Below are 505,416 nucleotides of genomic sequence, written 5' to 3'. Positions count from 1 at the left end.
AGATAACTGTATAGATGTGTGTTGTGTCCGCAGCTACAATGGTACACTATTAAACCAGACCTTCGGTACTAACGAAGAGATGTCGTACCTTCTGTTTTATCGACGGATGTTGATATAGTTATCATCTGCAACAACATTTTGTAGAATCTTGTTAGATGTCTACACTATAACTTTACGCCAATTTCAAATGATTGCATCAGTAAAACAATATTTTATTATTTAAAAAATTTTCATCGTCGTTTAAGTAAATACCTTCTTTCAAGTTTCATTAGGTAATTAATTAAATCATTTATTTATGAACAATTCTTCAACACAAGTAATTTTTAAATATTTTATTTAATATTTTATTTTTTAAATAAATATATCATTTTTTTCAAGTTTAATTAGATAACTAATTAAACCATTTATTTGTGAACAATTCTTTAAAAACAATTTCTTAAAATTGTTCTCGAAACGTGAAATCATCTCTATAAATAATAAAACATAAACGATAATTTTACATGTTCTAATAACGGTAGTCAAGAATGTTCGGAAGCGATTGCGTCTTTGTTTATGCATGCAACTTTACGAGGTCAGATCTCCCAAGTGTGTGTGCAGCGGAAAGTTAGTTTATCAATATCATAAATCCAATCCTCACGAATAGAATTAAAAGCTCTCCTGCTCGTCAAAATCTACTCATGAATAATAAGACACTATTTTCCCATTTAATTAAGAGTCACAAACGAGTCATCAAATTTTTTTCTTGGAAGCGCTTTAGATGCGTTTCAGAAAAAAGACTGTTTTTGCAATACTCTACTTAAACGATAAACGCTGTCGTCGAGCAGGACGTCTCTCTTCAGAAAGAATTGATGTCGCGCTAAATATATAGAACAGAAAGTCTTTTCTCAACAGCCGGATGAACGAGCTCGCGCCTCTCTTAGGCGCTGTTATGTTTCCCGCTTTAATTATTCAGCGTCTCGGCATTTCCGCTGGTATTTTTGTTGCCGTATAGCAGCCACATCGTACGCGCACATTAAGCGAGACGCCGGGTATTATAGCGCGATAAGATTTACTAGTAACCCGGCTATATACACGAGCACAATGGAATGTTCATAGCGAGCACCTGAGAAGATATTGTCAGCAAGTGCAGTCAAAATAAAATCACGTTCTTCTTTATTACTTAAATTATTATCCTCTCTATTTACGCATAAATTTAAAAAAAATTAAAAAATATTTTGGAAAAAATCGTCGTTTCTAGCGTAAAACATATGATAAACGTAAATATTTAATAAACCCGAGGAAAAAATGTTTCGCGAAAATTGAGATTTTCTCCGTTATTGATTTTATACATCTAACAAGTTTGAGAGAAAGGCTAGAACTAACGAGCTCGTTCATCTTCACTGCGTATGCTGTTCGGTCGCGTTGTTAGCGCGCACCTGCACCTGCTTCGCTTCTCCTTCACGGTTGCATCACCGCCGCCGTCGCTTCCGGAAATGTAGGCCGCTTTGACGCGTTGCTCGAGGCAGATTTAGAATTCCGTCTGGCCCTACGACGCGTTTCGCGCGCGTGCCGCGAGCGGACGACTCTTTTGAATTTTTCCAGGGCGGCGAACGAGATCAGGCTCGCGCGCCTTCGTGATACTCGCAGCTGCAGCAGCACGCGCGCGAGAAAAAGGTCGAGCCGCAAATTGTTCTCTATTGCGGCAAATTAACAGACGATCGCTATCGAAAACCTGAAATTATTCCTTACTCGGTTGCGTGCTTCTGGCGACCGATAATGTGCGAGCAGTTCTAAGTTTTCTAGATTGAGGAAAGTGCCTAACGTTATATTCGTCTGCCATTTGAACCTTTCATTACCCTAAATTGTAGGAATATAAGGACATAAAGAATATAAAAAATAATATTAGTTCTGCTATTACTTGCGCCGCTATATTTTACAACTAATGACCGTGTCTCATTCTTCAGTCTTATCACACTACGTGCTTCAAATATTTATGTATAACTATGTTTGAAAAAAATTTTCTCTCTCTCTCTCTCTTTCTCTCTCTCTCTCTCTCTCTTTCTCTCTAACGAAAAAAAAACTAAAGTTCTCAAAACACGCTATTTGTCTGTTTAAGCAAAACTTTAACTTATAACAGCTAAAGAGTAACAGCTCTACGTAAAATACACTTGTGTACATTGCGATATTTATAGCTTCATTTTTTCCGGCCGCAAACGGAAATGATGCAGGCCAAGAAGTGGCGAGCAAACTCGTCCCGATGGTGAACACGAGTGCATAAGGTGCTAAATTCGCCGTAGGGCGGCAGATGGCGGACACCTGAGTACCCACCGACGAAAGTTTCGGCAGGGAGCCGATAAGATCGGGAGAATCTTCATGGCATATCGCGGCTGCGAAGCCCAACCGCGCACGATCATTACTTTACTTGTGGCCCAGTCAAAGGATGCGCCGCGCGCAAAGAGGCGAATTAGACGCGCATCAATGTGCGGTGGCCTTGAACCGACAACGAAGACGGCGACACAGATAGTCATGAAGGCGAATTAGGTCCAATCGAACGATTAAGGACGACCGACAACTACTCGAGGACTCGGTTACCTCGAAGATAGCGTAACTCGAGTCGGCAATACTCGACAAAATTGTAATCGGAGATGAGATCAGAACTCGATTATCGTTTCGAGCACGATGGAGAAATTAAGGGAGATCGCTGATCCCTGTCACGCCTGCGAGAAGATCAGAAACGCATTCTGATGCAAATGAAACGGGTCTAAGAGCGTAAATGAATGCGTTTTGAATTGCATTGTGATTTCCATCTAGGAAATATTCCATTTCTATTTCATATTCGAGTATACAAAGCTACGAGAGAGAGAGAGAGACAGAGAGAGAGGTATTTGAAGAGCCAGAAAAATATCTTATATATTCCGAATAAGTATTTTAGGTTTGTTTAGTGCACATAAAAAATTTGCAAGTATAAGTAAACGCTGACGCGTGTAAAATAAAAGAAGAACATTTACGTATGCGCGTACATATGCCATTATCTAATTCTCTTCAAATAACTCGCGGGTTCAAATAAATTTATGGCGTGGCGTAGAGATCGGTAGATATAATAAATTCCAATTTTCCTCTCTCCTCTGCTTGCAGTTCCCACACAAAAACCTGTAGATTCCTCATACATATAGTTTCAAATCTCACTACAATGTAGAATAAATAATCGTTCTTCCAATATACGTAACATATTATCACGAACAAGGAAACGATAGGCGTCACTTACTCATGATCACAGATCTGGCGCCGAGGAATGGCGCGCCACGAGAAGCCATACGGATAATTTTCCCTCCACGGTAAAGGCCCAATTTGTGGATCACCGTTATGCCGTCGTCGGTGCGTATGGAGCCGCGGTTTCGGCGTGGCATTGCCGTGGATAATGCGACTTGTGGACTCGTGAGAGGTGGGAGTCGACCCGATAATTACGCTGGTCGTTGCTCTAGGCGCGCGGCATACCGGCCTGTTAAAAGCGACGTGTGCACGCTCTTAGAAATAAACGTGTCGTGCATTTTACCGTCTCTCACACTCTCGTAACGCGATTCGTACACCAAGCACACGTCTCTAATGACGCAATCATTTCCCAGATTTGAGAAAATACACTTGAACGTTTGCGCGAGCTGCTGAAAATTGTCGGATTTTCGCGCGACCCCTCGCGTAATCTTGGTGAAAAGGTGGAAATAGAATTCATTACTAAAGCGAATTTTCTCATTTGGGGAAAACGAAATTAAAACGATAAAAATAAATTGACTTTTTCTTTAATATCTTTTTGTCCTTCTTTTTCCTCTTTGATAAACAAAGTTATATTCGTTAGACTGTATATACTATCTAGGCAGAGAATAGATTAACCAATAAAGCTAAAATAGAAATAACTAAAGTTGCTGCTGCCAAAGATCAATTTATTAAAATGTAGCAGCTACAGAGCAAAAAACGTTCGCTTAGAACCAATTAGAATCAAATGTACGAGGCAGCATTCCACAAACAATTGAGATTTAAATGGTTGATTTTATGTGCGTACGATATGAAGAAATAACTGCCACTTTCTTAGCTGTTCATTTTGAAGCTTTTAGTTTTAGCTGATAAAGTTGGCAAATATTTTCTTTTTAATAGCCAATTTTTAGCAATGACTTTAGATAAAGTTAAACTAGCTACTGACATTTAGCTGATATTTCCGTGTAATACGCGTTTCGGAATATGGCTAACGAATAAGGCACGGCTAAAGAGTAAGATTCGAGAGATGGTTCGGATTGAGGCGCGTCGTGCGTTTTACGTGCCGCATTTACGTGCTCAGAGCCGGCACACCCGCTACACTAATACGCAGATGTTTCGTGCGCTCACATAAGGTGTACATACGAGTGTACGCATAGTAGGATACCGTCCAGCTTTCTCTTTTTATAGCCCTCTAAGCATCGACTCCGCCTCCATGCGAGCTTCACACAAAAGCGAAGTCGTGAACTGTTGTTGCACGAACACACGATCGTCCGCGTGCGTGGGTGCACACGCACTAATATGACGCACACATAAATGCTTAGAAGGTACAACCTCTGCTAGGATATTCGGAGATATGAGTTCCTAAGAGATTTGCCTGAATGTACTACAACGACTGGATCTTAAAATACCATCGAGTAAAAAATTATTCTTGAAAGATGATGTATCGCACATACGGTCCTTGAAAGTAAATAAAATTTCAAAATGTGTTAATATTAACACTTCAAATAAATTACGTGCATATGAGAGTTGTGTGAATAAGGTTATATTTTTATTTAATGTCATATTTTTAAAGTTTATTTATTCTTTTTGTTATTAAAATTTAAAATATTTTTTACAGCATTAAGAAAGATTTCAATTTTTTGTGCAAATGCTTTATATATTCCAGATGATTTATACAAAGTTTTATCGTGACTGTCTGTTTAGTTATTTTGTAAAAAAGTAATAAATCAATTTTATTTATTTATTATACAAAATTGATCTTTGCATTGCATCAAAACTTTTTATAAATCATCTTAAATATTTAAATTATTTAAATTAAAAAATTAAAATTTTTTCATTATTTCTTATTTGGTTAGTAATTATAATTTTATTAGAGCAACTTCTTATTGAAATAAATAACTTTTTATTCAAATAAAAAACTGCCGCCAAATTTTTTCAAAATTTTTTTAATGCTTTGAGAAATATTTTATACATCCTTAAGATTACTTATTATTTTCTTCAGCGCAAGTATCAAAAATAATAGAATTATGACTACATTGCGTTCGTATGGTTCCAAGTACAAATCACATTTAACACGTAAAAATTACCAATTAAAAGACGCCCAAGTCATTTAAAAATTCATAATTATAATTTGGCGGTATTCCAAAAATTGATTTTGTATCGCTTGACAAAAGAATTTCTTTCACGTCTCATTAACTCATGTGTTTAGACTATAATCGCTCTGTCGAAGTTCTCTATATGGAATATAAACCCGCGCTCAAGTTATAATACTTCGTCCAAATGGAACCGGCTGATAAGCAGCAACTACTTCAAACTGATCCTGACGGCGTGATGAAGCAACATTCCGGCGGAGTAAATGCTTACTTAATCAAATTTCTTTATTATCAAGCGTAATTCTCTAGCTTGAGACTCGAGACAAAAAAATGATAATTTTAAATATGGCATGTCGAAGAGAACCGCATTGATGCGTTGATCACGTTTAATATTTATCCCTATACATTATGCATCAGATCGAAAATATCGTCATATAGAGTATTGAAGCATTAAAGATCGAAATGGTTGGTAATGGCAACGTTCACGCCGTTTCCTTTCAATTTCTTGGCATCCGCAAAGTGACGCGCCAATGTGCCGGATAATAACGTTATTATCGACACGGCGAAGCTAAAAGCGACACGGGCAAGAAATCGCTTCTCAGAGAATCTTGGGTACTTGAAATCCGTTCGATATCCATTACTATAAGTGGCGCGAGTACTCGGACACGCGCAGTACAAATTACTTCAGCAATCGCTCCGGGTGTTTATAGTCATTGGCACGTAAGTGCCATACACGTGCCCGATCTGTCACGCATGCGTGTAAGCAGCGTGTACGTACACGACAAATGCGTATAATACACGTATGTGCGGCAGTTGCCGTTAGTACTCGCAAGTTGCGCAAGCGAAAACTTCGACTGTAATGCCTTCTAGTTTTCCTCTCTACCTCCTCTAGACGTTTCACCTCGTGATATTCTTTATCAGAATTAGAAATTGCCTTCGCCGTTAGAAAGTCCGACAAAACGTTACGTATTTGTTGTTCCAGATTGCACCATTCATAAGCTTTCCATTTATGTTACGTAAAAACGTTCATCGATAAGAAAAATTATATTGATCGAGAGAGTATTGAAATTATTAGAGTGGATGCATTGAGTGTGCCACTCCGCGAATGTCAATAGGTTGAAAAAAAAAAAATGAGACAAGTAGCTAGATTAAATATTAGTACTGATAACTTGCTCGCACGATCGCAACCAGTATTATGATAACGACTCCTATATTATCTATTCCTTCCTATTGACGTATGTACTTTGTGCGAGTAAAGATTGTTTCACATTTTCTCGGAATGTATGCAAGTCCAAAAACGCAAAGTTCAAGTGTATGATAAGAAATATTTACCGAAAGATAAGTATTCGCGTTCACATTCTTTTCACATGTGAATGTAACTACTTCAGTGTCACACTTCATTTTTACTACATTTTTTAAGATGTAATAGTTATATATAGTCAAATATTTCATTTGTCTTGCATGTTAATCACAAACTATTAAACAACAATGTTCGAAAATCTTTTTAGCTTGTATTGAAAGCTTTTCCTCTAAATCTATTTTTAAGAATTTCGATGGCTCTCCCACATTAATTGCGCGGCAACGTCATTTCCTCCGTTCGTCTCATCGAACAAGCATAAATTTCATGTAAATGCCTTCAGCATGCGCAAATATACAAATCAACCTTTAATAATAATTTAATCGTCTGTCGCGTCCGCCTTTTGCGCACAAACGAACCTTGTTTGTCTGGTCGCCGTCATTATGCGCAACCTAATTACCGGCCAATGATTTCATGGAACGCCATTCGAAATCCAATTGACGAGATGCCCGCGCGATTGGCGATTCACCGACGAATTAAACGCCCGCGTTGCCGATCGTCGGACATTTACATATTTAATGCCAAGGACTTGCTGTGAATTATACTCGAAACATAGGCAACGCCTACGGGTACGCAGTTTTACATATTTTCTTGTAAAAATTTAATTCGCCAAGTGTACAAGTTACTAGACACGTAGACCTAATAGTATCTTTCTCTCAGGAAGCTCCGTTAAAAGTTCACACGGTTTAAGACCGAATGCCTAAACATATTCAATATAATATATGTATATATATATATATATAATAAAAATAAATAAAAATAAAAATAAATCAAAGACTAAAAATAATTTTATGATTTTAATACTGAAATAACCTCTTCTTACAGGAGCTTACACTTTCGCTGCATTAAAGGTTGCTGCGAATCGTAGACTACCGTAATGAAATCACTATAACTGAATGGGAAACGTGTCTCAATGACCTGAGACTTCTCCTGCGAGTGTATCATCGCAGAAACATGTACGTGCGATGGCACGAGTAATGACACTAGCAAAGTCATCCTATCGTCAGGAATGACGGAGCGTTTTATCAGTTCTATTTACAGATTGACGAGCGCGTCAATCGATCCGTCTGACAATGCGGCTCGCGATCTATCGTTTGTCAACAGAGTTGTCTCACTACCACGAAACTCGACAGCTTCATTGGGCAGCGTGCGAAATCCGGTTACATTTATTTTCGGCGGCCACTCATTGCCGCTCATTGCGCGAGACGTCTGCTCGAATAATCAGAAGCAGACGTTGTAACAGCAGCTTTGCTTCTACACGCTTCTGCTTCGAATTTCAAAGAACAAGATTTCTTTATGATTCATCTTTTTCTTCGAAATTTTTGATGAGGAATTTTATTCAATTATTAATAATTATAATACTACACAGAATAACTATTTTGTTAAAATATCTAAATATTTAATACAGATCTAAAAATAATTTTGTTAAATAATTATGAAGAATATTCAAGCATGGGTATCAAATATTTCATTTTTCTTGCTTCTTAATCGCAAACTATTAAACAATATTGTTTGAAAATGTTTTTGGCTTGTATTGAAACCTTTTCCTATAAATATGTTTTTAAGATTTTTAATGGCTCTCCCATATTAATTATGTAACAAAAAGTTTTGACATTCTAGCAATCAGCTTAAAGAGTCTATATACATAATTATTTCAATTTAACAAAATTATTTTCAAATAATTCAACTAAATGTATATTCAACTAAATTCTTAGACGCTTTAGCAAAATCGTTCTTTACTTGTATAAAAGCAAATTAAATTCATAATAGAATCTGCTGTAATGTTATATCATAATAGTCAGATGCTTTGCATCTTTGTAAATGTAAAATACATCGAGAACGCTTTCATAAAATAAACTATGAAAATGTAAGTAGGCACACACATTATCATAATATATGAAAATTGAAGTCATATTATGCTTTTCCATTTCTTGTCGCTGTAAACTAGTCTCTGTTTTTATATAACGCAATTAAAATACTTGTGGATATCATATATTTCATTGCGTTTGCATTTCTTCAAAAGAAAAATTTTGATATTTTCGTAAAAATTACTGAAACCATTTAAAAAAACGCGATTTACTACGTGTAATGTTGTAATGATGCTGTAATAATTTTTGAGACCAAATTTATATTCGAAATATGTAAATTTTTTAAATAATAAAGTGTGTCATAAGTCATAACATATACATGTAAAAATAATAAAACAATGTGTCATAATCTTACATACAAAATTGAGGATATTTAATTTTTCTGAAAAAGAAAAATATCCAGATTAAGATATGTTACTTTTGGCACGCCTTAAAAATGTTGTATATTATACGTTATATATTATATGTTAATAACACAAAATTATATATAATATTCTGCTAATTACTTATGTTAAGTAGGCTCAATGAATCACTTGGAAATATAAAGCTGTATTAGGCTGCATCACATGAAGGTAATGTCGTAGACGCGACGATAGTTCGCCCACGCGCGATATAACATCGAGGTAGATAATAAATCCCTTGAATAGTGCACGGATGATGCAGAGCATGTGTAAGTGCGTCGAGGATTAGGTACGCAGCAGCCAGTACAGGTATTTAATGATCGCTTTGGAGAAAGCTTTAACGAGAACCAGACTCAGCGTTGTTGCTCTCGGTAGCACGACGCTTCGTCTCATCGAAATTATCATAAATTACCCGTTACGTGCATTTAGATTTGTAAGCGAGCGTTACTCTCTCATGAGAAAGTGCCGTGAGGAGAAACTACGTGTCATTCGTTCGTTTGTCAGAAATTAGCAAACGAAGCAAGAAGAATAAGTAGATGCATTAAAAAAGAACTCTTTTGTAGAAGAATCCTTGATAAAGATATAATACAATTTTTTTTTAAATGTTAATCCTTAATCGGGATATTTTAATTAGTATCTAATTTCAATTAGCAACTTTTAATCATTTTTCCTGACGAATCGTCACTATAAAATATATTCAGTTATTCTCTCACGATTAGATTAATATTTGCGCGATAATTAAAATTTTTGCAATTGTAAAAATTTTAATAATGCACTCCGGTACAGATTATGATTTTTACGTTATTATCTTGTTCGCAAGATTGCGTGCTAAAGCTCACGTTATGCGCGTCGTTTCTCGCACGAGTGTTTCCGTGTAAAATACTTTTACAGCAAGGTATGTGTGCGTTGTGTGTTGTGTGTATGAGTCGAAGTGAGAAACGTAGCGGATAACGAAGAAAAGGTACGTCGCTTAAAGAGTCCAGTCATCTCCCGAGAGCTGACCTTGATCTTGAGAGAGTGAGTGGTGAGGTGCACCGTGAGGGTCAGAAGTAAAGACGGTAGTTAAGGCGCGTTTCGCCACCTCGAGATTTTCAACGCCCATGAATTAAAATTTATGATAAATTCCGATTGCAAATTAATAATGCTTATACTTTTGTTCACGTTCTGATGTTATTTGTTATTAAGCCAAAGTTGCGCTTAATTAAAAACAATGAAACATTTCTATTTATCATGATACAAAATTTTTTGTGTTTCTGAAATTAATCGCTATTTTTACCGATGAAGAATTTTTCCTCCTTACGTTGCGGATGAATCATAGTTTTTAATCTTGTTATCGTTTTGTACAAATAGTTACCACCCGAATAGCAGCGCATGTCTGAAAGACATCCAAAAGATACCTTAAAGACATTTTTCGAACTCGCGTGTCGAAATCTAGGTAACTAGGTCACTATTCAGCCAAACAGAAAACACGTCTGGATTTACAAGATATGCGTGTTTTTGTTTGGATAGTTATCTAATTATTGATATTTTTTTTTCTCGTAAATTTTGTTTCAGCATCGACGATTGGATTTATGGTTCTTCATTAATTAATTTTTCGAATAATATTCGAAAATAATCGATATTCAAAAAATTCCTCAATGAAATACCAACTAATTACTAATATGACAATATTAGTATGATATAATTAAAGCATTATTATTATTATTAAATTATTGCATATTTCAAACACGATATAACAATACATAAAACAAATAGTACTCGTAATAAAATGACTTAATGGCAAACTTAATTGTATTTTATGTAATCTTCTAATACATCAGTGTCACACTTTTTAAATTTATCGTGTAAGAATTGAAGAACGAATAAGGATAACACTGGCCTCGGTATCGGAATTGACTTTTTTCTCGTCAATGTATTATCAAAATAATCCTTTGAAGTCGCGAGCGCGACTTAATTCAGGCGTAGTCGTAGAGAGACAGGGGAGATGTCCGTAGGCCTTTTTGGCGGTGTTGCGGGGGCCCGAATGGTGGGCCGTTGGGCCTGCAGTGTCGGTGCACACCAGCCTTAGCGCAGACATAGCGTTTTCGCTCTTCTCTCTCGCGGTACGCCGCGGTATAATGGCAACGTGTTTTCGTCTAATGTACTTTTTGTGATGTCCTTGATGGAGGAGTCTGCGAATGCAGAACTACAGGGCAGGCCCGGTGGGGCCCGTCGGTGCGCGCGGAGTGCCGCGGGGCACGGGAGAGTGGAACCTCGGGAGGACGAGAGGTAGAGAGGGAGACGCGACAAGAGGGCCCGGCAGCACCTCAACCCACCTCAACTTCGGGCCTAGTCAAGGTCAGTGTGGCAGGACCATCCGTCCCTCTCTTCCTCCTTCTTCTCCGTCACCTCGTCTGGTTTCTTTTCTTCTTGTTCGCGCGTCCAATTCGCTCTGTCTCTCTTTTTCTCGCCCCGTTCGGCTTCCCTCCACTAACTCTGCCCCCCTTCGACAGGGTCCGTACCGCATTATCGCGTCATACCGTGCTAGGACCCACGCCCTCTCCTGTGCCGTCGCAAATCCCTTTTTTCTCTTTTTTCCTTTCTTGCACGGACCAACTTACGATCCTGCGAAATCCCAATTAGTGGAGATACCCGTGTGATAGAACAACGGCGAATAGCGTAGCGGGTTATCATCGGACACGTGATAATTCGCACGGCAGATTTGAATCGCGATTGACGTGCAATGGTCGCGAAAGTTTCGAACGGTCGTGCGAAAATCCGCATAATTTGTCGCGGTATCGCTACGCGACATCGAGCTCGAAGAATTGTAGCGCGTGCAAAGAATTATCGTTACACACGACATTGTGTACACACGCTTTGCAGCTAAAAAAGCGTTTGCGTTTCTCTCGAATACTTTTCATCTGAACATACCGTTTCATTACGAACATGTAGACAATCTCACCGATTAAATAGCGCCAATTAAATTAAATTATATTACAAGCTTTAAACAAATTAAATTTAACGTATTATCGTAGAAAACTCATTAATTAATTAACAAAAAGAAATCCTTTCTCAGCGAAAAAATTATCTAAGCCTGAAAAGATGTTTAGGTGAAGTCGGGACAGGATATCATGTGCAGACTAAAACCCTTTGGAGGATCTTGCAGTTAACCCGGGCGTTCGATCCGGTGTATACCGAGGACCGAATAGCCACCTCGAGTATATCAGGCGAAATAAAAAGGAGGACCTATTTATCTTGACGCCCGCGATCGTAAAGAAAGGCCTTTCGAGGATACTCACGGGGGGATATCTGATTCATCAGCTTCATTCATCAACGTCGGCCGCTTCTGTTTCTTTCATTTCTTTGAAACTGTACACGGCTTCTCTAGTGCATGAGCATGGCGCGGAAGCATCGGCGTTGTTAGGCGGGCGGATAGAGCACTTTGCGTCGGCGATGATGAGGGCCAGCCGAGAGTTCATTTTCAGTCGATTTCGTTAGCGCGGGCCCGAGCGCGGCGCGAAGAATCGTCACGCTCGAGATGAGCAATCGACAATGAGAATTCACTGAACATTATCTCATACGCTTCAGACATATACATATTTATGAGTACATGAATGTTTAATATATATAATATCAAGCATATGCAGAAAAATGTTATTTAAAAAAGAAAAAAGTAAGATAAAGCTTAATTACTGTAAGGCAAAAATTATTGCCACAATTTTATGTAAAAATGTTGTTCTCTTTTCTATAATAAATCGATGTATTTGAATGATTGTTATATATAAATAAGAAAAATGCGCATCGACTCTCTCGAGAAAGTTGCAACTCTTGAACTGTAACTATCTACTCGAGACTACTTATTTGTATTGTTCTCTCCTCTTCCAATTTACAAACAGCGAGACTATTGCATCTGGTAATGCTGCATTTGTGGACGCATCTCGGAATGTCTGACGATAATGATCAACGTTGAAGTGGGGTGGGTGCTGACGGAGAGACGCCTCTACGAGGCAAGGATGCGGCGGCAAAGATAGATAGAGAGACAAAAAGAGGGAAAGACGGAGAACGAATAAAAGCAGTAATTCGAGGCCCGGAGGTGAGTGAGCAAGGTATGCCAGTACCAAATGAGATTGGTTCGCTCTGACCATGCAGGACAACTTTTGGGTCCTACTCGACCCGCCTAAGTCCTTTCCTCATCCTCGATGAGGCCCACTCTACAGCATCTCCCCCTCCCCCCTCTACCATCGTAACCGGCCTCGGCGGTGTCGAAGTTCCATTACCAGCGACGCCCGATCCGGGCGTCCCGCCATTTTAAGAAATTCGGCGATTTACATTTATTCTGCCCGGGTGAAGATTTTTATGTCCCCTACGCGCCGCGAAGAATCATTACCGTTACGAGAGATGATCGTAAAGATTCGTCGGTGATGCGCGTGTTTTCGGGCGAGTGTAATGCGCGCTACGACGCGACGAGCGCACGAAAGTACTTAGGACAATACAGCGAGTTTAGTTGAATTTAATGCGCGAAAGTGAAGATTTACTAAATGATCGTTTGTCCGATTTATTATTATTTTAAGATTCTTTTCCTTCCCAATTATAAGTTTCGAAAAACTCGTTTGCTATTATAAAAATTCAATTGACCATGTCGGGCCTCCTAAGCATGTATTTTCCACTTGGATCGTTGTAGCTGTCTGGCCCATCCTGCAAAGTGTATGACACACAGACATGATCGTCCCCACTAGGCTCCAAATGTTGGTGCCCAACTTGCACCGTTGCCAATAGCATCGGGTTACCGAGTTCTCCTTCCTTTCCTTTAAGAAGTCGTGCTTCTAAATGCGCCAAATGCATTCTTTGTTCGGTTGGAATGTAGAAGTCGGGTAACTAACCAGTCATATTTTTGCCTCTCTTGGCCTCTGAATAAAAATACTGAAACTTCGTCTAGAACTTGGTCTCTTCATAAAAATATTTAATATTTTACGTGCTTTTTTATTAACAAGAAACAATTCTTACAATACAAAAAAATCTTTAAAAAATAATACTCCAAAAAGTCTCTGTCTCTTATCGTAATTAGCTCTTTAACGGAAAATTATTAAAAACAAAAATTTATTACGCTGCTAATACTTAAACAATAACAGATTATCGTTTTATTAATGTATCGTTGTAAAAATGGCAAAAAGAAAGTATCTTGACATTATTCATCATTATTCAGAAATTATGACAGTGGTTTGGTGCCCCGATTACAAGATCAGCGACGTGATGCCCGCTCCTTCAGGACGTATCTAATTGCCCGCAATTCCCGTCTTCCGGGTACGATGTACGTGAGCCCGCATTAATTGCCCCGAGGCGACGCGCATCTGCGTTCGTTGTAGCGACGTGCGTGATACGCCGCGCCGACACCGGAGTTGTCACGGCTGTATGTACCGAGAAGAACGGTGCAACGGTTTCAATTGTCCGCAATATGGCCGCTGGCTTAGCTTCTTGGCTAGGTCTCATAGTCGTTATCCTTGAGAGCGCGCCGTGCATCTCCTTCGTTTTGTTTCAGCGTACGTCGCGGACGGAGAGCGGGCGGGAAGGCGGCGAGTGAGAGAGCGCGGAAGGAGAGACGGGCAGTGGGAGGAAAAGAGGGACGGAGGTAGTCGAGGAACCACGCCACAATGAGGACCCGAATGTTGCAAAACCGCTTGTGTGTGTCTGTGATGGCCCCGGCTTCTACAAGAAATGATAATTGCTGGTATCCCCATCCCACGTGCCGCCGCACAGTTCGTCCTGGTCTATCTACTTCCCCTTTCGTCCTATCAGCTCCCACCGACCGTACGATTGGTATTGCGAGTGCTACCCTTTTTCGCGGGAGCCACCGGTTATTAGAGCAAGGGGAGTTCCGACCAAGTATCCTTGAGGACTCCCTCTGTGCCGTTCAACGAGCGTCGAATTCCCTCGGAAATATAGACCGGTATGCCGTTCCGAGACGTATCCAAGCGTGATTATTGGTTTTGTTTCTCTCATCGTTTTAACCCGAGTTAGTATTCAAACGAGAGTCGCGTGAGGATGGATAAGCATTAAGAGAAGGTGGTTAAGGTGAAAGAGAGGTGGATACGAGTGATTTATTATCACCTGAATCGCCATTGGTAACGCGAAAATAATGGACGATGAGTTTCTTTTTTCTTAACATAATTCAAAGAACTCAATTTTTGCCTCTGCTTCCTTCATCATAAACACAGAATAATTTTCAATTAATTTTATTTCTCTGACGAAACGTTAATATATCTGCAGAATTATTATTGACTGGAGAGTTTTCGGTGTTTTCTAAAACATCGAACATCTAAGACCGAAAGTCCGGATCGTTGCAGTCATTGGTTGCAGCGATTCGACTTCAAATTAGTGTTCACTTTAAATTGAGCGGCGTTTTTATAAAGCAGGGACCTAATTGCGGAACGGCGGTAAATTTTTTGACGGACCGCTCCCATGAAAAATCACTCGTCAGATATACAATACTGGCCTCTGTAGGGCCAGTCATCGTGAATCAACGGCTAAGAAACCATATGTTCCTGACCGACTGCGCTATGGAGTCATTGAGAAAACGGATGTAATGAGAGACCACCCAATGAGTACTTCGTGCTGATCGGCAAATTAACGGAAATTCGAGTCAAAAACCCATCATTATGCGCTTCATTATTTTGCAGGTGCAATCTACTCGCGCATAATCAATCCCGTCGTATATTTTTCTTCCTTCGGTATTCTGACATGCGCTGTTTGCATATCGTGTGCATCCTCTCTAAAATTACTCTGACGTGTGAAGTATGAATGTATAATGTTCATAATTAATAAACGAAAATACTTATTAAGTTATTTGCATGTTAATAAGTAAATTGAATATTTCCCTACTTCTGACATTTTGCATAAATCTAAATAAAAATGTCGTTCCTTCGATCATTCTCTGATTCTGAAATTTACTGCTACCTGCCCTAAAATTTATTAAATAAATTCGCGAAAATATACTGTAAAAGTGAAACCATAATAAAATGACGTCCCATAAATGTCTCACGAGCATGAAGTAATATAATTTTTGGCAAGCGCGCGCTTATGATCGCGACAGCCTATTGTAGGTCGCAAGATAGAATTGTGCTTGGTATTTGAGACCCGAAATTTCTCTACCTGACTTGGACTAAGAAGGGAGGTATTATGGCCGCAGTAAAGCACTAAAACAGCCGAATAGTTCTAGAGGCCCCACAGCCTCTGCGCGGTAAGTGGACATTAGCGCCCGCATTGTGAAACGGACCGCATCGTCTTTAACTGATGGGAGCTCCGAACAAAGGAAGTATAGTTCGCGTTGCGCGATCTTGAATAACATGCACGGTAAACGAAAATAATTTGTTTAATTATAACAGAGATATATTTATATACATTGCCTACTTATACCGTTAAAACTTAACGCTCATCTTTGTTTTCCGGTTTCTTATCTACCATCGTGCCTGTTATTAAGCTTCATCATTTTTTTACAAGTATATAAAAATTATGAAGTGACTCTTGCATATTTTAATATCTAAAAAATATTTTAATATCTATATTTTAATATCTAAAAAATGTAATTATTGTTAATTTAAAAAAAGACTTGTTTATAACTAATTGTAATCGATAAGGTATTTTAAAGAAAAGAAATGCACAGAAGACGAGAACATCCTGTAGGATGTTCTCAGCATATACTTCAAATCGCTGTAGGGCGTCGATAGAACTTGCCCAGTATATGCATAGCACATCATATATCGAATGTTCTAAGAATATCAGTAATCTACTGTTATGATATTCTTGAAATATTCCCAGAATATTCTTGTTCCGTTAGGATATACTATTAAATTAAATGAATAAAATCGGATACTTGGTAAGTATAAAAATTATCGCGATCATTATTATAACTAGATATCTTGCTCGCGTCAATTATCATCTAGTATACTCTGTACACTCCGGCGCCTATGCCTCCGCGTATACGTATATAGAAGCCGCGTTTTACGCTTCGTGGATATTTTCGGGCCTTCTTAGCTCCTTGCCCCACTCGGTCCATAGTGGGGGGATTACCCGTCGACCGCCAACGCTATTGGTTACTGAGATTGCGTTACCGCGTCTTCTGATGGTTAAAGGCACGAGAGGAATTCATCGTGGGTTCATCGAAGAAACGGTGATCCTCGAGGAACCTTGCAAGATTGGCTTGCGCTAAAGTGCAATATTCCACCGGTACAACGAAACGGTTTCGCGGTAGCAACTTACTCGTATATATCTCGACGTTATTCGCGCTATTCTCGACAAGTACAATTCAATAAGGTGGCAACAAGTATTGAACAATTTGCTTTTGAATAAATTCGTTTGCTTTAAACATTTTCAATGAGTGACTTTCCAATCAGACTTCGAACTGATACTTTTTAATTTTACTCATATTAATAAAATAAAAAAGTCAAATTTTGTTTGAAGTATTTATTTGTTCTGAAAATCTATAAATTAATAAAATTGATGTCAAGAAAAAAAAAGAGATCGTATTTAGATTCGTTAATAAGCCTAAAAGATATACCTTTTCCAAGTATATGAAATATTTACTTTTCTAAAAATTAACTAGATGGACCTTCTATTTCAAACGCTTTGCAAAAAAAGCAATTCACTTCCGTTTTCTTTCTCTCTCTTTCTCTCTCTCTCTCTCTCAGAAGATAATTCTCCTAACTGAATAATTTCTGGGCGTCTTCAGGCTTTCTCACGCTAGTCCTGCGCGAGGGAGGCATGTTGTCGAGCGCGAGACTTGCACGCTCACAGATCAAACAAGTGTAAAGAGGCAGCGGGAGAAAGATTCGCTGCACATTCACGCCGCCGCGCGTCCTGTCGCCCCTCATCAAACACCCTCGGGTTCGACGCGCGCGGATGGAAGATCCTTATCTCGAATCAAAGATGCAAAATCTCAAGAGGAAGGCCTTCTCTCAGGTAAGACGCGTTATTTTAAAAGAATTTTGAGATTTATGACAATGCAATCTCTCATTTGTATTCTTAAATTGTCGGAACTTAACTTTACCAAAGATCGTTGATCGATTTCTCGACGGGCAATAATCGACTCGTGCATTTACATCACAAAAAAATTACTTTTCTTTTCTAGACATGCCTGAATAGAAAGAAGAAAAAGAGAAGGTGATTCTAACAAAGGATTTAAAGTCATTTGCGTCTCGTTAAAACTTAGTCGCAACTCTAGTTAAGAGTTAGATTTGTCTTGACTTGTCCCTCATTTGAAGTAGATGCGCTCTTCAAGCGCAATCTACCGGATAAAATGGCATCTTCTAAAACTATTTAAACAAAGGTACTTTACTTGATTCTCCTCAATCATGCACTGATCTTGTTGAAATAAATTTAAGACTTATATAATACAAAGTTTTCATCTTTTATGTCGATCATTTTGAAGAATCAAAATTGCAAGAAAGCGTGAAAACAAAATAATAAAATAATATAAAGATTGAAAAAAAGACTTAGTCCAAAAAAATGATAAATTCTATAATTGTCCATTTAATGTGTAAAAATTGTAATATTAAAAAAAAGTAATATTAAAAAGTGATAAATGTGAGAGGAAATATGATATTATAACTTTGTGCGTTTTATTAGAAGTGAAAACAACTCTTTGCTTTTTTGTCTAGAAACAAGACGGATGGCAAATAAAAATCTATTACCGTCAATTACAGCACACTGCAATCCAATATTTCACGTATCGTTTGTCATGTGCCAGAGACACGGAGTCGATTATTTTGAAGAAATCAAAGAGAGCGTAAAAACAAAATAAATAATAAAGATTGAAAAAAAGACAAAAAATGATAAATTTAATCAACGGTATAATATATGAAAATTGTAATATTGAAAAAAATTAGTAGTATTTAAAAAAAATGATAAATGAGGGAAAAAATATGATAACAATTTTATGCGCTTTGCTAAAAGCGGAGACAAATCTTTATTTTTATCTAGAAACAAGACGGATGGCAAATAAAAATCCACTATCGTCAATAACAACATATTCAAATATAATCCAATATTTCACGTTTGTCATGTGGCTGGAGAGGATTTTACAAGAAAAAAATATTGATTAATAATAATTCTGCAACAAATAGATTTTATGCGTATAGATACACCGAGCAGTCACAAAAGTCGTACATGCGTTACCTACGGTCCCACTAAAAAAACAGGTTCCGAAAGAACCTGACCGAAAGTAAGTGACTATTAACGGTAGAATAGCTTTATAAAAATTTATCATCCCCAGGCTTAATAGTCCGTTCGAAGGACGGAGTATCTCGGTCGACGATGCCGATAATAAAATACCAATGAACGGAGTGAAAGAGGTTCGCCCCTTCCCCCGCTAGTCCGGGATCCCTTTGCGCTCGCGGGTCCGTGAAGAAGCGGCACACACGTTTCGATTTTACACGCTAATCCCTCCTACGTACGCATTGGTACCTGTCAAAAAATGGCGTTGGGGTGCAGGAATATCTCCTGAGATGGAGGAGATGGGCGATCTCTAACAGAAGTTAACCACACGCAGCAGGGCTGCGAGTGGCCAGTTTCAATGGACAATGGTGTAGGACCCCTGTCGGTCTTTCAAAACAATGCGTACTAATAGTCAATCGCTATTTTGAAAATATTCTAAATAATTGCATAATAAAATTTGCTACGTTAATCACAAACGAATGAATGTCATATCTCAAATATATCAATATTTATAAAATTGACGTTTTATTTCCGAAATATTCTTGTAAATTTTCACGTAGCTCAAGTTCAGTTTGAATATTTCTTAAAATATTTCAGTAGAAATAATTATTTGCAAATAATTATTGACACAAATTTCCAATTGTTATAAATATAAATTGAACTGTTATCATTTTCAAGATTTCCATGTCGTATTCTTTACATGTTTATTCACTACCATCTTAATTATTATTTTTGCTTTTATGTAACAAGAATTTTCAAGCAGAAAATCCAATAAATAATATAATTATCGCTAAGAGAAAAATATTTGAAGGAATTTATGTACGTGGCAGCATTTGAGGTACTCGATTCAAGATATGATAGTCTACGCCAGTGAGAAGCAGGTCAGTATTGCTGTAAGGATTTCGATGAGGACAAAGAGATCCTTTCCCTTCCCCATCCTTTTTCTTACTTCAAGAACCTCCCTCTTCTGCCAGGGCTTGGCAGGCCCGTCATTGCATTAATGTAAGCGCGGCCGCGTCGCGCCACCAAACAACGCAATGGCGAGCTGCAGCTGTCGGATGCTCGCCCTTCACGTAGCTAATGCTTCTCCAAATACTGCGCACAGTACCTCGAGGTATCACCGAAAATATAGAATACACAGATACACTATAGGTAATATACATTTTTAAGTTCGGTTAGAATATTTCTCATTTTAGTAAATATAATTATTTACAAATAATTATTGACATTAATTTTCAGTGTTATAAAAATAAATTGAATAATTATCAGTTAAACTTGAATTAATACAAATTTCTTCTTTCAATGTTAAGCTATTTATTTCTTTTAGATATATAAATTATTTAATAAATAATAAAAAAAAATTCTGTGTATTACTATATCAATATTTTTTTAAAAAAGTTTAATTTTATATTGCAACACTCGAGCAAGTTTGTATAAATTTGATACTTAAATATAATAGGTAATTTTATACGTCATAAAAATCTTTAAACGTATTAGAAGAATTTAAAATATGCATCTTATGTTATATACTTAAAATGTTAATTAAAATTGTGTAAAAACTCATTATTATATTGATTATGCTTAATTATATAAATTATATAAATATTCGTAAAATATTTGTAAAATATAATTCTACACAAATATATATTTCATAAATTTATCTATCCATTTTTTATTAAAACAACAGTAAATAATCTTTGGATGCGTTTAAATTCAATCTAAATATTATCTACATTATTAATGTAGTCTACATTTTAATTGATGCAAAATATTCAGAGTGCTGCAATAAAGTTACAATATCTACATTAACGCTTTCTTTCGCAGGTGTTTTAGAGGTTCGTTAACGCCATTGTCGCGACTCACGTTTGCGGCGTTTCTTTCCTACCCGGCGAATTAAAGCGATGCCATCGCGACGGACCGATCATTTATTTGTTTCGTGTGCTTTTTGTTTGTAGTGTGCAGCTCGTTCTCAGCTTTGAGATGCATTCCTTCGACAAAGAGTTTCTCCATTAAGTGCACTAGAAGCGAATTAAATCAGTCAATTGTTGACTGCGTATGATACGATTTTTTTTTAATTTAACGATGTAAGATCGAAACAGTAAATAGTGAAAAAATAATCTATGGCTGCAAATATCGTGCTAAATAATCTAGTTTTTTTTTGTTCTTTTTTTATTAGAAACGTGAGTGGTTTAGAAGTGCGAATAAAATAAAAGCGAATTCTGATATCGACCAACGCAGTGCTGTGCTATTGCACGTGATTGATACGTGAAGTTCTGTTATTTTAAAGCTTCAGGTTGTGTCGAACAGCATCACGATTAATCTACTTACAACGATCGCCGATCTTGTAGGTACGCACAGATTCACTAATTGCAGATCATTGCGACTCTCATGCAGCGTGACTCTTCCGTTCAATTTTCCCTGAAAGGCCATTAAACTTTTAATATGGAAAAAAAGTAATTAAAAGCTAGCCGGTGTATTAAATAGTTTCAGTTAATTTTTATACCTAAAAAAGTTATATATTTTTTTTAAGTAAATTAATTATTTCTTTTAATTTAGTAATTATTATTTCCTCAAACATGAATGCGAATTAATTAATAACACATTAGTTCAGCTATACGTTTTCTCCCCAATTAATGTGAACGCTCTTTTAGTTATTTCACCGTTATTTCACGGGTAGATTTTGCCATTTTTATACTTCATTTAGGTCCACTTATTTCTTACGCGTCGTGGAGTCTGAAGAAACCGGAGGCGGACAGGTTTCTTTGATATAAGTGTATCATCCACCGATCTGCTTAACCTTAGACAAATTTTCGTTGGGCGACGGGAAGACAGCTATGTCGGCAACTAGATAGTTAATTAGAGATTCGACTATTACTTGCCATACGCCGGCAGAGCACGCCGTGGAGCGTATGCTTTTAATGACATCAAAAAAGTCATGAATAAAGATAACAAAAAGTGTATCCGTTATATATTCTCTTGTACACATTAATATTTCATCGAGATAAATTTCTCGTAGCGTCATATAATTGTTATCAATCTTGAAAAAATAAATTTAATTTCTTCTTAGTTGTTTTCAATGTTATCTTTGATTAAAGTGTATCAAAATGAATTTTATAAAATATAAAATAAATTATTTACGTATGAACGATAGATATTTTTAATTGCAAGTAAGTAAATATTTACTTTTACAATAAATGTTTTTTTTTGTAAGACATTGTGCATATATTAAATATTTTATTTCAAGAGCTACAATGGTTGAACATAGCTTAAACAGTGCAATTTTTGGAATTAGCTAAATATTTTAAATCTTAATTTGGATTGCAACTTATTATTGCTTTAATTATTATTAACAAGCAAATTCTATTTGTAAAAATACAAATTCCTCCAATTTGTACAAACAACATTCTTTTAAGACCAAAATTCAAACGGTCAAACGAGATTTGAGGCGGGTACCATCATCATAGAAAAGAAGAAAATAACAAAAAAGAAACTGAAGATAAAAGCAACAAGTTTAGGCAGGGGCAGGTACTTGCAGACTGTCGAATAGTCGGTACTAATGATCTAACCACGTGGGGTGCATCAACGCCGGTCGGATCGTGTAGCCTGGCTAAGTGAAAATGCGCGTAGATTCTTCGAAGATACAAACCCGCCGCTGATCCCTTCTTCGTACAGTCTAGAGCCCTTTCTCTCTCTAATTCTTTCTCTCTCTCTCTTTCTCTCTCTCTCTCTCTCGCGAAAAAACAATAAAAGCACCAACTCATAGGATATAATCCCGCAAGATCTGCCATCTATACACGCCGTCTTCCACGTACACACCAGTATTATTTATCCGACATACAGGATGTCTCAAAATATACAGATTTAAATTATCATTATATAAAAAAATTAAAAAATCTTTGCCATTTCTTCACTTTGAATTCTATACAAAAAATTGTTTCTTCGAAAAAAAAAAAGGTTTTAAGAGATTTGCAATTCTATGTTAAAAGTTAAAATAATTAGTACTTTAAAAAAATAAATATAGCACAAAATTCTTTCAAAAACTATAATTATTAAACAAAGTGAAGGTGACATATTTTCATCATTCACTCTAAATTATCTGAACGTTATTGAAACAGTTATATAATATTATTATTTTAGATTAAGTAAGAACTAATTGTATATACGCGTATTAAACGTTATTTCTGTATTTGCATAACATGTTCGAAATACTCTCCAATTTATTATATTTTTCGTGTTTTGCACAAATTATTAAAGCTTATATATAACTTTTATGATAATTATTTTTTACCACAGGGCAAAATTAATATTTAATTAAACATATTATTCTAAAATAACTCTTATTTAAATAGGCGCGCAAACGTTTTGACATCATATTTTATATACTATCGTCTGATTGGCTGAGGCGACTTCTAGTTACATTCGGGACCACTCAAAGACCCCCATTAATGCACCTTGTCTGCTCTCATATAAAAAATGACGTCATGACCAATAAAACGCGTCGCTGTTAGGAATTTTATTTTTTCCTCTATTTAATTAAATGTATTTCATGTTTAAATAAAATCAAAATCAAAATCAAAATCTACTAATTTTTAGGAAAAACAATGGATTTATGTATCTAATAAACAAAAAAAATAAATATTAAAAAAAATGTAACAACCAAATTACGTGCTGATTGGTACGTAGTCTATTAATAAGGTTAGTCATCAAGACGATCGATAGGGGGAAGTTTTAAGTTTCCCTTCCCTCTTATCCGATCCCACTCCCTTTTCTTTGCTTCATATAACCCATGGTGTTTGTTCTAAGCTTAATATTTTCTAGTACTGCTTTTGCGTAGAGTCAGGAAGGAGAAAGAAAAATTTGTATACTATAGCTAGTATTCGTAGTCGAATCTTGTATTTAAGATCATCTTAAGTACCATCTTAAGATGTCATCAACTAGTTAGAGAGCCGTAGCATCTTAAGACGTTACTTACGACGATCTTGAAATAAGAATCGATGAATAAAAGCCGGCCTACATGATGAGAAAAATAGAACCGTGTAACTTCCAGATTAGAACGCTTGTGTGTGAAATTCGATTTTGATTTCATTTGGCCGATGATAAATGTTTTGTGAATAAAAGTGAAATCAAATGTTTACAACATTGCCATCAGTGTTTAAATAGTGAAATAAATTATTTATTCATATTTATTTGTGTTCAGTTTCTCGAACACGAGTGTGTTTTATTTTATTGTGACACATTTAACATTGAAATGTTGTAGAGTGTTGCTCAGGAAAACGTAGGTAAGCAAAAATATATTGTATTATATTTATTTATTTGAACTGCGTAGGGCGAAATAACTAAAACTATTATTTATTTATTTACGATCGTTGTCAGTCCCTTTCTTACTTAACGTCTATTGAAGTGCATAAGGATATTGCTTGAAACCATTTTAGAGTGTAATTTGGGAGACGGTTTTACGGCCGGATATATTTCAGGTTTCCTTTCTTTTCATTTTTTTCCATATTTGAAGATTACGTAACAAACTCGATTCTTCTAATAACAGATGTGATAAGTTTCATACTACAAGTAAAATTTACATAGTATATTGATTAAATATATATTATTTTAGTCGTAAATAAAGAAATTATTTATATATATTATACACTTGAAAAACATTGAATTTTATTGATAAAAAATATATAAAAAATGATAGCAATTATAAATTGATAAAAAATTTATAGCGTAAAACAAAGTAAAATTATAACATTATCAAATTACAATTTTGCTTTCTAAAACAAAATGCTTATAAAAAATTATATAAACTATTAAAAATAATTATCTTTCTCAGGAAGTTAGTGTTAACTAATTGTGAAAGTCAAAATAATTGTGAAATATTAACACACAGTGAGTGCTACAAAAAGTTTTAACGTTTTATCAACCAGCTGAAACGCCCTACATTATTATTTTAATAATTTCTAACAAATTTTATTTCAATTTGTATGCAGCTAAACTTTTAGACATTGTAGCAAAACCATTATTTCCGTGTAAATGTATACCAAAATAATATATATAAATATACCAAATAAAATAAACGTATTAATACCCTCTCTGCAAATTCAATTGCGAATTCCAAGAGATTCTTTTCTTTTTTTTCCATGACTTGGACAATTTTTCTCTTCTTTTTATATATGCTTATGAATGAAATGTTCTACATTTCTTCAACAAGTATCCTCTGCAACTATTCAATTGTTGAGAACGTGAAACTCGAAACATTCCAGAAATTTATCTCTTTTCTGTTTCGATTCGTCCTTTGCCGTGTCACTGACCTTTTGCATTCTACTTTAAGAATAAATGTCAATAAGGATAAAAGATCGAGCCGACGAAAGAAAAGAGAGTACATCGAAAGATATACCTGAAGCACACTAAAGAAACTTAACGCTATGGTCAATGATCTATACCCGTCTTTAATGTTTCCCTTAATGTTCCTGCCACCCAAGCATGTATTCTTTCGTTACCTGTTGATGCAGAAACAATTTCTATTGCACTTGATGCTAAAAAAATATCGTATAATTTAAATGTTTCTGTAGGTTAAAGATATTTAAAAATAAATGTCAAATTTTAAAACTATATAACAAAAAATAAGTAAATAAATATTATGAACCAAAATGTTTCCTGATTTAATTTCAATTAAATATCGAAGCAAAAAAAAAAATATATATAGTTATAACCGAATTATAAACATTCTTTTAAAGAGTTTTAGTTATTAAAAATACGTTGCAGAAAAATCTGAACAAGAAAGCTTTCATGTACTATAAAATCCCACATAACTTTCTATACTTTTTATAAAAGAGAAAGTAGTTTTTGAAAAGTGTATATATCTTTTTTAGTAAATTATAAATTATTGGATATAAATTATATTTATACGTTTGAAATCTATATATTAAAGCATCACATACTTTTGTTATGTAGCATTGTCACATTTATATTACATAAAAAAAAATAACGGAAGTAAATATGATATAAATATTACAAAATATTTGTTATGTAAAGTATTATTTCCTAATTATATGGCAGTTACAAATTGTATCGTCTGGGAATATATCGTAATCGTAGCGCAGTCATGTAATATAGATTGCACTACCCGCAGACTCTTCAAATTACAGCGAGGTGTCGAGATGGAACACGTTTCGGCGATTGCATTCGCGCCTGCGGGGGCCGATGAATAATATTCACAGTTTAAAGTCGCATAGAATCATGCAATTAACCGTTTATTATCTAATTTTGCTAAATTGGAAGATTTCCTCATAAATACTTTTTGGTTCTTATCATAAATATCTTAGAGCAGTAATAAAAATTTAGATTTTTTTAAAATATGCAAAAAACTAATTTAAAAATTTTTAAAAATTTTTAAAACTGATTTTTAAAAATGCTAAATCAAGTTAAAATTATGTTAAAATTTTATTTAATTTTATAGTAAAGTTATCGTTTCAATTTGATCCACATTTGAACTACTATAAAGAAGTTACCTATTTCTATTATTTCTTAACAGTATCTTCTTTTTACTTAAACAATTAAATCTAAACGTATATGTTTAATTTCATCAGATTTTTAAAGCAAAAACACAAATGATTTTTTTAGTATTGCACTATATAGTTTGATATATATGTAGCATCTTAAGATACTTGAGCCTTTAAGAATTTTTGGGACGTTTATAGAACACTAAATTGCTATTATGCTATGATTTATTACCAACTAACTTATCCTTTCAAAAATGTATCCTTCGGAGGACTATAGCTGGGTCATTCTGGATTCGTATTCTATTGAATAATCAAATAGTTTCTAGATGTATAAAAACAACAATAAAAAAGCAGCAAAATCCTTGAACTTTGAATTGTTCACATCCTTGCGATGTAAAAAGAATTATATTCGAAAACTAATATCCCATCGGGTTTCGAATAACCCAGTCACTGTTAGCCTAAAATTAATGCAAATCTTCCAATTAGATGTCAGTTTAGTAAAATCAGGTAATAAAATACTATGCAAAGTAATACATAGATTCTCTAAAATCACCACTAAATTGCTTTATATATAATAACAGATATTATAATTTTGAAGTTAGAATTAGTAAAAACAGTTATCACTCTTTTCTTGAATCTCACTTTTATTTTTCAGAGCGTGTAAGCCTGTACATACACGCACATATACATTATCATATTGCCATTGCCAGCGACAGTTATCGAAATCACCAGCTGCGCTACGGACGGAAGTAGCTCGTGCCATTCGCAGCACATTGCACTAAACGATGTTTCTCCTGGCGTTGTATTAAAGTGCATGAAACTTGTCGCCGCTCAATTACATCTCGGTAAATTAACGGCACGCACGTCCACCTCATTACGTTGATTGCCGATATAATCAGAACCGCGCGATTTCTAGGTGGACGAAGCGAGTTGCGAGTATGTATCGTGCAGCTTTTAATTCGAAGTGTAATCGTTAATAACGTTAAAGTAAGTAATAGACAGTGAAAAGGGAGCAAGTGGATGTGGTACAGAAGTAGGACGCGGAAAAAGCAGGGCGCAGAAGAAGAGCTCGGCACGAATATCGCGTCAAAGCCGCGAGCAGCAATAATGGATCACTCTCTTCCTCGGTTTTCCCTTAACTTCCCTTTCTGGAAAGTTGCAACATGTGGTTACCGGTGAGGCACCCTTCCGCAACCACCGGATTGCTGTCCTAAGGGCGCTTTCTCAAGCTCATTTAATTTACGTATCGATCCTGCGACGCGACGTAATACGGAAATATTGCTTGGAAATAATTTATTATTATTATAATTAATCAATGCTTAATGTCTCCTTTTGCTTCTCTACTCGTTAACCGGCACGTTAATGGCACGACGAGCGACGGGTGCGTGATGTAACGTACGCGTGTGCGTTTATACTTCCTTCTTCCAGTGTCTCCGCCAGATGCGCACGTGCACATGCACATTATATTTAACGTCGTGCAAGTAAACACGATACAATGATGAATCTAAGGGATGATTGGCAGAAAAAGAGAGAAAAAAAGAGAACAGGGGGAGAGGAGTCACGCAACAAGCACGAATGTGTCTACGTGATGCACAACCCCCGTCCATGGATTATCGTGATCACATCGCACACTCTTTCGTGGAAAACAGGATCATGCAAGCCGCAAAGTAAAATTTGAGTTGTGACAGTTGTTATACAAAAGCAAAACGTGACCATGAAAAGGGAGTGGTGTATCGAAACGAGGCACCGATGTATGACGTGATGCATCATTCGTATGAAATTTTTTTCTTTAGAATCTTGCACGTTCATTTCCCTCATAAAGTGTGCATTTATGTAATACTAGAATACAGAGTTTCATAAAAATGTATGACATTACATGAAATATCACTTGAAGTCAAAATGATCTTTGAAAACTTGACATAAGCTTTGAGAGAGAAAAAATATTGTAGTGCATTCTAAAGAGATGATTTTCTCTAAAAAGGCTTTTTAATTATATTAAAATTATTATATAATTAATTATTTATATAAGTTAATTATATAAATTATTATTCTAAATTAATTATTATATATAATTAATTTAAAATAATAATTTATAAAATTATTATTTTAAATTAAAAAATATTTAATATATAGGATATTTTACTGAAAGTATAAAACCCCGAACTAACTTTGACAAAAATGCAAATATCGGAAAATGTTTTAAACAAAAGTTGTACATTCTAAAAGGAGACAAATAATGTTAAAATTAATTTTAGAAAAAAATTGATTTTTTTAAGGTCACACGGAGCTGGTTGTTAAGCTTTAAAATGGAGTTTTATGATTTTCTTTACACAATAAAATTCTTTTAATTATTCTGCTTATAAAAAAATTAAGGTAAAGTAAAAGAAAAAAATCAATAGTTTATGAGATATTTTATATTTTATTCTGACATATTTTGAAACATAAATATCTCATTAACTGATTTTTTTTTATAATTTTACCTTTTATACACAGTGTAATATAAATATAATAAATCAATTAATGTAAAGAAAGCACATAGTTGCTTTTCTAAAAAATATATGTACATAATTGCATATTACAAATTGCATATGTAAATATATTTAATTTATTAATATATAGTAAAATTTTGGTTAGTTATCCAGTCACTACTACAGAAACATTAAAATATCAAATCACACTTTTAATAATGTGTTTAATATAAGGTGAAACACGGAACTAAAATATTCTGTTCATGCAAAGGAGATGGGAGGGAGAGTTATTTGCGTCTATTAATATAATTCGCTAAGCTGGTTAATTATGAGGTCTACATTTTACAGTGCTTAGTAAGAAAGTGAAACAAGTTCTACCTGATAAATACCAATGGTAACATTTGCAGGCGGTAACGTGCAGATACCAACGTTGGAGATAACGCAAAATTACGCTCCGTGCCGATATGTCAGCAACGACGAAAGTCGTTTCTCCACGCTCGGACACGTGTACTTAATTTAATTGACCCATAATTACACCTACCGATAAGACTCGCCCCAGATGCCTCGGGCGTTTTTCTGCGTATTCGTGCAACTCGTTTGAACAAAGCTACGTACTACAACCGATAAGTTATATACTTAACGGAGATTATAGAACTTTGGAAATTCCTTAAAAGAACGTTAATTCCGTTATAAGAATTTTTTATTCAAAAAATTATATTTTTTTTTTTACTTTTCTCTCTCCTTGAATTTACAGAATAGCGCACGTCTTTCAGATTATTTTGTTCAACGTGTTGTCATTACAACAGCTAGCTCATAAAGATGCAAAATTAAGATACGCGAAACAATCTGTTTAATGCGATGTATACGACAATTTTACGACAGTCAGCATTGTGGTTGCGACGGACGTGGTCGAGAAAAATTCGCGGACAACGGTGATTTGTAGCAAAATGTGAAAAAGTAGAAATAATTAAACGAGCGACGCGATGAGACGGTGTGAGAGAGAGAGGCATTTAGTCGCATTAGCGCCGCCATGAAATCGCCATGGACCGCGTCACAATCAGTTGCAATCGGCGCAACGGTCCAATGCATTCGCGCCCGCGCCGTCCTTAATTACAATCGCAAATGAGACGGAGAACGGATAATTGCCGTGCATGTCGCAAGTCGCTACAATGTTGTCCAGCGGGTGTCCCCTGCATCCCCTCGCTAACGCGATCCTACACGTACAGAGTATTATGTATGTGCAACTGGAAAGTGCATTCCAACGGAGACTTCGGCTACTTATTTGGACCACGCGATGACGATGACGATTTAATTGAGTCGGACGGCATAATTAATTAAGGCATAATACCAATATACGCGTACCAATGTGTTTTATTAAATATAAATATTATAATTTTACTAATTTTACTTATCGCGATCTGAAAGAATTAAATTCAAATTATTGCGTTAATATTTTTACACAAGTAACATAATTTTTAAACTATAAATTTGTACGGGCGAGTCTTTTAATTCATCAATTGATTAATCAAATTATCCCCAAATGCAACCTTGTTATGTAAAAGCTGCATTTGCGCATAATGCGATTGATGAATCGATAAATAAAAAACTTGCCCTAATTTTACGCCTATAATTAATTGTATATATATATATATATATATATATATAATTAAATACATTTAATAATATTATAAATTGTGTACATTTATTTAGCAATAATATAGTAATATACATGATAACAGCAGTCGTACTCTGCAGATAAAGTTATAATAAATTATAAATAGTAGCATATACCCTATTGCAATTTATATTGTATTTTAAGTTATTTGAAAATTAGCTCTGCATCTGGCATGACATCATTTTTTTTAATGGTTACACCTAGCGACATTTTTGTGATACGAATAATGCTGAGAATATTTTCTCGCGATTTGTTATTTTTATGTGAAACAAGATCCGTTGACATTTATCGTGATATTCTGGTAAACTTCCATCTTAAGAAAACATCTGTACGTTTTATATTAAGAAACTCAGGCTCCTCTTTCAGCAATACGTTATTAATAACTTGTCTCTGCGCGCGCACGTTATATATGTGTTTCTCGATAATAACGGTAGGAATCATATTTTATACAAATAATATAATAATACATCTTCCTCGTGACATTATTGAAAAATAAAAATAATACTGACGGCCTATATATGGTGAAAATATCCAAGGTCGATTAAATACATGACCGGATATTTCCGCCTTTAATGGCCGTAAAATGCGTCATATGAAAAGTATATAACATCGACAAACGTAGATTTTTTTTATTATCCATTTTATTATCATTTATTAACGTTTATGCTACGATCGCTTACACGAAAAGTACATTCTCACGGCTAGAGCCTATCGATCAATGCGTCTACAACGGACACTTCGCGCTGCTAACTTCCGCGTTTAAATAGCACCTATATTTAGATATTTACCACGATGGAGAAATTTCACTTGTAGACCGCCATAAAATAATACACCGTAATTAGACACGCGGCATACGCGCGAGAAGTTTCACTCTGCAATATTGCGTCTCAATATTTGTGCACTATTACCCTCGATACTCGTTCCGTTCTCACTTCACTAAACCTTCCTATTATATACCGTTGTTATTATTATCATTATTACTTATATTCGGATACGACGAGATTAGATAAAATTTCCAATATTTTCACATCGTCGCGCGTACAATTTCTAATTAATCTCGGCTGCTTTGTGCTTTAGAACACCGTCGCTCGATCGATCGCGTTGTAATGGATTTCTGTTAGCCTTTTCTTCGCCATACAACTGCACTCGTATTTAGCATCCGTCGACATTTCTATAGAAACTGTGTGTAATATATATTTGCAAAATTTTTAAAATATATATTTGCTCAAATATACAATTAATACAAAATTAAATAAAAGATATAACAATTGTAACAAAATAATTTAAAACATAATATAAATTGCGAAATATGTTACTATTTATAATTTACTTATTATAATTTTATTTGCAGACACAGCACAGACCTACGAGCGACACGCATAGAACGTTCAAAGGACGTCCTTGGAACGTCATTTGGATAAAGTATGCTATGTAGAGAGAATGGAGTTTCTATTATTATGTATATTACTATTGCCTAAATAAATGTACATCATTTTATCTTCATTTTTCTCCATCAGAGAAAAGATGATAATTTAGTGGTAGACGTTATTTATCGTTGTTTTGATATCAAAATGTTATTTCAAAGAAATGATAAACTGATAGCATATTTCCTGCATTCCTATAGACAGAATTTGTTAGTTGGTTAATGAACATATACTATAATTATGCATTATTATATTTTTGTTATTTTCTTTAACAACTGTCTGAAAGAGAAACACTTAAATTTTATATAATAATATAAACAAAGCTCAAATCAACTTGAAAATTATTCTGTAATTACAAATATTATTATAATAAATAAGAAATCTATTTGTGCTTCAAATAAGTTTCTATGTACAATGCGTCAAGAGTTACAATCAAAGCATGAACGACTGATTGTTCGTCAATGTGTTCCTGTTGACACCTTTCTTCAGGATGGAATCGCTTCCACGTAGTATATTTGTACTTTCGCCAATTGGCAGAAGTTTCACTTGTTAGACTGGTATAAATAATTTCTGCCTATTTTTTTTCATGCGCAATGATTTTGTGTAAAAAATTGTTTTCTTTTTATGCAAAAAACAACTTTATATTGATTTATTTTCACACGTCAGTATATAAGAATACACAGAACATAACACTCTCTAACAAATCTTTGTAATTAGTCGATAAAATCAAATAATGTATTCAGTATGAAAGAGAAAAAGAGAGAATGTAATGAAATGTCGGGATTCATCATAAAATTTATATGTCAATGTATCATAGAATTTTTGCATAATGCTGTGACAACCGTACGACATTTTTAAGACATAATTTACGCACATTCCAATAATACATACACATATACACACTTCATGTATAAAATAGAGTATTCAAACGAATTATGTTTTACAACAAAATTTATTCAATTTTTTTATTCTTCTGATAAATACTTATCATTCATGCAATTGCAAAATATTAAAAAAATATTTTAATTCTGAATTAAAATCCAAGTGTGAATTAAAAAAAAATTATTGAAATTTATTTAACTTTTTACTGTTCTAAATTTAAAGTTGAAATCTAAACGCGTAAAAAATATAAAAATAATACGCGTATAAATGCATAAAAAGTGACTACATAATTTTACATATATAAGCATACATGTGCATTTGTAGCATACACGTGGCATTTAAACTTCAATAGTAATTAGTGTAACGAGACTTTTTATATGTTCATTTTTTGTTCAATGTTTGTGAGTTCGCACTATCCGTATTTAATTACGTAATGCTGTATCATAAGTCAACACTTTCCAGCAAGCTAGGATTAGAAAAAATCGTGTTGTCGGCATGAAGATGTGCAAAAATAACCCAATGAATATCACAGGCAGCATGCTCGGCATCTACCATCGTAAATCGTAAAGAGTTAACGCGCACATGTATGGCCTATCAAAGACGATCCGAGAGTCACGATTTCCGGGAATAACAGGAGACTAAGGTCTGCTATCCTCGACCACTTTGAAGCAAGGTTTTTGGAGAGAGGAGCCGAAACTAGAATGAGAGAAGATAGGGAAGAAGAGAGAGAGAAAGAGAAGACGAGGGTGGGCAGGGCTTGGGTAATGAGTATAATCAAAATGGTTTAGTAGTAAGAGAGAAAGAAGAAGAGAGAAGCCAGCCGCGAGCTATACCTTACCAGTGTACACGACCGTGCATTTGAATTTGAATTTCAAGCCAACTTTGCCATAATGTTCATTGGTCACGAAGGAGCCATCTGGTGGACGAACAAATTACGGGTTACTATCCGTTCTTTTCCTACTCGTCTCTAGCTGCATTATTGTTCGAATAGAATCACGCTTTGATCTAGTCCACTTTATGTGTATCGCGCCGGTCCGAAGGGATAGGTATCGCTACCGGCGCGAGTCCGTGAACGTCCTCTTCGCAGATGTTTTGCCAACGTCTATTTTGATGGCCTTTTTGTTCCAACTATCGGCAGACTTCCTCCTCGACGTGTGCAGACTGATGTTGGCGGCGAGGCGTCCTGCTTGACCTTCCGTCAACCCTTCAGGACCACCCGAGGCCACCAATTCAAGGATACGAATCTTACTTTAGAATAAAATAGATAGAAGATATATTTTTTATATCAATTTTTATCTTTGATTTATCAGATTTGGTATTGCACACGTCGATGGATGCTGTTATTATACATGCTTTTATTCTTATCACTTTTATGAGTACCTATTCTATCGCATGACTCATTTATTTCTATATTTTTAGTATATTAAATCCTAAACTGCTACTGTTGGTGAATTTTTATTTAGGTGCTTCAAGTTTAATACAGTTTTTGTTATTAAAATTTTGATAGTTTAAAATACCTTTTAACATCTTGTAGCCTGTAAAGTATAATAGAAAAAAATCTAAAAAATTTTTAAGTGAGAAAATTTTTACCGAGAGACATACTAACGTCAAAAAAATATGTAATTGCTCTCTAGATTTTATCTCCATAATCAAGAGAAAGAGAAAATTGTCTTTATTATGCCTGTATTGACAATAAAAAAAATCGATTCATAATTATTATCAATATTATTACCTGAGATAAAACTAAAAAAAGTGATAATGTTTAAATATTTAAAAACTTAAAATCATAGAAACATTTAGACAATACCTTGGAGAAATTCTTGGAAATACCTCAACTACTTTGTGAATGCTGAAAAGCGATGGAATAAATAGAAGTGTGACGGTTGGATTACCTGAGATCACGATTACCTAGGATTAACAATACATTTTCATGACGTTTTTTGGTACATTCCTAAACCGTTGCGGTCCCTCCAAATATTTTACTGATTCTATAGAATACTGTAGATAATCGGAATTCTTTTATTTATAACAATTCATATAACGAAAATTTTACATTGAGAGAAATTGATTGAATTTGTGAACTGCTGTTATTATTAAATAAAGGTAATTATTAAATTTATGGCAATGTAGAGAGACTATTTATACACAATTACAGTTATAAATATTAAATTTGTGATATTAATTACTTTACTTTAATTAAAGTTGAAAAGTTCATTTATTGACGAGAATACCAAACACATAGTGACACACTGCATTGAATGGTTTAATTGCGTCTCGTACTATTTCACATAATATAACATGTATTATCAAAATATATCCATCAATTAACAACGGATATTAAAATTTTATTGTTGCGTTTGTTTATTATTTATTATAATATAATATACCAGTCAGTAAATAATGTAACAATAGTAACGTTAAATTTTGGTCACACATGTGATATTTATAATATCATGTTAAATAAAACACTTAAAAGCCTAAATTAAATAAGACTCATTGCAGTATGACTTTTAACATAATATAGCTACAGTTCACTATATGTGTCTGCTGTATTTTAAAATTAAGATTCATATCGTCTAAACGGCGTTTGAAAAAATCGTCGAAACGCCGAGACAGGTGAAGAGGTATCGCCAAGAGCGATGCAGAATCTCCCTTTATTAATAAGTACCTATCTATAGCACGACGCCGGAAGAATATAGACCTCTAAGGGGGTCGAAGAACAATGCTCTTTAAAATCTCCTTTTCCAAATCACTGGCGCATGTCTCATACTGATCACCGTCCCTGTGCTTTATTGTACAGCACGCAACCCTTTAAATCGCATTGCAGCTTTCAGCTGTTGCTGCAACAACTTTACCATCCTTCAAACATTGCAGATTCAATGCTTCAGAAAATCACCCCTAATTCAGTATCGTTTTTTTATTTCTGATTACACCACTACATTCGTGACGATCACTTATTGTCTTCTTCAATGTATATGTGCATAATACGAAACTTCTTTTGCAGTAGTGGCATCTGGCCGCGTCGAGACTTAACGGCAGAATGATGTAATATTTCCGCCTAATTAATTTTGCTAAGGCGATAGTCTTTCGCGGGTACTACAATATTTTCCCTTCGCAAGAAGGGAAATGAGGCAATGTAATTCGAGCGATTCTGCAGAGCCCTTATTCTCTCTAAATAAGATCTGGCAAACCCTCATAACATCGCGTTCCCTCTTATGAATCGAGACGCTGGGCATGTCAAAAGAAAAGAGAAAGTACATTCGTTCCGTCAAATATCTTCACGTTTCGCAGTATGTTCAATGGCTACGCAGTGGCTAGTGCAACAGTAAATGATTGAGTGTGTGATACTGATTAAATATTTGGCATGTAATTCGACATTCATTTAAAAAGTTAAACAAAAGCATTCGATGTGTAATGAGATCTAAACATAAATGCAATTTTTTTTTAGATTGATTGTAATAAACTTTGATTGGAGTTTTCATATTTCGCTTTTACGCGAACGTCGCAAAATATCTTTTTAGCCTTGCCGACTAATCTTCACTATCAAATCGAATCATACGATGACTAAATACATACGCGAAGAGCAAAAAGTCCGAGTAAAAAATATGTGAGCGACATTTATATGATAATTACGTTTTTTTTATTTTTCTCAGGTTTTTATACATCGTATTAAGTTTCTATAATCTACAGGTAACGAGCAAGGAGCACACTGTCGGGGAACGACAGTCGTTTACGGCGAATATTTTAATCGCATTTGCCTCGTGGTCCGATACTTCTAGAACTATCATGTATCCCATCCGGACTGACCGCATTCTCATCCGCGTGACGTCAGCATCGAAAAGAATCTTTTTACCGCGCGTAGAGGAAGCTCATGAATTTGCGCCTGGCTACATGTCGGCGCGACGTGCTTAAAAATTCCCGGTGTTCGTTTATGGCCGGCTAATTAGATTTTTATCTTCATTAATGGCCCATCCGGCAAATCCAGTCCCGTGAATCGCCGCGATTCACGCGTCGCTCACTCGCGCCTATGTGTACTGGATGTCTCCGGCGATCGACCCGCGTCAGCGCGTTCTATGTGACGAGTATATACGTCCGTCCGACGAAACCATTCGGCCTTGAAACGCGAACACGAAATGCGATATCACACGCTGGGTTTCCAATTTAGAGAAAAGGCTACGATTACGTTCGAGCTCTCTGTCTCGTTTCTTTTACTGTCCGTCGTGCTCGGCCGCGCTCGCTGTAACAGCATTTGTCAACGCATAAAAGAGGGATGCGCATGAAACGCCACATTCCACGTATTTCAGCGCAGAATATTTCGTATATTTCGCGATTAATATCCTCCCGGACTATAAACACAAAACGGGCGGTAAATGAGAACCAGTTATTCCCCTTTCGTTTCTCCGCAGTCACTCCGTTTCAAATCTTGGATAATGTGATCGAAGCGAGTGAGAAGAGAGCGAAAAATAAGTAGATACGCGAAATATATTTTATGACTGCTTAAAAGAAATCCAATTTTTCGATCGACTCGTTTATACCGATCGTAAGATTTATTTCGCGCGGCGACGTGTTAAAATTCTGCACGTGCCTCGCAATTAATTCGCATCAAGAACGTAGACGATCATATTTTATCACGTATTCAGAGTTACAAGCAAATTATATTTTATAAGGAGACATGATATATTAACAAACATATCCATTTATGTTAATTTACTTCGATACTTTATGCCAGTTCACGTACCAGTTGTGTTTTTGACACAGGACAAAGAGATTATCCATTTGGGCCACAAATCTTTTCGAATAAAAGAGGTGAAAGTATCTATAATACAAATACCTTTTTATTAAGAGGTGAAAGTGCGACATAAATCCTTTGGAAAATTTTTCGAACTTGCTTTTACATTTGAGTAAAATGCAGATGGCATCGAGTGTTCAGAAAAGGGAATTTAAAAATTATTCCTAATAATAAAAAAGAATTAGTTTGTTCAATCAAAATAAAATTATTTCGATTGAATAAAGAAGGCTATTTCCATCTGTTAAAATTTTATATAAACCATTTAATATTTTATATTGAGTTTATTTGCAAATAATCTCACAACATTGTAAACATTAATCGATGAAAACTTTTATGCTTTTCAAATTTTTGCTGACAAATTCTAACAAGCGTGATTACAACATCGCGAGAGACAACATAATTGATCGTATACCGATAGTTCGGCAACAATTTTGGAGACTAATTTCTAGTTCGACAATAATAATTTGAAAATGCATATAACTAAAGTTAGTTTTACACCAACGTTCAAACATTGTTCAATATCGCAGAACAATTAAAAAAAAACCAGGCGTAAATTTTCTTGTCATATAATCGTACGATATCCCGCGGGCATCTACGCGGATCCAGCCGATATCGCGTAAATCACCCGCGAAAACGTCCATAAAACGTTAAATCTCTCTTCCGTACGTCACGTTGCATACGAGCGTCTAAACGGGATGAAATCTGCGAGACGATTTTGCGGCCGTACGAAGGTGCGGCTGCCTGGTTTTACGACTTTCGTTTAATTTCTGCACGCGTTTTACTAGCAAGGGATCCAATACGACGTCGTTGCCGTCACCGAAGGGAGCCTAAAGACAAGTCACGGGGCTTTTCAAAATTTTGGAATCCGATTAAGTTTCACGTCTAGTATACCTTGTAACTTTTATTATGACTCATGGAAAGCTGAGGACGAGAGAATTTTATTATCTGCTAAAAATAGATACTTAATATGTGAGATACAATGTGTAACTGAGAGAGACACGCAATGTATGGACTCCCAATTCAGATAATCAATTCCCATAAAATATACATAAAATATAAAACTAAAATATAATTCATTAAAATGAGTTAAAACGTATACTAATTAAAAAATGAAAGATGTATATAAATGTATGTTATAATTATTTTACTTAAAAAAATTTCATTACTAACTTTATGGTAATAATTTTATTTAAAAGAACATTTTTTCTATTTATTTTCTTTCGGTTCTGTAATTAATATAGTTTCGTTGCCTTTAACTTTATCTCTAAATTTAAAAATGACACGTATTTTAATTTAGAAATGAGGATTTAGTTTCGTTTTATCCTGTTGTCCGTTCAAATATTACTTTAGTGTAAGCTTTTTTTTCACAAAACTGAGACACCCGAGGCACCCTCATCACACGCTTCCATCATTCCATCTGACTTTCAACATCAGCGTTGTCAGCTCTGTCCAAACGAGTACATTACGAGATCGGTGCGAACGACTCCAAAACTGTCACGTAGCCTGAGTAAAGGGATTAAGAAAAGAAGGAGAGGGGCGGGGGACAGGTGCGTCGTGAAATGATCTTAAGTTATTCATGAATTCGTTTAATCGGTTTCTGCGCGTACCGGGCTATCTCGTTTTCTAAGTTTTTATCGCACGGTCTGGCCGGTAATCAATGTTAATTCGTAGAAAACCGTACCGGTAACAAGGACCATAAATTCTTTATTAGCCGGGAGCACTGAGACCCTCTTTTTTTCAGTATTGTCTCTTCCTTACTCTCACCACGTCTCCTTCGTTCTCATGAGCGTTCGCGATGCTGCTACTTAGCGACGGTCACTGTGTCTCCAACAAAGCTTGAGATTTATACAATGGATTCTGCAATGTATCGTACAGGTTTATCCGCGTTACGGATTTTCGAAACGTGAACAAGCTATTTGTCTTTCGAGATAAAATTAATTCTTCCGTGAAATTATAGCCGCCTAAATTTTACATAAAACAATGTAGCGACGTTGATGTTTGCTTCCCATCCCGGATCAGACATAAAGTATAATTTTTTTATAATCTTTCTCATCGTTCCTCTCTCTCTCTCTTTCTCTCTCTCTCTCTAGCAATCTTAAGTAAATGGCTGTGGATATCATTAATTTGCAACAATTAATAGAATTATCTGATTATAATAATAATTCTTTTATGTAATATAATAACTTTTTTAAACTTCGATTTGCTCTTATTAGCTGGAAGCTACGTACACTGCTTCGCGATTCAACAACTTTCTGCTTCGAGATCTGAAATAGCCTGCGGTTTCAATACAGATGTACATGCCACTCCTTGAGATTGCGAAAATCGTGACAGTAGAAGAAAGCTAGGTCACTAGCGGAAAGATCAGTTTATGCCAGTATTAATATAATTGTAAATTAATCTCTGTAAAAAGCAAGGTAAATAATTCCTATAAATTCATACATTTATGGCAGCACGGAAAGAAGTTTTAATCATTCATAATAATAACTTCGTGATTAAGTGAGAAACGTTTTACATCATTTCTACTTAAAAAAAATAGAAACCTTATAGAATATCCGACACGAATGCGATTAATACAATGCTATTTGTTAGATAGATGGCAAAGAGAAGACAATGAGGCGATCCACGCACCAGACTATAGTGATCAGGAAAGCAACTGCACTGGGAGGAACCCGGGCGATAATCGAGACCGAAGGAACCAAATTCGATTCGTCGGCATTTGGCCGAATTCCATTAATTCCGACGAGAACTTGGTTACCGGTTTTCGAAGCAGGCTCTGTGTGGGTCGAACGCGACGGGAAGAGCTTGCGAGTGCAATCTGCCATCTGAACTGCTCGAAGGGGCGAGTCCGCCCGCTCTTGTCCTGACCTACGCCAATATCCCGCTAAGATGCGGTACGGGGGTTATACATGGGAATATTCGATCCGCAATCGATGGGAGGGCGTCATCGGGTCAGCGTTTTATTCCATCAATACGTGTGTTTCACATACGCACACATTGTCTGTGTCTTCTTCTTTTCACCACTATGCAAACGTATTTTTTTCTTTTTTTTATACATACGCACTTGCATACGTTAAAATACATTTATTCGTTTAAATACAAACTTCGCGTCATATTTTTCTCTCGAGAAAAGTCCACGAATCTTGACAAGAAGCCATTCGGCCTCAATTGCGATCGAGATCGGGATGCATCGCTGATGGTTTTCAATCTGGCACCAATATCTAAAACGCGCGCGACAGAGTGTCTATTGTTATCGATAACGATCACTGATTGGAAAATATTCAAGAGAGATTTCGATATGATTTATAAGATAAATTACATACGTATATTTATTACGCACACACTAGAATGCGATGACGAACAAAAAACCATAAACTAATTTATTTATTTTTTAATTATTACGTTAAAACAAATACAACGACATAAAAGCATCTTTATCATATTTCTACATTATCGATAAAAATTCAATTGTGCCTTTATCAACATACATTTCCGGGCCGTATTAAAAAGAAATAAAAATTTTTGCAATCAACATCGAGATCCAAATACAATAAATGTTGCAGAATTATATACGAACAAAGGAGCGTGAAACAATCCTTCCCGTTACCCAGAAAGCAAGTTGGCAAGTTAGTAAAAAAGAAACAAAAATGAAAGGTCGTCAACAATTAATCACAGAGCCTTCATGCCCTAATTTACCAGCGCAGCTTGTTTCCTGGAAAGGGATATCTATCCACTTGACAGCCTTCTGCGTGCAAAGTGCAGCTGCGACGCAGGGCTAGTATGCTCCACCCATAATTGTTAATTATTCGCCGGGTTCCTGTATGCACGAGGAAGGTAGGATCGCGATAGTGCAAGGAAGATAGGTGCCCAAAATTGGTTGGTGACTAGCCGACGATGCGGATAGCTCGCGAGCAATTTGGCGGCCTATAACGAAGGGCCTGCGAAAACAAAGGCTCGTCGTCGTCGTCGTCGTTCCAATTGTTGCATTATTCATGCGTTTCTAGCAAGAAGCGGTCGTAAGCCAGCCCTCGAGACTTTTACTCTCTTCCATTGCCTTTCAGAAAGCCACCGCCTCGCGCGCGTTCCTCCCCGGTTCCACACCGCCCTTCGAAATCCATTTTGTTCCCCTTGAGCGTCTTAGACGCAACATTAGTGTGCCGCCAAGAGTGTAATGTGGCCCGAGCGACCTCGATTACTGAGAAATCAGGAGATTCTCGTTAATATAACTCTGGTGTTTAGGTATCTAATAGGCAGAATCTCGGAATATTAATGATGATACATAGTTCTTCACAAATTAATTTCACTAAATTCGTTGTAAAATAATTATACAAAAATAACATAATGTATTGTATTATAACGTTGTTGCCGCAAAGTCAAGTAGTCAGCTGTGTCATCGCGTTAGCTACGTGGGAAAATCTATGCGAGAAAATCAATACTAAAGAAGTTGTCAATTGGACAACGAGTCTGAACGAGGTCAGTGTATCTGATGGACGTATTGCGAATAGCTAGTTTATTCGTATTGATGGCACAGTCGCGACTTTTGACCTCATTTTCTAACTAGAAAGTAATTAAAGTATACCGTTGTTTTTAAAATACTTTTTCTCATTTCGCGCATTGTATGAGCGCCAAGAAACTCGATGTACGGTGGATGCAGATGTAATAATAATGGTAATGGAAAAGTTATTTGCGCGCAGAACAAACACATTTGAAGCATCTCGGATTCCAAACAGAAGTTGGAATCTTACATAAGCAAAGTTCCCGACATTGACCTCCTTACCTTTCCTATTTTGTTTTCTTCAACGGAATAAATAGTTGGAAACATTTTTTCAAATGTAGAAATCTATATCTTGGAATTATCTTAACGACGTGTCGTAATGTTCGATATCACTAGGGTTGCCCTACTACCATTCCTAAATGACTTCCAAGGTTTGTCATTCTTAATATTAGGTAGTCGTATCCTTGTTCCACTGGTAAATCAGACGGAGGGCGATCCGTCGAGATGTATCCTATGATAAAGCGCCCATTTAGGAGATAATAGGAAGGGTTCGTCTCAACATCACGATTGACGCAATTTCTGGACGACTGGTCGTCCGTATACCGGATACTTGTAACGTGTAATGAACATGAAGACTGCGAAAACGCGCGGCGAAGTGCGGGCATCACGAAGAGGGTCGCCGTCGCTACTTAGCGTTCATACGTAAATACCTATAAATTGCTGAGGAAACGGCTGCAGCACAGCGCAATGACCTACCAACGCGGCCACATATGTTCGCCATTGCGTCGTGCATTGGCCGCCGGTAAGATCGCAGTAAACTTGTCAACGTTGACACAATCGGTTTCCTTAACGAATCATAAACGCCAGCAACCTTGCATGCCAAACGCTAATCTATTTTCGCGCGGAAACGAACGTCATTATACATCATTTGAGTTTATTTTTGTCCCAATACTTTCTTTCCTCTCATTATTAATAAAAAGAAAAATTTATTTCTGTATATCATTAAATTACGCATTATAATTGACTCACGTAACATTTTTCTATCGGTCATAGTGCACACAAGTTGGATTTTAATTGTCACACAATTATCTGTCAACCGTATAAAATTAAAAGTTTTCTGATCAATCAACTAATTAAATAATTTTTATTCAGTTATCATTCTTGTCTCTATGTTCTATAAATTTCAAATACATATAAAACACTAATTAACAAAAATGTGTTTTGTAAAGAATGACAAAAAATATCCTACGATTTTGTAAAAGGTAAGTTCAAAGTATAATGTATAGTAATAAGTATTTGTACATTTTTTTAGGATATTTATTCTAAAAACAGTGAACAGGCGCTTAAAATTTATGTGATAAATAAATAAAAATCAAAAATAAATAAAATCGCGAAATACGCGCCTCCTTATTCATCCCAAAATGCCTCATCATCCCACATTTTCATGTTCGTTATATTTGAAATACCAAAGACACTATTCCTGCCAATACCGTTAAGTATCTATTTTAGTAGTGTAAAATTTGTAAAGGGCCCACGTACAGCAAATATGTATATTCAAATGAAAGAGAAAGTGGAAGAAAGGTTTTTCTCTAAAGAAGAGGTCAGTTTTCATAAATCCCTTGTCATTTGCTTAACGTTAAAATCCTGAATACCTGAAAGAACGAATCTCATACGTACTGCACAGGCAGGGTACAAACTGGTACCACAACTTAGTATGTCTTTCGTCTCTCTCTCTCTCTCTCTCTCTCTCTCTCTCTCTCTCTCTCTCTCTCTCCTCTCATCCCTTCTTAATCTACTATTCTCCTCGCACTACCCTACTTACTTTTATACCTGCGGAGCATCGGGCAGAGAGTCGGAGAGATACACATTATAAATCCCGGTCGAGCGTTCTCATCAGGATCTCTACGACGCGAAATAATATTCAACCGTCTGACAGGATATACTGCGTTATTTTACATAAGAATTCCGGACTAACTTTATCTTTGTGGTCTTTAGTTGCGACTGCCGCGCTAGCCGCAAGATTTAAAACCATACTAGTTTATGATTCGTTAGAGATTCTTGAATTTGTTTCTTTTAATTTTAGCGCTTTGCGTGACAAATTTAAAAAAAATTTTGAAAAAGTTCTATGACTTCACTAAGACATCAAATGTGAGGATTTCTTGAATTCTCGCGCTTAGAATTTCGTTTGCAAAAAAGTATATAAATGATTACATTTACAAATTGAGTAATATACTATACAAATTGTTTTGCATATACACTTTACAATTGTCTAACTGTCATACACTTTGCATATACACTTACAAGTTGTCTAACTAATTTCATCTCGATATCGTTTCGAGACTATACAAAATAGAAATCTCGAAATATCGAATATCGCGTGCATCGCTATTAATATAAGTTATATAAGTTTGTTATATAACTCTGTTATATAGGTCTACATAATTATGTAAAAATTATATTTACCAAAATGTGTTAAAGTTTTATTCACAATTGAATATAATTATACAATATAATAATGTATTTAATTACTGTTATTTAATTATACTTGCGGTATAACAAAAAAAAAATTATTTAAATAATATGACAAGAAATCAATAATTAATGATTTATAATCTGGTAACAAGTAACAAGTAAACGGAAATCTCTTTCCAATGAAACGTGACGATGTTATTTACAACTGTACCTTATCTTCGTACGGCGTATGGGTCACGCATGTAGACAGGAAATTATTATGAGCACTCAAAGGACGTAGAGATGCAGTAAAAAGTTTCTTCGTTAAAATTAGTATGCATATATGTATAACCGGCTTGTAATACGCACATGCGTTCATTGAATTGCAAAGTGGTATCCGAATTATAACCCAAAAATCATTGCTTATATTTTTAATTGCCATTGCACACGATAAAGTCATAAATTTATTTCATTATTCATTCAATTAAAAACTGAACAAAACGTTTAATAAATATGTATATTTTGTTTAATTCGACAAAGATTTTACAAAATAAATATTAATAGATACTATTATTATATTTTTGTACACTCTTATTGTACTTGCCAATGTAATAAAATTAATTTTTTATAAATTTATATTTTTTAATACATTTAATAATTAAATGTCAAATAAAATAACAAATGAGAGAGAAAAAAAAGCAGTGACAGAGATAGAAAAGAAGGAAAGAAAGGAGAGAGAGAGAGAAAGAGAGAGAGAGAGAGAGAGAGAGAGAGAGAGAGAGATGGAGAAAGAAACTTTGCATATCAAGTTTTTTAAAAAATATTTTACATTGCAAAGAGAATTATCCTGGGTTAAATCTTTTATATATAATTATAAGATAAATACATCATCAATAATTCGTCCATTTCGTGTATACTGCAATTTCTATATTTACATATAGCATAAAAAGCAATATTACGAGTCGTTATATCAGCGACAGTTAATCGACGTGCAATGCCACGTGCCTCTGAAATAACAACAACAGCAGTACAGCCGGCGTGCGCGAGGTGCGTTTAATCCTCTTAAAGGGTGGGTAAAGATGCAAAGAGCCTCTGATCGCCTGCGGAAGTGGAGAAAGAAGAACGTTACGAACTTCCATGGTATTAACTCATTACGTAACACGCTTTGCCCGCGAACAAGACAACTCCGGCAGTTAACAACCGAGCTAACGACCCCGACGCACCTTGCGCCCCCCGTCTTATCGCGCCACGAAACCTCCTCATCTCGCTGTCGAGCGGAGCGCTTCCATCAAGCTAAGCCGCGATCGTGCCACCTCTTCGCGTGCTTCACGCGACTCTTGTCCGCGAATACAATACTCGATCCTCCTCGTGAATCTTTCCAATTAAGCGGAGCCCGATCAGGTGCATGAAGCATAAGAGGGTGCACGCCTCGCTCGTTTACTCGTGCTCGTGCTCGTGCTCGTGCTCGTGCCCATGTTCCGTTTACTTGGCCAAAGGATATGACGCGATTATATGACAGGACCTAAGGCTCTAAGAAATACCCTCGTGCTTTTCTTCTCTTCCGCCCTTTGCTCCACTTTATTCTTTTCTGGTTCGTATAGTCCAATGTGTTTTCTCTTTCATCGTTCACCTTGCACGTCCTCTCTAATGCAATCCAGCGACACTCGCGTCATGGTGTTCCAAGAAGAATAATAATTCTGCAATTTCGGAGGCACGCGGCCGACCAAAAGCTTTTTCTCGCAGCTAATTCCGCAGGTGTACCGGACGAGATGTTAGAAGCGGCATCAGCCGCCGCCATCGTCGTTATCCTCGACGGCACAGCGACGACGTTTTACGCAAGGCTTAAAACGGTCTCTCGTCAGTTTTTTGTGATAGGTAGGGTTGGCTTGAAGTTGCCCAACACGATAAAAATAGTACAATGTCGTGGACAGAGCGTTTTAGACAAATATCTTGCGCTGCGTTTGAAAAGGGGTTAAACTTGATGAAATAAGAATGATAATAATAGAATAATACATACTCTCAATCACATCACATTATTTGCTGAAACTTCTCATCAAAATAGTGTATTTATTTCGCGTAACAAAGCAATAATAAAACGTAATAAAATAATAATCTAAAGATAAACTTAAAAACACTGTGATATGATATATCAATTAATTATAAACTACAATTTTGATGTCATTAAATTTTCTTAATCCCATCACTAGCCGGTTATACTGCAGCGCATAATACGTGTGTGCGCGATGCATGTGTCTGCTGCTGTCCCGGGTAGAAAAAAGGATGGTTTAAGCGTGTGTAAGGAAAGAATGGAGAAGAATGTAACAAAGTCTAGATGCAGTCTCTTCTTTCGCTCTCCAGTGGATTCAAAACAACAAAAGCGTAGAGTTAAATCCTAAATAAGACTCTACGGTCTTACTTGAAAAATAACGATTCTTTGAAGTCATTCAATTTTGCATGTCTTTTTATTGCGCTTGTATTTTTTGCAACCCATTCTTCTTTGTCATCCACCGATGCATTTAACGTGCGATATGGGGTGTCACGGTAAGGGCAATATACAAAATGCATAGCGTAGCATAAACACCACATAAGACCAATGAGCTTTTTATGCAACATTGGGACTTTATGCCGGATGCTATTCTGTGCTATGCATTTTGTGTACCATGGCCTTAAGTCTGAGACATCCTGTGGGGTAACTCCGATATTTATACCGTGCGAGGATTTATGCCGCAGAAGTCAGAAAAAAATAGAGGGAATGAAGCGAGTAGTTTATTCTCAACTACGTTGTTATATGCTTTTTTGTCATATAAGTATTATGAATTCAGTTCTTTACTGTTAATATTAACGAAACCTTAACAATTTAAATCAATTTATCAATGTTGTGAGTAGAGCAGCGACATATTACAACATCTACATAAAATGTTTATTCTTTTTGTGGGTAATGTAAAAGACTTAATAGTTATGTTGTGATACACAAGTGTAGAGGGATAATAAAAGATGGAATATACCAAAATATAAATGCTTAACTCTTGTTTTCCATGTTCAGCTTGATTATCCTATTAATGAGTGTCCGTCCTTTTGATACATGGCAAAAATGTAAAGATTTCTAAAAGTTACTTTTACAAATATTAGAGAAAATAAATAAAAAGAAAATATATCTATTTTAATTTATTTTTTATAGTAGTAGATAAAATAAAGTTTTTATTAGTGTACTTTATTCGTCTTAAACATAGTAAATAAATGGTTAATAAATTAAGTTTACGATAGGTGCGGTATATATACCGGAGATGCCCTATATAGCTGTGTAATGTACTGTTTCATTTATACATGGCTATACGCGTAAACTATCTTTTTTTCTTTTACCTAGGATAGTAGACACACGTAAATTTCTATCATAATGTTCAATACAAAAATTGCTACATTTCTAGATACACGTTATGTTTAATTGACTATATTTAATATTATAATAACTATATTTTGTACAACGGCAATAGAAAAGAAAAAGTTAACTTACTAGGTTGAATGAATAAAATTCGAGAAATTGGATGATTGATGCCTATTGGCCCAAGATTTAATAATAAGAAATGTAAAATGTATCTACTGTAATCTACTCGACAAGAATTGTTAATTTGTAAGTGATAAGTTATATAAATTTGTTTGTAAGTCGGTTTTGCGTTGATTAGATCGATTCTATTTATTGAAAGTGTGTTATCGTCCAAAACGCTCTGCCGTATCGAAAGCACGAACGATTAAATTAGAAATATTTCTCAGTGGAATTTATACAAGTCGACTTGTAAGCGATACGCACTTTCTCATCATTTACACACTGGTAATCCCGGAATCTATAAGCGCAAACAAGCCGTCAATTAAATCATGCGTAAAAGTGGATACGACAGTAAAAAGACGAGTTACTTGGAGAGAATTCAAGATCTGAAATAAAAATGATCTTATATCTCGTTTTAATTGATCCCGTTAAATTTCTATTTAACTAGCATATATTCTTAAGTCTAATGGTTCATCACGTATTTCCGTGCAAGTATTTCGAGAAAGACCAGAATTACATCTGCGTTTCAGCCATTGAATGTATGAGATAAATAATAAATAATCGTAATATTTTTCTCTCTCCACAATTTACGTCTACTATTCATTACTTATTTTCTTTTTTAGTAAACCATTTATAACGAAAGACGTTCCGTTTTAGTAGGTGCATCACGCACTCAAAGTATCGGATCAGAATGCAACTACGAATCCCAAATCAGAACTCATGGTCACAGACTGTAGGGAGACGTGTATGACATGATCGAAGATCGATACATTCATGCATGTGTCCTGCTGGCTGGTCCTTATTGGCTATGCGCCAACGAGTACTCGGATGCCACGTCGCACCTTAATGGTACAGATTGCCTCATGCCGTTTAATGAAATACGCGCTTTGGATATGCTATATTATGTATTGAAACTGAACTTCTTGTAGAGGATAAAAACCAGTTTTTCATGTGTATGCGATCTCTTATATGTTTATATTTAGATATGGAAGATTGCTGTTGACTACAGATATTTCATTACAAAAATTTAAAATTAATATTGCAGAAATGTAAAATAACAAATATAAAAAAAGCAACTTGAAAAAAAATGGCAAGGACACCGTGATAAAAACTTGTATTAAATTTGTAATTTAATCTTCCTAATCTCCGTCGGTCGCCGCGACTCTTCACTCGCAAGTCCGTTTAACCATTTAAAATAAAATACGACACGAACACGGTCTAGAACAATAAGTATTTAATTACTAAAGGCATTAAGGTACCACTATATATTAGACAGCATCGTCAGAGCTCGCAGGAGATAGCCAGAGGCCCGATTCTGTTGATATCCTTGCAACACACTAACAGCGGTCTATTAACAATAATTTCGACTCGGCCTAAGAGACACGGTTGGTGGAATCTTTTCTCGGTAGAAGAAAACGACGGGAAAAGAGAGACGGAAAGAAGGAAGGAAGGAAGGAAGAGAACGTTCGTGCAAACCCGTTTGGCCGTTTAGCAGTCCTCGACTGCTAAGGTAGACTCGGTCCAGGAGGCCCGAGACGCGCTCACAGGCAAAAATTCAGCTCTTTTGCTCCTGCCGGTTTGTACACTGACCTATATTCGTTGGAACCGGGTCCGCAGACCTGAAACAGCTACATAGAGACCTACTACCCTGAAGAACTCTTCGCGAGACGATGAAAGACCACCTCTATCCACAGTCCTTCATTCGCCTTTTCATCGTTTCGCATTCGTCGACAGTATTTTTTCAAATAGAAATAAATGTATGTTTCTCACAAGTTTCGATACCTGCACTATTTCAAAGTTTTTAAGTATAGTCTTCTTATAAGAATTTTTACTTTTAATATCTGTTACATCTGAATATATTAACATTTGAATACATTAAATAATACTTTCTTTAGGTACACTAGATCAAATTTTAAATTAATAAAAAAACAAACGTAATCTGTAAAAAATTATATATTTTTATATTACGCAAGTTTAATGCAAATATTAACTACAAGTTACTTTTATTACTCATTTTCATTTTGACGTACTCAAAGTATTATTTAATGTATTCAAACGTTATGTTACTTCTTACTTATTTTTCCATTTCGTGATTACATATTTGCGTAAGTTTAATACTGATAATGGCTCGAGTTATTATCTGCATTAAACTTGCGTAAATATATAATGACAAAATTACCGCTGGCGCAATAATAAATCATATGTAATTATCTTCTCGTGGAATGATTCATTTTGTAACAGATTCTTAATATTTTTCTTTTGTAAACAGTATTTGTTTTTCATTTCTGTTTTGATCGTAATGTATCAAAATACAATATATTATCTAATTTAATAGTATCATATTATCTAATTTAATGTATTCAGACGTTACTTTCGGTCTTTATTTTTTCATCACTACAAGCATGAGAAATGAGAGTTGTTACGTTGTACACACGTCATATACTATTATCTTATAAATTTGAACAGAAGTGAATGATCGATTGGATTACTTCCGCCAGAGAAACGAAAGTGTGGGTGGTCCGATTCTTTAAAATCTCCGGCGCGCAATATGTACATGTTTTGAAGCAGTGAAGCTATTACGGGAGTAACAACTTGCCTTTTCGCATGCAGATCGAGAGATATTAATTGCGTGTGGTAGCAGTAACAACGCTCTACTTTCAAGTTACACGTGCGCGCATTGCGGCAATTAGATGTTAATGCTAACGCAACCTTACGTCAATCGAAATTTTCCACTGCAGATTTCCTCGTCATCCGCCATCTAACCCTATTTATACGTCTTACGTCCAAATTATATAATCTAGCATCGAATAAATATGTATCTCCAATTAATGCAGATAAAATATATTTTTCGTTTCAAATAATGCAAATTGTGCAGTTATACGTCTAAAGTGCAGAAACCAAAATATACTCTGTATTATAAAAGCTTGTAATCATCTTATCTCTACTTTTCATATTTATTTGAATTTGTGCATAATAACGAGATTAATTTTACATAATACGAGACCTTTTAAGTGTGCGATACCTCGCAGCGTAAACATAAATACATAAATACGTTTTAAATAAACTCTTTATCTTCTTTGTCTTTTATTTAATATATTATATATATATATATATATATATATATATATATATATATAATAATATTATATATATAATATTTTAAACGATCTCTTTTAAATATCTTATTTAATATTTAATATCATTTGGGTTCGTTTCTGTATAGACTCAGAAATGTTCGATATAAACTAGCTTTGTAACGTTTTTGGAAGGGGACAGTGTCAGGTAGAAGGGTCATCGATTCGATTTCCATTCGCTGCAGTGCAGCACATGTGACGCATAGAGAGTCACACACGGCATCATCACACATGCATATCGGCGACGCTTGTAGATACATCGAGAATTTTGAAAACGTACACATATTCCTGACGACATGATTTTCCGGCTAAGTTACGAGTCCTTGATCTCTTTCCAGGCAATACTGCAATGCAATTTTCATTTTCAAATGATACGCTTATCAGTTCTGACGTATTGAATATGTGATATAATTACGGTAATTTAAAAAAAGAAAGACCGATTGTGCGCGATTACAAGCAATGACGTCGTTTATTACGCGCTCGCAATCCCATTTGAATCTGTATTTACGTATTATGTACGATTATTGTATCATACTCAGTAACTACATAGTTACGAATGTAATGTGCACGTGGCCGGTATTTGCATAATTATAGACGATTACGAAGCGTGTAAGATTCTTGAATGCGTAATCAGTGTGAGTGAACGGTGTAATGATAAATGCGCAAAATGAATGCCAACACGCCCGTGTCCGTTACCTAACAATATCGATTAAAAAAAAGACTCCTCGAATCCGCGGATGGTCGGCGAGCGAGAGATCTTGCTGCAGTTCGACATGCAGATGCAGCGTAGCGTCTCGATAAAACGATCAAGGCGAGTGGACTCCGGCCATCTCCGCAGCGATCAGATTTTCTGTACGTCCGCGAGACATTATTTATAGATACGTGAAGGATATCTTATGAACATGTTGACTCCGCACAGTAGTATTTCTGGATAAAAACGTCAAACATTGGACGTCACAATGCAGTTAACGTTGCATGCAAAAAAAAAGGTTAAAATAGAACGATGAAAGAATGCAATTTGTTCAATCATTGAAATATATAGGAATTAAATCTGCAGCTTAAATCGATCGCTCTTGGGAAACATGTGAATTTCATAACTCCACTTTCCCTATTTTGATCCTTGCAGATAACGCACATTTCGAATAGATTTGAGATCTGTCAGCGAAACCGCGCCAATATTAGTGAGCCTGAGAGAAATCAAATCGTCCTACATTCTCGATCTGACTCCGACAAATCGGACAACGCGAAATAAATTCTTGGCGATAGTCGAATTATCCGCGTGAATGGGCGTGCAATAGTACGATTATGCGAAGATATATATCAGTGTAATTGCGAACATTAGATTTAGCGTGACGACTCGTCTCGCGAGCCACGAAGAAATTAGTCAATCTTGCAACGAAGCAAGCTTCGTTGCTCAAGCAGGAACAGTTTTGACATTCGTATAAGGGCTCGCGGCGAATATAGCGGTATCTTTTAATATCAAAAAGTAAAATTGCAATTGTGTAATTATGTTACGGCGCAATCACCTATATAAGATATTTGATCTATTGGTAATTAAGTAGTCATTTATCATATTTCTACATCAATAAAAACCAATCTAACAAATGGAACTTAAGACTTATATTGCATTACACTTGAGCAAACTAATACATCGGAATCGTTGTCGTAAGGGACAGAATGGCCCAGTTTTGCGAGTCGTGCGTCACACTCGCTCGGTGAAAAAGCGTCCTCCGAGAGGGCAGATTCCATTTTCCACCTTGTCATCTCCGCTATCTCATCCTCTAGCTATGCAAGGTTTCCCATCCCTCTCATTAACTCTGACCCTCGAGAAACGAACAGCAGGGAGAAACGCCGCGTTGAATACACCTACAAATGAGAGGACTTGGTGGATGCGACGCCACGCCGAAGGTCCCTACCATGAAAGATGTAAGAAAGTTAAATGAAGAGTACCGGCACCGATTACCGAGGACCTTACCCAGAATGTTAAAGAGAACCTAAAGCAAGCACTGTCATCAGAGATCTCCCACCCTCGGTATCGGAGTCTCGCACCCTCACCTCGTGCTGTACAGTTTCGTCCTCTAACACGCCTGACCTCCTTTCGAGTTTAAAGGAAACTTCGTACAGAAGCTAGCTCTGCGCAAACAAGATTGTTTACTACTAAGTGGTCCACCAACTATCGAATAAAGGTATGGCAGCTAGAACGGAATAGTATATCCTCTTCGGTATCCTACGTTATCTAAGTCGTAGTTGGACTTAATCTATTCTTTTATAAACTAATATAAATTAGTACAAGTTGTTTCAACTAATACTTTATGCAAATAATGCTTTTATCTTGCGCCATGAAAATAATGTTTTTCCATATAGGAAAAATCTCATGTAATGTAATTAACAATAAACTTCGTTAATGCAATTATGTTGTCTATCATTTCTTAATCACGTTGACAATTTCTGTTCGTTAGGGGATATTAATTTATAATCCCTTTTCATGTATCTTTATAGTAATTTAATGAATATTATCGAAAGTGACTTCAGCCTAATTGTAGTAGTTGAAATAAACGTAAGCACCAATGTATATATTCTGCTTTAAGAAATAAAAGCAACGTCAGCTTACAGAGCACTACCCGGGAATAGAGCGATTCCGATTTTATTGTCCGATCACATAAAACAATCTAGATCGAGACACGGGCATAAAAGTTTGCGATAGTAATATCAACGAGCACGTGTTTCTTTGTGATGAAGCAAGTCATGGCACGATTATATGGAATTCCAGAATTAATATGCTTGCGCACGTGGTAGCGGTATCGCGTAGTTTGCCATAAATAGTTACTGCAGATCGTAACGATGATATTAATCAATGGTTACGTTAATTTGAATTTATTGCTCGATAAGAAAACACGGAGCATATAGTTGCAGGGAGATCTCCGTATAGCAAGATACAGATTTATATTCCCATATAAAATATATATATATATATATATATATATATATATATATATATGCGAGTGTTGAGAGTACATCTGAACGAAGCGTAATGTTGTGCAATAAGATATATGCACGCATTATAAGATGACTACAGAGGTCAGGGTTGAAAACGTTCCCGAGTCAAAATTTTACTTCTACTTTCAATCACAGTTACTTCTACCTTAGACCTTTCACGTTTATTTGATACTTTAAACACTTACACAGACCCCCTTTGAATCTATTGATTACAATGGGATCTCTGTGAGAAAATTTCAAGAAGTTTTAAAAGGTTTTAAGAAAACTTCTTTTTAATCTCAAAGTAAGAAATTTCCCGATAACTATTTTAAAGCACAAGGTAGAAACGCAAAAGATCTAATTGAGTTCAAAAGTAGACGTAAAATTTCGATTGGAGTTACCTTAAAAAAGTAATGCCTTATTATTATTCGCTAATTTGAAAAAGTAACGTGTTATCGCGAGGCTCATTACCTTTTCGTTACTTTGTGTAACAATATAGCAAATCATCAGATATTAAAATTATATTAATTGATAATCAATGTTAAGTGTAATAAATATTAAAACTTGAAAATCTCTAAGCTAATCTACATATAGAAAAAGCTTTTTTACATATTAAAAACTTATCTTTTGTATATTAAAAACAACTACTGTCACAGACAGAAAAAAGTAACAATCGTTATCAAAAGAAAGCAACAAAAATGTGATAATAGCGTTACAAATAACGCATTATTTTCCAATTCTGACAGAGGTTTTTCATTTAACAAAAAATACCGGAGAATCAAATCCGGTTAAACGAGCAACTGCTAAATTAATTTACTGATCTGTAATGTAATATAAACTCTATCGAATCTCCTCCCACAGCTAAATACATCGTTCAAACATGAAACAAACCTATGTAGATATATGCGCAATATTATACGTATATGCGCACTAATATTGACATAAAATGCAATTGATTTTAATTTCTAGTTCCTAGGAAGTCCAAGGATATTTTGAATCATGCAAGTAACAGCATGTGAATAACTCTATTTGCACTTGCAAACTCAGTTCTACTCAGTTTTGTATAAACTATGATGTTTTGCTTGTTATATGCCTCGAGAGATATTCTAGAAGCAAATATTTTGCAAAAGACAATCTCCTATAAATATCCTGATTATGCCAAATTCTTCACATTGCGCCGCTAAATAGATGTTATGAAACAAGAAAGAAAGAAACAGTGTAAGTCTATTATCGCATAAAGAAACCAATATACAGGGCGGAAACTGCCTATGATATAAATTTCGATAGGATTTGAAACTCTTGCTGATGGTCCAAGTTCGCAACTATTCCTCGTTCGTAGCAACGCGAACGAAAGGGGAGGGTAACGCTATACAAATAGCTGTTCAAGTTTTAAACGGGCTTGCGGGAGCAAGTTTTTAATAGAAACGACCGCGCTTTCCTTACACAACGATGCAGTTGCAAGATATATAATGCCGCCGAGAAAAAGTGGAGACAGCCGTTATCACGCTGCGCAACGCTCTATTTTGCGGATGACAAGGCGCGTTTTAAAGTTATAATTATCTTGAACTTGCGTTGCTTGCTTTGTGCAACTGATTCTTTCTCATATTTAATATGATTGTAAATAACATTAAATACAATATTACTTATATCTCAATTTCATAAGTAATATCATATAAAAATTTTCGTAGCTGAACGGTAGCTTAACGCATTAAGGGAGCATATTATATATCTTTTATTCAAAAGTTACAATTATTTGAAAAGAAATATATAAAAAGTTTTTCAATAATTATTATAATATAAAAATTTAATATGCAATGATATTCTTTCCGTTTAACAAGAAGTTTTAACGTAATTTGATTATAGAAACTTTTTTTCAAAACTTTAAAATATATGTTAGGTAGTTTTCTCATACATATTCATACAAGCGCCCCGTTATAGGCAAAATCACGCGATTTAAAATTCTATTTTTATTTGATCTACTATATACTATAATTCTATTTTTATTCCGTCTATCTTTGTTCAACATACTGAACAGTATAGACAGTAGATATATTTTAGAGGAGTAACCGACCCATTGCCCCTTGTAGAAAAAGAGTTACGACTCACCGGGTTGTTTGTTCGCTCGAGATTCGCTGAGGTGGATGCAGCGGTAGGACGATGGTCGTATTCTTCCGGATAGTCGTCTCGATATGTTCTGCCAGTGGTGGGTCCCTCTCTAAGTCCCTGACCGTCCCTTTCGTCGAGGGACGTATCTCGATGGAAGTCCCTGAAATCCCTGAGGTCGCGCAAGTCCCGAAAATCACTAAGGTAGCCCTCTTGGTAGTCGCGGCTCACGTGGTCTCGTTCGCCTCGAAGCTGCCTCGACATCGCCGTCGGCTCCTCCTCCTCTGAGTCGGGCAGCAGCTGCTCGACTCCACCGCCACCTCCGCCACCTCCAGCACCACCTCCGCGTCGGGCGGGATGACGCCGGAGGTCACACCATCCTACCTCCTCCTCCGCCCTACCGGCGATTTCGCCACGGGACAGCCGAGCCGTGCTGGTTGCCCTCACGACCGATCTGCCTCTGACCTCCTGCCCCCGCGGCCCTCCGGGGGGCTCCACCACATCACAATCAAAGGCTATCCCTCCTGGAGCTTTTACGACCCGACTCTTCCGTACCCACCACTCGTTCCTGGCTTTTCCTTGTTCTTGCTCCGCTTGTGATTCGCGTGTTTTAAATGTGTATCCTCACTTTTATTGTAAATATCACGCGAAATGCCTTTGATGTTCCCAGTGTTGCAAGTTGACTCGGGGGAAAGTGGGATGTGCCGGTAGAGTTAACGAAATCACTATCTGTAAGCTAACAAGAATAACAAGATTTTGATTGGGTTGAATGAGGCACTTTAATCAGTTACATTCAATTTCTATGCGATTTATTATTTCAGCAACCCACGAATATAAATAATATAATCTAATAATATAATAAAACTATTTACGTACATGTTATATAGCAATTATATCGATAAATATTGGGAACAATGCGGCGCACAGGTCTTTGCTAATTTGAGATTTTTTAATTTATCGTGTGACTATGTATACTACTGTGAATCTATTGTAATGCTATTTTTTTTCTTCTATTAAAGACATGGAAGAATGTTAGCGGCAACACATAAGAAAATTTTCGAAACCGACTTCATAGAGGTTTGAGTTACTATACAATCTTCGTAAATTTTTGTGAAAGAACATTGAATAAGTGTGAAAAAATTCATTCACAATTTTAATAGATGTTGTTATTGACATTGCACAATGACCACTAGGCAATATCTACAATATTATATATCGTTTAAAAATGATACTCTCAGTTCTCATTTAAACATAGAAGTAATCTGTTTTGATTGAGTTAGAAAAGAGTGGAAAAAAAGAATAAAAACGTCGAGTAACAAAAAGATTGATTTTCGACTAAGTTTAAAAAAGATATAATATAACAATTGGACTTTGCAAAAAAGAATATTAAAGAAGTTTATTAAGACTATGCGTCAGTCATAAAAATTGTAATAAAATGAGATTGGATAAAATATTATAAACGTGGCCAATCGATGCTGGAAGCTGGCTTACATCATCAAAAGATATGATGCTGTCAATTTCGTTTGAGATTGTAGTGGCTTGAGAAAGTAAAAGCTTTTCAAAACTGCTCCCCATTGGCAATTCGGATAAATACTGTCAATAATGAAATAATTTGAAGAAAGTAATCTAGAAGAAGCGTCTGGTTTTAGCCAATCGAAAAGACGTCTTTCATCATGATAACGTCAGACCTCATGCACTTTGAGGAACATGCTCAAAAAGCAAGCTAAATCATCTATTGCACTCTCCATATTTTTCTGATCGCTCTATCAGATTATCACTTTTTTCAATCATTGTAGAACACTTTGAATTTTTTATTTCCGAGGCCTAAAAAACCACGTTTAACAAAGTTGATATTCGTATTCCCCAAGCCTGCAAGCCGGTTTGCACTTTTCGACTGATTTTGCTTACTGTCATAGCATTTAGACTGTACGCGGAGACAAAAAAAAAAATTCCAGCTTATCCTCGTTGTTGCGAGTAAATTCATCAAAAATTAATGTTGAAATTTTATCCCTTAAAACGACAAATTTCAAATAGACTTTTGCAATTTTAATAAAATAGGTCTACAGGGAAAACCACTAAAAAAACGTATCGACAATAGTAAAGGATAGTAATCCCTATTAAAGGTAATATAAAAATCTATTGATATTAAATTTAAAATATTTAAATGTACACATGTATACATGTATAATACACACAATTAACACACGTATTTTACTTTAAATTGTTACTTTTAAATTTATAATGTAATAGTAAAAATAATAATAAATAATAGAGAGAGATATTTTCTATTAATTTTCGTCTATCGTTGTGACAGCGGATTAAAGAAAAAAATAAAAAAGAGATAAAAAAAAGGCAGAAAAAATATGATCTAATGTAATATTATCTCTAGAAAAAGAAACTATTAAAGATTTCACCTTTAAACATTTCAATATTTTAAATCTAAACACCGTTAAAAATTAAAACATTTTTAAGTTTTTAAAAAACGGAGACAAAAATAAAACCTTTTTAATATTTTAAAATTAAACACTTCTTTTTTGAGCCGCTTGATATCTTGAACCGCTTGAATGCAAATATTGATTATAAATACGATATTGATTAATTTTGTTCTATTTTCTTTCTACCAACAGATTTTTCTAGCGGATTATAAAACATCCGACAAAGGTACACATTTGAGATTACTACTCAAAGCAAGAATTTAATATCCATGTTCAGTGGTAATTTGAATTAAAATGTAATTTTGATGTAATAAAAAAAAAACAATAAAAATTTATAAAAAGCTTTTACTAACATTTGCTCGTCAAAATAATTTTGAAGCAAAAAGTTAAAATTGGATTTTTTAATAGGACAACGACCCAAAGCATCGAAGCCGTCTTTACATTTAGTGAAAAGAAGAAAATAGTATCAGATTAGAATCAGAAATATCAAATTGGCTATCATAACTGGCTGATGTATATCCGATCAAGAGCAAATAAATATGTATTGAGTTAAAGTGAAACAAATAATTCAACAGATTCATTTCATGTAGAGATCTTTATCTCAAAAATACACTGTCAATTTAGTAAAAAATATGCCCAAGAGATAATAATTATTGATAAGATAGCGGGCGGCGATTGAATGACTTATTAATAAAAGCTTCGTAGTATCAATTATGTATGAATTAATTGACTGTTCTCTTTTTAATCAGTTTCGTATAAATCAAGATGTTTAACGATTAGAATCAAAAATTTACCAACTGTGGATTAATAGCTTACGCATTGAATGACTTCCTACCGATTAAGTAATTTATACGTAACTTTTTATTTTGTTTAAACAAATTGTGTTCGAAGTTATACAAATCACGCTTTTGTTGGACAAAATATAGAGATAGTACATATATACATACTACAAATCATTCATTGTAAATCGGATCTCGATCAAGCAAGCAAATGCGAGCAAACACGAATAAACTGATAAACTCACTTAACGAACTTGGAAATAATACAATTTCGACATTTTGAAAGTTAGATATATGAACGTATGGGTATAACTAGTTAATTCCGGATTATTAATTTCTTTTATAAATAGCAGTACAAGTTTCACGTATGCATTGTTGATAACAATGCAAGCTGCAATAATATTGATCATTACTTCCTAGTATCTGTCAATGCATAATTAGTTACGAATTTGCATAATACAACAGGATACAATATATTTATCATTTTGTCTCTTCACCAATCGATATAAGAATGTTTAACTAATGGAATAACAGATTTTTTCGAGCAGTCGTGTATGAAGTTACAAGAAAATTTAGCAATTAGTTTTAATAGTTTTTTAATGGCATTTCGATGAATAAGTCATAAGAATAACGCGGTTTTCCCTTTCATTTAAGAACTTTTATCATTTAGAGTGCGTTAAATATATATACGTCGAATAAAATAAAATTTAAGAATTTTTAGTAATATATTCGCATACATTGCAAATCATTTATTAATTCAGCCAATCTCTCTTTTATTTTTTCTATACTTAGTACAAAAACCATTAATTTAAATATCATTTTTTTCATATAAAATAAATAATTTATGTATCATAAGTAAATACTTTATTAGTACTATTCAATAAATATTTATTAAAATTTAGGATTTTTTTCTCTTGTTGCCAGTATATAAATATATAATTTAGCTTGATATTTTATAATTGCCGCAATCATCACATATTTAAATAATGTCGTATTCCTAATTAGTTTTGCCGAGATATAGAAATTATTCATTATTGGTGGTTTTCATTAATAGAAATTATTCAGTTTCATTTTGTCATTGTTGTTTAAACAAGCAGAAAATTGATGGTATTCCATTAATTTAGCTACAAATTATTCAATTATTTAAATAGGACCGCAACACATAAATAATATTGCAACGTACATGATGGGGTGTCCCCTTGATTGTTCTCGATTAGTGGCACGTGCATCGAATGTATTATCGTTAACAATCGGTAATATACTGGATTCTATATACTGTAATGATCTGTTATTCTTCAATGTTGTATTTGTATAGGCACGAAGAAAGTCGCACAATACCGTGACTCTCTTCGTAATTTTCGCTTGTAGTAAATTTAATTTTACAGTACAGCGCACGATGCAGATAATTCGATTTTGTCAAACGATATTTCGTAACCCCGACACGTGTTCTCTCTGAATCGCTAGGCAACATTTTTTCAATGTTTTTTAAATATTGATTTTTTTATTAATTACACATTGTACAATTTATCTGTAAAAATAATATTTATTAAATGTTTATTAAATATTTATTTTATATCAATTATTTATTTGAAATAATGTTTTAGAGAAAATATTTATTTGATGTTTACTTAATGTTTATTCAATATTTATGTTGAATAATTGATTTGCAATGATTAAAAAAATCTTTATTTAACATTTATTTAACAATAATTTAATATTCATTTTATATCAATGATTTATTTGTAATAATGATATAAAAAACACTTAATATTTATTTAACATTGTTTTTAATATTTATATGTTACATTAATCAATTTTAAAATAATATTCTCAAAAAAATATTTAACATTTATTCTACAATAACTTATAACATTAATTTTACATTAATCACTCATTAAAATAAAATAAACGTTTTCCAAACGTTAAAAACATGTTTTTACAAATCTTAAGATAAATATTTTTTTAATAAAAAAAAACATATAAACCATATCCGTTTTTAACATTAAAAAAAATATTTTTCAAATGTTTTAAAAAAACATCTTTAAATACATTGTTTGCTGGCAACTGGGCTACGACGTATAGAGCTGTCGTGATACTATTTGCCCAATGGTCTTCGATAGTTTATCTTCCTTTTCTTTCGCCCGGTTTGTTTACCTCGAAATTCGATTCCCATAGTATTAACAGTATAACGAACGGAAATATCACTAACGGCGCTTTGAATTTATTCAAGCGAAACGATCGTTTATAACAGGAATATGTTTATTATCTCGTTAATTATCTCGTGCGTTTAAACGAAATTTAATTCATTCCTTTACGGAATTGTGTATTTCATCTGAAATAGCGATGTATCCGATATCGTTATTATTCAAGGAAACATAAAACGATGTAATTGTGTAAATGTAATTTTGGGAGAAGCTCGAGGGATCGAGGAAAATTGGAGTTGCTGATCGAAGAAATGACGCTTTAATATTAATGCGGAAGGTGCCTCTTCAACCATGGTTTCTCAAGCGAATATTAAAGTAGACGTTCTCATAAAGTTCTCGTACTCAGTGACGCGGCATTATCATCATGACGATCGTTACGACGATAACGAGGTCGACCTAGCGCCGTCAAATCATTTGTTCGTTAATTAATGGCACCATCATCGGAAGGCGTTGTCCCTAGACTATCGTTACGAATGAATGATTGATTTCTCTTTGCCAAGGTCAGGTACGTAATTCGCCGAATATATTATACTATGCTAATAATCTTCCCGATCGTTACACCGCCAACAGTTTAATTGATCACATTCCTTCCTCATAAATATTTACGGCTGTAAATAAAAGAAAGAAAAAGAGAGAGGGGGAGGGGGAGCAAACATAGATACGTCTTCATTATTTTTCAATTAAAAGTAAATTGTTTTTGTGGAAAATTCAAAAACGTTTAAATAAAAATTGACGAGCAACAACAAACAATTGGACAAACGTTTTGAAAATCGTACTATTGCAAAAGTTCACTCGATGATAAGAACGTTTATAAAATACTTGAAAGCGGAGAACAATAAGAGAAAATAGGCCATTGATGTGCCATTAATCAATTTGCGTGAGAGTGAAGCTTAAGAGGAGAATCCGATGCGTAAGATCCTGTCACGGTTCACGGAATAGAGAGGGTGGTGACGAAGCTCGCCTAAGGTGGGGTGAGTTGAAGTTGGGTCACGCCGCAGACCGCGAATGTAGGGCTGTGGGTCGCGCCCGGTCGAGCTCAGCTGCGCCGCGCGCGACCCGAAGAAGGGGTTGCAGCTCGCCTGTGATCAGACGAGCGCGGCGCGCTACTTCCGTCCACTCTCCACTGCGTGCACCGGAGGAAATCAACGCTGCGTGTCAGTGGAAAGCGCCGGCAAATGGTCAGACGAGCGGCACACGACGACGGGCCCACGGGTCGCACGCTAACGTCAACGTCGTGGTCGCTTTTTTCACAGGAGGGGGAGGGGGAAGGTCTGGACCAATTCCGATCGCGATGATCGCTCAATTTCGAGGGCGACCTTGCGCGCCTCTCTTCCCCATTGACATTCCCGAAACTGGGATTGCCCACGTCAATCCCTTGGCTCTCCCACACATTTTCGAAACTTACGGGACTCTCGGAGTCGGCGAGCGTAACGTTCCCTCGACGTTCTCTCAGGGGAGACTGGAGCACACCACTCGTGGAGCTGTCACTTTCGCGCGCGCGGATGTCGCCTCGACGTTCGCGACGTTCGGAACTCGAACGCGAGAGACTGTGTCACGGGAAGGGCTTTTCACCGGTCTCACTCACGGACGCGACTCGCGGAGCAGCCGGGAGAATTTTCGCGCGGAACGTTCGAGGTCGACGTAGTGGTCACTACGTCGAAACGACGGCTAGCTCTTAAACGCGGCTCGCACCACCTCGATCACCCTCGGTAGACTACGGCCCCTATCGTCTTGGCTCGGCTCGCAACACCATGACGTCACGCGGACAGACGAAAACCCCGGCGGACTGGGGTATCGATCGCGTGCGCTGGCGCAGCCGAGGCTTCGCGCCGCGACGCTCGTATAATCGGAGCCAGACACGGGACACGTGGCTGCGACTGTGAGAGAGATGACAGTTCGGGACTTGAAGCTCGCACAGGTGATGTCCGGCTGTAAAAACCGTTCGAATCCCACTCGGTAGCAATGGTGTCCCGGTATCTTTCGTTTGGCAGATGTTTGTGCACGTAGTTTATACATGAAGAGCTTCGAAACGAAGCATTTTACATTAGCGACGCGCGTACGCTAAATCTCTTATCTCGTAACGATGAGTCACTCGATGATACTTTATGTAAGCATAACTCGTTGAATAACTCACTGATATTAGGACACAAGAGCTTTCGTTCGTTGATACTTTACACTGACACAATTGTCTCTTAAAGAACAGCTGCTACAATAAAGTAATAAAAATGTGCTGGAGTTAATTCATAATTTGTATATTTAAAGATGCGAAATAATAATGCCATTGTTCGTTACACAATTGGCGGTAGATAGAGCTTTTTATTCTTAAAATATCCACGTTTTGCCATGTATGCCTGTCGATATTCCGACACTTGATTATTCAAATATGAAAATTCGATTTATCGTAATGTCGACTGACGCTATTACGCTAGCACAATGATTTTTCATTAATCTGTTAATTCTTTATTCTCGCTGAATTTAAATGGCTTCAGAAAAATGGCAATAATTATGCGAGATATGTCCAACCCCCGTGAAGTCCTTTAAAAAAAAAAATTCAAATAATATTCGATGTAATTTAAAAATTAATTTTTATTAATATTAGGCACATATTAGTTGTGAATCTTTTTTGTTTAATAGAAAAATGTTTTTTTTTGTTTAGAAAAATGTACGGATTACCCACTGATTACAATAATTCAAAAATTGTAAATTTGTGGATTGGACGTTTCTTGTATAACTATGCTCAAATAATGAACACATATTTGAACGACAAATAACAGTTAGCGACGTCAAGCTGAAACAATATTAAAAATAGTTTGGTGAAGGACATTTCACCAAACAGCGCGATAATTAAGAAAACTCAAACCAAAAATAGAATTAATTAATTTTCAATTAGATTAATGTATATTCTCGTTACTGCAAGTTCGCGCAATTCTCTATTCAGAAAGCAGGTATTGGATATGTGTCTTCGTTTTCCCTGAAGCTATCGCGCTACCTGTCAATTTGACATTTCTTCGTTCTGAAGCTCTCATTCTGAAACTCACGTTATCATGTTTCTCCCGCGGTGCTTTATAAACTGTACGCCATTCAGATTATTTCAAAAATAAAATGAAGGAGAGACATATCATACTCAATATAAATTTAACATTTCCTTTAAATTATTTTTTCGAGAAAATATTAAAGCACATATCCAATTTTAGTTTTACGTTAAAATTTAACTAGAAATATGTAAATATGTAATATGTATAGTATAACGTTTAGATAAATCGCGATTCTTTTAAAGCATAATTTTCAAATTAAATTAATACCAGTGTCAGTCACTTTTATCGCTGAAATTTTATTGCAAAATGACACAAAATACCAATAAAGTACCAGTAGACAGTTTCAAAACGATATCATTAATTAGATTATGTTAATAACGTTGGTTACTAGAAAATAAATGTTATAAATATCTTCTCGCAATACGAAACCTGTTTGTCAAAATGTAAAAAATTTCTTGAATGACTCTGTTAATTTGCAACAGATAAATATTGTTCGCGTAATTAAATAGTGCTCTTATTATGGATATTGTGTTATTATTATAACGTAATTGAAAAGTGAGATTCTATTAAACAGATACTGTACAGAAATCGAATTTTGCAACGCAGTCTGTATGATAGAAATCGAAAATGAGAAAATCAAATTTAAATATAATAAATTATAAAAATATAATGCATTTAATTTGAGAAAGAATGTAAGAAAGCAGTTAAATATAAAACAATATAAATTAAAAATAATTGAACGTTTGAATTATTTTTATTGTATGAATGATGAAATTACTTATTATACTAAGAAGATTCTATGCTAATTGAAGTGTATAATAAAAGAAAGTCAATTTTGCTAAAAAAATAATCGCAACATCTGCGTGTAGAGTAACTTAAATTTTTGCAATTCTGCGATTGTGCGAAATACCGACATCTAACGGAGGGAAAAGGAAGTAAAATGAAAGGAGTGGAAAATGAAATAAGTGCGACACTTTTCCGTACATCGGCGCAACTTTCCCCAGCAATCTCTCTTACCGTTACCTTCAGCGATAACGCTGATATCTGAGAATGTCTCCGGTTAGTCACCACCTCTTGGTAAGCTTGCAGTCGCGAATTGTGTTCCGGGTGTGTCTTCAGCGCGGGATATCGATCGCATGATATCGTTAAGGGGGGCAGTGAGAAGCTTACAATTAGTATGCTGTTAACGTTACATGCTAGCAACTGCATTTAGAATGAACATCAGAGATAAAATGTTCAAAAGACACACAAAAAAAATTATTGCCACGATTCATTGTAATCTGCAAATATTTTTTTACAAATCAAAAACTTTGCGTATAATTCATGAAAATCTTTTTATGATATTATATTTATGAAAACGTTTTTAAACATACAATTAAATAATTGAGAGTGAAAAATATTAGATATAAATTAGCTTCAATTAAAAATATATAATAATGGAAAATATAAATATATGTAACGCCCTGTGTGCCGTTGAATACACGTCATAGGCGTATTTGTGTACGCGCGCGTACATGCAACGTGTATGAACACATACATGTCCATAACGAAGACAAATGCACTACATTTTAATTATGCACGTGAAATTTATCTGTTGCAAATTAAGAGAGTCACTTATAATTAAAAATATATGTATATAGATTAAGTGGAAATATAAAAATTGTTAATTGTTTAATAGTTTAATTAATAAATAATTTAATATTAAAAATCAATTATTATAAATTATAAATAAACAAATAAATATATATATATACACACACACACACACACACAAAGATAACTTTTTTAAGTGATCACTGCGCTCACAATAGAAATTAGTTCAAACAATTTAATTGTTTTTAGGACTATCTCTATTAGTTCGTGAGATAAAAAGGAATGGTCACTTAGTGACATCCGGTATATATTTTATGTACCTGTTACTGCAGCTATTGACAATACCTTGATTACTAACAATAAGAGGATCACCGATGACCAGTGCCCAACTTTTTAGTAACGTAATAGGAGGGAACGGGACATCTCCAAACTTATTTGAAACATTTGCTACAAATAAATTCCATTTCTTGTAAGCTTCTAAATAACATAAGTAATCTGTGTGTAAAATAAAAAGTATTCTATTAAATAATTAACAATTTTTATATTTCTATATACACACAATTTATATATTTTTTACATTATATAATAAATGATATATTATACAAGAAAATTTTATCATTTCTGGAATAAAATAGCAAGACACAAAATTTGCTGAACATTCAACGAGTTGAGAAATGTTTAATCTTCATATTTGTTAAATATTAAACGACAAAGATTTGTTAGATACTGTTATATAAAAACACAATAGAAAAATTTATACAAAATCAATATGAAACTAAAACACAAATGTACGTGACATAATAAAATTATCTTTTTTTTATGCGTTACCAACAATGAATGTCACTTTTTATGCACACAAAAAATTTCTCAGTATTTCATATCGGTTTCAACTTTTATTAAAGTTTTTTTCAGTCAACGATCATAAATCAACTTATTCTTTTTCTTCATGTTTTTCTTTTTAAAATTAACTAACTTAGAAAGTTGATATTATTACTCCTTTTTATATTCTTTTACTTTAACTCTGTACTGCTAGTCAGTTGTACAGAACATTTGGAATACGTTATATTAAGCAAAATGTTATCTACAATTGTAAGTACTGTAAAACTTTTTCTTCAGAAATTTCGATACCTGGATATATATATCTAAACGCTCATTGTTTATTTTAGACCAAATATTTTCAATTAACAAACCGTTTGAAATGTACAGAAAAATATATAAAACAAGGAGAAGTAATCCAATCAACTAAACGTTTACGTAAGCATAAAACTATGCTTTTAAATTTTTCAGATATGATTTTCTTAATGCTCGAGTCTTGCAATTAACTGAATCTTAATGCTCGAGTTACATTTTCCTATTTGCGTTTAGAATATTTCATATATTCGAAAAAAAAGTTGATGATGGAAAGATGAGACTGTATAAAAATTTTCTACAAATTTCTACAATGTTTTATTTTCTAAATATATTCATATTTCTGTAATTTTAATTTGACGTAGCAATTTTTCTTTTAATTTCATTCAATCTTTATTCATATGTTGATGCTATTTGCATATAAAATAGTTTATACTTAAAATTATATTACAATAGCAAGGGCAGTAGCAAGAATAGCTATTTATTTTTTAAAACTTTTAATGTCGAAAGAAGCGTTATATATTTGGCGTGGAAAAATAAATTATAAGTTTTTAGAATTGTTATAATTAATATTTTATGATTATAGAACAAATAGTTACAAATAATCAATTAACTTTGTTCAATGCCTAAAATGTAATTGCATGTATAATATCACTATTCAAATTACTCTTTAATAACATTTTTTTATAAATTTCAATAAAATTTCAATAAAATTTTATTTCAAAAAAATTCTTTCAAGAGAAGAAGTTTTATTACGGACTGAAATGAAAGAAACCGCCGCAAAGAAATTGTAGCGAATGATGCGTTTGATTGTAGAATACGAATTTTTTTTAGAAACACGAGTGCTAATTCTGAGAAAATATTCTTGTTGCCGATATCGATTACTTTCTATTCCAAAACTGTAACATTAAAGGTCTCTTTCAAAATATATATTTTCGTCATCTCGAATCTAGCACAAAAATATCTTAAATAAGCACTATAATACTCCACATCTTCCTGATTCAAGCTTTAGTCGCTCCGAGAATAAAAACGGATTCGTGCTACTATTAAAAATTTACAGAAGTAACAACGTTATATCTGGTAACTGGGATCAATTTAGTTAATCGCGCGCACGGAGAGAAACTGGAATAATATTTCAGAAATAATATAATATTTCCATTACTTAATTCTTGTTTCATCAAATCGTAATTCTATTTCTTCTGCGTGATTGAATAAAATCATCTCGTTAGTCACAGTAAAGTTCTGTAAGTGAAAGATTCTATTTCCTCCAAATATTTTTTTATCAATTTGTATAATAGAAATTGTGAATCAACTACTATGTATTATCAATAAACATCAGCCTTCTAATTCTAATAAACGACCAGAACCGTGCAATTTCTTTTAGCGGAGACCAGAGATTTATTGGAAGAGACTTCTCATGACAAAATAGAAACATCCTGCCTCATCAAAGTGGTGACTTCCGCGGCGCACACAAACGTTTGCTCCAAAAATCATTCTTGCGCTAAAATCTCGCAACCGGAAGACGTAAAGTATGCTCGCGCGTCGCCTGAGCGATCAACATCCCCAAGTTACGTCGCAAGGTGCCAACGTTCTGAATCTCCACCTCCTCTCTCATCCTCGCGAATAGTGGGGGGGATATCAGCTACGGACTGTGGTAGGAATTTAGCTGGTGGGGATGATTCGTCTACGAGTGGGGATCATATGGGAGAGCACGAGAAGTGAGTACACGGGGGTGACGAGGAGGTGGGCATGAGCAGTAGAGGGAACGGAGCAGCCGCCGAAAGCGTAAAGAGAGCCATAATTCGCCGGGCCGCCCCGCAATCAGGTTCGTGCTTTTACAATCCGCCTTACTCGTGACATTCATCGGACGTAAAAAAAGGACGGTAGTGTGCACGTTTTTACTTTATGTTACTCGCCTCCGGCTGGACCGTTCGGTAAATTCTCGCGCTACGTGCGAATCTACGCGAGATAAAGAGAAGGAAAGAGAGAGAGAGAGAGAGCGACGTACGCGCGTTTTAAGACCGATTCATTGATCCTTTACACGCGTAGCATCGCGCGCGCGGCTTCGCGATTCGTATGTCGCGCTTCCGAGGGGACGAGTCGAGTGTCGCCGCGCAAAAGAGAGAGAGAAGCTGCGGAAGTAGTGGTGCCGCGCGAGGCGCGCGAAGAAGAAGAAAATGAAAAGGAACGCAGTGCCTCATTGACAGCATCGCACCGAAGTCATTCTGCCTGTCACAGTTCGTTTCTGCCTATCAGTTGGTCAGTTCTTCGTTACACACAACTCGCTGGATTCCCATCTTTTCGCTCCAATCGCCTCCACATGTAGCCTCCTCGTATCAAGGACGAAAGGACTCATCTCTACTTATTTTCAACTTCTAATGCGACTAAGACACCAGGGAAAAATACGGCCTGCAGATACCAGATACCAAAGATACCAGAACGGAGGTAACCATCCCTACACTAATTTTACAAACTCGTGCGCGAACAGATCGAAGGGGAAAATGTGCAAAATTGTAGCGCGTTAAGTGTCACTGTTATCCTTACTTTTTGTCCAATCTCCGATTTATTCCGGTTGGTGTTAAATTAGCTTAGCGCTTCCCCTTGAACTTTTCGTGTGAGAACCGTTGCCGCCTTCTAGAATCGCTACTCCGTTTTTCCAGCGTCAAAAATGTGTAAGCGCGATCGCCCTCCTCCTCCATCACCCATCGTAAATATGAGATCCACCTACACAGGCACACACTTCTAAACGCACGACAAAGATGCACGAGCACACACCACTCACACGTACGTGCACACGTGTTCTACAAAAGACACTTGCGTGCTCGGAGAGAACGACGCGACGCGCGCTCGTGCACGTGCACGTCGGTGCGCACACAGAGCCACGATTCTGTACACGGTTCTGATTATTAACGAGTTATTACTGCGATACTAATTAAGTTTAATCGCAAGGCCGCCCGTTCGTTAAAGTTAATTGCACGATCGACCACGGCCCACGCCATTAATTGCTCCGTCCTGCTCGTTGTTCGACGTGCGCGCTTTTATAGTTGAGCTTACGTGTTTTGCGATCGTGAACGGTATACCCGTGCAAAGTGATACGCGATTCCTTACGAAAAATATTCCGCGATTCTCATGCATTTAACAAAGTTCTCTTGGACGCGAGACATATCGCGCAGAGAAAGAGAGAGAATAATGATTCCATTGAAATTTGCGGTGTCGGTTTGGATGATTCACGCTCGGCCATGTTCAAGTAAACATTTATCGTTTTGGCAATCTGTCAACGCGCGGTCAAAAGTTTCTGTAAATTTATTTTTATCAAATGTCACACAACTTAACGATTTCTGCCTATGTCAAGTTGTATTACACGATATAACAAACCGGCTCGTCAGATGATCACGTCAATTATTATTTTTACGCACTTGCATACGGAATTGTATGAACTCATTATTTTTTGTAATCTTTTAATCTAAATCGTTCCAAGTTGTTACAGTATTATTGGAAATCATTAGACGTACCTTTTTATTAAATTTAAATTAAATTCCCATGTAGGACAAAATTTGCGAGAATATAATCTGTGACATACTTCTCTTTTCTTTTCCATTACATGTGTTTATGTGACGGATTTATCAACTATAACTGGATGAGATCGTAAAACATAGCGGTTTGCTTATCTTGTTTTTTTAATATTCAGAATAATTGATCATTAAAGACATTTACAACATTATTTAATGCCGGAAAGTAATTGCCAGTGGCTTTTGTTACGAAATTCTCGCCTTTCGCAAAGTTGTTGCCAAATGCAATAATGTCTGAACGGATTTTCCAATTTCATAAGATTTCGGTTGACATTTTATTTTAATATATGTGGCCTTAAATTATATTTATATATAATTTACATATAATATAAATCTTTATTAAGGGAATTGTTATAAAAATTTATTATTATTTATGATTACTTGCATTTTATCATTATTAAATGTGTTGAAGATATACACACGTACACACACATGCACGTCAAATAACTTTACAAGCGGCCTTAAGAAAATTTTGTGATTCTATCACATGATACTCAAATATCATTGATTAATCGAGTAATCGATTAATGAAAATGACTCATATGCAATTTTGCGTTTTTACAGAAACACACGTTATTGCGATTTGATAATTTATATCTATGTATTGATGACTAGTGACAATAAAACGTGTATTGAACGATGATGATAAAGTTACACGTGTTACAAACTTTTTCTCGTTCTCGACTTGTCATCATAATTTTATGCTACTGTCATTCGTTTGATCGATTCGACAAGTCGAATAATTATCCTGTTTACTAAATGTTGCAATTTCCTGATTTCATGATTTTCATCCGTGATCCGATTATCTTTGACACTTAAGAATTTGTCTTTTTCCTTATCAATAATTAACTACTTCTACATGCTAATATTCATACATATTTTTGTATATATTTCTATATGTTTTCAAAAATTGAATCTTCCTTTTACTAAAGTTTCTTTAAGATGCAGATATATATTTATTAAATAATTTTAAAATATTCTGAATAACTATCAAGAATATTTAATGAGGCACTGATATCGAATAATCGTTCAATAAGATAATCAAAAATAATTAACAACTTGCTTTAATGACAAAACGTTCCTGAAATTAATTACTGTCGAGATATCTCAATCTCGAATTTACTTGCTAAATAAGTTAAAAATGCTAATTGAAAATGTTATCCGTCTTCAACGCAAACATGAATATAAACTACATTAATAAAAGGTAATGAGAAAGTGTAATGCGGACAGTTTATCAAAACGTAAAATAACATATTATTGTAATATTATTACATGAGAAATTGGCATCATTAAATATAAATCAACGGGTGCTAAAATTTTTTGTGCCGATATACATTATCAAATCAAGCATCGAGATTTCTATGATATTGTATACAATACTCGGTATATATTTTGAAGATGAATATTTTATATAATTTTGTATATCATGTGTTTAGCAATTTTGTACTGTAAAAAAAAATTAGTTGCCATGTTGAAATGTGTCTTATGTATGTGTGTGTGTGTGTGTGTGTGAAATTGATTTGCTTTTTAAATATATCATTTAAATATGCCAGCTCCGAATTTATTGCGCAGTATTTAAGTCAAGAAAATAAAGCATACATTAGTCGCGTGAATGCCCAAGAGTATTAATTTACCATAGGCTATGTGATGTTTTATGTTGATATTAATATACAAAAACTGAGCTGTATCAAAGTTAATTCTGTTTTGCAAAATTAGCATAAATAAGATCATTACTCTGAATCACACAATAAAAAAATATGAAAAAAGAAAATAATTTGATAACGACAGTCACAATACTGTATTACTTTCCGCAGTTTTTATTTCTAATAGAAAAATATTGGAAATAGTGTTATTGCAGTATAGCTGACTCGACCTTTCAGAACACCTAATCATTTCTTACTACCATTCGTTATTCAATCTTTGAGAAATACAAATCTATATAAAAACATAACAAATTTTAATAGTAACAGGTTTAAAACACTAAAAAATTTTATATTTATACTTCTTTATATATCTTGTATAAAAATTTACTATTTCTTTCACTAAATATAAATTTTTTAGTAATTTATTCGTGAAACATCATGCAAATCCATTCCAACACATATAAAAAATTACTTCAATATTGTTTCCATACTGTTTTTAATAGCACATATTTGCAATAAATTAATACTTAATATTAAAATATATATATGAATAAAAATAACACGGAAATTTTAAAATAAACATGACAGATATTATTACACAATATGTATATATATTATAAATATATTTATATTTTATACATTTATTTATGAATAATAAGTTATTCTAACAATATTAATTTTTAAAATATTTTTATAATACAAAAGCATTTACTGAAAATCATTGAAATATGTTTACATGCAATGGTCATTAATAAATGTATAAATATATCTGATATTATTTTTTTAGGATTTCATGTTGTTTATACATTAACATATTAAATAATAAATTGCAATAAATATTATTATCAACATACTTTATATATAGAATTATATAATTGACGCATTGCTTTTTATTTCTCAATTTGATAAAACTTCAGCAAAACTCTTTAGTAATTAATGTCCGCATTTGTTAATTGCTTTTTCGTTTCGATAGTATTCATGTTGACTGCTTTTACTCGCTGTAATTACCGACGTGACTTTCTTTGCTCTTGTATTCGCACAAGATAACCATAGTGTATGAAATCATAGAACTTTTCAGACGTCGTACATAGTGATATAGAGAGTACGCATTCGTCGTATTGCGTGCGACGCGTGTGATCAATAAATCGGCTTGTGCAGCACGTACACGACTGTGTCGTGCGTGCACGTATACACGAGCGACACACATAGAACAAATGCGTAGAAACCTAAACCGTAGTCTAACACGGGGACCCTTTCATACATTATCTCATGATGCGTCACGTACTGCACATTTTAGATGCTTTGCTTTTTATTACAAGACACATAGCCAAATTTTTCAAATAAACGAATTAATTATTGACAACAATAATAATAATTAGCAATGATAGTAAGTTGTTGTTAAAGGTTAATAGAGCAGTCATGATACATTTATTAAAATAATGTAATAATTATGTGCACGACACTTAATTTACACTAAGCAAAAAAATAATTATAATTAATAAACATGAATTTGTTGGATTAAATGAGAAAACTGAACTTAAGAGAGATTTGCATTAGAGAGAAATGTGATAATTTGATGTGTGTGTGCGTGTGTGTGTGTGTGTGTAAACGCACATTTCCACAGAAATCATGGGAGAATTAATAAAAAGGGGAAGCTGTGTGCAAATTTTATTTAAAATCTTATTCACTTTCCAATCTCATTCATCTGCTGTCATTCAGTGTAATTAATTACTTGCCTTTCTGTGTCGGCGTGTCAGTCAAAATATACTAGAATTTCGCATCAAAATGACAGTCGTTATCAATCACAAGTTTAACGGGTAAGAATGATCGATTTGGCATTCGAAAATTTCGTGAATTTATGGATGACTATTTCGTGCATAATCCCTCGACACACATTTTAATTGAGCATAAGCAGCCTTTTACCTTAGGCTCGATGAATGCGATTACCACATTCAATTTGCGAAAATCGCATTGCGACATTTTAGAATACGCGTTTATGTACATCGACGAACAGCTGCAGTTCGCTATTATTACTCACGATAATAATAGTAGACTATACTCGCTCCATACGCAAAACAAGGTTTTCTAGAACTGGGTTGTACTCCTTTTATAACTTACATTATAGTATATTTGTATCACTCGTTACACGGAGCTCGTCAAACTGTTCGTTATTTGATGCTCATTCCCATCTGTGCATCACGCGCGAGATATGATAATCCTTCTACCATTGTCACCCGATATCGCCGAAAAGAATATCACGCACGTATTCAATAATTCCAATCGTGCCTGATACATTATTCAATTCTGGTAATTCAATGCGAATTGTAATGACACATTGTTATTATTTTCAATCATTTGCGTAACAGTTACGCCACTCTTTACACGTGCAGTTGGGTCAATTGCGAGGGTTAAAGCCTTACATTCTTCTAACTTATGCCGTACGATAGTAACGTAAGCAGTCATACTTGGTATACCGAATTGCTGCTGTGCAATGCGGGAAACGGTGCTTCAATAATAATACGCGAAGCCGGTCGCGCGAGTTACGCGGATTTATAAATACGACACCTCGGACAAATGCGCGCGGTTCCTTCTCCCTCTTTCTTTCCCCCATACTCTTTCACTTTTTCTCTTTCTCCATCGCTTTCCGCCGCTACAGCGCTTGTCGCCGTCGATTAATCTGTCCGGAATGAAATCCGTGGGAGTAAGGATTTCTAAACGTAATAACGAGAAACGCAGCATCATTCGGCATCATAGATACACGAGAGCTTCGCGTTGGTCGCGTTCACTTTCTCCTATCATCCCACGGGCTTCCCGTCGTGTTTTTGATAAATTCGATACGCGGCTTCCTGGACGCGAAAGGGAGAAGAAAGGAAGGAAAGAGAGAGTGGCGCAGAAAGAGAAAGAAAGAGAGAGGAGAGGATGGGAGAGAGAGAACTCGCGGCCCATCCGCGTAATTAATGTACGCACGTGTATTATCCGGTAATGTATGCGCGTATATCGAGGGAGAGAAAGGGGGGAGGGAGGTCAAACGGATCGACCCAAGTTTCATAGCGCTGTAGTCGAGCATTTATATGCCAGAGAGAGCTCGCGTTCATAAAAAAAATAAATATTCTTCCGGACGCGATTGGACATCGTATCTATTATCACGCGCGCAATTTATTTATTCTATCGTCTTGTGCCTGTTAAATATCTGTCGTTTTCTTTTTATTTACGCGATGCGGGTTTGTTGATCATCAGGTACGTTTACGTTACGGATGCTTAAAGAGGATATCCCGTAGAACGAGAGAGTTACAACGTTACAACGATAAACGCGCGCGTTTTGGAGAATACGGAATTCTCTCGCAATTAAAGGTTCGAAGTTGACTTTGTTGCTTTAATTACAGTCCATTCGCGCTGTCAGTTTTAATACTGTTCAACAACATGCCGAGAATAAATCGTTTGAATATTTACAACTCATCCGTGGCTATCGTGTAACAATGCGGCGTTTATACTCCTTGTAAAATTCTCCTTTCAATAAAACAAGATATTGTTTTATCGTTTCATTTTTGCTTCGTCGAAAGTTTATTCCGTGAACTTGTTATTACGTTTTGAAGGATTAGCGAAAATCACCACGGCGCGATACTAGTTAAGGAGCGAGACCCCTCGTTCCGCGTCTTCGCACATGGCGGCCGATGGTTATTTGATCGATACGAACCCTCGGCTCTAAGCTTTTCACGGTGTGCATGGCCACCCTTTTATTAATGACTGACTCACACGCGTCGCGATAAGCTGATAGTCACGACCGAACGTTCGTTATGTATGAGAGTCGGAATAATCGTTCTTTGAGATTACGCTCGCACGAGCGTGTGTACCGGGTATAACGGAAGCGCCGGTAAAATACAGGAGCAATTTTGGAAAGATAAAAAACATGATAGCATCTTTACTTGAAAAACGAATACTATTTAGCTACTTATTTACCGTGAAACGTTACATAAAAATTTGAAGAATATTTACATGATCATTGCAATAATTGGATTATGTAATTACATTTTAAAAAGAACTGTATTAATTTTATATAATAATGATTTTATAGGCACTTTTATAGTACAAAAAAAGAAAGAAGTTAATAAAAAAAAACCCGTTTTGTTTTTTTTTAATAACTTAATAAATATTAACGCAACACGATTCTTATTAACACTAATTTGTTCTCGCCATAAAGTTTTACTAATTACCTTATAAATAAAAGTTTACCGGAAATGAATGTAATTTACAATTTACTGAAGAAGAAAAAAAGATGCGTTTATGAGATAGTAGGATGTCATGGAATATAAATAACTAATGTCATAAAAAGCACTTTTAATTATTAAAAAAATTATAAATTAATGATTTTTCGTGGATCTTATACATTAATATAATAAGTGCAACAGAACAAGGTTTCATGTACATCTTAGAAAATTGTATTTTACTTGAAGAAAAAATAATTTTTTTAAATAATTTTTTTGACTTAAAAAGTAACTTTTAAATAATTCTTTTACTGCTGGCAAGCATTATGCAACGTCCACTATGAGGTTGTAAAGTCGCAAGGGCGGTCTTACACGCTCGTAATGCAAATAGTTCTCGACCATCTCACGACCCTTCTCACTACTTGATGTAACTTTATATGCCGAATTTGTATTACGGTACACATTAAGTTCCATTACATTATTTAAAAACCACATTCAAGGCTTTCGAGCTCGAGTTAAAAAATTAATATCTAACATATTTTAAAAATTATGTAGAAACTACACAAATGTAAAAATCGCTGTTATCTGCAAAACTGAAATTCAGCTTTTATAAAAACGCAGCCAACACTAATGACCGGTAATCATCCTACAACGTCTAAATAGACTGTAACAAAGTAATTTTAACGGTTACTCTTTACTTCAACACAAATTATATGAGATATGCCAAATTATTTTAAAAAATTTATTTTTTCTTCAAATAAAATACATTTTATAAAAATGCTCATAAAATTTTGTTCTGTGAAACTTATTAACGTATAAGATCTAGGAATTAATTTGTAATTTTCTAAATAATTAAAAATACTATTCATGACATTAGTATTCCATGACTTTTCTGCTATCTTATCACTCCACATCACATATTTCACGACTCCCGTTTTTATTTTATTGTTATAATAAAGATTTAACTATGCAACACATTTGAAATATTCGGGGCCTAGATATCTTATTCTTTGAGTAAAATGTTCCAGCGGAACGTTTACATTTCAAGCAAAAAAAAATGTAAATTGTAAATATATCACGTTTCAACAATAACAGTAATGAGGAACATATTTTTACCGTACGTTAACACATTACTAATAACTAATATCAAAGTCGCTCACATTGAACAATATCGCGTGCATTTTCGTGCTTGCGTCGTGACATTCATGTAAATTTAAAAGTGAGTTCGAAAGACGCCTACATTGACGAGGGTTAACTGAGCCAATTTGTAATCCAATCGCTACATTCATCGGAGTACGTCAATAAGAAACGAGAGCGGTCGACGATTTGAAGCGCGTGTAGTCGTTACGTCGCGCATTGCCTTATCTTCAGATTATCGACGCACGTACGGAATTTAATCCCGTTGTTATCGAAAGTGCGGCTAGAAAATAAAGAACGTACCATCCGTAAACATGCAAATGTTTATTCGGTTCTTCGACATGGCTGCATCTCCTTCGAAATTTCGATTTACGAAAATTTAATTCAAACGTTGAATTTAATTTTTTCATTCTTTATTTACTAAAACGTACCTCAAACTGGGAAAAACTTAATCATTCCACTGCTGAAATGTCGCTTGATAACAACAGATTTTTTGATTATTTAAATTTAATTTCCGTTAAGTATAAATAGCATTAGTTAATTGGTTCAATTGTTAAAAAATGTAATTCTTTTGCTTGTCACATGACGGAAACGGTGAATTTAGTTACTCGAAACCCTATGAGCTTATATCACCTCTGATAAGATATCGATTTTATCATTTGCGCGATTCAATTAAGCCGCGAACGTAATTTAGCAACTTCCTTGTTTGAAATTTATTTAATAACAGCGAAAGATAATGACGATATTTATTATATGTATTCATTTATTATTGGCATAGTGCATTGGAATCGAAAATTATTTGTAAAAAATTGCACATTGGACATCAAATTAACGTAAATTTTGCATTGCGCTGATATTACTCATTTTATATAATTATTAATTATCCCCGGCGATAATCTTTCAGTTAGCTAATTAAATATTATTATTTTGAATACCAAATGATAAAAGTGATGAGTTACAGTACATCAATTTAGATAAGGCGCCATCGATGTTTCTCGTCGCTCTAATAATAATTTATTATTTAAAATTTCACGTAACGTTATCGCGGCTAACAAAGATTTTGATAAAATCACATTGATTTATTAATTTAACTTGTTTCCAACAATCATTTGCTGCATAAATTATTTAAGCGTCCAATTTAATTCGTCCGGTTAATACAGCAAATCATCTCGCCGAAATGATGCGTGACGCCAATCAATCCCGTCATTGTAACGCAAATTATGGCCGGTTTAAACAAGATAATTAAGATAAGAGGAAGCGCGTGGTGGGGAACGTCGCGGCGCGTTACATGACACCTAGCGTCGGCAAAAACACTGCAAATTAACCGAATTATGGAAGCGACGCGTTTGCTAATGATTTATGCGCGACAATGCGCCGGTAATTGCCACCGTGCGCGAACACGCGGTCTCTGTATGTGTGTCCAGCGATTAATTAATGAATCGACGGGCACGAGATTGCGGCCGCGAGATGATGTACATACATTCGTCACGGTCCGATGGTGGGAATCGGGGGTGGAGGAGGGGGGGAGGGAGCGGGAGTAGGTGGAAGAGGAGGGTAATTGTCGGTGGGCAAACTTTGCCGATGATATATGCCGAGCCGTTGTTGAGGGACTGCCGGATATCGAACTATAATCTGGCGTAAGTGGTGGAAGGGACGTGATAGCGTTGCGTGATTTGCAGCGGCAGGCATTATTTGAATGATTTAATTTCAATCATTGAATTAGCAAATGCCAATATTGTTTATAGTCGCGAGATAAATCGATAGACCCATATTGGGATTGCGATGCGCGGACCAATGCTGGAATTTAGGATTATACAATTAGGATTTCGTGTCAATTTTCGTATTTTCTTTGTGCATTTATTACGAACAATACTAATGTGACGTATGGAAAGTAGTCCAATCAAGTATTTATGCGGTTGAATCGAATTGAACCAAATCTCCTTGATTCAAATTGAATTGGAATCAAATTTTCCAAAATTTACATTAAATGTAATAAGGTATTTTCAATGATGTTACCATATCCTGTTTAATAAAGAAAATTAATTGCAAGAATTAAAAAAAAATAATTACAAAAAAATCACGTGCTAAGTAAAACTTTATAATTGATATTGTAGATAATAAGTATTATACTGATAAATCTAATCTTCTAGGTGATTTGATTCGATTTAATTTCAAATTATTAACACACCTCTAATAGAAAGTATAAGATTACACTTTACCCATGACTTCAGTGTATTATTATTAGTGATATTATTAATATATATTAACCAAAATTAATTATTGCTATTTTTGAAAACGTAAAATAAGAATGATTATCATCAAAGGTACCATTTCTCTTAGTTGTAATGGACCAGATCAACATCTACATCTAATACTTTCTGCTTAATAATTTGTTTTATACTTATTCAACACTCTCTGTGCATTTTCAAAGGTTTAGGTTGAATTCCTTCTTCTTGTTCCTTATTGGATATGCTTTTTCTTGTGGGAAGATCGTTTCAAATTCATTCTTTTTCTCATTGGATATCTATTCATCTTGCTGAAGACTTGTACCTCCTATATCGACCTGATGTTGTTCTAGCTTCAAAATAAACTCTTACCTGAGAGATTCTCAGGTAAGATTTGAAGGGTTCAAATATCTTCGACTGTTTGACTGGTTAGTCTACTTTGTAGTAGTGTAGTGAATCTAAGATGGCAGAATCAACGTTTACAGAATTAATTTGTCAAAAATTCTAAAACTTTTTTAAATTTAACTTAATATACTAATTTTACATATAAATTTATTATGATACATTTCTTAAAATTTAGCTTTTTTATTAAAATATTTTATGTGCTATAGAAAAATATATCTTTCCTTTATGCAAAAATATATCTTTTTCTGCATTGAAGCAATAAAATTATTCATTAATTCTTAAAAATGTATTTTAACTATAAATACATTATATCTTAATATTTATATAATTAAAAATATAACTTTTCGTTTTAATATCAATGTATTAAATATATTGGTAATCAGATACTTTTCGTATTTGCAAAAAAATATTTATTAAAAAACATTTGACAACTTAATTAATAATTAACACATGATCATAATAATATCATTATTTAACAAAACAGATCTATATTTTAAATAAATATTTTATTAGATGTCGCTATAGCGTACACTATACTTGCCGTCATATTGCTTTCCAAAATCAAAGGTGTCTAAATTCTTAGACATAGACGAACTCTAGCGTTAGTTTCGCTAGTCCGCCTCTCATCTAACTAGCACGGCTTTCTCGGAACATTAGGGCGGGCAACCGCAATGAGACAAGAAGATATATATCTTTCAGACTGAGTTCCAGAGGCGTAGCGTACGTAGTATACCTGGTATACATATAGTACACATATGCACTCGTTGAGCAATAGGTTCTAACTTGGTACCTGCTTCGGACTAAAAGGGACCCTAAGGAAACGCGGCAGCTGGCCCGATAATTGCGCCGGCAATATTATTAATGGTCCGAAGATTTGCTTCATCTGGGTCCCAGGTATACGTGAACGTACTTTTATATGCTTTTAAGCCGGGACGACGTAATGGCGAGCACAATGCCACTATTCTCAGTACCGGATGCGTTCGCTGACTTAGCAGTTATTCCGCTGCTGCGCGACAAAGTTAAAATTCTTCATATTTAATTAATAATTTATAACGCGACACTGCTCTGTGGATTTTTACTTTGCATTTGTATTATTTGGATATTGCTTTGATGTGTTTGATAAATCTTTTACTCTTTAGATACTCTCGTTTAAATTAACCAATTTGATTTTTAACCCTTTCAGTATAGATCTGTAGATACGTCCGGCCTTAAGAATAAACGAAACTAATAAATACAATCTGTCTCTCTCTTTCTCTCTTTCCTTCACTCTTTCTCACTCTCTGAAAAATATAGGTAAATAAAACATTTCACGCACGTAAGATTTATTCGTTAAAAGTATTCAGCACTTAAAAAGATTAAACCGGACTTTTTTGTAAAAATTTCCTTACGCCACGTACTGTATTACGAGAGAAAAAATAATTGCTTATTAATTAGCAATTTTTCCTAAAATAATCTAATTTTTTGACGTACAGCGAATTACTCAAACAATTTTATCATAAATTTCGTATATTGGAATTGGAATACGTTCCAATTGGAACTTAACGTATTGAATCCAATGCATTAGTTTAATCCAATGCATTGCAATTGAATCCAGCACATTCCGTTTAAACTATAAGTCATTTAAATTAAAAATTTAAATGTTTCCAAATCTCTTCAAATAATTCGACCATGCAATTCATTTTGAACTATGGTTAAACCTTTCTTTGTTTATCATTAATAAAAACCTATTATATCAATAATTGTCAATGTAAAATTTGTTTTATTATTCCCTGTACTTCAAGGATAATACGTAAATAAAAATATTTATTTAACTTAAAATTTTATCAATTTTTCAAAGCAGAAAGTTATTGCTAAATAAACGAGTAACCTTTTAGCAAATTCTTTCAAAGAGAGATTGCCATCTTATTTCGCAGTACAGTCTGTGCAAATTCTAACGTTTTGAGAATTTACCCCAAGAAAGCAAGATGAATTTCCTTGTCGGAGGGGTCGTGAAAAGAAGTGGCTGCCAGGATGTTTATTTTCGGCACAAACGAAATGCTTACCCTACGGCAACGTACGTATGCCTTCGTTACCGCGCCTCGAAACCATTACAACGCATTTCAAAAGTAACCAACGGTATAGCGCCCAATTATATTTGCGGGAATATAAACGAATTTCACACAATATTTTAAACCGATTGTTCGTTGCGTATTTCTACTAATGCGTAAACAAGTTTTTCAAAATCTTATTACTGCCAAATATAATTTATGTACTTAAATACATGCGAGCATGTGAACAGCATGTAAAACAATGTCATGTTGTTTACTGTGTGTGTGTGTTTTTTTTTTATTGGAATATCCCAATCTATTTTTGCAATCCTTTTTGTCACTATTTTCGCTTTATTAAACTGTATGGCTTAATCATTTACTTTATGCACATACGTACATCTTTACATATTTTTGCCATTAAAGTTGTTTTGCCAAAAAAGCTACAGCTACTTTTTTTTTTAAGATTAAGCATCGCAATAGCATTATTGCTGTTGTCTCGTTCTTTTAAAATGTCACATGCAACTTTTTTTATACGAAGAGTAGCTGTATTCTTGATGTACTTTATGTAATCGTTTACTTTGACGCAATTAAGTTATTTTATATATTTTTTCGCCATAATTGTTATAAAATAACAATTTTATATAATAACAAGATTGTTATAAAATCAATATCTGAATAATGGCTACTAAGATAATATTCTTAAAAAAAATTGTAGCACAATAAAGTTGGAATAACTTATAATAAAAGTATGTTAACTACATGCATACGTAATTAGATTTAAAAGTCATTAAAGCTATAATAAAATGCCAGGAATTAATACTGCATTTATATTTTGAGTGCTTCTGATAATCCTTTTTTTTACAATTTTTGCATTATAATAATTTTTTGTATTATAATATGTTAAAATTACTTTTATTCATAATTAATAATAATATTAAACTCGCACATATTGTAGCCCCATTAAATAATAACATTATGGCGAAAAATTTAAACATATAACTCTAAAATATTTTACAACACAAGTATAATTAACCATTATTTTAATATTCTTTTAAATAAAATTTACAAAAATAATTTGTTAAATTTTTATTAATTTTGTTACATTAATTGAAAAAGTAATCAATCAATACTTTCTTTCTGTTTGCATTCTCTATCATAAAGATAAATGTAATTTCTTTGTAAAATTTAATCGCACTTTTTAATCTTGGTAAGAATTGTTTCTGTTGTATTACGCTGATAATTATTCGTGGAGAGTCCTGTAATACGAGGTCTTCCCTGTAATACGAGTACGTCCTGCTTTTTCTCCCTCGACGTTTCACATTTTTCGTTTGTATCTTTCGTACACTATTCTCTCGCATGTATACGCATGTATATACATGCATACTCATACCCATACTCGTACCCATCGACGAATGCAGTACATGAAAGGGCCGTAATACGAGCCTCGTTATAGGATTTCCCGGACGTGGACATGTGCGTTTTCTGTAAAATGCACTCGCTGCGCACCCACTATATGAATATGCGTTTTCACTTTCGATCTACCGCGAAACCGATAAATTCCACGTCATTGTAACCACGTGTGGTTCTTTTTACTCGATCGCATAAAATCACAGATATATTGAGATATCGTAATTTGCTATAATAATAATGGTAGTAATAATAGTAATTTTATTATTGCTATTAATAATAAAGATAAATGTTTGTTAAGTAATTTTATAAAAGATTCATCGATAAATAAAAAATTAAAAAAAAAACAGCGCGAGTAAAGGAGAGTGGCGGTTTAAAGATTTTATTACATAAATAGTTTAAGTTCACATTACAAGCAACGTTTCTAAAAACTTTTATTTTATTATTTTAGTTTATAACAACTTTATCAAAAAATGTAAAATTTATTTAAAGAGATGTTAATCTTAATTTTTACATTAAACGGTACATGAACGTAATAAAACTGATTATTCATCGCCGTTATATTATGCGAAATGCACATTTGCTTCATGATCGTGAGAGCGACATGTTTCTGAAGCCTTCTAACTCCCCTCGTGTCCCGTGTCTTCCTCTCTTGCTTGTCACACGCGTTTTTGGCTATTGTACCGAGTTCTTTATTTCGCACCTGCACCGCCGAGGGTCGTACATGATATAACGGCGCAGTTTATGCAACGCGGGAACATTTTTATACCAAGGAAAAACTGTTGACACGTCGAATCACGCCAATTAATATCCAGTACTACTCCATGTGCAATAAACGACTTTGTACTCTTTGCCAATAGTGCGCGCAAAGGCCACGTGCAAAAAGCATTGGTGCTTAAGTGAATGCAAATGACGATGTGCATATCATGATACACGCGCCGTCCTCGGCATGAGGTAATTCCGATTTCCTTTATTATGCAATTAACTACTTCGCATTAGCTTCCGCTCGTTTCCTCGTCGTATAAGTAACGTCACGCTCGTTTCTTTTTTTTTCAAATAAGAAAAAATGTTAAATATAATTCAGATTAAATTGTTGAATAATACATTCGATCATATGTCGATCACATTTTTTATCGTGATTACAAAGTATTAATAGTGAATAACAGTTGAATTTGTAACAGAGAAAATCTCTCAATTGCCTTTGACATTAAATTAACTGTACATGACGCATGAGATATCCTCGGTGAGCCGAAATAGTGTTTCGGCCTCAATTTGCAATTTAATAAACATATTTTCACATCCTTCCTTTTAAGGTCCTTCTTATTAATTCTATTACCGTGTGAGAAGATTTCATCGTAATCAGAATTTACATCGTGCGCGTGAGAATTTAATTTCTCGTTCGTTTAAGATTTTGTTCAAAGCTGCTCGAGTGCGTCAGTCCGAGGAGAGAGAGAGAGAGAGAGAGAGAGAGAGAGAGAGAGAGAGAGAGAGAGAGAGAGAGAGAGAGAGAGAGAGAGAGAAAGAGCGACGAGAATGTCAGGAATGGAGACAGTGGCGTACGCCATCGATGAATCTACATGCGATTCTAATTGCCTCACAATACTCCTCTCCTCGAGTGGGCAGCCGACGAAAGCCAACGAGGAGAAGTGGATTTCCCTCGTGAGAGACGAGGGAAGATAGGCGACCAGTGCCACACCTCGAATTCGCGGCATACCTGCCGTGATATGTACCCAATCTCCACTCGTCTTGATCTATTCCGGGTATATCAGCAGCCCGCTTATGCTCGCGAGTAATTGCGCGTGAGTGCATGTGCGTGCATAAATGGACATTCGACTGGAATTCCAGAGATCGAGCGCGACTTTCTTGCAATTGCTGCCGCAGCCGATTCGCAAGTGAGAGAAACGCGGCTCTTAATTTTATATATATATATATATATATATATATATATATCGTTCAAAATTTAAATAGAGAGTATTAATGCAATTTTGCGTTTATTTCTCAAGAAGGAAATTTAAAATCTCTTAACATTAATTATACATGAATAATTAATTTTTATAGATGCTCAATAACGGAATTAACAATTATAAACACGTTCTGTACATCAACTTTTTTTTATGTTCAAAACAAATTTATAAATTTGATGAAATTTTTATAAAGTTATTTGTATGCATCGATAAAATTATTCATCGATCATGTTACTTAACCGCCGAAATTAGCCAATCACTTCACCTTGAGACTATCGTAGTAAGCGTAATAAATTCTACTTAAAAAACAAAAAATACTTTGAAGGCAAACATATTTATGATTATCGCGTCGTGATCATCGATTTTATTACTTTACTTTACAGTGAATACTTAAATTTTGTGAATTCAACAATTTTCCTGATAGAAGTATTTACTTCGTAACATATTTAAATCAATATATCTCTTATCTTTTTTGCTAACTTTTTATATATCATATACGAATAATTTCTATTTTATTTAATAAGTTTTTTTTTTAATACGTACCACGAATAATTTTAATTGTAAGCGAATAAACACTAAGATGCAAACAAATGATTTTTTGCGAGATAACTGAATACTTCAAGAGAAATATACTACATATTTATTAATAAGAGACAACATTGACTATTTAAACATTGCATGACCTCATTTCAAACAACGATAAAATCTGTAAAGACAAAAGGTATTATTATTAAGACTTTTATTACTAAAATAAATAGTAATATTTCTTTACAAATGTTCGTTACAAATTATTTCGTTCATGTCTTCTATGTTGGTTTACAAATCGCATGCGTCACAATTCATGCGATCGTAGGTCGCGAGCGCAAAAACTCTTCTCACCCAAATAAATCGTGTCGATTCTCACGAATAAAACAATAGGAATAACGGATGTCGAACATGGATTGTTGGCGACGGTGGGTGGAGGCGGTGAATTAAAGCGCGCAGCTACCGTCAGCTTACAACGTAGTAAATGCGCGGTAAATACGGTGGCATGTAGTAAATGCGAAATGCGAGAGCGTCGCGACGGTCGCGTGTAAACACGCATCCGTTGATAAATTGCTCGTCTCGACGCGCTCGCGGTAACGCGCACGCCTCGTAATCGATCTTAATTCAGATCTGTCACGCTTCTGCCTTCTCTCTCCCCCCTCCTCCTCCTCCTTCCCCCCGTCAGAATCCGCTCGTTCTTCGCAAATCTCTCTATTTCGAGATAAAAATGCAGCATTCTGCAGCAGACTAGCTGATAACGCGTCCCACATTACATAAAACGAAGTGGCGCGATAAGAGCGATATTATTTACATTCGTGTGTGAGCCAATGCGCTACGTCATAATGTTCCTCTGTTTCGTCAATGCTTACAATCTAAACGGCAATACAAAGATTCAATGCAGAAGAGCGGGCTAAAATACCGTAAAAATTATTTCTTTTAAGATAAGTAATATTTTCTACAAATAACGTGTATCTCTTTGACTATTAATTTTTTTTTCCGCCATTTAATATTGTTTTCGTTTTAAATGATCCTAGTTCTACACGCAGCTATTTTTTCTTGTTTTCCTTGTTTTTGCTACGTATTCTTACGTTGCATATTTATAATCTCGATAAGAGCTTAATGCGCAAGTAATAAAACAGATCTTTTAAAACGTAATGTCCTGATTATTAACTGTGTCTTTAGACCGATATCACAGGCAAACGTGTCGAGTATAGCAGCTAATGTTAACATGTCAAGTGTGATGCCGTATTTGATAATGTTCGTCACGTCAAGGTTCATCGTCTACGTGGAATATTTAAGATGTCCCTGCATTTACCTTGCTTGCGCTCGAGGTGCAGTTTATATGCGTCGTTATGTTATGCCTGTACTTAGCGAATAGCTAAGCGTAAAGAGTCCGTGATGATTACTTACGGAGTCGCGCGCGCTAATAGAAATTTTTAACTTTCATTACAAACAAAACATTAATAATTATACAAAAAAAAATTTTAATTTGCACATTTAAATAATTTCCACCGCATTTTAAGATTCTCGCGCCGGGATCTCTTGATCTTTCACTGATAGGTGTTGATAGCGGATCGTGCATATCATTTCTCTTCCGGAAGCGATATCACGTGTAGTGCAACGAATTTGTCTACAATGCCATTTCCGGTCACGTGATTCACCTTCGTCGAGTATCGACCGATCCGTCGGCTGATCCATCGAGATCTCATCGGTATCCTCATTACTAAACGTCTCCTAATTGGCCGATATGAGATCCACATCCGATCCGCGGAGCGAGAACGCACGAAGTTATTAAAAGGTCGTCAACCTGGCGTTTATACTGTGCGATCAGGAAACGCGTGCGCCGTCGCATGTGCGTGAGCCGGTGCACGCGGGTGCGCATAAAATAAATTAATACCGCACCTATATATGCGCCCTTGCGCATACAGCGTCTTAACGATCTGGCTTATCGTGCAGTGTGTGAACTTGGACTCTCTTTCTGAACAAAAATTACGGTGCACGGCGCGTTACGATAAAAATCTCCGGGCTGATGAAATTGTTATTTTAATATATGCTAATAATAATATTGCAGCCTTAACTTTCATTTCAATTTTATATCTTCACGAGATAGTGCGAGTTAATTTAATTTAACTTTTCTTTCAGGATAAATAAATTTATTATTTTCCATTATCGAGCTGTTCGTCGGCTTATTACTATCTTGTGAATCACAAACATCTTGCACGTTTTAAACCATAATAGTTGAATGATACAATGTCCGCCGCGAAAATGAAAAAGCTAAGGTTTAAAATCTGGCTGAGATCATATTTTTCTTCAGAATAAAATAACATTATATAAAACCGAATGGTAACTGACGTACTTACTTTGAACAGGGTTGGGGAACTAGTTAAAAAGTTAAAAGTTAAATAATAAAGTTAAAAAGTTAATAACTTTTAATTAAACTTAGTTCATTTTAAATAAGTTAATTTTAAACTTTAACTAGTTATTTTTGAAATGCATAAACTTTAACTTATTAACTTTTCTCTCCCAAGATAAAAATTTATCTACATCAAAGAAAACAATTAAAAAAAAATACATTGCAATGTAAAAAAAATAATGTTTCTTTGTTATTTCATATAAATTTCATTTACACATAAAATATTAAATTTGTTTAATGATACATATTATTATTGTTCTGTTATTTGGATTTAATTTAACTTTGAAAAATTACGACATTCTAATTTAATACAATTTTAAAATTAACTTTTAATTTAATTTCAGTTAATTTAATCCTAACGCAATTTAATTTTAACAAAATTAGTTTTTCGTCCGTGCAAATTTTACATAACTAAATTAATTTTATAAGCTAGTTTCTTTAAATTAATTTAATTAAAAAATAAACTTTCCCAATCCTAATTTTAAAGTCTAAATGGATGCCTATAACTTATAAATATTAACTTAACGATTTACGCAATGTTTTAAAATGTTAACCATATTTATTTTTCACGTATATCAAACTTTATCTACTTCTTAAAGGTTTAAGTTGGTTAAAAAATATAAAAATTTGGCAATTCTCTTTCAAATCTATATCAAACAATTCAAAAAACCTTAAATTTCTCTCGCTGGCATCTTTCATTACGTGAGAAATCTTTCTCTTGATATTCCAACGTATTCCCGGAGTCAATCCTGAAATGAATTGCTCAGGATAATTACTACGATCTCTTCGTCGATATTCAATCAGCGCGCATCTGTACACGAAAGGCTCCAATTAACCGGGACGCTATTATCTCCCGAAATTACCACACACTTACGTGCCTGGATCGTCACACGGACGTACGGCCGCATTCGTTCCAGTGCAACGATGCGTGCATACGTTGGAAGATGAAAGTCATCCGGCCACTGGTATCGTTCACGATGGTAATGACGGTGTTGTTATTGTTGTTATAGTGGCGATGACGTTGGTGTAATAGTTGACTTATTATTATGTTATCTGAGCGATCGTCATTCAATTATTGGCCCGGGCGGATTCGTCTCACCAATATAATCATGTCCGATGTGCGTTAATAAAACGGGTGGCCATTGCGTCGCATAAAATTTTACGTGCAAATTATTCATACGTGCGTCTGACTCGGGAAGTGCGGATAACTCCGCAAAACGGAGATTTAGCTTTATTTATTTGTGACATCATTGAAAACTATTGAAAACTGTCGTTGCCGATAAGTTTCCCCATTCACAATTTTCTTTCCATTCACGAGCCAACCTTTGGCACTATTAAAATAATCACTAAAGGAAATAATTCCCGGAAGCATCATCACTGATAATGCATGCAAATTGTCCCTGTGAAAACTCATAAGCCGTTTTAAAGATTTTTCCTTGGTGCATGTGTATGAATAAAAGTGCAAAATGAAATTGAATAAATGCACAGAAGTGATTTATGGAATTATGCACCCGCACGGATACCTTCAAATGAATAATATTTAAGAAGAAGAAGGAAAGTTTAAATAGTTGTACAAAGGTTGACGAATAAAAATATTAAAAATGTTAAAGAGATAATAATAAATTATAAAGAATTGAAATCGAGTCTCTTTTTCTCTCTCACTCTTTTACGCGTGATAGCAAATATCAGAAAGAATATAAAAGTCGTTTAATCATGCGGCAAAAGAATACGAAAACAAATTAATTCGTCCAATATATTTGTCTATTTGTTTTTATACTGCCATTGTCAGAGCTGAATCGCGAAAACAGATTATTCCTGAAAAGCGTAAGAGAAACGACGACGATCGTTAAGGGTGATAAATAATGTATGAGGGATTAAATTGCAAATGACTCTTTCGCGGTGCTCATTCGTCGATTTCGTTATTTCTTACGCGGCGGATCAGCCGATTTTCGCCGGGTAAATCGCACAAAAATTCCGCAAGGAGAATCGCGGCATTGTCACTGCAAGCGTACTCGCTCGTACGTGCGCGCAAAAAACGGCTGCGTTAATGGCAGCTCCCCGGGCTATGCCACCGGGTTCATCGATCATTCCTAACGACAAATGCAGATCGCAGGCTTTTTTTTGCGCGTGTGGAATATTTCTTTGTGTACGCACGTCGTACACAATGATATGCAAAGCGCCGTTGGCCGGGCAGAAAAAGCGGATGGGTACTCGAGATCTCTAACTTTTCAGCTAAAAATAATAAATTTACCGTAATTGATTCTAAGCAATGTTATTAATCAAACGTTCGATGTTGCGCACAATTATTTACTGCTTGATCTTGAAATCTAAACAAATCGTAAAATTAATATACTCAATACCGTTTAAATTATAGATTTATCACTTTTTTTCATTCATATATATTCCAGATCGGCACTATTACAGATACAATATTTTAAACCAATAAATAATTTAGATTCTCAAAATTATATCAAATAATACAGAAAATAAGAAAAATAATTATAAATATAATATAAGGATATAAATAAGAGTCCATATGTAAAGCAAAAATATATTTAAACAGTCCCTTACGACTCAATATAATTTTTATATGTAAAAAGTAGTCTCAATGTATTGCCAAAAACATTAATCAAAAAATGGCGTCAAAATTTTCTTATGTTCAGTAATTTTTAGAGAATAATTTCAATTATTTAACAGTTTATTGTGAATAGCAGTAAACTGCGACAATTTAGATACACTTTTTTTTAATGAGCTGGAAGAGACCGAAGTTTATACAAGTGATTATGTAAATAAAATATTTTATTATAGTATAATAATTTTAGTATAATAATCGATCTCATTGATCTATGTTATGAAAAAACCAAAAAATTAAATTTATATATATCTCACATAGATAAAGTATACTATCTTCCTCTTGCCAAAAAGTTATTATCTTTTTCTTTGATAAATTTTCTAAAAATGTATCGTTAGAGAAAGAAAAGATGGTACACTTATTAAGCATAAAATACTAAATAGTATCTAAAATATGCAGAACTATCAAAATGAGGATCAAAAAAGCAATTTAATTCTGTTTAATTAGAATGTATAATGAAAGATAGAGGAAAAAAAAGAAGGAAACTTGAAAGAAGATATAAAACATAATTACAGAAATATTCAAACAGATAAATAAGTGATAAAGTAATTTATGTATTAATGTAAAACATATATCATTTTAATCTATAATACTTTATATATGAGAAGGCAATTATAATCTAAATACATTTTTTAATATAATTTTAAAGACAATGAGATATAATCTCGTATTAGTTCGTTCTTTTGACATTTTTTTTCTCTTTATTTTTTCTTTTCTTTATATTCTCTTTTCTCTATTTTATATTATTTAATCTCATTGTGCTCCAGTTAATTCAATATTTGTTTCGTAATTTATTCTAATTAATTTTTCATGACTACTCTCTGTTCTTTTTTCTCTACTTATTAATTACTTAAAGAAAATGTAATCTCCTACAGTACACTAAGCCAAATTATTCACTTATTAATCTATTTATTTATACACACCCACACCCACACACACACACACACACACACACACACACACACACACACACACACACACACACACACACACACACACACACACACACACACACACACACACAAAAGATATACAGTTTGGCCAAAATTATTATGCATCTTTATTTTTTTCGTTTAGCTGGAATTCTTTTATTTATATTATTCGTATTTTAATTACTGGCGTTATACATAAGTTTAAAGGACAACAAACAAAAGTCTTGAAACAAAAGTTAAGGAAAAGTAATTATATTTTAATTTTGATTTAAATCCCTCTAGTCAAAAATATTTTTAAAATATAAGGTGCTTAATATTTTTAATAAAGGCTCTATATGTATACATATATATTTCAATTTAAAGCAAAGTAATATTTCAAAATTATTAATATAATTTAGAGTGCGTTATTCGCACTTTTCATCAACTTTTCATTAATAAATGCTGGAATTATATTTTGGCGCTTCGATACTGTACTGAGAACAGTTTGGACACCGATCGATCAGCCGAAATGTATTCCCGGACGACGTAGTTCATTCATACGGTACAATGGAATGCCTGCAGCACACGTTGCCGCGCGTGGCATGCTCTGTTTTACGTTCTCGCGGTTGCGATTTTACACATTCGCAAGTCAGTAAATACGTGCGCGAAAAACATACGAACCAAATAGTAAGGGTTTTATTCAAATACTCGGCAAATAAGTCATTTTCGCATAAAAAAAATTACTTTTTCTTTTCATGAAGAGTAATATTATTTTATAATTACACGTAATTTTAATTAAAGTGTTTACGTGCATAACTTTGAAGGAGATTAAATTTTAATTCTCTCAAGTTAAATAAAAAAAGAAATCAAGAATTCTCAATTCTATTAAATTTAAATTAAAAATCAGAATTTTCAGATTCATATTTTTAATAAAACTGAAATAAGAGAAAGTTAATAACAATAATTGCAGCAATAAACATCAACAGAGAGATGAAGCTAACATCTCTTTTGCAATAATAAATGTTATGCCTTTAAAATTACATAATCTCGAGTTTTATTTTCGACTAGAAGGTGTATGCGTACATATTCAAGCCAACTGCATTCCGAGAAATCGAATTCCTGGATACTTAATTGCTATTGTTTTATTCTCGATTCTCACACATGATTGCACCGAATTAAACACATGGTTGACGATGCGAAGATAAATGTTCGCGGTATCAATTGCGATTAGCGTGTCTCTCGAGCTTTGGCTCATTCCGCTATGAAAAGAGTAAACCACCGATCGAGAGAAATGCACATTCGAGTTCGGTCGTAGAAGGAAAGATAGATAAGGCGCGTTCCGCAGGCTGTAACGCTTTCTAGCTACGCTCTTGCGAAATCGTGATCATTGCATCAGTTTCATAATATGTGATTGCTCGCGGGCGTACTTTTGATATGCTCCATATATTATTGTTTTAACTGCTAGGTGCTTAAACGACATTTCAACAAATACAATTGTCTGTATTAAGTTTTTTTTACTTTGTACAAATCTAAATACTAGGAATATACAATTTTATAAATTTATATTTTTGATTTTTTTTTTAAACCTTCAATAAAACACAGTATTAACAGATATCAAATTTGTTTCAAGAGAAGTTAATGCAGCTACGTTATAATTATTTGTCATGCAAATTTTTTAATTACAATAACACTTTGTACTAACGTGTTTGTACTCGATGCAATGATCATGAAATAATATGATTTTAAGCATATGACTATGGGCAATTTATCGATTGCCCCTCCGCAGAATTTTGCGATCGATATTGAAAGCATATCTTTTATGCAGCATTCACTGACATCTACTCGTATGATTGTCAATTATCATTATTTTCCACGCTTTGCTTTGATCCCCAATCGGTGGCTATCGGGCGCTTTCGAAGTCATTATACGTTTCGTAATCACGTAATCACTGCGATTTATACACTTTTAATTCCCGACACGTACGTCGTAATTGCATTACGTACGTAGTCGCACAGCTTTTTTCAGACTACATGCTCATATGTTACTTCGCGATATCTCGGCAGCTTGTTTATAAAGCGTTACCATATATGCGGAAACGCGAAACAACGCGGTTGCTATCAGAGAGATCGAGCTATTTTCGTAATTAAAGTGGCGAAGGCGATCGTACATTGTGCGGGAAAACACGATCAAGCTTTACATTTCTCTGATAACCACCGGCCGATAAGCGCGATGTCATGGAGTTCATTTTTAATGGAAATTAAATTGGTGAAATGTAAAACTCGAGAGAAAGAGTTGGCAAAACTATTATGCATCTTGTGTGAATGGTATATAAATTCCATATTTATCTGCGGCTTATGAATGAAACGCTAACACATAAAGTACAGTCGCTCATTAAGATTTTACATCTTTCGACAAGAGTTAGAAATTTTTTTGTTATTCCCTAACTCTGTCGCAAATGCATAAGTTGAATAACACGATCAATTTTTCTATTATTTTATATTATATGAAATGAAGATTTTAGTACAGGCTATCGAAAATTTAGGTATGCCTCTGCTTCGTCAATTTCCAAAATATTAATTCTTTTTTTTCTATCTCCCTTTCTTTCCTTTTAAACTAAAATTATCGCTCCATTAGTATTGCTAATCTTTTACTTTGTATCCATCATATTTATTATATTATTCAATATATATAAAATTTACGAATATGCAAATGCAAATTATGTGTATGTACTTTATATACACAATTAAAAATATCTTTATTAGAATTATTGTTACTGTTACTAAATTATTATTATTATTATTATTATTATTATTATTACTGTTATTATTATGCTCATAATGCAGTGTTATTATGTTTTTATTATTGTGCTTAAATTTTTGTAATTTTTTAACTCGCAAGCATATATTTTATTATACATCATTTATTGCTTATGAAATATTTAATATTTAATAAATAGGTTATTTAACGATTGTAAAAAATATTATATCATAATGGCAAGAAATTTTGTTCGATCGATAGATTATCAATAGAAAATCATTAGAATCTTGTACATGCATGTGTAAATAAATACATTAGTGAGGCAGATGTTAGATTGAATATCTGTCTTGTAATGATAACGCGCGATAAGTAAACTGAGAAGTACGGAGAAGATCGTCGGCCATTGCGCTTATTTATACCTTTATCGATGTACAATAGAAAGAAATGTTTACTACCGATCGTAAAAGTCGAGTGATTTATAATTAGAAGTGCTGGTAAATAAAAAAATAACTTTACGATGGTTCTTCCGTGTATGACGCAAGTTAATAAAATCTCAATGGACAATCGGCCGATAATAATGATCGTAAGGTACACGCACGCGGTTAAAAAAACTTCGTTAGAAAAAATTCTTTTCACACACAATTAATACATGCTTGATGTATACATGTAGTTGAAAGTAATTCTAATTTAAAGGTTTGTGTTATGTAAAATCTAAATTTTTTAAAATTGATATATGACATGGTATTAAAAAATTGGAATATTTACAAAAATTTCACAGACTTTTAAAACATTTTCTATTAAGAATACAAATATTTTCTCAAATTATTTTTAACCGCATAAAAATCAAACTACACAAGAAAAATATATAAGTTCAATTATGAGTATAAAATTTTTATATTATTCAACAAATGTCATAAATATACAACAAAATGGCACGCTAACATAAGTGTTCCTCCAGTCAATCAGTATTCATTAAACGAATCCTGCGAAACAATTCCGCTAAAAATCTTTTAAATTGTTTATTTAGTCGATTACAGGCCTATAAGCCTTGCTCACAGTCGTACCGTTATCGGCCGTATATCACAGAGAAGAAGTATAATGTGTGTGCATCCAACTGAACATTAAGTGTTCGCGACGCTTGTAAAAGTTGTGAAAAATCAAGAGTCCCGTAGGACATTTCGGTCTGGTGAAGACCGACACACAGATAAAACGGCAATAAACCGAATGATGTTCAGAAGATTCCGTTGCAAAGTATTTTTGCGAATAGACCGGTTGATATTGGTATATAATATATTCATTTATATACAAATCTGCTTGATTGATCTGCTAAATTGGAAATCTGGTAAATTCAATTAGAAAGGTCAAAACAAAAGTTGCTAATTGCTAAATCCATTACACATTTTAGCTATAAAATATCGAAATAATCAGAAATTCAATCGCGATAATAAAAAATTCAGAATGCATTTTGTTCGTATATCCAAAACATTTTTCTCAATGAGACTAAGAAATATATATATTAGTCATGAATTGTATATTAAGCATTACGCTGCACAAATTTTTCCTTCGATCGTCATTCTTTCGATTTTTAAATAAAACTTTTATTAATAATCCAAACATAAAAAAAAGAGAAAATACAATACGATTCTCTCTCTCTTTCTCTCTCTCTTTCTTATCCTCATTTAATCGTCTTAGCATTATATCTCTATTCGTATGCAAAAATAAATAAATCAGAGGATTATTCAATATATCAAATTCTTTATTCATTTTGTTACCAACATTTAATGATAAAAAGTAATAATTCCTAATTGGTGCCTTAATCGTTGAACAATCGTCTTTATAATTCATGTTAAAATACACAAGTTCAAAATTTAGTTGTTCAAGAATCAGTAATGCATACCTCTGTGTAAATTATTGGCATCAAATCCAAGTTATTTAATTTATATTAATTGCATTTACAGGAAAGAAGAGTGTGCAGTCAGAAAACAGAAGAGATAAACGAAAAGAGAAAGAAATGAAAAGTAAAAAGTGAATAAAAGCCGGAAGTGGAATGGTAAGCAAGCATACCAGGATAAGACAAAGTGTTTTTGTCATTAGTATCAAGGATAAAAGAGCGAAGGAGAACCTTTGTAGGCTCATTTTCCGTCATTGGATGTCGGACTGACGCGTCGACCGCGACGCAGAAGGGCAGAAGGTGCAAGCATTTCGGTATGCGCGAAAAAGTGATATACACTGACGTCTCCGAGGAAGAGTTAAACATTAAGAGGGGGCGAGAGAAAAAGAGAAGATTTATTTCTATCAGGGTAAATATTTATATACACTATAAAAAAATAAAATAAAATAAAAATATACCACAAGAAATGAAAAGAGATAGTAATGACTATCATAAAATGATTGTCATTGCTAAAATCATTTTATGATAGTTATTACTATAAAACAATATTAAAAATAAAATAAGAAGAGAGATAGGCCAATAGATACATCACTATTGTATGATAAATGAATTGATATGAATTGATATTTGAATATATGACTTTCTGTCATTAATAGATATATATCAATCATATCTATCAATCTCTCTCTCTCTCTCTTTACCAATATCATATATCAATATATCTGTCAATAGATATATCAGTCCCATGACAAACGAATCGATATTTAATAAATATTGTTAAATTCTCGAAATTGTTAAAGAGTTAGTGAGAGTGTTCGAGCGAAGAATCGATATTTGAACACAGGGTTGGAAATATTACGTTAAAAAGACAACCGTTAATTACACAGTAACGGTTGGTTATTTTTTTGTAATGCTATAATAAGCCATTAGATTTTAAAATTACATTATTTTATAATAATTGTTAAATGCTTTTCTTTATATTATGTAATAATTTTATTAGTTCTTTATTTTTTAGTATGTTCATTTTTATAAGATTTTAGATTAAACTTTTTTTTTAATATTAATGTCATTATTAAGAATGCATTCCAATAATCACTGCCAGTACGAAAAATCTATCGTATATACGTAAATTATTCAATGCTGACAGTGGCTATCGGAATGTAGCCCAAAGTACTGTATCAGAATATCTCTATCCAATCACACGATTAATGAGAGATCAACGCGCAATTTATTGAATAGGTGTAAGAATAACGGAAATTAAAGTAACGATAAAATAATGTCTAAATTCGTTACCGTTATTGTAAAAATGTGACGATATTACCATTACCTTTACAGACATAAAAAATAACGAAAACGGCGTTACAACTATTTCCATTATTTCTAACCTTGTTTAAACATATGATTTTCTGTCTCATATCATCTCCATCACATTAAAAATTATTAAAGAAATAATATTGCTATTACATTTTGTTAACAGCTTACAAACCAGAAACCGGGATGGCGTAATGCAAATAGTTCCTCGAGAAGTATCTGATTATCAATTATATGAGCAACGCCCAAATAATCAAAATAAAAAAAAAGTAGCCAAATACTTCAATTTCGGGGAACTATTCAGTAGATATTACACTTTCGTACTGCAGTATCTAATACCATTTGGTACTGTCAAACTAAAGAAGAAACATCTAAAAAGTTCATCACTGGACATCTCTAAGGTATTTCATTATTATTATTATTATTTATTTCAACAATCTGTATAGAGAATAGAAAAATTTTTATCATCTTTTAGTTTTGAATTTCCTAATTATTTAACGTTTTGACATAAATGTGTCAATTAGTTTTTTATATAAGTTATTCTTGAAATAAATTTTTTATGAAAAAAATCTTTATTTGTAGATCCGTACGAGTGTTGTTATAAATTATTAAATATTTTATTAATGAAAATTTATAATATAATGGAAATATAATCTGATTTTTTATCAACTTTATCATGTATCTTTTTCATTTAATAAATTATACATAAGTTGTAATAAACATTGTTGAGTATATTAATAATTTATTATTAAAATAATTGGAAGAAATTGAAAGAAATCACTTCTTGATTCTATGAACAGAGATCAAAGGTGGTTTAAACGTTCTTATCAATTTGAATATTAACTTTTTTAAATGTCATGAACTTCACGTTTGAACGAACATAATAATACCCAAAGGGTCCCTATTTTTATTGAAATTTACGTGGCTTTTATGATTTCGGCATAAACAACGGGTAGGGGAATTGCTAACGAAAGGTTAACGAAATAAATGTAAAAATATTTTACGTCGGACGATTGCGCACGCTAAGGTCGATTGAACAATTCCATTAGCGGCGAGTTTTACATTGGCAACATAATACCTAATTTGTTCATTACGAATGGCGCATTAAAATTTAAATTTTAATCGTCTCCAATGAATCCAGTATTAAAAATGTAACGCATAATGCGTTCGTTACGAATTACATATTTAAATTTTCATGGACAATTGGCCAGTCAGTAATCATTAAAAATGTAATCTTTGATTCCCGGGAACTGCATAAAAATTTCATCAACCTATATACATGAATTATCAATAATATTGTGCGCAGTACGTAAATTATAATAAACCAGTCTTAATCACTATCTTAAATATATTTTACATTTCTAAAGAATTATAAATTAGAATCAAGAATTTATGTTTATCATACTTAGAAAGAAAAAAAGATTTGATACGATTTAATTACGTATAAATTATAAATATTAAAAAAATTGTATATAGTTGAAAATACAATACAAAGTAAAGAAATAGATTTTATCGATTTTCCATCGAAATTCTGATAGTATTCGTCATACGTAGTATATTGAAACAAAAACTTTTTTAACGCTCAATTTTAAATAATAATTAAATTAAATATTAATATTAATTTAAGACTATAAAGAAACGTTTTAATTTCACAAAAAAAAATGTGTTCGAAATAATTATCTGCGTATGGTCGATATTGCAAGAGTTTCGATCTGTTGAGACAAAAGAGACAAAAGAAAGTCGATCAAAGAATGCTCTATTTGTTTACTTTATACGCATACGTGGTCGCTATTTGTTTGCTTGTAGCTAGCAGGAGATTGCCGCACTTTCAAACAAACAGTAGAGGACGCCAACCGCGAATCATCAAAATAAGCAAAAAGCGCCTCTCGTCAAGCGTACGCACTCTTCTATCTTCTATCGTTTTGTGGTCTCAGTCCGTCGTTTCACCACGCGCTCCCAGGTGCCACTTCTATCATGACCCAAGTACTATGAAATTCTTCAACGTGGTGTACGCGAAGTTTCCCCTATACCTACTTTTATTTGGGCGTTTACCTTTCATTTGTTGGCTTTCACTTCTGACAACGGCTATTGCGTAAGCGGTATCTGTGTGACGAAGCATCGAACAATTGCAGTACGGTCACAGGTCATTCGTTGTAACTTAATCCTAGCGTAAATTCCGGCGCGATTCGAGGGGGTTCCTACGAGGAATCGAGAACGGAAGCGTGAGTGTGAACTGAGAGAGACTGGTGATCGGTGAAGTGGTAGTCTGAGGGTAGAGTGACGAGGTGTGCGAGCACGATAGCACCGCGGATCGTGATTCCCAAGGGGACGGACGCCATGGCGGCTTCTTCGTCCTCATCGACCGGCGGAGAGCAGCAATACTCTCTTCGATGGAACGACTTTCAATCGAGCATCCTCAGCTCTGTACGTCAGCTGAGAGATGTGGAGGACTTTGTCGACGTCACGCTCGCCTGCGACAGCTGCAGCTTTACCGCACACAAGATCGTCCTTTCGGCCTGCAGTCCGTACTTCCGAAACCTGCTCAAGGTCAGTGTGTTTTCTGCTAATTTTCTTTTTTTTTTCTAAAATTTCTTAAGCCACGCATTCAAAACGACTGGCAGATGGTCGATGGAAGCAAAACTATGTTAAATTGGCGAGACCTTCAATCGAGATCACAAAGCTATTCTTTAATATATAATAAAATAAATTCAACTTAACGTACGGATTTTTTTTTTTTTTTTTTTTTTGACGTTTTAACTCTCTGTGCACACGATGAGATTATTCGTATATCCTGCATTTGTTTTTTTAGAAAAACTAAGAGCATTGTAATTAGTTATAATATTTATGTACAATTTATTTAAATAAACAATTATATACAATACGTTTTAGAAATTTTTAAGTACATGTAAGAATCATTGAAGAATTTTTTTACACTTTCATAATAGTAATGAAAATTATGTTTCACGACGTGTGTACAGAGGATTAACATTCCTTGCGTGCAATGATCGAGAAAAAGAGATGGCTATTACTGTGCATGCGTTTTCCGTAATGTTTGATAAATCTCGGTATATTGGAAACGTGAGAAGAAGGAAAAAATTTGAAGCATGCGTATTTTGCCTTTCGTAAATATTACGATTACGAAATGCAAAAGTAAATTGCAACGGAGAAGTATAAGAATATCATTGTGGCTTAGCTGAGGTGTGGATGTTTTAATTTTAGCACAAATTTGTAAAAGCTGCTAGATTTCGCAGCGATGCATTATTAAATCACAGAGTCGAGGAATGCAATTTAGCGGTCACTGCATGTGCGGGCGATGTGTAACTCGATCGTAAAGTAGGAAAGTCGAGTCAGGGTCGCGTATGACACAATGTGTGTGGAAACACTGCGATGGTGTAACGAAATTATAGTTGATCATCGCGAAATGCATTACTTATTTACACACACACACACACAAATATGTGTATGCGATGATTACTTATTTACACACACACACATATGTGTGTGTATATATATATATACTCTTTATTTATAGAAACTGATATCTTAATTACTTCAATACATCATTTTCAAGAGTTTTTATATTATAATTTATTTAACAAAACTTGAATTTAATAGCTATTTTGATGAACGGACGAGCGTATCGCTTCAGTATGAGATAATCAAATGATTCTATTAATTAATTTTATTATTTTAATTTCGTCAGTCCGATGAAACTTATTATTGATAAATAAGTTTATTTAATTCTATTTAATCTATGAATATCTATTTCTATTTTCAAAATTATATTATATCTTTAAATTATATTATTTGCTATAATTCTCTCTGAATAAGTGCAAATCCAAGTGCAGATGTCAACTTTAAATGTGACACGATATTTATTGATGATTATGAATGCGTCATACAGAGTCAAATTTGGAATCGTATACCATTAATTTTAGCTGCTCCAGTAATAATTTCTACCTCCAGATCGGTCGCTAATCTTAGATCGTTAATGGGTGTAGTCAGAGACGCTGGTGTGTGAGTTTTATTTGGCATTTTAACTTTCTATAATAAGATTACACGCGAGTAAGACCGAAAATTTATAGAAAAATATTGCTGTTACACGAAAAACTAATATATAAAAGAAATAATAAATTAGAATTACTTTAGATGAAAGAAATTACGTTTCTAATATTGAATATTCTTCATCGTATAATATTTATCTTTAATGTTGTTTCCTTCTTAAAAATGTTTCTTTGACTTTTGCCTTTCATTATCTAAAAAGGTTCATCGTGAAAAACTTTTTGCCCTTTCTTAAGAAAACGAAAGTAACGCAAAAGCCTCCTTACAGAGATTATTATGCGTGCCTTAGTTTTCTTTCAATTTGTAGTTAAGGCCAAGATGTTTCTTTAATGCCACGCCAACCGTCGTCATTTCTTCTGCGACCGGTTAGCAGGTCCGCATGCTTTACGTGAACAAACGGGGAACGATCTTTCTGTATTATGATTTCAACGAGGGTCGGAGGAGTTTTATGCCGCTCCGGTGGTTAGGTTAGATGCAAATTGCCAAGAGAGAATAAAAGAAAAATCCGAGGAAAGAAAGTAGGCATTTCTCTCGGCGAGGAAGGGTAGATAGGAGGCAGATACCACACGCCGCGAAGAATTCGTAAGTCGCGGTTTCCCGTCTGACTCGATATCTCGGTTTTGTAAAAAAAAAAGGACGAGATAACACATAGCAGCGAACTTGTAACATTTCTCATCGTGTTGCATTACAATATATTGCCGGAAATTTAATAACATATTAAATTTACAATTGTATTATTAATACATTTAGTAATTATTATAAATAACGAATTTTGTGTTTATAACATAATATTACCGGACATTTGTAAACATAAATTAATCTATTAAAACATTTGAAATTGAAGCGCTTGAATATTAACAATGTTGGAATAAGAAAGTTTAGAGGGCATAAATATAAACTTTCTGTACAAATTTTAATTAAATTTTTTTCTATGTATAAATTTAAAAGGTAGACGTGCGTGTTACAGTAGGGAAACGTGTTGCTCCTGTTGCTATTTTTTTTTTAAATCAATATATTATTTTCTTCACGCTTCAATTAATATTTCTCGAGCAATATGTATCCCGATGCAAATTAAAATACCCTACAAAATTGTTCCTATTAAAACAGGGCAATTTTTATATTTTTAATCGTTCCATTTTTCTTGAATTGTTTCGTAGATGAAGTAATCCTCATTCCTGAAAGCGCGTAAGTGGGTGAAAGTAACTAGAGTCTTATTTCGCGCAACCGCAAAATTATAATAACTCTGGTAGTAATTATATACTCTAATTGATTCGCGAGCAGACACGCAGCAATCAGACCGGTTATTGCCTCATAAATCCCGGATGTTACAAATCATCGTAAAATCATCAAGTACGATTGCATGCCGCTATCCTCTCAGAGAGAATTGGATTTTGAAAAAAAAAATATATAAATAACTGCAATGCGGTATTGAATTATGAAAGAAACAATAATTAATATTTATGCAATGCTAATTATTAGATTTTCCTTGACAAACCGTGACATCAAAAGGACAAAAATGAAAATGCACAGAGGAATAACGCAATTATCACAATTAAATATAATTGTTGAGATAAAACAGTATTATGTGATATATTTGATAACTTCATCTCTTTCTCTCTGTCGCGGGATTTTACGCATTATAAATATCTATAACGAAATATTTTAATTTTTTTTTAAAATCGCGTCAGAAATTTCGCTAAAATCTGTGATGCATTCTATCGATCCGAAATCTTATCAAAATGTTATCCATCACACAGGATTGTCAAGACGGTATTCTCGTGTGATGAAGCCTACAAAGGACTTCCGGTTTGATTTGCATAACGTGGTGTTCGAACCATCGCTAACGGAGATCCTCCCCTTTCACGCGAGACACAATCGATCACTTCGACATAACGTCGCGATGTCGTCAACAGTCCATGTGGTATCTCACCACGAGAACCTGTTTCCTCCACGTGTGCACCCGCTTTCGATCGATCTTTATCGTCGCCTTCGCAAGGCAGCGTTCTATTATAAAGCGCGCTCCCACATGGACTTTCTTTCGGTCCAAGTCGAAGACGAAAGTCTTGAGCTTGACAAATAACGTCTCGTGTTTATTATCGCGTCAATGCCTGGTATGCAAGAAACAAAGTGCGAATTCTCCCAATTTAGTAGTTTTACTACTGAAATCATCGGAGGACTTTCAGATAGCAACGTTCGAATAGACGTTTGCTGGCGTATGGCAGTTTTAATGTACGATTGACCACGGGTAATAATGCCGAACAATCGGCAATTCCGATGAAATTGTCGTACAACATCGTACACAGAAAATACTAGCGATATTATTAGCCTCTGTTAAAACGATGGCATTTGTGCCATGTCGGATTTCGTCATCCTCGAGTATTATTCTGCGTCGAAACGACTGGTTGTCGTCCAAAGAATGACTCGGACTTGGAATGAAGCGGCCGACTTTCTAATTGACGCGTACCACTAATTGATTTTAAGTGTCGGGCAGTACTCGAGACGAGTTAATAAAGCTTACACGTTGGCCAAGCTGTGCTTACGTCACGCCGGCCGGCTACGTGGACATACGACACGATGGCGCGGGATTTTATGCCGTATCGCTTGAACCTCCGGACACAATTACATTAAGGCCGACCGGCTACGTTGTAACAATAAGTAAGAGAGAGAGAGAGAGGGAGAGAGAGAGATGATCGGTATTAACAGTCTTCTTACAACGAGGCGGCAACAGGAGTTACCATTATGCTGAGCATTAATAGCAGACGCTCTACCGTATTACCCGCTTTTTGTTTGCCCACTTGCGCGATGACGTAGGATTCCGTATTGGTTTCGACGATCGCCTACTTATTGTTAGCGTATAAACAGCGCCGTGTATAACGCTTACGGCCGATATGGCCTCGAACGCGAGGCGTAATCAACGGCTAGAGGCTATAAAGAGGCGCTCTCGCGTGTACATGAGAAATTTGGGGAATGTCGTGACTAACAATAAAAAAAAAAAATGCTTGTTTGCGGTGCGGCGTAGAGAAGCGTGTATATATATATATATATGTTGAATCTCTTCTCTTGCTAGATAATCGCGATAACAAACTATTGCGTCGCAACAACGCGGGACGAGCGTTGTCCCGGGGCTATTTTTCCAGGAATATTTATCGCGCTACGCTGGACACTTTATTATATCATTTTCATTTTATTTCTTGCATTAATTATCGTGTAGCGTTAATCGGTCCGCCATTTGCTCGGCAAATAACACGGACCGATAAGCTCCCACGCTCGCTCGTTCGTTCGCTCGCTCGTTCGCTCGCACGCACACGCGACCGTATCCTTTCGAAAATATTTCCCCGATTTGATTTAGCGCGATGCACGCGCGATGCGCAATGATAACGAAACCGTCCGAAAGCTCTGATAGAGGCGCACCTGAACGACGGATGATTTATGCGTCGATGCATCGTCGCGTCGATTTACGGCAAACTCGTTCATTTGACTATCGGCCAGAAGTCCATGACGAATCGTCCGGTTATCGAACCGAACCCGCAATGATATTTGCCAAAATACGAATAGCGGCTTGTACATAGCGAACTCTGACGATAACAAATGCTTCCCGCCATACGTCGTTTCGCTCGTAAGCGTCATCCTGTAAATCGCAACAGCAGGATCGATCGTGTCCGATACGATGTTCTCTACTCGGTGTCGATTTATTTTTGCGAAATAAATTCGTCGACGGGAATAAATCGCGAAGAGTCCGCGAGATACGAGCGCGATATAACGACCGATTTTACAGCTCAATAAATATCATCGAATCTTTTCCCAAAATGCCATTGCTTGCAGTGATTTTTTTTTACGGGGAAAAAACTATGTTGCATTTGAAAAATACATATTAAGTAAGTTTGACTGCGTTACAGCGGCGGGTCGGCGAGTGTGACACTAATTGCGCGGACTCTAATCTGTTAATTAAATCGGGGACCGCGCCGCGGCGGACCGAGGGAGTAAAGTGAAAAGTAACGGAGAGCAAATCAGATGATTAAAACGTGGACTAGATCAACTGACATTTACGGTGTTGTGCGAGAAGTCGAGGGAACGCGGGCGAGTCATGTTAATTTCTACGCGCCGACACAAAGTATTTCATTTCCTTCGAACGGTCATCGTCGCCCGTGGATATTAATGGAACGTTAACGGAGTTATCTAGTGCCGTGACGGCCCCTGAAAGGCGCGCGCTCCGCTTTGTTGGACGTTGATCGGCGGATTAATATCGAAGTGTCGTGAAAACAGGCTTAACGAGTTTTCGCAGCTTCTTATAGCGCTGGGAATCCGTTAACGAATCGACCTACCCGCCGTAGCGGATGTCTAACATAATTATATGTAAGTTACTTTCGAATAACATTGATACGTTTCACTTACGAATCTGTTAATGTGAATTCGATTTTATCTCAGGAAACGACGTCAGCGAGTTCCCGTGTACGGTTACATTGAAAAAGTAAGTCTGCTAATAATAACGCTGGTTTACAGATAAAGTTTTTTGCAATTATTTTGATTTAGACAAGGTGTTTTTTATGCTGATTTTTGGATGCTGAAAATGATGTCATCAATTTTCATCAATCAGGTTTCCGAAATAATTGAGGTTTAATATGCAAAAAAATGACTTTTTTGTGTTCAACTAATTTGAAATTTTTGTGTAAAAAAAAGGGTCAACGTTTTCTTGAAATTTTGATCAGAAGTCGTTCATTCCCTGTAAATTATATTTTGTTTTATTTTGATATTTTACTTTTCAGCCATGTTATAAAGAATTTAAGTATAGAGTTTTGCTGAGATAGCAAATATTCCGGATATGATGAAGTCATATGTATACTTATAATTCGTAGTTTAGAGATATTGATATACACAATGTAATTTATCCTGATAGATTTCATCAAATGTATATTTATGTACAAGATATCTCGTTTTAATTGCTCACGTTGAATTTTTTGAAATAAATGCAAATATTATAGGAAAAAGTTTTATGATTTAAAGGAGGACAAACAATGATAAAATCATTCTCCTCCCACAGCCGCTCGAAGGCTGAGCCATTGATCGTGCGTGCGACATTACCTTAGTAGTAGTTCCCAGCTTTAATCTTTCATAGCATGGGTAAAAAATAAGATATCGAAATAAAAAAAATAATTCAGCTAGCATTAATTTTTTTTACAAAAAACCTCAAATATCGCAAAAAAGCCTTTTTGTACGCATTAAACTTCAGTTATTTTGGAAACTTGATGAGCTGTTGAAATTTGGTTTGCAACATTTTCAGCACCCAGAAATTTATAAGGAACGCCTTGTCTGATTCAAAATAATTTTTGGCTATAAACTAGTGTAATCAAGCGTAAATGTGATACTAAAGTTTGGGTAAAATCATTTCAATGAAATGCTGGTTGATATAATCAAAACTGATAATTATTATCAAATTATTATTTATTAATCGAACTGTTTGGAAATAGTTATTAGTTTTGATTATATTAACCAAACAATGTGTTGCAATATACAATCACATTGAATAATTTTTGCTTTTGCAAATTATGAACGCAACAAATTGTATTTTTATCCACTCAACTTTTAATTTTTCAGATAAAAACATTATCATCCTTTAAGCGGGCGTCATGATAACTTTGTAGAAAATACAGCATCAGATAGCGCGTGTACTTTTTCGCGTCGATTAATGATTTCTCTCCGGCACGTCTCCCGTGTCCATTGACACCGGAAAGAAAGTCGCGAGCGACTTCTTCTTGCTCTCTTCGGAAAACGGTGACAGCTAGTATAAAGCGCAGGCTACAATGCGCATTCATTTTACTCAAGTACAATTGAAATTATTTTCAAACGTTCTTTCCTGCTCAATCGGAAAAACCGAACCGCTCATTATCATGTTCGCGGGCCGCGGTGGATCCGCGCGGTTATATTAATCGCGACGCTCGACGTCGTCGTCTGCTCGCGTGCACGAGCATCGCCGACGACGGACATCCCACGCGACGTGCGCTCGCGTGAAAATAATAAGAGCGCCGCGCCGGAGACGCCGAGATAAAGGCGCAGACAAAAGTCCGTTATCTCGCCCCGACGGTTTTTTTTCACTCGTAATTAACAAAAGTATGTGCGTTAAAACCGTGCGGCAGCTGGGAATGAAGGGAACGTAATGGTAGACGGGCGGAAGGGGATAATAAAGAGGATTGATGCTTTATGAATAACGATTTTTATCTTTGGCTCCTCGCATAATGCGGCCGCGTTACGTGCTGTGAAAAATTGAAATTTTAACGAAGAGTAATCTAACATTGTTATTTAAAAAAAAATGGAAAAATAAAACTATCGATAATACGTTTATTTATTCAGCAATATATTTCGGTGCGCCGTGTGGATATTTCGTCGACAGGACATTAGCTCGGAAGAGAACGCACGTCAGTGGATGACGGTGTGAGAGGGAATGTAAGTGTAGCTAGAAATAAGTCGCGAGAAATATAAATGAAGGGGGGGGAGGGATGAAAGCGGATTTAGGAGTGAAGCGGAGGATATACAAAGAGGAGAGTGCGTGCGCCGTAGGGAAATACTAGAAACAACGCGTGCCGAGTGCAGGATAGAGAAAATCACGCTTGCACAATCCCATCGTCGTGTGGCGGGCAAGGTGCTCCATATTCTATATTTAAAGGCGTTCGCGTAGGGCAGACTGAGATACCGCGTTACGTGCGCGTGTGTGCGTGCGTGCGTGCGTGCGTGCGTGCATGCGTGCGTACTCCGTTTCTCCGTACGTCTCTTTCTCTCCCTCTGTGACCGGTCGCATTTAAATTTACCATCGATGCGCGCCGTCCTGTCGTGCCCGCTAGCCCGCACGCGCGTGCTGCGTGCGTGCGTGCGTGCGTGCATTAGTGCGCGTACACGCATGTGCGCGCGCGACTGGAAATATACGAGACGTGGTGCGCGGAGCCGTTTGTTTCCGGCTGTGCGTGATGCGAGGCGCAACTGTGTAACAAGAATCTTAACGCCTAGCATCTATTTCTAGTCGAAGAGCCCCGCGCGCCAGATCGGCATTAATATCACCGAGATTTTAATCGTTTTGTTTGGAGACGATATCAGTTGAATGGTTAACCCGGTAAACTTTGTTAATGATGAGCTTTAATCAACTGTAAAATTTGCTGGAAGAGATTAAAGATTGCGATAATTTAGATGACAAACGGATAATATGTATACAATTAAACTATTTTTTTTCTTAATTTGTTAATTTCAAAGCGGATTTTACTTAACGGAAATTTAAAGGCTAAGAAGGTTTATCTTTCTATCCTTCTCTCATTTGCCAATTCGTCAATTTTTGAAAAGAAATTGCGAATAAACTCATACGATTTCTAGCCTTCAAGCGGAGAAGACCTTTCTAAATGTCCAGCTATAAATTTAATTGCGAAATACGGCTGGTAATTAGGCTCTGTGTACGTGGAGCAAGTACTAAGGCGAGAACAACTGCGGCATAAAAGGCAATGAAAGTCTCGTCTCGTCTCTCGCCTCGGCTCGGCATTACGTTTTCCCAAATAACGTTTCGGCCTGTATCTCTCTTTAATTACTCGCTCCAGTATACTCTGCCATCCCTTCTGATCTACAGCAGCGTGGTGATCTAGAGCGCACACGTTTCAAGCTGAGAGTGTGATCGCCGTTACACGTGCGCACGCGGGGCGCTTAATGCAGACTTAAACGACTACGTCATCCCGCACGTTACTCATCGAAGAGAGTTCCTTTTGTCTCTCGCCTCCTCATACTTGGCGCTACATCCTACTCTCTCCCGCTCGTGCTTCGTTCCGCCGTTAAGTACGGCGCTTATAAACACTGTAATTCACCGCTAATGGAGGGGAAAACGTGCCGTGAGAGTGGTGCCAGCGATAGCTCAGAAATTGATCGTAATAAGGAGTAAACCGCCTTTTCTTTCTCAGCCCGTCTGCCACGACGACAGATGGCGATCGTTGAAGTAATTGCGCGAGTCGAGAACACGCGAGAGTTCCACCGATTTTCCGATTAATCACTCTGCAAAAAAATCAAACGAAAGAATTCTCTTTAACACAACTTCTCTCTCTCTCTCTCTCTCTCTCTCTTCTCTATTTCTCTCTCCTACGTCTAACCTAACGGAGCGCAAGCGCGGCTTTCTGAAATCGTCGCGGTCTCGCAGCGGGCATACATATCTGCATTAGAACGCAATAGTGTTTAGCGCAACGATTGCAAGTGAGAGAGAGCCTAGTTGCGCGATTGCTGCTGATCGAGTACATATACGTGGGCGTGCTGAGCATGACGCACGTAATCGTAAACAGCGGCGTGACGCGTTGGGAGGCGGAAGAATGGGGCTTTGATTAGGCAGCACTCAACATTAGCGAGCGCGTCCAGCCCAACTGATTCCAAGAATAATACGCGACGAACGAGACTATTTCGAACGCGCACTGGATAAATGTTTCAAGACTCGTTGTTGGGCGTAGGTATCGGCGCGCTGGAGCTATATTTGACCGGGCAATAACGGTTACGAGTAGCTCGCCCCGTGGGGATTTACGCGACGATGCCTTGGGCGACAGATATATGTATCTCTTTTATATAGGATTCAAATGATTCGTTGCCATTTTTACGAATCAATAAATTACGGGAAGATATAGCGACTCGAGATCGTACAGGAAACAGTTGAGAACAAAGTAATAAATGTGTTCTGTTCGCAAATATACCTAAAAGCCATTTTTCGTCCTTCTATGCCGATCTCACCTTGCTTTTTTTTCGTTCGAATCTAAATTATTCGCTTATTAATCAAATTTCGAAAACTGTTTGAAAATGTACAAATGGAATTGATTATCGAATTTACCGTTCGTGTTTTGCCTCTGTTGACCTTTAAATTGATTAGTAGCACACGTGTTTAGTACATCGCCACATTTATTCTATGATTTCGTTTCCAGTAATAATCCCCGAAGTCATCCCTATCCAATCCCAAATTAACTTATTGTAACATTAATTAAGTGTATACATACATCATTAATTACTAAAAATCTAGGATGCAACTAATCGGGTACGCGCTAATTATTATGTAGAGGAACGATGGCAATAGCGCTCGCACAATAATAATAACTATTGTTATATTCTATCAAATTATCGTATGGCATGGTAATGAATACGGCTTTATGAACTAATCGTGTCCATCGCAAATTACACAACAATTCGCCCACGTTTTATTTCAATCTCCGAGAGTAGTCTTGAACGCCGCACGTGGAAATATCACGTAGCGCGCCCGCGTCGCTGCCGCCGCGTTGCTGTAAAATAATTATTTCTTTTTCCAAGCCGTAGAAAGCGTAATTAAGTCGCTGTCGAAACACAGCAGACGTTTGCTATAATATTTATGTACGCTCATTGCCTCGACGTAATGTAAAACGCACATGAATATCTCAGGGGGGGATGTACAAATAGAAAATAGGAAAGAGTATTTTAGATTAGAAGAATGCTCTAATGAGGAGTAACTGACTCTGAAAACGGGATATACTTATTTTACACTTTTACTTCAACGTAACTGACACCGTACATACTCATACAGCACAGCATAAAAAAAACATTGCAAAATATTACTGCGATGTTTCAGCAACGTTTGCAGCAATATATCATAAATAATATTATTGCTACAATATTGCTGAGACATTGTAGCAATATTTTGCAACGTTTTTATTATTTTCTGCTACGGATATAAATGACGTCGTTGTCTTTCTTTCTCTCTCTCTCTCGCTCTCTTTTGAGCGAGCACTTGCTTCTTATTCGCACGGTCAATTATTTCGCAGGCAGCTTAGTTTTGCTCCCGTTTCGGGTAGCTGATCGAGGGCGGCCCCGCGTCGAATTTAGGCGGACGTAGTACATCTGTCGACCATAACGCCATCCGTCCACCGGATCGTCGCCATAAGTACCCGAGCGCATGCATGAGCCGAGCACCATGGGCGAGACGTGCGCGCGGCAGATCTTAAAATAAGATCGGCCACCGCGCGGCCGCGCGCGCCGTAATAAATTTCTCCGCGTTGCCTCCTCCCGCATCCTCGTCGCGTCCGCTCTCTTCGCTCCTTCGTGAAGTGCCACCGAGAGCGAGGAGCGAGGCGAGGTGTGGCGGAAGGAGAAGAAGAAAAAAAAAGAAACGTACCAAGCGTGAGTCGCGCTGGGATCCGAAGAACGACCAAGCCACACACAACCCCCGTCTCCCCCGTCATGTATACGCGCTCACATCGCGCGCTGCTATATATGTTACGATGTAATTCAAGAATTTGACCGCTCGCCCGTGATGACATTCAGGCGGAATTAAAGACGCGAGCTGGCAACTGCTAGCCAGGCTTAAAGCATCACGATCAGACAGAGAATATTTTCCAATCTCTAATTTAAACGTTTTTTTTTTTCACTCTTTACGATACGACACTCGTTTGCATAAAAATATTATTTGTTCTTGTGACAGCTATATTTTTCATCCATGTTATTTTCATATTTTCTTCTGTGGAAGAAATTAATTCTTGGAGACATTTGGGTGGGGATTTAAAACGAGACACACTGTACACTGCATGATAATAATCTTTTCGCAAGGACGCTCTGTTCGAGATGATTCACGCGGATTTGCGAAAATGTGCGCTGCTTCTTTTCGCGCTCACTTGATTCGGGAGCAATCTTAATTATCAAAAACATCATCTGAATCGTTTTCCGACTGACGAATCCGTCTAGCGAACGGAAGCTTCCTCAACTCGCGATTTTTTTCCAAAGATACCTGCAATGTCACTGCGTAAGAATGCACGTTGATTTTCTCGTTTTGCGTGAGTCTTAGGCGACGCATTTGACTTCAGGGATTTCATCTGAATCATGCGACGACGCGACCTGCTCGCGGCTTTCGTCAATTTTCCGCCAGCACGACCTTTCTCGGAACCTCGTTGATCAAGGCGGATAGTTGCTTATTAATTAACTGACTTTGTGAATCTGAATCATGCGCGTTGAATCACGTACAACGCAATTGAAGCTCACTGAACTCTTCAACGGAAGCTTGTGTGCGATTCTTATTAGAGAATATAATATTTAGATTAAATAGCGTATCTCTGTATCAACAATGCTAGAAACTGAACACCCGTATTCAGTTACTGTCTATTAAGCGTTACGCGATGGAGATCATTTCTAAGACTAAGTCTAAAATTCCCCTAATCATTAATTTGACTGATTTTTAATTTCACATGTCGCTGTGCGATAATTGATAGTGATTCGAGTTCAGAGTTGAAGTAAATACATCCGTTTTAGCAAACACGATCTTATTTCCGACGCTGAAATGTTTCCTTAACGACGGGGTTAGTATTGCATGGCCTTTCGAGCATCAAGTATCACTGCATCAGCATATTCTGCAATACACCTAAATTCATTCACATTTACGAGTTTCCTTATCTCGACCGCTAGACAAACATTTCCTGTTCAAATCTTCTATTTCCGTAAATACACGCTCCGTCATTTTACTCGTGTTCTGCCAATCGTAACGTGCATCGGCGTTGCGGAGAGTCATCGCGTATATTGCGGTATTATTCGGTTCGTTGCGTCGTATGCAAATAATAAATCGCTTCACGGCGTCGTTTAATTGCTCATTATCATCAATTTATTAATTATCCGTCGCCATCGGTATTTCGCAGTCGTTGAACTTTTTTTTGGGATCTGAATCTCTCCTTACATTCATATTGTTCTATCGGCAAATTTCGCCAGTTCTACGCGATTTCCTCGCGCACATCTACGGCGATCAGCATGCGCGCGTGTATCCTGTCTTCCGTATACGCCCGCACACGCGTATAGCACACACGTTCTCTGGACTCTGTGTAACGATCCGTTAATAACGTTACCGTTAACCGCGCATTAGTGGTCACCGCGGCTATTTGCATATCGGATCGGTAATTTCCAACCGGCGGGAGAGCGAGCGAGTGAGCGAGCGAGCGAGCGCGAGTGTACGCGAGCGTTCGTGAATGCGTATGATGCCACACGTGCGGATTTCGCTGCCCGTGAGGCGCGTCTCGCCGGTCACCGCACCATGAATCGGCCATTACGGTGATTTATCCGTCGTCGAATCGAAGGCGTCGCTGCCGAAATGGACACCATGTGCGCCGTGAATTTTAAATGCGCGAAGATCGACCGGACACGATAAGCCATCGTCTAACAGTACGCGGCGGGCTAACTATCAATTATCCCGACGTCGAATAGATCGAAGACTTTGAGAAGGAACGGCTATTCTCTCGGAGCACATATCTGGACCTTAGACCAAAGCGTTCCGCGATAGTGCTGCGATGCATTAAGGTTCTGGCACGGCATAACCGCGCAGTGGAGATTAATGAGAGTGGATGATAATGTGGGTGGACATATCGTGATTATTTATTGCTGCACATACGCGGGAGCGTGTTTAGGCGGTACAAATGAGGTGAAACGTTATATAAAAGTCGATGATCTCCTTTGCGATAATTACCTCTGAGTAATTTCTTTTCGTCGCGAACGCGATAACGAGAAGTAGTGATATTTACAAAAAGGAATATAATTGATGGTTTATCGGTACACATCGAGAAAAATATTTGATGAGATCGATCAAATGTTTAGTTAAATGATGACTGAATTAATTTTACAATTATAATAACTAAATATATTATAAGTTGTTTTGATCAAACGCAATCTGTAGCCTTTCGCAATCTACTCTAGCTCTTCACACTTATTTTTGGTTACCTTCCTTTCTATGATTTATGGAACTTTGTCACGCTATATCTCTGAACGGAAGGCATATTTTTTAGCTTATAATATATGAAATCGATACCTCAAAGTCTGACAAAGACGTGAGGTAAATAAAACGTCAATCGAAAATATTTTGTTCTTAAGTAATTACAATTTTTTTTTTAAATTGCAAAAATTTGTAAGAAATGAGTACTTTGGCTAGTTAAAGATTTTTTTGGAACCTCAATCTTTGTCTTCAGATTATATTTTTAAAAAATTACAACGATGTAAAAAATCGCATATGATATGTCATATCCTTGTGTAGGGACCTAAGGTTAACCAAACAAGTTGTTTTCATACAACCAAATGTCGTTAAATGTAACCAAGTTTTTTCGGTACAAACTACAAAATTCATTTGATCACTATTTAACTAAACGTTCGGTAATTATTTCTCTCATTGTATCTACACGTAAAATATCCATGCAACGCGGTAACAACAGCGACAATTTCTTGTTATTAACAATAGCGCTTTACTGATACGAACATTAATAATGCTAGAGAGCGATACGTAAAAGTGTTAATGCCGGGCACTTGTTCCGACGCGGCTAGAAAATTCGCAAACCGCGATGCCGAACGTAGATAACGCGAACACCAGACATGTATTATTAATGGATATCTCGATTATAAGAGCGGTCGGCCATTATATCCGTGCGAACTGTTCTAGGTATGTGTAACAGGGCTAACAATAAAATTCGCTCCTCGCCGCGGCTTAATATTCCTTAACTTCTCGATGCATTTTGCATTTCGCTCAATCACCGCCTCTCTCCCTCCCGTCGGCTTTGCTCCCTATCTTTTAAAATATCCTGCTCGCTTCGAGTGCGGCATATCTAAATATATCATGTGACTCGTATCGTATCAATTCTAAATAGCAGCGCGAACCGCGAGAGAGACAAAGTCGATAAAAGAGCTGCAGAGAGTGTACCTTTTCCTCCCTTCCTGCTCCGTTAAAATCGTGACGTTCTTTCGTGTCGTCAGTGTACTCTCGCGCGATTTATTATTAGAACTTCGGAAATCTTTGATACACGTAACATTAGTCAAACCCTCGCGTTCAACGCTAGTCCGATTCCGAGTTTGATTTGTCGCTTGATTCAATGCTAATGCGGGTTGAGAGTCACAGTTACAAGCGCTAAACGCGCGCGGCGCGAACGCGTATTGGATTTTTATGTGCAATTCAGCAGTACTTTGTCTTGTCAGAACCAGTTATACCGCGGAGCAATAATGTTTTCTCCGCCATGTATAGAGAGAGGTAAAGTAACGTTATAAGTTTATGCGTATCGATTAAACTTCGTTTCGATGAGAGATTTAACTGCTCTTTCCAGAGAGGAATGAGTTTAAATTTCTTTCACACCCGCCCCGACTTAACAAAAAAAAGAGAAAAAACAATATCCATTACGTTGCTTCTTTTTTCTGTTTCGGTGCTATCAAAGGAATAGGTGTTTGCGGGAATGCATTATATCGCGAATGCAACGTGTTTATCCGTGGGAAGAGTATCCATTAATTTGCGACGTGCTCGCTAGCCAGTATTCTCGTTTTTCGTTAGTGCGCGCGGATGTACTCGCATTACGCTTAATGTCACGCGCCTAAGCGGCGCGGCGCACATGCGGCCAGCAAATTATCGCCGGTATATAATTGTGCTGTGTGTGCGCGCGCCCGCGTATATGCGCCCCGTCTTTTCTGTCGGAGCGCGACGCAGCGAAATCAACGTCGTACAGAGAGGCGTTATACGGCGCGCCATGCCGGCGTATCTGCGAAATTATACTTCATTTATATTGCCGCTGTGCGCGCAATCTGCTGCGTTCTGTTAATAGAAACATGAACAAGTATCTCTTGCGCTGTTATACGTTGAAATAGTCAAACGACGTCCGCGTTTGCCCGTATAAATAACTTTATCTGCAATTGTATATATGGATCTTCTCGTACCAACGATAATGAAGCAACATATTTATGGTCGGTATAATCGCGAGCGATTCGCCTCGCCTTTTTTAAAATTACAAGCTGATCTTTTAATCGAAATTATATTCGCGATTAAAGCATGAATTTTTGTTCACCGGCGACGCGGCGTCCGAGTTTGCTCAATACGAATTTCCTCCTGCCGAGGCATCATCTTTTGTGTATGCGCATAATTATGTGGGATTACATCGCTGCGCAGTAACTCCTTTTTTTTAAATGCTCGACAAAGACGGATGCGCCTCGCCTTTCGGTGTCCTGTTCTCTTTCAGTGCTCGTATAACGAAGCGAAAATGTCGACGCGCGTACCGAGACGCATTATGCTGCATGTATTTTTATCAACGGAAGTGCGTCGTTGTACGTGCGCGCATTCCTGCCTGCCGCGGCTGCCTGGAAAAGGCGACGGCGACGCCTGGAGAAACGCGCGCGATGCACATTTATTGTCTTCTCCCCCTGCGCTGCATCGGCTGCATCGGCTGCATCGGCTGCATCGGCGTCGCGATCCAGAATCCACGGTGAATCAATAACGGGGAAGGCCGATAGCGTCGCGACGGTGACGATTACTTCGTTATCTCGCGAATGAAGTATTTCGCAATAGCGTGCAACGGTGCGTCTATCGGTTACGCGTATAGAAGGCAATGGTTCATTAATACCTGATTGGCATAATTGTACAATGATACTAATGTGTTGCTACCTGTGATTCAAAGGGAGCTAGTAACGTGGAAGGGTTGCTTATATAAATCCTTCATAAATCCATAATTAATTAGATAATGATTTTGAAACTCGCTTTGATGTTAGAGAAGATATTAAAATATTTCATATTATTTTCAGACCTGTCGTTATTTTCAGGTCTATTGTAAAGTTGATAATCAAACAAATATTTTCGAATAATTTCAAGATACAAAATTAAAAGTAAACAATGCATGTGTGCGTGTGAGTTAATATACGTATTCATACGCATACGCGTGTAATGGCAATCTGTACGCACAATATATTTACTTTGACATAAAAGATAACAAATCCGTTTAATTCAGTCAACAAAATGTCGATGGATTATCAGTCATGATAGTTGACGATCTAATGATTAATCCTGTTATCTTGTCACTTTATCTTGTTAATCTAATTTATTAGCCGTCGTTACTAGCGCGCGTGAATTGATGCCGGCAACGTTGCTAAAAAAAAGGAGGAAAAAAAAACGGGAAGTTAGTAACTATGTGCGAGGTTTGATCGATATCCACGCCGCTATTATCCTATGAATTGGTCGGATAATGCGAGGAAAGTTTAATACGTGCGTCAGTGAAACATCAGACATCGGGAGATAAGCAGATAAGAGAGGCGCAAACGCGCGCGCGAGTATGTCTGTACACTCACGTACGTGAATTCTTATGAAGTAATAGATTCGAATGGCCAGTAATTCGCGGTATCAAAACAAATCAATTATTAACAAGTTCCTGAATTATTAAAATGCTAAAAACGTCCGAATATTTTAACATTCAAATGCGAAAATTTTAATTAATACGCATAAATATTCATGAACACGGAATTTTTTCCCCGTATTTATAGTAAGCAGGGTTATAACTGGCGTGTATTATCACGAATGAAAATGATATTAAAATATGAAATGCTAGTTCATAAAAAAATGATAACCGAACCGGAATATTTTTTAAAAGGAATTGATTTAATTTGGAGAAATTTTAAGTGACATCGTATGTCGATCGAGTTTCAAAAGTTTTAACGTATATCAAAAATATATATGTATATAGTAAACAATTCGATCCCTGCACTCGAATAATTTTAGCAATTTTGCGCTCGAATGGATAGTCGAACGGTAACGTTAATTCTGTATTCGGTAAAAGCTGAATTTCCAACGGGTTGAAGCTCCGTTGCACACCGTGCACGCTATTGCGCACGATGGCGTATTTTCGATGATCGATGATACGCGCTCTGCCCAGCAGCATATCGATCTTCCGCAAACGAGCGTCGAACCCATCGCTACTTACGCGCGTACGTATGTACGTGATGCCCGGCGATATGTTTTGCGAAGCCACGACTGCTGGCGTGCACGCTGCATAACCGGATCAGAAACCATGCAATCGTATCTACTTTTCTACTTACGGTTTAGTTAGGGTGCTTCGCGCGCATGCGATACAGCGGTGTACAGCCGTTGTACGCGATTATGTACCCAACGTTCGTGACACTTGGCGTCTTTTGTAATGCGCACGCTATAAACTGTACGACGACACCCCCCTGTATTTCCTTTCGTGCGTAATTTGAAGCTATCTTCTTTCTCGCGTGAAACAATTTCTAGTTTCGTTAAAATACTGGCGCGACGCGATGTTTCTCTTCATTAACCGTTTTGACGTATAATGAGAGAGCAATCTCCGTGATTTTTAAGTCAATTTTTAAGTCAGCTGTACACTATTAAAGGGAGATTATAATTTTTTATGAATTATTTTCGATCGCGAACGATCAAAGTCGTATTTTTAAAAGAATTGGAATACCTAATACGTTTTCTTCAGATATAATAATTGAGAAGAAATTATTTTTAAGTTTGTTTACTTTAGCTTCGTTTAAATTGCATAATATTTTTTTCGTTTACCATTTTTCTTCTCTAAATAAATCATTTGTCGTCTGCAAACACGTTGACTCTCGGTGTGAAATATCATTGCTTCTTTTTCTCCCTTATTCATTACTCCGTTTAATCATGCAAGTCGCGGTAAATAATTTAAATCATAACTCACGACGTGTATACGTAAACTGGGATAGCAATACCGAGTGCCTCTGAAAATAGATGCCTGTATTACAAATAAAAAAGATATATAGCCCGTTATAATGAGCAGCGAGGAACTCTGAAGGAGTTACAAGGGCTTCGAGCGCACTGCAGCACGTCTTGCGACACGCTCGGCTACAAGTCCGCTCATTTTCTACGGCGTATCGTTAATCTCCGCCGCCCCCTTCATTGTGTCTCTCACGCATGGCCCTCGTTTATTTCCACTAATCAATTATCGGTGCCGCTCGATCACGCCGCCGATTCTTAATCACTTGCCACGATCTTCCCCGCCGCTCGTTGCTGCTTTACGGATTTTAGAAAGCGGACGCTCTGAATTCCGCCGCGCGCGATTCTATCGCGCTCGCAGATGGCTGGATAATTATGGTCGAACAGTCGCGCCGGTGATACGCGAGCACGTTAATTCGAGAAAAAATCGTGCATGCACGTGGTGTGTGTTACGTACGGGGGACTCGCGAGAGGCCGTTAATAAGGCTGGCGCAAGATTTCCCACGTAACGACCCATGTGAGCGTCGATGCACGAAAAATCACGACGGAAGCTTTTGCGATCTGACTAGACAAATGGGATAGAGTGATAGATGATAGATAGATCGGTATCTTATTTACATTCTCTTTTAGAGAACATTGGCTTCCGCCCCTTCCCAGAAATGTAGAATCGATATTGCGTCAAGTGCGCGGATCTAATTCTGAGAATCGATTAAACGGGTAATGTGTATATCAGTAAACATTGTATTATCCGGCGGCCATTTTTAATGATTGAGACAAATTGTTCGTTGGATGAAGCGTATACGAGCAATTTATCAATTAGATTTCATTTGATAACAAGCACAACGATATGATACTATAATAAGATCTTTGATGAGTTGCATCAATGTATCTCTGTGTGTAAGTTTATGTATAATTACAATAGAATTAAACATGTGGCGGCTCCTTCGGAGAGGTGTGTTTTGCTAAATTTCGCGAACAAACAATGAAGCGCGTAATTAGCAGATATGTCGACGTATCTTTGCATACGCAGTTGTAATCGAATAAGTATCACCGTTAGGGAATCGCGATATATATCGCGCAGATCGATACGTATCTCGCAAATTAATCGGAGGCTCTTTGATCATTCGCCTATTCTGCTCTGACGCACACGCGATCATACAATTAATTATTGACCCGTTTTAATCCCGTTAGGTCTAATTAGAGAGGATGGTGTCTCGTCTCAAAGTTGTTAATTGAGTTGGTTAATGCGATAAAGGAGTTCGTACTGTTCTCATTCTCCTCCCCTCTTGCATCATCCATTGTCTCTCTTCTTCTGCCTCTCTGTTTCGCTTTATCTCTTTTCATTGCGGAATTCTAAAGGTGTGCAGATACCTGCAGACAGTGATTATTTCCACTACTTCAATTATTTGAGTTATTCCCATCAACGAGCTTTCCAGCACTCGATAAAGATGTCGAGGATTCATATATGTCATGTTCAATATTCACGAGATCTCAGAATAAATACATTTGTTGAAATATCGTCAAAATAAACTTTTTTTTATGAAAACAAATTACAAATTGAGAAAAAGTTGATTTATATCTGCTGTTCTAAAAATTCAGACCGATATATAACGCCTTAAATAAATACATTGATGAACGTTGCCTTTTCTGGAATTACAATGCACAAATGTGGTACGATAATAAAATATACGACGGGATGTTCTCATTTGCTTGCAATTGAACTTTCTTTTATTTTGTAGCGTGTAATAAGGATCATTTATTCAATCGCATAATTATTATTAAAAAGTGCTTTTGTAACTGCGGGATTATTGGTAAAAATATTTCTCTCCTACGCGCCGCGGGAACTGCTCTTCGCCGGGAGATGAATCTCAATGCATTCGATTGATTAAGTCATGCTTTTGTCGAGATAAAATGCTCGACCAGCATAGAGATTTTTTTCTTTTATTGCGCAATGGCTATCGGCATTTAATAAAATACAGTTCTCCAATTATGAAATTGTATTGTACGATTATATTCTCTGAGAAAAAAAATGTATTTTTTAAAGTTATTTCTCAACAAAAATCATACATCAATTACACACACCCACATATATAATATTATTAAAATGCAATTAAAATTTAATTTATATAGGTATGCTATATGTATCATGTATGTTCTAATTAAATTAATTTATTTTCTCAAAATTACAATTTCCTGAACGCGGATGAGACTCTTATCAACTTATTCATATTTTTCTTTAGTTATCGTTTCCACGCAATATATACGCGCAACTTGCTCTTCCATCTCAAGAACCATTTACTCGATACGTTCCGTTGCATGCAGCCCAATAAATCGAGACGCCGCACCTCGTTGCACCGCGTGCACAGACGTTAAGTCGATACTGGCCAATAATAAATGTCTCTGTACATGGCAGCGTCGAACCTCCGTTGTCGTGGGTTTTCACGTACCGACGTTAAATTCGGGGCATCGATAATCGAAGTTGGAACGGTTCTTCGCCGAGGTCGCGGCATTGTACGTCTCCGCATTCGCGGTGCAGCGTACATATGTGCAGCATCACGTCGTTTCGAGATATAATTGTGTAGGCAGACGCATGGAAAGCCGCGCCATCCCAGGAGGTTCATTAATTATAATTAATATCGCTGTCGATAATGGCACTAGCACTTCGTATAATATTGCCATGACGTGCATGCATCGCCATGAGACGCCTCCGCTTTATGCGGTCTACTCTCGCGGTCTTTTCGCGAGAACGGTCGTGATCGATGCCGTTACAGCGATGTAATCCTCCACCTAACCGACAACACATGGCTCGTTTGCATTCATATTATGAAAATATACATTCATTTATTTAAAAATTAATAATTAAAAACTGCTATTTTAATTATTTTTCACTGGTTTGTATAAACAATGAATCAATAAATACGTAATTTATTAATAAATAGCGAAAAATAAGAGAGATATTTGTGTTTGCGAATTATATTTTGATAATTTTTTTTTTCCGCGAACTACACACGTAATTGCTAAATGATGCACAATATTCCAGATGTAAGCGGTGTATTATGCAATATAAACACTGCATAATAAAATAAGCACGAATTTTCTTGTAAAGGAAAAACGATAATCACAATTGTGCAACTTCGCTTGTTGAGAATAAATTGTCACCGTCTAACGATCTCGAGGATCGTTCAATATTAAGAGCTAATTCGCTGATCTGACAGGTGCAAGAATTGATGCCTGAGGTATAAGGGAATATCCCGACGTAGATTGAGTATCGATCATTACACGCGTCGTGGTTATAAATTGTCGTTACGAATCAATTGGCCGTCGAGCGTGACTATTCGTGGATGCAATTAACTATCGGCGAAAAGCGATTTCACTCGGTCAATTCGCTGATGAGAAAGGTGAGAAGGTATCTGGGGCATTCTTGGCAATAAGGACACATTTTACGTCATCTCGTTTTAAAATTCTTCGCTCTTGCGGTTATCTAGATCGAGACGAAATTTTTCGCAAATCGCATGTTTGAAGAGTTTTACGCAAGTTGCATAAAAAATATAACGACACCATAATTCGTAGGGCATGTATATTTTCTACGTGTTTAAATAAAGATTAAAGTAATTATGATTTAGCGGCACCTAGCAATGTTCTATCGCTTGGTTAAAAATTTCTCAAGTCGTCCTGCTGCGCGTATTTATAAAAAAATCGGCGATTTATGCGCGTTTAAATGTACAAATCGGTGCAGCGATGCACCGAGATGAAGGGTAGCTCCGACGTGGATTAAACGACGCTGATTATATGCATCTCGGTTGTAAATCGTTACAAATTAATCGGCCGTCAGACTCCCCCTGCGTGTCTATCGATGGATGGGATTAAGCGCTTTAGAAGAGGGATCGATTCGCCGAGCATCGATCAGAATCCCCGTACACCTCTTAACCTTTAGCCGATGTTGAATCGTTTACTTTGAGAAAGGAAGAAAATAAAAGTTACTCCTCTTTTTGCACGCGCGGATGGATATCTAAGTACGGTTTGCTGAATTTCAGTATACGTGAGAAATGCTCTGTTCTGTACACAGAGGAGGGCGAAAGAAAGGGGGAGATAATATTCGTTACCGTCAAACCTCTTGACCTCTCGCTGATAGAGGATCGATGCATCTCTCTTGATTTCCGATCTTTTCTCGTATGAATCTACGATTAGAAAAATCGCGCTTCCTGATGGATCGATTTGCTTGATCGATCGAGCGTTACAGCGCATACTTTTTATAATTGCTGTACGGCTGCGTATAAAATAACTGTACTAATGGCTGCCAGGGATGAGCTGATAATTAATAGCTGCGATTAATTTGACACTGGTATCTTATATCAAATCTCATTGAATCAGCGCTGCGCGGCTCGACTGTTTGATTGGATGAGCAGTGTTTGATAATGTTGAGCAGTGTTGTACGATTGAAATAGTTTGAAGTTGAATGGGTTTACAAACTATTCCGAAATTTTAATTATCCGTGAACAAGTAATGACGTGAATAATCATTTGAAATTTACATTTGGATGCTTTTCATTATTTGAATATTTTGTACTGCGTTGTTAATTATGAAAATGTGAATTCGAAGGAAATGTTCATTTTTTTTGCGCAGGCAAATCCATGTCCGCACCCAATTGTAATCTTGAAGGACGTGGCATCGTCGGACATGGAATCCTTGCTGCGTTTCATGTACCATGGCGAAGTGCACGTGGGACAAGAGCAGCTACCTGCCTTCCTGAAGACGGCTCAGATGCTTCAGGTGCGGGGTTTGGCGGACGTTAATAGCGGCGCGACGAAAATTCCGTCGTCGTCGGCCGGCAACAACGGTAGCGCACCTGTAAGTTGTCCCCGCGGCAGTTTAATATGGAAGTTGGAAAATTAATTATACGAATTATACGGCTGGTTTCGAACTTTTAATTAATTTAGCCTTAATTAAAACGAATTTTAATTAATGTGCTTTTAACACTACGCCGTCGCCGTTGCCGTGACAGGCGGAATCCCCGGCTAGAGTTTCCTGCTTCGTCCCTTAGCTTTTAATTTCACGACTTATAATAGACGTTAGACAAATATTACGCGGAAGTTTTAATAATGGATGAGTATCCGGAGTTTCGCAAATTATAATGAGATTATTGAATATTAAATATTAGTTGAAACTGAATTATGAAGAATGATTGCATTTCCTTTTTCATGGATGCTGGTATTATCATCCGTATGTTGTCTTTAATTTTGTCAGGCGACCCCGCGTAACTGGCAGGATAATGGCAGAGGAGATCTCAATGAAAGTGAGTTGAGCCCACCGGAGAAGCGAGCGAGGAGTTATAGCCCGCCAATGGGTAACCATGTCGAACAAAAGTCGGATCTTCAGGACTCATTGTTAGGTCAAGCACTCGAAGGTGGCCCCACGATACACACGGCATCCTCAAACAATATACAGGTAAGGAAGAATTATTTAATAATCGTCTTTCATGACGCATAAACGTATTTCCATTGTAAATGTTAAACCTTTGTCAAATTGATTGATATTACTTCTTATTGATATTTTACGAGCATGGGAATATTTTGCTTATTTTCAGGCGCAGTCGACTGGTGAAGACTCAAACTCTATGTCGGAAAACGAAGAGGAAATATCGAACCACGGCAGCATCCTGAACGCGGTGAAGACCGAGCCAAGTGACATTTTAAATGACTCCTTAGAACACCACCGTAACAGCTTCCCCGCAGCGTTGTTGAGTCTTCAAGGTAATTATTTGGCTTTTATATTTGAAAATTTCACATTGAATTTTATATTCAGATCACATCGTTTACTTTGTTTGCGATTAATTTAATAATAAATATCGCATAATCCGAACAAAATAAGCAGGCCATTGATATTTGTTTGAAAAATGTATTTTATATTAATTGCTTATGTAAATAACCAAGCCACTTCGTTATTTATAAGGCAGAGTTGAATTTATGGATGGACCAAAGAAATCCGAGTATTGTCGAAAGGATGCAAATTAGTTTTTTAATTAATGGCACATTTAATTACTAATTACATTTGTAATTAATTATTAATTCCTCGTCCAGTTACTAATTACTTTCGTAATTAGCAATTAGCCTGACTTAATTACTAATTACGGCTTCAATTAAAATTAATTAATGAATAATTACAATTATTTCTATTTGTGTACATAATTTCATTGTATTCTTTGACTTATGAAAATGTGTTAACATGAATCTATTATTAAATGTAATAAACTAACATATTATTAACATAATTCGATTTCGTTTACCTGTGCTATAGTTAATTGAGCGATATAAATCATGAGATTTATATTTATATTTACCGTGAAACAGTAGTTGACTTTGCTAATGCATACCACGTGTACCGCATATTACTGAATATTAAAAAATTAATTATTATTTTAATACGTTCATGACAACTTGCTGAAACAATAAATGTTACATTTCTAATCTTTTGCATTTATATGTATACCATATATAAATAGTTATATTTTTCTCTCTCATTTTCTCTCTTACATATATTAAATTTGCCAAATAATAACATCTTACGTGTGTAATCGTTTAAAATTGATCTAATCGATCTCTATCTATAAATTGCAGGTATGAACATGCCAGGACCTTCCGGTATGCATCAGGTAGCTAATCAGGATCCAAATTACGGTAAGTTTATCAAATCTACGATTTGATCTCACCCCTTTTGAACATTCTTAAAGCCCAGACTAGTATCCTTCCGTCGTTTTCCCAAAACTCTGATCTCTCGTTGTTGCGTTGAATGCATGAAACTCTCGTACCTCTCACAACCCTTGCATCCCTTGTCAGCTACCCCTCTTATCACACGGTGAGCAGCAACGTGTTATGGAGTCGCATCTCAACGGCTCTTCTATGATTTTCATTATTATGGCGTATCTTACATGGCGGAGATATAAATTCTTTTTATAGTAATTATCATGCGTGATTATCTTTCTATTCGACTAGCTTCACATTGTATCTCTCGTCATTGTCATTGTCTGCGATGTGAGGCTCATTGTCGACCTCGTTTTCGACATCTCCTATTATCTTGAAAAATTGTGCTAGTGTGAAATCGATTCGCGTCGCTACTTGCAATATCAACAAAATTTTCAGGATCAGGAATCGAGTTGTCTAAATCTAAAATTATATTATCTATGATTATCTAAAGTAATGTTAATTATGCGTGTATATCGATATAGTGATCTTACTCGGTTTGCATAAAAATTGGAAATAAATCGCGATATGGGAAAGTAACGAAGAAGAAACGAACAATAGGACGCACAAGAGCGTCAGGAACGATTAAGGCCATACTCGCACGATACGAAGGATCAAATTCGATCCTAATTTTAATGAGAGGGGGAGGGTATAAAAATTATTGAGGGCAAGTTGTCTTTAATACTTGGAAATATACTTTCGCAAAACAGAAAGTTGAAAAATGCATAAGAAAGGGCTGTGGGAGGAAAAAAAAGCGATTGAATAGTGTTTAAGGGATCGTACGAGGTTGGCTGTGAGGACTGACATTGGCTGGTGGTTCCAGGGCGATGGCAGCCCTCTGGTGGAGACGGTTCAAGCTCGAGTTCCGGTTGGCTGCCGGGTACATCCTCCAAGAACGAGCACGCCGGGTCTGAAACCTACCAGAGCGGCGGAGGTCACAACTCGAAAGGGCAGGATCTCTCGTCCCTGCTACAGCATCATCACCATCAGCATCATCACCACCACGCCACCAGCCAACAGTCGTCGCAGCAACACACCCTCAATGCCCTCAACTCCCTCAATAACCTAAATAGTGAGCAACTCACGATGATGCATCAGAAACTGCAGAATAATCTTCAAAGTCTCCAGCAGAGCACCTCTAGCAAGAGCGATCAACTGAATCTGATGCTGCAATCTTGTGCGAAGGACAAGATCGAGAGCATGGCGATACTTCATCAACAATCTCACAGGCGGTATCATCAGCAAAGGGAAGATCCCAGTCACAATGGTAAACCCAAGTGTCCCGAATGCGGCAAGATATACTCGAACAATTCTAATCTAAAGCAGCACATCGTCAACGTTCACACTGTGCAAACCGAATACATCTCGTGTCACGTGTGCAACAAGCAATTCAAGACCAAGCAGTACTTACAGATTCATCTACTTTCCATGCATGGCATCAGAAAGCGAAAAACCTATCCCCTATATCATCAGATGCAGCCGCACGTGCAGACGCAGCCGCAATCTTTGCAGTCTGCCTCGCAAGTTTCCACGAGTCAACAATCTCAACAATAATATTCCACGGCTGAGAGATGATCCGAAGACGAGCAGCGTTCTACGAAATTGATCGAAGAGGGTCCGCAATTTACATATACGCGCGGGAGAGATTATTCGGAATCATTCGCTGATGCCTCGTAATTTGTGATCCCTCTGTGACGACTTTGACAAACGTTTTTATAGTGATGAAATCCATTGTTATTGCGCTATGAAGAAATCAAATGTGAAAATTGCGCTGCGCGGATGACGATGTGTGCTTGTGTTTTCAGCGGGAGTGAATTGACGCTGACGATATAATCGTAAATGTAATGTATATATATATATATTTTTTTTTTTTTCTGTTAGATGCGCTGGAGGAAGGTAGACTGTAGATTTTAACGTAGACTTTGTTCATCTTTTCGATAATTATTGATATCGAAGTATTCAAAAAGATAATTGCACACTTTTTTTTACAATGACGTGCAATTATACAATTTAATAAGACTGTATGAAGTTCTGAGTTTATATTTTAGTTTCATGATGATTGCATAGTTAATTTATTTAAGTTAATGAACCCGAACTATGACGAAGAGTTTTTGCTCCGATTTTCATTATTATTTGAATTTTTATTATTTTTTTTAAGTAAAGAAATTATATAATAAATAATTAATTGTGTTTTATATTTTCTGATTTTATAAATATAAAATTAATTTTATGGCTTTATGAATATTTAAATTTTATAATTTGATCACAAACTGATCCAATTTCTTATTCACATGTTGAAAGTATAATATAAAATATCTTTGATATTATATTAAATATTCTTAATCGAGATAATTAAAAATATACATATATATATGTATATATTTCCCACAGTATTAGTTATTAATATAATATTTCGAACGATTTGATTGCACATTCGGCCTCCCTCTCAGCGCATCAACGGTGGTTAAATTTGACCCTGAGTGAGCGTCGAAAAGGCCGCGCCTAAGCGATCGAAGCTCACACTCGTAGGTATTCGTTTTTTATTAGAGTTCGGATAAGGGTGCGGAGGTGTCGATAGGTAAGGTGGAGGCGAAAGAGGGTGCTGGTACGAGAATTGGCCGACCTATTTTCGTCCCATACCGCAGTGCGCAGTTCACCCTTCGCGTTGACGATAAGCAGGCCTCCTCGATTGGTCGGAAGAGGAAGAACGGGGGGAGAGCATGAGAGAGACAAAGCTAGAAAAAGCTTCGCGAGAGCTTTCTTCACCGCGGTATAACTAGTGCGATAAGTAATGCAGTATGATCAACTTTGTTTTTTTGAAAAGTAGCTTGGTGTCGTCAAGCTATCCTCCCATATTCATCTTGTGAAATCGCCTGTCTTTATGAAAAAACTATCAAAATGAAAGATACGCAAAAATGGGTGGGAAAGTCGGAGATACGGACTCTCACTTTTAAGAGAGCTGTTGTTAATTTCTTGCATTTCTCTCTTTTCTGGAAGAAAAGGCTTTCGAATTTTTATACATATCAATGAGGCTTGAACTAATGTATACATTTATATGTATTTATATATATAATGTATATTATATATATTTATAACACATTATATATATAATATATATTTAATAAATATGTATAATACATTATATATAATATATTATTATATATATTTAAATATATTATATACATGTACATTTATACATTTAGTTATTATTTGTTCATAGATAGATAACATTAAAGGAAAACAGTCGATTCTTAAAGATCATGACATTTGCATTCGAAACTTTCACGAACAGAATTTTGTAATATTATTTTGCATAATTATTGAAAATGGAGGTACACCGCTAGTTGCAATCTCACGGCAGCAATCTGTCATAATTGGCATGACTGATGTACAATATTAATCACAGAATTTCCCTCGTTCACAGCGTTAATTTATCTTACAAAATAAAAAAAAAATGAAAATGGACAATCAAGCTATTCGTATATCATAATTTTGTCCATTTCTCGTTGTCGAGAAATGAAGATCGGCGAAACACTTTCGCGAAAAATCCGGAATCAATTGGCGCAGCATCACTTCGCCTCTCGTGACGTGTATCAGGAACATGAACACGTACGTGTGTTACGCACGCTATCGTCCGCAATATTACGAGGGAGAAAGAGATAGGGTACGTCGTATTGATCTCGAGGATTCAACAAACAGCACCTAGTACCTCCCGCTCGTTCCTCTCTAACTCTATCTTGCTCCTCCACCCCTTGCCAATCCCGCCCCTCACCCTTCTGTTCCCTCTTTCCTTCGCCGATACCTCTCCCTGTCTCTCATCGTGTTCCATACCATTCGATTCGCCCTCGCGTATATAGGGTTTGATGAGGGCAAGCAACCCTGCTCGGACGATAATCGCAATTCCATTGTCGGGCTTTCGATCGCCGTCGGTCTCGTCTCGACAATAGTTCGCGTAAGGAGCCATCTCCTTCCGCACTTTCTGTACGACAGAGAATGAGATCTCGGCAAATCACATAGCAGGATAATATCTAGAAAAATTCTAACCGCTTTCCTTCATTACATTGTGGTTTTGAATACAACACGGAGTACTATAGAAATTGACATTAATCATGGAGACATTAACAGCGAATGTTTTCTATATTGCCCACATTTTTTTATTAATAAGAGAATGTGGACAATCTAGAAAACATTCGCTGTTGTTGGACAAATGTTGGAATGCTAGAAAGCCAATTTTTTTTATGTAGATAAAAAGTGCATTAAATATTCACATTTATTACATAAAAAGATATATTTTATCTTGCTTCAAACTGAATATGGATTATTTCCACAAATGTGCTTTTTTCAAGACATAGTATTTACTTATACTTTTAAATACAAATTTAACTTTTAAAGCACAAAATTTCAGTTAATTCTACAATTTTAATTTAAGCTACTGAATTTACTTTAAGTTACTGAATGGTAGAAATGATTTCCTAGGAAAGGCTACCGAACCTATGGGAGAGAGGGAAGTAATTTAGCCGTTCGTGAAAAGTAAGCATTTCGAGAGAATATTAATTTAACCAGGGAAACAGTTTCGACCCATCGATCCGGCGACGCTTGTTAACAACACGAGTGCCTGTCTCGGGTTAGCAGATTGCCGATTTCCGCGCAGACAGGCGAGCAAGCGAGCCAGCGAACGAGCGAGTAAGAGAAAGTTCGCTGGGACACGCGATAGTCGGGCCTATGGCCATCGGCCACGCGATCCCACAGTCGCCGCGTTTATCCTCGTTGCGAACCCCTGACAAAACAAACCCCGTCGGCTTATCCAATTCCGCGGTGTTTCCACGAATTTCTTCTCCATCCCGTGCCTCGTACCAACCCCCCTGACGCCCGCAGTCCCCACGTAAATGGAGGCAGAGCTTCGCATTTGTTCTCAGCAACCCCACCGGCTGCCTCCCTGTCTCCTTATCCGCGCACGTTCTTCTTACTCTAACCGCCTTTCTCTCTACCCCCCCTCCCCCTTTACTCGGCTCATCGTTCTCCTTATTTCGTGCCATCGACGTGGCGTAAAGCTCCGTCGCCTACGAGTGCGGCCTCGTCTAAAAGCACTCACCGATACTCCACTCGACGCGGGTGCGGTCGGGGATGGGATTCACTTCCGTTTCAGGACGTGCGGTAACCCAGTGACACGAGGCACGGGAGAAAACGCTGGAATAGGATCAGCTGCGAGACTGCGCAACCACCCGCATGACTCTTGGCGGCTATGATTGATGATTGTCGTTTACAAGTACTTTCGGTTACTTTGGAGATGATGTGATAGTTCCTGAAGCTTTGAGATGAAACCTTGCGAAGGTATCCGTTGAATGGTACTTTAGTACTTTAGTAATGGCAGTTTTTTTTTTCTTTCAAAGTTTCATATATTTTTCTTCTTATTGAATCGCAAGTGCTGATTTGACATAAATCTTTAAATAATTAAAAATTGATTAATAATATAATTTTACACGGTAAATTATTTAAAAAATTTTTAAGTATTATAAAGATTCGAATTTGACAAGCTATTGAATTGGAATGCAGCAAGCTTCAAGCAAGCTACAGACATCACATGTCATGTTCTTGAATTTTTCTCATAAACTATATTTTTTCGGAGTTACAAGAATCAAATGCATTTCTTCCAATTCTGTTCTTTCAAATTTGCAATATTTTTCTAAATCTGTGCAGTTTTTCTATAACTTGTACAAAAAGCTATTATTCAATTAAACAACCATAATATATTGGGCGATTTTATAAGAATATTAGATTGACTTCTTATTTAGTGAAATGAAAGAACAGAAAATCGAATTTGTTTATAATTTTTATTTTAATAAAATATTTTTTAATCTTTCTAATGAAGTTTTATGGATTTTCTTGAAATATTATTTTAATCTTTCCATATTTTAGTTGCAATTAAACTTTAAAACTTGTTAAAATATTCAGTTCATTTATGAAATGAAAATAGCATAAAATCATTATTTTTTAATTTAGACATTTATCATGTAATTTTATGAAAATCAATGTCGTGAAAATTAAATTCAAAATTTCAAGGAATTTATTTTGATCTCCGATTTAAAAGTTTTATGAGCGTACATTTTCATCTCTCAGCTATGTGACATCGGAGACAATTACGCGTATCATTCCGGCCACCGAAATTACGTGTCACCGTGACTTATGTTCTTTTTGCGCTGGTCTTTATCTCGATCTCTCGAGCTAGATCCCCAGCAGCCTACTACAGATCCATGTTTTCTACTGCAAGGTTGACTCTCGATCGCGCACTCTCGGCAGATTAGAGCCATCTATCACCCGGATCCGATTCGGATAGCTTCGTTTCGACCGAGCTTGGTCAGATTCTTATCATTCTGACGAGTTTCCTCTAGGAAAACGCGGTTTTACCCACGTTCGACCACCTCTGCTTGACATTCTGCGCGATACTTTTCGACGTGTACGACATGAAAGAGCCAAAGATCGCAAGTAGATTTCAATATTGTAAAGAGGAATACAAGCGTGAGCGCGCACACGTGATTGTTCATCAACGATCTCACTTTGTGCGTATTGTGTGCGTGTGAAAATCGGGCGGAACATTCGCAGCACGTGGATGAAGGGTCGTAGCAAAGAATTCCTCTTCGTCTTCTTCTTACTTAATCTTTGCTGACCGCCCGTATCCCCTAGATGTTCGTTCAAATCTTGATTTTCTCAGAGTATCCGGGAGAAAAAGAAAACTCGATTACCTGAAGTTTAACGTTAAGAAGACCGAAATAGATATGGACATACACACACATCACATTCTTCTTTTTAATATAATAAATGTTCGCATTTTATATAGTACATAGACAGAGATATAATATCCTAGATTTTTTCAATATTTGTATTATTTATTAATCTTTTTATACCAACGATTTTATGAAAGGAATAGAAGTTTAATCTTTTGTATTATACTGTATGAAAGATTTTTTTTTATATTAAACTTGTCGATATTTTGAAAGAAAGTGCAATCGAATTCTTTACGGTCGTCAACAATTTCTCGGAAATATAACAAATATAACGTTTAAGTCCACAATCAGTCAACATTGCTCCAATACTCGGGAAAATGAAATTTCGTTGTAAAGATTGGAAGATTTCAGTAGGGGATCGATGACGTGATCAGGTTATCCCAATCGAACTGTTCGAACACAGTTGAAAAACAAAGATTATTTGAAAAAAGAAAGGATCCGGAAATGAAGCGAGATTGGATGTAATGGCCCACTTCGGGAGTGGCGATGCCATCAGATATGTTCGAGTGAGTTAGGGCCGGCGGATAGGACTTGCGTAGGTCTACACGTGGCCCAGAAAGCACAGAACATCGCTCGAGGACATCGCGGGAAGGATAAAAATGAGGTCTTTACGCGATAAGCGAAGCAACGAGACGAATACACGGTGTCAGGTCGCCCTGTTTATATCCCTCCACCTTTTCCGCTTCTTCTTTCGCCTCCGGCCTTTTTTCAGCGCCCCGCCGCGTTTTTTCCTATCTGTCCGTCCGTCCTTCATCGAACCTTATCCCATCGAACCGTTTCGTATATCTTGGCTCTTTAATATACCGGGCGCCCCTTTTCTCCGCCTTCACTCCCGCGAGATACACGTGCGGCCGTCGCGCGCGTGGCGGCTTGGACCACGTCGAGGGTGGTTCACCTTACATTATTGCGTCCTTCGGACAAATGACGATTGCAATTCCCACTTGGAACTTGTCCCATTAGTCTCCGCGACACCGTTTGGCGAACGGTGATTGAAACTGGCTTTCAGATGCAGAATATGTTCGTTGATTTGAGTACATTGTGACATAAAAATATTCGCGAATCGCGAGCACAATACGATATTGCGGCAGACAATCGTACGGTGATAAAATAAATTGCAGTGTAAAATTCGCGGGCATTTATTGTGTATTGCACAACTTTGGTTTCCATAAGCTTAATTAGTTTGCCGTATAGTTTCAGAAAATATCGCGCGTTAAGTTCGATGGATCGATAAAAGAAAAATAAATGGATAGAGAAAAACATGGCGCGCACTTGGCTTTACACATTCTCGTCGCGCGTTCGAAATTGTCGTTACGAATACTCTGGTTTTAATCTCCCTGGTCTATCGATTCTCGTCGACATGAGCGAAAAACGAGAACGCATTTCACGGACGTTACAACAGCATGGCAAACGTGGCGCAGCCGGGCAAAAAAAAAATTACCTCCGAAATCCACTTAATGCAATAAAAACGATGGACATCAAAGGCGAAATCTCATTAACGAGAAAAAAGCGCAAATATGCTTTTATCTGGAAAAAAGCACGAAGCACTCTTAAACAAATTGACAACAATAAATAGATATTCAAAAAAATAACGCCTGTAACGTTGATTAAGAGGAACAAATCGCGTTATAGCCACGAACATGAACATAGTTCCCGAACTTTTTTTTACACAATTCAGTATTTAAACGCTAAAAGGATATTAAATAAAATGGCTAATACGATTGATAAAGAATTAAATAAATTACATATTTTATTTAATACGCAAAGTATTTAATTCGCTTTTTTACGTAACGTCGTTTCGTCGCAAATTAAAAAACTCAGTATGCGTGATCATTCTAATCGTAACGCAAAATTTGATTTCTTGACAATCTACAAACGTTCTTTCTGTTTGAGACGCAAAAGTTAGACGGTTGACTAAAATGTCTTTGTTCGCGACATCCACTAACTTCCGTGGGAAAAACAAAAAAAAGCCGGGAACCGTGAAGAACGAAACTCTCAAGCTAGCAACTTGTCCATTTTCTGATGCCGGCGGCGCTCCTGCTACCGAGATTCAATCAAACTTGCAAAGCTTTCGAGCACTCGGCCGAGCTCTCCTTCCCGGATTACTCTCGAGTAAACAGCGACTACACGGCCTCCAGCGCGCGACGCCGGGTGTCGATAAGAAGGCGCCGAGGAAGGAGGCGCGGATGCCCGAACGGTGGTACTGTAACCCGTTTCGGGTACATTCTCTCTCAGAGGAGAGTTCGCGGAGGGAAAGTTCGCGAACGGAGGGAGGGATGGAATGATGTGGACTAAGGGTGGAGTACCGTGGAAAATCAATGTGGTCATAGAAGAAAAGTGGGTGGGAGAGAGAGACAGATAGGAAACCGAGGACAAGGATCCTTTATGTCGGGTCACGTCTTTAATATACCTCGCGTGGGTGGCGGTGTGGCTGCGGCAGCGAGTTTAATCAATCTTCACAGCGAGGCCGTGTTGCGCCGCACGGATGCTGCATCCGTGAGAAACGTGCGGCACTAAGACTTCGATTAAGACCGATTGCGGGGATGAAGTTTACGGAGAAAACGTGAGACTAAACTTGCACAATTGTCATGTCAGCGAAAGATTCTTATTCATCTCCGGTAACGGCCGCTATTCTAACTCATGAACAATACACTTTTTCTTTTACTCTTTACGCTGTACTTGTAGCTATTATTCATGACCATTACGAACAGTGACAAATTTCCTTTTATGCATAGCATCGTATGATTTTCCGTTTTTCTAACGTTACTTTAATTTGTTCAATTGTGTAGTTTCGTTTTATTGTATTCCATTTTTTCCCTTTTTTTTCTTTGGACATGGTTTCCCGCTGTTCGTGCTGCGTTTATCCATTGCTCTGTTAGAAAAAATTTCCAAATAAGGTTGTCTTTTATGCTAAATAGATTAATGAGTTTCTCTTTTTTGGAAATTTTCTATTCATGGAATTTGTTGTTCGATTTCGGCGTGTTAAATTTTCGACCTTTGAAATGAAATAGATTCGTAGAAATGGAAAGACAAATACCAATTTTATCCAAGATATTAAAGTAAAAATGCACTTATTACAAATTCCGTTTCAATTTTATTTAATTAAAAAAACAATCTTAGATTAGAAATTTCCTACTTTTATTAAAACTAATTATAAGAAATAGCATTGTTTACGTATTAACATTTAACACACGCACACACTCTCTTTCTCTTTTTCTCCCTCTTTCCTTCTTTTTTTTTATCTTTCTCTTTTTTATTTAAATTTTATCTGTATAATCCTATCTTGAAAATAATTTTAATTAAATTTCTTGTTATTAAGCTAATCTTGAATTATTAATTTTAATTTTATCAGAAACTTTATAATATTCTAGAATTTATAATCTTATAACTTTTATTAATCTAAATTATAATTATAAAATAAATATTTTTAATAATTTAAATTTGTAGAAGCATAGTTTAAAGCATTTGAAGACAGAAATCTTCAAGCCGTTTATCCAATAAACAATATTATATCGAAAAATATTAATTGTCAAAATCATCCATTATATCAATAAACGATGTGTTCATCAGTCGGGAAAATGAACATTTCGCGAAAGAGCGAGATCCACGAGAAAGAGAGAAAGTGAGGCTTAGGAGGCCAGAGACGCGGAGAGGAGCGAAATGAGAGTCAGAACAGACGGAGGTAGAGAGGGGAGGTGCGAGAGAAGGAGTGACAGAGAGAAAAACACAGAGGCCGCGCTTCCCCCGAGGGTCCTGGGATCGATCCCTGTGCAATTTCCCGCACATGTCCGCATTGATCTGCCCTCACTTGCCCCCGGTACCCACCCCTCAGCACTCAACCACCACCACCACTACCACCACCGTCGCCGTCGCCACCGCCGCCGCCACCACTACTACCACCATCACCACTACCACCATCGCCACTGCCAACCACCCTAAGCTTCTTCGGTGGTACCTCCGATCACCGAAATGCCTACCCCTAACCCTCGATATTCTCCCTTCACTGCTCCCTTCGCGGACCAAAGTCATTTCAACTACGTCAATTCGCCCTCTACTTTTTTCTTAACGTGTCCGAGTCTCACGCATCCGTGGCTTAACGCACGCATGTCACGCGCGTTACAGATATCATTCCCTTTGCGAGTCTCTGATATAGTTCGAATTTCTTTTTATGAGTTCGACAGAGATGCAGACAATCGTTATACATTTGTAGACATACGTAGCTTTCGAAATGATTAATGTGCACATTACGAATAATAACGTTCTTCTTGGCCAATACATTTTTATATTTTATGTTTTAAAGAGTAACAACTGACAGCCTCTTTTGAAGTACGAACTTTTTCATTTTGCTTTGTATTTTGTTTCAATGTTTTACAAGTCGATTTGTTTCATCCGTTTTTTGGTACGCTCTATTTTCCTTCGAAGCTTTTACAAGGTGCTATTGTCCTACGCACTCTTGGCCGGCAATCTCCCGGGGCAAAATTCACTCCGAATACGTAAATCCACCTTTTATTTCCTTCTAACGTGCCCGGAACGTGCGCACTCACGTTTTAACACACGCGCGTCACGCACGGCAATATCCATCCCCTTCAACGTCTTCCAATACCCTTTCTTACCCTTCTTCGTATCGTCTTTATCCGTACAATTCTGTATCACGTATTCGCTTCGATCTTCTGCTGTCTTAGATATATCATTTTTCTGGCATCTCTCTAAAAATGCGTGCTGCTAGGTAATAATCCTGGTAGTTATTTCATAAATATGTATTTCCATAAAATGCAAAAATATTTTATTGCATTTACTTTACTATTTTAAATTAAGCTTCGAACAAAAGTTATTAAAATATCTACCATATCTTGAGAAATATTCTTTACATATATTTCGAGGAATTTATAAACTTGATACAGAAAATTTGCATAGTATAGTAATTAGAAATTTTTTATTATTTCCATTTAATTCAACAAAGCAGATTTTACTTTGCTGAGGGAACAAGTTTTTATTTCAGCTATCTTTATGCCAATCTTCTTGTCTACATGTTTCTCTCGTTTTATGTCTCTATAGTTCTCTGTATTTTCCGTTATTGCCGCCATTGCCAAGCAATCTCAGTTTCATCCAGGCGGCTCCGGCCATCCGGTTGTGTTCCGTTTCAACTCTCCCCTTTGCAAATCCAGCGCGGCAGGACGAAAGTCGTTTCAACTGTACGGAACAGTCTCCCTTCCTTTTCACCTAAACGTACTCTTTTTTATACACGTACGTCTCACGCACAATGCGTTGTATCCCGATAGTTGAGGAAAACTTTCGACAGAGGACATGGTTTTTCAATTCTAGGAAAGTGTCTTCTCATCTTATTGTCTTATTCCATAAACTTCTCTGGGAAAAAAAAACTTCAAACAGTATTGGCAAATTGTTTTCTCGTGTTACTTCGGAAACTGCACCAGATGTAGCGTCTTTAAAAATTTTGACTGAATTGATTTCTATAATTAAGACGTTTATTGTAACGTGTACTTTGCATTTATTTTGAATAATATTTGATTTAGATACTTGACATTTAAGTCAATAAATAAAATTAATTATAAGATCAAGTTTAATTATAAGAGTAACTTCTGACAAATATGATCAAATATAAATTAATTTGAAGTGATTAGTGATGAAATTATTAATTAGAAAAATTAAAAAGTTTAGAGATTGCCATTAATATCTGATTGCTAGAATTAAAAAAATGACGAAATTCAATTTTTTTAATTATTTTTTTTTTTTTTTTAGAAACATACTTATGTGTGCTATTAGACTAAACGCTAATTAAAGTTCAATGGAAAGAAATCGGATACGGGTGCCAAGGTCAGAGACTTAAATGCCTCGATCAATTATTGCGAGAGCGATGTGGTTCGTGCAATACGAAACGTTGTGTACCCTTTACATCCCTGCTCCGCACGCGAGCAAATGAGCGAAAAGGCGAAAGTTGAGCAAAAGTAACCTCATCGCAATGCGCGGTATATTTTTTCTCATCCCCGACGGAGTGGAAAACTTAAATCATGTTGAGGGGAAGAGCTCGTAGGCAAGTACGCCGGCTATCTAAATTAAACTTTTCTATCCCTTCGGATTCTCTTCCTCTCGCTCAACGACTGCCATATATCAAATCACCTGTCATAAACCTAAACCGTGCCGAATACTGATGTAGCCAATCGTTAACAAAGCCGGTACCGGATACCAGGTGTGATCACAGTTCTGTATAAAGTAGCACACAAAACGTTAAACTGAATGTACGTTAGTGGAAAATTTTGAGAAGGTTCCTTTTAATACTATTAGTTAACAAAAAAATTTATAATAAACACTAAATATATTTTAATCGAGACTGTTTATAAAAATTTACTTATAATCTAAAAGAAAGAGAGTAAGGGGAGAGAAAGGGAATAAGCAATTTATTTAAAATATTTAGCTTGGAAAGTTTTCTATACGCGAAATATCAAGATTTGAATTTCGTTCTTGATTAGTTTCCGCGCGAAACGCTGTGGAAAACTGCTGATGGTCGTTTCGCGCTTTGCCGCCGCAACATCGAATCGGATTTCGGTGGAGCGCATGCAGGTTCGTTTCTCATTTCGGTAGTACTCCCAGGAATAGAAATTGCACCGACGCATATCGATTCCTGTCTATATCTTCGCGTCTTTCCCTTCAACGGGATCGACGTTTTCGAGTTGCTCGCCCTTGCGGTAACGCGAGGCAGACGAGGAAGGACTTTCCCGGAAACCCGAAGACATCGATCTTCGGGCTCCCTTCGGCCAATCAGAGTGCTGACTGCTCCTCGAGAAGCAGGTCCTCGTTAATGCAGCGCAATTCGTCGGAGCGACGCCGCTAATGGACTGGCGCAATCATCCTGGCTTGCTACCGAATCTCCCTCCTTGCCAACAACATCGGTATCCTTCTTCCCGTTTTATGTTTCTTCATCTTACTTGAAGTTTTTCACGAAAACCTTGACGTTCGTCCGATCGCTGTATCATCTTCCCGTATTTTATTTTCTCTTCTGTACAAAGGGTCTTTAGTGAACTCTCTTCGGCCGTCCTCAGTCGTTTTCCCAGATGCTCGTGGCGACGTATTTGTAGTTAAAGCGATAAAAGTTTCTGACTAATTTCGTAATTATGATTTTCAAGTGACGATCTCTCTGTGTTTAAAATGATTACACTAGTCATATCAGAGAATTGCTGATATTACATTTTATGCTGTACAGCGTACTTCTCGAATTATTTTTGGATGCATTTATAAGAAAATTTTATAACTCACTGCATATTGCATTTTTCATGATTTTATAATTGAACAATTTCAGAAAAGTTTATAATTTCCTTGCATTTTATGAATATTTTGTAATTAAGTAAAATGACATTTCTTGGGTGCTAATTGCGATGAGTCGATATTTAAAGAACTGATTTCTAAGATTTTATTATAATGGAACAAAAATAATGGATCCCAGTTTTGCCTTCTTGTAAGATATTCCAACCTAATATCATTAAGCTTGGTAAATTTAGAAACGTACGTTCACATCTTCTCTTTTAACCAAATTAAAATATTATCTTTTATTTTATTCACTTTGAAATCAGGTTAAGCGAAGAAAAGACTGGATTTTTATTTCTCTCTAGCTGTCTTGCGGAACTTGTTACATTTTCTCCTGAGGTAATTTCGTTTTGGAAAGAATTTCTTGAAGGAAATCGCGTCCCTTCGTTTATCTTCTCTAAATCTCTTAGCATCTTTTCCTATTTTCACGGTCCTTCATCATTCCAGCTATCCCTTTTAGTCTTTCAATTTCTCTCTTCTACCTCTTTTGCCTATCCCTCCGTATTTTGTCTTTCCGCTCATCGTTCTTTTCCGCACCCCACAACCGTCTTTCTATCATTCTCTTCCGAACGATCGGCTCGGAGGTTGGCTGTAATCGGACTTACACATACACCTCTCATCCCGATCGATCGAATCTGAACTTTTAAGACTCTCCGACTGATTGCCGTTTTACCTGAATATATTTAATGCAGGGTTGGAAAAGTTCATTGTAAAAAGTAACTGTTACCGTTTCAAATTATTGCAAAACGTAACTCGTTATCTAAAAAGTACCGAAATGTTACTACCTTTGTTACACCGAATTTTGCTGATTTTTTAAAAGAGTTGCATTCAATACTCTTTACACACGATTCGACAATTTTGTCCTGCAATTTTTTTTTTTAAACTTAGAGCACCGGAATTAATCACAATATTTACATAAATTGTAGCAACATATACATATAATTTTTTTAAATAAAAAAAATTACATGTATATGTTGCTACAATTATACAAACACCTTCTAAATAATTAAAATGTAAGTAAGAGTCATTAAGGAATTTTTTTATACTGCTAATAAAAGCAATGAAAATTAACTCAAAAAAATTGTGACCCAACGTGTAGAGAAAGTGTTGATAATTAACTTGATTACACAATGCTAAAACTTACCTATGCACGTTCTATACACATATATTATATATGATCAAAGTAACGGTAAGAGTAACGATTATATTCATTAGCGTTACCCCAAAAAATGTAACTGCGTTACTATTACCGTTACTAATAAAAAAAAATATAACGTCGTTACCAATTCGTTATTAGGAAAAAAGTAATTGTAACAGTAACGGTATTTCCCAACCCTATTTTGAATCTAACAATGTGAGCCTAAGAATTGAAAATAACTGAATCGATCATTTAACAATATTTGTTTAATCAGAAACTTGGATTTCTGTGAGTTTCATAATTTATGATTCTTATGAAATTTCAAAATTTGTGAACTAAAAGATAAATATAGATTGAATTATTGGGATTAAGATATAATTGAGTTCTGAACAATTTTTTTTCCGAAAACAAATAATGGTTTAGAGATTACGAACTTTATTCATGTATTTTCGCGGAATATAATCGAAGCTCGGGTGAACATTTTATCGAGTGATGAAATATGAAAACAGAAAAAGTAAAAACCCAAGCTTAATGCTGTAGAAGCGATGTGACCTTAATTCCACCCGAATTCTGGTGTAGCCCGATTGATATATAAATCATCGCGGAATACGGTTCCCCGCGGTTCGCGTTATATATATGCGGCTCTGTAACTCTAATAAATTGGTTTGTCATCCGCCATAAATCAGCAAGTAGTTACATACTGCTATTCCTCTTTTACACGATGTTCATAGGTTTAGTCGACAAAAGTTAATTTCGAAAATAGAATGCTACGGTTACACAAATATTGTTGATCAAATTTCGGTCCAGATGTTATTTCTGCTGATGCGCTGAAAAATATTTTCCGTCTATTTTTGAAAATAAATGTGTTTTTAGTATAGAAATAGAATTTTATTCGTTCAGTGAACGTTGTTACGATAACGATCGTTATATTTTTCTGAAATTCAATCAACCTAAGTTTGCAATAATTTTTAAAACAATACATAAAGCGAAAGAGAGATGGAGGGATTCCTCGCGATCAGCTGTTAAAAATACATTACTGATGTTTTTTTTTTAGTAAAAATATAACATCTTTTATATTGTTATTTGAATTAGTGATTATTAATGACAAAAAAATGCTTTAAAATATGATAGGGCGTACGATGTTTTCTGCATGATTATCGAGTACTTATCACGTGGTGAATCTACACATCCTTCCCTTTTACGTAATGAGACGTGCACGAAAATGGGAGAGGCCTTATGCTTAGAGATTCGTAGGAAAGATAGTCGTAACGAGGCGTAGAGAGTGGATCAATACGAAGGTTCTTACGTAGTTCGCTTACTCTCGCTCTGTCTCCCTTTTTCTTGCTCCACCCTTCTACTCTTCCTTATCTCTTTCTTCCGTCCAGGTCCTCCATTTCTCTCAGCTTCATCCTGATGCTCTCTTTCTCTGTTAGACTGCCTGTCTTTCTCCATCTTATCTTTCTTCTGTCTCTGTCTCTCTCTCTCTCTCTCTCTCTCTCTCTCTCTCTCTCTATCAGTCTCTCTTCGAGAGCTTGATGTGCACGAAGACGAAGGCGAATGACGATGCTTGCCGATAGATCGAGTACGGTTATCTTCCGTTTTACCCCCTGAATTTCCTGTCTCACTTGCGAGATGCGCAAGAAGCGGAACGGCGACAGCCATTTCAAAATGCGAAAATAATGTCGCGTTTGTAAGAGTACGTTACGGCGCCAGATGTTCGTTCGATTTGTTACGACCGGAAGTCGCTCGCGTCTCCACATGAGCGTGAGGCTGAGAAATTAAGAGAGATAAATGAGCAACAAATCACGGAAATAGCTTGCGTATGCGACTCGTATAGTCTAGGGCCATCGTATTATATTTTGGATAAGAAACAACATCAACAACTACAACAACAATAACAACACACCAAACATCCTACAACCGGGCATGCCCTGAGAGTACGAGAGTAGTAAGAGTGCGATGTGTGTACGTTAGAGCAGACTGAGGAATAGAGAGAGAAGGGAAAAGCAAGTGAGAGTGTGCATGATCGTTGGTGTGGAGGGAGACAGATCGGGCGCGAAAGTTGCGCTCGAGGGTGCAGTGTGAATGAAAGAGAGGGAGAATAAGAAAGACAGAACGCGCGAGAGAGACAGTGAGAGACAGAGAGAAAGGAATCACGTGTGATTGGCCACGTGTGTGCTCAGATACAGAACAAATAAAGCGAGAGAGAGAGAGAGAGAGAGAGAGAGAGAGAATGTGACAGAAAGAAAGAACGAAAGGTTTAACGTGTCTTCATACACTTGTGTCAATGTATGTGTTTGCGCATGATAGAGAGAAAGGAAGCATAATCGAGGCGTTGAAAGAGGGAAAGAGACAGAGAGCATGAAAGAGGTAGTGCGAATGCGCGTGCATAGAGAACGTTAGAGACAGGGAGAGAGAGAGAGAGAAAGAGAGCAAAAAAGAGAAAGAGAGAGAGAGAGAGAGAGAGAGAGAGAGAACGTGGGAGGGACGGGAGAGTTGGCGAGAAAGAGCAAGGAAGGAAACAGTATCAACTGACGGGCATGTCCTGGTTGTAGGATCGGCGATGCCGAAGAGGGAGGAGGCCGCGATGGCGGCCGCCGCCACCGATACTACACAGGCGGTGGAGAATTTTGCGAGGCTCTACACGGTACTACGCCATGACGACACTAGGCCTCTATGCCGTTACTGCGGCCGTAGCTACTCGTCACCGAGCAACCTACGACAGCACGTGAAAAACGTCCATTCGAACTGGCCGTCGCCGGACACGTGGCCGCAGTGCAACGTATGCGGCAAGCGGTGCAAGACCAAGCACTACCTGATCAATCATCAGCTGCAGGCGCACGGCATCCATCAGAGGCCTAGCATGAACAATCCCGTTGCCCAACAACAACAACAACAACAACCACAGCAGCAGCATCAGTCGCCGTCCTCATCTTCGTTGCCATGAGTACGTTCAACGTCTGACGCTGAACGTCTGGAAACGCGTAAAACAAATGCGATTAAATCTTCGCTACTCGTCGAAAAGCTTTAGTCGATATCGCGCAGTTACAAACGAGGCTATCCGCTTGATAGGAAATTGTTGGAAATTGTAACGGGGATTTCCGTCACCGCTGCAGCTGCAATTGTCGCCATTGTGCTGATTGCACGTCTGAAATTTGTTTAATCCGTTTAGGACTTTGTTCGTGATAGAACATTGAAGGTTTTATAACCAGCAATGGTAAAGCAGTAGGGACTATTGGAACGCGATTTTTTGGGCATTAATTGAGGAACGGCGATTGATACATTTTCGCAGTTACAATGTAGTTGCGATATTTATACCACGATAAAGTTTCAACCAAAATTTCTTATTACGTAATGTTTTTCTTATATTAACTAAATTGTTATATTAATGAAAATATATTTTATTTTATTTTTATCCCTATCATGCATGATGCATGATTTTGTAAATTTATTCATTATAACATGTTCATTGGCACCATGACTAGATTTCATTTATCTCGATATTTGATATGTCACATCGAGATTCGATATTGATAACATTATAGTTCTAACAATACTTTTATAATTAATTGAAACAGGATATTAATAAGAGAATAGAAACAGTGCGGAGGGGGAGAGAGAGAGAGAGAGAGAGAGAGAGAGTCTAGCCCATTTAGCGTATTTCATTACATTATTTTAAAAATTAACTAATTTATTGAAATAATAAAAAATTATACATTCACAATGCAACAGAATAAATGCACGTTCAAATATAATGACGAAAATAGCAGCGCGGATATCAACATTGAATTTTATACAGTATGAGGCAAAATCATCGATCATTTTAACGTTACGCCTAAATCATACATTAAACTTAATGTATACGAAAAATTGAGTGAGTATACGAATAATAACGGAAAAGAATTTTTAATAATCATACGAATGCGTGATTGTAATTAACAACATGATAAGAGATTTGTGAAGAATCTGGCATACTCGATCAGCATGTTTGCGAATTCAGAACACCTCCGCCACCCTTCGCCGAAAATCCACCTATTTGTAGTAAAAGATCTTCAATTTATGTTTATATTCCCATTCCCCCCTCCATTTAAAAAACACGATTAAATGGCAATGTTAATTGTCCACACTCTTGCACGATGTCAGACTCCTTCCAACCACATTAAAGTAAAGAGCAGTTATCCCGTAAAAAAAAATCTTGATAATACCGTATTTTTGTTTGTGTAGAATTTCATTTGTATCGAATTCGTTAGAATTTGAATATCCTAGTTATATGTCAACATCATAATTTCAAATTGTGACGTGTATCTATTGTCATGAATGTTTGGTACTATGCCGAAAGTAATGAGAGATATTTAAATATTTCAATGGTGTAATGCAATCTTCATGTTAAATTTTCGAAGACTATTTCGCATATGTGAAATTATTTCGAATATAAGTGATAATTACAAATAAATCACATGTATATTATGAAAAATTAAATCAAAATTATATTAATTTTTTCAAAATTAGAATAAAATAATTATTTATAATAAAGTAATTAATATCTTTCTTGAAAGCATAAAATTATCACTTTATGTTCAAATAATGGACACTTTACGCTGATGGCCACCCATACCAATGACAATTAGCGATCGGTTGATTTCAAATAGTAAGAGCACGGTATAATACAGTAACCGCTCTGCGGGAAATAGCCCTAGATGTTGAACATCGTTGGGTCGAGGTTGGGCGCGTAGTATTATCGTGTTTAGCTCGGGGTGGGATTATGGTGGTGGTGGCTGGTGGTAACGTTGGTGTGGTGGTGGTTGCAGATCACGGGCTTGATGAGGCAGAGGGCGCGGCTTACCACCACCACCACAGCCATCACCAGCAACATCATCGGCATCGCCATCATCATCCACTATCCGTCCTTCCTCCTCACCACCGTCATCAGGCGCAACTGGAAGACGACACATCAGTTAATCAAACTTCCACCACGGCCACCACGACGATCACGACGACCAGCAAATACCAACGTGGCCAACCGGACTTCAGGCAACAGAGATTATTGCGGGAGCACCATCGTCAGCATGGTTACAGGTGTCCCCTTTGCTGTAGGACGTTGCAGGATATCAGTGCTATGAGGGCGCACTTGGATCATCATTACCCCAGAGACTCACCCACCTGCCCTGTTGCCTCCTGCGCCAAAACCTTCTCCCATCCTAACAGTGTCAGGAACCATATGCGACTAAAGCATCCTGTGCAGTGGGATCAGATTAAAACCTTGAGGTGGACCTATGTCTGATGAATAGGCGAGGATCAGTGTCATAACGCGTGTCATAACTTTAATCTTCATCTCTGATCGTGAACTTTAATTTTTCTTAGAAATATTTTACCAAAGAAACTTTGCTTTTCGTTTTCTGATGTGGCCCTGCAATTCTTTGTGTGATAACTATGCGGCGATAATGAGTAACAATTTAATAAATTTAATAAATTAAGGCAGAATTTTCAGTTATTGCTATTGGTATTATTAGTAGAAGAAATAATCTAATATATAGACATAAATTTGATTCAGTATTGTTTTTAAAATATTAATCTAAATACAATGAGAGATTACAACTCATATGGTATTAAGTATCTTAATTATTAATCCGTTTTCTGAGCGCATATATGCATCAATAGTATTCATTATATTAATATAATTATATTATATATAATATAATATGTAATTATATTAATAATTATATAATAATTATGTATTAGAAAAATAATGCATTTAAATGAATATCTACATTTAGATATCAATTGACAATCATTTCCTGTATAAGAAGATTTTAGGCTTGCTCATTTAATACGTTCATATTAAAAATAACCAAATTAATTAACATCAGATCGAGCTTGTTATCGCCGCACTAGGCTATTTTTATTAAGTAATGAATAATTGCACGTTGGAAGAGAGTCTGGTCGACGAAAGTTAGGTTCTCTGTAATACCTACAAATATTGGAGTATCGAAAGACACAAATTGGTAAACTCATTGATAGGAACATGCGAATTACGAATCAGCTGTGAGAAAATCTAATGCGTACCCCGGCGTGATAGAAAATGTGCAAAAGTGACGAGCGAACTTTAGTGCTTTATATTGAAACTGTCGCATACGCACCCACCGTGAAGTTTATTCCTGACGAAAAGCGCACATTGTACATATGTGAGAGATTATATTGAGACAAAGGAGAGAATCTATAAATATATATATGAAAAGCTATTATATATTGCGCATATATATGTATACATAAAGAGATATACATAGAGTTGATTTTGTATAAAATGTACGAAACAGTATTTCCTGTAGAGCCTGAAGCGTAGATCACGCCGTAGAGAATGAAACGATACACTACACATCCGGCGTATGTCGGACATTGATATAATGATTAGATTACGTATCTAAGAGAGAAAACAATGTTCCTCTAAGCTGAGTAAGCCAGCCTTATGTTAAATAAATGTAGTCTTAAGAGTGTAGAAGCCGAACGGAAGTGCGCACGCCGAAGACCGCGACGAAACTGAGCTGTCGATCGACTTTAAAGATCCGTTTGCTCTAGCAACCGCAATAAAATGCGATATTGCGATCCTACGTGTGTGTGTGTGTGTGTGTGTGAGAGAGAGAGAGAGAGAGAGAAAGATGCTAAATGCGTATACTCGCGAAATGCGCGAATATACACAAGTCTATATGAGTGAATGGATCACGAGTGAATACGTCGACCAGAAGTACGGTCGCTTGACAACGCCTAGCCTTATTTTTCTACGTCTTACGTTTCATCAGTATTCCTTAGGTCAAGAGTGCCCCAAAAGACATTACGTTTGAGACCGTGCATACTAGAATACGCCGCGCGTAAACACGAGGAAGTATATTTATATATATTTCTGTGAATGTACGAGTTGTTAGTTGCGGATCTCGAAGGGAAAAATATCGGTGAATACATAAACAAAGAATATAATTATGGTAATTTCTAAGATAAAGTTTTGCACGAAAAACTTTTTTTTTTTCCCCATGAAATGTATTACGTCCTCGATATATCGAGAGCATCCCGCGCCAAGTTTTTCTTTCGAAATATTTTTTGTTCATTTAGACGCTGCAATTATTATTTGCGAAGTAAAATTTTTTTTATGGAATATTATTTATTGTCGATTATCGATTTTTTCTCTTCCTGGCTAACAGCTCGTACTATGAATAATGTATAGAATACCGTACATACTATTTTAGCAGATACTAGCTTCTATATATAAATATATATAAATATATATATATAAGATGTATGAAATAAAGTCTACTATTTAAGTAATGCTTTGTACAATAAAAAGTACTCAGAAAAATCCAAAGTATTATATTTCTAAAATCTCTTGTAAGTTAATACAATATTATCGATTGCATGATCGTGTGATTCACCTTAGAAGAAAAATATTTAATTTTTTTTATGTATTTCTTTCTTAATATTTTTATGTAAGAACTCTTTTCTTTTTCCATTATTCTTATTATGTTTCTAAACTTAATATTTTTCATATAAAAGTCCCTAATTTTAATTATGAAATTAATTTTATATAGTGGATTGTTTTTAAAAAGAGATGAAGATAGGATAAAGTTTAAAATATAAAAAAAAGCCAAAATTATTCTTATCGAATAATCATTATAAATCATCAATTGCATACTGATCAATGCTTCAACATTCTTTCCCCCATGATGAAATGCATCAATGACTCTCACACACCAATCATCTATTTTCAGTCACTCGACGAAGTCTGGATATGATACGAGTTCGTGCAACGGATCCTAGGCCGTGTCCGAAGTGTGGAAAGATGTATCGTTCAGCACACACATTGCGCACTCATTTGGAAGACAAACATACAGTCTGTCCGGGGTACCGCTGTGTTCTATGCGGAACGGTAGCAAAGTCTCGAAATTCGCTACATTCGCATATGTCAAGACAACACCGGGGAATCAGCACGAAAGATCTTCCAGTTATGCCGATGCCTAGTAAATTTGATCCTGAGTTGGCGTCCCGTCTTTTAGCTAAAGCTGGAGTCAAGGTGAGTCCGGCTGAACTCCGCGCACGAGCCAGCCCAACGGCATCTCGAAGAAGTGACATTAGGTTGGAGCCACCTCGTGCGGGTGCGTCCGAAGTTGACAGCTGCGGCGGTGACGACCCGGAGGATCTTAGTCTAAGGTATAGTTCGTCAATTTCGAACACTGTTATCACTAAGGTAAGCGGCAACAGCAACAGCAGTAGCAATAGCAAGAATTCGGCAACGATCGTCCCTAAGTCTTTGGATACTATGCATGGTAATGGTGATCTCACTATGGGACCGTTGCCACATGGCAGCCATCATCCAGTCCACCACAACACCAGTGCGATTGCTGGCTCGGCAATTTTGGACACCTATTTGCAACTTATCGCGGAGAACTCTGGTCTGTCGGCGATGGGACTTGGTCCAGAGCACGCGGCCGCCGTAGCTCATGCCGCTAAGATGCGCTTGGGTATAGACAAGCATGGTGGACGCAACTTGGAGGATTATCCTATGATTGGCAGAGACGAAGGTCGAGGATCCGCAGTCATTCACGAGGATAGACACGATCACGACAGACATAGCGGACTTATCGATGATGTGGAATCGTCAGGTGTGGACGATGATGAGTTTAGCGAGAATGAGGAATCAGAAGTGATAAAGGAATAAAGATTCCTTTCTCCTAGCTAATGATTACAAACGGCATCTTCGAAGAAATTGACAATTCTTCGAATAGCGTTTGCAACCTTTTCAATGAAGAAGGAAAGGTAATCTGTACTAAATCGTCCATCCGAGGAATCAACCGATGATTCTTGTTTCTTGTGCTATTATTGCGCGTAATAGCTTGTGAAGTTTATTGAATGTCAGATTTACTGAATTACAGATTTAAAGAGTCAAAAAGTCTAAAGTATTTTGACGCCGACTATACAGACGACATACGTGAACGAGCTTGCTCGTTGGACTAAAGTCACTTAGCTACTACTAAGTGCATACATATGTATATGTGCAAAATCTTGTACATATGCAAACACGTACACACGCACATACACACACGCATACACACAGTAAAAGCGCATGTGCGCGATGAAGCACCCACATATACGTCACAAATATTCCATCCATCTACCTCAATGCACATAATAGATAGAACAGACTAAGTCGAATCTCAGTAAAGAAGGAGCAGATGAAGTACGCCGCTGGATCGCAGAACAACAATGATCGCAAGGTTTGAAGATTGACGATTGCTGCTATCGAACATGATGGTTAGACAAAACAATTTTATTGTTTAATTTCAGAATATTTAAGCGGCTAAAAAATTGACGTGCGCTAATTAACAATATTTGTTATATTATTATTATCATTATTATGAATAATATTGAAGATACGCTTAGATATATTGTTTAGATTTATAGAAATATTAGACAACATTTAGATACTTCAATATTTTTTTATTTGGGTAACGCGTGTATCAATGTGTTATGTCGTATCTATATATGCATGCACATATATAACTGAATGCGTTCACACATTGATATATAAATGACACTCAATTTCAATCAAAAAATTTTTAGAAAGCTGGAAAAATGTTTTATTTTTCAATTTATTTTTGCCATAAAAAGTAAAAAAAATATGTTTCTAATATTTTATTTTTTTAATCATAAAAAATAAAAGGTACTATTATTGAACAACGAGAAAATCTTGAAAAAAATTTTATATTATTTTTATTTAAGTGAAGCTTTCAGAAACAAGAGATGTCATTTGTATAGTGTGTTAATAATGTTTCATACACTTCGAATTTCTTCTCCCAAAGAATACGAAGATTGATGAACCATGAAATATCCTTGTAATTGACGTACCAAATACTTATAGATTTTATTCGCGATATAATTACGGTAATAATTGTGTTTCAGTTTTGTTCCAATTAAACATTCTTCAACAGAACTTAAATATAACTGCACGTATTATCAGTTTGTTTAAGTTTCGATCCCGATAATGTAATATTGGATTTTCAAGATTAATATTTTACCAGAACAATATACTGTTTTTTAGTTTTACATTTTAGTAATATAATTACTTATACGTTTTGCTACAATGCTTATAAATATAGTTACAGTGTGTCTCCTTTTTGAAAGGTGCCTATCTACTTTAACTGCAGTTTGTTGTGAAGAAAAAAATTTATGTTTCAGTTTTAAAGCAAGTAGCATATCCACTAAGAGAATTTGAGGAAAAATTATATACAGTTGGTAATTTTGCAATTAAAATGAGAAATAGCAATTATTTATACATAAAAATGTGCCAAATAGTAACGCTTTTTTGAAAAGTTGAAAGCACAAGCACAATTCATTATTTTATATTTATTCGATTTGAAAGGCAGTTTGAGCGAAGCGAAACTGGAATGCAATTAAATCGTCATCATATCAGAGCAGTAAAAAACCTTCAATGCACTCGATTGCACACACATTTGATATGTTTCAAGTTCTTTTGATTAAAAAAACGTTTTCTCAAGACAATTTTTTTTATTAAATAAATTCTTTTATTAATTAGACGCACTTGAAGAATGAAAAAGTACTAAAGAAAATTATTTGAACCATTTTGACATCGACCTACATGTATTACATGCGTCGACCCACTTAAGATTTGACCAAATGCGCGGTTATTTTCACTAATTACAACTGACAATTTGTAGTTTATTATTATTTTTTAAAGTAATTTAAAAAAAGGAGGGAAAATTCAATACAGATAAAATGATAGTCCTCTTTTAGTTTCTCTTTGGCCCCGCCCTTTCATGTTATTGTCCCCTTTTGCAACATCCCTTTTGGGAAAAGCCATGACATAATTAAGTAGTGATTTAAGTTCAGAATAATGATTGTTGTTGATAGGGAAAAATGATAGTTATCATATGTCGAGAATAAAATGTTAGGAATAAAATCGGCGCAGTTTTCGAGATTGCAATTGCACCAATTAATAACGAACCATGAGATAAGGGGCGATTAAACTTATTCCGCGATCTCGCGACGAGAGTCGCGACTACATTTGAACGTGAATGCGTTTAAACATATAGTTCTCGAACAACGCGACGAATGTTTGATTGTTCGTTGCTTGCGCGCACGTAATATTCGTTCTCAGCGCGGCAGAGACTTTTCTACTTCCGCGAGAGGCGTAGGGAAAAGTTAATTCACCGGAAGATTCGCCACTAAATGTGCACGACGCGATATGTCGTGAAATTGTTCCTACTAATATATATATATATATAATTCATAAGTTAATTTCATTGACAACACATTTAATAGATTCTACGTATATGATAATAATAAGAATACACGTATATGCGTATTCTTTATATATGCGTATAAAAAAAGGAAAGAGAAATTTAGCAATATGTAATAGCGTGGCGCGGGTCATACGCGAAATGTTGGGAAATGTTGAAAAATTGGTGTTTTCTTACTGTAGAGGATAAACTTTGCCATGTTTTGCCGGTTGTTTGGTCAACTGAGCTGCAATTGTGCATCGGATATCTTGGCCCTTGGTGCGTGTCTTAACATAACTTAATGTGACTTAAACATAAACTTGGATTGATCTCTGCATGTATTTTTTTGCTAAAAGAGAAGTGCTATTAAAATGTTGGGGCTTGTAATACGAGTCAAGCATGAAACAATTTAAAATTTCCGCATGAAAAATTACCATAAATCCTACTAAAAGGTTCCACGTGAGAAATTACCTATATTAAAGTCACGGTATTGTCATATAATTATAATATTGTCGTTTTCATTAACGCAAAGAAATTACGAACAATTATAGTAATTATATTGCGATCGCGTGTTGCTATTGGATACGAACACGGAAAATTTGAGGAGTCAAGTAAAGAAAAGCTGCTTATCTAAAATGTCAGAGAATCGTAAAAGTCAAGTCATTTTAAAACGAGTCATAAAAAGATCGAGTTACCGTGTTTTTATAAATAAAATTGTTTGTAATAAAATCTATCTTGATCGTGCAAGTAATACGATGAACACTTACAGACAAACTTGATACTTTCGGTTACAAAGATTCAATTACTAATCAAGATTCAATAGAAGCATGCATATCTCTGCCTTGGTTTTTAAGCTCCGCCATAGTGTTTGCTATTCAATGTTACAGAAATAAAATTTATAGATTCCAGCATATAAATCACATACTAACAATTTGATCGCTGATGGAATATGGATGGTTATCTCGCGTATAAAATGTATTTGACTGAATGCTTTATTTGCCATTTATAATCATTCGTTTAAGTAACAAATTACGCATCAGAAATATTTTAGATTGCGAATTGGATTAAAATTAAAATAATTTGATTAAAATTTTAATCTTTAATTCGTAATTGACAATTTTCAATGCGTAGTCTCAGACAGGCTTTACATTGGTTGCCTAATATTAAATGGGATTGACGAGTTTTACGTTCTAGTAACATACTTATTAACTTTTGCTTTAGCGGGAATATGCATACTGCATCTATCTTAATTTTGTATCTCACAATTCGAATTCGAGTTCTACTAAACAAGACGTTCAGGAGTATTTGGTTGCTCCTATGCTAAAACTATACGATCTATTGTGAAAAACAATCGAAAGATTCTGATGTGTAAAATGCCCTGAGAGACCAGGAGAACAGAAGATGCTATATTTTTTGTTATTTCTTCTCTGAGAATGAATTGACATGTCCAACATATGATTCCACGTTGAGTTTCAACGGTCACTTATCATGATTTTCGTTGATTTTGGAACAAGATTCCTTACAGTGTTAGCTGTCTCCAAGTCTCCGAGGAAACAAATATTGTTATAATCAGGAAAACAGATGGATGTATTAGATTTCGCGTACGAAAAGTTAAATATTATCACAGATTCTTTTTTTTTCGTCCGTTAGAATGGACGATGTTCTCGATTAATTATCTCGACTAACTTTTAGATTTTATTTTATATTGAGAAAAGAGTTATTGGAAAATGAAAAATTCAGCCGAAGATAAAACAGAAATGACATTTTCAATCGGGCATGCTTTATGACAATTCTCTGTCATGCTATTCAATCTATTCAGTGCTTCTATTATTTTTTTTTATTTTTACGACACACGAGTTTGTTGTATAAAAAAGAAGATTGCATCGAGTTAAAAAAATTAGTGCCTATTCATGCTAGATCCCACTCAAAATCTACTCAAGTTAGCCTCAATTGAGCTATTGCTAATACTAAACTTAATTTCAACATGAACAGAAATCCTAAGGGATGAATATACTATTAGCATAACTTCATTTCGACTGTACATGAAACGAGTAAAAATAGGCGTAGGAAATTGTCATATCATACCTGAACCCAATATTTTTGGATTACTTCTGTACTTCGTATTCTAATTAAGAAATTGTGAGGGATGGAAAGTTCAAAAATATGAGGTTCTACGTACGATGCACAGTGAAACAGAATCTAAAAAGCTGACCAAGTGTAGAAAAATATATCATTTAATTCTTTTCGTACAATTACTTTTTTGATTTGTATAAAAATATTTATATTTAATACTTATGTATGTTAATTACAACTATGAGTATAATTATAACTCATTTGAACGAAATTTTTATTTATCTTTGTTTTAATGTTATTATAGTACTAAATTAACCACCACATTTATGTATATATCATTTGAAATGAGATTCTATTAGAATAAAATGTGTTAAAATTATATGCCGCAATCCTAAGTAGAAGATTCTCAATTGGCTTTTATTTATTATTTTGTATAATATTGTGTATAATTTGTGCAATACATCAGTATTTTAAAACTCATTTTTTTACAAAAACGATTGCCGCATTTTGTATTATATAAAAATGTATATTACAGCATTTGATAATAATAATGATAACTTTAGTGTACATACATGCGAGATATTGCGTGGTAAGCAAATATTGTAAGAGTAACAAAAAAGAAAAGTGAAACAGTTTAAAAGAAAGAAAAAGAATAGAAAAGAGAAAAAATTTTGAAAAATTTTAAAAAAAGAGAAAAATTTAAGAGATTTGAAAAAAAGAGAACAATTTAAAAGATTTGAAAAAAAGAGAAAAATTTAAAAGATTAAAAAAAAAGAAAAATTTAAAAGATTTAAAAAAAAACTTTCAGACTGCCTGCTGCTTTGACAGTTTTGGCCATTATATCGAAAATCTTTTGGAATACATTTTTTGGGAGCATACTCTTGCGCGGTTACACCATCGCAACAAAATAACATATCTTGCCTTCTAATTATTCATATGCAGATTTAAATATCAAATGATTAATGGAGTCGATTCAGTCGAATTATACTATTAATTTTATATTATCAGAAAAACTAGTAATCAGTATCAGTTTTTGCAGATGAATTCTACAATATAGCACAAATCAGCTACCTACAAACCAGATCATAAAAAGTGTAGTCAAACTCTCCTAAGCTATTATCTGATGCCAGTTTACATAAGGAGCAATAAAACTAACTTTGAAAGAGAGAAGAAAGAAATGTTAATTTATTATATTCTAATAAAAACAGCTAAATTAATTTATATGTGAATTTATCTATGAGAGATAAGAAAATTTATTGAGAATAGGTTATTACATACGATCTCTCAAATATTAAAAGAAATTATGCATATAAAATGATACAAAAGAAATATGCAAAAGAAATTAAATGGAAGATTTGTGAAACAAGAAAACGAATATATATGTAATAACAGATATACGAAACATACCATAAATAAAACAAACAAATGAAGAAAAATTGAGGTGGTTTGGAGCTTTCATCAGATTTTCATATGCAAAAGGTACAAATGTATTTAAAATTAAAAAAGAAAGAGAAATATTTATAACTGTATTATTAATATAAAGTTTATTAAAAAAAAGGTATTAATGGAAAAAGAAATATATAATAAGAGACACGTATAAATTTAGAGATGAAAAAATGAGTGAAAAAAATAGGAGTGATTTTAATATTCGCAAGAACGAGAATTGTCAGAACACTATCTTTCCTATTTGAGTTATAAGTTCACTGTACAAAGAAAAAAAAAATGAATGAACGTTGAGTTCTAACTAGACAAAGTGACACAATCTTAAAACAAAAATGACATAATCTTAAGTAATTTTATTTTCTCAGTAAGATTTAGGGAAATTTGGTTAAAATTAATTTATAAGAAAAAATTATTTTGTGTTTTAAGAATTAAATAGTACGTATAACTCTATTACATTAGTACATAATACAATTAAGAAAAACAAGAGTATAATAATATTGCGAGAAATTATTTGAGTAAGATAATCTGATAGAATCAATTCGAAAATATAATGTGTGATCGAAGAAATTAAATTACTCGTAAAAAAGGGGCTTTCCAAAATAAAAGAAATTTGGAATAAAGTGCCGTCGCTTTAGATGATTAAAAAAGTGGAAAGTGGATCTTTGAAATGATTGATGAATTAGTCCATTCAGACGTATTGTCATATCTTATTCGTACACAAGATATTCATCAAAGATCATCTAGATTATTTCCAGGACAATGTAAATATTATTTTTGACTTGTTCGTTTTTTATTAACTTCTTTGTTACATTTAAAAATTCTGATTGAACAGTATGTTATTGTTGTATGCTTGCAATACATACACTAATTAAACCAATTTATTACAAATTTAAAATTTGTAAACGAAATTGATAAAACGAACAATGCTAATGAGGAAATAATGAAATTAAAGAAAAACGGTAAAGCGTTTTAAGCTCTTGAGTTATAGACATATACTGATTTGCACACACAAAATATACATTATTATTATTCATTTAATATTCATTTCAATGTATATTTATATATTTAATATTCGTTTAAGAAAATAAAATTAATATTATTAAAAATTAAAATTAAGCTTCGTAGCTCATGCATAAGTCTTATGTATATGTCAATGTTTTATGTCTAATTAGATCTTCGTTTTGGTCAGCTTTTTCGAATTTTGCCTCACTGTGTACGATGGTTGCCCTATATGAGTCAAAGACGCAGACGGTTTCATTTCTTTTCTCGTTTTCTCTTTCTCGTGTTTTCAAGATTGTTGATTATTTGATTGGATTCTATGTGCAGCTAATATTCAAACAAGGCACTATTGAATATAATGTCCTGTATAGAAATAGAATCAAATTCAATATGTACTTAAAAATGAGTCAATAGTACACGACTCTTATACTAGTTGTAAAATTGTCAAGTTTAAATTTATTTATGTAATTAATGTTTATGTTTATATATAATTAATTGTATAATTTCACGATTTTATTTATGCAAAATAAGAGAAAAAAAAAGATGAATTATGCGTCACGAATCGTAAACTTTTAATCCGTTGATCAAATTAATGCATCCAAATGGACAAATTTTGTTGGGTTGAATAGTTGGTTCCGTGAATAATTTTCCATTTATCACGAGCGTGTCCCGTTGTGAGTGCAACCACTTCTTGTCGCTGTGGAAAGCGAGGCAGCAGATTGACAATGCATGTAACAATGCCTTTCATCTTCAGAGAGCGATATCTATTTCACTGACTCAAAGTGCTAGACTATAGAAAGGAACGAAAGGTCACTAACAAGGTATGAAATTAATAATAAAGTAGTTAAAATTGGGATAAAAAGGAAATGTTTCTAGCTTATAGGTTGTGCACAATGCTCGAAGTATACTTCTCAACTATAGCTTTTAAGATAGAGCCTTTTAAGACGAATCTAAGATTAAAATTAGGTTTGTCGCGAGACGCCAAGCGTGATTGTGCGGAATTTTGAAGAGAGCAATATCCGTAAACGATACTCTAGTAGCATTCTAATAAAGTTCAAATTTTTTAGAACTTTTGAAATGACAAAGTCATTGATCCCCGTTCGATGAGATTAAACATGATTAGAGTAAAAGTGTCTACTGAAAGAAAAACGTGGAAAAACAGAAAGAAATATACTGTGAAGTGAATGTCTGACGTAATTGTTTTAAAAAGTGTAACATTGTAGAAAAGAGAAATTGAAAATTTAACTAGTCGCATAACACTGCATCAAATACACGGAAAGAACGGCTCTGTATTTATATTTAGCTAAATATAGATCAGAAAATTTTATTAAACTATCAAAATAATCATGTTCACGATATTCAAGCATAATGAGCGATGTTGCAAAAAATTTCGAAATTCTAATAACTAGCTTGAACATCCTACATAATTATTTTAATGGTGTAACAAAAATTATTTCCAGACCTCTGTATGTAGCTAAATTTTTAAATACTTTAGTTATTTTTTCCATGTAGTTAAAATCCGAGAAAAAACGTCCTTGCAGAGATGGAATAAAATTAATTAATGTAATATCTGTTACGTACATAAAAATAATACATTATTCTTCACTTGATTTCTTAACTCAACAGTTTTACTTTTAGCAACTTAAGGGTTATAAATGAGGACATTTACGTCAGTAAAACGCAAATAAAACGAATGTCATATTGATCGCGTGTCGACACAATACATTTTCAGGATGTTAAAACTTGACATTGTACATGTGTATACGAATGCAGCTGTATACGATTGTGACATTTGTATACGATGCGCGCACGAGAGCCAAAAAGCGGGCACGCGTGATGAGATGAGATTGCGCATATTTATTGCCCGCGCCATGCTGTACTATGGAAGCGTCCGATATTTTACTACAAATATTGATGTTCAACGGTGACGCTTTTTTTTCTTTTATAGAATGTTCGACTGTAAGGCGCGTTCATAATTCGCGATCTATCGAGCAGCATTTTCAGACAGAGATTGAAACGCGCGACGATTCCGTTCTAGACTCATGTTCCCGTGAATCTAGAAATTTCGCATTTTTATTTTGTCCACAGATAATCGCGTCCAGAGATAACTTTCTCTCGTAAGGTAAAAATGCGAGAAAATTCATCGAAGATATGCAAACAATTTTTAGAAGAAAAGGGAAAACGCGAAAACGTCATCAATCGAGAGACAAATCCAGGTTTAATCGGTACAAAGAAACCACTTCTTGCCTTGAAGCTCTCTATTATTATAACAGAAAGCAGATCATTATGCGCAGAGTACAAATTTATTCGTGGATTCGTTAAACTTTAATGAGCATTGTAAAGATAAAACTAAAGGAATTAGAGGAAAGGAAAGAAGACGCGAATGTTCGCATCTTCCGTTTTCCATTAAGTCACTTCCGTTAAAGCAGTCACATTTGACGTGGAAAAAAATATGTATACCAAATTTAATATGCATACGAATGCACGCGAGATTTGGAAAACAACCTAAAGCAAAACTATGAAAAAGTAAAGAGACGACAAAGGAGTACTGAACTTTTAATTGCTGCAAAAGAACTTATTATATAAATCGAGAGAACAAGGAAGTCAAGCAAGAGTAGAATCGAAGCGGGAGTAGAACACAATCGATCGTTTTGTGCCATTACAAACTCCAATGAAAATTGACGATAATTCTAATTAAAATCCTTGTTCAATTACTTATCACATGACTGCGAGGAGAAAATCCTTGATGCGAAGAACTAAACGAGCGAGACATTTTTAAAACAAGCTAACGATGATAGGTATACAATAGGTCTGGTGCCATCATCATCGTCGGTAATTAATAGCAATCTCGTCGATAGATTTTGTTCATTTTTTTTCATAACAGCCGATATTCGTGCGCAAAGGGTTTCGCTTGAAATAAACACAGATATACATAGCAGGCATAGATATAAACGCGAACATGTACACAGATTATCGTACATATCCAAGTCATATAACACGTACATAAAAAAATGTTTAATCAATATAGGTCAAAAAATTAATATTGGATTCATGTGATTATTTTCACATAATCGATTTCCTTCTTCATTTTGCACACAAAAATATTAAAGTATGACAATCGAAAAGTGAATATTTAGATATATTACATATATCCGAGATTATATATTCCGAGAGATATATTATTCGAATATATTCTGACAATAAGAGACGAAGTATCTCAAAGTATTTATTTTTCTAGTCATCTTATTTAAATATTTTTGTATGCAAATGTCAAGTGAAAATCGATTTGTGCAAGAAAACAAATAGTTGTATGCAAATGTGCAGTAAGTCATCATTACCAAAACCGAAAATCGCTCCTACCTCTGACAACATTAATTTTTCGACCAACATTGATTAAGTTCTTTTTACTTAATTGAATAAAAAGTAAATATTATCTGTCCTCTAAGTCCTAAATTTTTTAATATTTTGTGTGTATATATGTATGTATATACACATACGTGTATTTATATATAGGTACAAGAAGTTGGCGGGGTTGGTTGGTTTCATTTGCATGACGAGATGCAAACTTGCTTTTATTCTTGCTTTTATTTCCGGTTCTCATGTTATAATTTTCTCTATGTGTGTTTATATAATTATGTATACGAATATACTTCTATATACATATATACATATACATGCATATATACATATGAAGGAACATATATGTATATATACACACATGAATACATATATATATATATATTTTTTTTTTTTACACAGAATAATCCCGGCTTAATAACCCCGCCATCCTCTTTTAACTTTTTTGTCAGATCAGTCCCTACATCGTCATAGTCCATCGAACATAGTCCGCAATAGTCATTTCGAATATAATACCACCAATTACAGTATTGCAATAGCTTTTAGAGACAATCGTGTGCGTGAATTGTATAACGCCCGGCCGGCGCATTCAATTGACATCTCGGTAAAATTATCGCAATTGTTACGCAAGAGCACTCGCTAATTTTCCGCTAACATAGTTTCATATGAAATTGTTTGAAAGACGCATGATTACTCGAATTTTTTTTTTTTTATAAGTTTATATAAGCCCCGTTTATATAATGCCCGAGAGACGTGTTGTTATGAAATCGATCCTCTTAAAAGCACAATGATTAGGAGTATGTAAAATTTGCCGTAAATTTATCCAACCCGTTCTAAATAAGCATTAAAATGTCATTTAATTACTAATAATATTTACATTGTAGTATTTACAAATGGTTAGATACCTATTTATTAAAGAATCTATGAAAACATTCACGTGGGGGTTAAAATTATTTCAGTTGCATTAATTAATTCGGTCACAATGCAGATCAAAATATTTAATCATCGAAATAATTTCAGTTATCTTATAAATAAAGCTCGCTAAATATAGTAATAAATTGTAAATGCTATATGAGATATGTCAATAAAGCTACACAGATTTAACATCTAGTTCGTAATTGACTGCATTTTTAATCTCATTATATCTTGAGAAATTAGTGCTCTTCGAGAACAAATTTGATATATTTTCCTAGAATGAAATTTTAATTCAACTCTCTTATGATATTCCAATTTTATTGAACAATGACATGTTTAACTCAGCGACTATACAAATAGCTGATTCTTTTTACAGTTACTTTTTACACGCTTTCGAGGATCGATTTATTCCCAAAGAGACACCGTGCAGAAATATTTCTGGCGCGGTCTCTGCCGCTCCCTTTCAGTCTCTTCCAGAAGGTACGGATGGACCGTCGCGGAGTTTTCTATGCGAAAAACGTGGCTAGGAAGATAAGGGCAAACGTAGTTAATACACGGCGAGAAATGACGGCGATATCGGTAACGACCGAGGCCCCGCGCGAGGCCGTCGCCGATAATAACGCGCCAGTTGAAAGCTCGTAAAGGCCTCCGAATCGGCCGAATGCTCTCGCGCGGTTCGCTTCGTGATTATAAAAGCGGATTAACGACGCCGTAAACGCAGTGAGCCTTTCATGAACTGTCTGGACGCCGCCGCCGCCGCTGTTCGTTCGTTCGAGCTAGTTGCGTTCGCTCTCTCCCTTCGGCGAATGCAAATGCGCAGTTATAGCGAATAATTCTCGCTGCGGTGACATTCGGAATTTGCGAGCGAATGTCGCTGATATCCGCCGTGAGGAAAACTTTGCTTAATATTCTTGGTAGATTTTTGAAATATTATCAATTCGATCGAGTTAGCTTGTTTTTACGAAGATTACAGCTTAAATCCAATTAAATCTTTTTGCAAATAATTGCAAAACTGTAAAAATCATTCGCAAAAACGTAATAACGTGTATGTAGTAATTTGCGTGTACTTCTATTTTAATTCAAATTCTTTCATATATTAATTAGTTATGAAAATATGAAGTAAATAATAGATGTATTTTATTTCTCCCTTATATCATATATTAAATTTTCGATTGCAACCATGATAAAGTGTGCTTGACACAATGGCGTTTCTACGTTTACATAAGACGCATTTGACCTACAAGATTATGACGCGTAACTTATCTCTCGTGTTTAATAATACAGAAAGCGAAATGGAAAACTGTAACGATGAACTGTTAACGAACCGTTAAAACAGTGTTACGCAATTGCGAAGCGTAACGCAATTGCGAAGATATTCGAGATGTCCTCGCGTAATGGGATGAGCAATCACTTGATTCTTTTCGCTATTTCGTCCATTGTACTCGCTTCGACGTTTTTCTTTTAATAAACGGAACATGTCGACGAGGGCACGAAGACGATCGATGCCTAATTAATCATTGCTATCTTTATGCAACGTACAGTTTGCCACCTCCCTGCATTGTCTTCGGAACATTTTCCACCTGACAAAAGAAGTTCGGGTAAACCATCGGGTCTTTTGAATGAACTCGATGAAATGAAACGATTGAAACTTGTCTGGTACGAGCCTAATATCGTTATTGCGCTATGTTACAGACAATTGCAGGATTGGCAAAAAGTGCATATGAGCGCACGGCCGGGAACGATCCGCCGTCTCAGGTACTTAATAATCGACACGATGTAATAATGCATTATGTAAATGTAATAACAAACTCAGGAAATCTGAAGCAGCCAGGCCGTGATACTATACTTATAGACTATTACTATTACTACTATTACTGCTACTGCTACTACTACTACTGCTACTACTACTACTACTACTACTACCACTACTACTATTACTACTACCACCACCACCACCACCACCACCACCACCACCACCACCACCACTGCTACTACTACTGTTACTACTACTACTACTACTACTATTGCTACTGCTACTAATACTACTACTACCACTACTACTGCTACTGCTACTATTACTACTATTACTACTATCACTACTACTACTACTATTATGCGGGTGTTATTCTTACGTTAATCCAACCTAAGCGATTCGCGTCTCAACAGCTTACTCTGTTTTGTTTCATTTGTTCGTTTGTTTCTTGTTTGTTATGAGATTTTACACTAGAAAGTGACGAAACATTTGTACATTGTATGCTCCAGCGCGCGTACAAATCCGTTTCCGATTATCTTCATTTAATTGACAAATGCAACAGAAAGTCGCAAGAGTCTCTTTAACAAGAAAGAAATAAGCATTGTTTATTTTGTATTATTTTATTTTGCAAGTATTTGGCGATGAGTCAAATTTGTTTTTTTAACGTTTCTTGTAATTTTATTTTTTATTATATTTTTGGAGAATTTCTATTTCCTACGAAAGTAATGATATTTTATTTTAAGTTTAAGTTTGTTTTATTATTTAATTGTTTACAAAAAAATTAAATATTTCTTTTTTTTTTCAATTATACAAAAGTTTAGTTTCTAAAATGCGTCTAAATAATGACCAACAACGTTCGTCCATTTAAAAAAGCAATTTATTTTTGCGACATATAAAATCCTTTTTGCTGTAGGGGATAAGTCGAAACGAATTTTTGCGTGCGCATTTACGACAGGAAAGAAATAATTGTGAAATCACCATAGCTACCTCCATGTTATTAAATATCAATCTTTTTCTCGCGTTATTACTCATGCTCACATACATGACATATGTTATTTTATAAAAATTCGCGCGTGTCAACTGCGAATTGACGTCTTCTCTGTGTGAAAATTAAAAAAAAAATATATATATATACATATATATATTATATATTATATACATATATTATGTATACACGATATTTTACACATAGTCATGCGCGGGGTAATATAGCTTCCAGGATTTAAGTTAAGAGATTGCCTCCTTACATGGAACAGTCGAGCGAGCGTAAATAATAATAATAATAATAATAAATAACAAACAAACAGATTATATAGTCATTAGATAATAATGGATAATAAGAACCAACGTATAGGAGGTGCGCGAATAAAATCGTCATTTTTAGAATATCAATCTGAAATAATTAGATTATACAGTAACTTATAAGTTTCTGCGATTAATTCATGCGGGTTTTTTTTGAAAATTATGTGATAATTCAATCATATATTATATATAATAGAACGTTGTCTTTACAACAAAGATGTACTTTACTGTATGTTGCCAGAGAAAAACAATCTACTTAATTTTTTTATACTTTAGAATGCTAACGATTATCTTAATCATTTGTGGTTTATGTATTTGTTATTTATCATTTGTGCTTTGTTATATAACTATAGTACTTTACATAACTATGGTAAATTATATAAACATTACTATTGAACAAATGATCTCTTTGTATGTTACATGTACTGCAATTTTCATTTTCATTAATATAATTTTTATCATCTACTAATAGTCGATGTTACGTCATATTTTATTTCTCTGATCATATAATTCCCCAGCTTTATGTACGTAAAATTGTATTGAAGTTAATAACGGCAATTATCTCATAATAGCTTTCTAGAATTAAAGGATTCAGTTATTGAGTTAATATGTGCGAATGATCGAAGTATCGTTCATACATATTTTACGCAACATCAATCATATATCACAAAAGAAAAAGTAAAAACAAACTACCTCAACCTCACGTAAAGTTCATTATGAGAAGCCTGTAATGCATTACTGGACAAAACGATAAAACATCTCACTTTTATATGTATCTTTGATTGAAAACTTTCCGCTCTTTAAAGCGATTGTTTTCTATATGGTATATTTATACATGTTCGGAAATTTAATAGTATGTCTGACCTAATATAGAATTATCGATAAATGAAATAGAAATTGTCTGCTTGTGGCACATTGTTCAAATTTATCATTTCTACAATATTTTCTGCAATCAATATAAAAATTATTTTATTTTAATCGATATGAAATAATGATTCGTAGCAAAGAATTATTAGAATTAATAGTAAATAGTTTGAATTGATTATTTACTTAAAGTTTTATATTAGCGTTCCCATGATGCTTTATCATTTTGTCCAGTTATCTATATGTAGACTCACGCATCATGTGTGCGTGTGTGTATACATCTGATTCCGAAATGTATGTACGGATGCACTGCCAAACGCCGCCGCTCGACTGCTCTATGACCAACAGTGCTGAATTCCAAAACCGCAATGCAATATGTGTTGTATTTACAGCCGTTCTTACAAGTCGTGACAACGGTTAGTGATTTTTAAAATTTGAAACAATATAGCACGAAAAAAAAAACGTATGAATGTGTAGAAAAGAGAGAGAAAAAGAAAAAAAGGAGAAGAAAGGGAGAATACCTATAATTGCAAAAATGAGTGTGCGAATGCGTAAATACTTTACACGCCCGGATGGCAATCATGACGTTAATATATATATTATATCTAATATATATATAGATGCATAGAGCTATACATTAGAAAGTAAGAAAAGGCAAAGAACATACACCTATACATATACGTGATATTTTGACCTACGCAACTAATCAGGGATATGTTATATAATCATATGACATAGAGCGTATAAGCAGTGAATCTTTCTAGCAGAGGCCAACACTTCCTAACTTATTTTGTGACTTGTGTTTGGTATAAGAATTTTATTGTGGAATCTATGAGCGTGTGCAATCTCGACGTACTCGGTGTCACGAAGATCTCTCTAACTTAACTTTTCGTAACTTTATCCACGATAAACGAAACATAATTAATATTATTTTGTAATTGTAGCAATTCTGTCACAAGTAAATGTCATAATTTAAATCAAGAATATTACTTATCGTCGTAACGAATTAGGAGGAGTTAAATCGAAACGGGAATGTAGCATAGTGAAAGCGCACAATAGTATATCTTCAAAAACATTATCGGAGGTATTGTTAAGATACCAAGCACTATAGAATCTTCTATATTCTCTGTGTGTTTTCATATCGTACGTAAAGAATTCGCTGATCACAAAATTTTTCAGCCGTAATTTTAACAAAAGCAGACTTTAATTTTTTTTTCTCTTGTAAAATGGGCATTACGTCCTGTCGTAACATTTTATTTTAGTGTTCTAAAATTATTCCTAAAGATTCCATTTTGCTCTAACTTCCCCTAATTACCGTTGCCGAAATTTATCGAATGACTTTCAAATTTTAGTTCAATTTTATGTGTCCTTTTGATTTTGTACTTATCATTCATTATGATTAAACTATATTGGATTTATTGTCTATAATACACTTATTGACTCAGTTTACTTATTAGCGACTAGATAGATTTTAAAAAGTGGAAAACTTTTCACAAAAAGAAATCACTGCGATTTTTTTTTGGAGTACTTATTCGAGAGTAATCCAACAAGTTCCGCCATCACTTTTAACATTAAAAGCCATTTTTAGTAACATTTTTATTAGGGAGTACTACTTTTATTAGTAATTCGTTAGTTTACTTCGTTTAATGCGTTTATGTTTAATTTTTTAATACTGTCGTTTAAGTATTAGTGATCATGTCATTATTATTACTTCCGTTTCGTTCTTTTCTTTTTTTTTCTTTTTTTTTCTTTTTTTTTCGCCAATTTCGTTAAATGTAAGGAAGTGCGTCTGTCTCGCCGTTGAAAGGGAAACGTCGGCGATGTTTATTAACGCGCGTATTCGTTCGGAAAAACGGGTTTTTCTTTTCTTATTATTTTCTCTTCTTTTTCCCGGTATTTCGATATCGACTTTTCGCCGCGGCATTCCCACTCACCGAGACAGACGTAATTGTTAGGGCCACTGTACACGAATGTGCCAGTACTATATATCTTGAATCACTCCGGAATTTCCATTTATTTGTAAATATCATATATTATATTTAAGTCAAACAATTCTCCGGAGTTTTTTGTGCCTATAATTATATTTTGCATCTCATTGTTATTATTAAATATTAGTTTAAGTTTTACCGTCTCTATTAGCGTGTAAGCTTTTATGTTGAAAACTTTACTTGCCAATTTATGTGAATCAAAATAAATATATGTTAGAAAAGAAAATATAATAACAGTGTCTATTTATGTTTTGTACGTTTATTTTATTTCCTTTTCTGGGCGCGTATTATTCCGAACTTTTTGGAATGGATTCTGATCGGAATTATTCAGGTACTTCCATCGATTTCTATTGTGCTTTCTAGGGAAAGTGAAATAATTCCAATCGAAATCCATTCCGAACAGTATATATAATATATGCCCTATTTACGTTTCGTGTGTAGGTGCTTTCTCAGCTTTCAGATTCGCGAAAAATCGTTAATAAAAGTTTTTCAGAAGAATTTATTTGACGGAAAGTGCAATATGCAAAATTTAGGTTATTAAATGCAATTTATTTATTTATTGTAAATAACGAGGAATAACAAGTTTATTTGCTTGCCGAGAATTAATTATTAATTAATTATTAATTAGTAGTGTTAATAAATAAGAATAATTATTTTACTGTTTTTTTTACATATTTTTTTTCTCTATTATATTTATAATATTTTCAAAAATTATTTTTTTATTTAAGTATTCATCAACAATTGTTTCCAACTCATACTCTGTGTACGTCGAGATTCATAACTCACTTTAATATAATCAGGGATTCACCGAAATTATACGGAAGTCTCTATCAAAGTACAAAATTAACCGTAAATAGTTATAGCAACACAAGAAAAGGGAGCATTCGAAAAATGTTTAATTCGTAGGAAGTTTCCATGGACATTTCGAGATTCGATATCGAGCGATTAGAAGAGATTTTCTCCGTAAGAAAATAGGAGGAAAGTAAAATTGAGTCGGACATCATCGGATGAGAACAGATCTCCAGATTGCTGAGTCTGCTAATTTTCAAAGATACGATTAAATTTAAGCAATTGCGAAAATAGTTGATGAACGAGAAGCGCCATCAAAGCTCGTTCTCGTCATCATTAAAAATTTATCGACGCTACGGCGTCAAGAGGACAAAAACGATCGAAAGATAAATTGCTCGGCAATTTTACTTCGACGCATAGCGTGAATAATAATGTATACTGTAAAATACTTAACATTTAAGGAAAAGGGAAAATATAATAGAGCGTATATATCCCGTAATTAGTTATAGATAGATATCTTACGTAATGTTATTATTAATCACATTCAACGTTGAGTTAATCGCGGATTAACCAACGTAAATGGATATAACGGAACTGGCGTGTACAAAATTAAGGTTCATATTAAACACAGCCATCTTTTGTGAATGATTAATTAACAGCAACGTATTTCCACATTAATAAGCCGATACATCTAAATGCTATCGAAATATTCTCCAATAGGCGAGATAAATATTGAAATTGAGTGATAAAAAATTATGTAACAAAAAAATTTTTGTTGATTAATATTTCTTTTCTAAAAAATGATTTCTATTTCTCTTTCGTTAACTCTTATTGCGTGCAGATTTTTGTACAAAAATTGACAAGCGGCTGTAATCTTTAACGTGAATCTGTTATCTGGCGAAGAGAATAACGCTTCGAAGAACATCTCGAGCATCCGACGCCGTGAGAGAAAAGCTCGGCTTTAATACGGATGCGCGCGACGTTTTCATCGATTCGACGTCGCGTATTTCACGTACAGCGCGAGCAAGCATTTCTTTGGTAGTAACGAATCATCCTTGTATTGCCACCGCGTCAGCGGATAAAGCCTCATACAAACGACAGCAATTTTTCCCATTGACGCAAAGACCTGTACGCTCGTCCTTTTTTTATGACGGCGGCTACTAATTAGTTCCCATTGTTCCGAGATAAATGCTATCACTATGAATGAAATTTTGTAACGCACCTTTTTTTTGTATGTCGCCATTCTCGTAATCGTCATAAGATTTAGGAGCTCGTGCGTTGCGTTGCTCGGTGCCTTCTTGCGGCCTGTTTGTACGCAAACTGCACCATGTATTCGTCCAAACACTTTACTCGCCGAAAGCTCCGTTTGCGATAAATCACACGTTAAAATTCCATATATCTAATATTTATATTAAATATTAAAAAGATATTTTCATTTTCATTGAAGACGTTAACTGCCTAAACGATATCTTGATCTACCTTTCAGATCACGATTTATAAATACACTTGAGTATTCACAACATTAACTAAAAGAGTATTAATATAATAATAAGATATGTTGTCACCGATTTTACTAAGCAATTATATTACAGCTTGAAATCGATATACGAATTTATAACATTTTTTTACCGTTTCCAAGATTTTACAATTTTCTAAAGAAGTGATAGTTTATAAATTGCGACTTGAATTCTCTTAGGTTCTATCACATTTGAAAGATAAACATTTTAAAAAATCTGATATTCTTAAAATTATATATAGTTATAAGAACTCGCGAAAAGAAGATAAATATAATAGAACGGCGCATAATTGAATATTTGAGAAAACGGACGAACAAGGTACATCAGGCGATCACAGTTCCTATTTTGCCCCCTTGCATACATTAATAAAGGGCACTACGTATGTATACATAGAAATGAATATGAAAAGAAAGATGTATAACTATATTTAGATGTTAAGCGCCGATGAGTATACAATAAATTTAGATTGATATATCATATTGTAAACGAAAATAGTATACGTTATAGTAAACCGTATATGTATACACACGTGTATTCTGTATGACGTAGACGAGCAATTAATTAGCGAGATAAAGTTCATTTTTTATAAGGAAGCATCGTACGTACGAATAATTTTGAGATTCTCGATGAAGATATTTGTCTCTTTATCTTTGAGCGAACATGTACTATGGAAAATTTAACTTTTACGATCATTTTATTGCGCGTCCACTTTTTGTGGATATGAATTTGTTTCTATTCTCTCTTTTGTTAATGTTGTTATTTTTATAAAATAAGTTGTACTCGATAATATAGCGTTTTAAATAGACCTTTGTATATATACATACGAGTTATATATTGTAGAAAAAAGATATAATAATAAAATTCATAGAATGTAATTGTAAAGTTTGCATAATTATCATCCTCATAATTTATACTACACTAAGTGAGAAAAACTACTTAAAAATTTATTTACGATACATAAATTTATCTGACTGAAATAAATTTTTATTTAAATAACGAAAGTTTATTCCTAGCAAAGAAACCAATTAATAAGAAAATGTGATATTTCACAGAAATAAAATATAGTTTACAGAAGTGTATGTTCCGTTATCACAATCATAAATTTTTTTATAAATATCGAAAAATATGTTGTAAACAACATTTATTCCTGAATACTTTGATTTTTTCTTAATGTAATAAATTAAAAACAATAGAATATTTTTATTAGTATTATTTACTGAGTCTAAATTAATTATTATTCTTCTAATTTATAATTTTTTTCATGCGTGTAATAAATATATATTTCTAGTAAATATTATAAATAATTTATAGCTTTTTATTGACCATAATTAATGATCGACAGAGCTGATGTGTCGATAAAGTAGCAAACAGAAGAAATAAATTCTCTGCAGTCAATAAAACTTTATCTTTTGAAATTATGCATAAAGTGGCAAATAATATATAAAAAATAAATAACTAACCGAAAGATTGATATAGCGATGCCCGATATCTCCTCCTCCTCTCAACTTCAGATCGAGTCTTCTCTTGTTACGGAACACTCGCGTTAAGTAGACTTCCTCCTCTTCCTTTTCTTCAGATTATCAGGTTTTGTTACACTCATTCACTCACTCGCGAAAATACGGTTACAATAATACGCGGTATCATGCTTGGATCCTGCGCAGGATTTACAAAATATCGAAATATAATAAAAAATTTTTTTTGGACTCACCGACCCGATGCGCAACGAGCGGAGTTAGTCAGCCACGAAGCTACGGTGATTACTGTAACACACAAACATAAGATTAAAAAATTAAAACTGTGTTTAAAATAATCAATATTTCAAAAGTTAATTCTTACACCCCCAGAGAAAAGTTTCTTTGAGTCCAAAAATATTTGTGTAGCTGAAAGAAATTCGTACACTTTGCTATACAGTTAAAGAAAAATTTCTTTGACTTGAAGAATTTTTTTCATTGTTCCATTTAGTAGAATTAAAGAAATAGTTTGGTTGTGCAACGCAAATTTTTCGTAATAAAAGAAATATATTTTTAAAATTAGACAACTAATCAACAACTAATTTATTTCTTATATTTCTATCAATACTTTCTTTGAATTAAATAATTATTTATTTAAATTAAACAAATAATTTTTTACTTTTAAAAAGACTAATAACGTCATTTCTTGAAATCAAATAAATTTTTACTTTCTACAAAGGTATTTTCATTTCAACTTAAAAAAATCAAGTTGAAGAAACGATTTTATCAATTTAAACATAACTTTTATATGAGTATGCATAAAATTTTATATGAATTTCCTTTCTTTAAGTACCTTTTTTTAATTTATTGCGATAAGATAGAATAAAATAGAAAAAGATTATTAAATGTATATAAATAAAGAATGATATTTACCCCAAGGTTGCTCCGCTGGGGCCAGATGCCTTTCCCAGGCCTCCTCCTCCTCTCAGCTCCAGGTCGAGTCTTTTCCTCTTGTTGCACTCGCGGAACACTCGCGTAAAATGTACTAAAATTGCGCCCGTGGACTAATTAAGTCTATAAGAGTCTTTCTAGTCCATTAGTCCAGTTACTTTACACGGCACTCCCGGAAAAAACGCGCGACGAACCGGCTGCGGTTCGTTTACTTTATTATAAGTCGGCGACGATGATTTACCTGTTCTCGTCGCTTCCACCTCGAGGAACATCTGTAACATACGATATCCATTAATTAGTCTAGATACGTTATACATCCTGTACACGTTAAAAATATTACTCACCTCAAGGTTGCCTTCCGGACTTCTTTTTCTTCCTCTTCTTCAGATTATCAGATTTTGTTACACTCATTCACTCACTCGCAAAAATATGATTACAATAATACGCAATAATATCATGCTTCGATCCTGCGCAGGACATCTACAAAATTGAAATATAATAAAAAAATTTATTTTGGACTCACCGACCCGATGCGCAACGAGCGGAGTTACTTGTCAGCCACGAAGCTGCGGTGATACTGTAACACACAAACATAAGATTTAAAAATTAAAACAACGCTTAAAATAATCAATATTTTAAAAGTTAAGTCTGACAGGCACATCAAACTTTTAAAATTTTATTTTTAATTAGTAAATAAAAAAAGACTATTAATTTTATATAAATAAGAAATATTTACCCCAAAGTTGCTCCGCTGGGGCCAGATGTCTCTCCTAAGCCTCCTCCTCCTGTCAGATCTTGTAAATCTGTAACATGCAAGTATAACAAAAATTATAGCAACGGTCGAAATAATTAATATTTTAAAGAATAATTATGTAACTCGTGGAAATTTATCCATACTTTAAATATATATAAATAAAATATAATTAAAAAAATTTTTTATATAATTCTTTATTTAAATTCGACTGGACGATTAAAATTCTTTCTAAAAAAAAAAGCGCGTAAAAAATATATCGAAGTTATTGTTATCACTTTTCCGCAATGCCGATTGGTTTTCTTACTACGTTAACTTCGTGAGCGGCTGTTATCGCAGAGATCCCATATTTTAACTATATGCATTAAGGGGTTAATAATGTAATATTAAATTTGTAATTAGTATGAAATTATGTAATATTAAAAGCTTTGTAGCGCGCGCAAGCTTTATCTAGTTACTAACAAAATAGTTTTGCAGTGTTGTAATAATTTGTTTTTATCATTAATCGGTATATAACTTAAAGAAGATAATTTACTAGCTGTTGATGTAAGAGATGTAACAATATACATTTATTTTCTTTCTATAAAAAGGTATGTAAAGAGTCAAGAATATAACGAATATATCGAAGTTATTATTGCTCCTTTTTTGCGATGCCGATTGGTTCACTCGCTACGCTAACTTCGTGAACGACTATCATCGTGGAGATCACGTTATTTGACTATGTGACTTTATCATTAGTCGGCATATAAGAAGGTGATCTACTAGCTGCTGATGTAAAAGATGTAACATACATTTATTCTTCATTGATAATATTGCGATTAAAATCTTATTTATTTTGTAATCAAATTCCCAAATATTTTTAAAAATTTTTGATTGTATATTTAGAATAAAATGCTTTGAAAATAATAGAGTAAAAAAATCACACTTTAATTCGTTATAAATTATGTATAAATTCAGTTACTAAATGAAATGTTATTTATTATTTCATAAATTTATTTCCATTTATCTTCGTACGCGAGCGTACACACGAAATACACACGAAATTTTCGTTGCCATTAATCTTTTATATAAAGCACCTAAACTCATTTCTGAAAGCACAGTATTGCTTTTTGTTATTTATTACCGGGACGAAGCTTATTTTATACATACATAACACATTTCACGGAATTCTATTGTCTATCTTTTACAGACGATCTGAATTTTTTTTATTCTTGTTATATGTATTATTTAGTCCAATGTACGTAACACTTATTAAATTTTAAAAGCGAAACATTTCTGTTATTTTTACGTTTTTAAATCAAATTTTATTTTAACGACTGTATAATTTATACGTACTCTCTAAATCTTTTAGGATAAAATGTCATTCTGAAATGAGTGAAATTTTATCCTAAAATTTTATTTTACGAGAATATAAAGATAATATTTATAATTTTAGATGCATTTATGTAAAGAGAGCATGGGACTATATGTCGGGCTGTCCTAATATGTGCATGACTAACTTTATCGCACGATTTTGTTGCGAAGGCGATTGACTTTGCAAATTTATTCCGGCAAGTAACGCGATTTTCCACCTGGCCGAGTTATGATGGTTTTCACGCACGACTTCGTCATTGATCTATCGCGAATATAATGAAGAGCCGTTATAAAGTTATTCGTTCGGGGCTAGGCGCAACAGGCCCTCTTTGTGACGCGCGTACAAAGTGAAACGCGCGGCTCTAGACGGTACTTAAAAAAAAAAGTGCGGAAAATATTCACGTTTCCACTTTAGAATACTTGTTAACGGATATAAGTAAAGCTGTAACACGTCTTTTCGACCGTGTGCTAATGTGTGAACAAACGACAAGGATTTGAAGAAAACTTGAGAAAGAAACTATCGAACAAAAGATTATCGAGTATATTTTGAGACTTTGTTACGTAAAGTTAATAAAGTAAAAAAAAATGAATAGTGCAATTAAGAAAAGAAATCCAATAAGATCTTAATTCAATGAGAATTAGAATAGATGAAGAACGTAAACTCTTTCAATTTTATTGCGTAAGTCGCAATGTAATGAAAGAAAAAATACACTGTTAAACCGAGCTTAAATTAATTGAAGCTGTTGAATATTCAACACCGTGCGCGAGAGAGAAAGCGCGCATGATTTACTCGAATCGGTAAAATTAACTTCATTATACCAAATATAAATAACGGATGTTATTTGTTAAATTGACTGTCGAGAAAGACACGAACACAAGGGGAGGAATGCATTTTCGGATCACACAATGGCTCGTTATTCGTACCCATCAGGTTTGCTTTGAGCTGGCGGCGCATCGTCAATACGCGGCCATTAGCGAACACGTGTGTACATGTATGCATTGTAGTTACCTGGTCGATGCATCTTTACGAACCGCTTGCATTGTGAAAGTGTCCATTAAATGCGTAATATAGTGGGGAGATTTTCAAGAGGCCGATATTTATTATTGTGAGAAGCTTCTCCTGCAAAATTTACAAACATAATTCTGTCTCGAGTCGAACAATTGTTCAGAGTGTACGAAATATCGCGTTTATAAATTCAGAAATTGAAACTAACAGTGTAACGTAAACTTCCCATTAGGATCTTACTCTTTCGCAATTTCTATAAATATTTTTACCCAAGTCCGAGCTGTATGTAGGCCAAATTCATTTATACATATCAAACTCATACGCGCGATTTTGTATAACGCGAGTTCCTAGAATTTCTTGAGTGACAGGATATTTATCTTCGATAGACACGCGGGCACGTTGGAATTTCTTCCCCGTGAGCATGTGATCGCGGAGCGAGTTAAAAAGGAAAAAAATGGGTCGTCTATCGGTGTCATGGCTGACTGGCATCCATGTAATTACTGGTGACGACACGTTTCCGCATCGAACAAAGGTATTCTGGTACGCTCAGCGCGAGGGTATCTTCCTGGACGAAAGCGCAGCGCTTTCTCGGAAACCGAATAAAGGAAATGACGGCGCGTAATTATGACGGGGTGTAATCGGAAGTTCGCGAAATTAGCCGGGGACCGCCTCTTTTTCTTCCCTTACGCCGGGTGAGAACTCACCTCACCTGGCAGTGACTCAGAGTCATGAAAAATGGATAGTACCACTTTCCGCTTTGCTGGGTGTCGTCTCAGTAATTTGCTTCCGGTAGATAATTATTATATTCGTGTTTAAATTTACGATCTAATACGTATCTAATATGTATCTGGATGTGCTACAATAAACAATTTAGAATCTAAACCTACAAATTAGCGATATGCTTTATTCTGACACGCCACATGAGCATTTGTCTTCATTTGATTTAAGACAGTTAAGTGAGTGTTAATAATATAGATAGTACGCTGAAAAATAATGATTTATTAGCACGAATCACTCAACTTTTGCAAGAATGTGATATGCATATCTCAGTTACACTCTTGCCCTTTCAATTACTAGACCTCAGCAGAAAGCGATGATAATAGCGACGCGTGCGGTATATGCACTTCGTCACACGTCCCACGCGTCGAACTCACTTTCGCGGAATAGTAAATCGCGCGTGCACGTTGAAAGCGACTTCGATTGTTCGTTATGCGGAATAAAAGTAGCGGCATTTCGCCGACACAAATCCGTTCCTGGAAGATACGTCAGCTAGCCCCTTCACGATCAATTACCGGCGCATTGTGGCTGGCCCGTGTTACCGCGCGCGTGTGCGCATTATTGCGTACCGGGACCAATTTTTCCGCGAGCTTTCTGTAAAAACGTCCGCATCCCGTTCCGCGCGAAACTTCCGGTCGTCTTCTTTGTCCGCTGCTGATCACGCTGGCGGCGTGAGAGCGCCGGAAAAAAAGCCGCGTTCTGAAAAGCGCAGGTCGTGCGTGTCATAGCCGACGCGACGCGTCGACAGTGCGTGCATCGCTGATGCAAAGCGTGTTATGCAGTGAAAACCGAATAAGAGAAATCGATGAAACTCGGAATGAATGTAATTAAGCTAACAGTCGCGAAAATTATCTATTCTGCAAGAGGAACGAATGGATTGAATTGGACACTATTTATTAGGAGAATATGAAGGATTGTATAAAATAAGATAAGTAGCACAGTTTTCTAAATTGCCGAAATTTTAATAATTTAGACAAATTTAAATTGCATAAAAAAAAATTGGGTGCTATATATCCGGAAATAATATTAAAAATAATTTTTTGCGTTATTCTTTGTTTTAATATATTAGTAATATTAAGTCAACTTTTTGAAATTTTACATACAAATTAACACGAAAAAAACATACTTTTTTGCATATCTAAAATTTTAGCTAGATATAATACTGATGTAAAAAGTTTTGACATTCTACAGCAAACAGTTTAAATATCTAATAAATTTTTTTAATAGTTTAACATAATTATTTTTAAATTTGTATTTTGAATTGTTTTTTCCGTAATTTTAAATGCTAATTGTAGTTTTAAATTCCAAGGATGAACAGTTAATAAAGTGAATAAATAATGAATTAATTCTAATACGCCACATGACTTTGTAAGAACTATCGTTAGATGCCAACCCTTTCTTGTCGAAACAGTCTTTCACTTCCGTTCACGTATGCCAACCGACGCTATTTGCGTTCTTGATACGAAGTTAGAAAAGAAACAGTTACATACGGAACAATATAATTTTCACACTAGACACGTTCAACTATATGCTGACCCAAATTTGACATTGTTCTCTTATTTTTTCTACGAAGGTTTATTTAATTGATGGAGTTGTTAATTGAGCCATTATAGAATAAACAGTCTAATTACTGACCGTCTCAAATACTTGAAATTCACGCAATTTTTTTGTATATAAATATTTTTTTGAATATATAAATTATATTTAATTTTATACACAATTGTATTTAAATTTTTAAGAAATCTACTTGTTACTATTCCATTAAAAATACAACTTTTAATCTTTTAATTATAAAAAAGCGTTTAGATCAGACTACCAATATTTGAGACATTGTCAATAATTTGGTCATTTACTTCATCTCTTTACAGTATCCTTCATAATATTAATATATGTCATGCCTTATACACGATAAAAATGTAGAAGGGATAGGAATATGAGATAATAATCTAATGATATCAATGTTGTAACTGTAATAACATATTGTAATTATTTTTAAAAGCATCACAGTGATGATCTCACCCTCCTTCTTTTCTTCCCCAAGTAATTCATTTCTTCTGAATGGTTCAGGCTAGGAAACGCCGGTCAAGCAATCGCGAAGATAGGCGCCGGTGTGTGTGACTCACTATCTTTCTCCGTGTCATCAGTAATCTATTTCCGCCACCGGGTACATTAATCCAAACACGCAGATCGGTGAGTGCCCCGTCGCGCGCGTCGCTCACAAACAATAACGATAATGACTTAACAGGCCATCTGCTACCTAGGTATGAACAGGGGTAAAGGAAGAAGCGGGCCTGATGGAAGTCACTGTCAATGACTTTAAATGATGATAATGGAAATCAATCTATCCCCTGGGACGTGCGTGTCTCGCGCGTTCACGCACGAATGACTCCTGTCGTGCGCTTGTTAGATTTACTAGCCAACGCTTTTAATTACTCGTGGTAATTTTCTTACAACTTTATACAAAACATCAAAGTTAATTAGACAGAAATAACTTCAAAACATTAGCCAAACGTGTGATCAATTAAAATGCGGTTGTAAAATTTTAAAAAGTTTACCTAATATTACTGAGTTATTAATGCAAAGATTCTACATAGTAATTAAAAAATTTTTTTAAATATTATTTTTGCAAATATATATTACATTCTCGTAATAATTTCCATTTCAATTCATAATTCGTTCCTCATTGAAACTTTTGCGATTGTTAGCTTCAATTGTTATTTCTGTAAAAATATATGATTTATTCGTATTCCGAAGAATTTCTTCAAGTGCAAATCTTTAAAATTTATTAATATTTTTTAATTATTTTTGTAAGATTAATAAAATAAAAGTATTTATATCAACCAATTTTATAAAAATTTTCTGGTAAAGGAAAAAGATAGGCAAAGATATTACTTTTTGAGATTGAACATTTACATTATGTATAACTACCTAAGAAAGATTAATTTTTTATGGTGATCAGTAACAATGGAACTTGCACGACGCATCCGCGTTACATTATAATCGCATCTGTATTCGCTAAACAGTTCGCGCGACTATGCTCGCCGACGCAAAGCGTGCATCGCAGACGAATCCTATTTATGCGTGAGACGGGCTAGTTATGCGCATATGACGGCATATCGCTAAGCAGTCATCTCTATTTTGAACGACGACGAATCGCGTCAGCGTAGGCTGTAGAAAAGTTCAAAGAGTTCGTTCCTGCAGTGACTTATACGTGGGCGGAAATTTTGCATTTTGCGAGTGAAGAGAAAACAAATTTCATTTTTAAACATAAATAAAGTTTCTAAAGATACATAAATAAAGGCATAATTACTGCTCTGAAGAAATCAAAGGCAGAAGTTAGACTACTTCAATCAAATATCTTGACAAATCATTAAAATAAGAAATGCAGAGAAAGACTCAACAGAAAAATATCATTTACTTCTAAAAATAAAACACATATTTGTACAAGATATTTCCTTTTCTTTATATAAGAGTACGTAAAAAAAATTAAGCAATCTATTGTAGTATACGAAAATATTTTTAGTAAATTTTTAGCTTCTCTTGTATGATCTCATCAATGATTTTAATTTAACTTAGCATTTATATAGGCGTAAATTGAGAATGTATGAGTCATTGTGCTGAAAATATGCTCGTCTTAAAACAAACGGTATTCAAAATGCTGATCATGCGACTTGTGATTATAATTTTACAGACATAGGGGATTGGACATTGAGGCATTGCTCTGATATCACCAAACCGTGATTTATACCTCTATCGCGAACTTACGATTATATGCAATTATGGTAGTTCGTGAACATGAAGAACGTGAACGAAGAATCGTGAGCAAAGAATGAAAAAGGCCCTATCGCCACGTGACAGAAATAACAACGATTTCTCAAGGAAATTGTTCCGATAATAACACTGGTGTAACCTGGATGGCCCGAATGCCCAATTAAAGGTCGGCTGAGAAAGTTTCGGGCTCATCTCTCGTCACAATCCTTTGGGATTAGCTCATTGTCAGTCGAATAGAGAGGAATTTAGAATCAAAATTTCTCTTATAAAATAATATAGTATACTTTTAAAATTTTCATCCCATTATTTATTAAAATTGTAAAATTTTAATAGAAAACGTGGCTATTTCAATTATCATTTAATATATAAATCGTAACTTTATTAAAAATGGGTATCTAATCACATTTTGTTAAATCATTACAATAATATTTTAATAAAATTTCATCGTACGTTTATATTAAGCTTAACTAATATTTCATAAAACATAATGTAACAAAAATAGATCTATTTAACAATATTAATAGAAATAAAAATAATTAAAAAATAATATTATAAATGTTATGTATTTATATTAATGTAAAGCAGTTTAAACAAATATAAGTGTAGACAAATTGAACACTGCCAAGTACAAGATTGTTGACCGTAAAGTTGAAAGAGATATACAAGAGAAACGACAGTTTGGCCATCTCTTTATAAAATGCATGAGTATTCATCGTTCACGTATATCACTGTATAAGAAAGCGTAGGACGATCGAATGTACTCTGAGTGAAATATGTCCTTTTGCATTTTACTCAGAGAGAGCACATTGAATTGTTCCATTGCACACGCGTGCAACAAAGTATACGAGCGAGAAATACTCGTACGTTTTGTGGAAAGACTGGAACGTTGTTTTCTTTTTTTTCCTGTCTCTTGCGTATTTTGTACTTTTGCGCGCTTAACAATGAAATGCTGTGACTACATTTTACAAAGTACTCTCATAAAGTAAAGTAGACAAATTTGCTTATTTTTATTCTTATCAAAGAAAGGGTTGGTTAAAACACTCCAGATTACAAAAGAAACTACGTGTCAAGAGTTCCCGGAATTTCTATGGAAAATTATTTGAATTTCGTAGGAAAACACACACGATACAGAGTGAGGAACGGTGCAGGTACCAGGTGGTTACGATCTGGAAAAAGAGATAGATTCGTGGAAAGGGGATCTGCGAAATAGCGGGAGCGTACAGATGTCGGAAGCAGGATGGCCAGGTGTGAGGCCAGGCACGCGACGTGTCTGTCAAAAATAGATTGAAAGGCCAAGCCCGACACTTTGGCTTTGAACGGACGGGACCGTGAATGGATGATCTCGTTACGAATCTACGAAATAAGGAACGCAACATCGACGAGCGACAAAGGGGAGAAGCGTAGGAGAAGCGAGTTTCCGAACGGCATTCTTACTTATTCAGTGAGAAACATCAGCTGGAAATACCGTTGCTTGATTCTCGATAAAAGTCTCTATTAAACATGTCGCTACGAAATGCACGTATGAAAGTTGTATGCTGATATTCTGTCAATTTAATAATATGTAGAGGACAAGCTTTCGCTTTGTGTTCGGATTATATTTTTTAAATAAAAATTAAAAGTAAGATTTGGAAAATATATACATAAACACAAATTAAAAAGTGTCTTTTTTGGATGATATAATAGTTTTAATCATATCGTTTCGAATATTAGAATAATTAAATTTTTTTTCATAAAATAAGTAAAAATACGCGTCTGACAAAATAAAGCCCTAAAACTGATATAGTAGTCAATAGTGTTACTTATTCTTCTTGTTTGTTTAACATCAAGCACCTATATACAATTGTGCTGCATCTCGATTTTATGTTTAAAATCACATGAGAAAAAGAAGTAGAAAAATAAGTAACATAGTTTTAAGACTCTACAAACACAAGTAAAATAATTTAATATTATTATTTCAATAATAAACTCATCATTGTTTAAACTAAACAACTTGCAAAAGAAAATTATATAAATTTTATTTTTGATTTAAAAAAAATTTGTTTTTAACAGATTTCATATAAAAGATAGCCATAAAAATATAAATTAGAGTGTTCTTACTTTTTTAATTATCTAACAATCTAAGCAGATCATGGTTTTTATCAATATTAATAAAGTGTAATTTAATTTTCAAAAAACAAGGATTTCCCTTTAATAGATTTATATCAATTTTGATGACTTTCAACTATAGGTATCGAAATATAAAAGAAAAATTAAATAAAATTCTTTTTATTTTGTGTCGTCAAATCTTCAAAGTTTTTTTCCTAGATTCATTTCTAATTGAACATTTAGTAAAATCAGTCTACGTATTATATTATTAATGTTAACAAGTCATACAGATTTTATATGCCATATGTCGTAAGTATGTATGGTATACCCTTTAAAGGACACACTCTCGAGACGAAGATAGAATAATTTAATGATTTCTCTGAGTAGTATCTCATCTGAGAAGCACTTAATTACCATCATTAGCATTCGGCAAAGTGCATTTGTTAATGCTGTCACGATTTATGGAAAGTTCACACGACGCGTTTACTGCCGCGTTGTACAGACAAGATGGTATTAGAATAATGATCCAGGTTAAGTCCAATTAGGAGGTATTATACGCCGTTCAATGAGCTACGCTACAGACAATCACTGAACGGTAACGTCCGTCACGTGACGATGAATATCTATCATGCATATTGTAAACGCTTTACGCAAATTATGCAAACTTGACCTCCGTTATGACTATAATTCCGATTGTCGTGACGTAAGGTGAACCGACTGTTCCGGGAGTAACAATTTGACAAAATACAATAATTTTCTCGGTTGTAGTCGTGAGAATTCTTGAAAGCTGATGTTATTTGCTTTGCAAATAAAATTTACAGTTTATGAGAATTATGATACAATAATATACAGTAGTTTTTTAATCTCACAAAGAAAGGTCTTTCCTCGTCAAGTGCTATATACAACTTGAGAAACAGACAGGATAAAGATTGTGGCAAAAATACTAATTGCTATGAAACATTTTGAGTATTGTCAATACTGAACATGCGATTCAGGAAGCATGTCAAGGATCCGTTACAGAAATTTACGGAAGAGTGCGAAGCTTGTTGAAAAATATAACACGCGTTAACAACTCAGAGAGTTCAAAGACGGGCTACAAAGCGTGGGTTTTATTTCTCAATGAAGATATAACGAACGAGCATAACGGTAGTGGACCTGATACTTCCAAGCAGATCAAGATCGAGTATAACGTAGTCGAGAAGGCGTCACCACGGTAAAATGGTATAGAGAGGAATGGTACACGTTTTTACAGGCAATCTCGATGTCTCTTTACGAGGATTTATAGTATACGGTGCCACGCGACCATCGGCCGTAAGAATTGCGCGAGTCGGAACCACGGAGGAGGCGTAATCGCGCACGCGGCGATTTATTACAAATTATTACGCCGCTAAATACGGTACCTCGGATACTAAGATGGAGAAATTATCGGGAAGGTGGACGTTCAATCGCGCATATCGATGTATCATAAGATGCACACAAACGGCGCATCTGAATGATCAATGCGATAATTGATCGTTTAATTTTCATGAGATATAAAGCCGCGGCGAATTCCTACGGTTTTCCCTTCTCGAGATTATGTCGCGGTCATAATTTATTCCTATATTTAACTACACGTTTAAGAGTGATTAAGCTACATCCTTTTCTAACATTACCAGTATTTCCTTTATACAACAGTTGAAAATTTTTACATTTTAGTAGTAACGTATACAACATTTGAACATCAAGTTGAAAGGAGAAAATCTTATTGTACGCATAAAAATCGCACAAAACGATTTTCACAGTGAAAATATGTACCGTAAAGTGTCGTTTGATGATAACATGTTCTTGATAAAATGTTTAAGTCGTTATCCGAGTGCATCTGCATCCGTGAAGATTGTGGTATTCATGTTGGAATTCGGGGATCCATAAACCATGCAGTGACACCGATCTGAACGTAGATCTCAGTCGCGATTATGTTCGGCTTAACGAGAGCGATAATTTCGATTCAGTGTCGTGAGATTGCTTCGTATTTAACACTCACGACGTCAGAATAACTGAGACACTTATTATTTTAATCTATGCAAACTTGTTTTTATAAAGAGGAAGAATTGTAACATGTGAAAGAAATTTATCTCCAATTTATATCAAATCTGTACAGAAAAAAAAAATTAGCATCAAATCAACAATTCATTGTTTTATATATAAGCAAGAATATAAAATCTTTTTGGAAGAATTCATAATATTAAACAATTTACTTACATAAAAAAAAACAAGTTTCTTCATGTAAGCAAATTGTCTGTTTAAGATTATAAATTTTTCCAAGAAGATTATTTTTGCCTATATATGAAACAATGAATTGTTGATTTAATATTAATTTTTTTTTATGTAGTACAGGTCTCGTTATACTCATGTAAATTAAATTTGTATAAAAATGTAATATGCAATTAAACATATTTGTATTAAACGCGTTAAATATTAACAATTATTAAAATACAACTTCTCTGTTTTGGAAAATATATTAATTTGTTTAATAATTTCAAAACTTTAACTTAACTGTTACTTTGATTTACGTAAAAATAATTTAATGACTTGTTCACTAAAAAGTAGATATTCTGGTTGTTCTGAATTATGCACGCGTATGCTTTCAAAAATACACATTTGTCGTGCGTGAAATTGTGGAAAAGAAATAATTGCCGGGTTAACGGACTGCCAAATGATAAATGAAACTGCGAGCTGCCTAGGGCTCTTTCAGTTTCCTCGCGGGGGCCGAAACAAGATGCAAACCCGATGCAAATGCCTATGATGAACCGCGTCTCCTGCCAAATTTTGAATGAAAACACTGAGCTACGGTTTGCGATTATGCCGGTGTTTTGATTTATTCACTGCTATTATAGTTTATCGCAGCCAGCTGCGCTCGGGTAAGCTGAGGCTCGCGAGATTGATCGGCGGCGATGCATTCCAACGAAAATTCAACGGCTGCATAATTCAATGTCGCGATTACTATCCTCGATGTTTTATAATTGCCAATTATATTAACCGTTTTTCGATATTTCTTCTTGCCGCTTGTATTCTCGCCCCTTGTATTTTGTGCAGCATACATCACTTACGAGAATCTCCTTAGATCAGATTTTTCGTGATTATTTTTCATGTTTAATCATTATTTTTCGCGTGATTTTAATAAAACTTTTATTTTTATGTATATAATAGAATTTTGTTCAAAAATATTGTTTTCGTTTCTTTTATTTAAAAAATAAAATTCAGCAATCAGCAATCAGCGCGCAGTTTATAGAACTAAAAATGTATTTATGTTAAAATTTAAAATTTACATATACTATTAAACACCAAGAGATGCAACCTCGTATTTAGTGTTGCTCTATTTGTTGTTAACATACAAAAGATATAATTAGTTGTAATTGTGTAGAAAAATTCTTTAATTCAATTTAATATTTAAACGATGCCCACATCTTGGTATAATCATCATAAAAAAATAAATAATTTCATAAATATAAATATATGTATTAAGTAATTTAATACAAATATTCACAAATAAATTTCATGAAAAACAAAGTCATAAATCTCTGTGAGCGTAGACGAGTGCGTACATATTGCGTATGCATTCTCGGTGTAGTTTTAACTTCTCTCGCAATTAGTTTAACATCCGGCTGTTTTGGTGTTGCCATTAATCTGATGTAAGTGAGAAAGCCGGTGCACGCAAATCACCTCGCTTTCTCAGCTCTGCTCGAACGCGTTATACGTCACGCGGCCATTATACAGACGTCTTCTTCTTTTTCTACCGTGCACTTCTACCCACACAACACGTAGCCCATTATTTGTTTAAGTTTGTGGGTGGGGAGAAAAAGCGAAGAAAACAGAGAAACTGCAATCGTCTTGCATTCTGTACCGGATCGGAGTTGTACGCGGAACTGACGGGCGAATGAAAAATGAAAGCAGGGCGAAGCTTCGCACTGTTCAATATTGCCACGTTATATATCTAAGAGAAAAATAAAATAGTTCAATGTCAATGCATGCATATATATATATATATATATATATATATATATATGCATGCAACTCTGAAATGTTAAACGTAAAAAGCCAATGGTATGGAAAGAGTCAATATTCTACTAGGACTATCTCTACGGTTGTTCGAATAACATATTTTTTCAGTAGGACAAAATATTACATGAAATGCCAAAGCAAAACGGGATATAAGGTAAAAATAATAAATTTCAACAATAGATAGCTTGTCAGAGTTTCGTGCGCGGTGTGGTGAATTTTATTGGTGCTCTTGTAAACCATCTATCTTTGTCGGCATTGTAGGTGCAGATCACTATTGCAGCAGGAAGCGAGAAACGGTAAAAAACGGCACAAAAGCTACGTGAATAGCTGCGCGTCTCATTCGGCTATTCTGTGATGACAATTCCTGAACGTATAGTTATACTTCGCGTCGCACAAGGCGCGGATTACAAGTTTATGTATGAATCGACATTGAATGTTTTTAATAGCCAGAAAAATATGTGAGAGACGCGAAGTTGATTTCCCCATAAATCCGAATACCGCTACAGTGCTACAAGTTCGGATTATTTTGCAGTCTACATATTGATCTTTGCCAACAACATCGCGCCTACTTCCTCTATCAGTCGAAATTTTACTGCTCTGTCATTAATGCTTCTATATTCGTTCTTGTCAGGAATATTTTCATATTTTTTGTGTATTTATTTTTTATGCTCGCAACATGAAAATTTATGAGATGGTTAGTCATTATATCCAGTTATATGAAGCTATAGTAAAAAAAAAATCTGCATTCATTTCTTTTCATTGAAAACTTATAAAGAATCTCGGTACACGGAGAGAATTTTTCGTAATATCTTATCGCGAAATTCGCTACAAATTTTACCATGTGGCAACAAGCTTGAGACCTATCAAATATGCAACCTATCAAATATTATAGGTAATAAGAATTTTTTTTAATACACAGAAAACGTTTCATAAATTGCTTAATAAAAATTAACAGCAGCGTTATAACGTTTTAAGATAAAATTATTATAATTCGAGGCAAAATTTTCTTATAATGATACAGTATAATCATACAAAATCTGTCCTTATATGATTGTACATTTAATGTTATATATATTATTTTTGAAAAAATACGCTTAAGGGATTCGACCCCAGAATCTCTAGATCATGAGTTTTCTAGTATGTTATTTCTTCTGTTGATAAATGTGTCATATATTGTCTTATTTATGATGAAAAAATTCTTTCGATGTATAATTTTCACTAAAGTTGGCGAAACATAATTTTTCGCTTCGTTTACGTTGTGGTGCGTACGAGCACTCGCAATCGTGTACCGCATTATAGAGGCCATATTGCCATGCTTGATCCCAGTGTGTGGCCTCCGCGGTCTCGATATGTGTTCTCCGAGAGCGATACACTTTAACATCGAGCTCAACCGTTCTCAAGCACGGCGCTATACACGCGTACACGCGTGTGCGTCGATCAGTGGCGTAATGATCGCTTCTGTGGCCGCTCGTGTGGATAACATCGAAGGAGTGGCACGTGAATCAGACGGAGATCTCAGGGCTAATAATATCGGGAGATTAATGGAGCCATTCGCGGAACGAACGTTTTTTACTCCGCTAATTCGCTAAGACAGCTCTCGAGCTGCCGTACGAAATTCTTTTCTCAAGCCCGCGTTCGTCTCTTTTACGCTTGAAAAATTAACCGACCCAGAAACGTGATTGCGTTACTATACATGTAATGAAGAAGACGTAATTACGTTAACAAATTCTGTCAAATAAATCCTACCCTTTTCCAACCCTTCTACAAATTTAATTTTCTCTACTTTGTATTAGTGCCTATGTATGCTACTCGCAATTTACTTTTAAAATGACCGCGAGAAAAATTTATTTCAATGGCCGACATAATATGTCTTCTAGAATCAGAATATAATTTTAAAAAGAAAGAAAAAGCAAGTATGCGAAATTCTTTCTAAGATTTAGTCAGAGATCTTTTTAATCATTCGAAGCAACGCGAGAGTTATAAGAATAAAGCGATTCTGAAATTGCTCAGACCCTATAGCATAAGATCGGATTGTAGCTTCTTCCTTTACATACGCCACTGGCACTGTGCATAGGTGCACTTTGGAGCACTACGATATTGCATTTTACTTAGGAAGGGGGTGAGCGTTCGCGTTATACGTCAAGCCGTGCTGTGTCTGCGTTAATAGCAAAACGCGACTTTGTGTTCGGCGGCAAGTTAGGCGAGGAAGATGAGCAAGACGCACAGCTTCAGGTCAATGCATCGTCATGCACCGATTTACACGATATTGCAGTTTCGTGTATAACATAAAGTTTGATGTAATTCATAGTATATCAATCATTTCCATAGCAGGTTGTGTAGCGCGCTAATGAGACGCCGATCTTAGGGAAAGACGCGAAGTTATACGCGAAGAAAGGATTAGCCGCAACTCTACGCGCTCGAATACGTTTATAAATTAACCGTCTTCGACTCAATATGTTCTCCATAGGTTTGCTCTTTTTCCGCTTTCTAAAATGGAACTTCTTGTACAATTTATCTTTCCTTTATCTACTCTCCAATGTGAAAAGAATAAAAGAAAAAAATAAACCGCCCAAAAAGTTCAGTTCTGATATAAAAAAAGGACAAGCCTTATGTATAAAAAGTGGTCCCAATATGTTGCTGAAAAATACTAATCAACAGATGGCACTAATAATTTTTTTTGTGTCTAGTATCTTGTGTGGTTTACACCACAAAGAAGTGATTTCAGTTATTTGATAGCTGTGCAAGACAAAGAATAGTACCAGTCTATATTTTATTTACGTAAAATTAAAAAAAATTTTTTTTATACAAGAAACTGCATAAAATAATTCATAAAACATACACTGATTTTTATATAATAAGAACAAAATATAAAATAAATAAATAATAACATTTTTTATATATATAATCAAATGTGTGTAACATGTGAGGAAATTAGCTGTCTTTGATTCAATAAAAACAAGTGTACTCGTAGTTCACACAAAAAACTGTTGAATAAATGAAATTAATCTCTTTGTGTGCGTGTAGTGTGAACCGCTGAACGCAAGAAGGTTATTAATGTCATCTGTGAACTGCGGTAAACTGCAACTTAGGAACAGGTTTTTTTATTAAATCAAAATCCTCAAGATATTAAATAAAATATTTAAATCTTGCGCGAGAATCTTCTCAAAATGATGATACTAAATGAATCGCTCTGTACACCGTATAAGTGCGTATATATACTTACATAAGTGCCGTGGCTTACGCGCCCAATATTAAGTATTCCACTCGCATTACCTCCCCCTGAACAGAAAGTTACAGACTTCTTCGCCTTATACGCGATGGCAGTGCTGTGCAAACTTAATTAGCGACTCCGCCAGCGGCGGACGTCGTAAAGAAGGACGAAAGGAAACTTGCGGCTGCCGCGCGCGCAGAAGAATCTCCGCCCGGAAAATTGCACGCCCGTTTTCCGAGAACGGCGAGCCGGGAATCTTTAAATCACGCGATCGAGGGATGAGGATTCAGCAACTCTTTTTACAGACAAGAATTCAACACGGCGATTATAATAGAGCCAGCGAAATCATATTACGTTTCGAAGTCGTTAATGCACGTAGCGCGAGCGGCACTTTATCGTCAGTCTTCAAAAATTCGCGAGATATAAATGAATTAACTGAAATTCCGCGGTTGATCCATAACTCGTTTAGCTGGAATCGCCATAGGTGCTCTCGAGCAAATCAATTTTAGCGCCATTTAACCAGTGGTCTAATGTACTAGAAGGCTTCGAATATGTCGCAATTTATTGACGGGAAATTTCAGATCAACTTTCACACAAATTACGCAAACTGTCAACCATTTCATTTACATGTACCGGTTTTTTTCTGTTTCCCTGAAAACTGCCCGGAATTTGTAGGCAACGTTAGTAAGCAATTCTTTCAACAAAATGTTATCTCGATGAGTCGTAAGTTCCACTCTCTCACATTTAAGTACAAACAGACCAACTTATAACGTTTATAATTTTAACTAAAAGTGTTAAAATGTTCAAATCTATCTGTTTCAAAATGCATCTTTTAATTCCCATTACCTCACCTTTAATTCTATTATAATTTTAACCATAATTTTAAACAAATAAAAAAAAAATGTTTTAAATATTTCTCATATTTATTCATTGCTCGTTATTTTACCGTATCATCTTTATATCACGTGATAAAAGCGCAAAGACGATGATTAATACGGCACTGACTTTATGGCCGTTTGTCGTAAAGAACATACAAAACGCACACGCGTGTACTACACGTCGTTGCAACGGAACGAGATGTAAACGTGTTTCTCGTTGATACCCTTCTTGTAACACAACCCGCATTATACAAAGTATCGCGTCTTGGGCAATAGGACATCAGATTTTATTATCGATTTGTGGGGTACGTACTTCACGTACGTAAGTGTTCTTTTATCGCTGGGAATGGAAAACGCAATGGGGGATACGCAGCTTTTAGCATTTTGTGACGTGTGATAAAGGAAAAGATCGCTCCGAATCAAAGTACTTCATAAAATTATAACGTACGAGACCTGCAAGACTGCCCGATAATATTTCTTGAAAATATTGACTGCAAATTGACAAAATGGTCTGCACAAATGTTATGTACCGACAAGAAAAAGTCGGAATTATTCAGAAGTAAATGTTACTTGTTTTCTTCGATATTTATTTGTTATTAAAAAAATTTTGATTGTGATGACGGAATATACTTTTCCGTGAAGTATATGCCGTTTTTCTTATTAATCGGTTCATTTACTAGAAATACAATTTAATCTTGCGCCGTATTTAAATGAAGATTTATTTCGGTGAAATAAACTTATATCCCACGAAAAATTTTCAATTCTATCTTTATCTCATCAGTATAGTCGCATATATAGGTGAAAGCAATAACGATTGTTCCACATTCGCGGCTCACCCTCTCACATACCTTAACTACCCGACGAACCTCCATGTGGCGCGCTTAACTCGCGAAACCGAGCGGGAGTGCATAGGTGCACCTGCGTGCTATATATGCCGCCGTCGGAACACAAAGGGCTAACTTCCTCCGACGTAATCCTCGCGGAAGTTGTGCCGTAAACGCGCGGCGCAACCGGAACCGAATCGATGCTCGACGACCTCGAAACCGCCGCGGCGTGCCTCCGCAGACATCGCGGAGACTCCACAAGCGGTCGCAGATGCTACGAGAGCCAAGCCATGGCTGCTATTCGACACGGATTGTTGGTCCCTTCGAGCCGCCTGGTCGGTAGGGCCGCTATCTCTCTCTTTCTCTCTTTCTCTCTCTGGATCTGGGCTCTCCTCGTAGTGCCGGCTGGCATTTTCTGTTAGTCGTCGGCAGACCGCGGTGCTAACCGGTCGGTGGGGACCGCCGCGCGTTTTAAAAAAAATATAAACGCACACTCTTCCTCTCTCTATTTGCCATCCGGTCGCGCACGCGTCATTCTCGATTCGATCGGTTATGTTGAGACAGCTGATCTATTAATTAAGTTGCAAAATAGACGGAGAGAAAGAGGAAGTTTCTCTAATGGATGATGAGAATCGGTAACGAGTTTGTCGGCATAAACACGTAGACGTCTACGATCTGTTGGGTTGCATTCCGCGACGGGAGGGTGCCGCTGACCCGGGGTGGGCCCCGACGGGAGATCGTGAGGTCCGTTCATCGTATCACGGGGTCGAGCCGTAAATAATAGCAACCGGCACGCGATACGACACACGACTTTCGTGTAAGCGTAACGATCGAGACGTAGCGGCGCATCGCGCGCACATTAATAATCTCGAATGGTATACGAACGACGTGAAGTAAAAGAGTAAGAGAAAAAGAGATAAAAAGATCCCGATATTTTTCAATTAGGTCTTATCCTTCATCGCAACAGCATCCGCTTTCCGATCGGCAAAGCGTCTTTGGAACACGTTTTATCTCCGTAATATCATAAAATATTATTGATCAAAGCGTGGTTAAGCTTATTAACTATAAATTCGAAGATGCTGGTGCAACAGCGGGGGACTACGACGAGATCTGGGAATAGCATTGATGACGATAAGTCATAATAGCGAGCTGAATTTTTGGCGACAAAAATTTTCCTGTTCGTGAATCTCGAATGAAAAATTAATCGATTCTCCTGACGCAGAAGCGTACGACATGAAGAAGACTAGACGCTGTCTTATAACGTACCATGATCGATGAGAATGGAAGACTACGATCTGAATTTCTCAGGACGCATCGATTAAAATTTGACATGCCACCGCTATGAGATGAGAAATGGTGTTGTATGCTCGTGTAACGCAATACGATAATGTAATAAGCCTTTGATATATCCATAATGAACGATGATAAACGATAATGACTTTATGAATATTTCATCACAGTCGACCGAAAATCGGAGCACAATTTGTGTTTGCAGCGAAGTCGTGTCATGTCATTGAGCGAGAAATTGTTGCAATTCAACGCCGACTTTGATAACACCGGTCGTCCCGACAGTTTTTTGATAATCAAATGATAAATTTGTTTAACGGAGCACAAGAACTCTCGAGGAATATTTTCGCTTAAAAGGCTATAATAGAACGTCGATTTTTTACACGTTGCGCATCTTTCTTCGAAAATACGATGCATACTGGGAGTGAAAATCGATCGAAGAAGCGGCGTCTTCAACGTTTTCCACGATAACGCGGACCCAGCCCGGGTGCGCTGACAAGGCGCGTATAAAATCGACGATAGCGAACTGGACAGCCGCCAGTCTTGCGAGAGCCGCGCGCGAGAGCGGACGTCGCTCGTTTCACGCCGATGCGGTGCCACGTGAGGGAAAAGCCAGGAGGAAAACTCCGTTCGCGCGTAGCTACGAAGTAACAACATTTTCTTCTCGTTTCTTCCCTCCCGTTGTGGACTCACGTTATCGCATCGAGCGACAGGAATGGTGTGGATTGCGCCGGAAGTGTGACACAGAATTAAAACCAAGCGGGATCGGCCCTCAGAGTTCGTGGGATGTGTCTGATGATCGCGGCATTCCATCGGATTTTATTCTATCGACACGGGAAATCGACGATTTTCTCGTGAATCTTCGACGCAGGACAAAACGAAAAAAAAACAAGAAAAAAAAATCGAAAAATCGAAATAAAGTTATAAATTAAAAGTTTTAACGTGTGTGAATCCATTTCTATTTGTTATTTGACGGACAACGCAATAATAATAAAAAAAATCGATACTCTACTCGAAACAACGATAAATTGAAGACTTTTATTAATGAAAAAAGTTACCGTAGGTAATAATTAAACAGTTACAACGGGATTCGAGTGAAATGTAACAAGCATTTTAATTAAACGAAAACAGACGACGAAACGATAACAAAATCGAATGTTTTCATTAAATGGACATCAAACGAATTGATATTCAAATATTTTTATTGTTGATTACTTTTTCTAGAAAAATGTAATCAAAACCATACTTGTGTTAGTTTTGTCACCGCTCGAATTATCGCTTTTCCACAGAATCACAGATTATAAGCGTTTTCAAACAAAGAGCTTCAAGAGCACGAAAACAAAACGGAGAAGAATTTTCAAAGAGCAGAAAATTATTCGTGGTGTACCTATTGTGGCATTTCACGCAAGGTATTCTCCGCGCCGATATTCTGAAAGAAGATTTACGCCGACTGACCCTGAAAATACTTCCGCGGAGGTGTGAACACGGTTGTTACGAAATTCCCGAAGGGGTCGAATCGTTTAGAGTTCACCACGTAGATGCAACGAACTTTTACTACGCCCGAAGACTCGAGCAATTCTTTACAAGCATTTCGGAAGCAGGCTCTTCGCAACCTCACCCGCGCGCACTTACTCCACTGAAAGTTTTCCGACCCGCGGCAACTTCCATGAAAATACGACGAGCAGAATTACGGAAACCCTGTTTGTGAACAACTTAAAAGAGGGAGGAGAGTGTATCTCTGTAAGATAAAAATTCATTTCACCGTGAAAATATAAATCGCATCGGTGCGAAAATATTCTCTTCGTAAAACTTGCTCAAGGGAAAAAATTCCGTAAATTGTGCAAGAACTATCTTCAGAATCTCGGCAATAACTGTTGTCAAGAAAGTTAAATTCGTGACAAGTATTAAGAGAAGCACCGAGGAAGAATTCAAGAGCGTCAAATTATTAGTGAAGGCTTTAAGGACTCTTCAATTATAACTATTGATTTTCCGACACTCACGACGATTTCCGTGTCAGATTTATCTAAAAAAAATCTGCGGTAGTAAGCTTCCCGAACTGGGGGGAGGAAAGTTTCGTCATAAGTCGCGCGATGCATCGGAGCACACGAAGGAGCTTCGAGAAGACAAGTGAGAAATCCTGGGAATCTTAGGCAACGGAAAAGAAGACGGAAGCCGAAGGTGAATCGCACGAAAGCGAGGGAGGAAGAGAGGAAGGAATCGCGAATAACAGGCAGAGGCGAGGAAACGCTCCAGGAATGCCGTGGATAAAGTGTTTGGGTGGTGGAGGCGGGAAGGCCAGGAGGGGCAAGCCACTCAGCGTCAGTCAACCGATCCACCTGCTTGTCAAGGTAAGATTCCTCTCGAAAAGTTTTCCGCAAGACTTTCTCGTGGTGAATCTCGTGACGAATCGAGCGAACACATTCGATACATTTGAATTGCTCCTTCCGAGAAATTTTTCGGAGCATGATTCTTTGTGCGCCGACTTTTCAGGAACTATTTCTCCAAGCTTCAAGAAAGCTTCAAGAGGGAAAAAGTGAACGCGTAGATGCTCAAGATAAAAAAGCGTATTGTACTCGAATTATGTGCATTTCTGATCGTGATGATTTTTTTATTAGTATCATAATAAAATATAAAGGCTAATTCATTGAAATGTTATAAACATTGATATAATAAAACAAATGAAAAATTAAATGAGAAAATAATCTCGATATTTAATAAATGGTATATGGCATGCTCGATATTCAATAAATGGTATATATATTAAAAATAAAAAATATATTGAAAACTTTTATAGTATAAATATTATATAATGTTTATAAAATTTCCAACATGCGTTTTTTAAAAACTTCATAAAAATATAATGAAATTTATAAAGAGGCTTGGAATAAGAATTGTATTATCGCTTCATTCAATCCATCTAATGTAGTAGCACATGGCCCTCTATTTTATGGCTATCAAATTTTCCAATGAGCAACTTGAACTGAAAAGGATCTTGGTGCCTGGTAATATCCCATCGAGACTTTATGATTACGATATATGGACGGAACTGTAATGTTCCTCTTACGTACGTGGAAAATTTAGCTCGCTTGATTGACTCATAAAATGATGCCTGGTATCTAAGCACGATCGTTCCCAAGTAATTAAGCAATTAAGACTAATTGTAAGAAAGAAAAAGAATAACCCTGCAATGAATTGGATCCGGATTTTTTTCCAATTTCAATTCTTTTCATTGATACTTTGAATTGAAGTTCACGCTTGACAGCAGTTCTCACAAATGCAAATCGCTGATTAAGTTAAATTCGATTTTCATGATAAATATGTGTTATGAAAAAACATTTTATAACATCGTTTAACTGTACAATAAAAGGAATTTTATTTGACGATTCTAGTTTCTTCAATTTATGTCATTTCTGACGTAACGTCGATTCTACGTTATCACTATTCTTCCGAAAAGCAACTTCCTAAAATCTATTTGCTCGGAATCTTGGGATAATGCTGCGATAACATAAAACATTTCCTCTGTCACAAATCATCGTTCAATCACCGTCCACTTCCTTCCTTATCGCTCTTTATCCCATGGAATATTGAACCCGATAAAGTTCATAGAAAGAAAAAAAAATGTTTGTGTGGATTACATCACGCGGTTAAAAAGTACTTATAAGAAAGAAACTGTCTTCCACGTTAATGCAACGGAATGTAGGAGGGTTTCCGCTTAAGGCGATGGTTATTAGGCAGTTTCGTTCGTCCCGGGACGCCGTAAGATCGGGAGATACGAAATCTTGAGATGATGGAGGGACGCCGCGGTGGTCAACATTTCTCCTCCTCGCCGACTAGCTGATTTATTAATTCTCCGGGTCGGCCTTTTTCCTCGGTTCCGGGGCCCGACAGACGCCCCGCGGGTACCACCATCGATTCGACGATATCTCGGGCACGACCCGGCAATTAAGCCGGTAATAACAGACGCGGTGTTAGCCACTTGTTAAAATTACAACAAGCCCCGAGTCGTGATATTCATTGCACGTTGAAAACGACCATTGCACGATATCATTGTGATATTGTTTTGCAATCGGTACAAACGCGCGTGATACCTATTTCCGGGCACGTTTACAAATTCTGAGGAAGCGCAGCCATTACAAATTATTCGTATACAAGTCATGAATATTCATTACTCAGATTTAATACATTCCATATAGCGAGAATTCAGACATTTAATTTAAATCGGTGTCTTTCTGGGAAATATTTTCGTGATGTGAAGCTCTCTCGTTTCAAAACACGCACAACAGTTACAAAATTTATCACCAATAACAATAACGCATTATGATTATGACGGGATAAATCGTAAAAATTAATTGCCAATTCCGAAGGAATTTAAGCTGATATTTCAGTAATTATGTTTGGAAATCGATTATACGTATTTCTTCTCGCAGAATATTACGGCACTATTTCGACGAGGAAAAAAATATCGAAATACAGAGAGGACACATTTCTAAATGATGGAATAAAATTACAATTTAAGAAGCAAAAAATTCTATCTAGGTGATACGAGAGCGGCATTCGTGCGAACAGCTCATATTTCAAGTTTCTGGTCGCCGCATACCGGACAAGCTGTGCATCGGACAAGCTGTCCCAACAGATGTGCACGTATACACCGTCAAAATACAACGTCATCAGTAATAATCTGCCGCGCTGAAATAAATGTTAATCGGCGATTTCGCTAATTGTACATTTCAATCGAGTCGAATTTCTGTAGGAACAAGTCACGAAGAAACGCGAGGTAACGACGGCAGACGAGTTAATTCGCGAGCGAGTCATTACGTGAACAATTCACGTCACTCGCTTCCGTATTTGCATATCACTTGCAGCGGCGCCGTTGCAATAAAACGCGGGAGCGTTTCACAAGTTGCAAAAATAAACATACCGGTAATCGAGTGCCGGGATCGCTCATTGCAAAACGGTGGAAGTTCTGTCGGTTCGCTTCAATCAAATACGAATTTGCTAGAATTAATAGGGAAGGTAAAATTCAATTTCAGCAAATGTACATTCAGAATTTTCCATTCGACTCGACATCTCGACTTCAATAACGCTAATCGCGAACGGAAATACACCGACGAGAGTAAATCGTCGGTTGGTAGAAAAAAAAGCGAGGAACGTTAAAAGGCCGGCAATCAAATAACACTAAGCCACCCGCGGAGGCACGCTACGGCATTTTCATTAAAGCAGCACTTTAAACGCGATACGATATTCCACGGAACGATTACAAGCGGAGCGCCGTTCCTATACCTGCGTAAAACGATACAAGTACGTAAACGCAAATTAACGATACACGTGTGTTAGTGATCCGCGCGAATATGTATACAGTGAACAAGATGAGCAATGAAATCTGAGACTTGGAGAAGAACACTGCGTAATTAACCAGATATTTCGCCTTCCCAAACATAATTAATAAATAAAATTATTATATATTTTATCTATAAGCACTTTAATATATATTATTTAATATTAATAAAAAGTGATTATGTGGCTATTCCTGATAACATTATATGAATATTATATGTGAAGTATATATAAATGATATAATTTATTTCAATATTTTAAATTATCAGAAATATTATAATTTTCAAATGTAATAATTATAAAGTTTATGAATATTTTAAGAATAATAATTCACATTAATTTTTTACCACAATATAATATTCGTAGAACATGTCATAATATTTCACTGATGTTAAAATAATATACCACGAATATTATATAAAAACAAGTATAACATTTATATAATATTCTCACTTACAATTAAAATAATATTAAAAATAATGAATAATATTTTCGGAATATTATTTTAATATTATTTTAATTTTTAATAATATTCATATAAGATTCTAAAAATATTGTAGCACTTATAGAGAGTCCGTAGATGTACTTAAACTTTTTTTTGGTTTAAATTATTTGGTTTAAATTATTTTTCATATTTTTTTAACTAGTATTCGATTTTGACATATGTGTAATGTAAATTGTAAAAAAAGATCGCAAGAAATGTAAAGTCTCTGTGATAATGCGAAGACGTTGAAGAGAGACATAATTCTTGGTTCATGCGAACACCCTATAGAAGACTGGAGAATCTCGCGAGAGCATTGGACCTGTCTATGAACGAAGATTGTACAGGAGATATGTGCGACGAGAAAATGTTTTTCCCGATGCATGCATCCGCCGGTGCTTCAAGTCCGGTCCGACCACCGCGGCTTTCCAGCGGCAGCGCGTCGGCGTTTCTGAACGTTGCACCGAGCCGCGCCGCGCGCCGGCTCGTGTACGAGAGAGCCGCTCTCTGTTATTATAACCGTACTATTATCGGTACCGACGCGCGGCGATACACCTGCGTGTACATACGCGTGTGTGCACGCGTGTACGAAATATACGCCCACCGCGTCATGGTGCGCGCTCCTTCGCGATATAAAGACCGGCAATTAAATTAGCGGGCCCCTCGGGGCACGGCCGATTTTTCCTACGCCTACGCAGCGATTCGTTCCTCCGCGGAAAGGTGACGTTTCCCACATGCAGAAAGACATTAACGTCTCGGAATTCTAATCGATTTTTGTAGCGATCCTAATCGTCATTGCGATTATATCATTAAAATTGCAACTAGAATTTACTTTAATCTACAGTTATATATCACGATACATATAATTTAATTTAGAGAAATGGCATAGAGAGATGAAATATGGAGCGAAGAGATTAGAATCAGAATGAGGAAACTATGATATTTGAAGCTTGAAAGCAATTGAAAGCGAATGTCCCCCGCTTAGATTTGATCATATTTCATGCGAAACATTATCACGATATTTTAAGTAATTATCTGTATGTTAGTTTTGTAACATTATCCGAGTTTTTTAAGCGTTAGCAAAGCAAGCGATGCAATATCTTTCGAAAGGTTAGATTTCTTCGCACCTTGTCGGTTTCTACCTACGCGCATGAACTCACTCCGTTTGCGGTACGTTTACTCCGAGCTTTGCTCAATACCTTACGTTGTTTGCTCTTCACACACGTATTTTTCTTACACCTCGTAGGCGCTGTCATAATATTACCTTACTACCTAGCTTCTCTATGTCTATTTCGATATCCAAAATACAGGCATAGATGCAGCAACGAGAACGCCTTGGGCCTATGTATATGTAAAATAAATTTTAAAGCGAATCAGTTTGCGTGAAAATCTAGCAAGTGTGTAATATGTAATGGATAGTTACGCGGATTTATCAGGTCGATGACCTAGGGTCATGTTAATTATGCGAATTTCTTAATCCTTCGACTCGAATTGCAAGCGGTCTGCCTGCGGGTCTATAAAATCGTGAACGTGCCTGCCGACCTTTTGACGAAGATTATCGTGTTTGTCGGAGTTTTCAGGAATTGATCGGTCATAATTAAGGGTTACGAGAGTTTTTGATAGATCTAGTATACGTAATATAGAAATCAATCACGCGAAATATGTGTCTATTTGTCAATTTCATCATAAATTTATAACTTCGATAAATCACACATATAATGTGTAGTTTTAGCTGCTAAAATTATGTCAAATTTTAAAGATTTGTTACCGTTTCTATTACGTTTTCCTTTAATACATTGTAGATATATGAAATTATTAAATTTTTTGAAAATTTTAATTAATCACATCTCACGTCTTCTGATGCTCGCAACTTCTTTAATCCTTTTTTTTAGTAAAAGGTGCCAACCGCGACCAAATTCAAGGCAAATAAACTTAACAAGATTAAAATGAGTCAATTACGCAGTTTCATCTTTATCTTATTTTTGGCACCAGGGACGTCTACGGCGATTTAGATCACAGAGCAAAGACAAGGACTCCCTTCCGAATATAAACGTTAAAAATAACGACGCGATAGTTTTTGTTCTCTTGTCTGCTTTCGTAGCAACGTCTCGGATCTATCTTGTCGCGCATATTTTTATAATATCTAAAATTATGGAGCAATAATTCAACATATAACAATTAACGAAAATGTCAAATATTTTTAATTATTAAAATTTAACATTAAACATTTAAAATGTTAACAGATAAAATACTCTATTTATTACTTATGTTTTGTTACATTAAAGATTAATGTTATATTAAACTTGTTATATTAAAGATTAATGTGTTTTAGAATATAATGTTATATAGATGTCTTAGAACTTTTAATCTTGTAATGTCATATTAAATTAAGTTTACATATTTCGTAAGAAAAGTACGTAAGAAAATAATAATAATAAATTGCATTATATAATATTTTTGAACGGCTAAATAAATAAAAAATATCTTAGCATAATTAATTAATTACGTTGAAATATTTTTGATTTATTTAATCTGTTTAAAAATAATTACAATGAACAAGTATTAATAGAAACGAGATCTTAACTTCATAAAACGATTGCATCATCTTTGCCTGAGATTAAAGTTGTATTATAAATGAGTGACTCTCGTTTCCCGTTCTGCAATTAAATTGAAGTGCAAGCTGCGAGTTCCTGAGTGGAGGCCAAGGTGATTGCATTAATAAATTTCTTGTTCTTTAAATGCTTGGCACTCAAAGGGATGCGCTTTAAAATTAAAACGTTACACTAATGTGTCGGTATAAAATATCAGTAGAGATAACTTCTGCAATGGGTCAAAAGTAAATTGAGAAATGTGCGTATTATTTATATTATAACTATACAGATAATTCGCCATTTCAAATATCTGTATCGATCTTAAAGTAAAAATATGCGCAATATGTTCAAACTAATCATTCCCATAAACTATTTACATTTACTTAAATTTTTTATTACCAACGAAATTAAAAATTTATTGTTAGTGATAAATATATCTTTTCTGTAAGCTTTAATTAGCAAGATATTTGCAGGGCTGTTCTATTTCTTCAAATTTATCAGAGATGATATTATACTTCTATCTGATTAAATAAAGTTTTTAATAAGTATAACATACTTGTAAAACTCTATTCTACTACTAATTTCTCTCAAGTATGAAATGGCGGATTTTTATGAATGGTAATCGAGCGTTCATCTTGCCAGAGAGTCGCTTTTCTACTTTTTACGTCGTAAATTAAGCGCGAGCGATATCCGGTGGAAAGAAAGAGCGTGACAGTGTTAAAGAGACTCTTAACGAGCATTAAGCCGCGAGGAATGCACAAAAAGGAAAAAAAACGAACGGACAGATACAAGGAGATTAAATCGCGCGATATCACGGTCGACGTCTCGACTCCTGCACCACTGGCGACGACGACGGTCGACCTCTCGAGATTCCTTTAATTGCACTTGCACGATTCGTAATTAAAAGTTCAACAATTAGGACACACGACGTATTCTCACATAGCATTGTCCGCGAAGGGTCACACTCTTGTGAGACAGTATTAGGTTTCTTGGCGTAAAGAGTGCTTCTAAAACATTGCTCTTTCAATCTCTTTTTGAATTAATTTTAAATGTTCACCATTAATCACGAATAATGCCGAGTAAAACTTTGATTGCTCTAGTCGGGAAAGTAAGTGTCGCAGACATTTTCTGCGTTAAAAATTCCATTCCATGTTTGTAAGCGCGGAATACAATTGTATATATAACATAGTGAATGTAAATATTATAGCTGTTTAATATTAAATATGCTTCTTTAGTTAATATTTTGCAAAATTATATTATTGTTACTGTCCGGGATATCTTGATTGCCCATTGTCACCGTGACAATCAGTTAATAAAATTTGTGATATTTACTTTATAATCTTATACATCATTGTTCCACGAGCGACTTCTATGTTGCATGTCGTATTGTTCTCCGATTTTAATTGATGTTTGTGGGCAGGAAGTGTTTCGTGCCAATGTCAAATATTATAATAATGCACAATACACTGTGGGAATAAAACAATGGATTCTATCGTACGATTTAATTGTAATCGTTTATGAACGGTAGTAAATCGTTCATTGATCGCGTAAAAAATAACTTACTAATCATATCGCTTTAAAAATAAGCATATCTTTTAACGATAAAGTCCAGCAGGACTCTGATAGCTTTACATTGACTTTTAACTTCTCAATAACTGCGCGCTGTCAACACTGATTCGCCGATTGCGGCAAGTAAACTTTTATTATTCACATGCAATAAGTCAAGGTTTCGTTAAAATGCCTATTTATACGTAGGATCCTGCGGAGATAGGTCTTCTCATCAAACAACCTATAATCATCCCGTATAATACAGTATAATTAACGTTAGACGTGCAAATTCATTTCTGCCATATTAATTACACGCTTTTAACGACGCGGAATGACAAATTCCAACGGCGCCATTCCTCATCGATCTTCGCGATTTTTTCGACTGTCTCATATCTTGTGAAAGAGAGACGTCAATCTGGTGTATAGATGTTGGAGTCTGAACGTCGAGCAATGGCAATAAGGAAGATATGACCGAGGAGCAGGACCTCCGCGCGCACGGCGACGTCCAATCGTTGGTTTATTGTTTTGAATAATTGATACGCCACTTCGACCGAGCCGCCGTCGGTTTCGAAAGGAATCGAAAGCTTCGTGTGTGGCACGCACTTGTTAGTATAAAGTTCAGAATGCTTTCTCATCTATCGATATTGCCTTTCGTACAATGTAACAAACTGAAGAAGTATTTGATATTTGAAGAAGTATTTGATGTGGCTATAATTGATTTAAAATAATAGTTAAGACATTTATATTTGTTATTACTGCAATAATGTTAGTAACAATACACTTAAATTTACAGTGTTGAATTTTATCCAATTTGAGTTATTTTTAATCATTCTTCTAGGTTGTCATTGTTCCTATCTAATATGTCGCCAATTTAAACTAAAACAATGAAGTTAAACAAGTAAATTATAAAAATGTTGAATTTGACTCAAATTTAATTTATTATTTACTAACATACATTACTAACATACACAATACAGACACTATTTATTTTAAAACCAAGCAATGTAGCTATAAAAATAAATTGATAAGAAATGTTATTTAAGGAATTGATTTAAATATGATTTGTTAATATGTAACATGCAATTATAGTCACAATGTCAAATACTTTTCTCTCAATGTAGCTTTACGATCTCTCTTTCGATCTAATTGTTCTATTAATCTTTGAATGTTTCTCTTTCAAAATAATACGTAATCTTTAAAAATAATATTTACGTAACTCTCTTTACGTTCGTCTAATGATCAATCTCGTTAACATTCATATTATCTCGATATTAATAGTCGATGTGTCATCCAGTGCGAATATAACTCATTTGCACTTTGCGATCGCGAAACAGTGGCGGCGAATACACACCTCTTTACGCGAGCGGGCGATAGTCCATCGGGCAAATATCTCGTATCAGCGAAACAGCAAATCTGAGAGCGTCAGCGGTGCGCCGTCGCGCATACGTGCAATATGATAATCCGCCAGACAATACCGGGAAATGTCAGGGAGTAAAGCGCGGCGTTTCCCGCGCTATTCCTCGCGAATGCAAAGCGTTTACGATCGGCTCAAGTCGACGTATGTGGGAAAAATATCTCGCAACGACGGCGACGCGCCGCGAGTTTATGATCGGTTAGCTGCGCCTGACAAAAATAGTTTACGACAGCCCGCCGTCCGCCGATCTTTCTCGTTCTCATCCTATCCGCGTTCCCGGCCTCTTCGCAAGGCCTTTTAGGCCGACAGAAATATTTTAACGCACGAATGGTTATGTTTATTGTTGCTCGTATCATTCCGAGTTAGAGAGAGGTCCAGCCGTCAAGAGCACATAATCTTCGCGGGACTGCGCGCAAGCGAGCGGCATAAACGGAATGGAGGGCGTTAAGGTGTTTTTTCGATCATTAATTTCGATTAGCCGACGGATAACAATAGCCGACTCAACACGGTCGAGATCGACTAAATGAGATCGTAAATGTTATCTATGAATATTAAGTGAGTTTTTTAGTCTGATACTTGTAGCGCAGTTGTCAGACCATTTTTTTCCCGACGCTAGTGGATAAGTCGCGCGTTTATCAGATACATATAATGGCATGCTCAAATGAAGAGATTATTTACAGTATCGTGTTTATGGTCTTACAGCTATAAAAATTCCTAAGTGCTTTATTACACAATGCCGTTGATAGAGTTATCTTGAAAATAATAAATGTATGAATAACGAAGACAAAGATCCAAGGGAGCTAGGAAACAAATTCGATTTTGTAAAATCTATATACTTGGAATTATAATAAACGTAACGTTATTTAAATTTCATAAACGACTATAGTGTTAATTAAAAAAAGGCAACACAATTATTTTTCTTTTGATGCACAAGATTCTCCGAGATTGGTTATTAAATAAGTCAACAACGTGGGTAAAAATAAAATCACGCTCGTATACTTATCCAAAGTGCAAACAACGGCGCAATCTCGTCCGTGTAATCGCATTTACTCTTGTCGGTGCAGCTTCGGAAAACACAGAATTGTGTCGTGCATCGCGTAAATAGATAGCACAGGCGAACGAAATCGCAGCGGAGCCAACCGGACCTGCACGGTGGTGGCGCGTTCGCGACCTCTCGGTTCGCGAGGACCCGTAATTATATTTTCTCCAATTGGATCGTGCCGGAATATTTCCCGAGCGAAACTTCGTTTCCGCGTCCACGGGATCGCTGTGATCCCTAGTAATCAGCTTGGCAAACTCATCTCGTCGCGACGGCGGTCGGACGGCGGTCGCCGAGGTAAGCACGAGGTCACCGGATGATTTTAGATGAGGACACGATTATAATGAGGACAGACGAGCCGGGAAAAAGAATTGGAATTCGTCGTACAGAGTCGTGCCCGCGCGCAATCGCGACTACCGCTGGATGAAATGAAAGAAATAATGAATGGATGTGCGTGCTGTGTGTTGTAGCTTCGCGTACAATTAACGGCACATCCGAGGTGGAGAATGCGAGGCTAAGGGTCTCCGCAACGGTGAACAAACCCCGGTAGTAGTCCTTTCCCTCGACCGCCCACGCATTCACCGAGAAGAGACAAGTGTCGCAAGCCGGCGGTGATTTCGAAAGACAGACTACCGCATGTGACTTCAACGACACTAGAGAACGACAGTCTCGGATTGAGAGAAAATTGGGACGCTCTTACTTTTTTTTTATGCGACTCTGACGAGGAAAACTAACAAACAAATTTAATAAAAATTAAAACGACCATAATGCTGTGTCAACTTCTTGTAATTCAGACTATTCTGCGATTATTGTAAATAGTAAAAAGAATTGAAGAATCTATAATAATTCTTACAAGAAATAAAGGTATTTTTCTTTTTGTCGCCATCTTGAAGAGAACAAAACTAAAAAGATATCGAGTAAAGCGAAGAACAAACTCTACAATGTATAAGAGGATAAAGAGCGTAGATCAGTTAAGGATAATATAGTAAAGGCGTTTAGCTGAATCGATCAGATAGGACTTTGCATGGCTCTTCAGTGGCACCCTCGTGCGTTCGTGCAATGTCTTTTCTTGATTTATGAGCGACACTTACAAGCCGTAACTTTTCCATCTTTCTTCCTCGATATGTATTCTCGCGATTTCTACGTGCAGTTTCACGATTTATGTGCCGCACAAAAGACTGTCTGAACATTCATATAACTTCATTTCGTTTATAAATGTGAATCGATAATTATTTTAAATTCCTCAGCACTTCCGAAAGGATTCCTTTCTAGTAATCCAAGAAATGTCAAACGTAAAAGTCTATAGAGGAATTACCATTTTCGAAAGACGGCATCAATAATTAGCCTAGCACTCTCTCTCTAAGCGATGAATAATCAACCGTTAAATAACAGATAAACTCTTCAACGCTAAAAGTATGGATCGCGCAGTCGTTTTCAGAATTACGGAGGAGCTCTTAGCGGCACGATTTATCGTTCGGTTACGATGCCGACTGGGCGTTTCACTTCATCAACGATATCGAGAACGGGTAAGGATAATGGGCCACTAAGCGCTGGACCACTGGACGGAGTACGTTGATATCAAGATGCGCGCAATTTAAAGCCCTCTGTAAATCGCTAGAAAATCCCTTCTATCGTTTTGCTCCCTGTCCGAAAGTTCCGGCATGTTAAACCATGAAAGATAATTGTGTTCTCTCTTTGTTAAAAAAAAAGAGAAGAAACTATAAAAAAATTATTATAAATCAATATCGTGTAAAACATTATGATTATTATTTCGACTAACAGTAACATAAATTAAACGTTTAATAAAATTTTTCTTGCATTTCCAATTTGTACGCAAATAGAATAGTTTTATAATATTTAGAAAAAAATTTGATATTTAAAAACCATGTTAATTGTCTAAAAAAGACTTTGTATCTCGCAATAGCACTGCAAACGCGCGGAGTTTGATCGTTTGAATAAATGTGTAAGCATGCTTGCGCTTCCTGTTTGGACCATTAGCTCCGACAAGGGCCGCACAATCGAGCCGAAGGATCAAAGTGTACGTAATGGTCGCGTGCTGACTTATACGGCGAGGACGACCGCTTGGATTCCCACGAAAAGCACGATTACGGCGCGCGATCCCTTTTGCTACTCGAGAGAACAAAGGTGAAGATCAGAATTTATGGGTGGAATTAATTTACGGGACGGAATTTCCGAATGAATCTTAAATTGAGGAGACCAAAGATTCGGTCTTCTCAACTGAAAAGGACATTCCTTTCCTAATCATTCATCTTGTTATTCAGATTTATTTTTCTACGTAGACTAGTAACTATAATTTTATTGTATTTTTATTAAATAAAAAAATTCCTTTTATGTAATTCTAACATCGAATTTTCAAAAGTAATGTAAGCCGAAAGATAAAAGATTAATATATCCTCATAAAAATATATTATGAAACAGAAACTATAAAAGATCGGATACTTTACGTTATAACATTTCATTATATAACGCAAAATTACAAGGAAAGATTTTGATTTTATTAAAAGTCTCGAAGAACAGAGCAAAACACTGGTTCGTGATGCGAGAAACTAGTTGTTGCGTTACTACAATAATTATATTTTCCGCGACAGAGAGAAAAACAATCAGGACGAAGAAATCAATGACTTCCGAGATTATAGATATCAATAAGGTATATCAACGTTGCCGTTCATTACATCGCTAGTTATGAAACCGCAGGTGTAACGTGCCACAAAATCGCTTCTGTAACTACCAATACCGCATTCCCGTAATAACTACGATTCACGTGACGCATACCATCCAGCGATATCCCCACGCAATTTGTTGAAACTATATTTTTTCCAATTCAGAACGTTACGTCATTATAGTTATTAACTCCGATTATCTTGACCGCGCTATACCCCCAAGTTCGTCACGGTGATCACGGATTTCGATTTACACAAAGACGCGAGTCATAGCGGATTTCACCTCTACTTAAATCCGGTTAACTGGACTGTCGTACGTGATTTTCCTGCAGAAACACACGCGCGTTTCTCGACGCTGCGCGAAGAAAATCGAACGTGATGTAGGTGAATGTCAATTCTTATTTCACGAACGTACTTTTTAATTGATGATTAATAAAGTATAGATGTATATTTTTCTATATTAATTAGTGAAGAAGTCTTTTACTTATAATTATTACATAAAAATTACGCGATTATTAATGCATTTATTGTTTTCAGTTATGTTTCCTAATATGTATGCAACAACAAAAATCTGTATAAAATTTAATAACTTGCTTGACAAAATTTTTACATAAAATGAGCAATATAATTTCGTGCTTATACCAAGATTAAATATTTGTACTAATTTGTCCCAGCTTATCTGGTCCAAGCAATAGATCTTCATGAAACATACGTATCTAATATATTTAATTCTCTCTAATTTTCGGACGTGCTTTTATTTATAAGTTATGTTCATATTTGATTCAATTTTCAGGAAGATCCATTACAATAATAAAAGATTTTACTCACCAATACGATGCTCGAGGCTGAGTTGTAATGACGTTGACGTTTCCGGATTTGAGTTGGCACAATATTCTGTTAATATGAAAAATATATATAAAGTTCCAGTGGCGTTTTTTTTTTTTTTTTTAGTTTCGAAGTTCCTATAAAAATAACAAAAAATTTTACCCCAGTTTTTACCCCAAAAATAAAAAAAAATGTGTTAACTTCGTGAATCTAGCACGACACCTCCTCCTCTAAAATACAAGAAAACAATAAATATTAATATATTTGACAAAAGTACTAGTTAGTATTATGGAGTTCTATCACTGATTGCAAACAAAATTCATACAATTAACATTTTTTTTTACACTAAAATATTAAACATATCGATACTTGGAAAAAACATATCATGTTTCCTACTATCACAGTTCCAGTAACAGTTCTTGCTAGTTCTGATACAGATCTAGCAAGAACTGTTGCTGGATCTCTACACAATCATTATTAAAAATAATTCTGGCGATTGCATATTTAAAAAAATTTTTTAATATGAACCAGCATATTAGGCAGCACAATACTTGAACAAAAAGTGTCGTGCTACCTAATATGAAAACAAATAAAATTATAATTCAATATTAAAATATTAAACGGTATATTTCGTTGTCAGATAAAGTTCGACGTAGTCCAATGACAATCCGTGAAATCCATGAAGTCTACGAAGTCCGATAAAATTCGGTAAAATCCGGTGAAACTCGATAAGGTCCATCGAAGTCCATGACAATCCGTAGAGTGCGATAAAGTCTTGAAGTTATAAGTCCGGTGTACACCTTTCTTCTGAATGGTTATCCCGAATTAAATGTTAAAATGTATCTTGAAAACGAAATGCTGGAAAGTAAAAATGCTGAAAAGTAAAAGTGCTGAAAATAAAAATGCTGAAAAGTAAAAATGCTGAAAAGTAAAAATGCTGGAAAGTTCAGCGTGGATCACCACACAGTAGTAACCACACAGTACAATACGTTTTAATTTAACAAATTAATATTTCAAGTTTGAATACTAGTAAAATATTCAATTCTTTATGTTAGAAAGTACTTATAAATACATTTCAAATCTTACAGGTAATTGTAAGATTCAAAACTAACTAAATAAAATATTATTTTTTATAAGTTCAATAAAACCCAGCGTAGTCCGTAAAATCCGACAAAGACTGATGAAGTCCAATGAAAACCATGACAGTCCATAAAATCTGGTGAAATCCGGTGAAATCTTGAAGTCTTGTAGTTCGGTGTATACCTAATTTCCCAGTGGTCCATAAAGTGCGTAAAGTCCGGTGAAATTCAGTAAAATCCGACAAAGTCCGACGTAGTCCGATAAAATCCATGACAGTTTGTATAATCCATGACAGTCCATGTAGTCTGGTAAAATCCGGTGAAATCTTGAAATCAGAAATCTTGAAGTCTTATGGTTCGGTATACACCTATTTTCCTAGTGGTTCGTAAAGTGTGTAAAGTATGGTGCAATCCAACAAAGTCCGACAAAGTCCATGATACCCCAACAAAGTCCGATGAAGTCCATGACATTCCGTGTCAAATAAAATCAGGTGCAATCTTGAAATCTTGAAATCTTGTAGTCCAGTGTACGTCTATTTTTCCAGTAATCCATGAAGTGCGTGAAATCCAATGAAATTCAATAAAATTCGATAAAATCTGACGTAGTCCGACGAAGTCCATGATTGTCCATGAATTCTACAAAGTCCGATAAAGTCTGGTAAAATCCGATAAAGTCCTGCGTAGTCCATAAAGTCCGGCAAAGTTCGGTGAAATGCAACAAAGTTCGACGAAGTCCATGATACTCCGACAAAGTCCAATGAAGCTCGTGACATTCCGTGTAGTCTAATAAAGTTCGATGCAATCTTGAAATCTTAAAGTCTTCTAGTCCAGTATACATCTATTTTCCCAGTAATCCATGAAGTGCGTGAAATCCATTAAAATCCAATAAAATCCGATAAAATCTGACGTAGTCCGATGAAGTCCATGACTGTCCATGAAGTTCACAAAGTCCGATGAAATGTGCTAAAATCCAATAAAGTCCTGCGTAGTCCATAAAATCCAGTAAAGTCCGATGAAATCCAACACAGTTCGACAAAGTCCATGATACTCGGATAAAGTCCAATAAAGCTGGTGAGATTCCATGTAGCCTAATAAAGTTCGATGCAATCTTGAAATCTTGAAGTCTTCTAATCCAGTGTACATCTATTTTCCCAGTGATCCATGAAGTGCATAAAATCCAATGAAATCCAATAAAATCCGATAAAATCTGACGTAATAAAATCTGACGTAGTCCGATGAAGTCCATGACTGTCCATGAAGTTCACAAAGTCCGATGAAATGTGCTAAAATCCAATAAAGTCCTGCGTAGTCCATAAAATCCAGTAAAGTCCGATGAAATCCAACACAGTTCGACAAAGTCCATGATACTCGGATAAAGTCCAATAAAGCTGGTGAGATTCCATGTAGCCTAATAAAGTTCGATGCAATCTTGAAATCTTGAAGTCTTCTAATCCAGTGTACATCTATTTTCCCAGTGATCCATGAAGTGCATAAAATCCAATGAAATCCAATAAAATCCGATAAAATCTGACGTAATCTGATGAAGTCCATGACTGTCCATGACGTCCAAAAGTCCGATGAAGTGTGGTAAAATCCAATAAAGTCCTGCGTAGTCCATAAAATCCAGTAAAGTCCGATGAAATCCAACAAAGTTTGACAAAGTCCATGATACTCCAAAAAAGTCCGATAAAATCCATGACATTTCGTGTAGCCTAATAAAGTCCGGTGCAATCTTGAAATCTTGAAGTCTTCTAGTCCAGTGTACATTTATTTTCTCACTGATCCATGAAGTGCGTGAAATTCAATAAAATCCAATAAAATCTGACGTTGTCCAATGAAATTTATGACTATCCATGAAGTCCACAAAATCCGATGAAGTGTGGTAAAATCCGATGAAGTCTTGCGTAATCCATGAAGTCCAGTAAAATCCGGTGAAATCTAATGAAGTCCCATGAAGTCTGATAAAATCTGATAAAGTCCAGCGTAGTCTATGAAGTCCGGTGCAATCCGATGAAGTCCGACGAAGTCCATAACAATCTGTATAATCTGGTAAAGTCCGATGACAGTCCGTGAAGTCAACAAAGTTCGATAAAGTCCGGTGAAATCTGATAAAGTCTAGTGTAGTCCATAAAGTCCGGTAAAATCCAATAAAGTCCGACAAAGTCCGATGACATCCATGATAATCCGGCTGAGTTCAATAAAGTTCATGATAGTCTGTGTAGTTTGGTAAAGTCTAAGAAAGTCTTGAAGCCAGGAGTCTTAAAGCAATAAGTATTGAAGTTAGAGGTCTTGAAACCAGAAGTCTTGAAATCAGAAATCTTGAAGCCGGAATTCCTGAATCCGGAAGTCCCAAAACCGAAAGACGTAAAACCGGAAGTCTCGAAGCCGGAAGTCCTGAAGCCAAAAGTTCTAAAACTGAAAGTCGTGAAGCCGGAAATTTCGAAGACAGAGGTCTTGAAGCTAGAAGTCTTGAAGCCAGAGGACTTGAAGCCAGAGGTCTTAAAGTCAGAAATCTTGAAGCCGGAATTCCTGAAACCGGAAGTTTTGAATCCAAATGCCTTTAAACCGGAAGTCCTAAAGCCGGAAGTTCTAAAGCCGGAAGTCTTGAAGCCAAAAGTCCCGAAGCTAAAAGTCCTGAAGCCGGAGTTTTGAAGCAGAAAGTCTTGAATCCGGAAGTTTTAAAATCGAAAGTTTTGAAGAAATAGATCTTGAAGTCAGGAATCTTGAAGTCAGACGTCTTGAAATCTTGTAGTCCAGCGAACACCTCTTTTCCTAGTGGTACACTTTGACAAGAAGTGTTGTGCTATCTATTTATCGCAATGTCCATGTGTCGTGGTCCATATATTTAGAAAAGGTATTTTTAAAAATGTAATCACCAGAACTATTTTTAAAGAACTCTGCCAGAACTGGCGAACACTGTAGCTGGAACTACGATAAATAAGCAGCACAACATTCTCTGTCCAAATGTTTTACTGGTTTGTGTATTAAAAAATTATTTAAAAAAGTGTGCAATCGCCGGAACTATTTTCAAAAAATGGAATAGCAAAGAACTCTGCTAGAATTGACAAGATTTGTCGCTGGAACTGTAATAAATAAGCAGCACGATCTTTTTATCCAAGTGTTGTGGTATGTTTAATATTATAGTACAAAAAAAATATTATTCATGTAAATTGTTTTTAAAATTGCAATCATTGGTAGAACTTTGATAGTACTAACTGGAACTTTTGTCAAATGTACTAATATTTGTTTTCTTGTACAAAAGAATGAGATGTACCAGATTCGCAAAGTTAGCATATATTTTCATTTTTGTTTTTTTGTGATAAAAATTACAGAACTCTTCGTTATTTTTATAAAAAACTTCGAAATTATAAAAAGTGTCCTAGAACTTTATGTCTTTTTTTCATATTAATAGAACGTCGTGCTAACTTCACAGATCCAACATTCCCAGGCTTTTTTCTCTTCTTCTCGGATTCATTCGTTGCACTTGCATAACACAATAGTCGCGAAAACACGGTTATTTACGATCACACGCGACGCGCATTTTACATCATAATGAAATTGTATTGAAACAATCGCAATGTCTCACTAATTAAAAAATTATGTTATTATTCTAATAGCATGCGATATTGTGCTATTAATAAAACTGAATTAATGACTAATTAAAACGCGATCATCCGAAAACGTATGTGTATTCGACAACTCATGTGTTATTCCACACTCTTAATCTGAAAGTAAAAAAATATCAAAAGTTTTATTTTTATTTAACGCAAGATAAATTCAAATTTAAGCATTATTAAGAAAATCTATTATTCGTGCGTATATAAATGTTAAAATAAAACAATACTTTCAAATTCTTATCCTTTAACGCTGCGATTCTTAAGTAACATGAATAAATTATTCAAAGTGTTGTTTTGATCAGAATAGCTGATACATTTATTAGCAATTAATCACTGGAGTTAATTACATATGCTAATAGGTGAGCTAATTCCGTGTAGAATATTATTGCGTTTAGGTTCTCCTCGTACTTGACACGATTGCATCGAAACCAATCGAAACGCAGTAATGCGGCAACACGTAGAGTGGCACGCGTCACTATCCGTCGATTCGTATCTTGCAAATAGCAACATTATGCACAGCGGATTGCATAACGCTTGGCAGTCAAAACAAACATCAAAGCTACAAAATTCTTATTGTTTTTTAATTTTTCAATTTTATTTAACATAAAATTATGCCCTAAATATTCTATTCCTTACATCTTTCAAATTAAAAAAAAAAAAAATGAAGTATTATCACAATTGCTGCGCATTGTTTACATTTTTATATGCAAATTTTTTAACTTTTAAAATAATCATTTGAATATTTGATTAATTAATCTGTTTAGAATAGAATTATAAGAAAGTATGAAGAATTGAATTCTTTATTATTTATTTTTAATGTAAAAAGTTAAATGTATTATTTTGAAACTAAAATATATTTTTTAAAAATATTTTTTAAATTAAAAAATTAATATTATTTATTTAATAAAAAATAAATTTAGTATCTCTAATGTGATGCCAAGTTCAAACAAGATTAATTTCAAAGTCGCGTATTATTACGTTATTAAATCATTATGCAATTTAAAACAAACTACGGTCTAATAAAATTTCAATGTATAAAGTGTAATAAATCTATATAAATCTTTTCCCTTAATTATTAAATTTTAAGAGTATATCTAAAAATAAACTTTATCTAACTTTCCTAATTAAATCGTGATAATAAATATAACAAACATTACAAATTAATTTTCAAAATCTGTTTATTAACTCACGTGCAAATTTTATATTTTGAACTATTTTATACATTGAATATTGGCAAGGTATTAATCTTATATCGAAAAATGTATGTAATCTATTCATTAATTTACGTAAACCCTCTCTCAAGACTGTTTCAGCAGAATCGCGATTATAAATACCTTAAGTCTTAAACAGCTGGATAGTATAATCAAAGATTCTTCTGCATTCTCTTTATTCAACCCTGCCTTTTCTTTTCTTTCGATCTTAAATATCTTCGATAAGACTTTAGTCGATCGAAGAAATTCCGATCTAAGTTAAATGCCACGTTACAAGCTCGGACGATTCGAATCGCGATGTCACATCGTTAAGAAAGAACAGGGAAAGAGCAGACAGGAAGAGGCACGGAGTAGGGAGGAAAAAGAAACTCATGAGGTCTTTGATGCCAAGCAGATTAGAGCAGGTCGGGGACGCTTGGATCACGGATCCCGCCTCCCTTCTATCTCTTTTAGTGCATTCTCTCGCTCGTGAATACCTGCACTACGCCCTAACGGAGAAGCACACATAATCGAACGCGACGCCCTTCATAGGGCGCATCTGGGCGGCGACGACACCTACGAAAAAAGAGGAACCGGTTTTGTAGGAGTTCAAAGAAGCGTTTAATCGCGGCCTTGTTAGAATCCTCACGCTATGTTCCATCAAACTTTCAATAGAAATTGGAAATCGAAGATACGCTTATAATAAGCAATAATTGATTTTCTTGAAAAAAAAGTAAAACACTAATAAAATTTTATAAATATAATAATAAAATATATTGAAAAACTCTATTAATTGTTATCTGCGCTTGCACGCTTGTATCATTAAATCTATTTAATTTTAGTTGTTGATTTAGTCTATTTTTTCCTTTCGGCAGTTTAGTCACGCGCGAATATAATCCGCAAAACGGGACACGATATATTTAGAAGCACCGATTATTCGAAAACAAATCTAGAATCCGTGAGCTGTCTTTCGCGTAGACGATCTAAAATGTAGAGATATTTCTAGCTGATTTCGTAGAAACGTACACGAACACGTGCCTGTTACGCTTAAATCACCTATAAATAATGCAAACTCCCTAACGTGCATCGATGTGCACATCGCGACCCATGGCGCCGCGCCGCAACGCGTCTTGGATGAATTTATCAGGCGGTCGTTCGTCGTACTTCCACCCTCTCGACGACGTTCCCATACATTTTTCTCCCACGTCTCCGTGGAAATCTTGCGCGAGATCGCGTCACGCCAGCCGCGACATGTGTTGGAGGAGGCGATCTCGGGAACGGCTCTCAATCTTATCGCGATCGTGACTCGAAATCCGTCGAGCGAATGGCGATCTGCCGCGGAGTAACGTCGAAGATTTATTTTGCGTTCTCGCGTACGAAACGGTTTTCATATAACTCTTTCGCCGTTTAGTCCTTCTTAAATAATGGTTCGTATTCATCACACGCAGCGACAAAATGATAATAAGAATAAATCAGAATCAGTCTCGGCCACAATTTAGCTTTAAGCGTGCGCGAAACGTGTCTATATTTTAGATCTGCATACGCTGGCAAATAATTCTGAGCACCGCGCGTTTTGCTCTAATAATGCAAAGCGCAATGCATCTTGCTTATGTGTAATCAGTACAATGAATTAGAGATAGGGAAATGAATTATGCTGAAGTAAAATATCCATGGGATTAAACCGACGGTTGTAGGGTCAAAGTTGGAAAAAATTTGACTTTGATACACGTGCGCTCGCATTCGTTTAAAAGCGCTCTCGCGCTACGTCAGATTCGAATTTATTAATTCAATCCCCGTTTCCTGCAATATTATATCATACTAGCGAGAAAAGGTCGCATTAACATAACGACTTTCCTCTACATTTCGTGAAATCTTTTCGGACACTTTATACAAAGAAAGCGTACGCGCACGAATTTCGTCGCTGAAGCTATAAGATCCTTCTTATAGTCGGAGAACGTGCTCTCGCGATACGACGACATATTAGCGGCATTTAGAGTTATTTAGAACCTGATGCAGTTGCTTTATCCGCTTCAAAGCGAACTGTGACCACGAGAACATTTCTTTTATTCTTCTTACACATTCCAAGATCATATATTCTATTTTTTATTATTTCCAATCTCGAAAGATAACTACTCCCTCAATGATTAATAATCACGTCGTCACGTTATCCTGTATATCGATCTAAAATATCGAAATTTTTCGGTTGAATATTTTTCTGGGCCGGACCGCTGAGACTGTTCGAAATATATTCGAAAGAACTTGTGATTTTACGAGCAACGGGTGTTTGTGTGGACGAGAGATCATTGGCGGTTGGGAAATATCCAGGTTTGAGGCGCGGCATACGAACAGCCACGCGCGCGCGAACAAAGAACGTGAAACGTTTTACGGTTTATGCCGACCGGATGGACCCTGCGGTCAACGACGATACTTGTCTCGGATGATGTTCGACGTTGGCCTACGAAGAAAGATCCCGCGCCTTTTCGCGCATTCTGGTGCGTTATACCGAGATGTGCGAATATCTCGCGGAACAATGGTCCAGTGGTTTAGTCAGAAGAGCTTTTCGTCTTGAGTTAGGACCGTGCGCAATTCTGGCACAATAGGTTCTTAGAACTTAGCATTCGTTTATCGACGAAAATAAGACGTCACGGAAAGTCGTGAAAGTTTATTCGAGAAGCATGAGGGTCCTAAATTACGAATATAAACACGTTAGCTTTACGCTAGGATGCAAATTCGATATTAGTGTAAAAAAAATATTACATTATTCAATGTCGTAAATTATTTTGAAAATTTTAATTACTTATTTTAATAAAACAAAATGTTATAAATAAAATTTATTTTAATCATAACAGCATTCCTAATAATTTTGTATATAGTTCGATCATTTAGCGTAATTATCATTTCTGTATTAAATATTTAAATTTAAAAATAATAGCAGAAATTATAATCTTGTAAAATAATTTATGGAAATTGAAAAAGAAAATGTAGGAATTTATTTAAAAAAGACATTTGAGAAATTATCGTCAAAATTAAAGTAATCTAATTTCTATCGTTAACTGCAGTGCATTCCTAGATTTTTAGAACTAACGAGCTTGTCGGCTCATTAGTCGAAAATTCGGGTAAAGCCGACATACCCACGTTAACATGAATAAAGTTTCCTTCATTCAACATAGGAAGTTACAAATGCTTCTTGATAGAGTATAATGAGCTGCTTTGATGTAACATATGTTTGATAAGATTAATAGTCAGCTTTGAACTTAATTGTAAACACGTTTCGATTTACGCTTAAATCCGTTAAGAACGTTAAGTCGAAATCATTAACTCGGATTTCTCCAGCCGCTTATCTGGCTAGAGAACTCCTCGACCGTCATTTTGCACGAAGGTTGAAAGGATTAATCACATACGAACGACGTCGCTTGACAAAGTCACGAGTAAGCGATAGAACGCCGCGGAAATCGATAGATCTCAGTGGGTGGATCGGTAGAAACGTCTGCGCAATTGCGCGTCGTGAAAGACGAGGTTGTGTGCCCCGCATAAGAATACCAACGCGACTGGGAGGCCACCCGTGGAACTTGTTTTACATAATCGGTCAGAGGGGTAACGATGGTTTCTTTTTTTAATAAACCGGATGCATATCTTCATACGTTTCTTTACAGAGACGTACACTTCACGGTTATGGTTTAGCGATCTGACCAAGGAGATCACCGAAGGAATTTATTTATAGTCGCTACACACCTTAACTTGTATTGTTTTGTTGGACGTATATATAAGATACATATGTCTTAATAATACTAACATTTCTATCTCTATTAAAGGTAGAAAATTATTTCTTACATTAACAATTTGCTTCTTTACTCTTTGTCTTCTAATCAAACTAATTGAATATTTTTGGAAAAAAATAATAAAATAAAAATTGCAATGAGAATAGAAAAAGCAATTCTAAATAACCAACTGCAATTTTTAACTGTCTCGAAGATAGAGGTCAATTTTTCAAGAAGATAGATGTAAGAAGCAGAACCGACTTCCTCCCAACTTGTCTCCCGATCCTTCGGAATCGGATAACAGTTAATCTCCACTGGAGCTTAACCAATATATCTACCATTTTCCAAGATCTCGAGTTACGTGATCAAAATCGCAATTCCGTTTTCGCCGATTGAAGCACGGCACAAATAGCCTGAATGCTTCGTAAGACGGGCTGATAACACGGCCTCTTGAGGCTAAGCTTTTCTCTTCAGATGTGTCGAAACATAAAAGGGCGACTTACCTTGCTCTTGCTGAGTGGGCGTATTGTCCAAGTGCTTCCGTCACATTCCACTCGATGAAGAACGAGCGAGCAACAGCAACGAGCGCTGCTTGTCCTGGATCGCAATCTTCAAACGACGCCATACAGAAGAACGCCTTTTTCAGATTTCTTTCTGTTAAACATAACAAAGAAAACACAGTTAGAAAAAATGCACAATATTTCATGAAAAGACACTTAATCATCAATAACTACATTAGCAACATTAATTGATGAGCGATAAATATGCAATGTTACTGTGACCATTCATAACTATTTATCACATAAACGTTACTTACAATATTTGTTATACAATAAGTAATATAAACGGGGAAAGTATTAGGGGCGAATGGTGCTATCAGAAACCAAATTTTAAAACCATTAAATGATTTTAGATGCAAAACTAAAAATTTTTTATTATTATAGTTTATAATATTTCAATATTTATATGTAAAAAATAATTTATTATAATTGTACGAATAAAACGTATATAAAACATTGCTTATATTTCCTCTGCATATTATATTCATGACTTACAAGAAACTCTGACTTAGCAAATAATAACAATTATTCTGCGCGCTCGCTGAAAATTAACAAACAATGCTAATTTTCTAGAGAAACTATGTCTCGAAAACACAACTTTATAGAAATTATATGAAATAGACGCGAAAATTTTCTTAACTTTAACCTTAACTTTACAGAAAGTGTATATACAAGTATACATGCCCTAGAAACATTCTTGCTATTCTTTTTTCTATCTTTTTTTGTACATGTACAGATTCAAACATTCCTTCCTGTTTTGCAACGAAGGAGCAGTAACAGTCTGTTCGTTGCGGAAGACAATGGCTCTGACTGGACATTGATGGATTTTCCCTTCTGCTTGACACGTGTTAACAACCACGCGAAGGTCCAGACCTAATGATTTATGCAACAATTGTTTCTGTACATGCATCTAAATACAATCCGCAGTTACTTCAAGAAATGCTGCTTATACCTTTAACTTACAGTGCATGTTGTCAATGGAAAAAATTTTAACTCGATGCTTTTTATAAGACATTGAATAACTCTAGTCGAATTCACTTAACTTTATTAACGAATATTGCAAATTATGTTGCAAATTATGTTTATATATTTACTTTATAAACGCGGTTTGAGATTTTAAGAGAATTCATCAGAAAACTCCTTATTTATATTTGCGGAAACATTACTCACGTTCATAGTTCTTGCTAGTAATAGCAATCGGCGCCAGAACGCCAATATAATAGTGTAGGAATACACCGACAGTTAATTTTAGACAGTCAACGACCGGTGCAACGACCGCATTACATAAGTAGCGGAAACGTGCCAAAATCATGCGGCACGTTTCTCGAAATCGACCACGGTTGTGCATCACACCTTCTACTTCTAAACAACATAAACAGAATCATTTCAATCCGTTTATTCTGCGACAAAACACAATTGCAACTTAAATTTCCCGATACATATACTACAATTTAAAAAAACTTCAAAAAATATATAGAATTCCTTTAATCAATAGGACTTTATGGACTGACTCGTTTGGAATTTACGGTGAATGGCTTTACGTGATCGTTTTACGCACGCATACTACGCAACGGCGTCGCTTTGAAGAACGCCGCTGCGTACGTCGTCTCGTTGCACTCGTATGTTGCTCTTACCCACGCGGAAGTCGAATTTTCTGATTGCTGATAAAGACCAATTTACGAGCTTCTCGGAACGATCGGTCTCCTCAGGCCAAGTACATACGCGAAACGAATGTATGGTTGATTTTTTCACTGTTTCGTAACGTGATTAATCAATAACAAAGTGCGTAGTTTATATATTTTAATTTAAATACGCATATACACGGAATAAATAGAAATCGATTTTCTCCCATGTTTGGTAATTTGTGCAATTTCAAAAGATTAAATTTTTCAAAAAATTCTACGTATAAATTGATAGAAAAAAAATATTTACTGATATTGTATACATTAATATTAAAAATCTGACGTTATATTCGAAAGAGAGTGTGTAAACAAGAATTTCATCTCTTGAAATTGCTGATGAATGCTGAAGAAGTTGGTAATTATTCTTCTCATCTTAATAAATTAATAGACAAAATATTATATTTAATTTAATAATACCTTACAATTGCAACAAAGTAGGACTCTACGCGCGGCGCACCTTCTGTTATTTCAGAATCTCGTATTGTAATATCTCGGTCTCAGTAATTGCGTACAATACGAGTGGAGAACGAGCAAGATTGTAATACGTTTAATTAAAGTCTATTCTGACATAACTATGTTACAATCGAATGGCGTGAAAGCGATATCGATGCGAGTAAATTGATGCGTTTGTTGGAAACGGCGTCTCTCTCGCGTGCGGCAGAATATTTGCGATTATATCGTTGAGATCGCATTAACTCGGCATATAGTTTTCTCACTCGGAGAAAATAACTCGGTCTTTGTAATTTCTACGGGCCGCACTGACAAATTATCCGGAGTCAAGAGGATCGTGTTAAAGATCGCAGCGCTTTCTAACTCGCGTGTAATCTCGTCTGCGCACCCTCACTCGACCTTTCAATGGAATATTATTATAACAGTACGGTAAAAAAAATATACCTTATAACGGCAAATTGATTCCGCATTAACGAAATGTCACGATTGTAAATCTTCGATAAATATGTACTGCGTTATAAATAGTCGTATATGAAACACTATGTTTCATAGTGAGAAATCATGTATGGCCCATCCGGGTGCATATCGTGAAATGTTATCCACCATTCGGAAAATTTTATATTTCATGCATGTATAGTGAAATGCACTTTTCTAGTATTGTAATGAATTCATATAAATTTCCACCAAGTTGTGTGAAGAGAAACATAAAACAGCAATGTACTTTATTAAGTCATTTATTCCTTTGCAATTAACTGGAATTTTTTTGTCGACTATATGATATTTTAAAATTTCCATCTCAATTGCGAAATTTAAAGTATCTTATAATTATTTCCTTTAATATTTTAACAGTTTAATTTAAAAATTAATTGTATCAAAATCAAAATTAAAAATATGAAAGTGTTAAGATTATGACAGTTTTTACGTTAGTTAGCATAATAAATTTTTTTACATTATTAAATTTAATATTAAATTCAAATTTTTGAAAATTAAAATTTAAAGAGCCTTGTTTGAAAGAACATAAAACATTATTTTACTATCACCTATTTTTACTTGAGTTTTTACAAAAAAAATTTAATTGTTCGATTTTAATAAATTTAGGAAAAGTGGGTTACTGTCTGTGTGTTGCGGCGATTCAATTTGATTTTCTAGATTTATTAAAATTACACGATTTCTCAAAATGTGAATATTTAGGAAAGTGATTACAATTATCTATTAAATCAGTATATCATACAAATTAATTTAAATACTTTTGCAATCGAAATAAACGTTTTAGTAATAACTTTTAATTATTTGGTATTAATTTTTCAAATAAACTCACGTTAGATTTAACAGACCGTTTTTTTAAATTAACGCGGAATACAAAATTGAATATTTGGTATACACATATTTATTCTATAATGTTCAAAGTTAAATAAATTGATTGGAGCATGATCGTGTGGTTCGTTGTTGCGGCATACAATACGTTGTGTCTATAAAATCGCGCTATCATTCGCACGGTGAGGCTCGAATGATTCGATATAACCTGGTTTTATTATTATCTTTCGAAACGCGATCATTCCCTACGAACAATCACTGATTATCATAATCTACGCAATTAATTTACTCCCCGATTAACAATTCGTAAGCGTATCGAGATGACAATCGTTTATTATTTCCTGTTATTATTATTGTGAGCACTTGTCCCGCGTTATTACTTAATTCTCGTGATTATTTGTGCGCGATTTAAATCAAAATTAATAATCGAAATATTTTTCACATAATTTACTCATACAAAGCAGCAGTCAAAGAGATAACTGAATTATAAATGAATTATAAATCGTTTGATATGATACATGCGCATATACGGACAATTATCTCGTAATAATACTTGTATGTATTAAACAGAATAATAGTACTTGTATATATACACATCGCGTCTCGATTCAATTTTTTCTTCGATGCAAATGTAATTAGTCAAACCATTCCGGTTTGCAAACGCGATATAATACCCAAATCGTCGAAAAAAATTTACCGTGCAAAATGAAAAGCGCACATTCACAATTCATTAATCGAAGTTTTTTGAAACGTAAAAAATTGGATAGCTGAGAATTAGCTTTTTGTAAATATTTCGTAATAATGACGAGAATCGGTTGATAGATTAGCCTTGAGCTTTGTTACCAACTTATACTACTGCACGTTGTGTTTACGACAAGGTCGCCACGCTATCATTCGCGCAGTGAGGCTCGAACGGTGCAAGTTTGATTCCACATATTATTTTTTTCATGCTATTTTTCGAAACGCGATCGTTTTCCTTGGACAATTTACTAATTATCATAAAGTCTCTGCAATTAATTAATTCTCTGATTAACAATTTGCAAACGAGATGAGATTCAATTTATCGATTGTTATTATTATTATTATTATTATTAGCATTTGCCCGTATTATTACTTAATTCTCGAGATTATAGGCTTATTGCGATTATGAGCGAATCCCAGTTAATTATCGAAACATTTTTTTGACAATTTATACATACAAAACAAAAATTACAGCGCTAAAGAACGTGAATTATAAAGCATTAACTGTAATACGGACAATAATTTTCCCGTAATAATACTTGGATGCATATCGCGTCTCGTTTCAAATTTTTCCTCGATTTAACTGTAATTAGTCAAATAATTTCGAATCGCGAACATAAAGTATTATTCAGTTGTCGCATAAAATTTATCGTGTAAAGTAGAAGGCGGAACAGTTCGTTTATCAAAATTTATTTAAAATCTAAAAATACAAAACGTTTGGCTGAGAATTAGCTTTCTGTAAAGTTATGAAAAATTTCCCGAGAACGCGACGAGAGTCGGTTCATATACATAGTTATTAGGTTTATTACTGGCGCGGCGTTTTAAAGCAAGGTCGCCGTGCTATCATTCACGAATGGCTTTACATATGTATATATGCATATACCCTCATGTTAACTTGCACAACGCGATCATTCCGTACGAACAATCACTAATTATCATAACCCACAAATCGAAAACCTGTCAAGATGATAATCCTTCATTGCTATTTGTTATTATTATTATTATTTGTATTGTCTGACGTTATTGCTTAATTCTTACAATCATTAGGTTGTAAGCTTTAATCGGAGTTAATTGCACAGTCATACAAAAGTAAACATTTTTTTAAATCATTTTTTTACAATTTCAATTACGCCACTTTAATTCTTACTTTACACAAGGGTTACCCATTTTATTTGCAAAACAATTTTTTTTATGTATCTAGTACCCTGAAATTTTACAAGTGAGTTATATTTTTTATCTAGTTTCATTTTTTGCCAGAAACATTTTTTTGGAATGACTGTAACTCGAGCAATCAGGCTTTATTTTTTACATATTATCTATTTCTATTGAAGAAGTATCTAATACATATTGGAATTTTCAATGAAAAAAATCACAATTTATATTTTTTTTACATTTCTAAATGTTTTATTTTTTTGTTTTTTCATCCATAGTATTTTAATTACAAACAAAAGATTATATATTATTTATATAAAATAAAATAGTTTTTGGTAAAAAAAATATAGCAACTTGTAAAGTTTCAGGACGTTGAAGCCACTAAAAACATTTAAAAAAAATTGTTCCACAAATAAAGTGGGTTCCCGTCCGGTACAGTAATGGTTAAAGTATTGTACTATTTTTTATTTCTAACATAAATTTATATTTATTACTGTATAATTTTTTATATGCATAATTAGCACATTATAAATCAGGAAATTAAAGAAATAATGCAATTATACAAAAATAAATCTTTTTTTTAGTACTTGAACAAAGTTGAATAGAATAATTATGTATTTAATCTCATGATTCATAATATACCAATTTTGTCGCCGAATTCGTTTTTAGCTTTCAAAACTCCATCAAAAAATATTTTGTTTGTATATCAGGTTTCAAAAGTATTGAACTGTATTACTGAAGCAATTTTTCGCATGATTTACTCACACAAAGCAGTTGACTGTGCAATACATACGGACAATTATCTCTTTTAATACCGAATTCTAGTGCATGTACATCGCATCGCGTTTAAAATTTTTCATCGATTGAAGTGTAATTCGAGTAGCCAGACAGATTTCCGGACTACGAACAGTGCGAACGCGATATAATACGTTAATAAGAGTAATAGGTACGCGGTACAAATTGGCGCGAATCGAGGTTAGCAAAAGGGAAATCGTATGTATATTAACAGCCGCCCGTTTGTTAGAGAATTTACCTGAAATCTAAAAGAGACAAAATATTCGGTTGGAAAAACATTAGCTCTTTGCCAAGTGCGTGGATACTTCGCGAAAGCGACGAGTGTCGGTTGCGGTTGGTAAATAGCTCCGAGATGTGTTGTTACGCAGCGCGGCGTACGTCACAGCGCATTGTTTATAACAGCAAGGCCACCGCGCCGTTATCGTTCGCGCGGTGGGACTGGAGCAGGTATAATATAGACGGCACGATACAAGCCGCCCTGCGTATCTCTCGTAATACATTACCCAACAAAACGATCGTTCTCTACGATGATTATAGATTAGCAGTTCCGTACCTTTACTCGATCCTTGCGACGAACGAGCAGAGACGAATCGTCATCGGTATCAAATCGAAGTGACGCCGCGCGCCGATATGCATTCATCTACGCACATCGCGAAGTAGCGCGAAGTAGTGCCTTCTGCCTCAAGCTTTTCAATTATCGATGATTAAAAATTATCTGAAATCCAAAAGGGACAAAATATTCAACTCGAAAAGAATTAGCTCCTTGTAAAGTCGTGGATGCTTCGCGATAGCGACGAACGTCGTTTGACAAATAGCCGCGAGGTTTGTTGTTATACGCGGCGCGGCGTACGAGACGGAGCATTGTTTTTAACAGCAAGGCCACCGCGCCGCTATTATTCGCGCGGCGGGACTCGGCAGGCATAGACGGCGCGATGCGAGCCGCCCTGCGTATCGTAATACAATACCCACCAAAACACAATTGTTCTCTACGATTATCATAGATCAGCAGCTCCGTACCTTTGCTCCATCCTCGCGAGCGGAGTCGCCAAGAGTACCGAAGCACGCCGCGCACCGCTATACAGTCGCCTACGCACATCGCGCGAAGTAGTGCCTTCTGCCTCAAGCTTTTCAATTATCGATGATGAGAATTTATCTGAAATCTGAACGGGACAAAATATGCAGCTCGTAAAGAAATAGCTCTTTGCAAAGTCGTGGGTGCTTCGCGATAGCGATATAAATATATAAATCGACGAATGTCGGTTGATAAACAGCCCCGAGGTTTGTTGTTGTGAATACATGTATACCTACGCAGCGCGGCGTACGTTACGAGACGGCGCCGGCAAGGCCGCCGTGCCGCTATCATTCGCGTGGCGCGACTGGAGCAGGTGAAGCCGGCGAGCGAGCGCGATGCGAGCCGCCCTGCGTATCGTAATACATTACCGGCCAAAACGCGATCATTCTGTACGATTACCACAGATCAGCAGTTCCGTACCTTTGCTCGAGCCTCGCGACAGACGAGAGGAGACGGAGTCGTCAACCGTCCCGAGATGACGCCGCACGCCGAAAGACGGTCACCTACGCGCATTGCGCGAAGTAGTGCCTCCTGCCTCGAGTCTTTCGATTATCGATGAACATCGCGTGGGATGGATCGACGTATCGACCCCCGCGAGGTCGCTCAGTCACTGTCGTCACTGAGGGTTGAGCAACATGGCGGCGTGACGTGTGCTCGCGAGAGCGCGATCGTCGTTGATCCCGCGGTTTTGGCAATTGTCGACTTCCACGCGCGTATATCCGATATGCCGGTGATCCGTTATCATTCGGGCGATCGAGTCGCTCTGTTCCCGAGCCTCGTTTTCGTTGCAACCGATGCACACTGCGCCACGCACGCCGAGAGGATCGCGCGCGCGCGGGCGTTCCTTTTGTTTACTCTCGTTGCTCCGTCGCGGTAGAGTACGTGACGCGTGTGATTAAGTCGAAAGTACCGTAGTAAGTGCCGCGTGATTAATCTAATTGTTATAAGGGTGCGCACGCGATCGTAATTGTGTTCTTGCGAGTGAGTTTTGTACGAGTTCGGCAGAGGAACTTAACCTGAGAGGAGCAAGAAGCCTGGGTGGTATCGCGCGGGCAACAGCGGAGCCGTGTCCTCGCGCTCGTACGTCGGATATGTCGATGATCTGTTATCATTCGATCGATCGAGCCGCGCTCTCTTTCCGAGTCGTTTTCGTTGCTGCCGATGTGCACCATGCGTCGCGTACGTCGTGCGAATCGCGCGCTGTCCTTTTCCCTCTCGTTTTACTCTCGTCGCGATAGTGACACGTGTGATTAAGTCGGGCGTGCCGTAGTAAGTGCCGCGCGATCAATCTAATTGTCATAAGGATGCGCACGCGATCGTAATTAAGTGTGTTTTCGCGAGTGAGTTTTGTGCGAGTGCAGCAGAGGAACCCTAACCTAGCTGACAATGAGAGGAGGAGGAGGAGGAGGAGGAGGAGGAGGAGGAGGAGGAGGAAGCTTGGGTGGTATCAGGCAACGACAGAGCAACCTCGAGGTAACTTTCTTTTATGTCTTGCTCGTAAAATTAATTGTTTGACACGCACTGATAAAAATGTGAGTTCATGCAATTCATGTCAATATATTTTCAAGTTAGACAGGTACCTTGGACTTCATGTATTCATAGAAAAAAATGTGCAAAAGTTATTAATGCAGTTTTTGACAAAATTGAATTGTTCAGTGTACTTACCTGGAATTTCCTTCCGTTACATTACATTAAATTTTGCTGCGTATTTTTAACAGTGCGTGCAATAATTATTTTTTGGCACAACATGTACTTTGAATACTTGAATAACATATTTGGATGTTTGCATTTTCTAGTTCAGGATACGCACAACTCCGCTGCTACGCATCGATATTGGTGAGTTAGATTACTTTTTGCTACATTTCCAGTAATGAATTTGTGAAAATTAAATATTAGATAATAGATGTATATAAATTTATATATGTATTTAAAAACATAAGAACATTGGTAAATTAAATAAATAAATGTAAGAAATAAATGTAAGCAATAAATGAAATAAATTCATAGATTCATTATCTTAAAATAAATAAATTGGAATAAATATTAATATTTAATTTTGAAATCATTGAACGAATAAATATTAATATTTAATTTTGAAATCATTGAACGACTTATATTAATTACGAGAAAATATACAAAGTTTATAAAACAGATCTAATTATTGTCGACGTATCGTTAATCAATTTGATTAATTATTAGCATACTTTGATGTTGTATTATGTTAAAGATCTTATTGCTTAAGGAGTCTTTTTCTTTTTTACACGCGAAACAAGACTATTTTTACAATTTTTTAAATAAAAATTATGTGATTGTATTTTCACTACGGATTGGTTTGTACGTTTTGTTTATGTATCGTCAACAATGTGTAAAATAAAAATTACTAAAAAATTTTATTTGTTTAAAAGATATAAAATAATGAAGAAAATACTTTACAAAAAAAGTTCATGTGCGATAATGTAACTTGGATTGATAGGAAACAAAAAATTCTAATTGCATTTTATTTATTAAAAGGGTGGGTAGAGAATAAAATTTATTTTACGGAAAAAATATAAATTGGCGAAGCGGTTTCGGTTTAAAGTTAATATTGCATATTTTCATTAAAAAATTAGGTTTGCCACAGCAAAAGATATTTATTTTTTATAATTTGTGAATTTTTTAAAGATACATTTTTTTAGATAGATTAAAAATAAATGCTAAAATGGAAGTCAATCTAAGTTACTGTTTCAAGGCGTGCACGCAGATTTTGAAAATACAGTTTTGACAAAATATGTTTAAAGTATTTTATACATAACTATTTTTTACACATTGTTGAAGATATGTAAAATAAATGTACCAAATTTGAAATTGTCTCATCATTTTTACCAAAAAAAATCGAAAAAAATATTTCTCGTTTTTGCGTGCAAAAAGGGAAAGATCTTTAAATAAATAAAGAGAAATAAGAAAATAGAGAAGAAAGTAAAATAAAATTGTAATATCATAAGTAAGTATAATCTGATATTTTTGGAATACAAAGCTTTTATTTAAATTTACTTTGTTTTGGAATTTATGTAAAAAATGCTAAGATTATAGCAAGAAAATTTGTATAATTTTTGTATTTTTAAGAAATAAAAATAAATTATTATTTCTATAAAATTTGACAAATTTGTAAAATATTGCTAATGTTAGAATATATTATATTTTATTTCTCTCTTCCGCTCTGAATATTTTTGATTGTTAAATAAAACTTGGAATCCGTTTTTCATAATTTTTCAGGACCTAATATTGTTTTTAAAATAATATGGAAAATCAATACTAAGAACGTTTTAATAATATAAATAATTCACAAATAAACAGGAAACTTTTTGCAGAGTCATGTTACATGTATTCACGTTACGTACGTAATTAATTCAACTGAATATCGATAGCTATTTTTTGTAATACAATTTTATTTTAATCTTTTATATTCAATATTATTTATTCTTTATTTTATTAATAATTTGACTTATGTCACTATGCGGATTGTAATATACGTCGCGTTTAATTTACCTTCATTCCAAATAGGAAGAATCGGTTTTGCAATTGACGGTAATTAATCTCACGCGATTATACAGCGTCCTTTGCGTACGTGTCATCGACAGATACGTACTCCACGAGTTAAAACGTAATTGACATGCCTGACGCCCGATAACGGACGAGTTCCACAATCCACGCGTTGAAGAGAGATCGCGTTAAAAGATGAACGTTTGTTGACACAGGCGCACCCAGACCCTAAAAAGGGCGCGTGAGAATACTGTTCGATCTGCTGTTTGAACAGCCATCCGCGACGGGAAAACGTTAAAATGATTAAGGGTTATTTTTCAAGCCGCACCGAACATTGTGTAGTATCACAGTTATAAGTTGTAACTGACAACTTCCCTTCCGGTCGTAAAAGCAACGTGTGATGTTTTGATCATCATGGGTGGTACTGAAAATTACTGTTGCGTTCTTCAATTTCTTGCTTATTATTTTTTTGCTGTCGAGAGAAGCAAATAATTATTTGAATATTGGAAAGAGACATTATACACAATAGGAAAAATATTTTGTTGTAACAAGTAACTTGGTTAAAATATATATATTGAACTAAATTATTTAATTAATATAAACAATTATTTAGTACAAACAAATATTTTTTTTATTTACATGTGTTTTGTAGAAGCAACTAAATTTTTTGTTGTATTGTATAAAATGAAGTATTTGTTCGCAGTTAAAAAAATGCTTCGACTGAACAGCCTTTGCTGAAGGCACTAAATGTTTCTCCTAGTGCAAAAACATTTAATTATAATTAACTTAAGTCAGACTCGTTAGTTAGGCAATATTTTTGAGAATTACAGAAATTTCGTTATCATTTTATTACAAAACTGTCCTTGTGCTGATCGTTAATTTTTAGTCGACAACGTGGAAACCGGAAATGACATGATAAACCGCGTGAGATATTACGTTGATTGCATAGAGCGGTATTTGTAAAACGTGCTTAACAAAAATGGGCTTGGCAGCCGAAGGGCTGGAAACGATTTGCGCCATTTGCGCTAACAATAGACAGATTGAGTTCGATACGTTGAATTCCTCTCGCCTGGCGTAACGAGCTCGCCGACAAAGTGCTAACAAATCCCCCGCAACAAGATCGCGGCAGATGCAAGTATCAGCTGCGCCGCCACAGGCGGTCAACATTCCATTTTGTAATAAGGCATTTCTAGAAACTGTTTTTCATAATTTCATAATTACACCAATTTGTATATTCTCCATTCGACACGCAGATTGTATACGTTGTAGGTAAATTATCGTTTGGATTAATATTGCTTCGACGATATTACATAACGTCTTGGGATTTCTTTGGGAAGTTGAGATGCTGCATAAATTCGACAGGAAATTTGTAGGGAGAACTAAACTTTACCGTATTACATCGAAAACCATGTTTCAGCCTCCGGCTCGACCAGGAACCATTATATATTTCCCATCGCTTCACGTTCCGTATATCGCGTATTTCCATCTTTCGCGGGATAACATACGAGCCGGCGTATATGATCGCATCCGTATTGGCGGGAATCGATATTCCCGGACGCAATTTATCCTTTCGGTTTTACAAGTCAATTCAGACTCGTTCGTGGTACATTAAATCCGCCCCTGCGCCGCGTTCTTTCCGGTAGCCGTCATTTCACACGGCATGGTTCGTGAAGCCCACCATGCCGTTACGGTGGCGAGTTGCAAGTTGCACTTAAGCTCGAGATAAGAGACCCGCCCGTTGGGCGGTTTTGCGGTTAAATCGGCAGGAAGGGTCCGCTGCGAGGCACGATAACTGCAAGTGACCATCTCGTAACTTGCATCGTTCGTTGCGGTGAAGACCTCGAGGCATTTTCCGTAATAACGTGTCTAGACTTTGGCTGCTGTGGATTCTCTTTCTCAAAAAAAAAGAAGGCGGTAATTTCGTTTGTACAATCGGAATCACAGTAACAACATGAAAATTTAAAAGATGTTCGCAAATTTTTAATTCCGAAGAATGTTTAAAGAACTCAGGATACATTTTAAACATGTTCTTATCGTTCTTCGGAGAGCTTGTGCCATTGAAAATTATTTGACCGATTTTCTTCGTATCGATATTGAAACGACATGTACAGTTAAGATAATACTTATTAATTAAAAAAATATAAACATAAATTTTGCGCAAAGTTAGTTGCTGGTCGAGGTCTTATTATCATACATAGCACGCATATTACATGCAATTTCTAGATTCTCACGAACCGTTGTTTTCCGTCGTTTTACTGTGGCTAGCTAATACAACGACCATAAGATCTTGACATGAGATGGATATCGCATTCCCTATAATGCATGGGTCGGTTGCACCGCTGAATTCTGCATCGCGCACGAACTGTCTTTTGCATAGGTTATCGCGGAAGACCCGGAGATCCGGCACGAGGTGCGAATTTTTTCGACGTGACGTGTATATCGACATCACGACGATTCTCCCGAGATTGAAAAGTAGTGTTGCGCATAGATCAAGTTTTTAACAATTTTATAACATACTTTGTTCATATTTTTATCTCGTTCTACACTATTATGCCTATAAGCATATAATATTCCTAAAATATGATAAGAAGAATATTATTAAAATAATATTACTAACAATATTCCGCGAATATTATTTAATATTTTTTAATATCATGGAAATATTCTATTAATGTTATATACCCGCTTTACATAATATTCTTGGTGTATTACTTCAATATCCGTAGAATATTATGAAAATATGCATGCAATTTTAAGATTTGAAGGGATAAAACATTTCTTTATATATATTATAAAGTTATTAATAATAAATAACACGTGTATACTCTATTTTTTGGGTAAGCTTCATTTTATTTTAATAAAGAAACATATTTACATCAATGTTTCAGAAATATTATTTAATATAGATTCAAGTTCGTGATTTGTGTACAATAAATTTAATAAAAAACGGCTGTAACGGTTACAAGACGTTTCTTGAATATCACTTGTTGCGAAAAATATTACCAAGTGCCTTGGTGGTGAAAGCGACTAAGACATCCACACGGAAACCAACTTCAAATCCTGGCTGACTAATATTTTTCACAACAGATTTTTTACTTTTTTCGGGGTGAGGATTTTAGAGATGCTAGTTGGTTATATTAAATTGATTTCAATTTAATTCTATGATAATACTATTCTAATTAATTTCAGCTTTTTCCTATTTTTTTATTTAATATTATGTTAACATGAATATTATATTTAATATTTTAAAAATATACTTATAATATTACTTAATATTAAATAATATCACATATTTAAAGGAAAATAATAAATTTTTATTTTTGGCTGTAATTATTGAGTTTTGCTGTGGCAAACTCTATCATATTCTTTACATTCGCTTATACATTAAATATATATAATTAAAAAAATCATTATCGCAGTCGTAATATTTTATCATTCTATTGTTCGATGAAGCCTTAAATAAATACAATCGCGGAACTCTCGAAGGCTCTGGATTTCCTTTGCGAGTAAACAGTTCGTCGTAACGTAAACACGTCCGGCTATGCCGATGAATGAACCGGTCGGGAGGATTTCTGCTTTAAAATTCATCCTGGCCGTGTGCGCCAGACAACTCATGCATATTCACGTGACTCGCGCAAGCAGCGAGGATGGATGGCTTGGAAGAAGGGCGGGTCGAGAGGAACGAGAGGGAGGGGAAGGAAGAACAAAATAAAAAGAGGTACGCGTCGATAATCGAGATCGGACGTGGTGAAGTGCCGCATATGAAGCCCAGGCCAGAACCCATGATTTCAATTTTAAATGCAAGTCCGCGAATCGCTCGCACGAGGGGCAGATGCGAGGGTGGGACGAAAGTTTGAACCATTGTGCTCATACGTATGCGCATTTCTATAGATATCATCCTCCGATATCCTCCGAGCGGGTTTTAGCCGGCCCCTCCGCGATGCCGCGAGTCTAGTCATCGTGAAAATACAACGAGATGCACATGTGATAGCGGCGATTCTCTCTTGTAGATCACGATGATAAGTTCCAGGGATGATCGCGTGGGGAAAATTGGTTTGCGTTTCGATTCGTGCAATTTATGTTACGTGATCAGTGTACTTTGAAAGTTTATTCCGAACGCGAATTGGTTTTTTAAGACCTCGCAATATGTAGATTGTATCAATTTGTATTCGTACCTTATATAAATTCATGATTTCATAGTGTGTGCCTTACATTATTTTTGAAGTGAACATGAAAGATCACGTAATTTAAAAAAATCATAATCGACTTACATTACACTAACATGTTTCGAAGTTATCACGTTTCAGCGTGTTTAAATTTATAATGCCTTGAAATTTAAACAAATGTCGCCACAAAAATTAATTCGTCAATTTTTTGCACGAAACGAGACTAAATAATAAAAGGATACGATAATCTGCTATAAACATTTTAACAGTAATTCGTAAACGCGTTTGCGAATTTCCCTCAAAGTATCAATTACCGCTTCTTTCTTTCACCGTTCAATCATGCGCCACGCAAGAGGTAGTAACGTTCCGGAGATGAAGCTCGATTAAACGAATTAAAAGCCTGCTCGTGCTGAACACGATAATTGGCTGTAGACGATTACGAGATAAGTCGCGCCAATTTCGACGGTAACACAGCGGAATCGTTCCGTTTAAATCGCCGGCTCGTCGAATCGGCCGACATGCCGCATTATCTCGTTCGGACCTTTTTCCGCCAATCAGTACTCGTTAAATTGCAAATTAATGCGGAGACGAAGCCGCCGTCGAAAAATTGCAATGCGCGAATTTCGTTCGAGTTTACCGGCATGCATCGCGATGGGTTGTCGCCGATTCGATACACAAGTTTTTGTTTGCCTTATAATTGGATAATAGCTCTATAATTGCACAATTTAGCAACATTAACATTGTCCGAAAAATGTAAGCTTATGCAAACTCTTTTAATAACATGTTTCTTTCGTAAATGTTAATTTTGTTATTAAAATATCAATGTTAAAAAATGCTGAACACTGTGATACATGCGTTTTATTTATATCATCATAAAAATACAATTTTATTATAATAATGCAACACTGTAAAATTCTATACAAGACATGAATAATGCATAATAAATAGTAAAACTATTTATGACTATGTATATCTATTAAATCTGTTTAGACATATAAAAATGAATTAAGTAAACATCATCTAAATAACATAATCACTTGTAACATTTTCAATAACTGTATTTGTACAGTCTGTCAATTATTATATTTATATATAATTGGATTATTGCGTTTGATTTAATGAGATAATGCATTCTGAATAATTATAAAATTATCTTATACGGTCAAGTTCCAAAACAAATATTTGACTGTTCGTGGTTTTTTCTGCCTTCTGGCGGCGCCGTCTGATCCTTTTGGCCAGGAATGGTACAAATAATCTTGGATCATGTTCGATATTATTTCCGCCTTGAATACGCCGAACTATAAAACTCGCCACATATCCAACTACCAGAGTAATCACCAGTCCTATAGGATTGTACCATAAATAGGAGATGCGAGACAAATAGAAGTACGACGACGGATCTGGTTTTATAGTACTGCAAAAGAGAAACAGTAACTCATAAAAATTAAATATAACCCATTGAAGGTTTTGTATAGTTTAAACGGTAAAGAAAAAGTCTTTTTTCTTGCAATATCGTAAATGTAGTAATATTACTTTCTCCACTTTCTCTTCCCTGTTTTGTAATACAAAATAATTAATTAGCAAAACATTTCCTTTCTTAAGTGATGAAAACATTATTTGCACTTAAATTATATTTACGAGAAATGCATTTATTATTATTATCTGCTATCCTTGAGATGATTTCAATTAGATCAGATCATTTATCTTTACTTCTCGCCTTCAATTTTACGTTGAAAATGGACCGGTCAATTTAAACAAATCCTCGCTGTCTAATAGGGTAACTCCGATATTTACGAGGCTTTACACCGCAAAAGTCAGGAAAAATAGAAAAAGTGAAAGTAATTTACATGAAATTTACATTAAAAATATGCAATTATTTTATTATGAGATTTTATGCCATTGTATCGTGATTTCAGATTTTTACTGTTAATATTAATAAAACCATTGTGAAATAAATCGATTTGTTAAGATAATAAGGTAGCGTAACCATGTATTATAATCTATTAAAATGATTATTCTAGAAAGTGTAAAAGACTTCGCGGTTACTTGACACATAAGTATAGGTATAGATGGATAGTGAGAGTAGGATGGAATGCAGTAAAGTATTATAGAAGTATTTAGTACTTGTATTTTTTGTTCACATATCTTATACAAGAGTTGTCATTTGTTCCTCCTTTATAGGATATAAGGCAAAAATATAACAACTTTTAAAGTATTTTTTTTTTATATATATAAAAATATAAAATCTTTTTTCTAAAATATAAGAAAATAATACACAGTAAATAGTACTTGATAAATTAAAGTTAAGATACGTATAGTATATACCGGAGTTACCCCGTATCTGATCCTGCTAATAATGATACAGTTAGGAATCGGCGAGACAACCGTAATTTTAGTTTATTAACGGGTGTAATCAACGTTATTTACCTATTGCGGTTATACCAAATTTATGGTTGTTCGATTTGGTCTACAATGAGCGAGATAAATGGCTAGCAATTATCGTTCATGAAAAAGCGTAAAAAAGATCAAGAAGTGGCGCTTAATTTCCAACTAATTATAGCGGAATGAGATATCTTCGCGCGCATAGCAACACTGACGCATCGTGAATTTCAAAGAGTTACGATAGTGTGTCGATAATTCATATTGTAATCGTCGCGCGATACGGCCATGTATCGGCGGGCCGTTCTTTCTCCCCTATCTGTTTCCCTAAGATAAATTTATGGTTGTTCGATTTGGTCTACAATGAGCGAGATAAATGGCTAGCAATTGTAAACATGTACTGCATTTATTTCTTATAGTGTCGTAGTGTTAATATTTGATCATTGATCGAGGTAAATCTTTCACTTTAAAGGAAATGTTTTGTTGTGAATCTCTAAGTTTAAATCTTTGATTTTTTAATATGTACTTTAAAAATGTACAATACATAAAAGAATATTAGACACATAGATAAAGATAGCAGATTTAGGAATTATTCTCATCTGTCGAACCAATTAATGCTAATGCGTCTTTGATAAGTCTGTTTTCAGAGTTATTTACAACGTGATTTTTTTTGTATGTTTCATTTTTCTTATCTGAAAAATCGATTTGAATTACGCAATCTCTTAAAAGTACGAATAATTTTATTGATTTTGAAAACATTATATAAATTTGAAATTTTAATAATACCTAAAAATTACTTTAAATATTATGTAAGATTACTTAAAATATCATGCAGAATTTGTTATACATTTTAATAATCAAAGATATAATGCACAATATTTGTAAACGATATTGATTGAACATCGAATTGCTATGATTTTTGAAAATAACTTACCTGTTAAAATACGTTTGTTCCGTAAGCATCGATGTAGAATTCGCGCAACCTTCGATCGATACCGATAACTTTGGAACTGGTGGTTTAGGACCGAAAGCGGCCGACAAGCAAATGATTAACGCTGTAATTGAGCCAATAATAGTTCCCACCTCGTTAGCACTTTCAGTGAACATTCCGAGAGTAAAAATTCCTAAAATCGGCCCGCCAATAGCTCCATGAATGCTAAAGGCAATGGCGACTATTCCACCCATTGTTGTCGCAAGTAACGCTAAACACATAGAAATAATGCCATTTATAGTACTAAGAAGTTTGGCTATCAAAGTGGTCCTTTTGTCTGATAAATCCTTTCCAAATTTTCGGTGTAATGGCTTTACATAGTCCTCGAGTGCCACCGCAGCTAACGAATTCATCATAGCGGAAATCGTGCTTAGGCTGGCGCTAAAGACACCGGAAACGATAAGACCAACTACTCCAGGTGATAAATTCTCCACGGTGAAATACGGCAATATTTTGTCATAGGTCGAAATTTTTCCAGAAGCAACAGGATCGCAATCTTTATAGACCGCGTAAATTGTTAATCCGGCGAAGCATGTTAAAAAGCCTACCACGAAAATAAATGGACCACACAGTAACAGTGCTTTTGTGGCCACGTTTACGTTTCTATGGAAATAAAATAGGATTGTTATATGTACAATAACAATAATTCTAACGAGTATTTAATAAAACAAATTATCTAATGATCAATATTTTTTAATTTTTTAATTAATGGATTTTATTTTATTATATTGAACGTTTATATTTGTTTAATTAAAAATAAGAAACTTGAAATTTATATCTTTGATAATTTTAACTATATGTGAATTGTTGCTTCAGATTACTTTGCGAAATTGTGATAAAAAACGTTTTATGTGTTATCAAAGATTAAAGAAAAAAAAAGAAAGGCTATTAAATGTCTTTGTTATGAAATATGAATATTCATTAACGTACTTAACAGTCATTAAACGTTGAACTTGCACCTGGTTCACTGCCATATATGCAAGACCTATTGATCCTCCTCCAATTAAAAGACTCCACCACGTGTATTGTACAGTTGGATCTAAAGATGCTCTAAATAACAAAAGCATTAGTAGTTTGATTATTTTATTTACTTCATTATTTATTGTATCATCGACTTATTTTAATTACTCAGAAAAATGTGTACGATTTCCCTCTTGTGCGATGCGCCAAACAGCACCGATTCCTCCGTCGATGTTCTGGGTGATAATGATGATAATGATGGAAAGTGCGAGTAGCATAAGTAAGCCCTGGAAGATATCGGTAATCAAAACCGCTTTGATACCACCTAACGTTGAATAAATGGTACAGATTGTACCGAGTACCAAAATGCTCATGGTACTAGACAAGCCTGTGGTAGCTTCGAGAGCTAACGCAGGAGCGTATAGTATCACTCCGGTCAATAACATTGTTTCAGTGAAATTAGCTGCACTTACGAGCAACCGCAAATTCAACCCAAATCGCATTTCCAGATACTAAAAAAAAAAAGGGAAATGTATATAAAAATTCATACCACGAATGACTCAGAAAATACATTGATCCAAATTACTTTTCTCGTGTAATTATTTAGGAACAAACTTCTTAAAGCTTTAAATGAAATATATAATTTTTTAAATAATTTACTTCAATCATTTTCGAAATAATTTAATTTTTATTTTTGAAGTAATTAAAAAAATCTTTTAATTTATTTTTTATTATTTCTTTGTTTAAAATTTACGAAACACATAACTTGTTCAATTATATGTTTGTGATATTAAATGACATAGGTGATCTCAGAGCACTGAAACATTACTTAGACTAGTAAACGATACCGGAATTCTCATGTAACAATTACATTGTCCGACATCATCAGATAATTACCTGATAAATGCTTACAACCTTCAGCTCGAAAAATACTGGTAGATAACAAAATGCTATGATTGGCACGATGTATATCCCGGTGGTATAAAATATTACAATCATCAGACCGCGGATATAACTTTCCCCGCTCATTCCTAGCATAGTAATTCCTGATACATGAGATGCCATCATTGCGATTGATAGAGGTAAAATGCCCAATGAGTTGTCTGCGGAGAAGTATTCCTATTGATGATAATTGTGCGATCGGTTAAACAGCAGTCTCGTACAGAGGAAATTATTTATGCTACGAAATGTTAACTTAAAAGATTCTCCGTCAGTTGTTATCGCAATACGTATCAAATCTATTAACATAAATTTCAATCGTTTTGTTTTTTTAAGGCAAGGTTATCTTATCGTAACGATTTTAATATTAATCAGCAAAATATTGAATTGCCTGACTATGAAATTTGTCAAGAAAAATATCCACGTTGGTAATAAAAACGTCAGTTTAAATCAATTTTTTATACATTTATAGAAGAAGTTTCTGGTATTCTTTGGAAAATTATAGTTGGCAAAATAATTACTTTTAAGCACTTTTTCTTTAAGTATACATAAAAAATAAGATAACAAAGAACATGTTCTATTTACTCTATAATGACGACAAGCAATTAAACGCTTTTATTAGATGATCACGATATAAGTTTAAATAAATCTATCATTCGACATTTAAGATTTTCGATTAGCGTTTCTCGGGTTATTGAGTCAAATCATAGCAACAGTTAATTCTAACGTTGAACATTTGAAAAATTGACTGGAAAATAATTTATTATTGACCAATGGCCCATAATTTACGCGAATAATAATATTTATCACAAAATGTGATCGATCACGTACGTAACGGCATTAATATACCGTGCGCGATTATCGCGATTGCATTTGTTCAATGACGAATTGATCCCTTGCGTAGAAATTGATTTTTTTGTAAACTAACCGATGCAGTGCTTTGTCGTCCGCCGCTGAATCGATAGTAGAGTCCGATAATGACAGAGATCGACATAATTGCGGCGATCACAAGATAGTCTTGCCATTGCAGTCTGTTAGTTTCCCCTTCAATAAATGTCTATAAATAAATAATAATGAGCAAGTTGTTTTTTATTACTATTTATTAAATGATTGGTTTAAAAATTTGTATACCATAGTTTCTTAACAATATAACAATATTTTAGAACATGTTTGGCTAACAACGTTAAAATAATGAAGTTATTACGTGTAAATAAATTTGGCGTCTTTAGAAAATTTTAAATTTTATTTATGAGTAATTCAAACTTAAGGTATAAGTTGTTTGATATAATTTTGTTTCACTTTTTGAACAAACTACCATATTCTATCTGAAAATATGGTTATTTGAATTCGATGAATTTATTGATGCACTTTTTCATATCTTCGAAATGAAAGTCAGATAAGTGATGTTACAGTAGAGACCGGAAAATAAGTAAAAATTTAATGGAATCAAATTTAAATACGTTAGGTATGACAAAACTTTCCAACTACGATTAAAAATTACTTTCTTTTTTATCTTTGCAACATAATGACCGAGCGATTATTACAAAACTAAATTACTTTCCTTGTTTTTTTTTAATTTAAATGCAAAAAAAGAATTCAGTGTATAATACATTTTGTCAGTAACCATTGAATACAATTGATTTTTTAATATAATTCATTATATTTATTATACAACTAAGTTACATGGAGTTTTGTAAACACAGATAGTATAAGTCAAGAAAATATTTTAAAACTGCTATGAGGCAAGAAAATATTTTAATTTAAAAATTGATAATGTGAAACGAATAAATCTAAAGACATCAAATTAATTTACACAATATTTTCTTAAGTATTTTAAAATTTACAATCAAAATTTCATAAAATAAGTCTTATGTATATAGTGATTATAAGTATTTAATTATTATTACTTACACTATTATATATAGTATCCATCTTGTGAAATTTACACCATCCACTTGATGAAAGATTTGACTTAAATCGTTGAATTTTTGAAATATTCACCAAATTAAAAGATTAAACACGATTTCTTTGACACTTCGAAAACTCAAAGAGCATAAAGTTTCAAATGTTCATGAGTATTCGACAAGGTCTCACTGATGAATGTGTCCGCTTCCATTGCATGCTATAAAACGCATGAGAAATATTACGTAAAGAATTGCTCGGCAAGTTTAGCGTTAAAGCACGCAAACCACGGAAATTTCATCAGTAAATTAGATTTCGTAATGTATAATAGACACTTTAACATGCCGCTTATTATTATTTAATGATCAGGTAGACAATACGTTTTAACTATTACAAGTATTAATGATACATTATTAACAAGTATTAGTGATAATAAAAACTGAGTTACGCCAAAAATTATATTAGATTTATGTTTACGTTTATTATCTATATATACATGTCATATAATATTAAAGGAAGCTTTTTAGTTAAGCAATTTTACAAATGTGTGGTCGACAGCTATAATATTAAGTACAGATATACTGTTTGAAACACATTGAATCCTGAGGAAAGACTAGATTGCGATCCTTGGATAAGGCTCAACCTTAATTTAATGCGTTGTAGACGTTCAATATCGTTCAAGATGATTATCTTTACACGCCAATTGATGCGATGGATCAATTCACTTAACGATGAAAATGAAAAGAGACAGGTAGAAACTACCTATTGATAGATACGTTTAACTCCGATGTTAATTAAATAATAACCATAATTAAATCTATCTAAGAAAATGTCTTTGCCAATATTATATCGTTCAGCATTTATATTTCTAGTATACGCCATTAAATTTTTGTTTCGACTGGTTATGAACAGGTTTCTTGTGTACACATTCTGATCTTAGAATGCCGTAAAAGTAGTTCATGCGTTTAAAGATAAGAAGACAAGAATTAAGAGATGTTAGATAACATCATAATATGATGATGAAATAAGAAATAGTACGAAACTTGTTTTGCGCAAGCATATGAAGGCGACGAGTACATTTCTCTTATATCACTGTTACATCAACATAATAATCATTCGTATAATTATGTTTTGATCTTGATGTTTCCTGGTATTATGTCAGTAAGTACAATTATTTTAGGAACAAAGAATAGTTACAAAAATGTACAAATAATTGGTAATATGGAGACATATAGCAAATATTACCTTATTATTATTTGGAGATATAACAACGTCAATTTTTGCGTCAATTTCAGCATTACTGTGTAAATCGCCGGCATGTCATCATCGAATCGACCCTGGTTGTGTTCGCAAACATGACTTGTTGGTGTGCGTCGGTGATTTCACTGAAAATGCAGTGAGGATACCGCGTGCGTTCAAATGTTGAGTTTTCCCGAACGAAAAAGTAACATACCGGCACAAACTTGTTTTTTCGACAGGTAATTTAGCGGCACTCTGTATGATTTTCTCTACGTTTCCGAATGATCTCACCCGAATGCACAGCGAATGCACACTGAATTTTCCGAACAGCGATGTGTTAATGGCACACCAGTAAGTGTTTTCAAACGTAGTTTCACATGCCACATTATTCACTTTGGACCCTTTCCGCCACTCAGTGCTCGTTACAAATTACAAATTTGTGCAGAGACAAAGCTACTGCCAAAATATTGTAACACTCGAATTTTGTTCGATGTTACTGACATATATTATTTATTGTCATAAAAATACCATTTTATTGTAATAAAATGTGCAACGCTACAAAATTCTATGCAAGACATAATCAATTACAGCACTATTTACGACTATGTACATGCACATCTATTAAATCCGTTTAGATGTATAAGAATTAATTTAAGATCAACTAAAGCACAAGCAATTTTAATTGTAATATTTCGTATAATTACTTTATTTATACAGTCTGTTTATTGTTATTATACATTTGTTATTGGGTTATTGTGATTTGACGAAATAATGCATTTTAATTAATTACCAGTTATTTAATTTTAAAAATCATCTTATACAGTTAAATTTCAAAACACAGATTTAACTCATCGTGGTTTTTTCTGCTTCCTGGCGCCGCTGCCTAATTCTGGCAGCCACGAACGGTATAAATAATCTTGGATCGTGTTCGATATTATTTGCGCCTTGAATATATCGAACTATAATACTCGCCACATATCCAACTACAAGAGTGATCACCAATCCTATAAGATTGTACCATAAATAGGAGATGCGATATAAATAGAAGTATGATTGCTCTGGTTGTATAGTACTGTAAAAGAGAAATAATAATTTATGAAAAAAAAATTAAATATAATCCAATAAATGTCTTGTATAGTTCAAACAGTAAGCAAGAAGTCATTTTTCTTGTGGTATTTCGTAATGTTAAATAAAGCAGGAATGAAGCTTATCTGTCAAACGAATTAGTGCTTATATGTCTTTGATAAATCTGTTTTTATAGTTATTTTTAATATGAATTTTTTTTCTTTAATTATATGGAAAAGCGACATAAATGCAATGATAAATATGGATATTTTCGAAAACATTACATAAATATGAAATTTTAGTAGTAACCTTACTTTAAATATTACGCAAATACAATTTTTTAATACGTTTTAGTTAAGATACCCAAAGATATATTGCGCAACTTTAATATTTGTAAATGATAGACAGAATAGCGATTTCGCAACATTTTTTCTCCTACCTGTTAAAATCCATTTGTTTAGTAAGTATCAATGCTGTAGAATTCGCGCAACCTTCGACGGATATTGGTAAATTTGGAACTGGTGGTTTAGGTTGCCCAAAAACGGCCCACAAACAAACAATTAAAGCTGTAATCGAGCCAACAATTGTTCCCACCTCGTTAGCACTTTCAGTGAACATTCCGAGAGTAAAAATACCTAAAATCGGTCCGCCAATAGCTCCGTCAATGCTAAAGGCAATGGTAACTATTGTACCCATTGTCGTCGCAAGTAACGCTAAACACATGGAAATAATGCCATTTAAAACAGTAAGAAGTTTGGCTATCAAAGTGGATTTTTTGTCTGATAAATCCTTTCCAAATTTTCGATGTAGTGGCTTTACATAGTCCTCGAGTGCCACAGCAGCTAACGAATTCATCATAGCGGAAATCGTGCTTAGGCTGGCGCTAAAAACACCGGAAACGATAAAACCAACCACTCCAGGTGATAAATTCTCCACGGCGAAATAAGGCAATATTTTGTCATAGGTCGAAATTTTTCCGGAAACAACGGGATCGCAATCTTTATAGACCGCGTAAATTGATAATCCGGCGAAGCATGATAAAAAGCCTACCAAGAAGACGAATGGAACACATAATAATAGCGCATTTGTAGCCATTTTTACGTTTCTGCGGGAATAAAATACGATTGTCATGTATACAAAAACATTTATTTTAAACGGATATTTAATAATCTAGTAATTAATATTTCTTTATTTACTTTCTATATTTTTATGTTTTTATATTGCATATTATTTGTTTAATTATATAAAATTTAATTCTAATTAATTTATTTAAAATTTATATTTTTGGTATCTTTGATAACATGTGAATTTTAGCTTTAGATTTCTTTTCGAAAGTTATTATAATAAAAAAATTTGATTGGTTATTAAAGCTTTAAAAAGAAGAAAAGAAAGGATGTTAAAAATCTTTATTGTGAAATATGAATATATATTGACGTACTTAACAGTCATTAAACGTTGAACTTGCACCTGATTCACCCCCATATATGCCAAATTTATTGATCCTCCTCCGATTAAAAGACTCCACCACGTGTATTGTACAGTTGGATCTAAAGATGCTCTAAATAACAAAAGCATTAGTAGTTCGATTATTTTATTTACTTCATTATTCATTGTACCATCGACTTATTTTAATTACTCAGAAAAATGTGTACGATCTCCCTCTTGTGCTATTCGCCAAATGGTACCGATTCCTCCGTCGATGTTCTGGGCAATAGTGATAATAATGATGAAAAGAGCGATTATCATAAGCAAGCCCTGGAAGATGTCGGTGATCAAAACCGCTTTGATGCCACCTAACGTGCAATAAATGGTACAGATTGTACCGAGTACCAAAATGCTCATGGTACTAGACAAGCCTGTGGTAGCTTCGAGAGCTAACGCAGGAGCGTACAGTACCACTCCGGTAAATAACATTGTTTGTATAAAATTAGCTGCGCTTACGAGCAACCGCATGTTCAATCCAAATCGTTTTTCCAGATACTAAAAGAAAAAAAAATGATATACAAAAAGAATTATATCACGAATCTGAAGAAATATACATATATTCGTCAAATGCTTTTTTCCTATAATCATTTAGGTACAATCTTATGAAAGATTTAAATTAAATATAAAAAATTTTGTTCAAAGTTTGGTCGAATTATTTTTGAAAAGTTTAATTTACATTTTCAAAATAATTTTACAAATTTTTAAAGTCTTTACCTTTTCTTTGTTTAAAATTTGGGAAACAGATTTAATTTATTTCATTATAATTTTGCGTGTTGATAAATGATGTAGGTGATCTAAGAGCATTGAAGTATTGTTTATACTTAGTAAACGATACCGAATTACTCATGCAGCAATTACCTTATCCGATATCGTAAGACTATTACCTCATAAATGCTTATAATCTTCAGCTCGAAAAAGACTGGTAGATAACAAAAGGCCATAATTGGCACGACGTAAATCCCGGTGCTATACAATAATACAATCATCAGGCCTCGGATGTAACTTTCCCCATTTATTCCAAGCATAGTAATTCCTGATACTTGGGAAGCCATCATTGCTATTGAGAACGGTAAGATACCTAATGAGTTGTCCGCGGAGAAGTATTCCTATCGATGATAAATGTGCGATTGATTAAATAGCAGTCTCATATAAAGGAAATCATTTATACTACTGAACATTTATTAAAAGATTCTCCGCCTGTTTATTACTGATGCTCCATAATTTACGCGAATAGTAATTTTTATTGCAAAATGTAATTGATCGCATGTATGTATAACGACATTGATATGCCATATGCGATTATCGCGATTGCATTGGTTCAATGACGAATTGATCCTTTTCATAGAAATTGATTTTTTTTATAAACTAACCGCTGCAGTACGTTGTCGACCACCGCTGAATCGGTAGTAGAGTCCGATTATGACAGAAACTGACATAATTACGCCGATCACAAGATAGTCTTGCCATTGCAATATGTTAGTTTTGTTGCCTCCAATAAATGTCTATAAATAAATTTCTTAAATATTTTAAAATTTATAACCAAACTTTCAAAAAATATGTCTATTGTATATAAAATAATTATTAGTGTTTAATTATTATTACTTACATTATTAGTATCCATTCTGTAAAATTTACACCACCCACTTTATGAAAGATTTAACTTCAATCGTGTCACTTCAATTTTTTAAATATCGACCAAAATGAAAGATTTATGCGACTTCTTTGACACTTTGAAAACTCAAAGAGCACAATGTTTCAAATGTTCATGAGCGTTCGACAAGGTCTCACTGACGAAGGTGTCCATCGAAGTACAGTCCGTCTGGCATACGATATTTTGTTAAGATTACAATAACTTTTTTGTTTATCTTAATTGATTTAAATTTTATTTTATTATTTGGAGCTCTAGTTGCGCCAATTTTTGCTTCAGTTACAACAGTACCGTTTAAAGTGCCGTCTTGTCATTGTCGAATCAAGCCAAGTTGTGTTCAGGAACATCACTCGTTGGTATGCTTCAATGATTTTAATGGAAAAGTAGTGGGGATACCGTGTACCCTTGAATGTTGTGTTCCCAAACGACAAAGTAACACACTGGCACATATCGATTTCTTTTGTTTTTTTCAACGGGTGATTTGATGGCACTCGGTATGATTCTCTCTACGTTTCCATGATCTTACCCGAATGCATAGCGAGTACGTACTAAATTTTCTGAACGGCTTATTAGTGTGTAGTAGTGGCAGTTACATTCACACGAGTGAATACTTCTGAACAGTCCCACATGTTATTATTCACTTCAGACCCTTTTCCGTCAATCAGTGCTCGTTACGAATTAGCGCAGAGCCGAAGCTACCGTCAACAAATTTTTTTCGAGATTATCGGCACATATCACGGTGAACTGTCTTTAATTTAGCACACTTAGTTTGGTTTACTTTATAATTAAATAACTGTTATAATTGTAGAAGTCGGCAACATAAATAATGCTCGTTAAACGAATGTTCGTGTAAAATATTTTAATAACATGTCTTTTTCGTTAATATTAATCTTATTATTAATATATCAATAATAAATAATAAACGCTGTAATATACATGCATTTTATTGCCATAAAAAAGAATAAAATTATATTACAATATTATATGCCACATAATAAAATTCTGCAAGATATGAATAATAAATAGCTGCAGTATTTATATACATGCACATCTGTTAAATCCGTTTACATATATAAAAATAAATTAATCAATTAAACATCAACTACATAGCACAATAAGTTTTAATTATAATGTTTCTTACAATTTTATGAATGTTTATACAGGCAGTCAATTATTATTTTTATTTTTAGATTATCCTGTTTGATTTGATAAGATATCACATTTTAAATAATTAAGAGTTATTTAAATTCATAAATCATAAAATGATTTTAAATCTTCCAAAATAAAGAGTTGACTGCCCGTGGTGTAACGTGGGTCCTGACGTCGCTGTTTCATCTTAATGGCCAGGCATGGTACAAACAAATCTGGATCGTGTTCGATATTATCTCCGCCTTGGATACGCTGAATTATGATACTCGCCACATATCCAACTATTAGAGTAATTACCAGTCCGATCGGGGTATACCATAAGTAGGAGATGCGATATAAGTAGGAGTACTCTGACGGATCTTGTATAGTACTGTAAAAAAAGAGTGATTTATGAAAACTAAATTAAAAACCATTCCATGAATGTGTTTGTAGTTTAAATGCTGAATAATTAATTTTGTAATATTTTTCTTTCTTGTAGTATTATACTTTCTCCATTTTCTCTGTTTTGTAATACAAAGTACCTAATTAGCAAAACATCTCCCTTCTTAGTGATGAAAAACATTATTTGCACTTAAATGATACTCGCAAGAAACGTATTTATTATTATTATCATCTACCATTTCCGAGATTATTTCAATTAGATCTGGTTGTCCATCTTTACGTCTCTTTGAGGTAGCCTTTGAATTTTTTGCCACGTTGAAAATAGACCGGTCAATTTAAACAAATTCTTGCCGACAAAGAGAAAGCTATAATTTATCTAATCCCGCTAATAACGGCGCAACGAGGATTCCGCGAGACAGCCGTAATTTCAGTTTATTAACGGTGCAATTAGCGTTATTTACCACCGTGGGAATGCCGAATAGCAAGCTTATCGTCTATGAGAAAGCGACAAGCGTGAAAGAAATCAGGAAGCGGCGCTTAACTCTCAACTAATTACAGCGAGACGAGATATCTTCGCGCGTATAGCAATATTGACGTACGAATTTCAAAGAGTCGCGATAAGACGATTTACAGCGCGTCGATAATTCATATTCTAATCACGACGCGATACTGGCCGTGCGTCGTCGGGCCGTTTATTCTCCCTGTTTATGCTCGCTCGAGTCGGTCTACGACGAACGAGATAAATGACTTGCAATTGTAAATATATATTACATTTATTCTCGAAAGTGTTGTAATGCTAATACCTGAACGTTACGCAGCGTAAAAGGTGAAACTTTTAAGTTTAAAGGAAATGTTTTGCCATGAATATCTAAAGTATAAAATCTTTGATTTTTTTTTAAGTACTTGAAAAATATATACGTTACATCAAAAATATGTCAAAAAATATTAGACACTTGGATAAATACAGAATAACAGATGTAGAAATTATTTACATCTGTCAAACCAATTAATATTTATGCCTCTTGGATAAATCTATTTTCAAAGCCATTTGTATTACATAGTTTTTATACTATGTATAATATTTCTTTTTTATCATTATCTGGAAAAGCGACTTAAATTGTACAATTGATAAAATATGACTAAATATGACTAACCTAATTTACCAATTTTGAAAATATATACATTAAAAATTTTAGTATTACACAAGAAGACGATTTTAAATATTATATAAGTTTTAATAGTTTATTTTAATATAACCAAAAAATATAATGCGCACCTTCAATATTTATAAACAATATCGAATATCGAAATGTCAATTTTGCGTTTTCTGAGAATGTCTTACCTGTTAAAATTCATCTCTTCAATAAGAAAGATTTTTGTAGAATTTGCACAATTCTCGATAGATACAGGTAACTTTGGAATTGGTGGCTTAGGTTTCCCGAAAGCGGCCACCAAGCAGATGATTAACGACGTAATTGTGCCAATAATAGTTCCTTTCTCATTAGCTCTTTCACTAATTATTCCAAGAGTAAAGGTACCTAAAATTGGTCCGCCAACAGCCAGATGAATGCTAAGGGCAAAGGCGACTATTTCACCCACTACTTCTGCAAAAAACGCTAAATTCATGCACATAAAGCCGTTTACAACGGTAAGAATTTTGGCTATTAAAGCAGCTTTTCCGTCAGAAATATCCTTCCCAAATTTTCGGTATAGTGGCTTTACATGATCTTCGAGCGCCACTGCGGCTAACGAATTTATCATAGCGGAAACTGTGCTCAGGACGGCGCAGAAGACACCAGAAATAATAAAACCAACAATTCCAGGTGGTAAGTTTCTCGCCGCGAAGTAAAGCAATATTTTGTCATAGGACGAAATTTGTTTGGAGGCAACAGGATCACAATCTTTGTAGATTGCATAAATTGATATTCCGGCGAAGCATGTTAAAATACCTGCCAAAGAGATGAATGGACCGCAAAAAAACAGAGCATTCATGGCCCCTTGTGCGTTTCTGCGGGAAAAAAAAGAAATTTTGATATACATATACAGTAGCAGAAAGAAACAAATAATTAATAAAATAACATATTTAATATCTTTATTTTTTAAATTACTGTCTAAACTTTATTTTATTATATTTTATATTTATATTTATTTATAATTAATATTTTATATTAAGATTTATATTTTTGATAACTTTGTTTATTCCTTAATTGCTTCAGGTTCTTTTTTCGAAAGCAATTATGATGAAAGAAATTTTAAATATTTTATAAAGTTTCAAACGCAAAAGTTTACTGTGTAATGTATGATATACATAAACGTACTTAGCAGTCTTTATACGTTGAAAGTGCATTTGGTTCACCGCAAGACTGGTCAGACATACTGATCCTCCTCCAAGTAAAAGACTCCACCACGTGTAATGTACAGTTGGATCTAAAGACACTCTAAATAAAAACAACATTAGTAGCCTTATTATTTTATTTTATTTATTATTTATTGCGTTATCATAACTTACTCCAACTTACTCAGAAAATTGTGTACGATTTCCCTCTTCCGCGATACTCCAAAGGCCACCAATTCCTCCGTCGACATTCTGGGAGGCGACAATGATAATGACAAGGAGAGTGATTAGCATAAATAAGCCCTGCAAGACGCCGTTCATCAAAGTCGCTTTGATGCCACCAAATGTGGAATAAAAAGTACAGATCATAGCGAGTAAAAAAATACTCGTGGTACTAGGCAAGCCTGTGGTATCTTCGAGAGCTATTGAAGGAAGGTACAGCATTACTCCGGCCATTAATGTCGTTTCGAAGAAATAAATCACGCTTACGAGCAACCGTATATACAACCCAAATCGCTGTTGTAGATACTAAGAAAAAGAAGATATGCAAAAAGATTATATCACACATAGCTCATGAAATATATTTATCCAAGTTGCATTTCTTATAACTGTTTAGAAATAAATTTATTGAAGATTTAAATAAAGAAATAAAACAAATTTTGGGGTTCAAAATCTTTCAAAAGATTAATTTCTACTTCCAAATTAATTCTATAAATTTTTGAATTGATCCTCCACTATTTCTCTATTTAACATTTGACCGATTTAACTTATTCGAATCACAAGTTTGCACGACGTTAAATGATATAAGTGGTCTTAGGATATTGAAATATTGCTTAGAGTAGTAAACGATATTGCTCATGTAATCATGCAACAATTACCTCATAAATGCTTATGGCCTTCAGCTTGAAGAAAACTGGCAGATAACAAAGGACTATGATGGGCACAACGTACATGTCGGTCAGGTACATTAGTACAATGAATAGACCGCGGATGTAACTTTCCCCACTCTTTCCAAGCATAACAAGTCCTGATACATAGGAAGCCATCATGGCGACTGAGAGGGGTAAGAAACCTATAGAGCCATCCGCGGTGAAGTATTCCTGGAATAATTGTGCGATCAGTTAAACAGCAGTTTCGTATAGAAGAAATATCATTTGCATTATGGAACGTTTCCTTAAAGAAATTTTTGCCCGTTACTATTGCAATAGTTCAAATCAAACAACGTAAATTATATTGCTCTACTTTTTAAAGAAAGATTTTTCTATTGTTATTATTTAATTATATTTAGCAAAATACTGAAATAGGATCTATCTAAATACGTGATTTATAACTAAGATAGCCGTGTTCTTAATTAAAATGTCAGTTTAAATCGATCTTTAATTAAATTATGGTAAATGTTACCAGCATCCTTTGGAAAATTAGTTAGTAGAATAATTATTTATATGCACTTTTTCCTTAAGTATATACGAAAAATAAGATAAGAGAGTAGATACAAGTTCTATACGCTATATAATACGTCAGGTAATCAAACTCGTTTTATCTTTTGATTACGATAGAAGTTTGAATGAATTTATCGCTAGACATTTAAAATTTATATATTATCGATTAACGCTTCTCGAGTTATTGAGCTGAATTGTAGCAACAGTTAATTAACAAACATGCGGAAAATCGATCAGGATTTAATTTATTATCGATTGATAGCCTATAATTTACGTGAATAATAATATTTATCGCAAGATTAGATCAGTCGATTGATGCGTAAGATGATAGGCATAGATATGATTTGCGTGCAGATTATCGCGATTGAATTAGTTTAATGACAAATTGATCCATCGCGTAGCAGTTGATTTTTTTTGGAAACTGACCTCTATACTACGTTGTCGTCCACCGGTGAATCGATAGTAGAGCCCGATAATGACGAAGATTGACATGGTTGTGCCGATCACAAGGTAATCTTGCCATTGCAAGCTGTCAACTTCGCCGTCATAAAATACCTATAAATAAGTAACAATAGACATAACAGTAACATTCTTTTTTTATTACGATTTATTGAAACATTGTTAGTAAAAATCTTAAGCATAGCTTCATAATTTTGAAAAATGTTTGGATAACAACGTGAAAATAACGAAATTATTAGGTGTGTAAATAAATTTGGTGTCTTTTGCAAAATTCAAATTTTTATTTATAATTCAAAATTAAAAAATATATCTTCATTATTTAATATAATTTTGATTTACTTTGATTAATTATCAAATTCTAGCATGAAAAAAATACAAAGAAATGCTATGTATGCTTCTTGTCACCAGCCATCGCGAATACAACTGATTTTTGAGATTTTGATTTCCCTTATATTTGTTACATACCTGAGGTATTTTGTAAACAGAAATGATGTCTTTTAAAACTGCTATAAAACAAGAAAATATTTTAATTAAGAAATTGGTAATTTGAAACGAATAAATTTAGAGGCACCAAATTAATCTCCACACTTAGCATTGGGTTGGAACAAATGTTTGTAGCGGCACATATGTGATTGAATAAATCTATGTACAAATATTTAAACGTTATCTTTAAATTTGACTTAAAAATGTTAAGAATTTTTGTTTCAGCTCAATATTTTTTTTAATATTTTAAAATTTTTAATAAAGATTATAAAAACGAGCCTGCTTTATATAAGATAACTTTTGTTATTTAGTTATCATTTATATACACAGAAAAAAAATTAATATTAAATCAACAATTTATTGTTTCATGTATAAGCAAAAATATAAAATCTTGGAAAAATTTATAATCTTAAACAGACATAATTTGCTCAGTTGAAGAAAATTTTTCTCTTTGTGTAAACCAATTATGTTTGCTTAAGATTGTACATTTTTCCAAGAAGATTTTATATTCTTTCTTACATATGAAACAATGAATTGTTGATGTGATACTAAATTTTTTTCTGCGTAGTATCTAGAAGTATGTGAATCGAGCATTTGTGAGATAGGATTGAATTGAATCGAATCTTTGATAGTATGTTTGAAATCGAATCTAATTTGAAATTTTTACATTCAATCGAATCTTATCTTTTTAATTCCAATAAAGAATCGAATTCAATAATCAAATTTTTCCATTGCATACTAATTTAAGTAATAAAATATTTTTGATGGCATTGCAAATTTTTTCCAATTCGAAAACAAATTGCATTGAATTTATTACGATTCCATTCAATTCAATTCGAATTTCAACTATTTGCACATCTATAGTACTTACATTATTAGTACTTACATCCATTCTGTAAAATTTACACTATTTACTTGACAAAAAATTGAATTTTAATCATGCCACTTAAATTTTTGAAATTTCCACCAAAGTAGAAGATTTACGTGACGTTTTAACACTTTGAAAACTTAAAACACAAAAATCCAAATGTTCATGAGTGTTCGACAAGGTCTGACTGACGAATGTGGTTGTTTCCATTGTGTCGGTTTCTCATGCTGCAAAACGCATGAGAATTATTATGTAAGGAATTGCTTGGCAACTTTAGCGTTAAAGCACGCAAACTAGAGATTTCTTCAGAAAATAAGATTTCGTAATATCTAACGTACGTAGTCACTATTAATATGTTGTTTAGCATTAAGTGATCGTCTGTTAGATTCAACGTTTGATTATCACGTTATGATTACCACGATGAATATTAATGAAAATAAAAACCAAGTTCTATGACGAAATATATCTGAATAAGTTTATTGTGAAAAATGTACGTATGTGATGGATAGTAATATTAAATACAGATGTACACTTGAAATATATTGAATTCTGAAGAAAAAATTTATTACGATTATCGATTCAACCTCAATTTAATCTGCCGTAGACGATATCGTTCAAGATGAGTATTTTCACACGCTAGTTAATGCAATGGATCAATTCACTTAATAGCAATGAAAACGAAAAGAGCCAGGTAGAAAATATACGAACCGATAGATACGTTTACTTACAATGTTAATTAAATAATAAACATAATCAAGTCTGTTTAAAAGAGTATGTCTTTGCCAATATTATATCGTTCAACACTTGTATTTCTAGCTTACGTTATTAAATTTTTGTTTGGACTAGTTATGAGTTTCTAGCGTGCATATTCTGATCTTAAACTTCAATACATGTAGCTTATATTCTTCAAAATAAGAAGACAAGAATAAAAAGATGTTATATAAGATAATAATGATATGATGATGAAATTAGCAAAACTTATTTTGTGTACAAGACATTCGAAGATGCCGAGTGCAGTTTTTGTTATACATTCACTATCACATCAACATAATAGTTATCTGTATAATTGTGTTCTTATTGTGATATTTCTTTGTATTACGTAAATATTATTTTAAGAACAAAGTTGTTTTGCAAAAATGCATGAATCGGTGATATGGAAATAGATACAGATAATAGATTGAAATTTGCTTAAAATTATGACGCACGATTAAATAATTACCATTTATGGAAATGTCTATATTAACATTTGAATTAAATATAGTCTTTTTAACAGCACTTTTTACTTTCCTAATTTTAGTTATAAAATAATTTAACAGAAAAAAGGGAGGAACAAGGGTTAGAAATGTTTTAGTTTTAGAAAGTTTAAAAATGCTAAGAAAAATGAATCCATTATTCTTGTTACACGTTTATTTTGGCGCGTATTCTCTCGCTTAAATTTATTTCTTCCGATAGCTAGTTTGTTTGGCACAATAATAGTTAATGACAATCCCGTTTAAGCGTTGACTAATTTCCGACATTGTTATTGGTCTGTTGACCGTGTTGTTTTACGCGAATAGCATTGCCGATAAAAGAGGGGAAAAGAACTGCGGACAAAAGAGGATCAGGGAGAGTGAAAGAGAAGAGGATAGCATAGGGGAGAAAAAGAGGAACTCGTAAGTGGCGAATTCCCGTCATTAAGTCGTTAGCCGGACGACAGCAGACTAACTGGCTGCTGAACTTGATCGACCAATCGTTGACCCCCACGGTCAATCGAAATTTACCGTGTGTTAAGCACTCTTGTTCCACGTAATTCGCCGATATTATCCGGATGCGTAGACCGCTTTCGATAATTTGACGAGGGAAAGTATAACGGCCGTGAAGCAGCTGAGCGGTTCAATTTCGAGGTAGTCCAGGGGTTAATGTAAATTTTGCTCGCAAGTCAATTATTTGGAAAGTCATGTATTCGCTATTACGATCCATGTTCTTTATTATGAATATTTTTTTGCATTATATGTAACTAGAAATTTTTAAAGAGATATCTCGTTTTTAAAATATTTGACAAAATTATTTTCTACTTTTGTGCTTTCCTGAAGAGAACGATTGTCTTCTCTCTAAAGAGAAAAATGCCATATTTTAATATTTGAATAAAAATGTACTTGATTATAAAGTACATTCGTGTAAATAAATCAAACTGTTGCGGAGCACTAATTGATCCACTAATTGATCTTGCTTGTTGTGCGTGATTATGAATTCTGAGAAGCATCGACGTCAAGTCTTTTCACACCTATCGTGTGTACCCAGAGATTAACGTCATTATTTTGATATAGGTGTTAATTAACTTAACGTACATTTAACGATTCTCGTTGGTCCCTTGAAGTTTGTGAAATGTATGAATCCAGTTTTTGCTTTCTCTTTCAATGTATGTACGAGGCGAAGTATAATATTTTTTCCGTTAAACAATATGCATAAATCTTATGTCGCCATCAAGATTTTAGTTTTAATCTTTGATAAATTGAAATAAACTTAAATATTTTTTGCTTCCGCACAATTTTTTCTCCGAAAATATATTTTTTAAAATTAAGTTATTTTTAGATTATATTTAAATATCTGATCTTTATTTAATAAATAAACAAAATCATATGATTGTCGTAAAAGTTGCGCATCTGGCTAAGATCCAGGTTCAAAACCAGAACATTTCAGATTTTTAATTGATCGTTATCCCTCGAAAGGCAATGGCATTCCACCGAGAGTACCTTTGCAAGAAAGTCACCATGAAACATGCATGCTCATGCATCAAATGGAGACCACGATCTTTAGTCGTGAAGGACCGACTTGAGAGAGAAAATGCATTGTAATACACACAAAGGTGTTCCATTGCATCGAAAGGTGTCGGAAATTACCGTTATTTGATTCGCCTGTAAGCCGATCTGATAATACCCGCGTGCGAGCGAGTTGATTCCCATAATTAATTCCAATCATTAATTAATAACGAGATGGCTGATCCCCTGTCTCATGATTGTGGTATTCGACTCAATTCGTGCGTGGTGCTACGCTTCGTCTACCGTGTTGTGCTCTTAATTAATCCAATGTGTTAATGCGAGGGGAACGTAATAGTCACAAGGATCAATTCCAAGAATTAATTTCTTTATATTTTTAGGAAGATTAAATACATATCTAATTGTACATAACATTGATATGAAAGAGTAGTTTTTGATATAACAGAATGTAACGAAGAAAATAATTTTTTCTGTAAAATTACATTCTTAAATGCATATAAAAAATATTTTTGGTGAAATTTGCTAAGACAACGCTATCTGTCTGAGACATTGTCTGGATATCAGTTGCTGTCACAGTCGACGTGTAACATAATTAGATTTATTGTCGTAAAGTCTAAATTCTGATTCAGAATCATATGATCCTGCTTCTTCATTTTCGCTCGTCGAAGCATTTTTACTCACGTATTACGTATATTTAAATCATCTGAGCTCATCAAGTATCAGATTACTGCAATACAGCCATACATTTTTATCGTGCTTTAATCAGTATAAATATAAAAAATGGTTATCGTTGATCTCATTTTTGCATGAATATTATTTTTCTTATTGTATCATATTTAACGATTCATTCATTTATACATTAAATATTACGAAAGATGATTCACAAGTTTTCATATGTCATGACTCATGTGAATAAATGCACTAATAAACATGGGATCACAGAGGCGTGCAAGTGCAATTAAAAATAATGCAAATTATTGTTTTAATAATCCCGTATTGCGGAAACGGCTGGCATTCGCATGTAATATTCCAAGCATTTTGACTTACGTAAAAAGATTTGAAATTACAGCTTATTAAAAGGCTCTTTACCCGCACACAAAAGCACATAAATACTAATATTAACAATATTTTAATATTACACAATATATTGTTAAAATATTCAAAAGCATAATTTTCAATATCTTTATTTTTTTTAGTGCGTTGATTTACAATGCATTTATAATATCAAATAATATTAAACACACGTGCACATATAACACGTATTTCGATACGGGACATTACGTTTTTCTCACATTAATCGTGTCTGGGAAAACTTTGTAGATTAAGCCATCCCAAAAGTTTATATTAACAACAACCGTTAGTCTTCATCAAGTCGTGCAAGTGTCAATTGGTTTCTTTGATATCATCGCATAGCTCGCCATAACTGGAAGATGCGGGCATTGCTATGAGTTCCAGGGGACGACAAAAAATTTATGGGTCTCCTCAGTGCGCGCGGCATGTAGTTCATTACGAAAGCTGTCTATTAAGTTAATTAACAAAGTCGTGCGCTCTTCCCCAGTGGAGGTTAAGGAAATGCGAAGGCCTCTTTTTTTTTTCTTTATCATGCAACACACGTATCGTCGAGCGGCAAACTTGCCGTGGAAAGTGGAATATGACAAGACCGTGTATTAAAATTCCTGTATGCGTCGCGGCGCTGCGCGCTGGTTAACACAACTAACGAAGTGTGGCGAGCGACGATTTTTCGACGATGCACGCCGGAATGTGCCAATCTACCGTGATGCATAGTTTAATGGATATTCGAAATCGATAAACTGCTAACGTTAAGCAAATTTGCATTTGATGCAGTTGACGTTCTGCAACTACGAATATCGAATCGAAATCAGTGAAATTCAATAGTCATTTGAAACGAGAGAAAAGATGCAATTTAGTAACATTAAATCTTTCTGTATGCTTTAACGCTGAATATTCTTATGTACTTTTTGCACTATATTTATTTAATCGATTATTTAACTTATTAATTCGTCTCAACAGTGCCAATGTTATCAGTTTAAAGTTAGTGATTATAATGATTATCGACTTATCGACATTATTATGAAAATGACTAGATTATTAGAATAATATTCTTGCTCTTCTAGTAACTTTTGGAAAAAAATCTTTATCATAATAAAAGTTATGAAATTGAAACGGCTTACTGTCATGTAAGATGCATGAATTATCTGAAATAAAAAATTAAAAGAAATTTTTAATTTATAGAAATTCTTAATGTATAATATATAATCTATATGAGTTAATGTAATTGTTCGAGCTAGTTAAAGTTGATTTTTACAAAATTTTGAAGAAGAAAAAATTTGTCTTTTTTCACGATTTTTTTTTTATCAAAAGAATCGAAACGTTGGAATTTTTATTCGATTGTAAATTGAACGAGGGAGAAACATTGTTGTGAATATCTCCCCAAAAAAATTTTGTGTCAATCACATTAAAAATAGATGAGTTATTGTGTCAATAGTCTATAAAAGTTAATAAAAGTTGTTGCAAGTTTTGTCTTTTACCTTTAATTTGCTTTCTGTCTCGAGATTTAAAAAATGTCAAAGAAATAATTGACATTTTAAAGTCCAAAAGAAAAAAATCCTTTTAAGAGAAAATGTAATAGAGATTTAAAATAGCAAACATATTAATGGAGATTTATTACTATTAAACATTATTACATGCTATGCCGAAAGAATTGATACATGAAACGCTTGAATGCGTTTTCACGTATTACCATGGTTATGTTTTGCATTGCGACACGGAATATTCAGATCCGCAGTGCACCTGCCACTAGAAACGTTTCCGACCGCCGCCGCACCGGTGCGGCATCACGCAACAATCACGCTGTTACGTCAAACGACATTCCCAACAAATTCTTTCTGTCGCAATTTCGATCTGCCGCGTTCGATATATCGAACGACAATCACTCGTGATCAAGGCTGTACGGGTGCGGTCACACCGTTTAATTGTATCAAATTACGTGGCTCGAAGGAAAAAAAAACGAGGCAAAGTATACACGAAAGCATTTGATGCCATCTCCGGTGCACGCTCAACGAACAAATATTTAAGAAACGCATCTTTTAATTAGATAAATTATTTTATTCTACAGAAAGAACAAAATGAATCGATGAATCGCTCGTCGTAAAATTTCCTTTTGAATGCGGTCGCATCGGATGACATTATTTCCGATTTCGTGCACAACAACGGCAATTGTTTGTTGATTGATTTATTGAATACCGTCGACATGCTACGTTGTTAACAGATGTCGATACAAATACAGATAAAATACAAAATACACAGATCAATTTAAATTATTAAATCTTGTAACAGTTATATAATGTTTGTTTTTTATCGATTTTATTGAAGAACGAAGTTACGATTAAATTATTATTTTTTAAACATTATTGTATATAAAAGAATTGATTGATAAATTTTTATGAAAATTCTATTTATTTCTTTGAAATTATTTTAAAATTGTCAAATCTGGTATACGAGTAAAGTTACTCTCTCTTTGTTACGCTTGTATAGTACAACTGTCGCCCTTATAATTCACTCATATCCGCAATCTCATGTGACCTAGTCAATAGCAAGTAAGGGGCTCAACAATTACAAGCACACGCTAGATCGTGAAGTATGAGACGTCTAGGAATACAAATTGCCGTCAGGCGGTCGACTGATAGAGCATCAATTTCCTTGCAAATTCTCGCGGCGATTACATATTTTCCAGGCACGCCTCGTTATACATTACTTTATCGTTGCATCATGAACTCAAAGTGTTCATTGACTTAGCGGTCAAGTTGTATTTGCGTCATAAATAAAGTAGCTGGATTTTGCACGCTTAATGCAGTGCATTAATCTCGCATCCTCATTTCGGTTGCCGCGGAAAAGGCCAGATATTAGCATTATTATTTTCACTCACAATTTAAAGAAACAAGACATCATTTGAAAGAAATGTAATTTTTGCAATTTTATTATCTAGAAAAATGTTCTAATTTAATATAATAGTTTATTCTTAACATTTTATATAGAATTACAAGAAATGTTTATTTCACAAAATATATCAATGTTCCTTTATATCATTTTACTGTTACGGTACAGCCAGGATGCGGACAAAAGAGATTTATGTATGGTACATTTATCATTCTTTGAACGTCGCCATTAAAGTTTACAGTTTCGAATAATTTCTGTGCTATCTTTTTTATCGTGCGTGCGAATGCTTCATCCTCGTGCCGTGATCGATAATGCGGCACCGCGAGATCGCGAGACTTGACGTCGCCTGTGTTTTCCTCGCGACACGCGCGACCGTCTGGCGACTGGCGATCTGACATTCTCCGTCTAAAACCTTATGAGCTGTCTGTCTGAAGCCTAATTATCTACGCCAAGTCGCAGTAGGCCATGTACGAGAGTCACGTGATAATGACAGGAAACGTGTTGGCACAAGAGAAATGCGCTCTCGAACGGTTCTCGACGGCATCGCGTGACTTTTGATAACGACAATCTCCCATTCAATTGCTGCTCCACTAGGCGTCAAAAATGATATCTTCCTGATGATGAGTGTTATTAGGAAATTTCGCACATGAGAATTATTTCAGGAATGTGTTCGATTGCCACGCGGATCGTGATAACTCAATCAACACAAGAGAGTAATTTTTGATGGTACGCTTCGATAAATAACACAATGAATAGAGTCTGCGATTCACAATGGTTAAATCTGATTATTTTACGTCAAGCGTGTCAAATAATATTATTTTTTCGTCTTTGTTAGGGGCACTGGAAGATGTCGTTTTTACAAATAATAAGTTTTGTTAACATTATGTAATTTTAATATTTTAAGTTTAATAATTTATTATTTATTTCATAAAATAATCGCCATCATTTTCTATGATAATTATTCACTTATTTATTTGTTTATTTATTTATCGAAACAGCTAACAGACTTTGATTCTGTAACATAACATTCGCTCGCATAACCGCAACAAAAAGTTAGAGTATTAGGATGGAAACTATTTTCTCATCCACTGCATTCGGACTGTCATCTTTTCTCATCATCGAAGCATTTCTTACGAGAAAAAAACTTTGTAAAAGTTTCTTTGAGAACGCTTCCTTGAGAAAAGAATTAAAAATTAAATCAGTTGACGAGCATCATAGAAAATAATGACGATTATATAATTGAATAAATGAATTACATTAATAAATTACATAATGTTTACATTCTTTATAAAAACGACTATTTTCTAATTCCCCTAATACTAGGTTGTACATTTATAGATATCGGATAAGAGATGTACAATAATAAACATTCACTGTTGGAAAATAATATCGCAGGCATGTTTCATTTGGTGATTCAATCAGCTAATGGCTATACTTTCGAAATATCTTTCGGTCGCAGAAAGCAATGAATTTTGAACTTGTTCTGCGCGTTTGACAGCGCAGTTAGAAGTGGATATGTGCGACCTCGAATCCACCCGCAGCGAATCCGATGACGACGCTGACGATAACCATATCTCCTTAATGGATCGGCTTAACAAGTCAAATTACATGTCTGCTGGTCGCTGTTGACGTTACTTCTAAAAATGTATTGGGGGAATGTTGTTCTGCCAATCGATATTGACTGACAGGGTGATTTACAAGCTATTCAGCGCGCTGCCGATCTATCGTTGATACACAGCGAACACGAATCACTATTGTATTTCTTTTCCATAGCTTTTCCCTTTCCGTAATACACTATTTATAGAAGCCCTGGAAATAAACCGTTTTTCATGCTGTCATTCATAATTGCTGACGTAACGCCCCGATACCGGGAACTGTATTTTATTTGTTGAAAGGAGAGATAAATTACATTTTTAATTATCTTCTCCCATTTAAAAGAGTAATTAAATTTTATAATACGTGATTGCCATTTATAAAGAAACAGTCATTGACAAATGTAGCGTATAAACTTTATAATTTTTGTAAATTTTTGCAATGATTAATATTTATTTAGTTTAAAAAAGTATTTAACATAAGTTTATCATACTTTCTGCAATCAAAAGTTATATATTTATGTATTACGTTAAATTTAACCTTTTTATTAAAAACAAGATAAGAAAAGCGTTGTCAAATATATCATATTGCTCGAATAAAAAACTTTTGTACTAAAATCCAAGTCGTCTCATGTGCTTAGATTGATGTCTTGGTTTTGTTGATGACTCGTGTACAATATTTTTTTTTTAATACAAAAATACAATCGTGTGACGTGCTAACTACAAACGTTGTATATTAAATAATTATAAAATAAATAATTATAACATGTTTATATTTTAAATTTTTTATAAATTTTGTTATATAAAGGACATAAAAAGTTATACATATCAATTACAAGAATGTGATATTAATGTATTTTTATTATTAATGATGATTTTATAGACTTTTAATACTAAATCAAATTATATTCTATTTTTATTTATTTGTAATCTGTCATCAAGAAGATAATCTGTTATTTGTTATCGTGAACTTTATGATTCTTAATTATAAATGTTTAATTATGTTTTGTAGTTTTTATTATTTATATTTAGTTATATATAAACATGAAATTAAGTAAATGGCGCACGTGTAGCGCGCGCTTGTGTTGTTCTAGTATATATAAATAAATAATGAACAAATATATGTATGATGTCAGTGTACATTTTATACTGCATTATAGGGTATTATCATCTTACAATTAGTGTAATTATTGCGAAATTTTTACTTCTCAATTTATGATGCCATCATTGTACAATGCTTGCACATTGTGTCTCTCGGGATAAATTACTTTATGGATATTACGTTACTGTTCATTAATATTTATTAGAATAACCTACTTTCTTCTATTAAGTTTGTTTTTACTAACTTTTTTATATTTCCTGCCATATGTGTGTATGCACTTAATTTTTGAATTTTAAAACGAAATTTACGGAACGATACTCTTCACGTTTTTTTTACGCGCTAACTTTTATCATTATGAATCAAAATACCAGCTGTCAAATAGCTGTCAAAATGTCAAATTTAAAACGAAACCAATGACATCATGATTCACCATTTCATGCAAGTAAACGAGCGCTAATGTATCGAAAATATGAACCGTACTTACATAGACGACGACGTATCTTAAATGAAAGCTTTAAGCTTTAGATTTTGCGTCGCAATATCTCTGCTCGTAGGGCACGTAGAAGAAAAATAAAAACACTTTTATTATGTAATTCAAACATAAACTATCGATTGACCTTACTCAAAACTTGATCGATTCAGTCGTTATTGAAATCCGATAATTTCGAGTGCTCGCAATTCGCCGATTCGCGTAAAGAGACGCGAGCGGTCTCGCGTTGTGCATTCACTTCGCACGAGACACCGGGTCTTCTGATTTTATCCTTCTGTTGAATTATGCGATGATAAAATTACCGGATACTGCATAATAAGATAAATCTTGGCAGTAGGATGAATCTTGAAGTCTATTCTCAATGATAGTTTGTCCTTGAACTTTAATATCCTTTGAATAAGATTGTGCGTTTTTAGCTTCATTTAGCGCTGACCTACTTCGTATATGTACCAATTAACGTTATTAACGTGTTTCTATCATTAGCTGGATAGCCGAGGACGGGCTATAGATACACTAATATAATCTCTAAGAAAGAAATCTTTTGCAGCTTTTTATCCACGACATGATAAATTGCTTTAAACTTTATAAACTTTTAAAATTGTCACTGCACAGTGCGAATGAAACATAAATCTACTCTGGAAGATCCGTTGAAATAGAATAGCTGCCGTTTTACATTGACCTATATTCTGATACGCACAATGCACGCGAGCATTTTTATTGTAGCGTGTGCACTTCGCGGTTAATTAACTCGGCGTATAAATCCAGCACAATTGCTCATTTCCATTTTTTACGCGCGTTGATCAGCGCACACCGGAAATGATCGTTCGCGCGAATACTCCGTGACACTTCGCGAGATGAACCATATCGTGGTGCTCAGTGGTGGGATGACAGGACGTCGCATATGGGGCACTAAAATTATGCGGAACGCAAACGTTATGGCGTTGCGTAAACAGTGGCTAACTCGATGTAGGAAGGCACCGTACGGTCGCTGACTTACAATCACGACGTACGGCGATGTGTGTTGCGTTTGAATCTCGTCGGCTATAAATCCCATGAAGATAGCCAATTGGGACGAGAGTACATACAGATCTAGGACGATACAGATCTACGAGAGTGTTTGCGACTGTTAATATTGCGTCAGGCCTAAGTTGGAGTTCGGAGAAACGGTGGTCTGGTTTGAATTAATACTGACGTGAGCAGTGCCGACTAAATGGTTTTGGAATATCTCGAATAAATTTGTCAAGTAAACAATCTCAAGATTGTATAATCCTGAGAATCGAGATAAAAAGTTTCTGCGACGTCTATTTTAAATTCAGAAATGTCTGTATCTCAACGTGACACAGTTTAGAAGTAATTATGCTGTTAGATAATGCGTAGGAAAAGAAGCCTGGATCTTTAGATTCTCGACGTTTATTATCGACATTATCAGCAATGCTATACGATAATTTAATTATATGTCAAAATAACAATAGATACATTGTGAATGATATCTGGTACTACCAGTGTCCGAGTCTCGCTTACGACATCGCGCTGCTGGTAGACTCACATTTCCTCCGGCGTCCACGATAACGAGCTATGCAAAAGCAAATCCGTGTATCGTATGAAACAATGGAATAGTACTTATCTATAGAAGATCTTATGCATATAACGTGTGTGTGCGTGTGTATGTAACAATGCGCAACGATTCACCGATAGATGCGTAGTTTCGTTGAGAGAAGCCGTTGGTATGTCTCTGATAGCCACAATGTCCACGTGAGCAAACACGTATCTGTGCGCGTAGACGTGAAAGGATTTCTCAATGGAGAACGGCGGACGAGAAATGCTTTTATGAATCAAATGACGGATTCAATTGTAGATCGTAATATTTTCTTGACCTTGCATAAATATATAAAATTGTTCTAAGATATATATATTATATTGGAATAATCTGTAAATTTAATTATACAGAAAAAAATATATACACGCATTTTTTAAATAAAAAAAACATTTATATTTTTCTAAATTGAATTTATAGATTTCTAATACAGAGTTGTGAATTTTCAGAAATAAAATTATATTAAAAATCTGTACAGAGCACATAGCATCTTTTGATTGACACAAGTTATTTAAAATATTTAACCTGTGATTTTATTTGATATAATAATCGCACGATTTTTTCTAATTTTATAAATCTACGACGTGCAAATAGAACAGGGAGTATCCGTCCACGTATAGATCTGCAATGGAAGATGCTTGAAACTCTTGACTGCGAAGGTTCGCAAAAAATTGTTTGCCACGCCAAGGTAACTTGAGAGAACAGATCTATATTCGAAAGTTCTCGTGGTATTGCTGTCGCATTGTGGAAGTTATACGTTTATTCCGTTATTTATGTCCGCTATAATCCCATCAATGTGGAAATACGTCTTCTGCCTCCACGCCCACCAGGATCTTATTCCGTTACTATCTGACGAGTTTTCCTTTGCGCATAGAAACGTTCGAGAGCGTGGTAGATTGTTACAGGGGATATCGATGATTACTTGAGGATAATTGGTACTTTCTGCCATAGAAAAACTGGAAGATTTATGATTAAGCGGTTTTACAAGAAATTTCTTGGGCTGAGACATAATTACGTAATATAATTTAATTTACCACATCGCCGTTCCGAATTTTTATCTCGCTATGTTTAATATTTACGTAGCGCATTGGAAAACGCGGAGACTTCTTTATCATTAAAATAAAACCAAGTATCATTTTAAGAGAAGAATTTCTTCTTTTCATATTCTAATAAATAAGAAATGTACGCGATATATGAGAAATAAGGTCGTGTAATATTGCCGGTGTAATATTGTATGTAGGTACATGTGAATAGATACCGCCAAGGTTGACATTAAATACGCCGTTTGTCGCTACAATTACGCAACAGTCACGAAGTAAAATATGCGTGATTAATGATATTCACTCAGGCTTTAAACTAACAAATCCTTTTTGTTCGAGATTTAGCTTTATTTAATTAATACTGATGATTAAATATTTGATATTTTATTTTTGCAGTAAAAACCTTTAATAACAAATCGATTCTTAATTAGTTAAGAAATCTTTAGGTGAAATTAATGACTGAAAGATACTTTGTAATATGTATTCTGTAAGTGGTATATAATCTGAACGATCAAATCGCCCGCCAATTGAGCGTTCTAAAAAAAGTAAGTTGCAACCTAGTTTCTGAATGTACGCGTAGTGCATAAAGAGGGGCGGGGAGGGAGATCGAACGACGCAGATTTAATTAGCGATAAATCATTAAGAACGGCACTGGCGACTTCTAATCGGGAATTAGAGATCTCACCGTCGGCATTTTCGCATCGTGGCTTCAATGAAACGTTGTATGACTCCGCTGTAGCGACGGTTGGAATTTTATTCTCGAGCCCCATTCGCAGTAATACCCCGCACATGACTAGGTAACTTTACATCCGATTCTCGATCGCGCGCGGCGTTTAATTTGTTCGTGTTTAGTACTCCACGTGCTATTAGACATGGTTAAGAATGCAAACTCACATCTGTTACCTAAGCTATATTATTTTTGTAGATATTTGCTGCATAACGATGATAATAGTAATTAGGGTAACATATTGAAATAATAAATGATGAATTCTAATAATTGATTTTATTCTGTGATATTTGTATATTTAATACTCGTGAGATTATCTTTCATCTTTCTGCATCTTTATTTTTGTAAATTTTATAAACATATAAGATCTTAAATTGTATAGCGCACGTTATATTAATTCTGAACGCATAATTGACTTTTATGCAACGGTTTTGTTCTGCTTTGTACATGCCTGTATAAAATTTTACTCTGGGGAGCTCACTTGATGTCACGAGCTACACAGTTGCACGGGGCAAAGGCTTACACTTAACATTACTATAAAACATAGGCAAATGTCGCACGTTGTACTCTTTTTGCCTAAAAACCGCAACAGCTTGCAAGATCATCTTTTTACTTTCGGTCAAACCCCTCTTTGAGGGGTCTGGCGCTTTATCTCCGCTAAACAAGGCATTGTACATAAACCAGCGGTAATATGCATTAAATTATTGAGGTCAACCGCCCGACGCTAATGCTTTAAGCGACCACGCCGCTCTATTCTGTCAAGATAAACAAGGGAGAAAGTAGGCAAGAGAGACTTTGCGCAGATATAAGGGAGCTTTTTGCAGTCGACGTTAATAATTCTTCTGCTAACCGGTCGGATTAGTTCTGGAAAAGTCGCTCCAATAATGAATGATTTCAAGTTCTATGAAGCAATTCTGGTGACATATTAAAATGTAATAAAATTCCGTATTCGTTATGCCTCCTAGTTTTCCGTACGTAGTAAAATTGACAAAATTTATTTATTACTTATTTTTTATTTAAAAATATTTTATTAAACGCGAAGTACGCGCATGAGCAAAAAAAAAAGAAATCTAAAGAAATACTAAAATAAATTAATATAATTGTAGTAATTAAAACGTTATGAGACGAAGTGTAAAAAATATTCTCTTATTGAATGAGTTTTTTGTTGAAACTGTCGCAATAACGCAAAGAGAGTTAAAAAGCGACAACGCTAAGTAACCCGCGATAACCCAGCATCCACTGTCGGCGCTGGATCCTGACGATAGTCATAAACTGGATGACCAGAAGATAAGAACCGTTCTTGCGTTCTGCGGCGCCACGATTGTATTCATGACATAATCACCGGAATTAGTGCGATGAAAACATGCCGCTCAAATTAAACGAATATTGCGTGTTTGTGAATTGCGTGACGCATCGCACGCGCATATGTGTCCATCCGAGAAACAGATAGCTGGGATTATAAACCATCCGGCATCCGTTCGCTCGTACATTCTCCGTAATTAGCCTCGGGAGCGTTCCAATTATCGCGCCGCTCGGCGATCAACAGTAATTAAGCTCGTTCAAGTTCAGAACCATGCCTGTAGCGGCAAAAGATGTCGAAATTACATCCACACATGAGTGGTGTACGTTCTGCCTGATACGCATCTGATTTTGGGCTCTATTTTAGTTTTAGACAAAACTTGATCTAAGATTGCCTTCATTTTATTTTAATCCTAGAGTGCTACTGTGAGAAAATTTTCAACCAGGAACTTCTATTATTAAATAGTGGCGCCATATAGCTAGAAGTTTGTGGTCTCATCTATTTTCCTCTTTAGTACGTCTGTAATTATAGGCACTGTCAGTTAGTACATAGTTGTTCTTTATGATCTGATAACACGAGTGTGTCTGGATAAATATTCGCACAGCGTAATATTAATGTAACTTTTCTTCATGTGTGTATTTTTTTGTAATATATATTTTATTTGAGATGGAATTTATTTTTATAAATTAATAACTTAATGATATAGGTAGAACAATACTTAAAAATAACTATTCCACCAATTTTTAATGAATTTTGCAATTTTTCGTAATAATGAAAATGAGGAGCTATTAGAATATAATTTCGAATAAAATAAATCGACATGTAACTATTATACATCTTTTCAAAAAGTGTAACTCTTTTTTTCTAGATATCAATTACGGTTTAATAATAATTAGAATCCAAAAATAAAGAAAAAACAAAAATTAATAGAAATCTCCTGGACTTCTTGAATTTACTGAATTACAATAACGTTTAACAGGATTATTAAATATTAAAATTTATTTTGCATTAAAACAGTATTAGTTTAGATATTTTACTATCTTGTAAACCATAAAGCAGTTATAAAAATGTTTTAAAAAAATTTTTAATTATATAGGTGAATTAACTGTCTGTCTAGAGTAGTATTAACGTCAGAAAAAAATGAGTAACAAAATGTGAACAACACTCTAGGATTAATGAATAAATTTAAAGCTGTATGAATACGTTACTAGCGAAAGTTTGTTCCCTGCAATTTTATTAAGAATTTAAGGAAATTGCTCTATAATTTAAATTCAAGCAGACCTGCCTTTGGCGTTTGTCGACATCGATTTCGCTTCGTAATTCAAAGGAGCAGGCTTTAAATACGTGTTCAATTTGCGTATGTGCCGCGGCTACCGGGAACAATGAAACGCTCGATTGGAGGATTACGTAAATTATCTGGCAGCCATCTGCCCTTATACCTCTTTGGAATGCAAACGAGGTATGAAGGCTTCTGGCATGGATGACTTGAGATGGTATTTCATCATTGACCCTAAATCCGACAGGTGCGTGTCTGGATTACAAGTTGTTGCATAAGCTGCTTCGTCTTTAAGCATCAGATTAATTGTAGTGTAGACAAGATAATTGAAGATAAGATGATGAATAATAATAAATAATAAATAAATACTGATAATATTAAACACATAACACACGCAGCACGTGGTATTAAAATTCACAAAATTGCGCAAATATTTTAAATAAAAAATTACACTTTCAGCTCATTAAAATTTTGAAATTTTTTTCAATTTATTTGCGACATCGTCAAATTGCCAAACTTAGCTTTTACAATACTTCTGATGGTCAACTGAGGGTATTCGGTGAATGTACATCACGAAACAACTTCCGCAAATCCGACTGACCGTAAAGCACAAGCGAAAGACAACGAACAATACGATTTCTTCTTTAATTTTCCGAAAACTGTCGGTAACATCTGTTTCCAGTCGGTCGAGTGGATGCCAAGAACTTGCTGAACATTTCATGTTAAAGCCGGGACAGTGGAACGCTTATCGCTCTTTTTTGGTAGACGGAACCGGCGACGAGAATGGAATCATAAAACGTTTTCCTTTTTTCCAATAACAGAATGAAGGGTTATATCCCTTGAAGCAGTACTTGTTGCAAAAGCTTCGACGCTTTAACAAGAGATAAAGAGTGCATTTCCACAATTTTTCATCATTTTATTAAAACAAAAGCAGACACACGAAAGGATCGCGCAGAAATAAAAAGTTAGATTATTCGCTCGTAAATATGACGTATTTTTATTTCAAGCTCTTTGTATTGAAAAGTCGTTTAAAGCTGAAATGATTGCGTTTCCTTTTATTCGTTATTACAGAATGTATAAAAGTATAAAAACAATATTTATTTATAAAAAAAGTTATATGTCACATGTGAAATAACATATAAATTGATATCTATTAGATGACATACATGTATTTAATTAAAAAGCGATGAGGTTTGGAAATAGTACGAAATTAAAATATATTAATGGCTGGTAGAATAATCGTAAAATGTAGCAAATGGAAATCACGAAATTCGACGAGAACGAATGTTTGTTAGCAGTCTAAGCCCGTGCAGGCTTGTCGGCTCTATGAATAAATTCCACAAGCGCATTGGGAGTAACGAAGGGACCAGAGAGATTTATACTTTTCTCTTTCACCCATATGTGCGCGTGTCCATCTGCGTCGAAAATTTAGGATTATGATGTTTCCGAGTAATAACACGCCCCGTACGGTCGACACGTGTGTCTTCGATCAACGGTCGGCGTTCCTTCGTCTTTATGGCGTTTTTGCTGTGTGACAATCAGGGACGATAACGTATAACGAGGATGTATGCATGTGTACGCGCACTACGCGCCCGATGAAATTTTGATTCTTTTTTTTTATTTATTTACATAGAACGCATTTTGCAACGGTGCCACGACGAACGCGATAAATTCATTTCGCGACATGTTTCCGTTGATCAATTCCGAGAGCAGCTTTGCTGACCCATTTTTACGCGGCGCCATATTCGCGTAACAGCGCATTTTCTACATTTAACATTCAAGATGCGAAAACAAATTCTGACGATACGACTGGCGCGACTTTTCACCGTCGCCGTGGAAATCGTCGCGGATTACCTAACGATGACAAACGGCGCACGGATTATCCTGCTGACTCTGATTTTCCTCGCCGGATTGAATCGTCTTATTATCCGTCCGGAATGTATGGGTCCAATAAAGATTCTGAAAAATAACCTTCCGTTACGGTGCGGATCATACAAGCCATTTTAAATCGGAGTCGGATATTCCTTTCCCTAGCTCTTTACACGTGGTTGTCATATGTAAGATCTATCAGAGCATATGAAGTACCTACAGCACACAAAGGATTATGATACTTGGATACAAGTAGATATAAATTTGACCAAATAAAAATTAATTCGAAAATATTATTTTACATTATATACGCAACTATTATTGCAAAATTCTAAATTTAATATTTTAATTGGCATGAAATTTGAAAAATAATTTTAAGAATATTTTTATTACTTTTACTTAACTAATCTGCTTAATTAAACATCTTTATTTTTTTGTCCGAAAAACTGTTGCATTTCTTTGTGAAGACGACGGTTTTTGGTCGGGCCAAGATAAAGAACTGGCTGAAATTACCATGTGTTCCGAGAAAAGGACATGTGCCGAAGCCTCGCAAAAGAGCGGCGAGATTCCTCGAGTGGCCCATATCTCATTCAAGTCGTAGGGTTGCAAAAACCGCGCACGACCGTGCCAGACAAATGGCAGACACACGTGTACATCGGATTTGTTTTCTCATGGTAGAGAGAAAAGGATTAGCTGAGATAGTAATACGATAGAAATAAGAAAAGCCGAGTTGATACTTCTATCTCGCGTTTGAGTGGCACTGAATGATTGATTTGCATTGTAAAGAGACTAGTACGAGAGTAGATTTCTAAATTAACTTTCTTGACCAAACCGATGTGATTTTTATTAAGAATCGGTAAAAGTTGCGAGGAACGAATTTATAGAACGATAACGTAATATATGCAATGCGTTATTGTACTATCTGTTACGTATTAATTACGTATTTATTCAGTCCTACTTGGATATATGAATATTTTGTAACGAAAATAATTCATCATTCTATAGACTAATAGTAAGAACGAGAAGTGTTTTATTAAATTTAATTCTAAGCTATGTACAAAATATCAGTCAGACATATCTTTCTTTTATTTTCTACGTATCTTTCAATTATTTTGAAATAGATTTCTGCGTAGAGACAACTAAAATTTCTGACTGACTTATACATTGAGTTTCGTATTCAGTAGATCACATTTTCATCTAAAATCTCTGGCATGCATTATTTCCGGTATAAGCGGGTAAGCATTCCACATACGAGAAAGTTACGATTATCTCGGTTAGCATCGCGTGTGCGGAAATGCTGGCTTTCGCTAAAAACCCGGAAGAACGTTCTTGTACGAAGATGTAATGTAATCTATCCTCCAGCAGCGTTCAGCCGAGCTTCTGCGAACCTCGAGCGCGATCATCGGCGCACGTGTACCTCAATTCACGGACATCCCGGGTGATCCTGTGCGAAATTTTCTGCGCAAAGAAACCGGTTGGCACGCCGCGAGATAGAGTCGCGGTCGTTCGTCATGCCGCATTTTACCTCGCCGGCTGAATCGCCACTACGCCCGGCGTGGCGCACGTGCAATATAATCTCTCGCCGTGCGGTGTGCCAAGTACAGCAAGGCCGCATTATCAGCCACGCAATCTGGATGCACCGCGAAAATACCTCTCGTATATCACGCGCATCTATCTCCAAGTTCATTGTCAATAGGCGTCTTGGTTTCTCTGCTGCGCGTGACACGCGGATTGCATCTCGAAAATCGTGATTCTCGGAACATCAAGATGAAATGCATCGCAACAATACTATGTTTCGTTGCGCGCAAACTTCCATTTCGCATTACATTAGATTAGATAAATGGGCATAGTCGTGTAACGCGAAGAAATAAGTTTCTGCAAAAATCTTTTACTCTCGCAAGGGCGATTTGAGGGAACTCATCGAAATTTAAGTCTCCCGGTTTTCAGATAAATCTTTTTAAGTTCCTAAAAAAAGTGAAATTTGGCTAACGTTCTTTGCTTTAGTCTTTTCAAATCACTGTTTAAATAATAACGTTTAATTTAATTAATTAATTAAATGTTATATCATACAATCAATAAAAGATTAAAATTCAAAAATCATACGCGAACTAAATGGAAGATGAATAATAGTAAAATAAATCAATCTTAAAGAATCAGTTATACTTAAGGAATATCATTCAGAACAGAATTCCTTTATACTGACTTTCACAGTCGCCTTCGTTAATGCCTGACGAATCTTCTGTTGAGCGTTTGAAGCTTGTAAAGCGAAATTCGCCTTGAAACTTAATATCCCAGCCCAAATACCGAACAACATGGGACCCTAAATGGAAATTTATTGGCGCGTGATCGCGCGGGTCTAACGCACATCGTCCCGCGCGAACTCACGCACGTTCGGCCGTCCAATGAATAACGAAACGAATATCGTTTTCGAATGCGTGTTCTGTTCCATTTCCATGCCGGATTTACCGGACGAAGGGATTACCAATCACGCGGCCGTGCCCACTTCTTTCTTAATCTTCATACCACGACCTTCGTTCTCGTTCCCTCTGTTCACCAGCCGCGGTTTCGATGTCATCGAGGATTTGGCCATGGTGAAATTGCGATATGGCAGTTTGAAGCTATCGAGGTGATAAAATTATACGACCACTGGCGTACCATGGACGTATTCTAAAAGAAATGTGACTTTGTGCGAGAATCTTTATAAGCATACCGAAATTCTGCAGATGAATATCGTTACACGACTTAAAAAATAAATTATCAAAATGTTTTGAGCGTTAAATAATAAAATTGAAAAGTTAATGATCTAATTAAAAGTTTAAATCAGTTTATTATTTTTTAACTTTGGCTAGATTGTTTTAAGATACGCAAACTTTAACTTATTAACTTTTTCCCCAATTTAAAAGTTACTTGTGTGTATAGAAAAAGTCATGAAAGGAAAAAATACCTTTCCAATTTTGAAAAAACCAATATTTCTTTGTTATTTTATATAAACAGTTTACAAGTAAAATATTAAGTTTATTTTATGAGAAATTTATATTGTAATACTTAGTTTTGTTATTTAAAATAATCTAATTTTAACAAATTACGACGTTCTACTTTAATATCAGTAATATTTTTTAAAATTAATTTTTAATTTAAATTAATTTAATCTGAACATAATTATTAACTTAATTAATTTTTTGTTTATGCTGTTCATGCAACGTTTAACGTAATTAAATTAATTTTACAAGTCATTAATATTAATTTAATTTGATTTTAAAGAAATTACTTAACTCTATAGACCTTCTAGATATTGATTTCTTTTTAACTTGTGTATATTTTAATCCTTTGAAATTATCGTTGTAACGTGCAATAATTTCTACGAGAAATGTATCGTATTATCTTTCTCTCCATTTCTTTCCTTTTTTCGCTCTCGAATACTTAAAGATTTATTTATCCTTTCGTTACATTTCTGCTTCTTTACTCCCATTGTTATGCCGTCCGAATCTTTATTCTCAATCCCTTCCTATTCTTTTCTTCCATTGTTCTTTTTTTTTATTACGCGACGTTGCGTCCGGAATGCCAATGGTCGTACAGCGACTTTGTGAGTTATTGTTCTGCTCAAAGGCAAAGTTACGATCGTGAATGCGTTATCTGTACCGAAGAACAACACGCTACAAAAATGATATAAAAACAGAAGATCACGCGCCGCCATATATGACTGCGTAAACCGACAAATTTATAATATATATTCCAGGAATACCAGTTCCAACTAACGGTTTTAATCGTTTAATCTCAGGCCCGCATAAGTTATGTCTAACAAGTTTTCCGTCTAACAGAGAGATCAAGAAAATCTAAATCGATGGTTACTTAAATTACTTCTATTCACAGACTTGATATCTTATCTAATAAATGGTAATAAAATATAATTAATTAATTACCGAGGCTCGGGTGAGAATTACAAGCGTGCGGTTAATATCCGCAAGTTTCCTCTTGTCCCGGCGACTGCCGTCATCACGCGCCATTGCAGAGCGCGCGGCGCCACACCTCGTGAAGCTTCACAGGACACGAGCGCGCCATCAGATATAAAATCGCCACGCTCCGCGAGCACGGATCCCAGATTCTTTTCTGCCCATCTCGCCGCACGCTCCCGCAATTTATTAAGCCGTGAGTGCTCGCGATGCAGTCGCCTCGCCGCGCCGCGCGCTCACCTTGAAAGTTATTTCCTTCGTCCCTAGCGATTACAAGAAGTACCATTTTATAACTTTAGGTGGTAATCTTCATTTTCTCGCAACGCGCGGATTAATTTCTGATTTCGATATGTTTAAAGAATTTAATGTGAAATAGAGAGTACTATAATATAAAATATTAGTATATATTTTATCTGTAGACACGCGGGATTGTTAATGTGCGCGTAAAGATATATAAGCTGCGAATACCCAAGACACATCGCGCATTAGAAAACAACACGTATGAGAGGTATTTCAGATAGCAAGAGTTGAAGCACGGCGTTTCGCTCGCTGCGGCAGATATGATTCATTTCTCAACTTCTTCTTCAGCCTCACGCCGCGCCGTCGTTTTCCATTACACGCGCCGCTTCCGTAGTGACGCGATCGCAGAGATGCTTTCGAGGAACTAAGCTCTAGCGAAGACGTGGCCGCGCGATTACGTGCCAACGGCGATACAAGGCGTTTGCTGTGCACGAGCCGCCATGCGAGCGGAGATCTTGTCGTTGCGAGCGTTAGCCTCGTTTCTGGATCCGATCGCTTGTTTATTTTTTTTCTTCATAGCTGCCGCTTCCTCGCCGACACGAGTCGGCCACCTTGGCGAACCGTTTGTCAGTTCGATCAGCTGCGACGGCAGAACAAGTATGATCAAATGGCGATCGTTTAGATCAATGCGAATTGTCGTCCCGTTGATTAATGGCGCGCGCCTGGTGTTTGTTGCGCGAATGGTACATGCATTTTATTCTGTCTTCTCAAGTGAATAAATTTCTATTCTCCATGCTTCGTATGAATGTACGTAATACTTTCTGTTAGAAGTATGTTTGTCTTCAATGAGCACAAACTTCATAAAAGAGATAAAATAGTTGTGTATTGTAGTCGGAGAAAAGTTGGAGAATGTCTAGGGGTTATCTGTCACTCCAATAATAGTCTGCGTCAGTATCTCTTGCATATCGCCCACCCACTGGACCATTCGACACGAGGATAAAATCATCGGGGAAGTAGAAGGCTCTGAATCTCTGAAAGAGAAGAGTTAGAGGGGCAGGACGCGCGAGTTCTCGTCTTTTCTTCGGTTAATGCAAGTCGAAGTATTCCGAGTCGCAAGCGCGAACGCGGCCCGACAAAGCCAGCTCTGTTCGAGCTCTCGATCGCCTCCCATCGTTTCTTCCTCTTCGTTTTCTTTCGAAAGAACTCGCGCTGCTCGAGGCTTATGCGATATCGCGACAGAGAAAGCGCACTTGATGCCACTTGAATCGCTTGGCCGAGCTTTGAACCTACGCTCTGTAAGCATCTGACTTTCTGCATAAGCTTCGTAGGATCGATCAGAGACGCAAAATCTATAAATAGATTCAGATTGAGGTTCTGGTTTTATAAAAAAAAAAATTGCGGAACTCTGATCTTGAACTTTTTATGTAGAGAATCGCGAATTGTCAGAAATCAAGAGATTATTATAAAAAGCAAATTAACGAAAAATAATTTCCATTTGTTTTGCTGCATATTAAAATTTCCTTAAAGATTTTTCACGGATACATACACATTTTGATTTAAGTTTATATCTTTGTATGAAACAGTTATACTTAAATTTAATTAATGTATAGTAATATATAATCAATTTATTAAAAGTATATTGGTTTAACGGTATAATTTTTAAGATTTGTTAACTTAGTAAATCAATGTATTCATCGCAGTTGATTGCTGCGAAAAAAAATATATTAGTAAGAAATTATTGGTTTTTTTTACGTTAAAAAACGTTTAATTAAAAATTTATGAGAATTTATTGCTATTATTAATATGCAGTAATACTTCTTAAATAATATTATATTACCCACATATCCAGAATTTATTAGACAAATTCTCTTACTGACGCTCCTGACTTCTCTTTAATTAATTTTCCATTAATTTTTTTTTTTTATATATGTCGCGGACAAGTGCTACAGACAAATCTAATTTTAAATTTTATAATAATTCAATTATACGTATGAGAAATTTTATCTATTGAATCATATCACCATTGAAATTATAGGCACGACTGACTACAATTTATCGTCAGATTGTAATAGCTCTCTGAATTTATTGAAACAACAGGTGCTTAGCACCGTAGAATTATTTGGCTCGTTTCGAATTCATTAAAACGGACTGGCCCCGTTGTATGCATTTATCACAAATTACACTAGACTGCACAATGTTATATACGTATTTTACCCATGGAACGCGCTATGCTGAAATTACACGTTACATGATATATCGCATGATCCATTGAATCTATTATGAAATATAGTTATCTAGTCGCGGCAAGGTGGATTATCCACTGTGAGGTGATTCTAAATCAGCCTGTCCGTTAATCCAAATCTCATCATATTGTTTCATTTATGCACAATTGGTTCGTGTCTATCGCACAGAAACTTGTTCTGATCATAGAATGAAAAATACACGAACAATTCGTCTAACCATGCGAGTTTTGCTGAACGAAGTAAAGTTACTACTTAATTAAATTGCGAACGAAGTAAATGCAACGAAAAGCAAATCCGATTAAATTAATTAAAAACTTTTAATTGTTATAAAAATGCTGGCCAAATTTATAAGATACTATTTTATTTTTAATTTTGTTATAAAAATGAATCAAATAAATTAATACGTAACATAGAAAAATAAATATTATATAAAAATGTAGTTTTTAATTATAATATTAAAAAATAAAATTAAAGTTATTTACATTAATTGTTTTAAGAATAAGATTATGGCGAAGAGAAAAGGGCTTGGGAATGGGAAATCTTCTTAAAGGAATTTTAAATAGCGTTGCATAGAGGTTTGAAAGACGGGCAAAGTCACGAAGTTCATAAGATCCCATCGATTTCTTCCAATTTGCGAAGATTAAAGATCAATTAGGTCCCGTATGAGCAATGGCGGTACTTCATTTTAATGAAGTCAGAGGTCGCGGGATATTAATGAATCCGGCAATTAGCAAGATGTATGCATAATCGTTACAAAATTCAACAGCAGCGCATATTGCTAAGTCTACATCGTTATTCATCTTTTCTTTCTTTACTGAAGTACCTAAAAATTTAACTAGATACAGCATATATTATAAATTGTCTCATATTTTTCTAGATTATGCTTATTTAGATCAATATAATAGGTATCATATTGAATGTGCCGAATAATAGAAAACAATATGAATCACAAATAAAAAGAATAAAGTCATTTGTATATAAAATGTATACGTGTGATTTTCGAAGAATTTATATTTATTCCGAAGTTTACATGTGTGCGTGACATTTACTCGCATTGTATAAATCATTTTTACGACGACGAAAAGTGCACGCAATATCACAATGTATCATTATGTGAGAATAAATCAGTCAGGGAGAAAGTAATTTCGACAAAATTCGCGGTGTCTGTCGATGAAATTTCGTGGCCGTTCGGCGTTAAACGAAGAATACAAAGAAGAAACGCATTTTTTATCGTTCGGCAAAAAAAATAAGTACGCGATATCGTTTATGACAATGATGAGTGAAAAAAGTCCCGCGACATATAATGCTCAATAAAAAAGTCCTTCTTCGTGTTTGAAGTGTCTGTGTAATATTATAATAATTCATAGCACGTTCGTGTTTCACGATGCTAATAAAAGTGATAATTACGAAATATTACATCGCAGTAATGGCGTGGTGCTTCGTAATTCACGTTAACGTATCCGTTGCGAATCGAAGTTGATAAAAAAATTTGCCGTGTGTAATAAAATTAACACAGCAAAACGATGGGATGTCGTGCAATTCATTCAAGGATTTCTCTCTCTTTTTCTCTCTGTCTCTTCCTTCCTCTCTTTGTTCTCTCTCTTTCGAGCGTTTTTCTCGCGTCTCAATTACGAGACTTGTTAAAAAACGTTTTATTACTGCGCTGCACACGCGCGATGATTAAAACGCCAAGGAAAACGCGCGTGTGCGTAATTCTCGCACGCATTCTCACGAGCCTTACGCAAACCATAACGAAGTCATGCTCGTACATTGCAATGTATTCTGTTCTATATAATTTGTTTCATTTCTTTTTGAAAATATGAGTTTCTTTAAAGAGTAATGTAAATCTATTACCTTCCTTAAAGCATTTTGGATCTGTACCATCTGTAGTATATTTTTACTCTAAAAGGATTTATTCCTATGTGAATTTTCGAACTGTCTGCATGCACGCAATTGCTCATTCGTGCTTCACGGAGCGCAACTTACTGCTAGTGTACTGTAACTCGTATTCAAATCTGCGTTTTCCTCCGCGGGGATTCGAACGTGGGTGAAGAGATGGGATATTTCTCGAGGAAGAGGACCACGTGCATCGCGTGTCCGTAATCGGAGGCCGCGCTTCTTCGCGGAAGATGCAGTGCGCCTCGGGCGCTTATTTGCGCATAACTTCGCGAACTGTGCCTCCCCCGATAGAGTGCTGCACACCGGCTTAAGTACTGTTAACAGGTTGACTGTCGTACTGAAATCATACAAACCAGCGTTTCACCGCGCCGGCAGAGTATCCGGGGATAAACGCGAGCCTAATGAATGGCTGTTCTGTTTTCTCAATTTATGCACCGTTCTCGCTCGAAAGACTTCCCCCCATTTGCGGCCGCAGAAAAGCCACACATGAGAATAATTATAATTGCCGCGAAACGAACGGTTGAGAGATTCTCGGAGCAGTGATTAAGTGAAGCTGATCCTTGGTGTGTTATGTGATTAATCGTATGAGCTCGTTGCAGGTCGGCAGTGTTGCAAACGCACGCTCCAAAAAAAATTGATGGAAAAAAACGTTCGTTTTATTGTTAATCGCGATATTGTTTAAATTCTGATTCATTTAGATCTTTTTGATGTTGCAGGATCTTTTTTTATCTCTTCCCTTGTGACAAATGTGACACTAATGATCCAGATCTGTGGAATATGATAACAGGATAATAAAATAATTTTTCTACATTTTGATATAATACGTTACGATTTTATAAATATTTGAATAATGTCAATTCTATAAGTATACAATATTCTTATAATATTACTAAAAATTAAAATTATATTATTATCACATTATTCCAAGAATATTATTTAATATTTTTTAATATCGTAGAAATATTCTAATGTAATGTTATATGTCCGTTTTACATAATATTCTTGGGGTGTTATTATTTTAATATCCGTGGAATATTATGAAAATATTCATACAGTATGAGATTTGAAGGACTAAACAGTTCTAGAAATATATTATAAAGTTATTGCTAATAAATAGCACGTTTAAACTTTATTTTTTACACTTTATTTCTTATTTGAATAAAATACATATTTACATTAATATTTTAGAAATATTATTTAATATTATATTAACTAGAATATTATATTTAATATTCTAAGAATATACCTAGAATATTATTTAACATTAAATAATATTATACATTTATAAAAAATGTGTTACAGGCGAGTTTTTCAATTCGTTAATCGCATTATGCGCAAGTACAATTTTTATAGAACAAAGTTGCATTTGTGCATGAATACGTATGAACAATTGATGAATTAAAAGACTCCTTGAGTTAGACAAATTTTCGTGTTTAAACATTGATATTTCCCAATCTAATAATTTGTTTATAAATGCTTCATTATGATAATGTGTTCAAGATTTAATTCGAGACTTGAAGTCTGCGACCTTGTTTCAAGAGACCCCCTCGAGTACGAGGAGCCCGCTGTTAAACAGATTCCTCATTTATAATCCTGTGTCTTAACGAAGTTAATCGTTTGAAAGGTTTTCGCGACTAATTAATCGATATCGACGAAAAAGTCGGTCACAAAAAGTATATGGAATGGCGCCGATCGCTTCCTTCCTTGCTCACCCGAAACGGTCATCGTAATAATTGGATCCTCTTCTTGTTTCAGAGCGATTTCGAACCCCAGTGTCACGTGTTCCGCACCAAGCAATTGCGCAAACCTCGACCATGTCATTTATGCCACCAGGCGGTGATCAAGCAAGCTTCCTGCTGCAGAGGTGAGTCGATAACATCATTCCCTTCAGGGCAATGAAGTGGGTAACAGCTGGCTCTCGTCGGTAGTACTCTCGAATCAATCGTTGATACGGAAGCTTCTGAGGGTGTCGATTAAAACCTCGAAACAAGGCCGTTCCAGGGATGAAACTCGACATTTTTCTTTTTATTATTATTATTAACGTTATTACTGGTATTACGTTTCATTGCCCTGCTCCAGATTACACGAGATGATTACTACGATTAATGCAGAAATGCATCCTCGATCGTACGCATATTATTTGTGGACGCGCGTGAAAGTTGGGTCGGGCTGATCACGGGCATTCATATCTAGTGGATAATTAGCATGATTGTAAGTTAGCGTGCCGCGTGGACCAAAGAAGCGATTATAATGCTTACAATAATAATGATTTTAATGACTTGCAACGTGAAATAATGTACAAACAAAATTTTCGAAATTATTCACTCTCTACAAATTAAAATTTACAGACACATGCTTTTATAAATTTACGAATTTTAATAACGAATTTAGTCACTAAAATTAACCTTCGGTGAACTAGGTGGGATATGAGAGCACATCCAGTAATAGGATTTAAACTGCCACAATTTTTTTATTTTTATTTTTTTTAATATGAAAAACATAGAGGAAAAACATAACAACGAGCCAAGCTAGGCAGTAATAACAGAGAGTTTAAAATTCCATATCACAATTTAATAAATTACAATTTTGTTTTATTTTTCACCTTAAAGGGAAAAGTTGATGATATAACATTGGCGTTGTCGTACTAAATTAGTATACTTATGATGAAGTGTGGAATGCGTAAGCATGAGGTATGAGATACCTCACATGGTTTGCCATATGATTTGTCTACCTAGTTTGCGGAAAGTTAACGAGACTGAAAAATTTATAATTATTATATTATTTATTTCAATTTTTTTTGTTTCAGTGTGCAAGTACATTTGTCACAAGTCATGCGAGGACAAGGTACGTGAATTTTTTTTAATGAGTATTATTTTCGATAGTTGTGCTCGGTTTCTTCGGCGCGATAAATACCCTCGAGCGTTCCACAAATGCAAACGCGGCGATTAGACTGTCGTGAATATGTCACTTCTCCTAAGTGAGACATTTGTAATCAAGACGCTCCTTCTCGGAAGGTTTATGACAGACTGGAGCAAAGAGTATATACTTCCACGTACACGAAGAGCTCCACTTCCACCCGAGAGTTGCGGTCTCTTCCGCGTACTTCCTCGTACTTAAACAAACCCTTCGGGAGATGCGCTGAGCCGTGGCTTTGAGTTGCTAGCGATTACGTGCATCTGTTTTCAATTTAGATCACGCGTGAACCAGATACATTTTTAAGAACGTTGATTTAGGTTTATAAAGATTTATATACGTAGTTTTTTTTTTACTTCTATCATATGTAACTCGCGAAAGGATGATATAACTAAAAAATATTTAAATAATATAATAGGATTTTTAAATTTAAATTAAATTTAAATTAAAAATTAATATTTAATTAAAATATTTGATTGGTATAGTTTGTAATAATATGGCGTATGTGATACTACACCTTTAAATCTCTGCAAAAATTTATCTAAGATACAGCGATAATAAAAAGGCTATAACAAGCTTCAAGAGATTTAATATCTCTGTTAACGTCACATAATTTCGCAGTCGTTATACCTACTTGTCTCGTAGTAATAATCCTTCTCACGGCCTAGGGGTCGATCGCGCGATAACAAAATAACGCGGATTAATGAGTAGTTTCCACCGTTCTCCACCCATGCGCACAGTTAAATCTCCGCCGCGCGCTTTAATCCAAAAAGCACGTCGATATCTTAACTGATGAGATCCTCGGTTCTCCGAACGGTTCTTCAGTCCGATGTCTCGGCCGGGCGGACGTGTGTGCACGCCGGTTTCGTGCGTATATATTGGTGCATGCGTGTGCGCTCCTTACGTGAAATGCTGTGTGGGTTCAGTCACCGCGCGGGCAGGGCACGAGCCTTGCTTACCTTACCTTCCTCGTATCTCCAAGTACTCCTATGTCACGCTCGCGCATGAGAGGAGAGGAGCATACCTATACGCGCATCTCCAGCACGCGTTTGTATCGGATCTGACGCTCGTGAGTGTCGACGGGAAGATGAACGTTGCCGGACATGGAAAGGAACGTGCGTCAGACACGAGAGGTGCATGCCGAAGTGCAGGCAGAAGAGTACAACTTCCTCCGGTAAAACCGGCGGGTGCGGTCGTTCCGCTTTGTTGCGGCACTCTTCGCCGGAAAGGACGGATTAATCTTGTCGTTACCTCAAGATAACGGCAAGTAAGCGTGTAGGAAGTGTAATCCTTGGCTTACACGGACGTCGTTAGACCGCGTAGCGCAAGGGCGGTTACCCTCATAAGCTGACAAAAAGTTGCTGAACGTTATTAGCGTTACTTTCGAAAATCACGCCTGTTTGCTTTGTGACTTTGCGTTTAAATTTTTATTCTAACTTGTATACAGAGTATTTCGGGACATGAGACGCGTAATTTCAGAAAAAAATTCAAGACACAATAACAGAAAGTTTATATACATTAAAACAAAGTCAATTTGACCCAATTAGGGATATTTAGATAATTTTATTAATATTGCAACAGGTCAGAAATCTACCAGACACTTATAATTTTTTTAATGTTAATTTTATTTCATAATTTTACTAGATAAATATTATTCTGTTAATTATATTTTTTTGTTCGAAACTTCTATCTTCTGCTTGTAATCATGCTGCTACTCTTTGTATCATGCCTTTGTAGAATGCCGCTAATTAATTTGCCCAAGTTTAATGAAATTTTCAATAAATAATATAACCAGAAGGATACTAGATTCAAGATTGTATAACAATAAAATTTACTAATAAAAATTAAAAATGTCTGATATTTTTTGCTTGTTAATAATAAAATTATCTATGTATATTAGATAAAATTTAGTAATAGTAATTCAACAAATTAATTTACCTGAATGTCGTAAAATTTTTAACACAAAAGCTAATTGAATAAGAACACGTTTGTAACGGCTCGCGGCTGTAACAAGCTTGTTAGGAACCAAATTATATTGAACATGAACGTCGTTGTTCGAAATGTCACGCTGCTCCAAAACACCCGCCATTGCCTGTTCAAAGCTACCGCGAAATTAACGATGGCGATCAAATGGCATTTTGTGCTCCCTAGAAAAATGTCAGAGGGCCATAAACGGGTTCATAGTAATTGCCAAGGTCGCAAGTATTGCCAATTGATCGGCGAGTCCGGCGGCATCCGGTCCTTCGACGTGATTACAAACGTACGATCATTAGTAACGCGGACTCATTACGCTTACGAGCGGCAGACGATAGTCATTGCTCTTTTCTCGATGAAAAACGCATAATTGCCCACCGGCAACGTCGTAAAAATACTACATCATATCCGCCATGGAGGTATAAGAGATCGTTATAGAGAAATGAAAAAGATTTGAGCAAACGATTGCAAAAACGTTGAGATAGTTGAGAATCAGTGAGAATTATTGCAAACGTAAATGTAAAAAAACTTTGTTTATTAAATAACATATAAATATTAAATTACAAATTACTCAAATAACTTGATAAATAATTCGAATTTCGAGCATTAATTATACATGATATGATTCCAGTGTTGATATCTAGTTTCAATAATTTCAATGGCCAATTAATAAAACGTATCCTGACATAATACATCGCAAATGAAGCAACGGCACTTTTCTACGCCACTGGCGTAATCGTGCACACTCGTTAGAAGCGCGAGACCTCTCGTACGAGGCTCATACACGCCGACACACGTGAGGTCTTCTATCGGTATACACGGTATCTTAAGTTCAAGGCGAGAGACGCGGTGTAGATATTCCGCGCGTCCGAGAATCTCGGAGACGCGTGTGGCGAATTACATCATATAACGAGGAGAAGAAGAGGTCGATGAAAGCAACAATACCGCGAAGAGATGTGCCGAAGAGGGGCTCTGCCCCTGGGCCAATGTAACTCTTGGAAGGAACCGAAACCTGCTTCGAATTTCAAAACGCATCACGCAAACGTGACGCACATGGAATTCTGGCGCCCGACGGTTTTATCTCCTCCGGCGAGGGCGCAATAGCGATAGCGGGAGCTGGAAGCAACGAGCTCGTCATGTATTGGACGCGCCGTCGCGTCGCTCCGGTGTGGAAAAGCACTCATTTCACGCGGAACGATGTTTATATTTCAACGCAATTTGGAGTCGCCGTTTAAGGCAAAACTCATTCGATTTTCTGCTCCGTCGCAGATAAGCGCGCCTAATCGCCGCGGATTATGGTAGCGGTGTAAATAACGATCGCGTGCTGGCTATGTTCAGCATATTGCTCGACCGTGACGCGATACTCTTCACACTTCAACACACTTCGGTTACAAGAATAAGAAATGTAAATGGCCGTATGTAAAATATTAATAAACTCGAATATAAAATTTACGTCGGTGCCCGATGCTTGGCTGACGATACAACGCGAAAGAGCAATTTTACGATGTTCATCGAATTTGAACTCGTGAACGAACATTTCGCTTAATTCGGTGATTAATTTTAACTTTGGAGAATCCGTGCTTTAAATCGCAATTTTCTCAAGCGATTCCTTGGAACTTTTAGCAGACAGTGTACTCGTAGAGTAGATGCTGGTACGCCACAATGGTATCGCGAGAGATATGGCGCGCTCCTCCCTCGCGGGTGTATCTCGCGAGTATTGATATCATCGTAACTCGGCCGCTCCTCCTGGAATTCCAGATAGAGCAAGTTGAGAGCCGCTGGCCAATGGAACGAGCTAACGAACGACATCATTCGTCGGATATGGAGAACCGGAGGTTTCCTTTGAGATCGAAGGTCACACGATTCTCGCCACGTCCTCCCTGTGCGAACCATCTTTTTCTCCACCCGCTCAGAATTCCCTTCCTTTTTATCGGTCCCGAAATCTCCATACACCTCCAGGCTACTTCGCTTGCATACGAAGTCATCCCTGATGCGTCCCGTACATTCTTCCGAAATGTTGAGATATCTCGTGCCCGAATTTCATCTCTGACCCAGTGAGAAATAACCTATCGACTCGATATCAGTTTGATGAGTTCGACGTCGAATCGATATCGATTCGACATCGATTGCATTATCATTTTTCACTGGGGACACTTGTTTCAAATAGGCGCATCCTCATCCATAACCAATCGGAAATTGATTACTTTTATTTCTTTGCAAAGAACATGAGGATTTCAAGTACTTAAGGGAGAAGTTTGAGTTTATTAGAAGTTTAGATTCGGAATTCTGATTCAACTGAAAGGTATTCCTACTGCGACCTATTGAACCCAAGAACCTATAATTTCAGAACGTGCTTCATGTTTTACTAATAATAGCGGATAATTAGTAATAAATAATGCAGTTTAACAATCCGTCCACTGAACAACATAATGAGCGTCATAACTTGCTTGGGAGAAAATTTTCACAATCAATAAATCATATTGAGATTGGAAGCTCATGCGAATAATCGAGGGCATCGTCGTCCGTAACCTTAAATCCTCAGTACGGCCTTGTTCTCCACTCCGCCGCGCCGACTGAGCTGGTAGCTAGCCAATACTCTTCGTAGGTAAACTCTTTTAGTGCTCTGAACCTCGCCAAGACTTTTCTCCGGTGTGGTGCATCGTGCGGTCCGTTGTAAACCGCGTCAAGTACCAAACCGGCGACGGCTACCATACCTGGCAGTACTAGCGGTGTGTATCAGGCTCAGTCTTCCAGGATTGTAAACAGGCGGTAAGAACCGGGGAAACCAGACGGTAGGCAATGTCGTAGACCCCTCCTCCACGACATCTCGGCATCCTCCTCTTTCCTCCCTCTCGCTTGCTGACCCCCTAGGCCTGTATCTTGGCGCGCACGGTAGTACAGCGATGCAGCTGCAGCTGCACTGATATTAACCCGAGCGCCGAGGTTCTCCTATGCGACGAGTGTGAGACCAAGTATAATGTAATGGCGGTTGGTCGCACTCGATCGAGGAAAACTTGGTGGCTGCGGGGGAGATGGAGGGCTGGTTCGCATCAACGTGAGGTCACGGGAGATCTCCGCGGGGTAGGAGCACACGAAGAGGGCTGCATGGTGAGGGAGGGGGCGGGAGGAGGGAAGAAGGGTCGGATCGTGCCTGGTAAGGCGCCTGTGTGTGATGTTCGTTTACTTTGACGGGGTAGGATGCCGGATTATCGGCTTTGCGGCGAGATCGATTTGCCCTTTGAGGCTGAACCCTTCCGCGTTGAGAAGCAGCTATGACTCCGCTAGACGCTTTGAGATGTTATTGGTTAAGTGAATTCAGGAAATTACGAGCAATCACCTCATCTATAATACATAATGAGAAATGTAAAAGGTAGCGAAATCCTCTTTATTAACTTTTGATAATTTTCTTATTAAATAGCACAGAAATAATTCTCGAGGGATTGCAGTTTTACTCATTATATGCTTTTCTCCATTATGTTTTAATAGTTCACGTAGAACAAAGTTATACAATTTTTCACCGAAAGGAAAAGCCGACCCGAGTTAATCATTTTACCACATGAACTTTAACCGTTCTCACGCCTAAAATTCTCCACTCGCTGCGATGGCGTATAATTAATATAATCACGTGCTCGACGAAAGAGGGCAATTATCATGATTCAGCACAAACAACGAATTATGTACGCGGGCGCGTTAAGTTAAACGATCGTGACATATTGTCCTCGTCGTCGGACGCGAATTACTCCGTGTCGTGATCTCGGTGCACGCACATGCATCATTCAACCGTGTATCAGCCGCACGTCTTCGGATCGTGGAAGGGAAATGCGATGGGATCGCGTGCAAGGGGTTGTAACGGGACTCCGCCGAGTCCGTAGCGGTTGGGCCGATTGATCGAGGATTGAACAGCGATCGGCAACGAGCGAGACGCGAAAAAATGTCGCCGTGACACTCGCTATGCCGCGCCGTATATTGCGCGAACAGATTAATGACTGTAAACGGTCGCGATCGGTATTCTAGATCGGATTAGGCTGAAAGGAACTGCATCTTTTGAGAGAATCTAGTCTGGAGACGTGGAAAGAGCAATTTTTTTATTTGTTTATTTTCAGAATTTAATAATTCAATAATTTAATAATTTAATAATTTTGATGTAAATTTAATATTGTTGAATATTATTTCTAATAAAACTTGTCATGTTTTAATTATATCTTAAAAAAATACGTTTAAAACACGCTTAAAAAAAGTATTTTTGAATTTTTTACACAAAGTAATTTTAATATGTAGTATTTTTGGACTGGTGAAAACTGACTAAATATTGTTTACAAAATACTTTGTTTGTATATAGAATAATTTTAATTAAAAAATGACGATTCTTTACTCATTTGTAAAATATCAAAAATGTATATATACATAAAAAAACTTAATTTTCTTTTCGAAGAAAAATAGCAAATATAAATTTTATTTAGAACGTTTAAAGAATGTTTTATTTACAATTTATATTCGACTGAAATTAAGTCCATCAAAAATGTACGAGGAGTTTCAGGATCTTGAAAAATTTTGCTTCCGGTAATAAATGTCGGTGTCGAAGGTTCAAAAATCCTTTTCTCCGGCATGTTTTATGAGATCGGCATGTTAACATAGGGCCGCCCGCGCACGTCGCGACGTCGTGTCGTGTACACGAGAGAACGGGTTATTAACTCGTGGCAACGAATTTCCAAGCGGCGTATTTGGTGGGGTTTCTACCTGCGGCGATAGCGATGGACTCCGTGCACGCGCGCCGCGGCGCTCTCCAGTCCGCGAAGAGCGCTCCGACGCGAAGGACGTGGGAAAGATCGATTCGCCGTCGCAGCGCGGTTCTCACTTCGTTTCGGTCCTGCGATGAGACCGGCGGCGCACGACCGGCGAGGAACCGGCTCCGAAAACCACCGTAGACGCGGGCGCGCCGAAACTCGTCCTTGAAGCGATCTCACGCGAACGATCCGAGATGACGAGATGCTGACAAGAGATCCGTTTTGACACTTGCAATTCTCCTAATTGCCAGAGAGACGTGAACGTGTCGTAAATCAGTGGTGATCCGAGGGATCTAAAGCTCAAGATCTACCGAAAGTAAACTCTGAAGCGTGCATTTTACCTGGGTGCACTTTTCGGCGAGTGGTCCGTGTCGATCGATCGGTATATCAAACGGTACAAAGATTCGCGGTGAAGACGCTGTTGAGAGGGATCGCGAACAGTACTCGAGACAACGGTTCCTCCGGCCACTCCGCATTCTTCTGCTCGTAAAGGAGATAAGTCGCCTGGCGCGGGGCAACCGGTCGTCGTTTGCGATCGATCTCTCGTTACCCCTCGGATCGATGCAAATCTCCGCCGAAGGTCGTTGAACCCGGTGTTAACGGCGACCTTGACGTACGTCCGAAAATCGAGAGTCCTCGCGGAAACGCGCGCGCGCACGCGAGCGCGTGCCAAGGACGAGATGCGCCATTTTCGAGAACCGATGCAGGGAGGTGAACGATCCTCGGAGTGTTCCGCCGCAGACCGGTAATGGGATACCAGAGGTGACGGCAAGATGAACGGTCACAGCTCCACCAATGAGGTACTCGCATTGCGTACGGTTCTTTTCTCTCTTTCTCCTCTCGTTGTGTATCTTGCCGCCTAATTTTTTGTCCCCTCTCTCCCGTCTGTGTCTTCTCTCACCGCGATATGTGCTTTAGATATTTAAATCACGGTGTCCGTTCCATTCTTGACTGACGATCTCGAATCGTGGATTAATCCCGCCCCGCTCAAGGTAATCCTCGGGGTTCTTAACAGGCTCCAAAGAGAGAACACATCCGTAGCGCTCGTAGATCCTCTTTGATGTTCAGGTTCTCAACGCGTCAGCCTTGATGTTGATCCTTGTACCGATGTGCGATTACAGTTGATAAGGATAGTGGTAATCGCGATGTGCTGTTATAAAACGAGAACTTTGCCGATGTAAACACATATTTCAAGATTGCCTCTTAAATAAATACACGTTAGATAAATACCCCTCGAACGATACATATGAAAAATTACAGATTACGGATATTATTAATATATGTGTAAGAATTCATTATATATATATGAAGAAATCGATTATATCTATATTTTATTTGTTTGAATTATAATTATGTTCACTATGTGTATACATACATGATTTTCAGAGTGCTTTAATTATTACATTGAATATTCTAGGCAAATTAAAGATGTAAAGATGAACGTATTTACATCTATTATACTTATAAACGCGCTCGAACCAACTAAATTATTTATTATTATTACAAACAAAAATGTATCAGAAATATTATACTAAAATTTATCGCATTTATATTATTATACTGAAACTTTTAAGTTTTACTTCCACGAAATCCATAAGAAACACGTTTCTCGAATAAATTTGTATTTATATCAAAATATGCACTATAAGTAAGGTTACGTCATATCTTTTTCATATTTGTGGTATGCAAATTCTTCTCAGCGTTGCCGTTGGACGTGCAAATGCTCCACCAGCAGGGCAAATGTCTGTTATGTATCAAAATGGCGCTCCTTCTTCCCTCGATTTCTCTGTCTTCCGCCGACTGCTGCCGTCTTTCCCGCCGACCCCCTTCCTACCCCGTGTCGCCCGTCGCGATTTCTTCTTGTTGCGTTCTAAATTCGCCGCGCGGCGCGCGTATGTATATAGCTCGAGCGAGGAAGAGAAATTCCTGACGTCGGTCGCTCCATTCGGCGGCGCGGCGGCTGCGATGCGCTCGCGATGAGTTTACGCGGGATGCAAGGCTCCCCGGTTTCTGCCACAACGATTGTTGCTCAACACCGGCTGAAGAGCTGCACGCGGCGGAACAGTTTAGGTTTAAAGTGCCCCAAGATCTGTCTCGTGTGTTGCGCGAGGAGCATTGCGATCTCACTCGGCGAAATAGCAACGTGAATTCCCGGCATCAATAGTGTTTGAGAGATTGCGATGGAAATATTTAGATCGATTCGAGTAGATGGAATTACTCGAATTTATCGGGTGATAAGATTGCGAAATTGCAAAGTAGTGAATGAGCGGAAAACGAATTCTTTGTTTAAAGCGTAAATTTCATTACGTGCTGCATCAATTCAGTAACTTCCCGTTCCTCGAAGATGAACTTGATCGCAGTGTAAACATCACTCACACATAAAATACAATGAAAATATGTGTGTGTGTAATTTTTTTTAATTTGTTCTAAATATAGTTTTGCAATTTTATTATTGCAAGATTATATTCAACGATAGCTATTAGACTTTGGCGGTATTCTATTTCTTGCTACACATTGTTCACTATGGATATAAATGTCAAGCGTATTAAATGTTTCGTCGCGATATTTAGCGTAAAGGTTGCAATCTATCGACGCGTATTATCACTAGAGAAAAGCATTGATAACATGCAATCTTTCTCGAGTTGCCTGTTTATCCGTCGAATCTACGAAGACGATAAACGAGGATTGATACACCGCCATTGTCTTCAAACGGTACGAAGCTAGCGATCTTGATATTTTCGGAGCAATCTCGGCGCAAAGTGTACATCGAATGAGAATCTCGTGCGTGACTGCTATCGCATATATCAACGAACGTTTATTTTGCATTTATACGCCCTACGAGACCAGAGAGCACTGTGTTGCAAGACTGAGCGTAATTTTTACGTAGCGACTCGCGATTCTAGGGAGGTCATGTTTGAATAAGAAACGGCCAAGGGGGGGAGGGAGCGATAAGGCTCATGCTCGATTAGATAACGGCTCGTGACAGGTACGGTACTGTTTGCGCGTCGAAGAGTGCCGCTTTTGCATGCGGCGAGCAACGTTGGATTTTCTTTTAACTTAGCTGCGACGTTATATTCACAAATTTTTTAACCTCGCTCAAAAAAAAAAGAAAAAAAAATTAGAGACTGACAAGAACTGAATGCGAAAGTTCTGCTTCGGTTCTTTTTAGTATCAAACTCTAGTATTGGAATTTTCATTTCGAGTACGCATTGTGCGCGTGCCAAATAAAACCTCGATAAAGTATCCCTGGCAACGTGCCACGAGAGAAAAAGGAGATAGATTCTTTGCCCATATGCGCATGCAATGACAAAAGTGAAGAGCGGCGTTGATTGCCATACGTTATTCTCGCTTTACAAATAAATCGATAGCTCTGCTTTTATTACTGACCGGATATCTCACGGGTCTCTTATCTTCTTAGGCAATGAAGAAGATTGTTTGACCATTGTGTAAAATGTATTGGTTCTTAGTAGTTTACTTTACGTCATGTATCTAAGTGCTTCGCCAAACTTTCAATTTTAGTACATGAAATAATCTTGTGCTCGGACATTTAACGAAACTTAAGAGAGAGAAAGAGACAGAGAATAGTAAGTCAGAAATTTCAAGAAAAAATTTCGAGAGAAAACGGATATGGATTGTATCTCAACACATTATTAAAAATATAAATTTTTATAGAGTATTCTAGTATTACGTTTGAGTATCTGTGTAAAATATTTGAGCACAATTCACTTGTTGGTTTAAAAGTTATTTAATTTTTTATTTACTCTTTATTTTTATGTAACATTGTTTTGTAGTACTTATTTACAAATTTGATGGTGAAGTAGCATTATCAATTAAACCAAAATGTTTACATATATACGAGTATACTAATGAACATTTTAAAACATCCTTGGCTGATCAATTTTTTAAATATTTAATATATTTTTTCAAGTTGTAATATTTTGTTATTTATCTTTCTATTAGCATAAACTAATAGCGCAGCACGAAGACATTGAGAGCCTCTGTACTAAAATAGTGTTGGGTCTTCTGCTTATTTCTATTGTAGATGGCAATTTGTTTCAATAAGAAGCATGAGGATCAAGTGACACCCGGCCTTGGGCTGTCAAATGCGAAGATGCGTGTGAACATTCAATGAGAAGTGACGTAGGTTCTTAAAAATCCGTCGTTACTTGATTTTTGTATGAAGTACAGGATTGGCGAACGTTAGCAAACTAACACAGATAAGGATTAATGTTGGAAATCGAGAGTGTTTGAAAACGAGATAACTTCAGGTAAAGTAAAATAACAAGAAGTTTAATGGGAAAAGATTCAAACGGGGAAGCTTAAACAATATTCAAACTTTAATAACGAAGATGAAAGAAAAGTAGATCTTTTAATAGTTAATTAAACGATGCAAATTGTATGCCGACATGGTCATTAGCGAGTACCAGCAGTATAAATTTCTATCGTTTAAAAAGCGAGAAAATTTCTGCCGTGGAGAGAATATGAAAAAGATGTAATTTCTCCGCTCCTCAGCCTGTTGAACAAATTACAAGCCGCCGAAGAGTATCATAGAAGCGCCAATAATTTTTCATCGGCAATACTCGACGAGACGGAAAAGGGTGTGCCTCGTCGAGGATTATGGTGACAGGAACATCCACGGCGTCATAAATTCTTCGGTAATTGTGGCCAATTAATTGTCATGCAAATGAGGTGAAGCGCAAATCACCGGGAATGGAGGCGGATCCATTCATTTGAGAGCGATCCTTGGACATGTTCCTTCATCCGGCGAACTTTTCATTCGCTTCTCGTTTTTTCGCAATCGTCCACTCAATTGACCGCGTTGGCACAGTTACATAGATTCTTCCCTTTTTTTTTTCAAAAAAAGCTCAAGAAACGTATAGCGTCGCGACTTGCCAAGGTCGACTCCCGAAATTCACAAGCCGAAATTGTCTTTCCGAGAATCTCGTCGCAGAAATGCGCATCTCAGATGGGCACGCATCCCCATGAATCAAATACACGTAACAATATGCGCCCAATATATGTGTATAAAATTGTGATGTATTTTAATCAAACCGATCAAAGAGAGTTTGCAGATCATATAAATTAATAAGACAAATCATTGAATCAAAGGCTGTTATCGAATATTTTTTTTTTTTTTAATATATGCACACACACTTTTAAACACGTAATTTTAATTAATTTCACGTAAACATTTGTAACAAGTTTTATAAATAATTATGAAGCAATCGATAAACTAAAAGTCATAATTGTTTTACAGTTAGTAAGCTTAATATGAATGTTTCCTAACTTCGATTGAAATATGTTCGCATTTCATTCGATCGTACACGCTGCAATTAGTTATAATGCTGAATCGCGTAGTTAATTGTAACATGTAGTTTGCGAGGGAATAAAGAGCTGTAGTTGCTGAATGTGTAACATATGTAGCCACGTATTCGCTTCGTTGCGACGCCAGTGTTATTTACGCCAACGAAGAAATGGAATATTGAATGAAACCAAGCGTGTCTGACAGATTACGACACGACAAAATTGTGAATTAAATATGCGAATGCGAGCGGGCCGCTGTCGCCCGGCGCCAGGGCGATTTCGAAAAACCAGTTTTACGACCTCCAATAATCGCTCCCTCGCCAAGAGGACCCTTGCCGAATTTAGTGTCTACGTCATCGTGATCTTTCCGTTGACCGCGTGACGTAAGCGGTCGTTCTAAATTCCTGGGCGTTTGCTGCCGCAGGATTTTGCGGCCAGTGCGGAAAGGACGGAGTTTCGCGAACAGTCGGACTTTCCCGGGTTACACTCTGTATTACGCGAAAGTCGGATGCCTCGAGCGAGGAAATGGGAAAAGCTGGGAAAGTCGAGCGCGCACCGGTCCGTCAGCTACAAAAAGCACGTGCAAGGAAAGTGAAAAAGCAGAAGAGACTAGTCGCTTTACTCTAACTCGACTACATCCATCATTGGTTTTCAGTCACGAAAGTCGGAAAAGTCGTTTCCTTTTGTCATTTATGAAATATATTTCTGATGATCATTTTTATCTTACGCTCTTTCTTTGAGCTCTCTAATATATTGACTACAATTACAATATACGTACAAAAATAACATAATGGTAATACTCGCTCACATAAAGGTAAGCAAATGTAATGATCATTTATAGATAAAAGATACATTTGAGCTTTTGTTGAATCAAGGTAATTCTAAAATTACATATTTAAACTTTGAATGCCGTATATGTAGCTGAAAGACAAATTCTCCTCCGCGCACAAGCGATTATTCGTAGTTCAAACGGAGAAGTAGCGCGAGGCTGTAAAATCTCTTGGGGTTTCATCCGAATTTCCAGTCCGCAATATATAGTGTTTTCCCGTTTCTATGAATGGAGTCGGGAATCAGCAAAGACTTGGAGATTTTTATCATTAACTCTGGAATTAGCAGCACTAATGTTTTATGAGCTCTCTCTCTCTCTCTTTCTCTCTCTCTCTTTCTCTCTTTTTCTTTGCGTTGAAATCGTTCTCGTGCGATTCGCCCATAAGGAGCTCGTAAACGACTTGCATAAAATTGATTCGCCATGCTCGACAGCAAAGTGTCTCGCTTCGAAAACCGGACTATGGAATTTCGAGATTCACTTGACGGCGGAGGTTGTCAAGGAGGAAGATAATTACGATCGCAGAATAAATTATAACGAAGGCGGCGCAGAGTAGGCGTATCAAGCGATTTCGGCGCTTCTTCAGCGCTTTAAGGCCCCATTCCTCCAGCTCGAGCCGGTTTTGTAATTGTAATGTGACCGACAAGTGTTAACCTGTCTGCTTTGATAATGTTGTCTCTGTTAATTTGATCTTTTGAATAAACGCGCAGTTGGCCAAGAAATTTCGGATCATAATATTTCTAGTTAAATTAAAAATTAACTTAAGTTTCTTGATAACGATTGACCTTAAGCTTTTTGTTTCTTAGACAATCACAAACTTGTGATATCGCATACTTTTTGAGAAACTAGCAAATTATTGATTATTTTTTTATTACCAAAGTGGCTAATAATTTCTAAACTCTAAATATTTTTTTATTTGTCATAAAGTTCATATTTCTATAAATTTTTAATTAATATTACTGAGAATTCTCATAAAGAAAGAGTAAAAGAAAGAAAAATACCTGGATTTTTATTTAATAAAGATTAATTCGTATCATAAACTTTTAAATACAGAAAACTATTCGTTTTAATAACCATTGACTCTCGAAAGTTTTGAAACTATGCAATTTGAATTGCCGATTGTTCCTATCGTATTTGGACACAATGTCGATCACGACAAAGTTGTTTCATTGCGAGAATTTACGAGCTCCGTCATGGCGAATGTATTTACGATTGGGTTTTATTGGCACGAGTATTATGGAGCTTCACTCCAACGAGCCAGATATTCGTAATTAATCAGCCGTTACGATATATCGGGACAAAGGACGGATATATCGCAGGTGTGTAAATACACACATGATGGCAAAAGGGAATCCTTTCAGCTCACGAAGACGCGGGCACGTTATATTACGTGTAAAATGGCACATTTGTGCGTATTGTAGGCTTATGGGTTACGACGCCGGTCCGAACGCAATTATTCGGCGCGCACGACGAGCCATGCTAATGAATATTGATGTGCCTAGCCACTACGCTCCACTCGAGGTCAATGCATTAGCATTATTAACACTTTGGAGCATTGAATCGCGCGGTCTGCTACAATGAAAGAGAAAACACGCCCGTGATTCCGTGGCGTCCCTTTTTCTTTGTATCGAACACGTGACTATTCTCAACTCATTTCTTTTTTCTTCTTTCTACATATTTCTCGACTTGTTGAATTTACTATTACTAATTTCGAAAAGCTATCTTTGAACGATTAACTCTTATAACCGAGTAAAAATGTTAGAAAAATGACGACGAATATAATTCTCAAAAGTGGCATGTGGTTTTCTACTTGGCAGACTTTTTCTCTATTCTAATGAGATTTACAATTGCGCCACTAACCATTGTCGTTGAAAAACGGATTCTGAGCGTGCTGAATCGTTCGGAAGCGCTCAGTGTCGACCATTCTCGCATTTTATCGATCACCTTAAGCAGTACTTCGGAGCTTTTTGTTTCGAGCCCGCAGTTAACTTTTCTGCAGAGACGTCTGCCGGTCGTTAAACGATTAAACGAGGAGAAACGTCCGGTGAGAGCTTTCCTCGGATCGCTTCAGGAGCTTCGATAACTTCAGTTAGAAATAACTTTCCAGGGTTCCCATGGTTTTTCTTTTCAAGGGGAGTTCTCTAAAAGAGACACACTGTAGAATGATTTTATGAAGAAATCACATATGTTCAATTTTGGAGAAAAGATTCAGTTTTTTATTTTAATTTTTGCATTTTATATAATTTGATTTATACTTATTTATTTCTGTATTCTTATTGTTGATTAATAACCTAGAAATTATAACTTCTGAGTAAATTTCCGTGGGAATGATTGATACAGTCATTTGAACTTAACGAATCCAAGTGGACACAAGCTTAATATGCAGCCCTACATATATCACACACTCGTGCACACACGCTTTTAAGAATGATAATGCAATGCAATGAATAATTAAATGAATGGTAGTGCAATGAATAGAAACACAAGTAGAAGCAAAGTATATGTAATGTAGCATATGAAAAAAAATTAAATTCTATGTGTAAGGTACCTAGGAATAAAATTCATATAAATTTTCTTGGTTTTTGAAAACTCTGTTAAATAAAGTTTGTAAAATTTATTTTTTAAAATTCTTTTAAATATAGTTTTTAGAAGATAAAGTAAATTTGTTGGGCTTTATTTAGCAAAGGTATCTTATATGTAAGATAAAGAAAATAAGATAAACTTTATTAAATTAGAAACCTTGCAATTTTGCAAAAAATTTTCGAATGAAATTCGTATAATTCACGTACATTCATGTGCTTTACTTATAGTAGATGTATAGTACAATAACTGTAGCATTTAATGCTGTCACAAATACTATTTATAAATTGCTCGTTCTGTCAATATATCAGTTTAACTTCAAAAAAATTAACTAAAGTAGATTTATGTCGATTTTTCTTTTTATGTGCTATACATTACCGCGATTGTGAGCGCTCGTTGTCGAAATTGAACTCGTAACTGATCTCTTTATTACAATCATTGCAAAACAGTTCGAACAAGATTAACATATAACTATTTTACGAAAACGAAATAAAACAGATTATTTCCGACAACAGCTAGTAATTGCTTCGCCACAAATATCGATGCAAGGAATAGTCGCTGGAAAAAAAAGTATATGAGAAGTGCCGTGTGAATAAGTCAGACAGCTGGGAACTAGCCGACGGTAATGAATCGCCTTGACTTGCTTTTGCAAAGTACTATTGCTGGCAAGGAAATTTGACAGCTGACTGACAACGCCGCGCCCAAAATGCCCGTCGGACAGCCTAATCGCATTAAATTGTTTTGCGATCTGTCTGTTGGCTACATATTCGTCTTTCGATGCTGCTTGATGCTACGAAAGGGTGCTCCTAAGTAATTTCGTTCTATATTATACATCATATTCTTTTTATTTATTTTTTAATAATTTCTCAATGGAACAAAATTTTGGACACGTAAATGCGATGAAATTGTAACGAAACGGCAACGAGGAGAGAAAAATCGATTGAAACTTTTTCGAATTGAGATGAAGCGGGATGAAGGCAGAAGTTTCGTTGTTTCGTTCGCTTGTCTAGATTTTATTTACGATAAATATGCGTGGTAACGTTACACCGACCTGCCTCACCTCGAGCTACGCGCAGGCTGTTATTTAAAAGATCTTAACAAATGGTTAGTCAGGTCGGGCTCCTTATTATCCATGACTCCTTGGAGCGCCATAGGACGCTAATTGCAAACTTTCATTACGAGTCACGCTCGGAGTCGGCTCGGGCGGACGCAACGCTGATCGCGATAGGCTTCCGCGAGTTTCTACGCGAGGTACGAGTGAGGCTCCAGATGAGAGAAGGAGAAGAGAAAAGAGCGCCCAGAGCGTGATAGGTAGCGTTATACGCTCATAAATATTAAGATACTATTCCGCCTAAGCCGATACAGAAGTATTTATTGCGAGTCTGTCGCAGTGCACACGTAATGTAATTGTTGTATTAGCTAGAAGTGGTAATGACATTTGCTAGCGTTAAGATGATCGTAAACAGAATCTAAGCAGTAATTTCAGATTAAACAGAATGATAATTCTCCCTTTTAGTGCCACTTCTTATACATGTAAACATAATTTATAACTGTAGAGTTATTGTTGAGCTTTATTAGAGAAAGGCATTCGAGCAGGCAAAGTGCCGACTTTGAAAATAATGCTTCATTGTTCGCTCGTCCGAAACAATAATCTGCGCAATGCAATGTCCGATTTCTCACTGATATAATTACACAGATATTATATTCATAATAAATAGATATTATATTCCAAATTATACACTGATAATACATTCATATTACACGCGACAGGCACTTGCGGTTTCTGTTCTAATAGATTTTAATAAAATATCTCGATGATGCATGTTGCGGATTGCAAAAATAACGATGCAACGTCCCCAAACAGCATCGTTTATCTTAATCTCAACCCTATTTCCAGCCCCGGAAGGGAACACACTCGCTTCGTCATCATCGGTGATCTTGCCCGCGCCGCGTCGATAATCACGATGATCGATCACTCGCGGCTCGACGGACGGGACGCACGCACGCACGCATGCACACGCATCGATTAGAGGCCGCATTTCGCGCCTGCACGCTCGAGTCGCCGCGTCCGTCGTGCCGCCGCGTGCGTGCGTGCGTGCGTGCGTGCGTGCGTGCGTGGGCGATCCGCCTCGGAGCAGCCACCGATGCACGCGCGATGCACACGACGTGCGACGTGCACGTGTGTTCGTGACTCACGGTAGGCATTCTCGCGCGACAAACCGGTAACCAACGCGGCCGTTACACCGCGAACACCGCGGTCACTTTGTCCCCGACGTGGCTCTCTTTCTCTCTGGTCCCGTCTCGCGCCGCTCTTAAACTCGCGTTTACAAGTGTCGGCGGGCGCGAGGATTCACGCCGCGCCTGTCACGCCGTACGTCCGCGAGCGGAACGGATGGATTTAGGGAGAGAAAGAGGGAACTTCAAGGTCGGTGAAGATTGTGCGCGCTTGTGCGTGGCCGTTCGACTCTTTCACCGCTCCGTGATAGATTGCGTAGAAACGCGGAGTCCGAGACCGAGGATAAAACTGGACGTTTCGTACCCGGGAGGCACGTATCGTTATGAATTCAAGCTTGTGATATATTTCACGACAAGCACACGAGGATTTATCTGCGGAAATGTAACGGTGATAAACACGACCGTGGAAAATTGAATGTTTTTGTGAAATGATAATTCTCACGGGATGTGTTTCAATTGCGTGTATTGAAGTAAGTCACTCGAGATGCCGTTTTTCGTCTCGATGATTTGTCATTGCTAGTCGTTGACGTCCATCATCTTTGTGACAAATTCTATATGATAAATTTATCTTAAAAAGCCGGCTAATGTCAGGAATGATAACACAAAACTGTAAACATATCAGATTGGAGTAAAATAAATTAATAGCGCAGCTAGTAGTAACGGATAAAACTGGTCAGACGTCAACTTTCACGAATCTCTTTTTTTTTAAATTCTGCATGAAACATACTTCGTCGTAGTATTCTTTTCTCAAACATATCGCTGTTTTCTTTAGGTTAATAACGTTTCCCACGTTTCGATTGACATTAATTGCGGGCATTTAAGAGACCTTGTGAACTAAAGAGTTGAATATACATTGCAACTTTAACTTTCGCTCCTAAATCACTTATCGATGTCTAAAGATTTTATAAAAGTACGACGTACAGCGAGGGGAATCCGCCGGTTGGTTCGTAGAAACGTTTCGCCATTTATCAGCAATTCCTCTCTCAGTTAATTTGTTAACGTCAGGGTGGTTATCACAAAGTTAATCCACGCCTCCGTTGAATTCCACGAACGCGACGTCGCGCCGCCTGTGTCGTCGGCAAAATATGCCTGCTAAATTAGCGATATATTCCGAGTATTACTGAATCGTTCCCTCGAATGAACTGCAGGGGTTTAAATACGACTCTAAGACCCGATAAAACTCGTCTCTTTTTGCACAAATATTGCCGTATACGTCCGACACGGATGAATTATAATTGCCGATAAATCGAAGCGGATGCGACACGAGACTCGCGATTGCGTTAATCCCTTTGTGACACCCTTTGCACTCGCGTAATACGTGCGTTTCAGGCTCTATTGCAAATGCGCAAGAACAATAACGTTGTAAATTGCGAAACTAAATTATACCATAATGCATGCGTAATTACTAACGAGTATACAACATTTCATAGGGGCTATTGAAGTGATTTTACATAATCACAGGCTATTATGTGTAATTGCTGTACTCTTCGCTTTAACAACTATTCAATTGTAACAACGGTATACATGAGAAAGAGAGAGGGGCCTGAAATTGTGATCATGAGCTTGTAGACGGACCTAATGGTAAATTTCTAAGAGGATTGATAAAGTAGATATTAATCACTCTTCAACAACTACTGAAATTCGTACTGTATCAAAATTATTTTACGTAATTTTTAATATGTAATTAACATTCGCTTTAATTTCCTTATTATTGTTATTACTAATCTTTATTGCTGTTGCATTACACCCAAGTAGATGATACAGAGACAAAAGTAGATAAATACAATAATGTCAGCTAAGAACAAAGCAAAAGATGAAGCATCCGCAAGACTGTTAATTGCTACTAGGCCTACCCGTAACGAACAAGATAACGACAATAATGATATAAAGAAGAGAAAGAGAAAACAAAGGAACACAAAATAAAATATTAATACGAAAAGGAATTTAGTATAAAGCACGAAATTAAATGGAGCAATAATTAACTCGTCTCAGCTTAATTAACAGCTTAGAACTTGCTCTAGCCCAACTCGCCGTTCAACGAGACCACTAACTATAAGATTCTGCACTTAAGCGGTGTTATGGCGACGTAAAACTGCGTACAAAGTTTCTACGACCCCGAGGGAACCACCCGGCTGATAATACGCGACAGCCGTTTGTTCCGTCGCAGGCGACCGGCGCGGTACTTAACAAACACCAGGCGGAAGAGAAAGTCACTTGCCGGCGGTATGCGCGCAAGTGTCCTGTCTTTTTCCACGCCGTTGGATCCTTTTCGCCTTTTAACTCTACGGTACCTTATCGCGCTTACGAATCGAAGGCGCCCGGCGCGACGGGATGGGAGCGCTCGGCACAAAGGGACGAAGACGCGTGGGCGCGATTAACTCTCATCCACCTTGCGTCGCCGAAGAAGCCGTCAACCGCGCCCTTCTCCCCTCCTCCCTCTTCTCCGGATTTTACGACTGTCGGGCGTAAGCCGGTATTTAACGCTAGTAAATCAAGCGGCGGCGATTCGAGCGCCGTGAACTTTTATGACGGCTAATGATCGACGTCGCGCCGCCGCGCGTGCCGCGTGCACGCATCCGATGCCGCTCCGGCGCGGCGCGGCGGCGCTGGCTCGCGCGCGCATAATTACAAGCGAGGTATTTGCATGCATTAGGCCGAGATGCGTACAATTAAGTCGTGTGTATTCCGGTTAAACGTTGCCTCGTCTGTAACAGTACGATGGAAATTGCCTCTTGTCATTATCGTTTACTTACTGCTATTATGTTATACCGGGGATTTCTCGCGTGCACGAACACACGCGATTCGTCGTGGCTGCGAGAGAGGAAATGATGCGCGTTACATGTAGGGTGTTTTAGAAATTGCATACTCCGGGTCCATTAAAGATCTATGACTTGCAGAAATCCTTGGCAAAGGTTTTTATACCGGACGCTAGATTTTCTTCAAACCAATGTAAACTTCGGTCTTTTCTATTTAACTCTTTTTAACGAAATTAATATAATGCATGAAAAAGCTAGAGATTGTTGCTGTTATATATTTCCAAGTTTTTATATTCCAACAAACCCTCGCGCACGTGCAGGGACAATAAATAATACCGTGAGGACGAGGAGCTGTGCAGCAAGACGGTGCGTTTTCAAAAAAATAATTAATCGTCGCGCGTTTCGCCGTAATGATCTGCGGCTTAAGGCGAGAAATTTCATGCCGAGTTACGAGAATCTCTTCGGCTCGTTTATCCCGCCAATTAAGAAGGGACACGATATCCGGCGCGAGATCCTGGCGCAAGGTAACGAAGCTCGTTTGCTACGCGACGCTCAGCGCGCCGCGGCAAGCTTCCCGGCAACGCGATTCGTCGCACTTTCGTTTTCACCTTTCTGGGCCAGTTATGCTAATTTCATTCCTTCCTCCCTCTTTTTTTTCCTCCCTTTCCCGGACTGTCCACGATAATATTAAATCATTAAATCGGCGTGGTCCGCGCGCATCCGCCGCAAGCCCGGCCCTTCATAGTCGAAGATGAGAAACGGCGAGTGGAGGCACGTCCGGAGCGCGTATATGCGAATATTTTAGACTTGTACCTGCGTCGTGTTAAGTGATTTTTAAGTAACACGCGATACCCGCCGCTCGCGGAACGCGGCCCGGGCATTACCGCCGCGATATCTGATGCGAGAAATTCTCCGCGTGATTCCGTTGCGTATTTCATATTGAAAGAAAATCTCGCGCAATTACCGAGTCTTATGCTACTTATTTAGTGATGCGATTAGCAACGCGACTGCGATACCCTTGATACATTATTGGAAGAATTTAACGGTAATTCGCACACAGATCTTCTCTACGCGCACTATTATTCCTATTAATGTGTTGGAGGAATTAAAAGATATTAGGATACACAAAGGAAAGAACAATTTTGCTGAAACACAGATCTGAAAATAATTATGTTGAGCCATTGAAAAATTAATATTGGACGTTTAAGCTAGTTGACAGAATGTGATGGATGCTGCAAAAACTTTTTGCAGCAGGATCATCGTACTTGAACTGCCTTGTATAATTATTTTGATAGTTTAACATAAAATTATTTTCTGATCTGTAGCTAGATAAATTTTTATATACTACAGTAAAGTTGTTCTTTTCGTGTACACCAAGGAAATTTCAAAAATTTAAACGACAATATTTTATTATTAATAATGCATTTTATTTCTTTAGTAAATTAATTGGATTAAATTATATGTTCTCCGCTCATTGTTCATATTTTTATTATATGTATAATATATATACTCAAAGCATACATGAATAATAACGACATAAAGGTAGATAATGCATTAAATATTAAAAAAAAAAAATAGCATAACACGCTAAACGATACACGTTTTTGATTGGCCCAGCGATCACGTCCTCGCTGTGATCTCGGCGACCTTGAAACTGTGGCTACCACAACATCGGCGAATAACCTCAACTGGCCTCATCCCTTCGTCCTTCCTCACCTCCTCTTGTTCGCTCACCAATCTCACCTACGTCGGTCCGATCTTAAGCATCTTTCACACTGAAAAGGTTTACCAAAAGTGTTGATACAATAAAACGCAAAATGTTTTTTTATATTATAATTTCAACGTATGTAAAAAAATTATCGAACGTGTCGTTGTACTAAACGTAAATATTATAACGAGCTAATATATACATGTAATAGTGTCAAGCATCAGATATTTCTGTAAGTCGGTCCTTCGGTAAAAGCGTCTTTGTGACTCGCACTTGAACAATTCGTTGGCCGTCAAGTGCAATTGAAAGCTTTTTTCTGGTCCTGTCGATACATCGCATATATATATTCAAGACACTCCAACATGCTGGAACAAAGTGCTCTCGCATTGATGAGTGTTTTAGAACGACGATGAAAAGCGAAGTGCCTTGAAGTACGGCATATGTACGTTCCGTAATTTACACAGTAGTCGAATAGCGTTAATACAAGACGTCCTTCTGCCCTTAACTTTTCCTATTTTTATTTTCTCATTTCTTATTATTAGTTGTTTAAATTGGAATATACGATGGCTGCGTTCCACGGTAAAAGTAGCTTCGCAACTGTAAGATTTTCTTTAAGATTATTTATACATTCAGTTCCAAGAGGAAATAAGGCAAGTATCAATCATAGAATCTTACAACAGCTGCGAAGCTGCTTTTCTGCTAAACGGTTATCTCTTACCACATTCTGGAAAAGTACTGCAAACTCCGCAAATCGAAACTGCCATTGCATTCTGATGTTATTCCATTATTTCGCAACCAATCTACTTTCGTATTCGTACTTAATCAGAAAGTAGATTATGCAGGTTTGACGCAGTTGAGAGAGAGAGAGAGAGAGAGAGAGAGAGAGAAAGGTCATAATATTTTATTATCACGCGCTAAAACGAGTTGATACACAATCGATTATACGGTAAATTATTGAAACGTATTTTCAGACTTCTTAGAAATTGAAACGATTCCCAATGGAAGCTTCCGATGTGTATTCGTCGCGCAACTTGCGCGCGCGCGTATATGGGTCAGTGAGACGATCAGCATCGGCGTAAACTCCCCTTATCGATCGACGGCTTATCGAGAGTAAACACGGAAAGACTTCGTAGTACTACGAAGATAAGGGACCGCCTACATTGTTCATTCATTCCGCGTCAATGCTTGTTTTAATTAGCGGCCGGCTTTGACTTGGTCGATTAAAGAGAGAGAGAGACGGAACTTATCGTACGCCTTTGGGCCAACCGGATGTTGCGGAGTCGTTGTTTTACAATCGTTGTTTTACTGCGTCCCGTGCAGGGCTCGTAAAAGCTAGTCCTGAATTGAGTTACGTTCTGGTCCGCACAGAACGCTGGCTGGCGTCATTGACTGTCGCGAAAGGCATTGAAAGACTGTAAGGTCTTATGAGATTCAATATGATCGTTCTCTTTCTTGGAAACAATTTCGTGAGATTTCTGGAGCATCTTCCGTGTAACTTGGAGCAAGAAAAGCAGAAAGACCCTTGTAACGTCGTCAAGTTAGAGGAAGTGCATATCCACTTTCTATTTAATAAAACTCATGTCCCCAGCTACGAAGAAGTTTGAAAGAGCAAGGTATCGCGGAATTTTGAGAGGAAATTTCATGAAAACTTGTTGCTCTTTTCACTCTACGGAACTTTTCATACACTTCGTATATTCCTGCAGGAATAGAGTTTTGTAGGATTCCATCCGTGTTCATGCGCGTCTCGGGACGAGTTTGTTAAATTTCTAACACATCCGTTTCCTACGCGCAAAACGCATTACTGTAGCATTCTTTATTCAAGGAGAGAGAACGTCAAAATTCACCGCGCTCCTTAATATTTCACGCAAACATTGTCATCAGTGACTATCTGAAATGTTTATGCTAAGGGAAACCGGCGGTCATTTGTTCACGCGTATTTGTGTAACACGTACTGGGGGGACGCGAGAAAGCCATTCGCTCGCTGAAAAATATTCTGGTAGCGACGGCTGTAACTGGAAGCAATAATTTCTACGGCGACTTCGCGACATTCCGGTTTTTTCTTCTCCTCCTCGTACGCGCGCGCTGGTACATTCTCTGGAGTGCCCGGCCGGACGACATCGTAGGGGAAGGAATGCAAACACACGCTGGAGCTGTGTGCGCATTGCTTATATGCCCACGTGGGTGGTTGGCTAAAGTGGGTGGCTGCTTGACCGGCTAGGCCGATCGGTGGGAGAGTGCCGCTTCAAGTACCCACTACGCCTGGGCTCCACAAGCTGTAACTTCTGGTTTACCTTTCCGTCGACCTTCGAGACATCGAGCCGAACAAGCATCTCCGACGATCGGAGAAGAACATCACAACGTAAATTATTATCAAAAGTTATTTAACAGAATTAAAATTGGGAGAAGTTGCAGCAGGATCTTACCGTTCAATAATATTTCTTATGCAATGTGATTTCATATGCATTTCCTACCTCTTCAAACTTCACACTATTACTTTCGGTCTTGAATAACGCAGCTCTTAAATTGAACCAGAATATAATAGATTATCGTCACAATATTAAATTGATAATACTGATGCTGTGACAAGTACCTATTGTGGCACCAATAAGACTCTCTCCTGGCACCAATAAGACTCTCTCCTCCTTGGTTTAATAGGTAGTAAAATTTGGGATTAATTATGATTATAATGCACACCTGACAAAATATTGTTGTAGGAATCTCAATATTTAGCAACGATAACAAAGCTCATAATCTTGCTGGTCCGAAGGATTTAATAACTAGAAGTACTTGTACAGTTTTGACTTAAAAACAGATTTCGTTAAAAGTGTCGGTGTAAAATATAAAACAGCTTACGATAACTCCGCATAATGTAACACGACATGACGCGGATTATTTGCCGAACGATTGCGTGACACCGTCGTTGTATCACACTGCTGATACGCGAGCAGCTCGACGGGGCCATTAAAACTTGAGCCATAATAACACTCGGCTTCGCACGCACCTTTAGCTCCACGTGGCGGCGATAACGTTCGTGAAAACGCTGCTGCTCGACTTTATGACGCGCGATACAGCGACTTAACAACCGGGACGATACCGCAGGGAAGATACCGCGATCTGCAAGGAACTGCACAAACGGTGATCCCGCTTGCCTTCGACTTAGAGCCCTACTTTTACATAACGACTTACTGTCAGACTGTTGTTTGAAGAACGTAGTAAAGGTATCTAAATTCCGATACTGTCGTTTTGTTTTGCCATAAAAATATTAGGATATATAAGATTAAATGTTTAAAAAAATGTAGTTTTTATTTCTCGTCTCTTCTGTAAATTTATTCTTTTGTAAATTGGGTCTACGATTCTTCTCGCTTTATATCGCATGTTGGTCAATTGCGCGAAACGTTCAGTCGAGGTCAAAGTAGACAATGTCGGTTACACTTGAACGAAATTCTCGATTAATAAAGCTCTCGTCTAGCTCGCGAGGTCTAAGCATTTTGGAATGACGCAACTCAAGCGCAATTAGCACTTACTGCAAGCCGATGCGACCTCGTCTCGCGGCGTGCATCTTAATTACTTTCGCAAATACACGCCGCTGGGCTGGGAGACAAATTGCATTCCACGGCGGGACCAATCGGCATGCAATTATGCGACGTCTCATAACTCAGATCTTCTTCCTCCTCGCGGCTCCATTGTCCGCCGTCCTTCCACGCTGTCGTCGATGGGGGGCGAGTCTCCCCTTGAATCTTCCCCGTTCGCACGCGAAGAAACGAGCGCACGTGCAAATCTCCCTTTGTGCAAACGACCTCGCGTTACCGGCGCGTTCGCGTCCGCGTAGGACGTGCAGTGTGCTCCTTTTCCGCGTGGGGATATCCTGCGAACTTTTTGAACGTACGTGCGCGGAGCGGCACGGCGTGGGCGTCGTGCCCACGTTCTCCAATGTTCTCTCCACCGTTCTCCAAGCTTCTCCGACACTCTTCAGCTCGCTCTCCGCCGACAGATCGTTGAAATCTTGACGGAAATCTCACTTGTTTCGAGCCCTCGCACACTCTCCAGATTTTCTCCTCGCTTCACTTTTGCAGACTGTGTTATCCACGAGAGTGCTGCATGTAGAATAGGCGTATGCAGTTTTGCCCGATCCGTTTAACCTCTTATGTTTCATCAGAGACGTCTCTCGTTAGCTATACGCACGTGACACACGCTGTCTTTATTAATTATTTTTCTGCATCACGGAGTCAGGTTTGTGACGTCACTCGTGTCATGTACTTTGGCTTCGTTGTGACTAATTGCAAACGACGAAGTGCAATCCGTCCACGATTTATGTTATAATTTGACTTTTATGTCTTGTACTTCGATTTAGATAGATATCTGAGTCGCTTATGCCCGAAGAAACTAATTGAAACCGATAAGACGCGACGACGAGTCATACCAATCGTTTCGATGTTACGTAAGATTCAATTTTTCTTATCTGAAAAAGTATATTCGACGATTTCTGCCGTTCTGAGTGAAGCCGCAATGAGGTGCAATAGTCGCGACCAGGAAACTCCATTTGCCGTAATAGACTCATTGTTCGGTCGGACACGTGACGTTCATACGTGTAAAGCCGGTTCGCGAGATTAGCCGCATCGATAAACGGATTAATTAAACACCGAATTAGGACGGACCGCGCGCCCCAGCTCTAATTAAGCACAGATCGTTTAAGATTGCGATCGCGCGGGATCACCTGCGACGTCTGAACTTCTTCGTCTGTTATCTGTGCCTATATCACTGTTGTCACTTTAACGTGTGACGAATCGCACGTCCGTTTCGTTACATAAGCACAGCCGGTATATACATACATATTGCGTCGCGACGATAAACATCATATGCCGTGGCTTCGTAAATTCCGGCAATGCTCCGGAGCGCATCAATCATGTTACCGTATATTTGCATAAATCTCTGACTAAATTTGATATTCGTGAATTTGGAAAATCTCTCAGAATTATACAAGTAACATGAAAGGTTTTAACTAAATATTATTATATATTCAATATACTATTTTAAATACTTTAAATTTGGGTGCTGAATTAAGTTTTATTTTTAAGGTATGACTTACGTTACAGGATTCTCGACCGAAGATTTTGCGTCATAAGATTTTGCGTCATAGTGAATAAAGGCAGCATTGATCGAAATTCAAAAATAGATTGTGTCTGATCAGATTATTTCTGACCGCAGATATCGTCGGTTTCAAGTTCACAGTGTAACTTTATCGGCTTCATAAAGTTGAAAGATATTGAAATAGTAATTCTCTTTAATAGCAAATGAAGAGACGTTTTTGCTACCGTCGCGTCGTTGCTTTCGTAATTTACCTCGGTACAGCTGCGTCGAATGTTCTTATTGAGTACGCAAACATAAACGCGTGGCCTTCGTCATCGTCGCCGTAGCAAACATTGCTGATGTGTTTGCAACGGTCTATGATCTCGTGACCTAGAATTATATATATATATCCAATATAGCTAAATTGTAATTATTATTATAATTGCGATCTTAGTATGTAGCAATGGGTAATATTAGACCCTAAATTGATGATAACATAAATTACAACGATAAATCTATCGACATATTTTCCATCTATTTTAGTAGCTACTCGAATTTTTATCAAAATTTCAATGTATTATTTTACATAATATTTCAATGTATTATTTTACATAATATTTTTATTTTTATCAAGTGAAAATATAATAATAATAATGATTTCGTGATTATTTTCGTAGTAACAAAAATTCGACGAAATTCTTAAAAAGTCATCATTCAATTAGCTATATTCTATTTTGCTTGCGTGTCCACGGTCAACTCGCCAGAGGGAAATTAATCGAATATGATCTATACATCATGCCGGATGTGTTCAGTGAATCATGCGACAGCAGCCGCAGTGAGCATTATTTATAGAAGTAGAACCTAGTTGTTTTCGAGGAAAACTAGATCGTGTCTATAACATACGAGAAATATTCTTTCATCATCTTTGAAGTTCTTCAAAAGCGAGAAGAAAAATCTTCCTCTCTTTTTTTCTTCTTTTTATATATATATATATATATATATATAAACAATTTCAAAATGTTGAGTTTTATATTCGTGATATTTCGAACAAACATTATCTGCTGCAGCATTGAATTTATTTTATTTCGTCAAAACATACATGTCCATCTGTCTACGAGATAAATTTACATCAGTCGATTGCATCCGATCGATCACTCCGTTCACATGGCTCGCGAATAACGGAGAATGTCCGAGATTGGAAAAAAGTTCAATGCTCCGCTTCTCGCTATCCCCCGATATCACTATTGCGAGACAGCTTTTTGCTTCCAACTGAACAGGAAATGGGAAACCTTCCCTTCTCAATCCTTTATATTCATGCATATCATGAGCTCTGGTTATGCAAGCGGGGGTAGTTGCAGCTGTGGTAGAAATCCCCTTTGCGGTCTCTGCCATCGGTTTTCCCCACTCTTTCGGAGTGAACGGCGTCTTACGACGTCGCGTCGGTACGAAGGCGAAGACGAAGAGCACGCCGAGGTGCTCACAGCGAACGGCACATGCGACGCACGTCTCTCGGTGACTCGTGAGCGTGGAGATCGTGAGTGGATCTGTGGATGCCGCGACTCGCTGTGCGCACAACAGCGGCCAGTCGACGTACGTGCACACGTGTGAGCGCACGTACGCCAAGCGCGCGTGAGAAATACGGATAGGGCTAGAAAGGGTCTAGGAATCTGTTTGAGAGTGTCGCAGGATCCAGTGATCGCGGCAAAGTGAAGCGATTTTTCATCTCTCACGAAATTTATGTTAACATCGCGCGAACCTGCGTTTTGCTTCTTGAAAAATTTCTCTGAACTTGGTTGAATTATCTCGACACGTGAAATTGATGTCTCACTGTCGTGCATAGAGTGTTTGTGGATAAATTTGTGAAATTTAATGGTTTCAGAATATAATATATGTGTTATTATTCGCAGAGTTTGCATACGTTGATGCATACTGCAAGAGTGAGTTATACTGCACATAAAGTTTTTTTCGAGTCGTGTGGTGTTTGCAAGATGAGGATTTTAGAGTATTTAGGGATTTGTCGTTATAATTTTTTTTTATAATTAGTTTTAATTCGTTTAAGCTCCAGAGCTATACTCGCATCTGTGTTTTTAGAATATATATGTATATAGCTTAATATCAATTTAAATAAAAAGAAAATAGACACAAGGTGAAAAACATATATACGTATATTCTAAAACACGGATGCGAGTATAGCTCTGGAGCTTAAACGAATTAAAATTAATTATAAAAGAAAATATAACGACAACTTCCTAAATATTCCAAAAAATTATATATATTTATATAACTTAATATCAATTTAAATGAAAAGAAAATAGACATAAAATAAAAATATCTCGATAATTATTGTTAACATTTTAGCTATCTAATAAATTTTATATTATTTTACAATAATAATGTAATAGAAAATTTAAATAAAAAACAATCGATAGCAATTAAAGAACACGTAACATTTTAAATAATTTTGAAATGCCGGATTTATTTTAAGTAAAATCATTTTAATGAAACTGCATTTCTGAACTAAATAAAAATCTCGAAAGGAAGAAAGTTTATTGATTATATAAAGGATTGAATTTCGATAGTTATTTCTATTCGATAATTGTCTGTTCTATTCGCCTCGTATATCGACTTGTTCACTGACATTTGAACCGAATAATATTATATGTTATTCTCGGTATAAAGTTCATAAGCTTGAAAGCGCATATTAACGAGTTTCACTTAAATGTTATTATGTATCGAGTTATGCGCGTTTAAATGTCGTCAGTGAATCACATATCAATTTCTTATATTCAACAAAAAAGTCGGATACATAATGTATGTCGCCTGATTGCACATATTATGACGTAAAGTACAAAGGACAATAATTATGTAAATATTTGTATGGTTGTTACGCGATAAGTTGTGGTCCAAACTGGCGGAATCAAAAAAGAGAATATAATCCGATTATATCCGGCTGGTTATCGCCCGACAGAATTATACATTCAGCCATACTTTGATGCTGATGCGTAGCAGACGCGTGGGCGGCGACGATCTTGAATTACTGTTGAGAGACGTTATTATCTTACAAGGAAGTTATTGGTCCATGAAACCTGCGTCCCGCTTCAAGGTTTAATTATAGACGAGAGTGAAACACTCAACCTCGTTACTTGAAACGCTAATTTTTTTTTAATTTGTAGTATAACAAAGTTTTGAATGTAGAAAATTTGAATAATAATAAATATTCAACAGCCCTCTAGTTGATAAGAAGATTAGCGATTTTATTTTAAGAAAGGGGAAATATTTTTGTTATGATTACGCAGAAAAGATAAATTACATAATAAAGTTGAAATAATTTTTTGTCTTTTTTTTTTATTTTAATTCAATTACAAGAGAATGAAATACACTTAATTTTCTAAAAAGGAATGCTGGTACACGAAATCGGATAAATTTGTCTATTTTAAATTTCTGGGAAATCGAGGATTTTGGTACGATAGTATCTCGCGCCAAGGGAAAGTATAGAGGCTTCTTTATTCATGCCTGCTTTACGCGTGATCATTCTCACGTGCTTCAGCGACACGTAACACAAGTTAGTAGCAATGCGTGAGAGCGATGATTGTTTGCTTGCTTTACGTCATAAACGGCACTATCTGCCACTGTATAATAGAGATAATAACGATAATAGCGATGCAATTCGGATTATAAAATGTTTCCCATTGCATACCAACTTTGGCATACTAACTGTTATAAGTTTGATAAAATAATTAGCATTTCAAATTACGAGGTTGAGTGTTTTACTACAGTCCGTAATTTTGAAATTGCATGCAGCTTTACCGTGTTGAAATAATATATTACGTATTACAAGTTGAACAAATATTTTATACATAATACATATGTCATCGTACACCGTACCCGTCCGACCTTTCCGGGCCACTAGAATCATCAATTGACCTTTTCGTTACTAATGTCCCAGCGAAACGTAATACTGCTGGGACAATAACGACCTATATATTATTGTACTTCCACCAGGATGTATCACATGCATTGCAAATTATAAGTACAGTCGAATCTACAATTAGAACACGATATCAAATTAATATCAATTAATAAAAGTTGTTTTCAAAGTAAGAGGAAAGTTATAGAGATTTCTGAAAACGCGTGATAAACGTACATTTCAATTTTCTGTTCATCGTCGAGAAGGTAATCAACTCTGTTCTGTATTTTCTGATTAATACCAACACCTCCATGAAATGCACAATTTTGCGCCGAAATAATAATTACACCGTACGTTGTCATGTTTCAGCGAGATATTGGCGATAATCTCGTAGCATTAAACCGCTGTAGCATTTTGTCCCGCCGCGTCATGTCGCGTCGTGTCTCGCGATAGAATCGACACCCTCATTTAAACACAGCAACACGATATTTCGCTCTCTCGTGGACCGTCATGTCCCGGGCGTCGCGTCGTAACGATGGAAATTCTACAGTTTATTGTTGGTCCCGATAAACGCCGCGCGGACATACATACATACATACATATCTGCTCTGCAAAAGCAAGCCGATAGCACGCCGTGAGAAACGGTATCCGAGGTGTAGTATCCCTTTGGCCGATGTGTTCGCGAAACGTGCGCGGCCCGATCGCTTAAAGAGGAGACTTCGTAGCACGAGCACGAAGCGGAGCAGACATGTAGCCTGAATTTCTTTCGTGAACAAACGGCGACAGCGGGAACGGCCGCGTGCATAGCTTGGGCTCGGAGAGTTGATGTCGACGTTGAGGTTTTGCTTGTAGCTCGTAATCCTCCCCACCAGGGCTCATTTACTCAGGAAATGGAAAATCTCCGCTCGCAATTTTCGGTCTAACAAAGAGTGATACACCGGCTTTATCTCTGTTAGCCATTATAAAGAAAGACTTCTAATTCGAAACTTGTCCTTTTACTATTGTTTGTAATATTCCTCAAATATATATTCAGATATGAAAATGAACACTCTTTCGTTCATAATGCGATTTTCTTTCACTTTCAAAGAGCAGAGGAAGAATTAATTAATCATTTAAAACTGTACAATTTTAATGGTATTAAAATTGAAAGCGTCGAAATTTTATCAGTCTATCCATTTCGTATTTTTTTTTCTTTTTTTTTTAACGAAGATCAATTCTTTTAATTCCAATTTTACACAAAGCATTTCCGTTTCTATTCCCTTTCTCCAATTTTGCATAGAAGCGAAATTTTTTACACAGTTATTTGCATTTCGCTGGTGCACATAGTCGAGAATATCCGGGATTACGACGCATTCGGTCGGCGAAAAAAGGGGAGCGTTCCTCTGTTAAATCGGGTCTGTACAAATGTCGAGGTTTCGCTGCTGGTATAATCTCGATCTCGCGCGCCAGGTCGTTTATCCTCCCCGAAGCGATGCTACGGAGGAGCGGATACGTCTGGCTTCGTTCTCCCTCGCGTGGTCTACCACATCCGTGCAACGTACTTCAGAGCGCACTGTCGTCACCCGTTCGCAAGCCGACAACGGAAAGTCTTTACTCGCTTTATCTTTTGTAATTATTATCTATACTTATCAACGCTATTATTTTATTTTCTTTAAAGGCTTGCTCTAAAATATAAATAAGATGCTCAGTCAGTCAGTCGACATATTAAAAACAACTCCGGAACAACTGGGATTTTTGCTGCTCGCTCCTTTCGATTGTCTAACGAACCGAGACCGGTGACAGAGTGACAGTTAGATGAAGGGAAGTAGTGACCACGCTGGTGACGGCCACAGATCTCAAATATTAACCAGAGTCGCTCGAATAGCTTCGCGGGAGGTGTTTACGTCAGAGTAAACACATGTATCGTTAGTTATTACAGCCACTCGCGCGCGGGATGCGCGTCAGTGGAGACAAAAAGTCAGAAGAAATTATTTCGCCGTGATGTCTGCGAAAAGCTTAGAAGTGACATCTTTCCTGAGTGCATCGGGCGTGCAGCGTCATTTACCCGCCACGAAAGATAGACGGATGGATCTGGCTTAATGCGCTGAATACGAGCGATAATCCTTCCAGTCATTCGGTTTGACGTTCCAGAGCGCGACGGGTAAACAGATGTAAGCGAAATTGAGGAACACAATTACCGTTACGAACGCGAGCGGAACGCGCATTCTCACAGGAAGCGGTGACTTTTACTATTATTGTTATTATTATTATCACCGTACGACGTAATTCATAACTCGTATTTGTCTACGCGGTAGTGCGTGGAGCCGGGCAGGGAACATTTATTAGCCCCCCTCCGACGATCTGGGAACCCGCGCGGTCGACTGAACATTTTCGCATTAACATTAACCCGCGAGATTAATGGCACGCGGAAATCCTCGCGGCGCGCTGGAAAGAAACCGAGAGATCGTAATCGGCCAGATCGGGGACCGCGTGTCGTGAGAACATCGCCGTGGCCGCTCTCCGTCGTTGTCACCGTACACATTTTATGCACTCGATATTCTTGCAACGACTCGAAATCCAGTACGCGCTCGAAACACGATACACCGCGAGCGGAAGTGCCGATCGAGGAGCAAGAGCAATGAGCCCTTGGTCATTCGGAGTGGACGTTGAAACGAGTTAGGTTTCAAGGATGAGGGTTCAAGCACGAAAATGGTGGCTTTCCCGCGGGCTAAGTGCTCGAACACGTAAAACCGCTATAGTTAATGATTTTTTTTTCTCTCAACTCTTGCACTCTCCTTTTCCTCAATAGCTCGAACGTTATCGATTTTGAGGCAATAGTTTCAAAAATAGAGAATGTAAGTCGATGAACATTGTGCATTAAAATTATCAAATGCAACATTTTAAAGAAACTTGTTTTTTTTAAATTGAACTTATTACTTAAATAAGTAATAAGTTTTAAATTAGTAATAGTAGTTAGTTAATTAATACTACGATATACTAATTGTTTTATCTCTGAAAGAACCGTGGACAGATTCACGTATTCAAGGTCTTTCATATTTCGAAGGGAGAGATATGTCAATGCGCTGCGAACGCGTGAGACGAATTGATGTCGTTTGCAAAGTTCTTGAAAGGATTCCGCGGTTTATCGACGAAGTCACGCGAATTCGAGGCGTGGATTTGTACGTCGGAGTTAGAAAAATATTGCTACGAGTTTGCCGAATGGCCCAATAAATTTTCATACTTAATATCGTCGACACGAGAAGTACTGCCAGCCTTCGAATGCATTATCGGAATACGATCAGTGATTATCGAGATATTACGTGAATTATTTATAATTAAAGATATTTGCTTTATATACGTTTTCTACCACACGAATTCTCTTTCACCACAAGTTTATTGAATGCTATCTGAATATAATACAATGTAAATTCCAGTGATTCCAGTTTGATTTATAAATTGATAATAATAATGTGTTAATAACCGTATACAGTTTTATAATCGCAATATACGAATTACTCATTTTTTTATGTGAAGAAATATCGATGAAAACTTCAATGAAAAATCGGATGCGACGTGTCATGTGTCAGTGTAATTTCGTATGAGTTGCTCCGGGCGCACGCTCCAGTCGAATGAGCAGTGGCGATGAATGATGAACCGACGTGACCGGTTGGTGCAACGACGACATCCCCGAGGATGAAGAGTGCAGAACCGGCCGCGCGTCGTCGTGGCCATTATCGCGCGACCTTCTCTCGCACTTTACCGCGCGTCATCGACTATTTATGTGCCTAAGAAAGTGCTTTCGAGAATACCAGCGGAAACAAGAGGGAGATCCCGACGAGAGAACGGGATTCCGACTCGTGATATTTGAAGAAGCGAAGGGAAACGAGGCCCTCATCCCTCGTTCTCCTCTTCGACCCTTCTTCTTGTTTGGTCTCCTTCGCGCAGCGTCGAGATAAAGAGACGTCGGGGAAGTTCGACGCGAGGAATGCCCGCGGGATGAAGGCCAAGATACCACGGAAAGAACTGGACGACCTCTTCGACGAGGTACGCGGTAAGATCGCTCGATAGGAGATCCGCGCCGTGGCATCGAGTCCGCAGGGACTTCAATTCGGCGCGCGATCGCTTCCTCCTCGACGCGCCTCGCGATTTTTGCGATCGCGCGATTAGTCCTCGCGGCATCGTCGCTCGAAGGCAGACCAGGCCGATTGGCATGCCAACACTTCGTCGGCACGTCAAGCGTGTTTAATTTTAATGACGCGGGAATAACGAACGTGTCATGACGTGGCTCTCGGGGGAACGAAGAAGACAGAGTGCCAGCTTCTCTTCTGAATATAATGTTTTAATTTTTATTTCTCCTAGATTATCTGATACTGATTTTCTTACTTTAACTTGTATTACTCGTATCGAAATTATTAAAATTATTAGAATTAAAGTCGAACGATCGTATTCCATTAAAAGTTTTCAAATTATCGATCAACAATGTTAATTCAGGCGTGAATAAATTTAGGAATTGCAGAATTTTTTCGATGATGCGAAAAGTGCGAAAAGTAATATGTCAAATGAAATTTGACGATGAGTGATTTTACTGTCACTTCGAATTACAGCGAAATTCCAAGAACTTCTCGATGCACTCACAGAACCTCAACTAGATTCGAGAAGCGGCGTATCATCTCGGTTGTCGGGTAACATTATGCGCCATACTTGACGTACGTACACCGCCGTGAAACTCGCGCGTGCTCACTTTAACGCTCTCGACGGATACTTGATGCTGAAAAATTTCGCGCAGCATTTAATTCGCGAGAGAACGACGTCGCACGCAAACGAGATGACGTCGCTGCCCCGCGTCCTAACCCTTCCGTGTATAACAGGGAACAAAAAGCGGAACTGCGCCGCGTTGCATTACCACCGCGATGCAATCAATTTCCGCCGCGTGCTCGAGTAGACCGCGCGTGTTCGCGTGGGGATTACATGATAGATAACAGTCGATCTTCTCGAGCGATCGCGAGATAGGCAATTCAACTGAGTACCTATAGGGAGAAAGGGCGGTTCGCTGATAATGAAAGATCTTTTTCTGGCAATAAATGATATTTACGATCATATATCAATTGTAATCACGATTATTATTACAAATAACACGGATCATAAAACGGGCTCAAAACTTTCAAAAATTGTCACATTTTGATAACGTTCAAATCTAATGTATACCCTAACAAAATAATTTTATTAATTAAGGAATTTTTTTGCTTCGAAGGCCTAAAAACTGACTACTTTTGGAAGTGGATTATGAACAAACTGTACAACTGATGAAGTTAAACTTTTTATTTGTTTTAATACCAAGTTTTGTCCTATAAGTTACAGTTACAGAATTAAAATGATATTTCTCTTCTCCACTCCCCTCTTCTCCTGATCCATTGAATTTGACGCGTTGAGAAAAATATAAACATCACGGGGAATTTCCGACAATCCTGTAATAAAAATATTTTAATTATTCTTTTTTATCAGTATTCTACATTGAACCAACATTTAGATTAAAATTGTGAAATTTAATAAAATGGCGGCAAGGCGAAAATCATGTTTTGATTTACAGCATTTTTGCGTATTTTTTTAAAAAAAAAGATCAAATAATTGATAAATATAAACAAATTGTGGTTTATGAACTGCAAAAACGGTGTCAGTAGTAATTATGCGAAATTTCAAATCGATCAGTTAAACTGTTTTTTTCGAGAGAGTTTCCCACGATTTTAAAAACAAGGTTTGAGAGAAACGGTTTTAAAGTTTTAAATTGATTTTCTACGCATATAATCCAAATATTTTTTTACCAATCGTTAACCTGCTATTTTAGAATTATAAAGTAGACCTTTTACTTTCTACTTCTTCATACATGTATAATCGATATTTTTTGCCCTTTCAATTAGAAAAACCTTTTAAATTAAAATCTATCACCAATTCATCAATTTTAAATTATATATTCATAAATTATGTCGAGATATACTTACTTTTCTGTATTGTAGGATATTATAAACTGTTTATTAATATCGAAGAGTGTCAAAGTGAAAATTATTTTGACTTTTCGTGATTTTTTATTATTATTTAATAATCATTAATAATTTTATCATAAGAAAGAGCAAGATCTCTATTTAATGCAACAACAATTACAGTTTTGAATTATAGGCGAAGGAAAGTCCACTAGTATATTATCTGTGAATCTAAATGAGTCTACAACATAAAGAGAGCTAAGTTTTCGCTATATCACGGTACGAACCATGCGATTCATTATGAACAACAGCGTCGGAAGAGAGTTTTGTTTCGCAACATTGGGCTTTATCCTCTAAATCGTGATTTAACTGAAGCGCCATTTAAGCCGCGTCTTTGTTTACGATGAAAACGATCGCGCCCCGCACACGTTCCGCTGAACCGTATCCGGTAGTCGACCTCCGCGTAGATCGTCCGGATCGCCACGTGAATGCCACGAACGTATCTGACGATCTCGATCGTGTTGGATCACTCTCGCGCAGCGTCATGAAAGACGGAGGCTAAATCACAGCAGCCCGTTAGTCTTGATCGTGCACGTTTATGTGAGCCTATACGATCGGCGTGGCACGCACACGAAAGCGTTTCCATTCGGTCTCTGGCACATCGAGATTCGCGCACGTCGAGATTCTGTTTGAAACACATATCGGGTGAAACATGAATTTTCTTCTGTTTTATTATTTTTCACATAAATTTTATATATAGAGAAAGCTAGAAATTCTTTATACATTTCTCTTTTCCCACATAGAGGATGCCGTCCTAACAAAACTTTCGTAATAAATTTATATTTATTCTCGATTTTCGGAACATTTGCATTGTTGCATTCTGAAAGAATTGACATTAAAATATTATATTGAAATTTATGAATGTAAAATATATGGAAGGAAAAAAAATATACATTGGCGCGAGCCGCTACCGCGTCTCTTGATGTATTCAGCACAATTTTATTAATAAAATATCGTATCGTATATCGTATGATATGAATTATTGTATACGGTATGTAAATATCAGCCATTCCTAATAATTACAAAAAAGTATTGATCACGGTCGTCAATATTTTCCTTAAAATTGAAACGCATTTTCAAAAAATTCAAAGAGTGAATTTCTAAGCCACCATGTACGCTCTACAAACACCAACTGTTTTGCCAATCTATTCCGCGAGTGTCACTTTGACCGACACGTGCACGCGGCCGTAGATTTAATACCGCGCGATGCGCAGAAGTAAGAGAAGCTCCCGAAAAATGCAGCCTTTAATCGCGGCGTGCAATCTGCGGGAGATTACACGACGTGAGATATTATTATATACAATGTGGCCGCGATTGCGAGGGGAATGCCGTAGCGGATGTAAATTAGCCTCATTCCTCGTGAAATTAATTCTGAGACCGTGGCAATCGGGCGCGCCGATTTGACATGGGTGAAAAATTTTAGATTGACTCTCCGCAATTCGCCGACGTGCTCTCCGCTCTCGCAAACAGGGCCTACACATCGAGTCTCAAGGGTCTGAAAAAGGCAGCTTCGATTGGCAGGCACGGGCCACGTTCGGAACACGCTCACTTGAAAGAGAGAGAGAGAAAGAGAGAGATTCCACTTATACGGTCCCTATTATACTCCCCCGACGCTAATTGCTATTACGGCGAGGCGTTGCATAAGCGCAATTATCGCATCCGCGAGCGACGCCGTTCTTGAAGGATTGCACACGCGCACGCAATCTTTCGCAGTTCGGCCGTGAGGTCTACGAACTTCCACACCAGGCAGCCGTCAACCCGTCATCTTGACAGCCGCTGTAGAATTATTAATTGCGGTAGATACACGTCATAGTAAACGATTGACACAGATATTTTCTCATATGTGTTAAATTACGCACATTAAATAATACCGTGATACGTATACGTGCAAAAAGAGCACCGTCGTACACGTGATATATAGGAAAGAGAGAAATAAATTAATGACTATTTCTTGGCCATTATTTTCTTAGGCTTCATATTCGTTGGCACTTAGCTCGACTTCCGTTTCAGGTCTCCGTCTATGATTGTTTTTAACTTTACGCTTGCAACGCACTGTAGATTTAGCTTTGATTGATATCAGTACACTTACGGGGTGATATGAAAACTAGATAGCTAACGGCATTTCAGATTAACGTAAAATTTAGTAGGGAATGCGACCTTATTTACAGCAATCGCGCAGGCTGGCTCGCCATTCTAATTAGACTTGTCGGATCGGCGGAGCGGAGCGATCGATCTCGATACGATTGTCTAGAGGCAAATATCCGAGACTAATCGAACTGTGTCATCTGATGATGTGACATGTACGCGGGCGATCTAGTTCTTCAAGGATGCAAGTGTTTAACAATACGTCGCAGAGGCGACGTACGCATATTAATTGTCGTGAAATGGTACGCGTTTTCGCGGGAAAGGAAATCGTTCAATACTTTTACTGACCGAACCAAACAGCGTAATGAAAATATATTTTAAATATCAAACCACTTAATTACACTTTCTTTAATATTTTATGAATTTCTACCAAGACAATACATTTTTTTTTAATTATTTATAATTATGAAGAAACTGCAGCCTTGGCTAAAATTATTAAGCATTTATACTTTTTTCGTTTATCTGAAATTCTTGTATCTTATCATTACAGGCATTGTATACAAAGCATTCTTGAAACAAAGGATAATTCACATTTTAATTTCTGTTTAAATTCTTCCAATTAAAAGTATTTTTACAAAATGTAGGGTACCTACTATTTCTGGCCACGGCTGTATGTTCGACGTTTTAATCTGAAAACAAATACTGACGTGTTCCTAATTGCTCGGAGAACATTTCATCTCATCTCGTCTCGTCTTCCAACATCTTTAATAAGAAATTATGCGCTTTTTGCTCTAGGGCGCGCGGTTCCGAGACACCTCGCAGCAAATCCATAAACAATGGCAAGCCGATCCAGCGAGGGCATTTCCATCCGTTGGCAGTGTTACTGCAAATTCGCCATCTCCGGCATCAGGAGAACTCTCTACGCCAACTTCCACTCCCAGCCCTAGCCCTAGTCCGACTAATCATCAAGTCACGGTAAGTACCTATTGTTAATCAAATTATGCCTGATATACAATGCCGAAACTACTACAATTTAATTTTAATATTACGAGTATGTAACTCGCAAGTTTCGATTTCAAGAAAGAAATTAACGCGAGTTAATTTCTTTAATGATGCGGCGCACTGGAGTTTCTCACGATCATTAGAAAATGGGAATTATTGAAAGATTTTTGCATATTTATATTTTTAAAGAATATTCACTCATTAGTATTGGCATTTTAATTGCGCTACATTTATGCAATTTTATATAGAGACGAAATTGACAGCGTGTATAAAAGTTTTTAAGGTATGATTTAGAACTGGAGCAGAATTTTCTCCGCGATCCTCTATTCTCCTGCGAATATCGTTCTCCCAATCTCACGTACCTTCCATCGTGAAATCACGAGCGACATTTTGCGATTCCACCTGAGCTCGCGGCGCTCTGTGCCTCACGAAATAGGTAACGAGAAACAATTTCTTCCGACACGACCGTCGTGCAAAATGTTGAGCTGTAAGTCGCGCAGCGGGATGCGGACTGACGACATTTTCCTCAAAAGACCAATATACTTTTATCTTGGTAATACGCGAAATGCAACGAGTCGTCGTTGTATCTTTTTGCGGTGCAAGCCTCGTGCAAGTGCAGGCATCGGCATAAGTGAGCGCTGTGAGCCGAGCCCTGAAATCCTTCGGGGTATATCAACCACAATTTGAGATTCCGTCGTCCATGTAGGTCAGGGATCGAGGCACTGCTGAGCTTTCGCAGAACGCGATACACGTGTGAGCACGTTCAATGTGCATTTTGCATGCATTCAATGTCACAACCGATTTCAGCCGACAGACAACGCGCGACAGTTGCTTCTAGAATATTTTCGGTTACAAACTTGCCTTTTTATAGAAGAAATTGCTTACGATGCTTTGACATACCTTTTCAATGTGTATTCAAGCAAATTTCTTTTGGCAGCACTAGCAAATTGGAACTGTATTGCACAATTTTTCCCAGCTTTTGTTCTAATAGGCAATATTAATGCATGTCGAAACGAACGCAAGTTGCATAAGATGACGATCCAATTATGAGTCATTTAAGGTTATTAAAATAATTTCGTCTAATTTAACGATCAATAGAAAGGTTTTTTTTATTCAGAAAGGTTGTTAACATCAATGTAATCAGTGAATTATAATTTCAAAGGAAAGTTATTAAATATTCAATAAACCGATTGTGAATTTTGGAAAAATGTTTAAAAATGTTTAAGTTACAATTAGAGGCCGATAACCTACGTTTTTAATGTATATTATTATATATTTTATGTACTAAATACTAAAAGTATCATAATTTTTCAAGAAGTTATTACAGATAACGTTCTATTTTTTTCTTAAACATCAGCAAGGATTGAAAAAACAATTACGTACTACAATAATTACAAAAAAAATTAAAAAATGTAAAAATATTTCTGCAATTAATATGTGTATCTGTAAAATAATTAATTTTGTAAAGTTGACCATAATTAATTGACCAACCCCACCCATGGGATCGTCATCTTATTTCATTTTAGCATAAATCAATTATCGAGAAACCTTTTAAAGCGATTCCACGGCTCTCGAAAAAGAAGTAAGAAATTTCAAAACTCAATGTACTGAACTTGTTTCTTCCTCTTTGTGCATCGTGCATTAATTCGGTGTGCTGTTATAGCGATGCTTGCGTCACTACAGAAGACACATTCGTGCTTTGGCACATACAGGTTTACGCACAGTATTGTTCCCGCGAGACTATCGGTATGCAAGCTGTACATCCAATTGAACCGGTCGAGCAGTCGAGGGGGTGGTTACCCCCGACGATGGTGCCATTGTGCTCGCGCTGTGGGATCTGGTTCTGGGTCAGCGTGGCTTAATGAGAAACTATCGGGCTTATATATACGTGGCCACCGCGGCGTACTCGTTATGCAAAACTCGCACACAAATTGAATTTCTCCGGGCGACGCGAGTTTGTCTTTTATGGAATTAAGTCCCGTTCGTGTCGCACCGCGGAGAGAATGTTTGACGTGACATTTAGGGATTAAGGTCGTCTCATTCGCGCGACTGGCAGATGAAGATCTCCTCGTGGTCGCGCTGTCTGGAAACGGACCAAGACAGCGAATACGTAATTGCGAAATTAGCCCCAGCGTTTGTTACGGGGAAACGGGATTATCATTTATTTCTCGGACAATCTAGTTTTTGTCTTTGGTTTCTGAGGCTTTGCATTTGTCAAATATTTCTTAAGATACTAAAAAAAAAAAACATTGAGTAATCAGATAATATCAAAATCGATAAATTGATATTAGTACTCTGTTATTGTTTTTGTTACACAGAGAATTTAAAAAGAATTTTAATTAGATTTGAAATACTTGGAACTTTGATTGAAACAACCGCATTGAACAATCCTCATATCTTCAACCAGATGTAGTACCGCAAATGCAATAGCAACAACCACAAATAATGTATCCCTGGCAACTTACAGCGGTTTATTGCCATAGTTGCGATTGCGGTGATACCGCACGCGTGTTTGCCATCGTCATTTACCTCGCTGATACACAACTAGATGCGGAAAAATAAGATGCTCGTCATTTAAGCGATAAATTAGGATCTTGTTCTTGCAGATTTTATCTCGGCAAATAAAACCGCTGTGTAACTCGCACTCGTGTCGCAATATCTTACACTAATCTTGTTTTTACACATTTCCATCGCAGATTTATCCTCGACGAAAGGTTACTCCTGATACACCGATACGATGACATCAACGTTGTATAATATTTGAAAATTTGCAATATTTTCTTCTTTTTTATTTATATTGCCGACCTAATTACGTAATTACGACCTGGATTTCGCGTTATCGCAGTTAGCAGACTTCAAGCGCATGTGATGCATTATGATACATTACATCTTTGATAAAAAAGAATTATCGGTGCAGAAGGAGAAACAGAAAGTGTAGGAGTTTTTAATTTCTTGATAATAATTTTAAAAAGTTGAGGATTAAATAAAATTCTCTAAAAATTTTTAATAAAAATTGTATTATATTGTGCAAGAATATTTTGTATTCAAATATTCAAAGAGTTTTAATATTGTTTAGACATCCGTTCCCGAAAATCGAGAGGTTCCAAATTCGATCCCTGGCTGACATGTTATTTTTCACAATAAATTCTTTACAGTTTTTTCTGGGGTTAGGAAAAGGGTGAGAATTAAATTATTAAATTGCTTGTCAATTGTTACATCGCAGATTTCGGTTTCATCTAATGAATTGTATTTTTATATTGCCAAAATATTCGGCGCACAGTTTATGTGAGTTAGAGTTTGTATAATAATAAAATTATTATATACACACGAATACCAAGTGTCGGCTTGTATTGGCATTATTCCGTTATATATTTCTGATTTAATATTATTGTTGGATTGTTTGGACCCTTTTTTATTCGAATTTGCAGTGTCCGAACGATATTCCAATATATTTGAAATACTATTTCAATATCTTAATATATTTAATCTTAATATATTTAAAGATCGAAATTTTCATTTCGATGTTGCATCCGATGAAGAGATGCAACACGAAATTGAATTTTGCACAAATCGAATTAGCTGGCGCAGTTCAATTATGCGTGCGATTGCAGTTTGATATCATTAACACATTAGCACTGATTAAAGGCGGACATCGATATCGGTGGCCCCTTCGGGAAATTCCTTGTTTACGTAATAGAGATGCCAAATGAACAAGAAACCACTTACTTTAACGGATGGCTAAACGGGGGCAATTTCGACAATCTTTTATCGATAATGATAACGGCAATTTATCGTAATATTGTCATTGCAACTCGTAGTTAATAATAGCAATTTTTGTTAACATCGGTGCCAAGGAAAACAAGAATAAATAAATTCAGGCGTAAAAGTAGAAATGGATATTGCTAACGAATACATTGCCCGATAAGCCTACGCCATAACGCAATGTATTATTATGCCCGTTTTTCAGGAAAGTAAAACGACCGTACAGTTATTAATGTTAATTAATGCCATATTATTATGTCAAACGAATACGCAATATTTACATGTAGCCGACAGCAATTAGCGTTGGTTATTGCTACATTGAATTAGTTGAGCATTGTATAACTTCATTAGCATCGTACTCTGTTTTGCTGAGGTCTCTTCGTTTACCATAGAGTCTCTTTATTTTCCCTCCAAACCGAAGTCGTTAAATGTAGGCTCATTCTTTTTCAAGCGGCTGTATTTTTCCTAGTTATCCTAAACCGTATTTAATAGCTCTCCCTCTCTCCCCCTTTCTCTCCTCTTTTCTCTTTCCAACCGCGTATATTCCAGCGCATAGAAACGCGCGGATATATTATCGCGCGGTTCGCTATAAATAGTATCACACCATACACCATAGAACGTAATTTACCAGACGTCATAATCGCGGGTGCGGCGCGCGTCATGATTACACCGAGAGAGTGACTGATAGCGCGAGTTGAGAATCGCTCCACACTGGAAGCCAGAGACCAGACCCCTCGACCAGATTACCCGTGATATGCAAAGAGAAGTCACTAACCCGCTCGCAAATAAGTTGCCTTAGGTGAGGTCCGTATCGGTCGGCCGTCGTAGAATTTCTACGGCAGCGTCGTCAACGCTGACAACAACAACAACGACGACGACGACGACGACGACGAAGATGAAGACGAAGATGACAACGATGACTGAGTTGTAGATATGGCGCGTTGTGATTAATCCGCGATGCTTTTTACTGGCGCGCGGAGATACTCGCCGCGCGGCGAGTTAATTAGCCTTGTCGGGAATCCCGTGGCGCGCGAATCGAGAAACGGCGTGCGCATCTTTCGCTAATTAACGTCTCAATCGCCGGATCTCATTGCGATTGGTGAAACGCCGAATACACGCCGCGCCACGTTCATCCCCCTCCCCGACGATCGTTACGGCGACGTAACTCCGCGATGTAACGCCGCGATAACTGCAACGACCGCTCGTGCTGCGCTCGTAAAAGTCACCGGTTCAGCCGGAATAATGGACCGGCGTTTTAACACGGCCAGCTCGCTCGCCACGAGCGTCGATTTTTACCACCAGATATTTGAATTCGTCGCGCAGTGAGTTATGTTACCAACATTGCCGGAAGTTATTTCGCGTCGCGAATGTATGGCGACAATAAAATTTTCACGAGCGCAGGCGTGATTCGGGGACCTCAGGAAATTGGATTTCGACAGTTTTGGCACGGAGAAATTAGGATACATAATTAAATTCGAGAACATAATGCAAAACTGTATCAAATTCATTTTACATACTTGTAACTCTATATAGTAACAAATTAATACGAACGGAATATTATGTATCGAGGCGATTATATAAAACAACGGTTAAATATTTCAGCGCAAGCAGTACTCTTGCTTGTTTTAACGATGCGAATATTAAATACGCTCGGCGATTAATCTCGCCTCTTGCATGCCCCGACCACTAATTTTCCATCCGCTTTAACTAAAGTTCCATTAAGAGCTCTCTCTCTTTCTCGCCCTTCGTCCTCGCTCCTTGCGGCACGCATTCGCCAAAAGGGTTTAAGGTTAAAAGGGTCGGCCGTTAAAAAAAGAAAAAGAAAAAGAGGAGCAGCGAATCCTTGAGAATTCTGCAGCTGCCAGTCATCATCGGTGCAAGAAACGTTGTACGCGTGTTCCACGTCTAACCGTTTCGACGAAAGGTCGGGAAACAGTACCGGAGGTTGTTAGACCGTTGACAGGATACAACGCGGTCCATAATGATGCAGCTGGAAACGCAATCGCTTGTTATCCCGCACACTCTTCGATGACTTTTGCCACTCGCTGTTTTACTGAATTTCCACCGTGCAAAAAAATATTCTGTGCGTTGCGCGTATTACGATTTGCATATTCATGTTTGTGTCACCAATTTGCATAGCTAACGACGACGAAACGTACATCTCGCGGTGTCTCACCTACGCAAATAGTTTTTGCGTTTTATAAATACAGCAGAATTTTTCCTTTTTTTTGCAAGTAACGTACAAATTATATTTTAAACAGGTACACTTTATTATCTCTATTTCTTTCGAAAACGTGACATGACGCTTGATTTAAAAAAGAACTTTAGTCATCTTAAATTTTTTCTCTCTTCACAGAAAAATTTATTTAATTCTTGAATTTTAAGATCTGTAATTAAAATGATTCTGTATTTGAACAGAATCAAAACATGTTACGAGATACAAATTTTGATTAAATAGCGTAATTTTCTTACCGCTTGAGCAGATTTATTCATCGGGAACATTTTTTGTTCTCTTGTGTTTGTAACTCTTTCAGAAATTTTTAGACAAATTTTTCCGACATTAATTTAATTTTATGAACAATAATGACGAACATTTCTATCGAAACCGTGGTAGGATTCCATGTTGTTATGCATTATAGTTTATTATACAGATTTTATCTGACGACACGGTGTATTTCCAGTGTCCAAATTTGCGTACTAAATATCTATAAACATTTGTTATTACGTATCGCTAAGCAATAATTTGCTTATATTTCCATAACAACATCAGATATAAATATTGAATTATTGTTTGTTGCAACAAATAGTGTTTTATTGATATTTTGAAATTACACGATGTATATTTAATTATTTACATTTATAATTTTATTAAAAGCGATTACAGTATGATTTTATTAATATTGCTTTTAATTCTCTAGGGATTAACAACAGTGACAAATTATAATCTCAAACACCTAGAAAGTTCCCAGACAACACAAAATCTCAAATCGCATCGTAATTACGTCTTAAAGACATCTAAAAATAACATCTTGATGATGTCTTATGGCTCGATTTTAGATTTTGTATTATTTGAGCTAATGGAATGTAACAGCAATTACATTATTTTATATTTCTCTACATTTTTACATATAATAATTTTAAACTTTCGGATTCGAAATGATTTTTAAATAGTTTGAACATGCCTTTAGTTTGAAACGTTTAAACTATTTGACATTCGATCTTGAGATTCGTATCGTTCATACCATCAATTATTTTCAGCCGATTCTATAAATGCTATAAAATAATTATCAGCAAACATGAAACTGTCATCGTAACGGATGTTTTCCAAACTCCCGTGTTTCCCTTTCAAGAGAATACATTACCAGCAGACGACACGAGTATCTAACATCTGCCGTGCATGCGTAAATGTTACCGATTTATTTACGGTAACTGGGAAGGAGCTGTATCTCGTGCTCCTGGATTCGATCTTTAACAGAAAGAGGAGGAATGCACTCTCAGTGCATGCACCAGACGCAATCTGTCTAACGCGTGTCGTTTATCGGAGACATAATTTCCGGATAAATTTAGATATAAAAGTCTAATCCTGCTTCAGTTCCTGGGTATATTAAATACAATATTGTTTTTTTTATTATATTATAACGTAGACTACAACATGTAACTGATGTTATAAGGCTATTGTTTTACTTCTTGTACATTAATTATTATTATTAATTATTATTGAAAAATAATTTTAATCTTAATAATACTTTATTAATATATTTTGGACAGTCAAAAATACTTTTATTCAAATCTTTTATACAAAATATTGAATAAGTCAATTTCTGAATGTCAAATTCGATAACGCGTGTTGAAAATTCAATAGAAATTCTAATGCTTCTCATCATTCATGACGAATTGGGGATGAACTTTGGGGCTGACACGCCAGATGCATCCCTAGCAACGAATGTGTTAAACAGATTTGTTAGTCGGGCGAATAAATCTATTAAATCCCAAGGAAAGAGGTTGTGAATCTTTCGAGGGGAGTGCAAATCGGAAGCATGCACGAATTCAGTTTTTTTTTCCAGACTGCCTTGGAAGATAAAAGCAAAACGAAGTGTCGAGAGAGTGTGGAACACTCAGCGACACACCGCATAATGCATAAAAGCGATTTATTCTAGAAGCACACTCGGCTTTCATAGCTCCCAGTAACCGTGTCAGTTTACGCGAGAAAAAGAGCAGGAGAGAAAGTTTCTCTCCGAGTCCCGTACCATTTATCAGAGTTTGCATTTTTTTTTCTATACGCCGGTAGCACATTCTTTCGTCCGAATCATTTGTCATTACTCTATATAGAGTTACGGTATTTGCACGCAACTTTGATCACTTCAGAGTCTCTCTTTCTCTCCTTCATTCCATCACGATTTTTTCTTTTTTGTGCAATAGCAAATCGCAGTTCTTTAATGCCCATAGTAATTTTGAACCACTCTTATAATCCAAAGAATGTAGAGTAATTATAGTCCATTGAAGAAAATTCCACGAATAAAGGAATCCTTTTGCGGACTGAGGTACTTATCGTCTTTCTCCCGTGAAAGAAAGCACGGAAGCTCTTATTGTTATAAAAGATGGAGATTTAACAATAATGGATTACTTGATTCAATATTTTATTACTTTTATCGTTATCATTCTATACATTGCTATAGATAGCGTCTTTTAATTTCTTCGCACAAATTTTTGTTATCTAATTCAACATTCGCAGTTTTACTTTATAGGAATAATTTGTATTTTAAAAGATGGTTTCCTTTAATAAGTATGAAAATATTTGTAGACACCAGACACATTTCTATTTCTAGACACTTAGAAATGTATTTATGAGATATAAATCTATTTCACTGAAATAATTCTTTGTTTAAATAGCGCGAAATAAAATTTTATTTCCATCGAATAAACCAATTAATGAGAAAAATGAGATACATTTCTGTGAAATGTATATTACCGTGGGGTGTCATCAAAATCACAATTTTTTTATAATCAAATATTGAAGAAAATATCAAGTAACGTTTGCTTATTAGTATTACAACTTTTTCTTTTAATAGTATCTCTAGTTTTTCTACCATCTCCGTCAATCGATTCGTTTCTCGTCTTTTACCGATTGCTCGACACCGGGGTAAAGATTTGATGCGTCGAAGGGGTGGTTGGCGCGCCGCTCTAAGTGCATCGAAATTTATGAACTGTCTTGCCTGCAGCCGCTCCGCCGAGGAACCTTCGATGCCGCTGAAGGATTAATGCTCCGCTTCTCGCCAGGATTTTATGTCGGAAGCATGAAAAATGTTCCGCCCGCTTTGCTCGCCGGTGAAATACCACCACACCACCGTGCGCGCCCCCGCATTAGCGTCTCTCGCGCCTCTTCCGCGGATATCCCGCCAGTGCACTTTAAAGCGGCGACCTTCGCCGCGAGAGAGCGGCTTTAATTGGTTTCGCGAGCGATGCGTGAACGCGCACCAACACGTGCGCGCCGCAAAATTGCTTTCTCGCCTGCATTTGCATCCCGAAATTCGATGCGATTTCTCATCGGACGTTGCGGCGTCGGTTTTAAATTCGCGCGACAGACGCAGATGAGTGTGCGTCCGTGAGCTTGAGAATAAATTGTTGGCTAATTAGCGATTAAAGAGTCAACGACGAGATTAATGGCTCTCTCGGTGAGCATCGTGCCGAGGCGCGCTCCTCGCGTGATCCTGGTTTGTTAGCGCCACTGAAAAATCATGCGTACAGATTTTTTTTTTTTTTTTTTTTTGAGATAAAGTTAATTTATAGATTATATTTAGCTTCAAGCATTCATTAATTTTAACTTAAACTTTACTGAGCATACCTCTGCATATTTATTCACATATTTTACTAATAATAATAATAAATTTTCTTATTTTATAATAAAGATAAGATTACGAAGACCATTATTATAATCACAATTTTTCTTTGTCGTGACGTGCCACGGTATTATTTTACGAAGCAGTAATCAAAGATTGGAAGGAAATTTAATATCAAGTATTATTTCGTACGTGTAATAACGCGTGTAATAAAATCTTTAATTACAAAAAATTGTTTAACAGCTACTACTGGTAACGTTTGTCAGAGATAATGAAATGCGTTCGTTAAAACGTCGTATTTTTTTCGCTCGCGCATCGATTACCGGTTGTGTGCATGAAAACAGGAAAAGGGGAGAAACAAGAATTTATCGTGCCGGAGTCACCCACCGGCCACGTAAAAAATGATGCCGCGGACCGCCCATCGGGACGATCTATCGATCGCGAATCTCCGTCGTAATGAAAAGACGCTCTAGACTTGGAAGTTCCTTGTTCGACGATCGTCGATCTTCATTGCTGCCACAATGCCGCGAGGATTTTTCTTGCGCGAGACCTCTTACTCGCACGATGTGTATCGAATTGCCAAACGGCGCAAGCCAGAAATATTTGCTGGCTTGCAGTTTCGCTAAGAATTAGGACATATTTCTGTCTTCTTAGAGATTTATCGCACGCCCAAAACGGCATTATCATCAATTAAATATTTCTTAATAGGAACCGTCGCAACATTTTAAAAATTATACACGCGAAGGAAAAAATGTAGATGTTGGACGGGAAAAATTTCTAAAATATAAATTTAAATGACGTTTAGATTCTATTCATGGTAGTTACTGAGCTTTCGAAAATAAAAACTTATCGATATGTAATATTACCAGCGGGTACAACTGAGATTGAGAGTTCTATTAATATGGCATGTGAAATGGCTCGGAACCATCGATCGTTGTTATTGTTCTGACGTCGCGGCGTCGGCGGTTCCCGTTTCCTGTACCTGTGCAGAAATCACTGCTAATTTTAGGCGATGAAACGTAAGACTTGTATTTAGCTCGACGCATTTTTTTTCCTCGTATTCAATGGTATTACCACATCCTCTCTTCCTAGAAAGAAATAAACAAAGATGGAATCTAGATGGAATCGTCATTGGTTAGTGTAAGTTGAGTTACAACGCAACTCAATACAATTCTCTCGAAATCTCGTAGAGTGAAACGTCAATTATCTCTAATAAATTATTATTTTGAAAGAATAAAAATTGAGGTACAAATTTTCGAGTAATTTGCCACTCTGACAAGAAATCGAAATTTACTCGCACAGAACAAAAATTTACTTCTATAGAGTGAAAATTAAGTTTGTGCATTATTTTTGTGTGATTTTTCACTCTACGCGATTTCGACAGTTATTAAAGTTTATCTTTTAAAAAGATTTTAAGCTTCACCATCTCCTTCATAACATCGCACTTCTGCGTTATATCACGATACTTTATTAAAGCATTTTGCAACATAATCGACCGGAGTAATTAAACTTCTCTGTTCGGATATCATTAATCTCGCGTTATCATGAATCAAATAATAATTGACGATGGCAGCGTACAGTCGACTACGAAAGTGAACCTGATGTATTTTCGTAAATTAAAGAAGAAGACCATTGATCAATTGCGCCCAATCAGAATACGATCGCGGATCAAGGACGACGATGACACGACAGGATCGAGAGAGAAAGAGAGAGAGAGAGAGCATGAGGATCGAGACAAATGATCCATCTCGCGAACCGGTTTAGGCGGTAAAAGTGACGGAGCGTCTCGGATCGAAACTGTATCGATAATCGATCGAGATACAGCGAGGAATAATAATTTAAAGCCGCCGCCTATAATCGTAAAATAAATCCGTTACGCGTCGCAGCTCGGTCGGAATAAGATTGATCGGTCCTCCGATGCGCCATTGTTGAATGTAATGAAATTTAATTTAATCCACACTATTATGAATAACTTGTAACGAAACGTAGAGCCAATGCTGCGAATCTTACGGAGAATTTGACAATATTGGCTGTAATAAATTAATTAGTTTTCTACTTTTTTTTTATCGCAAATTTTGCGTTAAATTATTTACTCAACGAAAGTGGAATTGAAACGAGCGTGTGCTATTTACGTAATTATTTGCTTTAATTTCAAACTCCTTTACGGCCATTGTAATGCAAATTACAACACCCATTCTCTTCAAAACTTAACGATATTTTTTTTCTGCTCGAAGGAAATTGAAATTAGACACGCATTTCACGTGAATCGTAAAATGTAGCACGAGCGCGCTCTTCCATTTTTGCCTTTGAAATTTTAAAATACAATTCAGATTTTTAAGAAAATGGTGTCATTAATGGATTTTGAGTGTTCGAAAGTTTATTATTTTTACGCGTTCAGACGTGACACAAAATAGCACTTAGCTATTTTCTTTTTGATTTAATCCCGCTGTCAGAGAGCACCCCCAAAAATTTCGCGATGGTTTCGTGATGCAAATACGTGATATTTGACGTAGCGTTGAAAGACACGAGCTGTCAGAGCATTGACAGCGATAACTGAAAAAAAGTCGGGAACTGTCAGATGCGGAGGATGCTGATGGAACACGCGGTGGAAGGCAACGACAAGGGACACGGCGCGCGCGAATCAGCCCGGGGCACCACGCATGCGTGTTTCTTACGCCTATAAGCGCTATCGCTATCCGTGCTCCGAAAGGCGCGAGCTCACCATTCGTGCTCTGACAGCTTTTGCCATCGAACGTGCCGCGTTCTTCCGGACTGTCTCGCTACCGGCTGCTGGACAAACTCTCAAATTTCTCTCTCGCGGACTTGTCTCGCAAGTCCTTGCGCCCGATGCAGAGAATTAAGATAATGTTTTGTTAGTGATAATTGCGCGCGAATCGTCTCGCTTTCGATCAATCGACGAGTTGATCGAGCCCGAGATGCGATTGAAGGGGTAAAATAGGGAAAAAACTGTCAGTGACGTCGGAAGTGACATTTGGCGGTCGCGAGATGCGGGCGCGGCGCGCGCGAGGAACTTCCGGGATATTTGATGAATTGTCGATGGATTGCCAGTGAAAAAGTGTGCGGTGAATCGGTCAGATGTGGTATTAAGCCACGAGGTCGTTGCGCTTTGTACGGAGATACTCGGAGGCCTCGATATAGTTGTCCTTTTTTTTCGAGGGGGCTGACAGCCAGCCGACAACATGCTGTCGACGGTCCAGTGTCACGGCGGTGTACATCGGAATTATCACGTCGTTTATACGGTGAGTCTTCGATCGAGATCGTCGCTCGCTCTTTGCTGTCAAACGATTTATCTTAAATGCTGATAATCTTTCGACGACAGCGAGATTTGATTTTGTAATAATGTAACGCGAGATAATCGTTGATTCAAAAAGCATAATTTAGTTGTAGAAACCCGTTTGCGTAATGTGCGATAAAATTGTATACTGTATAATATTGCATGTTTATTAATTAAATCAACATTTTATTTTAATATATGATACATTTTATTAATACGTAATACGTATTTTAAAACATTGATATGTATCCATATCAATGTTTTAAAATAAGTATTACTTGTTAATATAATGTATTATGTATTAAAATTTTGATCTAATTAATAATCATTTATTTCAAACAAAAAGCATAAAAATTTTAATGCACAATACATGTTATTAATACATAATACATTATGTGTTAAAATAGTGATCGAGGTTATTCATAAAATTTACTGTAATATCTCTAGTAGAAATTTCACACGTTTTTGGAATAGTTGCTAAACAGTTTTATTGCTTTATCTAGTAACTGAAAAGTAAAACTATCAAGAATCCCAATCAAGATTAGATGTAACGCATTGCCTGCAGTACTGCGCGAAAAAGATGCGCAAAATCTGAACTCATTTACTAAAGGAAAACAGGACAATGGACTAATCAATTGGTTAACAAACAAGCTTGAAAACCTATCTGTTAATACTAGACAATAGCTGGCAGGTGTCTACGCATACTTTTACAATGAAAACTCTGCTTCAGCCATTGAATAAAATTATCATGTTTTTATTTATTTTCTATGCGATATTGTTACAGCTAACGAGAATACAGTAACTGTGAATGGGTACCTAGGAAAACTACATACATTTTTATCATAGATACTTCGTATACATATATGTACATGTAGACATAACAAGATAAATGATTGAATGTTTAAGATAGTAAATATGATACGTACATTTAGAGAGGGAGAGAGAGAGAAAGAGAGAGAGAGAAAGGAAAATTTTTACATTCATAGTTTGAAAAAGAGTAGCTGTGAAAGTATTATGCTATAAAAATGGATGAAAAAATGAAGAATGTGATATAATCCGTAATCGAGAATAGAATTTTCGAGGAAGTAATGTAACGGCGATGATGTAAGGTAATGGCGACGGTGCGTTATTCCAAGAAGTCTGTACATCGTATAACACGTTTGAAATAAGAATCGTTTCGACAGAAATTCACGACACACTGCTGACTGCAGGGGATCGCAAAATATTAAGAATGCAATAAATCGCCAGCACCAAATTTTTTTCGTGAATCTTTTTGCCACTATAGCCGATAATAACTTCGTGCTCTTTTCGTAGAATAACTTGTTTTTCGTCTTGCAAAAATTCTCATAAAAAATTTACGAGCAAAATGTATATGTAAATTTTTTATGATATTTGATAGTTGATACTACATTTCGATGCAGTATTTGAATTATTACTGACATATATGGAAATCGCAACAATATTTGAGTAACGTTATATAATGCGTCTCACTTTTTCCATATCGGATTTTTATGACGGCCTTCGTCGAAATTGAAGTTGATTTTCCCTTAACGGAAATTTGATGGGAAGTACAACAATGAAATATGAAATATGTGACATTAAACATTAATAATATCTATTTTACGAATGTAACGTGAAATAACATGATGAGAAAATTGTTTTTAATTTAACTCGGAATTTATTCCAAATAAACTTTATTTTAACAAATTTGATTCGAAGATTTATTAACGAAATGACTAATGACAATTTCTTATCGAAATCTTTCATTCAATTTTTAATTATGAGAAACTCCTTTATAATGTAGGTCCAAAAATTTACATCGAGGTATGATGTATTTAGTTGAGTCGCGGTATCTTTTGTGTACGAAACAATTTAATTTTGAAGAACGTGAGAACATGAATTCTTTCCTTATCGCTGCTGTAAGCCATAAAATAGCTTTGCTGATATCGCAAAGGAGTGGTCATAATGTGAGGCTCAACAGTAATCTTGAACAGGCTGGATCAATTCTCTTCAATTCCTTCTGAAATCTCGCTCATACTTGTCGACTACGGATAAATATCGAATACATATCGCGACCTCATGGCGCCTTGCGTCACTCATCTATTCTCGTTCGACTTTATCGTCGGCGGCGCGAAGAGCGCGTTCTTGCGAACCCTGGCGTCACGCGGAATTTTAAAACGGCAATTTCATAGACTTGCGGAAAATACGGAATCGACCGCCGCCGTTCGGACGTCAGATAAGAGGCGCACGATTCAGCCTGAATATAAGCGCGCATGTCTCCTTTCTCCGTAATTCTAAAGAGCAATTGCTTCACGTTTGTTACCGCATTGATTAAAAACTATCAGAACATTAATTTTATTATTCAATAAAACATTTGTTTTTAACTGCAATTCATTAATAAAATGTCCATATCCATATTTATATCGCGGATAAATATGTTACAAAAATGTAGGTTACGGATTTATTATAAATGGAGATTGATCCATCAAAGTTTGCTAAAGAATTGATAGCCATTTTTCATGCATCAGTGCAAAAAGAAGAACGGGAAGAAAGAGAGCGCGAACCTGATAGCGCTCGTGATTTAAATAATCTCTGCAGTTCTTTCTAAATCATCTGGCAAATTACAAACTAAAATATGCGATCCATCAGCCGGTATTCGCCGATAGTGCACACATTCATGACATTGATTTATGAAACTCGTGCGTGTTTGTGTCATCTGTATTTCTACCGACCACGGCAATTTCTACCAGCAACAATACGCTGGTTGTTTCCTTCCTTGTTTTCCTTTGTATCGTCGTGTCATTGTCACGCGGGAATGTATAAGGGACGAAATCCGAGTTAGATTAAATGAATTGGCGACCATCTGGCATGTTGCCGAATCATCCTATATATCAGAGCAGAAAGATTATAAAAGATGATAACAATATACAAAGAAGCATAAGAAAGAGGCAAGACAGGCTATTATCGAACAAAGGTGGCAAGATAATAAATAAAAGATTAATTAAAAATATATAGTACATCGGCCTATATGTGACTATTTTATTATCTTTGCTTTAATTCTTTTTTACCTTTTATATTTAGATGCTCCTTGTTTTAGCTGTTTAATTTGTCATCTTTAACATCTCGGTACAGACGTTTCCCAATCGCTTAGCGAATCATCGTTGATCTAGAACAGCTTGACGAAAAACGGTCAGGCTTGCAAGGTGCGTCAAATGATTTAAGTTTCCGCCCAACACGTGAAACAACATAGGCGAACGCTTGGAAAGTGTCGGGGAAAGTTCACAGGATCCGGGGCGGATTCGCGGCGGGCGGGGTATGCGAAGTCGTTAAAGTGTGCTGCCCGGAATTCTTCGGGATGCTCTTTGACCTATTTGATCCGTCATGGGAAGCATACGTGTTATAGTTTGTAACGTAATACGTAGCTATTAACAATTCTATTTCGGACCCACTATGGGAAATGTACGTGTGACCTGTAATGTAATATGTAGCAATTCCAGCTGTTAACAGTTTCGCTTTGACTCTTTATTTAACTATTAATCCGCTTTTACGCGTAATTTTATTCCAATATATATTTTATGCTACACGAATGTGTGTGTGTGTGTGTGTGTGTGTGTGTGTGTGTGTGTGTGTGTGTGTGTGTGTGTGTGTGTGTGTGTGTGTGTGTGTGTGTGGTGTGTGTGTGTGTGTGTGTGTGTGTGTGTGTGTGTGTGTGTGTGTGTGTGTGTGTGTGTGTGTGTGTGTGTGTGTGTGTGTGTGTGTGTTTAGATATTAATCTATTCCTCGGATATTCGGCAATCCATTACAGCTTTCAATTCTTCCAAAATGAATTACTTCCGCCTATTTTCAGAGACGCAGGATTAAACATGTCGTTACCGTTATGTCATTAATTATATTGTAACCGTGTAACGAAAACTCGCATTTTCTTCCATAAGCACCGCTGTCAATATTGCATTGATCGATCGAGATGCAATCGCAAAAGAACAAGAAGCTCCGGCGACGGGCGAAGACAGGGGACACATCAAGTGTGCTAAACTGGTTTCTCGACGATGCACTTTGATTCGTCTGTTATGCACAGTAATTGGCTGTGACATTAGGCCCTTTACACGCCTCGCCAGACAAATGGAGGCAAATCGCAGGCGACGTTCTTGTACGGAGTTCTCTCTCGTGTTGGGGCATCAATTAGTGACTCGACGACAAGTTTCTCGCTCACAAACGTCTTCTCAGTTGATGCCGAAACCCTCCATGTTCCCGTATGATTCTCAATGAAGTAAGCCGATATCGATGATGTTCTGTGGATTGATGTATTCGATCTATAACGTGATAAAAAAATTTAAGGTTTAGGTTCTTTCCTCGATATTTTAAGCTGTCAAATAGGACTAGGGATTGGGTTCCATTGTAGAATATTAATATCTTGTTATTTATACTTACTTTTATTCATTTTTATTTAATAATAACGAAAAGGCTTTAGGAATACTGATAAGTGTATGGTTATGGTAATTTAATAAGTACAAACTATAATAACTTAACTGGTGAAGTAATATAAGATTTAATGAAGATTGAAGATGATATAGGTAGAATTTCACAGCATTGAGAATAATATTTGCAGACATAAAAGTTCAAAGTTGCAAAGTCATTTGTAAGTCTTCGTTATCGAACGCGAAAACCGCTGGTGGTAGGTGCCGACGATTCGCTTTCTGGGCGGTCTGTGAATTCCCTGAAAGAGCGTGTGTCGTTAACACGGATCTTCTAACCACACGCGAACGAAATACGCGAATGCATCTCGTAAACGGCACGTGATTCAATTCTGCTATCGCTGCATCCATCTACGGAGCGTTCCTTGCACGCTACAAGAGTTTTGATATAGCGAGCGACCAGAATCCAGATCGTCGCAGGAAGATTTGGAAATTTTTGTGACTGACTTTATCTTATCCAAATTGGAACTTGTAACATTTGCGAAATGAGATTTTTTAATTTTGGTCCAAAATTTTAGGTATTTGTGAAATTAACTTCAATTTTTTTTAAATACAGCACATAATTTTTAATTTTTTCTTTTTTTTTAAGTAAAATTTTTTTATGAATTCCGATTATATAATGATAAAAATTTATACAGGTTTTTACACATTTCCCAAGAAGGGATTCCGTTTAAAATGATTCGATTCGTCTACCTTTAATTTGTCTACTTTCAATCAGAACTAGATAACACTCGATAACGCGCATGGTCGTACATTGAGAAGACGTAAGTAGTTGGAATTGTACCGTGTTCGTCCTTTTTCCTGCGGCCACACGCGACGCAGGCGATTTACCGCTTCGAAAGTAGAGGGAGAGGGATTTTCGATAGCTGGCGTGAATCCAAAACCCGAATCGAGACTACGATCTAGAACGAGCGAACGGTAGCATGCAATCGAGGCTACGAAATTTCCGGTGATCGCATTTCTGGTACGTTTTGGATGAACTCGTGAGAAAAAAGAACGAGAAAACTATGCTCTGTGATAATATAGTCGCATTAGGTTTCATTTATTCGCGCGTACGAAAAAGAGATAAATGGTCTTTTGTGAAATAAAAGGGGGCTAATTACATTTCTATTTAATTATTCCTGTCAACGTAATGTATTGAATTAAGCGAAGCGTCGAGCACGAACTTAATAAAGTTCGCATTAAGCACAATTTAACGTTGCATTCGTTATGACGAATTATCCGCGATGGCTTACAGAATTGGATCGAGACAAATATATTTCTAAGATGTACATCCGTCCGTTTTTTATGAATTAGCTAGAATAACTTCTCGAGACGTTTATCTTCACCGATGGGCGAGGAATTATCTTTATTACCGCTGCTAACGATTTTATTACGCTTAAGAAACAAATGGAGACCGAACAGTTTGAAATTAAGACACGTTATTAACAACCAGTAACATGAAAGGTCTGAACCGGCGCGCTCGCATGGCCGGGTCGAAGGTCAACGATAAAACGGAACTAGAGATAAGCTACGGCTCCTTTCGACGCGGCGCGCGGCGCTCTTTACGATCGCTATCGTCCTCCTCTTTATGTCGTATTTACGGCGAAGCTGTATCATTGAAAAACCATCCAAGTCGCGAAGAAATTACGACGGACAGTGTGAAGGAAGAGGAAAGAGGACTTGAGAAGAGGGGAGGAGAAACGGATAATAAAATGATAGCTATCGGCGTTCTGTACCGGTGTGTCGCGTGCGCGCGTATTTATATCGATGATCGTAAAGGGCGTCACTTCCTGTGAGATCACTCGCGGATCTTACGGAAAGATGAAAGAAGCGAGAAGAACGCATATTTTCTCAGAGAACCTCGCGACATGAGTAAAAACTTGATTTTACGTAATCGTTCAGCTATTAAGCCAAGCATCGTGCAACGTATGTGCATGTGCGCGTATGCATGCACGTGTCCACGTCTCGTCACATCTTGCCACAAGGTTTTTCATACTCTGGAGTATGACGCTAACGTTGCAAAGGTTGTCCGTTCTCGTATTAGATACTCCGATAGTTGTGGACTGAAAATGGATCTTACGAAACGCTCTGTGTATCTAATCTAAAAGATTTGTCGGAAAATGTTGTCGAACAAATTGGATAACCAAAGTCATTTTGGTTACGTGATAACACTTACATCTCGAGCGATGGCCTCGACTTTTTGATTGCTCTCCGACTTTGCGGCACTTTGACCCAAGTATTGTCATTTTTTGCGGATCAGGCACGTGCGGGGTATTTCATTTATATTAAAATGCATTGTGCGCCTTGTGTTTAAAATGATGTTTTTGAAGATGGTTTATCTGCGATGAAAATCTGGCAGGATTTTAGCTGTACTTTCTTCAGCAACTTATAAATTATCAGGATTAGCTGAGTAACCTCGAATCAAAGTCTTAAAGTACTGCGAGTTAAAGAATAAATTTGTTTTGGGATCATTAAAGAGTTAACGATAGATTGCGAAGTTCAGAACAGTGAATCTTTTGATCGTTGAGCTTCTGAGCATTATGTACTTTCGAGAGACAGTGTTTATACAGCTCAAGTTATTATATTATACTCGTGAGAGTATCAAGGATCATTTGCATAGAAACACGGGCGTAATAATTATCGATCGGAATTTACATTCCACACTTTCAATCGGCGTCTTACCACACATCCGCTAACGTAATACGGCGTGACTATGGAGCACCATTGTCATTCTCGCTCTTTCCTCATTCCAGCGTCACGACTCGTTCTCTGTACAAGAACTATCCGGAATCCGAACCCTCCTCAGCTGCGCTCCAATTGATCCCTAATGCGATTCTTGATCGCGACGCTCGATTACGAGACATAAGTCAATTAAGTACGGATTGGCTAATCGGCTACTCTCGTCGCTACCCCAACTCAATTCGCAAAGAGCGTCACACTGATTTTTACATTCCAAGCTAAACGCAGCGTACACCTTTAATGTTTATTGCCGACGTCATTAAGAATAATTATCTTCTTCCGCTGAGTGTGTCGATTTCCGTAACGATATTCCGCGCAGCATTGGTGCAAAGGTCTTGCGTTATCAGTATTATCTGTTTCTTTCTATGCCGTTTTATTTTAGCCTTTGATCAAACTTAGAGTTATCACTTTTAATTAATTCGACCAAGATTAATAATGTAGCTAGATTTAATGTATAATATGCATAACCAAAGTAAATATTTTCAGATAGATATTAAATATTACTAACGTTTTACAGGACGTAGAGGAAAGAGGTTTTTTTGTGAAACATTGTAAACATCAATTAATTCTGAAATTGCAAAATCAGTACTACGTATGCTTCTTTACCAGGACGTGATTTTGATTGCGAATTAAATATATTTTTTAATTGAATTAAATTTATACGCAAATAAAAAATACGCTCGCAGTATTAATATTACAGAAATCCATGTATCTCTTTTCACTCGATTTATTAAGCTTGATATGTGAATCTTACAGCAAATCACATATACTCTAATAAATTTAACGATAAATTTGTTTGGATTATGATGAAAAATAATCAAAATTCTCATTGTAATCCTATTTAATCCTATTTAATGATTGGATCCACCATGCGTGGTTGAACCATCGATTTTTCTGTTCCGACAAAACGCATCATTTCAGATCAAATTCATTGCCCGTATTAATTAGCGATTTAGTTGATAGAGACGTATTTTAAGCGATTAAACCAATTAAAGTTCGATGGCCCTGCACTTATTCTATAATAACCTATTCAATATTATTTGTACTCGTATAATGTATTAGATTGCAACGTTAAATCGTTTTAATCTGTAAATATGTTATAAGCGTTCGCCAGCATGTTGCAATTTCATGTATGGCATGCTTTTAGCGAAATCTGAAAATACTACGATTTATATCGCATCTCCATAATTCACTATTCACGAATGTAAATTTAAACGCAAAGGCCTCTATTCGCCTTTTTTTTATAGCCGGAGCTACGCTAGTCGCATTTTTACGCGGTGGATTTAGTAATCGTACAGTTTTCGCAATCCAGACGGAATCTGGACTCGCAGACAGAGGCGACCGGCGATATATTTCACCTGTGATCTCTCCCGCCAAGGACAACCTTGTGTTTATCCAGTAACCTGGTCCTGGTGAAACATGTTTCACCTAGCTTATAGGTCTTCTTTATGCGATTTATCTTGCCATAAAATCGGCGGTATTTCTTTTCGCTTGTAAAAAAAATTAACGTGTTACGTCGAGACGGACGAAATTACCACGAAAGCCTTTAAATTCTTCTCAAAAGGTAGTGCGGATATTAAAACAGCATTAATATATTCACAGACAGAACGGTTTTGCTAGAGTATCTAAAAATTTAGTTGGATACAGATCTGAAAATAATTTTATTGGGCCATCAAAATAATAATGTTGGACTCTCAAACTGAATTGCTAGAATGTCGAAATTTTTTGCAGCGTTGCTTATTATGCTTGAACGCCCGTCACAATAATTTTGAAATTAAAAATAAAATTATTTTCTGTATCCAGGTAAATATTCAGATACTTTAACAAAATCGTTCTTTTTATATTACTTTTTCATGGAAATTATTGCGAAACAAAAATTCACGTTCAACATCTTAATTTAAAATACGATATAAAATTTTGGTATAAAATCTTTATTGTTCGATGTTGAATTTGTTTTTTATATATAAAATATAATGAAAAGTTTAGAACTCGCCCGTTATACTTAATTCTTACAATATATAACTTAAAGTTTAGACAATGAAAGAAAAATCAATATGCAACCTTGTGTTTCTTTTAAGGTAGCATGCAACTCCCCTCGAAACACAATTTTATCGTAAAAGCTTGACCTAATTACATTGAAAGGGTGCGGTATGTCAAGTACGCGAAGCCATTTCGCACGTGTCACGATACGCGCTCGCAAAGCTATTTCATCATCCGAAATGAAAATCTTGTTACAAACGCATTAAAAATTGCATCCAACGTCGCGACGCGAATCTCATTCTCTACGATCTCCCTGCCGAGCTACAAATTAGCAAGTTCAAGCGCCCGTTCGCGCGTTACTCGCAAAATGTAGATGTATGTACGAAGTAAATGGTTGGGGAGAATAGCTTGTATATCACCGGGTGGCCTAATTGTATTCCACGGGAGTGGCACACTCGACCCACTCGGCTGTGCTTTTTCTTATCGGCGATGCAACCGCGCGGAGACGCACGCAGCAATTTACTCTAACGTATCGATAACATCATATACGAGCAAGTGAAACTTGGCAAATAGATCGAAATACATTTTGTTTTTCGTTCCATTAAACGAGGAACAAAGTTTCTTAGTAGAAGCCATTAAGGAAAGATCGATTTCTAATTGGACGATAAAAATTCCCAAAGTTTGCGAACAATACTTGATACTGCGTTCTGTAAAAAAAAAATTTGCACTGGGATACTATTTTAATTGAGGTAAAGATACCGTCCATTATTTATAGGGCGGATTGCATAAACGAGATATTAATGAAATAACACGGAATATATAGGTAAGCACGCGGACTGCGTTACATAGCGACCGATTACGTCGGCACTGCGGCGAAGGATAATTTAGACGTTAAGATAAATTTCATAAGCCCGCATCATCAAAGTCCCATTCACTGGGAGACCGATGCGATCTGCGGCCGCTCGCCCGGCCGAGTGAATATTTCGAGGGACCATCCACCCCGAGTAAATTCCGCGCGGGGCAACGTGGCCTAATTATATTTCAAGGGAGTGGCGGTTCAGCCACTCGGAGGTGTCATCCCTATATACCGGCTTGCGCCGGAAGTTCGCACGCTCGAGGAGAGGATCCGCGCGCGGCGCGGCGCAGGATCGGGCCTGCGTGTAACACATCGCAACGCCGACTACGGTCGCCATGGTTACGTGTCAAGTTCTCTCACCCCGTGCCACCCCGCCCCACGGACTATCCCGGCCTGCCGGGAGAGATGCAGACTTTCAACCCTCTGTATACCCGCAGCGCCGGGGCGGCTCCCGTGCGGCGCAGACGTTCATCCCGGTTGTCCTAGGTCGCGTGACAGGACTAAGACTCTCGTCCTGATCGTTTCAAGCGCGTCACCGTTTTCTCGACGTCGCGGCGCCTCGAGGAGAACGCGAGAAGAGTCGCGTAGATAGCGGTGTACCGAGCTGTGAGAGGTGGCTCTCGGTGAGAGAAACGCCCGACGAATCGAGCGTGACCACGAGAGGGTGCGTACCTTGAAACGCGACTGACCTTGAACGCACACACCTGCGAGCCGGAGCCGCGGCAGGTGAATTGATTGGCGCTCGGTAGGGTGGTATTGCGCCGTAGCTGCGATCATGCGGCGTGGTTGCGTACGACGCTTTGAAGGCTATCCGCTGTACGTCGTGACAAGTGCATTCGTTTGCGTGTCGAGCTGATAAGAGATTAAACTGCGAAATATTAAACGATTGAGTCACTAAAGTGCGACACGTTTGCACTATTGCAAACGTTATAACTAAACCGAATGGCAGTGCAGCCAGAAAGTGCAAGCTAAAGCAATAGAGGTGAATAGAATTTATATTGTACGTTGTCATAGATGATAAAAAGATATATAATATCAGAGTTGTATAATCTTTGAAATATACCTGTTACATCTATTAATGTTATGTGAGACAAATGTATAATCTAAAATCTAGAAAGGCACAGTAAAATAGAATTAATTGTTACATAAGCACGATCTACAATAAAAGTGTATACACAGGTATATTCAGTACAAAATATAGAAATGCTCAAACAGTATTAGTTGCTAACAATAATAGTCTCGATTTGTTGCAATAAAGGTCAAATATTTTGACTTGCGTAATTAAAAGGGGCAAATTGCATTACGTCTATACGACGTTTGACCTGGAAGCGACGAGTTCGATGATCCGCGCCCTATCAGAGAAAATCGTTTGGCAAGCGTCGCGGTTTTTCGCGCAGGAGGGAAAAAGGAGGAAGAAGAAGAGGCGGTGCCCGGTCCGAGTGAAACGAATATGGCGCGTTCCACGTTAACACACGTGGCTCGGGACATCTGGAATTCAATATTACTGAAGCAATTAAGATTAGAAATCACACGAGTGCGAAAGGCCTTTCCGGGATAATGAACCAAACCGATCGCGCCAAGTTTTATTAACATTTTTAAAGAAATATTAGCACTGTTTATAGGAGAATGATGAGAGATCCATAATTTTCTTGTTGGAGATATAATCGATATTGAGTAGCGTAGCTACCTGCTTGAGAGAATTATCGGAAGATTACGTAAAAAGAGGATTAAAGAAAGAAAGAAGTTTCAAGGAATACGATGGAGTTATTCGATTAACTTCTCATGATCGATGCGAAACATCATTCGCGTTGTTGTTACTGTCGGAACGTTTGATTGATCGAACGCCGACGCCATTCGCCTAATGGGTGATATATGAAAATTACAAATTGCATAAAAGCTACAGAGCACGATATTGTGCACCGATGACGAGTTCGAACGGCAGCTCATTATCGCGCGCTTGGTTGCGAGCGAATTGCTTCCGTTGTGGAGACACGCGGCAAGATACGACGAACAACAATCTTAGCGAAGCCGAAACGCCACTGCGGGAGGAAACGGAGACGCTTCTGCATCGCATCGCTTTTACCGTCTGGCACACTGCTCTTCATATAGAGAGCGAGGTGCGTGCGAATCGTACCTGCATGCCCGCGCGACGTGTACATCAATTAGCATGATACAATCTACATATTCTACAGAGCTGACTTCTGTTTAACGAAAATTTGTACGCTAATCCGAATATCTGTGCTGTCCGAAAATATTAATTAAAAATTACGTAGCATTATTCCATAGTTTTATTAAACATCAGATACTTTTTAAGAGGTGCTGTCAATAGACATATTTAGGCATAGCTTTTTATTTTTCGAAATTTATAAGCTTTCAATTATAGTTTTTTTCTTTTTTATTATAATGAAATATATAATATATATAGAAAGTTCTCTTTTTGAGCTTTATTTATTTTTTCTCTTATATACATATAATTGTGTAGTATCGCATGTGCATTCTAGCACAACTATTCCATATTTGTTATTTAGGTTTTTGGCAGGTTTCAATCTGTGCCGACTATGCAACCGTTTTTTTTTTAGGAATATTGAACACAATACGCTACTGCAGCACCTGTCGTTGCATAATTTTTCTTGCAATAATGGAACCGACAATGGGAACAACTTACCGTATATCATTAATTTCGAAACAATGGACAATAATGTCACCTACTTCTCTTGAGACAACGCCCATGAAGAGAGTAATAGTAATTTCTACACACTGAATAGAAAGTTAATAAGAATGAAGATATTATGTGTTTGTTTGATTACAAATACACTCAAATAAATACGTGCGCGACATTTTTATGTGAAATTAATTTTTTATTAATGTCATGCGCTGAAAGGACAGCTTTACTGTAGCGTTTAAGAATTTAACTAGATACAGATCAGAAATTAATTTTATGTTAAGTCATTAAAATAATTATGTACGACACCTAAGCATGATAACGCTGCTGTAAACAGTTTTGACAGGAATCAAGATAAACATCCGATACAATTTTTTCAATGATTCAACGTAATTATTTTCAGATCTGTATCTCAATAAAATTATTTTTTCCGCGTGAGAATGATTTGGTTTCTGTTATTTTAAAACTAATTATATACAAAGATGTAGCACGTAACATATTCCTGTATATTATTCACAGAAATGTATTAATTAATTGTTTTTTTATTTTTGATTGCAGCACAATGGCGGTTACGAATCACAACCGAAAAATGTCAACAACATCGCGAGAAGCAAGCAGCATCAAGTAAGTATTTATAATTATTTTTGATAATTATTTTGTCACTGAGCACAACTTACTAATTAATAATAATTAATAAAACTTAGAATTGTTACAATATATTCCATTTATCACAAATTATTATCAGAGAAATCAATTAATAGCAACATCGAAAATTCATCAAAAGAATATAGAATTATATTATTCTAATAAGAATAGATGTAGTAAAAACAGAAGATATGGATAGAGAGATCTTGACGCAAAAACGTTAGACCGAAGGCTCTCTATCTCAACCACTTATTTTAACGTCATCAATGAAAGCTCGCGATTCATCTCTAACTCGTCTCTTTAAATATTTAATAACGATACAAACGGCGATACACGCGAGCGACCGGTTTTCTACATGTCGTACGTAAGTGCCTTTATTTATTCCGCAAGAGGCAAAGCTGCATTTGCATTCGAAATGTACGACTTTTGCCTTCTCTCTCGTTGGGACTGCTTGTCCTGTCAGATAACATTTCGCTATACAAATTGCACGAAATCATTCCCAACGACTTATCGTTATTCGTCCGGCCCGTCGAGCACTCAAAATACAAAAACTGGAAGACACGTATACGACCTCTCCGAAACGCTGAACTCGAAAGAATGCTTTCGCCGCATTCAAATGGAAATGAATCTTTTTAAGCTATCCTATTTTTCACGCACCGGAAGCTCTACGTCGGTAGCTCGTTACGCGTGCCGCGACATTAAGGCAGAATTATCGCTATGTGCCTAACGATGGAAGGAAGGTTCCCCCTGTTCGACCGCGCTTTCGGCTCTCACATAACCGGAATGTGGAATTCTACAAAAAAAATAAGCGATGCGAAACTTAATTGCGCAGGCAATTTAATCTGGGAAAATCGCATTAAATCGCGGCTCGGCTAAAATCCATGATAGCCATAATTGCGCGGATCAAAATGAGACACACGTTACACAAACCGCCACTTACAACGTCAGCGGAATAACTTTCTATTACCGCGCAGCAGTGAGGGAATACTAATGTCCGACCAGTAATCAGTGCGCTAATTACTCTCCTTCACCGGCCGATATTTCCCAGGTTTATTTACTATCCGCAAATCGATTCTGTAAATCATTTCACGTGACATTTATCTGCCATTAGGGGAAATTCTTTGAAAATCAGGAAAGTAATAGCGACATAATTTCGCATTTAATCTCCAGCCCGTGTCTTTCGATTAATTCAGAATTTGGGACAAAAGAAATAACGAGAGTGTCTCTGAAATACCGACGTCCCGCTGTCGGGCGGTATTTCCCGCGCGTAAATGACGATGCCGTTGAAAATTATACGCTAAAATGGCAATAAGGCGGCGCATTATACGGCTGGTCGGTATCGGCTACGATGTACCGCCGCGATAACCCGTGCGTGTTGACGTCGGATGGATAATATATTCGCGAAACCGCGCATTTATTCGTGAACGGACCACCGCTATTACTGCGGAAATATATGCAGAAAGAGCGACGACTGCAATCGGTTTCTGCTATTTTCGCGCGTAATATGTAGAAAGTTACGGGCTTTTGCAGTAAAACCTTGTGTATGATTATATGTTATAAAATGTATATTAAAATAAAAGGTTATTTGGTTTCTGCGATAAGGTATTAATTAAGATATACTTTTATTAATGCAATCTGTGTGTACTGAATCTCTTCTATATAATTATGTATTTTTTTAAAATATTATTTGCTTATTATTAGTTACATTTTTAATGCAATAAAAACATTTGACGTTTATATTTAATGGCGTTGAAAAATAATCAACAAGTTTAATATTATATGTTTCTTAATATTAATTAATCGCATGGATTCGTTCCGGAAGCTGACGTTCACGATTACTTCGCAACTATGGGCCGCACAAAGAATAGCGAAGGTGAGGCACGTTGCGACGATAATTATGCGGAATAGCAATTAGCGTACGGTAAAAACTGTTGCGCAGCTGTTATCGCATTCGTTCTTATTTCTCGCGACATTGAGGATTATTTTATCGGTTATTTTTGTTTAAATATTGCATTGTATTTTTATCAGTCCTGTAAAAAGTTGGTGCATAAAAATAGCATATTAGTAAGCTTTTAAAAAGTAGAAAATGCTGTTTAAAATTTATCAACGTAAGATTCAAATCACCACATTTTCAAAAAATTATTTTGCTAAATTGATTTTCTCTTTGATTGATTTTCTCGTCAATTGCAATTCATTGATCGTCATGGAGTGATCGGAGTAGGAATCGGCTTATTAATTTGACAATAAAATAACAAGAATAGAGAGGATAATCCAATCATATTATCATTATCAGCTTTTAACACATAATCGATGAAAATTAACCCCATTCATTTAAACGTTATACTTTCAATTAGAAATTAACAGTGAGCAATTAGGTGGATTAACGGTAATTGACATTAGTGGTGAAGCTCGTTGCGTGCATCGAGCTTCTTGCTTCCATAATCGCATAGAATTAATGTCGATGGCGATATATAGCCCCAATAGAACTTTATACCGCCCCATAAAATCTTATTGTTGAGTTCATATCTTTCAGTTTTTTACTAACAATTTTCTACATTTTTTTACTAAATCTTTAAATTTAGAGATCTTCGATAAAAAAAGCGAAAAATTAAAAATCAAAAATTTTTCAATATTTTACTTTTATTATTTTTTTTAAATGTAATTTATTATTTTGATATATTTAGTAAAGCTTTATAATTTTTAAAAACATACTTTCAGAGAGAGAGAGAGAGAGAGAGAGAGAGAGAGAGAGAGAGAGAGGTTAGTTGAAGGAGCATTTATTATTGCCCTAGGGCAGGTCCTCTAAGGTTATACAATAATCGAAAAGAAAAGAGAAAATTGTAGTGATTAAATAACACCGATTAGAGAACAGAAAATTAAATAACAAAAGGTTAAATAAAAATTAGAACAGACTATAAAAACAAACAATAAGTACAAAATAAAGAACGAAATGTAAAAAAAAATATATAGAGTGAAAGAAGAAGAAGAAAAGAAATTAAATGCGTGGATAAAATTGAGAGAGGGGGAGAAAGAGATCCATTCTACTCCACTCTACTTCTACCAAACTCTATTTTATTGTCGAGTTTCTCAATTTTAATAATTTATCCATTATGAAACTTTAATTTGAAGCCAATGACGTTACGACTTGTTTTCACCGATGCCTGACAGGCGACGGGCAATATCCTCGTTTCGCGACTTTCAGTTAGTCGGGACAGTCGGTCTTGCTCGATTCGACGATTGGGTGTGAAACACGGTGGACTTAGGGGTACGTACACACATACACACACGGGTGATTTCCGCGTAGCGACAGCTGCGGTAGGACCGCGACGTAATAGCAATTTCACACGTGAGTCTAACGGCCAAAGGGATTTATGAGCGGGTGGGTAGGCCTGACTGCACGCCCCGCGAGAAACGAACTTGCGTGGCGCGTTATGATCCCATAAAACCAAGTATTTTTAGAGGTAGCCGCCTCGCGCTCTTGTTCTCTCGCCCGGCTCGTTCTGCTTTCTTTTCCACGACGCCCGTTCATTGTTAGCGGCCCTTTATATTTGTGAAACTCCGACGCGAGCCGCAGTGTACTCGTTCTTCAGTGTACTCCTGCTCCTTTCGTCTTTCCACTCTGTGTTTGTTTCGGATATAAATTTACTTGCACACGTTATCCGAAAAACGTGACGCGCGTACAGAAACTCGATGTCTTTTTATCACGTCTCTTATTTTAGTTATTACACGCGGAATTATTCACAGACTCAGATTATGGGATTAGATAGGATTACGTAATTGCATATGCAAGTACACAGAATGACGTATGCATGCACGCCACGGTACATGGGATTTCGGTTCTACCGTCGTAATTAGTTATAATACTATAGTCCGGAAAACAAAGGCTTTAGTCGCTTTTGAGGGCCAGCCGGAGGATTGTTGAATGCAGTCGAAATTACGCGCGCATTAGTACGGAAAGGCCAACTTGTCAAAATGTACCGAATACATTACTCCGTCTGTCGAGCAGAGAATTATTTATTAATCTGATAAAATTCCTCGACGATATACACACGAGAGACAGACGAGTGCTTAAAGGCAGATATAAACACGAACAACGTACGACTATATAAATCCGATATAAATCATGCGAATAATTTTAACAAGCGCCATCAATAACGGAGTATCTCAACGGTGCGACCGGTGTACCCGACCGTTGAAGCCCTATAAATGACTCTCGGCTAACCGACGAGGTGCACTCGCCACGGATGCTGTCCGGCCTGGAAGAAACCGCAGCAACCGTGCAAAAACGCAACTTACATCCGGCTCGTTTGCGCGCCAACTGCTCCGTGTAATTTTCGCACGTTCCCCGCGACAAATCATCCGCGCAACCTTCCGCGACGCGCGTAGACGTCCCGGACTCCCTCTTGCATTGTATTAAGGTGATCTAGCACCGACCACGGCTCGACTGCCAGTGCGAATAGCGTGACTATTTGGTGGGAATCGAAGTCACGCTACCTGCGCGAATTCGTTACATCACGCGTCCACGCGCGAGCGAGTTCTCCCATCCGCGTTCAGGGCCGCTTCGATGCGTTTGGGGCAAAAAGCGTTCGCGTTCAAGTAAAATTGAAAAGTTTCTTACAAAAAATACCTGACTTTTCTCTGTTGAATAATTTATGGGAGATGAAGAAACTGAACAAATCGAGGTGTTAGAAAAAGAGACTTGTCACGAAAAATTTCCCTTACAAATGTTTTTATAAATTAGCGTATTATATAGAACTAACAAAATGACATTTGTGATTTATCGCGGAATAGCTCTTTGAAAAATGCGTATCGTAAAAAAATAAAATATTCTAAATGTATCGCAGAGTTTTTTGTTTCTGCGAAATTCTTGAAATTAAAAGCGATATCACGCAAATTGATCGATTCTCGCAAATCGGGAGATCATTTTCAACGGTTAATTGAACTGCGCAGTTATTTAATCGCAGCCGTATCGGAAATCTATTTTATGACGCACAACTGCGATCACGATACGCAAATAAACGTCGCGGAGTGACGATGACGAGCCGGCCCTGGAGCATGCGAGCACCAGCATACGTCAGACATACATGACAGAAGGCGGTGCGATTATCTGACAAAACCGCGGACTGGCCACTGGATATTCTTGCGTATCTTCAGTAGAACCAGGCGAAACACAATACCCGGCAGTGTGTCGTTCAGCTGCGAGGAACACGGCGTATCGCCCCGATCGTATCTCCGCATCCTCGTCTCTCGCGGCGGGATAAACGCACCGTTCCCGTTAAGACACAGGGATTACATGTCGATCTTTCGCGATAGCGTGTCCTCCGTAAGGACATTGCCAGAATGCCGGAGAATATCGTCGTTAGGATCGTCTACGCGCCGAAGTACTCCAAGGTGGCTACAACGTCGCGATGGTGGATTTTACCGTAAATCCTCGCCAAGTTATCAATTATTCGTGCGACTAATGTTGAGATAGTGATGAGTACAGTGGAAGTGCATTTGATCGATGCGACGTAGATTGAACAATTAGTATTTAAATTCTGCGTCTAAAGAATATTTAAAAATCGATATTTTTTAATTATGGATATTAAACAAACATTGTTTATCGAACACTATGACATAATAAATCGATAAATATTACAAACTTTTATAATTTCTTTTTAAATTTATTTAAAAATTTTTTTTTATAATTTTTTTACACTTTATGTGTTTTATATTATTAAATATTAAAGACACGTTTTGTTAGTTTAAAAAACTTTTTATTACATATAATAATTTATTCATTCAAATTGAATGTCTATCAAGGCTATTTAGAGGGAAAATAAAAATAAAAATAGATTTATAGGCGAAGAAACAGTCTACCTCCACAGAGAAAATTTGATTGTCCGATATAATACTGTTTTACGAGAAAACTAAGTTTTGTGGCAGAGATAAATTTTACGGTTTCCAGCTAGGATTCAGTGAAATGAAATCGCTCGCAAATGGATCCTCTTTGAAACGAATTTAGGAAATTTCGTTACGAGTGACGAATTTTGGTCCAAAAATAAATCTCAATTTACACATATATGTTCAACTGATTGCAGTGCAAAAGAAATTTACAAGTGTAATTTTTGAGAAACAATTTTTGATGCTTTCTACGATAACATCTGATGCAATTTTTTAATTACTTGTAACAACAAAATATTTATTGTACGGATTATTTTCGTATTTATAATTACTATAAACAATTATTTTTCGAATATTTTTGCCGTCGTATTATATATAATATTTAGTAAAGTTCTATAAATCTTTCGTTTGCCATATTTAAATAAATCATTGAATTACAGGTGCAGACATCAGCGCTGGTGTCAACACCTGCAAGAACGCCGGGTGTCGGCGCAGATTCAACGATCACGGGACCGGGAAAGGGCGGAGGTCGCGTGACGGAAGTGATGGAACTCTGTTACGTCACGGAGAGGATCATCGCCCTTTGGTATCGAGAGGACGCGCAGGGTGTCCTCGAACATGCTACTACCCTTCTGCGCGGGAAACATGCTGACAATTACATGGTGACTATTCAAATAACTCTCATAACTTTTCGAAATAACAAGAGGAATGCGTTATGGATTTAGTAACATTAGCCAACGTTGGTAATTTTATGATTATAAATATTATAATAAAAATTATGTAAAGTTGATCATTTTTATGGAGATATAACAATGTTTTTTAATTTCAAAAAGTGGACCGCGAAATTGTGAAGTTATGCTTCATAATATTTCTGTTGGTTTATTTTTATAATTTTTTTGAAGTTTTTGGATATCCTTGGTTTTCAGATCTTTAATTTGTCATCGCCCGGTCGACCCGGCGAGCCGAATACGAGGGAAGCAGGATGGCCGCAGGGATTAGCGCCAAGTTTGGAGAGACTGTGTGCTCTCTGCAAGGAGCTGGACTCCTGGTTAAACGGCGCTTCCAATCGCGTCGTTGTTCTGCATGCCAGGTGAGATTGCGATTTTCAAAGTTGTCAAATTTATTTTTTAATTCCTTGTAATAAACGTAGAAAAAAAGATAACTAAATTTACAATTTAAATTTTAATTACGAGCGACTTTAATAACACTCAATATACATACCTGTACCATGAAGAAAAATAGTCCCAAACGAATCCTTCAAGGCGAAAAGAAATTATTTTCGAAAGATACAAGTTATCGAGCGCAAGCATCTCCGTGTACGCATTTATACGCATTCGTGACCTGGTTTTTGTAGAGCGGCCAATGTTCAAGTGATCGGCCGCAAAAGCCATAATTTTGCCGCGTACATTCACCGCCCCCTCGAAAGTCCGCGCCCATAACTTCCCGTTAGTCATTTCCATTCATCATTTCCATTCATCGTGAATAATAACGTCATTAGATTAACCGCGATCGGCCCGCGGCGAAATCTTTTCGTATCCCACCTCTTATGGACATTGCGCGTTCGCGATACTAACGTTAACGTTATCGTTCTCTTCAGGGGCGGCAAGGAGCGGCTGGGTGTGGCAGTGTCCGCTTATATGAACTACAGCAGCATCTGCGGGGGACGCGATCAAGCGTTGGACAGGTTCGCCATGAGAAGGTTCCTCGACGACAAGATCGGATCGCTGCAGGTTCCATCACATCGAAGGTAACGAGAGAGAAAAAGGGAGAGAAAGTCGCACGTATACTACGTGTTGATGTATATACGACGTTAAGTCATTCTATCGTATCTATACTCGCAAATAATTCAGACAGCATCATAAAATTATTTACGAGCGTATGCATGCGTCGCAAAAAGCTCACAAGTTCATTTCTTTCTCAATTCCTGTCTTAACCGCTGCGTGTTGAATATAATCTCGCAATTTATTTTAATTGTCATCTCTTGACACTTTTAATGACAGGTAATTGATCATACCGGAAAATCTTACTTCGTAAATCTATTTTGCGATATTTCATATTGACTGACTGTATTTGACATTTTACGAATCGTAACTTTGTTTCTCTTATTTTACTGTCTAACTTTAAAACGTGATTATTGAAAAATGTTTTTTTAATAATATTTCGCGATTTATATAAAATTTAGGAAATGAGACTATGATATCCACCTTTGCAACGATATAATCTTTTTCTCTTTTGAAAGCCACTTTATTAATCCTGAATTAAATAAAACGAATGAGAGACGTGTGTTTAACTAAAATTACATAAGGAGCCAGTCATCTCTACATATCAATGACGCACTTGACGTTTATCGCGGAAGCCATGTAATTTCTTCAAATTTATTTCACACACAGGAAGAAGAAGCTTATAACTAGCCTGCGTTTATTACTATGGCTACCATATAAGAAGGACACTTTGAATAACCATTCCTATTTGTTATCCATTCTACGCACCATCGACCTGAAATGTCGAGTCCTCATTATCTAGTCGTCATCATCTTCAATCATCCTTGCTCGTTTTCTGCCATCCTTCGTCTTCCACCGCCTCCATTAATCATGTTGATGCCTATCCGATCATTCCTCCATAATGGATTCCGGAAATTCGTTCGGGATTCCTAGAACTTCGGAATAGCGTCGACGACTCTTTTAAAATTGCAACTCCATAATCGCTTCGTTCACACCATGATTACAACATTTACTGACGAGGGAAGATCGCGAGGCAAGATGGCAGTAACGAAATAAAATGATCGGCCACGTTGCGCACTTAACGTTCTTGTTGTTGAAGAGATGTTTCTGTCAGCCTGTTCTATCGCGCGTACTACGAGAGCCATTGATCTAAAGATAGCGAGCTCCCATCATCATCATCATCATCGGCAGCCTTATCGTTTACTTCATCGCCGTGTCGTCGTATGCATTCATAACGACCGTAATGAAACGCGGTCGAACTTGCATGCGGCTGTCTCTTTTAATCTCGTTCTCACTTATAGCCATCGTAATATTTTCCGACTTAAATGCAATTTGATTGAGGAAAAAAGCTTTTTCTCGCTCGCATAATAAATTAAAATACATCGATATGCCCACGAAGATGATCTTATTTGTCATACGTATGATTTAAAAAAATATATATCGTCGTAATTTGAATAATTATTTGGATACGTAATGATGTTAAATTATCATTTATAAGTAATCAATAATTTTTTCCAGAATCAATTATCTAATAAAATAGAAATGATTACAAATAATGACATCGAATTATTCAAATTACGTACTTTATATAATTATTTGTCTAGTCAAGTAAAAATATTTGTTCTTATAATACTTATAATGCTTATATAACTAATAATGCTGAAACACACGGAAAGAATAATTTTACTATAGTGTCTAAAAATTTAGCTATAATAAATACATATCAGAAAGTGATTTTTATGTTGTACTATCAAAATAATTATATAAAACGTTCAAGCATCATGATGCTGTTGCAAAAAGTTTTGACATTTTAGCAATCATCTTAAACGTTCAATATAAATTTTTTAATGATGCAACATAATTATTTTCAGATCTGCATTTCAGCAAAATTGTTTTTTTTTGTGAATATTTAAATCATTTATTGGATCTTTTTGTGGCGAATAATTATTTTCAGAATTGACTACTCAATTAAAAATTATTAATTGGATATAATTACGTAATTAATTAATTGTATTAAGTCTTTTGATTTTGATTATCTAATCATCGTTCTTTTTTTCTGTCTCACTTTTACACGCGCGTTTCCGTTCCTCTCGTGATTTATGCTCACGATTCGATCAACCGGTTCCTTTTAACGAAACAAACGCAACCCATCCGGCAGTTTATCGCGCGTATTACGCGCCATCGACCCCGTCGCAACCACGACCGCCGTATCATTACCGTCATCATCGTCCTTATCGTCGTCCTTGTCATCCGCGTCGCCGTACGCATTCATAATGATCGTAATGAGCCGCGACCGAGGTGTGCCCGCGTGCGAGGCGACTTCCTTGCCGCTTCTTCTTTTTCTTCTGCTTCTTCTTCTTCTACTACTACTTCTTCTTCTTCTTGCTTGTCATATCGCTTCTTCTTCGTGATCCTCACGCTCCTCCGGTTCTGCCTACCGGAGTTCTTCCATTAATTCCGCGAGCCGCGAGCATTAGCATGTCGTTAGCGTAGCTGCACTCTCGCGAGCGTATGAAACCATTACTAGCCTGCCTCTGAGAGATCTCTTACGACGAATGATGTCGAACGTTAGTGGCACGTATTCCTATCTGCATGCTCGTCCAACATGCACACCTCTTCGTGTCACGGGCCAAGGCTTTCATTGGTCGAACCATCAATCCCATTCATCATGTTTCTCATGCATGCGCGCATTTGCGGCTTGAGAGAAATTTGCCCCTTTATTTTTTCGCTTTGCAATGTTGATCGTACCAGGAAGATCATCTCTCACGCTTAATCCTCATCGATTTATCGTTCATTATTTGTGATATTCATGTTTAATCCTTTAATCCTTTAAACCATCAGAACGAGAGTCCAGAATTAGATTCGAGATTGAAAATGCAATAGCATACTTAGTTTTAGATGTCAAATATAATAAAGTTTTCTTGGATTTTCTAGGTACATCGAGTACTTCAGCGGACTGCTGTCAGGCTCTCTGAGGATCAGCCAGTCACCATTGTACCTGACCCATCTGACAGTCCTCGGAGTGCCGCTATTTGAGCCGACGGGCTGTCGAGCCTTTCTTAAAGTATACGAAGGACTTACACCGGTTTACACTTCGGATCTGTACTCGGTGACGAACGCACGTGAATTTACAGTTAATCTCGGCGGACTACGACTGAGAGGTGACATCTTGGTCAAGTGCTACCATAGGGTATACTCGAAGCAAACTCGAGAAGTCATGTTTTCTCTCCAGGTAAGAGAAAGCAATGTAACACAATAAATCTGTATGCTATAGTAATATATTTTTATACCATTAAAAATTACTGACATTACAAAATGTTTATTATTTGGTTTTATCGTGATATAATCATGCAATGTCTGACTTTGCATATTTACATAAAATTATATAACAAATTAAAACTGGAATATCAAATTGAAGTAGCAATCGAATACTGATCCAATATCCATTTATGTTTATATTTGTCGCGTACAAATACATCATGCATGATGCATTTATGATGAATGCATGATTATAGCCCACAAGTAACACGATGTGAAATCGGAAGCGTAAATGATAGTTTATGCAAAGCTATTCGTAAATAGTTACAAGGACGATGAAGTAGAGCTACATGTTCGGGGAAAAAAAGCAATCAACATTTGCGCGTTCAGTTTTATGCCCGATGGGCAAACCACATCCTTTGAACAACGTAACGATCAATTAATAACTAGATATAATTTTTCCTCTTACAGGCAGGAAAACTGACACATGAGAATTCTATGAAAAAAAAATATCGATCGCAATATATTGCATTAAGTTTTAGTTTATTAGAATGATAAGATTTATGCAAAAAAAAGTAGCACTCTTTTAAATTGATTGATGTTATAATACGTATGCTTTATACGAACACCGACCAGTAGTATTTGAATTTGCATACCCGCAATTGCTTATAATTAATCTCTCTGCTGTCTTTTTCGCATCAATAAAATTTCGTTCTTCGAGTTTCCTTTCAATCTTTAGCAAGGATAAATCAATTGTAGATTCTGCGGAGAATCTACTGAGAATGCTAGCTGTAATATGTTGTGTGACTTTAAGTAAGATCGTAACTTTAAGTAATGGTTCGTGTCAAACAGTAATTACGTCGCGCGTATTCTCACATTTGCCATTGTTCTCTTAGTTTCACACGTGCGTAATTACGGAGAACGTCGTGTCCTTCCCGCGATCGGAGCTCGACGTCGCCTGCGACGATCCTCGGTGCCCACCCGACAGCGTGGTGACACTCTACTTCGCTACCGACGCTAAACGTCAGGACGGTCCAGTCCCGGCGCCGACACCCGCCGTGCCGCATGCATCGGCACATCACGATCCCATCCTGCATTGGGACAGCTATACGAATCTCGAGATCAGCGACGATGGTGAGTACAAATTTCTTTAGATTCTTAGAATAATTTTTCGAACGTGATGAGAAAAACAGCGTGATGAGAAAAATTATAACTTGTCTCTTAGAGCACACACAACACAATTTTTAATTCTTTTTAAAGATTTATTATAATTAAATATCTAATAGCGCTTGTCTTAATTATTTGAATAAGTTAATTAAAATTAATTATTTTATAACAAGTAATTGATTTCTATGTGCCAAAATTGCAAGTGAATTGAATGAGATATAAAATTTCATATAAAATCTGATTTCTCGGATTCTGTTACTGTGCCAATAAAATTTGGCAAAAGATGATATAATGTGATAAATGAGATTCAGGAATATAAACTAACATCGCTGACGTTTATGTTAACGTCGATTATCATGTTTCGCTTGTAAATCGCTCACATAAAATATGGTAGATACTTAGGTACACGACATAATATTGCAATAGGAAGAAATTTTCGTTAAATATTTCTTGTTCAACATGATTTTACGTGATTCTGTGGAAACACTAGTTTGTCTCTCGTGTGTCATAAATTTGACAATACGAGATTGCCGATTAATTTATTGATATCACGAAATCTATGATTCGCGGTCCACATCGGGAGAGCTCATCGTTGCCGACTGATACGCACTAATTTTCGTCGTAATGGCACCCAATTAACCTCGATCTGACAGCGAGAGCTGGTCAGAAATACAACTTGGCTAGTGTTCCCAGCGAGGGAGGGAGGGGGCGAGCTAGACGAAAGAGCAGCAGTCAGTATAGTGCATTTAGAACGGCTGACTAACGCCGCCGGAAATATGTTCTGCCAAGTGGAGGGAAAATGGCGGTTTATCGCGACGGGGGCGATTTCCACGGCTGGAAATAGATCAAAGGTCGGCCCGATGGATGGGCAAGGTCCATCGCGTTAGCCGCTTCCGAGTATAGCGTTTCTACCCTGTCGCTGACTATTTACATCTTCACTTTTCTCTGGTGCGCCAGCCTGACTTTTTGATGAGACGAGTAAAGTGGTTGTCGTGACGAATACCCGCGATGTAAAATGTATTTTCTAGATTTCGATCGAGAACCATGGAAATTATATAAAGTACGAGTAATTATTACAATCTTACGAAGATGAAACATGCTCGTTAAAATCTAAAAAAAAAACAGCTTTTTATGTTAGTTCCCTTAATTTTAATTACGTAAATTTGATTCTGGGCAAGATTACGAGAAAATTTATGTTGGTTCCCTTAATTTTAATTACGTAAATTTGATTCTAGGCAAGATTACAATAAACACATTTCTTTCTCTTTAAATTTTTCTAAAGATTAGATTAATAATGCCATGAAATGTACTATTCCAATTAATTAGGTCTCATTATTAAATAAAAGATTCGGATTTGTTACGCGATGTTATCTACGCTTAGCGAAGGATAATAGAATCTAATGTAGCGATTTGTTCTGCTCGGTATACTGCTGTAATCGAGACGATTGCATCATCGCCATGATTCCTCCAAAAGCACGCGCCGGCAACTCAGGACGACGCTCTCGGAGTCAATTCGTTTCGTTAGCGATCGGCCGGTGGGTTCCAATAAAGCTGTGACCTAAATTGCGCGCAATGCTAAATCGACGCCGTTTGTTACGGGACGAAGAGTGACGGCGGACGAGACCGGAAAGAAAAATGGAGGGTGCCAGTGAGCGGCGTGACCCTGCGGTCGAAGAGAGACGAATAGATCAATGGATAGGTTGCGCCGATTGAATACCGGTAGTTTAACCGCAATACCGTCGACGACCCATCTGCCGGATATCCACCCCCTCCCTCCCCCCTAGGTTGCCGACTAAAGGGTGTGACCGAACTGAAATCAATTCCACCTCTCGGTGACCAGGCATCTCCGCGAGCGAAAGAGATCGTCTAGCCTGTCGTTGTCAGAACGCGATCGATTATTGAAATTCTTCCGCATAACTCTGCGCAGTTTCTTACCGTCGGATTTTTTGGATATTGATGAATATATTTGGGTATATACTAAAAATTAAAACTAATGTCTTGTATCGATCTTACACGATCAATAATATAGATCATGTATGTATATAATATAGTAAAGGAGAGGGCTGTGGAATACCATTTTGTTTTTTTTTTTGCCATTAACGCGACACAATTCTAACCAACGCCAGTTTGGAACATTTCATAGAATATATTTTCAACATTTCATAAAATTTTTTCCAATTAATTTTTTTGGCTTGAAAACTTTTTTGAATAAAACTTGAAACTTTTTAATAAACATTATTTTGTATTAACATTACATACTATTAAACCTTATCCGGTCTATAATACTCTGAGTATTGACAATGTATTATTAATCGTGATTATAATATTGATTGATAGAATATTGACAGTGATCCGGATTTCTTGATTCTCGAGCATCAGTGTCTCTGTATAGTAGAGATACCGACGCCCGAGAATTAAGAAATCCGGATCACTGTCAATATTCTATCTCAATCCATCAATATTAACGCACGATCGATAATATTGTCAGTATTCGCTGGTAACATTATTATTAATCGTGTAAGATCCCTCTATTGAATATAGAGGCACAATGTACTGTTGCAAGGTACTGACCGTGCTATAAATCTTTCAAAATAAAGATTTTATTACCGTGTCGCCGAACAATCACGCAAACTGTAAAGAGAGCGCTATTCGCGACGTCTGAACCACCTCGACAGGCAACACGAGATTTCCCAAGCCGTCCCCCTTAATTGTCCCCCGTATTGAGTTCAGACATTCTAAATCACACTTAAATTGTCCCAGTCTCACTCGTGCCGTTAAGTATCGAAACAATTTGTCGCCGGCGGGCGCGCCCGCATCAATTGGCGTTCGAGCCATCGATTTGCGCCGCTACTTTTTGTCTAATGATTTAATGCGAGTTCACGATTTGCGATTTTCCTTGCTGCCGGGTGAAAGCGAAGGGTTTAACGGACGACGTATTTCCACGTCACGAGACAACGAGGATTCTTTTCCTGTCGGCAAATCGACGAGTGTAACGAACTCTCGATCGAAACGAGGTACCTGACGGAAACGTCATGATGCCCACACGTTGCACCCACGCGACAGAACATAAGTTTTCCCGTGACATCGTGCTTGCACGATCTGCTTTAACGATCCGTTGAGTAATGTGAACCAGTATGAAAAAGTTCTTCAACTCCTTTGAACGGGTGACACGCGAAGCGAGACGGAAATGTAATGAATCTTCCATGTTTCCGGGTAATTTCGTACGAATCGATAGTCTGTGTGCGCGATCTCTCGGGTTGACTTGTTTAAGCAAAGTATATCGGAAAAATAAAATTAGAAATGGGTATGTTTAAATTTAAACATTTAGTTAAAAAAAAAAGTGCCGATGCAGTCAAGAAAAGAAAATTATATTTGCGCTGGAAGTGGAAATGGTTTCTTTAATTTAATAAATGGATATTTTATACATTACGTAAATATAGATAGTGTAATCAAAAATTAGACAGAGTGGATCACAATATAAATAGAATAGATGCACTTAATTAAGTAAGCAGGCCCCATTGCATCAGATCCATCGCTCGTTGGATCAGGATGTAACAAAAGTCGTGGAAGCTGCAACGAATGGAAAGGGATGGAAAGCGGCACAATATAAGAGATTTTCATGGTGGTGGGGAGTCCGCGGGTTTATTCTTGGCGTCGAGACGCCATGGATGGGGATAGAGTTTAACAGTTTTCGCGCGCGCCTCTCTACGTAACCGTGCCAGAGAGTCTCAGTTCGATTCTTGATTCTCCGATGATCAATAGTGCTCTCTATTTGCACAATTCGGTGTTCCTACCATTTACATCCGGTAAACATGAAATTTTATTGATTATTACGCAATTAATTACGCAATCGCGCGGTTGCGACAACTACAGAATCGTGAGCAAAGTGGCAAAAGTGACGAGCGTTTCGTAAGCTGATTTTATGTTCTCTTTACTAACATAGCGATTTACGTTGTTGAGAGTAAATTTATTCATTTGAATCTTGAAATTATTTTAGCAAATAAGACGGCGAGTATCTTTATAATTTTATGTAGCACTTTCTAAATCTATTAAATTATGACTTTGAATCTTTAGATAAGTGATATGTATTCAGATATTACTAAAACCGTAGTAGTCTAGAGATATTTCTTCTTGCCGCTTTCTATCGCGATATTGTAACGTTTCGCGACAAGTACCCGTTTCAACGTTTCGCGATACTCGCGATTGGAGATTGACCTTAATTTTACGGTCTACCGTTAAGGTGACACTTCACGCAGGATAGAGTCTTTTGATCCAAAATTGGCGAACCGGCTTGACTGGGCGGCTCTCGCTCCGAGAATCGCCTTCGGACCATGCCACGAGAAAGTTGGTTCCTGGAAAGTGTAGATCGAGCTTGATCTGAGAAAACACCCTATAGTTGGCAGCTGCCGTAGATATAGGTGATTTCCGTTTGTACAGAATATAATTTCTCCGTCCAAAGAAAAAAGAGAAATATTAATACCAATATCTCATTACTGTTTCTTTACTTTTCTCTCTCAGTACAGCTTTTCCATCTAATTAATGAAAATTTATTCATTGAAAGCAACTCGTATTATACAAAAATTGAGTTAACTTTTCGATTTATATTACTTTTTTATACTATTATAATTAAACAAAAATACTTATGAAGAAATCCTGAATTAATAAAAATATTTGATGGCGAAATTGAAAAAAAAATTTACTAGAGAAATAAGCTATCGAAATATGAGAAAAATGTTAAGTAGTAACGCGCACTACTAAACAGACGCCTGGTTTTCGCACGCGTTAACCACTTGACACGCAACAGAGGAGCTTTTAGCGCCTCGATAGCCGTATTAGATTGTAACTTCTTTTTGCGTTTGTGTGTTCCTGGAGGAATAAAACAAGAGTTTTGTCGATCCTCGAAAAATCCCGTTTGTGCTTCGACCTCGGATCTTTTGTTTGGCCGCTGTCGAAGAAATTGTGCGGTAAAACAAGAAGAGAAAATCTCCGCTTAGCAAGAGCGAGAGAAAGAGATGGAGGTGGAGCAGTGAGGACAGAAAACAGAGACAAGAGCCCATTGTCTTGTCGTTCGGTCGTACGTCTTCTCGCTGTTACGTCACCATTGTTTACTCCAATCCTGTGCAGCTTCCTCCGTGCAGGGCCGCCTCCGGCACTTTTATTTTGCCATTTCGATGCCTATTGTACGAAGAGAAATCGTTTTTTTGCTTCGGCTTAAATGTCAATACCGAAATTCCGTTATTGCTTGTGTTATATAAAATGAGACAATCATATTTAGTTAATCCAGGCATTTAAGCTACACGCATCTACGTCACGATTTTTGGAAAAAAAAGTTACAATTTTTACGATCTAATGTAAAGATCGAGATTTGAAGAATTCAAATTTTATGAAATGTATGAAAAACAAAATGATTAGTCTTAACTAAGTTATACAGAATGATAATGATTGATATGTCACGGGAAGCTTAATATCATAGAGTGATATAAATTGAATATGACATTCAAAACACGTTCAGAACCACGTGCTATGAATTTATATATGTTGCTTTCTGCTGGCAACGATGCTGCTATCGATTTAATTGATCATTCCTGGCATCTCCTGATCGCTGATAAAGAGATGCATAGGTAAATGGCGTCGTCTCGTATTCGCGTGTTACCGAGACGGACGCATAATGCGTCATGTCATCTTACGCACAAATCGTGCACGCGTCCTTGTCCCAGATTGGTTGCCTAGGAATACACCGCCGGTTGCCGACGGTGGCCGACCAACTTTTCGCTCTATCTTCGTTACTCGACAGTAGAAATAGCTACGTTACGCTCGGACGAGCGCGAGGCAGTAAATCGGTGGTTGCGATCTACCAGTGGTTTACCGGCCATACATCCGGATCCCTCGTAGACGCCTAAGCGTGAATTATTTGTCTGAGAATAAGTAAATAAAAGCTGACGTAATGCGCAAAGCATATCTCAGAGACGCTAAACTTAAATTATTATTTTTTTTTCTTTAGAAAATTATGTGCGCAAAGTATATATCCCAGAGACGCTAAACTTAAACTATTTTTTTCCCCCTTGGAAAATTACGTATGTAGAAAATTATGTCTTGCGAAAGTGTTAATGCTCCATTTCAGACGCTTAGAATATCGAGCGTCAATATACGAGGCGAAATGTCAACGAGCTTCGATTATTTCGACCTTCTATGACTGTCTCATAATTTTCGCATCAATCTCAATCTTACGTGCTCCATCGTCGCATACCACTTTCAAAATCAATAAATTTCTTGTCATTAATACAAACGCGCTGACACGCCGGTATCTTAGAAACAAACATAGTTACTGTATCGAGTGATCTAAACGATCGCGATTAATTACCGGTTGTCGAAGCCTCAGTGCAGCGTTGCAGGTGATACACCGCGATAACGTAACAGTATCCGTATATGGTGTGGCCTGTAATGGCTAAATAAGCAAGTGACGCGTAATAATGGTGCTGCCAGGTGAACCAATTATTCCTAAACACATCCCACGCGTGCTTATACGGATCGGAGGCGATTGCGTACCACGTTACGCGTTATGATCGCGGCGCCTAATATTATTAGGCTACCGGGTAGCGAGGCCAACCTATTCTTGTTTAACGCTGCATATCCGCGTGATGTAAACGTATCCGCGCGCTCCCGTTCGTCGTGATGAGCAATCAGTGGCAGAATCATGCATCACGGCTGCGAGATAGGCGCTTTATACCAACCTGAAGCATGCATGTGCGATTGGGAACTCATGCCACGCGAGTCTTACGTGATGAATACGTTTCCGCATCCGATATGAATCTCTGACATATTGGCGCTTAGGATGTAAATAGATTCTAAACAGATTCTTCTACCTTAGCTCCCTGATAGTTTTGTGTCTCCTTGTTTAGTAACGGATGGAGGAATTTGCTAATATCGTAAACGGTACAGAGTTTTTTTATGGAAATAATCTAAATGAATTTAATTAGTAATAATATTGAAATTAATTTTAGTATTGTATTAACAATATTTGAAAGAAACTTAAAGTCGTAATATTTCTTTCTTGTAAAGGATAATGATTAAAATGGACCATTTTTGCCTCTAAAATGGCAAGTAAAACTTTATGCTTTCTTGATTGAAGAAATGTGGTACGTCATTTCTTCAACTGAGAAATGTACATCATATATTGCCTGTGGCGTAAACAGCGCACTATTACTGCAAATAAAAAATTCTTTTTGTTTTTGTCGGATACATTAATTTTATTCGAGTATACATTTTTTCAAATATGTAACAAATTGTTTTAAAAAAGTTTTTATCTCTAATAAATAACTCGTTTATTATTTTCGTAACTTTTAAAACGTGAATTTAAACAAATATTTGCTAAAATGTTATTTTTTAAATTAAAAATACCGGATGCAATACTTCGAAAAATTCATTTACTGATTTTCAACAAGTATTAACTATAATATATTAAACCTGAGGTTGATACAAATTAATTTTTCAACGAAAAATCACTTTTTAATTTTAATGCTTTGGTTCATTATAATTAAGATTTGCAGTTTTATACTTTAAACATTATTTATTTAAATTAAATAAAACTAATTCAATAAATATGTTATTAAAATTATATAAAATATTTTTTTCTCAGTGTATCCATCATTCTTTCTTGTAAATTTCTTATATATTATAATATTTCTCTTACACTCGAGCTCTACTATTTCAACGATAAAGGCAACGCATCATAAGCTAGATGTAAGTCCATGGCAAATTCCGATGAAGGTATCCGAGCACTACGGTGAACATAATATATAAGCGATCAATCACTTCGATTCAACTTGCAATCCACGCGATCGTAATTACCCTTTAACGATAATTGCGCCCTCCGTCATAATTTTCCCTCATTGTCGACGTACGTCGACGTTCCGCGCTAAGCGTCAGTGCATTAGCATTCGTCACGAGCCACCTGGTACACATACGACGTTCGTGAATGCGCGGCGTCGCGGTACGTGCGTTCGTTTGAAAGAAGAAGCGCATTACGGACTCGCGTGCCGCACGGTAGCAAGAGGGTGGTACTTACGAGTCGTATTTACTTGCGCACACGTGCGTACGTTTCGGCGTGCAACGTCGGACGATGAATTATTAATTACCGGCCATTCATTTTCGCGACTATCGGCATCGTAACGTTGAGGCGAGACACGACGCACGGCGCGCAATTAAAGGCGTGAGAAAAAGTCACGTGGAGAGGAAACAAAATGAAAAGAGTGATAAGAAAAAGGAGAAAATGCTATTTGACTAAAATGCTATTTTGGCCAATATATTATCATAGGGGAGACTGGGTCCAGTTGGCAAATTTGTAGCGAACAAGAGAAATTACTTGTATAAAAATTATTTCTTCATTTTATTTAAATAAATATTTCAATTAAGAAATTTTTAACTCGACTGTAAGTAAAAATAAGTTATCGCGGCCTATTGAATGAAGAATTATTTTGTGTTTGGTAAATTTTTTTTCAATATAAACGAAATGCTTTACAAGTCACAGCTAGATTATAGTGCTGATATATTTCTTGTGTGATTTTATATGTATATCTTTTCAAGTTCACAAAACGGCCGAATAAATTATCGGTCCCGCACACTGCTCCAAGTTGGACAGGAAATATTAATATCACGTTATTAAATGAAAAATCAGTTTAATAATAAACGATGATAACGAGCATCGAATTGTGAGAATCCCTTACCTCCTAAAAATGTTTTGTTGTAAGATATTTTTTCTCTCGGTATGTAATACAATATTTTGCGATAATTTTTCTGTTATTTCTTTCGCCACAAATACATAAAAAGGGAAATTCCAACTTGTTCCTTGCTCCCCTGCTAACGTGAAATGCTTTGAGATCTGGTTCAGACTAAAATCCGAGAAATGTGTTCTGGAATCTTGTCGAAGCGAACGATTCACCAAATACATTTGATGTGCGTGCACGTCTTAATGATCTTCCGAGCGAACCATTTGAACGACCACGGTTCGCATCGCGGCCCGCCTTTCGCGAGCGCGGCCTTTAATTTCGGTATCGTAGCGGCGCGGTACAAATCGCAGGCGCACGTCAATTTGGTCTCGATCTGAGTGCGGGAACCGTTTTCTCGTGCACGCCAAATAACGGCGGTGTGCGTGAGTGAGTGCGTGCGCGCACGGGGATCGACGTGTGCGATCAACCAACGCCGAGAAAGACGACGAAGACGACGCGCGTTAACCGGGCGGCTTGTTGCGCGGCGCGGCGCGGCGAGCCGAGAGTTGCCGTAGAAGGACCGGCGGCTGGAGGCTGGAGGCCGTTCGAATGCGAGTAGAGGGGTCTCCGCGAGAAAACGCAACGATACTCATACCACGGAATGGCACACGTGCACATGTGCGATCTCCAACGTAATACGAGGAAACACGTGCACCATAGCACGTTACTAATGCGTAACGGAGCGGCCGATGCGCGTATGAGTGGAATGCATGAATCAAATCAGGCCCACGCTTCTTACCGATTGTTTTCCGTCTGAGTAATTATGTATACGCGCCGTGCGAAATAAAAGCCGTCAATGGGGACCATCGTTTAACAGTCGTGCGCTCATTATACGCGCGCAGCGATCCGATTTCATATACGGCGCTTTTGATTTATTATTGTTAATTATAAAAGTACCGCGCGTCTTTAAAGAGCCGTCGTTCAAACGAGTACGAGAAAGTACTTGTGGCCCACTTATACAAAGGCGTCTCAGAAATCTCTCAGAAAGTACGTACTCGAATCGAATGTAAGATCTTACACGTCAGCATACGTCCTGAATACACCCGCGTTTCTCGTACGTGAATCTCAAAGGTACGGCTTCGTGCGTGCATCTCTTGGATGGAAGCTGCGCGATTTGGGATCTGCGGGATCTGCGGGATCTGCGGCGTGCGTGTCTGCACGCATGTGATCGCCGTGCGTGCATGCGTTTATATGGAGCCGCGACGAGGAGAGGCGCAGCTCCGAAACTCCATATCGCCATGCCAACTTCTTGCGTAGGACGCAGGCTTGGCCGCCGATGATGATGACGAGGACAGTAGTGGTGGTTGTGGTGGTGGTGGTGGTGGTTAACGCGAATGACGATGGTGGTGGTGGTGGTGTCGTGATCACTATCGTAAGGCATTTGCAACGCACAGTGCCGTTTCTGTGCTCCTGGTGAATGGAACACGCGTTGTTTTCTCGTTAGCCGTCGAGTCTCTCAAATAAGTCGCTAAAGAAATATCAACAGTTTCAGCCGGGGACTAGTCGGTGTGTGCCCGCATTAGGAATCGTGTTTAGTGCAACTATCCGTTTGGTTTCTCCATGGCTGACGTTATTGGAGTTTGAGATACACAGAGTTTTTGGTACGATAATAATAAAACTCTAATAATATGGATTAGTAATAAAGTTAAGCTACGAAACTAAAATCAAACATTACACGAATGCAAAGCAGTTGTTTGAATTGTTAAAAAGAAAATTTTATTATTCTAAAGATTATTTTACGTTTGAATCAAACGTAAAACTAATTACTAGAATCATTTTTGATTGATTTCTATCATAAATTAATTTTGCGTGAATCAACAGTTTTAATCATAGCTAATAGAAATTCGCGCGGCTCTCTATTATCTTCCTTATGGCCATTACCACGCCTTCGTCTTTCACATTTTTGCCATCGGTTACGAAACGTGTACCCCTGACCGGATCTCAGTGCCCACTTCCCATCGGCTTATGAATCTCTATAAGGCTGTCAAACAAGTAATTCATCCCTTTCTCTCTTTCGCATCCAGTACTACTTAACCGCCTTCTCTCTCATCTCGCCCTTCATCTGAAGATAATAACGGTCCACTACGCCAATGAATAGCATCTAAAGACAGGATGCTAAATTTTAGTACCTTGCGTATGAGTAATCTGTCCTTCGAAATCGAGGACCAGTGAAGGACGAGGAAGGATGAAGTGGTTATACGATGCGAAATAAAAAGGTTTTTTATATATATATATATGAACACAGTGCTATTGTATGCATTGAAATATCTACGTGGGCGACTGCTTTATTATGCAGATCGATCGCTCGGTTAATTACGATAGCCATTTCGTTCGCTACGAAGTTGTAATTATAGATTTGAAACGTTTGAATGAAGATCAATGCATTTTTAAGAAATTACTTATCTGCGAATATTACCAAAAGAAGAACATTCCTATTTTATTTTCATGTGAAAGATAACGTAACTTCAATTCCATGACTGTATCACTAGAATCGCTGTCAATCCACTGCTACCAAGGCTTCGCACTATGCTAATGACGTCGTGTTCCATAGACTTCCTCCTAGAATATCTCGTATTTTCATTACAAGCCCGAAGGCGTAAATCGCTAAGAAAGTTTCAATTTACATCCTCGCTTGAGTATGCAGAGGAAACCCACCGGGCGTTGTAAACCTGTCGGGCACGCGGTATCGCGTCCTTAAATTTCTCGCTACTCGCTACTATATTCGCACTCGCGTGTGTCGCGCTTGTTCTATCTTTGAATTTTACAGTTAAATCATAGCAGTCTAGCTTGTAAAATAAGTTAACAGCCGCGATTAACTATAAATTCGCTCTCGGAGCAGCGAGAAAGAGAGAGAGAGAGAAAGCGAGCCGGCTAAAGCGATGACGTTCTCGCGCGAGAATCTAATTACCATATCCAGCCTGGTACACGAATGCTCTCTGTGCTCGCACGTGCGCAATTCGTTCGCGGCGTTAACAGTGAGAAATTGAAGTAGTTGGCAGTTGCCATCGTCGCCGGTGCCCCGATAGCGACCGTCGATGGTCACGCGACCCGCGTATCATCGTTGCATTCTACTAGGATGCGTCAACTGAATAACTGATTTGTTGCAGCTTTAGCATGTCATAATCATTGCCGCAATTTTTTTGACTAGATACAGTGATAACGAAGATTATACTGAATAAAATTAATTGTTTAAACAAATTTTACGTATAACCGTATTATATAAAATAATTCATTCATTTTTTATTCTTTGAGTTTTTTTTTGCGTGTATTTATATAATTATCGCAGTTGTCTCTTTCGACGATCCAGAGCTGGATAATGATACAGAATAAAATTATTCAAACAAATTTTTATATATGTTGTATAAAATAACTATTATATTATAGTAAATAGTTTATTCTTTTTGTCAATTTTTAAGCGTGTACATGCATAGTCGCCATTATCTTCTTCGACAATTTAAAGCTGAACAATAATAATAAAAAATATACTGAAGACAATAAATTGTTCTAAATATAATGTACGAATATTAACAAATTAGTAAAATAGCTTACTCGTTTTATCATTACTATAATTGTATTAAATATCTGAATCTGTACTGATGAAGTGACATCATTAGTACTCACGACTCGTCGATTTGCTAAAGATAATTGATATTATTTCCACTTTCTGCGAAGTTGGTCTCTTGTCGTAAAGATAAAGTTTATCAGTTTGTACACGCGGAAGATTTTACGGCGCATTGCGATGCCGATATCGCCGATACCGTCTTTAGGTAGATCTACACAATCGTGAGTCTACTCATATTATAGGCAATCTTATAGGCAATAGTATTAATTAATTGGTATCGCCTCCCACGCTTCGTATTTACGCAGCTCGCAATCGGCCGCTTTGACGTTTATATTAGGGCAACGGGAAATTTATGTCGCTCTCTCGGAAGATTGTTTGTTCCAGGCAAAACTCGTTAAACTTGTAAATCGGGGCAACGTTAAATGACGGCGATATTTTACGTTGCTTCGAATAAACGCTATCGACTTTGATTTAAATTTCCTTTCTATACTCTCCACAAACTTCCTTCTAAACTGCTAAACATTAATTACCTTTCTATTGGATAAGTCTAAAAATTTTTATTTAAAAGAATATGCTAAAAATATATTATTCAATTTGTTATAATTTATAGATTATTAGATGTCTATTTAATCATTGGTTTTATGGTGCGTATCAAATGCAGATTGAGAACTGTTACGTCATAATATTCATTAAATTAAGAGGAATAGGAATACCATATATATACGATTGATTTATTCTGAAATTGGACAAAATTTGATTAAGTTTTTTACTATAATATAATAAATAAATCCGAAAAAGCGAGGACATATTTTTTTGTTTGCCAAAAAAGAATGCCGTAATGCTCCGATATAAACATGGAATACATAAAGTACAAATTATGGCCGACTATATTTTATTCCCTTTTTTAATTTTATTTTTAATTTTTAATTTTGTTTTAGGCATTGTATGGGCGTGATTATTATTGTCCCTTAATAATTCAGTGTATTCAATAAATGTAGGAATGAGTTTTGTATGCATTTTTGGTATTTTTTATTATACTCGATACTAGTGTTTAATCAAATAAGTGTTTGCTAATTTAGTATTGGTCATTACTGAGTATTGAGATTTCAATACCTATTTTCCATAAGGGTTTACACATTACGGACAAGTCGCCCGCATATATCGCAGACGCACAGTGCTCCGAGACACTTCAATCACCCATTATGCGATCGCTCGCGGATGATGAATGACGATAAATCGCGCGCAAATCGATTTCGTCCTTGATGCGGCGGCGGCGCGCGAAACGCCACCTCGCGCGTTCTCGCATCGCGGCGCGAAGCGCAAAAAAGCACGACGCATGTCAGAGAAATTGCAATAAGGGTCGGACGGAAAGCTGGTCGACGGTATCATTTGGCACGATAAATCCCCGACCGATTCGCGTTGGAGCGTGCGGCCGACGGCGACGCCGCTATCCGCCGCGTGATCAGCGGGCCGCAGCAGCGTGCAGTTGCAGTTGCAGCTGCGGCCCCGAGTGCGCTAGGCGTTAAGCACGCTTTCCGGGCCGCGCGCCGCAACGCTCGCAGAAATTTATATCAGCATCGCTCTCGGAATTGTGATAAACGAGGAATCCTCTCTCGCGTTTTCGAGATACGGCACCGCTTGCGCGCGGTTCAGAGTCGATTTAGACTCGACTTGCCGCGAGGCAGAAGCCTCAGGGTTAATTAATATATCTTTAAGGACGGTTAATCGTCCCCTTTACGTTACGGCGCGTAATCGCACCGTTACGGCTGTCGTGCACTTTATGCGCGCGGAATATCGCGCTATTAGCATTCCTGTCGTGTTACTATTTTTAGCATGCTCGCGCGCCGCTCCAACGGCAATTTAATCATACTTATGTCGACCATCGCATGCGCCTGGATTACGAGATGCCTCCGATAATTTAATAGGATCGACCGTTAATGGCTACTCGTCTCACTTTTATCCAAACGACGCGTCAATCTCGGGGCCCGCAAACGAGGCGTCCGGTAAATGCTTCGGAGCACGCAATTCGGCGACGCAACGTTGTATCTTCTCTTCGGCCCATTACTTTCACGTGGCGTCGATGAGAACTGGCTTCATTAAATCAGCTAAAAATCATCGGCCGTACCTTCCGGCCAAGTCCGTTCCTCGAAGAGGTCCGAGGTGGTCTCGAAGTAGGTGGCATTATAACGCGTTTACCCGCATGACGCAATCTCGTATTTAAAGTCATTTAAGAAAAATTACGCAGATGTCGTTAAAATACCGTAAGAGTTTTTATATCCACGTTAACTGTAAAATATCACGAATTTTCTTTTAAGCGCATTTATTTGCGTAAAAACACGGTTGTCGCTTGTACGCTGGCACATTTCACGCTTTCGTCGCGTCTTCATCAACACCATTAAATCCTCGTATACAATATCGTCAACGGTCGTGTGCTCCATATTCCAATTTCATCATCGTGCTCTGAGAGAGGCCGCATTACCACGGCAATAATCCTTCCTTCGGCATGCAACGATAGAATCCTTGTTCTTAAATGTGTGTACACGGTAAAGTGGGTTCTCCTTGCTCATGCAGTATCGCATTAATTAGAGAACCAATTTTGGATGATTATCAAATTATACAGTCGATTTTTATGACCAAAATTCGATAATATTGCACTTCGTAATATTTTTTACAAGGTGTTTCCTGTAACTCGATTATTTCCAAAACCATTTTTTAAAATGGCATGTTTTAAATGTAATTCTTTTATGTTTAAAATTACTTGAAGTCAACGTATGGTTGAATTTGGTTTTTGAACATGAACTATATTATTATATTAATGAAAATACGCCATTCCATTTTTTAAAAATGTTAATGATCTTGAAATCTCGTAAAATAGTAAGGAGAAAAATGCTATCGTAATATTTGCTTCTTTGAAACGAACAAGTTTTCCCTCTTTTGTATTTTTTTCATATCATTAGAAACACTTGAGAAATGTTCTAGATCCTAAAGAACCGAATTATACAAATACGATGTATATAATTATTTATATTAATATTTTATTATATTAATATTTTACACGGGAAATTTTATCATGAGTGTTTTATTGTATTGACTGTTTTGAAAACAAATAGAAACATATAGGACTTTTAAACCAATTTATTTTAAGCTCCACATTGTTCTTAAATGAAATCCTACTTGCATATGTATGTTGCAAGCAGTCGCTAAATGCATCTTGTCTGCCCGAGGTGACAGATTAGTAGTCATTGACAGAACGCGCGGACCGATTCAAGTATAATAAGCGAGAGTCGCTCGAATAAAAATGATTTATACCAGGCGCGATGTGTCAACGAGATAGCGCCGACGTGAATTGAATTCAGATGAGGCTTCCCGCACCTCCCTAAGAAATTATACCTGGTGTCCTTCATGGAATCTCCTTCGCGGCGATCCTGAATTAGCCCGATCGCCGATCTCGATCACGTCATTATCGTAGCGAACTTGTTCGTACAGGGCATAGGCGACAGTAGCGATATTCGCGATTCGTTACAGTCGTTTACATTTTTACGAGTTATACCTTGAATATGCGACAGAGTTTTCGTTCTCTTTAGTCGGCATTAGTAATGATTGAAATATATATACAGCTTTATGAAGGAAGCAGTGGAGAGTCACAGCGCAAAATATAGCGAACTGTATGAATTATTAAAACTGTGAGATTTTAATTTAATCTTTGATTATTTCGAATTTGCACGAATAATAATTTGATAATACACCTTGCGACATTGATATATATTTACCTCCCCGTTCTCGAGTGAAAAAAATACAAATTGAAACTTTATACAAAAGTATTTCTTGTAAAATGTAGGATGCAGTGTGCAAATAACATGACACATGTTTTGCAAATGCCAGAACGGTCGTTTCAGCCGGCGGGGCTGAAAGAACAAACATTCCGACGGTCGAAATTATGTTATGACCCGGCCAATCATGCGTACGCATACCGCTCCGTACGGACAAATAATTACACTCCGAGAATTCCAATTAAACCGATAAATCAGTTATAATCGACGCGATTGCGTTAGCGCGGAACGCTGTCATCGGAGAAAGACGTAGAGCGTGACAAAGGCCTAAGGCGCCAAGTGCATTGGCCACACTTGCGTCCCGCGGCGCATGGAATGTCGGATCAAAGCGGACGATTTGAGAGAGGCAGATAAAGAGGAAAAAAAAACGGGAATCCAGACGCAGAGCGAAAAATAAACCGCCGCGAAATTTCTTCGTACACGCACGCGGCGCTACCGGATACGCATCTCGATGGAGAGAACCATCGAGTGCTCTTTCTCGTATCAAGGGTCATCCCTCGCCCCCGTTTAGAGGCCATCGCCATGCATTTCGCTGTGCTTTTCTCGCGAATTCTTCCTCACATTGCACTCTTCTATGTAAAGTAGGGACGGTCGGTGCTTGCTCGCTCACTCGCTTACTTGCTTGCTTCCAGGTTTGCTTGGCCGAAAATGCCATCCAATTTCAAAATATCATCTTGGGCAGTAATTATAAAATGAATTGTCGATGAATGATATAAGGTAGGAAAGATTTTGGCTGTATATCTCCCTCTCTTCTTCCTCCGACAGGAAAGAACATAAGAGGCGTAGGAAACATCAGCTGGGTCTTGGTTGATCCGCATCAAATACACGGATCTCTTGGGAAGGTGTTGTCGACACCACTCTTATCGTGTTGTTTCTTTCACTTGTCCAAAACGAATCTTTACTTGTCTTTCTTGAGAAACATTTCCGTTTTTATCACATCTTATGTGTATAATGTAAGATAAAAATATAAGATGTAGCTCTAGTAGAAATAATAAGTATTAAGACAGAGAGGAAAAGAGGGAGAGGGGCAGAGAGGGATGTGTCTTTGTTAGCTGTCGTCTAGTTATTATCTATGAAATAAATATGAATTATCAATGTCTCGCGTAATTGTTGGATATTTAAAGCCTGGAAAACTTCATAATGTCGCGCGTATCTAAACTTTCATTTTCCCATCGCACTTCCATTCTCTACGAGTAGATTCAGATAAAGTTTTATCGTAGAAAGTTCGACCCTGGTTCTCCGGCGTGTTCTCGATTTTGTTATTTGTATCTACAGCTGGGTTCGCGCCTTTTTATCCTCAACATTGTTACCCAAGTTCGCTAGAGAGCTAAATAAACTTCTTACCATCATTCTCTTGCTTTCTTCTTGCATTTCTTTTGAGCCAGTGCAAATTCTATTTCGAGAAGCTTTCACACTATTAATAGCTAGCTGATAAGATTTTATTAATATATTGAAGAACTTTTAATGAACATATTTGAAAACTAAAGATTATCTCTAGATTTTGTCCATTATTTTTATTATGTATTTCCTGTAATTATTAAATTATCTTTAAAATTTGTTATCTTATGATTAATCGCTTATCATTTATCTCACGATAAACTTGATTTTGTTTAATGACGCTTGAGATTGCTATCGTCGAAAAGTTCAATTCATCTTCCCGTCTTTTTACTTGAATTTTTACGACGTTAAAATTATAAAGTTTTTTTAACGTGCAACTGGAAAATTGTTTTATAATTTTCAACAACTATTACGATATGAAATATCTTTCTATCCCTTCACTTCTGCTTTTGAGTATTACGTCAATTTATCTCTGATCCATATTATGTCATGGTTGAGTAATTTGCGCGCTTTAGGTGACGTAATCTTTGCGGTAGGTTAGCCCTGTGTCATGAGGTCACCGAGAAAAAAAGACTCTGTCGAGGTTGCGCCCCAAGAAGGCGGTCGAGACGCCGCCGACGGGGATCAAGTAATCATGACTGGTCGTGGACTTCCAGAAACCCTTGTTGCAAACTTGGCAACTACAATAGTGCAATGAGTTTCCGAGAATTATGCTTGTAACAAACATTACGTCGGCTATTGTCGCTTAGATTGCGACATCGACTTCGTAAAAGACTCGATTTAGGAAATGTTTACACTATTTCGATTGTAATGAACTTTATCAAAAATATATATTGCAAGAAAAACATGTTGTTACTGGGATCACATTAATATACAAATGTTAACACATTTTTCATTAACGTACGAATTTCATGTTAAAATTAAATTTTGAATATTCTTAGAAAAAATTATAAAACATTTGTACTAAATTATTATTATTTTTTTTTATTATGTGAAAGATCAAGTTATAAATTTGTTTTATTTTATTTATAAATACTCGTAAGAAATTGATCGTTAGAAACTGATGGAGCAATTAGTTCTAAATGGTGTAATGCGTTGGTAGAGAGAGGAATGCATGTAATGGCCGATTCTTAACTCCTTCGTTGCAATTCGCACTGAAGTGCAACGTCAGTCAACAATTTATGGCTGGTGGTTCCTTTAACAAGCTCCTCGATTTTCCGCTCGTGGAATTATAGTTCACGCGGGTACCCGCAGATATTCCGATGCAAGAAGAATCCGAGAGAATTTATTTGCGGCTTAACTCGTTAGTCTCACATGAATGCTTTTATTGTCATTCAAATCTAGACCGTTTTACTTTACAATAAATAATTATGTATTTAATGCTGAATTTAAGAAAATATAGTCTAAAATGAATTATTACAACTTTTCTCTACTAATGTAATATATAATATAATTAATTATTATACAATTGTTATATAAAATGATATAAAAGATAGGATCGTAGTGGAACTAAAATATACGAAGTATGTTCAGTAAAATTTGAAATTTATGTTATAAAATATTTTTTTTTTTTACATTGCTATCATTTTACTATATTTGGACACATGTTTTCTTCTAGAAGGCCGTGAGACTCCATTATCGCCACCACCTCCTTCAAGCTCTTCGGTTCAGACTTCACCTCGTGGCTTGGGCTATACCTGTGGTCCTATAGATGGATCTTTGTATGCTGTGGTGCATCAGAGCGCTGCAGGAGGTGCTCGTGGCTCGCCGTTGACAGTTTCTATGGACAGTGGCATAAGTAGTGCACCGCCACAAAGACCTAGTCCACCAGAACCCGAGTCCGAAAATCAAGCACACGGAGACCTCGATAAGCTTCTTCATGATATGATGCTTACTGTCGAGGTAATAGAATTTGCCAATTATGCATAAAAAATGTAAGATGGGATGGAAGGGAGAAAAATTAAAGGGTTTTCCACAAAAAGTTAAATTTTTGGGACAGACAATTTTTTATTGATGAAATTTTTCAAATCGTTTATTGTATATATAAATAGGATAATTTTTTTTCCGGATATGTAATAGATGTGAGAACAAAGTTTTAGACTTTAATTAATATTTTGAAAATTTGAAAGGAAAAGAAAAAAAACATTTGGACTCGTTTAGTTCTTGCGAAAATTTTATATTTAATTTGTATTTAGCACGTAATATTTTACATTTTTCTTTTTCTGTGTAATTCTTGCCGGAACAAAGTTGTTAATGATGTGACGCTACCGAGAATAATTTAATAATGAACCCTTCAATTAGAAAAATTAATTAAAAAATATCCGTTGTTCACATTACGTTATGATTTCATAACATTTTTCTTTACAGTCTATGCCAGACCCTCCGACAGATGACTACAATCGCGATCAAAGTGAGAAAATGTACATTCAAGAACGCAGCTACAGCAGTCACGGCAGCAGCCATCCAACGTCTACTTATTCCACTCTGAAGGATTCCTACAGAAGTTACGGAGCCGGTAAAGAATCGAGTCCGCCCTACAATTCAAGCAGCAGCTACAGCACCCTGAAGAACGAGTACAGAGATTCGTCGAAGAGCATCGAGCATCGCGACTTCGAGTATCGCATGTCCCCGGATCGAAAGGTATCCGAATCATCGAACGATTCCTACAGAAAACACGCAGATTCTTTTTCGCCGCCTGGCAACATTGACTTCATCGACGAGGATATCCCATATCACGCCAGGCAGACCAGCCAACCGTTCTCCTACGGTGCCACCACCGATATGATAAAGCATCAGAAATTGTCGTCGCCTTCGTTAGTGAGGAAGGCGACAGTGCGAAGTATTGCGCCTGTCGTAGATTTCGAGGATATTCTTGGTGAAAACTCTAGAAGACCCATCAGTCCTCTCAGTCCCAATACTCCGGATCCGCCGCCGGAATTCGCAAACGGACCCATGAAGATTGGATCTGATCATATCGATGGGTAAGTAATTTTTTATTTTACAAAATGTACTTACTTTATATGAAAATTACTGTTTTTTATAAAAACAAAATTATTATATATTAAAACTGACGAAAGTGCTGAGATATTTTTGTTCCGCTAGTTATATTGGAATTTACGACGCGCTTGCGAAGTTTCATTCTCTTTGCAAAATATCATTAACTATTCACTTTTACCACACTCTTTCTCTCAATATTGCATGGCAAGAGAAATTACTCTCCCCACATCTCTCGCGACATACGATACTTAGTGGTTTCGCACTGTCAACGACCGAAAACGGTTTCATCGCAGTGGATAAATAACGTTACGAAAGTAGAGATTAGACTGTGTTTTCGCGGACATTGGCAGGGAAATCGTGGTGAATAGGCCGTACCTCTGGCAAAGTTTTCAGACGAGCGTCGCGTCAACAGCAGTACGATGTCGCAATGAATCGTCCGAATCGGGCACCGCAAAAGAACCCCGCTCGCGCTTAAGAAAACGAGCGGGCGAGAGAAAGAGATAAAGAGAAAGGGAGAGTAGAAAGATCCACGAGTCGGCTATGGACAATTAATAAATTGTCGACCCATACGCGGCTACGACCGCGAAGCAGTACTTTTGCCGCTAATGGTAAACGCGGTCATCATGAGTCATTGTTCGTAACGCGAATAGAGAGATTTAACGTCGTATGTCCCCATCGGCGGTCGATAGCATTTCACGATTGACGTGAAACGTGGAACGTGGATCTTAAAAATATGAATTATGAAATGTAGCCAATGAGCCTACCTACAGAGTTACCTACGTTAACTGATTTTAACCGAGAGCGAATAAACAGAGTTTAATATCAATTTATTGCTTGTTTTATTACTCAGACTGCGTTTTATTTATAATCCGTTTTAGCAAATTGAAAATTCTGTAAGCGAAAAATTTATTGCGGAAGAATTTAAATAAATAAATAAAAACATCGCTTTCAAAAATTTTATACTATCAAAAATAAATTGGCGCAAAAATATACCTAAACCGATTACTCGAGTAAACACTATTTGTTACAACTTATTTATTTTTTATTTAAAGTTTATTTATAATAGTTCTTTACAAATGTTTGTAAATAACTAGATAAGTAAATTAAAAACAATAAGTTGCTGAATATACATAATATATTGGGAGTGAAATAAGAGGAAATGAAGTGAAATAAGTATACATAATAATATTTCGAAAGAGGGACTCGTTTGTTACATCGCGCTGCCATAAATGTAAAGACATCCCATAAATGTGCAGTCACTATAACGCCATTTCACCTCGAAGTCGTCAATTTTTTGTACAACCCGAAACTTTCGCGGTCCGGTCCCGTTTCGCACATTTCGCGAATGAAATCCCGCATGTGAATGGAAGAGAAAGCATGCACGATCGTATAAAATGAATCTGTTAACCCTGTCTGTCTCAGCGATTATAAAGTAACACGTACCGGTTCACGCATTTATTTCTTTTATTGCGAGATCATTAAAATACGTTAAATTAAGAAACCAATGTCGCTATTGCACGATTTTTTTCTCTTTGCTTACAAATAATTTTACAATTTTCTGGATGTCCAGAAAAATACTTTTACATTTTAAATTATATATTTTATTTATTTATATGATTTCAATATTTATTACACATTAATTATACATTAAACAATCTTATTTGGTTTAAAATTATTTTGCAAATAATAATTTATATATTTATCAATATTCAATGTATTATTTCATAAATCTATACATTTTACATTATGTTTAACAAAGTGATATCGCGTAAATTTTTATTTCTGAATTTTGTTTACTTTTTTAAAAAGTTCATATTTTAAAATTTCCAGTTCTCAACCTCTACTTTTTTAAATTATCTGTCTAAGAAGAGTGTAAAGTTTTATATATAAAAAAAAATAGAATTATAGTGGGTCAGTACTTTGTCGGGCTCGACGAACCAAATCTGTACCGTAAAATTCGCATCGTATTGCACACCACGGAACATTGTGAAAATAAACGCGCGACTACCCTCTGCGAACGGAACGATTTTGCGTTGCGCGCGAGTAAACGCGAGATCTCGTGGTTATTTACGAAGAGACGTCTCGACCTGAAGGGGAAACAGACGACATTTACGGTCGAGCAGATCAACGAACGTTCGGCAGCAGGTCCGCTTTCTCGTGGGTAAAAGAAACGCAACACTCCAAGCATGATGACATCGGAGATCCTTACTTTATCTCCTATGACTCTTGCAATCTAAATAAAACTGGACGAGTTGTAATGTCGCGTTACTTAACGAACACGTTTTAGAATCCTCAGGATTGCGACATCGCGACCATATCGTCGGGGAAAAATGTGATGGGACTTAAGACACGAAGGACCGGTATTTCGGGATACTGCGCTCTCTGACATAATTATAAATATAGAACCGACGAGAAAGAAAGAGAGAGAGAGAAAGAGAGACGCGCTAAATCAGCCTTGTAAAACCATGAAAACATCTCATTCTGCCGCCACCTCATTTGTCTTCATTTATTTTACCTACATTTGATATATCGGGATGATACCGCCCCTCGTGAGACATCACAAATGTTTCCTGCTTGGAATAAAATTATCCTTCGTTGATGACATATTATGTCATCATTTTCCCATTTTTATACCATAATTCGTCAAATAAATTAAATATTGTTAGTATCGAAAAGATTATTTATTTAAATTTATCATCACATTTATAACATTGTATTGTGTTTACTGTTTTCACTGATTACTATTTTCTATTCTGCCACGTTGCTGCTTTTTCTTTTTTACATTATCGAGTACATTACTCTGAAACGTCTCTTTTTATCTGTTCTTCCGACATCACTCCGGAAATAGTAGAGAAACGACATTCGGAAGCGGAAGTCATTGGAAGAGGCGAAGTATGAGCACAAAAGCCGCGCGTATAATTTTCTTCGCAAGCTCGAGCTCTTGCATCATCCTTTTTTGATAAACGTCACTTCCAGGGCCTGTGAGTCAAACTTTTCTATTGCACGCGGAAATCCTTCTCACCCACGCAAAAAATGTCGCTGACGGACGTAACCCATTAACAATTTTCTTCACCAGACTTTTGCATATTCATGGGTACTTTTAATGCAACTTCACAAATTACTGTGCTAGACAATATGCTGCAAAAGTGATGTAAGTAATAAGCGATAACAATACTGGTAAGACATCGTAAAAGAAATTTATTCGTTACACCAATTTAATAGCACATAGAAAAGCGTGTGAAAAAATATTTTCTCATATAATTTTATTAATTAATAGATTAATAAATATCATTATGAAATAAGCTATTTAGATGAATACGAAGTTACATAATAAATCTTTGTCACGTAATTTTTGTTTATTAATAACCAACAAGACCCATGCGTCTCGTAAATTAACAGACTCCATTTTTTTATTTCCCTGATAGACCGAAGAGCTCGCTTTAATTTAAAATTTCACCCGCGGGGCGAATTTGCACGCATCGTCGTTACACAGATGAGATCTCGACGAGCATGCACACGCAATTGTGTTTTATGGTATTCTTGATTCGCATGCGAGCCGGGCATCTGTTATAATTACTACTGATAAGCAGTGACACGTATTACTCTGTAATCAATTTTGCTATCAACAATTTAGATTTAACAATTTAGGTTACGCGGATAGAATATTAAATGATAACAAGATAAGACTCGCTCGATAGTTTCTCACGTTCTAAAATTTAAAGCAGTGGAATCTCATATTTTACAGAAAAAGAAATGTTAAATAAATTTTAGGCCAGACACAATAAACGCCGCGGGACGATCGAAGCTGCATAAACAAACCAGCGGAGATAGAATGCTGTTTGCTATTCGTCATGAATAATAGAAGAGGCGCAGTATACCGCTTCTCTCTTCGCTTTAATAATACAGCGTATCGAGTTTGGTTTCCAAGAAACACAACCGATATTTCAATCAGTGATACGCAATTTAAAATAAACGTGGATATTTGCGAAGGATTCAACGAATCGGTCAAGGTTAGCGCAAGCCCGCGATTCCAAGCTCTTTCATATTTGATGTTATTAAAGTAGCTCTCTGCATTTGTCATCCAAGACACGGCGGAAGTTATTGCACGTCTTTAGACATGCAATTTTATATCGCGAGATGAGTTATTTTTCTCTTAGCAAGGCACACAAAGGAAAAACGTTTTATAATTTTCCAGAGCTTGAAAACACTGAGATTTCTTTTGTGAAGCAGCAAAAAATCTTTTAAACCAAACAGAAATACACTAGTTATAACGGATTTCATTATACGCACGCACCATAATTAATTTTTATGTAAGAGTAATAGAATTTTACATCACATCGTTTGCCGATGGCAAATTCAAAGTTCTAAAACGATGCGCCGTTAAACCGATGCTCTTTTCAAGCGACAAGTTCAACTCGCGAGGCGCAGTTTACAACCCTCCTGGGGGTTGTGCGCGTTCGGTCGGGCATAAATTTCGTTATTGGAAAAAAGAAATCCTCCGTGACTTACGCTGATTGGCTACCGAGGCCATCGTTTATTATCTCAGCGAACGGCTGGATGTAACGCGCTCTCCAGAGCCACGAGTCGATGGCCCGGGGCGACCTCATCGATCAGGGTGTAATTATCGGCGTCTATCGCGGTAGGAGGTCCACACGTAGAACATCCGGCACAGTAGAATTTCGCGAGTCTATTCGCGAAGGAGCCGGCACGTTCTTACCGAGCCTTTGTTACCGGAGTCGTGGTCTCGTGTTCCCTACGAAAGCGTAACTTCTCGTATTCTCATTTATACGCCCCGTGTAACGCGATAAGTTCCCTATTGCCAGACATGAAAGCGAGAAACATCGCAATTATCCGGTGTTATTTACAACATGCTATTAAATGTTTAGTCTCACGTTGCACAAGTCAGTAATAAATATTCCGTTGGAAAACTCGATCGCTGGTAATGGCCGACCGATGGATAATCGACAATTTGCAATGACGGCAATTGTTTTTTTTTTTAAGGGTTTTTTATCTTTTATTTGTTCCTTAATAAAGTAATTAGAAAATAATTATAATTTCTTTGTACGCAACATGCTTGACGAGAAGGCATCTAAGAATTTCTGATAAAACAGTTCCACTTCTTTTGTTATCATTTAGTTTGTCGTGGCTGAGACAGCAGCAATTGAAACTCGCCGCTAGGCGAGATGAAAGGAGCCCTGGCAAGCTTTGGCGACAAGAGACCGGAAACCGTGTCATTGGCGAGCTCAGGAGCTTACAGAGAGGGAGATTAAGATACGACGGTTACGCGAGCGATTCAGCGGTCCTCGACGACGATGACGATGGGTGGACGAGTTCCGTTTCTGGGCAGGTAAGAAATCGTCAAAGCGTGTCAGAGCTAGATGTTGATTGGCAAAAAATTTAATCCGGTAATCGATAATTAAATTTTTTTACATAATTTTTTAATAATACTGTAAAGAAAAAGACAGCAATATTAACACAATTATTCACCATATTCGGTACAATATGTACAGGAAGTCTTTTGGTAAAATTGTTAATCCTAGAATGCAAGTATAGTGACAGAAATTGGAGAACACATTATTTAATGAAAAATTAATGTTTGGGGTAATCATTTACTAAGCTTCCGTATTTATGTATTGTAGTATCGGAAACTTTCCTCCTACACAAATACAATTTACAACTTTCTCGGAACTTATATACTAATGTAATGAACCGCTTCCTAATTTAGTAGACAATATTTACTGACGCGAAAGACAAATCGCGCATTCTGGGATTAACTTTGTTGACATTTTCCGTTTATCGATTAGCCGTCGTCGAGAGCTGCTCTGTACACCTCCGCACCAGCTAGTCCTCTACTTCCGCAGAGATCGAGCAGCCGGAAATATAACGGCAGTGCCGGAAACGGCGTTCTCGGCAGACCGCGAGCGGAGAGTATGAACGAACGGCCGTTCGTTTCCGTAAAGCGTGCTTACGAGTACCGCAAGTACAACGACAGTCAGGTGAGTACGTGTACGACATTTAGGCGTGTTCCACGCACCCTTTGCTCGTTAGATTGCTGGAAACGCGCGCGCCGTTGTTTCGAATACTACAAATTGTACATTACGATACGTAATAATTAGATAGATTTCTGTAATACTGTTATATTTTTTATAAGGACCGCGGTGAGTGATTATATTCAAGTAAAATTGATGTAACACAGGTATTAGAAATTTTTTTAAATGCCATATGTAGATAGCAGATTTTATCTTTGCAGTATTTTGCATTGAATTAATTTTAATATTCCTCGGATATTATAGAAAATTCATGGTTATTACAAAACTAATTGATTGGTTAAATTGACCGATGAGTAAGGATGATATTGGACGAAATAAACAGTTATTTACATGGAGTTCGGAACGGTGGTACGGTCGATCTCGCTTTATGCCAATAAGACGGCGGCAGCACGAGCGCTACAATTTAGCTCCATAGATAACAAGCTAGGGAAACTCCTCCAACAACGCTATACCTTATAGAAATACCATACAGTTAGACCCTAAATGGCAAGAAACGACTCTTCTAAAACGTAGACCGTAAGGCGATTACCTATCCGAGATAAAAATCCCCCTTGATCCTTTTTCGTGCTATACTTTCGATGCATTTACGAGAAAAGGAGCCAGAATTGCACAAACGTTAAAGTATTCGACACGCTACTAACATGCACTCTAAATCTCGTACAATGGAGCATTACTCTAAAAGAGTGAAAATTAAGCTTGAACAATTTTCAAGTAATTTTTCACTGTACGAGATTAAAGAGTAACTTTATTTAAGTACTATATAAATTTCGTTTGAAATTTTTCAGTATATTTTAATAGTAAACATTTATTTTCGCTTAACGCAGTGTTCATTATATTAATAATATTGACTGAAAGATTCTGCTTCAATTGTTAATACGTCATATGTTATCATAAAAATAATCTTTTTTAATCTCATTGTGTACATCACATTTATTTGCAAAGGAAGAATTTGTATAACAAATCTATTCGTCATGAATTTCATTTTGTTGCTATATGCTCTCGCGATTTTAATTAAAATCATTTATGAAATACGAAGCTGCATAACATATTATTGAAAGAATCATTCTCTTTATCGTTATCGCTTAACGTATACAATTCCCAATTGACGCGGCAGCTGCGTTACGGCTCCGCCGCGTTAACTCGCGTCATTAATTAGCCGGCGCAATTAATTAACAACGATTTGGGCTTAAAGCCTCGCTGGCGTGGGTAATCGAGGGCACTCGGAGCATAGCACTGAAAGGATTAAACGCTCTTAGTTCGCCGGCATGTAGCATAGCGCTTGGCTTGCATTCCAGAGCCCTCCGACATCCCCTCGCTCAGCCTTAGTAGCCGCGCCACCCTTAGGATTCGCGGCGGGCCAGCAGCAATCGAGTTCCAGCAGCAACGACAGGCCGCAACAGCATCAGCAGCAACCGCCGCGGCCGGAGTCGCGCAGCGACAGTTTTGCGCGCGCGGACGCACTGCTGCGCGAGCATCGCCATCATCAATTGCAATCCGGTGTCATCAACAGCGTCAGCAATGATCACTCCGAGCGGAAGCAGACGATCGCGATTCAGGAATACGCGTCATCTAGTCGAAATGCGCGGCCCGAGTCGAGGAATCGCGTTGCTTATCAGAGCGTCGGGAGTTACAGCTCGACCAGCAGCAACGATCAAGTTGACGGCGGATTGTTAGCGGTGGTCGATCAACCTGACCCTCTCGTGAGCCTCATTCAGTCTCTAGCCGAGATCTCGCCGATTCGCGCGTCCCCGAGCATGACAAAAACCGAGAACGAGCACCCTGCCGGCAGCAACGCAATAGCAGCCGCTACAATTTCTGCCAGTGTGCCTAGCAACAATGTCACTAATTGCTCCTCTAACCAGTCACCAAAAGCATGGCAGAATTGCACCCAGGTTTGTCTCCCCTTTGCACAAATCCCGCGCGTCCACGAGTAGGAATCATATCGTAACATGCACCAGCCTTACTTTTTTTTCTACGTGTCGCTGATGCGTTAATTGCTAATTAAGTTTCAACATTAGTCTCGGTACTCCAAGCTTGTCCAGCACGCGCCTCGCTTGGCTGGTAGCGCATTCTGACTGAAGAAGTAGAAAACAGCGATGTGCGATATAGCTCGCCACTAATCGGTGTCTCATCGCTTCGTTACGCCCCGTCAAGTATATGCTTCCGGCTATTGTAATTACATTAATCGTCTCGAATTTCACACAGCCGCACAATGACTCGGCGTCATCGTGGACCGAGAGAAGCGTCAGTCCCGGAAGCGCGATCGTCAGCGGCGCTTCGCGACCGCAGACACCAGCGTTTCCAGTTCATCCACGAACGCCGTACGTCAATAACGCATCACCAACGGTGACGTTTGCTACCGATCGCACTTACGTGACGGCCAATAATAGCTATAATGTTAGCAACAACAACAACAACGAGGCTAGTGGAAACAACAACAACAACGTCGGGAATTACGGCGCCGAACGAACGATATACATCGAAGAACGAAGGGAAGCCTCGAAGGAGACGGGGCTTCCACCCAAGAGTCCGACAACACAGCGGTAGGTTTTTTTACTTTCCGTTCAATACATATTTCCATTTTAAATACGTAATTATATAAAATTAAAAATTCTTCAGACTTTTCTTGCGACACTGAAAAATTTTATTCCAACATACAAGATTAATGGATTTATCAGCTACTACTCGCGATAATTTTCATCGAGATATTAGGCGAAATAGAAACTTTCTGCTTTATAACGTAAACGTTCTCATTTTTTAATATTGAAATTTTTTATCTCGAATTTTGGACGGGAACGTGAGATTTAAGATACTGCTAGTTCGGTATTGGACATTTTATAAATTTTATAAAAATATTTTATACCAAGCCAGTATGTGACGTAATAGATTTGCCCTGACACGACGAAGGATCGTAAAACGACGGTAATGATGACGAAGAATGATATTCGTGATTCTAGACGCTTGAGTTTCCCGGCAAGCGGGCCGCTTAAACAAACGCATAACAAACGATGGCCGCTCACTAACCAATCGGCGTCGTTCGACTATAGGTAATATACACGAAGAATCGCGCGAGAGCGAGTGATCGTAACTGAATATGCAATTAACGGCTTTAGAATTAATCACAGCGATGGAGAGCGTCGCGCCCAAATGTGCACTATGAATGTTTTGTGTCATGTTACTAATCGCGCGCGTTGATACGCCCGGGGAATGCATCCTACATAATATCATTGATAATAAATCATTTTTTTACACGATGTTGCATAAGTCGAAAACGCATTTACATTAGATGTAATTTTTTTCCCTTTATGTCTGAATAACATTGGTTTCACGTAATGTCATAATTCTGTATTGCATCCTTGCTGTTTACCGTTGTTATAAATTGCAATCATTCATTGCAGAGATAATTTAAAAACTATTATTTCATGTCTACGCAATTGTAATAGAGAAGTTTACCTGATCGTATCGTGATCATAAATCGCGGCCACGTACGCTGGCCATATGTGTGTTGCACCTTTGAACTAACAAGAACTCGCGCTTTCCTGCATCGTGTGTCATAGAAACTTCTCACAGATAAAGTATGTTATATCGACGAAATAAACTTTGTTATTGAAGAACCAAAGTAACATTTCCATCATCCTCACGTGAATTCCTCCGGGAAAAAATTCTTTTCTATCCAACCTTCTCTTCTCGCTTCTCGCTAGAGATGTTCGTCCCGTTTAACTTAGAGGCACTTCTTTCGCCTCTCAAATTCTCTTCTATAAAATGTGTATCACCCTTTTCCGATATTTTCCTCACGATGTATAGCACTGTGCACGAGTCAACCGACACACATCTGCCTGCACGGAAATGTCGATACATTTTCGCGAAACATTATTTAATGTTGCGTTCGGTTTGCTCCCTTTCCAGTAAGGACCGACCTGTTTCTCCTATAAGCGAATCGGCGATGTCACAGCCGCAGGCTGTTTCGCGCAGCCCTGGAACACCCACCCATGTAGAATTCGCCCAAAGCCCTAAGGTAAGCATCGCAATATTACGTTACGTTCAATTATCGTCGTTATTTCAATCCCATCGCGATGATAGAATAACTCGAACGTATTTTATATACATATAAGCTTTAATTAAAATTTAATTTAATCTTTTAATTTTGAAATAAGTATTTAAGTATAATTAAATTTTTTTACCGACAAATAATATGGAAATGAATATAACAATTGAAATAGAATGTATTAGAAATTAGATGCATTGATAATATTATGTTATAATGTTATGGTGTGATGTTATAATATTTCGGTATATGGATAGAAGAAAATATATTCTTCTAATAACTTATTTTGCAGAGTGCTACGTCGTATACATCGATCAACAGCGGTAGTTCGCCGCAAGTTCAATATTATAGCTCGAGACGCTCCAGCGTTCACTCGAATACTGAGCCCCAGGAGGTAGCTGACGTTAATGTAAAATTCGTACGCGATACTAGCAGGATCTGGTACAAACCCAATATATCGCGGGAGCAAGGTAATTTTTAAATCTGAAATAATTTTATCTTTTTTTTTGCTATTAAATAATTTAGCTTTTTATTTATTATAATACATGAAAAAGATATATCTATTTTAAATATTATTTATATTTATAGTTACGATTGAATATACAAACAATAATTCGAATTTACAATAGGTAATTCAAGCGTGAGAAAAAAAATATTATTTTTTACGCGAATCTTTGTGCTTAATATTTCTGTATCAGTTATTAAATACGAAATGTTGCAATAAATTTTATAGAATTTTTTATAATACTTGTAACATTTATTATTAAAATGGACGATTAATTTAATTTAAAATATTATTTTTAGCTTTAATTTACGAATGCGTTTGAAATCCGATAATCCATATCGGACGCAGTTTGTAGAATTAAAAAATGTATTTATTAATTGATACAAAAATATTATTACCATCAATATCCTCTTCAACCGTAAAGTGGTATTTCTTGTTCTGCTTGCATTATTTATATATTGGTCTAATATTCAACTTATTGGTAATTTGAACTTTGTTATTTTATAATATTTTAAACTTTTATTACTTTATTGAAATATTTTAATTCTGTTATGCAATGGCTTAAAAAGCTATTATTGGATAGTGTGAGAGATGAACTTCATAAAATTTTTCCTAGCAATCTCGATGCTGAAAGACGCGACACCCGGCACATTTGTCGTGCGAGACAGCAACTCATTCCCGGGTGCCTTCGGTTTGGCATTGAAAGTGGCTACGCCACCTCCCGGTGCGCCCAGTAGCCCACGAGATCCCTCGAGCGAGCTCGTCAGGCACTTCTTGATCGAACCAACGTCACGCGGCGTCAGACTAAAAGGATGCGCGAATGAGCCCGTCTTCAGTTCACTCTCGGCACTCGTTTACCAGCACAGTTTAATGGCAATGGCATTACCTTGCCAACTGCTGTTACCCGAACCGGAGGCAGCCGCTAGAGCTCTAGATTCACCTGGTACCAATAGCACTCAGCAGCTCCTCGCTCAAGGAGCAGGTATAATTAATTTATTACACTTCTGCGTTAATGGGCAGAATAAAAAAAATTCATACTAGTTAAATTAAGATAGTTATGCGAGATAAAGAACTCTGACTTTAATTATTACTACATTTATACATTTTAGATATTTTAATTCTTCAGTAATTTTATTTATAAACTTTTTGGATTTACGAAAAAAGAGAAAAAGCTTTTTTTAAATATTTTAAATTTGTTTTTTGTTACAGCTTGCAACGTTTTATATCTCTTTACAATTGATACGGAGTCCTTGACCGGGCCACAGGCCATCAAGAAAGCCATTACTAATCTCTTTGAGCAAAAGCCTTTGCCGGTTGCCACAATTGTTCACTTCAAAGTCTCCACGCAGGGCATTACTTTGACTGACAACGCAAGAAAGCTATTTTTCCGTCGACATTATCCCACAAATAATATAAGTTATTGCGGATTGGACACTGAAGAACGCACGTGGGACTTTAGCAGCGAAGATACCGGAAGACCACTTAGCGCTCAGTACGTTTTTAAAATTTTATCAAATTTTTCTTGATTAAGAAATAAAATTATACTACATAATAGAATTATTTGAATTACTTATAATTTGAAAACTGAAAAATTTTATTTTATGACTTATTTTTTTTAATAATTTTATAAAATATGAAAATTAAAATTTTACTCTCTATCGGAATCAATGTATTATTCACTGAAAGGCAGTAAATAATCTGATTTCAGTGATTTCAGTTATATTTATAACTATATTAATCAATGATATATGCACTCTTTCAGTGATAATACACTGATTTTGATCCATGAGAATACCTCCTTTCCCCTTTCCTTCTTTTTTAATTAGAATCACTGAAAAACGATGAATAATCTTATTAATAATTACTGATGATCATAATTATAAATATAACAATAATTATAAATATAAGTGATTTACGATTTCTCTGACCTAGATTCAGAAAATAAAATTTCTAAAATTATGATAAAATATTTTGAACATTTAATAGCAGAATTCGATATAAATAATTTTAATTATTTACATTTAGCTTAATCTATTCAATTTGCTTATTATTTTTTTCCAGTCGCTGCTTCGGCTTTGTTGCAAGAAAACTCGCTCACAAATCAGACAATCAGTGCCACGTGTTCGCTGAACTGGAACCAGAACAACCCGCCACGGCCATCGTAAATTTCGTTAATAAAGTCATGATGGGTAGTTCCATCGCCAAGGCCAACATCGTTTAAGAATCGCTACTCGTTCGCCACAATCGCCAAGACTAACGGGCACAAACATCATTGCAAATTCATTAACGGTTTCGCCTTTAAGGTCGACACCGATACATATCTTGAACGCAAAAAAAAATGCAAAAGTCCAATTAAGATCGACTGAGAAGTTGGGGGATAACTGGACGAATGATTGATATAATCGATTAATGAAATCGTTATTCCGTTGAGGACACAAAGGACACACGTAAATCCTTTTAAAGGATTTGCTGGAAATGGCTGCACGAATTAATCATCATCATTAACCGATTGTTCGTAATAAGTCTACGTGCATTTCGTAGCGTTGAATCAGTAGAGCATTCATGTTGCAAACAGTAGGAATGATATAATTATCGATAACGCTGGGAAAAAGTCGAGAATCGCTCTCTTTAGAAGAGAACGAGAAGAACGAGAGGCGATAACGTAAATCGATTCCATCCTCGCGTCAATATGCAAACAAGATAAAAAAAGTTGTTGTTATGATTATCGTTACTATTGTCATTTAACGTAGCGAATAGTAAAGATATAATAGATGGTCTAAGAAGGGTAAGGTGGTCAAATGACTGCGTTGGAAAAATTTGATACATGTAATACAATAATTTTATTTTATTTATAAAAATATAAAATCTTGAATATTCTTTACGTTCTTATTAATAAGTATAATTATAATTTAGCGTATATTATTTACATTTTAGCAATTATTGAAAGATTTCAAATTTTAATATAAGAATTTTAACGAAATATATTTAAATGATTCTTCGCTCTCTCTCTTCCCTCTCTTTATATTCGAACATTTTTTTAGAAGCTTGTTTTGCGAAATTTTGAAGTTCATGATTTCGCCACCTTTCCCCGCTTATGATACGATCGATCAGCCGCACACGAATTTACCGATAGCTCGTAGTCATAGTTGAAAAGACTCAACCGTGCTCTTCGCGCGATTTACGAAGAGCATCGAACATTCGAAACGAGCGTATCTCGCACGACACTGAGTGCGCTTTCGATTTCGGAAAACACCTATGCATTGCGCACGTATAAATATGCATTCATTTACACATGATTACACATACTACATACACGTAACTATCACTTGAATGGCAACAAAACTTGGGCTCGCGTTTTAATAATTTTAATGATCCAGACAGTATACATGGGTAAATACATGATTCAGTCTACAAAAAACATTTTTTTAGTTCTGTTTTTCTGTCATTTTTTACTTAAAAAATGTTACAGAATTAATAGTAAGATAAAGAAATTTATAGAAATTTACGATCACGAAATAATCAGAATTTATTATTATATTTGAATGTTTTATTTAAGAATCCTAAATTTTTAAGAAACACACATAATAAAATTTAAATAACGAATAAATCGTAAATAAGGCGTGAGCATCGTAAATTCATATATTATCATGTTATACTTGAGACTCTCGAGTAATGTTTGACAGAGAATGTTACATCATGTGCAGAGTATATTATACCCATACATATACATGTACACGCACGTATAAAATCCTCGTGTCATGCTCCCTCGATGTGTGAAAGAATGATGTTATAAATAACTGTAAATACACCAAGAGACAAAAAGACGCCTTAAAAGAAGGCCTCGAGGAGACACCTTGAGGGAAACCGTGTCGCGAGATGAATGATAGTCCGCGACTCATGGAAGAAGCAATGTTACGTTTAGGAGCAGCTCGAAAATTACGCAGGTTAGAATGAATGATGCTATTTAAGGAGGAGTATGCACGTGACGAGGCAGTATCGCGCGTATTCTTTCGGTGAACTCATAGATTCTTGCCATTTCGGGCTCGTGTACCGTCGAGAGCTTATACTCTCTCGAAGAGTGTGTCTCGACGGACACGACGATGTCAATTATTACGATCGAATCGATTATATAGTAATTACGACAATACGACGGCGCGAAGGGACTGCTGGTGTCTGCAGTAGCCAGCCTTTCTTTCGACGTCGTCGGCTTCTTCGTCATTTACTTTCGCGATCCCTTCTACTTTTGTCTTCCGAACGAAGGTCGGTCGAAGCTTCGGCGTTTTCTCCATTCTCTGCGAATTCCTTCACGATCGAGAGAAGGAGGACCCGTAGTTACGCAATGTGCTAGTCAAAATTCGTACTGTATATTCAATGGTCAAGAAATAGGTTAACGGTGACCTTGGGAGCCCTTTTCGGGAATGCTTGGCCCTTCAATAGCGGCGAGCGCGAGGTACTTTACTTCGCGCTGAGACTAGATGTAAAGTAATATGTTTTATCTTATGGATAACGGGCTCGAAACGCATAGAGATAATTGAGTGTGCCGCTGAAAGAATCAAGGGCCCGCTTGAGAGAACCGGCCGTGTATTTTTTTGCGTTCTTTCTTCTCTTCATCGTCCGTCTGCCCTTTCTTCTTCGTCTAGATTTCTTTTCGTACGCGCCCGAACCTGACTAACAGAAGTAACATTAATTTAACATTCAGTCATTATAATAATAATTATTAATATTATACTTATTTACGCTATATTATACTCTGTGTATGTTTGCGCAATAATTGTACCGTTGCGTGCCACATGGGTACGCGCGTATAGTTGTAACAACAATAAATCATATTCACAGCGTGTTTTGATTTTAATATTTATTCTACTATTTTAAGCAGCTTCTCTAAATATATATATTACGTACATAAATTATTAACATCAAGAAATTATCTTTGTACTTATCAAAAATTTAATTTCAATTTTTATTACACACCTAAGATTATAGAAGAGCTAGTTTTATTATTTATTATTTTACATAAAGTCTATTATTTTCTTTTAGCAATTTTATGAAGTGATTTACAATGATTTATTATTCTGTATATTTCTCTTTAATTACCGACATGTAAAGTATAGAAAAACTCCATATTAAGATGAATTAAATTTCTAAATGATACATAAGATGTACCTAAAATTTCCATCTTCACGTGCTTAGACTTTTGAAAAGGTTGTTTTAATTGTAGTAATCACGTAAAACCACTACTTAGTAAAGTAAATTTAATACATATAGTTACGGTTGTTTGAACACTGATATCGCGAAAACGTGTTTTGCTAACGGCAAACTTACTGACCTACTACGCATTCCACCATACCAAGCAAATTCATGGGAATACTTGCTTGGCTTGGAGGTTTTACCTTCAATTATTGTATTATTTTATTATTTTGTTAGTTGTGAATACAAAAATTACTTTTTCTTCTCTGAATTAAGCGCAGTAAATCAAAATTAAACGATCTATACGAACTCTGATAATAAAGTACATTTTTTTTAGAAAATCAGAAAAATAGGCATTAATTTTGTGAACAGATTTGAATTTATATACATATATATGAAATATTTTATCAAATATTTATAAGTTTGATTTTTTTTAAGCTATATAAAAATATCACGAAGATAATGATACAATGTATTACATAAAATCACACTACTTTGTAGATTTCACTGCTACTGCTACTATAGCATTATCTGAATCCGTGTTATGTTGCATGATCAGTCAAGTAGTCCTATGTGAAAAAAACCAATAGAAAATAATAGAAACAGATTTAAACTTTATTGAAATTATATTCAATTTTATAATACTAATTCAAAATTATTGTTTCAATTGAATGCTCATTTGATCTATTAATAAAGAAGTTATCTATTTCTACAATTTCTTAACAGTATTTCAATTAAATAATTAAATATTTATTATGAGCATATATATTTTTTTGTACAATTTCTCGAGTTATCTAATTCAATCTGAAAATTATGCGATTTGTTATGATTTATATGTGTTTGTTTTAATATTAATATTTTATACATATAATATGTATATAATATTAATAATAATAAAATCAAATATATCTATTTTTTAAATATGTATATTAAAAATAATAAATTATTTATATATAAATAGTTATAAAAAAATATTTAAATTATTTATAGATAAAAAAAAGATCTAAAATTAAGATATTATGTAATTCGTCATACACAAAATAATAGGATTATATCAAATTCGATAAAACATGACCAGATAAAAGATTAAAGATGTTTATAAAACTAGATACTAAATAACACAAGTAAAAAAATAACAAATTTGATGTTTACAAACTAAAAACATGAGAGGATTATATAGATTTTTTCTTATCTAATCTATCAGATTTTTTAAATATAGAGGGTCGATTTAAATTACTGTCAAGATTAGTAAATGTATCCTCTGTAACGTTTCCAATACTCTATTCGTTAACCCCGAGGTTGCTGATCCGCTGCATGACTGAAGAATGAACGTCGTCCAGCGTTGAAATGAAATCCCGTAATCCAAGCCCGTGAGGCAGAACAGTGAAACCGTCGTGTTTCATGTGCCCGTATGAACTAGCAACTGGTTCCGGCTGCGGGTTTGCCAGTCAACGAGGAACCTTCAAGACGATCAAGTATTCTGCGCGATCAAAGTACGCCATGAGTGTTGCCGTTGAGTCGATTTTGTGCGTGATCCTCGGATTTTCGTGGATTCTCCTGCTACATCCGGCATATAGCAGTCCGTATCGTGATAATTATACGGTGATACGTTCACAATATAATCATTTGAAGGAGAAGATATTCAAGCAGGAAAAAGCACTTAATGTGGAAAGCGGGTTGGTGTCGTTAATAGATAATTAAGAGCTTATTAAACATACATACACAGTTGAATAAACTTGAGTTTGATTGTAAATTGAGTTATCTTTTAATATCTTAACGAAGTGTACCAAACGTTATTTTTAGGCACCTTCTCTGCGCTGGATCATTCGCGTTTAATGTTCACTATTTTTATAAATATAAAAAATTTATTAATGAGTTATATATTTTAATATCTCTAGAAAGTATTTGTATAATAATTAATTACAAAGTAATTGTATATAAATGTTATAATTAATTTTAGTTGACAAAATAAAAGAAACATACATTTTTATATAAAAATTAAAAATTTTGAAATAAAAATAATTTAAAGAAAAATACTTTTAAATCTTAAAATTGACATTCCAAATTACAAAAAAAAAATTAATTCAAAATAATGTCTATTCAAAAAGTTTATTTACATAATAAATTGAAAAAAACGTATTTTTATATGCACAAATTTACATATTGATTGAAGGTATATTGCATTTACATTTTAAATAATGCCTTTTTTTAACACAGTTAAAAAAATATTAAAATAATTACAAAAAAAAATTTTTTTAATATTATTTATAACATTTGCAAAATAGCGACTAATACTTTGCATTACAGCTTAAAATTATCACTTAAATTTTCATTTTTTTTAATAATTGAAGTGATGAAAACCTTTTTATATAAACGAGAATATGTTGAAAACAAAGAAAAAAAATAAAAATTTATAGTTGTAAAACGAGCCATGATTCTATATACAATAGAATCATTTGTATTTTAGTTTTTTAAAATATTCTGGATAAAGGATGTGTACGAGTTAAGGTCGCCAATGTAGTCCTGTTTTGACAAATGCCAAATTTATAAGGAAAAAATAGACTTATTTGGTCAGGTACAATCACAGATTTCTTAGTTTAGAAATCTGCGGGTACAATATTTGTAGTACTTAAAAAAAAAATACGCTGAATATTTTTGTTCAATCAGTTAATTGTGTGTAGAAAGTGTTAATATCTAATATCAAAAGATGTTTAAAGTATTGTAAGATTTTATACCTGAGAAATTAAAATAATTAAACAACGAATCAATAAATTAAATAAATCGCTACATCATTTTTAAGTATATTTAACTAATAATATATTGTACAATATATAATATGTAAAAGAGTAATACGATACAAATTTTAAATATTTAAAGAAGACTAATTTGGTGATTTTTATTTAAAAATTTTGTAATTTTGATATAAAATTAATTAAAATTTTAATATTTTTAAAACTTTCTCTCTCTCTTTCGCTTTTTCTTTCTTTGTAAAATGTTTTATAAAAAGAAAAGAGAAGATTTAAATTTATATTAATGTTAATTGAGCTCTGCAATGGAGTGCAACAAATGTCGTAAATTTAAATTTAGTTTGTATAAAAAAAATGTTATTCTTGTTATTTTTACATTAATTCATTTATTGCAACTTTCATTAATTCTTGCATGTTGTTTATACTAAGAAACATTCAATTATATTAATTAAGATGCACCTTTTCATGTGTTTCATTCGTTTATGTGTTCTTTCCGTCCTAGTTTTTCTTTTAAAAGAGTTTTTCTAAGAGAAAGTAGACACGCGTTAATCATAAAAGAATGTTGTATTGCTCGCTGAATTTAGTTAATTATGAAAATGTATTAATTCAAGCGTTTTTTACATGAGCATGAGCGTTCTTGGCATTTAAAAGCACGTAATGTTAAGACGGTTATTAAACATTTTTATAAATCTCTATACATTCTGAATTTTTTTATAACAATTTGAAACTTACAATAGAATTTACAATAGCTAAGTTATTTTTAAATCATGAAAATTATTAAACATTTAAAATTTTACAAAGCACAAAGATTTACAAAATGATATTTATTATGTGTTTATTAGTGATCTAAAGAATTTTAATAACAAACATTATAATAACAAACTGATATAAAAAGTTTTAAAATATATTTTACACAATAAAAATCACAAATAATAATCTACATATAGTTTCCAGGATGCCCTTAACGATGAAGAAATGCAGCCGTGTTTGAATTTCAAAGGTAGAGAAGAGGATCGTCTCGTATTCGCTAAAGCAAGTAATCATCAGAACACACCCAGAGACTTACTCTGGGATGAAGATGATGACGATGATGATTATAGAGGTTTTTCTTTATTTGGCCTCGTTGAATCCGTGCTGTCCGTCGTAGCTAGCGGACTCAGCACAGTTGTGAACAGTATCGTCGGTACCGAGAAAAAGGATTCACGGTCACGTACCAGAAGAATAAACTATAGAAATTTCCATTTAATCAGGGCATTTCCTAACACGGCAAGTCAAGTTACGGATTTGCGCGAATTAAGAGACGCCGAGCCTGAAGATATTAAATTTTGGTCCTTTCCAAATTCTAACAGGTTGTATTTGTATTTTAGTTAAAGTAAGATTGCCGATATCGACATACTACTTTGTTCTTGAATTATATTTCTTAAACAAAAATTAAAATTAAAACTTTAGAAACATAAATACGAACTATAAAGTATTTTCTATCAGATGATGTAGCAGTTTTTATAATATTTCAAATTTTGCAATAAAGTTTTTTGTAAGATAAGCAAACACGTCTTACAAAATGATACCAAAACTGGCATAGTAAAGTGGTAATGCTACATTTTCATTTTTTTTTCTTTTACATGAGTGTAAAAAATATAAGTTAAGATGCAGAATTTTTAAAAATTGTTCACTTTGATGTAAATCATTTTTTGTCTATTTATACAAACATCTTATACTGTTCCGCTAGACGCAACAAGTAGCTCGGAAATATATAAAAATTAGGTTACTAACTTAATGATGTGTCTCCTATTGTCTGTCTTTTATTCTATTCTTTAGTTTTTACTATTTTGTAGCCTGTCTTATCAGATGTCTCAGTTTACACTGCATCCCAATTATATATTTTAAAACGGTATCATGAGAAAAATATAAGAATATAAATATAATCTGAACATGATGGTATAAATATGCAAAATAATCTAATATTATTATATGATATAATATGATATAACATTGTAACATACTCATCAATGTTTAAACTGTGTAATTTGCAAAAAAAAATTATTAAAACTTTATTCTCATATTTAAAAAATTTATTTATGACTGATTTTTCTAGACTGAAGGCATGAACGTACTTGTAATAATGAGTTTTCACTTCTTTCATTATCTAAGCAAATATATTTTTATCAGTATTAATAAAGTGCAATGTTCAATTTCCGAAAAGTTAAGGAGTGTCGCTTTAAGAAACCTATGTCGGTATTGGCGACTTTCCTCTAATTTTTTATATATGTATAAGTCTACGTTTTCTCTTACAGAACTTCTGACATGATTGTATCGCCAGATCTTGTAAATGATGTTAAGGAATTTTTAAAGGATAAGAAGATTAACTTCAAAATATTAATATCGGATATTCAGGTAAAAATAAGTACATATTTTTATATTATTTACTTATACCTATTAATACGTTAATATTAAATTGTTCATGATATTGAGTTTTTGTAAAAAGCACATGGAATTATATAGTAACAACAATAATTGAAAAATCAATATTATTAAGATTTGTTACTCATTGAAATTTTAAACTATGATTTAAAAATTTATACATAATTAATCTCATTACAAGCAATAACATCGGATAAACAAAAAAAAATTTGAATGACAGCAATATCCATGGCTAATGCTCACACTTATGACCTTTTCAATAATTTTTTATGGCGTAGAGATACCAAATAATAAAAAATAGTATAAATAAATCATAATTTATTATATTAAAATGTTTAATCAAAGATTTTTGTTATTGCATGTATGAATAGTTATTTGTAAATGCTATTGATTAATGATGGATATGGAAATAAAAAAAGAAATTGTACTGTTTAGTGATATGCTTAAATGATACTATTAAGACGAGAATTTGAATTGAGTCAGGTCATGTTAACACTTTTTTTTATGTAATTGACAGAAGACTATCTCTTATCAAAATCCAAAAATGTCTAAAGAACAGCGCGACGATTTGGTCATCAATCAAGGCCATACGATGACGTGGAAACGTTATCATCGATACGGAGGTAAAATCGTGTTGATATTTTTTATGCTGTTTAAAATTAATTTAATTTAATAAACTTAATTAAGTTACACAATTGATTTGTTCTTCGGCAGATATCATACGCTATTTAGAACACTTAGCCACCAAATATCCCAAAATGGTAAAATTAATAACAATTGGACATAGCTATGAGGGTCAGCCGATAAAGGTGGCGAAGGTTTCGACAGGATCGAACAAACAAGGCCAAAAGAAACCCGCCATTTGGATCGATGCCGGTAAGTTTCTTTTGTAGTACAATTTTAATTTTTTTTATATAGAAAAAGTACAAGTAAAAAAAAGTAATTGTGAATAAATTATAAATTATACGTATATATTAGTGTTATAATATTTATTATTATAAATGAAAAATTATTTTTCTTGTTGACTGTTCTTATTAAAATTGTAAAAACTTTTAACATAGACAATCTGTCGCCAAAATTATGACCGGTTTTCATCGGCGTCGAACCCGGATACTTCCCACGTTTTACACACATTTCGTCCCGTTAGATCATCTTTTCGGTAAACCGTCATCGTCTTTGCAGGCATGCACGGACGAGAATGGATTGGTACCGCAGTGGCGACCTACATATTGAATCAGTTGGTAGAGAAGAATACGAGCTACACAAAATTATTAGATAATTCGGACTGGATGATTCTGCCGGTTGTTAATCCTGACGGTTATGAGTACAGCCATGTCAGTGATCGTTTTTGGAGGAAGACCAGAAGCAATCATGTGGAAAGTCAGAATGATAGTAGGTAAGGAAAAAAACCATCCATTCAACTCCACAATTTTGTATACAGGATCTTAATTAATCGACTAATATCAGTAATATTTGCCTATATGATCTCATTTGTTGACAGTGATACTATACTAAGAGAAATATTACAGATTAGATTGGCAAACAATAAGATTTTAGATTTTAAGATAACAAAATTAAAATTGTCTGAATCGAAAAACATTTTTTATGCCTATTATATAATTGATGTTTATGCAATAAAAAAAATTTGAGAGCCTCGCGTGTTGCTAAAACTAAAACAGTGCGTGATCTTCTTTCCTAGGTACACGCCTTCCAATTTATTACAGCTCGTAACGCACTATGCCAGATGGTTATGGACTACATGCGAAGGAGTCGATCCGAATCGAAATTTTGCGTACCACTGGGGCGAAGAGAAAGAAGGAGGAGCTAGTTTAGATCCTTGTCAGGAAACGTATTCCGGGCCTTTCGCCTTCTCTGAACCAGAAACGAAGGCGATGGCAGATTATATTTTGGCGAACAAAGAAGATATTCGGTACGCCAATTCAGTCCAATTAATATTTAATTAATTTAAGTTTACCGTTGAAACCAATTTTATTTTAAGTTTTTAATTTTATTAAAATTTTAATTTAAGCATTTCGTAACAATAGTGATAAATTTACATTTTCAGATTGTACTTGACTTTGCATTCTTATTCTCAAATGTGGCTGGTACCATGGGGTTACACACGTTCGAAACCGTCGGATTACTCTGATTTGGTAAACGTGGCGAAGAAAGCAATTAATGCGATTGCGAAAATTCACGGCACTAATTATCAACTTGGACCAGCAGCAGAACTAATGTATCCGATTTCTGGTACTTTAATACATTAATTTACTTTAATATTTTTAATTTTAATATATTTTTTGTAGATTTGTTTATACAAAAGATTTAATGTGTTGGTTCACGGTTATTAGGAAAATTTCAGAAATATCGAGATAAGACGATACTTCACATCACGTCACGTCCATAATAAATGTGTTTTTTTTTCAGGAGCGTCTGACGATTGGGCTAAAGGCGTCGCTTCGATAAAATATGCATATACGGTGGAGCTACGTGATCGCGGAACATATGGATTCCTATTACCGGCTACTCAAATAGTTCCGACTGCGCGCGAAATTTGGGCAGGCATACGAGCGATCGCCCGATTAGTTACGTACAACACGTGAATGCAACGTCTTACGCTTTTGATGCGCATTTAACGTTCGAATGTTCTTGTTTTAATCCAGGTAATGGAAACTGGATCAATGCCCTTCGTGAGTCATACAAGTTGCGGGTTTTCACCGTTATTTCTACGCAGTAGACATCGATGAACTGAGTACATAGGGCATTTGTATTGAGAAATCGGCATTTAAATGTTATCGACATAATTTAATTGAGCTACAAATGTCGGCGAGAGATAAAATTATCTTTAATTGAAAACTCAGAGAGGACACATTATCTGTCATGATAATCATTAATTTATTTTTGTTATGATTCTTGAATTTTGAGTTACATAACAAATAGGTACATAAGATGCTGTAATAGATTGGGGTTTCCCGTGCAAAGTTACGTACCTTAATTGATTACATAGTCGAATTAAATAAAAAATTATATTTTAGAAATTAAAATTGTTTATAAGATTTATTACTTTTTTAGATACGTTTATCTATGTACATTTTTTATAGACTAAGTAAAACGTGTTTCTGTGTATACAGAATTATATTTATATACTTACAATTAGTAATGAGAGAAAGTGTATAATATAATGAACGTTTTTATTATTTATTATTTACTTTATTATATATTAGTGCTAAACTCTTTTGTACAAATAATAGTACGTTAAGTATCTTCTTATTCTATTTATTAAAACAATGTATCGGATTATTTAGTTTAATGTTTATTTGCAACCTTTAATTTGAATATATTATAAAATTCATAAAACAATAAATAAATAAGTTTCTTTTAGACTTAGATTATTTTATTATAATATAAAAATAAAGGTAAAATTTTGGTATAAAATATACATTATTAAATCAAATAATGTTAATTTTTTTATTAAAAATATAGAATTAAGAAAATTAATTATTAAGATGTGCCTTTTCTTTAAGGGACAAGTTAAAAAGTAGTCATGCTCAGTGCATGCTTATCTAAGCGTTCAAGAAGAGCGTTATCAAAAGTTGCGTTATTAATTCAAAATACACACCTTATCGCGAGATATAGCCAGTTATTTCGTATATAAACCGTATATAAGATCTTCGGTGTTTAGATTCCATTGAGTTAACATACCAACCGACAATGTTGATTCGGTGCCTTCTAGTTACCGTTTTGGTGTTCCAGGGTAAGTACGCACATTCAGTTTTTAATTCTTATATGTTATATATGTATATTACATATGTATACATATGTAAACTTTAAAAATTTTTTTTATAATTCTTTTTATAAAAATAAAACTCGTTTATTTTACATTGTCAGATATAATAAAAATTAATACGGAATATGTAGTTCGCCGAACTCTTTTTTCTAGAATTATTAAACACGTGTAAAATATTTCTAAGAAATATTTAAAAATAAAAATACACTTGGTTAAACGTTCCCACTAATAATTATATAAAAAGTATAAATATCTAGATTATTTCTTTTTTAAATTAAAGATCTATGTCTATGTCTGAAATAGTGTTATATTTTAAAAAATAAAAGTTACTAAAAATATTATAAACACTAAAATAAAATGTTTAAGCTTTGCGAAAATATTATGGTAATTCTAAAATAACTATTTTGAAAATTATTTTAAACATTTGTACAGCGTGTCTGGCCGTTCCCTACCGCCTGAAACCCAGGATCACCGATGGTGAAGATGCCGAACCAGGAGAATTTCCTTATCAAGTCTCTATTCGATTGTCTCTATTTCCACCCTTGTTGCCTTATAATCATGCCTGTGGTGGTTCGATTATAGACGAGTATCATATCTTGACTGCTGGACACTGCGTCTTGCCAATCGGCAAGCTCAAAGTTTTTGCTGGCAAGCATCATCTTGTTAATGATGAGGATACTCAGCAAGAAAGTGACGTCGAGACGACTTACGTCCACGAAAAATATCCAGGGTATGTCTATTACTTTAATTCGCAGTTAAAAATATTTCAAAAAATTAAACTGGCTAGTTATAGTTTTTTTTGTTTTTTAATGTATTTTAATTTAAATTAGTTTATTAAATATAGGTTTGTAACTAAATAAAAAAACAACATTAGTTTTGATATTTACTTTTGGTATTTATTTTGACAAAAACAATTTAAACAATTATATAAGATACTCTTTTTAAGAAACGTGAATTTCATCAATAATCATCACATAACTGTGAAAACACATCACTAACATTTTTGAAATATATAAGAATATATTAATAATTTGTACAAAATTATAAAATTGTTTAATATTATTAAAACAAACTTTTTTTATAAAAAAAATATTAAAATACGAAGTTGTATTGCTTATACTTATTTAAAAATATTATTAATTAATTTATATTTTAAAATTATAATTGTGAATTATATCTCTAAATATTAAAATCATGAACAAATTATATCCAAAATAGTGGAAATAGTTATATAGATTTAATTTTTTTTACACTAAAAAAAATTTTTTTTATATTCAAATAATATTCAATATATTCAATAAAATTTATTTTAATATTATTTTTCCTTAATATAAATATTAACTAGTATAAAACAATTTATTTTTAAACTTAGAAAATATTTTTAATCAAGAAAATGATGTTAAAATAAATATATTTACTTGAACATAAAAATTCTTTTTTCAGTATAAGAATTTAAAAGTTTGTACTTTTTTTATCTTAAGCAATCATTTCACAATGTACGATCTATGTCATGGTACAATGTCATCACTCTTTTTGATAAGTCTTTTCGGCATTGGCGTCTTTTCAACTGATAATACAGTTACCGCGTGTGATCATAATATATTAGACTAAATTATATTGCTTTTTTCAGAGGTGTTGCTCCATACGACATTGCTATTCTAAAACTGAAGACTCCTCTCGTTCTTAATGAGAGAGTGTCCGCTGTCAAATTACCTGAGCAAGACGAAGTACGAACTGGAAATGTGGTACTCACTGGATGGGGCTCTACTTCCAAGTCAATACTTCCAGTACTCCCCAAGGTTCTTCAAAAGGCTACTATTCCTATATTGGATAATAAATCTTGTCAGGAAAAATTCCCAGAAGGTCCTAAGACACCACAAATCTATGATTCACAAATTTGCACTGAGCCTGTTGGAGAAATATCCGCTTGTTCTGTAAGTCAAATTTAAACATTATATCCTTTTTGCGATTAATTGGCATTACAACAATTATATTTATGTGTTAAAAATAATATTATTTCGTAATTTTACTTTGTTAATGTCAATAATATTTAATCGATTAATTATTTCGTTAATCTATTTTGTTGATCTACACAAAGCAATAATTTTAATTTGTTTAGATATATGTATAAAATTACATTATACAATGTATAATATAAATTATACACATAATTTGTATATTATATCTGTATATTTTTAAATTTGTTATTAATATAGCAACAAAACAATTAGATAATTAAATTTTAAACACATTTTTTTTCGTAATATTTTTACTAATTAAATATTTTTTTTATAGGGCGACTCTGGTGGTCCATTGGTTCAATTTGATAATGACACTCCTACCCAACTCGGTATTGTTTCATGGGGTGTCTATCCATGCGGTGTCAATCGAATGCCCTCGGTTTATACCCGCGTAGCTTCTTACGTTGATTGGATTAAGCAAACAACAGGGGCTAATAATTAATTAATATTAATATTATTAATAAGTAATTATGTTAAATTGTTTCCATCATATTTCACTGATTAATGTATTCATCAATATTATATTTGGATCATGACTCTGTATTTTATTAAGATGTTAAAGTTTTTAATTTAAAAAGTAAGAGAAAGATTAACAAAATTTAACGATACATTTTAAGAACAATAAGGCTACATTTCATATAATGTTAAAAACTGATTGAAAATAAATATATTAAATCCATAATGTAATACAATTTATTTTTTTTATCTGAATCCTAAATTACGTAATAAAAGAATACAAAAAAAATGAATAATAATCGTCTAATCTTTTTATTCATAATTATTAAACACCAATACTTATTAAATTCTTGTAGAAAAAGTTAATCGCTTTATATTGAGTTTTATATACACAATAATATACATACATATTATACATTATATATATTGTGTACACACACACACACACACACACACACACACACACACACATGTATACTCTATAATTTTAATATATAATTTAAATAGTTTAATTTTATAATGTCAATTTTAACTTTTAACTAAAAATTATTAACAAAATTAAAATAATTTATACAAAATTAATGTATATTTATGTTAAATACGTATAAATTAAAGAATTAATAATTAAAGTATTAACCCATATTTTCTTTACAAAATGTGAGTTTGCTGCACAAATCTGCAGCAAAAATTTTTCAATCGTATTATGCAATAAATTTAATAATTAATTTGTTTATATTTGTAAATCAGATATTACCAAAATCAATATTAAAAAAAAATTACATTACTGAAATAATATTTCTGTCTATTTAAAAAAAAAATGAATTTATGAGCATTATTACTTTAAATATCAAATATTTTAATATCTATTCAGAGAAGTTCAAAATTCTTTTATATCATAAAATATTAATTTTATATCACAGAGTTAATTTTAAGTAGTTTAAATAACTTTTATGAAGATTTTTAGTAATTAATAATAATGCAATAGAAATTATTATAACAAAAAAATTTACATATTGAAAAAGATAAAACAATTGAAAGTATCTGGTATAAATAAAATTATTTAATTCCCAATACCAATACAATTACTTGTAAAATTTGTGAAAAACTTTTGTTATGCATATAAAATACTATTGTTTTTATATAAGTACAATACACAAAAAATGAAAGGCAAAGAATGCTAAATGTAAAATTGTAGAATACTTTAGAAACATATAAAAAAATAGCAATACGATAATATAGATAATTCTTAATAAATTTTCCTATGACAAATTTTTGTTTAACAATAAAAAATAAATTTAATCGTCAATATATTTTGTTTAAAAAATAATGGTTTTTCAGACTGTCTCCAGTAGCGTTGCATAGAGTATATGACCTTATAGTAATATACAATATTTACTTACGCACTGATTTCTGCATTAAAAACTAATATCTTCAATATTAAGAAATAATTTAAAATTTTTTAATTTTTTTCTTTTTTTCTTTCACTACTTTTTATACTTTAATGCTTTTATTGTTACTCATTCACCATAAAACTTCTCACTATCATGATATTGATTTTATATATAGAGAATTATTTACGTCATTCCACTTAGCTCACTTAACTGCTCTTAACAAGTACAAGATGCTAAATGTACAATTTTTCTTTTCACCTTAATTAACTTGATTGAATAAAGTTTTCCGTCCCAAGTGCAACGCACCAACAGAAGTTCTCACAGCGCTGAATGGTTTGTTGAAAATAAATAAAAGGGAGAAACAAACAAATACAAAAGTTCTCAAAGGTATCTCGGTCTTTTATGCACATCCCCTCCATAATTACTTTATTCTTATCTAAATTTTATCGAAATAATAATTCATTGAATTTTAAAACCAGGAAACATTTTTATCACAATTCTGATTAATAAATAAATCAAAAAAGAATTATATATTTTTCCTTATCATAAACAGATTACTAATTTTCCTTATTCTTTTTACACTTTTATTGAAAGACAAAGATTAATTATCATGAAACAACGATAACACAATGATCCATCACAATCGGATTATATATTAATTAATTAAAACTGAAAGAGTGTTATATTGTTATTATTTAAATAAATTTTATGTTTAATTAGCATGTTAAGACTATGATTTAAACAATATATAAATAAATAGTAAATAAGAACAAAAATTAAGTCAATTAATAATGTCTGTTATTATTTTTATATTTTTTATTTTTTATTAAATTTAGTTTATTTCTAAATTTGAATTATTATTAAAATAATACAAAAATGCATTATTATTAATTTTTACATTTATTTTTTAACATTACTTTTTTAGCAGCTATATTTTTTATTTATTAATGAGCGTTATTTTTTTTTAAATAAAAAGTAAATACAATTAAACTTTTAGCTCTAATGTCAACAGTTCTAAATTTATAAAAATCATTTCTTGTCAGAATTTGCACAGATTTTGTTAATGATAAGGCATGCTTACGGAAATAAATTATTAAACTATTTAAAAGCTATTAGTAATTTTTTTTGAACAATTAAAAATTGGAAATAATGCTAGTAAAACTATTAGTAAAACTATTTGATTATTTGTTGTAGCTTTTCGCGGATTATTTGAAACAATTATTAGTTTAATAGTACAACTAAGTATTAAATTTTAAATAAGTATTAAATTTAACTATTAAAGGATCATTTGAACCCAATAATCACTACATTATTACAAAGTAATTATTGATTTTTAGTAGTCATTTTCGTAATGGTGCAGTGATTGGGCCTCAAAATCCAAATATGTATAAATATGTTATTTAACATAATAAAAATTATTTTTGTTTTCATTTTATATAGATTTAAAGGTAAGAATAGATTTTTTATATTTGTATAATATTATACACTTCAATCAGAAATTCTGTAAATGATTAAAATAAAAATATATGTATAGTATGTTAGCCAGTTATCCAGTGTTATTACTGCATACTTTAATTATACAATTACCATAAGTATATGTACTTATTTTACGAACAATGATGGAAATAATGCTTATTATTAATACTTTGACTACTGATATAACATTATTGTCTTCTAAGTATTGTAATATATAAATATATAAATAGTTTAAAACTATTGAAGTTTCAATTAATTATAATTGTGGATAATTCAACTACTAAAAGTTAATAATCACATATATATACATATAAAATTTTATTATTAAAAATAGTGTGCTATTATTAAAAGTAGTGCACTATTAATAATTGCAAATAATCTGATTAATGGAATCACTAATCACTCTATAAAAGAACTATTAAAGAGTGATTATTGTAAACAATCCGATTATTAGCTACATAATCACTATTAGAAAATAAAGTATTACTATATTAAAAACCAATAATAATTATTGGTTTTCCAGTTTATTTCTGTAAGAGTATAGATATCAATACACGTCAGGTCACAAAGAAAATCCGTCTGGAGTAAAATCCCTCTTATCGTAAACGTATGAACCTCTGCAGATTTGAATGGATTATCACAGCTTTGAATGGATTATACAGCCCATCATTATCATTGATATTGAATGGATATCCTCGACGAAAAGAGTATAAAATGCAGTCAATTTGTTGCATTGACAGTAAACAGCAAAATGTCTCCTAAAGCAATTGTGTTATTTGCCTTCCTAGTAGCGGTGGTTGCGGGTAAGTCAATTTTCTCAATATATACAAGGTATAAAATTTGAATTTAAAAAATGAGCAGTGAAAAAAGAACTTCTCTTATTAAACAATCTCAAATTTATTAAATAAATAATAATTGAATCATTTTGTCTTTTAATAGATAATGAAATAGGTTGTAAAGAAAAATGAATATAAAATAGGTCAATTTTGGTCCTCGAATTGGCAAAAAATAATGTTTTTTTTTTGTAGCGTTTGAACTGTTGAATCTAATTTTAATCTTTAAAAAGTTTTAATATTTCAATAAAGTATTATAATCTGCATACAATGTTGTTAATTCTCTAGAATTGTACATCAAATTAAAATTTTTGAAAAGTGAAAATTAGATTTAACAACTAAAAAAATACAAAAGAAACGTATCACTTTTACAGTACAAACAATCAAAATGCTTTATCGGTCATAATTAGATCTTAGCTGTGCTGATATGTATTGTGTGATTTTATATTGTCTTTACTTGCTGCTTTTAAATTGGCCCAATTTACACATTTTTCTTTTAGATTTTATTATATCATTACAAATCCTTCAATTTTATTTCATTCATCTTCAATCCTTTGTTTAATTTATTTTGTTGCAAAAATAGTTTTTCAAACATTATTAATCTAAATTTCAGGGAAGCCGCATGTTGGTATTCAGATGCCGTCATTCTTATCTTTTACTCGACCACATTTGCCTCTAATAGTCGGAGGTGAACCTGCGCCAGAAGGAGCTTATCCGTTCATAGTTTCTCTTCAAGCGTACGGTTCACATTTCTGCGCTGGATCGATTTATAACGAAGAAATGATTATGACAGCAGCTCATTGTTGTCAAGCAATTCCTTCTCTGGATGTTATTAATGTCAAGGCTGGAAAGCACAATCTTCAGGATAGTGAGGCCTCCGAACAGTCGGCCGGAATATCACAATATATTGTACATGAAAACTATCAAGGGTCAGTAAAACGTGAAAAAACGATAAATATTTATTTTTAACAGATTTTATATAGAAAAGAAGAAAGTCATGTTTAGTATTAATAAAATCAGTAAATAAAATACAATGTTTAGTTTCTCAGATATAAAGGATGTCGCTTTAGAAATCCTATGATACTGACAACTTTGCTCTAATCAATGCTATATTTATAATGTAGAACTGTAATTGTATATAGAGACAATATAGGACATAATAGCTGTTGCATTAATAATCAACAATTTTACTTCTAGAATAAATACAATAATCAAAAGTACTGATAATGATGTAGCATTAATAGTGGTATCACGATAATCATTTGATTGCTTAGAAAAACTATTATATCTCAGATAAGAGGTGACGATATACAAAATAATCTCGAGATTTATTATATTGTATATAATATTTCTATTTGTAAGATTATTATTATTATTTTTCTATTAATACTACAATTCTTTTAACATTAATAACAATTACTTTTTCAATGTTTTTAATTAATATATATTAATAAATGTATATTTTTTATATTTATATTATAATATGTGTTTTCTATTTTTCCAGTGGCGTGGGCCCATATGACATTTGCATGATTAAACTTTCGTCTCCATTGAAGTACACGGACAGAGTACAACCCATCGAATTGGCACCAGCAGAAAGTGAACCAACGGGAGAAGCATGGCTTTGTGGATGGGGCTCCATTTCAACGGGTCCCTTCCCAGTATTGCCAGATACACTTCAGCAAGTTAAAATGGAGTACGTCGATCGTCAAACTTGCCACGATGCCGTTGAACGCTTAACAGGATCTTCTCCCGTTCATGAAACCAATGTTTGCACAGGGCCAATGGACGAAGGAATCTCCGCATGCAACGTAAGTTTTAATCTATTCAAAAAATAAGCTTATCGTCTATTAATACAGCAATTTAATATGTCAAATTATTTTTAGGGAGACTCTGGTGGCCCTCTAATCTCACGAAATGGACAAAAAGCGATACAAACTGGAATAGTATCTTGGGGTATTGTTCCATGTGGTAGTGAAGGTGCGCCATCCGTGTTTACTAAGGTATCTAAATTCAACGAATGGATTGAGCAGAAAGCACTTGTTTATGGTAATCATTAACGATGGTAATACTGACGACGTACAAGTGATTGACGACAAGTTATATGTATATTGTTATTATGTTATTTAATAAATATAAAATAAATTGCAGCATAAATAAACAATGTTTTTATTTCAAACCTATACACCACTTACAACTAATTTAATTCAATATTGAATACATTCGAGTAAAATTTATTGTTACATTTGTGCTTTTATTTTATACAATAAAAAAAATAGTTGCCAACGTTATTAAATGTATCATCTCACAATCAGTGACATTTGGTAACACACTATACATATTCTAATATATAATCATATTCTATCACAAAATTTTAATATAATATGTATAAATAATTAAACGTTACTGTATTTAGGAATAATTCTGGAATTTAGTAATTAGCAATAATATGAAACAAATAATTCGAAAAAAGATTTAACTTTTTTTTTGTCAAGAAGAATTATAATAAAGTTGATAAAGTAAATAAGAATACTCGTCTTTTGAACTTTTGACCTGATATTTTAGAGACGTAAAGTATATAATCATGGTACTGATTCATTCATGAGCACTGTTTTCTAAATAAATAATAAAAATATTATACTTTTAAAAACTACAAAAAAATAATTTGAAATCTTTAACTCTCACTTTTACTCTCTACTCTTTATACTGTAATTTTGTCATTAATCAACACTTTCTACTATTGTGTTACTGATTTTATTTTTAGGTTCTTTTACGTCCCTTATTTCACTTAGCTGCTATTATGCCTATCATTAACTATAAATAGGATACTATAACTTAAATATATATTTTTTCTTCCGTGTTAATTAATTTTATTAAATAAAATTGCTTGTTCTGCCTGCAATATACTAACTTAAAAGTTCTATTCACAGTGCGGAGTGATTTGATAAAGCTAAACGAAAAAGAGACAATGGTTTTGCACAAAGATATCTTGACTTTTATATCCATCCCCTCCAGACCTTTTTTATTCTTATATATAATCTAAACTGCTAACTGGAATTACCATTAAATATAAATTGAACTGGAAAATCCGTTTACGTCACAAATCTTCATGATAAATAAATAGAAAAATCAATTCATTTATCATAAGATCAGATTACTGATTTTTTGTATTTTTTTATATCCTTATTGAGGGATAATGATTGGCTATAATCTGATAACGCAAGTTTATCTACTGGATGATCAATTATAATTGAACTGTACTTTGATTAAAAATATGTTTTATTTTTATTGTTATAAATTTTATCATTTTGATTAGCATGTTAAAATAATTGAAATAATGCCGAAATAAACAACGAATAACATAAAAAATTAATTCTATTAGTAGTATCTTTCAATCATTGTTATATTTGTTGCTTCTTGTTAAATTTAGTCAATATTTCAAAAATGATAGTACTATTATCAGAATAATTAATTATGCTTTTTTAGTTTTTATATAAATTTTTTACTTTGCAACTGTTCTTGTTAGATATGTTGATGATCTATATTTCCAAAAAAATTGATTAAAATTGATTAGTTAAATAAATAAATCAAACTAATTTATTAATTAAATATAATATAATATATAGAATAATATATTATATAAAATAATATATTTTCTTTTTTTATAAAACTATGAATTATGCATTTATACATTTTATGTTAGCAGATCAAATTTTATAAAAGCCGATACTTGTCATAGAATTTGTAAGATCTTGATATATTGAGACAAAATATATATGATTAGTAACATTTTTTTAATTAGTTGCATGTCGTTCGATTTACTATCTATATATGTCACGACACAAAAATGTCTCATCTCAACTAAAATCTTTCTTATCATAGACGTATTAAGAATTTTTCAAGATTACGGTGCATTATCAGCGCATTGTTGTTGATATCGTACAGATGCACTTGACGAAACAAGTATAAAATGCACACAAGTTGTTGAACTGATTTCAAATAGCAAAATGTTTCTTAAAGCAGTTGTGTTCTCCGTTCTCTTTGCGATGGCGGTTGCCGGTGAGTTAATTTTTCGATTTATATAACATACATTTGTATAACATATTATGTTTCTTTTAAACGTATACATATATTAAAGTACGTTTAAAAATTGGACAACAAAGTAAAATATAAAAACATTTAAAGACACAAAAAATTTCTTTTATTAAACATCTCAAATTTATTAAATAAATACTGGTTATAATCATATTTTCCTGTCTTAAATACATTTTCTTAAACATTAATAATTCAAATTTTAGAGAGGCCCCGAGTCGGTCTCCGGATGCCGCCAGTGTTTCCGCCTTTTCCTGGAAAGTTTCGACCACATCTGCCTCAAGTGGTCGGAGGTGAAGAAGCTCCGGTAGGAAGTTATCCACACATAGCATCTCTTCAACTGTTCGGCAGTCACTTTTGCGCCGGATCCATCTTGAACGAACGATGGATCGTAACAGCAGGACACTGTGTTCAAGCAGTTCCTTCTGCAGATCTTATTACCGTCAAAGTTGGCAAGCACGATACTAGTATTAGAGAGAGCTCTGAACAAGCGGTTGATGTGAAACAGGGTATCGTACACGAACAGTACCAAGGGTAAGAGTAAAACGTTGAAAAGCGATTAGTATAAACAATTCAATTAGCAGTATTTAAATTATTATCTATTTAATATAATTTTAAATGTCATATTTATGGTTGGCTTATAATTATAGAGTTAATATAGAACATAATAGTCGTTGCATCAATATATATTTTTTAATTTGCAGTGGTGTTGGCCCATATGACATTGCTCTGCTTGAGCTTGCATCTCCAATAAAGTTGAACGACAGAGTACAACCCATCGCATTGCCAGAAGCAGAAAGTGATCCAGCGAATGGTTCAGAGGGATGGCTTTGTGGATGGGGCTCCACCTCGACTACCAATTGGCCAGTATATCCGGATAAACTTCAGCATGTTCAAGTGGAGTATGTCGATCGTCCAACTTGCCACGATGCCGTTGAACGCTTAACAGGATCTTCTCCCGTTCATGAAACCAATGTCTGCACCGGTCCAATGACTGGTGGAATCTCGGCATGTAGTGTAAGTTCTAGACATTCAGTAGCTTTGTTACCATCTACTAATACGGCAATTTAATATATCTAATCCTTAATTCTTTTTCAGGGTGACTCCGGTGGTCCTCTAATCACGCGTGACGGACAAAAAGCAGTGCTCACTGGAATAGTATCTTGGGGTATTGTTCCATGCGGTAGTAAAGGTGCTCCATCTGTTTACACCAGAGTATCGAAATTCAACGATTGGATCGCGCAGAAAACCGGCAATTATTAATAATAGCAATACTGATTATGTATTAATGCTGACAAGTATTATATATTATTCAATATAAATAAAATGCAATATAAATAAAAAAATAATATCTTTTTTATTCTGAACCTATATGATAGTCAAAATAATTTGATTAAATGAAGAAAACATTTATAGCAGAAAGTATTACTATATTCATGCTTTTATTTTCAACAATTATAAGCGTTATTACCTTAAACATATATATCTCACAATTACTGACACTTGATAGTATACAATAATATATTAGCAAATACCACTTTATATATATATATATATATATATATATGTATATATGTATGTATGTATGTATCTATGTATAATGAAACTCTGGTTCTGAAATTGAAAGTAAAAAATAATGTAAAATACATAATTATTATTAAGATAAATTTAATGTTGAAAAAGAAATTAACTAAAGTTGTTTAACATGTTAACATTGATATATACTCCGCTTTGTGTCTCTGATTCGAAAGACATTATACAATAAAAATTTAGACTCAAAGCTCTTTACTGCACTTAATTCCGAATTTTATATCGCATTACTCTAATATCATTCTGTTTCGTGTTTTAATCATATATAAATTTTTAATTTTTTTTTTTTATTCTATCGAGGAATATAATTTTTAAAAAGTTTTATTTTTTTCGTATATAAAGCCAAAATGCTCTTTTACTTTGACAATTAAATTGTGTATAACATTTTGACATTTTATTATAAAGTAACGAATCATAGACTTAATTTTAATGTTACATTTTATATTTTGATCAACACATATTTATATTTGTATTTGGCTTCAATAAATCAATCTTTCAAACTATTTTAGATTAAGTATGAAGCGTTTTTAAAAGTAGCAGTATATATGCAAAATTATTTTAATTAAGAAATGTATTGTTTAACTATGTAATTATATTGGTTTAATTTGTTTGGCAACTGAAGAAAACTTTATAAAATTAAACCGCTTTGCGTTTTTAATTATACTAGATAGTATTTTAACATTACTAAATATTACTTTAATATATTAAATAATATATAGTTGCAATAATCATAATCTTGTTCTTCATATATTTTGGCCTTTTACATTTGTATGTTTAAAATGCACTTTTACATGAAAAATTTATGCATTTTCAAATTTAAGCGTGTAAAAAATATAGAATCATTATCAGAACATAATTTTAATTCTTTTATTCCTTTCGACGTCACTTTTTTCAGTTTCACACAAATTTAATTGATGTTGTCCGATATTTCTTCTTTTTCATTCTTATGATACATCAACATAACACACATTAACACAAATGATTACGAAACCATAAGTATTTACGTTAGAAAGTTGAAACTTGAACTGGAGGGAATAGCTTTCAGCTTAATGCTCTTTTATCTTTATCATTATTGACAAATCCTGGAAATAAAAATTCAACCTCATTACTTTCTGGATACACTGTATATTTCCACGATATTGATTCACGTGTCATTAAAAGATTAAAAATGAGAATATCATTTCTGTTGCTAAAAAAAGAGCATTAGTTTATTTTCATCATTTTAATTTTTTTATTATTAATTATTTATTATAAAGCTTTTCATTATTATATATTAATTTTATTTCCATATACTAAAAAAAGGCTTTATGAATTTAAACGTAGTTTGATTCAATTAAACATCGAATTATGGGCTGCCATTAATATATGTACTGTTAAAAATGTTATGAAATTTAATGCATCTATAACTGAAAGTCATGTGCATGAAATTAGTGCACTTTTGACAACATTAAATTTACATGAAATGTATATACATATGTTTTTAATGTACCCGCTTGAAATTTGCTTCCGTTACATTATATTAAATTCTGCTACCAATTTTTAGCAGCGAGTACTTGATTTATTTAAATTTTATTTATTCAACTATATTTGTTATTGTTTTTATTTTCAATCTTTTTATTTCATTAATACTGTTATTGAATTAACAAAATATTTCTAATTAGACTAATACTGTTGATTTAACAGCATTTTTTTTTTTTGTGTACAGCATACTTATCGTCATTTTACTCAACTGTTGTTATAATAACTAGTAAAAGATGTTATTTTATATTTTTTCCCCGATTAATTAAACAAAAATTCAAAATAATATCTTTAGCTTTTAATATCTGCAGTGAAATCAATTAGTTTTGTTCACAGCGCGGAGTGATTCATGGAAAACAAACGGTTGAGAAAAATAAACAAGTACATTTTACAAAGATATCTTGGCTTTTACGCCCATCATTTCATATCTTATTCTTAATCTAAACAGTTTATTGGAATTACAAGTTATTGGAATTTGAATCTGGGAAATCCGTTTTTATCACAAAGACAATTTTGATAAATGTATCAAACATTTAAGTGGCTCCATCAAATCTGATTACTAAATTTACGCTTTTTTTAATAAAAGATAATTATTGATTATACACTGATGACGTTAATACAGATTTTCCTATTAGATACTTTGTTATTGACTATATGTATATATTGATTATAATTGTAGTTTACTTGACTGGAAATGAAAAAATGCTTTATCGTTATTTAAATAAATTTTATGTTTGATTAGCATGTTAAGATTGTAATAAAACATTATCGAAATAAATAACAAATAAGACAAAAGATTAATTTGATTAATAATATCTCTTATTATCATTATATTATACTATACTATATTACATTACATTATGTTACGTTATGTTACGTTACGTTGCATTGCATTGCATTACACTACATTACATTATATTACATTATATTACATTATATTACATTATATTATCATACATTATTATATTTATTGTCTTTTATTAAATTAGTCGATTTGTCCAAATTATATAACCGTTATTGAAATAATAAAAATTTTCTTTATTAATTTTTAGATGCATTTTTAACATTACTCTTTTAGCAATTAATTTGATTCACATACAGGAGCTTGTTTTGAAAAAAAAAGATTAAATTGAGTAAATAAATATATTTAAATATAACAAGTAAATAATATATTCTCTCCCTCTCTCTCTCTCTCTCTCTCTCTCTCTCTCTCTTCTTTCTTTCTCTATGAAACTTGTGTATTTATATCAGCAAATCTAATTTTATAGAAATTATTTATTATTGCAGAATTTATACAGATTTTATATTGTATATTAATATTGATGTGTGCACTGTGTAGGACTAGTAACATTATTTAAATTATATGACATGTTGATTTAATATTAATATAATATATTAAGTCACAAAATAATCTGACGTAATATATTTCTTATCGTAAAAGTAAATCCCTGAAGATTTAAATAAATTATCAGAGCATTATCATTGATAATAATAAATTATTATCATTGATGTTATACTGATATACGCAACAAAATGAGTATAAAATGCCAATTTGTTGGAAACTGTCAAACATCGAAATGGTTCCCAAAGCAATTGTGTTGTTTGCTCTCCTAGCGGTGGCGATCGCCGGTAAGTAAATTCTCTCAGTTTATACAACATAAAATTTATATTAAGTTACATTTAAAAATAAATACTAAGGTAGAACAATTTTTTTTATTAAACAAGTAAAATGAAAAACTTCTCTTATTGAACGATCTTAAATTTATTAAATAAATGATATTTGAATTATTGTGTCTTTTGTGGATCATGATGAGCAAATATTAAAATTTAGTTTTTATTAAGTATCTTTTAAATTTTTCTGAGAACCCTTCAGAAAGTCGAAAGATTCCAGATTCGATCTCTAGTGTAAAATATTTCTTTATTTTTTAACAAACTATGAGTTGAGAGAAAGGGATTTCTTATTGACATTATTGTAATATTAAATGCTCGTTAACATTATTATCATTAAATTGATTGTCGATTTAAGATTGCTATATTACTATTCTTATTAGAACTGTATTTTAAGACTGAAAAATTTATTGTGAAGCGCAGTTTAGTAAATTTATATAAATATATATAAAATCACACAAGAAATCAGCACAAAATTCAACAGTAATCGACAAGACTCTTCTTTAATTAGTCGTATCATCTAGAGCTATTTTTCATGCTATGATCAACTTGTTCTGTCATAAAGATATATACTTTCATAAACATTATTAATTCAAATTTTAGAGAGGCCCAAAGTCGGTCTCCGGCTACCATCATTCTTTACGCCTGGTCGATCAATTTCACCTCAAATATTCGGAGGTGAACCTGCACCAGAAGGAGCCTATCCGTTCATAGTTTCTCTTCAAGTTTACGGCCAACATTTCTGCGCTGGATCAATTTTAAACAAATACTGGATCCTAACAGCAGGGCACTGTGTTCAGGCAGTTCCTTCTGCGGACATGATTACTGTTAAGGCTGGAAAACACAACATATTCTCTAGTGAGGCTTCTGAACAGTCGATCGAAGCGTCACAAGGCATCGTACATGAAAACTTTGGAGGGTAAGCGAAAAGCTATATGTATTCATTTTTAACAATTCTTATATACAAGAAGAAAGGACAAATTCTATTTTTATCAGCATTAATAAATGCAATGTTTCCCAGAAATAAGAGAGTATTGCTTTAGGAATTTTAGGTCAATATTAGCGATTTTCCTCTAAACAATATTCATAATAATTGTATTTATAATATAAAGTTGTTATTGTATAAAAAAGCAATCTAGAACATAACTTTTGCATCAGTAATTAGTAATTTTGTTTTTGGAATAAATAATTGAAACTATTAATAATGCAGTATTAATATTGGCATCTCAATTATCACTTGACACTTATATGATTAAAAAGACTATATGTCAAAAATAAGCAATGCATAAAATAAATCTTGAGATTTACCATATCACACATTTAATTCTTTCTATTAATATGTATTTCTATAAATATTTCTATTGAATCTGTAGATTATTGTTATTCTTTTACTATATATAATATTACAATTTTTTTAACATTTGATTAATAACAATTACTTTCTTTTTAAGTTTGTAATTAATAAATATTTACAATTTTTATATTTACATTATAATATATATTTTCTATTTTTCCAGTAACGTTGGCCCATATGACATTGCCTTGCTTAAGCTTCAGTCTGCATTGGAGTTCACGGACAGAATACAACCCATCGAATTGGCACCAGCAGAAAGTGAGCCAACTGGAGAAGCATGGCTTTGTGGATGGGGCTCCACTGAGAATGCTGATACGCCAAAAGTACTTCAGCATGTTAAAATGGAATACGTCGATCGTCAAACTTGCCACGATGCCATCGAACGCTTGACAGGAGATTCTCCTGTTCACGAAACCAATGTATGCACTGGGCCAATGTACGATGGAATTTCCGCATGCAGCGTAAGTTTTATCGTCAGTAAATAAGTAGTTTATCGTTTATATTAATACGGTAATTTAATATATCGATTCAATTTCAGGGTGATTCCGGTGGTCCTCTATTCTCACGAAATGGAAATACAGCGATACAAACTGGAATAGTATCTTGGGGTATTTTCCCATGTGCTACTGACGGTGCGCCATCCGTGTTCACTAAGGTATCCAAATTCAACGACTGGATTAAGCAGCAATTTAATACTTATAGTTAACGATGATAATCTTAACAATTCAATGCATACCGAATCAGTGTATACTAATGACAAGTTGTTTCATATAATTCAAAATAAATATACAGTCTAAATAAATAAAAAATTATTTTTATTTTAAACTTATTTGACACTAAAAACTATGCAATAATTTGATTGGATGAAAAAAAACATTCAATATATAAAATGGATTGCTATATTTGTCTCTTTATTTTATTCAACAGTCACAAATGTTATTACCTTAAATATATACAGTCTGTTCTACGAGAAAGTGTATGGCTTTTATTACCCCTAAAATGATCATAGCGCCATTTCCTTCATAACACTGAAGAACTGGAAGCATGCTTTTTAGCACATTATATGCTTTGTTGTCATTTTGAGTATTACCTTTGTTAGAATAAAAATTTTGAAAATAACGTTATTTACATAAAGAAACTTTCCTCTACTAAGAGAAAAGTTTGTTTTTATTCTTGAACAGCTGTCAATCAAAATCAAGAAACTATGATACTCTTTATCTCGTAAATAAACTTAAAAAGAAATTGAAAGTACCAAAAGAGTGCTAAGCATTAAATTGACAATGAGAGCAACTAAATTCATTACTGGATAATTGTGCAATACCATTATGAGTTTACTTTGATGCGTTGCAGTCCTTTTTTTTTTATTGCGTATTCTCAATATGTTGCCGTTCTTTCTTGTAGAACAGACTGCATCTGTCTCACAATCAGTTACAGTCGCTAATATAAAATACATGTTTAAAAAAATTATATGTTAAATATATATAAAGTATAAACCGCTATGGAAATCCATTGTTAACAATAACATAAAACATATAATTTTCACAAAGTCAAATTTTGTAACATTGTACTGAAATTTACTGAAATTACCAAATTATCTGCGATGATATATTATATCATTATAGTAGTATATTTAATATTTAATAACGCTCAAAATCAACAAATATATATTTTTAGTTTATAACAAATTAATTAAAAAATGCAATAGATAAAAAAACTGTTGCACTATGTACTAAGTTCTTTGTAAATGTCATGCTATTAAAATTTGCGATTATACATATAAAATATCACAAAAAAACATCAATTAAGCATAACATACATAAAAATTAAGAATTTCTTCTAATTTTTACATATTAAATATAGTAACAAATTAACTGGCTAAAAATTCACTATCTTAGTCAAAATTCTCCAATTGATTATACATACAATTATAAAGGTAATTCAATTAAGATTTTATGATGGCATCCGCAACCACCTGCACCGCGGCAAGCGCTTCTTTCGCAGTCGGAATAATGTAACGAGACGGAAGTATGAAGCCATATTTACCAGAGTCTCGCAATTCAATGGTATATGAATATTTGATCTTAGACATTGCTTTTGCAAAGTCTTCAGAACCACCAGCGGCAGGGTACAACGTTATTGCACTGTTCCCCACGGTGTACACAGTATTACCATCTGTAGCTTCTTTCATAGCTTTAGCTGCGTTACGTCCTACTGTATCAAGATCGATGTAATCAGGCGGTAAACGCTGGTCATATCCCCAGGGGTATAGAATATATTGACCGTACGAATGAAAAGTTAAAAATGCCTGGAAGAGAAAAATAATGGACTATTATAATGTAAAATGCCAAAATTATATTAAATTTTAAAACCTGAGGTTTTTTTTTAAATAACGTAGATAGTGGGATGTAATCAAATTAAATGAAAAGTCAAGCAAATTTTTATCCAAATGACTAACCTTGAAATTTGCTAAGCTGGCATCGAAGAAGTTTCGAATAGCATCGCTTTCTGGCTCGGAGAATGCTTTATTGCCTGCGTAAATCTCAGAACACATATTTCTGCTGGTCCCCTTTCCACCCCAACGATAACCAAAGTTTCTATTTAAATCTACACCCATGCAATTGTAGCCTTTCCTTTTGTTCTTTCTCCACAAACGATCGGAAAGGAAGGTATGCTCGTATCCATCCGGATTGACAACTGGTAGAATGTAATAATCAATTTGTAGATTATCACTGTTTTCAACCAGATAATCGATAATGTAAGTCACAGACGCCGGTGAAATCCATTCCCTGGCATGAATGCCGCCATCGATCCATATTGCAGGTGCATTCGTTCTACCATTGCTAATTCTTAGAACCTTAACATTTATAAGAAGATCTTAAACACTTGAAATTTTTATCAGTATCAAACAGTAGATTAGGTGTGGAATGATACCTTGAGAGGTCGACCTTCGACGGATTGACCGATAGTCTGAACCGAACAAACTTCGGGATAAGTGTCCGCGAGATAATCCAAGTAGCCAAGAATGTCATCCAGGCGATGATAACTGCTCCATTCCATTCGATGACCTGACGAATATACCTTCAAGATTATTCACAGATTACACGTTCCATGTCCTCGTGCACCTATACAACCACTTCGTAGATTCAGCTTGATACAATACAAATCGAGATTTCTTTTCTTTAATTATTATCTTGTAAAAAAATAATATTATATTTCTTACATTATGTATATCTGATATATCATTCTGAATCGACGAAGCGGATTATGCAGGTTTGAGGAAGCTCACCCCTAAAATGCCAAGAACTACCCCCACCATGTACACTAGCAGGATAACGAAGAGGACGAGGACGTGAGTACCTACGTCTGATTGTCTGCCACCAAGCGTAACGAGCTAAAAAATTACTGAAAACTCGGTGACGGAAGCGGTGCGCCCATTATACAATAATTCCCAAACGCTTATATTTATTCCAACAGCTTAACTTGCGCTCCAACGATTTTTCGACTTTTTAAAAGTATTATTTTGTAAACGTAGTAATTTCTCGCGCAAATCGAAAACCAAAACTTGTCGAGTCCGCCCCGGATAACGGCATCGAGATCGGAACGACCGACTATGCAAACGACCACAGAAAACGTCGTCGAAACGCCGCGGAACGCCTACGTGCGAAGACTACACGTGTATTTTATACACGCCTTACAAGTAAAGTATAACTGTTAATGTTAATCAGCATTGAAGCGGAACCGGGTTACCAAGTGGAATTCACTCGAGGCCGATAACCTCGATTCGTTTACAACTGTTTCTCCTTATAAAAATGAATAGAATTGAATGATATAATTTGTACTAATTAATTGAGGCATTAACGTTTCTTTTTAGAATATATCATATACCTGAAGATATGTTTTTTACAACACTTACACACACACACACACACACACACACACACACACACACACACACACACACACATTCTATGAAACACTTTAATTTTTCATTAAAAATGTATAAATAATATATTTATGATATAATAAGTGATGATATATTATTATATTATATTATATATACGTATGCGTAACATATATATTTATTATATATATACATAAATGTAAATATATATATATATATATTAGTTGAATTATTACAAATATTATAATAATTTAGGGTAATTTAATTACAAAAAATAAGCTAGAAAATATTTAATTAGAACAATGAAATGTTGTTAACAGTATTAATTTTTTAGAAATTTATTTTAATTATTTAATTTAGAGTTTTAAACAAAATAATAAATTAAATTTAAATTATTTAAATTAATTTGTCTAATCCAAAATTAACAAATCCTGATTTATAACAAATCACTTTCGCAAATGTATTTTTGAATAAGAATAATCAATTCACTTTTATTAGCTTTCTTCAATACGTGACCGACTAAAGTAACGACCAAACAATGCTTCTTTCGTGACTTCCATGAATGTCGGTGAAAGAAGTCTAATCATAAGATGGTTGCTTTTTTTATTATTAATGAGATTGTCAAAAAGTAAAGAAAAATGATAAAGCGCGATGCTAAAGCATAAACGGTAAGCAGCGATGAATTAATCCGAAATGTATACATTCTTAATGATAATTATTAAAAGCATTCAGCGATGCACGAATATATCAATAAATGTTACTTTACGCAAATTATATAATGTTATTATTACTATTTAATTTTAAAGAAATCTTTACCTACTCTGAAATTATTGCTGAATGATTTCATAATATATCAATTTAAAATTATAATAAAGTTTAGTTAATATGTTTGTAATGAAAAAGTCTCAAACCTTTGCGCCCTTCAAGTTCAGCTTGCATCTCCATGGTGAGAGGAACATTCTCTTCTGCGATCGCTTTTTCCACATTGTCGATCAGAACGTCATAATTTATTTTTGAATATGCCAATGTCGATTTAACGTTATCAAGCATATGACTCCGTACGAAAATATCCGCGATCGACGGTTGATTCGACCATATCGAATATGCTACATGACAAAAAAATTCCGTTTAGCTATTTGTTCTTCTACAATCCTTAATAATATATAGCTATTTCGAATCTGAGGTAAAATTATATTTAAATATAAATTTTATTTATTACGTACAACCGTGCTCATGGTATTGCTCCACTAAATCGTTCACCGAATCGTTATGCTTGTAGATCCTCAATACTTGATCTCCATCGTAATTGACTCGTTTCGCATAATTCCTTTCATATGTTTCATTGTGTTCAAAATTTTGATTATAAGCCACGAATTCTTCAAACTCAGAATTTGTTGAAACGGAATTTACATCAACAACGAAGACAACGATTGCTATCGTCGTCCACATCACCCATTTCATATGCCCTTTTCGTACTTCTTCTCTGTTACTCATTTTCACCGAAACTGTTCTTAAAAGCAGAGTATACACAGCTTTTATAACATCGCGGCGTAATCGGTGATCGGGAGTAACGGAACCAATCGAGAATCCGAAGCAGGTTCAACCAGACGGGGGGAGAGATACGGTACATATTACCTGCAGGTCCGTTGATTTAAAGAAGGCTCAGTAAACATAATTCTGTTACACTTTTTTTTTCTTGGAATTAATACAGATCACGTCACTGTATTGTATGTAACGAACTGTATCAATAAAACGATATAGAAAGATCAAATAGACGTCGTAAACTTTTCAATGGTCACAGACAAATACTATAAAATATATAAATGACACGTAAAATATAATTTCAATTTAAATATTTTCTATTGAAAAAAATTTATACAAATGTAACACTTATACATTTATATATACATAGAAAGAGATATAAATATTTTATTTTACGAAATAAATTTTTCTTATTGATTTTATATATTTGCCGTAAATTAGTTATCGTTCACTACAACAAAGAGAGAGGAAAAATGACAATGGAAAAAAATTGTTACCAGTTCTCAAACCTGCTATCGTCGATCCTGATCCGAAGATTGCCGGATCCGTTAAAATCGTAGGAAATTTCCCTTCGAAATTTACTGTTAAGATATGTACTGTGAAGAGGATCCTAAAAGGGCAGTAAGTAAACACTTTTAATACTGCATATTTGATATAATCGAACCAAGCAATCGATCCACCACCATGATATTTGATACAAAACTATGTGTTTAATAAAGTCAAATCGATATTAAAAAATTACAGAATGAAAATGTAAAGTTTTAATTTGCAAGAAACGATCGACGAGAAGGATATTTCTTTTTTGTTAGAAATAATGCTCTATGTTCTTTGAATTAAAGATTTTACTGTTATATGTATACAAAATATTTCAATAATTAAGTTCTTTTGTCAAATTAAACCAATTTGTTAAACACAATTTCGAAAAAATTAAATTAATAAAAGCAAGATTCTGATATATATAAATTCTTCCTTAATTTGTTAACTTTATTTCCCTTAACAATAACTTTTCTTTACTCTTTCATCTTCGTAGAACTATAAAATTATTGTAATTAAATAAAGAAAAAATGTACAATATAAAATTCATTTTTTTTATCGCATTATACTTTTTATAAATCAAATGTAAAATTCTATATACTAATTAATTTCTTAAAATAATTATACAAGAAAAGTAAATGTCAGAGTTTCTGTTTTCTTTTTTTATTTTATATCTCATTTTTTTATCTATTTTGAAGTAAGATAATTATTAGTAGACTTTAAATGTTTTTGTTACAAAAATTCATTACTTACCTATTGAAGCACTACTTTATTTAATTTAAAGCGCCGACGCAACTGTCGACGACAGCGCAAAGCGCGGATAGACACGCGGCTTCTGTACGTCCCTGTTGAATCGTTTTTCTTGCATTGCTGAGTCGTGATCGCGGCTTAATAACCGATTTTAAAAAAAGCCAGCAGCATCCGTATCATCTCAAGACAACATTCGAGACGAAATCGTGAAAGTATGAAGTGCCTATTGATGATCACAGTTCTCATGGCTATTGCCATGACCATCGAGGTACCGTTTGTTGTGCATGCTTAAGATGATTTTATTACATTTTCACCTGTAACTGTATTTTTGATATACCGTTAATACGTAATTTTATTAATTTATTATATTTATTTAAAGAAATTAATTATTTCTTATATTAAAAGATCTTTCTTTTTTATCTGTATACTTTGTATCAAATTGAGCAACTGAACATTTCCAAATATTTCAATATTAATACTTTGTACTCATTCTCATGAAAAATAAGAAATGTAATTTCTTTCAAAATGTTAGACTATATTGAGTTTTACAAATATTTATTATAAATATTTTTTATGAAATTTGATCGAAAAGACATTATTTTGTGTTTCCGACAATTAAGATTCTAAATCCGTCATATTAACGTATATCGGTATGAAACTTGGATATTATTTTAACCTGTCTAACTTGAAAAATTACTTTATATACTTTATACGTTAGAAATAAATAGATAAAGTAGTAATAGGTCAGATGCTATCTTTATATATCATAAGGTTTCTTCGATCGCTTCGATAGACACATGTAGATATTTGGCCGTGACTAATTCTTCTGAGACTGTGTATATCACTTTACATGCAACACGCTATGGATCTTGTAAATGCAATTTAAAATGATTCTATTTCGAATTACTTTTGTGAGCATCAAACATTTGCAAATGTATTTAAAACACAAATATTGATAAGATTTGCGATACATAAAAATTTTTTATTAATACTTGAAAGTGTAACAGCATCTAAATGTTATCAAAATAGCATTTTTACATTGCAATCAAATTCAATTTATACATAAAATAAAATATAATTTTAAAAAATGTATTAATAATTAACGTATAGTTAAAAAATGGAACAAAACAAATTAAATTAAATGATCCTTAGCAAAATTCGTGACAAGTGTTAAAAAAATTAATGAACTTATTGGCATAAAAGATTGGATAAAAGAAATTTATTAATCTATAATGTGTCAAATTTTAATTAGAACCTCTTACTTATGCGATAAATAAATAAATAAAGTTAAAGTCTAAAGAAATATTTTTATTGCTTAACATATATAACGAGTTTGTCTTTTATTTAGAAAAGAAATTATACGAAATAAGTCAGGAAACACTTAAAATTTATTAAATTTATTAAAATTTTATAACAAAAATATTTAGACAATAGTGAAAATTCATTGTTGATATGTGATAATATAACAATATGGAGGCGATATTTATTGAATCTTTTTATTCTAGCTATGTTTATTATTTTAGATCATCGAAGGCGATCAGCATCGCTACGTAAGCGACCTTGTATTAGTCCCAAAATATCAGCGTATGGTTGAAATTCATATCAACACATATCACGAATATTCTTGAACAAAGATTATAAACTGACAAAATAACGTTTAAACGAGGAAATGTTTTCCATTTTCTACATAAACTATTTTAAGCAAAATATTTATTTGCAACAATTAGCATTTCAAGAGTTTTAATATGTGAGCAGAAATATACGATGACATGTGGGCTTATCATATTTTTTAATAAGCTAACAATGTCATTAGACTGCACATTTGTTACACGTTTCACAACTGTTTAAATACTTTTACAATATTTTATCGCTATAAATCTATAATTTAACTTAACGCTATATTAATAACGTTTCAAACTTTTCGAATTATGTGAATCTATAATTAAATATAACGTGATAATAAAGTTTTAAACCTATGTTAGCATATTTTTTTTTATTCATAAAATATTCTCAAAAAATATATTGACGAAGTTTAATCATTTAATTGTTCAAAATATATAAAAACATATTTTGATTGTTTTGCGCATTTTTTTCCTTTATTATTTTATAAGTCCCATATTATTTATTTATTGTGTTTTTATATTTTAACAACAATGTAATTTTGATAATATTTTAATAAACTTATAAACAATTCCATTTCAGACGAAAACATTCATAGTTACTGACCAAGTATACTTCGATATTATAATTGATAATAATCCAGTTGGTAGGATTGTTATTGGCCTGTTTGGTAATATTGCGCCAAAAACGGTGAAAAACTTCATCACTTTTGCTACTACTGGTATAGCTGGAAAAAAGTATGCAGGAACCAGATTCCATCGTGTGATAAAGAGGTTTATGATTCAAGGTTTGTTCTTTTAAAAATTTATTTATTTAATAATTATCGTGCTCACATTGTACCTTCAATTAAATTCGTGCTTACGCGTGTGTTATTATCAGGTGGTGACGTCGAAAATGGAGATGGGACTGGTTCAATTAGTATTTATGGCAAATATTTCGATGACGAAACTTTTGAAGTAAAGCACAGTGGACCATTGATCATCAGCATGGCAAATGGTGGGAAGAACACCAACGGTTGTCAATTTTTTATTACTACCATACCAACTCCTTGGCTAGATGATCATTATACAGCGTTTGGAAAAGTAATAAAAGATAATTGAAACTATATAATGCATAATTTATTATTTATTTATAATTTATTATTATATTATTATTTGAATATATTAATACGCTTTGCTAAACTTGAATAATTTTTTTTATAGGTCATTAGCGGTGAGGATGTGGTCTTCAAGATCGAGCAGACTAAAACAGATAGCGACGACATTCCATTCGTGCCTATAATAATCTACGAAAGCGGGATTCTTCCAACGGTTCCCTTTACTATATCAGATAATCCTTATGAGTAATTTAACATTATCAATTTGATTTTAATATAATTAATTTGTTCTTCTCCTCGACTCTTTTATAGCTTAATCATCAAGCAATTTTGTGCTTCCCTTTATTAATTATAGACTGTATGCTGATTATCTTTGCATAACTCGTAAATTGAGAGACATAGTTATCGTAATAATGCTTAATTTGTTGAATAATGTTGGCATATGAAGCTAATAAATATTAGCTATAAATATTTTTCTCCGCTTTGGTAGCTTCATAAGCTTATAGTACACGCAGTCATTAATTTATGTTATTTAATTTATATTTATTTTATTAAGTAAATATAAATATACAAGAAAATGTTAAAATTTTAATTTGCTTGCCAGAAAGACAGAAAGCATACTCCTTTGATGTATATTATCTATCTTTTTTACATTCGCCTATCTAGATAAATCATCTTCTAGTGACACAGCTGAGTTTACAATTCATTAATGCAATATTAAAAATTGCATATTTGCAGTGTATGGGCGTGGATTAAGGCGACCTGTGTACCGTTGGGATTTAGCTTCTCGATAATCGCGGTTTTCCATTACATGATGAAACAAATGGATATCTAAGTGACAATCTTGGTATGAAAGACTGAATTAAATAACAAATTTTGCTTTTACTTGATCAATAGATTTCATATTTAATTATTTTTGTACATAGAACTGTGTGTAATATTGTGTACATTACTAATATATTATTCTTATAAGAGAATTAAATGTATTACACATATAGAGTTTGTATATTGTTGCATAATTTTGCTTCTTATATGGAACTCAACCAAGTGTTCTTCATCGGTTTTAATAAATTCCAATTATTATAAAGTACTTTTAAAATCATTCAATTTTTATTAAAAAAATTTTTTTCAGTCTTATAGTTTTGATAATATTCATTTCAAAAGGAAGTAACTGAATTTATTCAAAGAGATGTTATTACTATTTTAAAAGTGTAAAAACGCATTTACAAAAAAAACAAGTCATAGTTTTGTTTATATTTTAACACATCTAAAACTTATTAAAATCAAAGAAGAACACTTGTATCTTAGATAACGCAAGAAGAAAGAGACATCGGGCGCCATCTCTGTGAAGCTCGTGAAATTGTTATTCAAAAACTACTTCATTTATTTTGTAATAAATTAATAAAATAAAAAAGAAAATAATATAAACGTAACATTACATATGTGTCTGTTACGTTCTCATATCCGTCTGCCATTTTGACAATAGATTCTAAAACATATATACAGCTTTAAAATGTACATATCATTATTTCTTCATCGTCACGATATGATAATATAATATATACTAAATACATAGAAAAGAAAGAAATACGAAAAAATGTTCTTTTTAATTAAATTACGATTATTTGGGTTGAACGGCGCGGAAGAATGAATCTCGTTACTACAAGATAGTGTCGATGACGCACAAAGTTATCGCGCATGCACACTAGGCTTTGCTGCGTACGTGTAAATGCGGATGTCGAAGTGAGCCTTGGTGAGCCTTGGCTAGGCATCTGAACGACCAAACCAGTTGGTGGCACACCGGCGTCGGTCACCGGACGTCGATGGTCGGCTGAAGTCGGTTGTAGTCGTGTGTAAAAGAAAATTGAGTGTCGGTCGATGCTCCAGCGATCCTGTAACAGATGACACGTGGACGTACACGAGCGCTGTCATTCATAAGAACACGAAGAATACACAGTAGTTGATTGGACGCGGTGCGTTTGTGATCGGTATTGATGATGGTGTGTTGCTTTCACGATTGCTGCTGAGAAGAGTGCTGGGGAGCGCATGTTGCACCCTTTGGAGTTCGATCGGTCCGTCGACAGCTGGGAGAAAGTTCTTGAAGGGGGATGCTCCGAAACAGTGCATGAGCGTACTCATATAAGGTAGCTCCATTTTCTACCTGTAACGGTTTACATCTACGCCAATGCGAAAACCGCAGCGGAATGTTTGGAAATGTTTGCTCCAGTATTTGTTGATCTTTAACGTCACGAAGCAGATCCTTCAATGAAGGTTAAAGAGTGCTTGAAAGCCGACGCGAGCGTGTTTGATTTTAAAAGCTGTGAAGAGATTTTTGTTCTTTAATTGATATGAATGTATAACATATTAGGTACAAGCCGTAACCAGACAGATTGCATGTTTTTGTGTCATTTTCAATAAAATAATTTACTTCTCTCATACTTGGAATTTTGACTTGTAAATTAAGTTGAATGGAATTAAATAAATAAGTTTATGGTATCACCTTCAATTTTGTTCCATATGCACTTAAATGTATCTAAAGCTTTAAACTTGACTTTATTTCTTTTATGATTTTCTTGCACAGAAATGGTTTGACCATCTTTAAAAATAAGAATGAGTAAACATAAAAAGTCTGCTGCACTATACTAAAAAATCTTAACTTCAAATTGTGAGAAAAATTTCTTAGAAATTTTGCCTATAAAGTTATTTTTATTTTATGGATGGATAGATGTAACTGTGAGTCAACACAGCTTCGTGGACTATTGTCCTTGGCCACAACATATATTCGCAGTAAATCATGCTTCCGTTTTCAGTAACTACTGTCGACAATGCTGATACTACTCAATAACGCAATCTTACATTTACAATGTAAATCTTACATTTGCTTTTTTTTTAATTTTCTTACATAATATTTTATATAACTTCTTTTATATATTATTAGCAACTATTGAATTCTATTTACTTTTAAAGATGAATAAACAATTTCTGTGCAGGAAATATAAAAGAAATAAAGCCAAATTTAAAAGTTTTAAGATGTACGTAATATCAATATAGTTATTATTAACTAAAAAAATCAAAATTTGAAAAGCATTTACATTAAATTGCGATTATTAATTTTTTACACATACTATTTAGTTTAGGTTTCAAATCTCTAAATTTTATTATATTTATGTAATACATGTTAAAATTTACAATTGCAAATAAGTTTGAAGATGATTGTAAATTTTCGCAAAAAATTTTGAATATCTGTTGTAATCTCTCTTCATTGTATTTTATTTTGCAATTGGCATTGTCTACCGGTGTATCGCGCAAATGCATAGACCTCCCACGTACACATGTGTAATCTATTATCTGCTAGATAACAAAAAACACAAAAAAATTTAAAATTGTTGTTATCGTGATCAAAATGTTAAACAGTTCTACTATTATAAATTAAATATATATATATATATATATATATATATATATATATATATATAACCAAACAAAATAAACATAAAGTTCAATATATATATATATATATATATATATTGAACTTTATGTTTCATTTTGTTTGGTTAATTTATTAAGAAACAACAAATAACATAATTATTATTATTATTTTTTGCTGCTAATTTATTGCTTATTCTTATCTAATTCATAGCTGCAAAATAATACAACTTGAACTAAAAATAGTCTTACAATAATTAATATCAATTGAAATTAATCTGCAGCTTTGCACGTCACAGAAATTAAACAATTAATTAATAAATGTCCATAGTTTTCCGGAGAATCTATTTTAGCGTCTTTATTATATTTTATTAAATTATTTTAAAAATGTAAGTAAGAAGAGTACAAGTTAGAAGAAAATTTTATTTTGATTTTATAAACCGAATGACAGTTTTAGACGTTGAAATAATCTATCGCAATTATCAAAAACGTATAGAAATCCAGTGTAATGTTGCACAATGCAATTTATTTTTTAAATGTGCAATCCTTTAATTAATCCCTCGTTAGCGTGTGATACGCATCTGTCCATGAAACATATAAACTCGTCACGCAAACTGCACATTTCACATATTACTATGTACTACGAAATTCAATCAAAACATTTTTTATAGCAAGAAAGATAAGATATAAATATCAAACGATTTTAATAATAAATCTAGATATGAATATTATACATATTCAATCTAGATATGAGTAATAAATTTAGATATGAATAGAATAATTTACATTGTCTATACACTTACATTCAAACAAACATTTATTCAGCATTGAATTAAAATTAATTCCTTTTATTAGATGATAGCTTGATCAATGACCAGACAAAGACAATGATAATAATTGATGATGACAATAGATTTGACTACTCCTTCAATAGCACGGTAATTTGTTATTTGGACTTACTGATTTATTTGGCATATAATAATTTATATTATCTGCGTTTATTAATATTATATAAACTTAATAAATAATATTATATAAACTATTAAATTAATATTATATAAACTTAATAAATAATTAAGATAATTAAGTTTATATAATGTTTTCTTGTACTAATAATATTACAATATATATAATAATTATTATGTTAAATAATATAATAAATATTAAAATATTAATAAAATATTTATAAGAAATAAGTTGTTACATTATTATAATATGTAACATTTGCAATATCGGTTACATATTTGTAAAATTCTTCAGAAAATTCTTTCAAGTTAAAAGAAGAAACAGCATACCGTTCATTAAATGTTAATAATATCTATACGTTTGCATAAATTCCTAGCATACTTTGAGTATTTACGCTTCAAATAAATAGCCAAGTCATTGCTAATTAAAATACGATACACGTAACACATGCGCAAACTACGTGTAAACATTCGATGAACATTTGCACACGATCTTGAGCATTCTTAAAACAAAATGCTCTTAAAATTTGCGCAACAGAAAATGTATAGAAAGGTTATCAACACCGGCTTGAGTATCCTGATAAGAAAATGATTATTTTTGTGCGTGAATCATACACAGTATATGTGTCAATGATAGTTATTATCACAGAGGAAGTATTGCTTCAATTTATCTCCCATGTGCAGTTCAATAAATAAAGCATCTAGACGCACCTTACACGTTATCTCTGGCAATATCCACTGATATATTTTTTTCTTTTATAAAATGTTATAAGAAATGTTAAATTTATCTTGCGATAAATTAACAACACCGTTGTTATTATTTAAAAAAAATAAATTTAATTATTACAAAAGACTCATATGTAAAATAACAATTCAAAACAGTAATAGAAAAACTATTAGAGTCGAACGCAGTTGGTGGTACGCGAGTTTCTTTCATGGAAAGTTGTCTTTAATTAAAAGTCGTAAATACAGTACATTGGTGTGTTAACGAATCAATATTTTGACTCCGTTTTAGACCTTCAATATATGATAAGAAAAATCGATTATTTCACACTCTTAGAAAACCAGAGTAAATTTTCTTCCACTCTCAATTTCAAAAGTTTTATATTAAAAAAGTTGTCAAAATGCATGACGTAAGAAAGAAACTACATGAAAAAAAAATGTGTAAGACTGCACATTGCACCGTCATTATTAAAAAAAAATAAAGTAAAGTTGATATAAAGAATCTTGACATAAAATAATTTACGATCTGACTACAATAGTGCGGAAGTTATCAATTTATCTTTTTTACTTCTTAAATAAGATATATGTATAAATTTTAAATACGGATTTTATATGTCTTCTTGGAAAAAATAGCTTGATTTTTATCTTCTTTGTAAATAATTATTATTAAAGTTGTTATTCAAAAAACCAATATACTGCTTTGCAAGAACAAAGAATTCTTTCAATTAAAAAAAAAATTAATCTGTTATAAAACATAAATTAATGTTTATATTATATATTCAATAATTTTACTTTAAGAATCCATTTTTAAATTGTACAAAAGAATTAAATTGTTTCAATTAACCAAAACAATTAATGCTGCTTTTAATCACTGTGTCTGTATTTTATTCATATTTTATCAGGTTTTATTTTTTTCCATTTTCTTTCCTTCTTCGCGTACTGTGCCATAAAGACTATATTGTCAGATTGCAGAGAATTATAAAACAAAATTGATTGATATCGTCCATGGTAATATCGTCACGCAACGTCATGTTTCTCCTTCTTTCTACCGCATACACCATTCACATCTTTATGCGATAAAAGTGTAACCGGCACGGCGCACCTCTCAGCGATGTCGTCCCTATGTAATTGGCCCGTAATTAAGGTGGGCGCGCCTCTTTTTGCTGAATCCTCTCACGACCAAAAACATACTCGCTCTAGTTCCCAGAATTGTTTAATGGCAAGTCATTTTGGGAGCTTTCAACTACCATTCCGTTTCGACTTAATCGCGTCCCGTTACACACGCACTCGCTAATTAATGAACTGATAGAATTGTTTCATTAACAATAACGTAATTACGAATATTTAACAATATTTAATTAATGATTAATTAATTTTGTATAATAATTGATAATTGTATGTTTTATAATTGTTTGTTTAGTAATTAATAATTGATTAAATTGATTAGTTACATTAAATTAGAAAAGGTTTATAGTACGTATAAATAACTTTGAGTAACGTCAAATGCAGTTCATACTACGGTTACGACGGCTTGAGGAGCATATCATGGAACACGGCGATGAAAACCGGTTTATGAAAAAAATTTCAGGGTCTGAAAGGGTCAATGCAATCGAAGGGCATAGCGCGGAACGTCAGCGTTGCATCTCTTGGCGAAACAAAGTTAAAGACGTTCGACCATGACAAAATTTTCTTGTCGATATCAAAAAGTTTGCAATCACAGAGAAATTTGAAAATTGCTCTTGGGTGCGCAGTTTATCACGTCTCTATTTTCTTTGTTTCAGAGTGAAAGACCATCCAGGCAGCTTGAAGCATGACGAAGTACTGGCTGAACGCGGCCCTTCTCAGGGTCGTTCTACCAGTAATCTTAGCCGGATGTAAGTCCGATTCGTATGACTCTTTTTCTACTCTTTCTTTATGTTGCTTATATTTTACAATTAATAAATACTTTACGTGTACTATAACTTTAAAATAATTAGAATGGATAAACATAAATAAAAAATATTTTTACATATAAGATTTTTACATATTTTGCAACTATGTTATATAATTATATTTTATATAACTATTGCATTTTCAATGTATTTATACTGGCTATTACAACTAGCTTGATCACTCATTTTTGCAAAAACTTGTAATTAAATACGTGAAGTATTCCTGATTAAAATTATTGCAGTTTATATACACTGCAATAATTGCAATAGAAAAACAATTTAAAAATCAAAAGAAACGTAAAAAATTAAAAAGCTTTAGTTTAGTACAGTTTCTTTTTTCACAAATATAAATTTCTTTTATATATTTCTTGTGAATTTTTTAATTTTATTGTTAGTTCTTTTTATCATCTTTGTAAAAATCTTGAAAATATTTTTACTTTAAAATTAAACTTTATATTGCCACAATATTATGTTGATGTTTATTAAAGAAGCATTTGCCGTGAAAGACAAAATATAGAATAGAAATTAAATACAAATATTAACGTAAAAACTCATAGTTCTTCTCTATAATATGAAAACGTCTTTTAGAATATCTTTGGCATAATGAAACAATAAATGTACTGGTGATATCATATCTGTAAATGTCATCATTTATCAATCGATTAATAACTTTAGCTTGTTGATCGCCAGTTGTGAAGCAATAAAAAGAAAACACGAATCGCCTTTTTATCGTCATTCGTAACAGAAATAAGCAAAACTAGAAATAAGCGAGGGTCGCATATCAAGGAATCTTGGATTGACCGCCTACACTTTGCATAAGCATATTCAGCATTATGCTAATTGACGGTTGAAAGGAAATAATAAAGTACCACATATGTCTGTAACTTCTTCTGATGCGTGTTCATTATTTAGATTTATCAATTTTTAATAAACATTTAGTCAAAGTTTTTACTTCAAAACTTAGATATTGATTAATATTTTTGTATTTTATTAATAAATAAAAATTTCTTAATACTTTGATAAACAGAAAACAATGTAATCAATAAACTTATAATTCTGATATAAAATATTCTAATATTTGTTATCTTATAAATACAGTGGAGCCTTCCATATTCGAAATAATAGGGAGACAAAATTGTTCGGATAAGGAAATTTTCGGATAATAAAATAAACGCATTTTTATATTAAATTTTATTTATTCAAACAGAAACTTAAAGTTTTAACAAAAAAGACTTTATATGTTCAGAAAAATTTAAATTCTTTACGTAAAACAAAAACAAAATTAATTTTACAATATATTATAACATTTGAATAGTAAAACGTTCGGATATTAAATACTCGGATAACGGAATAGACTTCTCTCGGATATGGGACAGCTCTACTGTATATTGTTTTTATAAATAATTTAAAAAAATACATATCTACACACAAATAAATTAAAAGATAAGTTAATACACTTAATCAAGTAGATTATTTCATTTACATACAAATTATATTGATCTGTCAATTATCGGTAAAGATGAGTAATGTTGTCATTGTTTATCAGTATGTTATCAACTCACCACATGTTAGATCGCTCGCAATACGTTACCGTTGTTTCTCTTTATACTCCATATTGTTTGAATATTTATTTTTTATAAGCATTTGTTTTAAACATTTAAAATAATTAATACAAATTTATATTATATATTCGAATTTCTGTAATAGTTGCAATAATTAAATAATGTAAATAAATATAGTCTTGTAAAATTTAAAAAATGCGAAAAGATAAATTAAATAGAACAGAATTGAATTCCCATACAATCCACGTTGACATGCATACGTGCCTAAGCAGAGAGAAGAGTATTCTAAAATTAGAAAGCAAGCGCTTGAACTAGTAGTATATTCGTATCAGACGAGAGCAAGATTTGCTTTCTTTGTCTAAACAAATATTCGACTTTAACATATCAAATCACACAAACTTAAAATGAGTTCTAAGAGTTCTATTATCGAAAGTAGGATATTTATACTCCAACTGAAATTGATAAAGTAATTTTTTTATTTAATATAAACACAATAATTTATTGCAATACTTTGCAATATTGCAAAACTTTTGATCACATATTTGAATAAAAATATAAGCAATAGGTAATAATATTAAAACCTAAAATAATATTGTAATTTACGTTAAAATATTATACAAAAATAATATATTATAATTTTTACGTACCTTTATCTACTGCGAATTTTGTTAAATTTGTCTTGTTACATCAGTAACCATTTAATAATATTATTAAAGTAACAAAAATTAATATATATATTAATATATTTTTTATTATTTGTTGTACTATATATTTGAGATCATACTCATTAAATGACGTATAAGTTACAACACTGGAAGTATAATCACAATAATTAATTATATTGCATGATTCCATAGAAACACAAAATTTAAAGAACATTAACAAAAATTTTGTGCGTGCCATCTCTCCATTTCCAGAGTCAGTTTCGTGATGTGAAACCTTCTAAACTAAGCTTGAACCTTTAACCTTGTTTAGCAAGAAGATGATATGATAGTAGAGATATAATGACATGAATATAACGTTTTTTCTACGCCCGATTATTATTGCGCATATTATCGCGCGTCGAAATTTTAAACGCAAGATAATTAATGCTTTTTGCATCGGCAATTTGCTTTGAAAACAAAAGCCCGTTAATATCGTTGCTATAAAAGAGTTGCTATAAAAGGAAATTAATCGATAATTAGCCCGTATGATTCTTTAAGTTGGCTAATGATTTCGAAAATAGACAATAATGTATTAATATTTAAATAAAATGAACAGTGACAATTTATCAGAAATATGGTAAAAAAAACTGGAGAGCAAGTAACTATTATAAATTAAATATTATTACAGAAAGACAGAAAACTAGAGCTCTTGTATTATACGAGTACAAAACTCATTTAAAAAAAACTCAGCTAAAATAATTAGTGGATTCTCTTTTGTGAATTTCATTTGGCAGCGCCACAATGTCGTTATTTATGTGTGTCATGCATATATAACACGTGACACGAATAAGAATGGTGACTAAGCTGCGACAACTGAAAATGATACTGTATTTCTGCGAGCATTTGAAAAGTTTAAATAACATGAATTTTAACTTGTTTTAACTTACTTGAGTCAGCGAAAGTTACGTTAGTTCATGAAATATTTGTAACGTTCCGTGACACAAAAGTAATTATCGTCGACAGACTAAACTTCTATAATTGGTATTAATTACTAGAACATATGCGTATGCCCTACTTATATACCGGGTGTGCATTTAGTAGCATAAACTTTGAAGAATACATAGGAAACATTTCTGATATTTTTTGTATACATATACTATTATATTAATTTAAATGCGAATTATTGAAATATGTAATATTACATGTAATGTTTCAAATGAAATAAAAAGTCGTTAGAATATTACGATCTAGATAAATATGGATCAATAATAAAAAGCAAAGGTCTTGATACTTGGAGGGGGTTGAAATGTCATTTCTTAGAAGTACCTCGTTATAAATGACCTTTTCACAAACGTAGAAATAACTATTATCGCGCTTTTATGCACTTTATGTGCTGTACATTTTCATTGGGGAAGGAAGTTATTCTAAATGAAACTGTTAAAACGAAAATAAGAGGAATTTTTAAGTAATTTAAATAAATAGGATAAAAAGCGTAATTCCTGATAAAAGCGCTATAAACATTTCTGATACTTTGATTAAAATAAAAAAATTTTTATTAATTTTTTTATAACAAAAAAATGGTTGGTATTTTATATTTAGTGAATCCTTATATTTTTAGTATCCAAATTTCTCTTTCTAAAAAAGTTTCTGTCAAAGTTTTCAGAAATTTTTATAGAAGAGCAAAAATTTTATTAATTATATTGAAAAAAATAAACTGCAAACGTCATAAAGATAAATTTTAATTTACAGGTACGATATGGCGACCAACGGGATTGTCAATCATTTATTTGGGACTGATGCTTTATTCTCCAATGGTCCCAATACCAACGAACAAAACTATGATGGGCCACACGGGAATATACCTGAAGACTTGCATTTGTCTAGCTTTTCTTGTAGTCATAGCTCAGATTACCTTTCACATTGTTCTTTTGTCACTACCGCCCTATGGATACTTTTTAGAAAATTGTAAGTAACACTTTGACTTAAACATTATGATATTTTTCAAATTCTACAAAAATTTGCAATTTTTCTAAATACCATATATCCTTGCATATGGCAATATGCCTCAAAGGACAAATCAAACTTTTCAAATAATTAAAAAATAAATTATTCAAAGTTTATAAAATGTAATTATTATTTGAAATATCTTTTTCCTGCATCAATACAGCGTTGAGCACATTTAGTCAATGAATAGATCCTTATAGGTTTTTCTTTGGAAACATCTTGATGACCCTCGTCAGGCCAGCTTGTGTATTGCACTAATATCATCGTACAAAGTTCTCTTCAAACAGTCAATGGCAAGTGTTATTTGAGTATCATGAAGTTGAGTGCTTATGAAAGAGAGTTATTCGAATTATCAAGAGAAAGCTGATTGCTAATTCACGAGATGCATCTCCTGTCGCGAATTTTTTGCTAAAAATAAAAGTGTGCGTAATCCAGCATTTGTTCAATACATACACATGCATCCATATTTATGAGATTTCTTTACCCTGTGTCTAATTTCTATTTTCAAAAATAAAATTGACAATGAAGGAAATTTTGTACGACATTGTTAACACTGTGACAACCTGCTGTGACGAGAATCATTGAGGTGATTCCAAAGGAAGATCTGTAGAAATCTATACCCATTAATCGTGCCCAATGCTGTATTGATACAGGAGGGATGTATTTCAAATAATAAATATATTTTTTAAACTTTAAATAAATTATTTGTAAATTGTTTAAAAAGTTTCTTTTGATACTACCTATATTTTATAGATAACATATAATAATATTTAATTTAGTATTACATAAAAACTAAAATTTAAAAAAATATTCTCGGAAACCATAGAATTTATAATAAAAAATAATTTTAATTTGAAATATAAGTAAATAACTTTAATAATATTTTTAGGTGTGTTTTTGGAGAAACTTTTCAGACACATAGGCTTTGTCAGATTAGATAGCGCATCTGTATGGGAAGTATTTTACTGGCTGTCGCCAGAATTTATAGTCCTGCCCACCGTACTTGCCGTATATTTTATATCTCGTTTCCTTACGCAAAGACGTGTTGGCGATGAAGAGAATGAAGCTGTTCTTCGCCAGGAAAATAATTCTCAACGACAAAAAACGGAAGACAATAACACGAAGGTGATTACATTTCCGTACTGTTATATATTCAAGGCAAAATAAAAATTTTATATACAATCTATAATGTAAATATGTGTACAAAAATGTATATTGTTCAAATTATTCAATTTAAGTCGATCTAAATCGACTCTCGTTTAAATTGCACATTTCAACTACATTTTGCACAAAAAATCGATATCTCCTCAAAGATAACTCACCCCTACGCACGTTCACGATTCAGATAATCAATTTCCTGGGAAGTATCGGTACCTATGTTGTGTTGGCGTCATTATGCTGTGTCGCGGCCTTAAGGCCATCGATAGAGGCGGCTTTCTACTATTTGGTGTTCCTCGGAGCCGCCACGTGCTGGGCATGCAACAAAGAATTGCGAAAGGGTTTTGCCGTGATCTGTAGGATCATCATGGTCATCGTGATCGTTCACATCGTTATCTTGCTCGCCTACCAGAACGAATGGCCGCAGGAGATCATTCCGGAATCTAGTGCTTGGCCGCGTTATTTAGCTCTGGTTGCAGTTTATCACACCAATTGCAGCGATCCGAGAAACGTGGAATACATAAATGATGCCGATTGGTTGATTTACGGATATGCTTTAAGGTTGTTCTGGCTCTACTACATCCTTGCGTTGCAATCGCAATTTCTCAGTAGAAAACCGGTAAGTTCATATGTACTTATCTTATTCAGTATAAATAATTATATTCCAAAAGTTCAAAAATTATAAATCAACTTAATTAATTATTAAGAAAATTAGAATAGTATATGTAAGGATTTTGCTAGGTAATATTAGAGATGTTTTTAATATATATTTTAGTGTTTTTAATATATATTTTACTTCTCTAGAATTTTTAGTGCCAAATTTTAAATTACATAAGAATTGTAATTGCTTTTTAACGCAATTGTATTATTTTTATATTTAAAAAAATGTAATTACAAATAATTTTGTATGGAGCAAGACACTCTATCGTATATTATCTAAATTAAAGTACAATATAGAATAGCGATGGGATTCACACAATGTCTCTCTACGTAGTCTATAAAATATACTAAATTTTATTAGAAATAGTACATCGAACGGCACTTTTCTCTATTGAAGCTTCTTTTGAAATTTGGAGATCTTTATTATCCCAAGCTACATATGCTGTTTGCTTGTTGTTAGAGTAATTAATCCATTAATGTGGATAAGGAATAATTAACATCAATATCGCAAGTAACAGCTAATTGCCTAATAAGACCTTTAAACTAACCTAAATATATTTGAAATTGTTGACACACAACTAAGCTTATTAAATAAATTATAAAAATGGAATCGCCAACTGAACTATTGAACCAGTCATATGTACTTTCTTTGTAAAATTATAGAAATTATAACTTTATAATGGTCTAATCTTTTGTTACGGTGATAACAATTTACTATTACTTTATTACGCTTTATTAAATTATATTCTAAAATTACATTTTTATTAATGAAACATTGTTCATGAAGAAAACTCTATGACCTATTCGATATCTAAATAGAGAAACATTTTATATAAAGTTTGGCGATTCTGTCGATTCTGATTTATGGAAAGTTCTGTGGAAAATATCTTGCTTGTACTAACGAGGCATTACAGGCGAAGGAAGCAAAACGATTAAGCGGCAGACTGGAGGACACTCCTTTGTCCAGGCACGTGTCTATCAGGGTGTCTATCAGGCGTAGGACACCTTCCCAAAGATGGCAATCAGTGCGACGTAAGGCTCGCGTAAGGACTCGTTCCATATGAGAGCCGATTCAATATGATTAATATTTTTACATATTTGTAATTACGCAACTTCGCCTTTGTCCTCGGCTGCAATTTTATTTCAGATCTTGTGTTGCTGATGTTTTGCTCATTTGATGCCAAAAGTTTATATAAAACATTTTATTCCAAGCTCATTTTCAAATTGTTGTGTACGTTCATAGTTATGCATTCTAATTAAAATATTCACTAATTTTTCAAAATATCTTAAACTACTAAATTTATAAATATACTATTTATATTTTTTTAGAATTTATATATATATTTTTTATTACATTTTATTTGATATTATATATATATATATATATATATATATATATATATATATAAAATTGTATTTTTGTTATACATTTTTAACAAAAATTTAAAATTATCCAAATTTTCGAAATGTTCACTGAACTTTCCAATTTTCCAGTTTCCAATAGTATTCATAGTTGTTTGATCTTTTTGTCTTGTAATAGTTTTATTTATATCTTTGTGATTATATATTTATTGTAGTAATTATCGCAGTAATTGTCATAATTCCCTCTTTCTTCAATTTATTTTTGTTAATTAGGTTGATAGTTAACTTTGTTTACGTATTTTCCTTTAACTATGTGGCTGTATATAACAATATTATAATTAATATTGATTGTAAAAACTATTTAGTTGTATTTCAGCTTTATTTCAGCTTTATTTTTCACTTTGCAAAAGAATTGTTTCTTCTATTTGTACTTTCCATGTTCTTATTTGCTATCGCCTTCCAGATGTGCAGTTGTTGTTTAATGCTGAACAAAACCGTTTTCCGTTTGGATGCTGCTATGTTTAGTTTGCCATTGTTTTAGAAGCCGGTCGTAGATTCGTCGTTAACAACGGTCGACGAGCGGACTCCTGTACGTATACCAAGTGAATATGCATGATTAATACTTCACTAACAATACACTTCATACTTCTGCACGTAACACAAATAATCCTCGCTAAGTGGTTCAAGATTTTTCGAACAAATGGTCACGTAATCTGGCGTGCAGTTGCAATTAACTTCGCATATAATTTTCACACACGCAATCATCATTAACAGTTAACAAAATGTTAGCTAATTAATAAATTGGTGAAGGTAAACGCATGTTTTATACATTTTGCATGAAGTTTCCTTGTAGAAAAGTAGGAAAATATTGATTTAGAATATAATGAGAAAAGCATAATGATAAAAAGTTTATAAGAATAAAGTAGTATTGTAAAATTAATGTTAAAAATTTTTGAAAGTAAAACGTTTGATTTTCTATGCAGTTGATGCGATTTGGATCTGGGAGAACGGGGCTTCTTCAAGACTCCACTACCGGAAGCATCATCGTCAATCAGGATGGCCAACAGGACGATAACATACAAATGCAGAGTCTCAGTGAAGGTAATGATGTAAATGTTGAAAAACGTATGACAATCGAGCAACTAAACAAAGCAATTAATTAATGATTTTTATAAATTAGGAACGCCTGATGAAACGCCGGGCATCGTTGAACAAATAATTATGGCAGTATATTCTATCTTCCAGTTAATAGTAAATTCATCATACCTTGCTACAAACATAATAATGATGGTAAGTATTAAAAGCTAAAGATTATAGGCAATCAAACCAATCATATTTTTTTCAACTATGTCTCAGACGTGGAGCATAATGTATCACAGCTGGACAACATTCGTTCTGCTCCTGTGGGCGCTAATTCTATGGATGGTTCCCAATAAACGTGCTTCCATGATGAAGTGTTCTCCTTTCATCGTATTCTACGCGACCCTCTTACTTCTCGGACAATTTATATACAGTATGGATTTGAACGATGAAGAATTGCCAAAAGTAATAAGTGGCGTACAGATGTCTGAAATTGGCTTCACTAAAGCCGACGACCTCGGCCGCTGGCATCTCATAGTTAAGGTACGCATTAATATCTCTCTTGCAAATATAAAGAATCTAAATCTAAATTTTTCCAAACTAATTTCTCAAGTTGTATTATATACATGTTTTAAAATAATATTGAACAAATAATTTATTTATTTACTCATTAATTATTCATTTATTTATTTAGTGCGCATTTATAACGATGTTTTGGATCACTATGAGGCAATATATGACAGAACGAAAACAACAGCGACGATCTTCTACCTTAAGAGACATGGTAGCGCCGTTACACGTATCTGTCTCGATGGCTACAACCACCATGGGTCACGAGGCGCCTACAGAAATCAAGAGCCAATTTATGAAAAATGTCGGAAAGTTGTTGCAAGACTTATTAACAAGATTCTGGATTGCCGTGGTAGCGATCATGCTATTCATCTGCGGCATTACGGGCGAACGCATGACGATGTTCAGAATCGTCTACATGTCGCTGTTTCTCATCTTCGTCATCACATTCCAGGTGTCATATTTGAGTACTCGGCACTGTTTATTCGAATCTTATTAGGGACACGTCATAAATATTGTATTGTGAAATTTCAGATATCGTGGACAGCATGGAGAAAAATGATGTATATATTTTGGGTAACAGTTATTGGATATTCGATTATCATGCTGATCCTCGTTTACACCTATCAATTTCAAAATTTTCCGAAATATTGGGAGGCTATCGGAGTAGAACAAAATTTGTAAGTAATAATTATTTAATTATTAAATTATTAATTTATTTATTGGACGTTTAGATTTCCCAGCAAACAGCTCATTTAACTTTTTACAGACAAATGGATATTGGATTGGAGACATACGCGATCAAAGACCTGTTCGTAAGATTGCTAACGCCAACGTGTTTCGTCATTATCACGGTACTTCAAATTCATTATTTCCACAAGGATTTTCTGGAAGTCACCAACATCGATAGATTAGGGTTCGTAAAAAAAAATAATTGTTGATGATATAATAACAATATTTAAAAGTGTCGCTTGATCAATTTTAGGCCCGAGAGCTCATTTAGATGCGCCAGCCTAGGACACTCTCCTAGTTTAAATATTCCAGTAGCTTCACCAGCCGATATTACACTTACCGATGACGAGAAACACACAATATACACATTGAAACAATTAAAACGTATGCTTTTCATAAATTTTTTTTAACAAGCCATTAGTATTTTAACGAGATATTATTAGTAACGAGAATTTTGAAATTAATTACAGACATGTCAAAATTAGAGAGAATTGCACTGTTACGAAAACTATCAAAGCATCTTGTAAATTTTTACAATTATATCTGGCTTTTCCTCGAAATACACATGCAAAAAATTGTTTTTGTTTCATTCGTTCTTCTGTGCATTAACGACGTAAGTAGAAATTATTATAATTCACCTTCATACTTTTAAATTTGAAAAATAAAATTAACTACACAATAATGTTTTTAGGTATGCGCAATAAATTTCTTTTTTATCGTCGTCGTGGTTATAATGATCAATTTTAACAGAAACATTCAGATCAAATCGATCAACATTATGGCCGCGATAGTATCACTTTTAATAGTTACCAAGATGTTATATCAGATTAAATACATTAATCATAAGAACTGGGACGTCAACTGCACTGTAAGTTTGTCTTATTACAATAAAAAAATGCTTCTTTTTAATTCGATTAAATTTATTATATTTCTTTAAATAATTTTAGAGAATCATCAATGAAACTGTTAATGGGACTAATCGACAGGACACGATTAACCATACGTACAATATAGCCAAATGGTTTGGAATGGATAAAGCACTTCCGGGTATGCTTCCTGATCTGTTGAAAGGCTATATCGGCATCATTACTGTGACAACTTTGAGGAAGATCATAAGAATCCGCCAATGGTTTTATCGCCATAGTAAAGGAGAACCATTGGAAACCCCTCAAATAATGTTCCCAACTATCACCAGGATGGATGCTGACAAGGGAATACCGGAGTGTTTAAAGTTCCTTTTCAACTATGGTTTTTATAAATTCGGTCTCGAAATGTGCCTCTTTGGAATCGTTACGCTGATCGGCACAAGATTAGACTTTTATTCCGTCTTGTATAGCGTATGGTTGCTGGTGTTCTTTTCATTGAAAAGGAAAACTGTTTCACGAATTTGGCCCTGCTTTAGAGCTTTCGCTATAATTCTTCTACCTATCCAATATGCCATCGTTGTAGCTCCACCTTCGTGGCTTTGTATAGGTAATGTATATTAGGCAAATAAATTCTTTGATTAAATGGAACAAACAACAAATAACTTTTTCTTCGAATTTGCTTTAGATTATCCTTGGGACGATCCTGAAATGAGACAATTGCAAGACTGGATGTATTTTCCTGATCCAGATTACCCACCGAATTCTAAAAAACTGATTTGTACGTTTGACAGAACTTAAAATTAACAGAAAGACATTGCACAGTATCTTATTCTCTTTTCTTTCATACGCAGGTGACTTTATATTATTAATGATGATCGTGCGGCAAAGTCTGGTATTCCAAATTGAACAAAAACATTTACAATCTGGCAAGGATTTTGCGGCAGGCCACAATTATTCCGTTTTCCAAGATATGGAAAAACCGAATTTTGTGAATCCCGTAAAAGATTATGTGTCGCATATTCATTCGTGGCTGGACATAATCAAACGTGCTGTCATGATGAGCCTCATGTGGATAACTTTGTCGATTATGTTTTTGGCTGGGACGAAAAGAACAAATCTGTTTTCGCTCGGTTATCTCATAGGAGCGTTTATATTCCTTTGGCAAGGAAGTAACTTTTACTTGAGACCAATGAGAACTATTCTAAAGTGGTGGAATATGCTGATCGGATACAGCGTTATCGTTATTTTTACAAAAGCTATTCTTCAAGGAGTGGGTTGCGTCCTTATCAATGACGTAAGTTTTCTTTCAATAATGTCATTATTCATATATAAAGTTTGATTTTTACACACTTAATGTTTCTTAAAATCAAATAAAAGATTTTGTCCATTTTAGATTTTACTTGAAATTCTATAAAAATATAAAATCCAAATTTCAAAAAATTTAAAATAAAACACTGAACACATTAGAACTATAAAAAAAATAATGGATATAAAAATGTTTAATTTGTTTTAACTCCAGCTCGAAAAGTCAGCTTGTGAGCTAGTGCAATTACTGGGTATCGCATGCCTAAAAAAATTCAAGAGTTCAATCCAGTCAACAGACGCTGATTCCAAGTGCTATGTCACTAGAGAAGACATCGGCATGGTCTGGGATGGATTGTGCTTTGCTTTCCTTTTGATACAGAAACGACTCTTCAAGAGTTACTACTTCTTCCATGTAATAGACGAAACGAAAGCCATGAGCATTCTAGCATCTCGCGGCGCGGAACTGCTCGAAGATCTACATCAGAAGCGTATAGAAATTCAAGAGAATAAGGAGAAGAAAATTTTAGAAAACTTGAAATTCAAGATGGACAAAATTAAGGCCAATCAGCAAAGAATACAGAGACCATCTTACAGAGAACCCGAGAGTCACAAAATCGGTAAGAAAACATTTTCTTTAATGTATTTATAATTTTATATAATAATTAAAAGAACATCTTTTCTTCGAAGCGACCCTGAACAAAACTTAAATTTTATCATTTAATAAGCGATCATAAGGTTTTCAACTAAATCATAAAATACTTTCAGTTAGGTATCTACTGACTATCACTTTCTTTAAAAAGTTCTGAGTTGCGTTCTTATAATTACTGAATATTTTTACAAGCTGTTCTTGATAATTTCTCTTTTCGATGTCTCTGTTATTCCATTATTTTATTGTCACTTATTATGCGCGCCCAATATATAACGCCCAATATATCTTTAATGCGTCGAAAAAAGAGAGGCAGGCACCGCTGGCTAGATCCTCCAGCGTGAGCTCTTGCGTGTCCTCGGGTCACACGCCCCCGCAAGGATATCAAACTCCTCTGGATGAAGATAACGACGAACCACCCCCGCTGACGCCACGGACAGCGTCCTTATTACAGGCGCCTACACCGAATTCTGCCGTCATGACGGTCAGTCTCGAGGGCTACCTCGAGCCGACCCGTATCTCGTTCGGTTCACCTCCTAGTAGCGAGCTCAATCCTCGAGGACCATCGCCAGACGAATCGTTCCCGGTGTTCTCGCCTCCACCATACGATCGAGGCCCGGCCGATCGATCGCTAATGTCTTCTATCAGGCATCGCCGTCAATCCAGTTTACCAATTAGACCAACGTGGATGAACAGTGATCCGCGCCAGTCAATTATCTCGACGGCCTCCCGTTCTCCGCATTCGCATCACACGTGTAAATCACTCATCGACAGCAATGTCCGCAACGCCAGTGTGCTACAGTGACCTGTACATACGCTTTTTTACGTCTGCACATTTAGATCTTCCGCGAAACACGTCTCTGATGTTCATCTTGTCTTATTAGAAGCAGTTTCTTTTTTCACAATGAAACATATTGTATGATAACATGTATTGAACTAAGAATTAGCTTAAGGTATTCTTGTATATAAATGCTTATTTGCAGGTTTGCTTATCAATGTATACTTCTATGAAGACGGAGCTACATAATACTTCATATGTTCCTGTTTTCTTTTATTTCATTGCAAATCTCAAAATATTGTTATTTCTCTATGTTACTTTTTTTCTCTTTCTGCAATAACTTCATTATCTTTTGTTTACTTTATCATCATTAATTATATCTATATTTGTTATTACGCTAATGAAAAAAATTTTCACATTTGTTAAAACTTTTCATATTTTTAATATATAAAAATTTCTGAAGAATACTTTAAACTTCTCAAGATTCTATAATATTTTTCCGAAATTATAGAATGAGAAATCTTAAAATATTTCAGAATTTACACATATATATAAAAAAATTTTTTTAATATAAACTTTTTCAGCACATCTGAAGAATATTCCAATTTGTGCGAAAAATCTGGAAAATTTTCTAAAAAGTTATAAAGTTATTACAGAAATTCTAAAAAATTCTAAAATGTTTTCAATTTATAGCATTTACAGGCATGATCGAATAAGTTTTATTTTTAATTAGTCGTGTTTTTACATATTTCTTCCTATTATTATATTTACTATTTTTATATTTACCGATAGATTATTCGCAATCCAATTACTCAGCAACCCAGTAAACAATAAAATGGATTCTATTTTGAGTTAAATGTCTGATGTAATATGTAGTATGACACATTGTAATATATCATATGCTCTACATATGATGAATGTAACTGTTTTTTTCAGTTTCTATATGTTTATTTTTTTATTTTGTGTGTCTTTCTATTAGATGAACTCTATCCAGGAACACGGCCATTGTACAAAATTCGTCCGCCGCGGACCAATAGAGAGGGTAAATGTACATTTTTTATAGCTGAGCATTATCCCAATAACCGATATCCTCGTCGCAGAATACGACTGTATTCCACAGTTTCATTTGTATATAAAATGTACAGTCTAACATATAGTTCAAAGTAGCTAATGTATCAATAAATTATGTAGTTGATCTATCGGCATCTTTATATATATTTGCACATTCGTGTTTAATAGAAATGATTATATTTTGATGTAATCATAAAAAGTTATAATGTTATATTCACGAATTGTGCTCGAATGTCCTTGCACCCCTTTCTAATTATATTGTCGTCATCTATGCATGGCTTCTGCTTACGTAAAAGTAATGATCTATTAATAATCGTTAATCCTTTTTACAATTAGCAATCAGATCGGGCGACTACTATATGTTTGATGATCTGGATGATGACGACGTCACTGATCTTATTCCTGACAACGAAGTTGAAAAGAAGGAAAAAGAACTTCGCCGTGAGCAAGAGAAACGTGGAAGGAGAATGACTGTTTCGGAGGTAAGTAAAAAAGAATAATATATCCATCATATTATAACTGCTTTGTTTTTTCAAGGATTTCGGTATGAACTTGAGTGACTATGTTGTGAAATGTTGATTCAAACTAGAATTTTTTTCTAAGATTCACTAATCCCTCAACTAAGACATTATGGTTCATCGAAATTTATTTCAAAACATTTCAAATGTCATCAAATTTAATCCCAACAATTTATATTTGCTGTATCAAAATTCGTTATTTATTGTATATTTGTAAAAAAAATTATATAAACATTATGTGTGTATATATATAAATATATGTATATATACATACCGTGATTTTATATTAATTGAAAATAATAGTATAATAATAATCTAAGATAGAAATTTTCCCGAAAAAGTATTTCGAGTGGACCGATAAAAAATCGAATGACCTCTTCGTGTGACGAATGCAACCAAAATCTCTTCTCGTATGTCATCATTGCCCATGTCTTTCTTTCGCTCTAAATCTACGCATTGTCAGCCCTCTTTTTTCTCTTTCTCTCTCCTCTTCGAGGAGGGATCACGCAATACGTCCGGGCCGACAACAATGGCAGCAAAATCTATCGACGGAACTGACGTGTAAGTCTCCTTACAGTTCATGAACACGGTGATTAAGACAGACATTGAGATCGCGACGCATGTCGCCATGTACGGAGGAACAGAAAAGGACGCCCTGAGACTCCGGCGTAGAAGCGTACCTTTAACACGGAAGAAATCATCCATGTCCTATTTGAGCGCTCGCTCCGAGACCGACACTGCTATGGCCACTGATGTGAGACATCCCGATTCCCTTTAAAAGGCTGCATGATCGCTGCAGGCATTCGTCTGCCTATAACTGTATCACTTTTCACCCTTGTATATAATACCTTCTTTAAAGCCGAATTGCTGAGCAGAAGGCAGATCTCAACGTTGGTGTAATATGCGGTTGACTCTTTTTTATGGGAAATCTAATTCCACATCTTGTGCATAAACACACGTAACACATATAATAGTGAAGTCACAGTTGGCTTTCAAAAGTTTAATTTAATTTTACCTCTATAAACTTTGAAATATATTTTTGTTTCTTTTTATTAAATTCCTGTTTAGGAAAAATCAACTGCAGATTGCCTCCTAAAATTCGGTTGTTGGCTATTGCTTTCTTTGAAGCGTTTTTGTACCAATTTACTTTTGTGCTAGTGTATTTTTTTTGTACTTATTGTATTACTGCTTTTTCATTCGTCCACGCGTTAAAGCAGTCTGTTCTACTTTCTGTGCATCTCAATTTTATTCTACAATGAGTATTATCTTTCACAAATTACGTTAACTTGCTGTATGATTTAATTATTTAATTCTAACATTTCTATTATTTTTTTTAATATTAATTTCTCTTCGCAGAATGCAGTTAATAAGACAATTAATTCAATTTAATTCATATTTTAACAAAAATTTTTTGTTATATTTTTACTTATACTTATTGTTTCTTCTTACATGAGTTAACATAATAACATTACAAAACAGTCACAGCAGCAAGTTCTATAACAGTGGCAAGTGGATTACTCATTTACCTTTGTGCAATGCTTCTAGTGCTCGATGATATATCTTCTTCTCTCATAAACTCTCAGCTTCGTAGAAGCAGTATTGGAAACAAACTTTTGCTATCGTTTTTATCGTCTTTACATCGTTTAATATTGTACATATTTTTAATTAATTTATATATGTTTTAATCGCAGAACAGTGACAAGGTATTTTGTTATTACATATATATGTATATTTTATATGAAGACATATTTCGTATTTTTTACATGTTGTGTCCTTGTAATTACATGCTTATTGTACGCTTGTTGTACAGTAAGAGTTTCAACAAATTTGAAATTAAACAATATAATTAATTTTGTAGTAAAAACCTATCGCTGTTATAGATAATTATTTAAGTTCAAAATTATAAGATTTTTGTAATGAGATTATTATTAGATAAATTAATAAATAAAAATTTATTCTTAAAATTTGCTTTACTATGTTCGAGATTTTTATAGATAATAATTATTCAATGCACTGTATAATATATATACTTGATACTCACTTGTGTATTTTTCTCAGCAAATTTGTTTGATTTCAAGCACATGGTCATGGTTTAAACACTAATCAATATTTTTCCAATATATAAAACTTATTGTTAATTAAATTAATCAGGGACCCGATCGGACGAGTCTCACTTCAGTAGAAATGGAAACGGAAGAGAAAGATCCTACTGACTTGGTTAAAACACCATCGGACACAGAGGACGAGAAAATGGAAGATGAGCAGAGTGACGAAAAGGACGAAAAAAAGAAAAAAGTCTCGTTCTTCACATACCTCAAATTTATCTTGGTGATGATTAACAGCACTCTTATTTCTATGACGAGATACCTAAACAAGTTCTCCAAGGATTACAGACTTATTCGCAAGATTTTAGCGAAAGAAAAGAAGATCCTAAAAGTACGAATTAGTATTTTAAGAAACATTAATTTAAAAATACAAATGATTTATAAATCATTATTTTAAAAACTTAAAAGTAATTTACAAAGTACAGTATGATAATATGTTTTGGTAATATTGACAATTATTATATATTTAGGAGAAGCCAGATTTCAGAATGGGAATGCGATTAGGAATTAATCAAATGTGGCAGCCTCTGATGCAGGAACGGTAAGTTTGCTCCCTAAATTCTAACACAGTTGTAATAGTAAAATGCATTATTTGTTAACAAAATTGAGGGACTGTATATTCATTACTATTAACAAAAAATTGATTACTTTCGCGCTCTCTCTTTTAAGGAAAATTGCTCATTATTTAGTTATAAAATTTTGCTTTCATAGGACAGTTGATTAATTTTTCGTGCTATTCCGGCAAATGTTAGCTTGTAAATAGTAGTTGCATAAATTATTTATATTTTGTATTGCTGTATTATTTTTGTATATATGTTTGTTTAAACAAACATACATAATTAGTTTACTTTATATTGTTTATCTCTTGTAAATACATTTTGCGAGATATAATATTTTCACTCAGTTCTTTTTACATTTATATACGTATTTTAAATACTTTACCGCATATGTAACATATTTATAAACTACATAATTTTTTAATAATTTGATATATTTTATTTATTTTTATGGGGCTACAAAACAATAAACCGTTGATTATTTTAAAAACTGCGGTAAAGAGTTATATTTTTGTTATTCAATGTTATACTTAAAAATTAATTGGCATCAGGAGCACTTGTAACTCATGCTTCTGTGACGATTAAATAAAAAATTTTTAAGAAGTTTAAAACACATTTTTTAAAGAATGTGTGTAAGTATAAACGGTTTTAACGATTTTCAAAATAAAATGATTTACGTAGATGCTAGTAGTAAATGTGCTCGCTGCTAACAGATTAGCTACAAACGGCAATGTGGAGGAGCAGTATGATCCTGGAGAAGGTCCGAGCCAACTACAACAGCAAGATAAAAGGCAAGGGCTTTTATTCTGTGTAAAATGCTTTAATAAATGTATTGCGTGTCTAGTTTAGTGTGTATGTGTGTGTGTGTGTGTGTGTGTGTGTGTGTGTGTGTGTGTGTGTGTGTAGCTAAAGCGATTCTTACACACTCATTATACCAAACTAATATCCTATTTAGATTTATAATAATTATTTAAATTGTAACTAAATTTGTGGAAATTTTAGCTAACATTTTATCAATTAAAATCAGGGTATCCTTTGAAATGACGGTGTATGCAATGTCCCTACATTCGTGATATACTAAAAGAGAAAGAGACAACAAACTTTCAAACTATAGTTAGATTTCTTGATGTAAAAGTCTAATGTAATATATCCCTTTTGTTTTTTTTTTATAATATGTTTTAATATATATTTTCTCCCCAAATTTAGCATCATTATCTTCTCCGTGTTTGGCAGAATTTATGATATAGCGTATGATCTTGATTAGAATTCTATGTCCTCGTAACATATTTGTACGAAATAAACGTAGAAAGAGCGTCGTGTTGTTTGTGTCAGGAAGAGGAGCTCGCTGGCAGTGCCGCACATCCGAATTCTGGCGCCGAGTTTGGAGCGAGGATTGGACATGTCCTCCTCCAGGTATCGAAAGTGTGTCGTGAAATCCAGGCATCTCAATGTGCTCGGCCTTTCCATAAATGCACTATTCGCACGCTTCTCCTCGCATGCGACACGTCGGTTAAGATCCTTTCGTATTTAATTGCCTACCACTTCTATTTTGCGTAACATATTTCGTGGCAAAAAGGATCGCTTTCCGAAGAGAGCAATGACTAAAAAAATTGATTTGTGACGAGCAGCTTGCTGTGTTTCTTTGATTATTGTGTACAGTAAACGACGGAAATAAACGACGTCCACTGCGGCGAACACATTAATGTTGTCGAATGTTTTCAACTCCATTTTCAGGTGTTTAGATTTCACGGTTTCTGAACTGGGCTTTAAATGTGCTTTCGATATCGATTTCTCTGAGAAGAAAGATGCATCTGTATTTTTTATACATATATGTTTAAATTTAATTCAAATTTTTGTTTATTTTTACGTATACAAGATACAAAAATTATTTTTCTAAAATAATTTTTATAAGCTTTTCTTTGTTTAAGTCACAATTTTGTATATTTATACTTATTTTTATTTCTTATATACTAAAAGTTTCTAAATTTTAAATAATTTTTTTTACGTACATATAACAGATTATCTTTCTTCTACATAAATTTGTGTTGTATAATTTATTTAGACTGTAATTAACTTAAAATTTTTTTTGTATGCAGCACACTTTTCTCGCGAGCTTTGCCAGTCCAGCAAGACGAAGAAACTACGGAACTCTCAGAAGTGGATCAACCGCCCATCGTACAGTTTGCAGCATCTATCTGGTTCGGAATTTTGGCGCATTCTAGTTTACTTTGTTACTTTATGGTGTTTCTTCATCAAATTAAGAATGCGTCTGTACTGTCGACACCATTACCGCTCATGGTATTTTTATGGGGTTCTTTGACGATACCGCGACCCTCCAAAACTTTTTGGGTAACATTGATCGCATATACCGAGGTGAGAAACATATTTCATAATTTGTACCTAAATATATTATACAGAATCCCGATGTAAAGATAACAATTTTTAGGTCATTGTCATAATAAAATGTATTTTTCAATTGGAAGTAATTCCCTGGAATGAAAAGGTCCCAATAAACCATCCATTCTATGAGCCAAGGATTATTGGTGTTCTAAAAGACCCCAATTACGCTCTATGGGATTTATTATTACTTCTCATGTTGTTCTTCCACAGGTACACACATAAATAAAAAGAGATATAGTAATGAAAATATCTAGAGGAGTATCTCACAAAAAATAATATTCTATATGATTGAAATTTATAGATTTATGTTAAAATCCATGGGTCAATGGACAGCTGCATCTTTAAAATCACGGAAAGTTATTTCTTCTCAGTTAGCTACAGTGCCATCGAAGCAACAACCTTTAGATAAGCAACAAGAAAAAAAAGACAAAGAGCAAGAAAGCCAAGAGCAAGAAGGCAAAGAGCAAAAAAGCAAAGAGCAAGAAGACAAAGAACAAGAAAGCAAAGAGCAAGAAAGCAAAGAGCAAGAAAGCAAAGAGCAAGAAGGCAAAGAGCAAGAAGACGGCATACAGGAAGAAAGCGAGTAAGTTAGAATCTTCATTTTTAAAAATGTTTAAAATTCTTTTGACATCAATAAATATGTAGCACATTTATTTTTTAATATGCTGCAGTTCTCATATAAAGGAAAAAGAACCTGAAAAACAGTCTTTGAGTGCCTTGCAAGTGAGTGCAAACTTTGATGTAGCAGGTAACACAGATCTATTCGCAGATGACAACAAGAAGCTAATAGCTGCAGAAGAAGAAGAGCATCCAGAAAGTAAATCGCTTACTAAAACAATGAATACGGCGTAAGTAGCTATATATTTTATTCAAACAACCAAATCAAAGCAAGGCTAATGAGAGTACAGCATAGAATTGATGCGTAACTTAATTGAGTTATTAATAATTACAATTTATTCTACATACATGTAATTAATCACAAATTGAACGTTTTCCGACTCACTTTGGTCATCCTCAGCATTGCAAATTCATTATATATATATTAATTTTAAAGAAAGATTTTTATGTTTACTTCTAATATTTTACGTGTAATAAATGAAAAGAGAAATAAAATATTTTTTAAAAGTATTTTAAATATATTCTTAGATTATTTTTTCTTTTGTTAAAACTAATTATATTTTCAAATTTTGCAGAGTAATTAAACACACTGCACCAATGAAAGACTTCTTTATGAAAATTATCGATCCTACTGGTAAAGAGAAAACAAATGTTTACGCCTATATGTTTCTCTGTGACTTCTTTAACTTTTTGCTGCTTATTTTCGGATTTTCCGCATTTGGAGTAAGTACATAGAGGAGGGAGGCTTTACAAAATTATTGATATTTATATGTATAAATATTTATATAAATATTAATATTTATTATTGTTTACATAAATGACCAAATTAATTGTATTTTCTAATTTCAGACTCAACAAGGCGATGGCGGAGTAACGGCTTATTTTCAGGAAAATCGAGTTCCTATGCCTTTCCTGTTAATGTTATTATTACAATTTGCTCTAATTGTTATCGATAGAGCTCTTTTCCTCAGAAAATCTATTTTAGGAAAGTTAATTTTCCAATACTGCTTAGTATTCGGGATTCATCTATGGATGTTCTTTATTTTACCGAGCGCGACGGAAAGGTAAAATTATATTGCTTTTCTTTTTTATCACTATATTATTATGTATAACATATTTATAATTACAGACAATTCAACGAAAATCTTCCGCCACAAATCTGGTACATGGTAAAATGCTTCTATCTTTTGTTAGCGGCTTATCAATTGCGACAAGGATATCCGACTCGAATATTGGGCAATTTTTTGTGCAAGAAGTATAGTATTGTAAATTATGTCCTATTTAAAGGGTTAGTAAAATGCTTATCAAATATTTCTATTATTTCGATTATATTTATCTAAGAAGTTTCTTCGCAGATTTATGTTGGTACCGTTTCTCTTTGAACTTCGAGCAGTAATGGATTGGATTTGGACTGATACGTCCATGACTATAATGGACTGGTTTAAGATGGAAGACATCTTTGTTAGTATTTATCAAATCAAAGTAAGTTTTATAAGAAATATATTTAAATCTAGTCTTGACATAAACACTATTTTTCCATTCATCTTTATGCAAACATTTTCATTTAAAGTTGTGATAAAAAATTGTAATATATTATTGTATAAAATTTTAGTGCATGCGAGGAGTTGAATCAGACTACCCTCAACCACGAGGAGAAAAGAAGAAACAAATGAGCAAGTACTTAGTAGGCGGGAGTGTACTTTTGTTCATAATTGCTTTAATCTGGTTCCCATTACTTCTATTTGCCCTTGGTAGTACTGTCGGACAGTCGAACTTGCCTTATGATGTGTCCATGAAAATACGAATTGGTCCATACGAACCTATCTATTCCATATCGGCACAGGGCAGTTCTATCACCGCTTATACGAAAGAACAGTACAAACGTCTTTATACAGATGATTTATACTCGAAAAAGAGATCAGCTGTAACCTTTTTCGAAAATTACGTCCATTCTGACGTGGCTGCAGTAAAATTCCCGACTTCCTCGGGAATACTTTGGCATATTTCTCCACCTGATAAAGAAAGGTTTGACCTTTATATAAAAAAAAAGATTATTGTCTTTAATAATTAACTTAAAATAAAAAATATATATACTTAATAAGATTCAATTATTTGATAAAAAAAATTAATAGAAAAGCATTATAGATACTATTCTTCTAAAAAAGAATTAATCTTAGATAAAAAGAATATTAATAGCTTCTTGTTATAGAAACATTTTCATTAAAAAAAAATTGTTATTGTTTTTCTTTTCAGATTGAAAAATGAATTGGTTTCTAATGACACGGAAGTAATTGTACATGTGGAATGGACAGTTTCAAGGAAAACAGATGCTAAAGATACCAGTGGAGTCACTTCGACGGTTCAACCTATAAGTTTACTACCGTACGTAAACGGAAAATTAAATCCTGCAAGACAAACATTAGTGGACATGTTAAGCGAGGATACCGATGCAACAAATGCGACAATAGAATTACAAAACGCCTTTCCCAAATTCCTCAAAGTCACTGCTAGAACCGTCAGTCCCGTTCGACAATTAATGGAAGGACGTGAGTACAACTGAACGCTATTGAAACAATGTTGAGAAGGACATAAGAACATTATCTATAATATGTTTCTAGCAAAAGAGTCTTTATTTGAAGGCTACAAGGACAGTCACTTTTACAGAAACCTGAGTATACAATTATCAACGAACAAAACATGTTGTGATAATAAGCAGTGGTGGGTGGTTAGGGAAGTATGCACGGACCCTCCGTACGAATTCTTGAAAAACATACCATTAAATGATTGCAACTACATAATGATGTTCCTATTTAATGACAAGACTTTCCCCGAGGGCTTAAGTTTCATCAGCGGATTTGGGTAAATTTAATAATAAAATTTGGTTTATGTCTTCATATATAGATGTTCTTATAGTTAAGTCTTACAAAGAATAATGATTTTATGGAATTGTTATTATTATCCATTGATTGAAAATCACATAACTATGAACAGGATCCTAGGATTGTATACCACAGCGGTGATAGTCATAAGTCAAATGATGAGGAAATTTGTCAGCGATGTGGCACCTAAGATCATGTTCGACGATTTACCCTATGTCGACAGAATTCTTCGACTTTGCTTGGATATCTATTTGGTCCGCGAAAGCGGCGATTTATGTCTTGAAGAAGACTTGTTTGCCAAATTGATCTTCCTCTACAGATCACCGGAAACATTAATCAGGTTAGATCTTGCGCTATTTTTAGATTATAAATATTAGACATTAAAATCCTACAATTTTAATTATATAAAAGTATGATTGGGCTATGATGCATGATAAAGACTCTGATACAGAAACTTTACTGCAGATTAATATTAATTACAGCCAGTATTAATGAACGACAGTTAATTATAAATGACTGACAATCGATTAAAACGTGATTTTATTTTCAGTTATAGCCGCTTGCCAGTTTGAATTGTTTGACTGCATTATTCTCATATTCATATGAATTCATACAAATGAGACATATGCACATACATATAATACACACACATTCAATGATGCATAGACTTAAAGCAACGGACATAAACTGACAAAATCAATATACACATGAAACAATAAACATGAAGAGAAATTTTATTTTTCCACAAATACGATTGTAAAAAATCGTTTTATTAGGTGGACGAGACCGCCCGAAGAAGGAGAACAAACTGATAACGAAGAAGAGGAATTACTAGATGAAGAAAGAAGACGAGCTGAATCGTCGTCTCGTCGTGACTGAAAGTCTGAGGAATAACAAACGTTTTTAAGTAAATAATGTTTTATATGCGCGTTACTGCAGAAAATCTGGAACGTAATTCTTCAAATTAGTTTCTTCTTCTTGGCTAGATAAGATAATATTTATAGTGAAAATCGTTCTAAAAATCACTTTAAAATCATTAGAAAATACGGATAGACATCCAATTCAAATTTAAATAGAATGGAAGAAATAGAATGTTCCAAACTTGAAGGATACTTTTGAATTTACACGATGATGAACTTGCGTCGTTTATAATATGCTTCTTTTTTGAATATTGATTCATGGCTATTCTTTGTTTTAAAATATCGTTTTTCGAAAAAACTTCAAAAAAGCTCAATTAATAGATTTTGCTGAAAAATCAACTGCCCCATCAAAATTTCGCGATGCAAACATTTTTATCAAATATTTTAAGAACATATAGAGGGACATATGTTCATTTTGTAATATAACTTAGTAATTTGTTTCACTAATGTAAAAGAAGTTTGCAAATACTAATATCATGCATACGTTTTCAAATTAAAAAGGTTTTTGATTTGTAGAGAATTCAAAAATTTAGTAAAAGTCTATTTTTATCATAAACATTTTAATAAAGTAACTATTACTATATTCACAGAATTATATTGTATATATAATATATACAATATACAAATTACATTTATATTATATATTACAATTATTTCATATGTATAAGTAATTATATATTGTATAAATGAAAAAAAAAAAATCATTGAAACAGGTACAAAATGACAGAAGTAGCTCGATATTTGTAATCAATCTGTCATCATATTTATAAAATTCTGTTATATTTATGCTGATATAATTTGTAACAAAATTTGTAGCAAATATATTTTGCAAAATTTATTTTCGTTAAATTTGCAAACTATTTGTATTTATTAGCTACAAATTTTGTTAAAGTCATTTAATTAATCCAATTAAGAATGCAATATCCAAATAAAACTTTTTGCAAAAAGTATTTGCAAAACGTTAACGCATCGTGAATTTTTGAAAATAAATTTATTTATCAATGGAAAATGTAATTATATTAAAATGCTTTTATTGTTAAAGTTTGTGTGCTTAGTGTGTAGGTTTCTAGATTGTGCATTTAGAACTTAAATATAAAATTAAATTATTTATAAGACATTGATCGTAAATTGATTGACATAGTTTCTCAATCTTTTTTATACGTTTTTTTAGTTGCAAATGCGTACAGCCTTGCAATTTGGCTAATTTGCCAAAGATATCCAAACTATAAGTATTTAATGAGAAATGTATCGCAAAAAGAGAATGTTTATATTGTATATAAATAAATATGTGTACATGTGAAAATATAGCAGCTCATTGATCTTTCAAAACACTTTATGATCTCATATTTTCAAATATATGTACATATATCCTTTCCCAAAAATACCTTTTAAAGCCTTGAGAACTTTAGGTATTTGATGCATCAGATATTTATTTTTTTTTATAAATTATTAAACTTATCGTATTAAGTGAAAAATGTTCAATAGTCCAGTGAGAATAAAATTGTATTCAACTTCAATATAAGGGATTATGGAACTTGAGACTTTATAAAAACAAATTTCTTAAATAAATGCAATTTGATTTATTAATTACTACAAAAATTTTAGTATAGGAAAAAATCTTAAAGTAGTACGCATATCTAAGAATTAGTATTTAACATTTTAGTAAAAAAATAAATTATTTTAGCGATATGTATAAAATGTCATCAATATTATACTTCAATAAGTCAAGGCACTTACATTACTATATGTATTAATACTTAAATGATCTCTATTATTGTTATTATTATATTGGCATAACATTAAATAAAAGTAAATGCGAATAGTTTAGTAAGTGTTTAGTAATCTCTTTTGGCACTTTCAGCAAAAAAATTTTTTTTTTAAATCTTGCAATATATAACGCGTTTCGTAAAATGTCAAATAACTAAAATACATTGTGGACGTCCTAATTAGCACTTTGTGCAAAAAGATAAAAAAATATTTCGCGGTCCAATATTTATCGCAATCGTTTGATATCATGTCTGAGTTAGCTCGTTACATTTCAATTTCAAGTTCATATTTTCTTGTTTTAAAAATTCAAGCTCTTCTAATTTATTCTGTAGAGTCTCGTTTTGCAAACGCAAAGCTATCAACTCCTGTTGCAAGAATTCATTCTCGTCAATTAGTGTTTTCATTCTAGCGGAATATTGACTGGGATGCATTTCTTTAATGAGATCATCCGTCTGGTTCAGAAGATTTTTTATCAAGGTAGCTTGAGAAGTTATATGTAGTTCCTGCATAGCACGTAGAATCTTGGTACTCTCTTGCTTGGTATATGTACTAATCAGTTCTTTTATAGCAGTGAGTAAAACAACTGGATCTTGATCTTGTATCTTAAAACCTGATTTTCTCGATTTATCAGTCAACTTTTCCTTCTCTTTCGTCGGGTTTTGAGGACCAGCCTCTTTGAAAGAATTTGAGGGACGACTATTTTCCTTACTAGAAGCATCAGAGGAATTATTATTAGCAGAATCAAGGGATGTTTTCCGTTTCTCCTTAGTATTTAGAGAATGAGTGGTTTCTTTAAGAGATCCTGAACGTCGTTTACAATCTTTGCTTTCAGGCACTTTAGGGTACTTTGTCTCATGAAGTTTCATTTTGTGTTCTCCGCTGACACTCTGCTGATTATTGCTGCCCATTTTTGCTTTTATATCTACAGGCTTTCCTTTAATGTCTGTAATCTTCTCCGGTTTCTCTAATACTTTGACATTCGTAAAATGTTTCTTCGCATTTTGATCATATTGACTCTTGGAATGTTTCAAAGAAGACTCTTTATTACTAATAATCTTTATATCAGGTGTACTTGGAATTGTTATTGTGAAAGGTTCCTTCTGTCGCATAACATTATTTCTCTCACCTTGCTCTGAGAAATGAAGTAATGGAGATGAGGTAGCATGTCTGGTGGTTATATGGCAATCCAATTGCTGAGGTGTTTTCTGAGATGTCTTCTTCAAGTCTGTTGGTATTAATTCTAAATCTTCCAAGAAAGAATCATTCATCTTGAATATCCGTATGTAGACGTGTAAATGTATGGCTTAATGTCTACAATAAACATATCACAGCAACTGAAAGAAAAAAATATAAAATATAATAAAATGTTTGACATTTGACACGTAACAATAAACATTAAACAATAAGTTTAACATTTAACAATACATAAAGTCTCTTTGAACAGTTTAACACAACCAAAATATTCTCTACAACTATTATATTATGATAAAATATGACAATAAAGTAACGTTACAATTTGATAAAACGTCTATAAATTTACGACGCACAATAGCAGCTAGTCAACTACAACCGGAATTAAATATAGTAAACGCTAACCTTGTCGCAATCGCCGACGCAACTCAAATGCGAGAGAAAATCTTTCGGTTACGGTTAGGTGAATCAGCTGATCATACAATGAACGCCGCACCCATGAACGCCGTAACCATAAGCGGGAAGCACAGGGTGCATTCGTTCATGGAATGGTTAGCGCAGCCACTGCTCTTCGATGGTTTTTGGAATGTAGACTTGCTTATCGAGCGGCAAACGTAATTGGTTGATCCACAGGTAAGAACCAATTACGTTCCAAAAACCATCGAAAAGCAGTGGCTGCGCTAACCATAGAGACCTATATAATTATTATAGGGTCTCTAGTTAACCACTGAATAAACGAATTATGTTCTACAGGAAGTAGGATAAGGAGACTGAACTTTATGCTCAGAGAGTATTATTTGAATAAATATTTATTAAAATTTAGAGATTTTTTATTGTACACAAGAAAAGAGATATATTCAAATAAGTAAATGAAAAGACTTAATAATAAATAAAACCTAAATAAAAACTGGAAATATATATCAGTGTTAAATGTTGATCAAATGATGACAATAATTATGATTAATCCTTCCATTATAATCACTGAGCGGCTGAGAAGCAGTTGAATATAATTGGTTCTTAACTTTAGATCCAACCAATCACATTAAATTGCTACTTAATTATTATTAGTCGCTTAGTGAGTAATCGTAGTAGTATCGAATTAATTTGTATGACTTTTTAATCGTACGTTATGATATTGAAGATAAAACAGATCATAGAAAATAACAAATTAATGTAAACTGCCTTAAAACTTATAATGATCATAGAAAATGTTAAGAGTACCTCCACCACCTCTGATTAGGTTCTTAATATACGGTTAAAATAACAACAATTGAATTTTATCTTCCATTATATTCGAATGGATTACAAAGGTCAGTACTCATAGAATTTTCATTTCACGATTTGTTAAACGGCAAAACGTATAATCACGTATTATAACCTCACATTTATCGTATTAGCACACTATTGAGAAAAAGAAAATTGGGATAGCAATTCGCCGAGACAACCAGCCGCAGTTAGACGCATTTGTTGAAATCAGTACTCAGTAATCTCAGTACAGCAAGACAGTGTCAGTTGTGACTTCTAGCCAGCAAGATGAACAATATTGCAATAATTTTGAGCGCGCTGTTTCTCGTGTTGCCGCACGAAAGTACGAGTGGATTTTTGAATGTATATCCACAATTGAAGCAGTTTAAACTCACCGAGGATGCTGGCACTCCGCTTTTCCTGACTCCTTTGATAGAAAATGGGAAGATCGACGAGGCGCGAACAAAGTCTGTCGTCCAGCACAAAGAGATGGGCGATATTAGCAGTTACTCAGGTTATTTCACAGTTAACAAAGAGTACAATTCCAATCTCTTCTTCTGGTTCTTTCCAGCCATGGTAAGTAATAATTAACAATTTTGGCGCATATCCAAGTATAACCTATATAGACACTCTGTCGAAAACAGATTTTTCAAAGTGTCTGCTAAATTCGTGAGAAAGATTATAAATTTTATTTTTACTCATGTTTGAAAGATTCTGCTCGTTTTCTATTATTCTGTTGTTGCATCATGTCACTAGATTCTTTCGTCAAAACATCAACTTAATGTGGGCATATTTGATACCAATTTTTGGTATATTTACTTGCACATATTGTTGATAATTTATTTATTTTTTTATAATGATACATTTTATGACTTTAAAACATACTCTATAAACATTTATAATCTACGTTTCTTAAGGCATTTAAAAGAATATGGATTATTTTGATGAAGACATTGCATATTGGGCTTGTACATTACTCTATTACAAATTAAGTTTGTTTGCAATTAAGATTACAATTATTAAACAACTCTTATTTTTATATACAAATTTTAATATTTTTATAATTTTTTTAAGCATATTTTTTACAAGAATTTATGATATAATTCTGGAGACATTTAAAATTATATGAATTATTTTCATGAAGATATTATACATTAGCTTGTATATTACTCTATTACAAATTAAGTTTGTACTTTAGAGTATATAAAATTACTAAACAAACGTTATTTGTGTGCCACAGCACAATCCAAAGACTGCACCAGTAGTATTATGGCTGCAAGGGGGTCCAGGGGCAACTTCAATGTTTGGTCTTTTTATGGAAAATGGTCCATTTATAATAACTGCTAATAAAACTCTAACAATGCGAAAATATTCATGGAATATAGCACATAATGTGATATATATTGATAATCCAGTTGGTACTGGCTACAGCTTTACTGAGAATGAAAAAGGATATGCCACAAATGAAACACAAGTGGGAAGGGAAATTCATACAGCTTTGGTACAATTTTTCCTGTTATTCCCAGAGTTACAAAATAATGATTTCTTTGTCACTGGTGAATCATATGCTGGGAAATATGTGCCAGCAGTGTCTCATGCCATTAAAGATTATAATATCAAAGCAAAGACAAAAATTAACTTAAAAGGCCTAGCAATTGGTAATGGACTGTGTGATCCAGAGAACCAATTGTTATACAGCGATTATTTGTACCAACTTGGGCTGATAGATGAAAATGGAAAAACTCAATTTCAAGTGTACGAAAAGAAAGGCCGTGAATTTATTAAACAGAAGAATTATCTCGAGGCATTTAAAATTTTTGATACACTTCTTAATGGTGACTTAAACCGCACACCATCTCTATTTCACAACCTAACTGGTTTTGATAATTATTACAACTATTTGTTTGTGAAAGATGGCAATGATTCCGATTGGATGTCGGAATTGATTCAAAGAGCCGACGTTAGGCGCGCTATACATGTGGGCAATAATTCTTTTCATGTTGAAACTACAACTGTTGAGGAACATTTGAAAGAAGACGTCATGCAATCCGTAGTGTTTTTCTTGACGGACCTTCTACAACATTATAGAGTGCTTATCTACAATGGACAATTGGACATTATCGTGGCATATCCACTTACGGAAAATTACTTAAAAAATTTGAAGTGGTCCGGAGCAGACAAATATGCGAAAGCACCAAGGAAACTATGGATGGTTGGAAATAAACTGGCAGGCTACACAAAAACTGTTGATAATTTAACGGAAGTTCTCGTACGAAATGCAGGTCATATGGTTCCTTCTGATCAACCTAAGTGGGCATTAGATCTGATCACACGTTTTACATACAATAAAAAGTTTTAAAAACATTTATGAATTATTATACTAAATATATGTGATATTCAGCTTTTTGGAAAAGCTATTTGGATTTTTTATCTTGAAGAATTACTATTAGTGATGTATAGATAAACATTTAATAACGTAAGGCAATGTGCCAACAATACTTAAAAAACTCTGAGGAACAGTCATGACAAATAAACTCAATAATTGTAATGTAATAATTTTGTAATAGAAAAATTAATAAATTTATTAATAAGTAAAAATTATTTATAAATTTTCTTATTAATTTACATTATATAAGCAATTTGAAATATCTAAATAAATACAGAACATTTTTTAAAATTCTTGACATTTTATAAATGCAATCTTTAACTTAACAAAAAAATATTCGGACCTTTAATTTAATTATTATTATTTAAATTATATACATATTTATATATGATAGATAAAAATTTTTTGCTACTATATACATATATATGTACACACCAAAAATATGAGCGTATACAAAAAATGTGGTTGCAAATATGTCATGTATTTGTTATATTAATCTATTTGAATATAAAATGCGAAGGATAAAAAATATATAACTATTAATTTATAATTAATTTAAATTATTTAATAATTATAGAGGAAAGATGGGGGTCATGAGATACAGGAGTGGAGTGGTGAGATACTATAATATTTTATATAATTCACATTAAATTCTAAAAACACCTATTAAGATTACTTCGTTATAGTCCATTTAGACATTGTAGTATGGCTACTAATCATTAGTGTTTATTGTGTCTTTATAAAAGATAAATTCAAATTTTGCAGCGATTTTTACAGGTATATACTCTATGTATTTTAAGAACTATGTTAGATATTAATCATTAATTTTAGTTGCTAGCTTGAAGGCCTTCAATTGACTTCCAAATTATGTAATTAAATTCAATATGTGTCGTAATATTTAATTCAATATGTGTCGTATGAATTTGATATATAAAGTTATATAATGGGAAGAGTCATTAGATGGTTGTGAGCCATTTGCATTACGAACGTAAAACCACTCTTGCAAGTTTACAAATTTCATAGTGCACATTGCATAATGTTTACCAACAGCAAAGAAGTTAATTTAAAAAGTTGTATTTTAAGCCAAAGAAATTATTTAAAAAATCTTTTTTTTTTCCAAATAAAATAGTTCTAAAATCTTGTTTTATGACACTTATTGATGTGCAAAACCTACGAAGGATTATTAATTTGATTTTTTTTATAACTAAAAATGCCTTTTTTAACATTAATTGTTCGTTAATTTCATAACTCCTCTGCTATCTTATAAATGCATCTTTTTTCCCTCTCTTCAGTAATTTGTAAATTATGTTTGTTCTATATACTTGATGAACTTCTACCTATAGAATAATTGATAGAACTTTACGGCTAACCAACTGGTGTTGATAAGAAATGTGTCCCGTTAATATTTGCTGAGTTATTTTTAAACAACAAAATAGTATTCCATTTGTTTCTCATCCCTTTCCTTCCTCTAAACTTATAATTTAAATTATTTATTATATAGTTATTATATTAATGTGTAAAAAATAAGATAAGTAAAGCCTTGTACACTTACAAAATCAGTCGATTAATATATCACGTTGAAAAAATTGTCCACATTTAAATAGTATATTCCTTACATTTTTCATAAATATAAAATTAAGTAATATTATAATATCATATTCTACAATATGATATTTGGCAATATTATTTTACTTTTATACTATTTACTTACAGTTTATTACATTTAATCTAAGTATGGCAACATAAATTGATCTACTATAGAAATATTTTTATGCCAATCAGTATGGGAAATTCCGGGCACTGTAATGAGCTTCAGTTTGCCCTGTTTGTCTAATGTTTTCAAACCGATGACATCATCCTTATAAATAGATCTATCACGCATGTCTATCACAGTGTTATTATTATCATAATATCCGAAATGACTGCTTTGCCATGGAGTAATAACGCCATCATCTGGTCCTCCAATAAGTACCATACGTTTTAACTTGGTTAAACCCATTTTATAATCAGAATTGTTGAAATGGTCGATTTCATTGTTCACAAATGGTAGGAACTTGCTGTACTTATAATACAATTTCTGAAAGGAAAATAAATTTAATATTAGACTAAACAATAACGTACTTAATATGTAAAAAGAATTAAAATTAAGATATAATAGTAACTTGGTGATAAGGATCATTCCAATAATTTCCAATACTGGTGTGTTGTCCAAGTCGTGAATAAAAGAGTTCATAAGCAGTTTCACAAACTAAGTCTGGGAAAATCAAGTGCAGAAAACGTGCTAAAACCAGGATTTTATGATTAGAAAGAAATCTTTACATCCTTGTCTCTTCAAAAATCATAATTTTACATACTTCCATATTGTCCAGCTTGAGGCGAGCTCAAAGAAATAAAATTTCTGACATTATGCATGGGAAATCTTTGCAATATGGCTCTAGCTAATAAGCCACCCTGGCTGTAACCTATTAAATTAATCCCTTCAGGAAATGCAGCACCTATTGAAAGTACATCCATACCTATTTCCTCTACCTGTTGCCACATTGGTTCCAGGCTGCTCCAGCCTGCAAATCTTACAGTGTTATAGATTTGAGTGCCAGGATGCATCTGTGAAGAAACATATCAATTATAGAAATATAGAAAGATTAAATCTTTACTAACTTATACATCATAAATGAATACAAAACTTTATTAACAAAGGATATTGTCTTTTAATGTAAAAGTTTGTGCATATGTTGATAATGTGATGCATGAAATTGCATAAATCACACTTGAAAAATGACAATGGCCACATTATAATAACAAATCGCTCTACTTACAAATGATACAATGGAATATATTACATAATATTGCATTCAATAAAAAGTAATGAAGTAACTTATGTGCAAAAAATGTAACAAAAACAATCTGCAACATACGCAGAAACAATACCATGATATTGCAACATCTGTAACAATAACAATCCTTTTGTTTCACCTACTTCCTGAATTCTGTTGCTAATGAGTTCCATGCTATCGCTTCCAGTGAGTACTCCATGAATAATAACGACAGCATGATATGATTTTGCTTCATTATACAGTAATAAATAAACTAAAAACAGATAAATGTGTATCACAGAATTTCTACTTGTCATAATTTTTTATGATGCTGCACAAAGCTGACCTCTAATAGTGACTGATTCAGTCACAATGTTTTAATGTATTTTCTGCAGCGCTACGGTAAAATGAAGAAATTTGTTCTCAAATGGAGCTGATAACAAAGTGGTCAGTGTTACCGATAAATGATACTGCATTCTTGTTTGCTGAATACAATTTTTTTTTTTGAAGATATTGCTTAAGAGAAATGTTCACATTTTCTTCAAATATCCATAAATTACGAACATATGTATACATTTATTATTTTATTAATTATTATAATTTTATTATTAATTATTACATTATTGCTTTAAATTTTATTTTAAATTAAAGTTGGATTTCAGATTTTAATTATCAAATTATATATATATAATTTGATAATTAAAATTTGAAATCGAATTTTAACCTTCAGCTGACACACTGGGTGTCGTACACCCGAACTTACACAAAAGCTTGGTATTCATAAATCGTTCACTTTTTCTCTTTTGAATATTTGGAATATATTTAACTTCTCGATTTTTGCACTTATTTAATCTTCTTCTTGACCTTTTAGCATGTTACTAAAAATAATTGTTTAAATTCTATACATTACGTATCGAGATATACGCAATTGAAAATGATCGGGTGACGTACATATAATATGGCAAAATATCGAATCTAATATAGTGTCAGCTGAAGATTAAAATAGAATATATTTAACGCAATAACGTTATAATTAATAATAAAATTATAATAATAAAGTAAAATATGTTATTTTATTAATTATTATAATTTATATATATATATTTTATATAATATATTATATATATGTATATATGATATTAATATCGGTTTATTAATCATAAACATTGCATATTGCATTCAGATTTCCAAATTAGTTGTATTTTTCCGCAAGAAGCATTCAATAAAAAAATTCCACAAATGGGAGCAATGATCCCGTAGTTAAAATCGGTTACGATGGCTCTAGGAGTGAATGAATGAGAGGATGCTGATGGCCGAAGGAATCCAATTGCATCACGGAACGGTGCGTTGGAGAATATAGTAGGTCGCCACCCTAATCCTTACGGGGTGCTGTATACTAGGTGGCGGGGCACGTGGTATTTCCCGAGCTCGCTCTTCAGCCATACATCACCGTATTCTGACATCACCCCGCTTTTCTCCCAATCCGTAAACGAAACTCACGTTCTGCGCCGCCGGGGCCACGGATACCGAGTACATTGTTTCGACCTACATTGTTTCGACCGGCGTCATCCATGATTATCACGGCTTTAACCCCTAAAGGAGCAACCCCTTTGCCCGCGTTTGCATCATTATCCGTGCATTGATATATACTCTTGGAATGCGGGGATTGTCCGTCACTTGCGTTTCCGGTTAGGAACGGCAATTAATTAATACTGTAAGCAGTGATCTTGAATTCTAATATGTATACTTGGGACATTTTAAATTATAACTGCTATAGTACATTATTTACATCTAAACATATAAAGAATTACATTTTTTTAAATGTATGTTCTGTAATTTTTTATTATTTTTTTATTTATAAGTTTTATCACATACATTTATTCAACATATAATTATTTTTTTGGATCATAATATATACACATACGCATATATCTTCAAATATCGATAACTATTGTATTCACCGCGATCATGTTTATTCTTCTTTATGAAAGAATGTTAGTGACCCTCCTCGAGTACTCCTCTCGAAATTCAGAGGATGTTTTCGACGATCAACGCGTCATCGAGATGAAGTAATTTACAGGAGTGACAGCGGAGATACTTGATGCTTAAGGACGAAATTAGAGCTGTCGTCTCTTGCTACATCACGTCTAGACTATCATGGTAGTGAAAGGGGTGTCGCGTCTCTAATCGATTTTATTAGATTCTACGAATCAAATGATTCCTTGGCCTCGCAGCACGAGGTCTTTATCTAGTTGATCAGGATTAATCCGATTTCGATTCATTATATCGAGATAATACTCATCATATTTGTTATCCATATCTCATTCGATAAATGAGTTAGCTAGTTATAAGACGTAGACGTAAACATCATTTTATTATGATGTTTCACAAAAATACTTTTATTTTTAAATATAGATATTCCTTTAATTATAGCAGGGTTACTAAACTTTGGTCGTAAGTCGAATTAATCGTAAGTCAAATACCATTTATATATTTGTATAAAACATTATTTATATGTACAAAATAATTTACTAAAATCCATTACATAGATTTATTTAAAAAAATAACAAAACAAAAACTTTTTCACGATTATAATTCATATAGTTGTTATTGTAAAATTTATATTTAGCTTGAACACAGATTAACTTCAACAAGTGATTAAAAAACAATGCTACTAATATTTAGTATTTTAAAATTAATATTTAATTTGGATCACTGCTTTAATCGGCTTTGTTATAATTTACTAGTTCATTTTTAGTCAAAATTCGCAAGTCAAGATAATATAATATAAGAGATATTTGTGATATTTTGAAAAAATGCATGTTTTCCATCACGCTTTTGTTCTTTCATATAATTGCCCACACACAGAAAAAAATAGTTATCAAATTAACGATCATTGTTTCATGTATAAGCAAGAATATAATATTTTCTTCAAAGAGTTTGATAATCTTTTTTAGTAAAAAAATATTTTTTTACTTTTAATGTAATAATAGTTATTTTAAAAGCATAACCTGTTCTGATAATGATAGTATTAAAAATTCTAATTCTTGATTTGAAAATATTATTATTTCATATCCGATACTTTTGTCCTCTCAACACATGAAAATTATGATTTAATTAAAATGAATAGGTATATTTTTTTAAATGAAACTGTACACACAATTTTATCGTGTAAGCAAGTTTATGTTTGTTTAATATTAACAAATTCTTTATAGATTTTATATTCTTGCTTATAAAACAGATATATGATCAGTGATTTGATATATTTCTTTGTGTTTTAATATAAGTCCAATTAATCGTAGAAACTGCTATCGCAAGAAACTGAAGAACGTGACACGGTAAGATACAATAAGCAAAAACAATGTTAATGTATACGCTGTAATTTACAACCAGGACCGTTACGGACGATTTCACGGCAGAAGCGTCTGTGGAAGGTCAAAGGACGAAGATTCCTTCATCCACTTTCTGCGGTATGATACTCGGTGGTGGTTGCGCGCCTCGGTTAACATTCGGCGAGCTGAATAGCGAGCCAGCCGACCGCGAATATCCTTGATTAAACGCAAAAAAGCCTGGAGACCTATCTCGCTCGCCTTGCGCCCCGGCCCTGGCTGCGTTTTTTCGCCACCCTCCGCCATCACGACGGTCGGGCTTGAGCGCGGAATTGGATTGGCCGCCTTTTCTCTCGCTCGTATCCCAACCCCGGCTACGTCTTCTTCTCGCTCTCGCATCGCTCGACGGAAGAAACACTGGCGGTTTCAGGACACTGGGGGGACTCGATTAGAGCAGCTTGCGACGGCTAAAAGTACCTGGGCACGTCCGTTCTCCAGCCCTCGTTCCCTCCACCTAAATTGTTGTACACTGTCCAGAGTAATCTCTCGTGATAAGAGGTACACTAGTTCCTTCGAAGATCTTGAATGTGTGTATCTTTAATCAAGTACTTCCGCGCTTCAACCGAGTTTTGTTCGTCGTGCGTGATGCACGGCTTTGAGAAAATTACTTTGGATCTGCGGAATAAAACAAGACCTTAAATAAAGTTTAAAATAAAAAAGTTACGACACAGAGACAAACTTCTCTCTCGATGTTTGAGATGTTTATTTATAAAATTATTAATTGCATAATAAGAAACAGGCATTTATATCTCTTACATCTTCGTTAAGCTTTATCGGCTTTTTGCATTTTTTTTCAATAGTTTTTTAGTTATCGTGATACGGTACATGTTTAGTAATATAAAGAAGCATTGATGGACTTTACTTCTCTTTTTATCGTCTATAATTTACAGCTTAAAGTTTACGCGTATCCTGGAGAATTTTATCTAAAGTTCTATGAGCTTCGCGAAAGAAATTTATGCGCGTTTGCATATGCAGTTATAACAGTATACAGTTTTGTAAATTTAAATGCGTACCACCCATGACGAATGAACGGCGGAGTCGTAATGCTCACAAAAATATTCAGGAACCGCGACGAGACGCCGCGCTCGTGCGGCATTCTTTTTTTCGCTGTACGGGAAAAGGAATGCGCAAATAAGGAGTAGTTTTTCTGACTTTTCCAGAGCTTTTCGTACAGTACGAGATCTACTCGTAGTATATGCATTAAAATCCAGCGGTGTGTCGGTAATTGGTCGCAATGATCCATCATTTTATTTCAAAACGTCATTGAACTTTCATTTTGCAGTGCACGATAAAACGGTAAATGAAGGGAAACGTAAAATTGCGCAAAGACTTATATTTTAGCAGGAAAACATCAAGGCACTCCCGTCTGAGAATCGACTGGTGAGCTCTCCGCTTAAAGCCACCCTTCGCCCCGTAAGTACAGAGAGGCAAGAGAGAAGACGAAGTGGGTGGTGCGGTGTCGCAGAAACGGCCTGGAGATTAGCGTTAATTACAGAGTTGAGCCGCGCCGGGGTTGGGACGGGGCTCTAGGTATTTGTCACTCGGCACTGCTCTCGACTCCCGCTTCTCGTTCTGAATATTAATAACCCCACCGTCCTTCGCCACCCCCGCGTCCCTTACTCCCGCGACATCCGATGAATTGCGCGGCAGACAACGCTACTCATTATGCTGACTGCTTGATTTCATCATCCTCGACGACACGAAAAATTAATCGCCCCGCTATCGAGATCAGGAATAAAGAATCCCATCGGGTATTAACGGCGTTGTTCGCCTGATGATCGACGCGAACCATAAAGACACTTCGTTAATGTACTAAAGAACCTAACGCTTTCTGAAGCTTTTGTCTTTGAAATCTTCAGAGATTAGATCGGTGATGCGCGTAAGTTCTATATACAGGCAGGATGATTACAAAAACATATTTGAATTAATAATAATGTGAAGATACTATGTCCAAAAATAGATTAAATATGCGCTATTTTAATTATTTTTTAATATTTTCTATTTTTGTCGATTGAAGAAATATTGATACAGATTATGCGAAATAATGTTGAAATAATATCAGCCAGAAGAATCTCACGTGTTGCATAATGCATTAATGCAGCCCGCACAACCAGCGCGGGCTGTTGAAGTTATCAATCTCTTTCAATTGCCGAAAAATTTGAAACATTATAACGTAGCGAGCGCATTTTCTCCCTTCTTTTTTTTGTCTTAAAAATAATAGTTTTCCAAAAATTGAAGAATCGCACTTTCAACTACGATGTTTCCTCCTCCCACGAGCGATGTCGATCAATCGATATCACCCATTCCCGTCCTTTCTGTGGTCGGTCCCTCGATGGCGGTCCCATTCCCGCGCAAAACGCTCAGATATTCAAAGTCGGGGAATAGTTTATTCATGGCCGGCTCCGAGAACTTAGAAAGATATTGGAAGCGCCCCTGGAGAGAGAGTAAAAGATGGAGAGAGAGAGAGAGAGAGAGGTGAGGGAGAAAGGGAGGGAAAGAGGGATAAAGAGGTAAGAGGGTGGAGAGAGGTAGAGACGGGGGCCGGGAGTGAGAAGGCCCGAGCGACGAAGGAAGAGAAGCGATATTGGTCGGACGGAAGTGTCCCCTCGGGAAAACGGGAGGAGCGTCGTCTCGTCCCCGATCCGATAAAACGAAAAAGGAACCCCCCTGCGGCATCGCCGCCGCCACTCTCCTACGTCCACGTGACAGCGAGTTCGCCAATAAAATTCAAATAAACTCCGACCGTGCATACTAAATTATCACATCTTCCATTACCCGGCCGCGTGTCCATCCCAGAACGACTTCTTCTGGGGTCCTCGGGACACATTCGCACGATCGCCGCGCGAAATTCCGATATTCCTGACTCCCAAACGAGGACGCGGTGGGGTAGCAAAGCGAAACCGTAGATTCTATGGCTTACCGTACTTCTCGGTTTTTTTTTTTTTTGTTTCTCTTGTCGGAATAGCGCAATGCGACATCGCGCTCGCAAGTGTGGCTATTGGTTTAATTTCACTTCCGGTGGGAAGAGTGCACCGCGAATGGGATGATATTCAAGAGTAGTTCGGGGCGATATAGCGCCTGCAATTTCTCAGGATCGATGTCACGTCGTTGTAATCATGTAAGCCATCTTGACGCTGGTGGATTTCTTACTAAAGTATGATGCGCCTCGAATTATGAAAGAGGAAGACTTTCTTGGGGAAAATAGTACACCAGGTCACTAGTACGCTACTTTATGTGCAATTTATGGTGAGTTTTAGCAACAACTTTCTCAAGGATTTGATCACCAACAAAGTTTTTTCTCCAAATTTCTATGAGTGATATAATTTTCTTACTAAGCATAAAAGGACTTTTCAAAAATAAAAAAGAACTTGTATTTCTACATCATCTTTACATATACATCCATAAAAGAATTTGCTGCACATGCAAATTTCTTTGATAACATATATATTTAACGGAGTATAAATATTATAAGGGATTTTGGGAAAACAGCTATATATATCGACTTATTAATAGTCATTACAACGTTAATAGTCACACGTTCGATTCGTGTTATAACCGGGCATGACTCGTCCACGAGGGTCCAGCGGCAGTGATGGAGGAACGAAGAGGTCAGGTGGTCTTTCCCAGGAACGCCCCACAGATTTCAACATTACTCAAGCTGGATCAACCTGCCAGAGAGGAGGCCATTGTTCGCTCTTACGCTTCGGGCTTTTCTTCCGCATCGGCGGTACACCATTGTACCTGGCTCGGTTATCGAGCTACATAGCGCTTTTTTGTTGCCGTTCCGTCTAGACGTCAAATATCTAGAATATTTTCGCAGTATAGAAACATAAAAGAGAGAGTATTATGAGAACATTACTCAGATTTATTTATCTTGACTACTTTAAAGCAGTGATTCATTTTTATTAATTATCTTTGTCAAAAGTATTCAAACTTTAGTAATCTTAAGTTACAAAAATAATATCTATCATTAACTTATCAAAGATAAAACTTTCTAGCATTGTATTGTGTGTGTAGAATTTAATGTAATATTCATAATAACAATAATACATCTTTATACTTTTGAATAGTTACATTAAATGCATAAAATTTTTTTATGAATTTATCTCTCTCATTTATAAGATATAATCGAATAAATAAATGGAGAATGGATAGCTCGAAAAGATTTAACAATGAAATGTTTATAAAATTAAGATTACATGACTTAAACGAAATAACTGATTAAGTATAATCTATTGTCAAGAAAGACTTTGCACTTTTCAAAGAAGATAATTTTAAAACGTGTTAATCATCTCAATATGTGTTTCTTTTGGATTTTTATGTCTCAATACGTATTCTTTTGAGATAATCCTTTGCGGATTATTATCGCGTGAATACAGAGATATAGTTAGTATTTTATAATTATCGACTTTAACATATTTTTCGTTGGAATATAGATGGGTTAACGTAGACGAGAATCGCCTGTGAACGAAGTTTCCTTGGCAGAAAACAATTAGTAGCCTTAACTGTTCTCCGCACCCCCCGGTTAAGCTTATCTACGCCCCGACTATTAGTATAATCGCTGGAGGCGACCCTTAGCTACCCCCTCGAGCCGTTCGCTTTAATTCTTACCAAGTTAAGGCCATCCCCAACGATCTGCACCACTTTGCACTTTGTTCAGCACCACGCCTACAATTGAGCATTGAACATTGACTGCAGTTAAGGCGTGAAGAGTACAATTACACACAAAATGGTGAGATCTACCTAAAGATGATTTGTTATTCGCTATTTATAACACTATTTCATACATGGAGCAATAATTATGATTACATTGTATAAGGACGTATATGTTATGAATCAGAAACACATTTAATAGTATATAAGCAATTAACAGAATAATATTAAAATATTGGAGAATCGACAAACAAATATTGTAATATTTTAAATTCGTAATGTTACTATATATGCAGAGGAGAAAATACTATTACGACTTCTCATTTTGTACAATAATCAATATTTTAAATTGAAAACTTGACGATTACATTCGTCAGTGTTGTTCAATCGATTCTGGACTCAAAGTTATGAAATATTTATTATTCAGTGTTATTTATAAAATGATGACATTGCGCAATAGATCGAAGAGAAATAGAATAGTAACACGACCTCTCTCTCCTCCACAAAAAATAGATTAAAAAACTTATTTTAAAAAACACGATGTTTTATTATAAAATTATATATATTATATTTATTCAAAGAGAAAATATTGCAGAATATATGCAAATGTACGCACATAATAAACTGCAGTACTGAAAATCTATAATACATGTGATGTAAATTATAGATCAGTAGTACAACTTTAATAAACTTATCAAATGCACATGCACATAAAAACTTTGAAAAAAAGGTCGTATAGCATCAGCTTAAAGAGTGACATTAGCAAAATCTCATACTATTGTTTAACTTTGCATTACTCGAAATAAATACAACTGAAAAAAATATATATTTAAACGTACATATACTCGTGTGATAACATGCTCAAGTTTAAAAGAACGAGGAAGCCTGTGTAAAAGAATGAGGAAGTCTGTGTAAATGCCAAAAAGAATCTTAAAATAGTTTCGAAATGTTCAAAAGTAAAAATGTTTTTTTATAACAAATATCGACTATTGTGTATTGGCATATTAGCACCATTGTATAACGGTAAATAAATGTTTCCATAAATAACCATTAGATTACTTAATAGCGGAGATATTATACCGGCCATCACATCTACAAAAAATCCATAATACCTTCTCATCTATTAAAAATTATTAATGCGCACTATATATACATTTGACATAATTGCGTATTAATGTATTAATTTAAAAACTCATTACTTTATTACATGTTATATCTTTAATTCCTCCATTATATAGTAATAAAAAAAATTCCAGTATTTTTCTAATTAATTTATTTAATTAGATCATCTCCATGTGGAATTATTCTCTCTCATAAAATTAATTCTCATAAGAGTTAAATATCATTTTGTTTTGCGTATAAAAGCCGTTCTATCCCCTCTGAAAGTTGACGGGAAACCGTTAGTCGATTAATCCGTAAACACTCCGAAAAATCGACCACGAGTGGATTTCGCGTTTCATCATGCCACCCACCCATCTACGCGCGCATTGCTGCCAAAATCCGCGATATTTCCGGAGGGGTCGGCGACGGGGCGTTCTGTTTTTCGATACATCGGCAATAAACGTGACGTTCCGCCGCGTGTCTAATTGATTTGCAGCGTGCACTAGGGGGATGCAGACGCGCGGAAGCGGGTGTACGGGGGGGTAGTTATAACGCGGGAGCGCGAGCACCGGGGAGCAAACCTCGCGCCCACCCCTTTGCATTATGGATGCACCTGATTTCACACTTGTTCGTCCGCATCGGCGAACTCGCTATAACGTCTCCATCGTATAAACGGGCCGCAATTTGCCGGCCCATTGTAAACCGCCCCCTTCGGCTCGATTCACGAGTAATAAATCGTGGCTACCGGATACGTGTATACGGGGAATTTATGTTTACGGTGGCCATGCGCGTATTTGCCACGGCCGAGGAGGAGGAAACCTCCCTCCTATCTCGAGTTGGCATGAACGTGAAATCCATCGCAGCTGTCGATTATTCCCGATTGTAGTCACTGACAATCCGTTCGCGTCCCATTTCGCGAAAACGGAATTGTATTTTTATTGAAGAGATTTCTCATCGAAGAAGACTTAATGCGGAGGAAATGCAAAATAATTTCGACTATAATCAATATCAAGATGAGGTTATTAGTGCAGTTTTCTCATATCTTAGACGTTTTAGAAATTTCTCTTGCATATTGCAATTGTAGTTTCGTTCTTCGACGTATTTTTATTCAAAGTTGCTGTACAATTTTTAATACTTTATAGTCTTACTGTACTCATTCCTGACAGCACGTAATATCGTACAAATATTGTGGTATCGTACGAATATACATACGATATTGCATGAATTCGTACGATATTTATATGATATCATATGCCGTTAGAGAATACTTTACACTATATAGTTTTTAATTCTTTTATTTGAAAATAATTTTAATTTCACTTTGAGCTACTTTATATCTGATCCTGCGCAACATTTTATACTTGGAAATGCGTCTAAATCGTCGCCTAAGGATTTAATTCGTCAATTAAAGGTCCCCTGCCAGCGTGCACATTAACCGGACGTCCGAAATTGGCCGTGTAACATGCACGTATATGTAATCCGTGCCACGTGTCGGTCGCGATATACCGCAGAATAGCGGTACGAGACGGCGCGAGACGCAACGCGACGCCCGGCGTCCCCCCATTTCTCCCGAGGCGTCCGTCGCCTACGGCCGCAAACCCACTTGAGCCTTCCGTCCGTTCGTTACTGATCATTCAGTGCCAATTTGTCCAGTTACCGAGATTAGAAAGCGACTTGAAAGCGATGCTAATTCGAGACCCGGGCCCCTCCTCGTCTCCGTCCCGCTCTGCTTTCTAATTTACGATTCACCCTCGCTGACCCCCGTACTTATTGCTTTATACTCCGCTTTATGCATTACCATAACGAACATCGAACATACCTGCCGGCCATGCCTGATTTCTTTGAAACGGCAGTATTTTCTGTGATATATGTATACAAAATAATGTCGACGAAACTTTTTTTATTTTTTTATTATTGTATAAAAAGGAAAGCGCTGTATTAACTAATAAATATATTTTATAAAAAAATTTTATAAGAATATAAAAGAATATTGATAGTAATATATTCTATATAAGATCATAAAATATAAAAAAAATATTACAGAACTTTTACTAATTTCTGAGAAAATTTACGTAATATATAATGTTTATTAAATGGAAACGTTAAATTTACGGGATAGCATTGTTAAATTCTTAGTCTCGAATATTATCCAATCATTTTTAAATCATATTTATATAAGTCGCCTCATTACTCCTCAATATGTCAATAATTTAATTAAAAAAATAGAATTAAATAATTTAACTTAAAAAATGTTAAATTTGATTTATTATTTACTAGGTGCGTACATTAATATACAAACTGCTTTGACTTTGAAATTAAGTAATTTAACCACAACAATGAGTTGATTAAATAAAATTGTTCTTTTAACTGCGTGTTTTGTGTTGAAATAATAAATTTCGACACACGGAAGTTAAAAGTAACAAAATGTTATTTAACTCAATTGAATTGGTTTAAACCTGAGTTTTTAATATTTAACAATGTATGGAAATTTGACAATACATTGAAGAAAAATCTTGATAAAGCTTACTAATATTTTCACAATAAGTACCACCATTCTTTCTATATCGTTCTTTTTATATCGTCTTTGAGCTGGATCTTTCCATGCTGCGCATACTCTTTACCGATCAGTTCGAGAGCAACGAACATGCATGCGCGAATACGTTAAAAAGGACATCGGTGGCTTGACATATGGCTGGCGAAATTGCCGACGGGGTGGCAGTAACAATATTTACAAAAGGCTCCTCCAACCCCCGGTGTTTTGTTAAGACTGCGCGCGGCGCGCCACCGCAGCCCTCAGGCCAAGGGTGTCACTTTACTCCGGTAATCCCCCGTAATACTCTTTAGCGATCCGCGCCGCCAAGCGATATTAAGTCCCTTACATCCAATTTCTATGGACTTACACCTCTTGTTCTTAAGACGATTAGCATTTTGATTGCAGCCCCCGCGTGTGTAACAGCGACGACGTCTTTGCCGGTACTTTTCGATTCGCGGTTACCTCGCGAAGTCGCAAACCTCGAGGCGGAGGTAATCGCGCGATTCTCGCGGAATTACACTCTGGCTGATTTCCATTACATCACACCAAGTAGTAGCGAGTAATTGAAATTTTTGATGAGAGAAATTTCACGCGTCGCGCGAAGGGAGGAAAACTTGTCAAGATGTCCTTTATATTTGGAGAACTGTTACCTTTTCGTTTCTCGTTAGCACTTTGGGCGTCAATTGAAGGGTGAAATCCTGGAATCGTTTTCTCCGCCGTTTGAAGTTAAACTACTCTAGGACCTTATTTATAGAATAATTTGAATTCGAATTTCGCGAGAGAAGCGCAAATGCGTTCTTCATCGGTATTCCGTAGAAGTTTCTATTGTACAATAAATACAGCGTCAATTAACTTTTAGATTAAAATTTTTGTAAACGGGAAATATAAGATGTAACGCAAACCGTTTGAGAACTTTAATATATTTGTAATATTCCGCAATTTTCGCGTGTATTACCACTTTTAATGGTACTTAAAAAATACTTTATTTTTCAACAAAACTCATTGAAAACTTATTTTGCGAAATTAGAGGAAAGTTACTTTGCAAAATTGCTCTTTATCAAAAGCAGACTCGTTTTTAATTTATATACCTACAATTCGTTACTCTGTAAGGCAATCAAAGAGATTAGAGAGAAAAGAGTGCTGATATTTCTCTGGAGTATCCCATGAAGAAATGACATACATTGACTTGGAATCAGGAGTAGCACGCAAACGAAATATCATAAACGAGAGTAAGCAGCGATTTTCATTGGGCGAACGTATGCCCAGCGGAATCGCGTGTAATCGCCACACGTATGCACGTTATACGCACGCACGCACGCACGCTCGCTCGCATAGAAATTGGGGTCGCGCGTCGCGAAGCGCGGTTCCGAAGGGTGCGCGATACGTATTTGCCTTTGAGCTTGGCAATCACGTCGGGGTGGTCCAAGCCCACCCGGCTCGGGATTAGCGAGATCATAATCAGCCAATCACTGGCGGGGTGGCAAATATGCCAGCTAGGTGTCAAATGTCATCTCCTGCGGGACCGAGGGATCTGAATTGATTTCTTCCACGGATACACGAGATATGTTCGCCGTCCTGCAGAATACGATTATAATGAGATTCGAATTTTCGAAAGCAGACCGAATTAAATTATATCGAACGGCTCGATCTTCTGACTTATGTTTCAGAATAATGATTTATAGACTTACTGAGTACATTCATAACGCGATAAATTTAATACAATAAAATTATAGCGAATGATTATAAAATATTTTTGATAAAAAAGTTTAACGTTATAAAATACATAAATCGAAGATTGTTTCTAATTTTCTATTTTTATACGTAATGCAGTGCAGCAGCAATGTTCAATTAATAGATGAATAATTATTCTTACTTTTTTAAAATTATAATTTAGCAGCTTGGAAATATCAGGTAATCGTTAGTTGACGTAATTTATCGAATTAACTCATATCAAATCTTACGAGAAAGCGAGACATGTTTTGCAAATATAAATGGTTGCTTGAGCTTAGCGTGTCTTCTCAGTTTGTGGAAGGCTAAGTGCACGGAAACGGATGCGGAGACAAAGTGGCTTCGCGAGATGCTATTCTAGCACTACAAAGTGCCGCCGGCTCGAATGAGGGCTATGTGTGCACACGAAAGATTTATAGCATATATGTACTTCAGTGCTTCAATCTTACTTTTTTTATGTGTATGCACGGGTTCATACATAAAAAATGAAATAAAACGTCAAATGTGACGTATCACAATGTGGTTTTAAAAAGAAATAATTTTGATATTAATAATTAATCGCTAAGACTCCTTGTATAAATAACAAAATGAGAAAAATGGGACAAACGTAAACGAAGCGCGCATAAATTGATTGGTTCAACCTACAAACAATCATTAATTATCATCTTGTATTTAATAAGATTTATACAATTATTTCACAAGTACAGATATTTCGGTTTAACTTTGAGCCATCTTCAGTGGATAGTGTGATGTTGCGTTTTGGTAGTTTGTAACAAAAAAAAAACAAATACAAGATGATAATTAAAACGTGTAAGTTAAACCGATCAATTTATGTAAGTGCGTTCATCGCACTGACTTCTAATTACCTTTTTTCCTCATTTTGTTATTTAAAAATAATTTTTTTGTGGCTAACATGAAAAGCAAATATATACTAATTAAATTAATATATATTCAATATTACTTCTATCATATTTTAAAACATATATGCGACAAAAAAGAAAGAAAAAAAAATATATACAATTTTAATCGAGATAAGATTTGTAATCTTATCCAAGAAATACGCGTCACCTGGAACGCTTGTGATATTTCACATATCACCGTACCGGAAAAGATAATTTTGCTGATATTAATCATTCGCGAATCCACGTTAGAGAATCACTCGTTCCACGTCAATCTCCTCCCATTCACGAGCGTTCCGTGAAGTTGGCTTTCCTGGTGAACGTCACGTGAGAAGAAAGCAACCACGAACTTTCCACGAACATCGTTCCCGGCCGTAGAAGTGGAAAAAAGTACGAGGTGAAGCGCACATTACGTTGATCGCAGTGGTGTGGCGAGCGTGCAGCGCGAATGTCGTCGGCGGCGGTGGAGAAAGAGAGACAAGGGAAAAAATTAGATCAGTCATTAAGCGGAGAACGATTTAATGAAGATGACCTCATACGCTCCGCGGCGAAGTTGTACAGCCGTCTAAGCGGATTCTCACGTCAATCGCTGGCCGCGAGTCAAGTGGCGAGAATTGTCGGCAATTGTTTCCGAAATCCCGCGCAGATGCGCTCGCGCTCTCGGCACCGCCGGCGCGCGAATACGCTCGCTATTATTACTAGCGAGAACGTATGCGTGTACGTGTTCGTGCGAAAGAGACGCGGGGGTGGAGTGGCGGGAGCGCCGCGCCGATCCTGATGTGTGAATCACTCGGCACAATTACGGCAATTACCGGACCGGTCGCAAGTCAGCACACTATCCGCGTACGCGGCCACTTCGCCGTTTCCCACGCCCTCTTCCATTCACGCTTCGCGCAAATCTTGCGAGGGCTTTCCTCGCGAGGGCCTCCAACGCATCTGCGGGCGACCGGCGTGCTGCGGAATCGCGTTGGAAATTTCCTCGCGAATTAGGGATGTTAATATGCTAATGCCTCGAAAAACTCGGCTGATATCCAGATTGTTAGAAGCATAAGTCTACGACCTATGGTAATGTGGTACTTCCTTTGCAAAGTTGTAGTTTAATTGCCAGCGATGTCAGCGATAGCTTGGAATTAAATATTCGTTACTCTAACAGTATAGACGTTTTCAAAAGGTTCTTTGACATTAATGATTAGACTGAAAAATACAATATCAATTTTTGCTAAATACGATAATATAATTTTCAAGCAATAAGTTTCAAAAATGCTTCAGAGAAAATTCTAAAGAAGTGTAATAAGCCTTATAACAGTACATGATATCGTACGAATATTCGAATAATATTGAACATCCTAGAATATTCATACAATATCTTGTGCTATTAGGGAAGATAATAACTTGTTGAACAGAAGCTTGATTTTTCTAAAGCAAACGCCTAAATTATTATAGATAAATTATAACGTTGATGAAGAACCCGAGCGCTTCGAACATTCACTACAAAGAGCAATATTATTCTTGAGCAAATCAAGCAGGTTTGCCGGGCGCAGGACGAATTTCCGCATTTGGTCATCAGCAGGGAAGCGGTCGTAAAAGCGTTGTCAGAGTAAAGCATAGTTGCTAGCCTGGACGAGCTCCGGAAGCGCTATTGCGGCGAACCGCCGTGAAATATCCGCGCGGCGCGGTGCGCCTCGCAAGAGGGTTGATAAGGCTATCGCGCACACCGCCCCGCGCGTTTAGCATACATTTGAATAATGGGCAGGCCGGTAATCCTTTAAACCGGTGTGCTCTCGTCCCGTAACTAGGTATCCTTTCATCTCTCCGCGCCGAGCTCGCCCGAGACCATCCCGGTCTCCGTCTCGCCAACCTCGCCATCTCCATCCGCGCTACCCCCCGAGGCTGACTGGCAAGGTTCATCCTTCTCCTCCAGGCTATCCGTCCATCCCCTTTCGCCCCTCGCGCCGACGTTTAAAGATATTTCGTTAAAATAACAGTCTCGGCTCGAGTTGGCGGCCCTATTTCCCGTCCTACCCTGCCGCCCTTACCGGGCCGGATGGTCGCGGCAGATAGGGGGTGGCATTTGCAATGCAGAGGTTAAATGGCTGCGGGGCTCGGTCTCTCTCGAATGGTCCAGGAAGCGGAGTAGGGACGCGGGGGGAGAACTGGGGGGATTCAGCAGCGCGCAGCACCACGCCGCGCCGCACAGACTCGATTGGTTTTTTACTTGCCGCTCTCTCCGGGCGGCGCGGGTCCTTTCACCCCCCGCCTAACCGTCCTTTCACTCTCTTTGTCCTCCTTCCGAAGGAAGGTGCTTTCGCTTCCTCCTTGCAGTGCAATCCCAATGCTCTGCGGGCCCCCGATCTCTCTCTTTAGCCGCTCCCGTTCCTCTCCCTCCTCGCAATTCTCCATCCTTTACCGCTTCGTCGGGCGAGCTGCTCGCGAAACGAAACGGAGGAAAAAGAGGAAACTGTGCGCGGGTGGCGGTTCGGACGAGGGGTGAGGGCGAAGGGACGCCAGCGAGATTAAACATTTATTTAAATGGCAGCCGTTTCTGAGCGCGACTAGCACGCACACCGCCGCGCGATACGTGTACCGGCATTTAATACACGTGTGCGTTGCGTGTGCGCGGGCATACACGCGCGGAAAAGCGCGGGGGGTTAATCGTGCAGGTGGACGATTCCGTGCACGCATGCACGTGTGTACGTGGGGTGCGAGGGCACGTGTGTGTGTGTGTGTTTGTGTGTGTGTGTACGCGTGCGCGCGCGCTTACGGGCATGGATGTTACGAGTACACGCGAGAGAGGTAGGAGATTAGTCTGGTGGTTTTCAATCCCATTTTCATCGCGCCCCCGCCGCAGGGGGGTGGCGATATTGTCGGTGCCCCCGGTCGTTCCCGCGCGCGCGCTCTCGTCCACCAACTCGCGCTCGCATATGATAAGAGGATAAATCAAAGGTGAAAGGTGGTGGCTATATTGCGGGGTGCGCCGGAATTCGCGGGTGTGCTCTACTCATTGCTGGAACTGCGATCCCATCGCGTTTTTTATGCCTTCAGTGTTTTTATCAGCATTTCTACGCGGCTAATTCTATCATCCTCCCAACAGAGAACGTATCATATACTGTAAACATCATTATTTACAGTCGCTATAAATTAATTTTACACGGCTCTGAAGAAATTATTGCATTTGTTGTTTTTTTGTGGCAATTAAAATTTGTTAATTATCGTATATTTATTTTATTGATTTTTTGTTTTTAATTATGGCTTGAACTGATGAATTTTCTCCACGTCTTTTGTTTGTTAAATATGAATGCAGCAATGTTTGTTAAATATCACTGCAGCACTATCGTAATTTTCATTCGATTTATGATAACGATCGATAATGATTATCTGTAATAAGTGTGTATGAATGGTGTAATACTACTTGTTATTACAATATTTAAACGTTAAATAGATTTTCTTTGCTTAATCGATTCCTGATAACGATGGGTTTATCAGTGAAGTATAAATGTAATACTATTCAAATATAATGTTCGGACGCTTGGATATAAATCTTGTTGACTGATTTTCGATCTTAACAAATTTATCAATATTAAATACAAGCGGTAAAGATAATCATTGGACAAATAATTTTTTATCTATAATGATATAGTTTTATTGAATAACTATTTTGTTATATAAATCATTTTGTGCATAATTAAAAAACAGCTTACTTTCTTACGAAGAAAGAAATTTTTATACACACTTATTACAGATAATACACAGATAAAGAGTTCGAAGAAGAGCGCGGAAGGAATGTATCCGTAATATGTATTTTAAATTATTTTCTATGAAACGTGTTGATCTACAATTGCGTTTTCACATTAGATCACAGTTTCATAGTATTGAAACCAATAATTAAATGAGCTATGGAAATGGTGGCTACGAGCTGTTAAGTCCGCGCATAAATCTTTACTACCACTATCCTAGCGCATGTGCTCATTGCCGTGATCAATGAGTCGGTGTCATCAGATCCTGTTTATCATAGAATCAGTAGTTGGCATCACTCTCGGACCGGCATAAATGGTTATTATTTCATCGGTTAATTAATGCCGGCGCATACGCACGAACAGATTTTACGTGATTATTCCCTTTGTCTTCTCTCAGAACTGCATTGTGCTATACGTGCGTATTAATATTCTTTCAAGACATTTTTGACACGTTGATGAGAAATATATTAAACACAAAGGAATATTATTAGATGACAAAGATAATATATAAAAAGAAAATTCTATTGAATTTTTATTGAAATAAAAACAGTTATTCCACGTTTAATATTTTTATTCTATCGACAGTTTATATCGCAATAGATAACGATCCATGACCTATCGCTATAAATCGTTTTCACAAACTTAGCTTCGAGCGACCTTCGTCATCCACCAATTACGCGCGACAAATTACTTAACTCATCATCGCCTAGCAATCATTCCTTATCAGCGCGGCTCATACCCCCAGCGACGCAAATAATCAACCTGAACCTGAACCTTGACGGGCGGGCGGGTTCGTTTCGCGACGGCAATTTCGTACCGCGCCTATCCGTAATTACCGCGGCGCTCGCGCGAGCGTAATTAATACCTCCTCACGTGGGATCATTAAATCGCGCCCAATACCCGGCTACCGCGGCCATCGCCTAATTAGCAGCCGTGGCTCGCTCTCACGTGCGATCAGATTTTAAACAATTAGTCGCGCGGAGGTGTGTGCATATACGCACACATGCACGCCCATCCTCTCCAGGGAACGGTCGCGCCCATCTCTTCGGCTTCTGTCAGCGATCCCAGGAGACGCGCGTGACTCTCTCCACGTGGACTTAATACGCCCCGCATGCACCACGTGCCCCGGCGGTGCCGACGACGGTGCTTTATGCGGCGTGCCCCCCGCACCCCTTTCCCCCGCCGGTCCTTCGCTACCATTACAACCCCCGACAGCGGGGTCTCCGAAGGCTACGCTTACGTACGTATGCGGAACAAATATCCTTGGACGAACTGCCTGCGAACACGCCAGCGCCAAGCTGGTCCAATTCGATTCAATTCCGCCGCTTGTCTTCTCCTTCTCCACCGCCTCCGCCACTCTCGCTCTTGTCTTTTTTTTTCTCTCTCTTTTTTTTCAGTCTCTTTATCTCCCGACCTGCACGATCCAGTTAGTCCCTGGAGAACGATAGATCCTCGGTTGACTTCGTTCAGGGCGGTTTCTCTCAACTCTATCTATGACTTCTCTTTTTTTTCCTTCCTTGTTTTCTTTCACTTTTTTTATCCTCACCAGAGAAAGGGTCGATTATTGTTGACTTAAGCATGATCATTTTGCATTGAGACGTCCTGGTTCGTTGGAAATAACGTTATCATTATCGGCTGAAGTTATCATTATCAAAGTTTGACTTACTCTCACTTTAGATAAGAATATTTTTAAAATGCGAACCTGTTGATTTTTTTTTACACCTGTATATTTTATGATAACGAAGAATAAGAATGCACACTGATTTTTCAAGAAATGTTATAATCTCTGAGCACTTTCGCGCTTCTATAAATCATGGTAATACATTGCGTCAGGACTTTTAGCAAAAACTGTATCCCAATCCGCGATTGTCTCGTGCATGTACTCCAATTATTAATCTTTCGTCCATTTGGAAAGTGAAGGGTAGACGCGGTAACGGGCGCGGCAAGATTTTGCGGGGAAAATGTAGACCGATTACGAATTCACGAATTCGCGTCGGTCCGGTGTAACAAATTGCACGTAGACACGGGAGGCGCTAGGCGTGCATCGCCGATAATTCAATTGCGCGAGGATGGAACGTTCCGGGCGCAATTGTCTGCGGGCCCGCGTGCAGTTCGAAGCGTGTTTCGCCCCGGATATAACCGGTGACCGGTCCCCATCAATCCTTTCGGCAACATAGCTCGCAGAGGAAGCTCGCGCACCCCCGCATCTGCTCCGCGTGGTTTGTGTGTTCACCATTCAACTTGGTCCCCGGTGTCTCGTACATCCCGGTCAGTTAATAACCGTGGTCGGGATCCGCGGCGGCGCCCGTTGCTGACCACCTTGCTGACTGACCGTTGCTGACCACCGTGTCTGGTTGGGTTTTCGGCCAAATTATGGAAACACCACCGTTATGCGATGCGGTGGCCGATGATACCGCGAGGCCCCGGGCGTCTCGTTCCTTGTTTTAATTAAGCTCGCACCCCAAGCAAGACATCGCCGGCTCTCGTTACTGCGGAGTATGTCCGGGTTTCACTCGGCAAGACCGCCGTCCTGGATTCCGAACTTGAGAAATGCCGGACATGAAAAGGGAATCCCGTTTTCCAGTTGTCCATCTCGTGCTTTCCTGAATTTTTTGTTTCGCTGATTTTCTCAAATCTGCTGTTCTGAGACGGATTTTAATTAAAATTTTGCTAAAATTGTATTTTTCCAGTTTAGATAGATGCGAATAGTAATGAATAACATTCGTAAAGTATGGTTGATTTAGGCTATCTGATTTTCATGAATTATAGTCTATGAAAACAAAATATGTGAATTCCACATTGTATTCACGTGTTTGACGTAGACTATTTGGGTACACATTTATTGACATATGAATTTACGTTGTTATTTCATTGCTAAATCAGTAGAAATTTTCTTCAAATTTTTATTACAAATTTTAATATGAATACGTATAAAAAATTTTAAATCCAAAAGTATTTTAGAACTCGCATTGAAAGTTTGAAAAAAATTGACATCAATTTAGTAATGAAATCACTACGTTACATTCATGCGGATACAATTCACGTACCTATTTTTGAGTTAGGATTCTCTTACATACATACTTTATCTTTTGGAAATTAAAAGTTTACTCATGATCATATTTACAACTTGACTGTAATTTAGTTATCAAAATAATTATATGAAGTTTATATTTTTGTCACACAGTGAATTTTTTATTGTAATCGATGTTTATGAAAAGGATAAAAGGATAAAAGCGAAAAAGAGAGTATCGAACAGCGACGTATTTTAGGACTGCGGTAGAATGGTTTCCCTCGAGCGAGCAGCGGCGCTCGTGAGTTTTAAACGAAGATTCCAAGTGGATCTATTGTCCCGTCCATTCTTTGCTTGGTGAACGTATGTCAGTGGATGTATGTCTGCTTTCTTATACTCTCGGAGCACGCTCCAATTTGTGGCCCGAGACATGTCTATTTTACGAGCGGACGTACATTCACAGCCCGTAAGTCGGACCGAAGCGGCATCGTTTGTGCATATTGCTGCGCCACGCGTATCAGACGCCTTCTGAGATCGCGTTATAGTAATCTCATTTGCAAGCGCATCAAAATGCAGTAAACATTTATCGGGTTTATCTTTTTGCACGTCATCAAATTGCGACACATGCTGCACTTGGAGAAGAATATTTTACAAACGAGACTTGCAGAGTAATTTGTATAATATTTATTCTGAAATAATGGTCTGAAATAATGATGTCGAAACGGAGCTCGCTTTTTATGTTCTGAAAAATCCAATTATCTTATCTAACAATTTTAATCTGCAATTGAAAACTCACGCGGGCACGTCAGTCGTCAATTATAATCGCGAGGCTATTAAAAAATTTGCGCTTGTAAAACAATTGTCAAACCATTTTTAGTTTTTAATCGACAGTGTAAACAAACAAGCCGGCTCACATCGTCATCGTCACAGCGGGACGCCACTTTTGACATTTATTTCCTGCCGTACAATCGCCTGGCAATTTTTAATTTTAATCAAGCACGAGCTCGCAAGCAAAGTGGATTTTCGTGCAGCAACGCGCGGGTGGGTGCCAACGACTAATTTACGAATCTGGATGATTACTCGCGGGAACGGATGAAAGGGAGGTACGTGTGAACCGCTCGGCGTCGTCATAAAAACGGTCGCGTTCAGCTAATTTAAACGGAATTGCCGGAATAAACGGAACTGCATGCATCCCGTCCGTCCGTCCGTCCGTTCGTCCATCCGTCCGTTTGTCGCTCCAGATGTTTTGTAAATGAATCCCGCCGCGGCGCGCACAGTCCGCCATATCCGAGGCTTCGCTGCTAATTACTTCGAGTCCCGTACTCGAGAGTCGGCGAATGGGAATTTATAATGGACGAGCGTGGACCCTTATGAAAATGTTATGGCCGGCCGCGCCACTCTTCCTCTGTGAACTTTTGCGGAAATGTCGTGGAAGTCATCTCGCGAAATGCGCGAGAATTAGTCGTTTCTATGCTACGAGGAGCACCTATGGACAAAGTGAAACAGAAGTCGTTCAAACTTTAATCATTATAAATGGAGAACGGTTTGAAATAAAATGGGTGGAGCATATCCAAAAGCATCGACGATTACCAAATTTAACGATTATAATTTTGTCTCAATGAGATATTTAGATGTATGGGTCATATCTCAAAACATTACAAAAAATATATAAATTTTATATAATATTCTAGTATTATGTTTGAATATCTGTGTAACGTAATTTGAGCACAATTAACTTATTGGTTTAAAAGTTATTTAATTTTTTGTTTACATTTAATTCGTATCGTAGAATCGCATTTTGCAGTACTTATTTGCAAATTTGATGGGGAAGTAGCATTACCATTTAAATCAAAATTTTTACATATACTAGCAAAACTCTAATAAATATTCGTGAAAAATTTATTTAGATCCACCTGTTTAAAAGTTATTTATTTAAAACTACTGCAAAATAATAATTTTTGCTGCAAAAACTATTATAAATCAAATTTTTCATTGTTTTCTTTTTTACAGCTAGTTTCCGAGCTAAAATTTGGGCATTTGCAATCAAAATTTTTTTTATCAATTAGAAAAAAAATAGTAAATTTAAAAAAGCCTTTAATTTTTAAATTTCGATAATTTTTAGCTTGTATTGTACAGCCAAAACATTCTTAAAATAATTCTTTACCTCGATATAAAATGTTATATACTTCATACTCCTTTTCTCGAATCCATCAACAATGTACTTTTCAAAAAAACCAAGGTTGTATAATAGTATAAGAACAAAATCGTTTCTAAAATACTTAGAATAATTTGTAAGTAAATTAGTACAATAAACTTGGGACATCCTACGTAAATATGAAGCAGTACTTTACAATAGCTGTTATGTAAACGTGATGGACCAGTTTAAGTCAATAATTTGGACGCAATTGTAGAAGCACGCGCTCATAAAGAACGCAAATGCGTTTTTAATTCTTACGTGAGAAAAATTTGCTTGTTCTTCAACTTTATCTGAGTCGTTATTTGCTTACTCTTTGCGTACATTTACTTTATAATCCTTTGATATCATGTTCCACGAGCATTTTCGTATTCCGTTTTGCTAGTTTAAAGCATTCGCATTGTCTCGCCGCGAGCGGAGGCGGAAATGGTTCTTTGAGTGTGGCGGTTTAATACGATAAATAATACCGGCGCTTCATAACTGCTACTTTTCGTTGAAAAACTGAATGCGGCGCGAATTATTATCCGGAGGGAGAGCTTCACTTTCCTCGTTCTTCCTCCTTTTTATCTTCCGTCATTTGAGGGGGTGGATCGCCAGGGCCAGGAGTAAGGAAGAAAAAAGTGGCGCGTTAGAACCACGGACGATAATAATAAGGCTGGTAATTTGCAGTTTGACGAGCCCTCGCGAGCCGCCCGACCTCACTTTTCGAGTTTTCTTTATCGTCTCCGGGATGTCTCCCTTGCGTATCCGAGATATCCAATTAAAAAGCGAGCACCTGGACAGCGAGGGTGGAAAGACATCGAGTCGGGTTAAGGGGCTGTGAGAAAAAAAGAAAATCGTGCAATGATTATCGGGGAAACCTTCCTACGAGCTCTTTGAAAATGGAAGAGATTACTTTCTTTTTTTTTATTAAAAGTGATCTTTTATAAAAATTAAACTTTTTTAATTTGCTGAATTAATGTATTGAAAAGATACATTAATATTTATTCAAACTTAATAATTTGTACGATAAACCTGCTTGTCAAAACATTGTCGTAAAAAATAAAATAATTTTATTATTTTATTTATTGTTTTATTTTTATTTTTTTTTACTTTTTGTCATTATATCTAGATTTTTTATTAAATATGAGTGTATTTCTTTCTTATTATATTTCTCATTTTACATACCTTCGACACCAAAATTAAAGCATCACCTATTCTGACTTCCAAAAACAGGCGAAGTTACACTTTTTGAATTTCGTTTATTGAGGGTCAGAATAGATGATGCATTAATTTTGGTGTCGAGTATACTATATAAAATTGTGTCATGTAAGTAACTCTAAATTAATTTTGGTTAAAGTTTCATGTCGATACTGAAAATTGGCTTGGTAATATAAAAATAAAAAAAAAAATGTTGAAAATACCCCAGAACTAATATGAATTACTACACAGTGATGCCCATCGATTTGATAAGTGTATTGTTATTTATCTATGCTGCTGTCCATCGCACCCCAGAATCCGGCTAGTTACAATCTCTGCTGGCTTCGTGGCAGAACGCCTCCACTAAAATAATGTTATATTATCGGGCGCCGGCGCCACCTGAGCCGCTAAAAGCTTCGGTCCCGACGCGGCCATAACGCAACCTGGAGATTTGAGATTTACTTCACGTGTAAAATCGCCAATTCTTGGCAATGCGGATCCATGCTTAGATTTCCCGATTCTTTTTGATTTAAAGAATGCTAAAAATTCTTATTTCTAATTATTGCCAAAATGACATACATATAAGATAAGCTACACACACAGAGAGAGAGAGAGAGAGAAAAAAATTATATTGCTTTGTTTTAGCTAATATATATAGGGGAGAGTTAATTTAGATAGATTTTATATCAAAGAGGATACATTGTAGAAATGAAATATTATTCCTACAAGTACCTCAGAGTGTCTTTGAAATCTTCGTTTTTGTCGCGTTTCGCGTCGCGTCAATGAATCCGATTGATCGCAGATCAATGGGTCGTTGCCGCCGCACGATCGACTAATCTCGAGGGTCAAACGATGCCGGTCAAGTCGGACTTCCTTCGCCAGTTGACCCCGGCGCTATTCTCAATCTCGACTCTGACTCATCCTCGTTATCAGCGTCATCGTCGTCATCGTCGTCGTCGTCGCTGTTGTTGTCTTCGTCCGTATCTCTTTCCCCATCGACCACGCTTGTTGAAACTCGCTTAGGAAAAGATCACGTTTAGCATGGCGTCACGTTCGTTCAACCTTCTTCTTGATGATAATGATAAAATTCAAAGCGGATACGAATCTCGTGTTTGCAATTAAATCTTGCAATTGGATTATTTCCGTGAATTTATTAACATTAAAATATTGGCTTCAAAGAGAGCAAGCTGTAACAACACGGAGAGGGTAGATAATTAATGCGTAACAATATCTCATTAGTGTTTCTGGGAAATAATTTTGCCCCTAAATCCGCTGAAGCCCAAACACTTCTCTGGATAGAACATGAAGCGGAGGAAGTCGTCGCGACGAAGGGGGTGGGTCAGCGGCACGGGAACGGATGGTTGATTTGAGGCTCGCCCATGTTTGCCAAGCAATCAAGCCCAATCATTAACCCCCGGACGAGCGACGGATCGAACGTAGGCGCGCGTTATAGTATGAATAAACGCGGCTGTGTACGCGACGGTCGGTCGTCGACGGTGTACATGATCGCGCGCGGTGTACGGCTCGTCGCGACGACTCGTGGACAGGAAGTCCACCTAATCAGGGGTAGTGAGTGGCAAACAGGGGTGCGGTTATGCCCAACGGGGGTACGTACTGCATTACACCAGGGATTCGAGCCGGATCGCCGAGCTGTAACGGCGGCGAAGACGAGGCGGGGGCACGTTTATCCACGAAGTCTGTCCCCATCCAACGCCATGATCGCTAATTTAATTAGCTCTCGGTCTCTGATTAGTTCAGAAGAAGGTGGGGTGTCCTTCCGTCCGCTGCGGAGGAAGTGCCTATACTACCGTGCTGTGGCGGCGGGCTCACCTTGTTCACGTGCTCCTTCCTCTGTCATCCGCTCGAATTCATTTAACTCCCTGTGGTACTTCTCTTGTTTTTCCATGGTTTTAATTAAATTTCTTATCCGGGGCGCGGAGAGGGTAGACGGAGCGGCAGCGCGGCAGGGCAATGGGGGAGCTGCACCGAGTGTTTTGCTGGACCCAGAGAATCTCTGTGCGCCGGAAATAATTGGAAAAGTTTTAAATTCGTGCGAGGGAGTCTCGTCAATTATGCGCTTTTCTGCGGTTCAAGCTTTTCTATCGAAACGTACGTGTGTCTTGTGAAAAGTTAGAAGAAATTGGTATGATAATGTTACTAAAGATTCTAGAAAGTAATTATCGCCACTTGAAACGTTTCTTCTTCTTAGGATTATAAATAAATACTTCATAACTTTGCATTTTCTTTTATATCGATGGTAATAGAGCTTTCTGTCGATTCAGTTCAGAATCTCGCGCATTATTTTAAAAACGCTTCGTGAAATCCTTCAGAGAAACATGCTCTTTAAAAAGCACTTGTTATGCATTTTTTTCCCCCCTTCAACTTCTCCCGGCTCCTCCCACGAAAAATTCGTTTCTTTGATGGAGCTACGACGGTCGATGTCAAAATTTGGATGCTCGCTCGGAGGCAGGTTCTCTTAGCGGGATGTCCTCGTTCCCACGAGCCCGTGTATTCTCGGAGAAGCACATTTGAATCTGCCTATCTCTTACCATGCTCTCTTTCTATCTTTAAACACACTACTTACACCGCGCGTAACCTTTGCGTAACCTTTTGCGAGTATGTGAGGAAGAGGGAGATGGTCTGTGTGTCGACGGGTGAATCGCGCGGTCTTTGATATGCTGACGTCGCTATTATCAATTCAGATGAGGCAGGTCGGTTCGGTCGTTTGGCAAAACTACGTTTGATCTGGCTCACCCCGTAGATACATGGGTAGGTATGTAGATAGATAGGTGCACGCACATGGTCGTGTGAGTGGCAGCCTTGGGCAACTCTCTTCAAGAAAGAGAAACAGAGAGAGAGAGAGAGAGAGAACTCGATCAGCAGAGAATGTGAAATTATCATGCCGCGCGGTTACGCCAGCTTTTACTGCCGCGCTTCCTTTCGATTCCAAAATCCAGCTTCCATTGCGAAGGCGCGCGCGTTGAAAGTTAAGGCAGACAAACAAAACCAGATCCACAGGAGTCTTATAATAAACGAGGGCGGATTGGGCGAAACGGTACTGTAAAGGGCTGGATTGGTTACGCTTGATTGGCTCGATCTACTTAGCAAATAAGATTCTCTCTCACGTACTCTCCTCACATCCTGAATTATTATTATAATTTTAGCTGCGCAAGTAATTGTCCAATGAAAAAAGATGCGGGAAAGTCTCCACCTAGGCCCCGCCTAGGTAGAGCTTAATTGCTCTCATTTGCTCTCGCCTCTAATTATCCTCATTTATTTCCCTTAAGTTAAGAATTAGCTTTTCTGGACGCCAAGCCGCCGCGAAGCGCCCCACCGGCGCCGCGTTGTTCGTACATTTATAAAAATTAATCGTTTTGCCCGGTTTCCTAATTTCTGCGGCAACGGGGGGGCCCCCGGCCGTCTTAAATTAATTTGTATGGGCATGTGTCTTACTGGCGAGGCCATTGAATCATAAGCAGACGTATGCGGGCTTCGATCATAAGTTTTCTGTCAACGATAATTGTCGAGTGCTCTCACGCTGTGCATCATATTATTTTTATACGGAACGTGTTTGTTACATAAACTTTTAAATACAATTTTCGTTAAATTAATCATGGAGCTGTAAAATTGTAGGAAAAGTATTGAATTTTGATTATGTCTGCTCACTTTCATAAACTGTTTAGAGAATATCTAAAAATTTGTGTGCAATTAAAAAATTTTCTTGATTTCAATGATTATCTTAACTCAATATTTGCAGTAGCAAAAGGTTTTATTTCGAAATATAAGTACGAAGTAGGTGTTGGTAGCGAAAGAGCCGCAATATATTATATTTTTATTACGCTTCTTCCTTTCAGCACGCCCTACGTCCTTCGCCGTCCTCCTCCTCATTCTGGCCGACGTGTATAACGCAATAATCATTTAATTCCGGCGGTCATACGCGCAGCGCTTGGCGCCAAGTCAATCTAAGCCAACCGGATATGCCTCTCTCGTCTGCCTTGTTCAGCCACTGACGTAATCCCGAAGTTTAGATTAGGCGAAGGAGGGAAGATACGCGCGTCGCTCATTAAGATCGTGCTCGATGTAAAAATTCGACGGCTCGCCTCGCGTGTGGGAGAGTTCACTTTCGAACACGATACGCACGATCGCAGCTAATCGCGCGAATCTGCAAATAATTTGTTTTGCTTTTACGTTACGATTTCACGTATTTTAGCATCATTAAAATTTATCATATTGTAAACAACAATTTGTATTGCGCTGTGTTGATGAGAAGGATTTAAATGTATAGTTTGCCGAGGCATACACTTTATGCGTTGAAATAAATTACGCAATTGATTTCATTAGTCGATATTAATTGGGAATTAATTTGTTAAAATAATTGAGGTTTAGATTGCGGGATGAGTTTTTGAGAAATTGCTTCAATCAATTAACTCTTCTCGTATTAATAAAATATAATGTTATAATTACATTTCTAAAATACGGTCCTTCTTTAATTAAAACTACTAATAAATTTTCTTATCCTCAGGGCACACGAGGCAATTTATTTATAACTCATTTAAATCGCCGTTAGAACTCCAGATGTCCGAGCAATAAACCGAACTCTCATCTCGATGTCACCCGCATTATCATGAGTCGCGCCGCGTACTTAATATCTCAATCTGGACCGTTCTCTGCCTGCGTATCAAAACGCAACCATAGATCATCGGCGAGGGGAGTGACGTTATGGGATATCGAAGTACCCTTTGGATAGGTTATCATCTACAACGTCAGCCAGGTCCACCCGCCTATGTTCTCGTCCTATTCCTTACCGTTTCTCTCTCTTTTCTCTGTCTCTTTCGTCCTGATCCCTTTTCGGTCTCGCGCTTTTCACCCCGCGCAAAACTGCTAATGAATATCGGCCCTAAATATCAGTCCACGGGGATCCGGCGAGGGGTTCGTCGATGCTCGTCGGTGCATATGTCCGTATATTACGGGGGTTTACACAGCCCGGTTCCCCTCGTGGTAACTTCGCACGAGGGCCCACCCCTCTCGCCCGTACGTGTACATGGTCACGCTCGTTTGTCCCGCGTTAATTCTTCGTCTTTCTCGGACTACCTTGTAACTCTTGTGCAGCTCGTTCGTTCGTTCGTTCGTTCCCCCTTCCCTCCCCGTATTCCTATCCTCTCGATGAAAACTCACCGTGCGACACCATATGTCCGCTCCCATCATCCCGGAGTCAAGACGCGCCTCCGCGGGCTCACGACATCCCCTCGCATGAAAATCTAATCGCGAATCCGGTAGAAACTCCCGGCTCCTGCTGCAAATCCTTCCGGGAGTTGACGTCGACGGTTCACGAAAATTACGCGCACGAAGCTGCTTGCAAGCACGAAAGGAACAACCGTGGACGTTCGTTCCGGTATGTCAGGCATTTCGCGCAAGAGTTTTCTATTTCCAAGATATACGACAGTTTAAATAAAAAAAGTTTCAATATGTGATCTACATTATATAAGTAGTTATTGGGTGAATGTAAAAGTTTTGATGGATTTTGATGGGTTTTCAATAGACGTTGTAAGTTGTAAGCAACTTTCTTTTTATTCATAAACATACAATATTAATATATCATAAATCACTATTAGCTATTGTTTAGAAAAGGAATTAGCTAAATTCGAATAAGTTTAGTGTTTTTAAATAAAAGTGAAAATGAATAAAGAATGATCACAAAGAACGTTCTATGTGATCATTCCATTTTTTAGATAAACGAACGTTTTAAATATTTTTGTAAATAAAGAAAGACTTTATGTAATAATGATATATAAATTTCAATGAAGCACAAATATCTAAAATATATTTCTTATATATTTAGAGAATATAAGAGTTATCAAATAAGAATTACCAAATTCAACATATGAAAAATTATGTGCTAAATTTAAACGATGTGATCTTAATCTCAAAGAGATTGCAATTACATCGTCTAATCATGATTTAAACGATCTTCTAATATTAACGATAACAACATATGCAATTTAATAAATACAAACTCGCGAATTTCGACAGAAAAAATTGCTGATAAATTAAACATTGACAGATCGATCGCCTTTTGTCATAAAAAAAAGTTGCTTACAACATTTACTAAAAACTCATCAAAACTATCGCACTCGCTCAATATTTTGAGTTTCAGGCATTTAACGGATAAGTTAAGTTTTTTAAAAGTACTTCTACATTCTGTGAGCCTTTTATAACTTCAAAGAATAATGAAAGCAAAAGAAGATTTTCGGTCAGATACTGCAATCCAGATTAACGATAACATCTGAATTGTTTATTAGGTACAGTGACCTAATGAGTCGATAATCGCAATAGCGGAAGGGAAGGGAGAGCGACATTCGAACGTATGATTCGGCGAAAGCTTTGTTTCTGTCGCGAACACACAGAAACAAGCAGAACTGTTTTCGTTCGGTGAACTCAACCGTAGTCTTGCCATGATCAATGACACGCGGAGGCTTAATCGATTCGGCATGCCATTGTTGGCCAGAATTTCTCGAATGAGGATCCATCGATCTTCGCGGATTTAAATCGCGTACGTCGATGATGATCGCGTGGTCGATTAGATAAATTCAGAGAAGGCAGAGTTAATGCCTGCGCGTTGGCATATTGTTGTTTATTGTTATTTTGAAATCCACCGCATCATGATAGTGTTTGAATCACCTTGCGTCGGTGTGTACCGAATATATCCGAATCTTTATATAAATATAGGTACAAAGATAAAAGAATTAAAAATATTAAATAACAGCATAAAATAAAAAAATACATACAATCAAACATATAAAAAATAATACGTACTACTTTTAATTACTGTATAGCACATTTGTACTGATTAAATAATATATTTATGATTAATAAAGATAGAAGAATGTGTGAAAAACATTTCAAGGTCTCCAGTGACTTTCTTGATCGAATCACCGATCTGCCGATACTCACGCCGGGATTCTTCCTCTGGATCCGGATTAATCGGTTTAAATTGGAACAATTTCTGCCAATTACGTTGCCAGTTTCCAGATAGCGCATGCTTACGGTAGAACGATCGTTCGTCTACCCGCAGAGGTCCATCTGCGTCCCGGCGCCGTGCAAGAGCGCGATCATGCCCACATGCGTGCACACTCGCGCACACGCACGGTAATTATCCGCGTCCCTTCACGATACGTATTTTACACGTATCGCTCTCGGGTCGGCGATAACCATCACCCACATATTCCCAATTGGTAAAGACAATCGCTAATATGTTTCTCTCCTTGATTGAGAGTGAGTCACGCTGTGTATGCCGCGCGGAGTCTCGTTCGTTCCGACGTGATAAAAGCAGGCAGAAGAAGAGAAAGAGAAACAGAGAGAGAAAGAGAGAGGGACACCCGCGGTCTCTTCTCTCGCATTTACCACCGGCGAAACAATTGTTCGACGGGACAATCAAGTACTAAATTCGTGGCGCCAGCCGGCTGCCCGCCGTATATCCGGCGTTGTTGAACTAGTTTGCTAAGGTAGTGCCAGCTCGTATACACGTTGGGCTTGTATACACATTTGTCGCGATAACACATAAATCGACGCACGATTAAATAGAGATCGGAGATCTCATATAGAGACAATATTATATTTTGTGTCAGAATACTAATAATTGTTCATGCAACAAACGAAGCTAATCCTAAATCTAATAATGAGTAAAAAAACTATTGTTACAACTTTTCTCTGAAAATGGAAAATCTGATACAGGAGAAGTTTACACAGCATAATTACACAAACAAATAAATGTTTCTAATGTTTATTAAACTTTGAATATCCACTGATAGAACTATCTTACGGGATTTGTAAATCATTCATATCTATATATGCTTTTACAAACGTAGACCAAGTAAAAACGCCGATGAACTGGATTTTCCTAAACCGATTGCAATATCTTTATTTTGGGAG

At 35.4% G+C, this 505,416-nt stretch overlaps 15 protein-coding genes and 4 long non-coding RNA genes across 53 annotated transcripts; 9 read left to right on the top strand and 10 right to left on the bottom strand.

Annotated features, from left to right (window-relative positions):
* Positions 1 to 17,091: 17,091 nt before the first annotated feature.
* On the top strand, positions 17,092 to 18,282 carry LOC120358946. Its single transcript, XR_005575828.1, has 3 exons — positions 17,092 to 17,215; positions 17,646 to 17,875; positions 18,045 to 18,282. It is a non-coding gene; the product is annotated as an uncharacterized LOC120358946 (long non-coding RNA).
* A 2,139-nt stretch (positions 18,283 to 20,421) lies between these two features.
* Positions 20,422 to 63,709, bottom strand: LOC105197161. Of its 2 annotated transcripts, XM_026130817.2 has the most exons (4): positions 63,384 to 63,708; positions 56,564 to 57,296; positions 21,458 to 21,547; positions 20,422 to 21,147 (listed from the first exon to the last, which is right to left on the bottom strand). In XM_026130817.2, the coding sequence occupies exons 2-4, from the start codon at positions 56,822 to 56,824 to the stop codon at positions 21,139 to 21,141; spliced, it is 360 nt and encodes a 119-aa protein (XP_025986602.1). In that variant the 5' UTR covers positions 56,825 to 57,296; positions 63,384 to 63,708; the 3' UTR covers positions 20,422 to 21,138. The 2 variants fall into 2 exon arrangements, with proteins under 2 accessions (XP_025986602.1, XP_025986601.1); XM_026130816.2 differs by lacking the exons at positions 20,422 to 21,147; positions 21,458 to 21,547 and adding an exon at positions 45,575 to 45,906 and having other exon boundaries at positions 63,384 to 63,709.
* A 5,747-nt stretch (positions 63,710 to 69,456) lies between these two features.
* Positions 69,457 to 160,220, top strand: LOC105194674 (protein abrupt). Of its 5 annotated transcripts, none has more exons than XM_011159721.3 (10): positions 69,457 to 70,179; positions 97,510 to 97,601; positions 97,682 to 97,851; positions 98,920 to 99,154; positions 100,560 to 101,300; positions 124,921 to 125,145; positions 125,542 to 125,742; positions 125,882 to 126,047; positions 126,912 to 126,971; positions 150,023 to 160,220. In XM_011159721.3, exons 5-10 carry the CDS (start codon positions 101,091 to 101,093, stop codon positions 150,967 to 150,969), a joined length of 1,809 nt encoding a protein of 602 aa, XP_011158023.1. In that variant the 5' UTR covers positions 69,457 to 70,179; positions 97,510 to 97,601; positions 97,682 to 97,851; positions 98,920 to 99,154; positions 100,560 to 101,090; the 3' UTR covers positions 150,970 to 160,220. The 5 variants fall into 5 exon arrangements, with proteins under 5 accessions (XP_011158023.1, XP_011158024.1, XP_039310810.1 ...); XM_039454876.1 differs by lacking the exon at positions 150,023 to 160,220 and adding exons at positions 144,824 to 145,215; positions 147,077 to 147,204 and having other exon boundaries at positions 69,460 to 70,179; positions 97,510 to 97,851; XM_011159722.3 differs by lacking the exon at positions 150,023 to 160,220 and adding an exon at positions 127,858 to 135,282 and having other exon boundaries at positions 69,458 to 70,179; positions 97,510 to 97,851.
* Positions 160,221 to 172,875: 12,655 nt separating this feature from the next.
* Positions 172,876 to 211,133, bottom strand: LOC120358981. The gene is made up of 3 exons (XR_005575877.1): positions 208,847 to 211,133; positions 173,686 to 173,752; positions 172,876 to 173,526 (listed from the first exon to the last, which is right to left on the bottom strand). It is a non-coding gene; the product is annotated as an uncharacterized LOC120358981 (long non-coding RNA).
* Positions 193,462 to 397,039, top strand: LOC105194673 (tensin-1). 13 transcript variants are annotated; one of them, XM_011159715.3, is made up of 22 exons: positions 193,462 to 195,278; positions 281,451 to 281,559; positions 282,502 to 282,539; positions 322,644 to 322,823; positions 348,994 to 349,059; positions 355,404 to 355,625; positions 355,890 to 356,053; positions 356,561 to 356,710; positions 359,619 to 359,916; positions 360,839 to 361,076; positions 380,226 to 380,506; positions 380,972 to 381,585; positions 386,738 to 386,948; positions 387,406 to 387,597; positions 388,947 to 389,543; positions 389,857 to 390,194; positions 390,609 to 390,698; positions 391,558 to 391,666; positions 391,989 to 392,166; positions 392,818 to 393,183; positions 393,411 to 393,693; positions 394,263 to 397,039. In XM_011159715.3, the coding sequence occupies exons 1-22, from the start codon at positions 195,186 to 195,188 to the stop codon at positions 394,420 to 394,422; spliced, it is 4,977 nt and encodes a 1,658-aa protein (XP_011158017.1). In that variant the 5' UTR covers positions 193,462 to 195,185; the 3' UTR covers positions 394,423 to 397,039. The 13 variants fall into 13 exon arrangements, with proteins under 13 accessions (XP_011158017.1, XP_025986623.1, XP_011158016.1 ...); XM_026130838.2 differs by having other exon boundaries at positions 380,223 to 380,506; positions 388,947 to 389,351; XM_011159714.3 differs by having other exon boundaries at positions 380,223 to 380,506.
* On the bottom strand, positions 213,320 to 225,991 carry LOC120358980. Its single transcript, XR_005575876.1, has 3 exons — positions 225,735 to 225,991; positions 218,991 to 219,141; positions 213,320 to 213,647 (listed from the first exon to the last, which is right to left on the bottom strand). It is a non-coding gene; the product is annotated as an uncharacterized LOC120358980 (long non-coding RNA).
* LOC105194669 (putative sodium-dependent multivitamin transporter) lies at positions 234,779 to 241,513 on the bottom strand. Of its 2 annotated transcripts, none has more exons than XM_011159706.3 (7): positions 241,119 to 241,513; positions 240,136 to 240,264; positions 239,166 to 239,371; positions 238,437 to 238,780; positions 238,239 to 238,358; positions 237,252 to 237,911; positions 234,779 to 235,352 (listed from the first exon to the last, which is right to left on the bottom strand). In XM_011159706.3, exons 2-7 carry the CDS (start codon positions 240,230 to 240,232, stop codon positions 235,088 to 235,090), a joined length of 1,692 nt encoding a protein of 563 aa, XP_011158008.1. In that variant the 5' UTR covers positions 240,233 to 240,264; positions 241,119 to 241,513; the 3' UTR covers positions 234,779 to 235,087. The 2 variants fall into 2 exon arrangements, with proteins under 2 accessions (XP_011158008.1, XP_011158007.1); XM_011159705.3 differs by having other exon boundaries at positions 239,166 to 239,387; positions 241,119 to 241,508.
* On the bottom strand, positions 243,125 to 247,088 carry LOC105194670 (putative sodium-dependent multivitamin transporter). Of its 3 annotated transcripts, none has more exons than XM_039455049.1 (7): positions 246,505 to 247,086; positions 246,269 to 246,400; positions 245,783 to 246,004; positions 245,050 to 245,393; positions 244,852 to 244,971; positions 243,853 to 244,518; positions 243,125 to 243,420 (listed from the first exon to the last, which is right to left on the bottom strand). In XM_039455049.1, the coding sequence occupies exons 1-7, from the start codon at positions 246,517 to 246,519 to the stop codon at positions 243,192 to 243,194; spliced, it is 1,728 nt and encodes a 575-aa protein (XP_039310983.1). In that variant the 5' UTR covers positions 246,520 to 247,086; the 3' UTR covers positions 243,125 to 243,191. The 3 variants fall into 3 exon arrangements, with proteins under 3 accessions (XP_039310983.1, XP_011158010.2, XP_025986631.2); XM_011159708.3 differs by having other exon boundaries at positions 243,163 to 243,420; positions 245,783 to 245,955; positions 246,505 to 247,088; XM_026130846.2 differs by lacking the exon at positions 246,505 to 247,086 and having other exon boundaries at positions 243,163 to 243,420; positions 245,783 to 245,955; positions 246,269 to 246,414.
* On the bottom strand, positions 247,650 to 275,382 carry LOC105194671 (putative sodium-dependent multivitamin transporter). 3 transcript variants are annotated; one of them, XM_039455048.1, is made up of 7 exons: positions 275,284 to 275,382; positions 252,277 to 252,405; positions 251,290 to 251,511; positions 250,596 to 250,939; positions 250,395 to 250,514; positions 249,419 to 250,084; positions 247,650 to 248,065 (listed from the first exon to the last, which is right to left on the bottom strand). In XM_039455048.1, exons 1-7 carry the CDS (start codon positions 275,365 to 275,367, stop codon positions 247,795 to 247,797), a joined length of 1,836 nt encoding a protein of 611 aa, XP_039310982.1. In that variant the 5' UTR covers positions 275,368 to 275,382; the 3' UTR covers positions 247,650 to 247,794. The 3 variants fall into 3 exon arrangements, with proteins under 3 accessions (XP_039310982.1, XP_011158011.2, XP_011158012.2); XM_011159709.3 differs by lacking the exon at positions 275,284 to 275,382 and adding an exon at positions 253,664 to 253,874; XM_011159710.3 differs by lacking the exon at positions 275,284 to 275,382 and adding an exon at positions 253,679 to 253,874.
* On the bottom strand, positions 304,477 to 309,714 carry LOC120358979. The gene is made up of 2 exons (XR_005575875.1): positions 308,300 to 309,714; positions 304,477 to 304,842 (listed from the first exon to the last, which is right to left on the bottom strand). It is a non-coding gene; the product is annotated as an uncharacterized LOC120358979 (long non-coding RNA).
* Positions 397,040 to 397,451: 412 nt separating the features above from the next.
* LOC105194668 (carboxypeptidase B) lies at positions 397,452 to 405,820 on the top strand. Of its 2 annotated transcripts, none has more exons than XM_011159704.3 (9): positions 397,452 to 399,064; positions 401,083 to 401,484; positions 402,430 to 402,529; positions 403,074 to 403,179; positions 403,271 to 403,432; positions 403,739 to 403,952; positions 404,256 to 404,486; positions 404,622 to 404,806; positions 404,984 to 405,820. In XM_011159704.3, exons 1-9 carry the CDS (start codon positions 398,790 to 398,792, stop codon positions 405,157 to 405,159), a joined length of 1,851 nt encoding a protein of 616 aa, XP_011158006.2. In that variant the 5' UTR covers positions 397,452 to 398,789; the 3' UTR covers positions 405,160 to 405,820. The 2 variants fall into 2 exon arrangements, with proteins under 2 accessions (XP_011158006.2, XP_039310981.1); XM_039455047.1 differs by having other exon boundaries at positions 398,965 to 399,064; positions 401,090 to 401,484.
* Positions 405,821 to 406,174: 354 nt separating this feature from the next.
* Positions 406,175 to 414,677, top strand: LOC105194707 (transmembrane protease serine 9). The gene is made up of 8 exons (XM_039455177.1): positions 406,175 to 406,310; positions 406,776 to 407,073; positions 407,974 to 408,277; positions 408,639 to 408,803; positions 412,373 to 412,490; positions 413,134 to 413,449; positions 414,025 to 414,331; positions 414,407 to 414,677. The coding sequence occupies exons 1-8, from the start codon at positions 406,268 to 406,270 to the stop codon at positions 414,578 to 414,580; spliced, it is 1,725 nt and encodes a 574-aa protein (XP_039311111.1). The 5' UTR covers positions 406,175 to 406,267; the 3' UTR covers positions 414,581 to 414,677.
* Positions 414,678 to 416,458: 1,781 nt separating this feature from the next.
* Positions 416,459 to 423,709, top strand: LOC105194706 (transmembrane protease serine 9). Its single transcript, XM_039455176.1, has 8 exons — positions 416,459 to 416,579; positions 416,819 to 417,146; positions 417,317 to 417,629; positions 417,711 to 417,872; positions 421,241 to 421,349; positions 421,992 to 422,307; positions 422,906 to 423,203; positions 423,281 to 423,709. Exons 1-8 carry the CDS (start codon positions 416,528 to 416,530, stop codon positions 423,446 to 423,448), a joined length of 1,746 nt encoding a protein of 581 aa, XP_039311110.1. The 5' UTR covers positions 416,459 to 416,527; the 3' UTR covers positions 423,449 to 423,709.
* On the bottom strand, positions 423,626 to 428,163 carry LOC105194705 (carboxypeptidase B). Its single transcript, XM_011159765.3, has 5 exons — positions 427,867 to 428,163; positions 427,555 to 427,749; positions 425,674 to 425,807; positions 425,198 to 425,596; positions 423,626 to 425,047 (listed from the first exon to the last, which is right to left on the bottom strand). The coding sequence occupies exons 1-5, from the start codon at positions 428,135 to 428,137 to the stop codon at positions 424,685 to 424,687; spliced, it is 1,362 nt and encodes a 453-aa protein (XP_011158067.1). The 5' UTR covers positions 428,138 to 428,163; the 3' UTR covers positions 423,626 to 424,684.
* Positions 428,164 to 429,514: 1,351 nt separating this feature from the next.
* Positions 429,515 to 433,615, top strand: LOC105194667 (peptidyl-prolyl cis-trans isomerase, rhodopsin-specific isozyme). 2 transcript variants are annotated; one of them, XM_026130871.2, is made up of 6 exons: positions 429,515 to 429,737; positions 430,993 to 431,019; positions 431,672 to 431,876; positions 431,969 to 432,171; positions 432,292 to 432,431; positions 432,924 to 433,615. In XM_026130871.2, exons 1-6 carry the CDS (start codon positions 429,684 to 429,686, stop codon positions 433,018 to 433,020), a joined length of 726 nt encoding a protein of 241 aa, XP_025986656.2. In that variant the 5' UTR covers positions 429,515 to 429,683; the 3' UTR covers positions 433,021 to 433,615. The 2 variants fall into 2 exon arrangements, with proteins under 2 accessions (XP_025986656.2, XP_011158005.2); XM_011159703.3 differs by lacking the exon at positions 430,993 to 431,019 and having other exon boundaries at positions 429,516 to 429,737.
* Positions 433,616 to 433,931: 316 nt separating this feature from the next.
* On the top strand, positions 433,932 to 464,996 carry LOC105194666 (piezo-type mechanosensitive ion channel component). Of its 10 annotated transcripts, none has more exons than XM_039454710.1 (40): positions 433,932 to 434,329; positions 439,081 to 439,173; positions 443,186 to 443,401; positions 444,330 to 444,565; positions 444,786 to 445,217; positions 446,173 to 446,301; positions 447,162 to 447,209; positions 447,604 to 447,721; positions 447,801 to 447,910; positions 447,977 to 448,243; positions 448,395 to 448,724; positions 448,805 to 448,950; positions 449,040 to 449,186; positions 449,256 to 449,386; positions 449,473 to 449,615; positions 449,694 to 449,870; positions 449,950 to 450,475; positions 450,554 to 450,646; positions 450,720 to 451,162; positions 451,388 to 451,790; positions 453,577 to 453,639; positions 454,005 to 454,150; positions 454,764 to 454,940; positions 456,338 to 456,622; positions 456,762 to 456,832; positions 457,562 to 457,639; positions 458,181 to 458,261; positions 458,945 to 459,221; positions 459,295 to 459,458; positions 459,550 to 459,831; positions 459,920 to 460,096; positions 460,442 to 460,589; positions 460,716 to 460,930; positions 460,996 to 461,154; positions 461,222 to 461,348; positions 461,479 to 461,891; positions 462,120 to 462,412; positions 462,485 to 462,725; positions 462,858 to 463,085; positions 463,296 to 463,509. In XM_039454710.1, exons 2-40 carry the CDS (start codon positions 439,110 to 439,112, stop codon positions 463,315 to 463,317), a joined length of 7,806 nt encoding a protein of 2,601 aa, XP_039310644.1. In that variant the 5' UTR covers positions 433,932 to 434,329; positions 439,081 to 439,109; the 3' UTR covers positions 463,318 to 463,509. The 10 variants fall into 10 exon arrangements, with proteins under 10 accessions (XP_039310644.1, XP_039310641.1, XP_039310642.1 ...); XM_039454707.1 differs by lacking the exon at positions 463,296 to 463,509 and adding an exon at positions 463,522 to 464,996 and having other exon boundaries at positions 433,933 to 434,329; XM_039454708.1 differs by lacking the exon at positions 463,296 to 463,509 and adding an exon at positions 463,522 to 463,731 and having other exon boundaries at positions 433,933 to 434,329; positions 447,165 to 447,209.
* Positions 464,997 to 465,225: 229 nt separating this feature from the next.
* On the bottom strand, positions 465,226 to 467,201 carry LOC105194665. 2 transcript variants are annotated; one of them, XM_011159699.3, is made up of 2 exons: positions 467,029 to 467,201; positions 465,226 to 466,766 (listed from the first exon to the last, which is right to left on the bottom strand). In XM_011159699.3, the coding sequence occupies exon 2, from the start codon at positions 466,698 to 466,700 to the stop codon at positions 465,678 to 465,680; it is 1,023 nt and encodes a 340-aa protein (XP_011158001.2). In that variant the 5' UTR covers positions 466,701 to 466,766; positions 467,029 to 467,201; the 3' UTR covers positions 465,226 to 465,677. The 2 variants fall into 2 exon arrangements, with proteins under 2 accessions (XP_011158001.2, XP_025986655.2); XM_026130870.2 differs by having other exon boundaries at positions 466,946 to 467,030.
* Positions 467,202 to 467,694: 493 nt separating this feature from the next.
* Positions 467,695 to 470,460, top strand: LOC105194664 (venom serine carboxypeptidase). Its single transcript, XM_011159698.3, has 3 exons — positions 467,695 to 467,933; positions 468,021 to 468,444; positions 469,109 to 470,460. The coding sequence occupies exons 2-3, from the start codon at positions 468,157 to 468,159 to the stop codon at positions 470,225 to 470,227; spliced, it is 1,407 nt and encodes a 468-aa protein (XP_011158000.1). The 5' UTR covers positions 467,695 to 467,933; positions 468,021 to 468,156; the 3' UTR covers positions 470,228 to 470,460.
* A 176-nt stretch (positions 470,461 to 470,636) lies between these two features.
* On the bottom strand, positions 470,637 to 473,446 carry LOC105194662 (lysosomal thioesterase PPT2 homolog). Its single transcript, XM_011159697.3, has 4 exons — positions 473,232 to 473,446; positions 472,609 to 472,858; positions 472,417 to 472,535; positions 470,637 to 472,331 (listed from the first exon to the last, which is right to left on the bottom strand). The coding sequence occupies exons 1-4, from the start codon at positions 473,382 to 473,384 to the stop codon at positions 471,978 to 471,980; spliced, it is 876 nt and encodes a 291-aa protein (XP_011157999.1). The 5' UTR covers positions 473,385 to 473,446; the 3' UTR covers positions 470,637 to 471,977.
* Between the last annotated feature and the right edge of the window lie 31,970 nt (positions 473,447 to 505,416).

This window comes from Solenopsis invicta, chromosome 11 (genome assembly GCF_016802725.1).
Source record: "Solenopsis invicta isolate M01_SB chromosome 11, UNIL_Sinv_3.0, whole genome shotgun sequence".
In the NCBI taxonomy this organism is placed as follows: Eukaryota; Metazoa; Arthropoda; class Insecta; order Hymenoptera; family Formicidae; genus Solenopsis; species Solenopsis invicta.
Note: the sequence above shows the minus strand (reverse complement) of the source record. Positions and strands in the feature narration are given on the sequence as shown.

Excerpts from the sequence above, each read along its gene's own strand:
- LOC105197161 (XM_026130816.2), bottom strand. The coding sequence starts at position 56,824 with ATGTCGAGGCAGCTTCGAGGCGAACGAGACCACGTGAGCCGCGACTAC. Across the intron at positions 45,907-56,563 it reads TCGAGCGAACAAACAACCCG|GCGATCAGAGGCTCTTTGCA; the intron begins GTGAGTCGTAAC and ends CCACTTCCGCAG.
- LOC105194674 (XM_011159721.3), top strand. The coding sequence starts at position 101,091 with ATGGCGGCTTCTTCGTCCTCATCGACCGGCGGAGAGCAGCAATACTCT. Across the intron at positions 125,146-125,541 it reads GCAACAACGGTAGCGCACCT|GCGACCCCGCGTAACTGGCA; the intron begins GTAAGTTGTCCC and ends TAATTTTGTCAG. Across the intron at positions 126,972-150,022 it reads TAATCAGGATCCAAATTACG|TCACTCGACGAAGTCTGGAT; the intron begins GTAAGTTTATCA and ends ATCTATTTTCAG.
- LOC105194673 (XM_011159714.3), top strand. The coding sequence starts at position 195,186 with ATGCCGTGGATAAAGTGTTTGGGTGGTGGAGGCGGGAAGGCCAGGAGG. Across the intron at positions 380,507-380,971 it reads ATATGATGCTTACTGTCGAG|TCTATGCCAGACCCTCCGAC; the intron begins GTAATAGAATTT and ends TTTTCTTTACAG. Across the intron at positions 393,694-394,262 it reads GGAAGACCACTTAGCGCTCA|TCGCTGCTTCGGCTTTGTTG; the intron begins GTACGTTTTTAA and ends ATTTTTTTCCAG.
- LOC105194669 (XM_011159705.3), bottom strand. The coding sequence starts at position 241,139 with ATGGATACTATATATAATAGT. Across the intron at positions 239,388-240,135 it reads GACGACAAAGCACTGCATCG|GAATACTTCTCCGCAGACAA; the intron begins GTTAGTTTACAA and ends TATCATCAATAG. Across the intron at positions 237,912-238,238 it reads CAACGTTTAATGACTGTTAA|AAACGTAAACGTGGCCACAA; the intron begins GTACGTTAATGA and ends TTATTTCCATAG.
- LOC105194670 (XM_039455049.1), bottom strand. Across the intron at positions 246,005-246,268 it reads GTCGACAACGTACTGCAGCG|GAATACTTCTCCGCGGACAA; the intron begins GTTAGTTTATAA and ends TATCATCGATAG. Across the intron at positions 245,394-245,782 it reads AGATTATAAGCATTTATGAG|TATCTGGAAAAACGATTTGG; the intron begins GTAATAGTCTTA and ends TTTTTCTTTTAG.
- LOC105194671 (XM_039455048.1), bottom strand. The coding sequence starts at position 275,367 with ATGGCGCGTGATGACGGCAGTCGCCGGGACAAGAGGAAACTTGCGGAT. Across the intron at positions 251,512-252,276 it reads GACGACAACGTAGTATAGAG|GAATACTTCACCGCGGATGG; the intron begins GTCAGTTTCCAA and ends CAATTATTCCAG. Across the intron at positions 250,940-251,289 it reads AGGCCATAAGCATTTATGAG|TATCTACAACAGCGATTTGG; the intron begins GTAATTGTTGCA and ends TCTTTTTCTTAG.
- LOC105194668 (XM_011159704.3), top strand. The coding sequence starts at position 398,790 with ATGTGCCCGTATGAACTAGCAACTGGTTCCGGCTGCGGGTTTGCCAGT. Across the intron at positions 399,065-401,082 it reads GCACTTAATGTGGAAAGCGG|TTTCCAGGATGCCCTTAACG; the intron begins GTTGGTGTCGTT and ends ATCTACATATAG. Across the intron at positions 402,530-403,073 it reads TATTAATATCGGATATTCAG|AAGACTATCTCTTATCAAAA; the intron begins GTAAAAATAAGT and ends TGTAATTGACAG.
- LOC105194707 (XM_039455177.1), top strand. The coding sequence starts at position 406,268 with ATGTTGATTCGGTGCCTTCTAGTTACCGTTTTGGTGTTCCAGG. Across the intron at positions 407,074-407,973 it reads GTCCACGAAAAATATCCAGG|AGGTGTTGCTCCATACGACA; the intron begins GTATGTCTATTA and ends TGCTTTTTTCAG. Across the intron at positions 413,450-414,024 it reads GTACATGAAAACTATCAAGG|TGGCGTGGGCCCATATGACA; the intron begins GTCAGTAAAACG and ends CTATTTTTCCAG.
- LOC105194706 (XM_039455176.1), top strand. The coding sequence starts at position 416,528 with ATGTTTCTTAAAGCAGTTGTGTTCTCCGTTCTCTTTGCGATGGCGGTT. Across the intron at positions 417,630-417,710 it reads GTGGAATCTCGGCATGTAGT|GGTGACTCCGGTGGTCCTCT; the intron begins GTAAGTTCTAGA and ends ATTCTTTTTCAG. Across the intron at positions 421,350-421,991 it reads CCTAGCGGTGGCGATCGCCG|AGAGGCCCAAAGTCGGTCTC; the intron begins GTAAGTAAATTC and ends TTCAAATTTTAG.
- LOC105194705 (XM_011159765.3), bottom strand. The coding sequence starts at position 428,137 with ATGAGTAACAGAGAAGAAGTACGAAAAGGGCATATGAAATGGGTGATG. Across the intron at positions 427,750-427,866 it reads GCAATACCATGAGCACGGTT|CATATTCGATATGGTCGAAT; the intron begins GTACGTAATAAA and ends TTTGTCATGTAG. Across the intron at positions 425,808-427,554 it reads TGAACTTGAAGGGCGCAAAG|GTCATCGAATGGAATGGAGC; the intron begins GTTTGAGACTTT and ends TATATTCGTCAG.
- LOC105194667 (XM_026130871.2), top strand. The coding sequence starts at position 429,684 with ATGAAGTGCCTATTGATGATCACAGTTCTCATGGCTATTGCCATGACC. Across the intron at positions 431,877-431,968 it reads AAAGAGGTTTATGATTCAAG|GTGGTGACGTCGAAAATGGA; the intron begins GTTTGTTCTTTT and ends TGTTATTATCAG. Across the intron at positions 432,172-432,291 it reads ATTATACAGCGTTTGGAAAA|GTCATTAGCGGTGAGGATGT; the intron begins GTAATAAAAGAT and ends TTTTTTTTATAG.
- LOC105194666 (XM_039454707.1), top strand. The coding sequence starts at position 439,110 with ATGACGAAGTACTGGCTGAACGCGGCCCTTCTCAGGGTCGTTCTACCA. Across the intron at positions 456,833-457,561 it reads CAGCCTCTGATGCAGGAACG|ATTAGCTACAAACGGCAATG; the intron begins GTAAGTTTGCTC and ends CGCTGCTAACAG. Across the intron at positions 459,832-459,919 it reads GGCATACAGGAAGAAAGCGA|TTCTCATATAAAGGAAAAAG; the intron begins GTAAGTTAGAAT and ends AATATGCTGCAG.
- LOC105194665 (XM_011159699.3), bottom strand. The coding sequence starts at position 466,700 with ATGAATGATTCTTTCTTGGAAGATTTAGAATTAATACCAACAGACTTG.
- LOC105194664 (XM_011159698.3), top strand. The coding sequence starts at position 468,157 with ATGAACAATATTGCAATAATTTTGAGCGCGCTGTTTCTCGTGTTGCCG. Across the intron at positions 468,445-469,108 it reads TCTGGTTCTTTCCAGCCATG|CACAATCCAAAGACTGCACC; the intron begins GTAAGTAATAAT and ends TGTGTGCCACAG.
- LOC105194662 (XM_011159697.3), bottom strand. The coding sequence starts at position 473,384 with ATGACAAGTAGAAATTCTGTGATACACATTTATCTGTTTTTAGTTTAT. Across the intron at positions 472,859-473,231 it reads TTAGCAACAGAATTCAGGAA|ATGCATCCTGGCACTCAAAT; the intron begins GTAGGTGAAACA and ends GTTTCTTCACAG. Across the intron at positions 472,536-472,608 it reads TCAAGCTGGACAATATGGAA|CACGTTTTCTGCACTTGATT; the intron begins GTATGTAAAATT and ends TCCTGGTTTTAG.